Here is a 576,716-nt window from a genome sequence, read left to right on the forward strand (position 1 = left end):
GTAGAATGATGTGTAGAATGATGTGTAGAATGATATGTAGATTGATGTGCAGAATGATGTGTAAAATGATGTGTAGAATGATGTGCACATTAATGTCATGAATGATGTGTTGAATGATGTCTAGAATGATGTGTAAATCATGTGGTGTAGAAGGAATGGAGAATGATTTGTAGAATGATGTGTAGAATAATGGGTAGAATGATGTGTAGATTGATGTGTCGCAAGATGTGTAGAATGATGCGTAGAATGATGTGTAGAATGATGTGTAGAATGATGCGTAGAATGATTTGTAGAATGATGTGTAGAATGATGTGCAGAATGATGTGTAGAATGATGTGTAGAATGATGTGTAGAATGATGTGCAGAATGACGTGTAAAATGATGTGTAGAATGATGTGCAGAATGATGTGTAGAACGATGTGTAGAAAGATGTGTAGCATGATGCATATAATGATGTGTAGAATGATGTATAGAATGATGTGCAGAATGAAGTTGTGTCGATTGATGTGTAGAATGATGTGTAGAATGATGTGTAGAATGATGTGTAGATTGATGTGTAGAATTATGTTTAGAATGAAGTGCAGATTGATGTGTCGAATGATGTGTAGAATGATGTGTAGAATGATGTGTAGAAAGATGTGCAGAATAATGCGTAGAATGACGTGTAGATTGATGTGTAGAATGATGTGTAGAATGATGTGTAGAATGATGTGAAGAATGATGTGTAGATTGATGTGTAGAATTATGTTTAGAATGACGTCTAGAATGACGTATCGAATGATGTGTAGAATGATGTGTAGAATGATGTGTAGAAAGATGTGTAGAATGATGCGTAGAATGGTGTGTAGAATGATGTGTAGAATGATGTGTAGAATGCTGTGCAGAATAATGTGCAGAATGATGTGTAGAAAGCTGTGTAGAATGATGCATAGAATGATGTGTAGAATGATGAGTAGAATGATGTGTAGAAAGATGTGTAGAATGATGTGTAGAATGACGCGTAGAATGATGTGTAGAATGAGGAGTAGAAAGATGTGTAGCATGATGCATATAATGATGTGTAGAATGATGTATAGAATGATGTGTAGAATGATGACGTGTAGAATGATGTGTGGAATATTGTCGTGCAGAATGATGTGTAGAAATTTGTGTAGAATGATGTGTAGAATGCCGTGTAAAATGACGTATGGAATGATGTGTACAATGATGTGTAGAATAATGTGTGGAATGATGTGTAGAATGATGTGCAGAATGATATGTAGACTGATGTGTAGAATGATGTGTAAAATGATGTGTAGAATGATGTGCACATTAATGTCATGAATGATGTGTTGAATGATGTCTAGAATGATGTGTAAATCATGTGGTGTAGAATGATATGTAGAATGATTTGTAGAATGATTTGTAGAATGATGTGCAGAATGATGTGTAGATTGATGTGTAGCAAGATGTGTAGAATGATGCGTAGAATGATGTGTAGAATGATGTGTAGAATGATGCGTAGAATGATTTGTAGAATAATGTGTAGAATGATGTGCAGAATGATGTGTAGAATGATGTGTAGAATGATGTGTAGAATGATGTGAAGAATGATGTGTAAAATGATGTGTAGAATGATGTGCAGAATGATGTGTAGAACGATGTGTAGAAAGATGTGTAGCATGATGCATATAATGATGTGTAGAATGTTGTATAGAATGATGTGTAGAATGAAGTTGTGTAGATTGGTGTGTAGACTGAAGTGTAGAATGATGTGTAGAATGATGTGTAGAATGATGTGTAGATTGATGTGTAGAATTATGTTTAGAATGATGTGCAGATTGACTTGTCGAATGATGTGTAGAATGATGTGTATAATGATATGTAGAAAGATGTGCAGAATGATGCGTAGAATGACGTGTAGAATGATGTGTAGAATGATGTGTAGAATGATGTGTAGAATGATGTGTAGAATGATGTGTAGAATGATGTGTAGAAAGATGTGTAGAATGATGCGTAGAATGGTGTGTAGAATGATGTGTAGAATGATGTGTAGAATGATGTGCAGAATATTGTGCAGAATGATGTGTAGAAAGTTGTGTAGAATGATGCGTAGAATGATGTGTAGAATGATGTGTAGAATGATCTGTAGAAAGATGTGTAGAATGATGTGTAGAATGACGCGTAGAATGATGTGTAGAATGAGGAGTAGAATGATGTGTAGCATGATGCATATAATGATGTGTAGAATGATGTATAGAATGATTTGTAGAATGATGACGTGTAGAATGATGTGTGGAATATTGTCGTGCAGAATGATGTGTAGAATGATGTGTAGAATGATGTGTAGAATGATGTGCAGAATGACGTGTAAAATGATGTGTAGAATGATGTGCAGAATGATGTGTAGAACGATGTGTAGAAAGATGTGTAGCATGATGCATATAATGATGTGTAGAATGATGTATAGAATGATGTGTAGAATGAAGTTGTGTCGATTGATGTGTAGAATGATGTGTAGAATGATGTGTAGAATGACGTGTAGAATGATGTGTAGATTGATGTGTAGAATTATGTTTAGAATGAAGTGCAGATTGATGTGTCGAATGATGTGTAGAATGATGTGTAGAATGATGTGTAGAAAGATGTGCAGAATGATGCGTAGAATGACGTGTAGATTGATGTGTAGAATGATGTGTAGAATGATGTGTAGAATGATGTGAAGAATGATGTGTAGATTGATGTGTAGAATTATGTTTAGAATGATGTCTAGAATGACGTGTCGAATGATGTGTAGAATGATGTGTAGAATGATGTGCAGAAAGATGTGTAGAATGATGCGTAGAATGGTGTGTAGAATGATGTGTAGAATGATGTGTAGAATGCTGTGCAGAATAATGTGCAGAATGATGTGTAGAAAGCTGTGTAGAATGATGCATAGAATGATGTGTAGAATGATGAGTAGAATGATGTGTAGAAAGATGTGTAGAATGATGTGTAGAATGACGCGTAGAATGAAGTGTAGAATGAGGAGTAGAAAGATGTGTAGCATGATGCATATAATGATGTGTAGAATGATGTATAGAATGATGTGTAGAATGATGACGTGTAGAATGATGTGTGGAATATTGTCGTGCAGAATGATGTGTAGAAATTTGTGTAGAATGATGTGTAGAATGCCGTGTAGAATGACGTATGGAATGATGTGTACAATGATGTTGTGTAGAATAATGTGTGGAATGATGTGTAGAATGATGTGCAGAATGATATGTAGACTGATGTGTAGAGTGATGTGTAAAATGATGTGTAGAATGATGTGCACATTAATGTCATGAATGATGTGTTGAATGATGTCTAGAATGATGTGTAAATCATGTGGTGTAGAATGATATGTAGAATGATTTGTAGAATGATGTGTAGAATGATGTGCAGAATGATGTGTAGATTGATGTGTAGCAAGATGTGTAGAATGATGCGTAGAATGATGTGTAGAATGATGTGTAGAATGATGCGTAGAATGATTTGTAGAATAATGTGTAGAATGATGTGCAGAATGATGTGTAGAATGATGTGTAGAATGATGTGTAGAATGATGTGCAGAATGATGTGTAAAATGATGTGTAGAATGATGTGCAGAATGATGTGTAGAACGATGTGTAGAAAGATGTGTAGCATGATGCATATAATGATGTGTAGAATGATGTATAGAATGATGTGTAGAATGAAGTTGTGTAGATTGGTGTGTAGAATGAAGTGTAGAATGATGTGTAGAATGATGTGTAGAATGATGTGTAGATTGATGTGTAGAATTATGTTTAGAATGATGTGCAGATTGACTTGTCGAATGATGTGTAGAATGATGTTTAGAATGATATGTAGAAAGATGTGCAGAATGATGCGTAGAATGACGTGTAGAATGATGTGTAGAATGATGTGTAGAATGATGTGTAGAATGATGTGTAGCAAGATGTGTAGAATGATGCGTAGAATGATGTGTAGAATGATGTCCAGAATGATGCATAGAATTATTTGTAGAATGATGTGCAGAATGATGTGCAGAATGATGTGTAGAATGTTGTGTAAAATGATGTGTAGAATGACGTGTCGAATGATGTGTAGAATGATAAGTAGAATGATGTTGTTCAGATTAATGTTTAGAATGAAATGTAGAATGATGTGTAGATGATGTGTGGAATGATGTGTAGAATGATTTGCAGAATGATGTGTTGAATGATATGTAGAATGATGTGTAGAATGATGTATAGAATGATATGCAGAATTATGTTGAGCAGAATGATGTGCAGAATGAGGTGTAGAATGATGTGTAGAATGACGTGTAGAATGAAGTGTAAAATGATGTGTAGAATGATGTGTAGAATGATAGGGTGAATGATGTGTAGAATGACGTCGAGAGTGATGTGCAGAATGATGTGTAGAATGATGAGCAGAATGTGTAAAATGATGCGTTCAATGACATGTACAATGATATGTAGAATGATGATGTGTGGAATGATGTGCAGAATGATGTGTAGAATGAAGTGTTGAATAATGTGGAGAATGATGTGTAGAATGACGTGTAAAATGATGTCGAGAATGATGTGTAGAATGAAGTATAGAATGATCTTTCGAATGATGTTGTGTAGAATGATGTGCAGAATGATGTGCAGAATGATGTGTTGAATGTTGCGTAGAATGATGAGCAGGGTGATGTTGTGTGGAATGATGTGTAGAATGATGTGTAGAATGATATGTAGAATGATGTGCAGAATGATGTGTAGAATGATGTGTAGAATGATGTGTAAAATGTCTTGTAGAATGATGTGTCGAATGATTTGTAGAATGATGTGCAGAATGATGTGTATAATGATGTGTAGAATGATGTGTAAAATGTCTTGTAGAATGATGTGTCGAACGATGTGTCGAGTGATGTGTGGAATAATGTGTCGGTTGATTTGTAGAATGATGAGTCGAATGATGTGTCGAATGATTTGTAGAATGATGAGCAGAATGATGCTGTGTAGAATGATGTGTAGAATGATATGTAGAATGATGTGTAGAATGATGTGTAGAATGATGTGTGGAATGATGTGTAGAATGATGTGTGGAATGATGATGTGAATAATGATTTGTAGAATGATGTTTAGAATGATGTGTAGAATGATGTGTATAATGATGTGGAGAATGAAATGCAGAATGATGTGTAGAATGCTGTTGTGTAGATTGATTTGTCGAATGATGTGAAGATTGAATTGTAGAATGATGTGTATAATGATGTGTAGAATGATGTGTAGAATGATGTGTAGAATGATGTATTGTAAGATGTGTCGAATGATGGGTAGAATGATGTACTGAATGAAGTTAAAATGATGTGTAGAATCATGTGTAGAATGATGTGTAGAACGATGTAGAAAGATGTGTAGCATGATGCATATAATGATGTGTAGAATGATGTATAGAATGATGTGTAGAATGAAGTTGTGTAGATTGATGTGTAGAATGAAGTGCAGAATGACGTGTAGAATGAAGTGTAAAATGATGTGTAGAATGATGTGTAGAATGATAGGGAGAATGATTGTAGAATGACGTGTAGAATGATGAGCAGAATGTGTAAAATGATCCGTACAATGACGTGTACAATGATATGTAAAATGATGATGTTTGGAATGATGTGCAGAATGATGTGTAGAATGAAGTGTAGAATAACGTGAAGAAAGATGTGTAGAATGACGTGTAAAATGATGTGGAGAATGATGTGTAGAATGACGTGCAGAATGATGTGTATAATGTTGCGTAGAATGATGAGTAGGATGATGTTGTGTGGAATGATGTGTCGAATGATGTGTAGAATGAAATGTAGAATGATGTATAGAATGATGAGCAGAATGATGTTGAGTAGAATGATGTGTAGAATGATGCGGAGAATGATGTTGTGTAGAATGATTTGTAGAATGATGTGCAGAATGATGTATAGAATGATGTGTAGAATGATGTGTAAAATGACTTGTAGAATGATGTGTCGAACGATGTGTAGAGTGATGTGTAGAATAATGTGTCGAATGATTTGTAGAATGATGAGTCCAATGATGTGTCGAATGATGTGTAGAATGATGAGCAGAATGATGTTGTGAAGAATGATGTGTAGAATGATGTGTGGAATGATGATGTGTATAATGATGTGTAGAATGATGTTTAGAATGAGGTGTAGAATGATGTGCATAATGATGTGGAGAATGAAGTGCAGAATGATGTGTAGATTGCTGTTGTGTATATTGATTAGTCGAATGATGTGAAGATTGAATTGTAGAATGATGTGTATAATGATGTGTAGAATGATGTGTAGACTGTTGTGCAGAATGTTGTGCAGAATGATATGCAAAATGAGGTTTGGATGGATGTCTATCATGATCTGTGCAGCGATGTGTAGAATGCTGTGTCGAATGATGTGCCGAATGATGTGCAGAATGATGATGTGTAGAATGATGTTAGAATATTGTCGTGTAGAATGATGTGTAAAAAGATGTGTCGAATGATGTGTGGAATGATGTGTAGAATGACGTGTAGAATGAAGTATGGAATGCTGTGTACAATGATGTTGTGTAGAATAATGTGTGGAATGATGTGTAGAATGATGATGTTTTGAATGATGTGTAGAATGATGTCTAGAATGACGTGTAAATCATGTGGTGTAGAACGATCTGTAGAATGATTTGTAGAATGATGTGCAGATTGATGTGTAGAATGATGTGAAGAATGATGTGTAAAAAGATGTGTAGAATGCTGCGTAGAATGATGTTTAGAATGATGTATAGAATGATGTGTAGAATGCTGTGTGGAAAAATGTGTCGAATTATGCGTAGAATGATGTGTAGAATGATGTGTAGAATGATGCGAAGGTTTATTGTGTCGAATGATGTGCAGTATGATGGGTAGAATGATGTGTAGAATGATATGTAGAATGATGTATAGAATGATGAGCAGAATGATGTTGAGTAGAATGATGTGTAGAATGATGCGTAGAATGATATTGTGTAGAATTATTTGCAGAATGATGTGCAGAATGATTTATAGAATGATGTGTAGAATGATGTGTAAAATGACTTGTAGAATGATGTGTCGAACGATGTGTAGAGTGATGTGTAGAATAATGTGTCGAATGATTTGTTGAATGATGAGCAGGATAATGTTGTGAAGAATGATGTGTAGAATGATGTGTAGAATGATATGTAGAATGATGTGTAGAATGATGTGTAGAATGATGTGTGGAATGATGATGTGTATAATGATTTGTCGAATGATGTGAAGATTGAATTGTAGAATGATGTGTATAATGATGTGTAGAATGATGTGTAGAATGTTGTGCAGAATGTTGTTTCGAATGATTTGTAAAATGAGGTTTCCATGGATGTCTATCATGATCTGTGCAGCGATGTGTGGAATGCTGTGTAGAATGATGTGCCGAATGATGTGTAGAATGATGATGTGTAGAATGATGTGTAGAATATTGTCGTGTAGAATGATGTGTGGAATGATGTGTAGAATGATGTGTAGAATGACGTGTAGAATGATGTATGGAATGATGTGTACAATGATGTTGTGTAGAATAATGTGTGGAATGATGTGTAGAATGAAGATGTGTAGAATGATGTGTAGAATATTGTCGTGTAGAATAATGTATGGAATGATGTGTAGAATGATGATGTGTAGAATGAAGTGTAGAATAATGTCGTGTAGAATGATGTTTAAAATGATGTGTCGAATGATGTGTAGAATAATGTGTTGAATGATGTGAAGAATGATGTGTAGAAAGATGTGTAGAATGATGCGTAGAATGATGTGTAGAATGACGTGTAAACTGATGTGTAGAATGATGTGTAGAATGATGTGTAGAATGATGTGTAGAAAGATGTGTAGAATGATGCGTAGAATTATGTGTAGAATGACGTGTAAACAGATGTGTAGAATGATGTGTAGAATGAAGTTGTGTAGATTGATGTGTAGAATGATGTGCAGAATGACGTGTAGAATGATGCATAGAATGATGTGTAGAATGATGTGTAGAATGATGTGTAGAATGATGGGTAGAAAGATGTGTACAATGATGCGTAGAATGATGTGCAGAATGATGTGTAGAATGGTGTGCAGATTGATGTGTCGAATGATGTGTTGAATGATGTGTAGAATGATGTGTCGAATGATGTGTAGAATGATGTGTAGAATGATGTGTAGAAAGATGTGCAGAATGATGGGTAGAAAGATGTGTACAATGATGCGTAGAATGATGTGCAGAATGATGTGTAGAATGATGCGTAGAATACGTGCAGATTGATGTGCAGAATGAAGTGTAGAATGAATTGTAGAATGATGTGTAGAAAGATGTGTAGAATGATGCATAGAATGATGTATGGAATGATGTGTACAATGATGTTGTGTAGAATAATGTGTGGAATGATGTGTAGAATGAAGATGTGTAGAATGATGTGTAGAATATTGTCGTGTAGAATAATGTATGGAATGATGTGTAGAATGATGATGTGTAGAATGAAGTGTAGAATAATGTCGTGTAGAATGATGTTTAAAATGATGTGTCGAATGATATGTAGAATAATGTGTTGAATGATGTGTAGAATGATGTCTAGAATGATGTGTAAATCATGTGGTGTAGAATGATGTGTAGAATGATTTGTAGAATGATGTGTCGAATGAAGTTGCGTAGATTGATGTGCAGAATGATGTGTAGAATGATGTGCAGATTGATGTGTAGAATGATGTGTAGAATGATGTGCAGATTGATGTGTAGAATGATGTGTAGAATGATGTGTAAAAAGATGTGTAGAATGATGCGTAGAATGATGTGTAGAATGATGTCTAGAATGATGTGTAGAATGATGTGTGGAATGATTTGCAGATTGATGTGTCGAATGACGTGTAGAATGATGTGTAGAATGATGTGTAGAATGATGTGTAGAATGATGTGTAGAAAGATGTGTAGAATGATGCGTAGAATGATGTGTAGAATGACGTGTAAACTGATGTGTAGAATGATGTGCAGAATGAAGTTGTGTAGATTGATGTGTAGAATGATGTGTAGAATGACGTGTTGAATGATGCATAGAATGATGTGTAGAATGATGTGTAGAATGATGTGTAGAATGATGGGTAGAAAGATGTGTACAATGATGCGTAGAATGATGTGCAGAATGACGTGTAGAATGGTGTGCAGATTGATGACTCGAATGATGTGTTGAATGATGTGTAGAATGATGTGTAGAAATATGTGTAGAATGTTGCGTAGAATGATTTGTCGAATGATGTGTAGAATGATATGTAGAATGATGTGTCGAATGATGTGTAGAATGATGTGTAGAATGATGTGTAGAATGATGTGCAGATTGATGTGTAGAATGATGTGTAGAATGATGTGCAGATTGATGTGTAGAATGATGTGTAGAATGATGTGTAAAAAGATGTGTAGAATGATGCGTAGAATGATGTGTAGAATGATGTCTAGAATGATGTGTAGAATGATGTGTGGAATGATTTGCAGATTGATGTGTCGAATGACGTGTAGAATGATGTGTAGAATGATGTGTAGAATGATGTGTAGAATGATGTGTAGAAAGATGTGTAGAATGATGCGTAGAATGATGTGTAGAATGACGTGTAAACTGATGTGTAGAATGATGTGCAGAATGAAGTTGTGTAGATTGATGTGTAGAATGATGTGTAGAATGACGTGTTGAATGATGCATAGAATGATGTGTAGAATGATGTGTAGAATGATGTGTAGAATGATGGGTAGAAAGATGTGTACAATGATGCGTAGAATGATGTGCAGAATGACGTGTAGAATGGTGTGCAGATTGATGACTCGAATGATGTGTTGAATGATGTGTAGAATGATGTGTAGAAATATGTGTAGAATGTTGCGTAGAATGATTTGTCGAATGATGTGTAGAATGATATGTAGAATGATGTGTCGAATGATGTGTAGAATGATGTGTAGAATGATGTGTAGAAAGATGTGCAGAATGATGCGTAGAATGACGTGTAGAATGATGTGTAGAATGATGGGTAGAATGATTTGTAGAATGATGTGTAGAATGATGCGTAGAATAACGTGCAGATTGATGTGCAGAATGAAGTGTAGAATGAATTGTAGAATGATGTGTAGAAAGATGTGTAGAATGATGCATAGAATGATGTGTGGAATGATGTGTGTAGGATGTGTAGAATGATGTGTAGAAAGATGTGTAGAATGATGCGTAGAATGATGTGTCGAATGATGTGTAGAATGATGTATAGGATAATGTGTAGAATGAAGTTGTGTAGTTTGCTGTCTAGAATGATGTGTAGAATGATGTATAGAATGATGTAGAGAATGATGTGTAGAATTATGTTGTGTAGAATGATGTGTAGAATGAAATGTAGAATGATGTATAGAATGATGTGCAGAATGATGTTGATTAGAATGATGTGTCGAATGATGTGTAGAATGATGTGTGGAATAATGTGTAGAAAGACGTGTAGAATGATGTGTAGAATGATGTCATCCCACTGCAAAACAGATACAATGCTTTGAGTGCTATTGAGGGGGATGACTCATCAGGAGAGGGCAGCAGCAGCCAAGTTCATGGCAACGTGGCTGGCTCTGTTGCACAGGAGGGCAGGAAAAAGAGTGGGGGAGCGATAGTGATAGTGGATTCAATTGTAAAGGGTATAGATAGGCGTTTCTGCGGCCGCAACCGAGATTCCAGGATGGTATGTTGCATCCCTGGTGCAAGGGTCAAAGATGTCTCGGAGCGGGTGCAGGACATTCTAAAATGGGAGGGAGAACAGCCAGTTGTCGTGGTGCACATTGGTACCAACGATATAGGTAAAAAAAGGGATGAGGCCCTACGAAATGAATCTAAGGAGCTAGGAGCTAAATTAAAAAGTAGGACCTCAAAAGTAGTAATCGATGGATTGCTACCAGTGCCACGTGCTAGTCAGAGTAGAAATCCCAGAATAGCTCAGATGAATACGTGGCTTGAGCAATGCTGCAGCAGGGAGGGATTCAAATTCCTGGGGCATTGGTACCGGTTCTTGGGGAGGTGGGACCAGTACAATCCGGACGGTCTGCATCTGGGCAGAATTGGAATCAATGTCCTCGGGGGAGTGTTTGCTAGTGCTGTTGGGGAGGAGTTAAACTTATATGGCAGGGGGATGGGAACCAATGCAGGGAGATAGAGGGAAACAAAAAGGAGGCAAAAGCAAAAGACAGAAAGGAGATGAGGAAAAGTGGAGGGCAGAGAAACCCAAGGCAAAGAACAAAAAGGGCCATTGTACAGCAAAATTCTAAAAGGACAGAGGGTGTTAAAAAAGCAAGCCTAAAGGCTTTGTGTCTTAATGCAAGGAGTATCCGCAATAAGGGGGATGAATTAACTGTGCAAATAGATGTTAACAAATCTGATGTGATTGGGATTACGGAGACGTGGCTCCAGGATGATCAGGGCTGGGAACTCAACATCTAGGGGTATTCAACATTCAGGAAGGATAGAATAAAAGGAAAATGAGGTGGGGTAGCATTGCTGGTTAAGGAGGAGATTAAGGCAATAGTTAGGAAGGACATTAGCTTAGATGATGTGGAATCTATATGGGGAGAGCTACAGAACACCAAAGGGCAAAAAACGTTGGTGGGAGTTGTGTACAGACCTCCAAACAGTAGTAGTGATGTTCAGGAGGGCATCAACAGGAAATTAGGGGTGCATGCAATAAAGGTGCAGCAGTTATAATGGGTGACTTTAATATGCACATAGATTGGGCTAACCAAACTGGAAGCAATACGGTGGAGGAGGATTTCCTGGAGTGCATAAGGGATGGTTTTTTTAGACCAATGTGTCGAGGAACCAACTAGGGGGGAGGCCATCTTAGACTGGGTGTTATGTAATGAGAGAGGATTAATTAGCAATCTCGTTGTGCGAGGCCCCTGGGGGAAGAGTGACCATAATATGGTGGAATTCTGCATTAGGATGGAGAATGAAACAGTTAATTCAGAGACCATGCTCCAGAACTTAAAGAAGGCTAACTTTGAAGGTATGAGGCGTGAATTGGCTGGCATGGATTGGCGAATGACACTTAGGGGGTTGACTGTGGATTGGCAATGGCAGACATTTAGAGACCGCATGGATGAACCACAACAATTGTACATTCCTGTCTGGAATAAAAATAAAAAAGGGAAGGTGGCTCAACCGTGGCTATCAAGGGAAATCAGGGATAGTATTAAAGACAAGGAAGTGGCATACAAATTGGCCAGAAATAGTAGCGAACCTGGGGACTGGGAGAAATTTAGAACTCAGCAGAGGAGTACAAAGGGTTTGATTAGGGCAGGGAAAATGGAGTATGAGAAGAAGCTTGCAGGGAACATTACGACGGATTGCAAAACTTTCCATAGATATGTGAAGAGAAAAAGGTTAGTAAAGCCAACCTTTGTCCCCTGCAGTCAGAATCAGGGGAAGTCATAACGGGGAACAAAGAAATGGCGGAGCAATTGAACAAGTACTTTGGTTCGGTATTCACTAAGGAGGACACAAACAACCTTCCACTTATAAAAGGGTCGGGGGGTCTAGTAAGGAGGAGGAACTGAGGGAAATCCTTATTAGTCGGGAGATTGTGTTGGGGAAATTGATGGGAATGAAGGCCGATAAATCCCCAGGGCCTGATGGACTGCATCGCAGAGTACTTAAGGAGGTGGCCTTGGAAATAGTGGATGCATTGACAGTCATTTTGCAACATTCCATTGATTCTGGATCAGTTCCTATAGAGTGGAGGGTAGCCAATGTAACCCCACTTTTTAAAAAAAGAGGGACAGAGAAAACAGGGAATTATAGACCGGTCAGCCTGACATCGGTAGTGGGTAAAATGATGGAATCAATTATTAAGGATGTCATAGCAGTGCATTTGGAAAGAGGTGACATGATAGGTCCAACTCAGCATGGATTTGTGAAAGGGAAATCATGCTTGTCAAATCTTCTGGAATTTTTTGAGGATGTTTCCAGTCGAGTGGACAAGGGAGAACCAGTTGAAGTGGTAGATTTGGAATTTCAAAAGGCGTTCGACAAGGTCCCACACAAGAGATTGATGTGCAAAGTTAGAGCACATGGGATTGGGGGTTGTGTGCTGACATGGAGTGAGAACTGGTTGTCAGACAGGAAGCAAAGAGTCGGAGTAAATGGATATTTTTCAGAATGGCAGCCAGTGACTAGTGGGGTACCGCAAGGTTCTGTGCTGGGGCCCCAGCTGTTTACACTGTTCATTAATGAGTTAGATGATGGGATTAAATGTAGTATCTCCAAATTTGCGGATGACACTAAGGTGGGTGGCAGTGTGAGCTGCGAGGAGGATGCTGTGAGGCTGCAAAACGACTTGGATAGATTAGGTGAGTCGGCAAATGCATGGCAGATGAAGTATAATGTGGATAAATGTGAGGTTATCCACTTTGGTGGTAAAAACAGAGAGACAGAAAATTATCTGAATGGTGACAGATTCGGAAAAGTGGAGGTGCAAAGAGGCCTGGGTGTCGTAGTGCATCAGTCATTGAAGGTTGGCATGCAGGTGCAGCAGGCGGTTAAGAACGCAAATGGCATGTTGGCCTTCATAGCAAGGGGATTTGAGTACAGGGGCACGGAGGTGTTGCTACAGTTGTAAAGGGCATTGGCGAGGCCACACCTGGAGTATTGTGTACAGTTTTGGTCTCCTAACCTGAGGAAGGACATTCTTGCTATTGAGGGAGTGCAGCGAAGGTTCACCAGACTGATTCCCGGGATGGCGGGACTGACCTATCAAGAAAGTCTGGATCAACTGGGTTTGTATTCACTGGAGTTCAGAAGAATGAGAGGGGACCTCATAGAAACATTTACAATTTTGACGGGGTTAGACAGGTTAGATGCAGGAAGAATGTTCCCAATGTTGGGGAAGTCCAGAACCAGATGTCACAGTCTAAGGATAAGGGGTAAGCCATTTAGGACCGAGACGCAGAGGACGTTCTTCACCCAGAGAGTGGTGAACCTGTGGAATTCTCTACCACAGAAAGTTGTTGAGGCCAATTCACTAAATATATTCTAAAAGGAGTTAGATTAGGTCCTTACTACTAGGGGGATCAAGTGGTATGGCGAGAAAGCAGGAATGGGGTACTGAAGTTGAATGTTCAGCCATGAACTCATTGAATGGCGGTGCAGGCTAGAAGGGCCGAATGGCCTACTCCTGCACCTATTTTCTATGTTTCTATATTTCTATGAATTATGAGTAGAATTATGTTGTGTGGAATGATGTGTGGAATGAAACGTAGAATGGTGTGTAGAATGACGTGCTGAATGACGTGTAGAATGTTGTCTCGAATGATGCGCAGAATAATAATGGGTAGAATGATATGTTGAAAGATGTGTCGAATGATGCGTATATGATGTGTAGAATGATGTGTAAAATGATGTGTAGAAAGATGTGTAGCATGATGCGTATAATGATGTGTAGAATGATGTATAGAATGATGTGCAGAATGAAGTTGTGTAGATTGCTGTGTATAATAATGTGTGGAATGATGTGTGGAATGAAATGCAGAACGATGTGTAGAATGCGGTTGAGTAGAATGATTTTTCGAATGATGTGCAGAAAGATGTGTGGAATAATGTGTAGAATTACGTGCAGAATGATGAGTAGAATGATGCGTAGAATGATGTGTGGAAAGATGTCTAGCATGATGCGTATAATGATGTGTAGAATGATGTATACATTGATGTGTATAATGATGTGTAGTATGATGTGTATAATGATGTGTCGAATGATGTGCGGAATGATGTGCAGAATGATGTGTAGAATGAAGTATAGAATGATGTGTAGAATGCTGTTGTGTAGATTGATGTGCAGAATGATGTGTAGAATGATGTGTATAATGATTTGTAGAATGATGTGTAGAATGTTGTGCAGAATGTTGTTTAGAATGATGTGTAAAATGAGGTTTGGAATGATGTCTATAATGATGTGTGCAATGATGTGTAGAATGCTGTGTAGAATGATATGCCAAATGATGTGTAGAATGATGTGTAGAATGACGTGTAGAATGATGTATGGAATGATGTGTACAATGATGTGTAGAATAATGTGTGGAATGACGTGTAGAATGATGTGTAGAATGATGTGCATAATGATGTATAGAATGATGTGTAGAATGTGGTGTAGCATGATGTTGTGCAGAATGATGTGAAGAATGATGTGTAGAATGACGTGTAAAATGATTTGTAGAATGATGTGTAGAATAACGTGTTGAATGATGTGTAGAATGATGTAGAGAATGATGTGTGAATCATGTGGTGTAGAATGATGTGTAGAATGATGTGTAGAATGATTTGTAGAATGATGTGTTGAAAGATGTGTAGAATGATGTATAGAATGATACGTAGAATGATGCGTAGAATGATGTGTAGAATGATGTATGGAATGATGTGAAAATCATGCGTGGAATGATGTGTAGAATGATGCGTAGAATGATGTGTAGAATGATGTGTAGAATGATGTACAGAATGATGTGTAGAATGATGTTGTGTAGAATGATGTGTGGAATGAAATGTAGAACGATGTGTCGAATGATGTATAGAATGATGTGCAGAATGATGTGTAGAATGATTTGTAGAATGATGTGTAGAATGATGTGTAGAATGATGTGTAGAATGATACGTAGAATGATGCGTAGAATGATGTGTAGAATGATGTATAGAATGATGTGTAAATCATGCGTGGAATGATGTGTAGAATGATGCGTAGAATGATGTGCAGAATGATGTGTAGAATGATGTATAGAATGATGTGTAGAATTATGTTGTGTAGAATGATGTGTGGAATCGAATGTAGAATGATGTGTCGAATGATGTATAGAATGATGTGCAGAATGATGTTGAGTAGAATGATGTGTGGAATGAGGTGTAGAATGATGTGTGGAATAATGTGTAGAATAATGTGAAGAATGATGTGTAGAATGAAATATATTATGATGTTTAGAATGATGTTGTGTGGAATGATGTGTGGAATGAAATGGCGAATGATGTATAGAATGATGTGTAGATTGATGTGTAGAATGATGTGTAGAAGGATGTGTTGAAAGATATGTAGAATGATGTGCAGAATGATGCGTAGAATGATGCGTAGAATGATGTGTAGAATGATGTTTAGAATGATGTGGAGAATAATGTGTTGAATGATGTGTAGAATGATGTGTAGAATTATGTGTAGAATGATTTGTAAAATGACGTGTTAAAAGATTTGTAGAATGATGTGTAGAATGATGCGTAGAATGATGCGTAGAATGATGTGTAGAATGACGTTTAGAATGATGTGGAGAATAACGTGTTGAATGATGTGTAGAATGATGTGTAGAATTATGTGTAGAATGAATTGTAAAATGACGTGTTAAAAGAGTTGTAGAATGATATGTAGAATGACACGTAGAATGATGCGTAGAATGACGTGTCGAATGACGTGTAGAATGATGTGTATAATGATGTGCAGAATAATTTGTAGAATGATGTGTTGAAAGATGTGTAGAATGATGCGTAGAATGATGCGTTGAATGATGTTGTGTGGAATGATGTGTCGAATGATGTGTAGAATGAAGAGTGGAATAACGTGTCGAATGACGAGCAGAATGACGTGTAGAATGATGTGGAGATTGATGTGTAGAATGTTGCGTAGAATGATGCGTAGAATGATGTGTAGAATGATGTGTAGAATGATGTTGTGTAGAATGACGTGTAGAATGATGAATGGAATTATGCGCTGAATAATGTGTAGAATTATGAGTAGAATGATTTGTAGATTGACGTGTAGAATGTTGTGTAGAATGATGCGTAGAATGATGTGTAGAATGATGTGTAGAATGATGTGTAGAATTATGTGTAGAATGATTTTTTGAATGATGTATTCAAAGATGTGTAGAATGATGTGCAGAATGATACGTAGAATGATGCGCAGAATGATGTGTAGAATGATGTGTGGAATGATGGGTAGAATGAGGTTGTGTAGATTGATGTTTTAGAATGATGTGTATAATGATACGTAGAATGATGCGTAGAATGATGTGCAGAATGATGTGTGGAAAGATGTGAAGAATGACGTGAAAATGATGTGTCGAATGATGTGTAGAATGATGTGTTGAAAGATTTGCAGAATGATGAGGTGAATGATGTGTAGAATGATGTGTACAATGATGTGTAGCAAGATGTGTAGAATGATGCATAGAATGATGTGTAGAATGATGTGTAGAATGATGTCTAGAATGATGTGTAGAATGATGTGTAGAAAGAAGTGTAGAATGATGCGTAGAATGATGTGTAGAATGATGTGTAGACTGAAGTGCAGATTGTTGAGAGGAATGACGTGTAGAATGATGTGTAGAATGATGTGTAAAATGATGTGTAGAATGATGTGTAGAATACTGTGTAGAATGATACGTAGAATGATTTGTAGAATGAGTTGTAGAATGGTGTGTCGAATGATACGTAGAATGATGCGTAGAATGATCTGTAGAATGATCTGTAGAATGATGTGTAGATTGATGTGTAGAATGAAGTGTAGAATGATGTGCAGAATGATGTGCAGAATGATGTGTAGAATGAGGTGCAGATTGATGAGTAGAATGATGTCTAGAATGATGTGTAGAATGATGTGTAGAATGATGTGTAGAATGGTGCATAGAATGATGTGTAGAATGATGTGTGGAATGATTTGTAGAATGATGTGTAGAATGATGTGTAGATTGATGTGTAGAATGATGTGTAGAATGATGCGTAGAATGATGCGTAGAATGATGTGTAGAATGATGTGCAGAATGACATGTAGAATGATGAGTTGAATGATGTGCTGAATGATGTGAAAATCATGTGGTGTAAAATGATGTGCAGAATGATGTGTAGAATTATGTGTAGAATGATTTGTAGAATGACGTGTTGAAAGATGCGTCGAATGATGTGTAGAATGATACGTAGAATGATGCTTAGAATGATGTGTAGAATGATGTCTAGAATGATGTGTAGAATGAAGTTGTGTAGATTGATGTGTAGAATGATGTGTAGAATGATGTGTAGAATAATTTGAAGAATGATGTCTTGAAAGATGTGTAGAATGATGCGAAGAATGATGCGTAGAATGATGCGTAGAATGATGCGTAGAATGATGTGCAGAATAAAGTGTTGAATGATGTGTAGAATGATGTCTAGAATGATGTGTGAATCATGTGGTGTAGAATGATGTGTAGAATGATGTGTATAATGATGTGTAGAATGAATGATGTGTCGAAATAATGACGTGCAGAATGATTTGTAGAATGATGTGTTGAAAGATGTGTAGAATGATTTTTTGAATGATACGTAGAATGATGTGTAGAATGATGTGTAGAATGATGTGTAGAATGATGTGTAGAATGATGTGTAGAATAATGTGCAGATTGATGTGCAGAATGAAGTGTAGAACGATGTGTAGAATGTTGCATAGAATGATGTGTAGAATGATGTGCGGAATGATTTGTAGAATGATGTGTATAATGATGTGTAGATTGATGTGTAGAATGATGTGTAGAATGATGCGCAGAATGATGTGTAGAAAGATGTGTAGGATGATGCGTAGAATGATATGTAGAATGATGTGCAGAATGATGTGCAGATTGATGTGTCGAATGATGTGTAGAATGATGTGTAGAATGATCTGTAGGAAGATGTGTAGAATGATGCGTAGAATGATATGTAGAATGATGTGCAGAATGATGTGCAGATTGATGTGTCGAATGATGTGCAGAATGATGTGTAGAATGATGTGTAGAAAGATGTGTAGAATGATGCGTAGAATGATGTGTAGAAAGATGTGTAGGATGATGCGTAGAATGATATGTATAATGATGTGTAGAATGATGTGTAGAATGATGTGTAGAATGATGTGTAGAATGATGTGCAGATTGATGTGTCGAATGATGTGCAGAATGATGTGTAGAATGATGTGTAGAAAGATGTGTAGAATGATGCGTAGAATGATGTGTAGAAAGATGTGTAGGATGATGCGTAGAATGATATGTAGAATGATGTGCAGAATGATGTGCAGATTGATGTGTCGAATGATGTGTAGAATGATGTGTAGAATGATGTGTAGGAAGATGTGCAGAATGATGCGGAGAATGATGTGCAGAATGATGTGTAGAATGATGTGTAGAATGATGTGTAGAAAGATGTGTAGCATGATGCGTATAATGATGTGTGGAATGATATCGAGAATGATGTGTGAAATGATGTGTAGAATGATGTGTAGAATGATGTGTAAATCATGTGGTGTAGAATGATGTGCAGAATGATGTGTAGAATTATGTGTAGAATGATTTGTAGAATGACGTGTTGAAAGATGTGTAGAATGATGTGTAGAATGATATGTAGAATGAGGCGTAGAAAGATGTGTAGAATTATACGTAGAATGATGCGTAGAATGATGTGTAGGATGATGTGTAGAATGAAGTGTAGAATGATGTGTAGAATGATGGGTAGAATGATGTGTTGAAAGATGTGTGGAATGTTGCATAGAATGATGTGTAGAATGATGTGTAAAATGATGTGCAGAATGATGTGTATAATGATGTATAGAATGATGTGTAGAATGAAGTTGTGTAGATTGATGTGTAGAATGATGTGCAGAATGATGTGTAGAATGACGTTGAGAATGATGTGTAGATTGATGAGTAGAATGATGTGTATAATGATGTATAGAATGATGTGTAGAATGAAGTTGTGTAGATTGATGTGTAGAATGATGTGCAGAATGATGTGTAGAATGACGTTGAGAATGATGTGTAGATTGATGAGTAGAATGATGTGCAGAATGATGTGTAGATTGATGTGTCGAAAGATGTGTAGAATGATGTGCAGAATGATGTGTTGAAAGATGTGTCGCATGATGCGTAGAATGATGTAGAGAATGATGTGTGAAATGATGTGCAGAATGATGTGTAGAATGATGTGTAAATCATGTGGTGCAGAATGATGTGCAGAATGATGTGTAGAATTATGTGTAGAATGATTTGTAGAATGACGTGTTGAAAGATGTGTAGAATGATGCGTAGAATGATATGTAGAATGATGCGGAGAATGATATGTAGAATGATGTCTAGAATGATGTGTAAATCATGTGGTCTAGAATGATGTGCAGAATGATGTTGTAGCATTATGTGCAGAATGATTTGTAGAATGATGTGTTGAAAGATGTGTAGAATGATGTGTTGAATGATACGTAGAATGATGTGTAGAATGACGTGTAGAATAATGTGTAGAATGATGTGTAGAATGATGTGCAGAATGATTTGTAGAATGACGTGCAGATTGATTTGCAGACTGAGGTGTAAATTGATGTGCAGAATGATGTGTAGAACGATGTGTAGAATGGTGCATTGAATGATGTGTAGAATGATGTGTGAAAATGATTTGTAGAATGATGTGTAGAATGATGCGTAGAATGATGTGTAGAATGATGTGTAGAATGACTTGCAGATTGATGTGTCGAATGATGTGTAGAATGATGTGCAGAATGATGTGTAGAAAGATGTGTAGCATGATGCGTATTATGATGTGTAGAATGATGTATAGAATGATGTGTAGAAAAATGTTGTGTCGATTGATGTGTAGAATGATGTGCAGAATGATGTGTAGAATGATGCGGAGAATGATGTGTAGATTGATGTGTAGAATGATGTGTAGAAAGATGTGCAGAATAATGCGTAGAATGATTTGTAGAATGATGTGTAGAATGACGTGTAGAATGATGTGTAGAAAGACGTGTAGAATGATGCATAGAATGATGTCTAGAATGATGTGTGTAATGGTGTGTACACTGATGTGTAGAAAGATGTGTAGAATGATGCGTTAAATGATGTGTTGAATGATGTATCGAATGATGTGTAGAATGATGTTGTGTAGATTGATGTGTCGACTTATGTGCAGAATGATGTGTTGAATGGTGTGTGGAATGACGTGTAGAATGATGCGTAGAATGATGTGTGGAATAATGTGTAGAATGACGTGTAGAATGATGTGTAGAATGATGTATAGAATGATGTGTAGAATTATGTTGTGTGGAATGATGTGTGGAATGAAATGTAGAATGGTGTGCAGAATAATGGATAGAATGATGTGTAGAATGCTGTTGAGTAGATTGATTTATCGAATGATGTGTAGAATGATGTGTGGTATAATGTGTAGAATGACGTGCAGAATGATGTGTTGAAAGATGTGTAGAATGATGCGTAGAATGATGTGTAGAATAATGCGCAGAATGATGTGTAGAATGATGTGTATAATGATGCGTAGAATGATGTGTAGAATGAGGTGTAGAATGATGTGTAGAATGATGTGTAGAATGATGTGTAGAAAGATGTGCAGATTGATGTGTAGATTGATGTGTAGAATAATGTGTAGAATGCTGTTGAGTAGATTGATTTTTCGAATGATGTGTAGAATGATGTGTAGAATGAGGTGTAGAATGATGTGCAGAATGAGATGTAGAATGATGTGTAGAATGATGTGTAGAATGATGCGTAGAATGATGCGCAGAATGATGTGTAGAATGATGAGTAGAATAATGTGAAGAATGATGTTTTGAAAGATATGTAGAAGGATGCGTAGAATGATACGTAAAATGATACGTAAAATGACGTGTAGAATGATGTGTAGACTGATGTGCAGAATAATGTGTTGAATGATGTGTAGAATGTTGTCTAGAATGATGTGTAAATCATGTGGTGTAGAATGATGTGTAGAATGATGTTGTAGCATTATGTGCAGAATGATTTGTAGAATGATGCGTTGAAAGATGTGTAGAATGATGTGTTGAATGATACGTAGAATGATGTGTTGAATGATACGTAGAATGATGCGTAGAATGATGTGTGGAATAATGTGTAGAATGACGTGTAGAATGATGTATAGAATGATGTGTAGAATTATGTTGTGTGGAATTATGTTGTGTGGAATGATGTGTGGAATGAAATGTAGAATGGTGTGCAGAATGATGTATAGAATTATGTGTAGAATGCTGTTGAGTAGATTGATTTTTCGAATGATGTGTAGAATGATGTGTCGTATAATGTGTAACATGACGTGCAGAATGACGTGTTGAAAGATGTGTAGAATGATGCGAAGAATGATGCGTAGAATAATGCGCAGAATGATGTGTTGAAAGATGTGTCGAATGATGCATAGAATGATGTGTTGAATGATTTGTAAAATGATGTGCAGAATGATGTGTAGAATGATGTGGAGAATGATGTGTAGATTGATGTGTAGAATGAGGTGTAGAATGATGTGTAGATTGATGTTTCGAAAGATGTGTGGAATGATGTGAAGAATGATGTGTAGATTGATGTGTAGAATGATGTGTAGAATGATGTGTAGAATAATGTGTTGAAAGATGTGTCGCATGATGCGTAGAATGAGGTCGAGAATGATGTATAGATTGATGTGTAGAATGAGGTGTAGAATGATGTGTAGATTGATGTTTCGAAAGATGTGTGGAATGATGTGAAGAATGATGTGTAGATTGATGTGTAGAATGATGTGTAGAATGATGTGTAGAATGATGTGTAGAAAGATGTGTAGCATGATGCGTATAATGATGTGTAGAATGATGTATAGAATGATGAGTAGAATGAAGTTGTGCAGATTGATGTGTAGAATGATGTGCAGAATGATGTGTAGAATGATGTGGAGAATGACGTGTAGATTGATGTGTAGAATGATGTGTAGAATGATGTGTAGATTGATGTGTCGAAAGATGTGTAGAATGATGTGTAGAAAGATGTGTAGCATGATGCGTATAATGATGTGTAGAATGATGTATAGAATGATGAGTAGAATGAAGTTGTGCAGAATGATGCGTACAATGATGGGTAGAATGATACGTAGAATGATGCGTAGAATGATGTGTAGAATGATGTGCAGAATGATGAGTAGAATAATTTGAAGAATGATGTTTTGAAAGATGTGTAGAATGATGTGAAGAATGATGTGTAGATTGATGTGTAGAATGATGTGTAGAATGATGTGTAGAATGATGTGCAGAATTATGTGTAGAATGATTTGTAGAATGACGTGTGGAAGATGTGTAGAATGATGTGTAGAATGATACGTAGAATGATGCGTACAATGCTGGGTAGAATGATACGTAGAATGATGCGTAGAATGATGTGTAGAATGATGTGCAGAATGATGAGTAGAATAATTTGAAGAATGATGTTTTGAAAGATGTGTAGAATGATGCGTAGAATGATGCGTAGAATGATGTGTAGAATGATACGTAAAATGACGTGTAGAATGATGTGCAGAATAATGTGTTGAATGATGTGTAGAATGATGTCTAGATTGATGTGTAAATCATGTGGTGTACAATGATGTGTAGAATGATGTTGTAGCATTATGTGCAGAATGATTTGAAGAATGATGTGTTGAAAGATGTGTAGAATGATGTGTTGAATGATACGTAGAATGATGTGTAGAATGATGTGTAGAATGATGCGTAGAATGATGAGTGGAATAATGTGTAGAATGAGGTGTAGAATGATGTGTAGAATGATGTATGGAATGATGTGTAGAATTATGTTGTGTGGAATGATGTGTGGAATGAAATGTAGAATGGTGTGCAGAATGATGTATAGAATGATATGTAGAATGCTGTTGAGTAGATTGATTTTTCGAATGATGTGTAGAATGATGTGTCGTATAATGTGCAGAATGATGTGCAGAATTATGTGTAGAATGATTTGTAGAATGACGTGTTGAAAGATGTGTAGAATGATGTGTAGAATGATACGTAGATTGATGCGTACAATGATGTGTAGAATGATACGTAGAATGATGCGTAGAATGATGTGTAGAATGATGTGTAGAATGATGAGTAGAATAATTTGAAGAATGATGTTTTGAAAGATGTGTAGAATGATGCGTAGAATGATGCGTAGAATGACGTGTAGAATGATACGTAAAATGACGTGTAGAATGATGTGCAGAATAATGTGTTGAATGATGTGTAGAATGATGTCTAGAATGATGTGTAAATCATGTGGTGTACAATGATGTGTAGAATGATGTTGTAGCATTATGTGCAGAATGATTTGTAGAATGATGTGTTGAAAGATGTGTAGAATGATGTGTTGAATGATACGTAGAATGATGTGTAGAATGATGTATAGAATGATGTGTAGAATTATGTTGTGTGGAATGATGTGTGGAATGAAATGTAGAATGGTGTGCAGAATGATGTGTAGAATGATGTGTAGAATGCTGTTGAGTAGATGATTTTTCGAATGATGTGTAGAATGATGTGTCGTATAATGTGTAGATTGACGTGCAGAATGATGTGTTGAAAGATATGTAGAATGTATGTTGTGTGGAATGCTGTTGAGTAGATGATTTTTCGAATGATGTGTAGAATGATGTGTCGTATAAAGTGTAGATTGACGTGCAGAATGATGTTCAGAATGATGTGTAGAATGATGTGTAGAATGATGTGTAGAAAGATGTGCAGATTGATGTGTAGAATGATGTGTAGAATAATGTGTAGAATGCTGTTGAGTAGATTGATTTTTCGAATTATGTGTAGAATGAAGTGTGGTATAATGTGTAGAATGACGTGCAGAATGATGTGTTGAAAGAAGTGTAGAATGATGCGAAGAATGATGCGTAGAATAATGCGCAGAATGATGTGTTGAAAGATGTGTCGAATGATGCATAGAATGATCTGTAGAATGACGTGTAAAATGATGTGCAGAATGATGTGTAGAATGATGTGAAGAATGATGCGTAGAATAACGCGCAGAATGTTGTGCAGAATGATGGGTAGAATGATGTGGAGAATGATGTGTAGATTGATGTGTAGAATGATGTGTAGAATGATGTGTAGTTTTATGTGTCGAAAGATGTGTAGAATGATGTGAAGAATGATGTGTAGATTGATGTGTAGAATGATGTGTAGAATGATGTGTAGAATGATGTGTAGTTTGATGTGTCGAAAGATGTGTAGAATGATGTGAAGAATGATGTGTAGATTGATGTGTAGAATGATGTGTAGAATGATGTGTAGAATGATGTGTTGAAAGATGTGTCGCATGATGCGTATGATGATGCGAGAATGATGTGTGAAATGACGTGCAGAATGATGTGTAGAATGATGTGTAAATCATGTGGTGTGGAATGATGTTCAGAATGCTGTGTAGAATTATGTGTAGAATGATTTGTAGAATGATACGTAAAATGACGTGTAGAATGATGTGTAGAATGATGTGCAGAATGAGACGTAGAATGAAGCATAGATGATATGTAGAATGATAAGTAGAATGAATCGTAGAATGACGTGTGGAATGATGTGTAGAATGATGAGTAGAATAATTTGAAGAATGATGTGTTGAAAGATGTGTAGAATGATGCGTAGAATGATGCGTAGAATGATGCGTAGAATGATACGTAAAATGATGTGTAGAATGATGTGTAGAATGATGTGCAGAATAATGTGTTGAATGATGTGTAGAATGATGTCTATAATGATGTGTAAATCATGTGGTTTAGAATGATGTGTGGAATGATGTTGTAGCATTATGTGCAGAATGATTTGTAGAATGATGTGTTGAATGATACGTAGAATGATGTGTAGAATGATGTGTAGAATGATGTGTAGAATGATGTGTAGAATGATGTGTAGAATGATTTGTAGAATAATGTGCAGATTGATTTGCAGAATGATGTGTAAATTGATGTGTAGAATGATGTGTAGAAAGATGTGTAGAATGGTGCATAGAATCATGTGTAGAATGATGTGTGAAAATGATTTGTAGAATGATGTGTAGAATGATGTGTAGATTGATGTGTCGAATGATGTGTAGAATGATGCGTAGAATGATGTGTAGAATGATGTGTAGAATGATGTGCAGTATGATGTGTCGAATGATGTGTAGAATGATTTGTAGAATGATGTGCAGAAACGTGTGTAGAATGATGCGTAGAATGACGTGTAAAAAGATGTGTAGAATGATGCGTAGAATGACGTGTAGAATGATGTGTAGAATGATGTGCAGATTGATGTGTCGAATGATGTGTAGAATGATGTGTAGAATGATGTGTAGATAGATGTGTAGAATGATGCGTAGAATGATGTGTAGAATGATGTGTAAAATGATATGTAGGATGCTGTGTAGAATGATGTGTAGAATGATGTGTAGATTGATGTGTAGAATGATGTGTAGAATAATGGGTAGAATGATGTGTTGAAAGATGTGTCGAATGATGCGTAGAATGACGTGTAGAATGACGTGTAAAATGACGTGCAGGATGATGTGTAGGATGATGTGTAGAATGATGTGTAGAAAGATGTGTAGCATGATGCGTATAATGATGTGTAGAATGATGTATAGAATGTCGTGTAGAAATTGTTGTGTAGATTGATGTGTAGAATGATGTGCAGAATGATGTGTAGAATGATGCGGAGAATGATGTGTAGATTGATGGGTAGAATGATGTGTAGAATGATGTGCAGATTGATGTGTCGACTGATGTGTAGAATAATGAGTAGAATGATGTGTAGAAAGATGTGCAGAATAATGCGTAGAATGATATGTAGAATGATGTGTAGAATGATGTGTAGACTGATGTGTAGATAGATGTGTAGAATGATGCATAGAATGATGTGTAGAATGAAGTGTGGAATGGTGTATGCACTGATGTGTCGAAAGATGTGTAGAATGATGCGTCAAATGATGTGTTGAATGATGTATCGAATGATGTGTAGAATGAAGTTGTGTTGATTGATGTGTCGACTGATGTGCAGAATGATGTGTAGAATGGTGTGTGGAATGACGTGTAGAATGATGCGTAGAATGATGTGTGGAATAATGTGTAGAATGGCGTGTGGAATGATGTGTAGAATGATGTATAGAATAGATGTGTAGGATTATGCTGTGTGGAATGATGTGTGGAATGAAATGTAGAACGGTGTGCAGAATGATGTATAGAATGATGTGTAGAATGCTGTTGAGTAGATTGATTTTTCGAATGATGTGTAGAATGATGTGTGGTATAATGTGTAGAATGACGTGCAGAATGATGTGTTGAAAGATGTGTAGAATGATGCGAAGAATGATGCGTAGACTAATGCGCAGAATTGATGTGTAGAATGATGTGTAGAATGATGCGTAGAATGATGTATAGAATGAGGTGTAGAATGATGTGTAGAATGATGTGTAGAATGATGTGTAGAAAGATGTGCAGATTGATGTGTAGAATGATGTGTAGAATAATGTGTTGAATAATGTGCAGATTCATGTGTAGAATGACGTGTAGAATGATGTGCAGAATGACGTGTAGAATGATGTGTAGAATGATCCGTAAATGATGTGTAGAATGATGTGAAGAATGATGTGTAGAAAGATGTGTAGATTGATGTGTAGAATTATGTGTAGAATGATGTGTAAAATGATGTGTGGAATGATGTGTAAAATAATTTGTAGAATGATGTGTTGAAAGATGTGTCGAATGATGGGTAGAACGGTGTGTAGAAAGATGTGTAGCATGATGCATATAATGATGTGTAGAATGATGTATAGAATGATGTGTAGAATGATGTGTAGAATGATGTGTAGAATGATGTGTAGATTGATTTGTAGAATGATGTGTAGAATAATGTGCAAATTGATGTGTCGAATGATGTGTAGAATAATGTGTAGAAAGATGTGTAGAAAGATGTGCAGAATGATGCGTAGAATGATGTGTAGAATGATGGGTAGAATGAAGTGTAGAAAGATGTGTAGAATGATGTGTAGAATGATGTGTAGAATGATGTGTAGAATGATGTGTAGAATGATGTGTAGAATGATGGGTAGAATGACGTGTAGAATGATGTGTAGAATGATGTGCTGATTGATGTGCAGAATTATGTGTAGAATGATGTGTAGATTGATGTGTAGAATGATGTGTAGAATGATGGGTAGAATGATATGTTGAAAGATGTGTCGAATGATGCGTATATGATGTGTAGAATGACGTGTAAAATGATTTGTAGCATGATGTGTAGAATGATGTGCAGAATGACGTGCAGAAATATGTGTAGCATGATGCATACAATGATGTGTAGAATGATGTATAGAATGATGTGTAGAATGAAGTTGTGTAGATTGAAGTGTTGAATGATGTGTTGAATAATGTGTAGAATGATGTGTAGAAAGATGTGTAGAATGGTGCATAGAATGAGGTGTAGAATGATGTGTAGAATGATGTGTAGAATGATGTGTTGAATGATGTGCAGATTGATGTGTCGAATGATGTGTAGAATGATGTGTAGAATGATGTGTAGAAAGATGTGTAGAATGATGCGTAGAATGACGTGTAGAAAGATGTGTAGAATGATGTACAGATTGACGTGTCGAATGATGTATAGAATGATGTGTAGAATGATGTGTAGAAAGATGTGTAGAATGATGCGTAGAATGATGTGTAGAATGATGTGTAGAATGATTTGTAGTTTGAAGTGTTGAATGATGTGTAGAATAATGTGTAGAATGATGTGTAGAAAGATGTGTAGAATGGTGCATAGAATGATGTGTAAAATGATGTGAGAAAATGATTTGTAGAATGATGTGTAGAATGATGTGTAGAATGATGTGTAGACTGATGGGTTGAATGATATGTTGAAAGATGTATCGAATGATGCGTATATGATGTGTAGAATGATGTGTAAAATGATGTGTAGAATGATGTGGAGCATGATGCGTATAATGATGTGTAGAATGATGTATAACATGATGTGTAGAATGAAGTTGTGTAGTTTGAAGTGTTGAATGTTGTGTAGTATAATGTGTAGAATGATGTGTAGAAAGATGTGCAGAATGGTGCATAGAATGATGTGTAAAATGACGTGAGAAAATGATTTGTAGAATGATGTGTAGAATGATGTGCAGAATGATGTGTAGATTGATGTGTAGAATGATGTGTAGAATGATGTGTAGAATGATGTGTAGAAAGATGTGTAGAATGTTGAGTAGAATGATGTGTAGAATGATGTGTAGATTGATGTGTTGAATGTTGTGAAGAATGATGTGTAGAATGATGTCTAGAATGATGTGTAAATCATGTGGTGTAGAATGATGCGCAGAATGATAGGTAGAATGATGCGCAGAATGATGTGTAGAATGATGTGTAGAATGATGTGTAGAATGATGTGTAGAATAATTTGTAGAATGATGTGTTGAAAGATGTGTACAATTATGCGTAGAATGATGTGTAGAATGATGCGCAGAATGAAGTTGTGTAGATTGATGAGTAGAATGATGTGTAGAATGATGTGTAGAATTAAGTTGTGTAGATTGATGTGTAGAATGATGTAAAGAATGATGTGTAGAATGATGTTGTTTGGAATGATGTGTGGAATGAAATGTAGAATGATGTGTCGAATGATGTATAGAATGATGTGCAGAATGCTGTTGAGTAGAGTGATTTTTCGAATGATGTGTCGAATGATGTGTGAAATAATGTGTAGAATGACGTGCAGAATGACGTGTAGAATTATGTATAGAATGAAGCGCAGAATGATATGTAGGATTATGTGTGGAATGATGTGTAGATTGATGTGTAGAATGTTGTGTAGAATGATGTGTAGAATTATGTATAGAATGAAGCGCAGAATGATATGTAGGATTATGTGTAGAATGATGTGTAGATTGATGTGTAGAATGTTGTGTAGAATGATGTGTAGAATGATGTGTAGTAAGATGTGCCGAATGATGCGTAGAATAACGTGTGGAATGATGTGTAGAATGATGTGTAGAATGATGTGTGGAAAGATGTGTAGAAAGATGTGTTGAATGATGCGTAGAATGATGTGTAGAATGAAGTTGTGTCGATTGATGTGTAGAATGATGTGTAGAATGATGTTTAGAATGATGTGTAGAATGATCGTTTGTAGAATGATGTGTAGAATGATGTTTAGAATGATTTGTTGAATGATGTGTAGAATGATGTGTAGAATGATGTGTAGAATGATTTGTTGAATGATGTGTAGATTGATGTATAGAATGATCGTTTGTAGAATGATGTGTACAATGATGTTTTGAATGGTTTGTAGAATAATGTGTATACTGATATGTAGAATGAAGTGTAGAATGATGTGTAGAATGATGTTGTGTCGAATAATGTGTGGAAAGAAATGTAGAATGATGTGTCGAATGATGTATAGAATGATGTGCAGAATGATGTTGAGTAGAATGATGTGTAGAATGATGTGTAGAATGATGTTTAGAATGACGTGTAGAATGATGTGTATAATGACATGTAGAATGCAGTGTAGAATGATGTGTAGAATGCTGTTGTGTAGATTGATGTGTAGAATGATGTGTAGATTGAAGTGCAGAATGATGTGTGTAATGATGTGTCGAATGATGTGTTAATGTTGTGCAGAATGTTGTTTAGAATGATGTGTAAAATGAGGTTTGGAAGGATGCCTATAATGATGTGTGCAATGATGTGTAGACTGCTGTAGAATGATGTGTAGAATGATGTTTTGTGGAATGAGAGGTATAATGATGTGCAGAATGATGTGCAGAATGATGTGTAGAATGACGTGCAGAATGATGTGCAGAATGATGTGCAGAATGATGTTGTGCAGAATGAGATGTAGAATGATGTGTAGAATGATGTGTAGAACGATGTGTAGAATGATGTTTTGAATGATGTGTAGAATGATGTGTAGAATGATGCTTCGTATGATGATGTGTAGAATGATGTGTAGAATGTTGTGAAGAATGATGTGTAGAATGACGTGTAGAATGATGTGTAGAAAGATGGGTAGAAAGATGTGTAGAATGTTGTGTAGAATGATGTGTAGAATGACGTGTAGAATGATGTGTAGAATAATGGGTAGAATGATTTGTAGAATATGTGTAGAAGGATGTGTAGAATGATGTGCAAAATGATGTTGAGCAAAATGATGTATAGAATGATGTGTTGAATGATGTGTTTAATGATGTGTCGAATGACGTGCCGAATGATGTGTCGAATGATGTGTAGAAAGATGTGTAGAAATATGCGTAGAATGATGTGTCGAATGATGCGTAGAATGATGTGCAGAATGATTTGGAGAATGATGTGTGGAATGATGTGTCGAATGATGTGTAGAATGACGTGTAGAATGATCTGTAGAATTATTTGTCGAATGATGTTTAGGATGATGTGTAGAATGATGTTTAGAATGATGTGTTGAATGAAATGTAGAATCATGTGCAGAATGATATGCAGAATGATGTGTAGAATGATGTGTAGAATGATGGTGTGTTGAATGATGTGTAGAATGATGTGTAGAATGATATATAGAATGATATGCAAAATGATGTTGAGGCGAATGATGTGTGGAATGATCTGAAGAATGATGCGTAGAATGACGTGCAAAATGATGTTGTGTATAATGATGAGTAGAATGATGTGTCGAAGGATGTGTAGAATGCTGTGTTGAATGATGTGTAGAATAATGTTGTGTGGAATGATTTGCAGAATGATGTGAAGAATGATGTGTAGAATGATGTGTAGAATGATGTGTAAATTGACGTGTAAAATGATGTGTAGAACGATGTGTGGAATGATCTGAAGAATGATGCGGCGAATGATGTGTAGAATGATGTGTCGAATGATGTGTAGAATGATTTGTAGAATGACGTGTGGAATGATGATGTGTATATTGATGTGTAGAATGATGTGCAGAATGAAGTGGAGAGTGAATTGTAGAATGATGTGCAGAATGATGTGTACAATGATGTGTACAATGATGTGTAGAATGATGTGTAAAATGATGTGTAGAATGATGTTTCGTTTGATGATGAGTCGAATGATGTGTAGAATGTTGTGTAGAATGATGTGTCGATTGACGTGAAGAATGATGTGTAGAATGATGTGTAGAATGATTTGGATAATGATGTGTAGAATGATGTGTCGGCTGATGTGTAGAATGATGTGTAGAATGACTTGCAGAATGATGTGTAGAATGACGTGTAGAATGAGATGTAGAATGATATGTAGAATGATGTGTCGAATGGCGTGCAGAATGATGTGCAGAATCATGTGTGGAATGATTTGTTGAATGATGTGTATAATTATGTGTAGAATGATGCGTAGAATGATGTGTAGAATGATGTGTAGAATGATGTGTAGAATGATTTGTAGAATGATGTGTTGAATTATGTGCAGAATGATTTTGTGTCGAATGATGTGTAGAATGATATGGTAGAATGATGTGTAGAATGATCTGCCGAATGATGTGTAGAATGTTAATGAGCAGAATGTTGTGTAGAATGATGTGTAGAATGACGTCCAGAATGATGTGTAGAATGATGTGCAGAATGATGTGTAGAATGACGTGCAGAACGAAATGAAGAATTATGTGTAGAATGATGTGCAGAATGATGTGTAGAATGAAGTGTCGCATGATCTTACGAATGACGTTGTGTAGAATGATGTGTAGCATGATGTGTAGAATGATCTGTGGTTTGATGTTGTGTAGAATGATGTGTCGAATGATGTGTAGAATGATGTATAGAATGATGGGCAGAATGATGTTGAGCAGAATGATGTGTAGAATGATGTGTAGAATGATGTGTAGAATGATGTGTCGAATGACGTGTAGAATAATGTGTAGAAGGATGTGCAGAATGATGTGTAGAATGACGATGTGTAGAATGTTGTGTAGAATGATTTGTAGAATGAGGTGTGGAATGATGATGTGTACAATGATATGTAGAATGATCTGTAGAATGATAAGCAGAATGATGCTGTGCAGAATGATGTGTAGAATAATGTGTAGAATGATATGTAGAATGATGTGTAGAATGATGTGTAGAATGACGTGTAGAACGAAATGGAGAATGATGTGTAGAATGATGTGTAGAATGATGTGTAGAATGAGGTGCAGAGTGAAGTGTAGAATGATGTGTAGAATGATGTGTACAATGATGTGTACAATGATGTGTAGAATGATGTGTAGAATGAAGCGTAGAATGATGTTTCGTATTATGATGTGTAGAACGATGTGCAGAATGTTGTGATGAATGATGTGTAGATTGACGTGTAGAATGATATGTCGAATTATGTGCAGAATGATTTGTCGAATGATGCGTAGAATGATGTGAAGACGCATGTGTAGAAAGATGTTTAGAATGATATGTAGAATGATGTGTTGAATGATGTGTAGAATGATGTGTAGAATGTTGTGTAGAATGATGTGTAGAATGTTGTGTAGAATGATGTGTAGAATGATTTGTAGAATGATGTGTCGAATTATGTGTAGAATGATGCGTAGAATGATGTGTAGAATGATAGGCAGAATGATGTGTAGAATGAATTGTAGCATGACCTATCGAATGATGTTGTGTAGAATGATTTGTAGAATGATGTATAGAATGATGAGTAGCATGATGTTGTGTAGAATGATATGTGGAATGATGTGTAGAATGGTGTGTAGAATGACGTCTAGAATGATGTGTAGACAGATGTGTAGAATGAATTGTAGAATGATGCGTAGAATGACGTGTAGAATGATGTGTAGAAAGATGTGTAAAATGACGTGCAGAATGATGTGTAGAATGATGTGTAGAATGATGTGAATAATGATGTTGTGTAGAATGATGTGTAGAATGATGTGTAGAATGATGTGTAGAATGATGTGTATAATGATGTGAGAATGATGTTGTGGAGAATGATGTGTCGAATGGTGGGCAGAATGAGGTGTGGAGTGAAGTGTAGAATGATGTGTATAATGATGTGTACAATGATGTGCAGAATAATGTTTCGAATGATGTGTAGAAAGAAGTGTAGAATGATGTTTCGTTTGATGATGTGCAGAATGATGTGTAGAATGTTGTGTAGAATGTTGTGTAGATTGACGTGTAGAATGTTACGTAGAATGATGTACAGAATGATTTGTAGAATGATGTGTAGAATGATATGGAAGAATGCTGTGTAGAATGATCTGTCGAATGATGTGTAGAATGTTGATGAGCAGAATGTTGTGTAGAATGATGTGCAGAATGATTTGCAGAATGATGAGTGGAATGATGTGCAGAATGATGTGTGGAATGATGTGTAGAATGATGTGTATAATGATGTGTAGAATGGCGTGTAGAACGAAATAGAGAATTATGTGTAGAATGATGTGTAGAATGATGTGTAGAATGAAGTGTCGCATGATCTTTCGAATAATGTTGTGTAGAATGATGTGTAGCATGATGTGTAGAATTATGTGTGGAATGATGTTGTGTAGAATGATGTGTAGAATGATGTGTAGAATGATGTATAGAATGATGGGCAGAATGATGTTGAGCAGAATAATGTGTAGAATGATGTGAAGAATGATGTGTAGAATGATGTGTCGAATGACGTGTAGAATGATGTGTAGAAGGATGTGCAGAATGATGTGTAGAATTGTGTGTCGAATGATGTGTAGAATGATTTGTAGAATGAGATGTGGAATGCTGATGTGTATAATGATATGTAGAATGATCTGTAGAATGATGAGCAGAATGATGCTGTGCAGAATGATGTGCAGAATAATGTGTACAATGATATGTAGAATGATGTGTAGAATGATGTGTAGAATGATGCTGTGCAGAATGATGTGCAGAATAATGTGTAGAATGATATGTAGAATGATGTGTAGAATGATGTGTAGAATGACGTGTAGAACGAAATGGAGAATGATGTGTAGAATGATGTGTAGAATGATGTGTAGAATGAGGTGCAGAGTGAAGTGTAGAATGATGTGTAGAATGATGTGTACAATGATGTGTAGAATGATGTGTAGAATGAAGCGTAGAATTATGTTTCGTATTATGATGTGTAGAACGATGTGCAGAATGTTGTGATGAATGATGTGTCGATTGACGTGTAGAATGATATGTCGAATTACGTGCAGAATGATTTGTCGAATGATGTGTAGAATGATATGAAGACTCAAATATAGAAAGATGTTTAGAATGATTTGTAGAATGATGTGTTGAATAATGTGTAGAATGATGTGTCGAATGACGAGTCGAATGATGTGTAGAAGGATGTGCAGAATGATGTGTAGAATGGTGTGTCGAATGATGTGTTGAATGATTTGTAGAATGAGGTGTGAAATGATGATGTGTATAATGATATGTAGAATGATCTGTAGAATGATGTTTAGAATGACGTGTAGAACGAAATGAAGAATGATGTGTAGAATGATGTGTAGAATGATGTGTGGAATGAGATGCAGAGTGAAGTGTAGAATGATGTGTAGAATGATGTGTACAATAATGTGCACAATGATGTGTAGAATGATGTGTAGTATGAAGCGTAGCATGATGTTTCGTATGATGATGTGTCGAAAGATGTGCAGAATGTTGTGTGGCATGATGTGTAGATTGACGTGTAGAATGATGTGCAGACTTATGTGCAGAATGATTTGTAGAATGATGTGTAGAATGATGTGCAGACTCATGTTTAGAAAGATGTTTAGAATGATTTATAGAATGATGTGTTGAATGATGTGTAGAATGATGTGCAGAATGTTTTGTAGAATGATGTGTAGAATGATGTGTAGAATGATGTGTAGATAGATGTGTAGAATGATGCGTAGAATGATGTGTAGAATGATGTGTAAAATGATATGTAGGATGCTGTGTAGAATGATGTGTAGAATGATGTGTAGATTGATGTGTAGAATGATGTGTAGAATAATGGGTAGAATGATGTGTTGAAAGATGTGTCGAATGATGCGTAGAATGACGTGTAGAATGACGTGTAAAATGACGTGCAGGATGATGTGTAGAATGATGTGTAGAATGATGTGTAGAAAGATGTGTAGCATGATGCGTATAATGATGTGTAGAATGATGTATAGAATGTCGTGTAGAAATTGTTGTGTAGATTGATGTGTAGAATGATGTGCAGAATGATGTGTAGAATGATGCGGAGAATGATGTGTAGATTGATGGGTAGAATGATGTGTAGTTTGATGTGCAGATTGATGTGTCGACTGATGTGTAGAATAATGAGTAGAATGATGTGTAGAAAGATGTGCAGAATAATGCGTAGAATGATATGTAGAATGATGTGTAGAATGATGTGTAGACTGATGTGTAGCTAGATGTGTAGAATGATGCATAGAATGATGTGTAGAATGAAGTGTGGAATGGTGTATGCACTGATGTGTCGAAAGATGTGTAGAATGATGCGTCAAATGATGTGTTGAATGATGTATCGAATGATGTGTAGAATGAAGTTGTGTTGATTGATGTGTCGACTGATGTGCAGAATGATGTGTAGAATGGTGTGTGGAATGACGTGTAGAATGATGCGTAGAATGATGTGTGGAATAATGTGTAGAATGGCGTGTGGAATGATGTGTAGAATGATGTATAGAATAGATGTGTAGGATTATGCTGTGTGGAATGATGTGTGGAATGAAATGTAGAACGGTGTGCAGAATGATGTATAGAATGATGTGTAGAATGCTGTTGAGTAGATTGATTTTTCGAATGATGTGTAGAATGATGTGTGGTATAATGTGTAGAATGACGTGCAGAATGATGTGTTGAAAGATGTGTAGAATGATGCGAAGAATGATGCGTAGACTAATGCGCAGAATTGATGTGTAGAATGATGTGTAGAATGATGCGTAGAATGATGTATAGAATGAGGTGTAGAATGATGTGTAGAATGATGTGTAGAATGATGTGTAGAAAGATGTGCAGATTGATGTGTAGAATGATGTGTAGAATAATGTGTTGAATAATGTGCAGATTCATGTGTAGAATGACGTGTAGAATGATGTGCAGAATGACGTGTAGAATGATGTGTAGAATGATCCGTAAATGATGTGTAGAATGATGTGAAGAATGATGTGTAGAAAGATGTGTAGATTGATGTGTAGAATTATGTGTAGAATGATGTGTAAAATGATGTGTGGAATGATGTGTAAAATAATTTGTAGAATGATGTGTTGAAAGATGTGTCGAATGATGGGTAGAACGGTGTGTAGAAAGATGTGTAGCATGATGCATATAATGATGTGTAGAATGATGTATAGAATGATGTGTAGAATGATGTGTAGAATGATGTGTAGAATGATGTGTAGATTGATTTGTAGAATGATGTGTAGAATAATGTGCAAATTGATGTGTCGAATGATGTGTAGAATAATGTGTAGAAAGATGTGTAGAAAGATGTGCAGAATGATGCGTAGAATGATGTGTAGAATGATGGGTAGAATGAAGTGTAGAAAGATGTGTAGAATGATGTGTAGAATGATGTGTAGAATGATGTGTAGAATGATGTGTAGAATGATGTGTAGAATGATGGGTAGAATGACGTGTAGAATGATGTGTAGAATGATGTGCTGATTGATGTGCAGAATTATGTGTAGAATGATGTGTAGATTGATGTGTAGAATGATGTGTAGAATGATGGGTAGAATGATATGTTGAAAGATGTGTCGAATGATGCGTATATGATGTGTAGAATGACGTGTAAAATGATTTGTAGCATGATGTGTAGAATGATGTGCAGAATGACGTGCAGAAATATGTGTAGCATGATGCATACAATGATGTGTAGAATGATGTATAGAATGATGTGTAGAATGGTGCATAGAATGAGGTGTAGAATGATGTGTAGAATGATGTGTAGAATGATGTGTTGAATGATGTGCAGATTGATGTGTCGAATGATGTGTAGAATGATGTGTAGAATGATGTGTAGAAAGATGTGTAGAATGATGCGTAGAATGACGTGTAGAAAGATGTGTAGAATGATGTACAGATTGACGTGTCGAATGATGTATAGAATGATGTGTAGAATGATGTGTAGAAAGATTTGTAGAATGATGCGTAGAATGATGTGTAGAATGATGTGTAGAATGATTTGTAGTTTGAAGTGTTGAATGATGTGTAGAATAATGTGTAGAATGATGTGTAGAAAGATGTGTAGAATGGTGCATAGAATGATGTGTAAAATGACGTGAGAAAATGATTTGTAGAATGATGTGTAGAATGATGTGTCGAATGATGTGTAGACTGATGGGTTGAATGATATGTTGAAAGATGTATCGAATGATGCGTATATGATGTGTAGAATGATGTGTAAAATGATGTGTAGAATGATGTGGAGCATGATGCGTATAATGATGTGTAGAATGATGTATAACATGATGTGTAGAATGAAGTTGTGTAGTTTGAAGTGTTGAATGTTGTGTAGTATAATGTGTAGAATGATGTGTAGAAAGATGTGCAGAATGGTGCATAGAATGATGTGTAAAATGACGTGAGAAAATGATTTGTAGAATGATGTGTAGAATGATGTGCAGAATGATGTGTAGATTGATGTGTAGAATGATGTGTAGAATGATGTGTAGAATGATGTGTAGAAAGATGTGTAGAATGTTGAGTAGAATGATGTGTAGAATGATGTGTAGATTGATGTGTTGAATGTTGTGAAGAATGATGTGTAGAATGATGTCTAGAATGATGTGTAAATCATGTGGTGTAGAATGATGCGCAGAATGATAGGTAGAATGATGCGCAGAATGACGTGTAGAATGATGTGTAGAATGATGTGTAGAATGATGTGTAGAATGATGTGTAGAATAATTTGTAGAATGATGTGTTGAAAGATGTGTACAATTATGCGTAGAATGATGTGTAGAATGATGCGCAGAATGAAGTTGTGTAGATTGATGAGTAGAATGATGTGTAGAATGATGTGTAGAATTAAGTTGTGTAGATTGATGTGTAGAATGATGTAAAGAATGATGTGTAGAATGATGTTGTTTGGAATGATGTGTGGAATGAAATGTAGAATGATGTGTCGAATGATGTATAGAATGATGTGCAGAATGCTGTTGAGTAGAGTGATTTTTCGAATGAGGTGTCGAATGATGTGTGAAATAATGTGTAGAATGACGTGCAGAATGACGTGTAGAATTATGTATAGAATGAAGCGCAGAATGATATGTAGGATTATGTGTGGAATGATGTGTAGATTGATGTGTAGAATGTTGTGTAGAATGATGTGTAGAATTATGTATAGAATGATGCGCAGAATGATATGTAGGATTATGTGTAGAATGATGTGTAGATTGATGTGTAGAATGTTGTGTAGAATGATGTGTAGAATGATGTGTAGTAAGATGTGACGAATGATGCGTAGAATAACGTGTGGAATGATGTGTAGAATGATGTGTAGAATGATGTGTGGAAAGATGTGTAGAAAGATGTGTTGAACGATGCGTAGAATGATGTGTAGAATGAAGTTGTGTCGATTGATGTGTAGAATGATGTGTAGAATGATGTTTAGAATGATGTGTAGAATGATCGTTTGTAGCATGATGTGTAGAATGATGTTTAGAATGATTTGTTGAATGATGTGTAGAATGATGTGTAGAATGATGTGTAGAATGATTTGTTGAATGATGTGTAGATTGATGTATAGAATGATCGTTTGTAGAATGATGTGTACAATGATGTTTTGAATGGTTTGTAGAATAATGTGTATACTGATATGTAGAATGAAGTGTAGAATGATGTGTAGAATGATGTTGTGTCGAATAATGTGTGGAATGAAATGTAGAATGATGTGTCGAATGATGTATAGAATGATGTGCAGAATGATGTTGAGTAGAATGATGTGTAGAATGATGTGTAGAATGATGTTTAGAATGACGTGTAGAATGATGTGTATAATGACATGTAGAATGCAGTGTAGAATGATGTGTAGAATGCTGTTGTGTAGATTGATGTGTAGAATGATGTGTAGATTGAAGTGCAGAATGATGTGTGTAATGATGTGTCGAATGATGTGTTAATGTTGTGCAGAATGTTGTTTAGAATGATGTGTAAAATGAGGTTTGGAAGGATGCCTATAATGATGTGTGCAATGATGTGTAGACTGCTGTAGAATGATGTGTAGAATGATGTTTTGTGGAATGAGAGGTATAATGATGTGCAGAATGATGTGCAGAATGATGTGTAGAATGACGTGCAGAATGATGTGCAGAATGATGTGCAGAATGATGTTGTGCAGAATGAGATGTAGAATGATGTGTAGAATGATGTGTAGAACGATGTGTAGAATGATGTTTTGAATGATGTGTAGAATGATGTGTAGAATGATGCTTCGTATGATGATGTGTAGAATGATGTGTAGAATGTTGTGAAGAATGATGTGTAGAATGACGTGTAGAATGATGTGTAGAAAGATGGGTAGAAAGATGTGTAGAATGTTGTGTAGAATGATGTGTAGAATGACGTGTAGAATGATGTGTAGAATAATGGGTAGAATGATTTGTAGAATATGTGTAGAAGGATGTGTAGAATGATGTGCAAAATGATGTTGAGCAAAATGATGTATAGAATGATGTGTTGAATGATGTGTTTAATGATGTGTCGAATGACGTGCAGAATGATGTGTCGAATGATGTGTAGAAAGATGTGTAGAAATATGCGTAGAATGATGTGTCGAATGATGCGTAGAATGATGTGCAGAATGATTTGGAGAATGATGTGTGGAATGATGTGTCGAATGATGTGTAGAATGACGTGTAGAATGATCTGTAGAATTATTTGTCGAATGATGTTTAGGATGATGTGTAGAATGATGTTTAGAATGATGTGTTGAATGAAATGTAGAATCATGTGCAGAATGATATGCAGAATGATGTGTAGAATGATGTGTAGAATGATGGTGTGTTGAATGATGTGTAGAATGATGTGTAGAATGATATATAGAATGATATGCAAAATGATGTTGAGGCGAATGATGTGTGGAATGATCTGAAGAATGATGCGTAGAATGACGTGCAAAATGATGTTGTGTATAATGATGAGTAGAATGATGTGTCGAAGGATGTGTAGAATGCTGTGTTGAATGATGTGTAGAATAATGTTGTGTGGAATGATTTGCAGAATGATGTGAAGAATGATGTGTAGAATGATGTGTAGAATGATGTGTAAATTGACGTGTAAAATGATGTGTAGAACGATGTGTGGAATGATCTGAAGAATGATGCGGTGAATGATGTGTAGAATGATGTGTCGAATGATGTGTAGAATGATTTGTAGAATGACGTGTGGAATGATGATGTGTATATTGATGTGTAGAATGATGTGCAGAATGAAGTGGAGAGTGAATTGTAGAATGATGTGCAGAATGATGTGTACAATGATGTGTACAATGATGTGTAGAATGATGTGTAAAATGATGTGTAGAATGATGTTTCGTTTGATGATGAGTCGAATGATGTGTAGAATGTTGTGTAGAATGATGTGTCGATTGACGTGAAGAATGATGTGTAGAATGATGTGTAGAATGATTTGGATAATGATGTGTAGAATGATGTGTCGGCTGATGTGTAGAATGATGTGTAGAATGACTTGCAGAATGATGTGTAGAATGACGTGTAGAATGAGATGTAGAATGATATGTAGAATGATGTGTCGAATGGCGTGCAGAATGATGTGCAGAATCATGTGTGGAATGATTTGTTGAATGATGTGTATAATTATGTGTAGAATGATGCGTAGAATGATGTGTAGAATGATGTGTAGAATGATGTGTAGAATGATTTGTAGAATGATGTGTAGAATTATGTGCAGAATGATTTTGTGTCTAATGATGTGTAGAATGATTTGGTAGAATGATGTGTAGAATGATCTGCCGAATGATGTGTAGAATGTTAATGAGCAGAATGTTGTGTAGAATGATGTGTAGAATGACGTGCAGAATGATGTGTAGAATGATGTGCAGAATGATGTGTAGAATGACGTGCAGAACGAAATGAAGAATTACGTGTAGAATGATGTGCAGAATGATGTGTAGAATGAAGTGTCGCATGATCTTACGAATGACGTTGTGTAGAATGATGTGTAGCATGATGTGTAGAATGATGTGTGGTTTGATGTTGTGTAGAATGATGTGTCGAATGATGTGTAGAATGATGTATAGAATGATGGGCAGAATGATGTTGAGCAGAATGATGTGTAGAATGATGTGTAGAATGATGTGTAGAATGATGTGTCGAATGACGTGTAGAATAATGTGTAGAAGGATGTGCAGAATGATGTGTAGAATGACGATGTGTAGAATGTTGTGTAGAATGATTTGTAGAATGAGGTGTGGAATGATGATGTGTATAATGATATGTAGAATGATCTGTAGAATGATAAGCAGAATGATGCTGTGCAGAATGATGTGTAGAATAACGTGTAGAATGATATGTAGAATGATGTGTAGAATGATGTGTAGAATGACGTGTAGAACGAAATGGAGAATGATGTGTAGAATGATGTGTAGAATGAAGTGTAGAATGAGGTGCAGAGTGAAGTGTAGAATGATGTGTAGAATGATGTGTACAATGATGTGTACAATGATGTGTAGAATGATGTGTAGAATTAAGCGTAGAATGATGTTTCGTATTATGATGTGTAGAACGATGTGCAGAATGTTGTGATGAATGATGTGTAGATTGACGTGTAGAATGATATGTCGAATTATGTGCAGAATGATTTGTCGAATGATGCGTAGAATGATGTGAAGACGCATGTGTAGAAAGATGTTTAGAATGATATGTAGAATGATGTGTTGAATGATGTGTAGAATGATGTGTAGAATGTTGTGTAGAATGATGTGTAGAATGTTGTGTAGAATGATGTGTAGAATGATTTGTAGAATGATGTGTCGAATTATGTGTAGAATGATGCGTAGAATGATGTGTAGAATGATAGGCAGAATGATGTGTAGAATGAATTGTAGCATGACCTATCGAATGATGTTGTGTAGAATGATTTGTAGAATGATGTATAGAATGATGAGTAGCATGATGTTGTGTAGAATGATATGTGGAATGATGTGTAGAATGGTGTGTAGAATGACGTCTAGAATGATGTGTAGACAGATGTGTAGAATGAATTGTAGAATGATGCGTAGAATGACGTGTAGAATGATGTGTAGAAAGATGTGTAAAATGACGTGCAGAATGATGTGTAGAATGATGTGTAGAATGATGTGAATAATGATGTTGTGTAGAATGATGTGTAGAATGATGTGTAGAATGATGTGTAGAATGATGTGTATAATGATGTGAGAATGATGTTGTGGAGAATGATGTGTCGAATGGTGGGCAGAATGAGGTGTGGAGTGAAGTGTAGAATGATGTGTATAATGATGTGTACAATGATGTGCAGAATAATGTTTCGAATGATGTGTAGAAAGAAGTGTAGAATGATGTTTCGTTTGATGATGTGCAGAATGATGTGTAGAATGTTGTGTAGAATGTTGTGTAGATTGACGTGTAGAATGTTACGTAGAATGATGTGCAGAATGATTTGTAGAATGATGTGTAGAATGATATGGAAGAATGCTGTGTAGAATGATCTGTCGAATGATGTGTAGAATGTTGATGAGCAGAATGTTGTGTAGAATGATGTGCAGAATGATTTGCAGAATGATGAGTGGAATGATGTGCAGAATGATGTGTGGAATGATGTGTAGAATGATGTGTATAATGATGTGTAGAATGGCGTGTAGAACGAAATAGAGAATTATGTGTAGAATGATGTGCAGAATGATGTGTAGAATGAAGTGTCGCATGATCTTTCGAATAATGTTGTGTAGAATGATGTGTAGCATGATGTGTAGAATTATGTGTGGAATGATGTTGTGTAGAATGATGTGTAGAATGATGTGTAGAATGATGTATAGAATGATGGGCAGAATGATGTTGAGCAGAATAATGTGTAGAATGATGTGAAGAATGATGTGTAGAATGATGTGTCGAATGACGTGTAGAATGATGTGTAGAAGGATGTGCAGAATGATGTGTAGAATTGTGTGTCGAATGATGTGTAGAATGATTTGTAGAATGAGATGTGGAATGCTGATGTGTATAATGATATGTAGAATGATCTGTAGAATGATGAGCAGAATGATGCTGTGCAGAATGATGTGCAGAATAATGTGTAGAATGATATGTAGAATGATGTGTAGAATGATGTGTAGAATGATGCTGTGCAGAATGATGTGCAGAATAATGTGTAGAATGATATGTAGAATGATGTGTAGAATGATGTGTAGAATGACGTGTAGAACGAAATGGAGAATGATGTGTAGAATGATGTGTAGAATGATGTGTAGAATGAGGTGCAGAGTGAAGTGTAGAATGATGTGTAGAATGATGTGTACAATGATGTGTAGAATGATGTGTAGAATGAAGCGTAGAATTATGTTTCGTATTATGATGTGTAGAACGATGTGCAGAATGTTGTGATGAATGATGTGTCGATTATCGTGTAGAATGATATGTCGAATTACGTGCAGAATGATTTGTCGAATGATGTGTAGAATGATATGAAGACTCAAATATAGAAAGATGTTTAGAATGATTTGTAGAATGATGTGTTGAATAATGTGTAGAATGATGTGTCGAATGACGAGTCGAATGATGTGTAGAAGGATGTGCAGAATGATGTGTAGAATGGTGTGTCGAATGATGTGTTGAATGATTTGTAGAATGAGGTGTGAAATGATGATGTGTATAATGATATGTAGAATGATCTGTAGAATGATGTTTAGAATGACGTGTAGAACGAAATGAAGAATGATGTGTAGAATGATGTGTAGAATGATGTGTGGAATGAGATGCAGAGTGAAGTGTAGAATGATGTGTAGAATGATGTGTACAATAATGTGTACAATGATGTGTAGAATGATGTGTAGTATGAAGCGTAGCATGATGTTTCGTATGATGATGTGTCGAAAGATGTGCAGAATGTTGTGTGGCATGATGTGTAGATTGACGTGTAGAATGATGTGCAGACTTATGTGCAGAATGATTTGTAGAATGATGTGTAGAATGATGTGCAGACTCATGTTTAGAAAGATGTTTAGAATGATTTATAGAATGATGTGTTGAATGATGTGTAGAATGATGTGTAGAATGTTTTGTAGAATGATGTGTAGAATGATGTGTAGAATGATGTGTAGATTGATTTGTAGAAAGATGTGTAGAATTATGTGTAGAATGATGCGTAGAATGATGTGTAGAATCATATGCAGTATGATATCTAGAATGAAGTGTAGCATGACCTATCGAATTATGTTGTGTAGAATGAGTTGTAGAATGATGTATAGAATGATGTGTAGCATGATGTTGTGTAGAATGATATAAGGAATGATGTGTAGAATGGTGTCTAGAATGATGTGTAGAATGATGTGTAAAACGCTGCACTCAACATATCATTCTACACATGATTTCCTCTGTACATCATTCTACACATTATTATACACATCATTCTACACAACATTCTACACATCATTCATTCTGCACATCATTCTTCACATCATTCTACACATCATTCTACTCATCATTCTACACATCATTCTACACATCATTTTACACATCATTCTGCACATCATTCTGCACGTCATTTTACACATCATTCTACATGTCATTCTACACATCATTCTGCACATCATTCTCCATTCCATTCGACACATCATTTTGCATATCATACTACACGTCATTCTACACATCATTCTACACATCATTCTGCTCGTCATTCTACGCATCATTCTACACATCATGCTAAACATCATTCTACAGAACATTCTACAACTGATTCGACGCATCATTCTTCACATCCGTCTACACATCTTACCAAACATCATTCTACACATGATTCTTTCTACTCATCATTCTTCACATCATTCGACACATCAGTCTACACATCAATCATTCCACACATCATTCTGCACATCATTCTACACATCATTCTACATATCATTCACACGACACATCATTCATTCTACACATCATTCGACACACCATTCTGCACTTCATTATACAAATCAGTCAACACATCATTCTACACATCATTCGATACTTCATTCTGCACATCATTCTACACATCATCATTCTACACATCATTCTACACTTCATTCTACACATCATTCTACAATTCATTGATTCGACACATCATTCTACACATCATTCTACTCATCATTCTACACATCATTCTACACGTCATTATACACATCGTTCTACACGTCATTCGACACATCATTCGATACTTCATTCTGCACATAATTCTACACAGCATCATTCTACACATCATTCTACACATCATTCGACACACCATTCTGCACTTCATTCTGCGCATCATACATTCTGCACATCATTCTACACATCATTCTACACGTCATTATACACATCATGCAACACATCATTCTACAAGTCATTGATTCGACACATCATTCTACACATCATTCTACACATCATTCTACATATCATCATTCTACACATCATTCTAAACATCAATCTACACATCATTCTACACATCATTCTACACATCAATCTACACATCATTCTGCTTATCATTGAATCTACACATCATTGTGCACATCATTGTACACATCATTCTACACATCATTGTACACATCATTCTATACCTCATTCTACACATCACTCTGCACATCATGCTAGACATCATTGATTCTGCGCATCATTCTACACGTCATTCTGCTCATCATTCTACACATCATTCATACTACACATCATTCCACTCATCATTCTACATATCATTCTACACATCAATCTACACATAATTCTACACATCATTCATTCTACTCATCATTCTACACATCACTCTACACATCATTCTATACAGCATTGAATCTGCACATCATTCTACACATCATTCTACACATCATTCCGCACGTCATTCTACACATCATTCGTTACACACATCATTATACACATCATTCTGCACATCAATCTATACATCATTCTAAACATCATTCAGCACAACATTCTACACATCACCCCAAACTGACTCATCACCCCTAACAGACTCATGACCCCAAACTGACCCATTTTAAGCAAACCGACTCATCACCCACAAACTGACACTTCACCCCAAACTCGCTCATCACCCTAAACTGACCCATTACCGCAAACTGACCAATCACCCCAAACTGACCCATCACCCCAAACGGACACATCTCCCGAAACTGAACCATCACCCCAAACTGACTCATCACCCCAAACTGACTCCTCACCCCAAACTAACTCATCACCCCAAAGTAACCCATCACCCCAGATTGCCGCATCACCCACAAATTGACTCATCATCCAAAATTGACCCACCAACCCAAACTGAACCATCAACCCAAACTGACTCATCAACCCAAACTGACTCATAACCCCAAATGATCCATCACCCAGAAACAGACTCATCACCCCAAACTGACCCATCACCCCAAACTGACCCATCACCTCAAACTGATCCATCACCCCAAATTGACTCATCACGACAAACTGACTCATTGCCACAAACTGAAGCATCACGCAAAACTGAATCATCACACCAAACTGAAGTATCACCCCAAACTGACTCATCACCCCAAACTGACCCATCACCACGAACTGAACCATCACCACAAACTGACCCATTACCCAAAACTAAACCATCACACCAACTTGACTAATTACCCCAAACTGACCCATCGCACCAAAAAGACCCATCACCCCAAACTGATCCATCACCCCAAACTGACTCATCACGCGAAACTGAACCATCACCCTAAACTGACTTATCTGCCCAAACTGAATCATAACCCCAAACTGACTCATTACCTCAAACTGACCCATCACCCCAAATTCCTGCATCACCCACAAACTGACTCATCACCCCAAGCTGACCCATCACCAAAAACTGACTCATAACCCCAAACTGACCCATCACCCATAATTGACTCATCACCAAAAACTGACTCATCACTCCCAACTGACTCATCACCCCAAACTGAACCATCACCCCAAACTGACTCATCACCCCAAACTGACGCACCACCCCAAACAGACTCATAAACCAAAAATTGAACCATTTCACCAAACCGACTCATCACCCACAAACTGACCCATCACCCAAAACTGGCACATCAGCCTAAACTGACGCATCACCCCAAACTGACCCATCACCCCAAGCTGACCCATCAGCTCAAACTGAACCATCACCCCAAACTGACTCATCACCACAAACTGACTCATCGCCCCAAACTGACCCATCACCCCAAACTGATTCATCAGCCCAAACTGATCCATCACCCCAAATTGTCCCATCACCCAAAGTTGACTCATCACCACAAACTGACCCGTCACCCCAAAGTGATTCTTCACCAAAACTGACTCTTCACTCCAAACTGACTCATCACCCAAAACTGACCCATCACCCCAAACTTACGCAGCCTCACAAACTGACCCATCACCACAAATTGACTCATCTCCACAAACTGACCCATTAACCCAAACTGACCCATCACAAAAACTGACCCATCACCCCAAAATGACTCATCACCCGAAATTGAACCATCACCCCAAACTGACTCATCATCCCAAATTGACGCACCACCCCAAACAGACTCATGACCAAAAATTTACCCATTTCACCAAACCGACTCATCACCCACAAACTGACCCATCAGCCAAAACTGGCTCATCACCCGAAACTGACCCATCACCCAAAACTGACCCATCACCCCAAGCTGACCCATCACCTCAAACTGAACCATCATCCAAAACTGACTCATCACCACAAACTGACTCATCGCCCCAAACTGACCCATCACCCAAAATTGAATCTTCACCCCAAAGTAATCAGCACCTCAAAGTAACCTATCACCCTAAACTGACCTATCACCCGAAACTGACTCATCATCCCAAACTGACGCATCTCCCCACTGACTCATCACCCCAAACTGACCCCTCACCCCAAACTGAGCCATCACCCTAAACTGACCGATCACCCCAAATTGTCCCATCACCCAAAACTGACTCATCACCATAAACTGACCCATCACCCCAAACCGACTCATCACCCTAACCTGACGCACCACCACAAACAAACTCATGACCAAAAATTGACCCATTTCACCAAACCGACTCATCACCCACAAACTGGTCCATCACCCTAAACTGACCCATCACCCCAAACTGACCCATAACTCCAAGCTGACCCATCACCTCAAACTGAACCATCACCTCAAACTGGCTCATCACCCCAAACCGACGCATCTCCCCACTGACTCATCACCCCAAACTGACACATCACTCCAAGCTGACCCATCACCTCAAACTGAACCATCACCTCAAACTGACGCATCACCCCAAACTGACACATCACCCCAAACCGACGCATCTCCCCACTGACTCATCACCCCAAACTGACACATCACCCCAAACCGACGCATCTCCCACTGACTCATCACCCCAAAATGACCCATCACCCCAAACTGACTCATCACACCACAGTGACCCATCACGCCAAACTGACCCATCGCCAAAAATTGACTCATCACTCCAAACTGACTATTCATCCCAAATTGACCCATCACCCCAAACTGAGCAATCACCCTAAACTGACCCATCACCCCAAATTGTCCCATCACCCAAAACTGACTCATCACCATAAACTGACCCATCACCCCAAACCGACTCATCACCCCAACCTGACGCACCACCACAAACAAACTCATGACCAAAAATTGACCCATTTCACCAAACCGACTCATCACCCACAAACTGGTCCATCACCCTAAACTGACCCATCACCCCAAACTGACCCATCACTCCAAGCTGACCCATCACCTCAAACTGAACCATCACCTCAAACTGGCTCATCACCTCAAACCGAAGCATCTCCCCACTGACTCATCACCCCAAACTGACCCATCACTCCAAGCTGACCCATCACCTCAAACTGAACCATCACCTCAAACTGGCTCATCACCACAGACTGACTCATCGCCCCAAACTGACGCATCACCCCAAACTGACACATCACCCCAAACCGACGCATCTCCCCACTGACTCACCACCCCAAACTGACACATCACCCCAAACCGACGCATCTCCCCACTGACTCATCACCCCAAAATGACCCATCACCCCAAACTGACTCATCACACCATAGTGACCCATCACGCCAAACTGATTTATCACCCTAAGCTTACCCATCACCCCAAATTGTCTCTTCACCAAAAACTGACTCATCACTCCAAACTGACTCATTACCCCAAACTGACCAATCACCCCAAATTGACCAATCACCCCAAACTGACTCATCAGACTCGACTGACCCATCACCACAAACTGACCCATCACCACAAACTGATTCATCACCCTAAGCTTACCCATCACCCCAAAGTGTCTCTTCACCAAAAACTGACATTATCACTCCAAATTGACTCATCACCCCAAACTGACCCATCACCCCAAACTGACCCATCAACCCATACAGACTCATCACCCCAAACTGACGCACCTCCACAAACTGACCCATCACCCCAAACTGACTCATCACCACAAACGGACTCATTAACCGAAACTGACCTATGACCAAAAACTGACCCATCACTCCAAACTGACTCATTACCCCAAACTGACCAATCACCCCAAATTGACCAATCACCCCAAACTGACTCATCAGACCCGAATGACCCATCACCGCAAACTGATCCATCACCAAAAACTGACTCATCACTCCAAACTAACTCTTCACCCCAAACTGACACATCACCCTAAACTGACGCTTCACCCACAAACTGACTCATCACCCCAAATTGAACAATCACCCCAAACTGATTCATCACCCCATATTGACCTATCACCCAAAACCGAATAATCACCCCAAACTGACTCATCGCCCCAAACTGACGCATCATCCCAAACTGAAGCACCACCCCAAACAGAATCATGACCAAAAACTGACCCATTTCACCAAACCGACTCATCACCCACAAACTGATCCATCACTCCAAACTAGCCCATCACCCTGAACTAATCCACCACCCCAAACTGAACCATCACCCCGAAGTAATACATCACCCCAAACTGACTTATCACCAAAAACATACTCATCCATCCAAACTGACTCATCAACACGAACTGACCCATCACCTCAAACCGACCTATCGATCCAAACTGACTCATCATCCCAAACTGACGCATCTCCCCAATGACTCATCTCCCCAATGACTCATCACCCCAAACTGACTCATCACCACAAACGGATTCATTAACCCAAACTGACCTATGACCAACAACTGACCCATCACTCCAAACTGACTCATTACCCCAATCTGACCAATCACCCCAAATTGACCAATCACCCCAAACTGACTCATCAGACTCGACTGACCCATCACCGCAAACTGACCCATCACCACAAACTGATTCATCACCCGAAGCTTACCCATCACCCCAAAGTGTCTCTTCACCAAAATCTAACCCATCACCCCAAACTGACTTATCACCAAAAACATACTCATCCCTCCAAACTGACTCATCAACACAAACTGACCCATCACCCCAAACCGACCAATCGATCCAAACTGACTCATCATCACAAACTGACGCATCTCCCCAATGACTCATCATCCCAAACTGACCCTTCACCCCAAACTGATTCATCACCCCAAACTGACCCATCACGCATAATTGACTCATCACCACAAACTGACTCATCACCCCATTTTGACCCATTACCCCAAAATGATTATCACCAAAAACTGACTCATCACTCCAAAGCGACTCATCACCCCAAACTGACCCAACATCGCAAACTGACTCATTACCCCAAACTGACCCATCACCCCAAAATGACCCATCACCCCAAACTGACTCATCACCCCAAACTGACTCATCGCCCGAAACTGACGCATGACACAAAACTGACGCATCACCCCAAACTGAACCATCACCCCAAATTGAAACTTCACCCCAAAGTAATCAGCACCCCAAACTAACCCATCCCCCAAAACTGACCCATCACCCAAAATGTACTCATCACCCCAAAATGACCCATCACTCTAAATTGACTCTTCACCCCATACTGACCCATCAACCCAACCTGACTCATCACTAAAAACATACTCATCTCTCCAAACTGACTCATCACCCGAAAGTGACCCATCACCCCAAACTGACCAATCAACCCAAACTGACACATCATCCCAAACTGACACATCTCCGCACTGACTCATCATCCCAAACAGACCCATCACCACAAACTGATTCATCACCCTAAGCTTACCCATCACCCCAAATTGTCTCTTCACCAAAAACTGACTCATCACTCCAAACTGACACATCACTCCAAACTGACCCATCACCCCAAACTGACCCATCAATCCAAACTGACTCATCACCACAAACGGATTCATTAACCCAAACTGACCTATGACCAAAAACTGACCCATCACTCCAAACTGACTCATTACCCCAAACTGACCAATCACCCCAAATTGACCAATCACCCCAAACTGACTCATCAGACTCGACTGACCCATCACCGCAAACTGACCCATCACCACAAACTGATTCATCACCCTAAGCTTACCCATCACCCCAAAGTGTCTCTTCACCAAAAACTGACATATCACTCCAAATTGACTCATCACCCCAAACTGACCCATCACCCCAAACTGACCCATCAACCCATACAGACTCATCACCCCAAACTGACACACCTCCACAAACTGACCCATCACCCCAAACTGACTCATCACCACAAACGGACTCATTAACCCAAACTGACCTATGACCAAAAACTGACCCATCACTCCAAACTGACTCATTACCCCAAACTGACCAATCACCCCAAATTGACCAATCACCCCAAACTGACTCATCAGACCCGACTGAACCATCACCGCAAACTGACCCATCACCAAAAACTGACTCATCACTCCAAACTAACTCTTCACCCCAAACTGACACATCACCCTAAATTGACGCATCACCCACAAACTGACTCATCACCCCAAATTGAACAATCACCCCAAACTGATTCATCACCCCATATTGACCTATCACCCAAAACCGAATAATCACCCCAAACTGACTCATCGCCCCAAACTGATGCATCATCCCAAACTGAAGCACCACCCAAACAGAATCATGACCAAAAACTGACCCATTTCACCAAACCGACTCATCACCCACAAACTGACCCATCACTCCAAATTAGCCCATCACCCTGAACTAATCCACCACCCCAAACTGAACCATCACCCCAAAGTAACCCATCACCCCAAACTGAATTATCACCAAAAACATACTCATCCCTCCAAACTGACTCATCAACACGAACTGACCCATCACCCCAAACCGACCTATCGATCCAAACTGACTCATCATCCCAAACTGACGCATCTCCCCAATGACTCATCACCCCAAACTGACTCATCACCACAAACGGATTCATTAACCCAAACTGACCTATGATCAAAAACTGACCCATCACTCCAAACTGACTCATTACCCCAAACTGACCAATCACCCCAAATTGACCAATCACCCCAAACTGACTCATCAGACTCGACTGACCCATCACCGCAAACTGACCCATCACCACAAACTGATTCATCACCCGAAGCTTACCCATCACCCCAAAGTGTATCTTCACCAAAAACTAACCCATCACCCCAAACTGACTTATCACCAAAAACATACTCATCCCTCCAAACTGACTCATCAACACAAACTGACCCATCACCCCAAACCGACCAATCGATCCAAACTGACTCATCATCCCAAACTGACGCATCTCCCCAATGACTCATCATCCCAAACTGACCCTTCACCCCAAACTGATTCATCACCCCAAACTGACCCATCACGCATAATTGACTCATCACCACAAACTGACTCATCACCCCATTTTGACCCATTACCCCAAAATGATTATCACCAAAAACTGACTCATCACTCCAAAGTGACTCATCACCCCAAACTGACCCAACATCGCAAACTGACTCATCAGCCCAAACTGATTCATCACCCGAAACTGACCCATCACCACAAATTGACTCATCACTCAAACTGACTCATGACCCCAAACTGACCCATCACCCCAAAATGACCCATCACCCCAAACTGACTCATCACACCATAGTGACCCATCATCCCAAACTGACCCATCACCAAAACTGACTCATCACTCCAAACTGACTATTCATCCCGAATTGACCCATCACCCCAAACTGACCCAACATCGCAAATTAACTCATCACCCCAAACTGATTCATCGCCCCAAACTGACGCATCACACAAAACTAACGCATCACCCCAAACTGAACCATCACCCCAAATTGAATCTTCACCCCAAAGTAATCAGCACCCCAAATTAACCCATGACCCTAAACAGACCCATCACCCTTAACTGACGCATCACCCACAAACTGACTCATCACCGCAAATTGAACTATCACCCCAAACTGACTCATCACCCCATATTGACCCATCACCCAAAACCGAATAATCACCCCAAACTGACTCATCGCCCCAAACTGACGCATCATCCCAAACCGAAGAACCACCCCAAACAGACTCATGACCAAAAACTGACCCATTTCACCAAACCGACTCATCACCCACAAACTGACCCATCACTCCAAACTAGCCCATCACCCTGAACTAATCCACCACCCCAAACTGAACCATCACCCCAAACTGACCCATCACCCCAAACTGACTTATCACCAAAAACTTACTCATCACTCCAAACTGACTCATCAACACAAACTGACCCATCATCCCAAACCGACCAATCGATCCAAACTGACTCATCATCCCAAACTGACGCACCTCCCCAATGACTCATCACCCCAAACTGATCCTTCACCCCAAACTGATTCATCACCCTAAACTGACCCATCACGCATAATTGACTCATCACCACAAACTGACTCATCACCCCATTTTGACCCATTACCCCAAAATGATTATCACTAAAAACTGACTTATCACTCCAAAGTGACTCATCACCCCAAACTGACCCAACATCGCAAACTGACTCATCAGCCCAAACTGATTCATCATCCCAAACTGACCCATCACCACAAATTGACTCATCACTCCAAACTGACTCATTACCCCAAACTGACCGCTCACCCCAAAATGACCCATCACCCCAAACTGACTCATCACACCATAGTGACCCATCATCCCAAACTGACCCATCACCAAAACTGACTCATCACTCCAAACTGACTATTCATCCCGAATTGACCCATCACCCCAAACTGACCCAACATCGCAAATTGACTCATCACCCCAAACTGATTCATCGCCCCAAACTGAAGCATCACACAAAACTGACGCATCACCCCAAACTGAACCATCACCCCAAATTGAATCTTCACCCCAAAGTAATCAGCACCCCAAAGTAACCCATGACCCTAAACTGACCCATCACTCGAAACTGACTCATCAGCCCAAACTGACCCATCACCCCAAACTGACTCTTCATCCCATACTGACCCATCAACCCAACCTGACTCATCACCAAAAACATACTCATCACTCCAATCTGACTCATCACCACAAACTGACCCATCACCCCAAACTGACCAATCAACCCAAACTGACTCGTCATCCCAAACTGAGTCATCACCCTAAACTGACCCATCACCGCAAATTGTCCCATCACCAAAACTGACTCATCACCATAAACTGACCCATCACCAAAAACTGACTCATCATCCCAAACTGACGCATCTCTCCACTGACTCATCAGCCCAAACTGACCCATCACCCATAATTGATTCATCACCACAAACTGACTCATTACCCCAAATTGTCCCATCACCCAAAATTGACTCATCACCACAAACTGACCCATCCCCCCAAACTGACCCATCACCCATAATTGATTCATCACCACAAACTGACTCTTCACCCCATACTGACCCATTACCCCAAAATGACTCATCACCAAAAACGGACTCATCACTGCAAACTGACTCATCACCCCAAACTGACCCATCAACCCAAACTCGCTCATCACCGTAAACTAACCCATCACCCCAAACTGATCCATCACCCCAAACTGACTCATCACCACAAACTGACTCATCACCTAAACTGACCCATCACCCCAAATGAACCATCACCACAAACTGATTCATTACACAAAACTAAACCATCACACCAAATTGAATCATTATCCCAAACTGACCCATCACCCCAAACTGACCCATCTCCCCAAACTGAAACATCACCCCAAACTGACTCATCACCCCAAACAGACTCATCACCCCAAACTGACTCATCATCCAATGTAACCCATCACCCCAGATTGCCGCATCACCCACAAATTGATTCATGACCCCAAATTGACCCACCTACCCAAACTGACCCATCAACCCAAACTAAACCATCAACCTAAACTGAACCATCACCCCAAACTGACTCATCAACCCAAACTGACTCATCACCCCAAACTGATGCATCACTTTCAAACAGACTTATCACCCAAAAATGACCCCTCACCCCAAACTGACCCATCACCTCAAACTGAACCATCACCCCAAACTGACTCATCACCACAAACAGACTCATTGCCCCAAACTGACGCATCACACACAACTGACTCATCACCCCAAACTGAATTATCACCTCAAACTGACTCATTACACCAAACTGACCCATCACCACAAACTGAACCATCACCACAAACTGACCCATTACCCAAAACTAAACCATCACACCAAGTTGACTAATTATCCCAAAATGACCCATCGCACTAAAAGACCCATAACCCCAAACTGATCCATCATCCCAAACTGACCCATCACCCGAAACTGAACCATCACCCTGAACCGACCTATCTGCCCAAACTGAATCATCACCCCAAACTGACCTATCACCCCAAACTAACTCATCACCCCAAAGTAACCCACCACCCTAAACTGACACATCACCCCAAACTGACTCATTACCCCAAACTGACCCATTAACCCAAACTCCCGCATCACCCACAAAATGACTCATCACCAAAAACTGACTCATCACTCCAATCAGACTCATCACCCCAAACTGACCCATCACCCCAAACTGACTCATCACCCCAAACTGGCGCATGACCGCAAACAGACTCATGACCAAAAATTTAACCATTTCAACAAACCGACTCATCACCCACAAACTGACCCATCACCCAAAACTGGCCCATCACCCTAAACTGACCCATCACCCCAAACTGACCCATCACACCAAGCTGACCCATCACCTCAAACTGAACCATCACACCAAATTGAATCATCACCCCAAACTGATTCATCACCTTAAACTGATCCATCACCCCAAATTGTCCCATCACCCAAAATTGACTCATCACCACAAACTGACCCATCACCCCAAAGTGATTCTTCACCAAAAACTGACTCTTCACTCCAAATTGACTCATCACCCAAAACTGACCCATCACCCAAAACTTACGCACCACCACAAACTGACCCATTAACCCAAACTGACCCAACACAAAAACTGACCCATCACCCCAAAATGACTCATCACCCCAAACTGAAACATCACCCCAAACTGACTCATCACCCCAAACTGACGCACCACCCCAAACAGACTCATGACCACAAATTCACCCATTTCACCAAACCGACTCATCACCCAAAAACTGACCCATCACCTAAAACTGGCCCATCACCCTAAACTGACCCATCACCCCAAACTGACCCATCACCCCAAGCTGACCCATCACCTCAAACTGAACCATCATCCCAAACTGACTCATCGCCAAAAACTGGCTCATCGCTTCAAACTGACTCATCACCCCAAATTGAATCTACACCCCAAAGTAATCAGCACCCCAAAGTAACCTATCACCATAAACTGACCTATCACCCGAAACTGACTCATCACACCAAACTGACGCATTAACCCAAACTGACCAATCAACACAAATTGACTCATCATCCCAAACTGACGCATCTCCCCACTCACTCATCACCCCAAACTGACCCATCACCCCAAACTGAGCCATCACCCTAAACTGACCCATCATCCCAAATTGTCCCTTCACCCAAAACTGACTCATCACCATAAACTGACCCATCACCAAAAACTGACTCATCATCCCAAACTGACCCATCAAGCATAATTGACTCTTCACACAAACTCACTCATCACCCGATTTTGACCTATTACCCCAAAATGATTATCACCAAAAACTGACTCATCACTCCAAAGTGACTCATCACCCCAAACTGACCCAACATCGCAAACTGACTCATCAGCCCAAACTGATTCATCGCCCCAAACTGACGCATCACCCAAAACTGGCCCATCACCCTAAACTGACCAATCACCCCAAGCTGACCCATCACCTCAAACTGAACCATCACCCCAAATTGACTCATCACCACAAACTGACTCATCGCCCAAACTGAACCATCACCCCAAACTGATTCACCACCCCAAACTGATCCATCACCCCAAATTGTCCCATCACCCAAAATTGACTCATCACCACAAACTGACCCATCACCCCAAAGTGATTCTTCACCAAAAACTGACTCTTCACTCCAAACTGACTCATCACACAAAACTGACACATTACCCGAAACTTACGCATCCTCACAAACTGACCCATCACCACAAATTGACTCATCTCCACAAACTGACCCATTAACCCAAACTGACCCATCACAAAAACTGACCCATCACCACAAAATGACTCATCACCCCAAACTGAACCATCACCCCAAAATGACTCATCACCCCAAACTGACGCACCACCCCCAAACAGACTCATGACCAAAAATTTACCCATTTCACCAAATCGACTCATTACCCACAAACTGACCCATCACTCAAAACTGGCACATCACCCTAAACTGACCCATCACCTCAAAGTGAACCATCATCCAAAACTGACTCATCACCACAAACTGACTCATCGCCCCAAACTGACCCATCACCCCAAATTGAATCTTCACCCCAAAGTAATCAGCACCCCAAAGTAACTTATCACTCTAAACTGACCCATCACCCGAAACTGACTCATCACACCAAACTGACGCATCACCCCAAATTGACCAATCAACACAAATTGACTCATCATCCCAAACTGATGCATCTCCCCACTGACTCATCACCCCAAACTGACCCATCACCCCAAACTGAGCCATCACCCTAAACTAACCCATCACCCCAAATTGTCCCATCACCCAAAACTGACTCATCACCATAAACTGACCCATCACCAAAAACTGACTTATCATCCCAAACTGAAACATCACGCATAATTGACTCATCACCCCAAACTGACTCATCACCCCATTTTGATCCATTACCCCAAAATGATTATCACCAAAAACTGACTCATCACTCCAAAGTGACTCATCACCCCAAACTGACCCAACATCGCAAACTGACTCATCAGCCCAAACTGATTCATCGCCCCAAACTGACGCATCACCCAAAACTGGCCCATCACCTCAAACTGAACCATCACCCCAAATTGACTCATCACCACAAACTGACATCGCCCCAAACTGAACCAGCACCCCAAACAGATTCATCACCCCAAACAGATCCATCACCCCAAATTGTTCCACCACCCAAAATTGACTCATCACCACAAACTGACCCATCATCCCAAAGTGATTCTTCACCAAAAACTGTCTCTTCACTCCAAACTGACTCATCACCCAAAACTGACCCATTACCCCAAACTTACGCCCCCTCACAAACTGACCCATCACCACAAATTGACTCATCTCCACAAACTGACCCATTAACCCAAACTGACCCATCACAAAAACTGACTCATCATCCCAAACTGACGCATCTCCACAATGACTCATCACTCCAAACTGACTCTTCACCCCAAACTGACCTATCACCACAAACTGACCCGTCAACCAAAACAGATTCATCAACCCAAACTGAGGCACCACCACAAACTGACCCATCACCCCAAACTGATTCTTCATCCCAAACTGACGCATCTACCCACTGACTTATCACCCCAAACTGACCCATCACGCCAAACTGAGTCATCACCCGAAACTGACCCATCACCCCAAATTGTGCCATCACCCAAAACTGACTCATCACCATAAAGTGACCCATCACCAAAAATTGACTCACCACCCCAATCTGACCCATCACCCATAATTGACTCATCACCACAAACTGACTCATCACCCCACACTGACCCATTACCCCGAAATGACTTATGATCAAAAACTGACTCATCACTCCAAACTGACACATCGCCCCAAACTGACCCATTACCATAAACCGACTCATCACCCCGAACTGACGCAATAGCCCAAACAAACTCATGACCAAAAATTGACCCATTTCACCAAACCGACTCATCACCCACAAACTGACCCATCACCCGAAACTGGCCCATCACCCTAAACTGACCCAACACCCCAAACTGGACCATCACTCAAAGCTGACCCATCACCTCAAACTGAACCATCACCCCAAACTGACGCATCTCCCCACTGACTCATCACCCCAAACTGACCCATCCCCGCAAATGACCCATCACCCCAAATTGTCCCATCACCCCAAACTGACTCATCACCCCAAACTGACCCATCTCCCCACTGACTCATCACCCCAAACTGACCCATCCCCGCAAACTGACCCATCACCCCAAATTGTCCCATCACCCAAAATTGACTCATCACCACAAACTGACAAATTCACCCCAAAGTGACTCTTCACCAAAAACTGAATCATCACTCCAAACTGACTCATCACCATAAACTGACTCATCACACCATAGTGACCCATCACCCCAAATTGACCCATCACCAAAAACTGACCCATCACTCCAAACTGACAATTCATCCCAAATTGACCCATCACCCCAAACTGACCCATCACCGCAAACTGACTCATCATCCCATACTGAGTCAACGCCCCAAACTGACGCATCACACAAAACTGACGCATCACCCCAAACTGAACCATCACCCCAAATTGAATCTTCAACCCAAAGTAATCAGCACCCCAAACTCACTCTTACCCCAAAACTGACCCATCATCCGAAACTTATTCATCACCCCAAACTGACCCATCACCCCAAACTGACTCTTCACCCATACTGACCCATCAACCCAACCTGACCCATCACCAAAAACTGACCCATCACTCCAAACTGACTATTCATCCCAAATTGACCCATCACCCCAAACTGACCCATCACCGCAAACTGACTCATCATCCCATACTGAATCAACGCCCCAAACTGACGCATCACACAAAACTGACGCATCACCCCAAACTGAACCATCACCCCAAATTGAATCTTCAACCAAAAGTAATCATCACCCCAAACTCACTCTTCCCCCAAAACTGACCCATCACCCGAAATTTATTCATCACCCCAAACTGACTCTTCACCCATACTGACCCATCAACCCAACCTGATTCATCACCAAAAACATACTCATTACTCCAAACTGACCCATCACCCCAAACTGACCAATCAACCAAAACTGTCTCATCATCCTAAACTGACTCATCACCCGAAACTGATTCATCACCCTAAACTGACCAATCACCCCAAATTGTCCAATCACCCAAAACTGACTCATCACCCCAAACAGACCCATCACCCCAAAGTGTCTCTTCACCAAAAACTGACCCATTACACCAAACTGATTCATCACAACTAACTGACCCATTACCCCAAACTAAACCATCACCCCTAATTGACTCATTACCACAAACTGAAACATCACCCCAAACTGACCCATCACCCCAAACTGACTCATCACCCCAAACTGACCCCCACACTAACTGAGCCATCATGCCAAACTAAGCCATTACCCAAACTGACCCATCAAGCACAAACAGACCCATCACCCCAAACTGACCCTACTCCCCAAACAGACACATCACGCCAAAACTGACCAATCACCCCAAACTTAACCATCACCCCAAACTGAACCATCACCCCAATTTGACTCATCACCCCAAACAGATCCGTCACATAAACTGACCCATCACCACCTAACTGACCCATCACCCCAAACTGACTCACCTCCAAAAATGACTCAGCAGCCTAAACTGACCCATCACCCCAAACTGACACATCACCCCAAACTGATCCATCACCCCAAACTCACTCATCACCAAAAACTGACTCTTCACTCCAAATTGACTCATCACCCCAAACTGACCCATCACCCCAAATTGAACTGTAACGCCAAACTGACTCATCACCACAAACTGACCCATCACCCCAAACTGATTCTTCACCAAAAACTGACTCATCGCCCTAAACTGACACATCACCCCAAACTGACTCATCACCCCAAACTGACACATCACGCCTAAGTGACTCTTCACCAAAAACTGACTCATCACTCCAAACTGATTCATCACCCAAAACTGACCCATCAACCCAAACAGACATATCACCCAAAACTGACGCACCACCACAAACTGACACATCACCACAAATTGACTCATCACCACAAACTGACCCATTAACCCAAACTGACCCATCACAAAAAACTGACCCATCACTCCCAACTAACTCATTACCCCAAACTGACCCATCACCCCAAATTGACCCATCACCCAAAACTGACTCATCACACCACAGTGACCCATCACCACAAACTGACCCATCACCAAAAACTGACTCATCACTCCAAACTGACTCTTCACCCCAAACTGATCCATCACCCCAAACTGACCCATCACATCAAACTGAATCATCACCCCAAACTGACTCATCGGCCCAAACTTACGCATCACACAAAACTGACGCATCACCCCAAACTGAACCATCAACCCAAATTGAATCTTCACCCGAAAATAATAAGCACCCCAAAGTAATCCATCACCGTAAACTGACCCATCACCCGAAACTGACTCATCACCCCAAAATGACCCATCACCCCAAACTGAATCTTCACCCCATACTGACCCATCACCTCAAACTGACTCATCAGCAAAAACATACTCATCACTCCAAACTGACTCATCACTCCAAACTGACCCATCACCCCAAACTGACCAATCAACACAAACTGACTCATCATTCCAAACTGACGCATCTCCCCACTGACTCATCACCCCAACCTGACCCATCACCCCAAACTGATTCATAACCCGAAACTGACCCATCACCCCAAATTGTCCCATCATCCAAAACTGACTCATCAACATAAACTGACCCATCACCCCAAAGTGTCTCTTCACCAAAAACTGACTCATCACTCAAAACTGATTCATCACCCCAAGCTGACCCATCACCTCAAACTGAACCATCATCTAAAACTGCCTCATCACCACAAACTGACTCATCGCCCAAACTGACCCATCACCCAAAATTGAATCTTCACCCCAAAGTAATCAGCACCCCAAAGTAACCTATCACCCTAAACTGACCCATCACCCGAAACTAACTCATCACCCCAAACTGACGCATCACCCCAAACTGACCAATCAACACGAACTGACTCATCATCCCAAACTGACGCATCTCCCCACTGACTCATCACCCCAAACTGACCCCTCACCCCAAACTGAGCCATCACCCTAAACTGACCCATCACCCCAAATTGTCCCATCACCCAAAACTGACTCATCACCATAAACTGACCCATCACCACACACTGACTCATCACCCCAAACTGACCCATTAAGCATCATTGACTCATCACCACAAACTGACTCATCACTCCAAACTGACTCATCACCCCAAACTGACCCATCACCCCAAACCGACTCATCACCCCAACCTGACGCACCACCACAAACAAACTCATGACCAAAAATTGACCCATTTCACCAAACCGACTCGTCACCCACAAACTGGTCCATCACCCTAAACTGACCCATCACCCCAAACTGACCCATCACTCCAAGCTGACCCATCACCTCAAACTGAACCATCACCTCAAACTGGATCATCACCACAAACTGACTCATCGCCCAAACTGACGCATCACCCCAAACTGACACATCACCCCAAAGCGACGCATCTCCCCACTGACTCATCCCCCCAAACTGATCCATCACCCCAAACTGACCCATCACCCCAAAGTGTCCCATCACCCAAAATTGACTCATCAGCACAAACTGACCCATCACCCGAAAGTGACTCTTAACCAAAAACTGAATCATCACTCCAAACTGACTCATCACCCCAAATTGACCCATCACCCCAAACTGACGCACCACCACAAACTGACCCATCACCCCAAATTGACTCATCACGATAAAATGACGCATCACACCATAGTGACCCATCACGCCAAACTGACCCATCGCCAAAAATTGACTCATCACTCCAAGCTGACTATTCATCCCAAATTGACCCATCACCCCAAACTGACCCATCACCGCAAACTGACTCATCACCCCAAACTGACTCATCGCCCAAAACTGACGCATCACACAAAACTGACGCATCACCCCAAACTGAACCATCACCCCAAATTGAAAGTTCACCCCAAAGTAATCAGCACCCCAAACTAACCCATCCCCCAAAACTGACCCATCACCCAAAATGTACTCATCACCCCAAAATGACCCATCACTCTAAATTGACTCTTCACCCCATACTGACCCATCAACCCAACCTGACTCATCACTAAAAACATACTCATCACTCCAAACTGACTCATCACCCCAAACTGACCCAACATCGCAAACTAACTCATCAGCCCAAACTGATTCGTCGCCCCAAACTGACGCATCACCCAAAACTGGCCCATCACCCTAAACTGACCCGTCACCCCAAGCTGAACCATCACCTCAAACTGAACCATCACCCCAAATTGACTCATCACCACAAACTGACTCATCGCCCCAAACTGAACCATCACCCCAAACGGATTCATCACCCCAAACTGATCCATCACCCCAAATTGTCCCATCAACCAAAGTTGACAAATCACCACAAACTGACCCGTCACCCCAAAGTGATTCTTCACCAAAAACTGACTCTTCACTCCAAACTGACTCATCACCCAAAACTGACCCATTACCCCAAACTTACGCACCCTCACAAACTGACCCATCACCACAAATTGACTCATCTCCAAAAACTGACCCATTAACCCAAACTGACCCATCACAAAAACTGACCCATCACCCCAAAATGACTCATCACCCCAAACTGAACCATCACCCCAAACTGACTCATCACCCCAAACTGACGCACCACCCCAAACAGACTCATGACCAAAAATGTACCCATTTCACCAAACCGACTCATCACCCACAAACTGACCCATCACCCAAAACTGGCCCATCACCCCAAGCTGACCCATCACCTCAAACTGAACCATCATCCAATACTGAATCATCACCACAAACTGACTCATCGCCCCAAACTGACCAATCACCCAAAATTGAATCTTCACCCCAAAGTAATCAGCACCACAAAGTAACCTATCACCCTAAACTGACCCATCACCCGAAACTGATTCATCATCCCAAACTGACGCATCTCCCGACTGACTCATCACCCCAAACTGACCCCTCACCCCAAACTGAGCCATCACCCTAAACTGACCCATCACCCCAAATTGTCCCATCACCCAAAACTGACTCATCACCATAAACTGACCCATCACCACAAACTGACTCATCACCCCAAACTGACCCATCACGCATCATTGACTCATCACCACAAACTGACTCATCACCCCATATTGACCCATTACCCCAAAATTATTATCACCAAAAACTGACTCATCACCCCAACCTGACGCACCACCACAAACAAACTCATGACCACAAATTGACCCATTTCACCAAACCGACTCATCACCCACAAACTGGTCCATCACCCTAAACTGACCCATCACCCCAAACTGACCCATCACCCCAAATTGTCCCATCACCCAAAATTGACTCATCAGCACAAACTGACCCATCACCCGAAAGTGACTCTTAACAAAAAACTGAATCATCACTCCAAACTGACTCATCACCCCAAATTGATCCAACACCCCTAACTGACGCACCACCACAAACTGATCCATCACCCCAAATTGACTCATCACGGTAAACTGACTCATCACACCATAGTGACCCATCACGCCAAACTGACCCATCACCAAAAATTGACTCATCACTCCAAACAGACTATTCATCCCAAATTGACCCATCACCCCAAACTGACCCATCACCGCAAACTGACTCATCACCCCAAACTGACTCATCGCCCAAATCTGACGCATCACACAAAACTGACGCATCACCCCAAACTGAACCATCACCCCAAATTGAAACTTCACCCTAAAGTAATCAGTACCCCAAACTAACCCATCCCCCAAAACTGACCCATCACCCAAAATGTACTCATCACCCCAAAATGACCCATCACTCTAAATTGACTCTTCACTCCATACTGACCCATCAACCCAACCTGACTCATCACTAAAAACATACTCATCACTCCAAATTGACTCATCACCCCAAACTGACCCAACATCGCAAACTGACTCATCAGCCCAAACTGATTTGTCGCCCCAAACTGACGCATCACCCAAAACTGGCCCATCACCCTAAACTGACCCGTCACTCCAAGCTCAACCATCACCTCAAACTGAACCATCACCCCAAATTGACTCATCACCACAAATTGACTCATCGCCCCAAACTGAACCATCACCCCAAACTGATTCATCACCCCAAACTGATCCATCACCCCAAATTGTCCCTTCAACCAAAGTTGACTCATCACCACAAACTGACCCGTCACCCCAAAGTGATTCTTCACCAAAAACTGACTCTTCACTCCAAACTGACTCATCACCCAAAACTGACCCATTACCCCAAACTTACGCACCCTCACAAACTGACCCATCACCACAAATTGACTCATCTCCAAAAACTGACCCATTAACCCAAACTGACCCATCACAAAAACTGACCCATCACCCCAAAATGACTCATCACCCCAAACTGAACCATCACCCCAAACTGACTCATCACCCCAAACTGACGCACCACCCCAAACAGATTCATGACCAAAAATGTACCCATTTCACCAAACCGACTCATCACCCACAAACTGACCCATCACCCAAAACTGGCCCATCACTCTAAACTGACCCATCACCCAAAACTGACCCATCACCCCAAGCTGACCCATCACCTCAAACTGAACCATCATCCAATACTGAATCATCACCACAAACTGACTCATCGCCCCAAACTGACCAATCACCCAAAATTGAATCTTCACCCCAAAGTAATCAGCACCACAAAGTAACCTATCACCCTAAACTGACCCATCACCCGAAACTGATTCATCATCCCAAACTGACGCATCTCCCGACTGACTCATCACCCCAAACTGACCCCTCACCCCAAACTGAGCCATCACCCTAAACTGACCCATCACCCCAAATTGTCCCATCACCCAAAACTGACTCATCACCATAAACTGACCCATCACCACAAACTGACTCATCACCCCAAACTGACCCATCACGCATCATTGACTCATCACCACAAACTGACTCATCACCCCATATTGACCCATTACCCCAAAATTATTATCACCAAAAACTGACTCATCACCCCAACCTGACGCACCACCACAAACAAACTCATGACCAAAAATTGACCCATTTCACCAAACCGACTCATCACCCACAAACTGGTCCATCACCCTAAACTGACCCATCACCCCAAACTGACCCATCACCCCAAATTGTCCCATCACCCAAAATTGACTCATCAGCACAAACTGACCCATCACCCGAAAGTGACTCTTAACAAAAAACTGAATCATCACTCCAAACTGACTCATCACCCCAAATTGATCCAACACCCCAAACTGACGCACCACCACAAACTGATCCATCATCCCAAATTGACTCATCACGATAAACTGACTCATCACACCATAGTGACCCATCACGCCAAACTGACCCATCACCAAAAATTGACTCATCACTCCAAACAGACTATTCATCCCAAATTGAGCCATCACCCCAAACTGACCCATCACCGCAAACTGACTCATCACCCCTAACTGACTCATCGCCCAAATCTGACGCATCACACAAAACTGACGCATCACCCCAAACTGAACCATCACCCCAAATTGAGACTTCACCCTAAAGTAATCAGTACCCCAAACTAACCCATCCCCCAAAACTGACCCATCACCCAAAATGTACTCATCACCCCAAAATGACCCATCACTCTAAATTGACTCTTCACCCCATACTGACCCATCAACCCAACCTGACTCATCACTAAAAACATACTCATCACTCCAAATTGACTCATCACCCCAAACTGACCCAACATCGCAAACTGACTCATCAGCCCAAACTGATTTGTCGCCCCAAACTGACGCGTCACCCAAAACTGGCCCATCACCCTAAACTGACCCGTCACTCCAAGCTCAACCATCACCTCAAACTGACTCATTACCCCAAACTGACCCATCACGCATCATTGACTCATCACCACAAACTGACTCATCACCCCATATTGACCCATTACCCCAAAATTATTATCACCAAAAACTGACTCATCACCCCAACCTGACGCACCACCACAAACAAACTCATGACCAAAAATTGCCCCATTTCACCAAACCGACTCATCACCCACAAACTGGTCCATCACCCTAAACTGACCCATCACCCCAAACTGACCCATCACCCCAAATTGTCCCATCACCCAAAATTGACTCATCAGCACAAACTGACCCATCACCCGAAAGTGACTCTTAACAAAAAACTGAATCATCACTCCAAACTGACTCATCACCCCAAATTGATCCATCACCCCTAACTGACGCACCACCACAAACTGACCCATCACCCCAAATTGACTCATCACGATAAACTGACTCATCACACCATAGTGACCCATCACGCCAAACTGATCCATCACCAAAAATTGACTCATCACTCCAAACTGACTATTCATCCCAAATTGACCCATCACCCCAAACTGACCCATCACCGCACACTGACTCATCACCCCAAACTGACTCATCGCCCAAATCTGACGCATCACACAAAACTGACGCATCACCCCAAACTGAACCATCACCCCAAATTGAAACTTCACCCCAAAGTAATCAGTACCCCAAACTAACCCTTCCCCCAAAACTGACCCATCACCCAAAATGGACTCATCACCCCAAAATGACCCATCACTCTAAATTGACTCTTCACCCCATACTGACCCATCAACCCAACCTGACTCATCACTAAAAACATACTCATCACTCCAGCTGACTCATCACCCGAAAGTGATCCATCACCCCAAACTGACCAATCAACCCAAACTGACACATCACCCCAAACTGACACATGTTCGCACTGACTCATCATCCCAAACAGAACCATCACCACAAACTGATTCATCACCCTAAGCTTGCACATCACCCCAAATTGACTCTTCACCAAAAACTGACTCATCACTCCAAACTGACTCATCACCCCAAACTCACCCAACATCGAAAACTGACTCATCAGCCCAAACTGATTCGCCGCCCCAAACTGACGCATCACCCAAAACTGGCCCATCACCCTAAACTGACCCATCACTCCAAGCTAACCCATCACCTCAAACTGAACCATCACCCCAAATTGACTCATCACCACAAACTGACTCATCGCCCCAAACTGAACCATCACCCCAAACTGATTCATCACCCCAAACTGATCCATCACCCCAAATTTTCCCATCACCCAAAGGTGACTCATCACCACAAACTGACACGTCACCCCAAAGTGATTCTTCACCAAAAACTGACTCTTCACTCCAAACTGACACATCACCCAAAACTGACCCATCACCCCAAATTTACGCACCCTCACAAACTGACCCATCACCACAAATTGACTCATCTCCACAAACTGACCCATTAACCCAAACTGACCCATCACAAAAACTGACCCATCACCCCAAAATGACTAATCACCCCAAACTGAACCATCACCGCAAACTGACTCATCACCCCAAACTGACGCACCACCCCAAACAGACTCATGACCATAAATGTACCCATTTCACCAAACCGACTCATCACCCACAAACTGACCCATCACCCAAAACAGGGCCATCACCCTAAACTGACCCATCACCCAAAACTGACCCATCACCCCAAGCTGACCCATCACCTCAAACTGAACAATCATCCAAAACTGACTCATCACCACAAACTGACTCATCGCCCCAAACTGACACATCACACAAAATTGAATCTTCACCCCAAAGTAATCAGTACCACAAAGTAACCTATCACCATAAACTGACCCATCACCCGAAACTGACTCATCATTCCAAACTGACGCATCTCCCCACTGACTCATCACCCCAAACTGACCCCTCACCCATAACTGAGCCATCACCCTAAACTGACCTATCACCCCAAATTGTCCCATCGCCCAAAACTGACTCATCAACATAAACTGACCCATCACCAAAAACTGACTCATCACCCCAAACTGACCCATCACGCATCATTGACTCATCACCACAAACTGACTCATCACCTCATATTGACCCATTACCCCAAAATTATTATCACCAAAAACTGACTCATCAACCCAACCTGACGCACCACCACAAACAAACTCATGACCAAAAATGTACCCATTTCAACAAACCGACTCATCACCCACAAACTGGTCCATCACCCTAAACTAACCCATCACCCCAAACTGACCCATCACCCCAAACTTACGCACCCTCACAAACAGACCCATCACCACAAATTGTCTCATCTCCACAAACTGACCCATTAACGCAAACTGACCCATCACAAAAACTGACCCATCACCCCAAAATGACTCATCACACCAAACTGAACCATCACCCCAAACTGACTCATCACCCCAAACTGACGCACCACCCCAAACAGAGTCATGACCAAAAATTTACCCATTTCACCAAACCGACTCATCACCCACAAACTGACCCATCACCCAAAACTGGCCCATCACTCTAAACTGACCCATCACCCAAAACTGACCCATCACCCCAAGCTGACCCATCACCTCAAACTGAACCATCATCTAAAACTGACTCATCACCACAAACTGACTCATCGCCTAAACTGACCCATCACACAAAATTGAATCTTCACCCCAAAGTAATCAGCACCCCAAAGTAACCGAGCACCCTAAACTGACCCATCACCCGAAACTGACTCATCACCCCAAACTGACGCATCACCCCAAACTGACCAATCAACACAAACTGACTCATCATCCCAAACTGACGTATCTCCCCACTGACTCATCACCCCAAATTGACCCCTCACCCCAAACTGAGCCATCACCCTAAACTGACCCATCACCCCAAATTGTCCCAACACCCAAAACTGACTCATCACCATAAACTGACCCATCACCACAAACTGACTCATCACCCCAAACTGACCCATCACGCATCATTGGCTCATCACCACAAACTGACTCATCACTCCAAACTGACTCATCACCCCAAACTGACCCATCACCCCAAACCGACTCATCACCCCAACCTGACGCACCACCACAAACAAACTCATGACCAAAAATTGACCCATTTCACCAAACCGACTCATCACCCACAAACTGGTCCATCACCCTAAACTAACCCATCACCCCAAACTGACCCATCACTCCAAGCTGACCAATCACCTCAAACTGAACCATCACCTCAAACTGGCTCATCACCACAAACTGACTCATCGCCCCAAACTGATGCATCACGCCAAACTGACACATCACCCCAAACCGACGCATCTCCCCACTGACTCATCACCCCAAACTGACCCATCACCCCAAACTGACCCATCACCCAAATTGTCCCATCACCCAAAATTGACTCATCAGCACAAACTGACCCATCACCCGAAAGTGACTCTTAACCAAAAACTGAATCATCACTCCAAACTGACTCATCACACCAAATTGACACATCACCCCAAACTGACGCAAAACCACAAACTGACCCATCACCCCAAATTGACTCATCACGATAAACTGACGCATCACACCATAGTGACCCATCACACCAAACTGACCCATCACCAAAAATTGACTCATCACTCCAAACTGACTATTCATCCCAAATTGACACATCACCCCAAACTGACCCATCACTGCAAACTAACTCATCACCCCAAACTGACTCATCGCCCAAAACTGACGCATCACACAAAACTGACGCATCACCCCAAACTGAACCATCACCCCAAATTGAAACTTCACCCCAAAGTAATCAGCACCACAAACTAACCCATCCCCCAAAACTGACCCATCACCCAAAATGTACTCATCACCCCAAAATGACCCATCACTCTAAATTGACTCTTCACCCCATACTGACCCATCAACCCAACCTGACTCATCACTAAAAACATACTCATCACTCCAAACTGACTCATCACCTCAAACTGAACGATCACCCCAAATTGACTCATCACCACAAACTGACTCATCGCCCCAAACTGAACCATCACCCCAAACTGATTCATCACCCCAAACTGATCCATCACCCCAAATTGTCCCATCACCCAAAGTTGACTCATCACCACAAACTGACCCGTCACCGCAAAGTGATTCTTCACCAAAAACTAACTCTTCACTCTAAACTGACACATCACCCACAACTGACCCATTACCCCAAACTTACGCACCCTCACAAACTGACCCATCACCACAAATTGACTCATCTCCACAAACTGACCCATTAACCCAAACTGACCCATCACAAAAACTGACCTATCACCCCAGAATGACTAATCACCCCAAACTGAACCATCACCCCAAACTGACTCATCACCCCAAACTGACGCACCACCCCAAACAGACTCATGACCAAAAATTTACCCATTTCACCAAACCGACTCATCACCCACAAACTGACCCATCACCCAAAACTGGCCCATCACCCTAAACTGACCCATCACCCAAAACTGACCCATCACCCCAAGCTGACCCATCACCTCAAACTGAACCATCATCCAAAACAGAATCATCACCACAAACTGACTCATCAGCCCAAACTGACCCATCACCCAAAATTGAATCTTCACCCCAAAGTAATCAGAACCACAAAGTAACCTATCACCCGAAACTGACCCATCACCCGAAACTGACTCATCATCCCAAAATGACGCATCTCCCCACTGACTCATCACCCCAAACTGACCCCTCACCCCAAACTGAGCCATCACCCGAAACTGACCCATCACCCCAAATTGTCCCATCACCCAAAACTGACTCATCACCATAAACTGACCCATCACCAAAAACTGACTCATCACCCCAAACTGACCCATCACGCATCATTGACTCATCACCTTAAACTGACTCATCACCCCATATTGACCCATTACCCCAAAATTATTATCACCAAAAACTGACTCATCACCCCAACCTGACGCACCACCACAAACAAACTCATGACCAAAAATTGACCCATTTCACCAAACCGACTCATCACCCACAAACTGGTCCATCACCCTAAACTGACCCATCACCCCAAACTGACCCATCACTCCAAGCTGACCCATCACCTCAAACTGAACCATCACCTCAAACTGGCTCATCACCACAAACTGACCCATCACCCAAAACTGACCCATCACCCCAAACTGACCCATCACCCCAAATTGTCCCATCACCCAAAATTGACTCATCACCACAAACTGACCCATCACCCGAAAGTGAATCTTAACCAAAAACTGAATCATCACTCCAAACTGACTCATCACCCCAAACTGACCCATCACCCCAAACTGACGCACTACCACAAACTGACCCATCACCCCAAATTGACTCATCACGATAAACTGACTCATCACACCATAGTGACCCATCACGCCAAACTGACCCATCAACAAAAATTGATTCATCACTCCAAACTGACTATTCATCCCAAATTGACCCATCACCCCAAACTGACCCATCACCGCAAGCTGACTCATCACCCCAAACTGACTCATCGCCCAAAACTGACGCATCACACAAAACTGACGCATCACCCCAAACTGAACAATCACCCCAAATTGAAACTTCACCCCAAAGTTATCAGCACCCCAAACTAACACATCCTCCAAAACTAACCCATCACGCAAAATGTACTCATCACCCCAAAATGACCCATCACTCTAAATTGACTCTTTACCCCATACGGACCCATCAACCCAACCTGACTCATCACTAAAAACATACTCATCACTCCAAACTGACTCATCACCCGAAAGTGACCCATCACCCCAAACTGACCAATCAACCCAAAATGACACATCATCACAAACTGACACATCTTCGCACTGACTCATCATCCCAAACAGAACCATCACCACAAATTGATTCATCACTCTAAGCTTACCCATCACCCCAAATTGTCTCTTCACCAAAAACTGACTCATCACTCCAAACTTACTCATCACCCCAAACTGACCCAACATCGCAAACTGACTCATCAGCCCAAACTGATTCGTCGCCACAAACTGACGCATCACCCAAAAGTGGCCCATCACCCTAAACTGACCCATCACGCCAAGCTGACCCATCACCTCAAACTGACCCATCACCCCAAATTGTCCCATCACCCAAAACTGACTCATCACCATAAACTGACCCATCACCCTAAACAGACCCATCACCCCAAACTGACCCATCACTCCAAGCTGACCCATCACCTCAAACTGAACCATCACCTCAAACTGGCTCATCACCACAAACTGACTCATCGCCCCAAACTGACGCATCACCCCAAACTGACACATCACCCCAAACCGACGCATCTACCCACTGACTCATCACCCCAAACTGACCCATCACCCCAAACTGACCCATCACCCCAAATTGTCCCATCACCCAAAATTGACTCATCACCACAAACTGACCCATCACCCGAAAGTGAATCTTAACCAAAAACTGAATCATCACTCCAAACTGACTCATCACCTCAAACTGACCCATCACCCCAAATTGACTCATCACGATAAACTGACTCATCACACCATAGTGACCCATCACGCCAAACTGACCCATCACCAAAAATTGACTCATCACTCCAAACTGACTATTCATCCCAAATTGACCCATCACCCCAAACTGACCCATCACCACAAACTGACTCATCGCCCCAAACTGACTCATCGCCCAAAACTGACGCATCACACAAAACTGACGCATCACCCCAAACTGAACAATCACCCCAAATTGAAACTTCACCCCAAAGTAATCAGCACCCCAAACTAACACATCCCCCAAAACTAACCCATCACGCAAAATGTACTCATCACCCCAAAATGACCCATCACTCTAAATTGACTCTTCACCCCATACTGACCCATCAACCCAACCTGACTCATCACTAAAAACATACTCATCACTCCAAACTGACTCATCACCCGAAAGTGACCCATCACCCCAAACTGACCAATCAACCCAAACTGACACATCATCACAAACTGACACATCTTCGCACTGACTCATCATCCCAAACAGAACCATCACCACAAACTGATACATCACCCTAAGCTTACCCATCACCCCAAATTGTCTCTTCACCAAAAACTGACTCATCACTCCAAACTTACTCATCACCCCAAACTGACCCAACATCGCAAACTGACTCATCAGCCCAAACTGATTCGTCGCCACAATCTGACGCATCACCCAAAACTGGCCCATCACACTAAACTGACCCATCACCCCAAGCTGACCCATCACCTCAAACTGACCCATCACCCCAAATTGTCCCATCACCCAAAACTGACTCATCACCATAAACTGACCCATCACCAAAAACTGACTCATCACCCCAAACTGACCCATCACGCATCATTGACTCATCACCACAAACTGACTCATCACCCCATATTGACCCATTACCCCAAAATTATTATCACCAAAAACTGACTCATCACCCCAACCTGACGCACCACCACAAACAAACTCATGACCAAAAATTGATCCATTTCACCAAACCGACTCATCACCCACAAACTGGTCCATCACCCTAAACTGACCCATCACCCCAAACTGACCCATCACTCCAAGCTGGCCCATCACCTCAAACTGAGCCATCACCTCAAACTGGCTCATCACCCCAAACTGACTCATCGCCCCAAACTGACCCATCACCCCAAACTGACGCACCACCACAAACTGACCCATCACCCCAAATTGACTCATCACGATAAACTGACTCATCACACCATAGTGACCCATCACGCCAAACTGACCCATCACCAAAAATTGACTCATCACTCCAAACTGACTATTCATCCCAAATTGACCCATCACCCCAAACTGACCCATCACCGCAAGCTGACTCATCACCCCAAACTGACTCATCGCCCAAAACTGACGCATCACACAAAACTGACGCATCACCCCAAACTGAACAATCACCCCAAATTGAAACTTCACCCCAAAGTAATCAGCACCCCAAAGTAACCTATCACGCTAAACTGACCCATCACCCTAAACTGACTCATCATCCCAAACTGACGCATCTCCCCACTGACTCATCACCCCAAACTGACCCCTCACCTCAAACTGAGCCATCACCCTAAACTGACCCATCACGCCAAATTGTCCCATCACCCAAAACTGACTCATCACCATAAACTGACCCATCACCAAAAACTGACTCATCACACCAAACTGACCCTGCACGCATCATTGACTCATCACCACAAACTGACTCATCACCCCATATTGACCCATTACCCCAAAATTATTATCACCAAAAACTGACTCATCACCCCAACCTGACGCACCACCACAAACAAACTCATGACCAAAAATTGACCCATTTCACCAAACCGACTCATCACCCACAAACTGGTCCATCACCCTAAACTGACCCAACACCCCAAACTGACCCATCACTCCAAGCTGACCCATCACCTCAAACTGAACCATCACCTCAAACTGGCTCATCACCACAAACTGACTCATCGCCCCAAACTGACGCATCACCCCAAACTGACACATCACCCCAAACCGACGCATCTCCCCACTGACTCATCACCCCAAACTGACCCATCACCCCAAATTGTCCCATCACCCAAAATTGACTCATCACCACAAACTGACCCATTACCCGAAAGTGAATCTTAACCAAAAACTGAATCATCACTCCAAACTGACTCATCACCCCAAACTGACACATCACCCCAAACTGACGCACTACCACAAACTGATCCATCACCCCAAATTGACTCATCACGATAAACTGACTATTCATCCCAAATTGATCCTTCACCCCAAACTGACCCATCACCGGAAGCTGACTCATCACCCCAAACTGACTCATCGCCCAAAACTGACGCATCACACAAAACTGACGCATCACCCCAAACTGAACAATGACCCCAAATTGAAACTTCACCCCAAAGTAATCAGAACCCCAAACTAACACATCCCCCAAAACTAACCCATCACGCAAAATGTACTCATCACCCCAAAATGACACATCACTCTAAATTGACTCTTCACCCCATACTGACCCATCAACCCAACCTGACTCATCACTAAAAACATACTCATCACTCCAAACTGACTCATCACCCGAAAGTGACCCATCACCCCAAACTGACCAATCAACCCAAACTGACACATCATCACAAACTGACACATCTTCGCACTGACTCATCATCCCAAACAGAACCATCACCACAAACTGATTCATCACCCTAAGCGTACCCATCACCCCAAATTGTCTCTTCACCAAAAACTGACTCATCACTCCAAACTTGCTCATCACCCCAAACTGACCCAACATCGCAAACTGACTCATCAGCCCAAACTGATTCGTCGCCACAAACTGACGCATCACCCAAAACTGGCCCATCACCCTAAACTGACCCATCACCCCAAGCTGACCCATCACCTCAAACTGAACCTTCACCCCAAATTGACTCATCACCACAAACTGACTCATCGCCCCAAACTTAACCATCACCCCAAACTGATTCATCAGCCCAAACTGATCCATCACCCCAAATTGTCCCATCACCCAAAGTTGACTCATCACCAAAAACTGACCCGTCACCCCAAAGTGATTCTTCACCAAAACTGACTCTTCACTCCAAACTGACTCATCACCCAAAACTGACCCATCACCCCAAACTTACGCACCCTCACAAACTGACCCATCACCACAAATTGACTCATCTCCACAAACTGACCCATTAACCCAAACTGACCCATCACAAAAACTGACCCATCACCCCAAAATGACTCATCACCCGAAATTGAACCATCACCCCAAACTGACTCATCACCCCAAATTGACGCACCACCCCAAACAGACTCATGACCAAAAATTTACCCATTTCACCAAACCGACTCATCACCCACAAACTGACCCATCACCCAAAACTGGCCCATCACCCTAAACTGACCCATCACCCAAAACTGACCCATCACCCCAAGCTGACCCATCACCTGAGACTGAACCATCATCCAAAACTGACTCATCACCACAAACTGACTCATCGCCCCAAACTGACCCATCACCCAAAATTGAATCTTCGCCCCAAAGTAATCAGCACCCCAAATTAACCTATCACGCTAAACTGGCCCATCACCCTAAACTGATTCAACGTCCCAAACTGACGCATCTCCCCACTGACTCATCACCCCAAACTGACCCCTCACCTCAAACTGAGCCATCACCCAAACAGACCCATCACCCCAAATGTCCCATCACCCAAAACGGACTCATCACCATTAACTGACCCATCACCAAAAACTGACTCATCACCCCAAACTGACCCATCACGCATCATTGACTCATCACCACAAACTGACTCATCACCCCATATTGACCCATTACCCCATAATTATTATCACCAAAAACTGAATCACCACTCCAAACTGACTCATCACCCCAAACTGACCCATCACCCCAAACTGACGCACCACCACAAACTGACCCATCACCCCAAATTGACTCATCACGATAAACTGACTAATCACACCATAATGACCCATCACGCCAAACTGACCCATCAACCCAAACAGACTCATCACCACAAACTGACGCACCACCACAAATTGACCCATCAACCCAAACTGACTCATCACCACAAACGGACTCATTAACCCAAACTGACCTATGTCCAAAAACTGACCCATCACTCCAAACTGACTCATTACCACAAACTGACCAACCACCCCAAATTGACCAATCACCCCAAACTGACTCATCAGACTCGACGACCTATCACCGCAAACTGACCCATCACCACAAACTGATTCATCACCCTAAGCTTACCCATCACCCCAAATTGAACAATCACCCCAAACTGACTCATCACGCCATATTAACCCATCACCCAAAACCGAATAATCACCCCAAACTGACTCATCGCCCCAAACTGAAGCATCATCCCAAACTGAAGCACCACCCCAAACAGACTCATGACCAAAAACTGACCCTTTTCACCACACAGACTCATCACCCACAAACTGACCCATCACTCCAAACGAGCCCATCACCCTGAACTAATCCACCACCCCAAACTGGACCATCACCCCAAACTGACCCATCACCCCAAACTGACTTATCACCAAAAACATACTCATCACTCCAAACTGACTCATCAACACAAACTGACCCATCACCCCAAACCGACCAATCGATCCAAACTGACTCATCATCCCAAACTGACGCATCTCCCCAATGGCTCATCACCCCAAACTAACCCTTCACCCCAAACTGATTCATTACCCCAAACTGACCCATCACGCATAATTGACTCATCACCACAAACTGACTCATCACCCCATTTTGACCCATTACCCCAAAATGATTATCACCAAAAACTGACTCATCACTCCAAAGTGACTCATCACCCCAAACTGACCCAACATCGCAAACTGACTCATCAGCCCAAACTGTTTCATCACCCCAAACTGACCCATCACCACAAATTGACTCATCACTCCAAACTGACTCATTACCCCAAACTGACCAATCACCCCAAAATGACCCATCACCCCAAACTGACTCATCACACCATAGTGACCCATCATCCCAAACTGACCCATCACCAAACCAGACTCATCACTCCAAACTGACTATTCATCCCGAATTGACCCATCACCCCAAACTGACCCAACATCGCAAATTGACTCATCACCCCAAACTGATTCATCGCCCCAAACTGACGCATCACACAATACTGACGCATCACCCCAAACTGAACCATCACCCCAAATTGAATCTTCACCCCAAAGTAATCAGCACCCAAAAGTAACCCATGACCCTAAACTGACCCATCACCCTAAACTGACGCATCACCCACAAACTGACTCATCACCCCATATTGAACAATCACCCCAAACTGACTCATCACCCCATATTGACCCATCACCCAAAACCGAATAATCACCCCAAACTGACTCATCGCCCCAAACTGACGCATCATCCCAAACTTAAGCACCACCCCAAACAGACTCATGACCAAAAACTGACCCATTTCACCAAACCGACTCATCACCCACAAACTGACCCATCACTCCAAACTAGCCCATCACCCTGAACTAATCCACCATTCCAAACTGAACCATCACCCCAAACTGACCCATCACCCCAAACTGACTTATCACCAAAAACATACTCATCACTCCAAACTGACACATCAACACAAACTGTCCCATCATCCCAAACCGAACAATTGATCCAAACTGACTCATCATCCCAAACTGAAGCATCTCCCCAATGACTCATCACCCCAAACTGACCCTTCACCCCAAACTGATTCATCACCCCAAACTGACCCATCACGCATAATTGACTCATCACCACAAACTGACTCATCACCCCATTTTGACCCATTACCCCAAAATGATTATCACAAAAAACTGACTGATCACTCCAAAGTGACTCATCACCCCAAACTGACCCAACATCGCAAACTGACTCATCAGCCCAAACTGATTCATCACCCCAAACTGACCCATCACCACAAATTGACTCATCACTCCAAACTGACTCATTACCCCAAACTGACCCATCACCCCAAAATTACCCATCACCCCAAACTGACTCATCACACCATAGTGACCCATCATCCCAAACTGACCCATCACCAAAACTGACTCATCACTCCAAACTGACTATTCATCCCGAATTGACCCATCACCCCAAACTGACCCAACATCGCAAATTGATTCATCACCCCAAACTGACGCATCACACAAAACTGACGCATCACCCCAAACTGAACCATCACCCCAAATTGAATCTTCACCCCAAAGTAATCAGCACCCCAAAGTAACCCATTACCCTAAACTGACCCATCACTCGAAACTGACTCATCAGCCCAAACTGACCCATCACCCCAAACTGACTCTTCACCCCATACTGACCCATCAACTCAACCTGACTCATCACCAAAAACATACTCATCACTCCAATCTGACTCATCACCACAAACTGACCCATCACTCCAAACTGACCAATCAACCCAAATTGACTCATCATCCCAAACTGACGCATCTCTCCACTGACTCATCAGCCCAAACTGACCCATCACCCCAAACTGAGTCATCACCCTAAACTGACCCATCACCCCAAATTGTCCCATCACCAAAACTGACTCATCACCATAAACTGACCCATCATCCAAAAACTGACTCATCACACCAAACTGACCCATCAACCATAATTGATTCATCACCACAAACTGACTCATCACCCCATACTGACCCATTACCCCAAAATGACTCATCACCAAAAACGGACTCATCACTGCAAACTGACTCATCACCCCAAACTGACCCATCACCCCAAATTCGCTCATCACCGTAAACTAACCCATCACCCCAAACTGATCCATCACCCCAAACTGACTCATCACCACAAACTGAATCATCACCCTAAACTGACCCATCACCCCAAACTGAACCATCACCACAAACTGATCCATTACACAAAACTAAACCATCACACCAAATTGATTCATTATCCCAAACTGACCCATCACCCCAAACTGACCCATCTCCCCAAACTGAAACATCACCCCAAACTGACTCATCAGCCCAAACTGACTCATCACCCCAAATTGACTCAACATACAAAGTAACCCATCACTCCAAATTGCCGCATCACCCACAAATTGATTCATTAGCCCAAATTGACCCACCTACCCAAACTGACCCATCAACCCAAACTAAACCATCAACCTAAACTGAACCATCACCCCAAACTGACTCATCACCCCAAACTGATGCATCACCCTCAAACAGACTTATCACCCCAAACTGACCCATCACCCCAAACTGACCCATCACCTCAAACTGAACCTTCACTCCAAATTGACTCATCACCATAAACTGACTCATTGCCACAAACTGACGCATCATACACAACTGACTCATCACCCCAAACTGAATTATCACCTCAAACTGACTCATTACACCAAACTGACCCATCACCACAAACTGAACCATCACCACAAACTGACCCATTACCCAAAACTAAACCATCACACCATGTTGACTAATTATCCCAAAATGACCCATCGCACCAAAAAGACCCATAACCCCAAACTGATCCATCATCCCAAACTGACCCATGACCCGAAACTGAACCATCACCCTGAACCGACTTATCTGCCCAAACTGAATCATCACCCCAAACTGACATATCACCCAAAACTAACTCATCACCCCAAAGTAACCCATCACCCTAAACTGACACATCACCCCAAACTGACTCATTACCACAAAGTGACCCATCAACCCAAACTGCCGCATCACCCACAAATTGATTCATCACCCCAACTGATCCATCACCAAAAACAGACTCATCACCCCAAACTGACCCATCACCCATAATTGACTCATCACCACAAACTGACACATCACCCCATACTGACCCATTACACCAAAATGACTCATCACCAAAAACTGACTCATCACTCCAATCTGACTCATCACCCCAAACTGAACCATCACCCCAAACTAACTCATCACCCCAAACTGGCGCACGACCCCAAACAGACTCATGACCAAAAATTTTACCATTTCAACAAACCGACTCATCACCCACAAACTGACCCATCACCCAAAACTGGCCCATCACCCTAAACTGACCCATCACCCCAAACTGCCGCATCATCCACAAATTGACTCATCACCCCCAACTGACCCATCACCAAAAACAGACTCATCACCCCAACCTGAACCATCACCCCAAACTGACTCATCACCCCAAACTGACGCACCACCCCAAACAGACTCATCACCAAAAATTTACCCATTTCACCAAACGGACTCATCACCCACAAACTGACCCATCACCTAAAACTGGCCCATCACCCTAAACTGACCCATCACCCCAAACTGACCCATCACCCCGAGCTGACCCATCACCTTAAACTGAACCATCTTCCCAAACTGACTCATCGCTTCAAACTGAACCATCACCCCAAATTGAATCTACACCCCAAAGTAATCAGCACCCCAAAGTAACCTATCACCCTAAACTGACCTATAACCCGAAACTGACTCATCACACCAAACTGACGCATCACCCCAACCTGACCAATCAACACAAATTGACTCATCATCCCAAACTGACGCATCTCCCCACTGACTCATCACCCCAAACTGACCCCTCACCCCAAACTGAGCCATCACCCTAAACTGACCCATCACCCCAAATTGTCCCTTCACCCAAAACTGACTCATCACCATAAACTGACCCATCACCAAAAACTGACTCATCATCCCAAACTGACCCATCACGCATCATTGACTCATCACCACAAACTGACTCATCACCCCATTTTGACCCATTACCCCGAAATGATTATCACCAAAAACTGACTCATCACTCCAAAGTGACTCATCACCCCAAACTGACCCAACATCGCAAACTGACTCATCAGCCCAAACAGATTCATCGCCCCAAACTGACGCATCACCCAAAACTGGCCCATCACCCTAAACTGACCAATCACCCCAAGCTGACCCATCACCTCAAACTGAACCGTCACTCCAAATTGACTCATCACCACAAACTTACTCATCGCCCAAAACTGAACAATCACCCCAAACTGATTCATCACCCCAAACTGATCCATCACCCCAAATTGTCCCATCACCCAAAATTGACTCATCACCACAAACTGACCCATCCCCCCAAACTGACCCATCACCCATAATTGATTCATCACCACAAACTGACTCTTCACCCCATACTGACCCATTACCCCAAAATGACTCATCACCAAAAACGGACTCATCACTGCAAACTGACTCATCACCCCAAACTGACCCATCACCCCAAACTCGCTCATCACCGTAAACTAACCCATCACCCCAAACTGATCCATCACCCCAAACTGACTCATCACCACAAACTGACTCATCACCCTAAACTGACCCATCACCCCAAATAGGACCATCACCATAAACTGATCCATTACACAAAACTAAACCATCACACCAAATTTATTCATTATCCCAAACTGACCCATCACCCCAAACAGACCCATCAACCCAAACTAAACCATCAACCTAAACTGAACCATCACCCCAAACTGACTCATCAACCCAAACTGACTCATCACCCAAACTGATGCATCACCCTCAAACAGACTTATCACCCCAAACTGACCCATCACCCCAAACTGACCCATCACCTGAAACTGAACCATCACCCTAAACTGACTCATCACCACAAACTGACTCATTGCCCCAAACTGACGCATCACACACAACTGACTCATCACCCCAAACTGAATTATCACCTCAAACTGACTCATTACACCAAACTGACCCATCACCACAAACTGAACCATCACCACAAACTGACCCATTACCCAAAACTAAACCATCACACCAAGTTGACTAATTATCCCAAAATGATCCATCGCACCAAAAAGACCCATAACCCCAAACTGACCCATCACCCCAAACTGACCCATCACACCAAGCTGACCCATCACCTCAAACTGAACCATCACCCCAAATTGATTCATCACCACAAACTGACTCATCGCCCCAAACTGACCCATCACCCCAAACTGATTCATCGCCCCAAACTGATCCATCAGCCCAAATTGTCCCATCACCCAAAATTGACTCATCACCACAAACTGACCCATCACCCCAAAGTGATTCTTCACCAAAAACTGACTCTTCACACCAAATTGACTCATCACCCAAAACTGACCCATCACCCCAAACTTACGCACCACCACAAACTGACCCATCACCACAAATTGACTCATCACCACAAACTGACGAATTAACCCAAACTGACCCATCACAAAAACTGACACATCACCCCAAAATTACTCATCACCCCAAACTGAACAATCACCCCAAACTGACTCATCACGCCAAACTGACTTACCACCCCAAATAGACTCATGACCACAATATTTACCCATTTCACCAAACCGACTCATCACCCACAAACTGACCCATCACCTAAAACTGGCCCATCACCCTAAACTGACCCATCACCCCAAACTGACTCATCACTCCAAGCTGACCCATCACCTCAAACTGAACCATCATCCCAAACTAATTCATCATCAAAAACTGAATCATCGCTTCAAACTGACCCATCACCCCAAATTGAATCTACACCCCAAAGTAATCAGCACCCCAAAGTAACCTATCACCTAAACTGACCTATCACCCGAAACTGAATCATCACACCAAACTGACGCATCACCCCAAACTGACCAATCAACACAAATTGACTCATCATCCCAAACTGACGCATCTCCCCACTGACTCATCACCCCAAACTGACCCCTCACCCGAAACTGAGCCATCACCCTAAACTGACCCATCACCCCAAATTGTCCCTTCACCCAAAACTGACTCATCACCATAAACTGACCCATCACCAAAAACTGACTCATCATCCCAAACTGACCCATCACGCATAATTGACTCATCACCACAAACTGACTCATCTCCCCATTTTGACCCATTACCCCAAAATGATTATCACCAAAAACTGACCCATCACTCCAAAGTGACTCATCACCCCAAACTGACCCAACATCGCAAACTGACTCATCAGCCCAAACAGATTCATCGCCCCAAACTGACGCATCACCCAAAACTGGCCCATCACCCTAAACTGACCAATCACCCCAAGCTGACCCATCACCTCAACTGAACCATCACCCCAAATTGACTCATCACCACAAACTGACTCATCGCCCAAAACTGAACAATCACTCCAAACTGATACATCACCCCAAACTGATCCATCACCCCAAATTGTCCCATCACCCAAAATTGACTCATCACCACAAACTGACCCATCCCCCCAATCTGACCAATCACCCATAATTGATTCATCACCACAAACTGACTCTTCACCCCATACTGACCCATTACCCCAAAATGACTCATCACCAAAAACGGACTCATCACTGCAAACTGACTCATCACCCCAAACTGACCCATCAACCCAAACTCGCTCATCACCGTAAACTAACCCATCACCCCAAACTGATCCATCACCCCAAACTGACTCATCACCACAAACTGACTCATCACCCTAAACTGACCCATCACCCCAAACTGAACCATCGCCACAAACTGATCCATTACACAAAACTAAACCATCACACCAAATTGATTCATTATCCCAAACTGACCCATCACCCCAAACTGACCCATCTCCCCAAACTGAAACATCACCCCAAACTGACTCATCAACCCAAACTGACTCATCACCCCAAACTGATGCATCACCCTCAAACAGACATCACCCCAAACTGACCCATCACCCCAAACTGACCCATCAGCTCAAACTGAACCATCACCCCAAACTGACTCATCACCACAAATAGACTAATTGCCCCAAACTGACGCATCACACACAACTGACTCATCATCCCAAACTGAATTATCACCTCAAACTGACTCATTACACCAAACTGACCCATCACCACAAACTGAACCATCACCACAAACTGACCCATTACCCAAAACTAAACCATCACACCAAGTTGACTAATTATCCCAAAATGACCCATCGCACCAAAAAGACCCATAACCCCAAACTGATCCATCATCCCAAACTGACCCATCACCCGAAACTGAACCATCACCATGAACCGACTTATCTGCCCAAACTGAATCATCACCCCAAACTGACATATCACCCCAAACTAACTCATCACCCCAAAGTAACCCATCACCCTAAACTGACACATCACCCCAAACTGACCCATCAACCCAAACTCCCGCATCACCCACAAATTGACTCATCACCCCCAACTGACCCATCACCAAAAACAGACTCATCACCCCAAACTGACCCATCACCAATGTTTCACTCATCACCACAAACTGACACATCACCCCATACTGACCCATTACCGCAAAATGACTCATCACCAAAAACTGACTCATCACTCCAATCTGACTCATCACCCCAAACTGACACATCACCCCAAACTGACTCATCAACCCAAACTGGCGCACGACCCCAAACAGACTCATGACCAAAAATTTTACCATTTCAACAAACCGATCATCACCCACAAACTGACCCATCACCCAAAACTGGCCCATCACCCTAAACTGACCCATCACCCTAAACTGACCCATCACACCAAGCTGACCCATCACATCAAACTGAACCATCACCCCAAATTGAATCATCACCACAAACTGACTCATCGCCCCAAACTGACCCATCACCCCAAACTGATTCATCACCCCAAACTGATCCATCAGCCCAAATTGTACCATCACCAAAAATTGACTCATCACCACAAACTGACCCATCACCCCAAAGTGATTCTTCACCAAAAACTGACTCTTCACTCCAAATTGACTCATCACCCAAAACTGACCCATCACCCCAAACTTACGCATAACCCCAAACTGACCAATCAACACAAACTGACGCATCATCCCAAACTGACGCATCTCCCCACTGACTCATCACCCCAAACTGACCCCTCACCCCAAACTGAGCCATCACCCTAAACTGACCCATCACCCCAAATTGTCCCATCACCCAAAACTGACTCATCACCATAAACTGACCCATCACCAAAAATTGACTCATCACCCCAAACTGACCCATCACGCATCATTGACTCATCAGCACAAACTGATTCATCACCCCATATTGACCCATTACCTCAAAATTATGATCACCAAAAACTGACTCATCACTCCAAACTGACTCATCACCCCAAACTGACCCATCACCCCAAACCGACTCATCACCACAACCTGACGCACCACCACAAACAAACTCATGACCAAAAACTGACCCATTTCACCAAACCGACTCATCACCCACAAACTGGTCCATCACCCCAAACTGACCCATCACCCTGAACTAATCCACCACCCCAAATTGAACCATCACCCCAAACTGACCCATCACCCCAAACAGACTTATCACCAAAAACATACTCATCACTCCAAACTGACCCATCAACACAAACTGACCCATCACCCCAAACCGTCCAATCGATCCAAACTGACTCATCATCCCAAACTGACGCATCTCCCCGATGACCCATCACCCCAAACTGACCCTTCACCCCAAACTGATTCATCACCCCAAACTGACCTATCACCACAAAATGATTCATCAACCAAAACAGATTAATCACCCCAAACTGAGGCACCACTAAAAACTGACCCATCACCCCAAACTGATTCTTCACCCTATACTGACCCATCAACCCAACCTGACTCATCACCAAAAAACATACTCATCGCTCCAAACTGACTCATCACTCCGAACTGACCCATCACCCCAAACTGACCAATCAACCCAAACTGATTCATCACCCTAATCTTACCCATCACCCCAAAGTGTCTCTTCACCAAAAACTGACTCATCACTCCAAACTGACTCATCACCCCAAACTGACCCATCACCCCAAACTGACCCATCAACCCAAACAGACTCATCACCCCAAACTGACGCACCTCCACAAACTGACCCATCACCCCAAACTGACTCATCACCACAAACGGACTCATTAACCCAAACTGACCTATGACCAAAAACTGACCCATCACTCCAAACTGACTCATTACCCCAAACTGAACAATCACCCCAAATTGACCAATCACCCCAAACTGACTCATCAGACCCGAATGACCCATCACCGCAAACTGACCCATCACCAAAAACTGACTCATCACTCCAAACTGACTCTTCACCCCAAACTGACCCATCACCCTAAACTGACGCATCACCCACAAACTGACTCATCACCCCAAATTGAACAATCACCCCAAACTGACTCATCACCCCATATTGCCCCATCAGCCAAAACCGAATAATCACCCCAAACTGACTCATCGCCCCAAACTGACGCATCATCCCAAACTTAAGCACCACCCCAAACAGAATCATGACCAAAAACTGACCCATTTCACCAAACCGACTCATCACCCACAAACTGACCCATCACTCCAAACTAGCGCATCACCCTGAACTAATCCACCACCCCAAACTGAACCATCACCCCAAACTGACCCATCACCCCAAACTGACTTATCACCAAAAACATACTCATCACTCCAAACTGACTCATCAACACAAACTGACCCATCACCCCAAACCGACCAATCGATCCAAACTGACTCATCATCCCAAACTGACGCATCTCCCCGATGACTCATCACCCCAAACTGACCCTTCACCCCAAACTGATTCATCACCCCAAACTGTCCCATCAGCCAAATTGTCCCATCACCCAAAACTGACTCATCACCACAAACTGAACGATCACCCCAAAGTGACTCTTCACCAAAGACTGACTCATCACTCCAAACTGACTCTTCACACCAAACTGACCTATCACCACAAACTGACCCATCAACCAAAACAGATTCATCACCCCAAACTGAGGCACCACTACAAACTGAACCATCACCCCAAACTGATTCTTCACCCCATACTGACCCTTCAACCCAACCTGACTTATCACCAAAAAACATACTCATCGCTCCAAACTGACTCATCACCCCGAACTGACCCATCACCCCAAACTGACCAATCAACCCAAACTGACCAATCATCCCAAACTGACGCATCTACCCACTGACTCATCACCCCAAACTGACCCATCACGCCAAACTGAGTCATCACCCTAAACTGACCCATCACCACAAATTGTGCCATCACCTAAAACTGACTCATCACCATAAACTGACCCATCACCAAAAACTGACTCACCACCCCAAACTGACCCATCACCCATAATTGAGTCATCACCACAAACTGACTCTTTACCCCACACTGACCCATTACCCCGAAATGACTTATCATCAAAAACTGACTCATCACTCCAAACTGACACATCACCCCAAACTCACCCATTACCATAAATCGACTCATCACCCCGAACTGACGCATCACCCACAAACTGATTCATCACCCCAAATTGAACAATCACCCCAAACTGAATCAACACCCCAAATTGACCCATCACCCAAAACCGAATAATCACCCCAAACTGACCCATCGCCCCAAACTGACACATCACGCCAAACTGAATAATCACCCCAAACTGACTCATCGCCCCAAACTGACGCATCATCTCAAACTGAAGCACCTTCCCAAACAGACTCATGACCAAAAACTGACCCATTTCACCAAACCGACTCATCACCCACAAACTGACCCATCACTCCAAACTAGCCCATCATCCTGAACTAATCCACCACCCCAAACTGAACCATCACCCCAAACTGACCCATCACCCCAAACTGACTTATCACCAAAAACATACTCATCACTCCAAACTGACTCATCAACACAAACTGACCCATCACCCCAAACCGACCAATCGATCCAAACTGACTCATCATCCCAAACTGACGCATCTCCCCAATGACTCATCACCCCAAACTGACCCTTCACCCCAAACTGATTCATCACCCCAAACTGACCCATCACCCAAATTGCCCCATCACCCAAAACTGACTCATCACCACAAACTGACCGATCACCCCAGAGTGACTCTTCACCAAAGACTGACTCATCACTCCAAACTGACTCTTCACCCCAAACTGACCTATCACCACAAACTGACCCATCAACCAAAACAGACTCATCACCCCAAACTGAGGCACCACCACAAACTGACCCATCACCCGAAACTGATTCTTCACCCCATACTGACCCATCAACCCAACCTGACTCATCACCAAAAAACATACTCATCGCTCCAAACTGACTCATCACCCCGAACTGACCCATCACCCAAAACTGACCAATCATCCCAAACTGACGCATCTACCCACTGACTCATCACCCCACACTGACCCATCACGCCAAACTGAGTCATCACCCTAAACTGACCCATCACCCCAAATTGTGCCATCACCCAAAACTAACTCATCACCATAAACTGACCCATCACCAAAAACTGACTCAACAGCCCAAACTGACCCATCACCCATAATTGACTCATCACCACAAACTGACTCATCACCCCACACTGACCCATTACCCCGAAATGACTTATCATCAAAAACTGACTCATCACTCCAAACTGATACATCACCCCAAACTCACCCATCACCCCAAACTGACTCATCACCCCAAACTGACCCCCACACTAACTGACCCATCATGCCAAACTAACCCATTACCCAAACTGACCCATCAAGCACAAACTGACCCATCACCCCAAACTGACCCTACTCCCCAAAAAGACTCATCACCTCAAAACTGACCCATCACCCCAAACTGAACCATCACCCCAAACTGAACCATAACCCCAATTTGACTCATCACCCCAAACAGATCCGTCACATAAACTGACCCATCACCACCTAACTGACACATCACCCCAAACTGATCCATCACCCCAAATTGACTCATCATCAAAAACTGACTCTTCACTCCAAATTGACTCATCACCCCAAACTGACCCATCACCCCAAATTGAACTATAACGCCAAACTGACTCATCACCCCAAACTGACCCATCACCCCAAACCGACTCATCACCCCAACCTGACGCACCACCACAAAAAATCCATGACCAAAAATTGATCCATTTCACCAAACCGACTCATCACCCACAAACTGGTCCATCACCCTAAACTGACCCATCACCCCAAACTGATCCATCACTCCAAGCTGACCCATCACCTCAAACTGAACCATCACCTCAAACTGGCTCATCACCACAAACTGAATCATCGCCCCAAACTGACGCATCACCCCAAACTGACACATCACCCCCAAACCGACGCATCTCCGCACTGACTCATCACCCCAAACTGACCCATCACCGCAAACTGAGCCATCACCCCAAATTGTCCCAGCACCCAAAATTGACTCATCACCACAAACTGACACATCACCCGAAAGTGACTCTTCACCCCAAACTGACCCATCACCCCAAATTTAATAATCACCCCAAACTGACTCATCGCCTCAAAGTAATCAGCACCCCAAAGTAACCCATCACCAAAAACGGACTCATCACTCCAAACTGACTCATCACCCCAAACTGACCCATCACCCCAAACTGACCCATCAACCCAAACAGACTCATCACCCCAAACTGACGCACCTCCACAAACTGACCCATCACCCCAAATTGACTCATTACCCCAAACTGAACAATCACCCCAAATTGACCAATCACCCCAAACTGACTCATCAGACCCGACTGATTCATCACCGCAAATTGACCCATCACCAAAAACTGACTCATCACACCAAACTGACTCTTCACCCCAAACTGACCCATCACCCCAAATTTAATAATCACCCCAAACTGACTCATCGCCTCAAAGTAATCAGCACCCCAAAGTAACCCATCACCCTAACTGACCCATCACCCCAAACTGACTCATCACCCCAAACTGACCTATCACTCCAAACTGACGCATCACCCACAAACTGATTCATCACCCCAAATTGAACAATCACCCCAAACTGACTCATCAACCCAAATTGACCCATCACCCAAAACCGAATAATCACCCCAAACTGACCCATCGCCCCAAACTGACGCATCACGCCAAACTGAATAATCACCCCAAACTGACTCATCGCCCCAAACTGACGCATCATCCCAAACTGAAGCACCACCCCAAACAGACTCATGACCAAAAGCTGACCCATTTCACCAAACCGACTCATCACCCACAAACTGACCCATCACTCCAAACAAGCCCATCACCCTGAACTAATCCACCACCCCAAACTGAACCATCACCCCAAACTGACCCATCACCCCAAACTGACTTATCACCAAAAACATACTCATCACTCCAAGCTGACTCATCAACACAAACTGACCCATCACCCCAAACCGACCAATCGATCCAAACTGACTCATCATCCCAAACTGACGCATCACCCCAAACTGACACATCACCCCCAAACCGACGCATCTCCGCACTGACTCATCACCCCAAACTGACCCATCACCGCAAACTGAGCCATCACCCCAAATTGTCCCAGCACCCAAAATTGACTCATCACCACAAACTGACACATCACCCGAAAGTGACTCTTCACCCCAAACTGACCCATCACCCCAAATTTAATAATCACCCCAAACTGACTCATCGCCTCAAAGTAATCAGCACCCCAAAGTAACCCATCACCAAAAACGGACTCATCACTCCAAACTGACTCATCACCCCAAACTGACCCATCACCCCAAACTGACCCATCAACCCAAACAGACTCATCACCCCAAACTGACGCACCTCCACAAACTGACCCATCACCCCAATGACTCATCACCCCAAACTGACCCTTCACCCCAAACTGATTCATCACCCCAAACTGACCCATCACCCAAATTGTCCCATCACCCAAAACTGACTCATCACCACAAACTGAACGATCACTCCAGAGTGACTCTTCACCAAAGACTGACTCATCACTCCAAACTGACTCTTCACCCCAAACTGACCTATCACCACAAACTGACCCATCAACCAAAACAGACTCATCACCCCAAACTGAGGCACCACCACAAACTGACCCATCACCCCGAACTGATTCTTCACCCCATACTGACCCATCAACCCAACCTGACTCATCACCAAAAAACATAATCATCGCTCCAAACTGCCTCATCACCCCACACTGACACTTCACGCCAAACTGAGTCATCACCCTAAACTGACCCATCACCCCAAATTTTGCCATCACCCAAAACTAACTCATCACCATAAACTGACCCATCACCAATAACTGACTCACCACCCCAAACTGACCCATCACCCATAATTGACTCATCACCACAAACTGACTCATCACCCCACACTGACTCATTACCCCGAAATGACTTATCCTCAAAAACTGACTCATCACTCCAAACTGACACATCACCCCAAACTCACCCATTACCATAAACCGACTCATCACCAAAAACTGACGCACCAGCTCAAACAAACTCATGACCAAAAATTGACCCATTTCACCAAACCGACTCATCACCCACAAACTGACCAATCACCCGAAACTGGCACATCACACTAAACTGACACATCACCCCAAACTGAACCATCACTCAAAGCTGACCCACCACCTCAAACTGAACCATCACCCCAAACTGACTCATCACCACAAACTGACCAATCACCCGAAACTGGCACATCACCCTAAACTGACACATCACCCCAAACTGAACCATCACTCAAAGCTGACCCACCACCTCAAACTGAACCATCACCCCAAACTGACTCATCACCACAAACTGACTCATCGCCCCAAACTGACGCATCACCCCAGACTGACTCATCACCCCAAACTGACGCATCTCCCCACTGACTCATCACCCCAAACTGACCCATCCCCCCAAATTGAACCATCACCCCAAATTGTCCCATCACCCAAAATTGACTCATCACCACAAACTGACAAATTCACCCCAAAGTGACTCTTCACCAAAAACTGAATCATCACTCCAAACTGACTCATCACCCCAAATTGACCCATCACCCCAAACTGACGCACCACCACAAACTGACCCATCACACCAAATTGACTCATCACCATTAACTGACTCATGACACCATAGTGACCCATCACCCCTAACTGGCCCATCACCAAAAACTGACTCATCACTCCAAACTGACTATTCATCCCAAATTGACCCATCACCCCAAACTGACCCATCACTGCAAACTGACTCATCACCCCATACTGACTCAACGCCCCAAACTGACGCATCACACAAAACTGATGCATCACCCCAAACTGAACCATCACCCCAAATTGAATCTTCAACCCAAAGTAATCAGCACCCCAAATTCACTCTTCCCCCAAAACTAACCCATCACTCCAAACTGACTCATCACCCCAAACTGACCCATCACCCCAAACTGACCAATCAACACAAACTGACTCATCGTCCTAAACTGACTCATCACCCCAAACTGATTCATCACCCTAAACTGACCCATCACCGCAAATTGTCCCATCACCCAAAACTGACTCATCACCCCAAACTGACCCATCACCCCAAAGTGTCTCTTCGCCAAAAACTGACCCATTACACCAAACTGATTCTTCACCACTAACTGACCCATTACCCCAAATTAAACCATCACCCCTAATTGACTCATTACCACAAACTGAACCATCACAGCAAACTGACCCATCACCCCAAACTGACGCATCACCCCAAACTGACCCGCACACTAACTGACCCATCATGCCAAACTAACCCATTACCCAAACTGAACCATCAAGCACAAACTGACCCATCACCCCAAACTGACCCTACTCCCCAAACAGACTCATCACCCCAAAACTGATCCATCACCCCAAACTGAACCATCACCTCAAACTGAACCATCACCCCAATTTGACTCATCACCCCAAACAGATCCGTCACAGAAACTGACCCATCACCACCTAAATGACCCATCACCCCAAACTGACTCACCTCTAAAAATGACTCAGCAGCCTAAACTGACCCATCACCCCAAACTGACACATCACCCCAAACTGATCCATCACCCCAAACTGACTCATCACCAAAAACTGACTCTTCACTCCAAATTGACTCATCACCCCAAACTGACCCATCAGCCCAAATTGAACTATAACGCCAAACTGACTCATCACCCCAAACTGACCCATCACCCCAAACCGACTCATCACCCCAACCTGACGCACCACCACAAAAAATCCATGACCAAAAATTTACCCATTTCACCAAACCGACTCATCACCCACAAACTGGTCCATCACCCTAAACTGACCCATCACCCCAAACTGACCCATCACTCCAAGCTGACCCATCACCTCAAACTGAACCATCACTCAAACTGGCTCATCACCACAAACTGACTCATCGCCCCAAACTGACGCATCATCCCAAACTGACACATCACCCCAAACTGACGCATCTCCCCACTGACTCATCACCCCAAACTGACCCATCACCCCAAACTGACCCATCACCCCAAATTGTCCCATCACCCAAAATTGACTCATCACCATAAACTGACACATCACCCGAAAGTGACTCTTAACCAAAAACTGAATCATCACTCCAAACTGACTCATCACACCAAACTGACCCATCACCCCAAACTGACGCAACACCACAAACTGACCCATCACCCCAAATTGTCTCATCACCATAAACTGACTCATCACACCATAGTGACCCATCACGCCAAACTGAACCATCACCAAAAATTGACTCATCACTCCAAACTGACTATTCATCCCAAATTGACCCATCACCCCAAACTGACCCATCACCGCAAACTGACTCATCTCCCCAAACTGACTCATCGCCCCTAACTGACACATCACACAAAACTGACGCATCACCGCAAACTGACCCATCACCCCAAACTGTCCCATCACCCCAAATTGTACCATCACCCAAAATTGACTCATCACCACAAACTGACCCATCACCCGAAAGTGACTCTTCACCAGAAACTGAATCATCACTCCAAACTGAATCATCACCCCAAACTGACCCATCACCAAAAACTGACTCATCACTCCAAATTGACTATCCATCCCAAATTGACCAATCACCCCAAATTGACCCATCACCGCAAACTGACTCATCACCCCAAACTGACTCATCGCCCCAAACTGACGCATCACACAAAACTGATGCATCACCCCAAACTGAACCAACACCCCAAATTGAAACTTCACCCCAAAGTAATCAGCACCCCAAACTAACCCATCCCCCAAAACTGACCCATCACCCACAATTTACTCATCACCCCAAACTGACCCATCAATCTAAATTGACTCTTCACCCCATACTGACCCATCAACCCAACCTGACTCATCACTAAAAACATACTCATCACTCCAAACTGACTCATTACCCGAAAGTGACCCATCACCCCAAACTGACCAATCAACCCAAACTGACACATCATCCCAAACTGACACATCTCCGCACTGACTCATCATCCCAAACTGACCCATCACCACAAACTGATTCATCACCCTAAGCTTACCCATCACCCCAAATTGCCTCTTCACCAAAAATTGACTCATCACTCCAAACTGACTCATCACCCCAAACTGACCCATCACCCCAAACTGACCCATCAACCCAAACAGACTCATCACCCCAAACTGACGCACCTCCACAAACTGACCCATCACCCCAAACTGACTCATCGCCACAAACGGACTCATTAACCCAAACTGACCGATGACCAAAAACTGACCCATCACTCCAAACTGACTCATTGCCCCAAACTGACCAATCACCCGAAATTGACAAATCACCCCAAACTGACTCATCAGACCCGACTGACCCATCACCGCAAACTGACCCATCACCAAAAACTGATTCATCACCCTAAGCTTACCCATCACCCCAAAATGTCTCTTCACCAAAAACTGACTCATCACTCCAAACTGACTCATCACCCCAAACTGACCCATCACCCCAAATTTAATAATCACCCCAAACTGACTCATCGCCTCAAAGAAATCAGCACCCCAAAGTAACCCATCACCCTAACTGACCCATCACCCCAAACTGACTCATCCCCCCAAACTGACGCATCATCCCAAACTGAAGAACCACCCCAAACTGACTCATGAACAAAAACTGACCCATTTCACCAAACCGACTCATCACCCACAAACTGACCCATCACTCCAAAGTAGCCCATCACCCTGAACTAATCCACCACCCCAAACTGAACCATCACCCCAAACTGACCCATCACCCCAAACTGACTTATCACCAGAAACATACTCATCACTCCAAACTGACTCATCAACACAAACTGACCCATCACCCCAAACCGACCAATCGATTCAAACTGACTCATCATCCCAAACTGACGCATCTCCCCAAAGACTCATCACCCCAAACTGATCCTTCACCCCAAACTGATTCATCACCGCAAACTGACCCATCACCACAAACTGACCCATCAACCAAAACAGACTCATCACCCCAAACTGAGGCACCACCACAAACTGACCCATCACCCCAAACTGACCCATCACCACAAACTGACGCATCAACCAAAACAGACTCATCACCCCAAACTGAGGCACCACCACAAACTGACCCATCACCCCAAACTGATTCTTCACCCCATACTGACCCATCAACCCAACCTGACTCATCACCAAAAAACATACTCATCGCTCCAAACTGACTCATCACCCCGAACTGACCCATCACCCCAAACTGACCAATCAACACAAACTGACTCATCATCCCAAACTGACGCATCTCCCCACTGACTCATCACCCCAAACTGACCCATCACCCCAAACTGAGTCATCACCCTAAACTGACCCATCACCCCAAATTGTGCCATCACCATAAACTGACTCATCACCATAAACTGACCCATCACCAAAAACTGACTCACCACCCCAAACTGACCCATCACCCATAATTGACTCATGACCACAAACTGACTCATCACCCCACACTGACCCATTACCCCGAAATGACTTATCATCAAAAACTGACTCATCACTCCAAACTGACACATCACCTCAAACTGACCCATTACCATAAACCGACTCATCACCCCGAACTGACGCACCAGCCCAAACAAACTCATGACCAAAAATTGACCCATTTCAATAAACCGACTCATCATCCACAAACTGACCGATCACCCGAAACTGGCCCATCACCCTAAACTGACCCATTACCCCAAACTGGACCATCACTCAAAGCTGACCCATCACCTCAAACTGAACCATCACCCCAAACTGACTCATCACCACTAACTGACTCATCGCCCCAAACTGACGCATCACCCCAAACTGACTCATCACCCCAAACTGACGCATCTCCCCACTGACTCATCACCCCAAACTGACCCATCCCCCCAAACTGATCCATCACCGCAAATTGTCCCATCACCCAAAATTGACTCATCACCACAAACTGAAAATTCACCCCAAAGTGACTCTTCACCAAAAATTGAATCATCACTCCAAACTGACTCATCACCCCAAATTGACCCATCACCCCAAACTGAACCATCACCCCAAACTGACTCATCACCCCAAACAGATCCGTCACATAAACTGACACATCACCACCTAGTGACCCATCACCCCAAATTGACTCACCTCCAAAAATGACTCAGCAGCCTAAACTGACCCATCACCCCAAACTGACACATCACCCCAAACTGATCCATCACCCCAAACTGACTCATCACCAAAAACTGACTCTTCACTCTAAATTGACTCATCACCCCAAACTGACCCATCACCCCAAATTGAACTATAACGCCAAACTGACTCATCACCACAAACTAACCCATCACCCCAAACTGATTCTTCACCAAATACTGACTCATCGCCCGAAACTGACGCATCACCCCAAACTGACTCATCACCCCAAACTGACACAACGCGCCTAAGTGACTCTTCACCAAAAACTGACTCATCACTCCAAACTGATTCTTCACCCAAAACTGACCCATCAACCCAAACAGACATATCACCCAAAACTGACGCACCACCACAAACTGGCACATCACCACAAATTGACTCATCACCACAAACTGAGCCATTAACCCAAACTGATCCATCACAAAAAATGACCCATCACTCCCAACTGACTCATTACCCCAAACTGACCCATCACCCCAAATTGACCCATCACCCCAAACTGACTCATCACACCACAGTGATCCATCGCCACAAACTGACCCATCACCAAAAACTGACTCATCACTCCAAACTGATTCTTCACCCCAAACTGATCCATCACCCCAAACTGACCCATCACATCAAACTGAATCATCACCCCAAACTGACTCATCGGCCCAAACTGACGCATCACACAAAACTTACGCATCACACCTAACTGAACCATCAACCCAAATTGAATCTTCACCCGAAAATAATAAGCACCCCAAAGTAATCCATCACCCTAAACTGACCCATCACCCGAAACTGACTCATCACCCCAAAATGACCCATCACCCCAAACTGAATCTTCACCCCATACTGACCCATCACCTCAAACTGACTCATCAGCAAAAACATACTCATCACTCCAAATTGACTCATCACCCCAAACTGACCCATCACCCCAAACTGACCAATCAACACAAACTGACTCATCATTCCAAACTGACGCATCTCCCCACTGACTCATCACCCCAACCTGACCCATCACCCCAAACTGATTCATAACACGAAACTGACCCATCACCCCAAATTGTCCCATCATCCAAAACTGACTCATCACCATAAACTGACCCATCACCCCAAAGTGTCTCTTCACCAAAAACTGACTCATCACTCAAAACTGATTCATCACCCCAAACTGACCCATCACTCCAAACTGACCAATCAACCCAAAAAGACTCATCACCCCAAACTGACGCACCTCCACAAACTGACCCATCACCCCAAACTAACTCATCACCACAAACTGACCCATTAACCCAAACTGACCCATGAACAAACACTGATCCAACACTCCAAACTGACTCATTACCCCAAACTGACTCATCACCCCAAATTGACCCATCACCCCAAACTGACTCATCGCACCCGACGAACCCATCACCCCAAACTGACCCATCACCAAAAACTGACTCATCACTCCAAACTGAATTTTCACCACAAACTGACTCATCACCCCAAACTGACCCATCACCGCAAACTGGCAAATCACCCCAAACTGACTCATGGCCCCAAACTGAAGCATCACAACAAACTGACGCATCACCCCAAACTGAACCATCACCCCAAATTGACCCATCACCAAAAACTGACTCATCACCAAAAACTGACTCATCACTCCAAACTGACTCTTCACCCCAAACTGACCCATCACACCTAACTGACCCATCACCGCAAAATGGCTCATCACCCCAAAGTGACTCATGGCCCCAAACTGACGCATCACACCAAACTGACGCATCACCCCAAACTGAACCATCAACCCAAATTGAATTTTTACCCCAAAGTAATCAACACCCCAAAGTAACCCATCACCCTAAACTTACCCATCACCCCAAACTGACTCATCACCCAAACTGACCCATCACCCCAAACTGACGCATCACCCACAAATTGACTGATCACCCCAAATTGACCAATCACCCCAAACTGACTCATCACCCCAAATTGACCCATCACCCCAAACGGAATAATCACCCCAAACTGACTCATCGCCCCAAACTGACGCATCAACCCAAACTGAATAATCACCCCAAACTGACTTATCGCCCCAAATTGACGAATCTTCCCAAACTGAAGCACGACCCCAAACAGACTCGTTACCAAAAACTGACCCATTTCACCAAACCGACTCATCACCCACAAAGTGACCCATCACTCCAAACTGGCCCATCAACCTGAACTGAACCATCACCCCAAAGTGACCCATCACCCAAACTGACTTAGCACCAAAAACATATTTATCACTCCAAACTGAATCATCACCACACACTGACCCATCACCCCAAACCGACCAATCAATCCAAACTGACTCATCATCCCAAACTGACGCATCTCCCCACTGACTCATCACCCCAAACTGACACATCACCCCAAACTGATTCATCACCCCAAACTAACCCATCACCCCAAATTGACCCATCATATCCAAAACTGACTCATCACCACCAACTGAACCATCACCCCAAACTGACTCTTCACCTAAAACTGACTCATCACTCCAAACTGACTCTTCACCCCAAACTGACTCATCACCCCAAACTGATTCATCACCACAAATTGACTCATCACCACAAACTGACCCATTAACCCAAACTGACCCATCACAAAAAATGACCCATCCCTCCCAACTGACTCATTACCCCAAACTGACCCATCACCCCAAATTGACCCATCACCCCAAACTGACTCATCACACCACAGTGATCCATCACCACAAACTGACCAATCACCAAAAACTGACTCATCACTCCAAACTGACTCTTCACCCCAAACTGATCCATCACTCCAAACTGACCCATCACATCAAACTGAATCATCACCCCAAACTGACTCATCGGCCCAAACTGACGCATCACACAAAACTGACGCATCACCCCAAACTGAACCATCAACCCAAATTGAATCTTCACCCGAAAATAATAAGCACCCCAAAGTAATCCATCACCCTAAACTGACCCATCACCCGAAACTGACTCATCACCCCAAAATGACCCATCACCCCAAACTGACCAATCAACCCAAACTGACTCATCATTCCAAACTGACGCATCTCCCCACTGACTCATCAACCCAACCTGACCCATCACCCCAAACTGATTTATAACCCGAAACTGACCCATCACCCCAAATTGTCCCATCATCCAAAACTGACTCATCACCATAAACTGACCCATCACCCCAAACTGACTCTTCACCTAAAACTGACTCATCACTCCAAACTGACTCTTCACCCCAAACTGACTCATCACCCCAAACTGATTCATCACCACAAATTGACTCATCACCACAAACTGACCCATTAACCCAAACTGACCCATCACAAAAAATGACCCATCCCTCCCAACTGACTCATTACCCCAAACTGACCCATCACCCCAAATTGACCCATCACCCCAAACTGACTCATCACACCACAGTGATCCATCACCACAAACTGACCCATCACCAAAAACTGACTCATCACTCCAAACTGACTCTTCACCCCAAACTGATCCATCACTCCAAACTGACCCATCACATCAAACTGAATCATCACCCCAAACTGACTCATCGGCCCAAACTGACGCATCACACAAAACTGACGCATCACCCCAAACTGAACCATCAACCCAAATTGAATCTTCACCCGAAAATAATAAGCACCCCAAAGTAATCCATCACCCTAAACTGACCCATCACCCGAAACTGACTCATCACCCCAAAATGACCCATCACCCCAAACTGACCAATCAACCCAAACTGACTCATCATTCCAAACTGACGCATCTCCCCACTGACTCATCAACCCAACCTGACCCATCACCCCAAACTGATTTATAACCCGAAACTGACCCATCACCCCAAATTGTCCCATCATCCAAAACTGACTCATCACCATAAACTGACCCATCACCCCAAAGAGTCTCTTCACCAAAAACTGACTCATCACTCAAAACTGATTCATCACCCCAAACTGACCCATCACTCCAAACTGACCCATCAACCCAATCAGACTCATCACCCCAAACTGACGCACCTCCACAAACTGACTCATCACTCAAAACTAACTCATCACCGCAAACTGACACATTAACCCAAACTGACCCATGACCAAAAACTGATCCATCACTCCAAACTGACTCATTACCCCAAACTGACTCATCACCCCAAATTGACCCATCACCCCAAACTGACTCATCACACCCGACGAACCCATCACCCCAAACTGACCCATCACCAAAAACTGACTCATCACTCCAAACTGAATGTTCACCCCAAACTGACTCATCACCCCAAACTGACCCATCACCGCAAACTGGCACATCACCCCAAACTGACTCATGGCCCCAAACTGAAGCATCACAACAAACTGACGCATCACCCCAAACTGAACCATCACCCCAAATTGACCCATCACCAAAAACTGACTCATCACCAAAAACTGACTCATCACTCCAAACTGACTCTTCACCGCAAACTGACCCATCACCCCAAACTGACCCATCACCGCAAACTGGCTCATCACCCCAAACTGACTCATGGCCCCAAACTGACGCATCACACCAAACTGACGCATCACCCCAAACTGAACCATCACCCCAAATTGAATTTTTACCCCAAAGTAATCAACACCCCAAAGTAACCCATCACCCTAAACTTACCCATCACCCCAAACTGACTCATCACCCCAAACTGAACCATCACCCCAAATTGAAACATCACCCCAAATTGACATACCACCACAAACTGCCCCATCACCCCCAAACTGACTCATCACCCCAAATTGACCCATCACCCCAAACGGAATAATCACCCCAAACTGACTCATCACCCCAAACTGACGCATCAACCCAAACTGAATAATCACCCCAAACTGACTTATCACCCCAAATTGACGAATCTTCCCAAACTGAAGCACGACCCCAAACAGACTCGTGACCAAAAACTGACCCATTTCACCAAACCGACTCATCACCCACAAAGTGACCCATCACTCCAAACTGGCCCATCAACCTGAACTGAACTATCACCCCACAGTGACCCATCACCCCAAACTGACTTAGCACCAAAAACATATTTATCACTCCAAACTGAATCATCACCCCAAACTGACCCATCACCCCAAACCGACCAATCAATCCAAACTGACTCATCATCCCAAACTGACGCATCTCCCCACTGACTCATCACCCCAACCTGACACATCATCACAAACTGATTCATCACCCCAAACTAACCCATCACCCCAAATTGACCCATCATACCCAAAACTGACTCATCACCACAAACTGAACCATCACCTCAAACTGACTCTTCACCTAAAACTGACTCATCACTCCAAACTGACTCTTCACCCCAAACTGACCCATCACCCAAACTGATTCATCACCCCGAACTAACACATCACCCCAAATTGACCCATCATACCCAAAACTGACTCATCACCACATACTGAATCATCATCACATACTGAACCATCACCCCAAACTGACTCTTCGCCTAAAACTGACTCATCACTCCAAATAGACTCGTCACCCTAAACTGACTCACCTCCAAAAAATGACTCAGCTCCCTAAACTGACCCTTCACCCCACACTGAAGCATCATCCCCAAACTGACTCATCACCCCAAACTGACCTGTCACCCCAAACTGACACATCATCCCAAATTGAACCCATCACCCCAAATTGACCCATCACCCAAACTGACTCATCACCCCAAACTGAAGCACCACCACAAACTGACTCATGACCAAAACCTAACCCATTGCACCAAAATGACTCATCACCAAAAATTGACTCATCACTCCAAACTGACTCATTACCACAAACTGACCCAACCCCAAAAACTGACTCATCACTCCAAACTGACTCATTACCCCAAACTGACCAATCACCTCAAATTGACCCATCACCCCAAATTGAATCATCATCCCAAACTGACTCATCGCCCCAAACTGACGCATCACCCTAAACTGACGCATCACCCCAAACTGAACAATCACCCCAAATTGAATCGTCACACAAAGTAACTCAGCAACCCAAAGTAATCCATCAACCTAAATTGACCCATCACCCCAAACTGACTCATCAACCCAAACTGACATATCACGCCAAACTGATGCATCATCCAAAAACTGACTCATCACCCCAAAATGATCCATCACCTCAAACTAACTCATTACCCCAAACTGATCCATCACCCCAAATTGACCCATCAACCCAAACTGACTCATCACCCCAAACTGACCCATCTTCACAAACTGAGCCATCACCCCAAAATGACTCATCGCCCCAAACTGACGCATCACCCCAAACTGACACATCACCCCAAACTGACGCATCAACCACAAACTGACTCATCACGCCAAACTAACCCATCACCGCAAAGTGACTCAACACTGCAAACTGACCCATCACCCCAAATTGACCAATCACCCCAAACTGACTCATCACCACAAACCTACCCATCACCCCAAACTGACTCTTCACAAAAAAGAGACTCATCACTCCACACTGACTCATCACCCCAAACTGACTCATCACCCCAAACTGACGCACCACCACAAACTGACTCATGACCAAAAACTGACCCATTACACCAAACTGATTCATCACCACTAAGTGACCCATTACCCCAATCTAAACCATCACCACAAATTGACTCATTACCATTAACTGACCCATCACCCCAAACTGACGCATCACCCCAAACTGACTCATCACCCCAAACTGACCAACACACTAACTGACCCATCATGCCAAATTAACCCATCACCCAAACTGACCCATCAAGCAAATACTGACCCATCACTCCAAACTGACCCTACTCCCCAAACAGACTCATCACTCCAAAATTGACCCATCACCCCAAACTGAACCATCACCCCAAATTGAAACATCACCCCAAATTGACATACCACCACAAACTGCCCCATCACCCCCTAACTGATCCATCACCCCAAACTGATTCACCTTCAAAAAATGATTCAGCATCCTAAACTGACCCATCACCCCAAAATGACACATCACCCCAAACAGACCAATCACCCCAAACTGACTCATCACCAAAAACTGACTCTTCACTCCAAACTGACTCATCACCCCAAACTGACCCAACACCCCAAACTGACTCATCACCCCAAACTGACGCACCACCCCAACCTGACTCATCACCCCAAACTGACGCATCACCCCAAATTGAACTATAACGCCAAACTGACTCATCACCACAAACTGACCCATCACCCCAAACTGATTCTTCACAAAAACTGACTCATCGTACTAAACTGACGCATTACCTCAAACTGACTCATTACCCCAAACTGACACATCACCATAAAGTGACTCTTCACCAAAAACTGACTCATCACTCCAAACTGACTCATCACCCCAAACTGACCCATCAACCCAAACAGACTCATCACTCAAAACTGACGCACTACCAGAAACTGAACCATCACCACAAATTCACTCATCACCACAAACTGACTCATTAACCCAAACTGACCCATCACAAAAAACTGACCCATCACTCCAAACTGATTCTTCACCCCAAACTGAACCATCACCCCAAACTGACTCATCACCCCAAACTGACCAACACACTAACTGACCCATCATGCCAAACTAACCCATCACCCAAACTGACCCATCAAGCAAATACTGACCCATCACTCCAAACAGACACTACTCCCCAAACAGACTCATCACCCCAAAATTGACCCATCACCCCAAACTGAACCATTACCCCAAACTAAACCATCACCCCAAATTGACATACCAACACAAACTGACCCATCACCCCCGAACTGATCCATCACCCCAAACTGATTCACCTTCAAAAAATGATTTAGCATCCTATACTTACCCATCACCCCAAAATGACACATCATCCCAAACAGACCCATCACCCCAAATTGACTCATCACCAAAAACTGATTTTCACTCCAAACTGACTCATCACCCCAAACTGACCCAACACCCCAAACTGACTCAGCACCCCAAACTGACGCACCACCCCAACCTGACTCATCACCCCAAACTGACGCACCGACACAGACTGAACCATCACCACAAATTGAATCATCACCACAAATTGATTCATTAACCCAAATTGACCAATCACAAAAAACTGACCCATCACTCCAAACTGAATCTTCACCCCAAACTGACCCATCACCCCAAACTAACCCATCACACCATAGTGACCCGTAACTCCAAACTGACCCCGCACCAAAAACTGACTCATCACTCCAAACTGACTCTTCGCCCCAAACTGACCCATCACCCCAAACTGACCCATCACATCAAACTGACTCATCAGACCAAACTGACTCATCGCCCAAACTGCCGCATCACACAAAACTGACACATCACCCCAAACTGAACCATCAAGCCAAATTGAATCTTCACCCCAAAGTAATCAGCACCCCAATGTAACCCATCACCCGAAACTGACTCATTACCCCAAACTGAACCATCACCCCAAACTGACTCTTCACCCCATACTGACCCATCACCTCAAACTGACTCATCGCCAAAAACATACTCATCTCTCCAAACTGACTCATCACCCCAAACTGACCCATCATCCCAAACTGAAGCATCTCCCCACTGACTCATCAGCCCAAACTGACGCATCAACCACAAACTGACTCATCACGGCAAACTAACCCATCACCGCAAAGTGACTCAACACTGCAAACTGACCCATCACCCCAAATTGACCAATCACCCCAAACTGACTCATCACCACAAACCTACCCATCACCCCAAACTGACTCTTCACAAAAAAGAGACTCATCACTCCACACTGACTCATCACCCCAAACTGACTCATCACCCCAAACTGACGCACCACCACAAACTGACTCATGACCAAAAATTGACCCATTACACCAAACTGATTCATCACCACTAAGTGACCCATTAACCCAATCTAAACCATCACCACAAATTGACTCATTACCATTAACTGACCCATCACCCCAAACTGACCCATCACCCCAAACTGACTCATCACCCCAAACTGACCAACACACTAACTGACCCATCATGCCAAATTAACACATCACCCAAACTGACCCATCAAGCAAATACTGACCCATCACTCCAAACTGACCCTACTCCCCAAACAGACTCATCACTCCAAAATTGACCCATCACCCCAAACTGAACCATCACCCCAAATTGAGACATCACCCCAAATTGACATACCACCACAAACTGACCCATCACCCCCTAACTGATCATTCACCCCAAACTGATTCACCTTCAAAAAATGATTCAGCATCCTAAACTGACCCATCACCCCAAACTGACCCATCACCCTAAATTGTCCCATCACCCAAAATTGACTCATCACCACAAACTGACCCATCACCCGAAAGTGAATCTTAAGCAAAAACTGAATCATCACTCCAAACTGAATCATCACCCCAAACTGACCCATCACCACAAACTGACGCACCACCACAAACTGACCCATCACCCCAAATTGACTCATCACGATAAACTGACTCATCACACCATAGTGACCCATCACGCCAAACTGACCCATCACCAAAAATTGACTCATCACTCCAAACTGACTATTCATCCCAAATTGACACATCACCCCAAACTGACCCATCACCGCAAGCTGACTCATCACCCCAAACTGACTCATCGCCCAAAACTGACGCATCACACAAAACTGACGCATCACCCCAAACTGAACAATCACCCCAAATTGAAACTTCACCCCAAAGTGATCAGCACCCCAAACTAACACATCCCCCAAAACTAACCCATCACGCAAAATGTACTCATCACCCCAAAATGACCCATCACTCTAAATTGACTCTTCACCCCATACTGACCCATCAACCCAACCTGACTCATCACTAAAAACATACTCATCACTCCAAACTGACTCATCACCCGAAAGTGACCCATCACCCCAAACTGACCAATCAACCCAAACTGACACATCATCACAAACTGACACATCTTCGCACTGACTCATCATCCCAAACAGAACCATCACCACAAACTGATTCATCACGCTAAGCTTACCCATCACCCCAAATTGTCTCTTCACCAAAAACTGACTCATCACTCCAAACTTACTCATCACCCCAAACTGACCCAACATCGCAAACTGACTCATCAGCCCAAACTGATTCGTCGCCACAAACTGACGCATCACCCAAAACTGGCCCATCACCCTAAACTGACCCATCACTCCAAGCTGACCCATCACCTCAAACTGACCCATCACCCCAAATTGTCCCATCACCCAAAACTGACTCATCACCATAATCTGAACCATCACCAAAAACTGACTCATCACCCCAAACTGACCCATCACGCATCATTGACTCATCACCACAAACTGACTCATCACCCCATATTGACCCATTACCCCAAAATTATTATCACCAAAAACTGACTCATCACCCCAACCTGACGCACCACCACAAACAAACTATGACCAAAAATTTACCCATTTCACCAAACCGACTCATCACCCACAAACTGGTCCATCACCCTAAACTGACCCATCACCCCAAACCGACCCATCACTCCAAGCTGACCCATCACCTCAAACTGAACCATCACCTCAAACTGGCTCATCACCACAAACTGACTCATCGCCCCAAACTGACTCATCGCCCAAAACTGACGCATCACACAAAACTGACGCATCACCCCAAACTGAACAATCACCCCAAATTGAAACTTCACCCCAAAGTAATCAGCACCCCAAACTAACACATCCCCAAAACTAACCCATCACGCAAAATGTACTCATCACCCCAAAATGACCCATCACTCTAAATTGACTCTTCACCCCATACTGACCCATCAACCCAACCTGACTCATCACTAAAAACATACTCATCACTCCAAACTGACTCATCACCCGAAAGTGACCCATCACCCCAAACTGACCAATCAACCCAAACTGACACATCATCACAAACTGACACATCTTCGCACTGACTCATCATCCCAAACAGAACCATCACCACAAACTGATTCATCACCCTAAGCTTACCCATCACCCCAAATTGTCTCTTCACCAAAAACTGACTCATCACTCCAAACTTGCTCATCACCCCAAACTGACCCAACATCGCAAACTGACTCATCAGCCCAAACTGATTCGTCGCCACAAACTGAAGCATCACCCAAAACTGGCCCATCACCCTAAACTGACCCATCACCCCAAGCTGACCCATCACCTCAAACTGAACCATCACCCCAAATTGACTCATCACCACAAACTGACTCATCGCCCCAAACTTAACTATCACCCCAAACTGATTCATCAGCCCAAACTGATCCATCACCCCAAATTGTCCCATCACCCAAAGTTGACTCATCACCACAAACTGACCCGTCACCCCAAAGTGATTCTTCACCAAAACTGACTCTTCACTCCAAACTGACTCATCACCCAAAACTGACCCATCACCCCAAACTTACGCACCCTCACAAACTGACCCATCACCACAAATTGACTCATCTCCACAAACTGACCCATTAACCCAAACTGACCCATCACAAAAACTGACCCATCACCGCAAAATGACTCATCATCCGAAATTGAACCATCACCCCAAACTGACTCATCACCCCAAATTGACGCACCACCCCAAACAGACTCATGACCAAAAATTTACCCATTTCACCAAACCGACTCATCACCCACAAACTGACCCATCACCCAAAACTGGACCATCACCCTAAACTGACCCATCTCCCAAAACTGACCCATCACCCCAAGCTGACCCATCACCTCAAACTGAACCATCATCCAAAACTGACTCATCACCACAAACTGACTCATCGCCCCAAACTGACCCATCACCCAAAATTGAATCTTCGCCCCAAAGTAATCAGCACCCCAAAGTAACCTATAACGCTAAACTGACCCATCACACTAAACTGACTCATCATCCCAAACTGACGCATCTCCCCACTGACTCATCACCCCAAACTGACCCCTCACCTCAAACTGAGCCATCACCCTCAACAGACCCATCACCCCAAATGTCCCATCACCCAAAACGGACTCATCACCATAAACTGACCCATCACCAAAAACTGACTCATCACCCCAAACTGACCCATCACGCATCATTGACTCATCACCACAAACTGACTCATCACCCTATATTGACCCATTACCCCAAAATTATTATCACCAAAAACTGAATCACGACTCCAAACTGACTCATCACCCCAAACTGACCCATCACCCCAAACTGACGCACCACCACAAACTGACCCATCACCCCAAATTGACTCATCACGATAAACTGACTAATCACACCATAATGACCCATCACGCCATACTGACCCATCACTCGAAACTGACTCATCACTCCAAACTGACCCATCACCCCAAACTGACTCTTCACCCCATACTGACCCATCAACTCAACCTGACTCATCACCAAAAACATACTCATCACTCCAATCTGACTCATCACCACAAACTGACCCATCACTCCAAACTGACCAATCAACCCAAAATGACTCATCATCCCAAACTGACGCATCTCTCCACTGACTCATCAGCCCAAACTGACCCATCACCCCAAACTGAGTCATCACCCTAAACTGACCCATCACCCCAAATTGTCCCATCACCAAAACTGACTCATCACCATAAACTGACCCATCATCCAAAAACTGACTCATCACACCAAACTGACCCATCAACCATAATTGATTCATCACCACAAACTGACTCATCACCCCATACTGACCCATTACCCCAAAATGACTCATCACCAAAAACGGACTCATCACTGCAAACTGACTCATCACCCCAAACTGACCCATCACCCTAAACTCGCTCATCACCGTAAACTAACCCATCACCCCAAACTGATCCATCACCCCAAACTGACTCATCACCACAAACTGACTCATCACCCTAAACTGACCCATCACCCCAAACTGAACCATCACCACAAACTGATCCATTACACAAAACTAAACCATCACACCAAATTGATTCATTATCCCAAACTGACCCATCACCCCAAACTGACCCATCTCCCCAAACTGAAACATCACCCCAAACTGACTCTTCAGCCCAAACTGACTCATCACCCCAAATTGACTCAACATACAAAATAACCCATCACCCCAAATTGCCGCATCACCCACAAATTGATTCATCACCCCAAATTGACCCACCTACCCAAACTGACCCATCAACCCAAACAAAACCATCAACCTAAACTGAACCATCGCCCCAAACTGACTCATCAACCCAAACTGACTCATCACCCCAAACTGATGCATCACCCTCAAACAGACTTATCACCCCAAACTGACCCATCACTCCAAACTGAACCATCACTCCAAATTGACTCATCACCACAAACTGACTCATTGCCCCAAACTGACGCCTCATACACAACTGACTCATCACCCCAAACTGAATTATCACCTCAAACTGACTCATTACACCAAACTGACCCATCACCACAAACTGAACCATCACCACAAACTGACCCATTACCCAAAACTAAACCATCACACCATGTTGACTAATTATCCCAAAATGACCCATCGCACCAAAAAGACCCATAATCCCAAACTGATCCATCATCCCAAACTGACCCATTACCCGAAACTGAACCATCACCCTGAACCGACTTATCTGCCCAAACTGAATCATCACCCCAAACTGACATATCACCCAAAACTAACTCATCACCCCAAAGTAACCCATCACCCTAAACTGACACATCACCCCAAACTGACTCATTACCACAAACTGACCCATCAACCCAAACTGCCGCATCACCCACAAATTGATTCCTCACCCCCAACTGATCCATCACCAAAAACAGACTCATCACCCCAAACTGACCCATCACCCATAATTGACTCATCACCACAAACTGACACATCACCCCATACTGACCCATTACCCAAAAATGACTCATCACCAAAAACTGACTCATCACTCCAATCTGACCCATCACCCCAAACTGACCCATCACCCCAAACTAACTCATCACCCCAAACTGGCGCACGACCCCAAACAGACTCATGACCAAAAATTTTACCATTTCAACAAACCGACTCATCACCCACAAACTGACCCATCACCCAAAACTGGCCCATCACCCTAAACTGACCCATCACCCCAAACTGACCCATCACACCAAGCTGACCCATCACCTCAAACTGAACCATCACCCCAAATTGAATCATCACCACAAACTGACTCATCGCCCCAAACTGGCCCATCACCCCAAACTGATTCATCACCCCAAACTGATCCATCATCCCAAATTGTCCCATCACCCAAAATTGACTCATCACCACAAACTGACCCATCACCCCAAAGTGATTCTTCACCAAAAACTGACTCTTCACTCCAAATTGACTCATCACCCTAAACGGACGCATCACCCCAAACTGACTCATCACCACAAACTGACCCATCACCACAAATTGACTCATCACCACAAACTGACGAATTAACCCAAACTGACCCATCACAAAAACTGACCCATCACCCCAAAATTACTCATCACCCCAAACTGAACCATCACCCCAAACTGACTGATCACCCCAAACTGACGCACCACCCCAAACAGACTCATGACCAAAAATGTACCCATTTCACCAAACCTACGAATCACCCACAAACTGACCCATCACCTAAAACTGGGCCATCACCCTAAACTGACCCATCACCACAAACTGACCCATCACCCTTAGCTGACCCATCACTTCAAACTGAACCATCATCCCAAACTGACTCATCACCAAAAACTGACTCATCGCTTCAAACTGACCCATCACCCCAAATTGAATCTACACCCCAATGTAAACAGCACCCCAAAGTAACCTCTCACCCTAATCTGACCTATCACCCGAAACTGACTCATCACACCAAACTGACGCATCACCCCAAACTGACCAATCAACACAAATTGACTCATCATCCCAAACTGACTCATCACGCCAAACTGATGCATCACCCTCAAACAGAATTATCACCCCAAACTGATCCATCACCCCAAACTGACCCATCACCTCAAACTGAACCATCACCCCAAACTGACTCATCACCACAAACTGACTCATTGCCCCAAACTGACGCATCACACACAACTGACTCATCACCCCAAACTGAATTATCACCTCAAACTGACTCATTACACCAAACTGACCCGTCACCACAAAGTGAACCATCACCACAAACTGACCCATTACCCAAAACTAAACCATCACACCAAGTTGACTAATTATCCCAAAATGACCCATCGCACCAAAAAGACCCATAACCCCAAACTGATCCATCATCCCAAACTGACCCATTACCCGAAACTGAACCATCACCCTGAAGCGACTTATCTGCCCAAACTGAATCATCACCCCAAACTGACATATCAACCAAAATTAACTCATCACCCCAAAGTAACCCATCACCCTAAACTGACACATCACCCCAAACTGACTCATTACCACAAACTGACCCATCAACCCAAACTGCCGCATCACCCACAAATTGACTCATCTCCCCCAACTGACCCATCACCAAAAACAGACTCATCACCCCAAACTGAACCATCACCCCAAACTGACTGATCACCCCAAACTGACGCACCACCCCAAACAGACTCATGACCAAAAATGTACCCATTTCACCAAACCTACGAATCACCCACAAACTGACCCATCACCTAAAACTGGGCCATCACCCTAAACTGACCCATCACCACAAACTGACCCATCACCCTTAGCTGACCCATCACTTCAAACTGAACCATCATCCCAAACTGACTCATCACCAAAAACTGACTCATCGCTTCAAACTGACCCATCACCCCAAATTGAATCTACACCCCAATGTAAACAGCACCCCAAAGTAACCTCTCACCCTAATCTGACCTATCACCCGAAACTGACTCATCACACCAAACTGACGCATCACCCCAAACTGACCAATCAACACAAATTGACTCATCATCCCAAACTGACTCATCACGCCAAACTGATGCATCACCCTCAAACAGAATTATCACCCCAAACTGATCCATCACCCCAAACTGACCCATCACCTCAAACTGAACCATCACCCCAAACTGACTCATCACCACAAACTGACTCATTGCCCCAAACTGACGCATCACACACAACTGACTCATCACCCCAAACTGAATTATCACCTCAAACTGACTCATTACACCAAACTGACCCGTCACCACAAAGTGAACCATCACCACAAACTGACCCATTACCCAAAACTAAACCATCACACCAAGTTGACTAATTATCCCAAAATGACCCATCGCACCAAAAAGACCCATAACCCCAAACTGATCCATCATCCCAAACTGACCCATTACCCGAAACTGAACCATCACCCTGAAGCGACTTATCTGCCCAAACTGAATCATCACCCCAAACTGACATATCAACCAAAATTAACTCATCACCCCAAAGTAACCCATCACCCTAAACTGACACATCACCCCAAACTGACTCATTACCACAAACTGACCCATCAACCCAAACTGCCGCATCACCCACAAATTGACTCATCTCCCCCAACTGACCCATCACCAAAAACAGACTCATCACCCCAAACTGAACCATCACCCCAAACTGACTCATCACCCCAAACTGACGTACAACCCCAAACAGACTCATCACCAAAAATTTACCCATTTCACCAAACCGTCTCATCACCCACAAACTGACCCATCACCTAAAACTGGCCCATCACCCTAAACTGACCCATCACCCTAAACTGACCCATCACCCCGAGCTGACCCATCACCTCAAACTGAACCATCATCCCAAACTGACTCATCACCAAAAACTGACTCATCGCTTCAAACTGAACCATCACCCTAAATTGAATCTACACCCCAAAGTCATCAGCACCCCAAAGTAACCTATCACCCTAAACTGACCTATCACCCGAAACTGACTCATCACACCAAACTGACGCATCACCCCAACTTGACCAATCAACACAAATTGACTCATCATCCCAAACTGACGCATCTCCCCACTGACTCATCACCCCAAACTGACCCCTCACCCCAAACTGAGCCATCACCCTAAACTGACCCATCACCCCAAATTGTCCCTTCACCCAAAACTGACTCATCACCATAAACTGACCCATCACCAAAAACTGACTCATCATCCCAAACTGACCCATCACGCATCATTGACTCATCACCACAAACTGACTCATCACCGCATTTTCACCCATTACCCCGAAATGATTATCACCAAAAACTGACTCATCACTCCAAAGTGACTCATCACCCCAAACTGACCCAACATCGCAAACTGACTCATCAGCCCAAACAGATTCATCGCCCCAAACTGACGCATCACCCAAAACAGGCCCATCACCCTAAATTGACCAATCACCCCAAGCTGACCCATCACCTCAAACTGAACCGTCACCCCAAATTGACTCATCACCACAAACTTACTCATCGCCCAAAACTGAACAATCACCACAAACTGATTCATCACCCCAAACTGATCCATCACCCCAAATTGTCCCATCACCCAAAATTGACTCATCACCACAAACTGACCCATCCCCCCAAACTGACCCATCACACATAATTGATTCATCACCACAAACTGACTCTTCACCACATACTGACCCATTACCCCAAAATGACTCATCACAAAAAACGGACTCATCACTGCAAACTGACTCATCACCCCAAACTGACCCATCACCCCAAACTCGCTCATCACCGTAAACTAACCCATCACCCCAAACTGATCCATCACCCCAAACTGACTCATCACCACAAACTGACTCATCACCCTAAACTGACACTTCACCCCAAACAGGACCATCACCATAAACTGATCCATTACACAAAACTAAACCATCACACCAAATTGATTCATTATCCCAAACTGACCCATCACACCAAACTGACCCATCTCCCCAAACTGAAATATCACCCCAAACTGACTCATCACTCCAAACTGACTCATCACCCCAAAGTGACTCAACAACCAAAGTAACCCATCACCCCAGATTGCCGCATCACCCACAAATTGATTCATCACCCCAAATTGAACCACCTACGCAAACTGACCCCTCAACCCAAACTAAACCATCAACCTAAACTGAACCATCACCCCAAACTGACCCATCACCCCAAACTGACCCATCACCTCAAACTGAACCATCACCCCAAACTGACTCATCACCACAAACTGACTCATTGCCCCAAACTGACGCATCACACACAACTGACTCAACACCCCAAACTGAATTATCACCTCAAACTGACTCATTACACCAAACTGACCCATCACCACAAACTGAACCATCACCACAAACTGACCCATTACCCAAAACTAAACCATCACACCAAGTTGACTAATTATCCCAAAATGATCCATCGCACCAAAAAGACCCATAACCCCAAACTGACCCATCACCACAAACTGACCCATCACACCAAGCTGACCCATCACCTCAAACTGAACCATCACCCCAAATTGATTCATCACCACAAACTGACTCATCGCCCCAAACTGACCCATCACCCCAAACTGATTCATCGCCCCAAACTGATCCATCAGCCCAAATTGTCCCATCACCCAAAATTGACTCATCACCACAAACTGACCCATCACCCCAAAGTGATTCTTCACCAAAAACTGACTCTTCACTCCAAATTGACTCATCACCCAAAACTGACCCATCACCCCAAACTTACGCACCACCACAAACTGACCCATCACCACAAATTGACTCATCACCACAAACTGACGAATTAACCCAAACTGACCCATCACAAAAACTGACCCATCACCCCAAAATTAGTCATCACCCCAAACTGAACCATAACCCCAAACTGACTCATCACCCCAAACTGACTTACCACCCCAAATAGACTCATGACCACAATATTTACCCATTTCACCAAACCGACTCATCACCCACAAACTGACCCATCACCTAAAACTGGCCCATCACCCTAAACTGACCCATCACCCCAAACTGACCCATCACTCCAAGCTGTCCCATCACCTCAAAATGAACCATCATCCCAAACTGACTCATCATCAAAAACTGACTCATCGCTTCAAACTGACCCATCACCCCAAATTGAATCTACACCCCAAAGTAATCAGCACCCCAAAGTAACCTATCACCTAAACTGACCTATCACCCGAAACTGACTCATCACCCCAAACTGACCTCTCACCCGAAACTGAGCCATCACCCTAAACTGACCCATCACCCCAAATTGTCCCTTCACCCAAAACTGACTCATCACCATAAACTGATTCATCACCAAAAACTGACTCATCATCCCAAACTGACCCATCACGCATAATTGACTCATCACCACAAACTGACTCATCACCCCATTTTGACCCATTACCCCAAAATTATTATCACCAAAAACTGACTCATCACTCCAAAGTGACTCATCACCCCAAACTGACCCAACATCGCACTCTGACTCATCACCCCAAACTGACCCATCACCCCAAAATGACTCATCAACCCAAACTGGCGCACGACCCCAAACAGACTCATGACCAAAAATTTTACCATTTCATAAACCGATCAACACCCACAAACTGACCCATCACCCAAAACTGGCCCATCACCCTAAACTGACCTATCACCCTAAACTGACCCATCACACCAAGCTGACCGATCACATCAAACTGAACCATCACCCCAAATTGAATCATCACCACATACTGACTCATCGCCTTAACTGACCCATCACCCCAAACTGATTCATCACCCCAAACTGATCCATCAGCCCAAATTGTCCCTTCACCCAAAATTGACACATCACCACAAACTGACCCATCACCCCAAAGTGATTCTTCACCAAAAACTGACTCTTCACTCCAAATTGACTCATCACCCAAAACTGACCCATCACCCCAAACTTACGCACCACCACAAACTGACCCATCACCACAAATTGACTCATCACCACAAACTGACGAATTAACCCAAACTGACCCATCACAAAAACTGACCCATCACCCCAAAATTAGTCATCACCCCAAACTGAACCATAACCCCAAACTGACTCATCACCCCAAACTGACTTACCACCCCAAATAGACTCATGACCACAATATTTACCCATTTCACCAAACCGACTCATCACCCACAAACTGACCCATCACCTAAAACTGGCCCATCACCCTAAACTGACCCATCACCCCAAACTGACCCATCACTCCAAGCTGTCCCATCACCTCAAAATGAACCATCATCCCAAACTGACTCATCATCAAAAACTGACTCATCGCTTCAAACTGACCCATCACCCCAAATTGAATCTACACCCCAAAGTAATCAGCACCCCAAAGTAACCTATCACCTAAACTGACCTATCACCCGAAACTGACTCATCACCCCAAACTGACCTCTCACCCGAAACTGAGCCATCACCCTAAACTGACCCATCACCCCAAATTGTCCCTTCACCCAAAACTGACTCATCACCATAAACTGATTCATCACCAAAAACTGACTCATCATCCCAAACTGACCCATCACGCATAATTGACTCATCACCACAAACTGACTCATCACCCCATTTTGACCCATTACCCCAAAATTATTATCACCAAAAACTGACTCATCACTCCAAAGTGACTCATCACCCCAAACTGACCCAACATCGCACTCTGACTCATCACCCCAAACTGACCCATCACCCCAAAATGACTCATCAACCCAAACTGGCGCACGACCCCAAACAGACTCATGACCAAAAATTTTACCATTTCATAAACCGATCAACACCCACAAACTGACCCATCACCCAAAACTGGCCCATCACCCTAAACTGACCTATCACCCTAAACTGACCCATCACACCAAGCTGACCGATCACATCAAACTGAACCATCACCCCAAATTGAATCATCACCACAAACTGACTCATCGCCTTAACTGACCCATCACCCCAAACTGATTCATCACCCCAAACTGATCCATCAGCCCAAATTGTCCCTTCACCCAAAATTGACACATCACCACAAACTGACCCATCACCCCAAAGTGATTCTTCACCAAAAACTGACTCTTCACTCCAAATTGACTCATCACCCAAAACTGAACCATCACCCCAAACTTACGCACCACCACAAACTGACCCATCACCACAAATTGCCTCATCACCCCAAACTGACCCAACATCGCAAACTGACTCATCAGCCCAAACAGATTGATCGCCGCAAACTGACGCATCACCCAAAACTGGCCCATCACCCTAAACTGACCAATCACCCCAAGCAGACCCACCACCTCAAACTGAACCATCACCCCAAATTGACTCATCACCACAAACTGACTCATCGCCCAAAACTGAACAATCACCCCAAACTGATTCATCACGCCAAACTGATCCATCACCCCAAATTGTCCCATCACCCAAAATTGACTCATCACCACAAACTGACCCATCCCCCCAAACTGACCCATCACCCATAATTGATTCATCACCACAAACTGACTCTTCACCCCATACTGACCCATTACCCCAAAATGACTCATCACCAAAAACGGACTCATCACTGCATCTGACTCATCACCCCAAAATGAACCATCACCCTAAACTGACCCATCACCCCAAACTGAACCATCACCACAAACTGATCCATTACACAAAACTAAACCATCACACCAAATTGATTCATTATCCCAAACTGACCCATCACCCCAAACTGACCCATCTCCCCAAACTGAAACATCACCCCAAACTGACTCATCACCCCAAACTTACTCATCACCCCAAACTGATTCAACATCCAAAGTAACCCATCACCCCAGATTGCCGCATCACCCACAAATTGATTCATCACCCCAAATTGACCCATCTACCCAAACTGACCCATCAACCCAAACTAAACCATCAACCTAAACTGAACCATCACCCCAAACTGACTCATCAACCCAAACTGACTCATCACCCGAACCTGATGCATCACACTCAAACAGACTTATCACCCCAAACTGACCCATCACCCCAAACTGACCCATCAGCTCAAACTGAACCATCACCCCAAACTGACTCATCACCACAAACTGACTCATTGCCCCAAACTGACGCATCACACACAACTGACTCATCACCCCAAACTGAATTATCACCTCAAACTGATTCATTACACCAAACTGACCCATCACCACAAATTGAACCATCACCACAAACTGACCCATTATCCAAAACTAAACCATCACACCAAGTTGAATAATTATCCCAAAATGACACATCGCACCAAAAAGACCGAAAATCCCCAAACTGATCCGTCATCCCAAACTGACTCACCCGAAACTGAACCATCACCCTGAACAGACGTATCTGCCCAAACTGAATCATCTCCCCAAACTGACATATCACCCCAAACTAACTCATCACCCCAAAGTAACCCATCACCCTAAACTGACACATCACCCCATACTGACCCATTACCCCAAAATGACTCATCACCAAAAACTGACTCATCACTCCAATCTGATTCATCACCCCAAACTGACCCATCACCCCAAACTGACTCATCAACCCAAACTGGCGCACGACCCCAAACAGACTCATGACCAAAAATTTTACCATTTCATCAAACCGACTCATCACGCATAAACTGACCCATCACCCAAAACTGGCCCATCACCCTAAACTGACCCATCACCCCAAACTGACCCATCACACCAAGCTGACCCATCACCTCCAACTGAACCATCACCCCAAATTGAATCATCACCACAAACTTACTCATCGCCCCAAACTGACCCATCACCCCAAACTGATTCATCACCCCAAACTGATCCATCACCCCAAATTGTCCCATCACCCAAAATTGACTCATCACCACAAACTGACCCATCACCCCAAAGTTATTCTTCACCAAAAACTGACTCTTCACTCCAAATTGACTCATCACCCCAAACTTACGCACCATCACAAACTGACGCATCACCACAAATTGACTCATCACCACAAACTGACGAATTAACCCAAACTGACCCATCACAAAAACTGACTTATCAGCCCAAAATGACTCATCACCCCAAACTGAACCATCACCCCAAACTGACTCATCACCCCAAATTGACGCACCACCCCAAACAGATTCATGACCACAAAATTTACCCATTTCACCAAACCGACTCATCACCCACAAACTGACCCATCACCTAAAACTGGCCCATCACCCTAAACTGACCCATCACCCCAAACTGACCCATCACCCCAAGCTGACCCATCACCTCAAACTGAAACATCATCCCAAACTGATTCAATACCAAAAACTGACTCATCGCTTCAATCTGACCCATCACCCCAAATTGAATCTACACCCCAAAGTAATCAGCACCCCAAAGTAACCTATCACCTAAACTGACCTATCACTCGAAACTGACTCATCACACCAAACTGACGCATCACCCCAAACTTACCAATCAACACAAATTGACTCATCATCCCAAACTGACGCATCTCCCCACTGACTCATCACCCCAAACTGACCCATCACCCCAAACTGAGCCATCACCCTAAACTGACCCATCACCCCAAATTGTCCCTTCACCCAAAACTGACCAATCACCATAAACTGACCCATCACCAAAAACTGACTCATCATCCCAAACTGACCCATCACGCATAATTGACTCATCACCACAAACTGACTCATCACCCCATTTTGACCCATTACCCCAAAATGATTATCACCAAAAACTGACTCATCACTCCAAAGTGACTCATCACCCCAAACTGACCAAACATCGCAAACTGACTCATCAGCCCAAACAGATTCATCGTCCCAAACTGACGCATCACCCAAAACTGGCCCATCACCCTAAACTGACCAATCACCCCAAGCTGACCCATCACCTCAAACTGAACCATCACTCCAAATTGACTCATCACCGCAAACTGACTCATCGCCCAAAACTGAACCATCACCCCAAACTGATTCATCACCCCAAACTGATCCATCACCCCAAATTGTCCTTATCACCCAAAATTTACTCCTCACCACAAACTGACCCATCACCCCAAAATGATTCTTCACCAAAAACTGACTCCTCACTCCAAACTGACTCATCACCCAAAACTGACCGATCACCCCAAACTTACGCATCCTCACAAACTGACCCATCACCACAAATTGACTCATCTCCACAAACTGACCCATTAACCCAAACTGACCCATCACAAAAACTGACCCATCACCCCAAAATGACTCATCACCTCAAACTGAACCATCACCCCAAACTGACTCATCACCCCAAACTGACGAACCACCCCAAACAGACTCATGACCAAAAATTTACCCATTTCACCAAACCGACTCATCACCCACAAACTGACCCATCACCCAAAATTGGCCCATCACCCAAAACTGACCCATCACCCCAAGCTGACCCATCACCTCAAACTGAACCATCATCCAAAACTGACTCATCACCACAAACTGACTCATCGCCCCAAACTGACCCATCACCCGAAACTGACTCATCACCCCAAACTGACGCATTACCCCAAACTGACCAATCAACACAAATTGACTCATCATCCAAAAGTGACGCATCTCCCTACTGACTCATCACCCCAAACTGACCCATCAACCCAAACTGAGCCATCACCCTAAACTGACACATCATGCCAAATTGTCCCATCACCCAAAACTGACTCATCACCATAAACTGACCCATCACCAAAAACTGACTCATCATCCCAAACTGACCCATCACGCATAATTGATGCACCACCACAAACTGACCCATCACCCCAAATTGACTCATCACGATAAACTGACTCATCACACCATAGTGACCCATCACGCCAAACTGACCCATCACCAAAAATTGACTCATCATTCCAAACTGACTATTCATCCCAAATTGACCCATCACCCCAAACTGACCCATCACCGCAAACTGACTCATCACCCCAAACTGACTCATCGCCCAAAACTGACGTATCACACAAAACTGACGCATCACCCCAAACTGACCAATCACCCCAAGCTGACCCATCACCTCAAACTGAACCATCACCCCAAATTGACTCATCACCACAAACTGACTCATCGCCCAAAACTGAACAATCACCCCAAACTGATTCATCACGCCAAACTGATCCATCACCCCAAATTGTCCCATCACACAAAATTGACTCATCACCACAAACTGACCCATCCCCCCAAACTGACCCATCACCCATAATTGATTCATCACCACAAACTGACTCTTCACCCCATACTGACCCATTACCCCAAAATGACTCATCACCAAAAACGGACTCATCACTGCATCTGACTCATCACCCCAAAATGAACCATCACCCCAAACTGACTCATCACCACAAACTGACTCATCACCCTAAACTGACCCATCACCACAAACTGAACCATCACCATAAACTGACCCTTTCACCAAACTGACCCATCACAAAAAACTGGTGCATCACTCCAAACTGACTCATCATCCCAAACAGACCCATCACACCAAATTGACACATCACCAAAAACATACTCATCACTCCAAACTGATTCACCACCCCAAATTGACCCATCATCCCAAGCTGAGCCATCAATCTAAACTGTTTCATCATCCCAAACTGACCCCCACACTTACTGACCCCTCATGCCAAACTAAACCATCACCCAAACTGACCCATCAAGCACAAACTTACCCATCACCCCAAACTGACCCTACTCCCCAAACAGACACATCACCCCAAACTGAACCATCACCCCAAATTGACTCATCGCCCCAAACTGATCCTACACACAAACTGACCCATTATCCCAAATTAACCCATCACCCCAAACTGTCTCACCTCCAGAAATGACTCAGCACTCTAAACTGACCCATCACCCCAATCTGACCCAACACCCCAAACTGACTCATCACCCCAAACTGACGCACCACCACAATCTGACTCATCACCCCAAACTGACCCATCACCCCAAATTGACTCACCACGCCAAACTGACTCATCAACACAAAATGACCCATCACCAAAGAATGATTCTTCACTAAAAACTGACTCATCGCCCTAAACTGACGCATCATCCTAAACTGACTCATCACCCAAAAGTGACACATCACCCCAAAGTGACTGTTCACCAAAAAGTGACTCTTCACTCCAAACTGACTCATCACCCCAAACTGACCCATCACGTCAAACTGACCCATCATCCCAAACAAACTCATCACCCCAAACGGACGCACCACCACAAAATGACCCATCACCCCAAATTGACTCATCACCAGAAACTGACCCATTAACCCAAACTGACCCATCACAAAAAACTGACGCATCACTCCAAATTGATTCATCACCCCAAATTGACCCATCATCCCAAACTGAGCCATCAACCCAAACTGACTCATCACACCCGACTGATCCATCACACCAAACTGATCCATCACCAAAAACTGACTCGCCACTCCAAACTGACTCTTCACCCCAAACTGTCCTATCACCCCAAATTGACCGATCACCCCAAACTGATACATCACCGCAAACTGACCCATCACCCGAAACTGATCCATCTCCCCAAACTGACCCATCACCCCAAACTGACTCTTCACCCCAAAGTGACCCATCATTCATAATTGACTCATCACCAAAACTGACTCATCACCCCATACTGATCCATTTACCCAAAATGACTCATCACCAAAAACTGACTCATCACTCCAAACTTACTCATCACCCCAACTGACCCATCACCCCAAACTCACTCATCATCACAAACTGACGCACCACCCCAAACAGACTCATAACCAATAATTGACACATTTCACCAAACCGACTCATTACCCACAAACTGACCCATCACCCCAAACTGACCCATCACACCAAACTGACCCATCAATCCAAAGAGACTCATCCCCCAAACTAACGCACCTCCACAAACTGACCCATCACCCCAAACTGACTCATCACAACAACTGACCCATTAACCCAAACTGACCCATGACCAAAAACTGACCCATAACTCCAAACGGACTCATTACCCCAAACTGACCCATCACACCAAATTGACCCATCACCCCAAACTGACTCATCACACCCGATTTACCCATCACCCCAAACTGATCCATCACCAAAAACTGACTCATTACTCCATACTGAAGCTTCACCCCAAACTGTCCCATCTGTCCAAACTGACTCTTCACCCCAAACTGTCCCATCATCCCAAACTGATCCAACTCTCCAAACTGACCCATCACCCCAAACTGACTCTTCACCCCAAACTGACCCATCATCCATAGTTGACTCATCACCCCAAACTGATCCATCACCGCAAATTGACCCATCACCCCAAAGTGATCCATCTCCACAAACTGACGCATCATCCCAAACTGAAGCACCACCCCAAACAGACTCATGACCAAAAACTGACCCATTTCACCAAACCGATTCATCCCCACAAACTGACCCATCACACCAAACTGACGCATTGCCCCAAACTGAACCGTCACCCCAAATTGACCCATTACCCCACACTGACTCATCACACCCGACTGACCCTTCACCCCAAACTGATCCATCACCAAAAACGGAATCATCGCTCCAAACTGACTCTTCACCCCAAACTGTCACATCACTCCAAACTGACTCTTCACCCCAACCTGTCCCATCATCCCAAACTCATCCATCTCCCCAAACTGAACCATCACCCCAAACTGACTCTTCACCCCAAACTGACCCATCATCCATAATTGACTCATCACCACAAACTGACTCATCACCCCATACTGACCCATTACCCCAAAATGACTCATCACCAAAAACTGACTCATCTCTCCAAACTGACTCATCACCCCAACCTGACCCATCACCCCAAACTCACTCATCACACCAAACTGACGCACCACCCCAAACAGACTAATAACCAAAAATTGACAAATTTCACCAAACCGACTTATCAGCCACAAACTGAACCATCACCCCAAACTGACCCATCACCCCAAATTGACCCATCATCCCAAACTGACCCATCACCCCAAACTGATCCATCACCGCAAACTGTCCCATCACCCCAAACTGATTCATCTCCCCAAACTTACCCATCAAGCCAAACTGACTCTTCACCCCAAAGTGACCCATCATCCATAATTCACTCATCACCACAAACTGACTCAACATCCCACACTGACCCACTAACCCAAACTGACCCATAACCCCATACTGACTCATCACCCCAAAGTGACGCACCACCCCAAACAGATTCACAACCAAAAATTTGACACATTTCACGAAACCGACTCTTCACCCACAAACTGACCCATCACCCCAAACTGACCCATCACCGCAAACTGACTCATCACCACGAATTGACTCATGGCTCCAAACTGGCGTATCAAACCAAAACTGACGCATCACCCCAAACTGAACCATCACCCCAAATTGAATCTTCACCCCAAAGTAATCAGCACCCCAAAATAACCCATCACCCTAACTGACCCATCACCCTAACTGACGCACCACCCCAATCTGACTCATCACCCCAAACTGACCCATCACTTCCTATTGGCATATCACGCCAAACTGACTCATCACCACAAACTGACCCAACACCCCAATCTGACTCATCATCCCAAACTGGCCCATCACCCCAAATTGACCTAGCACACCAAACTGACTCATCACCACAAACTGACCCATCAGCACAAACTGATTCTTCACCAAAAACTGACTCATCGCCCTAAACTGACGCATCACCCCAAACTGACACATCACCCCAAACTGACACATCATCCCAAAGTGACTCTTCACTAAAAACTGACTCATCACTCCAAACTGACTCATCACGCCAAACTGACACATCAACCCAAACAGACTCATCACCCCAAACGGACGTAACACCACAAACTGACCCATCACCCCTAATTGAGTCATCACCACAAACTGACCCATTCACCAAACTGACCCATCACAAAAAACTGGTGCATCACTCCAAACTGACTCATCATCCCAAACAGACCCATCACACCAAATTGACACATCACCAAAAACATACTCATCACTCCAAACTGATTCATCACCCCAAATTGACCCATCATCCCAAGCTGAGCCATCAGTCTAAACTGATTCATGATCCCAAACTGAGCCCCACACTTACTGACTCATCATGCCAAACTAAACCATCACCCAAACTGACCCATCAAGCACAAACTGACCCATCACCCCAAACTGACCCTACTCCCCAAACAGACACATCACCCCAAACTGAACCATCACCCCAAAATTGACTCATCACCCCAAACTGATCCTACACACAAACTGACCCATTATCCCAAATTAACCCATCTTCCCAAACTGTCTCACCTCCAAAAATGACTCAGCACTCTAAACTGACCCATCACCCCAATCTGACCCATCACCCCAAACTGATTCATCACCACAAACTGACCCATTAACCCAAATTGACTCATGTCCAAAAACTGACACATCACTCCAAACTGACTCATTACCCCAAACTGACCCATCACCCCAAATTAACCCATCACCCCAAACTGACTCATCACACCCGACTGATCCATCACCCCAAACTGATCCAACACCGAAACTGACTCGTCACTCCAAACTGACTCTTCACCCCAAACTGTCCTATCACCCCAAACTGACCCATCACCCCAAACTGATCCATCACCGCAAACTGACCCATCACCCCAAACTGATCCATCTCCCCAAACTGACCCATCACCCAAACTGACTCTTCACCCCAAACTGACCCATCATCCATAATTGACTCATCACCAAAACTGACTCATCACCCCATACTGATCCATTTACCCAAAATGACTCATCACCAAAAACTGACTCATCACTCCAAACTGACTCATCACCCCAAACTGACCCATCACCCCAAACTCACTCATAACCCCAAACTGACGCACCACCCCAAACAGACTCATAACCAATAATTGACACATTTCACCAAACCGACTCATTACCCACAAACTGACCCATCACCCCAAACTGACCCATCACACCAAACTGACCCATCAATCCAAAGAGACTCATCCCCAAAACTGACGCACCTCCACAAACTGACCCATCACCCCAAACTGACTCATCACAACAACTGACCCATTAACCCAAACTGACCCATGACCAAAAACTGACTCATAACTCCAAACGGACTCATTACCCCAAACTGACCCATCTCTCCAAATTGACCCATCACCCCAAGCTGACTCATTCCACCCGATTGACCCATCACCCCAAACTGATCCATCACCAAAAACTGACTCATTACTCCAAACTGAAGCTTCACCCCAAACTGTCCCATCAGTCCAAACTGACTCTTCACCCCAAACTGTCCCATCATCCCAAACTGATCCAACTCCCCAAACTGACCCATCACCCCAAACTGACTCTTCACCCCAAACTGACCCATCATCCATAATTGACTCATCACCAAAAAACTGACTAATCACCCCATACTGACCCATTACCCCAAAATGACTCATCACCAAAAACTGACTCATCGCTGCAAACTGACTCATCACCCCAAACTGACCCATCACCCCAAACTCAGTCATCACCCCAAACTGACGCACCACCCCAAACAGACCCATAACCAAAAATTGACACATTTCACCAAACCGACTCATCACCCACAAACTGAACCAACACCCCAAACTGATCCATCACCCCAAGCTGTCCCATCACCCCAAACTGAACCATCACCCCAAACTGACTCATCACCCCAAACTGACCAATCACTCCAAACTGACTCAGTACCCCAAACTGTCCCATCACCCCAAATTGACCCATCACCCCAAACTGATCCATCATGCAAACTGACCCATCACCCCAAACTGATCCATCTCCCCAAACTGACTCATCACACCTGACGGACCCATCACCCCAAATTGATCCATCACCACAAACTGACCCATTAACCCAAATTGACTCATGTCCAAAAACTGACCCATCACTCCAAACTGACTCATTGCTCCAAACTAACCCATCAACCCAAACTGACCGATCACCCCAAACTGATCCATCACCGCAAACTGACCAATCAGCCAAAACTGATCCATCTCCCCAAACTGACCCATCACCCCAAACTGACTCTTCACCCAAAACTGACCCATCATCCATAATTGACTCATCACCAAAACTGACTCATCACCCCATACTGATCCTTTTACCCAAAATGACTCATCACCAAAAACTGACTCATCACTCCAAACTTACTCATCACCCCAACTGACCCATCACCCCAAACTCACTCATCACCACCAACAGACTCATAACCAATAATTGACACATTTCACCAAACCGACTCATTACGCACAAACTGACCCATCACCCCAAACTGACTCATCACACCAAACTGACCCATCAATCCAAAGAGACTCATCCCCCAAACTGACGCACCTCCACAAACTGACCCATCACCCCAAACTGACTCATCACAACAACTGACACATTAACCCAAACTGACCCATGACCAAAAACTGACACATAACTTCAAACGGACTCATTACCCCAAACTGACTCATCACAGCCGATTGACCCATCACCCCAAACTGATCCATCACCAAAAACTGACTCATTACTCCATACTGAAGCTTCACCCCAAACTGTCCCATCTGTCCAAACTGACTCTTCACCCCAAACTGTCCCATCATCCCAAACTGATCCAACTCCCCAAACTGACCCATCACCCCAAACTGACTCTTCACCCCAAACTGACCCATCATCCATAATTGACTCATCACCCCAAACTGATCCATCACCGCAAACTGACCCATCACCCCAAACTGATCCATCTCCCCAAACTGACGCATCACCCCAAACTGAAGCACCACCCCAAACAGACTCATGACCAAAAACTGACCAATTTCACCAAACCGATTGATCCCCACAAACTGACCCATCACTCCAAACTGACGCATTGCCCCAAACTGACCCGTCACCCCAAATTGTACCATTACCCCAAACTGACTCATCACACCCGACTGACCCATCACCCTAAACTGATCCATCACCAAAAACGGACTCATCGCTCCAAACTGACTCTTCACCCCAAACTGTCACATCACTCCAAACTGACTCTTCACCCCAAACTGTCCCATCATCCCAAACTCATCCATCTCCCCAAACTGAACCATCACCCCAAACTGACTCTTCGACCCAAACTGACCAATCATCCATAATTGACTCATCACCACAAACTGACTCATCACCCCATACTGATCCATTACCCCAAAATGACTCATCACCAAAAACTGACTCATCTCTCCAAACTGACTCATCACCCCAACCTGACCCATCACCCCAAACTCACTCATCACCCCAAACTGACGCACCACCCCAAACAGACTAATAACCAAAAATTGACACATTTCACCAAACCGACTCATCACCCACAAACTGAACCATCACCCCAAACTGGCCCATCACCATAAACTGACCCATCACTCCAAACTGACCCATCACCCCAAGCTGACCCATCACCCCAAACTGAACCATCACCCCAAACTGACTGATCACCCCAAACTGTCCCCTCACTCCAAACTGACTCATTACCCCAAACTGACCCATCAACCCAAATTGACCCATCACCCCAAACTGACCCATCACCCCAAACTGATCCATCACCGCAAACTGTCCCATCACCCCAAACTGATTCATCTCCCCAAACTGACCCATCAAGCCAAACTGACTCTTCACCCCAAACAGATTCACAACCAAAAATTTGACACATTTCACGAAACCGACTCTGCACCCACAAACTGACCCATCACCCCAAACTGACCCATCACCGCAAACTGACACATCACCCCAAACTGGCTCATCACCACAGACTGACTCATCGCCCCAAACTGACGCATCACCCCAAACTGACACATCACCCCAAACCGACGCATCTCCCCACTGACTCACCACCCCAAACTGACACATCACCCCAAACCGACGCATCTCCCCACTGACTCATCACCCCAAAATGACCCATCACCCCAAACTGACTCATCACACCATAGTGACCCATCACGCCAAACTGATTTATCACCCTAAGCTTACCCATCACCCCAAATTGTCTCTTCACCAAAAACTGACTCATCACTCCAAACTGACTCATTACCCCAAACTGACCAATCACCCCAAATTGACCAATCACCCCAAACTGACTCATCAGACTCGACTGACCCATCACCACAAACTGACCCATCACCACAAACTGATTCATCACCCTAAGCTTACCCATCACCCCAAAGTGTCTCTTCACCAAAAACTGACATTATCACTCCAAATTGACTCATCACCCCAAACTGACCCATCACCCCAAACTGACCCATCAACCCATACAGACTCATCACCCCAAACTGACGCACCTCCACAAACTGACCCATCACCCCAAACTGACTCATCACCACAAACGGACTCATTAACCGAAACTGACCTATGACCAAAAACTGACCCATCACTCCAAACTGTCTCATTACCCCAAACTGACCAATCACCCCAAATTGACCAATCACCCCAAACTGACTCATCAGACCCGAATGACCCATCACCGCAAACTGATCCATCACCAAAAACTGACTCATCACTCCAAACTAACTCTTCACCCCAAACTGACACATCACCCTAAACTGACGCTTCACCCACAAACTGACTCATCACCCCAAATTGAACAATCACCCCAAACTGATTCATCACCCCATATTGACCTATCACCCAAAACCGAATAATCACCCCAAACTGACTCATCGCCCCAAACTGACGCATCATCCCAAACTGAAGCACCACCCCAAACAGAATCATGACCAAAAACTGACCCATTTCACCAAACCGACTCATCACCCACAAACTGATCCATCACTCCAAACTAGCCCATCACCCTGAACTAATCCACCACCCCAAACTGAACCATCACCCCAAAGTAATACATCACCCCAAACTGACTTATCACCAAAAACATACTCATCCATCCAAACTGACTCATCAACACGAACTGACCCATCGCCTCAAACCGACCTATCGATCCAAACTGACTCATCATCCCAAACTGACGCATCTCCCCAATGACTCATCTCCCCAATGACTCATCACCCCAAACTGACTCATCACCACAAACGGATTCATTAACCCAAACTGACCTATGACCAAAAACTGACCCATCACTCCAAACTGACTCATTACCCCAATCTGACCAATCACCCCAAATTGACCAATCACCCCAAACTGACTCATCAGACTCGACTGACCCATCACCGCAAACTGACCCATCACCACAAACTGATTCATCACCCGAAGCTTACCCATCACCCCAAAGTGTCTCTTCACCAAAATCTAACCCATCACCCCAAACTGACTTATCACCAAAAACATACTCATCCCTCCAAACTGACTCATCAACACAAACTGACCCATCACCCCAAACCGACCAATCGATCCAAACTGACTCATCATCCCAAACTGACGCATCTCCCCAATGACTCATCATCCCAAACTGACCCTTCACCCCAAACTGATTCATCACCCCAAACTGACCCATCACGCATAATTGACTCATCACCACAAACTGACTCATCACCCCATTTTGACCCATTACCCCAAAATGATTATCACCAAAAACTGACTCATCACTCCAAAGCGACTCATCACCCCAAACTGACCCAACATCGCAAACTGACTCATTACCCCAAACTGACCCATCACCCCAAAATGACCCATCACCCCAAACTGACTCATCACCCAAAACTGACTCATCGCCCAAAACTGACGCATGACACAAAACTGACGCATCACCCCAAACTGAACCATCACCCCAAATTCAAACTTCACCCCAAAGTAATCAGCACCCCAAACTAACCCATCCCCCAAAACTGACCCATCACCCAAAATGTACTCATCACCCCAAAATGACCCATCACTCTAAATTGACTCTTCACCCCATACTGACCCATCAACCCAACCTGACTCATCACTAAAAACATACTCATCTCTCCAAACTGACTCATCACCCGAAAGTGACCCATCACCCCAAACTGACCAATCAACCCAAACTGACACATCATCCCAAACTGACACATCTCCGCACTGACTCATCATCCCAAACAGACCCATCACCACAAACTGATTCATCACCCTAAGCTTACCCATCACCCCAAATTGTCTCTTCACCAAAAACTGACTCATCACTCCAAACTGACACATCACTCCAAACTGATCCATCACCCCAAACTGACCCATCAATCCAAACTGACTCATCACCACAAACGGATTCATTAACCCAAACTGACCTATGACCAAAAACTGACCCATCACTCCAAACTGACTCATTACCCCAAACTGACCAATCACCCCAAATTGACCAATCACCCCAAACTGACTCATCAGACTCGACTGACCCATCACCGCAAACTGACCCATCACCACAAACTGATTCATCACCCTAAGCTTACCCATCACCCCAAAGTGTCTCTTCACCAAAAACTGACATATCACTCCAAATTGACTCATCACCCCAAACTGACCCATCACCCCAAACTGACCCATCAACCCATACAGACTCATCACCCCAAAATGACACACCTCCACAAACTGACCCATCACCCCAAACTGACTCATCACCACAAACGGACTCATTAACCCAAACTGACCTATGACCAAAAACTGACCCATCACTCCAAACTGACTCATTACCCCAAACTGACCAATCACCCCAAATTGACCAATCACCCCAAACTGACTCATCAGACCCGACTGAACCATCACCGCAAACTGACCCATCACCAAAAACTGACTCATCACTCCAAACTAACTCTTCACCCCAAACTGACACATCACCCTAAATTGACGCATCACCCACAAACTGACTCATCACCCCAAATTGAACAATCACCCCAAACTGATTTATCACCCCATATTGACCTATCACCCAAAACCGAATAATCACCCCAAACTGACTCATCGCCCCAAACTGACGCATCATCCCAAACTGAAGCACCACCCAAACAGAATCATGACCAAAAACTGACCCATTTCACCAAACCGACTCATCACCCACAAACTGACCCATCACTCCAAATTAGCCCATCACCCTGAACTAATCCACCACCCCAAACTGAACCATCACCCCAAAGTAACCCATCACCCCAAACTGAATTATCACCAAAAACATACTCATCCCTCCAAACTGACTCATCAACACGAACTGACCCATCACCCCAAACCGACCTATCGATCCAAACTGACTCATCATCCCAAACTGACGCATCTCCCCAATGACTCATCACCCCAAACTGACTCATCACCACAAACGGATTCATTAACCCAAACTGACCTATGATCAAAAACTGACCCATCACTCCAAACTGACTCATTACCCCAAACTGACCAATCACCCCAAATTGACCAATCACCCCAAACTGACTCATCAGACTCGACTGACCCATCACCGCAAACTGACCCATCACCACAAACTGATTCATCACCCGAAGCTTACCCATCACCCCAAAGTGTATCTTCACCAAAAACTAACCCATCACCCCAAACTGACTTATCACCAAAAACATACTCATCCCTCCAAACTGACTCATCAACACAAACTGACCCATCACCCCAAACCGACCAATCGATCCAAACTGACTCATCATCCCAAACTGACGCATCTCCCCAATGACTCATCATCCAAAACTGACCCTTCACCCCAAACTGATTCATCACCCCAAACTGACCCATCACGCATAATTGACTCATCACCACAAACTGACTCATCACCCCATTTTGACCCATTACCCCAAAATGATTATCACCAAAAACTGACTCATCACTCCAAAGTGACTCATCACCCCAAACTGACCCAACATCGCAAACTGACTCATCAGCCCAAACTGATTCATCACCCGAAACTGACCCATCACCACAAATTGACTCATCACTCAAACTGACTCATGACCCCAAACTGACCCATCACCCCAAAATGACCCATCACCCCAAACTGACTCATCACACCATAGTGACCCATCATCCCAAACTGACCCATCACCAAAACTGACTCATCACTCCAAACTGACTATTCATCCCGAATTGACCCATCACCCCAAACTGACCCAACATCGCAAATTAACTCATCACCCCAAACTGATTCATCGCCCCAAACTGACGCATCACACAAAACTAACGCATCACCCCAAACTGAACCATCACCCCAAATTGAATCTTCACCCCAAAGTAATCAGCACCCCAAATTAACCCATGACCCTAAACAGACCCATCACCCTTAACTGACGCATCACCCACAAACTGACTCATCACCGCAAATTGAACTATCACCCCAAACTGACTCATCACCCCATATTGACCCATCACCCAAAACCGAATAATCACCCCAAACTGACTCATCGCCCCAAACTGACGCATCATCCCAAACCGAAGAACCACCCCAAACAGACTCATGACCAAAAACTGACCCATTTCACCAAACCGACTCATCACCCACAAACTGACCCATCACTCCAAACTAGCCCATCACCCTGAACTAATCCACCACCCCAAACTGAACCATCACCCCAAACTGACCCATCACCCCAAACTGACTTATCACCAAAAACTTACTCATCACTCCAAACTGACTCATCAACACAAACTGACCCATCATCCCAAACCGACCAATCGATCCAAACTGACTCATCATCCCAAACTGACGCACCTCCCCAATGACTCATCACCCCAAACTGATCCTTCACCCCAAACTGATTCATCACCCTAAACTGACCCATCACGCATAATTGACTCATCACCACAAACTGACTCATCACCCCATTTTGACCCATTACCCCAAAATGATTATCACTAAAAACTGACTCATTACCCCTAACTGACCGCTCACCCCAAAATGACCCATCACCCCAAACTGACTCATCACACCATAGTGACCCATCATCCCAAACTGACCCATCACCAAAACTGACTCATCACTCCAAACTGACTATTCATCCCGAATTGACCCATCACCCCAAACTGACCCAACATCGCAAATTGACTCATCACCCCAAACTGATTCATCGCCCCAAACTGAAGCATCACACAAAACTGACGCAGCACCCCAAACTGAACCATCACCCCAAATTGAATCTTCACCCCAAAGTAATCAGCACCCCAAAGTAACCCATGACCCTAAACTGACCCATCACTCGAAACTGACTCATCAGCCCAAACTGACCCATCACCCCAAACTGACTCTTCATCCCATACTGACCCATCAACCCAACCTGACTCATCACCAAAAACATACTCATCACTCCAATCTGACTCATCACCACAAACTGACCCATCACCCCAAACTGATCCATCACCCCAAACTGACTCATCACCACAAACTGACTCATCACCTAAACTGACCCATCACCCCAAATGAACCATCACCACAAACTGATTCATTACACAAAACTAAACCATCACACCAAATTGAATCATTATCCCAAACTGACCCATCACCCCAAACTGTCTCATCTCCCCAAACTGAAACATCACCCCAAACTGACCCCTCACCCCAAACTGACCCATCACCTCAAACTGAACCATCACCCCAAAATGACTCATCACCACAAACAGACTCATTGCCCCAAACTGACGCATCACACACAACTGACTCATCACCCCAAACTGAATTATCACCTCAAACTGACTCATTACACCAAACTGACCCATCACCACAAACTGAACCATCACCACAAACTGACCCATTACCCAAAACTAAACCATCACACCAAGTTGACTAATTATCCCAAAATGACCCATCGCACTAAAACACCCATAACCCCAAACTGATCCATCATCCCAAACTGACCCATCACCCGAAACTGAACCATCACCCTGAACCGACCTATCTGCCCAAACTGAATCATCACCCCAAACTGACCTATCACCCCAAACTAACTCATCACCCCAAAGTAACCCACCACCCTAAACTGACACATCACCCCAAACTGACTCATTACCCCAAACTGACCCATTAACCCAAACTCCCGCATCACCCACAAAATGACTCATCACCAAAAACTGACTCATCACTCCAATCAGACTCATCACCCCAAACTGACCCATCACCCCAAACTGACTCATCACCCCAAACTGGCGCATGACCGCAAACAGACTCATGACCAAAAATTTAACCATTTCAACAAACCGACTCATCACCCACAAACTGACCCATCACCCAAAACTGGCCCATCACCCTAAACTGACCCATCACCCCAAACTGACCCATCACACCAAGCTGACCCATCACCTCAAACTGAACCATCACAGCAAATTGAATCATCACCCCAAACTGATTCATCACCCCAAACTGATCCATCACCCCAAATTGTCCCATCACCCAAAATTGACTCATCACCACAAACTGACCCATCACCCCAAAGTGATTCTTCACCAAAAACTGACTCTTCACTCCAAATTGACTCATCACCCAAAACTGACCCATCACCCAAAACTTACGCACCACCACAAACTGACCCATTAACCCAAACTGACCCATCACAAAAACTGACCCATCACCCCAAAATGACTCATCACCCCAAACTGAAACATCACCCCAAACTGACTCATCACCCCAAACTGACGCACCACCCCAAACAGACTCATGACCACAAATTTACCCATTTCACCAAACCGACTCATCACCCAAAAACTGACCCATCACCTAAAACTGGCCCATCACCCTAAACTGACCCATCACCCCAAACTGACCCATCACCCCAAGCTGACCCATCACCTCAAACTGAACCATCATCCCAAACTGACTCATCGCCAAAAACTGACTCATCGCTTCAAACTGACTCATCACCCCAAATTGAATCTACACCCCAAAGTAATCAGCACCCCAAAGTAACCTATCACCATAAACTGACCTATCACCCGAAACTGACTCATCACACCAAACTGACGCATTAACCCAAACTGACCAATCAACACAAATTGACTCATCATCCCAAACTGACGCATCTCCCCACTCACTCATCACCCCAAACTGACCCATCACCCCAAACTGAGCCATCACCCTAAACTGACCCATCATCCCAAATTGTCCCTTCACCCAAAACTGACTCATCACCATAAACTGACCCATCACCAAAAACTGACACATCATCCCAAACTGACCCATCAAGCATAATTGACTCTTCACACAAACTCACTCATCACCCGATTTTGACCTATTACCCCAAAATGATTATCACCAAAAACTGACTCATCACTCCAAAGTGACTCATCACCCCAAACTGACCCAACATCGCAAACTGACTCATCAGCCCAAACTGATTCATCGCCCCAAACTGACGCATCACCCAAAACTGGCCCATCACCCTAAACTGACCAATCACCCCAAGCTGACCCATCACCTCAAACTGAACCATCACCCCAAATTGACTCATCACCACAAACTGACTCATCGCCCAAACTGAACCATCACCCCAAACTGATTCACCACCCCAAACTGATCCATCACCCCAAATTGTCCCATCACCCAAAATTGACTCATCACCACAAACTGACCCATCACCCCAAAGTGATTCTTCACCAAAAACTGACTCTTCACTCCAAACTGACTCATCACACAAAACTGACACATTACCCGAAACTTACGCATCCTCACAAACTGACCCATCACCACAAATTGACTCATCTCCACAAACTGACCCATTAACCCAAACTGACCCATCACAAAAACTGACCCATCACCACAAAATGACTCATCACCCCAAACTGAACCATCACCCCAAAATGACTCATCACCCCAAACTGACGCACCACCCCCAAACAGACTCATGACCAAAAATTTTCCCATTTCACCAAATCGACTCATTACCCACAAACTGACCCATCACTCAAAACTGGCACATCACCCTAAACTGACCCATCACCTCAAACTGAACCATCATCCAAAACTGACTCATCACCACAAACTGACTCATCGCCCCAAACTGACCCATCACCCCAAATTGAATCTTCACCCCAAAGTAATCAGCACCCCAAAGTAACCTATCACTCTAAACTGACCCATCACCCGAAACTGACTCATCACACCAAACTGACGCATCACCCCAAATTGACCAATCAACACAAATTGACTCATCATCCCAAACTGATGCATCTCCCCACTGACTCATCACCCCAAACTGACCCATCACCCCAAACTGAGCCATCACCCTAAACTAACCCATCACCCCAAATTGTCCCATCACCCAAAACTGACTCATCACCATAAACTGACCCATCACCAAAAACTGACTTATCATCCCAAACTGAAACATCACGCATAATTGACTCATCACCCCAAACTGACTCATCACCCCATTTTGATCCATTACCCCAAAATGATTATCACCAAAAACTGACTCATCACTCCAAAGTGACTCATCACCCCAAACTGACCCAACATCGCAAACTGACTCATCAGCCCAAACTGATTCATCGCCCCAAACTGACGCATCACCCAAAACTGGCCCATCACCTCAAACTGAACCATCACCCCAAATTGACTCATCACCACAAACTGACATCGCCCCAAACTGAACCAGCACCCCAAACAGATTCATCACCCCAAACAGATCCATCACCCCAAATTGTTCCACCACCCAAAATTGACTCATCACCACAAACTGACCCATCATCCCAAAGTGATTCTTCACCAAAAACTGTCTCTTCACTCCAAACTGACTCATCACCCAAAACTGACCCATTACCCCAAACTTACGCCCCCTCACAAACTGACCCATCACCACAAATTGACTCATCTCCACAAACTGACCCATTAACTCAAACTGACCCATCACAAAAACTGACTCATCATCCCAAACTGACGCATCTCCACAATGACTCATCACTCCAAACTGACTCTTCACCCCAAACTGACCTATCACCACAAACTGACCCGTCAACCAAAACAGATTCATCAACCCAAACTGAGGCACCACCACAAACTGACCCATCACCCCAAACTGATTCTTCACCCAAACTGACGCATCTACCCACTGACTTATCACCCCAAACTGACCCATCACGCCAAACTGAGTCATCACCCGAAACTGACCCATCACCCCAAATTGTGCCATCACCCAAAACTGACTCATCACCATAAAGTGACCCATCACCAAAAATTGACTCACCACCCCAATCTGACCCATCACCCATAATTGACTCATCACCACAAACTGACTCATCACCCCACACTGACCCATTACCCCGAAATGACTTATGATCAAAAACTGACTCATCACTCCAAACTGACACATCGCCCCAAACTGACCCATTACCATAAACCGACTCATCACCCCGAACTGACGCAATAGCCCAAACAAACTCATGACCAAAAATTGACCCATTTCACCAAACCGACTCATCACCCACAAACTGACCCATCACCCGAAACTGGCCCATCACCCTAAACTGACCCAACACCCCAAACTGGACCATCACTCAAAGCTGACCCATCACCTCAAACTGAACCATCACCCCAAACTGACGCATCTCCCCACTGACTCATCACCCCAAACTGACCCATCCCCGCAAATGACCCATCACCCCAAATTGTCCCATCACACCAAACTGACTCATCACCCCAAACTGACCCATCTCCCCACTGACTCATCACCCCAAACTGACCCATCCCCGCAAACTGACCCATCACCCCAAATTGTCCCATCACCCAAAATTGACTCATCACCACAAACTGACAAATTCACCCCAAAGTGACTCTTCACCAAAAACTGAATCATCACTCCAAACTGACTCATCACCATAAACTGACTCATCACACCATAGTGACCCATCACCCCAAATTGACCCATCACCAAAAACTGACCCATCACTCCAAACTGACAATTCATCCCAAATTGACCCATCACCCCAAACTGACCCATCACCGCAAACTGACTCATCATCCCATACTGAGTCAACGCCCCAAACTGACGCATCACACAAAACTGACGCATCACCCCAAACTGAACCATCACCCCAAGTTGAATCTTCAACCCAAAGTAATCAGCACCCCAAAACTCACTCTTCACCCAAAACTGACCCATCACCCCAAACTGACTCGTCACCCATACTGACCCATCAACCCAACCTGATTCATCACCATAAACATACTCATTACTCCAAACTGACTCATCACCCCAAACTGACCCATCACCCCAAACTGACCCATCACTGCAAACTGACTCATCATCCCATACTGACTCAACGCCCAAAACTGACGCATCACACAAAACTGACGCATCACCCCAAATTGACCAATCAACACAAATTGACTCATCATCCCAAACTGATGCATCTCCCCACTGACTCATCACCCCAAACTGACCCATCACCCCAAACTGAGCCATCACCCTAAACTAACCCATCACCCCAAATTGTCCCATCACCCAAAACTGACTCATCACCATAAACTGACCCATCACCCCAAACTGACTCTTCACCCATACTGACCCATCAACCCAACCTGACCCATCACCAAAAACTGACCCATCACTCCAAACTGACTATTCATCCCAAATTGACCCATCACCCCAAACTGACCCATCACCGCAAACTGACTCATCATCCCATACTGAATCAACGCCCCAAACTGACGCATCACACAAAACTGACGCATCACCCCAAACTGAACCATCACCCCAAATTGAATCTTCAACCAAAAGTAATCATCACCCCAAACTCACTCTTCCCCCAAAACTGACCCATCACCCGAAATTTATTCATCACCCCAAACTGACTCTTCACCCATACTGACCCATCAACCCAACCTGATTCATCACCAAAAACATACTCATTACTCCAAACTGACCCATCACCCCAAACTGACCAATCAACCAAAACTGTCTCATCATCCTAAACTGACTCATCACCCCAAACTGATTCATCACCCCAAACTGACTCATCACCCCAAACTGACCCCCACACTAACTGAGCCATCATGCCAAACTAAGCCATTACCCAAACTGACCCATCAAGCACAAACAGACCCATCACCCCAAACTGACCCTACTCCCCAAACAGACACATCACGCCAAAACTGACCAATCACCCCAAACTTAACCATCACCCCAAACTGAACCATCACCCCAATTTGACTCATCACCCCAAACAGATCCGTCACATAAACTGACCCATCACCACCTAACTGACCCATCACCCCAAACTGACTCACCTCCAAAAATGACTCAGCAGCCTAAACTGACCCATCACCCCAAACTGACACATCACCTCAAACTGATCCATCACCCCAAACTCACTCATCACCAAAAACTGACTCTTCACTCCAAATTGACTCATCACCCCAAACTGACCCATCACCCCAAATTGAACTGTAACGCCAAACTGACTCATCACCACAAACTGACCCATCACCCCAAACTGATTCTTCACCAAAAACTGACTCATCGCCCTAAACTGACACATCACCCCAAACTGACTCATCACCCCAAACTGACACATCACGCCTAAGTGACTCTTCACCAAAAACTGACTCATCACTCCAAACTGATTCATCACCCAAAACTGACCCATCAACCCAAACAGACATATCACCCAAAACTGACGCACCACCACAAACTGACACATCACCACAAATTGACTCATCACCACAAACTGACCCATTAACCCAAACTGACTCATCACAAAAAACTGACCCATCACTCCCAACTAACTCATTACCCCAAACTGACCCATCACCCCAAATTGACCCATCACCCAAAACTGACTCATCACACCACAGTGACCCATCACCACAAACTGACCCATCACCAAAAACTGACTCATCACTCCAAACTGACTCTTCACCCCAACTGATCCATCACCCCAAACTGACCCATCACATCAAACTGAATCATCACCCCAAACTGACTCATCGGCCCAAACTTACGCATCACACAAAACTGACGCATCACCCCAAACTGAACCATCAACCCAAATTGAATCTTCACCCGAAAATAATAAGCACCCCAAAGTAATCCATCACCGTAAACTGACCCATCACCCGAAACTGACTCATCACCCCAAAATGACCCATCACCCCAAACTGAATCTTCACCCCATACTGACCCATCACCTCAAACTGACTCATCAGCAAAAACATACTCATCACTCCAAACTGACTCATCACTCCAAACTGACCCATCACCCCAAACTGACCAATCAACACAAACTGACTCATCATTCCAAACTGACGCATCTCCCCACTGACTCATCACCCAAACCTGACCCATCACCCCAAACTGATTCATAACCCGAAACTTACCCATCACCCCAAATTGTCCCATCATCCAAAACTGACTCATCACCATAAACTGACCCATCACCCCAAAGTGTCTCTTCACCAAAAACTGACTCATCACTCAAAACTGATTCATCACCCCAAGCTGACCCATCACCTCAAACTGAACCATCATCTAAAACTGCCTCATCACCACAAACTGACTCATCGCCCAAACTGACCCATCACCCAAAATTGAATCTTCACCCCAAAGTAATCAGCACCCCAAAGTAACCTATCACCCTAAACTGACCCATCACCCGAAACTGACTCATCACCCCAAACTGACGCATCACCCCAAACTGACCAATCAACACGAACTGACTCATCATCCCAAACTGACGCATCTCCCCACTGACTCATCACCCCAAACTGACCCCTCACCCCAAACTGAGCCATCACCCTAAACTGACCCATCACCCCAAATTGTCCCATCACCCAAAACTGACTCATCACCATAAACTGACCCATCACCACACACTGACTCATCACCCCAAACTGACCCATTAAGCATCATTGACTCATCACCACAAACTGACTCATCACTCCAAACTGACTCATCACCCCAAACTGACCCATCACCCCAAACCGACTCATCACCCCAACCTGACGCACCACCACAAACAAACTCATGACCAAAAATTGACCCATTTCACCAAACCGACTCGTCACCCACAAACTGGTCCATCACCCTAAACTGACCCATCACCCCAAACTGACCCATCACTCCAAGCTGACCCATCACCTCAAACTGAACCATCACCTCAAACTGGATCATCACCACAAACTGACTCATCGCCCAAACTGACGCATCACCCCAAACTGACACATCACCCCAAAGCGACGCATCTCCCCACTGACTCATCCCCCCAAACTGATCCATCACCGTAAACTGACCCATCACCCCAAACTGACCCATCACTCCAAGCTGACCCATCACCTCAAACTGAACCATCAACTCAAACTGGATCATCACCACAAACTGACTCATCGCCCAAACTGACGCATCACCCCAAACTGACACATCAACCCAAAGCGACGCATCTCCCCACTGACTCATCCCCCCAAACTGATCCATCACCCCAAACTGACCCATCACCCCAAATTGTCCCATCACCCAAAATTGACTCATCAGCACAAACTGACCCATCACCCGAAAGTGACTCTTAACCAAAAACTGAATCATCACTCCAAACTGACTCATCATCCCAAATTGACCCATCACCCCAAACTGACGCACCACCACAAACTGACCCATCACCCCAAATTGACTCATCACGATAAAATGACGCATCACACCATAGTGACCCATCACGCCAAACTGACCCATCACCAAAAATTGACTCATCACTCCAAGCTGACTATTCATCCCAAATTGACCCATCACCCCAAACTGACCCATCACCGCAAACTGACTCATCACCCCAAACTGACACATCGCCCAAAACTGACGCATCACACAAAACTGACGCATCACCCCAAACTGAACCATCACCCCAAATTGAAAGTTCACCCCAAAGTAATCAGCACCCCAAACTAACCCATCCCCCAAAACTGACCCATCACCCAAAATGTACTCATCACCCCAAAATGACCCATCACTCTAAATTGACTCTTCACCCCATACTGACCCATCAACCCAACCTGACTCATCACTAAAAACATACTCATCACTCCAAACTGACTCATCACCCCAAACTGACCCAACATCGCAAACTAACTCATCAGCCCAAACTGATTCGTCGCCCCAAACTGACGCATCACCCAAAACTGGCCCATCACCCTAAACTGACCCGTCACCCCAAGCTGAACCATCACCTCAAACTGAACCAACACCCCAAATTGACTCATCACCACAAACTGACTCATCGCCCCAAACTGAACCATCACCCCAAACGGATTCATCACCCCAAACTGATCCATCACCCCAAATTGTCCCATCAACCAAAGTTGACTCATCACCACAAACTGCCCCGTCACCCCAAAGTGATTCTTCACCAAAAACTGACTCTTCACTCCAAACTGACTCATCACCCAAAACTGACCCATTACCCCAAACTTACGCACCCTCACAAACTGACCCATCACCACAAATTGACTCATCTCCAAAAACTGACCCATTAACCCAAACTGACCCATCACAAAAACTGACCCATCACCCCAAAATGACTCATCACCCCAAACTGAACCATCACCCCAAACTGACTCATCACCCCAAACTGACGCACCACCCCAAACAGACTCATGACCAAAAATGTACCCATTTCACCAAACCGACTCATCACCCACAAACTGACCCATCACCCAAAACTGGCCCATCACCCTAAACTGACCCATCACCCAAAACTGACCCATCACCCCAAGCTGACCCATCACCTCAAACTGAACCATCATCCAATACTGAATCATCACCACAAACTGACTCATCGCCCCAAACTGACCAATCACCCAAAATTGAATCTTCACCCCAAAGTAATCAGCACCACAAAGTAACCTATCACCCTAAACTGACCCATCACCCGAAACTGATTCATCATCCCAAACTGACGCATCTCCCGACTGACTCATCACCCCAAACTGACCCCTCACCCCAAACTGAGCCATCACCCTAAACTGACCCATCACCCCAAATTGTCCCATCACCCAAAACTGACTCATCACCATAAACTGACCCATCACCACAAACTGACTCATCACCCCAAACTGACCCATCACGCATCATTGACTCATCACCACAAACTGACTCATCACCCCATATTGACCCATTACCCCAAAATTATTATCACCAAAAACTGACTCATCACCCCAACCTGACGCACCACCACAAACAAACTCATGACCAAAAATTGACCCATTTCACCAAACCGACTCATCACCCACAAACTGGTCCATCACCCTAAACTGACCCATCACCCCAAACTGACCCATCACCCCAAATTGTCCCATCACCCAAAATTGACTCATCAGCACAAACTGACCATTCACCCGAAAGTGACTCTTAACAAAAAACTGAATCATCACTCCAAACTGACTCATCACCCCAAATTGATCCAACACCCCAAACTGACGCACCACCACAAACTGATCCATCACCCCAAATTGACTCATCACGATAAACTGATTCATCACACCATAGTGACCCATCACGCCAAACTGACCCATCACCAAAAATTGACTCATCACTCCAAACAGACTATTCATCCCAAATTGACCCATCACCCCAAACTGACCCATCACCGCAAACTGACTCATCACCCCAAACTGACTCATCGCCCAAATCTGACGCATCACACAAAACTGACGCATCACCCCAAACTGAACCATCACCCCAAATTGAAACTTCACCCTAAAGTAATCAGTACCCCAAACTAACCCATCCCCCAAAACTGACCCATCACCCAAAATGTACTCATCACCCCAAAATGACCCATCACTCTAAATTGACTCTTCACTCCATACTGACCCATCAACCCAACTTGACTCATCACTAAAAACATACTCATCACTCCAAATTGACTCATCACCCCAAACTGACCCAACATCGCAAACTGACTCATCAGCCCGAACTGATTTGTCGCCCCAAACTGACGCATCACCCAAAACTGGCCCATCACCCTAAACTGACCCGTCACTCCAAGCTCAACCATCACCTCAAACTGAACCATCACCCCAAATTGACTCATCACCACAAATTGACTCATCGCCCCAAACTGAACCATCACCCCAAACTGATTCATCACCCCAAACTGATCCATCACCCCAAATTGTCCCATCAACCAAAGTTGACTCATCACCACAAACTGACCCGTCACCCCAAAGTGATTCTTCACCAAAAACTGACTCTTCACTCCAAACTGACTCATCACCCAAAACTGACCCATTACCCCAAACTTACGCACCCTCACAAACTGACCCATCACCACAAATTGACTCATCTCCAAAAACTGACCCATTAACCCAAACTGACCCATCACAAAAACTGACCCATCACCCCAAAATGACTCATCACCCCAAACTGAACCATCACCCCAAACTGACTCATCACCCCAAACTGACGCACCACCCCAAACAGACTCATGACCAAAAATGTACCCATTTCACCAAACCGACTCATCACCCACAAACTGACCCATCACCCAAAACTGGCCCATCACCCTAAACTGACCCATCACCCAAAACTGACCCATCACCCCAAGCTGACCCATCACCTCAAACTGAACCATCATCCAATACTGAATCATCACCACAAACTGACTCATCGCCATAAACTGACCAATCACCCAAAATTGAATCTTCACCCCAAAGTAATCAGCACCACAAATTAACCTATCACCCTAAACTGACCCATCACCCGAAACTGATTCATCATCCCAAACTGACGCATCTCCCGACTGACTCATCACCCCAAACTGACCCCTCACCCCAAACTGAGCCATCACCCTAAACTGACCCATCACCCAAAATTGTCCCATCACCCAAAACTGACTCATCACCATAAACTGACCCATCACCACAAACTGACTCATCACCGCAAACTGACCCATCACGCATCATTGACTCATCACCACAAACTGACTCATCACCCCATATTGACCCATTGCCCCAAAATTATTATCACCAAAAACTGACTCATCACCCCAACCTGACGCACCACCACAAACAAACTCATGACCAAAAATTGACCCATTTCACCAAACCGACTCATCACCCACAAACTGGTCCATCACCCTAAACTGACCCATCACCCCAAACTGACCCATCACCCCAAATTGTCCCATCACCCAAAATTGACTCATCAGCACAAACTGACCCATCAACCCAACCTGACTCATCACTAAAAACATACTCATCACTCCAGCTGACTCATCACCCGAAAGTGATCCATCACCCCAAACTGACCAATCAACCCAAACTGACACATCACCCCAAACTGACACATGTTCGCACTGACTCATCATCCCAAACAGAACCATCACCACAAACTGATTCATCACCCTAAGCTTGCACATCACCCCAAATTGACTCTTCACCAAAAACTGACTCATCATTCCAAACTGACTCATCACCCCAAACTCACCCAACATCGAAAACTGACTCATCAGCCCAAACTGATTCGTCGCCCCAAACTGACGCATCACCCAAAACTGGCCCATCACCCTAAACTGACCCATCACTCCAAGCTAACCCATCACCTCAAACTGAACCATCACCCCAAATTGACTCATCACCACAAACTGACTCATCGCCCCAAACTGAACCATCACCCCAAACTGATTCATCACCCCAAACTGATCCATCACCCCAAATTTTCCCATCACCCAAAGGTGACTCATCACCACAAACTGACACGTCACCCCAAAGTGATTCTTCACCAAAAACTGACTCTTCACTCCAAACTGACACATCACCCAAAACTGACCCATCACCACAAATTTACGCACCCTCACAAACTGACCCATCACCACAAATTGACTCATCTCCACAAACTGACACATTAACCCAAACTGACCCATCACAAAAACTGACCCATCACCCCAAAATGACTAATCACCCCAAACTGAACCATCACCGCAAACTGACTCATCACCCCAAACTGACGCACCACCCCAAACAGACTCATGACCATAAATGTACCCATTTCACCAAACCGACTCATCACCCACAAACTGACCCATCACCCAAAGCTGGCCCATCACCCTAAACTGACCCATCACCCAAAACTGACCCATCACCCCAAGCTGACCCATCACCTCAAACTGAACAATCATCCAAAACTGACTCATCACCACAAACTGACTCATCGCCCCAAACTGACACATCACACAAAATTGAATCTTCACCCAAAGTAATCAGTACCACAAAGTAACCTATCACCCTAAACTGACCCATCACCCGAAACTGACTCATCATTCCAAACTGACGCATCTCCCCACTGACTCATCACCCCAAACTGACCCCTCACCCATAACTTAGCCATCACCCTAAACTGACCTATCACCCCAAATTGTCCCATCGCCCAAAACTGACTCATCAACATAAACTGACCCATCTCCAAAAACTGACTCATCACCCCAAACTGACCCATCACGCATCATTGACTCATCACCACAAACTGACTCATCACCTCATATTGACCCATTACCCCAAAATTATTATCACCAAAAACTGACTCATCAACCCAACCTGACGCACCACCACAAACAAACTCATGACCAAAAATGTACCCATTTCAACAAACCGACTCATCACCCACAAACTGGTCCATCACCCTAAACTAACCCATCACCCCAAACTGACCCATCACCCCAAACTTACGCACCCTCACAAACAGACCCATCACCACAAATTGTCTCATCTCCACAAACTGACCCATTAACGCAAACTGACCCATCACAAAAACTGACCCATCACCCCAAAATGACTCATCACACCAAACTGAACCATCACCCCAAACTGACTCATCACCCCAAACTGACGCACCACCCCAAACAGAGTCATGACCAAAAATTTACCCATTTCACCAAACCGACTCATCACCCACAAACTGACCCATCACCCAAAACTGGCCCATCACTCTAAACTGACCCATCACCCAAAACTGACCCATCACCCCAAGCTGACCCATCACCTCAAACTGAACCATCATCTAAAACTGACTCATCACCACAAACTGACTCATCGCCTAAACTGACCCATCACACAAAATTGAATCTTCACCCCAAAGTAATCAGCACCCCAAAGTAACCGATCACCCTAAACTGACCCATCACCCGAAACTGACTCATCACCCCAAACTGACGCATCACCCCAAACTGACCAATCAACACAAACTGACTCATCATCCCAAACTGACGTATCTCCCCACTGACTCATCACCCCAAATTGACCCCTCACCCCAAACTGAGCCATCACCCTAAACTGACCCATCACATCAAATTGTCCCAACACCCAAAACTGACTCATCACCATAAACTGACCCATCACCACAAACTGACTCATCACCCCAAACTGACCCATCACGCATCATTGGCTCATCACCACAAACTGACTCATCACTCCAAACTGACTCATCACCCCAAACTGACCCATCACCCCAAACCGACTCATCACCCCAACCTGACGCACCACCACAAACAAACTCATGACCAAAAATTGACCCATTTCACCAAACCGACTCATCACCCACAAACTGGTCCATCACCCTAAACTAACCCATCACCCCAAACTGACCCATCACTCCAAGCTGACCAATCACCTCAAACTGAACCATCACCTCAAACTGGCTCATCACCACAAACTGACTCATCGCCCCAAACTGACGCATCACGCCAAACTGACACATCACCCCAAACCGACGCATCTCCCCACTGACTCATCACCCCAAACTGACCCATCACCCCAAACTGACCCATCACCCAAATTGTCCCATCACCCAAAATTGACTCATCAGCACAAACTGACCCATCACCCGAAAGTGACTCTTAACCAAAAACTGAATCATCACTCCAAACTGACTCATCACACCAAATTGACACATCACCCCAAACTGACGCAAAACCACAAACTGACCCATCACCCCAAATTGACTCATCACGATAAACTGACGCATCACACCATAGTGACCCATCACGCCAAACTGACCCATCACCAAAAATTGACTCATCACTCCAAACTGACTATTCATCCCAAATTGACACATCACCCCAAACTGACCCATCACTGCAAACTAACTCATCACCCCAAACTGACTCATCGCCCAAAACTGACGCATCACACAAAACTGACGCATCACCCCAAACTGAACCATCACCCCAAATTGAAACTTCACCCCAAAGTAATCAGCACCACAAACTAACCCATCCCCCAAAACTGACCCATCACCCAAAATGTACTCATCACCCCAAAATGACCCATCACTCTAAATTGACTCTTCACCCCATACTGACCCATCAACCCAACCTGACTCATCACTAAAAACATACTCATCACTCCAAACTGACTCATCACCTCAAACTGAACGATCACCCCAAATTCAACTCATCACCACACACTGACTCATCGCCCCAAACTGAACCATCACCCCAAACTGATTCATCACCCCAAACTGATCCATCACCCCAAATTGTCCCATCACCCAAAGTTGACTCATCACCACAAACTGACCCGTCACCCCAAAGTGATTCTTCACCAAAAACTAACTCTTCACTCTAAACTGACTCATCACCCACAACTGACCCATTACCCCAAACTTACGCACCCTCACAAACTGACCCATCACCACAAATTGACTCATCTCCACAAACTGACCCATTAACCCAAACTGACCCATCACAAAAACTGACCCATCACCCCAAAATGACTAATCACCCCAAACTGAACCATCACCCCAAACTGACTCATCACCCCAAACTAACGCACCACCCCAAACAGACTCATGACCAAAAATTTACCCATTTCACCAAACCGACTCATCACCCACAAACTGACCCATCACCCAACACTGGCCCATCACCCTAAACTGACCCATCACCCAAAACTGACCCATCACCCCAAGCTGACCCATCACCTCAAACTGAACCATCATCCAAAACAGAATCATCACCACAAACTGACTCATCACCCCAAACTGACCCATCACCCAAAATTGAATTTTCACCCCAAAGTAATCAGAACCCCAAACTGACCCCTCACCCCAAACTGAGCCATCACCCGAAACTGACCCATCACCCCAAATTGTCCCATCACCCAAAACTGACCAATCAACCCAAAATGACCCATCACGCATCATTGACTCATCACCTTAAACTGACTCATCACCCCATATTGACCCATTACCCCAAAATTATTATCACCAAAAACTGACTCATCACCCCAACCTGACGCACCACCACAAACAAACTCATGACCAAAAATTGACCCATTTCACCAAACCGACTCATCACCCACAAACTGGTCCATCACCCTAAACTGACCCATCACCCCAAACTGACCCATCACTCCAAGCTGACCCATCACCTCAAACTGAACCATCACCTCAAACTGGCTCATCACCACAAACTGACTCATCGCCCCAAACTGACGCATCACCCCAAACTGACACATCACCCCAAACCGACGCATCTACCAACTGACTCATCACCCCAAACTGACCCATCACCCCAAACTGACCCATCACCCCAAATTGTCCCATCACCTAAAATTTACTCATCACCACAAACTGACCCATCACCCGAAAGTGAATCTTAACCAAAAACTGAATCATCACTCCAAACTGACTCATCACCCCAAACTGACCCATCACCCCAAACTGACGCACTACCACAAACTGACCCATCACCCCAAATTGACTCATCACGATAAACTGACTCATCACACCATAGTGACCCATCACGCCAAACTGACCCATCAACAAAAATTGATTCATCACTCCAAACTGACTATTCATCCCAAATTGACCCATCACCCCAAACTGACCCATCACCGCAAGCTGACTCATCACCCCAAACTGATTCATCGCCCAAAACTGACGCATCACACAAAACTGACGCATCACCCCAAACTGAACAATCACCCCAAATTGAAACTTCACCCCAAAGTTATCAGCACCCCAAACTAACACATCCTCCAAAACTAACCCATCACGCAAAATGTACTCATCACCCCAAAATGACCCATCACTCTAAATTGACTCTTTACCCCATACGGACCCATCAACCCAACCTGACTCATCACTAAAAACATACTCATCACTCCAAACTTACTCATCACCCCAAACTGACCCAACATCGCAAACTGACTCATCAGCCCAAACTGATTCGTCGCCACAAACTGACGCATCACCCAAAAGTGGCCCATCACCCTAAACTGACCCATCACCCCAAGCTGACCAATCACCTCAAACTGACCCATCACCCCAAATTGTCCCAACACCCAAAACTGACTCATCACCATAAACTGACCCATCACCCTAAACAGACCCATCACCCCAAACTGACCCATCACTCCAAGCTGACCCATCACCTCAAACTGAACCATCACCTCAAACTGGCTCATCACCACAAACTGACTCATCGCCCCAAACTGACGCATCACCCCAAACTGACTCATCACCCCAAACCGACGCATCTACCTACTGACTCATCACCCAAAACTGACCCATCACCCCAAACTGACCCATCACCCCAAATTGTCCCATCACCCAAAATTGACTCATCACCACAAACTGACCCATCACCCGAAAGTGAATCTTAACCAAAAACTGAATCATCACTCCAAACTGACTCATCACCTCAAACTGACCCATCACCCCAAATTGACTCATCACGATAAACTGACTCATCACACCATAGTGACCCATCACGCCAAACTGACCCATCACCAAAAATTGACTCATCACTCCAAACTGACTATTCATCCCAAATTGACCCATCACCCCAAACTGACCCATCACCACAAACTGACTCATCGCCCAAAACTGACGCATCACACAAAACTGACGCATCACCCCAAACTGAACAATCACCCCAAATTGAAACTTCACCCCAAAGTAATCAGCACCCCAAACTAACACATCCCCCAAAACTAACCCATCACGCAAAATGTACTCATCACCCCAAAATGACCCATCACTCTAAATTGACTCTTCACCCCATACTGACCCATCAACCCAACCTGACTCATCACTAAAAACATACTCATCACTCCAAACTGACTCATCACCCGAAAGTGACCCATCACCCCAAACTGACCAATCAACCCAAACTGACACATCATCACAAACTGACACATCTTCGCACTGACTCATCATCCCAAACAGAACCATCACCACAAACTGATTCATCACCCTAAGCTTACCCATCACCCCAAATTGTCTCTTCACCAAAAACTGACTCATCACTCCAAACTTACTCAACACCCCAAACTGACCCAACATCGCAAACTGACTCATCAGCCCAAACTGATTCGTCGCCACAATCTGACGCATCACCCAAAACTGGCCCATCACACTTAACTGACCCATCACCCCAAGCTGACCCATCACCTCAAACTGACCCATCACCCCAAATTGTCCCATCACCCAAAACTGACTCATCACCATAAACTGACCCATCACCAAAAACTGACTCATCACCCCAAACTGACCCATCACGCATCATTGACTCATCACCACAAACTGACTCATCACCCCATATTGACCCATTACCCCAAAATTATTATCACCAAAAACTGACTCATCACCCCAACCTGACGCACCACCACAAACAAACTCATGACCAAAAATTGATCCATTTCACCAAACCGACTCATCACCCACAAACTGGTCCATCACCCTAATCTGACCCATCACCCCAAACTGACCCATCACTCCAAGCTGGCCCATCACCTCAAACTGAGCCATCACCTCAAACTGGCTCATCACCCCAAACTGACTCATCGACCCAAATTGACGCATCACCCCAAACTGACACATCACGCCAAACCGACGCATCTCCCCACTGACTCATCACTCCAAACAGACCCATCACCCCAAACTGACCCATCACCCCAAATTGTCCCATCACCCTAAATTGACTCATCACCACAAACTGACCCATCACCCGAAAGTGAATCTTAACCAAAAACTGAATCATCACTCCAAACTGACTCATCACCCCAAACTGACCCATCACCCCAAACTGACGCACCACCACAAACTGACCCATCACCCCAAATTGACTCATCACGATAAACTGACTCATCACACCATAGTGACCCATCACGCCAAACTGACCCATCACCAAAAATTGACTCATCACTCCAAACTGACTATTCATCCCAAATTGACCCATCACCCCAAACTGACCCATCACCGCAAGCTGACTCATCACCCCAAACTGACTCATCGCCCAAAACTGACGCATCACACAAAACTGACGCATCACCCCAAACTGAACAATCACCCCAAATTGAAACTTCACCCCAAAGTAATCAGCACCCCAAAGTAACCTATCACGCTAAACTGACCCATCACCCTAAACTGACTCATCATCCCAAACTGACGCATCTCCCCACTGACTCATCACCCCAAACTGACCCCTCACCTCAAACTGAGCCATCACCCTAAACTGACCCATCACGCCAAATTGTCCCATCACCCAAAACTGACTCATCACCATAAACTGACCCATCACCAAAAACTGACTCATCACACCAAACTGACCCTGCACGCATCATTGACTCATCACCACAAACTGACTCATCACCCCATATTGACCCATTACCCCAAAATTATTATCACCAAAAACTGACTCATCACCCCAACCTGACGCACCACCACAAACAAACTCATGACCAAAAATTGACCCATTTCACCAAACCGACTCATCACCCACAAACTGGTCCATCACCCTAAACTGACCCAACACCCCAAACTGACCCATCACTCCAAGCTGACCCATCACCTCAAACTGAACCATCACCTCAAACTGGCTCATCACCACAAACTGACTCATCGCCCCAAACTGACGCATCACCCCAAACTGACACATCACCCCAAACCGACGCATCTCCCCACTGACTCATCACCCCAAACTGACCCATCACCCCAAATTGTCCCATCACCCAAAATTGACTCATCACCACAAACTGACCCATTACCCGAAAGTGAATCTTAACCAAAAACTGAATCATCACTCCAAACTGACTCATCACCCCAAACTGACACATCACCCCAAACTGACGCACTACCACAAACTGATCCATCACCCCAAATTGACTCATCACGATAAACTGACTCATCACACCATAGTGACCCATCACGCCAAACTGACCCATCACCAAAAATTTACTCATCACTCCAAACTGACTATTCATCCCAAATTGATCCTTCACCCCAAACTGACCCATCACCGGAAGCTGACTCATCACCCCAAACTGACTCATCGCCCAAAACTGACGCATCACACAAAACTGACGCATCACCCCAAACTGAACAATCACCCCAAATTGAAACTTCACCCCAAAGTAATCAGAACCCCAAACTAACACATCCCCCAAAACTAACCCATCACGCAAAATGTACTCATCACCCCAAAATGACACATCACTCTAAATTGACTCTTCACCCCATACTGACCCATCAACCCAACCTGACTCATCACTAAAAACATACTCATCACTCCAAACTGACTCATCACCCGAAAGTGACCCATCACCCCAAACTGACCAATCAACCCAAACTGACACATCATCACAAACTGACACATCTTCGCACTGACTCATCATCCCAAACAGAACCATCACCACAAACTGATTCATCACCCTAAGCGTACCCATCACCCCAAATTGTCTCTTCACCAAAAACTGACTCATCACTCCAAACTTGCTCATCACCCCAAACTGACCCAACATCGCAAACCGTCTCATCAGCCCAAACTGATTCGTCGCCACAAACTGACGCATCACCCAAAACTGGCCCATCACCCTAAACTGACCCATCACCCCAAGCTGACCCATCACCTCAAACTGAACCATCACCCCAAATTGACTCATCACCACAAACTGACTCATCGCCCCAAACTTAACCATCACCCCAAACTGATTCATCAGCCCAAACTGATCCATCACCCCAAATTGTCCCATCACCCAAAGTTGACTCATCACCAAAAACTGACCCGTCACCCCAAAGTGATTCTTCACCAAAACTGACTCTTCACTCCAAACTGACTCATCACCCAAAACTGACCCATCACCCCAAACTTACGCACCCTCACAAACTGACCCATCACCACAAATTGACTCATCTCCACAAACTGACCCATTAACCCAAACTGACCCATCACAAAAACTGACCCATCACCCCAAAACGACTCATCACCCGAAATTGAACCATCACCCCAAACTGACTCATCACCCCAAATTGACGCACCACCCCAAACAGACTCATGACCAAAAATTTACCCATTTCACCAAACCGACTCATCACCCACAAACTGACCCATCACCCAAAACTGGCCCATCACCCTAAACTGACCCATCACCCAAAACTGACCCATCACCCCAAGCTGACCCATCACCTCAAACTGAACCATCATCCAAAACTGACTCATCACCACAAACTGACTCATCGCCCCAAACTGACCCATCACCCAAAATTGAATCTTCGCCCCAAAGTAATCAGCACCCCAAATTAACCTATCACGCTAAACTGGCCCATCAACCTAAACTGACTCAACGTCCCAAACTGACGCATCTCCCACTGACTCATCACCCCAAACTGACCCCTCACCTCAAACTGAGCCATCACCCAAACAGACCCATCACCCCAAATGTCCCATCACCCAAAACGGACTCATCACCATAAACTGACCCATCACCAAAAACTGACTCATCACCCCAAACTGACCCATCACGCATCATTGACTCATCACCACAAACTGACTCATCACCCCATATTGTCCCATTACCCCATAATTATTATCACCAAAAACTGAATCACCACTCCAAACTGACTCATCACCCCAAACTGACCCATCACCCCAAACTGACGCACCACCACAAACTGACCCATCACCCCAAATTGACTCATCACGATAAACTGACTAATCACACCATAATGACCCATCACGCCAAACTGACCCATCAACCCAAACAGACTCATCACCACAAACTGACGCACCACCACAAATTGACCCATCAACCCAAACTGACTCATCACCACAAACGGACTCATTAACCCAAACTGACCTATGACCAAAAACTGACCCATCACTCCAAACTGACTCATTACCACAAACTGACCAACCACCCCAAATTGACCAATCACCCCAAACTGACTCATCAGTCTCGACTGACCTATCACCGCAAACTGACCCATCACCACAAACTGATTCATCACCCTAAGCTTACCCATCACCCCAAATTGAACAATCACCCCAAACTGACTCATCACGCCATATTAACCCATCACCCAAAACCGAATAATCACCCCAAACTGACTCATCGCCCCAAACTGAAGCATCATCCCAAACTGAAGCACCACCCCAAACAGACTCATGACCAAAAACTGACCCTTTTCACCAAACAGACTCATCACCCACAAACTGACCCATCACTCCAAACGAGCCCATCACCCTGAACTAATCCACCACCCCAAACTGGACCATCACCCCAAACTGACCCATCACCCCAAACTGACTTATCACCAAAAACATACTCATCACTCCAAACTGACTCATCAACACAAACTGACCCATCACCCCAAACCGACCAATCGATCCAAACTGACTCATCATCCCAAACTGACGCATCTCCCCAATGGCTCATCACCCCAAACTAACCCTTCACCCCAAACTGATTCATCACCCCAAACTGACCCATCACGCATAATTGACTCATCACCACAAACTGACTCATCACCCCATTTTGACCCATTACCCCAAAATGATTATCACCAAAAACTGACTCATCACTCAAAAGTGACTCATCACCCCAAACTGACCCAACATCGCAAACTGACTCATCAGCCCAAACTGATTCATCACCCCAAACTGACCCATCACCACAAATTGACTCATCACTCCAAACTGACTCATTACCCCAAACTGACCAATCACCCCAAAATGACCCATCACCCCAAACTGACTCATCACACCATAGTGACCCATCATCCCAAACTGACCCATCACCAAACCAGACTCATCACTCCAAACTGACTATTCATCCCGAATTGACCCATCACCCCAAACTGACCCAACATCGCAAATTGACTCATCACCCCAAACTGATTCATCGCCCCAAACTGACGCATCACACAAAACTGACGCATCACCCCAAACTGAACCATCACCCCAAATTGAATCTTCACCCCAAAGTAATCAGCACCCAAAAGTAACCCATGACCCTAAACTGACCCATCACCCTAAACTGACGCATCACCCACAAACTGACTCATCACCCCATATTGAACAATCAGCCCAAACTGACTCATCACCCCAAATTGACCCATCACCCAAAACCGAATAATCACCCCAAACTGACTCATCGCCCCAAACTGACGCATCATCCCAAACTGAAGCACCACCCCAAACAGACTCATGACCAAAAACTGACCCATTTCACCAAACCGACTCATCACCCACAAACTGACCCATCACTCCAAACTAGCCCATCACCCTGAACTAATCCACCATTCCAAACTGAACCATCACCCCAAACTGACCCATCACCCCAAACTGACTTATCACCAAAAACATACTCATCACTCCAAACTGACACATCAACACAAACTGTCCCATCATCCCAAACCGACCAATTGATCCAAACTGACTCATCATCCCAAACTGAAGCATCTCCCCAATGACTCATCACCCCAAACTGACCCTTCACCCCAAACTGATTCATCACCCCAAACTGACCCATCACGCATAATTGACTCATCACCACAAACTGACTCATCACCCCATTTTGACCCATTACCCCAAAATGATTATCACAAAAAACTGACTGATCACTCCAAAGTGACTCATCACCCCAAACTGACCCAACATCGCAAACTGACTCATCAGCCCAAACTGATTCATCACCCCAAACTGACCCATCACCACAAATTGACTCATCACTCCAAACTGACTCATTACCCCAAACTGACCCATCACCCCAAAATTACCCATCACCCCAAACTGACTCATCACACCATAGTGACCCATCATCCCAAACTGACCCATCACCAAAACTGACTCATCACTCCAAACTGACTATTCATCCCGAATTGACCCATCACCCCAAACTGACCCAACATCGCAAATTGATTCATCACCCCAAACTGATTCATCGCCCCAAACAGACGCATCACACAAAACTGACGCATCACCCCAAACTGAACCATCACCCCAAATTGAATCTTCACCCCAAAGTAATCAGCACCCCAAAGTAACCCATTACCCTAAACTGACCCATCACTCGAAACTGACTCATCAGCCCAAACTGACCCATCACCCCAAACTGACTCTTCACCCCATACTGACCCATCAACTCAACCTGACTCATCACCAAAAACATACTCATCACTCCAATCTGACTCATCACCACAAACTGACCCATCACTCCAAACTGACCAATCAACCCAAATTGACTCATCATCCCAAACTGACGCATCTCTCCACTGACTCATCAGCCCACACTGACCCATCACCCCAAACTGAGTCATCAACCTAAACTGACCCATCACCCCAAATTGTCCCATCACCAAAACTGACTCATCACCATAAACTGACCCATCATCCAAAAACTGACTCATCACACCAAACTGACCCATCAACCATAATTGATTCATCACCACAAACTGACTCATCACCCCATACTGACCCATTACCCCAAAATGACTCATCACCAAAAACGGACTCATCACTGCAAACTGACTCATCACCCCAAACTGACCCATCACCCCAAACTCGCTCATCACCGTAAACTAACCCATCACCCCAAACTGATCCATCACCCCAAACTGACTCATCACCACAAACTGAATCATCACCCTAAACTGACCCATCACCCCAAACTGAACCATCACCACAAACTGATCCATTACACAAAACTAAACCATCACACCAAATTGATTCATTATCCCAAACTGACCCATCACCCCAAACTGACCCATCTCCCCAAACTGAAACATCACCCCAAACTGACTCATCAGCCCAAACTGACTCATCACCCCAAATTGTCTCAACATACAAAGTAACCCATCACCCCAAATTGCCGCATCACCCAAAAATTGATTCATCACCCCAAATTGACCCACCTACCCAAACTGACCCATCAACCCAAACTAAACCATCAACCTAAACTGAACCATCACCCCAAACTGACTCATCACCCCAAACTGATGCATCACCCTCAAACAGACTTATCACCCCAAACTGACCCATCACCCCAAACTGACCCATCACCTCAAACTGAACCATCACTCCAAATTGACTCATCACCATAAACTGACTCATTGCCACAAACTGACGCATCATACACAACTGACTCATCACCCCAAACTGAATTATCACCTCAAACTGACTCATTACACCAAACTGACCCATCACCACAAACTGAACCATCACCACAAACTGACCCATTACCCAAAACTAAACCATCACACCATGTTGACTAATTATCCCAAAATGACCCATCGCACCAAAAAGACCCATAACCCCAAACTGATCCATCATCCCAAACTGACCCATGACCCGAAATTGAACCATCACCCTGAACCGACTTATTTGCCCAAACTGAATCATCACCCCAAACTGACATATCACCCAAAACTAACTCATCACCCCAAAGTAACCCATCACCCTAAACTGACACATCACCCCAAACTGACCCATCTCCCCAAACTGAAACATCACCCCAAACTGACTCATCAGCCCAAACTGACTCATCACCCCAAATTGTCTCAACATACAAAGTAACCCATCACCCCAAATTGCCGCATCACCCAAAAATTGAATCATCACCCTAAATTGACCCACCTACCCAAACTGACCCATCAACCCAAACTAAACCATCAACCTAAACTGAACCATCACCCCAAACTGACACATCACCCCAAACTGATGCATCACCCTCAAACAGACTTATCACCCCAAACTGACCCATCACCCCAAACTGACCCATCACCTCAAACTGAACCATCACTCCAAATTGACTCATCACCATAAACTGACTCATTGCCACAAACTGACGCATCATACACAACTGACTCATCACCCCAAACTGAATTATCACCTCAAACTGACTCATTACACCAAACTGACCCATCACCACAAACTGAACCATCACCACAAACTGACCCATTACCCAAAACTAAACCATCACACCATGTTGACTAATTATCCCAAAATGACCCATCGCACCCAAAAGACCCATAACCCCAAACTGATCCATCATCCCAAACTGACCCATGACCCGAAACTGAACCATCACCCTGAAGCGACTTATCTGCCCAAACTGAATCATCACCCCAAACTGACATATCACCCAAAACTAACTCATCACCCCAAAGTAACCCATCACCCTAAACTGACACATCACCCCAAACTGACTCATTACCCACAAATTGATTCATCACCCCCAACTGATCCATCAACAAAAACAGACTCATCACCCCAAACTGACCCATCACCCATAATTGACTCATCACCACAAACTGACACATCACCCCATACTGACCCATTACACCAAAATGACTCATCACCAAAAACTGACTCATCACTCCAATCTGACTCATCACCCCAAACTGAACCATCACCCCAAACTAACTCATCACCCCAAACTGGCGCACGACCCCAAACAGACTCATGACCAAAAATTTTACCATTTCAACAAACCGACTCATCACCCACAAACTGACCCATCACCCAAAACTGGCCCATCACCCTAAACTGACCCATCACCCCAAACTGCCGCATCATCCACAAATTGACTCATCACCCCCAACTGATCCATCACCAAAAACAGACTCATCACCCCAACCTGAACCATCACCCCAAACTGACTCATCACCCCAAACTGACGCACCACCCCAAACAGACTCATCACCAAAAATTTACCCATTTCACCAAACCGACTCATCACCCACAAACTGACCCATCACCTAAAACTGGCCCATCACCCTAAACTGACCCATCACCCCAAACTGACCCATCACCCCGAGCTGACCCATCACCTTAAACTGAACCATCTTCCCAAACTGACTCATCGCTTCAAACTGAACCATCACCCCAAATTGAATCTACACCCCAAAGTAATCAGCACCCCAAAGTAACCTATCACCCTAAACTGACCTATAACCCGAAACTGACTCATCACACCAAACTGACGCATCACCCCACTGACTCATCACCCCAAACTGACCCCTCACCCCAAACTGAGCCATCACCCTAAACTGACCCATCACCCCAAATTGTCCCTTCACCCAAAACTGACTCATCACCATAAACTGACCCATCACCAAAAACTGACTCATCATCCCAAACTGACCCATCACGCATCATTGACTCATCACCACAAACTGACTCATCACCCCATTTTGACCCATTACCCCGAAATGATTATCACCAAAAACTGACTCATCACTCCAAAGTGACTCATCACCCCAAACTGACCCAACATCGCAAACTGACTCATCAGCCCAAACAGATTCATCGCCCCAAACTGACGCATCACCCAAAACTGGCCCATCACCCTAAACTGACCAATCACCCCAAGCTGACCCATCACCTCAAACTGAACCGTCACTCCAAATTGACTCATCACCACAAACTTACTCATCGCCCAAAACTGAACAATCACCCCAAACTGATTCATCACCCCAAACTGATCCATCACCCCAAATTGTCCCATCACCCAAAATTGACTCATCACCACAAACTGACCCATCCCCCCAAACTGACCCATCACCCATAATTGATTCATCACCACAAACTGACTCTTCACCCCATACTGACCCATTACCCCAAAATGACTCATCACCAAAAACGGACTCATCACTGCAAACTGACTCATCACCCCAAACTGACCCATCACCCCAAACTCGCTCATCACCGTAAACTAACCCATCACCCCAAACTGATCCATCACCCCAAACTGACTCATCACCACAAACTGACTCATCACCCTAAACTGACCCATCACCCCAAATAGGACCATCACCATAAACTGATCCATTACACAAAACTAAACCATCACACCAAATTGATTCATTATCCCAAACTGACCCATCACCCCAAACAGACCCATCAACCCAAACTAAACCATCAACCTAAACTGAACCATCACCCCAAACTGACTCATCAACCCAAACTGACTCATCACCCAAACTGATGCATCACCCTCAAACAGACTTATCACCCCAAACTGACCCATCACCCCAAACTGACCCATCACCTGAAACTGAACCATCACCCTAAACTGACTCATCACCACAAACTGACTCATTGCCCCAAACTGACGCATCACACACAACTGACTCATCACCCCAAACTGAATTATCACCTCAAACTGACTCATTACACCAAACTGACCCATCACCACAAACTGAACCATCACCACAAACTGACCCATTATCCAAAACTAAACCATCACACCAATTTGACTAATTATCCCAAAATGATCCATCGCACCAAAAAGACCCATAACCCCAAACTGACCCATCACCCCAAACTGACCCATCACACCAAGCTGACCCATCACCTCAAACTGAACCATCACCCCAAATTGATTCATCACCACAAACTGACTCATCGCCCCAAACTGACCCATCACCCCAAACTGATTCATCGCCCCAAACTGATCCATCAGCCCAAATTGTCCCATCACCCAAAATTGACTCATCACCACAAACTGACCCATCACCCCAAAGTGATTCTTCACCAAAAACTGACTCTTCACTCCAAATTGACTCATCACCCAAAACTGACCCATCACCCCAAACTTACGCACCACCACAAACTGACCCATCACCACAAATTGACTCATCACCACAAACTGACGAATTAACCCAAACTGACCCATCACAAAAACTGACACATCACCCCAAAATTACTCATCACCCCAAACTGAACAATCACCCCAAACTGACTCATCACGCCAAACTGACTTACCACCCCAAATAGACTCATGACCACAATATTTACCCATTTCACCAAACCGACTCATCACCCACAAACTGACCCATCACCTAAAACTGGCCCATCACCCTAAACTGACCCATCACCCCAAACTGACCCATCACTACAAGCTGACCCATCACCTCAAACTGAACCATCATCCCAAACTAATTCATCATCAAAAACTGAATCATCGCTTCAAACTGACCCATCACCCCAAATTGAATCTACACCCCAAAGTAATCAGCACCCCAAAGTAACCTATCACCTAAACTGACCTATCACCCGAAACTGAATCATCACACCAAACTGACGCATCACCCCAAACTGACCAATCAACACAAATTGACTCATCATCCCAAACTGACGCATCTCCCCACTGACTCATCACCACAAACTGACCCCTCACCCGAAACTGAGCCATCACCCTAAACTGACCCATCACCCCAAATTGTCCCTTCACCCAAAACTGACTCATCACCATAAACTGACCCATCACCAAAAACTGACACATCATCCCAAACTGACCCATCACGCATAATTGACTCATCACCACAAACTGACTCATCACCCCATTTTGACCCATTACCCCAAAATGATTATCACCAAAAACTGACCCATCACTCCAAAGTGACTCATCACCCCAAACTGACCCAACATCGCAAACTGACTCACCAGCCCAAACAGATTCATCGCCCCAAACTGACGCATCACCCAAAACTGGCCCATCACCCTAAACTGACCAATCACCCCAAGCTGACCCATCACCTCAAACTGAACCGTCACTCCAAATTGACTCATCACCACAAACTTACTCATCGCCCAAAACTGAACAATCACCCCAAACTGATTCATCACCCCAAACTGATCCATCACCCCAAATTGTCCCATCACCCAAAATTGACTCATCACCACAAACTGACCCATCCCCCCAAACTGACCCATCACCCATAATTGATTCATCACCACAAACTGACTCTTCACCCCATACTGACCCATTACCCCAAAATGACTCATCACCAAAAACGGACTCATCACTGCAAACTGACTCATCACCCCAAACTGACCCATCACCCCAAACTCGCTCATCACCGTAAACTAACCCATCACCCCAAACTGATCCATCACCCCAAACTGACTCATCACCACAAACTGACTCATCACCCTAAACTGACCCATCACCCCAAATAGGACCATCACCATAAACTGATCCATTACACAAAACTAAACCATCACACCAAATTGATTCATTATCCCAAACTGACCCATCACCCCAAACAGACCCATCAACCCAAACTAAACCATCAACCTAAACTGAACCATCACCCCAAACTGACTCATCAACCCAAACTGACTCATCACCCAAACTGATGCATCACCCTCAAACAGACTTATCACCCCAAACTGACCCATCACCCCAAACTGACCCATCACCTGAAACTGAACCATCACCCTAAACTGACTCATCACCACAAACTGACTCATTGCCCCAAACTGACGCATCACACACAACTGACTCATCACCCCAAACTGAATTATCACCTCAAACTGACTCATTACACCAAACTGACCCATCACCACAAACTGAACCATCACCACAAACTGACCCATTATCCAAAACTAAACCATCACACCAATTTGACTAATTATCCCAAAATGATCCATCGCACCAAAAAGACCCATAACCCCAAACTGACCCATCACCCCAAACTGACCCATCACACCAAGCTGACCCATCACCTCAAACTAAACCATCACCCCAAATTGATTCATCACCACAAACTGACTCATCGCCCCAAACTGACCCATCACCCCAAACTGATTCATCGCCCCAAACTGATCCATCAGCCCAAATTGTCCCATCACCCAAAATTGACTCATCACCACAAACTGACCCATCACCCCAAAGTGATTCTTCACCAAAAACTGACTCTTCACTCCAAATTGACTCATCACCCAAAACTGACCCATCACCCCAAACTTACGCACCACCACAAACTGACCCATCACCACAAATTGACTCATCACCACAAACTGACGAATTAACCCAAACTGACCCATCACAAAAACTGACACATCACCCCAAAATTACTCATCACCCCAAACTGAACAATCACCCCAAACTGACTCATCACGCCAAACTGACTTACCACCCCAAATAGACTCATGACCACAATATTTACCCATTTCACCAAACCGACTCATCACCCACAAACTGACCCATCACCTAAAACTGGCCCATCACCCTAAACTGACCCATCACCCCAAACTGACCCATCACTACAAGCTGACCCATCACCTCAAACTGAACCATCATCCCAAACTAATTCATCATCAAAAACTGAATCATCGCTTCAAACTGACCCATCACCCCAAATTGAATCTACACCCCAAAGTAATCAGCACCCCAAAGTAACCTATCACCGAAACTGACCTATCACCCGAAACTGAATCATCACACCAAACTGACGCATCACCCCAAACTGACCAATCAACACAAATTGACTCATCATCCCAAACTGACGCATCTCCCCACTGACTCATCACCCCAAACTGACCCCTCACCCGAAACTGAGCCATCACCCTAAACTGACCCATCACCCCAAATTGTCCCTTCACCCAAAACTGACTCATCACCATAAACTGACCCATCACCAAAAACTGACTCATCATCCCAAACTGACCCATCACGCATAATTGACTCATCACCACAAACTGACTCATCACCCCATTTTGACCCATTACCCCAAAATGATTATCACCAAAAACTGACCCATCACTCCAAAGTGACTCATCACCCCAAACTGACCCAACATCGCAAACTGACTCATCAGCCCAAACAGATTCATCGCCCCAAACTGACGCATCACCCAAAACTGGCCCATCACCCTAAACTGACCAATCACCCCAAGCTGACCCATCACCTCAACTGAACCATCACCCCAAATTGACTCATCACCACAAACTGACTCATCGCCCAAAACTGAACAATCACCCCAAACTGATACATCACCCCAAACTGATCCATCACCCCAAATTGTCCCATCACCCAAAATTGACTCATCACCACAAACTGACCCATCCCCCCAATCTGACCAATCACCCATAATTGATTCATCACCACAAACTGACTCTTCACCCCATACTGACCCATTACCCCAAAATGACTCATCACCAAAAACGGACTCATCACTGCAAACTGACTCATCACCCCAAACTGACCCATCACCCCAAACTCGCTCATCACCGTAAACTAACCCATCACCCCAAACTGATCCATCACCCCAAACTGACTCATCACCACAAACTGACTCATCACCCTAAACTGACCCATCACCCCAAACTGAACCATCGCCACAAACTGATCCATTACACAAAACTAAACCATCACACCAAATTGATTCATTATCCCAAACTGACCCATCACCCCAAACTGACCCATCTCCACAAACTGAAACATCACCCCAAACTGACTCATCAACCCAAACTGACTCATCACCCCAAACTGATGCATCACCCTCAAACAGACATCACCCCAAACTGACCCATCACCCCAAACTGACCCATCAGCTCAAACTGAACCATCACCCCAAACTGACTCATCACCACAAATAGACTAATTGCCCCAAACTGACGCATCACACACAACTGACTCATCATCCCAAACTGAATTATTACCTCAAACTGACTCATTACACCAAACTGACCCATCACCACAAACTGAACCATCACCACAAACTGACCCATTACCCAAAACTAAACCATCACACCAAGTTGACTAATTATCCCAAAATGACCCATCGCACCAAAAAGACCCATAACCCCAAACTGATCCATCATCCCAAACTGACCCATCACCCGAAACTGAACCATCACCATGAACCGACTTATCTGCCCAAACTGAATCATCTCCCCAAACTGACATATCACCCCAAACGAACTCATCACCCCAAAGAAACCCATCACCCTAAACTGACACATCACCCCAAACTGACCCATCAACCCAAACTCCCGCATCACCCACAAATTGACTCATCACCCCCAACTGACCCATCACCAAAAACAGACTCATCACCCCAAACTGACCCATCACCAATGTTTCACTCATCACCACAAACTGACACATCACCCCATACTGACCCATTACCGCAAAATGACTCATCACCAAAAACTGACTCATCACTCCAATCTGACTCATCACCCCAAACTGACCCATCACCCCAAACTGACTCATCAACCCAAACTGGCGCACGACCCCAAACAGACTCATGACCAAAAATTTTACCATTTCAACAAACCGATCATCACCCACAAACTGACCCATCACCCAAAACTGGCCCATCACCCTAAACTGACCCATCACCCTAAACTGACCCATCACACCAAGCTGACCCATCACATCAAACTGAACCATCACCCCAAATTGAATCATCACCACAAACTGACTCATCGCCCCAAACTGACCCATCACCCCAAACTGATTCATCACCCCAAACTGATCCATCAGCCCAAATTGTACCATCACCAAAAATTGACTCATCACCACAAACTGACCCATCACCCCAAAGTGATTCTTCACCAAAAACTGACTCTTCACTCCAAATTGACTCATCACCCAAAACTGACCCATCACCCCAAACTAAACCATCAACCTAAACTGAACCATCACCCCAAACTGACTCATCACCCCAAACTGATGCATCACCCTCAAACAGACTTATCACCCCAAACTGACCCATCACCCCAAACTGACCCATCACCTCAAACTGAACCATCACTCCAAATTGACTCATCACCATAAACTGACTCATTGCCACAAACTGACGCATCATACACAACTGACTCATCACCCCAAACTGAATTATCACCTCAAACTGACTCATTACACCAAACTGACCCATCACCACAAACTGAACCATCACCACAAACTGACCCATTACCCAAAACTAAACCATCACACCATGTTGACTAATTATCCCAAAATGACCCATCGCACCCAAAAGACCCATAACCCCAAACTGATCCATCATCCCAAACTGACCCATGACCCGAAACTGAACCATCACCCTGAAGCGACTTATCTGCCCAAACTGAATCATCACCCCAAACTGACATATCACCCAAAACTAACTCATCACCCCAAAGTAACCCATCACCCTAAACTGACACATCACCCCAAACTGACTCATTACCCACAAATTGATTCATCACCCCCAACTGATCCATCAACAAAAACAGACTCATCACCCCAAACTGACCCATCACCCATAATTGACTCATCACCACAAACTGACACATCACCCCATACTGACCCATTACACCAAAATGACTCATCACCAAAAACTGACTCATCACTCCAATCTGACTCATCACCCCAAACTGAACCATCACCCCAAACTAACTCATCACCCCAAACTGGCGCACGACCCCAAACAGACTCATGACCAAAAATTTTACCATTTCAACAAACCGACTCATCACCCACAAACTGACCCATCACCCAAAACTGGCCCATCACCCTAAACTGACCCATCACCCCAAACTGCCGCATCATCCACAAATTGACTCATCACCCCCAACTGATCCATCACCAAAAACAGACTCATCACCCCAACCTGAACCATCACCCCAAACTGACTCATCACCCCAAACTGACGCACCACCCCAAACAGACTCATCACCAAAAATTTACCCATTTCACCAAACCGACTCATCACCCACAAACTGACCCATCACCTAAAACTGGCCCATCACCCTAAACTGACCCATCACCCCAAACTGACCCATCACCCCGAGCTGACCCATCACCTTAAACTGAACCATCTTCCCAAACTGACTCATCGCTTCAAACTGAACCATCACCCCAAATTGAATCTACACCCCAAAGTAATCAGCACCCCAAAGTAACCTATCACCCTAAACTGACCTATAACCCGAAACTGACTCATCACACCAAACTGACGCATCACCCCACTGACTCATCACCCCAAACTGACCCCTCACCCCAAACTGAGCCATCACCCTAAACTGACCCATCACCCCAAATTGTCCCTTCACCCAAAACTGACTCATCACCATAAACTGACCCATCACCAAAAACTGACTCATCATCCCAAACTGACCCATCACGCATCATTGACTCATCACCACAAACTGACTCATCACCCCATTTTGACCCATTACCCCGAAATGATTATCACCAAAAACTGACTCATCACTCCAAAGTGACTCATCACCCCAAACTGACCCAACATCGCAAACTGACTCATCAGCCCAAACAGATTCATCGCCCCAAACTGACGCATCACCCAAAACTGGCCCATCACCCTAAACTGACCAATCACCCCAAGCTGACCCATCACCTCAAACTGAACCGTCACTCCAAATTGACTCATCACCACAAACTTACTCATCGCCCAAAACTGAACAATCACCCCAAACTGATTCATCACCCCAAACTGATCCATCACCCCAAATTGTCCCATCACCCAAAATTGACTCATCACCACAAACTGACCCATCCCCCCAAACTGACCCATCACCCATAATTGATTCATCACCACAAACTGACTCTTCACCCCATACTGACCCATTACCCCAAAATGACTCATCACCAAAAACGGACTCATCACTGCAAACTGACTCATCACCCCAAACTGACCCATCACCCCAAACTCGCTCATCACCGTAAACTAACCCATCACCCCAAACTGATCCATCACCCCAAACTGACTCATCACCACAAACTGACTCATCACCCTAAACTGACCCATCACCCCAAATAGGACCATCACCATAAACTGATCCATTACACAAAACTAAACCATCACACCAAATTGATTCATTATCCCAAACTGACCCATCACCCCAAACAGACCCATCAACCCAAACTAAACCATCAACCTAAACTGAACCATCACCCCAAACTGACTCATCAACCCAAACTGACTCATCACCCAAACTGATGCATCACCCTCAAACAGACTTATCACCCCAAACTGACCCATCACCCCAAACTGACCCATCACCTGAAACTGAACCATCACCCTAAACTGACTCATCACCACAAACTGACTCATTGCCCCAAACTGACGCATCACACACAACTGACTCATCACCCCAAACTGAATTATCACCTCAAACTGACTCATTACACCAAACTGACCCATCACCACAAACTGAACCATCACCACAAACTGACCCATTATCCAAAACTAAACCATCACACCAATTTGACTAATTATCCCAAAATGATCCATCGCACCAAAAAGACCCATAACCCCAAACTGACCCATCACCCCAAACTGACCCATCACACCAAGCTGACCCATCACCTCAAACTGAACCATCACCCCAAATTGATTCATCACCACAAACTGACTCATCGCCCCAAACTGACCCATCACCCCAAACTGATTCATCGCCCCAAACTGATCCATCAGCCCAAATTGTCCCATCACCCAAAATTGACTCATCACCACAAACTGACCCATCACCCCAAAGTGATTCTTCACCAAAAACTGACTCTTCACTCCAAATTGACTCATCACCCAAAACTGACCCATCACCCCAAACTTACGCACCACCACAAACTGACCCATCACCACAAATTGACTCATCACCACAAACTGACGAATTAACCCAAACTGACCCATCACAAAAACTGACACATCACCCCAAAATTACTCATCACCCCAAACTGAACAATCACCCCAAACTGACTCATCACGCCAAACTGACTTACCACCCCAAATAGACTCATGACCACAATATTTACCCATTTCACCAAACCGACTCATCACCCACAAACTGACCCATCACCTAAAACTGGCCCATCACCCTAAACTGACCCATCACCCCAAACTGACCCATCACTACAAGCTGACCCATCACCTCAAACTGAACCATCATCCCAAACTAATTCATCATCAAAAACTGAATCATCGCTTCAAACTGACCCATCACCCCAAATTGAATCTACACCCCAAAGTAATCAGCACCCCAAAGTAACCTATCACCTAAACTGACCTATCACCCGAAACTGAATCAGCACACCAAACTGACGCATCACCCCAAACTGACCAATCAACACAAATTGACTCATCATCCCAAACTGACGCATCTCCCCACTGACTCATCACCACAAACTGACCCCTCACCCGAAACTGAGCCATCACCCTAAACTGACCCATCACCCCAAATTGTCCCTTCACCCAAAACTGACTCATCACCATAAACTGACCCATCACCAAAAACTGACACATCATCCCAAACTGACCCATCACGCATAATTGACTCATCACCACAAACTGACTCATCACCCCATTTTGACCCATTACCCCAAAATGATTATCACCAAAAACTGACCCATCACTCCAAAGTGACTCATCACCCCAAACTGACCCAACATCGCAAACTGACTCACCAGCCCAAACAGATTCATCGCCCCAAACTGACGCATCACCCAAAACTGGCCCATCACCCTAAACTGACCAATCACCCCAAGCTGACCCATCACCTCAAACTGAACCGTCACTCCAAATTGACTCATCACCACAAACTTACTCATCGCCCAAAACTGAACAATCACCCCAAACTGATTCATCACCCCAAACTGATCCATCACCCCAAATTGTCCCATCACCCAAAATTGACTCATCACCACAAACTGACCCATCCCCCCAAACTGACCCATCACCCATAATTGATTCATCACCACAAACTGACTCTTCACCCCATACTGACCCATTACCCCAAAATGACTCATCACCAAAAACGGACTCATCACTGCAAACTGACTCATCACCCCAAACTGACCCATCACCCCAAACTCGCTCATCACCGTAAACTAACCCATCACCCCAAACTGATCCATCACCCCAAACTGACTCATCACCACAAACTGACTCATCACCCTAAACTGACCCATCACCCCAAATAGGACCATCACCATAAACTGATCCATTACACAAAACTAAACCATCACACCAAATTGATTCATTATCCCAAACTGACCCATCACCCCAAACAGACCCATCAACCCAAACTAAACCATCAACCTAAACTGAACCATCACCCCAAACTGACTCATCAACCCAAACTGACTCATCACCCAAACTGATGCATCACCCTCAAACAGACTTATCACCCCAAACTGACCCATCACCCCAAACTGACCCATCACCTGAAACTGAACCATCACCCTAAACTGACTCATCACCACAAACTGACTCATTGCCCCAAACTGACGCATCACACACAACTGACTCATCACCCCAAACTGAATTATCACCTCAAACTGACTCATTACACCAAACTGACCCATCACCACAAACTGAACCATCACCACAAACTGACCCATTATCCAAAACTAAACCATCACACCAATTTGACTAATTATCCCAAAATGATCCATCGCACCAAAAAGACCCATAACCCCAAACTGACCCATCACCCCAAACTGACCCATCACACCAAGCTGACCCATCACCTCAAACTAAACCATCACCCCAAATTGATTCATCACCACAAACTGACTCATCGCCCCAAACTGACCCATCACCCCAAACTGATTCATCGCCCCAAACTGATCCATCAGCCCAAATTGTCCCATCACCCAAAATTGACTCATCACCACAAACTGACCCATCACCCCAAAGTGATTCTTCACCAAAAACTGACTCTTCACTCCAAATTGACTCATCACCCAAAACTGACCCATCACCCCAAACTTACGCACCACCACAAACTGACCCATCACCACAAATTGACTCATCACCACAAACTGACGAATTAACCCAAACTGACCCATCACAAAAACTGACACATCACCCCAAAATTACTCATCACCCCAAACTGAACAATCACCCCAAACTGACTCATCACGCCAAACTGACTTACCACCCCAAATAGACTCATGACCACAATATTTACCCATTTCACCAAACCGACTCATCACCCACAAACTGACCCATCACCTAAAACTGGCCCATCACCCTAAACTGACCCATCACCCCAAACTGACCCATCACTACAAGCTGACCCATCACCTCAAACTGAACCATCATCCCAAACTAATTCATCATCAAAAACTGAATCATCGCTTCAAACTGACCCATCACCCCAAATTGAATCTACACCCCAAAGTAATCAGCACCCCAAAGTAACCTATCACCGAAACTGACCTATCACCCGAAACTGAATCATCACACCAAACTGACGCATCACCCCAAACTGACCAATCAACACAAATTGACTCATCATCCCAAACTGACGCATCTCCCCACTGACTCATCACCCCAAACTGACCCCTCACCCGAAACTGAGCCATCACCCTAAACTGACCCATCACCCCAAATTGTCCCTTCACCCAAAACTGACTCATCACCATAAACTGACCCATCACCAAAAACTGACTCATCATCCCAAACTGACCCATCACGCATAATTGACTCATCACCACAAACTGACTCATCACCCCATTTTGACCCATTACCCCAAAATGATTATCACCAAAAACTGACCCATCACTCCAAAGTGACTCATCACCCCAAACTGACCCAACATCGCAAACTGACTCATCAGCCCAAACAGATTCATCGCCCCAAACTGACGCATCACCCAAAACTGGCCCATCACCCTAAACTGACCAATCACCCCAAGCTGACCCATCACCTCAACTGAACCATCACCCCAAATTGACTCATCACCACAAACTGACTCATCGCCCAAAACTGAACAATCACCCCAAACTGATACATCACCCCAAACTGATCCATCACCCCAAATTGTCCCATCACCCAAAATTGACTCATCACCACAAACTGACCCATCCCCCCAATCTGACCAATCACCCATAATTGATTCATCACCACAAACTGACTCTTCACCCCATACTGACCCATTACCCCAAAATGACTCATCACCAAAAACGGACTCATCACTGCAAACTGACTCATCACCCCAAACTGACCCATCACCCCAAACTCGCTCATCACCGTAAACTAACCCATCACCCCAAACTGATCCATCACCCCAAACTGACTCATCACCACAAACTGACTCATCACCCTAAACTGACCCATCACCCCAAACTGAACCATCGCCACAAACTGATCCATTACACAAAACTAAACCATCACACCAAATTGATTCATTATCCCAAACTGACCCATCACCCCAAACTGACCCATCTCCACAAACTGAAACATCACCCCAAACTGACTCATCAACCCAAACTGACTCATCACCCCAAACTGATGCATCACCCTCAAACAGACATCACCCCAAACTGACCCATCACCCCAAACTGACCCATCAGCTCAAACTGAACCATCACCCCAAACTGACTCATCACCACAAATAGACTAATTGCCCCAAACTGACGCATCACACACAACTGACTCATCATCCCAAACTGAATTATCACCTCAAACTGACTCATTACACCAAACTGACCCATCACCACAAACTGAACCATCACCACAAACTGACCCATTACCCAAAACTAAACCATCACACCAAGTTGACTAATTATCCCAAAATGACCCATCGCACCAAAAAGACCCATAACCCCAAACTGATCCATCATCCCAAACTGACCCATCACCCGAAACTGAACCATCACCATGAACCGACTTATCTGCCCAAACTGAATCATCTCCCCAAACTGACATATCACCCCAAACGAACTCATCACCCCAAAGAAACCCATCACCCTAAACTGACACATCACCCCAAACTGACCCATCAACCCAAACTCCCGCATCACCCACAAATTGACTCATCACCCCCAACTGACCCATCACCAAAAACAGACTCATCACCCCAAACTGACCCATCACCAATGTTTCACTCATCACCACAAACTGACACATCACCCCATACTGACCCATTACCGCAAAATGACTCATCACCAAAAACTGACTCATCACTCCAATCTGACTCATCACCCCAAACTGACCCATCACCCCAAACTGACTCATCAACCCAAACTGGCGCACGACCCCAAACAGACTCATGACCAAAAATTTTACCATTTCAACAAACCGATCATCACCCACAAACTGACCCATCACCCAAAACTGGCCCATCACCCTAAACTGACCCATCACCCTAAACTGACCCATCACACCAAGCTGACCCATCACATCAAACTGAACCATCACCCCAAATTGAATCATCACCACAAACTGACTCATCGCCCCAAACTGACCCATCACCCCAAACTGATTCATCACCCCAAACTGATCCATCAGCCCAAATTGTACCATCACCAAAAATTGACTCATCACCACAAACTGACCCATCACCCCAAAGTGATTCTTCACCAAAAACTGACTCTTCACTCCAAATTGACTCATCACCCAAAACTGACCCATCACCCCAAACTTACGCATAACCCCAAACTGACCAATCAACACAAACTGACGCATCATCCCAAACTGACGCATCTCCCCACTGACTCATCACCCCAAACTGAACCCTCACCCCAAACTGAGCCATCACCCTAAACTGACCCATCACCCCAAATTGTCCCATCACCCAAAACTGACTCATCACCATAAACTGACCCATCACCAAAAATTGACTCATCACCCCAAACTGACCCATCACGCATCATTGACTCATCAGCACAAACTGACTCATCACCCCATATTGACCCATTACCTCAAAATTATGATCACCAAAAACTGACTCATCACTCCAAACTGACTCATCACCCCAAACTGACCCATCACCCCAAACCGACTCATCACCTCAACCTGACGCACCACCACAAACAAACTCATGACCAAAACCTGACCCATTTCACCAAACCGACTCATCACCCACAAACTGGTCCATCACCCCAAACTGACCCATCACCCTGAACTAATCCACCACCCCAAATTGAACCATCACCCCAAACTGACCCATCACCCCAAACAGACTTATCACCAAAAACATACTCATCACTCCAAACTGACCCATCAACACAAACTGACCCATCACCCCAAACCGTCCAATCGATCCAAACTGACTCATCATCCCAAACTGACGCATCTCCCCGATGACCCATCACCCCAAACTGACCCTTCACCCCAAACTGATTCATCACCCCAAACTGACCTATCACCACAAAATGATTCATCAACCAAAACAGATTAATCACCCCAAACTGAGGCACCACTAAAAACTGACCCATCACCCCAAACTGATTCTTCACCCTATACTGACCCATCAACCCAACCTGACTCATCACCAAAAAACATACTCATCGCTCCAAAGTGACTCATCACTCCGAACTGACCCATCACCCCAAACTGACCAATCAACCCAAACTGATTCATCACCCTAATCTTACCCATCACCCCAAAGTGTCTCTTCACCAAAAACTGACTCATCACTCCAAACTGACTCATCACCCCAAACTGACCCATCACCCCAATCTGACCCATCAACCCAAACAGACTCATCACCCCAAACTGACGCACCTCCACAAACTGACCCATCACCCCAAACTGACTCATCACCACAAACGGACTCATTAACCCAAACTGACCTATGACCAAAAACTGACCCATCACTCCAAACTGACTCATTACCCCAAACTGACCAATCACCCCAAATTGACCAATCACCCCAAACTGACTCATCAGACCCGAATGACCCATCACCGCAAACTGACCCATCACCAAAAACTGACTCATCACTCCAAACTGACTCTTCACCCCAAACTGACCCATCACCCTAAACTGACGCATCACCCACAAACTGACTCATCACCCCAAATTGAACAATCACCCCAAACTGACTCATCACCCCATATTGCCCCATCAGCCAAAACCGAATAATCACCCCAAACTGACTCATCGCCCCAAATTGACGCATCATCCCAAACTTAAGCACCACCCCAAACAGAATCATGACCAAAAACTGACCCATTTCACCAAACCGACTCATCACCCACAAACTGACCCATCACTCCAAACTAGCGCATCACCCTGAACTAATCCACCACCCGAAACTGAACCATCACCCCAAACTGACCCATCACCCCAAACTGACTTATCACCAAAAACATACTCATCACTCCAAACTGACTCATCAACACAAACTGACCCATCACCCCAAACCGACCAATCGATCCAAACTGACTCATCATCCCAAACTGACGCATCTACCCACTGACTCATCACCCCACACTGACCCATCACGCCAAACTGAGTCATCACCCTAAACTGACCCATCACCCCAAATTGTGCCATCACCCAAAACTAACTCATCACCATAAACTGACCCATCACCAAAAACTGACTCACCACCCCAAACTGACCCATCACCCATAATTGACTCATCACCACAAACTGACTCATCACCCCACACTGACCCATTACCCCGAAATGACTTATCATCAAAAACTGACTCATCACTCCAAACTGACACATCACCCCAAACTCACCCATTACCATAAACCGACTCATCACCCCGAACTGACGCACCAGCTCAAACAAACTCATGACCAAAAATTGACCCATTTCACCAAACCGACTCATCACCCACAAACTGACCCATCACCCGAAACTGGCCCAACACCCTAAACTGACCCATCACCCCAAACTGAACCATCACTCAAAGCTGACCCACCACCTCAAACTGAACCATCACCCCAAACTGACTCATCACCACAAACTGACTCATCGCCCCAAACTGACGCATCACCCCAGACTGACTCATCACCCCAAACTGACGCATCTCCCCACTGACTCATCACCCCAAACTGACCCATCCCCGCAAACTGACCCATCACCCCAAATTGTCCCATCACCCAAAATTGACTCATCACCACAAACTGACAAATTCACCCCAAAGTGACTCTTCACCAAAAACGGAATCATCACTCCAAACTGACTCATCACCCCAAATTGACCCATCACCCCAAACTGACACACCACCACAAACTGACCCATCACCCCAAATTGACTCATCACCATAAACTGACTCATGACACCATAGTGACCCATCACCCCAAACTGACCCATCACCAAAAACTGACTCATCACTCCAAACTGACTATTCATCCCAAATTGACCCATCACCCCAAACTGACCCATCACCGCAAACTGACTCATCACCCCATACTGACTCAACGCCCCAAACTGACGCATCACACACAACTGACGCATCACCCCAAACTGAACCATCACCCCAAATTGAATCTTCAACCCAAAGTAATCAGCACCTCAAACTCACTCTTCCCCAAAACTAACCCATCAACCGAAACTTACTCATCACCCCAAACTGACCCATCACCCCAAACTGACACTTCACCCCATACTGACCCATCAACCCAACCTGATTCATCACCAAAAACATACTCATTACTCCAAACTGACTCTTCACTCCAAACTGACCCATCACCCCAAACTGACCAATCAACCCAAACTGACTCATCATCCTAAACTGACTCATCACCCCAAACTGATTCATCACCCTAAACTGACCCATCACCCCAAATTGTCCCATCACCCAAAACTGACTCATCACGCCAAACTGACCCATCACCCCAAAATGTCTCATCGCCAAAAACTGACCCATTACACCAAACTGATTCATCACCACTAACTGACCCATTACCGCAAATTAAACCATCAACCCTAATTGACTCATTACCACAAACTGAACCATCACCGCAAACTGACCCATCACCCCAAACTGACTCATCACCCCAAACTGACCCCCACACTAACTGACCCATCATGCCAAACTAACCCATTACCCAAACTGACCCATCAAGCACAAACTGACCCATCACCCCAAACTGACCCTACTCCCCAAAAAGACTCATCACCTCAAAACTGACCCATCACCCCAAACTGAACCATCACCCCAAACTGAACCATAACCCCAATTTGACTCATCACCCCAAACAGATCCGTCACATAAACTGACCCATCACCACCTAACTGACACATCACCCCAAACTGATCCATCACCCCAAATTGACTCATCATCAAAAACTGACTCTTCACTCCAAATTGACTCATCACCCCAAACTGACCCATCACCCCAAATTGAACTATAACGCCAAACTGACTCATCACCCCAAACTGACCCATCACCCCAAACCGACTCATCACCCCAACCTGACGCACCACCACAAAAAATCCATGACCAAAAATTGATCCATTTCACCAAACCGACTCATCACCCACAAACTGGTCCATCACCCTAAACTGACCCATCACCCCAAACTGATCCATCACTCCAAGCTGACCCATCACCTCAAACTGAACCATCACCTCAAACTGGCTCATCACCACAAACTGAATCATCGCCCCAAACTGACGCATCACCCCAAACTGACACATCACCCCCAAACCGACGCATCTCCGCACTGACTCATCACCCCAAACTGACCCATCACCGCAAACTGAGCCATCACCCCAAATTGTCCCAGCACCCAAAATTGACTCATCACCACAAACTGACACATCACCCGAAAGTGACTCTTCACCCCAAACTGACCCATCACCCCAAATTTAATAATCACCCCAAACTGACGCATCGCCTCAAAGTAATCAGCACCCCAAAGTAACCCATCACCAAAAACGGACTCATCACTCCAAACTGACTCATCACCCCAAACTGACCCATCACCCCAAACTGACCCATCAACCCAAACAGACTCATCACCCCAAACTGACGCACCTCCACAAACTGACCCATCACCCCAAATTGACTCATTACCCCAAACTGAACAATCACCCCAAATTGACCAATCACCCCAAACTGACTCATCAGACCCGACTGATTCATCACCGCAAATTGACCCATCACCAAAAACTGACTCATCACACCAAACTGACTCTTCACCCCAAACTGACCCATCACCCCAAATTTAATAATCACCCCAAACTGACTCATCGCCTCAAAGTAATCAGCACCCCAAAGTAACCCATCACCCTAACTGACCCATCACCCGAAACTGACTCATCACCCCAAACTGACCTATCACTCCAAACTGACGCATCACCCACAAACTGATTCATCACCCCAAATTGAACAATCACCCCAAACTGACTCATCAACCCAAATTGACCCATCACTCAAAACCGAATAATCACCCCAAACTGACCCATCGCCCCAAACTGACGCATCACGCCAAACTGAATAATCACCCCAAACTGACTCATCGCCCCAAACTGACGCATCATCCCAAACTGAAGCACCACCCCAAACAGACTCATGACCAAAAGCTGACCCATTTCACCAAACCGACTCATCACCCACAAGCTGACCCATCACTCCAAACTAGCCCATCACCCTGAACTAATCCACCACCCCAAACTGAACCATCACCCCAAACTGACCCATCACCCCAAACTGACTTATCACCAAAAACATACTCATCACTCCAAGCTGACTCATCAACACAAACTGACCCATCACCCCAAACCGACCAATCGATCCAAACTGACTCATCAACCCAAACTGACGCATCTCCCCAATGACTCATCACCCCAAACTGACCCTTCACCCCAAACTGATTCATCACCCCAAACTGACCCATCACCCCAAATTGTCCCATCACCCAAAACTGACTCATCACCACAAACTGAACGATCACCCCAGAGTGACTCTTCACCAAAGACTGACTCATCACTCCAAACTGACTCTTCACCCCAAACTGACCTATCACCACAAACTGACCCATCAACCAAAACAGACTCATCACCCCAAACTGAGGCACCACCACAAACTGACCCATCACCCCGAACTGATTCTTCACCCCATACTGACCCATCAACCCAACCTGACTCATCACCAAAAAACATACTCATCGCTCCAAACTGCCTCATCACCCCACACTGACACATCACGCCAAACTGAGTCATCACCCTAAACTGACCCATCACCCCAAATTTTGCCATCACCCAAAACTAACTCATCACCATAAACTGACCCATCACCAAAAACTGACTCACCACCCCAAACTGACCCATCACCCATAATTGACTCATCACCACAAACTGACTCATCACCCCACACTGACTCATTACCCCGAAATGACTTATCCTCAAAAACTGACTCATCACTCCAAACTGACACATCACCCCAAACTCACCCATTACCATAAACCGACTCATCACCCCGAACTGACGCACCAGCTCAAACAAACTCATGACCAAAAATTGACCCATTTCACCAAACCGACTCATCACCCACAAACTGACCAATCACCCGAAACTGGCACATCACCCTAAACTGACACATCACCCCAAACTGAACCATCACTCAAAGCTGACCCACCACCTCAAACTGAACCATCACCCCAAACTGACTCATCACCACAAACTGACCAATCACCCGAAACTGGCACATCACCCTAAACTGACACATCACCCCAAACTGAACCATCACTCAAAGCTGACCCACCACCTCAAACTGAACCATCACCCCAAACTGACTCATCACCACAAACTGACTCATCGCCCCAAACTGACGCATCACCCCAGATTGACTCATCACCCCAAACTGACGCATCTCCCCACTGACTCATCACCCCAAACTGACCCATCCCCCCAAATTGAACCATCACCCCAAACTGGCCCATCACCAAAAACTGACTCATCACTCCAAACTGACTATTCATCCCAAATTGACCCATCACCCCAAACTGACCCATCACTGCAAACTGACTCATCACCCCATACTGACTCAACGCCCCAAACTGACGCATCACACAAAACTGATGCATCACCCCAAACTGAACCATCACCCCAAATTGAATCTTCAACCCAAAGTAATCAGCACCCCAAATTCACTCTAACCCCAAAACTAACCCATCGCTCCAAACTGTCTCATCACCCCAAACTGACCCATCACCCCAAACTGACCAATCAACCCAAACTGACTCATCGTCCTAAACTGACTCATCACCCCAAACTGATTCATCACCCTAAACTGACCCATCACCGCAAATTGTCCCATCACCCAAAACTGACTCATCACCCCAAACTGACCCATCACCCCAAAGTGTCTCTTCGCCAAAAACTGACCCATTACACCAAACTGATTATTCACCACTAACTGACCCATTACCCCAAATTAAACCATCACCCCTAATTGACTCATTACCACAAACTGAACCATCACAGCAAACTGACCCATCACCCCAAACTGACGCATCACCCCAAACTGACCCGCACACTAACTGACCCATCATGCCAAACTAACCCATTACCCAAACTGAACCATCAAGCACAAACTGACCCATCACCCCAAACTGACCCTACTCCCCAAACAGACTCATCACCCCAAAACTGATCCATCACCCCAAACTGAACCATCACCTCAAACTGAACCATCACCCCAATTTGACTCATCACCCCAAACAGATCCGTCACAGAAACTGACCCATCACCACCTAAATGACCCATCACCCCAAACTGACTCACCTCTAAAAATGACTCAGCAGCCTAAACTGACCCATCACCCCAAACTGACACATCACCCCAAACTGATCCATCAGCCCAAACTGACTCATCACCAAAAACTGACTCTTCACTCCAAATTGACTCATCACCCCAAACTGACCCATCAGCCCAAATTGAACTATAACGCCAAACTGACTCATCATCCCAAACTGACCCATCACCCCAAACCGACTCATCACCCCAACCTGACGCACCACCACAAAAAATCCATGACCAAAAATTTACCCATTTCACCAAACCGACTCATCACCCACAAACTGGTCCATCACCCTAAACTGACCCATCACCCCAAACTGACCCATCAATCCAAGCTGACCCATCACCACAAACTGAACCATCACTCAAACTGGCTCATCACAACAAACTGACTCATCGCCCCAAACTGACGCATCACCCCAAACTGACACATCACCCCAAACTGACGCATCTCCCCACTGACTCATCACCCCAAACTGACCCATCACCCCAAACTGACCCATCACCCCAAATTGTCCCATCACCCAAAATTGACTCATCACCATAAACTGACACATCACCCGAAAGTGACTCTTAACCAAAAACTGAATCATCACTCCAAACTGACTCATCACACCAAACTGACCCATCACCCCAAACTGACGCAACACCACAAACTGACCCATCACCCCAAATTGTCTCATCACCATAAACTGACTCATCACACCATAGTGACCCATCACGCCAAACTGAACCATCACCAAAAATTGACTCATCACTCCAAACTGACTATTCATCCCAAATTGACCCATCACCCCAAACTGACCCATCACCGCAAACTGACTCATCTCCCCAAACTGACTCATCGCCCCTAACTGACGCATCACACAAAACTGACGCATCACCGCAAACTGACCCATCACCCCAAACTGTCCCATCACCCCAAATTGTACCATCACCCAAAATTGACTCATCACCACAAACTGACCCATCACCCGAAAGTGACTCTTCACCAGAAACTGAATCATCACTCCAAACTGAATCATCACCCCAAACTGACCCATCACCAAAAACTGACTCATCACTCCAAATTGACTATCCATCCCAAATTGACCAATCACCCCAAATTGACCCATCACCGCAAACTGACTCATCACCCCAAACTGACTCATCGCCCCAAACTGACGCATCACACAAAACTGATGCATCACCCCAAACTGAACCAACACCCCAAATTGAAACTTCACCCCAAAGTAATCAGCACCCCAAACTAACCCATCCCCCAAAACTGACCCATCACCCACAATTTACTCATCACCCCAAACTGACCCATCAATCTAAATTGACTCTTCACCCCATACTGACCCATCAACCCAACCTGACTCATCACTAAAAACATACTCATCACTCCAAACTGACTCATTACCCGAAAGTGACCCATCACCCCAAACTGACCAATCAACCCAAACTGACACATCATCCCAAACTGACACATCTCCGCACTGACTCATCATCCCAAACTGACCCATCACCACAAACTGATTCATCACCCTAAGCTTACCCATCACCCCAAATTGCCTCTTCACCAAAAATTGACTCATCACTCCAAACTGACTCATCACCCCAAACTGACCCATCACCCCAAACTGACCCATCAACCCAAACAGACTCATCACCCCAAACTGACGCACCTCCACAAACTGACCCATCACCCCAAACTGACTCATCGCCACAAACGGACTCATTAACCCAAACTGACCGATGACCAAAAACTGACCCATCACTCCAAACTGACTCATTGCCCCAAACTGACCAATCACCCGAAATTGACAAATCACCCCAAACTGACTCATCAGACCCGACTGACCCATCACCGCAAACTGACCCATCACGAAAAACTGATTCATCACCCTAAGCTTACCCATCACCCCAAAATGTCTCTTCACCAAAAACTGACTCATCACTCCAAACTGACTCATCACCCCAAACTGACCCATCACCCCAAATTTAATAATCACCCCAAACTGACTCATCGCCTCAAAGAAATCAGCACCCCAAAGTAACCCATCACCAACACTGACCCATCACCCCAAACTGACTCATCCCCCCAAACTGACGCATCATCCCAAACTGAAGAACCACCCCAAACTGACTCATGAACAAAAACTGACCCATTTCACCAAACCGACTCATCACCCACAAACTGACCCATCACTCCAAAGTAGCCCATCACCCTGAACTAATCCACCACCCCAAACTGAACCATCACCCCAAACTGACCCATCACCCCAAACTGACTTATCACCAGAAACATACTCATCACTCCAAACTGACTCATCAACACAAACTGACCCATCACCCCAAACCGACCAATCGATTCAAACTGACTCATCATCCCAAACTGACGCATCTCCCCAAAGACTCATCACCCCAAACTGATCCTTCACCCCAAACTGATTCATCACCGCAAACTGACCCATCACCACAACCTGACCCATCAACCAAAACAGACTCATCACCCCAAACTGAGGCACCACCACAAACTGACCCATCACCCCAAACTGACCCATCACCACAAACTGACGCATCAACCAAAACAGACTCATCACCCCAAACTGAGGCACCACCACAAACTGACCCATCACCCCAAACTGATTCTTCACCCCATACTGACCCATCAACCCAACCTGACTCATCACCAAAAAACATACTCATCGCTCCAAACTGACTCATCACCCCGAACTGACCCATCACCCCAAACTGACCAATCAACCCAAATTGACTCATCATCCCAAACTGACGCATCTCCCCACTGACTCATCACCCCAAACTGACCCATCACCCCAAACTGAGTCATCACCCTAAACTGACCCATCACCCCAAATTGTGCCATCACCATAAACTGACTCATCACCATAAACTGACCCATCACCAAAAACTGACTCACCACCCCAAACTGACCCATCACCCATAATTGACTCATGACCACAAACTGACTCATCACCCCACACTGACCCATTACCCCGAAATGACTTATCATCAAAAACTGACTCATCACTCCAAACTGACACATCACCTCAAACTGACCCATGACCATAAACCGACTCATCACCCCGAACTGACGCACCAGCCCAAACAAACTCATGACCAAAAATTGACCCATTTCAATAAACCGACTCATCATCCACAAACTGACCGATCACCCGAAACTGGCCCATCACCCTAAACTGACCCATTACCCCAAACTGGACCATCACTCAAAGCTGACCCATCACCTCAAACTGAACCATCACCCCAAACTGACTCATCACCACTAACTGACTCATCGCCCCAAACTGACGCATCACCCCAAACTGACTCATCACCCCAAACTGACGCATCTCCCCACTGACTCATCACCCCAAACTGACCCATCCCCCCAAACTGATCCATCACCGCAAATTGTCCCATCACCCAAAATTGACTCATCACCACAAACTGAAAATTCACCCCAAAGTGACTCTTCACCAAAAATTGAATCATCACTCCAAACTGACTCATCACCCCAAATTGACCCATCACCCCAAACTGAACCATCACCCCAATTTGACTCATCACCCCAAACAGATCCGTCACATAAACTGACCCATCACCACCTAGTGACCCATCACCCCAAACTGACTCACCTCCAAAAATGACTCAGCAGCCTAAACTGACCCATCACCCCAAACTGACACATCACCCCAAACTGATCCATCACCCCAAACTGACTCATCACCAAAAACTGACTCTTCACTCTAAATTGACTCATCACCCCAAACTGACCCATCACCCCAAATTGAACTATAACGCCAAACTGACTCATCACCACAAACTAACCCATCACCCCAAACTGATTCTTCACCAAATACTGACTCATCGCCCGAAACTGACGCATCACCCCAAACTGACTCATCACCCCAAACTGACACAACGCGCCTAAGTGACTCTTCACCAAAAACTGACTCATCACTCCAAACTGATTCTTCACCCAAAACTGACCCATCAACCCAAACAGACATATCACCCAAAACTGACGCACCACCACAAACTGACACATCACCACAAATTGACTCATCACCACAAACTGAGCCATTAACCCAAACTGATCCATCACAAAAAATGACCCATCACTCCCAACTGACTCATTACCCCAAACTGACCCATCACCCCAAATTGACCCATCACCGCAAATTGACTCATCACACCACAGTGATCCATCGCCACAAACTGACCCATCACCAAAAACTGACTCATCACTCCAAACTGACTCTTCACCCCAAACTGATCCATCACCCCAAACTGACCCATCACATCAAACTGAATCATCACCCCAAACTGACTCATCGGCCCAAACTGACGCATCACACAAAACTTACGCATCACACCTAACTGAACCATCAACCCAAATTGAATCTTCACCCGAAAATAATAAGCACCCCAAAGTAATCCATCACCCTAAAATGACCCATCACCCGAAACTGACTCATCACCCCAAAATGACCCATCACCCCAAACTGAATCTTCACCCCATACTGACCCATCACCTCAAACTGACTCATCAGCAAAAACATACTCATCACTCCAAATTGACTCATCACCCCAAACTGACCCATCACCCCAAACTGACCAATCAACACAAACTGACTCATCATTCCAAACTGACGCATCTCCCCACTGACTCATCACCCCAACCTGACCCATCACCCCAAACTGATTCATAACACGAAACTGACCCATCACCCCAAATTGTCCCATCATCCAAAACTGACTCATCACCATAAACTGACCCATCACCCCAAAGTGTCTCTTCACCAAAAACTGATTCATCACTCAAAACTGATTCATCACCCCAAACTGACCCATCACTCCAAACTGACCCATCAACCCAAACAGACTCATCACCCCAAACTGACGCACCTCCACAAACTGACCCATCACCCCAAACTAACTCATCACCACAAACTGACCCATTAACCCAAACTGACCCATGAACAAAAACTGATCCAACACTCCAAACTGACTCATTACCCCAAACTGACTCATCACCCCAAATTGACCCATCACCCCAAACTGACTCATCACACCCGACGAACCCATCACCCCAAACTGACCCATCACCAAAAACTGACTCATCATTCCAAACTGAATTTTCACCACAAACTGACTCATCACCCCAAACTGACCCATCACCGCAAACTGGCAAATCACCCCAAACTGACTCATGGCCCCAAACTGAAGCATCACAACAAACTGACGCATCACCCCAAACTGAACCATCACCCCAAATTGACCCATCACCAAAAACTGACTCATCACCAAAAACTGACTCATCACTCCAAACTGACTCTTCACCCCAAACTGACCCATCACACCTAACTGACCCATCACCGCAAAATGGCTCATCACCCCAAACTGACTCATGGCCCCAAACTGACGCATCACACCAAACTGATGCATCACCCCAAACTGAACCATCAACCCAAATTGAATTTTTACCCCAAAGTAATCAACACCCCAAAGTAACCCATCACCCTAAACTTACCCATCACCCCAAACTGACTCATCACCCAAACTGACCCATCACCCCAAACTGACGCATCACCCACAAATTGACTGATCACCCCAAATTGACCAATCACCCCAAACTGACTCATCACCCCAAATTGACCCATCACCCCAAACGGAATAATCACCCCAAACTGACTCATCGCCCCAAACTGACGCATCAACCCAAACTGAATAATCACCCCAAACTGACTTATCGCCCCAAATTGACGAATCTTCCCAAACTGAAGCACGACCCCAAACAGACTCGTTACCAAAAACTGACCCATTTCACCAAACCGACTCATCACCCACAAAGTGACCCATCACTCCAAACTGGCCCATCAACCTGAACTGAACCATCACCCCAAAGTGACCCATCACCCAAACTGACTTAGCACCAAAAACATATTTATCACTCCAAACTGAATCATCACCACACACTGACCCATCACCCCAAACCGACCAATCAATCCAAACTGACTCATCATCCCAAACTGACGCATCTCCCCACTGACTCATCACCCCAAACTGACACATCACCCCAAACTGATTCATCACCCCAAACTAACCCATCACCCCAAATTGACCCATCATATCCAAAACTGACTCATCACCACCAACTGAACCATCACCCCCAAACTGACTCTTCACCTAAAACTGACTCATCACTCCAAACTGACTCTTCACCCCAAACTGACCCATCACCCCAAACTGATTCATCACCACAAATTGACTCATCACCACAAACTGACCCATTAACCCAAACTGACCCATCACAAAAAATGACCCATCCCTCCCAACTGACTCATTACCCCAAACTGACCCATCACCCCAAATTGACCCATCACCCCAAACTGACTCATCACACCACAGTGATCCATCACCACAAACTGACCCATCACCAAAAACTGACTCATCACTCCAAACTGACTCTTCACCCCAAACTGATCCATCACTCCAAACTGACCCATCACATCAAACTGAATCATCACCCCAAACTGACTCATCGGCCCAAACTGACGCATCACACAAAACTGACGCATCACCCCAAACTGAACCATCAACCCAAATTGAATCTTCACCCGAAAATAATAAGCACCCCAAAGTAATCCATCACCCTAAACCGACCCATCACCCGAAACTGACTCATCACCCCAAAATGACCCATCACCCCAAACTGACCAATCAACCCAAACTGACTCATCATTCCAAACTGACGCATCTCCCCACTGACTCATCACCCCAACCTGACCCATCACCCCAAACTGATTCATAACCCGAAACTGACCCATCACCCCAAATTGTCCCATCATCCAAAACTGACTCATCACCATAAACTGACCCATCACCCCAAAGAGTCTCTTCACCAAAAACTGACTCATCACTCAAAACTGATTCATCATCCCAAACTGACCCATCACTCCAAACTGACCCATCAACCCAAACAGACTCATCACCCCAAACTGACGCACCTCCACAAACTGACCCATCACCCCAAACTAACTCATCACCGCAAACTGACACATTAACCCAAACTGACCCATGACCAAAAACTGATCCATCACTCCAAACTGACTCATTACCCCAAACTGACTCATCACCCCAAATTGACCCATCACCCCAAACTGACTCATCACACCCGACGAACCCATCACCCCAAACTGACCCATCACCAAAAACTGACTCATCACTCCAATCTGAATGTTCACCCCAAACTGACTCATCACCCCAAACTGACCCATCACTGCAAACTGGCACATCACCCCAAACTGACTCATGGCCCCAAACTGAAGCATCACAACAAACTGACGCATCACCCCAAACTGAACCATCACCCCAAATTGACCCATCACCAAAAACTGACTCATCACCAAAAACTGACTCATCACTCCAAACTGACACTTCACCGCAAACTGACCCATCACCCCAAACTGACCCATCACCGCAAACTGGCTCATCACCCCAAACTGACTCATGGCCCCAAACTGACGCATCACACCAAACTGACGCATCACCCCAAACTGAACCATCACCCCAAATTGAATTTTTACCCCAAAGTAATCAACACCCCAAAGTAACCCATCACCCTAAACTTACCCATCACCCCAAACTGACTCATCACCCCAAACTGAACCATCACCCCAAATTGAAACATCACCCCAAATTGACATACCACCACAAACTGCCCCATCACCCCCAAACTGACTCATCACCCCAAATTGACCCATCACCCCAAACGGAATAATCACCCCAAACTGACTCATCACCCCAAACTGACGCATCAACCCAAACTGAATAATCACCCCAAACTGACTTATCGCCCCAAATTGACGAATCTTCCCAAACTGAAGCACGACCCCAAACAGACTCGTGACCAAAAACTGACCCATTTCACCAAACCGACTCATCACCCACAAAGTGACCCATCACTCCAAACTGGCCCATCAACCTGAACTGAACTATCACCCCACAGTGACCCATCACCCCAAACTGACTTAGCACCAAAAACATATTTATCACTCCAAACTGAATCATCACCCCAAACTGACCCATCACCCCAAACTGACCAATCAATCCAAACTGACTCATCATCCCAAACTGACGCATCTCCCCACTGACTCATCACCCCAACCTGACACATCATCACAAACTGATTCATCACCCCAAACTAACCCATCACCCCAAATTGACCCATCATACCCAAAACTGACTCATCACCACAAACTGAACCATCACCTCAAACTGACTCTTCACCTAAAACTGACTCATCACTCCAAACTGACTCTTCACCCCAAACTGACCCATCACCCAAACTGATTCATCACCCCGAACTAACACATCACCCCAAATTGACCCATCATACCCAAAACTGACTCATCACCACATACTGAATCATCATCACATACTGAACCATCACCCCAAACTGACTCTTCGCCTAAAACTGACTCATCACTCCAAATAGACTCGTCACCCTAAACTGACTCACCTCCAAAAAATGACTCAGCTCCCTAAACTGACCCTTCACCCCACACTGAAGCATCATCCCCAAACTGACTCATCACCCCAAACTGACCTGTCACCCCAAACTGACACATCATCCCAAATTGAACCCATCACCCCAAATTGACCCATCACCCCAAACTGACTCATCACCCCAAAGTGAAGCACCACCACAAACTGACTCATGACCAAAACCTAACCCATTGCACCAAAATGACTCATCACCAAAAATTGACTCATCACTCCAAACTGATTCATTACCACAAACTGACCCAACCCCAAAAACTGACTCATCACTCCAAACTGACTCATTACCCCAAACTGACCAATCACCCCAAATTGACCCATCACCCCAAATTGAATCATCATCCCAAACTGACTCATCGCCCCAAACTGACGCATCACCCTAAACTGACGCATCACCCCAAACTGAACAATCACCCCAAATTGAATCGTCACACAAAGTAACTCAGCAACCCAAAGTAATCCATCAACCTAAATTGACCCATCACCCCAAACTGACTCATCAACCCAAACTGACATATCACGCCAAACTGATGCATCACCCAAAAACTGACTCATCACCCCAAAATGATCCATCACCTCAAACTAACTCATTACCCCAAACTGATCCATCACCCCAAATTGACCCATCAACCCAAACTGACTCATCACCCCAAACTGACCCATCTTCACAAACTGAGCCATCACCCCAAAATGACTCATCGCCCCAAACTGACGCATCACCCCAAACTGACACATCACCCCAAACTGACGCATCAACCACAAACTGACTCATCACGCCAAACTAACCCATCACCGCAAAGTGACTCAACACTGCAAACTGACCCATCACCCCAAATTGACCAATCACCCCAAACTGACTCATCACCACAAACCTACCCATCACCCCAAACTGACTCTTCACAAAAAAGAGACTCATCACTCCACACTGACTCATCACCCCAAACTGACTCATCACCCCAAACTGACGCACCACCACAAACTGACTCATGACCAAAAACTGACCCATTACACCAAACTGATTCATCACCACTAAGTGACCCATTACCCCAATCTAAACCATCACCACAAATTGACTCATTACCATTAACTGACCCATCACCCCAAACTGACCCATCACCCCAAACTGACTCATCACCCCAAACTGACCAACACACTAACTGACCCATCATGCCAAATTAACCCATCACCCAAACTGACCCATCAAGCAAATACTGACCCATCACTCCAAACTGACCCTACTCCCCAAACAGACTCATCACTCCAAAATTGACCCATCACCCCAAACTGAACCATCACCCCAAATTGAAACATCACCCCAAATTGACATACCACCACAAACTGCCCCATCACCCCCTAACTGATCCATCACCCCAAACTGATTCACCTTCAAAAAATGATTCAGCATCCTAAACTGACCCATCACCCCAAAATGACACATCACCCCAAACAGACCAATCACCCCAAACTGACTCATCACCAAAAACTGACTCTTCACTCCAAACTGACTCATCACCCCAAACTGACCCAACACCCCAAACTGACTCATCACCCCAAACTGACGCACCACCCCAACCTGACTCATCACCCCAAACTGACGCATCACCCCAAATTGAACTATAACGCCAAACTGACTCATCACCACAAACTGACCCATCACCCCAAACTGATTCTTCACAAAAACTAACTCATCGTACTAAACTGACGCATTACCTCAAACTGACTCATTACCCCAAACTGACACATCACCATAAAGTGACTCTTCACCAAAAACTGACTCATCACTCCAAACTGACTCATCACCCCAAACTGACCCATCAACCCAAACAGACTCATCACTCAAAACTGACGCACTACCAGAAACTGAACCATCACCACAAATTCACTCATCACCACAAACTGACTCATTAACCCAAACTGACCCATCACAAAAAACTGACCCATCACTCCAAACTGATTCTTCACCCCAAACTGAACCATCACCCCAAACTGACTCATCACCCCAAACTGACCAACACACTAACTGACCCATCATGCCAAACTAACCCATCACCCAAACTGACCCATCAAGCAAATACTGACCCATCACTCCAAACAGACACTACTCCCCAAACAGACTCATCACCCCAAAATTGACCCATCACCCCAAACTGAACCATTACCCCAAACTAAACCATCACCTCAAATTGACATACCAACACAAGCTGACCCATCACCCCCGAACTGATCCATCACCCCAAACTGATTCACCTTCAAAAAATGATTTAGCATCCTATACTGACCCATCACCCCAAAATGACACATCATCCCAAACAGACCCATCACCCCAAATTGACTCATCACCAAAAACTGATTTTCACTCCAAACTGACTCATCACCCCAAACTGACCCAACACCCCAAACTGACTCAGCACCCCAAACTGACGCACCACCCCAACCTGACTCATCACCCCAAACTGACGCACCGACACAGACTGAACCATCACCACAAATTGAATCATCACCACAAATTGATTCATTAACCCAAATTGACCCATCACAAAAAACTGACCCATCACTCCAAACTGAATCTTCACCCCAAACTGAGCCATCACCCCAAACTGACCCATCACACCATAGTGACCCGTAACTCCAAACTGACCCCGCACCAAAAACTGACTCATCACTCCAAACTGACTCTTCGCCCCAAACTGACCCATCACCCCAAACTGACCCATCACATCAAACTGACTCATCAGACCAAACTGACTCATCGCCCAAACTGCCGCATCACACAAAACTGACACATCACCCCAAACTGAACCATCAACCCAAATTGAATCTTCACCCCAAAGTAATCAGCACCCCAATGTAACCCATCACCCGAAACTGACTCATTACCCCAAACTGAACCATCACCCCAAACTGACTCTTCACCCCATACTGACCCATCACCTCAAACTGACTCATCGCCAAAAACATACTCATCTCTCCAAACTGACTCATCACCCCAAACTGACCCATCATCCCAAACTGAAGCATCTCCCCACTGACTCATCAGCCCAAACTGACGCATCAACCACAAACTGACTCATCACGCCAAACTAACCCATCACCGCAAAGTGACTCAACACTGCAAACTGACCCATCACCCCAAATTGACCAATCACCCCAAACTGACTCATCACCACAAACCTACCCATCACCCCAAACTGACTCTTCACAAAAAAGAGACTCATCACTCCACACTGACTCATCACCCCAAACTGACTCATCACCCCAAACTGACGCACCACCACAAACTGACTCATGACCAAAAACTGACCCATTACACCAAACTGATTCATCACCACTAAGTGACCCATTACCCCAATCTAAACCATCACCACAAATTGACTCATTACCATTAACTGACCCATCACCCCAAACTGACCCATCACCCCAAACTGACTCATCACCCCAAACTGACCAACACACTAACTGACCCATCATGCCAAATTAACACATCACCCAAACTGACCCATCAAGCAAATACTGACCCATCACTCCAAACTGACCCTACTCCCCAAACAGACTCATCACTCCAAAATTGACCCATCACCCCAAACTGAACCATCACCCCAAATTGAAACATCACCCCAAATTGACATACCACCACAAACTGACCCATCACCCCCTAACTGATCATTCACCCCAAACTGATTCACCTTCAAAAAATGATTCAGCATCCTAAACTGACCCATCACCCCAAACTGACCCATCACCCTAAATTGTCCCATCACCCAAAATTGACTCATCACCACAAACTGACCCATCACCCGAAAGTGAATCTTAACCAAAAACTGAATCATCACTCCAAACTGAATCATCACCCCAAACTGACCCATCACCCCAAACTGACGCACCACCACAAACTGACCCATCACCCCAAATTGACTCATCACGATAAACTGACTCATCACACCATAGTGACCCATCACGCCAAACTGACCCATCACCAAAAATTGACTCATCACTCCAAACTGACTATTCATCCCAAATTGACACATCACCCCAAACTGACCCATCACCGCAAGCTGACTCATCACCCCAAACTGACTCATCGCCCAAAACTGACGCATCACACAAAACTGACGCATCACCCCAAACTGAACAATCACCCCAAATTGAAACTTCACCCCAAAGTAATCAGCACCCCAAACTAACACATCCCCCAAAACTAACCCATCACGCAAAATGTACTCATCACCCCAAAATGACCCATCACTCTAAATTGACTCTTCACCCCATACTGACCCATCAACCCAACCTGACTCATCACTAAAAACATACTCATCACTCCAAACTGACTCATCACCCGAAAGTGACCCATCACCCCAAACTGACCAATCAACCCAAACTGACACATCATCACAAACTGACACATCTTCGCACTGACTCATCATCCCAAACAGAACCATCACCACAAACTGATTCATCACGCTAAGCTTACCCATCACCCCAAATTGTCTCTTCACCAAAAACTGACTCATCACTCCAAACTTACTCATCACCCCAAACTGACCCAACATCGCAAACTGACTCATCAGCCCAAACTGATTCGTCGCCACAAACTGACGCATCACCCAAAACTGGCCCATCACCCTAAACTGACCCATCACTCCCAGCTGACCCATCACCTCAAACTGACCCATCACCCCAAATTGTCCCATCACCCAAAACTGACTCATCACCATAAACTGAACCATCACCAAAAACTGACTCATCACCCCAAACTGACCCATCACGCATCATTGACTCATCACCACAAACTGACTCATCACCCCATATTGACCCATTACCCCAAAATTATTATCACCAAAAACTGACTCATCACCCCAACCTGACGCACCACCACAAACAAACTATGACCAAAAATTGACCCATTTCACCAAACCGACTCATCACCCACAAACTGGTCCATCACCCTAAACTGACCCATCACCCCAAACCGACCCATCACTCCAAGCTGACCCATCACCTCAAACTGAACCATCACCTCAAACTGGCTCATCACCACAAACTGACTCATCGCCCCAAACTGACTCATCGCCCAAAACTGACGCATCACACAAAACTGACGCATCACCCCAAACTGAACAATCACCCCAAATTGAAACTTCACCCCAAAGTAATCAGCACCCCAAACTAACACATCCCCCAAAACTAACCCATCACGCAAAATGTACTCATCACCCGAAAATGACCCATCACTCTAAATTGACTCTTCACCCCATACTGACCCATCAACCCAACCTGACTCATCACTAAAAACATACTCATCACTCCAAACTGACTCATCACCCGAAAGTGACCCATCACCCCAAACTGACCAATCAACCCAAACTGACACATCATCACAAACTGACACATCTTCGCACTGACTCATCATCCCAAACAGAACCATCACCACAAACTGATTCATCACCCTAAGCTTACCCATCACCCCAAATTGTCTCTTCACCAAAAACTGACTCATCACTCCAAACTTGCTCATCACCCCAAACTGACCCAACATCGCAAACTGACTCATCAGCCCAAACTGATTCGTCGCCACAAACTGACGCATCACCCAAAACTGGCCCATCACCCTAAACTGACCCATCACCCCAAGCTGACCCATCACCTCAAACTGAACCATCACCCCAAATTGACTCATCACCACAAACTGACTCATCGCCCCAAACTTAACCATCACCCCAAACTGATTCATCAGCCCAAACTGATCCATCACCCCAAATTGTCCCATCACCCAAAGTTGACTCATCACCACAAACTGACCCGTCACCCCAAAGTGATTCTTCACCAAAACTGACTCTTCACTCCAAACTGACTCATCACCCAAAACTGACCCATCACCCCAAACTTACGCACCCTCACAAACTGACCCATCACCACAAATTGACTCATCTCCACAAACTGACCCATTAACCCAAACTGACCCATCACAAAAACTGACCCATCACCGCAAAATGACTCATCACCCGAAATTGAACCATCACCCCAAACTGACTCATCACCCCAAATTGACGCACCACCCCAAACAGACTCATGATCAAAAATTTACCCATTTCACCAAACCGACTCATCACCCACAAACTGACCCATCACCCAAAACTGGACCATCACCCTAAACTGACCCATCTCCCAAAACTGACCCATCACCCCAAGCTGACCCATCACCTCAAACTGAACCATCATCCAAAACTGACTCATCACCACAAACTGACTCATCGCCCCAAACTGACCCATCACCCAAAATTGAATCTTCGCCCCAAAGTAATCAGCACCCCAAAGTAACCTATAACGCTAAACTGACCCATCACCCTAAACTGACTCATCATCCCAAACTGACGCATCTCCCCACTGACTCATCACCCCAAACTGACCCCTCACCTCAAACTGAGCCATCACCCTCAACAGACCCATCACCCCAAATGTCCATTCACCCAAAACGGACTCATCACCATAAACTGACCCATCACCAAAAACTGACTCATCACCCCAAACTGAACAATCACCCCAAATTGAAACTTCACCCCAAAGTAATCAGCACCCCAAACTAACACATCCCCCAAAACTAACCCATCACGCAAAATGTACTCATCACCCGAAAATGACCCATCACTCTAAATTGACTCTTCACCCCATACTGACCCATCAACCCAACCTGACTCATCACTAAAAACATACTCATCACTCCAAACTGACTCATCACCCGAAAGTGACCCATCACCCCAAACTGACCAATCAACCCAAACTGACACATCATCACAAACTGACACATCTTCGCACTGACTCATCATCCCAAACAGAACCATCACCACAAACTGATTCATCACCCTAAGCTTACCCATCACCCCAAATTGTCTCTTCACCAAAAACTGACTCATCACTCCAAACTTGCTCATCACCCCAAACTGACCCAACATCGCAAACTGACTCATCAGCCCAAACTGATTCGTCGCCACAAACTGACGCATCACCCAAAACTGGCCCATCACCCTAAACTGACCCATCACCCCAAGCTGACCCATCACCTCAAACTGAACCATCACCCCAAATTGACTCATCACCACAAACTGACTCATCGCCCCAAACTTAACCATCACCCCAAACTGATTCATCAGCCCAAACTGATCCATCACCCCAAATTGTCCCATCACCCAAAGTTGACTCATCACCACAAACTGACCCGTCACCCCAAAGTGATTCTTCACCAAAACTGACTCTTCACTCCAAACTGACTCATCACCCAAAACTGACCCATCACCCCAAACTTACGCACCCTCACAAACTGACCCATCACCACAAATTGACTCATCTCCACAAACTGACCCATTAACCCAAACTGACCCATCACAAAAACTGACCCATCACCGCAAAATGACTCATCACCCGAAATTGAACCATCACCCCAAACTGACTCATCACCCCAAATTGACGCACCACCCCAAACAGACTCATGATCAAAAATTTACCCATTTCACCAAACCGACTCATCACCCACAAACTGACCCATCACCCAAAACTGGACCATCACCCTAAACTGACCCATCTCCCAAAACTGACCCATCACCCCAAGCTGACCCATCACCTCAAACTGAACCATCATCCAAAACTGACTCATCACCACAAACTGACTCATCGCCCCAAACTGACCCATCACCCAAAATTGAATCTTCGCCCCAAAGTAATCAGCACCCCAAAGTAACCTATAACGCTAAACTGACCCATCACCCTAAACTGACTCATCATCCCAAACTGACGCATCTCCCCACTGACTCATCACCCCAAACTGACCCCTCACCTCAAACTGAGCCATCACCCTCAACAGACCCATCACCCCAAATGTCCATTCACCCAAAACGGACTCATCACCATAAACTGACCCATCACCAAAAACTGACTCATCACCCCAAACTGACCCATCACGCATCATTGACTCATCACCACAAACTGACTCATCACCCTATATTGACCCATTACCCCAAAATTATTATCACCAAAAACTGAATCACGACTCCAAACTGACTCATCACCCCAAACTGACCCATCACCCCAAACTGACGCACCACCACAAACTGACCCATCACCCCAAATTGACTCATCACGATAAACTGACTAATCACACCATAATGACCCATCACGCCAAACTGACCCATCAACCCAAACAGACTCATCACCACAAACTGACGCACCACCACAAATTGACCCATCAACCCAAACTGACTCATCACCACAAACGGACTCATTAACCCAAACTGACCTATGACCAAAAACTGACCCATCACTCCAAACTGACTCATTACCCCAAACTGACCAATCACCCCAAATTGCCCAATCACCCCAAACTGACTCATCAGACTCGACTGACCTATCACCGCAAACTGACCCATCACCACAAACTGATTCATCACCCTAAGCTTAACCATCACCCTAAAGTGTCTCTTCACCAAAAACTGACTCATCACTCCAAACTGACTGATCACTCCAAACTGACCCATCACCTCAAACTGACCCATCAACCCAAACAGACTCAACACCCCAAACTGACGCACCTCCACAAACTGACCCATCACCCCAAACTGACTCATCACCACAAACGGACTCATGAACCCAAACTGACCTATGACCAAAAACTGACCCATCACTCCAAACTGACTCATTACCCCAAACTGACCTATCACCCCAAATTGACCAATCACCCAAACTGACTCATCAGACACGACTGACCCATCACCGCAAACTGACCCATCACCAAAATCTGATGCTTCACCCACAAACTGACTCATCACCCCAAATTGAACAATCACCCCAAACTGACTCATCACGCCATGTTAACCCATCACCCAAAACCGATTAATCACCACAAACTGACTCATTGCCCCAAACTGAAGCATCATCCCAAACTGAAGCACCACCCCAAACAGACTCATGACCAAAAACTGACCCTTTTCACCAAACAGACTCATCACACACAAACTGACCCATCACTCCAAACGAGCCTATCACCCTGAACTAATCCACCACCCCAAACTGAACCATCACCCCAAACTGACCCATCACCCCAAACTGACTTATCACCAAAAACATACTCATCACTCCAAACTGACTCATCAACACAAACTGACTCATCACCCCAAAACGACCAATCGATCCAAACTGACTCATCATCCCAAACTGACGCATCTCCCCAATGACTCATCACCCCAAACTAACCCTTCACCCCAAACTGATTCATCACCCCAAACTGACCCATCACGCATAATTGACTCATCACCACAAACTGACTCATCACCCCATTTTGACCCATTACCCCAAAATGATTATCACCAAAAACTGACTCATCACTCCAAAGTGACTCATCACCCCAAACTGACCCAACATCGCAAACTGACTCATCAGCCCAAACTGATTCATCACCCCAAACTGACCCATCACCACAAATTGACTCATCACTCCAAACTGACTCATTACCCCAAACTGACCCATCACCCCAAAATGACCCATCACCCCAAACTGACTCATCACACCATAGTGACCCATCATCCCAAACTGACCCATCACCAAACCAGACTCATCACTCCAAACTGACTATTCATCCCGATTGGACCCATCACCCCAAACTGACCCAACATCGCAAATTGACTCATCACCCCAAACTGATTCATCGCCCCAAACTGACGCATCACACAAAACTGACGCATCACCCCAAACTGAACCATCACCCCAAATTGAATCTTCACCCCAAAGTAATCAGCACCCAAAAGTAACCCATGACCCTAAACTGACCCATCACCCTAAACTGACGCATCACCCACAAACTGACTCATCACCCCATATTGAACAATCACCCCAAACTGACTCATCACCCCATATTGACACAACACCTAAAACCGAATAATCACCCCAAACTGACTCATCGCCCCAAACTGACGCATCATCCCAAACTGAAGCACCACCCCAAACAGACTCATGACCAAACACTGACCCAAACTAGCCCATCACCCTGACCTAATCCACCACCCCAAACTGAACCATCACCCCAAACTGACCCATCACCCCAAACTGACTTATCACCAAAAACATACTCATCACTCCAAACTGACTCATCAACACAAACTGACCCATCATCCCAAACCGACCAATCGATCCAAACTGACTCATCATCCCAAACTGAAGCATCTCCCCAATGACTCATCACCCCAAACTGACCCTTCACCCCAAACTGATTCATCACCCCAAACTGACCCATCAAGCATAATTGACTCATCACCACAAACTGACTCATCACCCCATTTTGACCCATTACCCCAAAATCATTATCACAAAAAACTCACTCATCACTCCAAAGTGACTCATCACCCCAAACTGACCCAACATCGCAAACTGACTCATCAGCCCAAACTGATTCATCACCCCAAACTGACCCATCACCACAAATTGACTCATCACTCCAAACTGACTCATTACCCCAAACTGACCCATCACCCCAAAATGACCCATCACCCCAAACGGACTCATCACACCATAGTGACCCATCATCCCAAACTGACCCATCACCAAAACTGACTCATCACTCCAAACTGACTATTCATCCCGAATTGACCCATCACCCCAAACTGACCCAACATCGCAAATTGACTCATCACCCCAAACTGATTCATCGCCCCAAACTGACGCATCACACAAAATTGACGCATCACCCCAAACTGAACCATCACCCCAAATTGAATCTTCACCCCAAAGTAATCAGCACCCCAAAGTAACACATTACCCTAAACTGACCGATCACTCGAAACTGACTCATCAGCCCAAACTGACCCATCACCCCAAACTGACTCTTCACCCCATACTGACCCATCAACTCAACCTGACTCATCACCAAAAACATACTCATCACTCCAATCTGACTCATCACCACAAACTGACCCATCACTCCAAACTGACCAATCAACCCAAAATGACTCATCATCCCAAACTGACGCATCTCTCCACTGACTCATCAGCCCAAACTGACCCATCACCCCAAACTGAGTCATCACCCTAAACTGACCCATCACCCCAAATTGTCCCATCACCAAAACTGACTCATCACTCCAAACTGACTCATCACCCGAAAGTGACCCATCACCCCAAACTGACCAATCAACCCAAACTGACACATCATCACAAACTGACACATCTTCGCACTGACTCATCATCCCAAACAGAACCATCACCACAAACTGATTCATCACGCTAAGCTTACCCATCACCCCAAATTGTCTCTTCACCAAAAACTGACTCATCACTCCAAACTTACTCATCACCCCAAACTGACCCAACATCGCAAACTGACTCATCAGCCCAAACTGATTCGTCGCCACAAACTGACGCATCACCCAAAACTGGCCCATCACCCTAAACTGACCCATCACTCCAAGCTGACCCATCACCTCAAACTGACCCATCACCCCAAATTGTCCCATCACCCAAAACTGACTCATCACCATAAACTGAACCATCACCAAAAACTGACTCATCACCCCAAACTGACCCATCACGCATCATTGACTCATCACCACAAACTGACTCATCACCCCATATTGACCCATTACCCCAAGATTATTATCACCAAAAACTGACTCATCACCCCAACCTGACGCACCACCACAAACAAACTATGACCAAAAATTGACCCATTTCACCAAACCGACTCATCACCCACAAACTGGTCCATCACCCTAAACTGACCCATCACCCCAAACCGACCCATCACTCCAAGCTGACCCATCACCTCAAACTGAACCATCACCTCAAACTGGCTCATCACCACAAACTGACTCATCGCCCCAAACTGACTCATCGCCCAAAACTGACGCATCACACAAAACTGACGCATCACCCCAAACTGAACAATCACCCCAAATTGAAACTTCACCCCAAAGTAATCAGCACCCCAAACTAACACATCCCCCAAAACTAACCCATCACGCAAAATGTACTCATCACCCCAAAATGACCCATCACTCTAAATTGACTCTTCACCCCATACTGACCCATCAACCCAACCTGACTCATCACTAAAAACATACTCATCACTCCAAACTGACTCATCACCCGAAAGTGACCCATCACCCCAAACTGACCAATCAACCCAAACTGACACATCATCACAAACTGACACATCTTCGCACTGACTCATCATCCCAAACAGAACCATCACCACAAACTGATTCATCACCCTAAGCTTACCCATCACCCCAAATTGTCTCTTCACCAAAAACTGACTCATCACTCCAAACTTGCTCATCACCCCAAACTGACCCAACATCGCAAACTGACTCATCAGCCCAAACTGATTCGTCGCCACAAACTGACGCATCACCCAAAACTGGCCCATCACCCTAAACTGACCCATCACCCCAAGCTGACCCATCACCTCAAACTGAACCATCACCCCAAATTGACTCATCACCACAAACTGACTCATCGCCCCAAACTTAACCATCACCCCAAACTGATTCATCAGCCCAAACTGATCCATCACCCCAAATTGTCCCATCACCCAAAGTTGACTCATCACCACAAACTGACCCGTCACCCCAAAGTGATTCTTCACCAAAACTGACTCTTCACTCCAAACTGACTCATCACCCAAAACTGACCCATCACCCCAAACTTACGCACCCTCACAAACTGACCCATCACCACAAATTGACTCATCTCCACAAACTGACCCATTAACCCAAACTGACCCATCACAAAAACTGACCCATCACCGCAAAATGACTCATCACCCGAAATTGAACCATCACCCCAAACTGACTCATCACCCCAAATTGACGCACCACCCCAAACAGACTCATGACCAAAAATTTACCCATTTCACCAAACCGACTCATCACCCACAAACTGACCCATCACCCAAAACTGGACCATCACCCTAAACTGACCCATCTCCCAAAACTGACCCATCACCCCAAGCTGACCCATCACCTCAAACTGAACCATCATCCAAAACTGACTCATCACCACAAACTGACTCATCGCCCCAAACTGACCCATCACCCAAAATTGAATCTTCGCCCCAAAGTAATCAGCACCCCAAAGTAACCTATAACGCTAAACTGACCCATCACCCTAAACTGACTCATCATCCCAAACTGACGCATCTCCCCACTGACTCATCACCCCAAACTGACCCCTCACCTCAAACTGAGCCATCACCCTCAACAGACCCATCACCCCAAATGTCCATTCACCCAAAACGGACTCATCACCATAAACTGACCCATCACCAAAAACTGACTCATCACCCCAAACTGACCCATCACCCCAAACTGATTCATCAGCCCAAACTGATCCATCACCCCAAATTGTCCCATCACCCAAAGTTGACTCATCACCACAAACTGACCCGTCACCCCAAAGTGATTCTTCACCAAAACTGACTCTTCACTCCAAACTGACTCATCACCCAAAACTGACCCATCACCCCAAACTTACGCACCCTCACAAACTGACCCATCACCACAAGTTGACTCATCTCCACAAACTGACCCATTAACCCAAACTGACCCATCACAAAAACTGACCCATCACCGCAAAATGACTCATCACCCGAAATTGAACCATCACCCCAAACTGACTCATCACCCCAAATTGACGCACCACCCCAAACAGACTCATGACCAAAAATTTACCCATTTCACCAAACCGACTCATCACCCACAAACTGACCCATCACCCAAAACTGGACCATCACCCTAAACTGACCCATCTCCCAAAACTGACCCATCACCCCAAGCTGACCCATCTCCTCAAACTGAACCATCATCCAAAACTGACTCATCACCACAAACTGACTCATCGCCCCAAACTGACCCATCACCCAAAATTGAATCTTCGCCCCAAAGTAATCAGCACCCCAAAGTAACCTATAACGCTAAACTGACCCATCACCCTAAACTGACTCATCATCCCAAACTGACGCATCTCCCCACTGACTCATCACCCCAAACTGACCCCTCACCTCAAACTGAGCCATCACCCTCAACAGACCCATCACCCCAAATGTCCATTCACCCAAAACGGACTCATCACCATAAACTGACCCATCACCAAAAACTGACTCATCACCCCAAACTGACCCATCACGCATCATTGACTCATCACCACAAACTGACTCATCACCCTATATTGACCCATTACCCCAAAATTATTATCACCAAAAACTGAATCACGACTCCAAACTGACTCATCACCCCAAACTGACCCATCACCCCAAACTGACGCACCACCACAAACTGACCCATCACCCCAAATTGACTCATCACGATAAACTGACTAATCACACCATAATGACCCATCACGCCAAACTGACCCATCAACCCAAACAGACTCATCACCACAAACTGACGCACCACCACAAATTGACCCATCAACCCAAACTGACTCATCACCACAAACGGACTCATTAACCCAAACTGACCTATGACCAAAAACTGACCCATCACTCCAAACTGACTCATTACCCCAAACTGACCAATCACCCCAAATTGCCAAATCACCCCAAACTGACTCATCACCACAAACTGATTCATCACCCTAAGCTTAACCATCACCCTAAAGTGTCTCTTCACCAAAAACTGACTCATCACTCCAAACTGACTGATCACTCCAAACTGACCCATCACCTCAAACTGACCCATCAACCCAAACAGACTCAACACCCCAAACTGACGCACCTCCACAAACTGACCCATCACCCCAAACTGACTCATCACCACAAACGGACTCATGAACCCAAACTGACCTATGACCAAAAACTGACCCATCACTCCAAACTGACTCATTACCCCAAACTGACCTATCACCCCAAATTGACCAATCACCCAAACTGACTCATCAGACACGACTGACCCATCACCGCAAACTGACCCATCACCAAAATCTGATGCTTCACCCACAAACTGACTCATCACCCCAAATTGAACAATCACCCCAAACTGACTCATCACGCCATGTTAACCCATCACCCAAAACCGAATAATCACCACAAACTGACTCATTGCCCCAAACTGAAGCATCATCCCAAACTGAAGCACCACCCCAAACAGACTCATGACCAAAAACTGACCCTTTTCACCAAACAGACTCATCACACACAAACTGACCCATCACTCCAAACGAGCCTATCACCCTGAACTAATCCACCACCCCAAACTGAACCATCACCCCAAACTGACCCATCACCCCAAACTGACTTATCACCAAAAACATACTCATCACTCCAAACTGACTCATCAACACAAACTGACCCATCACCCCAAAACGACCAATCGATCCAAACTGACTCATCATCCCAAACTGACGCATCTCCCCAATGACTCATCACCCCAAACTAACCCTTCACCCCAAACTGATTCATCACCCCAAACTGACCCATCACGCATAATTGACTCATCACCACAAACTGACTCATCACCCCATTTTGACCCATTACCCCAAAATGATTATCACCAAAAACTGACTCATCACTCCAAAGTGACTCATCACCCCAAACTGACCCAACATCGCAAACTGACTCATCAGCCCAAACTGATTCATCACCCCAAACTGACCCATCACCACTAATTGACTCATCACTCCAAACTGACTCATTACCCCAAACTGACCCATCACCCCAAAATGACCCATCACCCCAAACTGACTCATCACACCATAGTGACCCATCATCCCAAACTGACCCATCACCAAACCAGACTCATCACTCCAAACTGACTATTCATCCCGATTGGACCCATCACCCCAAACTGACCCAACATCGCAAATTGACTCATCACCCCAAACTGATTCATCGCCCCAAACTGACGCATCACACAAAACTGACGCATCACCCCAAACTGAACCATCACCCCAAATTGAATCTTCACCCCAAAGTAATCAGCACCCAAAAGTAACCCATGACCCTAAACTGACCCATCACCCTAAACTGACGCATCACCCACAAACTGACTCATCACCCCATATTGAACAATCACCCCAAAATGACTCATCACCCCATATTGACACATCACCTAAAACCGAATAATCACCCCAAACTGACTCATCGCCCCAAACTGACGCATCATCCCAAACTGAAGCACCACCCCAAACAGACTCATGACCAAACACTGACCCAAACTAGCCCATCACCCTGACCTAATCCACCACCCCAAACTGAACCATCACCCCAAACTGACCCATCACCCCAAACTGACTTATCACCAAAAACATACTCATCACTCCAAACTGACTCATCAACACAAACTGACCCATCATCCCAAACCGACCAATCGATCCAAACTGACTCATCATCCCAAACTGAAGCATCTCCCCAATGACTCATCACCCCAAACTGACCCTTCACCCCAAACTGATTCATCACCCCAAACTGACCCATCAAGCATAATTGACTCATCACCACAAACTGACTCATCACCCCATTTTGACCCATTACCCCAAAATCATTATCACAAAAAACTCACTCATCACTCCAAAGTGACTCATCACCCCAAACTGACCCAACATCGCAAACTGACTCATCAGCCCAAACTGATTCATCACCCCAAACTGACCCATCACCACAAATTGACTCATCACTCCAAACTGACTCATTACCCCAAACTGACCCATCACCCCAAAATGACCCATCACCCCAAACGGACTCATCACACCATAGTGACCCATCATCCCAAACTGACCCATCACCAAAACTGACTCATCACTCCAAACTGACTATTCATCCCGAATTGACCCATCACCCCAAACTGACCCAACATCGCAAATTGACTCATCACCACAAACTGACCCATCACTCCAAACTGACCAATCAACCCAAAATGACTCATCATCCCAAACTGACGCATCTCTCCACTGACTCATCAGCCCAAACTGACCCATCACCCCAAACTGAGTCATCACCCTAAACTGACCCATCACCCCAAATTGTCCCATCACCAAAACTGACTCTTCACCATAAACTGACCCATCATCCAAAAACTGACTCATCACACCAAACTGACCCATCAACCATAATTGATTCATCACCACAAACTGACTCATCACCCCATACTGACCCATTACCCCAAAATGACTCATCACCAAAAACGGACTCATCACTGCAAACTGACTCATCACCCCAAACTGACCCATCACCCTAAACTCGCTCATCACCGTAAACTAACCCATCACCCCAAACTGATCCATCGCCCCAAACTGACTCATCACCACAAACTGACTCATCACCCTAAACTGACCCATCACCCCAAACTGAACCATCACCACAAACTGATCCATTACACAAAACTAAACCATCACACCAAATTGATTCATTATCCCAAACTGACCCATCACCCCAAACTGACCCATCTCCCCAAACTGAAACATCACCCCAAACTGACTCTTCAGCCCAAACTGACTCATCACCCCAAATTGACTCAACATACAAAATAACCCATCACCCCAAATTGCCGCATCACCCACAAATTGATTCATCACCCCAAATTGACCCACCTACCCAAACTGACCCATCAACCCAAACTAAACCATCAACCTAAACTGAACCATCGCCCCAAACTGACTCATCAACCCAAACTGACTCATCACCCCAAACTGATGCATCACCCTCAAACAGACTTATCACCCCAAACTGACCCATCACCCCAAACTGAACCATCACTCCAAATTGACTCATCACCACAAACTGACTCATTGCCCCAAACTGACGCCTCATACACAACTGACTCATCACCCCAAACTGAATTATCACCTCAAACTGACTCATTACACCAAACTGACCCATCACCACAAACTGAACCATCACCACAAACTGACCCATTACCCAAAACTAAACCATCACACCATGTTGACTAATTATCCCAAAATGACCCATCGCACCAAAAAGACCCATAATCCCAAACTGATCCATCATCCCAAACTGACCCATTACCCGAAACTGAACCATCACCCTGAACCGACTTATCTGCCCAAACTGAATCATCACCCCAAACTGACATATCACCCAAAACTAACTATTCACCCCAAAGTAACCCATCACCCTAAACTGACACATCACCCCAAACTGACTCATTACCACAAACTGACCCATCAACCCAAACTGCCGCATCACCCACAAATTGATTCCTCACCCCCAACTGATGCATCACCAAAAACAGACTCATCACCCCAAACTGACCCATCACCCATAATTGACTCATCACCACAAACTGACACATCACCCCATACTGACCCATTACCCAAAAATGACTCATCACCAAAAACTGACTCATCACTCCAATCTGACCCATCACCCCAAACTGACCCATCACGCCAAACTAACTCATCACCCCAAACTGGCGCACGACCCCAAACAGACTCATGACCAAAAATTTTACCATTTCAACAAACCGACTCATCACCCACAAACTGACCCATCACCCAAAACTGGCCCATCACCCTAAACTGACCCATCACCCCAAACTGACCCATCACACCAAGCTGACCCATCACCTCAAACTGAACCATCACCCCAAATTGAATCATCACCACAAACTGACTCATCGCCCCAAACTGGCCCATCACCCCAAACTGATTCATCACCCCAAACTGATCCATCATCCCAAATTGTCCCATCACCCAAAATTGACTCATCACCACAAACTGACCCATCACCCCAAAGTGATTCTTCAATAAAAACTGACTCTTCACTCCAAATTGACTCATCACCCAAAACGGACGCATCACCCCAAACTGACTCATCACCACAAACTGACCCATCACCACAATTTGACTCATCACCACAAACTGACGAATTAACCCAAACTGACCCATCACAAAAACTGACCCATCACCCCAAAATTACTCATCACCCCAAACTGAACCATCACCCCAAACTGACTGATCACCCCAAACTGACGCACCACCCCAAACAGACTCATGACCAAAAATGTACCCTTTTCATCAAACCGACGAATCACCCACAAACTGACCCATCACCTAAAACTGGCCCATCACCCTAAACTGACCCATCACCACAAACTGACCCATCACCCTTAGCTGACCCATCACTTCAAACTGAACCATCATCCCAAACTGACTCATCACCAAAAACTGACTCATCGCTTCAAACTGACCCATCACCCCAAATTGAATCTACACCCCAATGTAAACAGCACCCCAAAGTAACCTCTCACCCTAATCTGACCTATCACCCGAAACTGACTCATCACACCAAACTGACGCATCACCCCAAACTGACCAATCAACACAAATTGACTCATCATCCCAAACTGACTCATCACGCCAAACTGATGCATCACCCTCAAACAGAATTATCACCCCAAACTGATCCATCACCCCAAACTGACCCATCACCTCAAACTGAACCATCACCCCAAACTGACTCATCACCACAAACTGACTCATTGCCCCAAACTGACGCATCACACACAACTGACTCATCACCCCAAACTGAATTATCACCTCAAACGGACTCATTACACCAAACTGACCCGTCACCACAAAGTGAACCATCACCACAAACTGTCCCATTACCCAAAACTAAACCATCACACCAAGTTGACTAATTATCCCAAAATGACCCATCGCACCAAAAAGACCCATAACCCCAAACTGATCCATCATCCCAAACTGACCCATTACCCGAAACTGAACCATCACCCTGAAGCGACTTATCTGCCCAAACTGAATCATTACCCCAAACTGACATATCAACCAAAATTAACTCATCACCCCAAAGTAACCCATCACCCTAAACTGACACATCACCCCAAACTGACTCATTACCACAAACTGACCCATCAACCCAAACTGCCGCATCACCCACAAATTGACTCATCTCCCCCAACTGACCCATCACCAAAAACAGACTCATCACCCCAAACTGAACCATCACCCCAAACTGACTCATCACCCCAAACTGACGTACAACCCCAAACAGACTCATCACCAAAAATTTACCCATTTCACCAAACCGACTCATCACCCACAAACTGACCCATCACCGAAAACTGGCCCATCACCCTAAACTGACCCATCACCCTAAACTGACACATCACCCCGAGCTGACCCATCACCTCAAACTGAACCATCATCCCAAACTGACTCATCACCAAAAACTGACTCATCGCTTCAAACTGAACCATCACCCTAAATTGAATCTACACCCCAAAGTCATCAGCACCCCAAAGTAACCTATCACCCTAAACTGACCTATCACCCGAAACTGACTCATCACACCAAACTGACGCATCACCCCAACTTGACCAATCAACACAAATTGACTCATCATCCCAAACTGACGCATCTCCCCACTGACTCATCACCCCAAACTGACCCCTCACCCCAAACTGAGCCATCACCCTAAACTGACCCATCACCCCAAATTGTCCCTTCACCCAAAACTGACTCATCACCATAAACTGACCCATCACCAAAAACTGACTCATCATCCCAAACTGACCCATCACGCATCATTGACTCATCACCACAAACTGACTCATCACCCCATTTTCACCCATTACCCCGAAATGATTATCACCAAAAACTGACTCATCACTCCAAAGTGACTCATCACCCCAAACTGACCCAACATCGCAAACTGACTCATCAGCCCAAACAGATTCATCGCCCCAAACTGACGCATCACCCAAAACAGGCCCATCACCCTAAATTGACCAATCACCCCAAGCTGACCCATCACCTCAAACTGAACCGTCACCCCAAATTGACTCATCACCACAAACTTACTCATCGCCCAAAACTGAACAATCACCACAAACTGATTCATCACCCCAAACTGATCCATCACCCCAAATTGTCCCATCACCCAAAATTGACTCATCACCACAAACTGACCCATCCCCCCAAACTGACCCATCACACATAATTGATTCATCACCACAAACTGACTCTTCACCACATACTGACCCATTGCCCCAAAATGACTCATCACAAAAAACGGACTCATCACTGCAAACTGACTCATCACCCCAAACTGACCCATCACCCCAAACTCGCTCATCACCGTAAACTAACCCATCACCCCAAACTGATCCATCACCCCAAACTGACTCATCACCACAAACTGACTCATCACCCTAAACTGACCCATCACCCCAAACAGGACCATCACCATAAACTGATCCATGACACAAAACTAAACCATCACACCAAATTGATTCATTATCCCAAACTGACCCATCACACCAAACTGACCCATCTCCCCAAACTGAAACATCACCCCAAACTGACTCATCACTCCAAACTGACTCATCACCCCAAACTGACTCAACAACCAAAGTAACCCATCACCCCAGATTGCCGCATCACCCACAAATTGATTCATCACCCCAAATTGACCCACCTACGCAAACTGACCCCTCAACCCAAACTAAACCATCAACCTAAACTGAACCATCACCCCAAATTGACTCATCAACCCAAACTGACTCATCACCCCAAACTGATGCATCACCCTCAAACAGACTTATCACCCCAAACTGACCCATCACCCCAAACTGACCCATCACCTCAAACTGAACCATCACCCCAAACTGACTCATCACCACAAACTGGCTCATTGCCGCAAACTGACGCATCACACACAACTGACTCAACACCCCAAACTGAATTATCACCTCAAACTGACTCATTACACCAAACTGACCCATCACCACAAACTGAACCATCACCACAAACTGACCCATTACCCAAAACTAAACCATCACACCAAGTTGACTAATTATCCCAAAATGATCCATCGCACCAAAAAGACCCATAACCCCAAACTGACCCATCACCACAAACTGACCCATCACACCAAGCTGACCCATCACCTCAAACTGAACCATCACCCCAAATTGATTCATCACCACAAACTGACTCATCGCCCCAAACTGACCCATCACCCCAAACTGATTCATCGCCCCAAACTGATCCATCAGCCCAAATTGTCCCATCACCCAAAATTGACTCATCACCACAAACTGACCCATCACCCCAAAGTGATTCTTCACCAAAAACTGACTCTTCACTCCAAATTGACTCATCACCCAAAACTGACCCATCACCCCAAACTTACGCACCACCACAAACTGACCCATCACCACAAATTGACTCATCACCACAAACTGACGAATTAACCCAAACTGACCCATCACAAAAACTGACCCATCACCCCAAAATTAGTCATCACCCCAAACTGAACCATCACCCCAAACTGACTCATCACCCCAAACTGACTTACCACCCCAAATAGACTCATGACCACAATATTTACCCATTTCACCAAACCGACTCATCACCCACAAACTGACCCATCACCTAAAACTGGCCCATCACCCTAAACTGACCCATCACCCCAAACTGACCCATCACTCCAAGCTGACCCATCACCTCAAACTGAACCATCATCCCAAACTGACTCATCATCAAAAACTGACTCATCGCTTCAAACTGAACCATCACCCCAAATTGAATCTACACCCCAAAGTAATCAGCACCCCAAAGTAACCTATCACCTAAACTGACCTATCACCCGAAACTGACTCATCACCCCAAACTGACCTCTCACCCGAAACTGAGCCATCACCCTAAACTGACCCATCACCCCAAATTGTCCCTTCACCCAAAACTGACTCATCACCATAAACTGACCCATCACCAAAAACTGACTCATCATCCCAAACTGACCCATCACGCATAATTGACTCATCACCACAAACTGACTCATCACCCCATTTTGACCCATTACCCCAAAATTATTATCACCAAAAACTGACTCATCACTCCAAAGTGACTCATCACCCCAAACTGACCCAACATCGCACTCTGACTCATCACCCCAAACTGACCCATCACCCCAAAATGACTCATCAACCCAAACTGGCGCACGACCCCAAACAGACTCATGACCAAAAATTTTACCATTTCATAAACCGATCAACACCCACAAACTGACCCATCACCCAAAACTGGCCCATCATCCTAAACTGACCCATCACCCTAAACTGACCCATCACACCAAGCTGACCTATCACATCAAACTGAACCATCACCCCAAATTGAATCATCACCACAAACTGACTCATCGCCCCAAACTGACCCATCACCCCAAACTGATTCATCACCCCAAACTGATCCATCAGCCCAAATTGTCCCTTCACCCAAAATTGACACATCACCACAAACTGACCCATCACCCCAAAGTGATTCTTCACCAAAAACTGACTCTTCACTCCAAATTGACTCATCACCCAAAACTGAACCATCACCCCAAACTTACGCACCACCACAAACTGACCCATCACCACAAATTGCCTCATCACCCCAAACTGACCCAACATCGCAAACTGACTCATCAGCCCAAACAGATTCATCGCCGCAAACTGACGCATCACCCAAAACTGGCCCATCACCCTAAACTGACCAATCACCCCAAGCAGACCCATCACCTCAAACTGAACCATCACCCCAAATTGACTCATCACCACAAACTGACTCATCGCCCAAAACTGAACAATCACCCCAAACTGATTCATCACGCCAAACTGATCCATCACCCCAAATTGTCCCATCACCCAAAATTGACTCATCACCACAAACTGACCCATCCCCCCAAACTGACCCATCACCCATAATTGATTCATCACCACAAACTGACTCTTCACCCCATACTGACCCATTACCCCAAAATGACTCATCACCAAAAACGGACTCATCACTGCATCTGACTCATCACCCCAAAATGAACCATCACCCTAAACTGACCCATCACCCCAAACTGAACCATCACCACAAACTGATCCATTACACAAAACTAAACCATCACACCAAATTGATTCATTATCCCAAACTGACCCATCACCCCAAACTGACCCATCTCCCCAAACTGAAACATCACCCCAAACTGACTCATCACCCCAAACTTACTCATCACCCCAAACTGATTCAACATCCAAAGTAACCCATCACCCCAGATTGCCGCATCACCCACAAATTGATTCATCACCCCAAATTGACCCATCTACCCAAACTGACCCATCAACCCAAACTAAACCATCAACCTAAACTGAACCATCACCCCAAACTGACTCATCAACCCAAACTGACTCATCACCCCAACCTGATGCATCACACTCAAACAGACTTATCACCCCAAACTGACCCATCACCCCAAACTGACCCATCAGCTCAAACTGAACCATCACCCCAAACTGACTCATCACCACAAACTGACTCATTGCCCCAAACTGACGCATCACACACAACTGACTCATCACCCCAAACTGAATTATCACCTCAAACTGATTCATTACACCAAACTGACCCATCACCACAAATTGAACCATCACCACAAACTGACCCATTATCCAAAACTAAACCATCACACCAAGTTGAATAATTATCCCAAAATGACACATCGCACCAAAAAGACCCAAAATCCCCAAACTGATCCATCATCCCAAACTGACCCATCACCCGAAACTGAACCATCACCCTGAACCGACGTATCTGCCCAAACTGAATCATCTCCCCAAACTGACATATCACCCCAAACTAACTCATCACCCCAAAGTAACCCATCACCCTAAACCGACACATCACCCCAAACTGACTCATTACCCCAAACTGACCCATCAACCCAAACTCCCGCATCACCCACAAATTGATTCATCACCCCCAACTGACCCATCACCAAAAACAGAATCATCACCCCAAACTGACCCATCACCCATAATTGACTCATCACCACAAACTGACACATCACCCCATACTGACCCATTACCCCAAAATGACTCATCACCAAAAACTGACTCATCACTCCAATCTGACTCATCACCCCAAACTGACCCATCACCCCAAACTGACTCATCAACCCAAACTGGCGCACGACCCCAAACAGACTCATGACCAAAAATTTTACCATTTCATCAAACCGACTCATCACGCACAAACTGACCCATCACCCAAAACTGGCCCATCACCCTAAACTGACCCATCACCCCAAACTGACCCATCACACCAAGCTGACCCATCACCTCCAACTGAACCATCACCCCAAATTGAATCATCACCACAAACTTACTCATCGCCCCAAACTGACCGATCACCCCAAACTGATTCATCACCCCAAACTGATCCATCACCCCAAATTGTCCCATCACCCAAAATTGACTCATCACCACAAACTGACCCATCACCCCAAAGTTATTCTTCACCAAAAACTGACTCTTCACTCCAAATTGACTCATCACCCCAAACTTACGCACCATCACAAACTGACGCATCACCACAAATTGACTCATCACCACAAACTGACGAATTAACCCAAACTGACCCATCACAAAAACTGACTTATCAGCCCAAAATGACTCATCACCCTAAACTGAACCATCACCCCAAACTGACTCATCACCCCAAATTGACGCACCACCCCAAACAGATTCATGACCACAAAATTTACCCATTTCACCAAACCGACTCATCACCCACAAACTGACCCATCACCTAAAACTGGCCCATCACCCTAAACTGACCCATCACCCCAAACTGACCCATCACCCCAAGCTGACCCATCACCTCAAACTGAAACATCATCCCAAACTGATTCAATACCAAAAACTGACTCATCGCTTCAATCTGACCCATCACCCCAAATTGAATCTACACCCCAAAGTAATCAGCACCCCAAAGTAACCTATCACCTAAACTGACCTATCACCCGAAACTGACTCATCACACCAAACTGACGCATCACCCCAAACTTACCAATCAACACAAATTGACTCATCATCCCAAACTGACGCATCTCCCCACTGACTCATCACCCCAAACTGACCCATCACCCCAAACTGAGCCATCACCCTAAACTGACCCATCACCCCAAATTGTCCCTTCACCCAAAACTGACCAATCACCATAAACTGACCCATCACCAAAAACTGACTCATCATCCCAAACTGACCCATCACGCATAATTGACTCATCACCACAAACTGACTCATCACCCCATTTTGACCCATTACCCCAAAATGATTATCACCAAAAACTGACTCATCACTCCAAAGTGACTCATCACCCCAAACTGACCCAACATCGCAAACTGACTCATCAGCCCAAACAGATTCATCGTCCCAAACTGACGCATCACCCAAAACTGGCCCATCACCCTAAACTGACCAATCACCCCAAGCTGACCCATCACCTCAAACTGAACCATCACCCCAAATTGACTCATCACCGCAAACTGACTCATCGCCCAAAACTGAACCATCACCCCAAACTGATTCATCACCCCAAACTGATCCATCACCCCAAATTGTCCTTATCACCCAAAATTTACTCCTCACCACAAACTGACCCATCACCCCTAAATGATTCTTCACCAAAAACTGACTCTTCACTCCAAACTGACTCATCACCCAAAACTGACCGATCACCCCAAACTTACGCATCCTCACAAACTGACCCATCACCACAAACTGTCCTATCACCCCAAACTGACCCATCACCCCAAACTGATCCATCACCGCAAACTGACCCATCACCCCAAACTGATCCATCTCCCCAAACTGACCCATCACCCAAACTGACTCTTCAACCCAAACTGACCCATCATCCATAATTGACTCATCACCAAAACTGACTCATCACCCCATACTGATCCATTTACCCAAAATGACTCATCACCAAAAACTGACTCATCACTCCAAACTGACTCATCACCCCAAACTGACCCATCACCCCAAACTCACTCATAACCCCAAACTGACGCACCACCCCAAACAGACTCATAACCAATAATTGACACATTTCACCAAACCGACTCATTACCCACAAACTGACCCATCACCCCAAACTGACCCATCACACCAAACTGACCCATCAATCCAAAGAGACTCATCCCCAAAACTGACGCACCTCCACAAACTGACCCATCACCCCAAACTGACTCATCACAACAACTGACCCATTAACCCAAACTGACCCATGACCAAAAACTGACTCATAACTCCAAACGGACTCATTACCCCAAACTGACCCATCTCTCCAAATTGACCCATCACCCCAAACTGACTCATTCCACCCGATTGACCCATCACCCCAAACTGATCCATCACCAAAAACTGACTCATTACTCCAAACTGAAGCTTCACCCCAAACTGTCCCATCAGTCCAAACTGACTCTTCACCCCAAACTGTCCCATCATCCCAAACTGATCCAACTCCCCAAACTGACCCATCACCCCAAACTGACTCTTCACCCCAAACTGACCCATCATCCATAATTGACTCATCACCAAAAAACTGACTAATCACCCCATACTGACCCATTACCCCAAAATGACTCATCACCAAAAACTGACTCATCGCTGCAAACTGACTCATCACCCCAAACTGACCCATCACCCCAAACTCAGTCATCACCCCAAACTGACGCACCACCCCAAACAGACCCATAACCAAAAATTGACACATTTCACCAAACCGACTCATCACCCACAAACTGAACCAACACCCCAAACTGATCCATCACCCCAAGCTGTCCCATCACCCCAAACTGAACCATCACCCCAAACTGACTCATCACCCCAAACTGACCAATCACTCCAAACTGACTCAGTACCCCAAACTGTCCCATCACCCCAAATTGACCCATCACCCCAAACTGATCCATCATGCAAACTGACCCATCACCCCAAACTAATCCATCTCCCCAAACTGACTCATCACACCTGACGGACCCATCACCCCAAATTGATCCATCACCACAAACTGACCCATTAACCCAAATTGACTCATGTCCAAAAACTGACCCATCACTCCAAACTGACTCATTGCTCCAAACTGACCCACCACGCCAAATTAACCCATCATCCCAAACTGACTCATCACACCCGACTGATCCATCACCCCAAACTGATCCATCACCAAAAACTGACTCGCCACTCCAAACTGACTCTTCACCCCAAACTGTCCTATCAACCCAAACTGACCGATCACCCCAAACTGATCCATCACCGCAAACTGACCCATCAGCCAAAACTGATCCATCTCCCCAAACTGACCCATCACCCCAAACTGACTCTTCACCCAAAACTGACCCATCATCCATAATTGACTCATCACCAAAACTGACTCATCACCCCATACTGATCCTTTTACCCAAAATGACTCATCACCAAAAACTGACTCATCACTCCAAACTTACTCATCACCCCAACTGACCCATCACCCCAAACTCACTCATCACCACAAACTGACGCACCACCACAAACAGACTCATAACCAATAATTGACACATTTCACCAAACCGACTCATTACGCACAAACTGACCCATCACCCCAAACTGACTCATCACACCAAACTGACCCATCAATCCAAAGAGACTCATCCCCCAAACTGACGCACCTCCACAAACTGACCCATCACCCCAAACTGACTCATCACAACAACTGACCCATTAACCCAAACTGACCCATGACCAAAAACTGACACATAACTTCAAACGGACTCATTACCCCAAACTGACTCATCACAGCCGATTGACCCATCACCCCAAACTGATCCATCACCAAAAACTGACTCATTACTCCATACTGAAGCTTCACCCCAAACTGTCCCATCTGTCCAAACTGACACTTCACCCCAAACTGTCCCATCATCCCAAACTGATCCAACTCCCCAAACTGACCCATCACCCCAAACTGACTCTTCACCCCAAACTGACCCATCATCCATAATTGACTCATCACCCCAAACTGATCCATCACCGCAAACTGACCCATCACCCCAAACTGATCCATCTCCCCAAACTGACGCATCACCCCAAACTGAAGCACCACCCCAAACAGACTCATGACCAAAAACTGACCAATTTCACCAAACCGATTGATCCCCACAAACTGACCCATCACTCCAAACTGACGCATTGCCCCAAACTGACCCGTCACCCCAAATTGTCCCATTACCCCAAACTGACTCATCACACCCGACTGACCCATCACCCTAAACTGATCCATCACCAAAAACGGACTCATCGCTCCAAACTGACTCTTCACCCCAAACTGTCACATCACTCCAAACTGACTCTTCACCCCAAACTGTCCCATCATCCCAAACTCATCCATCTCCCCAAACTGAACCATCACCCCAAACTGACTCTTCGACCCAAACTGACCAATCATCCATAATTGACTCATCACCACAAACTGACTCATCACCCCATACTGACCCATTACCCCAAAATGACTCATCACCAAAAACTGACTCATCTCTCCAAACTGACTCATCACCCCAACCTGACCCATCACCCCAAACTCACTCATCACCCCAAACTGACGCACCACCCCAAACAGACTAATAACCAAAAATTGACACATTTCACCAAACCGACTCATCACCCACAAACTGAACCATCACCCCAAACTGGCCCATCACCATAAACTGACCCATCACTCCAAACTGACCCATCACCCCAAGCTGACCCATCACCCCAAACTGAACCATCACCCCAAACTGACTGATCACCCCAAACTGTCCCCTCACTCCAAACTGACTCATTACCCCAAACTGACCCATCAACCCAAATTGACCCATCACCCCAAACTGACCCATCACCCCAAACTGATCCATCACCGCAAACTGTCCCATCACCCCAAACTGATTCATCTCCCCAAACTGACCCATCAAGCCAAACTGACTCTTCACCCCAAACAGATTCACAACCAAAAATTTGACACATTTCACGAAACCGACTCTGCACCCACAAACTGACCCATCACCCCAAACTGACCCATCACCGCAAACTGACTCATCACCACGAATTGACTCATGGCTCCAAACTGGCGTATCAAACCAAAACTGAAGCATCACCCCAAACAGAACCATCACCCCAAATTGAATCTTCACCCCAAAGTAATCAGCACCCCAAAATAACCCATCACCCTAACTGACCCATCACCCTAACTGACGCACCACCCCAATCTGACTCATCACCCCAAACTGACCGATCACTTCCTATTGGCATATCACGCCAAACTGACTCATCACCACAAACTGAACCAACACCCCAATCTGACTCATCACCCCAAATGACGCACCACCCCAATCTGACTCATCACCCCAAACTGGCCCATCACCCCAAATTGACCTAGCACGCCAAACTGACTCATCACCACAAACTGACCCATCAGCACAAACTGATTATTCACCAAAAGCTGACTCATCGCCCTAAACTGACGCATCACCCCAAACTGACACATCACCCCAAACTGACACATCACCCCAAAGTGACTCTTCACCAAAAACTGACTCATCACTCCAAACTGACTCATCACCCCAAACTGACCCATCACGCCAAACTGACACATCAACCCAAACAGACTCATCATCCCAAACGGACGTAACACCACAAACTGACCCATCACCCCTAATTGAGTCATCACCACAAACTGACCCATTCACCAAACTGACCCATCACAAAAAACTGGTGCATCACTCCAAACTGACACATCATCCCAAACAGACTCATCACACCAAATTGACACATCACCAAAAATATACTCATCACTCCAAACTGATTCATCACCCCAAATTGACCCATCATCCCAAGCTGAGCCATCAATCTAAACTGATTCATCATCCCAAACTGACCCCCACACTTACTGACCCATCATGCCAAACTAAACCATCACCCAAACTGACCCATCAAGCACAAACTGACCCATCACCCCAAACTGACCCTACTCCCCAAACAGACACATCACCCCAAACTGAACCATCACACCAAATTGACTCATCACCCCAAACTGATCCTACACACAAACTGACCCATTATCCCAAATTAACCCATCACCCCAAACTGTCTCACCTCCAGAAATGACTCAGCACTCTAAACTGACCCATCACCCCAATCTGACCCAACACCCCAAACTGACTCATCACCCCAAACTGACGCACCACCACAATCTGACTCATCACCCCAAACTGACCCATCACCCCAAATTGACTCACCACGCCAAACTGACTCATCAACACAAACTGACCCATCACCAAAGAATGATTCTTCACTAAAAACTGACTCATCGCCCTAAACTGACGCATCACCCTAAACTGACTTATCACCCAAAAGTGACACATCACCCCAAAGTGACACTTCACCAAAAACTGACTCTTCACTCCAAACTGACTCATCACCCCAAACGGACGCACCACCTCAAACTGACCCATCACCCCAAATTGACTCATCACCAGAAACTGACCCATTAACCCAAACTGACCCATCACAAAAAATTGACGCATCACTCCAAATTGATTCATCACCCCAAATTGACCCATCATCCCAAACTGAGCCATCAACCCAAACTGACTCATCAACCCAAACTGAAGCACCACCCCAAACAGACTCATGACGAAAAACTGAACGATTTCACCAAACCGACTCATCACCCACAAAGTAACCCATCACCCGAAACGGGCCCATCATCCTAAACTGACCCATCATCCCAAACTGAACCACCACCCCAAAGTGACGCATCAACCACAAACGGACTCATCACTCCAAACTGACTCATGACCCCAAAACTGACCCATCACCCCAAATTGACCCTTCACCCCAAATTGAATCATCACCCCAAACTGAACCATCACCCCAAACTCACTCATCACTCACAAACTGAGCCATCACCCTGAACTGACCCATTATCCTAAACTGACCCATCACCTCAAACTTCCACATCACACCAAACTGACACATCAACCCAAACGGAACCATCACCCCAAACTGACTCATCACCCCAAATTGACTCATCGCCCAAAACTGACGCATCACCCAAACTGACACATCACTCCACACTGACTCATCACCACAAACTGACCCATCACCCCAAACTGACGCAACACCACAAACAGACTCATGTCCACAAACTGACTCATCACCCAAAACTGATAATTCACACAAACTGACCCATTATCCCAACTTAACCCATCATCCCAAATTGACACACCACCACAAACTGACCCATCACCCCCGATCTGACCCATCACCCCAAATTGACTCACCTCCAAAAAGAGACTCAGCACTCTAAACTGACCCATCACCCCGAACTGACACATCACCCCAAACTGACCCATCACCCCAAACTGACTCATCACCAAAAATTGAATCTTCACTCCAAACTGACTCATCACCCCAAACAGACCCAACACCCCAAACTGATTCATCACCCCAAACTGATGCACCACCCCAATCTGACTCATCACCCCAAACTGACCCATCACCCGCTATTGGCCTATCACGCCAAACTGACTCATAACCACAAACTGACCCATCACCACAAACTGATTCTTCACCAAAAACTGACTCATCAGCCTAAACTGACGCATCACCCCAAAATGACTCATCACCCCAAACTGCCACATCACCCCGAAGTGATTCTTCACCAAAAACTGACTCATCACTCCAAACTGACTCATCAGCACAAACTGACCCATCACCTCAAACTGACTCATCTTCCCAAATTGAATCTTCACCCCAAACTGAACCATCACCCCAAACTCACTCATCACTCACAAACTGAGCCATCACCCTGAACTGACCCATTATCCTAAACTGACCCATCACCTCAAACTTCCACATCACACCAAACTGACACATCAACCCAAACGGAACCATCACCCCAAACTGACTCATCACCCCAAATTGACTCATCGCCAAAAACTGACGCATCACCCAAACTGACACATCACTCCACACTGACTCATCACCACAAACTGACCCATCACCCCAAACTGACGCAACACCACAAACAGACTCATGTCCACAAACTGACTCATCACCCAAAACTGATAATTCACACAAACTGACCCATTATCCCAACTTAACCCATCATCCCAAATTGACACACCACCACAAACTGACCCATCACCCCCGATCTGACCCATCACCCCAAATTGACTCACCTCCAAAAAGAGACTCAGCACTCTAAACTGACCCATCACCCCGAACTGACACATCACCCCAAACTGACCCATCACCCCAAATTGACCCATCACCCCAAATTGAATCATCACCCCAAACTGAACCATCACCCCAAACTCACTCATCACTCACAAACTGAGCCATCACCCTGAACTGACCCATTATCCTAAACTGACCCATCACCTCAAACTTCCACATCACACCAAACTGACACATCAACCCAAACGGAACCATCACCCCAAACTGACTCATCACCCCAAATTGACTCATCGCCCAAAACTGACGCATCACCCAAACTGACACATCACTCCACACTGACTCATCACCACAAACTGACCCATCATCCCAAACTGACGCAACACCACAAACAGACTCATGTCCACAAACTGACTCATCACCCAAAACTGATAATTCACACAAACTGACCCATTATCCCAACTTAACCCATCATCCCAAATTGACACACCACCACAAACTGACCCATCACCCCCGATCTGACCCATCACCCCAAATTGACTCACCTCCAAAAAGAGACTCAGCACTCTAAACTGACCCATCACCCCGAACTGACACATCACCCCAAACTGACCCATCACCCCAAACTGACTCATCACCAAAAATTGAATCTTCACTCCAAACTGACTCATCACCCCAAACAGACCCAACACCCCAAACTGATTCATCACCCCAAACTGATGCACCACCCCAATCTGACTCATCACCCCAAACTGACCCATCACCCGCTATTGGCCTATCACGCCAAACTGACTCATAACCACAAACTGACCCATCACCACAAACTGATTCTTCACCAAAAACTGACTCATCAGCCTAAACTGACGCATCACCCCAAAATGACTCATCACCCCAAACTGCCACATCACCCCGAAGTGATTCTTCACCAAAAACTGACTCATCACTCCAAACTGACTCATCAGCAGAAACTGACCCATCACCTCAAACTGACTCATCATCCCAAACAGACCCATCACACCAAATTGTCCCATCATCAAAAACATACTCATCACTCCAACCTGATTGATCACACCAAATTGAACCATCATCCCAAACTGAGCCATCAACCCAAACTGACTCATCACCCCAAACTGAAGCACCACCCCAAACAGATTCATGACGAAAAACTGACCCATTTCACCAAACAGACTCATCACCCACAAACTAACCCATCACCCTAAAGGGGCCCATCATCCTAAACTGACCCATCACCCCAAACTGCCTCATCACCCCAAACTGATTCTTCACCAAAAACTGACTCATCGGCCTAAACTGAGGCATCACCCCAAAATGACTCATCACCCCAAACTGCCACATCACCCCGAAGTGACTCTTCACCAAAAACTGACTCATCACTCCAAACTGATTCATCACCACACACTGACCCATCACGCCAAACTGACCCATCAACCCAAACAGACTCATCACCCCAAACGGACGCACCATCACAAACTGACCCATCACCCAAAATTGAATCATCACCACAAACTGACCCATTCACCCAAACTGACCCATCACAAAAAACTGATGCATCACTCCAAACTGACTCATCATCCCAAAAAGACCCATCACACCAAATTGTCCCATCACCAAAAACATACTCATCACTCCAAACTGATTTATCACCCCAAATTGAACCATCATCCCAAACTGAGCCATCAACCCAAACTGACTCATCACCCCAAACTGAAGCACCACCCCAAACAGACTCATGACGAAAAACTGATCCATTTCACCAAACAGACTCATCACCCACAAACTAACCCATCACCCTGAAGGGGCCCATCATCCTAAACTGACCCATCACCCCAAACTGCCTCATCACCCCAACCTGAACCCATCAGCCCAAACTGAACCACCACGCCAAAGTGACGCATCAACCACAAATTGACTCTTCACTCCAAACTGACCCATCACCTCCAAGCTGACCCATCACCCCAAATTGACTCACCTCCAAAAATGAAACAGCACTCTAAACTGACCCATCACCCCAAACTGACACATATCCCCAAACTGAATTTTCATCCCAAACTGACGCACCACCCCAATCTGACTCATCACCAAATAACTGACCATCACCCCAAATTGAACCATCACCCCAAACTGACTCATAACCCCAAACTGACACATCACCCCAAAGTGACTCTTCACCAAAAACTGACTCATCACTCCAAACTGACTCATCACCCCAAACTGACCCATCACGCCAAACTGACCCATCAACCCAAACAGACTCATCACCCCAAACTGACGCAACACCACAAATGACCCATCACCCCAAATTGACTCATCACCATAAACTGACCCATTAATCCAAATTGACCCATCACAAAAAACTGACGCATCACTCCAAACTGACTCATCATCCCAAACTGACCTATCACACCAAATTGACCCATCACCAAAAACATACTCATCACTCCAAACTGACTCATCACCCCAAATTGACCAATCATCCCAAACTGAGCCATCAACCCAAACTGACTCATCACCCAAAACTGAAGCACCACCCCAAACAGACGCATGACGAAAAACTGTCCCATTTCACCAAACCTATTCATCACCCAAAAACTAACCCATCAACATAAACTGGCCCATCATCGTAAACTGACCCATCACACCAAACTGCCTCATCACCCCAAACTGAAACCATCACCCCAAACTGAACCACGACCCAAAAGTGATGTATCAATCACAAATTGATTCATCACTCCAAACTGACTCATAACCCCAAACTCACTCATCACCCCAAAATAACCCATCACCCCAAAGTGACTCATCACCCCAAACTGACCCATCACCTCAAATTGACCCATCACCCCAAACTGACTCATCACCCCAAACGTACCCATCACCCCAAACTGACTCTTCACCAAAAACAGACTCATCACTCCACACTGACTCATCACCACAAACTGACATCACCCCAAACTGATCCATCACCCCAAATGACTCATCACCCCAAACTGACCCCCACTCTAACTGACCCATCATGCCAAACTAACCCATCACCCAAACTGAGCCATCAAGCATAAACTGACCCATTCCTCCAAACTGATCCTAGTCCCCAAACAGACTCATCACCCCAAAACTGACCCATCACCCCGAACTGAACATCACCCCAAACTGAACCATCACCCCAACTTGACTCATCACCCCAAACTGATCCTTCACACAAACTTACCCATTATCCCAAAATAACCCATCACCCCAAACTGAACCACCACCCCAAAGTGACGCATCAACCACAAATTGACTCATCACTCCAAACTGACAAATCACCAATAGCTGACCCATCACCACAAACTGACTCACCTCCAAAAATGACTCAGCACTCTAAACTGACCCATCACCCCAAACTGACCCATCATCCCCGAGCTGACCTATCACCCCAAACTGACTCACCTCCAAAAAATTACTCAGCACTCTAAACTGAACCATCACCCCAAACTGACACATCACCCCAAACTGACCCATCACCCCAAACTGACTCAACACCAAAAATTGACTCTTCACTCCAAACTGACTCATCACCCCAAACTGACCCAACACCCCAAACTGACTCATCACCCCAAACTGCCGCACCACCCCATCTGACTCATTACCCCAAACTGACCCATCACCCCAAATTGGCCTATCACGCCAAACTGACTCATCACCACAAACTGACCCATCACCACAAACTGATTCTTCACCAAAAACTGACTCATCGCCCTAAACTGACTCATCACCCCAAACTGACACATCACCCAAAAGTGACTCTTCACCAAAAACTGACTCATCACTCCAAACTGACTCATCACCCCAAACTGACCCATCACGCCAAACTGACCCATCAACGCAAACAGACTCATCACCCCAAACGGACGCACCATCACAAAATGACCTATCTCCCCAAATTGACTCATCACCACAAACTGACTCATTCACCCAAACTGACCCATCACAAAAAACTGATGCATCACTCCAAACTGACTCATCATCCGAAACAGACCCATCACACCAAATTGACCCATCACCAAAAACATATTCATCACTCCAAATTGATTCATCACCACAAATTGACCCATCATCCCAAACTGAGCCATCAACCCAAACTGACTCATCACCCCAAACTGAAGCACCACCACAAACAGACTCATGACGAAAAACTAAACCATTTCACCAAACCGACTCATCACCCACAAACTAACCCATCACCGTAAAGTGGCCCATCATCCTAAACTGACCCATCACCCCAAATTGCCTCATCAACCCAAACTGCACCCATCACCCCAAACTGAACCACCACCCCAATGTGACGCATCAACCACAAATTGATTCATCACTCCAAACTGACAAATCACCCACAAGCTGACGCATCACCCCAAACAGACTCACCTCCAAAAATGACTCAGCACTCTAAACTGACCCATCACCCCAAACTGACACATATCCCCAAACTGACCCATCACACAAACTGACTCATCACCAAAAACTGACTCTTCACTCCAAACTGACTCATCACCCCAAACTGACACATATTCCCAAACTGAATGTATCACCCCAAACTGACGCACCACCCCAATCTGACTCATCACCAAAAAACAGACCATCACCCCAAATTGACCCATCACGCCAAACTGACTCATCACCACAAACTGACCCATCACCACAAACTGATTCTTCACCAAAAACTGACTCATCGCCCTAAACTGACTCATCAACGCAAACTGACCCATCACGACAAACTGACCCATCAACCAAAACAGACCATCACCCCAAACGGACGCAGCATCACAAACTGACCCATCACACCAAATTGATTCATCACCACAAACTGACCCATTAACCCAAACTGGCCCATCACAAAAAACTGACGCATCATTCCAAACTGACTCATCGTCCCAAACTGACCCATCACACCAAATTGACCCATCACCAAAAACGTACTCATCACTCCAAAATGATTCATCACCCCAAATTGACCCATCATCCCAAACTGAGCCATCAACCCAAACTGACTCATCACCCCAAACTGAAGCACCACCTCAAACAGACTCAGGATGAAAAACTGACCCATTTCACCAAACCGACTCATCACCCAAAAACTAACCCATCACCCTAAATTGGCCCATCATCCTAAACTGACCCATCACCCCAAACTGCCTCATCAACCCAAACTGAACCCATCACCCCAAACTGAACCACCACCCAAAAGTGACGCATCAATCACAAATTGACTCATCACTCCAAACTGATTCAAAACCACAAAACTGACTCATCACCCCAAACTGACGCACCACCCCAATCTGACTCATCACCCCAAACTGACCCATCACCCCAATTTGGCCTATCACGCCAAACTGACTCATCACAACAAACTGACCCATCACCCCAAACTGAACCATCACGCCAAACTGACCCATCAACCCAAACAGACTCATCACCCCAAACGGACGCACCATCACAAACTGACCCATCACCCCAAATTGACTCATCACCACAAACTGACCCATTCACCAAAACTGACCCATCACAATAAACTGATGCATCACTCCAAACTGACTCATCATCGCAAGCAGACCCATCACACCAAATTGACCCATCACCAAAAACATACTCTTCACTCCAAACTGATTGATCACACCAAATTGAACCATCATCACAAACTGAGCCATCAACCCAAACTGACTCATCACCCCAAACTGAAGCACCACCCCAAACAGACTCATGACGAAAAACTGACCCATTTCACCAAACCGACTCATCACCCACAAACTAACCCATCACCCTAAAGTAGCCCATCATCTTAAACTGACCCATCACCCCAAACTGACTAATCACCCCAACCTGAACTCATCAGCCCAAACTAAACCACCACGCCAAAGTGATGCATCAACCACAAATTGACTCATCACTCCAGCTGAACCATCACCCCCAAGCTGATCCATCACCCCAAACTGACTCACCTCCAAAAATGAATCAGCACTCTAAACTGACTCATCACCCCAAACTGACGCACCACCCCAATCTGACTCATCACCAAAAAACTGACCATCACCCCAAATTGACCCATCACGCCAAACTGACTCATCACCACAAACTGACCCATCACCACAAACTGATTCTTCACCAAAAACAGACTCATCGCCCTAAACTGACTCATCACCGCAAACTGACCCATCACGCCAAACTGACCCATCAACCCAAACAGACTCATCACCCCAAACGGACGCACCATCACAAACTGACCCATCACCCCAAATTGACTCATCACCACAAACTGACCTATTAACCCAAACTGACCCATCACAAAAAACTGACGCATCATTCCAAACTGACTCATCATCCCAAACTGACCCATCACACCAAATTGACCCATCACCAAAAACATACTCATCACTCCAAACTGATTCATCACCCCAAACTGATCCTTCACACAAACTGAGCCATTATCCCAACATAACCCATCACCCCAAATTGACACACCACCACAAACTGACCAATCACCCCCGAGTTGACTCATCACCCCAAACTGACTCATCTCCAAAAAAAGACTCAGCACTCTAAACTGACCCATCATCCCAAACTGACACATCACCCCAAACTGACCCATCACCCCAAACTGACTCATCACCAAAAATTGACTCTTCACTCCAAACTGACTCATCACCCCAAACTGACCCAACACCCCAAAATGACTCATCACCCCAAACTGACGCACCACCCCAATCTGACTCATCAACCCAAACTGACCCATCAGCCCAAATTGGCCTATCACGCCAAACTGACTCATCACAACAAATTGACCAATCAGCACAAACTGATTCTTCACCAAAAACTGACTCATCGGCCTAAACTGTCGCATCACCCCAAAATCACTCATCACCCCAAACTGACACATCGCACCAAAATGACACATCATCCCTAACTGACCCATCACACCAAATTGACCCATCACCAAAAACATACTCATCACTCGAAACTGATTCATCACCCCAAATTGACGCATTATCCCAAACTGAGGCTTCAACCCAAACTGACTCATCACCCCAAACTGAAGCACCACCCCAAACAGATTCATGTCGAAAAACTGACCCATTTGACCAAACCGACTCATCACCCAAAAACTAACCCATCACCCCAAACTGGCCCATCATCCTAAACTGACCCATCACCCCAATCTGCCTCATCACCCCAAACTGAACCCATCACCCCAAACTGAACCACCACCCAAAAGTGACGCATCAATCACAAATTGACCCATCACTCCAAACTGACTCATAACCCCAAAACTGACCCATCACCCCAAATTGACCCATCACCCCAAATTGAATCATCACCCCAAACTGAACCATCACCCCAAACTCACTTATCACCCACAAACTGAGCCATCATCCTAAACTGACCCATCACCCCAAACGGCTACATCACACCAAAATGACACATCAACCAAAACGGAATATACACCCCAAACTGACTCATCACCACAAAATGACTCATCGCCCCAAACTGACTCATCACCCCAAATTGACACATCACCCCAAACTGACACATCACCCCAAACTGACCCATCACCCCAACCTAAACCATCAGCCCAAATTGACTCATCACCCCAAAATGATTCATCACCCCAAACTGACGCATTACCCCAAACTGACACATAATCCCAAATTGACACATCACCCCAAACTGACGCATCAACCACACATGGAATCATCACCCCAAACTAACCCATCACCCCAAAGTGACTCATCACCCCAAACTGACCCATCACCTCAAATTGAACCATCACCCCAAACTGACTCATCACCACAAACGTACCCATCACCCCAAACTGACTCTTCACCAAAAACAGACTCATCACTCTACACTGACTCATCACTACAAACTGACATCACCCCAAACTGATCCATCACCCCAAATTGACTCATCACCCCAACCTGACCCCCACACTAACTGACCCATCATGTCAAACTAACCCATCACCCAAACTGACCCATCAAGCACAAACTGACCCATCCCCCCAAACTGACCCTACTCCCCAAACAGACTCATCACCCCAAAACTGACCCATCACTCCGAACTGAACATCACCCCAAACTGAACCATCACCCCAAATTGACTCATCACCCCAAACTGATCCTTCACACAAACTGACCCATTATCCCAAATTAACCCATCACCCCAAATTGACACAACACCACAAACTGACCCATCACCCCCGAGCTGACCCATCACGCCAAACTGACTCACCTCCAAAACATGACTCAGCACTCTAAGCTGACACATCACCCCAAACTGACACATCACCCCAAATTGACCCATCACCCCAAACTGACTCATCACCAAAAATTGACTCTTCACTCCGAACTGACTCATCAACCCAACCTAAACCCATCAGACCATACTGAACCACCACGCCAAAGTGATGCATCAACCACAAATTGACTCATCACTCCAAGTTGAACCATCACCCCCAAGCTGACCCATCACGCCAAACTGACTCACCTCCAAAAATGAATCAGCACTCTAAACTGACCCATCACCCCAAACTGACACATATTCCCAAACTGAATTATTACCCCAAACTGACGCACCACCCCAATCTGACTCATCAGCAAAAAACTGAACATCATCCCAAATTGACCCATCACGCCAAACTGACTCATCACCAGAAACTGACCCATCACCACAAGCTGATTCTTCACCAAAAACTGACTCATCGCCCTAAACTGACTCATCACCACAAACTGACCCATCACGCCAAAGTGACCCATCAACCCAAACAGACTCATTACCCCAAACGGACGCACCATCACAACCTGACCCATCACCCCAAATTGATTCATCACCACAAACTGACCCATTAACCCAAACTGACCCATCACAAAAAACTGACGCATCATTCCAAACTGACTCATCATCCCAAACTGACCCATCACACCAAATTGACCCATCACCAAAAACATACTCATCACTCCAAACTGATTCATCACCCCAAATTGACCCATCATTCCAAACTGAGCCATCAACCCAAACTGACTCATCACCCCAAACAGACTCATGACGAAAAACTGACCCATTTCACCAAACCGACTCATCACCCAAAAACTAACCCATCACCCTAAACTGGCCCATCATCCTAAACGGACCCATCACACCAAACTGCCTCATCACCCCAAACTGAACCCATCACCCCAAACTGAACCACCACCCAAAAGTGAAGCATCAATCACAAATTGACTCATCACTCCATACTGACTCATAACCCCAAAACTGACCCATCACTCCAAATTGACCCATCACCCCAAATTGACCCATCACCCCAAATTGAATCATCACCCCAAACTGAACCATCACCCCAAACTGACTCATCACCCCAAACAGACTCATGACGAAAAACTGACCCATTTCACCAAACCGACTCATCACCCAAAAACTAACCCATCACCCTAAACTGGCCCATCATCCTAAACGGACCCATCACACCAAACTGCCTCATCACCCCAAACTGAACCCATCACCCCAAACTGAACCACCACCCAAAAGTGAAGCATCAATCACAAATTGACTCATCACTCCATACTGACTCATAACCCCAAAACTGACCCATCACTCCAAATTGACCCATCACCCCAAATTGACCCATCACCCCAAATTGAATCATCACCCCAAACTGAACCATCACCCCAAACTCACTCATCACCCACAAACTGAGTCATCATCCTTAACTGACCCATCACCCCAAACGGCAACATCACACCAAAATGACACATCAACCAAAACGGAATATACACCCCAAAATGACTCATCGCGCCAAACTGACTCATCACCCCAAATTGACACATCACCCCAAACTGTCACATCACCCCAAACTGACCCATCACCCCAAACTAAACCATCACCCCAAACTGACTCATCACCCCAAAATGATTCATCGCCCCAAACTGACGCATCACCCCAAACTGACACATAATCCCAAATTGACACATCGCCCCAAACTGACGCATCAACCACACATGGAATCATCAACCCAAACTAACCCATCACCCCAAAGTGACTCATCACCCCAAACTGACCCATCACCTCAAATTGACCCATCACCCCAAACTGACTCATCACCACAAACGTACCCATCACCCCAAACTGACTCTTCACCAAAAACAGACTCATCACTCCACACTGACACATCACCACAAACTGACATCACCCCAAACTGATCCATCTCCCCAAATTGACTCATCACCCCAACCTGACCCCCACACTAACTGACCCATCATGCCAAACTAACCCATCACCCAAACTGACCCATCAAGCATAAACTGACCCATCCCCCCAAACTGACCCAATCCCCAAACAGACTCATCACCCCAAAACTGACACATCACCCCGAACTGAACATCACCCAAAACTGAACCATCACCCCAAATTGACTCATCACCCCCAACTGAGCCTTCACACAAACTGACCCATTATCCCAAATTAACCCATCACTCCAAATTGACACAACACCACAAGCTGACCCATCACCCCCGAGCTGACCCATCACGCCAAACTGACTCACCTCCAAAACATGACTCAGCACTCTAAACTGACCCATCACACCAAACTGCCTCATCACCCCAAACTGAACCCATCACTCCAAACTGAACCACCACCCAAAAGTGAAGCATCAATCACAAATTGACTCATCACTCCAACCTGACTCATAACCCCAAAACTGACACATCACCCCAAATTGACCCATCACCCCAAATTGAATCATCACCCCAAACTGAACCATCACCCCAAACTCACTCATCACCCACAAACTGAGTCATCATCCTTAACTGACCCATCACCCCAAACGGCAAAATCACACCAAAATGACACATCAAACAAAACGGAATATACACCCCAAAATGACTCATCGCCCCAAACTGACTCATCGCCCCAAATTGACACATCACCCCAAACTGTCACATCAACCCAAACTGACCCATCACCCCAAACTAAACCATCACCCCAAACTGACTCATCACCCCAAAATGATTCATCGCTCCAAACTGACGCATCACCCCAAACTGACACATAATCCCAAATTGACACATCACCCCAAACTGACGCATCAACCACACATGGAATCATCCCCCCAAACTAACCCATCACCCCAAAGTGACTCATCACACCAAACTGACCTATCACCTCAAATTGACCCATCACCCCAAACTGACTCATCACCACAAACGTACCCACCACCCCAAACTGACTCTTCACCAAAAACAGACTTTACACTCCACACTGACTCATCACCACAAACTGACATCACCCCAAACTGATCCATCACCCCAAATTGACTCATCACCCCAACCTGACCCCCACACTAACTGACCCATCATGCCAAACTAACCCATCACCCAAACTGAGCCATCAAGCATAAACTGACCCATCCCCCCAAACTGACGCAATCCCCAAACAGACTCATCACCCCAAAACTGACACATCACCCCGAACTGAACATCACCCAAAACTGAACCATCACCCCAAATTGACTCATCACCCCCAACTGAGCCTTCACACAAACTGACCCATTATCCCAAATTAACCCATCACTCCAAATTGACACAACACCACAAGCTGACCCATCACCCCCGAGCTGACCCATCACGCCAAACTGACTCACCTCCAAAACATGACTCAGCACTCTAAACTGACCCATCACACCAAACTGCCTCATCACCCCAAACTAAACCCATCACTCCAAACTGAACCACCACCCAAAAGTGAAGCATCAATCACAAATTGACTCATCACTCCAACCTGACTCATAACCCCAAAACTGACACATCACCCCAAATTGACCCATCACCCCAAATTGAATCATCACCCCAAACTGAACCATCACCCCAAACTCACTCATCACCCACAAACTGAGTCATCATCCTTAACTGACCCATCACCCCAAACGGCAACATCACACCAAAATGACACATCAAACAAAACGGAATATACACCCCAAAATGACTCATCGCCCCAAACTGACTCATCGCCCCAAATTGACACATCACCCCAAACTGTCACATCAACCCAAACTGACCCATCACCCCAAACTAAACCATCACCCCAAACTGACTCATCACCCCAAAATGATTCATCGCTCCAAACTGACGCATCACCCCAAACTGACACATAATCCCAAATTGACACATCACCCCAAACTGACGCATCAACCACACATGGAATCATCCCCCCAAACTAACCCATCACCCCAAAGTGACTCATCACACCAAACTGACCCATCACCTCAAATTGACCCATCACCCCAAACTGACTCATCACCACAAACGTACCCACCACCCCAAACTGACTCTTCACCAAAAACAGACTTTACACTCCACACTGACTCATCACCACAAACTGACATCACCCCAAACTGATCCATCACCCCAAATTGACTCATCACCCCAACCTGACCCCCACACTAACTGACCCATCATGCCAAACTAACCCATCACCCAAACTGAGCCATCAAGCATAAACTGACCCATCCCCCCAAACTGACCCAATCCCCAAACAGACTCATCACCCCAAAACTGACACATCACCCCGAACTGAACATCACCCAAAACTGAACCATCACCCCAAATTGACTCATCACCCCCAACTGAGCCTTCACACAAACTGACCCATTATCCCAAATTAACCCATCACTCCAAATTGACACAACACCACAAGCTGACCCATCACCCCCGAGCTGACCCATCACGCCAAACTGACTCACCTCCAAAACATGACTCAGCACTCTAAACTGACCCATCACCCCAAACTGACAAATCACCCCAAATTGACCCATCACCCCAAACTGACTCATCACCAAAATTGACTCTTCACTCCGAACTAACTCATCACCCCAGCCTGAACCCATCAGCCCAAACTGAACCACCACGCCAAAGTGATGCATCAACCACAAATTGACTCATCAATCCGAACTGAACCATCACCCCCAAGCTGACCCATCACGCCAAACTGACTCACCTCCAAAAATGAATCAGCACTCTAAACTAACCCATCACCCCAAACTGACACATATTCTAAAACTGAATTATCACCCCAAACTGACGCACCACCCCAATCTGACTCATCAGCAAAAAACTGACCATCATCCCAAATTGACCCATCACGCCAAACTGACTCATCACCAGAAACTGACCCATCACCACAAGCTGATTCTTCACCAAAAACTGACTCATCGCCCTAAACTGACTCATCACCCCAAACTGACCCATCACGCCAAACGGACGCACCATCACAAATTGACCCATCACCCCAAATTGATTCATCACCACAAACTGACCCATTAACCCAAACTGACCCATCACAAAAAACTGACGCATCATTCCAAACTGACTCATCATCCCAAATTGACCCATCACACCAAATTGACCCATCACCAAAAACATACTCATCACTCCAAACTGATTCATCACCCCAAATTGACCCATCATCCCAAACTGAGCCATCAACCCAAATTGACTCATCACCCCAAACAGACTCATGACGAAAAACTGACCCATTTCACCAAACCGACTCATCACCCAAAAACTAACCCATCACCCTAAACTTGCCCATCATCCTAAACTGACCCATCACACCAAACTGCCTTATCACCCCAAACTGAACCCATCACCCCAAACTGAACCACCACCCAAAATTGACGCATCAATCACAAATTGACTCATCACTCCAAACTGACTCATAACCCCAAAACTGTCCCATCACCCCAAATTGACCCATCACCCCAAATTGAATCATCACCCCAAAGTGAAGCATCACCCCAAACTTACTCATCACCCACAAACTGAGCCATCATCCTAAACTGACCCATCACCCCAAACTGCCACTTCACACCGAAATGAGACATCAACTCAAACGGAATATACACCCCAAACTGACTCATCGCCCCAAAATGACTCATCGCCCCAAACTGACGCACGACCCCAAACTGACACATCACCCCAAACTGACACATCACCCCAAATTGACCCATCACCCCAAACCAAACCATCACCCCAAACTGATTCATCACCCCAAAATGATTAATCGCCCCAAACTGACGCATCAGCCCAAACTGACACATAATCCCAAATTGACACATCACCCCAAACTGACGCATCAACCTCACATGGACTCATCACCCAAAACTAACCCATCACCCCAAAGTGACTCATCAGCCCAAACTGACCCATCACCTCAAATTGACCCATCACCCCAAACTGACTCATCACCACAAACGTACCCATCACCCCAAACTGACTCTTGACAAAAAACAGACTCATCAATCCATACTGACTCATCACCACAAACTGACATCACCACAAACTGATCCATCACCCCAAATTGACTCATCACCTCAACCTGACCCCCACACTAACTGACCCATCATGCCAAACTAACCCATAACCCAAACTGACCCATCACCCCAAATTGACTCATCACCCCTAACTGATCCTTCACACAAACTGACCCATTATCCCAAATTAACCCATCACTCCAAATTGACACAACACCACTAACTGACCCATCACCCCCGAGCTGACCCATCACGCCAAACTGACTCACCTCCAAAACAGGACTCAGCACTCTAAACTGACCCATCACCCCAAACTGACACATCACCCCAAATTGACCCATTACCCCAAACTGACTCATCACCAAAAATTGACTCTTCACTCCAAACTGACTCATCACCCCAAACTGACCCAACACCCCAAACTGACTCATCACCCCAAACTGACTCACCTCCAAAAAATGACTCAGCACTCTAAACAGACCCATCACCCCAAACTGACACATCACCCCAAACTGACCCATCACCCGAAACTGACTCATCACCAAAAATTGACTCTTCACTCCAAACTGACTCATCACCCCAAACTGACCCAACACCCCAAACTGACTCATCACCCCAAACTGACGCACCACCCCAATCTGACTCATCACCGCAAACTGGCCCATCACCCCAAATTGGCCTATCACGCCAAACTGACTCATCACCCCAACCTGACCCCCACACTAACTGACCCATCATGCCAAACTAACCCATCACCCAAACTGACCCATCAAGCACAAACTGACCCATCCCCCCAAACTGAACCAATCCCTTAACAGACTCATCACCCCAAAACTGACACATCACCCCGAACTGAACATCACCCAAAACTGAACCATCACCCCAAATTGACTCATCACCCCTAACTGATCCTTCACACAAACTGACCCATTATCCCAAATTAACCCATCACTCCAAATTGACACAACACCACAAACTGACCCATCACCCCCGAGCTGACCCATCACGCCAAACTGACTCATCACCAGAAACTGACCCATCACCACAAGCTGATTCTTCACCAAAAACTGACTCATCGCCCTAAACTGACTCATCACCCCAAACTGACCCATCACGCCAAACGGACGCACCATCACAAACTGGCCCATCACCCCAAATTGATTCATCACCACAAACTGATCCATTAACCCAAACTGACCCATCACAAAAAACTGACGCATCATTCCAAACTGACTCATCATCCCAAACTGATTCATCACACCAAATTGACCCATCACCAAAAACATACTCATCACTCCAAACTGATTCATCACCCCAAATTGACCCATCATCCCAAACTGAGCCATCAACCCAAATTGACTCATCACCCCAAACAGAATCATGACGAAAAACTGACCCATTTCACCAAACCGACTCATCACCAAAAAACAACCCATCACCCTAAACTGGCCCATCATCCTAAACTGACCCATCACACCAAACTGCCTCATCACCCCAAACTGAACCCATCACTCCAAACTGAACCATCACCCAAAAGTGAAGCATCAATCACAAATTGACTCATCACTCCAAACTGACTCATAACCCCAAAACTGACCCATCACCCCAAATTGACCCATCACCCCAAATTGAATCATCACCCCAAACTGAACCATCACCCCAAACTCACTCATCACCCACAAACTGAGTCATCATCCTTAACTGACCCATCACCCCAAAAGGCAACATCACACCAAAATGACACATCAACCAAAACGGAATATACACCCCAAAATGACTCATCGCCCCAAACTGACTCATCGCACCAAATTGACACATCACCCCAAACTGTCACATCACCCCAAACTGACCCATCACCCCAAACTAAACCATCACCCCAAACTGACTCATCACCCCAAAATGATTCATCGCTCCAAACTGACGCATCACCCCAAACTGACACATAATCCCAAATTGACACATCACCCCAAACTGACGCATCAACCACACATGGAATCATCACCCCAAACTAACCCATCACCCCAAAGTGACTCATCACACCAAACTGACCCATCACCTCAAATTGACACATCACCCCAAACTGACTCATCACCACAAACGTACCCATCACCCCAAACTGACTCTTCACCAAAAACAGACTTTACACTCCACACTGACTCATCACCACAAACGTACCCAACACCCCAAACTGACTCTTCACCAAAAACAGACTTTACACTCCACACTGACTCATCACCACAAACTGACATCACCCCAAACTGATCCATCACCCCAAATTGACTCATCACCCCAACCTGACCCCCACACTAACTGACCCATCATGCCAAACTAACCCATCACCCAAACTGAGCCATCAAGCATAAACTGACCCATCCCCCCAAACTGACCCAATCCCCAAACAGACTCATCACCCCAAAACTGACACATCACCCCGAACTGAACATCACACAAAACTGAACCATCACCCCAAATTGACTCATCACCCCTAACTGAGCCTTCACACAAACTGACCCATTATCCCAAATTAACCCATCACTCCAAATTGACACAACACCACAAGCTGACCCATCACCCCCGAGCTGACCCATCACGCCAAACTGACTCACCTCCAAAACATGACTCAGCACTCTAAACTGACCCATCACCCCAAACTGACAAATCACCCCAAATTGACCCATCACCCCAAACTGACTCATCACCAAAATTGACTCTTCACTCCGAACTGACTCATCACCCCAGCCTGAACCCATCAGCCCAAACTGAACCACCACGCCAAAGTGATGCATCAACCACAAATTGACTGATCACTCCGAACTGAACCATCACCCCCAAGCTGACCCATCACGCCAAACTGACTCACCTCCAAAATGAATCAGCACTCTAAACTAATCCATCACCCCAAACTGACACATATTCTCAAACTGAATTATCACCCCAAACTGACGCACCACCCCAATCTGACTCATCAGCAAAAAACTGACCATCATCCCAAATTGACCCATCACGCCAAACTGACTCATCACCAGAAACTGAACCATCACCACAAGCTGATTCTTCACCAAAAACTGACTCATCGCCCTAAACTGACTCATCACCCCAAACTGAACCCATCACCCCAAACTGAACCACCACCCAAAATTGACGCATCAATCACAAATTGACTCATCACTCCAAACTGACTCATAACCCCAAAAATGTCCCATCACCCCAAATTGACCCATCACCCCAAATTGAATCATCACCCCAAAGTGAAGCATCACCCCAAACTTACTCATCACCCACAAACTGAGCCATCATCCTAAACTGACCCATCACCCCAAACTGCCACTTCACACCGAAATGAGACATCAACTCAAACGGAATATACACCCCAAACTGACTCATCGCCCCAAAATGACTCATCGCCCCAAACTGACGCATGACCCCAAACTGACACATCAACCCAAACTGACACGTCACCCCAAATTGACCCATCACCCCAAACCAAACCATCACCCCAAACTGATTCATCACCCCAAAATGATTAATCGCCCCAAACTGACGCATCAGCCCAAACTGACACATAATCCCAAATTGACACATCACCCCAAACTGACGCATCAACCTCACATGGACTCATCACCCAAAACTAACCCATCACCCCAAAGTGACTCATCAGCCCAAACTGACCCATCACCTCAAATTGACCCATCACCCCAAACTGACTCATCACCACAAACGTACCCATCACCCCAAACTGACTCTTCACAAAAAACAGACTCATCAATCCACACTGACTCATCACCACAAACTGACATCACCCCAAACTGATCCATCACACCAAATTGACTCATCACCTCAACCTGACCCCCACACTAACTGACCCATCATGCCAAACTAACCCATAACCCAAACTGACCCATCACCCCAAATTGACTCATCACCCCTAACTGATCCTTCACACAAACTGACCCATTATCCCAAATTAACCCATCACTCCGAATTGACACAACACCACTAACTGACCCATCACCCCCGAGCTGACCCATCACGCCAAACTGACTCACCTCCAAAACAGGACTCAGCACTCTAAACTGACCCATCACCCCAAACTGACACATCACCCCAAATTGACCCATCACCCGAAACTGACTCATCACCAAAAATTGACTCTTCACTCCAAACTGACTCATCACCCCAAACTGACCCAACACCCCAAACTGACTCATCACCCCAAACTGACGCACCACCCCAATCTGACTCATCACCGCAAACTGGCCCATCACCCCAAATTGGCCCATCACGCCAAACTGACTCATCACCCCAACCTGACCCCCACACTAACTGACCCATCATGCCAAACTAACCCATCACCCAAACTGACCCATCAAGCACAAACTGACCCATCCCCCCAAACTGAACCAATCCCTTAACAGACTCATCACCCCAAAACTGACACATCACCCCGAACTGAACATCACCCAAAACTGACCCATTATCCCAAATTAACCCATCACTCCAAATTGACACAACACCACAAACTGACCCATCACCCCCGAGCTGACCCATCACGCCAAACTGACTCATCACCAGAAACTGACCCATCACCACAAGCTGATTCTTCACCAAAAACTGACTCATCGCCCTAAACTGACTCATCACCCCAAACTGACCCATCACGCCAAACGGACGCACCATCACAAACTGGCCCATCACCCCAAATTGATTCATCACCACAAACTGATCCATTAACCCAAACTGACCCATCACAAAAAACTGACGCATCATTCCAAACTGACTCATCATCCCAAACTGACCCATCACACCAAATTGACCCATCACCAAAAACATACTCATCACTCCAAACTGATTCATCACCCCAAATTGACCCATCATCCCAAACTGAGCCATCAACCCAAATTGACTCATCACCCCAAACAGACTCAGGATGAAAAACTGACCCATTTCACCAAACCGACTCATCACCAAAAAACTAACCCATCACCCTATACTGGCCCATCATCCTAAACTGACCCATCACACCAAACTGCCTCATCACCCCAAACTGAACTCATCACTCCAAACTGAACCACCACCCAAAAGTGAAGCATCAATCACAAATTGACTCATCACTCCAAACTGACTCATAACCCCAAAACTGACCCATCACCCCAAATTGACCCATCACCCCAAATTGAATCATCACCCCAAACTGAACCATCACCCCAAACTCACTCATCACCCACAAACTGAGTCATCATCCTTAACTGACCCATCACCCCAAAAGGCAACATCACACCAAAATGACACATCAACCAAAACGGAATATACACCCCAAAATGACTCATCGCCCCAAACTGACTCATCGCCCCAAATTGACACATCACCCCAAACTGTCACATCACCCCAAACTGACCCATCACCACAAACTAAACCATCACCCCAAACTGACTCATCACCCCAAAATGATTCATCGCTCCAAACTGACGCATCACCCCAAACTGACACATAATCCCAAATTGACACATCACCCCAAACTGACGCATCAACCACACATGGAATCATCACCCCAAACTGACCCATCACCTCAAATTGACCCATCACCCCAAACTGACTCATCACCACAAACGTACCCATCACCCCAAACTGATTCTTCACCAAAAACAGACTTTACACTCCACACTGACTCATCACCACAAACTGACATCACCCCAAACTGATCCATCACCCCAAATTGACTCATCACCCCAACCTGACCCCCACACTAACTGACCCATCATGCCAAACTAAACCATCACCCAAACTGAGCCATCAAGCATAAACTGACCCATCCCCCCAAACTGACCCAATCCCCAAACAGACTCATCACCCCAAAACTGACACATCACCCCGAACTGAACATCACCCAAAACTGAACCATCACCCCAAATTGACTCATCACCCCTAACTGAGCCTTCACACAAACTGACCCATTATCCCAAATTAACCCATCACTCCAAATTGACACAACACCACAAGCTGACCCATCACCCCCGAGCTGACCCATCACGCCAAACTGACTCACCTCCAAAACATGACTCAGCACTCTAAACTGACCCATCACCCCAAACTGACAAATCACCCCAAACTGACCCATCACCCCAAACTGACTCATCACCAAAATTGACTCTTCACTCCGAACTAACTCATCACCCCAGCCTGAACCCATCAGCCCAAACTGAACCACCACGCCAAAGTGATGCATCAACCACAAATTGACTCATCAATCCGAACTGAACCATCACCCCCAAGCTGACCCATCACGCCAAACTGACTCACCTCCAAAAATGAATCAGCACTCTAAACTAACCCATCACCCCAAACTGACACATATTCTAAAACTGAATTATCACCCCAAACTGACGCACCACCCCAATCTGACTCATCAGCAAAAAACTGACCATCATCCCAAATTGACCCATCACGCCAAACTTACTCATCACCAGAAACTGACCCATCACCACAAGCTGATTCTTCACCAAAAACTGACTCATCGCCCTAAACTGACTCATCACCCCAAAGTGACCCATCACGCCAAACGGACGCACCATCACAAACTGACCCATCACCCCAAATTGATTCATCACCACAAACTGACCCATTAACCCAAACTGACCCATCACAAAAAACTGACGCATCATTCCAAATTGACTCATCATCCCAAACTGACCCATCACACCAAATTGACCCATCACCAAAAACATACTCATCACTCCAAACTGATTCATCACCCCAAATTGACCCATCATCCCAAACTGAGCCATCAACCCAAATTGACTCATCACCCCAAACAGACTCATGACGAAAAACTGACCCATTTCACCAAACCGACTCATCACCCAAAAACTAACCCATCACCCTAAACTGGCCCATCATCCTAAACTGACCCATCACACCAAACTGCCTCATCACCCCAAACTGAACCCATCACCCCAAACTGAACCACCACCCAAAATTGACGCATCAATCACAAATTGACTCATCACTCCAAACTGACTCATAACCCCAAAACTGTCCCATCACCCCAAATTGACCCATCACCCCAAATTGAATCATCACCCCAAATTGACCCATCACCCCAAACCAAACCATCACCCCAAACTGATTCATCACCCCAAAATGATTAATCGCCCCAAACTGACGCATCAGCCCAAACTGACACATAATCCCAAATTGACCCATCACCCCAAACTGACTCATCACCAAAATTGACTCTTCACTCCGAACTGACTCATCACCCCAGCCTGAACCCATCAGCCCAAACTGAACCACCACGCCAAAGTGATGCATCAACCACAAATTGACTCATCACTCCGAACTGAACCATCACCCCCAAGCTGACCCATCACGCCAAACTGATTCACCTCCAAAAATGAATCAGCACTCTAAACTAACCCATCACCCCAAACTGACACATATTCTCAAACTGAATTATCACCCCAAACTGACGCACCACCCCAATCTGACTCATCAGCAAAAAACTGACCATCATCCCAAATTGACCCATCACGCCAAACTGACTCATCACCAGAAACTGACCCATCACCACAAGCTGATTCTTCACCAAAAACTGACTAATTGCCCTAAACTGACTCATCACCCCAAACTGAACCCATCACCCCAAACTGAACCACCACCCAAAATTGACGCATCAATCACAAATTGACTCATCACTCCAAACTGACTCATAACCCCAAAACTGTCCCATCACCCCAAATTGACCCATCACCCCAAATTGAATCATCACCCCAAAGTGAAGCATCACCCCAAACTTACTCATCACCCACAAACTGCGCCATCATCCTAAACTGACCCATCACCCCAAACTGCCACTTCACACCGAAATGAGACATCAACTCAAACGGAATATACACCCCAAACTGACTCATCGCCCCAAAATGACTCATCGCACCAAACTGACGCATGACCCCAAACTGACTCATCAACCCAAACTGACACATCACCCCAAATTGACCCATCACCCCAAACCAAACCATCACCCCAAACTGATTCATCACCCCAAAATGATTAATCGCCCCAAACTGACGCATCAGCCCAAACTGACACATAATCCCAAATTGACACATCACCCCAAAATGACGCATCAACCTCACATGGACTCATCACCCAAAACTAACCCATCACCCCAAAGTGACTCATCAGCCCAAACTGACCCATCACCTCAAATTGACCCATCACCCCAAACTGACTCAGCACCACAAACGTACCCATCACCCCAAACTGACTCTTCACAAAAAACAGACTCATCAATCCACACTGACTCATCACCACAAACTGACATCACCCCAAACTGATCCATCACCCCAAATTGACTCATCACCTCAACCTGACCCCCACACTAACTGACCCATCATGCCAAACTAACCCATAACCCAAACTGACCCATCACCCCAAATTGACTCATCACCCCTAACTGATCCTTCACACAAACTGACCCATTATCCCAAATTAACCCATCACTCCAAATTGACACAACACCACTAACTGACCCATCACACCCGAGCTGACCCATCACGCCAAACTGACTCACCTCCAAAACAGGACTCAGCACTCTCAACTGACCCATCACCCCAAACTGACACATCACCCCAAATTGACCCATTACCCCAAACTGACTCATCACCAAAAATTGACTCTTCACTCCAAACTGACTCATCACCCCAAACTGACCAAACACCCCAAACTGACTCATCACCTCAAACTGACTCACCTCCAAAAAATGACTCAGCACTCTAAACAGACCCATCACCCCAAACTGACACATCACCCCAAACTGACCCATCACCCGAAACTGACTCATCACCAAAAATTGACTCTTCACTCCAAACTGACTCATCACCCCAAACTGACGCACCACCCCAATCTGACTCATCACCGCAAACTGGCCCATCACCCCAAATTGGCTTATCACGCCAAACTGACTCATCACCACAAACTGACCCATCACCACAAACTGATTCTTCACCAAAAACTGACTCATCACACGAAACTGACGCACCATCACAAACTGACCCATCACCCCAAATTGAATCATCACCACAAACTGACCCATTCACCCAAACTGACCCATCACAATAAATTGATGCATCACTCCAAACTGACTCATCATCCCAAACAGACCCATCGCACCAAATTGACCCATCACCAAAAACATACTCATCACTCCAAACTGATTGATCACACCAAATTGAACCATCATCACAAACTGAGCCATCAACCCAAACTGACTTTACAGCCCAAACTGAAGCACCACCCCAAACAGACTCATGACGAGAAACTGACCCATTTCACCAAACCGACTCATCACTCACAAATTAACCCATCACCCCAAACTGCCTCATCACCCCAACCTGAACCCTGCAGCCCAAACTGAACCACCACGCCAAAGTGACGCATCAACCATAAATTGACTCATCACTTCAAACTGAACCATCACCCTCAAGCTGACCAAAATCCCAAACTGACTCACCTCCAAAAATGAAACAAGCACTCTAAACTGACCCATCACCCCAAACTGACACATATTCCCAAACTGAATTATCACCCCTAACGGACGCATCACCCCAAACTGAAACATCACCCCAAATTGACTCATCACCCCTAACTGATCCTTCACACAAACTGACCCATTTTCCCAAATTAACCCATCACTCCAAATTGACACAACACCACAAACTGACCCATCACCCCCGAGCTGACCCATCACGCCAAACTGACTCACCTCCAAAAAATGACTCAGCACTCTAAACTGACCCATCACCCCAAACTGACCCATCACCCGAAACTGACTCATCACCAACAATTGACTCTTCACTCCAAACTGACTCATCACCCCAAACTGACCCAACTCGCCAAACTGACTCTTCACCCCAAACTGACGCACCACCCCAATCTGACTCATCACCCCAAACTGACCCATCACCCCAAATTGGCCTATCACGCGAAACTGACTCATCACCACAAACTGACCCATCACCACAAACTGATTCTTCACCAAAAACTGACTCATCGGCCGAAACTGAAGCATCACCCCAAAATGACTCATCACCCCAAACTGACACATCACCCCAAAGTGACTCTTCACCAAAAACTGACCTATTTCTCCAAATTGACTCATCACCCCAAACTTACCCATCACGCCAAACTGACCCATCAACCCAAACAGACTCATAACCCCAAACGGACGCACCTTCACAAACTGACCCAACACGCCAAATTGACTAATCACCACAAACTGACCCATTCACCCAAACTGACCCATCACAAAAAATTGATGCATCACTCCAAACTGACTCATCATCCCTAACAGACCCATCACACCAAATTGACCCATCACCATAAACATACTCATCACTCCAAACTGACTTTTCACCAAAAACAGACTCATCACTCCACACTGACTCATCACCACAAACTGACCCATCACCCCAAAATGACTCATCAACCCAAACAGACTCATCACCCCAAAATGACTCATCGCCCCAAACTGACGCTTCAACACAAACTGAGCCATCACCCTAAACTGTCACATCATCCTAAACTGACCCATCACCCCAAACTGCCGCATCACACCAAACTGACCCATCACCCCAAACTGAACCATCACCCCAAACTGACTCATCACTCCAAAATGACTCATCGCCCCAAACTGAGGCTTCACCCCAAACTGAAACATCACCCCAAACTGACACATCACCCAAACTGACCCATCACTCCAAACTAAACCATCACCCCATACTGACTCATCACCCCAAAATAACTCATCGCACACAAACTGACGCATCACCCCAAACTGACACATAACCCCAAACTGATGCATCAACCACAAACTGACTCATCACCCCAAACTAATCCATCACCCCAAAGTGAAACATCACCACAAACCGACACATCACCCCAAACTGACTTTTCACCAAAAGCAGACTCATCACTCCACACTGACTCATCACCACAAACTGACCCATCACCCCAAAATGACGCAACACCACAAACAGAATCATGACCACAAGCTGACACATCACCCCAAACTGACCCATCACCCCAAACTGACTCAACACCCCAAACTGACCCCCACAAAAACTGACCCAACGTGCCAAACTAACCCATCACCCAAACTGACCCATCAAGCACAAACTGACCCATCACCCCAAACTGTCACTACTCCCCAAACAGACTCATCACCCCAAAACTGACCCATCGCCCCAAAATAAACCATCATCCCAAACTGAAACATTACCCAAGATTGACACAGCAACCCAAACTGATCCGTCACACAAATTGACCCATCATCCCAAATTAACCTATCACCCCAAATTGAGACACCACCACAAACTGACCCATCACCCCCGAGCTGACCCATCACCCCAAACTGACTCACCTCCAAAAAGTGACTCAGCACCCTAAACTGACCCATCACCCCAAACTGACTCATCACCCAAACTGACACAACACCCCAATCTGATTCATCACTCCAAACTGATGCACCACCACAATCTGACTCATCACACCAAACTGACCCATCACCCCAAATTGACCTCTCACGCCAAATTGACTCATCACCACAAACTGACCCATCACCCCAAACTGATTCTTCACCAAAAACAGACTCATCGCTCCACACTGACTCATCGCCCTTGACTGACCCATCACCCCAAACTGACCCATCAACCCAAACAGACTCATCACCCCAAACTGACGCACCACCACAACCTGACACTTCACCCCAAATTGACTCATCACCAAAAACTGACTGTTCACTCCAAACTGACTCATCACCCCAAACTGACCCAACACTCCAAACTGACTCATCACCCCAAACTGACCATCACCCCAAGTTGACCTCTCACGCCAAACTGACTCATCACCACAAACTGACCCATCACCCCAAACTGATTCTTCACCAAAAACTGACTCATCGCCCTACACTGACGTATTACCCCAAACTGACTCATCACCCCAAACCTACCCATCAACCCAAACTGACTCATCACCCCAAACTGACGCACCTCCAAAACTGAACCATCAACCCAAAGTAACTCATCACCACACCTGACCCATTAACCCAAACTGACCCATGACCAGATACTGACCCATCACTCCAAATTGACTCATTACCACAAACTGACCCATCACCCCAAATTGACCCATCAACCCAAACTGACCCATCACCAAAAACTGACTCATTACTCCAAACTGACACTTCACCCCAAACTGACACATCACCCCAAAATGACCCATCACCGCAAACTGACTCACCTCCAAAAAGTGACTCAGCACCCTAAACTGACCCATCACCCCAAACTGACTCAACACCCCAATCTGACTCATCACCTCAAACTGACGCACCACCCCAAATTGACCTATCACGCCAAACTGAGTCACCACCACAAACTGACCCATCACCCCAAACTGATTCTTCACCAAAAACTGACTCATCGCCCTACACTGACGTATTACCCCAACTGACTCATCACCCAAACTGACCCATCACCCCAAACTGACCCATCAATTCAAAAAGACTCATTACCCCAAACTGACGCACCACCACAAACTGACTCTTGAGCCCCAATTGACTCATCACCAACAACTGACTCCTCACCCCAAAATGACACATCACCCCAAAGTGACTCTTCAACAAAAAGTGACTCATCACTCCAAACTGAATCATCACCCCAAACTGACCCATCACCCCAAACTGACTCATCAACCCAAACAGACCCAACACCCCAATCTGACTCATCACCCCAAACTGACCCATTACCCCAAATTGACCTATCACGCCAAACTAACCCATCAACCCAAACAGACTCATCACCCCAAACTGACGCACCACCACAACCTGACCCTTCACCCCAAATTGACTCATCACCAAAAACTGACTGTTCACTCCAAACTGACTCATCACCCCAAACTGACCGAACACCCCAAACTGACTCATCACCCCAAACTGACCCATCACCCCAAGTTGACCTCTCACGCCAAACTGACTCATCACCACAAACTGACCCATCACCCCAAACTGATTCTTCACCAAAAACTGACTCATCGCCCTAAACTGACGCATCAGCCCAAACTGACTTATCACCCCAAACTGACACATCACCCCAAAGTGACTCTTCACCAAAAATTGACTCATCACTCCAAACTGACTCATCGCCCCAAACTGAACCATCACCCCAAACTGATTCATCAACCCAAACAGACTCATCACCCCATAATGACGCACCACCACAAACTGAGCAATCACCCTAAACTGGCACATCATGCTAAACGGACCCATCACCACAAACTGCCGAATCACACCAAACTGACCCATCACCACAAACTGAACCTTCACCCCAAACTGACCCCCACACTAACTGACACATCGTGCCAAACTAACCCATCACCCAAACTGACCCATCAAGCACAAACTGAACCATCACCCCAAACTGAACCATTACCCCAATAGACTCATCACCCCAAACTGATCCGTCACACAAATTGACCCATCATTCCAAATTAACCCATCACCCCAAATTGCGACACCACCACAAATTGAACGATCATCCGCGAGCTGACCCATCACCCCAAACTGACTCACCTCCAAAAAGTGACTCAGCACCCTAAACTGACCCATCACCCCAAACAGACTCATCACCCCAAACTGACCCAACACCCCAATCTGACTCATCACCCCAAACTGACCCAACACGCCAAAGTGACTCATCACCCCAAACTGACCCAACTCCCCAAATTGACCTCTCACGCCAAACTGACTCATCACCACAAACTGACCCATCACACCAAACTGATTCTTCACTAAAAACTGACACATCGCCCTAAACTGACGCATCAGACCAAACTGACTCCTCACCCGAAACTGACACATCACCCCAATGTGACTCTTCACCAAAAATTGACTCATCACTCCAAACTGACCCATCACCCCAAACTGACCCATCACCCCAAACTGACTCATCAACCCAAACAGACTCATCACCCCAAAATGACTCATCGCCCCAAACTGACGCTTCAACACAAACTGAGCCATCACCCTAAACTGGCACATCATCCTAAACTGACCCATCACCCCAAACTGCCGCATCACACCAAACTGACGCTTCACCCCAAACTGAAACATCACCCCAAACTGATACATCACCCAAACTGACCCATCACCCCAAACTAAACCATCACCCCAAACTGACTCATCACCCCAAAATGACTCATCGCCCCCAAACTGATGCATCACCCCAAACTGACACATAACCCCAAACTGAGGCATCAACCACAAACTGGCTCATCACCCCAAACTAATCCATCACCCCAAAGTGACTCATCACCCCAAACTGACCCATCACCACAAATTGACCAATAACCCCAAATTGGCTCATCACCACAAACCTACCCATCACCCCAAACTGACTCTTCACCAAAAACAGACTCATCGCTCCACACTGACTCATCACCACAAACTGACCCATCACCCCTAACTGACGCAACAACACAAACAGACTCATGACCACAAACTGACACATCACCCCAAACTGACCCATCACCCCAACTGAATCATCACCCCAAACTGACCCACACACTAACTGACCCAATGTGCCAAACTAACCCATCACCCAAACTGAACCATCAAGCACAAACTGACCCATCACCCCAAACTGACCCGACTCCCCAAACAGACTCATCACCCCAAAATGACCCAACACCCCAATCTGACTCATCACCCCAAACTGTCCCATCACCCCAAATTGACCTATCACACCAAACTGACTCATCACCCAAACTGACACATCACCCCAAAGTGACTCTTCACCAAAAACTGACTCATCACTCCAAACTGACTCATCACCCCAAACTGACCCATCACACCATACTGACCCATCAACCCAAACAGACTCATCACCCCAAACTCACGCACCACCACAAACTGACCCTTCACCCCAAATTGATTCATCACCACAAATTGACCCATTAACCCAAACTGAACCATCACTAAAAACTGACGCATCACTCCAAACTGACTCATTACCTCAAACTGACCATCACCCCAAGTTGACCCATCACCCCAAACTGACTCATCACACCATAGTGACCCATCACCCCAAACTGACTCATCACCAAAAACTGACACATCACTCCAAACTGACTCTTCATCCCAAACTGACCCATCACCCCAAATGGATCCATGACATCAACCTGACTCATCACCCCAAACTGACTCATCGCCCCAAACTGACTCACCACGAGAAACTGACTCATGACCAAAAACCGATCCACTACACCAAACTGGTTCATCACCACTAACTGACCCATTACCCCAAACTAAACTATCACCCCAAACTGACTCATCATCAAAAACATAATCAACACTCCAAACTGACACATCACCCCAAACTGACCTAACAACACAAACTTACCCAGCAAACCAAACAGTCTCATTACCCCAAACTGACGCACTAACCCAAACTGACCCATGACCTAAAACTGACCCATCACTCCAAATTGACTCATTAACCCAAACTGACACATCACCCCAAATTGACCCATCACCCCAAACGGACTCATCACACCTGACAGACTCGACTCATCACCCCAAACTGACCCATCACCAAAAACTGACTCTTCACTCCGAACTGACTCTTCACCCCAAACTGACCCATCACACCAAAATGAACCAGAAGCACAATCTGACTCATCACCCCAAACTGGCTCATGGCCCCAAACTGACACATCACACAAAACTGACGCATCACACCAAACTGAAACATCACCACAAGCTGACCCTTCACCCCAAATTGACTCATTACCATAAATTGACCCAATAACCCAATCTGAACCATCACAAAAAACTGACGCATCACTCCAAACTGACTCATTACCGCAAACTAACTCATCACACCATGGTGACCCATCACCCCAAACTGACTCATCACCAAAAACTGACTCATCACTCCAAACTAACTCTTCACCCCAAACTGACCCATCACCGCAAACGGAAACATCACATCCAACTGACTCATCACCCCAAACTGACTCATCGCCCCAAATTGAATCTTCACGCCAAAGTAATCATCACAACAAATAACCAATCACCCTAAACTCACCCATCACCCGAAACTGACTCATTACCCCAAACTGACCCATCACCACAAACTGACTCTTCACCCCATATTGACCCTTCACCCCAAACTGACTCATCACCAAAAACATACTCATCAACCCAAACTGATCCATCACCCCAAATTGTCCCATCACCCAAAACTGACTCATCACCATAATCTGACCCATCACCCCAAAGTGTCTTTTCACCAAAAACTGACTCATCACTCGAAACTGACTCATCACCCCAAACTGACCCATCACCCCAAACCTACCCATCAACCCAAACAGACTCATCACCCCAAACTGACGCACCTCCACAAACTGACCCATCAACCCAAAGTAACTCATCACCACACCTGACCCATTAACCCAAACTGACCCATGACCAGATACTGACCCATCACTCCAAATTGACTCATTACCACAAACTGACCCATCACCCCAAATTGATCCATCAACCCAAACTGACCCATCACCAAAAACTGACTCATTACTCCAAACTGACACTTCACCCCAAACTGACACATTACCCCAAAATGACCCATCACCGCAAACTGACTCACCTCCAAAAAGTGACTCAGCACCCTAAACTGACCCATCACCCCAAACTGACTCAACACCCCAATCTGACTCATCACCTCAAACTGACGCACCACCCCAAATTGACCTATCACGCCAAACTGAGTCACCACCACAAACTGACCCATCACCCCAAACTGATTCTTCACCAAAAACTGACTCATCGCCCTACACTGACGTATTACCCCAAACTGACTCATCACCAAAACTGACCCATCACCCCAAACTGACCCATCAATTCAAACAGACTCATTACCCCAAACTGACGCACCACCACAAACTGACTCTTGAGCCCCAATTGACTCATCACCAACAACTGACTCTTCACCCCAAAATGACACATAACCCCAAAGTGACTCTTCAACAAAAAGTGACTCATCACTCCAAACTGAATCATCACCCCAAACTGACCCATCACCCCAAACTGACTCATCAACCCAAACAGACTCATCACCCCAAAATGATGCACCACCACAAACTGAGCCATCACCCTAAACTGACACATCATCCTATACTGACCCATGACCACAAACTGCCGCATCACACCAAACTGACCCATCACCCCAAACTGAATCATCACCCCAAACTGACTTATCATCCCAAAATGACTCATAGCCCCAAAATGACGCATCACCCCAAACTGAAACATCACCTCAAAGTGGCACATCACCCCAAACTGACCCATCACCCCAAACTGACCCAACAATTCAAACATAGTCATCACCCCAAACTGACGCACCACCACAAACTGACCCTTCACCCCAAATTGACTCATCACCAAAAACTGACTCTTCACTCCAAATTGACTCATCACCCCAAATTGACTCATCATCCCAAACTGACCCATCACCACAAACTGACCCATCAACCCAAACAGACTCATCACCCAAAACTGACGCACCACCCCAAATTGACCTCTCACGCCAAACTGATTCATCACCACAAACTGAGCCATCACCCCAAAGTGACTCTTCACCAAAAATTGACTCATCACTCCAAACTGACTCATCACCCCAAACTGACCCATCACCCCAAACTGACTCATCAACCCAAACAGACTCATCACCCCAAAATGACGCACCACCACAAACTGAGCAATCACCGTAAACTGACACATTACCCCAAACTGATTCTTCACCTAAAACTGACTCATCGTCCTACACTGACGTATTACCCCAAACTGACTCATCACCCAAACTTACACATCACCCCAAAGTGACTCTTCACCAAAAACTGACTCATCACTCCAAACTGACTCATCACCCCAAACTGACCCATCACCCAAAACTGACCCATCAACCCAAACAGACTCATCACCCCAAACTGACGCACAACCACAAACTGACCCTTCACCCCAAATTGACTCATCACAACAAATTGACCCATTAACCCAAACTGAACCATCACAAAAAACTGACGCATCACTCCAAACTGACTCATTACCCCAAACTGACCCATCACCCCAAATTGACCCATCACCTCAAACTGACTCATCACACCAAAGTGACCCATCACCCCAAACTGTCTCATCACCAAAAACTGACACATCACTCCAAACTGACTCTTCATCCCAAACTGACCCATCACCACAAATGGATCCATGACATCAAACTGACTCTTCACCTCAAACTGACTCATCGCCCCAAATTGAGGCACCATCAGAAACTGACTCATGACCAAAAACTGATCCATTACACCAAACTGATTCACCACCACTAACTGACCCATTACCCCAAACTAAACCATCATACCAAACTGACTCATCACACCATAGTGACCCATCACCAGAAACTGACTCATCACCAAAAACGGATCCATTACACCAAACTAATTCATCACCACTCGCTGACCCATTACCCCAAACTAAACCATCACACCAAACTGACTCATCACACCATAATGACCCATCACCACAAACTGACTCATCACCAAAAACTGACACATCACTCCAAACTGACTCTTCATCCCAAACTGACCCATCACCCCAAATGGATCCATGACATCAACCTGACTCATCACCCCAAACTGACTCATCGCCCCAAATTGAGGCACCACCAGAAACTGACTCATGACCAAAAACTGATCCATTACACCAAACTGATTCACCACCACTAACTGACCCATTACCCCAAACTAAACCATCACCCCAAACTGACTCATCACCAAAAACATACTCAACACTCCAAACTGACTCATCACCCCAAACTGACCTAACAACACAAACTGAACAATCAACCCAGACTGACTCATCATCGCAAACTGACGCATCTCCCAACTGACTCATCACCCCAAACTGACCCATCACCCCAAATTGTCCCATCACCCAAAACTGACTCATCACCATAAACTGACCCATCACCCCAACGTGTCTCTTCACCAAAAACTGACTCATCACTCTAAACTGACTCAACACCCCAAACTGACCCATCACCCCAAACTTACCCATCAAACCAAACACTCATCACCCCAAACTGACGCACTAACCCAAACTGAATCATTAACCCAAAATGACCAATGACCTAAAACTGACCCATCACCCCAAACTGACTCATGGCCCCAAAATGACACATCACACCAAACTGACGCATCACCCCAAACTGAACCATCACCCCAAATTGAAACTTCACCCCAAAGTAATCAGCACCCCAAGGTAACTACTCACCCTAAACTGACCCATCACCACAACCTGACCCATCACCCCAAACTGACGCATCACCCACAAACTGACTCAACATCACAAATTGAATAATCACCTCAAACTGATGCATCACCCCAAATTTACCCAACACCCCAAACTGAATAATCACCCCAAACTGAATCATCACAAACTGAATAATCACTCCTAACTGACTCATCGCCCCAAACTGCCGCTTTATCCCAAACGAAAGCACCACCCCAAACAGACTCATGACCAAAAACTGACCCATTTCACCAAACCGACTCATCACCCACAAACTGACCCATCACTCCAAACTGGCCCATCACCTTGACCTGACCCATCACCCCAAACTGCCCCATCACCCGAAACTGACCCATCACCCCAAACTGAACCATCACCCCAAACTGACTCATTCACCCCAAACTGAGTTATCACCAAAAACATACTCATCACTCCAAACTGACTCTTCCCCCCAAACTGACCCATCACCCCAAATGGAACCATCACATCAAACTGACTAATCACCCCAAACTGACTCATCGCCCCAAATTGAATCTTCACCCCAAAGTATTCAGCACCACAAATAACCAATCACCCTAAACTCACCCATCACCCGAAACTGACTCATCACCCCAAACTGACCCATCACCACAAACTGACTCTTCACCCCATTCTGACCCTTCACCCCAAAGTGATTCATCACCAAAAACATACTCATCACACCAAACTGACTCATCACCCCAAACTGACCTCTCAACCCAAACTGACCAATCAACCCAAACTGACTCATCATCCCAAACTGACGCATCTCCCCACTGACTCATCACCCCAAACTGACCCATCACCCCAAACTGATTCATTACCCTAAAATGACCCATCACCCCAAATTTTCCCATCACGCAAAACTGACTCATCACCATAAACTGACCCATCACCCCAAAGTGTCTCTTCACCAAAAACTGACTAATCACTCCAAATTGACTCATTACCCCAAACTGAACCATCACCCCAAATTGACCCATCAACCCAAACTGACCCATCACCAAAAACGGACTCATTACTCCAAACTGACACTTCATCCCAAACGGACACATCACACCTAAATGACCCATCACCGCAAACTGACTCACCTCAAAAAAGTGACTCAGCACCCTAAACTGACCCATCACCCCAAAATGACTCAACACCCCAATCTGACTCATCACCTCAAACTGACGCACCACCCCAAATTGACCTATCACGCCAAACTGACTCCTCACCACCAACTGACCCATCACCCCAAACTGATTCTTCACCAAAAACTGACTCATCGCCCTACACTGATGTATTACCCCAAACTGACTCATCACCCAAACTGACACATTATCCCAAAGTGACTCTTCACCACAAACTGACTCATCACTCCAAACTGACGCATCACCCCAAACTGACCCATCACCCCAAACTGACCCATCAATTCAAACAGACTCATCAACCCAAAATGACGCAACACCACAAACTGACCCTTCACCCCAAACTGACTCATCACCCCAAACTGACACACCACCCCAAATTGACCTCCCACGCCAAACTGACTCATCACCACAAACTGACCCATCACCCCAAACTGATTCTTCACCAAAAACTGACTCATCGCCCTAAACTGACGCATCAGCCCAAACTGACTCATCACCCCAAACTGACACATCACCACAAAGTGACTCTTCACAAAAAATTGACTCATCACTCCAAACTGACTCATCACCCCAAACTGACCCATCACCCCAAACTGACTCATCAACTCTAAACAGACTCATCACCCCAAAATGATGCACCACCACAAACTGAACCATCACCCCAAACTGGCACATCATCCTAAACTGACCCACGACCCCAAACTGCCGCATCACACCAAACTGACCCATCACACCAAACTGAACCATCACCCCAAACGAATTCTTCACCAAAACCTGAATCATCGTCCTAAACTGATGTAATACCCCAAACTGACTCATCACCCAAACTGACATATCATCCCAAAGTGAACCTTCACCAAAAACTGACTCATCACCCCAAACTGACCCATCACCCAAAACTGACCCTTCACCCCAAATTGACTCATCACAACAAATTGACCCATTAACCCAAACTGAACCATCACAAAAAACTGACGCATCACTCCAAACTGACTCATTACACCACAGTGACCCATCACCCCAAACTGTCTCATCACCAAAAACTGACACATCACTCCAAACTGACTCTTCATCCTAAACTGACCCATCACCCCAAATGGATCCATGACATCAAACTGACTCATCACCTCGAACTGACTCATCGCCCTAAACTGACGCATCACACCAAACTGACGCATCACCCCATAACTGACCCATCACCCCAAAGTGAATCATCACCCCAAACTGAAGCACCACCAGAAACTGACTCATTACCAAAAGCTGATCCATTACACCAAACTGATTCTTCACCAAAAACTGACTCATCGCCCTAAACTGACGCTTCAGCCCAAACTGACTCATCACCACCAAATTGACCTCTCACGCCAAATTGACTCATCACCACAAACTGACCCATCACCCCAAACTGATTCTTCACCAAAAACTGACTCATCGCCCTAAACTGACGCATCAGCCCAAACTGACTCATCACCCCAAAATGACACATCACCCCAAAGTGACTCTTCAACAAAAATTGACTCATCACTCCAAACTGTCTCATCACCCCAAACTGACCCACCACCCCAACCTTACACATCAAACCAAACTGACACATAACCCCAAACTGACTCATCACCACAAACTGACTCATCACCCCAAACTAATCCATCAATCCAAAGTGTCTAATCACCCCAAACTGACCCATCACCCCGAATTGAGCCATCACCCCAAACTGACTCATCACCACAAACCTGCCCATCACCCAAACTGACTCTTCACCAAAAACAGACTTATCACTCCACACTGACTCATCACCACAAACTGACCCATCACCCCAAACTGACACACCACCACAAACAGACTCATGACCAAAAACTGACCCATCACCCCAAAGTGACCCATCAACCCAAACTGAGTCATCACCCCAAACAGACCGCCACACTAACTGACCCATCGTGCCTAACTAACCCATCACCCAAACTGCCCAATGAAGCACAAACTGACCCATCACCCCAAACTGACCCTACTCCCCAAACAGGCTCATCAACCCAAAACTGACCCATCACCCCATACTGAACCATCACCCCAAACTGAACAATTAGCCCAAATTGACTCATCACCGCAAACTGACCCGTCACGCAAATTGACACATCATCCCAAATTAACCCATCACACTAAATGGAGACACCGCCACAAACTGACCCATCACCGCCGATCTGACCCATCACCCCAAACTGACTCACCTCCAAAAATGACTCAGCATCCTAAACTGACCCATCACCCCAAACTGACTCATCACCCCAAAATGACCCAACACCGCAAATGGATCCATGACATCAAACTGACTCAACACCTCAAATTGACTCATCGTCCCAAACTGACGCATCACAGCAAACTGACGCATCACCCCAAACTAATCCATCAATCCAAAGTGTCTAATCACCCCAAACTGACCCATCACCCCAAACTGACTCATCACCACAAACCTACCCATCACCCAAACTGACTCTTCACCAAAAACTGACCCATCACCCAAAACTGACCCATCAACCCAAACAGACTCATCACCCCAAACTGACGCACCACCACAAACTGACCCTTCACCCCAAATTGACTCATCACAACAAATTGACCCATTAACCCAAACTGAACCATCACAAAAAACTGACGCATCACTCCAAACTGACTCATTACACCATAGTGACCCATCACCCCAAACTGTCTCATCACCAAAAACTGACACATCACTCCAAACTGACTCTTCATCCCAAACTGACCCATCACCCCGAATGGATCCATGACATCAAACTGACTCATCACCTCAAATTGACTCATCGTCCCAAACTGACGCATCACAGCAAACTGACGCATCACCCCATAACTGACCCATCACCCCAAAGTGAATCATCACCCCAAACTGAAGCACCACCAGAAACTGACTCATGACCAAAAACTGATCCATTACACCAAACTGATTCTTCACCAAAAACTGACTCATCGCCCTAAACTGTCGCATCAGCCCAAACTGACTCATCACCACAAAATGACACATCACCCCAAATTGACTCATCACACCAAACTGACGCACCTCCACAAACTGACCCATCACCCCAAACTGACCCTACTCCCCAAACAGGCTCATCACCCCAAAACTGACCCATCACCCCAAACTGAACCATCACCCCAAACTGAACCATTACCCCAAATTGACTCATCACCCCAAACTGATCCGTCACACAAATTGACCCATCATCCCAAATTAACCCATCACCCCAAATTGAGACACCACCACAAACTGACCCATCACCCACGACCTGACCCATCACCCCAAACTGACTCACCTCCCAAAATGACTCAGCATCCTAAACTGACCCATCACCCCAAACTGACTCATCACCCCAAAATGACCCATCACCCCAAATGGATCCATGACATCAAACTGACTCATCACCCCAGACTGAGGCATCAACCACAAACTGACTCATCACCCCAAACTAATCCATCAATCCAAAGTGTCTAATCACCCCAAACTGACCCATCACCCCAAACTGAATCATCACCACAAACCTACCCATCACCCAAACTGACTCTTCACCAAAAACAGACTTATCACTCCACACTGACTCATCACCACAAACTGACCCATCACCCCAAACTGACACACCACCACAAACAGACTCATGACCAAAAACTGACGCACCACCCCAATCTGACTCATCATCCCAAACTGACCAATCACCCCAAATTGACCTATCACGCAAAACTGACTCATCACCACAAACTGACACATTACCCCAAACTGATTCTTCACCAAAAACTGACTCATCGTCATACACTGACGTATTACCCCAAACCGACTCATCACCCAAACTTACACATCACCCCAAAGTGACTCTTCACCAAAAACTGACTCATCACTCCAAACAGACTCATCACCCCAAACTGACCCATCACCCAAAACTGACCCATCAACCCAAACAGACTCATCACCCCAAACTGACGCACCACCACAAACTGACCCTTCACCCAAATTGACTTATCACTACAAATTGACCCATTAACCCAAACTGAACCATCACAAAAAACTGACGCATCACTCCAAACTGACTCATTACCCCAAACTGACCCATCACCCCAAATTGACCCATCACCCCAAACTGACTCATCACACCAAAGTGACCCATCACCCCCTACTGTCTCATCAACAAAAACTGACACATCACTCCAAACTGACTCTTCATCCCAAACTGACCCATCACCACAAATGGATCCATGACATCAAACTGACTCTTCACCTCAAACTGACTCATCGCCCCAAATTGAGGCACCACCAGAAACTGACTCATGACCAAAAACTGATCCATTACACCAAACTGATTCACCACCACTAACTGACCCATTACCCCAAACTAAACCATCACACCAAACTGACTCATCACAACATTGTGACCCATCACCAGAAACTGACTCATCACCAAAGACGGATCCATTACACCAAACTAATTCATCACCACTCGCTGACCCATTACCCCAAACTAAACCATCACACCAAACTGACTCATCACACCATAGTGACCCATCACCACAAACTGACTCATCACCAAAAACTGACACATCACTCCAAACTGACTCTTCATCCCAAACTGACCCATCACCCCAAATGGATCCATGACATCAACCTGACTCATCACCCCAAACTGACTCATCGCCCCAAATTGAGGCACCACCAGAAACTGACTCATGACCAAAAACTGATCCATTACACCAAACTGATTCACCACCACTAACTGACACATTACCCCAAACTAAACCATCACCCCAAACTGACTCATCACCAAAAACATACTCAACACTCCAAACTGACTCATCACCCCAAACTGACCTAACAACACAAACTGAACAATCAACCCAGACTGACTCATCATCGCAAACTGACGCATCTCCCAACTGACGCATCACCCCAAACTGACCCATCACCCCGAATTGTCCCATCACCCAAAACTGACTCATCACCATAAACTGACCCATCACCCCAACGTGTCTCTTCACCAAAAACTGACTCATCACTCTAAACTGACTCAACACCCCAAACTGACCCATCACCCCAAACTTACCCATCAAACCAAACACTCATCACCCCAAACTGACGCACTAACCCAAACTGAATCATTAACCCAAAATGACCCATGACCTAAAACTGACCCATCACCCCAAACTGACTCATGGCCCCAAACTGACACATCACACCAAACTGACGCATCATCCCAAACTGAACCATCACCCCAAATTGAAACTTCACCCCAAAGTAATCAGCACCCCAAGGTAACTACTCACCCTAAACTGACCCATCACCACAACCTGACCCATCACCCCAAACTGACGCATCACCCACAAACTGACTCAACATCACAAATTGAATAATCACCTCAAACTGATGCATCACCCCAAATTTACCCAACACCCCAAACTGAATAATCACCCCAAACTGAATCATCACCACAAACTGAATAATCACTCATAACTGACTCATCGCCCCAAACTGCCGCTTTATCCCAAATGAACGCACCACCCCAAACAGACTCATGACCAAAAACTGACCCATTTCACCAAACCGACTCATCACCCACAAACTGACCCATCACGCCAAACTGGCCCATCACCTTGACCTGACCCATCACCCCAAACTGCCCCATCACCCGAAACTGACCCATCACCCCAAACTGAACCATCACCCCAAACTGACTCATTCACCCCAAACTGAGTTATCACCAAAAACATACTCATCACTCCAAACTGACTCTTCCCCCCAAACTGACCCATCACCCCAAATGGAACCATCACATCAAACTGACTCATCACCCCAAACTGACTCATCGCCCCAAATTGAATCTTCACCCCAAAGTATTCAGCACCACAAATAACCAATCACCCTAAACTCACCCATCACCCGAAACTGACTCATCACCCCAAACTGACCCATCACCACAAACTGACTCTTCACCCCATTCTGACCCTTCACCCCAAAGTGATTCATCACCAAAAACATACTCATCACACCAAACTGACTCATCACCCCAAACTGACCTCTCAACCCAAACTGACCAATCAACCCAAACTGACTCATCATCCCAAACTGACGCATCTCCCCACTGACTCATCACCCCAAACTGACCCATCACCCCAAACTGATTCATTACCCTAAAATGACCCATCACCCCAAATTTTCCCATCACGCAAAACTGACTCATCACCATAAACTGACCCATCACCCCAAAGTGTCTCTTCACCAAAAACTGACTAATCACTCCAAATTGACTTATTACCCCAAACTGAACCATCACCCCAAATTGACCCATCAACCCAAACTGACCCATCACCAAAAACTGACTCATTACTCCAAACTGACACTTCATCCCAAACTGACACATCACACCTAAATGACCCATCACCGCAAACTGACTCACCTCAAAAAAGTGACTCAGCACCCTAAACTGACCCATCACCGCAAAATGACTCAACACCCCAATCTGACTCATCACCTCAAACTGACGCACCACCCCAAATTGACCTATCACGCCAAACTGACTCCTCACCACCAACTGACCCATCACCCCAAACTGATTCTTCACCAAAAACTGACTCATCGCCCTACACTGATGTATTACCCCAAACTGACTCATCACCCAAACTGACACATTACCCCAAAGTGACTCTTCACCACAAACTGACTCATCACTCCAAATTGACTCATAACCCAAACTGACCCATCTCCCCAAACTGACCCATCAACCCAAGCAGACTCATCACCCCAAACTGACGCACCACTACAAACTGACCCTTCACCCCAAATTGACTCATCACCAAAAACTGACTTTTCACTCCAAACTGGCTCATCACCCCAAACTGACCCAACACCCCAAACTGACTCATCAACCCGAAACAAACTCAACACCCCAAAATAATGCACCACCACAAACTGAACCATCACCCCAAACTGGCACATCATCCTAAACTGACCCACGACCCCAAACTGCCGCATCACACCAAACTGACCCATCACCCCAAACTGAACCATCACCCCAAACTAATTCTTCACCAAAACCTGAATCATCGTCCTTAACTGATGTATTACCCCAAACTGACTCATCACCCCAAACTGACCCATCACCCAAAACTGACCCTTCACCCCAAATTGACTCATCACAACAAATTGACCCATTAACCCAAACTGAACCATCACAAAAAACTGACGCATCACTCCAAACTGACTCATTACACCATAGTGACCCATCACCCCAAACTGTCTCATCACCAAAAACTGACACATCACTCCAAACTGACTCATTACACCATAGTGACCCATCACCCCAAACTGTCTCATCACCAAAAACTGACACATCACTCCAAACTGACTCTTCATCCCAAACTGACCCATCACCCCAAATGGATCCATGACATCAAACTGACTCATCACCTCGAACTGGCTCATCGCCCCAAACTAACGCATCACACCAAACTGACGCATCACCCCATAAATGACCCATCACCCCAAAGTGAATCATCACCCCAAACTGAAGCACCACCAGAAACTGACTCATTACCAAAAGCTGATCCATGACACCAAACTGATTCTTCACCAAAAACTGACTCATCGTCCTAAAATGACGCTTCAGCCCAAACTGACTCATCACCACCAAATTGACCTCTCACGCCAAATTGACTCATCACCACAAACTGATCCATCACCCCAAACTGATTCTTCACCAAAAACTGACTCATCGCCCTAAACTGACGCATCAGCCCAAACTGACTCATCACCCCAAAATGACACATCACCCCAAAGTTACTCTTCACCAAAAATTGACTCATCACTCCAAACTGTCTCATCACCCCAAACTGACCCACCACCCCAACCTTACACATCAAACCAAACAGACTCATCACACCAAACTGACGCACCTCCACAAACTGACACATAACCCCAAACTGACTCATCACCACGAACTGACTCATCACCCCAAACTAATCCATCAATCCAAAGTGCCTAATCACCCCAAACTGACCCATCACCCCGAATTGAGCCATCACCCCAAACTGACTCATCACCACAAACCTGCCCATCACCAAACTGACTCTTCACCAAAAACAGACTTATCACTCCACAGTGACTCATCACCACAAACTGACCCATCACCCCAAACTGACACACCACCACAAACAGACTCATGACCAAAAACTGACCCATCACCCCAAACTGACCCATCACCCCAAACTGACTCATCACCCCAAACTGACCCCCACACTAACTGACCCATCGTGCCTAACTAACCCATCACCCAAACTGCCCAATGAAGCACAAACTGACCCATCACCCCAAACTGACCCTACTCCCCAAACAGGCTCATCAACCCAAAACTGACCCATCACCCCAAACTGAACCATCACCCCAAACTGAACAATTAGCCCAAATTGACTCATCACCCCAAACTGATCCGTCACACAAATTGACACATCATCCCAAATTAACCCATCACACTAAATGGAGACACCGCCACAAACTGACCCATCACCGCCGATCTGACCCATCACCCCAAACTGACTCACCTCCAAAAATGACTCAGCATCCTAAACTGACTCATCACCCCAAACTGACTCATCACCCCAAAATGACCCAACACCCCAAATGGATCCATGACATCAAACTGACTCAACACCCCAAACTGAGGCATCAACCACAATCTGACTCATCACCCCAAACTAATCCATCAATCCAAAGTGTCTAATCACCCCAAACTGACCCATCACCCCTTACTGACTCATCACCACAAACCTACCCATCACCCAAACTGACTCTTCACCAAAAACTGACCCATCACCCAAAACTGACCCATCAACCCAAACAGACTCATCACCCCAAACTGACGCACCACCACAAACTGACCCTTCACCCCAAATTGACTCATCACAACAAATTGACCCATTAACCCAAACTGAACCATCACAAAAAACTGACGCATCACTCCAAACTGACTCATTACACCATAGTGACCCATCACCCCAAACTGTCCCATCACCAAAAACTGACACATCACTCCAAACTGACTCTTCATCCCAAACTGACCCATCACCCCGAATGGATCCATGACATCAAACTGACTCATCACCTCAAATTGACTCATCGTCCCAAACTGACGCATCACAGCAAACTGACGCATCACCCCATAACTGACCCATCACCCCAAAGTGAATCATCACCCCAAACTGAAGCACCACCAGAAACTGACTCATGACCAAAAACTGATCCATTACACCAAACTGATTCTTCACCAAAAACTGACTCATCGCCCTAAACTGTCGCATCAGCCCAAACTGACTCATCACCCCAAAATGACACATCACCCCAAAGTGACTCATCACACCAAACTGACGCACCTCCACAAACTGACCCATCACCCCAAACTGACCCTACTCCCCAAACAGGCTCATCACCCCAAAACTGACCCATCACCCCAAACTGAACCATCACCCCAAACTGAACCATTACCCCAAATTGACTCATCACCCCAAACTGATCCGTCACACAAATTGACACATCATCCCAAATTAACCCATCACCCCAAATTGAGACACCACCACAAACTGACCCATCACCCCAAACTGACTCACCTCCAAAAATGACTCAGCATCCTAAACTGACCCATCACCCCAAACTGACTCATCACCCGAATATCACCCAACACCCCAAATGGATCCATGACATCAAACTGACTCATCACCCCAGACTGAGGCATCAACCACAAACTCACTCATCACCCCAAAATAATCCATCAATCCAAAGTGTCTAATCACCCCAAACTGACCCATCACCCCAAACTGACTCATCACCACAAACCTACCCATCACCCAAACTGACTCTTCACCAAAATCAGACTTATCACTCCACACTGACTCATCACCACAAACTGACCCATCATCCCAAACTGACGCACCACCACAAACAGACTCATGACCAAAAACTGACCCATCACCTCAAACTGACCCATCACCCCAAATGGATCCATGACATCAAACTGACTCTTCACCAAAAACAGACTCATCACTCCACACTGACGCATCACCACAAACTGACCGATCACCCCAAACTGACGCACCACCACAAACAGACTCATGACCAAAAACTAACCCATCACCCCAAACTGACCCATCACCCCAAACTGACTCATCACCCCAAACTGACTCCCACACTAACTGACCCATCGTGCCTAACTAACCCATCACCGAAACTGCCCAATGAAGCACAAACTGACCCATCACCCCAAACTGACCCTACTCCCCAAACAGGCTCATCACCCCAAAACTGACCCATCACCCCAAACTGAACCATCACCCCAAACTGAACCATTACCCCAAATTGACTCATCACCCCAAACTGATCCGTCACACAAATTGACCCATCATCCCAAATTAACCCATCACCCCAAATTGAGACACCACCACAAACTGACCCATCACCCCCGACCCATCACCCCAAACTGACTCACCTCCAAAAATGACTCAGCATCCTAAACTGACCCATCACCCCAAACTGACTCATCACCCCAAAATGACCCAACACCCCAAATGGACCCATGACATCAAACTGACTCATCACCCCAAACTGAGGCATCAACCACAAACTGACTCATCACCCCAAACTAATCCATCAATCCAAAGTGTCTAATCACCCCAAACTGACCCATCACCCCAAACTGACTCATCACCACAAACCTACCCATCACCCAAACTGACTCTTCACCAAAAACAGACTTATCTCTCCACACTGACTCATCACCACAAACTGACCCATCACCCCAAACTGACGCACCACCACAAACAGACTCATGACCAAAAACTGACCCATCACCTCAAACTGACCCATCACCCCAAATGGATCCATGACATCAAACTGACTCATCATCCCAAACTGAGTCTTCAACCACAAACTGACTCATCACCCCAAACTAATCCATCAATCCAAAGTGTCTAATCACACCAAACTGACCCATCACCCCGAATTGACCCATCATCCCAAACTGACTCATCACCACAAACCTACCCATCACCCAAACTGACTCTTCACCAAAAACAGACTCATCACTCCACACTGACGCATCACCACAAACTGACCCATCACCCCAAACTGACGCACCACCACAAACAAACACATGACCAGAAACAAACCCATCACCCCAAACTGACCCATCACCCCAAACTGACTCATCACCCCAAACTGACTCCCACACTAACTGACCCATCGTGCCTAACTAACCCATCACCGAAACTGCCCAATGAAGCACAAACTGACCCATCACCCCAAACTGACCCGACTCCCCAAACAGGCTCATCAACCCAAAACTGACCCATCACCCCAAACTGAACCATCACCCCAAACTGAACCATTACCCCAAATTGACTCATCATCCCAAACTGATCGGTCACACAAATTGACCCATCATCCCAAATTAACCCATCACCCCAAATTGAGACACCACCACAAACTGACCCATCACCCCCGACCCATCACCCCAAACTGACTCACCTCCAAAAATGACAGCATCCTAAACTGACCCATCACCCCAAACTGACTCATCACCCCAAAATGACCCAACACCCCAAATGGAGCCATGACATCAAACTGACTCATCACCCCAAACTGAGGCATCAACCACAAACTGACTCATCACCCCAAACTAATCCATCAATCCAAAGTGTCTAATCACCCCAAACTGACCCATCACTCCAAACTGACTCATCACCACAAACCTACCCATCACCCAAACTGACTCTTCACCAAAAACAGACTTATCACTCCACACTGACTCATCACCACAAACTGACCCATCACCCCAAACTGACGCACCACCACAAACAGACTCATGACCAAAAACTGACCCATCACCTCAAACTGACCCATCACCCCAAATGGATCCATGACATCAAACTGACTCATCATCCCAAACTGAGTCTTCAACCACAAACTGACTCATCACCCCAAACTAATCCATCAATCCAAAGTGTCTAATCACACCAAACTGACCCATCACCCCGAATTGACTCATCACCCCAAACTGACTCATCACCACAAACCTACCCATCACCCAAACTGACTCTTCACCAAAAACAGACTCATCACTCCACACTGACGCATCACCACAAACTGACCCATCACCCCAAACTGACGCACCACCACAAACAGACTCATGACCAAAAACTAACCCATCACCCCAAACTGACCCATCACCCCAAACTGACTCATCACCCCAAACTGACTCCCACACTAACTGACCCATCGTGCCTAACTAACCCATCACCGAAACTGCCCAATGAAGCACAAACTGACCCATCACCCCAAACTGACCCTACTCCCCAAACAGGCTCATCACCCCAAAACTGACCCATCACCCCAAACTGAACCATCACCCCAAACTGAACCATTACCCCAAATTGACTCATCACCCCAAACTGATCCGTCACACAAATTGACCCATCATCCCAAATTAACCCATCACCCCAAATTGGGACACCACCACAAACTGACCCATCACCCCCGACCCATCACCCCAAACTGACTCACCTCCAAAAATGACTCAGCATCCTAAACTGACCCATCACCCCAAACTGACTCATCACCCCAAAATGACCCAACACCCCAAATGGATCCATGACATCAAACTGACTCATCACCCCAAACTGAGGCATCAACCACAAACTGACTCATCACCCCAAACTAATCCATCAATCCAAAGTGTCTAATCACCCCAAACTGACCCATCACCCCAAACTGACTCATCACCACAAACCTACCCATCACCCAAACTGACTCTTCACCAAAAACAGACTTATCACTCCACACTGACTCATCACCACAAACTGACCCATCACCCCAAACTGACGCACCACCACAAACAGACTCATGACCAAAAACTGACCCATCACCTCAAACTGACCCATCACCCCAAATGGATCCATGACATCAAACTGACTCATCATCCCAAACTGAGTCTTCAACCACAAACTGACTCATCACCCCAAACTAATCCATCAATCCAAAGTGTCTAATCACACCAAACTGACCCATCACCCCGAATTGACCCATCACCCCAAACTGACTCATCACCACAAACCTACCCATCACCCAAACTGACTCTTCACCAAAAACAGACTCATCACTCCACACTGACGCATCACCACAAACTGACCCATCACCCCAAACATGACGCACCACCACAAACAGACTCATGACCAAAAACTAACCCATCACCCCAAACTGACCCATCACCCCAAACTGACTCATCACCCCAAACTGACTCCCACACTAACTGACCCATCGTGCCTAACTAACCCATCACCGAAACTGCCCAATGAAGCACAAACTGACCCATCACCCCAAACTGACCCTACTCCCCAAACAGGCTCATCAACCCAAAACTGACCCATCACCCCAAACTGAACCATCACCCCAAACTGAACCATTACCCCAAATTGACTCATCATCCCAAACTGATCCGTCACACAAATTGACCCATCATCCCAAATTAACCCATCACCCCAAATTGAGACACCACCACAAACTGACCCATCACCCCCGACCCATCACCCCAAACTGACTCACCTCCAAAAATGACAGCATCCTAAACTGACCCATCACCCCAAAATGACTCATCACCCCAAAATGACCCAACACCCCAAATGGATCCATGACATCAAACTGACTCATCACCCCAAACTGAGGCATCGACCACAAACTGACTCATCACCCCAAACTAATCCATCAATCCAAAGTGTCTAATCACCCCAAACTGACCCATCACCCCAAACTGACTCATCACCACAAACCTACCCATCACCCAAACTGACTCTTCACCAAAAACAGACTTATCACTCCACACTGACTCATCACCACAAACTGACCCATCACCCCAAACTGACGCACCACCACAAACAGACTCATGACCAAAAACTGACCCATCACCTCAAACTGACCCATCACCCCAAATGGATCCATGACATCAAACTGACTCATCATCCCAAACTGAGTCTTCAACCACAAACTGACTCATCACCCCAAACTAATCCATCAATCCAAAGTGTCTAATCACACCAAACTGACCCATCACCCCGAATTGACCCATCACCCCAAACTGACTCATCACCACAAACCTACCCATCACCCAAACTGACTCTTCACCAAAAACAGACTCATCACTCCACACTGACGCATCACCACAAACTGACCCATCACCCCAAACTGACGCACCACCACAAACTGACTCATCACCCCAAACTGACTCCCACACTAACTGACCCATCGTGCCTAACTAACACATCACCGAAACTGCCCAATGAAGCACAAACTGACCCATCACCCCAAACTGACCCTACTCCCCAAACAGGCTCATTACCCCAAAACTGACCCATCACCCCAAACTGAACCATCACCCCAAACTGAACCATTACCCCAAATTGACTCATCATCCCAAACTGATCCGTCACACAAATTGACCCATCATCCCAAATTAACCCATCACCCCAAATTGAGACACCACCACAAACTGACCCATCACCCCCGACCCATCACCCCAAACTGACTCACCTCCAAAAATGACTCAGCATCCTAAACTGACCCATCACCCCAAACTGACTCATCAACCCAAAATGACCCAACACCCCAAATGGATCCATGACATCAAACTGACTCATCACCCCAAACTGAGGCATCAACCACAAACTGACTCATCACCCCAAACTAATCCATCAATCCAAAGTGTCTAATCACCCCAAACTGACCCATCACCCCAAACTGACTCATCACCACAAACCTACTCATCACCCAAACTGACTCTTCACCAAAAACAGACTTATCACTCCACACTGACTCATCACCACAAACTGACCCATCACCCCAAACTGATGCACCACCACAAACAGACTCATGACCAAAAACTGACCCATCACGCCAAACTGACCCATCACCCCAAATGGATCCATGACATCAAACTGACTCATCACCCCAAACTGAGTCTTCAACCACAAACTGACTCATCACCCCAAACTAATCCATCAATCCAAAGTGTCTAATCACCCCAAACTGACCCATCACCCCGAATTGACCCATCACCCCAAACTGACTCATCACCACAAACCTACCCATCACCCAAACTGACTCTTCACCAAAAACAGACTTATCACTACACACTGACTCATCACCCCAAACTGAGTCTTCAACCACAAACTGAGTCATCACCCCAAACTAATCCATCAATCCAAAGTGTCTAATCACCCCAAACTGAACCATTACCCCAAATTGACTCATCACCCCAAACTGATCCGTCTCACAAATTGACCCATCATCCCAAATTAACCCATCACCCCAAATTGAGACACAACCAGAAACTGACCCATCACCCCCGAGCTGACCCATCACCCCAAACTGACTCACCTCCAAAAATGACTCAGCATCCTAAACTGACCCATCACCCCAAACTGACTCATCACCCCAAATGACCCAACACCCCAATCTGACTCATCACCACAAACTGACCCATCACCCCAAATTGACCTATCACGCCAAACTGACTCATCACCACAAACTGACCCATCACCCAAAACTGATTCTTCACCAAAAACTGACTCATCGCCCTACACTGACGTATTACCCCCAAACTGACTCATCACCCAAGCTGACACATCACCCCAAAGTGAATCTTCACCAAAAACTGACTCATTACTCCAAACTGACTCATCACCCCAAACAGACCCATCACCCCAAACTGACCCATCAACCCAAACAGACTCATCACCCCAAACTGAAGCACCACCACAAAATGACCCTTCACCCCAAATTGACTCATCAGAACAAATTAACCCATTAACCCAAACTGAACCATCACAAAAAACTGACGCATCACTCCAAACTGACTCTTCATTCCAAACTGACGCATCTCCCCACTGACTCATCACCCCAAACTGACCCATCACCCCAAATTGTCCCATCACCACAAACTGACTCATCACACCATAGTAACCCATCACCCCAAACTGTCTTATCTGCAAAAACTGACACATCACTCCAAACTGACTCTTCATCCCATACTGACCCATCACACCAAATGGATCCATGACATCAAACTGACTCATCACCCTAAACTGACTCATCGCCCCAAACTGACGCATCACACCAAACTGACGCATCACCCCATAACTGACCCATCACCCCAAAGTGACTCATCACCCCAAACTGAAGCACCACCAGAAACTGACTCATGACCAAAAACTGATCCATTACACCAAACTGATTCATCACAACTAACTGACCCATTACCCCAAACTAAACCATCACCCCAAACTGACTCATCACCAAAAACATACTCATCACTCCAAGTGGACTCATCACCCCAAACTGACCTATCACGTTAAACTGACCAATCAACCCAGACTGACTTATCATCCCAAACTGACGCATCTCCCCACTGACAAATTTCCCAAACTGACCCATCACCCCAAATTGTCCCATCACCCAAAACTGACTCATCACCATAAACTGACCCATCACCCCAACGTGTCTCTTCACCAAAAACTGCCTCATCACTCCAAACTGATTCATCACCCCAAACTGACCCACCACCCCAAACTTACCCATCAAACCAAACAGACTCATCACTCCAAACTGACGCACCTCCACAAACTGACCCATTACCCCAAACTGACTCATCACCACAATCTGACCCATTAACCCAAACTGACTCGTGACCTAAAACTGACCCATCACTCCAAACTGACTCTTTAACCCAAACTGACACATCACCCCAAATTGACCCATCACCCGAAACGGACTCATCACACCCGACAGACTCATCACCCCAAACTGACCCAGCACCAAAACTGACTCATCACTCCAAACTGACTCTTCACCCCAAACTGACCCATCACACCAAAATGAACCATCAGCCGCATCTGACTCATCACCCCAAACTGACTCATGGCCCCAAACTGACACATCACACCAAACTGACGCATCACCCCAAACTGAACCATCACCCCAAATTAAATCTTCACCCCAAAGTAATCAGCACCACAAGGAAACCAATCACCCTAAACTGACCCATCACCCCAAACTGACTCATCACCCCAAACTGACCCATCACCCCAAACTGACGCATCACCCACAAAGTGACTCATCACCCCAAATTGAACAATCACCCCAAACTGACACTTCGCCCCAAACTGACGCATCACCCCAAACTGAATAATCACTCCTAACTGACTCATCGCCCCAAACTGACGAATTATCCCAAACTAAAGCACCACCCCAAACAGACTCATGAGCGTAAACTGACCCATTTCACCAAACCGACTCATCACCCACAAACTGACCCATCACTCCAAACTGGCCCATCACCTTGAACTGACCCATCACCCCAAACTGCCCCACCACCCCAAACTGACCCATCTCCCCAAACTGAACCATCACCCCAAACTGACTCATTCACCCCAAACTGACTTATCACCAAAAACATACTCATCACTCCAAACTGACTCATCACCCCAAACTGGCCCATCACTCCAAACCGACCAAACAATTCAAACTGACTCATCATTCCAGACTGACGCATCTCCTCACTGACTCATCACCCCAAACTGACCCACCACCCCAAACTGATTCACACCCCAAACTGACCCATCACCCCAAATTGTCCCATTACCAAAAACTGACTCATCACCACAAACTGAATCATCACCCCAAATTGACTCTTCACCAAAAACTGACTCATCACTCCAAACTGACTCTTCACCCCAAACTGACCCATCACCCCAAACTGACCTATCAACCCAAACAGACACTTCACCTCAAACTGAGGCATCACCACAAACTGAACCATCACCCCTAACTGACTCATTACCACAAACTGACCCATTAATCGAAACTGACCCGTCACCAAAAACTGACACATCACTCCAAGCTGACTCATGACCCCAAAATGACCCATCACCCCAAATTGATCCATCACCCCAAACTGTCTCATCACACCATACTGACCCATCACCAACAAACTGACCCATCACCAAAAACTGACTCATCTCTCCAAATTGAATATTCATCCAAAATTGGCCCATCACCCCAAACTGACCCATCACCGCAAACAGACTCATCACCCCAAACTGACTCATCGCCTCAAACTGACGCATCACACAAAACTGACGCATCACCCCAAACTGAACCATCACCCCAAACTGAACCATCACCCCAACTGAACCATCACCCCAAACTGACCCATCACCAAAAACTGACTCATCACTCCAAACTGATTCTTCACCTCAAACTGACCCATCACCCCAAACGGACCCATTGCATCAAATTGACTCATCACCCCAAACTGACTCATCGCCCCAAATTGCATCTTCACCCTAAAGTAATCAGCACCCCAAATAACCAATCAAACTAAACTCACCCATCACCCGAAAGTGACTCATCACCCGAAACTGACCCATCACCACAAACTGATTCTTCACCCCATACTGACCCTTCACCCCAAACTGACTAATCAGCAAAAACATACTCATCACTCCAAACTGACTCATCACCCCAAACTGACCTATCAACACAAAATGACCAATCAACTCAAACTGACTCATCATCCCAAACTGATGCATCTCCCCACTGACTCATCACCCCAAACTGACCCATCACCCCAAACTGATTCATTACCCTAAACTGACCCATCACCCCAAATTGTCCCATCACCCAAAACTGACTTATCACCATAAACTGACCCATCACCCCAAAGTGTCTCTTCACCAAAAACTGACTCATCACTCCAAATTGACTCATCACCCCAAACTGACCCGTCACCCCAAACCGACCCATCAACCCAAACAGACTCATTACCTCAAACTGACCCGTCACCCCAAACCTACCCATCAACCCAAACAGACTCATTACCCCAAACTGACGCACCTCCACAAACTGACCCATCACCCCTAACTTACTCATCACCACAAACTGACCCATTGACACAAACTGACCCATGACCAAAAACTGACCCATCACTCCAAATTGACTCATTACCCCAAACTGACCAATCACCCCAAATTGACCCATCACCCCAAACCGACGCATCACCAAAAACTGACTCATCACTCCAAACTGACACATCACCCCAAAATGACCCATCACCGCAAACTGACTCACCTCCAAAAAGTGACTCAGCACCCTGAACTGACCCATCACCCCAAACTGACTCATCACCTCAAACAGACCCAACACCCCAATCTGACTGATCACCCCAAACTGACGCACCACCCCAAATTGACCTATCGCTCCAAACTGACTCATCACCCCAAACTGACCCATCAACCCAAACTGACCCTTCAACCCAAACAGACTCATCACCCCAAACTGATGCACCACCACAAACTGACCCTTCACCCCAAATTGACTCATCACCAAAAACTAACTCTTCACTCCAAACTGACTCATCACCCCAAATTGACCTATCACCCCAAACTGACCCATCAACCCAAACAGACTCATCACCCCAAACTGACTCACCACCACAAAATAACCCTTCACCCCAAATTGACTCATCACAAAAAATTGACCCAATAACCCAAACTGAACCATCACAAAAAACTGACGCATCACTCCAAACTGACTATTTAACGCAAACTGACCCATCACCCCAAATTGACCCATCACCTCAAACTGACTCATCACACCATAGTGACCCATCACCCCAAACTGACACATCACCAAAAACTGACACATCACTCCAAACTGACTCTTCATCCCAAACTGACCCATCACCCCAAATGGATCCATGACATCAACCTGACTCATCACCCCAATCTGACTCATCACCCCGAACTGACCCATCACCCCAAATTGACCTATCACGCCAAACTGACTCATCACCACAAACTGACCCATCACTCCAAACTGATTTTTCACCAAAAACTGACTCATCGCCCTACACTGAGGCGCCACCACAAACTGACCCTTCACCCCAAATTGACTCATCACAACAAATTGACCCATTAACCCAAACTGAACCATCACCAAAAACATACTCATCACTCCAAACTGACTCATCACCCCAAACTGACCTATCAACACAAACTGACCAATCAACCCAGACTGACTCATCATCCCAAACTGACGCATCTCCCCACTGACTCATCACCCCAAACTGACCCATCACCCCAAACTGATTCATTACCCTAAACTGACCCATCACCCCAAATTGTCCCATCATCCAAAACTGACTTATCCCCATAAACTGACCCATCACCCCAAAGTGTCTCTTCACCAAAAACTGACTCATCACTCCTAACTGACTCATCACCCCAAACTGACCCGTCACCCCAAACCGACTCATCAACCCAAACAGACTCATCACCTCAAACTGACCCGTCACCCCAAACCTACCCATCAACCCAAACAGACTCATTACCCCAAACTGACGCACCTCCACAAACTGACCCATCACCCCAAACTTACTCATCACCACAAACTGACCCATTGACACAAACTGACCCATGACCAAATACTGACCCATCACTCCAAATTGACTCATTACCCCAAACTGACCAATCACCCCAAATTGACCCATCACCCCAAACCGACGCATCACCAAAAACTGACTAATCACTCCAAACTGACACATCACCCCAAAATGACCCATCACCGCAAAATGACTCACCTCCAAAAAGTGACTCAGCACCCTGAACTGACCCATCACCCCAAACTGACTCATCACCCCAAACAGACCCAACACCCCAATCTGACTCATCACCCCAAACTGACGCACCACACCAAATTGACCTATCGCTCCAAACTGACTCATCACCACAAACTGACCCATCACCCCAAAGTGACTCTTCACCACAAACTGACTCATCACTCCAAACTGACTCATCACCCCATACTGACCCATCAACCCAAACTGACCCTTCAACCCAAACAGACTCATCACCCCAAACTGATGCACCACCACAAACTGACCCTTCACCCCAAATTGACTCATCACCAAAAACTAACTCTTCACTCCAAACTGACTCATCACCCCAAATTGACCTATCACCCCAAACTGACCCATCAACCCAAACAGACTCATCACCCCAAACTGACGCACCACCACAAAATAACCCTTCACCCCAAATTGACTCATCACCACAAATTGACCCAATAACCCAAACTGAACCATCACAAAAAACTGACGCATCACTCCAAACTGACTATTTAACGCAAACTGACCCATCACCCCAAATTGACCCATCACCCAAAACTGACTCATCACACCATAGTAACCCATCACCCCAAACTGACACATCACCAAAAACTGACACATCACTCCAAACTGACTCTTCATCCAAAACTGACCCATCACCCCAAATGGATCCATGACATCAACCTGACTCATCACCCCAATCTGACTCATCACCCCAAACTGACCCATCACCCCAAATTGACCTATCACGCCAAACTGACTCATCACCACAAACTGAACCATCACTCCAAACTGATTTTTCACCAAAAACTGACTCATCGCCCTACACTGAGGCGCCACCACAAACTGACCCTTCACCCCAAATTGACTCATCACAACAAATTGACCCATTAACCCAAACTGAACCATCAACAAAAACATACTCATCACTCCAAACTGACTCATCACCCCAAACTGACCTATCAACACAAACTGACCAATCAACCCAGACTGACTCATCATCCCAAACTGACGCATCTCCCCACTGACTCAGCACCCCAAACTGACCCATCACCCCAAATTGTCCCATCACCCAAAACTGACTCATCACCATAAACTGACCCATCACCCCAACGTGTCTCTTCACCAAAAAACTGACTCATCACTCAAAACTGACTCATCACCCCCAACTGACCCACCACCCCAAATTTACCCTTCAAACCAAACAGACTCATCAACCCCAACTGACGCACCTCCACAAACTGACCCATAACCCCAAACTGACCTATCAACCCAAACTGACCAATCAACCCAGACTGACTCATCATCCCAAACTGACGCATCTCCCCACTGACTCATGACCCCAAACTGACCCATCACCCCAAATTGTCCCATCACCCAAAACTGACTCATCACCATAAACTGACCCATCACCCCAACGTGTCTCTTCACCAAAAACTGACTCATCACTCAAAACTGACTCATCACCCCCAACTGACCCACCACCCCAAACTTAGCCTTCAAACCAAACAGACTCACCAACCCAAACTGACGCACCTCCACAAACTGACCCATAACCCCAAACTGACTCATCACCACAAACTGATTCATTACCCTAAACTGACCCATCACCCCAAACTGACCCAACACCCTAAACTGATTCATCACCCTAAACTGACCCATCACCCCAAATTGTCCCATCAGCCAAAACTGACTCATCACCATAAACTGACCCATCACCCCAAAGTTTCTCTTCACCAAAAACTGACTCATCACTCCAAACTGACTCATCACCCCAAACTGACCCGTCACCCCAAACCTACCCATCAACCCAAACAGACTCATTACCACAAACTGACGCACCTCCACAAACTGACCCATCACCCCAAACTAACTCATCAACATAAACTGACCCATTGACACAAACTGACCCATGACCAAAAACTGACCCATCACTCCAAATTGACGCATTACCCCAAACTGATCAATCACCCCAAATTGACCCATCACCCCAAACCGACGCATCACCAAAAACTGACTCATCACTCCAAACTGGCACTTCACCCCAAACTGACACATCACCCCAAAATGAAACCATCACCGCAAACTGACTCACCTCCAAAAAGTGACTCAGCACCCTAAACTGACCCATCACCCCAAACTGACTCATCACCCCAAACTGACCCAACACCCCAATCTGATTCATCACCCCAAACTGACGCACCGCCCCAAATTGACCTATCACGCTAAACTGGCTCATCACCACAAACTGACCCATCACCCCAAACTGATTCTTCAACAAAAACTGACTGATCGCCCTACACTGACGTATTACACCAAACTGACTCATCAATCAAACTGACAATCACCCCAAAGTGACTCTTCACCACAAACTGACTCATCACTCCAAACTGATGTGTTACCCCAAACTGACTCATCACCCAAACTAATACATAACCCCAAAGTGATTCTTCACCAAAAACTAACTCTTCACTCCAAACTGACTCATCAACCCAAATTGACCTATTACGCCAAACTGACTCATCACCACAAACTGGCCCATCACCCCAAACTAATTCTTAACCACAAACTGACTCATCGCCCTGCACTGACGTATTACCCCAAACTGACTCATCACCCAAACTAACACATCACCCCAAAGTGACCCTTCACCACAAACTGACTCATCACTCCAAACTGACTCATCACCCCAAACTGATCCATCACCCCAAACTGACCCATCAACCCAAACAGACTCATCACCCCAAACTGACGCACCACCACAAACTGACCCTTCACCCCAAATTGCCTCATCACCAAAAACTGACTCTTCACTCCAAACTGACCCAGCACTCCAAACTGACTCATCACCCCAAACTGACCCATCACCCCAAACTGATTCTTCACCAAAAACTGACTCATCGCCCTAAACTGACGCATCAGCCCAAACTGACTCATCACCCCAAACTGACCCATCACCCCAAATTGACATATCACGCCAAACTGAACCATCAAAAAAACTGACGCATCACTCCAAACTGACTCATTACCACAAACTGACCCATCACCCCAAATTGACCCATCACCCCAAACTGACTCATCACACCATAGTGACCCATCACCCCAAACTGTCTCATCACCAAAAACTGATACATCACTCCAAACTGACTCTTCATCCCAAACTGACTCATCACCCCAAATGTATCCATCACATCAAAGTGACTCATCACTCCAAACTGACTGATCGCCCCAAACTGACGCATCACACCAAACTGACGCATCACCCCATAACTGACCCATCACCCCAAAGTGACTCATCACCCCAAACTGAAGCACCACCAGAAACTGGCTCATGACCAAAAACTGATCCATTACACCAAACTGATTCATCACCACTAATTGACCCATTGCCCCAAACTAAACCATCACCCCAAACTGACTCATCACCAAAAACATACTCATCACTCCAAGCTGACTCATCAACCCAAACTGACCCATCACCCCAAACTGATTCTTCACCAAAAACTGTCTCATCGCCCTACACTGACGCACCACCACAAACTGACCCTTCATCCCAAATTGACTCATCACAACAAATTGACCCATTAATCCAAACTGAACCATCAAAAAAGCTGACGCATCACTCCAAACTGACTCATTACCCCAAACTGACCCATCACCCCAAATTGACCCATCACCCCAAACTGACTCATCACACCATAGTGACCCATCACCCCAAACTGTCTCATCACCAAAAACTGACACATCACTCCAAACTGACTCTTCATCCCAAACTGACTCATCACCCCAAATGGATCCATGACATCAAACTGACTCATCACTCCAAACTGACTGATCGCCCCAAACTGACGCATCACACCAAACTGACGCATCACCCCATAACTGACCCATCACCCCAAAGTGACTCATCACCCCAAACTGAAGCACCACCAGAAACTGACTCATGACCAAAAACTGATCCATTACACCAAATTGATTCATCACCACTAATTGACCCATTACCCCAAACTAAACCATCACCCCAAACTGACTCATCACCAAAAACATACTCATCACTCCAAGCTGACTCATCACCCCAAACTGACCCATCACCCCAAACTGATTCTTCACCAAAAACTGACTCATCGCCCTACACTGACGCACCAACACAAACTGACCCATCACCCCAAATTGACTCATCACAACAAATTGACCCATTAATCCAAACTGAACCATCAAAAAAACTGACGCATCACTCCAAACTGACTCATTACCCCAAACTGACCCATCACCCCAAATTGACCCATCACCCCAAACTGACTCATCACACCATAGTGACCCATCACCCCAAATTGTCTCATCACCAAAAACTGACACATCACTCCAAACTGACTCTTCATCCCAAACTGACTCATCACCTCAAATGGATCCACGACATCAAACTGACTCATCACTCCAAACTGACTGATCGACCAAACCGACGCATTACACCAAACTGACGCATCACCCCATAACTGACCCATCACCCCAAAGTGACTCATCACCCCAAACTGAAGCACCATCAGAAACTGACTCATGACCAAAAACTGATCCAACACAAAACTGATTCATCACGACTAATTGAGCCATTACCCCAAACTAAACCATCACCCCAAACTGACTCATCACCAAAAACATACTCATCACTCCAAACTGACTCATCACCCCAAACTGACCCATCACCCCAAACTGATTCTTCACCAAAAACGGACTCATCGCCCTAAACTGACGCATCAGCCCAAACTGACCTATCAACCCAATCTGACCAATCAACCCAGACTGACTCATCAACCCAAACTGAAGCATCTCCCCACTGACTCATCACCCCAAACTGACCCATCACCCCAAATTGTCCCATCACCCAAAACTGACTCATCACCATAAACTGACCCATCACCCCAACGTATCTCTTCACCAACAACTGACACATCAATCCAAACTGACCCATCACCCAAACTGACACATTACCCCAAAGTGACTCTTCACCACAAACTGACTCATCACTCCAAACTGACTATTCACTCCAAACTGACTCATCTCCCCAAACTGACCCAGCACTCCAAACTGACTCATCACCCAAACTGACTCAACACCCCAAATTGACATCTCTCGCCAAACTGACTCATCACCACAAACTGACCCATCACCCCAAACTGATTTTTCACCAAAACTGACTCATCGCCCTAAACTGACGCATCAGCCCAAATTGACTCATCATCCCAAACTGACCCAACACACCAATCTGAGTCATCACCCCAAACTGACGCACCACCCCAATCTGACTCATTACCCCAAACTGACCCATCACCCCAAATTGACCTATCACGACAAACTGATTCATCGCCACAAACTGACCCATCACCCCAAACTGATTCTTCACCAAAAACTGACTCATCGCCCTACACTGACGCACCACCACAAAATGACCCTTCACCCCAAATTGTCTCATCACAACAAATTGACCCATTAATCCAAACTGAACCATCAAAAAAACTGACGCATCACTCCAAACTGACTCATTACCCCAAACTGACCCATCACCCGAAACTGACTCATCACACCATAGTGACCCATCACCCCAAACTGTCTTATCACCAAAAACTGATACATCACTCCAAACTGACTCTTCATCCCAAACTGACTCATCACCCCAAATGGATCCATGACATCAAACTGACTCATCACCCCAAACTGACTCATCGCCCCAAACTGACGCATCACACCAAACTGACGCATCACCCCATTACTGACCCATCACCCCAAAATGACTCATCACCCCAAACTGAAGCACCACCAGAAACTGACTCATGACCAAAAACTGATGCATTACACCAGACTGATTCATCACCACTAATTGACCCATTACCCCAATTTAAACCATCATTCCAAGCTGACTCATCACCCCAAACTGACCTATCAAATCAAACTGACCAATCGACCCAGACTGACTCATCACCCTAAACTGACCCATCACCCCAAATTGTCCCATCACCCAAAACTGACTCATCACCATAAACTGACCCATCACCCCAACGTGTCTCTTCACCAAAAACTGACTCATCATTCCAAACTGACTCATCACCCCAAACTAACCCACCACCCCAAACTTACCCATCAAACCAAACAGAGTCATCACCCCAAACTGACGCACCTCCACAAACTGACCCATAAACCCAAACTGACTCATCAGCACAAACAGACCATTAACCCAAACTGACCCATGACCTAAAACTGACTCATCACTCCAAACTGACTCTTCACCCCAAACTGACCCATCACACCAAAATGAACCAGCAGCGCAATATGACTCATCACCCCAAACTGACTCATGGCCCCAAACTGACACATCACACCAAACTGACGCATCACCCCAAACTGAACCATCACACCAAATTAAATCATCTCCCAAAAGTAATCAGCACCCCAAGGTAACCAATCACCCTAAAATGACCCATCACCCCAAATTGACTCATCACTCCAAACTGACCCGTCACCCCAAACCTACCCATCAACCCAAACAGACTCATTACCCCAAACTGACGCACCTCCACAAACTGACCCATCACCCCAAACTAACTCATCACCACAAACTGACCTATGACCAAAAACTGACACATCACTCCAAATTGAAGCATTACCCCAAACTGACCAATCACCCCAAATTGACCCATCACCCCAAACCGACGCATCACCAAAAACTGACTCAGCACTCCAAACTGGCACTTCACCCCAAACTGATACATCATTCCAAAATGAAACCATCACCGCAAACTGACTCACCTCCAAAAAGTGACTCAGCACCCTAAACTGACCCATCACCCCAAACTGACTCATCACCCCAAACTGACCCAACACCCCAATCTGACTCATCACCCCAAACTGACGCACCACCCAAAATTGACCTATCACGCCAAACTGACTCATCACCACAAACTGACCCATCACCCCAAACTGATTTTTCACCAAAAACTGACTCATCGCCCTGCACTGACGTATTACACCAAACTGACTCATCACCCAAACTGACACATCACCGCAAAGTGACTCTTCACCACAAACAGACTCATCACTCCAAACAGACTCATCACCCCAAACTGACCCATCACCCTAAACTGACCCATCAACCCAAACAGACTCATCACCCAAAACTGACGCACCACCACAAACTGACACTTCACCCCAAATTGACTAATCACCAAAAATTAACTCTTCACTCCAAACTGACTCATCACCCCAAATATACCTATCACGCCAAACTGACTCATCACCACAAACTGACCCATCACCCCAAACGGATTCTTTACCAAAAACTGAGTCATCGCCCTGCACTGACGTATTACCCCAAACTGAGTCATCACCCAAACTGACACATCACCCCAAAGTGACTCTTCACGACAAACTGACTCATCACTCCAAACTGACTCTTCACTCCAAAATGACTCATCACCCCAAACTGACTCATCACCCCAAATTGACCTCTCATACCAAATTGACTCATCACCACAAACTGACCCATCACCCCAAACTGATTCTTCACCAAAAACTGACTCATCGCCCTAAACTGACGAATCAGCCCAAACTGACTCATCACCTCAAACTGACCCAACACACCAATCTGAGTCATCACCCCAAACTGACGCACCACCCCAATCTGACTCATCACCCCAAACTGACCCACCACCCCAAATTGACCTATCACGCCAAACTGACTCATCACCACAAACTGACCCATCACCCCAAACTGATTCTTCACCAAAAACTGACTCATCGCCCTACACTGACGCACCACCACAAACTGACCCTTCACACCAAATTGACTCATCACAAAAAAATTGACCCATTAATCCAAACTGAACCATCAAAAAAACTGACGCATCACTCCAAACTGACTCATTACCCCAAACTGACCCATCACCCCAAATTGACCCATCACCCCAAACTGACTCATCACACCATAGTAACCCATCACCCCAAACTGTCTCATCACCAAAAACTGACCCATCACTCCAAACTGACTCATCACCCCAAACTGACTCATCGCCCCAAACTGACGCATCACCCCATAACTGACCCATCACCCCAAAGTGACTCATCACCCTAAACTGAAGCACCACCAGAAACTGACTCATGACCAAAAACTGATCCAATACACCAAACTGATTCATCACCACTAATTGACCCATTACCCCAAACTAAACCATCACCCCAAACTCACTCATCACCAAAAACATACTCATTACTCCAAGCTGACTCATCACCCCAAACTGACCTATCAACGCAAACTGACCAATCAACCCAGACTGGCTCATCATCCCAAACTGACGCATCTCCCCACTGACTTATCACCCCAAACTGACCCATCACCCCAAATTGTCCCATCACCCAAAACTGACTCATCACCATAAACTGACCCATCACCCCAACGTGTCTCTTCACCAAAAACTGACTCATCACTCCAAACTGACTCATCACCCAAACTGACACATCACCCCAAAGTGACTCTTTACCACAAACTGACTCATCACTCCAAACTGACTCATCACCCCAAACTGACTCATCACCCCAAATTGACCTCTCACGCCAAACTGACTCATCACCACAATCTGACCCATCACCCCAAACTGATTCTTCACCAAAAACTGACTCATCGCCCTAAACTGACGCATCAGCCCAAACTGACTCATCACCCCAAACTTACCCAACATACAAATCTGAGTCATCACCCCAAACTGACGCACCACCCCAATCTGACTCATCACCCAAAACTGACCCATCACCCCAAATTGACCTATCACGCCAAACTGACTCATCACCACACACTGACCCATCACCCCAAACTGATTCTTCACCAAAAACTGACTCATCGCCCTACACTGACGCACCACCACAAACTGACCCTTCACCCCAAATTGACTCATCACAACAAATTGACTCATCACTCCAAACTGACTCTACACTCCAAACTGACTCATCTCCTCAAACTGACCCAGCACTCCAAACTGACTCATCACACCAAACTGACTCATCACCCCAAATTGACCTCTCACGCCAAACTGACTCATCACCACAATCTGACCGATCACCCCAAACTGATACTTCACCAAAAACTGACTCATCGCCCTAAACTGATGCATCAGCACAAACTGACTCATCACCCCAAACTTACCCAACATACAAATCTGAGTCATCACCCCAAACTGACGCACCACCCCAATCTGACTCATCACCCCAAACTGACCCATCACCCCAAATTGTCCCATCACCCAAAACTGACTCATCACCATAAACTGACCCATCACCCCAACGTGTCTCTTCACCAAAAACTGACTCATCACTCCAAACTGACTCATCACCCAAACTGACACATCACCCCAAAGTGACTCTTCACCACAAACTGACTCATCACTCCAAACTGACTCTTCACTCCAAACTGACTCATCTCCCCAAACTGACCCAGCACTCCAAACTGACTCATCACCCCAAACTGACTCATCACCCCAAATTGACCTCTCACGCCAAACTGACTCATCACCACAATCTGACCCATCACCCCAAACTGATTCTTCACCAAAAACTGACTCATCGCCCTAAACTGACGCATCAGTCCAAACTGACTTATCACCCCAAACTTACCCAACATACAAATCTGAGTCATCACCCCAAACTGACGCACCACCCCAATCTGACTCATCATCCCAAACTGACCCATCACCCCAAATTGACCTATCACGCCAAACTGACTCATCACCACAAACTGACCCATCACACCAAACTGATTCTTCACCAAAAACTGACTCATCGCCCTACACTGACGCACCACCACAAACTGACCCTTCACCCCAAATTGACTCATCACAACAAATTGACCCATTAATCCAAACTGAACCATCAAAAAAACTGACGCATCACTCCAAACTGACTCATTACCCCAAACTGACCCATCACCCCAAATTGACCCATCACCCCAAACTGACTTATCACACCATAGTGACCCATCACCCCAAACTGTCTCATCACTAAAAACTGACACATCACTCCAAATTAACTCTTCATCCCAAACTGACTCATCACCCCAAATGGATCCATGACATCAAACTGAATCATCACCCCAAACTGACTCATCGCCCCAAACTGATGCATCACACCAAACTGACGCATCACCCCATAACTGACCCATCACTCCAAAGTGATTCATCACCCCAAACTGAAGCACCACCAGAAACTGACTCATGACCAAAAACTGATCCATTACACCAAACTGATTCATCACCACTAATTGACCCATTACCCCAAAATAAACCATCACCCCAAACTGACTCATCACCAAAAACATACTCATTACTCCAAGCTGACTCATCACCCCAAACTGACCTATCAAGTTAAACTGACCAATCAACCCAGACTGACTCATCATCCCAAACTGACCCATCTCCCCACTGACTCATCACCCCAAATTGAACCATCACCCCAAATTGTCCCTTCACCCAAAACTGACTCATCACTCCAAACTGACTCATCACCCCAAACTGACCCACCACCCCAAACTTACCCATCAAACCAAACAGAGTCATCACCCCAAACTGTCGCACCTCCACAAACTGATCCATAAACCCAAACTGACTCATCACCACAAACTAACCATTAACCCAAACTGACCCATGACCTAAAACTGACCCATCACTCCAAACTGAATCATTAACCCAAACTGACACATCACCCCAAACTGCCCCATCACCCCAAACTAACCCATCACCCCAAACTGAACCATAACCCAAACTGACTCATTCACCCCAAACGGACTTATCACCAAAACCTACTCATCACGCCAAACTGACTAATCACCCCAAACTGGCCCATCACTCCAAATCGAACAATCAATCCAAACTGACTCATCATTCCAAACTGACGCATCTCCTCACTGACTCATCACCCCAAACTGACACATCACCCCAAACTGATTCACACCCCAAACTGACCCATCACCCCAAATTGTCCCATTAGCAAAAACTGACTCATCACCACAAACTGAATCATCACCCCAAATTGACTCTTCACCAAAAACTGAGTCATCACTTAAAACTGACTCTTCACCCCAAACTGACCCATCACCCCAAACTGACCCATCAACCCAAACAGACACATCACCTCAAACTGAGGCATCACCACAAACTGACCCATCACCCCTAATTTACTCATTACCACAAACTGACCCATTAATCGAAACGTACCCGTCACCAAAAACTGACCCATCACTCCAAACTGACTCATTACCCCAAACTGACCCATCACCCCAAATTGATACATCACCCCAAACTGACTCAGCACACCATACTGACGCATCACCAACAAACTGACCCATCACCAAAAACGGACCCATCACATCAAACTGACTCATCACCCCAAACTGACTCATCGCCCCAAATTGCATCTTCTCCCCAAAGTAATCAGCACTTCAAATAACCAATCACCCTAAACTCACCCATCACCCGAAAGTGACTCATCACCCGAAACTGACCCATCACCACAAACTAACTCTTCACCGCATACTGACCCTTCACCCCAAATTGACTCATCACCAAAAACATACTCATCACTCTAAACTGACTCATCACCCCAAACTGACCTATCAACACAAACTGACTAATCAACACAAACTGACTCATCATCCCATATTGACGCATCTCCCCACTGACTCATCACCCCAAACTGACCCATCACCCCAAATTGATTCATCACCCTAAACTGACCCATCACACCAAATTGTCCCATTACCCAAAATTGACTCATCACCATAAACTGACCCATCACCCCAAAGTGTCTCTTCACCAAAAACTGATTCATCACTCCAAACTGACTCATCACCCCAAACTGACCCGTCACCCCAAACCTACCCATCAACACAAACAGACTCATTACCCCAAACTGACGCACCTCCACAAACTGACCCATCACTACAAACTGACCCATCACCCCAAAATGATTCTTCACCAAAAACTGCCTCATCGCACTGCACTGACGTATTACACCAAAATGAGTCATCACCCAAACTGACAATCACCCCAAAGTGACTCTTCACCACAAACTGATTCATCACTCCAAACTGACTCATCACCCCAAACTGACACATCAACCCAAACAGACTCATCACCCCAAACTGACGCACCACCACAAACTGATCCTTCACCCCAAATTGACTCATCACCAAAAACTAACTCTTCACTCCAAACTGACTCATCACCCCAAATTGACCTATCACGCCAAACTGACTCATCACCACAAACTGACCCATCACCCCAAACTGATTCTTTACCAAAAACTGACACATCGCCCTACACTGACGTATTACCCCAAACTGACTCATCACCCAAACTAACACATCACCCTAAAGTGACTCTTCACCACAAACTGACTAATCACTCCAAACTGACTCATCAACCCAAACTGACCCATCACCCCAAACTGACCCATCAACCCAAACAGACTCATCACCCCAAACTGACGCACCACCACAAACTGACCCTTCACCCCAAATTGCCTCATCACCAAAAACTGAATCTTCACTCCAAACTGACTCATCACCCCAAACTGACTCAGCACTCCTTACTGACTCATCACCCCAAACTGACCCATCACCCCAAATTGACCTCTCACGCCAAACTGACACATCACCACAAACTGACCCATCACTCCAAACTGATTCTTCACCAAAAACTGACTCATCGCCCTAAACTGACGCATCAGCCCAAACTGACTCATCACCCAAACTGACCCAACAACCCAATCTGACTCATCATCCCAAACTGATGCACCACCCCAATCTGACTCATCACCCCAAACTGACCCATCACCCCAAATTGACCTATCACGCCAAACTGACTCATCACCACAAACGGATCCATCACCCCAAACTGATTTTTCACCAAAAACGTACTCATCGCCCTACACTGATGCACCACCACAAACTGACCCTTCATCCCAAATTGACTCATCACTACAAATTGACCCATTAACCCAAACTGAACCATCACAAAAAACTGACGCATCACTCCAAACTGACTCATTACCCCAAACTGACCCATCACCCCAAATTGACCCATCACCCCAAATTGACTCATCACACCATGGTGACCCATCACCCCAAACTGTCTCATCACCAAAAACTGACACATCACTTCAAACTGACTCTTCATCCCAAACTGACCCATCACCCCAAATGGATCCATGACATCAAACTGACTCATCACACCAAACAGTCTCATCACCAAAAACTGACACATCACTCCAAACTGAATCTGCATCCCAAACTGACCCATCACCCCAAATGGATCCATGACATCAAACTGACGCATCACCCCATAACTAACCCATCACCCCAAAGTGACTCATCACCCCAAACTGAAGCACCACCAGAAACTGACTCATGACCAAAAACTGATCCATTACACCAAACTCATTCAACACCACTAACTGACCCATTACCCCAAAATAAACCATCACTCCAAACTGACTCATCTCCCAAAACTGATCTATCAACCCAAACTGACCAATCAACCCAGACTGACTCATCATCCCAAACTGACTCATCTCCCCACTGACTCATCACCCCAAACTGACCTATCACCCCAAATTGTCCCATCACCCAAAACTGACTCATCACCATAAACGGACCCATCACCCCAACGTGTCTCTTCACCAAAAACTGACTCATCACTCCAAACTGACTCATCACCCCAAACTGACGCACCTCCACAAACTGACCCATAACCCCAAACTGACTCATCACCACAAACTGACCCATTAACCCAAACTGACACATGACCTAAAACTGACCCATCACTCCAAACTGACTCATTAACCCAAACTGACACATCACCCCAAATTGACCCATCACCCGAAACGGACTCATCACACCCGACAGACTCATCACCGCAAACTGACCCAGCACCAAAAACTGACTCATCACTCCAAACTGACTCTTCACCCCAAACTGACCCATCACACCGAAATGAACCAGCAGCGCAATATGACTCATCACCCCAAACTGACTCATGGCCCCAAACTGACACATCACACCAAACTGAAGCATCACCCCAAACTGAACCATCACCCCAAATTAAATCTTCACCCCAAAATAATCAGCACCCCAAGGTAACCAATCACCCTAAATTGACCCATCACCCCAAAGTGACTCATCACCCCAAACTGACCCATCACCCCAAACTGACGCATCACCCACAAACTGACTCATCACCTCAAATTGAACAATCACCCCAAACTGACTCTTCGCCCCAAACTGACGCATCACCCAAACTGACTCATTCATCCCAAAATGACTTATCACCAAAAACATACACATCACTCCAAACTGACTTATCACCACAAACTGGCCCATCACTCCAAACCGACCAATCAATCCAAACTGACTCATCATTCCAAACTAACGCATCTCCCCACTGACTCATCACCCCAACCTGACCCATCACCCCAAACTGATTCACACCCCAAACTGACCCATCACCCCAAATTGTCCCATTACCAAAAACTGACTCATCACCACAAACTGAATCATCACCCCAAATTGACTCTTCACCAAAACTGACTCATCACTCCAAACTGACTCTTCACCCCAAACTGACCCATCACCCCAAACTGACCCATCAACCCAAACAGGCACTTCACCTCAAACTGAGGCATCACCACAAACTGACCCATTAATCGAAACTGACACGTGAACAAAAACTGAACCATCACTCAAAACTGACTCATTACCCCAAAATGACCGATCACCCCAAATTGATCCATCACCCCAAACTGACTCATCACAACATACTGACCCATCACCCCAAACTGACCCATCAGCTAAAACTGACTCATCGCTCCAAATTGAATATTCATCCAAAATTGACCCATCACCCCAAACTGACCCATCACCGCAAACTGTCTCATCACCCCAAACTGACTCATCGCCTCAAACTGACGCATCACACAAAACTGACTCATCACCGCAAACTGAAACATCACCCCAAACTGAAACATCACCCTAACTGAACCATCACCCCAAACGGACACATCAACAACAACTGACTCATCACTCCAAACTGACTCTTCACATCAAACTGACTCATCACTCCAAACTGACTAATCGCCCCAAATTGCATCTTCACCCCAAAGTAATCAGCACGCCAAATAACCAATCACCCTAAACTCACTCATCACCAGAAACTGACGCATCACCACAAACTGACCCATCACCCCAAACTGATTCTTTACCAAAAACTGACTCATCGCCCGACACTGACGTATTTCCCCAAACTGACTCATCACCCAAACTAACACATCACCCTAAAGTGACTCTTCACCACAAACTGACTAATCACTCCAAACTGACTCATCACCCCAAACTGACCCATCACCCCAAACTGACCCATCAACCCAAACAGACTCATCACCCCAAACTGACGCACCACCACAAACTGTCCCTTCACCCCAAATTGCCTCATCACCAGAAACTGAATCTTCACTCCAAACTGACTCATCACCCCAAACTGACCCAGCACTCCAAACTGACTCATCACCCCAAACTGACCCATCACCCCAAATTGACCTCTCACGCCAAACTGACTCATCAACACAAACTGACCCATCACCCCAAACTGATTCTTCACCAAAAACTGACTCATCGCCCTAAACCGACGCATCAGCCCAAACTGACTCATCACCCAAACTGACCCAACACCCCAATCTGACTCATCACTCCAAAATGATGCACCACCCCAATCGGACTCATCACCCGAAACTGACCCATCACCTCAAATTGACCTCTCACGCCAAACTGACTCATCACCACAAACTGAACCATCGCCCCAAACTGACGCATCACACCAAACTGACGCATCACCCATTAACTAACCCATCACCCCAAAGTGACTCATCACCCCAAACTGTCTCATCACCAAAAACTGACACATCACTCCAAACTGACTCTTCATCCCAAACTGACCCATCACCCCAAATGGATCCATGACATCAAACTGTCTCATCACCCCAAACTGACTCATCGCCCCAAACTGACACATCACACCAAACTGACGCATCACCCCATAACTAACCCATCACCACAAAGTGACTCATCACCCCAAACTGAAGCACCGCTAGAAACTGACTCATGACCAAAAATTGATCCATTACACCAAACTCATTCAACACCACTAACTGACCCATTACCCCAAAATAAACCATCACCCCAAACTGACTCATCACCAGAAACATACTCATCACTCCAAACTGACTCATCACCCCAAACTGATCTATCAACCCAAACTAACCAATCAACCCAGACTGACTCATCATCCCAAACTGACGCATCTCCCCACTGACTCATCACCCCAAACTGACCCATTACCCCAAATTGTCCCATCACTCAAAACTGACTCATCACCATAAACTGACCCATCACCCCAACGTGTCTCTTCACCAAAAACTCACTCATCACTCCAAACTGACTCATCACCCCAAACTGACGCACCTCCACAAACTGAACCATAACCCTAAACTGACTCATCACCACAAACTGACTCTTTAACCCAAACTGACCCATGACCTAAAACTGACCCAGCACCAAAAACTGACTCATCACTCCAAACTGACTCTTCACCCCAAACTGGCCCATCACACCAAAATGAACCAGCAGCGCAATATGACTCATCACCCCAAACTGACTCATGGCCCCAAACTGACACATCACACCAAACTGACACATCACCCCAAACAGAACCATCACCCCAAATTAAATCTTCACCCCAAAGTAATCAGCACACCAAGGTAACCAATCACCCTAAACTGACCCATCACCCCAAACTGACTCATCACCCCAAACTGACTCATCACCACAAACTGACGCATCACCCACAAACTGACTCATCACCCCAAATTGAACAATCACCCCAAACTGACTCTTCGCCCCAAACTGACGCATCACCCCAAACTGAATAAGCACTCCTAACTGACTCATCGCCCCAAACTGAACCATCACCCCAAATTAAATCTTCACCCCAAAGTAATCAGCACCCCAAGGTAACCAATCACCCTGAACCGACTCATCACCCCAAACTGACCCATCACCCCAAATTGTTACATCACCCAAAACTGACTCATCACCATAAACTGACCCATCACCCCAACGTGTCTCTTCACCAAAAACTGACTCATAAGTCCAAACTGACTCATCAACCAAACTGACACATCACCCCAAAGTGACTCTTCACCACAAACTGACTCATCACTCCAAACTGACTCTTCACCAAAAACTGACTCATCGCCCTAAACTGACGCATCAGCCCAAACTGACTCATCACCCCAAACTTACCCAACATACAAATCTGAGTCATCACCCCAAACTGACGCACCACCACAATCTGACTCATCACCCCAAACTGACCCATCACCCCAAATTGACCTATCACGCCAAACTGACTCATCACCACAAACTGACCCATCACCCCAAACTGATTCTTCACTCCAAACTGGCCCATCACCTTGAACTGACCCATCACCCCAAACTGCCCCATCACCCCAAACTGACCCATCACCCCAAACTGAACCATCACCCCAAACTGACTCATTCACCCCAAAATGACTTATCACCAAAAACATACTCATCACTCCAAACTGACTTATCACCCCAAACCGGCCCATCACTCCAAACCGACCAATCAATCCAAATTGACTCATCATTCCAAACTAACGCATCGCCCCACTGACTCATCACCCCAACCTGACACATCACCCCAAACTGATTCACACCCCAAACTGACCCATCACCCCAAATTGTCCCATTACCAAAAACTGACTCAACACCACAAACTGAAACATCACCCCAAATTGACTCTTCACCAAAACTGACTCATAACTCCAAACTGACTCTTCACCCCAAACTGACCCATCACCCCAAACTGACCCATCAACCCAAACATACTCATCACTCTAAACTGACTCATCACCCCAAACTGACCTATCAACACAAACTGACCATCACCCCAAACTGACTCACCTCCAAAAAATGACTCAGCACTCTAGACTGACCCATCACCCTTAACTGACACATCACCCCAAATTGACCCATCACCCCAAACTGACTGATCACCAAAAATTGACTCTTCACTCCAAACTGACTCATCACCCCAACCTGACCCATCAACCCAAACAGACTCATCACCCCAAACGGACGCACCATCACAAACTGACCCATCACCCCAAATTGACTCATCACCAGAAACTGACCCATTCACCCAAACTGACCCATCACAAAAACTGATGCATCACTCCAAACTGACTCATCATCCCAAACAGACCCATCACACCAAATTGACCCATCCACCAAAAACATACTCATCACTCCAAACTGATTCATCACCTGAAAATTGACCCATCATCCCAAACTGAGCCATCAATCCAAACTAACTCATCACCCCAAACTGAAGCACCACCACAAACAGACTCATGATGAAAAACTGACCCATTTCACCAAACCGACTCATCACCCACAAACTAACCCATCACAGTAAAGTGGCCCTTCATCCTAAACTGACCCATCACCCCAAACTGAACCACCACCCCAAAGTGACGCATCAACCACAAATTGACTCATCACTCCAAACTGACAAATCACCAATAGGTGACCCATCACCCCAAACTGACTCACCTCCAAAAATGACTCAGCACTCTAAACTGACCCATCACCCCAAACTGACCCATCATCCCCGAGCTGACCTATCACCCCAAACTGACTCACCTCCAAAAAATTACTCAGCACTCTAAACTGAACCATCACCCCAAACTGACACATCACCCCAAACTGACCCATCACCCCAAACTGACTCAACACCAAAAATTGACTCTTCACTCCAAACTGACTCATCACCCCAAACTGACCCAACACCCCAAACTGACTCATCACCCCAAACTGCCGCACCACCCCAATCTGACTCATTACCCCAAACTGACCCATCACCCCAAATTGGCCTATCACGCCAAACTGACTCATCACCACAAACTGACCCATCACCACAAACTGATTCTTCACCAAAAACTGACTCATCGCCCTAAACTGACTCATCACCCCAAACTGACACATCACCCAAAAGTGACTCTTCACCAAAAACTGACTCATCACTCCAAACTGACTCATCACCCCAAACTGACCCATCATGCCAAACTGACCCATCAACGCAAACAGACTCATCACCCCAAACGGACGCACCATCACAAAATGACCTATCTCCCCAAATTGACTCATCACCACAAACTGACTCATTCACCCAAACTGACCCATCACAAAAAACTGATGCATCACTCCAAACTGACTCATCATCCGAAACAGACCCATCACACCAAATTGACCCATCACCAAAAACATATTCATCACTCCAAATTGATTCATCACCACAAATTGACCCATCATCCCAAACTGAGCCATCAACCCAAACTGACTCATCACCCCAAACTGAAGCACCACCACAAACAGACTCATGACGAAAAACTAAACCATTTCACCAAACCGACTCATCACCCACAAACTAACCCATCACCGTAAAGTGGCCCATCATCCTAAACTGACCCATCACCCCAAATTGCCTCATCAACCCAAACTGCACCCATCACCCCAAACTGAACCACCACCCCAATGTGACGCATCAACCACAAATTGATTCATCACTCCAAACTGACAAATCACCCACAAGCTGACGCATCACCCCAAACAGACTCACCTCCAAAAATGACTCAGCACTCTAAACTGACCCATCACCCCAAACTGACACATATCCCCAAACTGACCCATCACACAAACTGACTCATCACCAAAAACTGACTCTTCACTCCAAACTGACTCATCACCCCAAACTGACACATATTCCCAAACTGAATGTATCACCCCAAACTGACGCACCACCCCAATCCGACTCATCACCAAAAAACAGACCATCACCCCAAATTGACCCATCACGCCAAACTGACTCATCACCACAAACTGACCCATCACCACAAACTGATTCTTCACCAAAAACTGACTCATCGCCCTAAACTGACTCATCAACGCAAACTGACCCATCACGACAAACTGACCCATCAACCAAAACAGACCATCACCCCAAACGGACGCAGCATCACAAACTGACCCATCACACCAAATTGATTCATCACCACAAACTGACCCATTAACCCAAACTGACCCATCACAAAAAACTGACGCATCATTCCAAACTGACTCATCGTCCCAAACTGACCCATCACACCAAATTGACCCATCACCAAAAACTTACTCATCACTCCAAAATGATTCATCACCCCAAATTGACCCATCATCCCAAACTGAGCCATCAACCCAAACTGACTCATCACCCCAAACTGAAGCACCACCTCAAACAGACTCAGGATGAAAAACTGACCCATTTCACCAAACCGACTCATCACCCAAAAACTAACCCATCACCCTAAATTGGCCCATCATCCTAAACTGACCCATCACCCCAAACTGCCTCATCAACCCAAACTGAACCCATCACCCCAAACTGAACCACCACCCAAAAGTGACGCATCAATCACAAATTGACTCATCACTCCAAACTGATTCAAAACCACAAAACTGACTCATCACCCCAAACTGACGCACCACCCCAATCTGACTCATCACCCCAAACTGACCCATCACCCCAATTTGGCCTATCACGCCAAACTGACTCATCACAACAAACTGACCCATCACCCCAAACTGAACCATCACGCCAAACTGACCCATCAACTCAAACAGACTCATCACCCCAAACGGACGCACCATCACAAACTGACCCATCACCCCAAATTGACTCATCACCACAAACTGACCCATTCACCAAAACTGACCCATCACAATAAACTGATGCATCACTCCAAACTGACTCATCATCGCAAGCAGACCCATCACACCAAATTGACCCATCACCAAAAACATACTCTTCACTCCAAACTGATTGATCACACCAAATTGAACCATCATCACAAACTGAGCCATCAACCCAAACTGACTCATCACCCCAAACTGAAGCACCACCCCAAACAGACTCATGACGAAAAACTGACCCATTTCACCAAACCGACTCATCACCCACAAACTAACCCATCACCCTAAAGTAGCCCATCATCTTAAACTGACCCATCACCCCAAACTGACTAATCACCCCAACCTGAACCCATCAGCCCAAACTAAACCACCACGCCAAAGTGATGCATCAACCACAAATTGACTCATCACTCCAGCTGAACCATCACCCCCAAGCTGATCCATCACCCCAAACTGACTCACCTCCAAAAATGAATCAGCACTCTAAACTGACTCATCACCCCAAACTGACGCACCACCCCAATCTGACTCATCACCAAAAAACTGACCATCACCCCAAATTGACCCATCACGCCAAACTGACTCATCACCACAAACTGACCCATCACCACAAACTGATTCTTCACCAAAAACAGACTCATCGCCCTAAACTGACTCATCACCGCAAACTGACCCATCACGCCAAACTGACCCATCAACCCAAACAGACTCATCACCCCAAACGGACGCACCATCACAAACTGACCCATCACCCCAAATTGACTCATCACCACAAACTGACCTATTAACCCAAACTGACCCATCACAAAAAACTGACGCATCATTCCAAACTGACTCATCATCCCAAACTGACCCATCACACCAAATTGACCCATCACCAAAAACATACTCATCACTCCAAACTGATTCATCACCCCAAACTGATCCTTCACACAAACTGAGCCATTATCCCAACATAACCCATCACCCCAAATTGACACACCACCACAAACTGACCAATCACCCCCGAGTTGACTCATCACCCCAAACTGACTCATCTCCAAAAAAAGACTCAGCACTCTAAACTGACCCATCATCCCAAACTGACACATCACCCCAAACTGACCCATCACCCCAAACTGACTCATCACCAAAAATTGACTCTTCACTCCAAACTGACTCATCACCCCAAACTGACCCAACACCCCAAAATGACTCATCACCCCAAACTGACGCACACCCCAATCTGACTCATCAACCCAAACTGACCCATCAGCCCAAATTGGCCTATCACGCCAAACTGACTCATCACAACAAATTGACCAATCAGCACAAACTGATTCTTCACCAAAAACTGACTCATCGGCCTAAACTGTCGCATCACCCCAAAATGACTCATCACCCCAAACTGACACATCGCACCAAAATGACACATCATCCCTAACTGACCCATCACACCAAATTCACCCATCACCAAAAACATACTCATCACTCGAAACTGATTCATCACCCCAAATTGACGCATTATCCCAAACTGAGGCTTCAACCCAAACTGACTCATCACCCCAAACTGAAGCACCAACCCAAACAGATTCATGTCGAAAAACTGACCCATTTGACCAAACCGACTCATCACCCAAAAACTAACCCATCACCCCAAACTGGCCCATCATCCTAAACTGACCCATCACCCCAATCTGCCTCATCACCCCAAACTGAACCCATCACCCCAAACTGAACCACCACCCAAAAGTGACGCATCAATCACAAATTGACCCATCACTCCAAACTGACTCATAACCCCAAAACTGACCCATCACCCCAAATTGAATCATCACCCCAAACTGAACCATCACCCCAAACTCACTTATCACCCACAAACTGAGCCATCATCCTAAACTGACCCATCACCCCAAACGGCTACATCACACCAAAATGACACATCAACCAAAACGGAATATACACCCCAAACTGACTCATCACCACAAAATGACTCATCGCCCCAAACTGACTCATCACCCCAAATTGACACATCACCCCAAACTGACACATCACCCCAAACTGACCCATCACCCCAACCTAAACCATCAGCCCAAATTGACTCATCACCCCAAAATGATTCATCACCCCAAACTGACGCATTACCCCAAACTGACACATAATCCCAAATTGACACATCACCCCAAACTGACGCATCAACCACACATGGAATCATCACCCCAAACTAACCCATCACCCCAAAGTGACTCATCACCCCAAACTGACCCATCACCTCAAATTGAACCATCACCCCAAACTGACTCATCACCACAAACGTACCCATCACCCCAAACTGACTCTTCACCAAAAACAGACTCATCACTCTACACTGACTCATCACTACAAACTGACATCACCCCAAACTGATCCATCACCCCAAATTAACTCATCACCCCAACCTGACCCCCACACTAACTGACCCATCATGCCAAACTAACCCATCACCCAAACTGACCCATCAAGCACAAACTGACCCATCCCCCCAAACTGACCCTACTCCCCAAACAGACTCATCACCCCAAAACTGACCCATCACTCCGAAATGAACATCACCCCAAACTGAACCATCACCCCAAATTGACTCATCACCCCAAACTGATCCTTCACACAAACTGACCCATTATCCCAAATTAACCCATCACCCCAAATTGACACAACACCACAAACTGACCCATCACCCCCGAGCTGACCCATCACGCCAAACTGACTCACCTCCAAAACATGACTCAGCACTCTAAGGTGACACATCACCCCAAACTGACACATCACCCCAAATTGACCCATCACCCCAAACTGACTCATCACCAAAAATTGACTCTTCACTCCGAACTGACTCATCAACCCAACCTAAACCCATCAGACCATACTGAACCACCACGCCAAAGTGATGCATCAACCACAAATTGACTCATCACTCCAAGTTGAACCATCACCCCCAAGCTGACCCATCACGCCAAACTGACTCACCTCCAAAAATGAATCAGCACTCTAAACTGACCCATCACCCCAAACTGACACATATTCCCAAACTGAATTATTACCCCAAACTGACGCACCACCCCAATCTGACTCATCAGCAAAAAACTGAACATCATCCCAAATTGACCCATCACGCCAAACTGACTCATCACCAGAAACTGACCCATCACCACAAGCTGATTCTTCACCAAAAACTGACTCATCGCCCTAAACTGACTCATCACCACAAACTGACCCATCACGCCAAAATGACCCATCAACCCAAACAGACTCATTACCCCAAACGGACGCACCATCACAACCTGACCCATCACCCCAAATTGATTCATCACCACAAACTGACCCATTAACCCAAACTGACCCATCACAAAAAACTGACGCATCATTCCAAACTGACTCATCATCCCAAACTGACCCATCACACCAAATTGACCCATCACCAAAAACATACTCATCACTCCAAACTGATTCATCACCCCAAATTGACCCATCATTCCAAACTGAGCCATCAACCCAAACTGACTCATCACCCCAAACAGACTCATGACGAAAAACTGACCCATTTCACCAAACCGACTCATCACCCAAAAACTAACCCATCACCCTAAACTGGCCCATCATCCTAAACGGACCCATCACACCAAACTGCCTCATCACCCCAAACTGAACCCATCACCCCAAACTGAACCACCACCCAAAAGTGAAGCATCAATCACAAATTGACTCATCACTCCATACTGACTCATAACCCCAAAACTGACCCATCACTCCAAATTGACCCATCACCCCAAATTGACCCATCACCCCAAATTGAATCATCACCCCAAACTGAACCATCACCCCAAACTGACTCATCACCCCAAACAGACTCATGACGAAAAACTGACCCATTTCACCAAACCGACTCATCACCCAAAAACTAACCCATCACCCTAAACTGGCCCATCATCCTAAACGGACCCATCACACCAAACTGCCTCATCACCCCAAACTGAACCCATCACCCCAAACTGAACCACCACCCAAAAGTGAAGCATCAATCACAAATTGACTCATCACTCCATACTGACTCATAACCCCAAAACTGACCCATCACTCCAAATTGACCCATCACCCCAAATTGACCCATCACCCCAAATTGAATCATCACCCCAAACTGAACCATCACCCCAAACTCACTCATCACCCACAAACTGAGTCATCATCCTTAACTGACCCATCACCCCAAACGGCAACATCACACCAAAATGACACATCAACCAAAACGGAATATACACCCCAAAATGACTCATCGCGCCAAACTGACTCATCACCCCAAATTGACACATCACCCCAAACTGTCACATCACCCCAAACTGACCCATCACCCCAAACTAAACCATCACCCCAAACTGACTCATCACCCCAAAATGATTCATCGCCCCAAACTGACGCATCACCCCAAACTGACACATAATCCCAAATTGACACATCGCCCCAAACTGACGCATCAACCACACATGGAATCATCACCCCAAACTAACCCATCACCCCAAAGTGACTCATCACCCCAAACTGACCCATCACCTCAAATTGACCCATCACCCCAAACTGACTCATCACCACAAACGTACCCATCACCCCAAACTGACTCTTCACCAAAAACAGACTCATCACTCCACACTGACACATCACCACAAACTGACATCACCCCAAACTGATCCATCTCCCCAAATTGACTCATCACCACAACCTGACCCCCACACTAACTGACCCATCATGCCAAACTAACCCATCACCCAAACTGACCCATCAAGCATAAACTGACCCATCCCCCCAAACTGACCCAATCCCCAAACAGACTCATCACACCAAAACTGACACATCACCCCGAACTGAACATCACCCAAAACTGAACCATCACCCCAAATTGACTCATCACCCCTAACTGATCCTTCACACAAACTGACCCATTATCCCAAATTAACCCATCACTCCAAATTGACACAACACCACAAGCTGACCCATCACCCCCGAGCTGACCCATCACGCCAAACTGACTCACCTCCAAAACATGACTCAGCACTCTAAACTGACCCATCACACCAAACTGCCTCATCACCCCAAACTGAACCCATCACTCCAAACTGAACCACCACCCAAAAGTGAAGCATCAATCACAAATTGACTCATCACTCCAACCTGACTCATAACCCCAAAACTGACACATCACCCCAAATTGACCCATCACCCCAAATTGAATCATCACCCCAAACTGAACCATCACCCCAAACTCACTCATCACCCACAAACTGAGTCATCATCCTTAACTGACCCATCACCCCAAACGGCAACATCACACCAAAATGACACATCAAACAAAACGGAATATACACCCCAAAATGACTCATCGCCCCAAACTGACTCATCGCCCCAAATTGACACATCACCCCAAACTGTCACATCAACCCAAACTGACCCATCACCCCAAACTAAACCATCACCCCAAACTGACACATAATCCCAAATTGACACATCACCCCAAACTGACGCATCAACCACACATGGAATCATCCCCCCAAACTAACCCATCACCCCAAAGTGACTCATCACACCAAACTGACCCATCACCTCAAATTGACCCATCACCCCAAACTGACTCATCACCACAAACGTACCCACCACCCCAAACTGACTCTTCACCAAAAACAGACTTTACACTCCACACTGACTCATCACCACAAACTGACATCACCCCAAACTGATCCATCACCCCAAATTGACTCATCACCCCAACCTGACCCCCACACTAACTGACCCATCATGCCAAACTAACCCATCACCCAAACTGAGCCATCAAGCATAAACTGACCCATCCCCCCAAACTGACCCAATCCCCAAACAGACTCATCACCCCAAAACTGACACATCACCCCGAACTGAACATCACCCAAAACTGAACCATCACCCCAAATTGACTCATCACCCCCAACTGAGCCTTCACACAAACTGACCCATTATCCCAAATTAACCCATCACTCCAAATTGACACAACACCACAAGCTGACCCATCACCCCCGAGCTGACCCATCACGCCAAACTGACTCACCTCCAAAACATGACTCAGCACTCTAAACTGACCCATCACCCCAAACTGACAAATCACCCCAAATTGACCCATCACCCCAAACTGACTCATCACCAAAATTGACTCTTCACTCCGAACTAACTCATCACCCCAGCCTGAACCCATCAGCCCAAACTGAACCACCACGCCAAAGTGATGCATCAACCACAAATTGACTCATCAATCCGAACTGAACCATCACCCCCAAGCTGACCCATCACGCCAAACTGACTCACCTCCAAAAATGAATCAGCACTCTAAACTAACCCATCACCCCAAACTGACACATATTCTAAAACTGAATTATCACCCCAAACTGACGCACCACCCCAATCTGACTCATCAGCAAAAAACTGACCATCATCCCAAATTGACCCATCACGCCAAACTGACTCATCACCAGAAACTGACCCATCACCACAAGCTGATTCTTCACCAAAAACTGACTCATCGCCCTAAACTGACTCATCACCCCAAACTGACCCATCACGCCAAACGGACGCACCATCACAAACTGACCCATCACCCCAAATTGATTCATCACCACAAACTGACCCATTAACCCAAACTGACCCATCACAAAAAACTGACGCATCATTCCAAACTGACTCATCATCCCAAATTGACCCATCACACCAAATTGACCCATCACCAAAAACATACTCATCACTCCAAACTGATTCATCACCCCAAATTGACCCATCATCCCAAACTGAGCCATCAACCCAAATTGACTCATCACCCCAAACAGACTCATGACGAAAAACTGACCCATTTCACCAAACCGACTCATCACCCAAAAACTAACCCATCACCCTAAACTTGCCCATCATCCTAAACTGACCCATCACACCAAACTGCCTTATCACCCCAAACTGAACCCATCACCCCAAACTGAACCACCACCCAAAATTGACGCATCAATCACAAATTGACTCATCACTCCAAACTGACTCATAACCCCAAAACTGTCCCATCACCCCAAATTGACCCATCACCCCAAATTGAATCATCACCCCAAAGTGAAGCATCACCCCAAACTTACTCATCACCCACAAACTGAGCCATCATCCTAAACTGACCCATCACCCCAAACTGCCACTTCACACCGAAATGAGACATCAACTCAAACGGAATATACACCCCAAACTGACTCATCGCCCCAAAATGACTCATCGCCCCAAACTGACGCATGACCCCAAACTGACACATCACCCCAAACTGACACATCACCCCAAATTGACCCATCACCCCAAACCAAACCATCACCCCAAACTGATTCATCACCCCAAAATGATTAATCGCCCCAAACTGACGCATCAGCCCAAACTGACACATAATCCCAAATTGACACATCACCCCAAACTGACGCATCAACCTCACATGGACTCATCACCCAAAACTAACCCATCACCCCAAAGTGACTCATCAGCCCAAACTGACCCATCACCTCAAATTGACCCATCACCCCAAACTGACTCATCACCACAAACGTACCCATCACCCCAAACTGACTCTTGACAAAAAACAGACTCATCAATCCATACTGACTCATCACCACAAACTGACATCACCACAAACTGATCCATCACCCCAAATTGACTCATCACCTCAACCTGACCCCCACACTAACTGACCCATCATGCCAAACTAACCCATAACCCAAACTGACCCATCACCCCAAATTGACTCATCACCCCTAACTGATCCTTCACACAAACTGACCCATTATCCCAAATTAACCCATCACTCCAAATTGACACAACACCACTAACTGACCCATCACCCACGAGCTGACCCATCACGCCAAACTGACTCACCTCCAAAACAGGACTCAGCACTCTAAACTGACCCATCACCCCAAACTGACACATCACCCCAAATTGACCCATTACCCCAAACTGACTCATCACCAAAAATTGACTCTTCACTCCAAACTGACTCATCACCCCAAACTGACCCAACACCCCAAACTGACTCATCACCCCAAACTGACTCACCTCCAAAAAATGACTCAGCACTCTAAACAGACCCATCACCCCAAACTGACACATCACCCCAAACTGACCCATCACCCGAAACTGACTCATCACCAAAAATTGACTCTTCACTCCAAACTGACTCATCACCCCAAACTGACCCAACACCCCAAACTGACTCATCACCCCAAACTGACGCACCACCCCAATCTGACTCATCACCGCAAACTGGCCCATCACCCCAAATTGGCCTATCACGCCAAACTGACTCATCACCCCACCCTGACACCCACACTAACTGACCCATCATGCCAAACTAACCCATCACCCAAACTGACCCATCAAGCACAAACTGACCCATCCCCCAAACTGAACCAATCCCTTAACAGACTCATCACCCCAAAACTGACACATCACCCCGAACTGAACATCACCCAAAACTGAACCATCACCCCAAATTGACTCATCACCCCCAACTGATCCTTCACACAAACTGACCCATTATCCCAAATTAACCCATCACTCCAAATTGACACAACACCACAAACTGACCCATCAACCCCGAGCTGACCCATCACGCCATACTGACTCATCACCAGAAACTGACCCATCACCACAAGCTGATTCTTCACCAAAAACTGACTCATCGCCCTAAACTGACTCATCACCCCAAACTGACCCATCACGCCAAACGGACGCACCATCACAAACTGGCCCATCACCCCAAATTGATTCATCACCACAAACTGATCCATTAACCCAAACTGACCCATCACAAAAAACTGACGCATCATTCCAAACTGACTCATCATCCCAAACTGACCCATCACACCAAATTGACCCATCACCAAAAACATACTCATCACTCCAAACTGATTCATCACCCCAAATTGACCCATCATTCCAAACTGAGCCATCAACCCAAACTGACTCATCACCCCAAACAGACTCATGACGAAAAACTGACCCATTTCACCAAACCGACTCATCACCCAAAAACTAACCCATCACCCTAAACTGGCCCATCATCCTAAACGGACCCATCACACCAAACTGACTCATCACCCCAAACTGAACCCATCACCCCAAACTGAACCACCACCCAAAAGTGAAGCATCAATCACAAATTGACTCATCACTCCATACTGACTCATAACCCCAAAACTGACCCTTCACTCCAAATTGACCCATCACCCCAAATTGACCCATCACCCCAAATTGAATCATCACCCCAAACTGAACCATCACCCCAAACTCACTCTTCACCCACAAACTGAGTCATCATCCTTAACTGACCCATCACCCCAAACGGCAACATCACACCAAAATGACACATCAACCAAAACGGAATATACACCCCAAAATGACTCATCGCCCCAAACTGACTCATCACCCCAAATTGACACATCACCCCAAACTGTCACATCACCCCAAACTGACCCATCACCCCAAACTAAACCATCACCCCAAACTGACTCATCACCCCAAAATGATTCATCGCCCCAAACTGACGCATCACCCCAAACTGACACATAATCCCAAATTGACACATCACCCCAAACTGACGCATCAACCACACATGGAATCATCACCCCAAACTAACCCATCACCCCAAAGTGACTCATCACCCCAAACTGACCCATCACCTCAAATTGACCCATCACCCCAAACTGACTCATCACCACAAACGTACCCATCACCCCAAACTGACTCTTCACCAAAAACAGACTCATCACTCCACACTGACACATCACCACAAACTGACATCACCCCAAACTGATCCATCTCCCCAAATTGACTCATCACCCCAACCTGACCCCCACACTAACTGACCCATCATGCCAAACTAACCCATCACCCAAACTGACCCATCAAGCATAAACTGACCCAATCCCCAAACAGACTCATCACCCCAAAACTGACACATCACCCCGAACTGAACATCACCCAAAACTGAACCATCACCCCAAATTGACTCATCACCCCAAACTGATCCTTCACACAAACTGACCCATTATCCCAAATTAACCCATCACTCCAAATTGACACAACACCACAAGCTGACCCATCACCCCCGAGCTGACCCATCACGCCAAACTGACTCACCTCCAAAACATGACTCAGCACTCTAAACTGACCCATCACACCAAACTGCCTCATCACCCCAAACTGAACCCATCACTCCAAACTGAACCACCACCCAAAAGTGAAGCATCAATCACAAATTGACTCATCACTCCAAACTGACTCATAACCCCAAAACTGACACATCACCCCAAATTGACCCATCACCCCAAATTGAATCATCACCCCAAACTGAACCATCACCCCAAACTCACTCATCACCCACAAACTGAGTCATCATCCTTAACTGACCCATCACCCCAAACGGCAACATCACACCAAAATGACACATCAAACAAAACGGAATATACACCCCAAAATGACTCATCGCCCCAAACTGACTCATCGCCCCAAATTGACACATCACCCCAAACTGTCACATCAACCCAAACTGACCCATCACCCCAAACTAAACCATCACCCCAAACTGACTCATCACCCCAAAATGATTCATCGCTCCAAACTGACGCATCACCCCAAACTGACACATAATCCCAAATTGACACATCACCCCAAACTGACGCATCAACCACACATGGAATCATCCCCCCAAACTAACCCATCACCCCAAAGTGACTCATCACACCAAACTGACCCATCACCTCAAATTGACCCATCACCCCAAACTGACTCATCACCACAAACGTACCCACCACCCCAAACTGACTCTTCACCAAAAACAGACTTTACACTCCACACTGACTCATCACCACAAACTGACATCACCCCAAACTGATCCATCACCCCAAATTGACTCATCACCCCAACCTGACCCCCACACTAACTGACCCATCATGCCAAACTAACCCATCACCCAAACTGAGCCATCAAGCATAAACTGACCCATCCCCCCAAACTGACCCAATCCCCAAACAGACTCATCACCCCAAAACTGACACATCACCCCGAACTGAACATCACCCAAAACTGAACCATCACCCCAAATTGACTCATCACCCCCAACTGAGCCTTCACACAAACTGACCCATTATCCCAAATTAACCCATCACTCCAAATTGACACAACACCACAAGCTGACCCATCACCCCCGAGCTGACCCATCACGCCAAACTGACTCACCTCCAAAACATGACTCAGCACTCTAAACTGACCCATCACCCCAAACTGACAAATCACCCCAAATTGACCCATCACCCCAAACTGACTCATCACCAAAATTGACTCTTCACTCCGAACTAACTCATCACCCCAGCCTGAACCCATCAGCCCAAACTGAACCACCACGCCAAAGTGATGCATCAACCACAAATTGACTCATCAATCCGAACTGAACCATCACCCCCAAGCTGACCCATCACGCCAAACTGACTCACCTCCAAAAATGAATCAGCACTCTAAACTAACCCATCACCCCAAACTGACACATATTCTAAAACTGAATTATCACCCCAAACTGACGCACCACCCCAATCTGACTCATCAGCAAAAAACTGACCATCATCCCAAATTGACCCATCACGCCAAACTGACTCATCACCAGAAACTGACCCATCACCACAAGCTGATTCTTCACCAAAAACTGACTCATCGCCCTAAACTGACTCATCACCCCAAACTGACCCATCACGCCAAACGGACGCACCATCACAAACTGACCCATCACCCCAAATTGATTCATCACCACAAACTGACCCATTAACCCAAACTGACCCATCACAAAAAACTGACGCATCATTCCAAACTGACTCATCATCCCAAATTGACCCATCACACCAAATTGACCCATCACCAAAAACATACTCATCACTCCAAACTGATTCATCACCCCAAATTGACCCATCATCCCAAACTGAGCCATCAACCCAAATTGACTCATCACCCCAAACAGACTCATGACGAAAAACTGACCCATTTCACCAAACCGACTCATCACCCAAAAACTAACCCATCACCCTAAACTTGCCCATCATCCTAAACTGACCCATCACACCAAACTGCCTTATCACCCCAAACTGAACCCATCACCCCAAACTGAACCACCACCCAAAATTGACGCATCAATCACAAATTGACTCATCACTCCAAACTGACTCATAACCCCAAAACTGTCCCATCACCCCAAATTGACCCATCACCCCAAATTGAATCATCACCCCAAAGTGAAGCATCACCCCAAACTTACTCATCACCCACAAACTGAGCCATCATCCTAAACTGACCCATCACCCCAAACTGCCACTTCACACCGAAATGAGACATCAACTCAAACGGAATATACACCCCAAACTGACTCATCGCCCCAAAATGACTCATCGCCCCAAACTGACGCATGACCCCAAACTGACACATCACCCCAAACTGACACATCACCCCAAATTGACCCATCACCCCAAACCAAACCATCACCCCAAACTGATTCATCACCCCAAAATGATTAATCGCCCCAAACTGACGCATCAGCCCAAACTGACACATAATCCCAAATTGACACATCACCCCAAACTGACGCATCAACCTCACATGGACTCATCACCCAAAACTAACCCATCACCCCAAAGTGACTCATCAGCCCAAACTGACCCATCACCTCAAATTGACCCATCACCCCAAACTGACTCATCACCACAAACGTACCCATCACCCCAAACTGACTCTTGACAAAAAACAGACTCATCAATCCATACTGACTCATCACCACAAACTGACATCACCACAAACTGATCCATCACCCCAAATTGACTCATCACCTCAACCTGACCCCCACACTAACTGACCCATCATGCCAAACTAACCCATAACCCAAACTGACCCATCACCCCAAATTGACTCATCACCCCTAACTGATCCTTCACACAAACTGACCCATTATCCCAAATTAACCCATCACTCCAAATTGACACAACACCACTAACTGACCCATCACCCCCGAGCTGACCCATCACGCCAAACTGACTCACCTCCAAAACAGGACTCAGCACTCTAAACTGACCCATCACCCCAAACTGACACATCACCTCAAATTGACCCATTACCCCAAACTGACTCATCACCAAAAATTGACTCTTCACTCCAAACTGACTCATCACCCCAAACTGACCCAACACCCCAAACTGACTCATCACCCCAAACTGACTCACCTCCAAAAAATGACTCAGCACTCTAAACAGACCCATCACCCCAAACTGACACATCACCCCAAACTGACCCATCACCCGAAACTGACTCATCACCAAAAATTGACTCTTCACTCCAAACTGACTCATCACCCCAAACTGACCCAACACCCCAAACTGACTCATCACCCCAAACTGACGCACCACCCCAATCTGACTCATCACCGCAAACTGGCCCATCACCCCAAATTGGCCTATCACGCCAAACTGACTCATCACCCCACCCTGACACCCACACTAACTGACCCATCATGCCAAACTAACCCATCACCCAAACTGACCCATCAAGCACAAACTGACCCATCCCCCAAACTGAACCAATCCCTTAACAGACTCATCACCCCAAAACTGACACATCACCCCGAACTGAACATCACCCAAAACTGAACCATCACCCCAAATTGACTCATCACCCCCAACTGATCCTTCACACAAACTGACCCATTATCCCAAATTAACCCATCACTCCAAATTGACACAACACCACAAACTGACCCATCAACCCCGAGCTGACCCATCACGCCATACTGACTCATCACCAGAAACTGACCCATCACCACAAGCTGATTCTTCACCAAAAACTGACTCATCGCCCTAAACTGACTCATCACCCCAAACTGACCCATCACGCCAAACGGACGCACCATCACAAACTGGCCCATCACCCCAAATTGATTCATCACCACAAACTGATCCATTAACCCAAACTGACCCATCACAAAAAACTGACGCATCATTCCAAACTGACTCAGCATCCCAAACTGACCCATCACACCAAATTGACCCATCACCAAAAACATACTCATCACTCCAAACTGATTCATCACCCCAAATTGACCCATCATCCCAAACTGAGCCATCAACCCAAATTGACTCATCACCCCAAACAGACTCATGACGAAAAACTGACCCATTTCACCAAACCGACTCATCACCAAAAAACTAACCCATCACCCTAAACTGGCCCATCATCCTAAACTGACCCATCACACCAAACTGCCTCATCACCCCAAACTGAACCCATCACTCCAAACTGAACCACCACCCAAAAGTGAAGCATCAATCACAAATTGACTCATCACTCCAAACTGACTCATAACCCCAAAACTGACCCATCACCCCAAATTGACCCATCACCCCAAATTGAATCATCACCCCAAACTGAACCATCATCCCGAACTCACTCATCACCCACAAACTGAGTCATCATCCTTAACTGACCCATCACCCCAAAAGGCAACATCACACCAAAATGACACATCAACCAAAACGGAATATACACCCCAAAATGACTCATCGCCCCAAACTGACTCATCGCCCCAAATTGACACATCACCCCAAACTGTCACATCACCCCAAACTGACCCATCACCCCAAACTAAACCATCACCCCAAACTGACTCATCACCCCAAAATGATTCATCGCTCCAAACTGACGCATCACCCCAAACTGACACATAATCCCAAATTGACACATCACCCCAAACTGACGCATCAACCACACATGGAATCATCACCCCAAACTAACCCATCACCCCAAAGTGACTCATCACACCAAACTGACCCATCACCTCAAATTGACCCATCACCCCAAACTGACTCATCACCACAAACGTACCCATCACCCCAAACTGACTCTTCACCAAAAACAGACTCATCACTCCACACTGACTCATCACCACAAACTGACATCACCACAAACTGATCCATCACCCCAAATTGACTCATCACCTCAACCTGACCCCCACACTAACTGACCCATCATGCCAAACTAACCCATAACCCAAACTGACCCATCACCCCAAATTGACTCATCACCCCTAACTGATCCTTCACACAAACTGACCCATTATCCCAAATTAACCCATCACTCCAAATTGACACAACACCACTAACTGAACCATCACCCCCGAGCTGACCCATCACGCCAAACTGACTCACCTCCAAAACAGGACTCAGCACTCTAAACTGACCCATCACCCCAAACTGACACATCACCCCAAATTGACCCATTACCCCAAACTGACTCATCACCAAAAATTGACTCTTCACTCCAAACTGACTCATCACCCCAAACTGACCCAACACCCCGAGCTGACCCATCACGCCAAACTGACTCACCTCCAAAACAGGACTCAGCACTCTAAACTGACCCATCACCCCAAACTGACACATCACCCCAAATTGACCCATTACCCCAAACTGACTCATCACCAAAAATTGACTCTTCACTCCAAACTGACTCATCACCCCAAACTGACCCAACACCCCGAGCTGACCCATCACGCCAAACTGACTCACCTCCAAAACAGGACTCAGCACTCTAAACTGACCCATCACCCCAAACTGACACATCACCCCAAACTGACCCAACACCCCAAACTGACTCATCACCCCAAACTGACGCACCACCCCAATCTGACTCATCACCGCAAACTGGCCCATCACCCCAAATTGGCCTATCACGCCAAACTGACTCATCACCCCAACCTGACCCCCACACTAACTGACCCATCATGCCAAACTAACCCATCACCCAAACTGACCCATCAAGCACAAACTGACCCATCCCCCCAAACTGAACCAATCCCTTAACAGACTCATCACCCCAAAACTGACACATCACCCCGAACTGAACATCACCCAAAACTGAACCATCACCCCAAATTGACTCATCACCCCTAACTGATCCTTCACACAAACTGACCCATTATCCCAAATTAACCCATCACTCCAAATTGACACAACACCACAAACTGACCCATCACCCCCGAGCTGACCCATCACGCCAAACTGACTCATCACCAGAAACTGACCCATCACCACAAGCTGATTCTTCACCAAAAACTGACTCATCGCCCTAAACTGACTCATCACGCCAAACTGACCCATCACGCCAAACGGACGCACCATCACAAACTGGCCCATCACCCCAAATTGATTCATCACCACAAACTGATCCATTAACCCAAACTGACCCATCACAAAAAACTGACACATCATTCCAAACTGACTCATCATCCCAAACTGATTCATCACACCAAATTGACCCATCACCAAAAACATACTCATCACTCCAAACTGATTCATCACCCCAAATTGACCCATCATCCCAAACTGAGCCATCAACCCAAATTGACTCATCACCCCAAACAGAATCATGACGAAAAACTGACCCATTTCACCAAACCGACTCATCACCAAAAAACAACCCATCACCCTAAACTGGCCCATCATCCTAAACTGACCCATCACACCAAACTGCCTCATCACCCCAAACTGAACCCATCACTCCAAACTGAACCACCACCCAAAAGTGAAGCATCAATCACAAATTGACTCATCACTCCAAACTGACTCATAACCCCAAAACTGACCCATCACCCCAAATTGACCCATCACCCCAAATTGAATCATCACCCCAAACTGAACCATCACCCCAAACTCACTCATCACCCACAAACTGAGTCATCATCCTTAACTGACCCATCACCCCAAAAGGCAACATCACACCAAAATGACACATCAACCAAAACGGAATATACACCCCAAAATGACTCATCGCCCCAAACTGACTCATCGCCCCAAATTGACACATCACCCCAAACTGTCACATCACCCCAAACTGACCCATCACCCCAAACTAAACCATCACCCCAAACTGACTCATCACCCCAAAATGATTCATCGCTCCAAACTGACGCATCACCCCAAACTGACACATAATCCCAAATTGACACATCACCCCAAACTGACGCATCAACCACACATGGAATCATCACCCCAAACTAACCCATCACCCCAAAGTGACTCATCACACCAAACTGACCCATCACCTCAAATTGACACATCACCCCAAACTGACTCATCACCACAAACGTACCCATCACCCCAAACTGACTCTTCACCAAAAACAGACTTTACACTCCACACTGACTCATCACCACAAACGTACCCAACACCCCAAACTGACTCTTCACCAAAAACAGACTTTACACTCCACACTGACTCATCACCACAAACTGACATCACCCCAAACTGATCCATCACCCCAAATTGACTCATCACCCCAACCTGACCCCCACACTAACTGACCCATCATGCCAAACTAACCCATCACCCAAACTGAGCCATCAAGCATAAACTGACCCATCCCCCCAAACTGACCCAATCCCCAAACAGACTCATCACCCCAAAACTGACACATCACCCCGAACTGAACATCACACAAAACTGAACCATCACCCCAAATTGACTCATCACCCCTAACTGAGCCTTCACACAAACTGACCCATTATCCCAAATTAACCCATCACTCCAAATTGACACAACACCACAAGCTGACCCATCACCCCCGAGCTGACCCATCACGCCAAACTGACTCACCTCCAAAACATGACTCAGCACTCTAAACTGACCCATCACCCCAAACTGACAAATCACCCCAAATTGACCCATCACCCCAAACTGACTCATCACCAAAATTGACTCTTCACTCCGAACTGACTCATCACCCCAGCCTGAACCCATCAGCCCAAACTGAACCACCACGCCAAAGTGATGCATCAACCACAAATTGACTGATCACTCCGAACTGAACCATCACCCCCAAGCTGACCCATCACGCCAAACTGACTCACCTCCAAAAATGAATCAGCACTCTAAACTAATCCATCACCCCAAACTGACACATATTCTCAAACTGAATTATCACCCCAAACTGACGCACCACCCCAATCTGACTCATCAGCAAAAAACTGACCATCATCCCAAATTGACCCATCACGCCAAACTGACTCATCACCAGAAACTGAACCATCACCACAAGCTGATTCTTCACCAAAAACTGACTCATCGCCCTAAACTGACTCATCACCCCAAACTGAACCCATCACCCCAAACTGAACCACCACCCAAAATTGACGCATCAATCACAAATTGACTCATCACTCCAAACTGACTCATAACCCCAAAATTGTCCCATCACCCCAAATTGACCCATCACCCCAAATTGAATCATCACCCCAAAGTGAAGCATCACCCCAAACTTACTCATCACCCACTAACTGAGCCATCATCCTAAACTGACCCATCACCCCAAACTGCCACTTCACACCGAAATGAGACATCAACTCAAACGGAATATACACCCCAAACTGACTCATCGCCCCAAAATGACTCATCGCCCCAAACTGACGCATGACCCCAAACTGACACATCAACCCAAACTGACACGTCACCCCAAATTGACCCATCACCCCAAACCAAACCATCACCCCAAACTGATTCATCACCCCAAAATGATTAATCGCCCCAAACTGACGCATCAGCCCAAACTGACACATAATCCCAAATTGACACATCACCCCAAACTGACGCATCAACCTCACATGGACTCATCACCCAAAACTAACCCATCACCCCAAAGTGACTCATCAGCCCAAACTGACCCATCACCTCAAATTGACCCATCACCCCAAACTGACTCATCACCACAAACGTACCCATCACCCCAAACTGACTCTTCACAAAACACAGACTCATCAATCCACACTGACTCATCACCACAAACTGACATCACCCCAAACTGATCCATCACACCAAATTGACTCATCACCTCAACCTGACCCCCACACTAACTGACCCATCATTCCAAACTAACCCATAACCCAAACTGACCCATCACCCCAAATTGACTCATCACCCCTAACTGATCCTTCACATAAACTGACCCATTATCCCAAATTAACCCATCACTCCGAATTGACACAACACCACTAACTGACCCATCACCCCCGAGCTGACCCATCACGCCAAACTGACTCACCTCCAAAACAGGACTCAGCACTCTAAACTGACCCATCACCCCAAACTGACACATCACCCCAAATTGACCCATCACCCGAAACTGACTCATCACCAAAAATTGACTCTTCACTCCAAACTGACTCATCACCCCAAACTGACCCAACACCCCAAACTGACTCATCACCCCAAACTGACGCACCACCCCAATCTGACTCATCACCGCAAACTGGCCCATCACCCCAAATTGGCCCATCACGCCAAACTGACTCATCACCCCAACCTGACCCCCACACTAACTGACCCATCATGCCAAACTAACCCATCACCCAAACTGACCCATCAAGCACAAACTGACCCATCCCCCCAAACTGAACCAATCCCTTAACAGACTCATCACCCCAAAACTGACACATCACCCCGAACTGAACATCACCCAAAACTGACCCATTATCCCAAATTAACCCATCACTCCAAATTGACACAACACCACAAACTGACCCATCACCCCCGAGCTGACCCATCACGCCAAACTGACTCATCACCAGAAACTGACCCATCACCACAAGCTGATTCTTCACCAAAAACTGACTCATCGCCCTAAACTGACTCATCACCCCAAACTGACCCATCACGCCAAACGGACGCACCATCACAAACTGGCCCATCACCCCAAATTGATTCATCACCACAAACTGATCCATTAACCCAAACTGACCCATCACAAAAAAGTGACGCATCATTCCAAACTGACTCATCATCCCAAACTGACCCATCACACCAAATTGACCCATCACCAAAAACATACTCATCACTCCAAACTGATTCATCACCCCAAATTGACCCATCATCCCAAACTGAGCCATCAACCCAAATTGACTCATCACCCCAAACAGACTCATGACGAAAAACTGACCCATTTCACCAAACCGACTCATCACCAAAAAACTAACCCATCACCCTATACTGGCCCATCATCCTAAACTGACCCATCACACCAAACTGCCTCATCACCCCAAACTGAACTCATCACTCCAAACTGAACCACCACCCAAAAGTGAAGCATCAATCACAAATTGACTCATCACTCCAAACTGACTCATAACCCCAAAACTGACCCATCACCCCAAATTGACCCATCACCCCAAATTGAATCATCACCCCAAACTGAACCATCACCCCAAACTCACTCATCACCCACAAACTGAGTCATCATCCTTAACTGACCCATCACCCCAAAAGGCAACATCACACCAAAATGACACATCAACCAAAACGGAATATATACCCCAAAATGACTCATCGCCCCAAACTGACTCATCGCCCCAAATTGACACATCACCCCAAACTGTCACATCACCCCAAACTGACCCATCACCACAAACTAAACCATCACCCCAAACTGACTCATCACCCCAAAATGATTCATCGCTCCAAACTGACGCATCACCCCAAACTGACACATAATCCCAAATTGACACATCACCCCAAACTGACGCATCAACCACACATGGAATCATCCCCCCAAACTAACCCATCACCCCAAAGTGACTCATCACACCAAACTGACCCATCACCTCAAATTGACCCATCACCCCAAACTGACTCATCACCACAAACGTACCCATCACCCCAAACTGACTCTTCACCAAAAACAGACTTTACACTCCACACTGACTCATCACCACAAACTGACATCACCCCAAACTGATCCATCACCCCAAATTGACTCATCACCCCAACCTGACCCCCACACTAACTGACCCATCATGCCAAACTAAACCATCACCCAAACTGAGCCATCAAGCATAAACTGACCCATCCCCCCAAACTGACCCAATCCCCAAACAGACTCATCACCCCAAAACTGACACATCACCCCGAACTGAACATCACCCAAAACTGAACCATCACCCCAAATTGACTCATCACCCCTAACTGAGCCTTCACACAAACTGACCCATTATCCCAAATTAACCCATCACTCCAAATTGACACAACACCACAAGCTGACCCATCACCCCCGAGCTGACCCATCACGCCAAACTGACTCACCTCCAAAACATGACTCAGCACTCTAAACTGACCCATCACCCCAAACTGACAAATCACCCCAAATTGACCCATCACCCCAAACTGACTCATCACCAAAATTGACTCTTCACTCCGAACTAACTCATCACCCCAGCCTGAACCCATCAGCCCAAACTGAACCACCACGCCAAAGTGATGCATCAACCACAAATTGACTCATCAATCCGAACTGAACCATCACCCCCAAGCTGACCCATCACGCCAAACTGACTCACCTCCAAAAATGAATCAGCACTCTAAACTAACCCATCACCCCAAACTGACACATATTCTAAAACTGAATTATCACCCCAAACTGACGCACCACCCCAATCTGACTCATCAGCAAAAAACTGACCATCATCCCAAATTGACCCATCACGCCAAACTTACTCATCACCAGAAACTGACCCATCACCACAAGCTGATTCTTCACCAAAAACTGACTCATCGCCCTAAACTGACTCATCACCCCAAAGTGACCCATCACGCCAAACGGACGCACCATCACAAACTGACCCATCACCCCAAATTGATTCATCACCACAAACTGACCCATTAACCCAAACTGACCCATCACAAAAAACTGACGCATCATTCCAAATTGACTCATCATCCCAAACTGACCCATCACACCAAATTGACCCATCACCAAAAACATACTCATCACTCCAAACTGATTCATCACCCCAAATTGACCCATCATCCCTTACTGAGCCATCAACCCAAATTGACTCATCACCCCAAACAGACTCATGACGAAAAACTGACCCATTTCATCAAACCGACTCATCACCCAAAAACTAACCCATCACCCTAAACTGGCCCATCATCCTAAACTGACCCATCATACCAAACTGCCTCATCACCCCAAACTGAACCCATCACCCCAAACTGAACCACCACCCAAAATTGACGCATCAATCACAAATTGACTCATCACTCCAATCTGACTCATAACCCCAAAACTGTCCCATCACCCCAAATTGACCCATCACCCCAAATTGAATCATCACCCCAAATTGACCCATCACCCCAAACCAAACCATCACCCCAAACTGATTCATCACCCCAAAATGATTAATCGCCCCAAACTGACGCATCAGCCCAAACTGACACATAATCCCAAATTGACCCATCACCCCAAACTGACTCATCACCAAAATTGACTCTTCACTCCGAACTGACTCATCACCCCAGCCTGAACCCATCAGCCCAAACTGAACCACCACGCCAAAGTGATGCATCAACCACAAATTGACTCATCACTCCGAACTGAACCATCACCCCCAAGCTGACCCATCACGCCAAACTGATTCACCTCCAAAAATGAATCAGCACTCTAAACTAACCCATCACCCCAAACTGACACATATTCTCAAACTGAATTATCACCCCAAACTGACGCACCACCCCAATCTGACTCATCAGCAAAAAACTGACCATCATCCCAAATTGACCCATCACGCCAAACTGACTCATCACCAGAAAATGACCCATCACCACAAGCTGATTCTTCACCAAAAACTGACTCATTGCCCTAAACTGACTCATCACCCCAAACTGAACCCATCACCCCAAACTGAACCACCACCCAAAATTGACGCATCAATCACAAATTGACTCATCACTCCAAACTGACTCATAACCCCAAAACTGTCCCATCACCCCAAATTGACCCATCACCCCAAATTGAATCATCACCCCAAAGTGAAGCATCACCCCAAACTTACTCATCACCCACAAACTGAGCCATCATCCTAAACTCACCCATCACCCCAAACTGCCACTTCACACCGAAATGAGACATCAACTCAAACGGAATATACACCCCAAACTGACTCATCGCCCCAAAATGACTCATCGCACCAAACTGACGCATGACCCCAAACTGACACATCAACCCAAACTGACACATCACCCCAAATTGACCCATCACCCCAAACCAAACCATCACCCCAAACTGAATCATCACCCCAAAATGATTAATCGCCCCAAACTGACGCATCAGCCCAAACTGACACATAATCCCAAATTGACACATCACCCCAAACTGACGCATCAACCTCACATGGACTCATCACCCAAAACTAACCCATCACCCCAAAGTGACTCATCAGCCCAAACTGACCCATCACCTCAAATTGACCCATCACCCCAAACTGACTCATCACCACAAACGTACCCATCACCCCAAACTGACTCTTCACAAAAAACAGACTCATCAATCCACACTGACTCATCACCACAAACTGACATCACCCCAAACTGATCCATCACCCCAAATTGACTCATCACCTCAACCTGACCCCCACACTAACTGACCCATCATGCCAAACTAACCCATAACCCAAACTGACCCATCACCCCAAATTGACTCATCACCCCTAACTGATCCTTCACACAAACTGACCCATTATCCCAAATTAACCCATCACTCCAAATTGACACAACACCACTAACTGACCCATCACACCCGAGCTGACCCATCACGCCAAACTGACTCACCTCCAAAACAGGACTCAGCACTCTCAACTGACCCATCACCCCAAACTGACACATCACCCCAAATTGACCCATTACCCCAAACTGACTCATCACCAAAAATTGACTCTTCACTCCAAACTGACTCATCACCCCAAACTGACCAAACACCCCAAACTGACTCATCACCTCAAACTGACTCACCTCCAAAAAATGACTCAGCACTCTAAACAGACCCATCACCCCAAACTGACACATCACCCCAAACTGACCCATCACCCGAAACTGACTCATCACCAAAAATTGACTCTTCACTCCAAACTGACTCATCACCCCAAACTGACGCACCACCCCAATCTGACTCATCACCGCAAACTGGCCCATCACCCCAAATTGGCTTATCACGCCAAACTGACTCATCACCACAAACTGACCCATCACCACAAACTGATTCTTCACCAAAAACTGACTCATCGCACGAAACTGACGCACCATCACAAACTGACCCATCACCCCAAATTGACTCATCACCACAAACTGACCCATTCGCCCAAACTGACCCATCACAATAAATTGATGCATCACTCCAAACTGACTCATCATCCCAAACAGACCCATCGCACCAAATTGACCCATCACCAAAAACATACTCATCACTCCAAACTGATTGATCACACCAAATTGAACCATCATCACAAACTGAGCCATCAACCCAAACTGACTCATCATCCCAAACTGAAGCACCACCCCAAACAGACTCATGACGAAAAACTGACCCATTTCACCAAACCGACTCATCACTCACAAATTAACCCATCACCCCAAACTGCCTCATCACCCCAACCTGAACCCTGCAGCCCAAACTGAACCACCACGCCAAAGTGACGCATCAACCACAAATTGACTCATCACTTCAAACTGAACCATCACCCTCAAGCTGACCAAAATCCCAAACTGACTCACCTCCAAAAATGAAACAAGCACTCTAAACTGACCCATCACCCCAAACTGACACATATTCCCAAACTGAATTATCACCCCTAACGGACGCATCACCCCAAACTGAACCATCACCCCAAATTGACTCATCACCCCTAACTGATCCTTCACACAAACTGACCCATTTTCCCAAATTAACCCATCACTCCAAATTGACACAACACCACAAACTGACCCATCACCCCCGAGCTGACCCATCACGCCAAACTGACTCACCTCCAAAAAATGACTCAGCACTCTAAACTGACCCATCACCCCAAACTGACCCATCACCCGAAACTGACTCATCACCAACAATTGACTCTTCACTCCAAACTGACTCATCACCCCAAACTGACCCAACTCACCAAACTGACTCTTCACCCCAAACTGACGCACCACCCCAATCTGACTCATCACCCCAAACTGACCCATCACCCCAAATTGGCCTATCACGCCAAACTGACTCATCACCACAAACCGACCCATCACCACAAACTGATTCTTCACCAAAAACTGACTCATCGGCCGAAACTGAAGCATCACCCCAAAATGACTCATCACCCCAAACTGACACATCACCCCAAAGTGACTCTTCACCAAAAACTGACCTATTTCTCCAAATTGACTCATCACCCCAAACTTACCCATCACGCCAAACTGACCCATCAACCCAAACAGACTCATAACCCCAAACGGACGCACCTTCACAAACTGACCCAACACGCCAAATTGACTCATCACCACAAACTGACCCATTCACCCAAACTGACCCATCACAAAAAATTGATGCATCACTCCAAACTGACTCATCATCCCTAACAGACCCATCACACCAAATTGACCCATCACCATAAACATACTCATCACTCCAAACTGACTTTTCACCAAAAACAGACTCATCACTCCACACTGACTCATCACCACAAACTGACCCATCACCCCAAAATGACTCATCAACCCAAACAGACTCATCACCACAAAATGACTCATCGCCCCAAACTGACGCTTCAACACAAACTGAGCCATCACCCTAAACTGTCACATCATCCTAAACTGACCCATCACCCCAAACTGCCGCATCACACCAAACTGACCCATCACCCCAAACTGAACCATCACCCCAAACTGACTCATCACTCCAAAATGACTCATCGCCCCAAACTGAGGCTTCACCCCAAACTGAAACATCACCCCAAACTGACACATCACCCAAACTGACCCATCACTCCAAACTAAACCATCACCCCATACTGACTCATCACCCCAAAATAACTCATCGCACACAAACTGACGCATCACCCCAAACTGACACATAACCCCAAACTGATGCATCAACCACAAACTGACTCATCACCCCAAACTAATCCATCACCCCAAAGTGAATCATCACCACAAACCGACACATCACCCCAAACTGACTTTTCACCAAAAGCAGACTCATCACTCCACACTGACTCATCACCACAAACTGACCCATCACCCCAAAATGACGCAACACCACAAACAGAATCATGACCACAAGCTGACACATCACCCCAAACTGACCCATCACCCCAAACTGACTCAACACCCCAAACTGACCCCTACAAAAACTGACCCAACGTGCCAAACTAACCCATCACCCAAACTGACCCATCAAGCACAAACTGACCCATCACCCCAAACTGTCACTACTCCCCAAACAGACTCATCACCCCAAAACTGACCCATCACCCCAAAATAAACCATCATCCCAAACTGAAACATTACCCAAGATTGACACAGCAACCCAAACTGATCCGTCACACAAATTGACCCATCATCCCAAATTAACCTATCACCCCAAATTGAGTCACCACCACAAACTGACCCATCACCCCCGAGCTGACCCATCACCCCAAACTGACTCACCTCCAAAAAGTGACTCAGCACCCTAAACTGACCCATCACCCCAAACTGACTCATCACCCAAACTGACACAACACCCCAATCTGATTCATCACTCCAAACTGATGCACCACCACAATCTGACTCATCACACCAAACTGACCCATCACCCCAAATTGACCTCTCACGCCAAACTGACTCATCACCACAAACTGACCCATCACCCCAAACTGATTCTTCACCAAAAACAGACTCATCGCTCTACACTGACTCATCGCCCTTGACTGACCCATCACCCCAAACTGACCCATCAACCCAAACAGACTCATCACCCCAAACTGACGCACCACCACAACCTGACACTTCACCCCAAATTGACTCATCACCAAAAACTGACTGTTCACTCCAAACTGACTCATCACCCCAAACTGACCCAACACTCCAAACTGACTCATCACCCCAAACTGACCATCACCCCAAGTTGACCTCTCACGCCAAACTGACTCATCACCACAAACTGACCCATCACCCCAAACTGATTCTTCACCAAAAACAGACTCATCGCTCCACACTGACTCATCACCACAAACTGACCCATCACCCCTAACTGACGCAACAACACAAACAGACTCATGACCACAAACTGACACATCACCCCAAACTGACCCATCACCCCAACTGAATCATCACCCCAAACTGACCCACACACTAACTGACCCAATGTGCCAAACTAACCCATCACCCAAACTGAACCATCAAGCACAAACTGACCCATCACCCCAAACTGACCCGACTCCCCAAACAGACTCATCACCCCAAAATGACCCAACACCCCAATCTGACTCATCACCCCAAACTGTCCCATCACCCCAAATTGACCTATCACACCAAACTGACTCATCACCCAAACTGACACATCACCCCAAAGTGACTCTTCACCAAAAACTGACTCATCACTCCAAACTGACTCATCACCCCAAACTGACCCATCACACCATACTGACCCATCAACCCAAACAGACTCATCACCCCAAACTGACGCACCACCACAAACTGACCCTTCACCCCAAATTGACTCATCACCACAAATTGACCCATTAACCCAAACTGAACCATCACTAAAAACTGACGCATCACTCCAAACTGATTCATTACCTCAAACTGACCCATCACCCCAAGTTTACCCATCACCCCAAACTGACTCATCACACCATAGTGACCCATCACCCCAAACTGACTCATCACCAAAAACTGACACATCACTCCAAACTGACTCTTCATCCCAAACTGACCCATCACCCCAAATGGATCCATGACATCAACCTGACTCATCACCCCAAACTGACTCATCGCCCCAAACTGACTCACCACGAGAAACTGACTCATGACCAAAAACCGATCCACTACACCAAACTGGTTCATCACCACTAACTGACCCATTACCCCAAACTAAACTATCACCCCAAACTGACTCATCATCAAAAACATAATCAACACTCCAAACTGACTCATCACCCCAAACTGACCTAACAACACAAACTTACCCAGCAAACCAAACAGTCTCATTACCCCAAACTGACGCACTAACCCAAACTGACCCATGACCTAAAACTGACCCATCACTCCAAATTGACTCATTAACCCAAACTGACACATCACCCCAAATTGACCCATCACCCCAAACGGACTCATCACACCTGACAGACTCGACTCATCACCCCAAACTGACCCATCACCAAAAACTGACTCTTCACTCCGAACTGACTCTTCACCCCAAACTGACCCATCACACCAAAATGAACCAGAAGCACAATCTGACTCATCACCCCAAACTGGCTCATGGCCCCAAACTGACACATCACACAAAACTGACGCAGCACCCCAAACTGAAACATCACCACAAGCTGACCCTTCACCCCAAATTGACTCATTACCATAAATTGACCCAATAACCCAATCTGAACCATCACAAAAAACTGACGCATCACTCCAAACTGACTCATTACCGCAAACTAACTCATCACACCATGGTGACCCATCACCCCAAACTGACTCATCACCAAAAACTGACTCATCACTCCAAACTAACTCTTCACCCCAAACTGACCCATCACCGCAAACGGAAACATCACATCCAACTGACTCATCACCCCAAACTGACTCATCGCCCCAAATTGAATCTTCACGCCAAAGTAATCATCACAACAAATAACCAATCACCCTAAACTCACCCATCACCCGAAACTGACTCATTACCCCAAACTGACCCATCACCACAAACTGACTCTTCACCCCATATTGACCCTTCACCCCAAACTGACTCATCACCAAAAACATACTCATCAACCCAAACTGATCCATCACCCCAAATTGTCCCATCACCCAAAACTGACTCATCACCATAATCTGACCCCTCACCCCAAAGTGTCTTTTCACCAAAAACTGACTCATCACTCGGAACTGACTCATCACCCCAAACTGACCCATCACCCCAAACCTACCCATCAACCCAAACAGACTCATCACCCCAAACTGACGCACCTCCACAAACTGACCCATCAACCCAAAGTAACTCATCACCACACCTGACCCATTAACCCAAACTGACCCATGACCAGATACTGACCCATCACTCCAAATTGACTCATTACCACAAACTGACCCATCACCCCAAATTGATCCATCAACCCAAACTGACCCATCACCAAAAACTGACTCATTACTCCAAACTGACACTTCACCCCAAACTGACACATTACCCCAAAATGACCCATCACCGCAAACTGACTCACCTCCAAAAAGTGACTCAGCACCCTAAACTGACCCATCACCCCAAACTGACTCAACACCCCAATCTGACTCATCACCTCAAACTGACGCACCACCCCAAATTGACCTATCACGCCAAACTGAGTCACCACCACAAACTGACCCATCACCCCAAACTGATTCTTCACCAAAAACTGACTCATCGCCCTACACTGACGTATTACCCCAAACTGACTCATCACCAAAACTGACCCATCACCCCAAACTGACCCATCAATTCAAACAGACTCATTACCCCAAACTGACGCACCACCACAAACTGACTCTTGAGCCCCAATTGACTCATCACCAACAACTGACTCTTCACCCCAAAATGACACATAACCCCAAAGTGACTCTTCAACAAAAAGTGACTCATCACTCCAAACTGAATCATCACCCCAAACTGACCCATCACCCCAAACTGACTCATCAACCCAAACAGACTCATCACCCCAAAATGATGCACCACCACAAACTGAGCCATCACCCTAAACTGACACATCATCCTATACTGACCCATGACCACAAACTGCCGCATCACACCAAACTGACCCATCACCCCAAACTGAATCATCACCCCAAACTGACTTATCATCCCAAAATGACTCATAGCCCCAAAATGACGCATCACCCCAAACTGAAACATCACCTCAAAGTGGCACATCACCCCAAACTGACCCATCACCCCAAACTGACCCAACAATTCAAACATAGTCATCACCCCAAACTGACGCACCACCACAAACTGACCCTTCACCCCAAATTGAATCATCACCAAAAACTGACTCTTCACTCCAAATTGACTCATCACCCCAAACTGACTCATCACCCAAACTGACCCATCACCACAAACTGACCCATCAACCCAAACAGACTCATCACCCAAAACTGACGCACCACCCCAAATTGACCTCTCACGCCAAACTGATTCATCACCACAAACTGAGCCATCACCCCAAAGTGACTCTTCACCAAAAATTGACTCATCACTCCAAACTGACTCATCACCCCAAACTGACCCATCACCCCAAACTGACTCATCAACCCAAACAGACTCATCACCCCAAAATGACGCACCACCACAAACTGAGCAATCACCGTAAACTGGCACATCATCCTAAACTGACCCATCACCCAAAACTGCCGCATCACACTAAACTGACCCATCACCCCAAACTGAACCATCACCCCAAACTGACTCATCACCCCAAAATGACTCATCGCCCCAAATTGACTCATCACCCAAAATTGATCCGTCACACAAATTGACCCATTATCCCAAATTAACCCATCACCCCAAATTGAGACACCAGCTCAAACTGACCCATCACCCCCGAGCTGACTCATCACCCCAAACTGATTCACCTCCAAAAAGTGACTCAGCACCCTAAACTGACACATCACCCCAAATTGACTCATCACCCCAAACTGACCCATCACCCCAATCTGACTCATCAGCCCAAACTGACGCACCACCCCAATCTGACTCATCATCCCAAACTGACCAATCACCCCAAATTGACCTATCACGCAAAACTGACTCATCACACAAACTGACATATTACCCCAAACTGATTCTTCACCTAAAACTGACTCATCGTCCTACACTGACGTATTACCCCAAACTGACTCATCACCCAAACTTACACATCACCCCAAAGTGACTCTTCACCAAAAACTGACTCATCACTCCAAACTGACTCATAACCCCAAACTGACCCATCACCCAAAACTGACCCATCAACCCCAACAGACTCATCACCCCAAACTGACGCACCACCACAAACTGACCCTTCACCCCAAATTGACTCATCACAACAAATTGACCCATTAACCCAAACTGAACCATCACAAAAAACTGACGCATCACTCCAAACTGACTCATTACCCCAAACTGACCCATCACCCGAAATTGACCCATCACCTCAAACTGACTCATCACACCAAAGTGACCCATCACCCCAAACTGACTCTTCATCCCAAACTGACCCATCACCACAAATGGATCCATGACATCAAACTGACTCTTCACCTCAAACTGACTCATCGCCCCAAATTGAGGCACCACCAGAAACTGACTCATGACCAAAAACTGATCCATTACACCAAACTGATTCACCACCAGTAACTGACCCATTACCCCAAACTAAACCATCATACCAAACTGACTCATCACACCATAGTGACCCATCACCAGAAACTGACTCATCACCAAAAACGGATCCATTACACCAAACTAATTCATCACCACTCGCTGACCCATTACCCCAAACTAAACCATCACACCAAACTGACTCATCACACCATAGTGACCCATCACCCCAAACTGACTCATCACCAAAAACATACTCAACACTCCAAACTGACTCATCACCCCAAACTGACCTAACAACACAAACTGAACAATCAACCAAGACTGACTCATCATCGCAAACTGACGCATCTCCCAACTGACTCATCACCCCAAATTGTCCCATCACCCAAAACTGACTTATCACCATAAACTGACCCATCACCCCAACGTGTCTCTTCACCAAAAACTGACTCATCACTCTAAACTGACTCAACACCCCAAACTGACCCATCACCCCAAACTTACCCATCAAACCAAACACTCATCACCCCAAACTGACGCACTAACCCAAACTGAATCATTAACCCAAAATGACCCATGACCTAAAACTGACCCATCACCCCAAACTGACTCATGGCCCCAAAATGACACATCACACCAAACTGACGCATCACCCCAAACTGAACCATCACCCCAAATTGAAACTTCACCCCAAAGTAATCAGCACCCCAAGGTAACTACTCACCCTAAACTGACCCATCACCACAACCTGACCCATCACCCCAAACTGACGCATCACCCACAAACTGACTCAACATCACAAATTGAATAATCACCTCAAACTGATGCATCACCCCAAATTTACCCAACACCCCAAACTGAATAATCACCCCAAACTGAATCATCACCACAAACTGAATAATCACTCCTAACTGACTCATCGCCCCAAACTGCCGCTTTATCCCAAACGAAAGCACCACCCCAAACAGACTCATGACCAAAAACTGACCCATTTCACCAAACCGACTCATCACCCACAAACTGACCCATCACTCCAAACTGGCCCATCACCTTGACCTGACCCATCACCCCAAACTGCCCCATCACCCGAAACTGACCCATCACCCCAAACTGAACCATCACCCCAAACTGACTCATTCACCCCAAACTGAGTTATCACCAAAAACATACTCATCACTCCAAACTGACTCTTCCCCCCAAACTGACCCATCATCCCAAATGGAACCATCACATCAAACTGACTAATCACCCCAAACTGACTCATCGCCCCAAATTGAATCTTCACCCCAAAGTATTCAGCACCACAAATAACCAATCACCCTAAACTCACCCATCACCCGAAACTGACTCATCACCCCAAACTGACCCATCACCACAAACTGACTCTTCACCCCATTCTGACCCTTCACCCCAAAGTGATTCATCACCAAAAACATACTCATCACACCAAACTGACTCATCACCCCAAACTGACCTCTCAACCCAAACTGACCAATCAACCCAAACTGACTCATCATCCCAAACTGACGCATCTCCCCACTGACTCATCACCCCAAACTGACCCATCACCCCAAACTGATTCATTACCCTAAAATGACCCATCACCCCAAATTTTCCCATCACGCAAAACTGACTCATCACCATAAACTGACCCATCACCCCAAAGTGTCTCTTCACCAAAAACTGACTAATCACTCCAAATTGACTCATTACCCCAAACTGAACCATCACCCCAAATTGACCCATCAACCCAAACTGACCCATCACCAAAAACGGACTCATTACTCCAAACTGACACTTCATCCCAAACGGACACATCACACCTAAATGACCCATCACCGCAAACTGACTCACCTCAAAAAAGTGACTCAGCACCCTAAACTGACCCATCACCCCAAAATGACTCAACACCCCAATCTGACTCATCACCTCAAACTGACGCACCACCCCAAATTGACCTATCACGCCAAACTGACTCCTCACCACCAACTGACCCATCACCCCAAACTGATTCTTCACCAAAAACTGACTCATCGCCCTACACTGATGTATTACCCCAAACTGACTCATCACCCAAACTGACACATTACCCCAAAGTGACTCTTCACCACAAACTGACTCATCACTCCAAACTGACGCATCACCCCAAACTGACCCATCACCCCAAACTGACCCATCAATTCAAACAGACTCATCAACCCAAAATGACGCACCACCACAAACTGACCCTTCACCCCAAACTGACTCATCACCCCAAACTGACACACCACCCCAAATTGACCTCCCACGCCAAACTGACTCATCACCACAAACTGACCCATCACCCCAAACTGATTCTTCACCAAAAACTGACTCATCGCCCTAAACTGACGCATCAGCCCAAACTGACTCATCACCCCAAACTGACACATCACCACAAAGTGACTCTTCACAAAAAATTGACTCATCACTCCAAACTGACTCATCACCCCAAACTGACCCATCACCCCAAACTGACTCATCAACTCTAAACAGACTCATCACCCCAAAATGATGCACCACCACAAACTGAACCATCACCCCAAACTGGCACATCATCCTAAACTGACCCACGACCCCAAACTGCCGCATCACACCAAACTGACCCATCACACCAAACTGAACCATCACCCCAAACGAATTCTTCACCAAAACCTGAATCATCGTCCTAAACTGATGTAATACCCCAAACTGACTCATCACCCAAACTGACATATCATCCCAAAGTGAACCTTCACCAAAAACTGACTCATCACCCCAAACTGACCCATCACCCAAAACTGACCCTTCACCCCAAATTGACTCATCACAACAAATTGACCCATTAACCCAAACTGAACCATCACAAAAAACTGACGCATCACTCCAAACTGACTCATTACACCACAGTGACCCATCACCCCAAACTGTCTCATCACCAAAAACTGACACATCACTCCAAACTGACTCTTCATCCCAAACTGACCCATCACCCCAAATGGATCCATGACATCAAACTGACTCATCACCTCGAACTGACTCATCGCCCTAAACTGACGCATCACACCAAACTGACGCATCACCCCATAACTGACCCATCACCCCAAAGTGAATCATCACCCCAAACTGAAGCACCACCAGAAACTGACTCATTACCAAAAGCTGATCCATTACACCAAACTGATTCTTCACCAAAAACTGACTCATCGCCCTAAACTGACGCTTCAGCCCAAACTGACTCATCACCACCAAATTGACCTCTCACGCCAAATTGACTCATCACCACAAACTGACCCATCACCCCAAACTGATTCTTCACCAAAAACTGACTCATCGCCCTAAACTGACGCATCAGCCCAAACTGACTCATCACCCCAAAATGACACATCACCCCAAACTGTCTCATCACCAAAAACTGACACATCACTCCAAACTGTCTCATCACCCCAAACTGACCCACCACCCCAACCTTACACATCAAACCAAACTGACACATAACCCCAAACTGACTCATCACCACAAACTGACTCATCACCCCAAACTAATCCATCAATCCAAAGTCTCTAATCACCCCAAACTGACCCATCACCCCGAATTGAGCCATCACCCCAAACTGACTCATCACCACAAACCTGCCCATCACCCAAACTGACTCTTCACCAAAAACAGACTTATCACTCCACACTGACTCTTCACCACAAACTGACCCATCACCCCAAACTGACACACCACCACAAACAGACTCATGACCAAAAACTGACCCATCACCCCAAAGTGACCCATCAACACAAACTGAGTCATCACCACAAACTGACTCATCACCCCAAACAGACCGCCACACTAACTGACCCATCGTGCCTAACTAACCCATCACCCAAACTGCCCAATGAAGCACAAACTGACCCATCACCCCAAACTGACCCTACTCCCCAAACAGGCTCATCAACCCAAAACTGACCCATCACCCCAAACTGAACCATCACCCCAAACTGAACAATTAGCCCAAATTGACTCATCACCACAAACTGACCCGTCACGCAAATTGACACATCATCCCAAATTAACCCATCACACTAAATGGAGACACCGCCACAAACTGACCCATCACCGCCGATCTGACCCATCACCCCAAACTGACTCACCTCCAAAAATGACTCAGCATCCTAAACTGACCCATCACCCCAAACTGACTCATCACCCCAAAATGACCCAACACCGCAAATGGATCCATGACATCAAACTGACTCAACACCTCAAATTGACTCATCGTCCCAAACTGACGCATCACAGCAAACTGACGCATCACCCCAAACTAATCCATCAATCCAAAGTGTCTAATCACCCCAAACTGACCCATCACCCCAAACTGACTCATCACCACAAACCTACCCATCACCCAAACTGACTCTTCACCAAAAACTGACCCATCACCCAAAACTGACCCATCAACCCAAACAGACTCATCACCCCAAACTGACGCACCACCACAAACTGACCCTTCACCCCAAATTGACTCATCACAACAAATTGACCCATTAACCCAAACTGAACCATCACAAAAAACTGACGCATCACTCCAAACTGACTCATTACACCATAGTGACCCATCACCCCAAACTGTCTCATCACCAAAAACTGACACATCACTCCAAACTGACTCTTCATCCCAAACTGACCCATCACCCCGAATGGATCCATGACATCAAACTGACTCATCACCTCAAATTGACTCATCGTCCCAAACTGACGCATCACAGCAAACTGACGCATCACCCCATAACTGACCCATCACCCCAAAGTGAATCATCACCCCAAACTGAAGCACCACCAGAAACTGACTCATGACCAAAAACTGATCCATTACACCAAACTGATTCTTCACCAAAAACTGACTCATCGCCCTAAACTGTCGCATCAGCCCAAACTGACTCATCACCACAAAATGACACATCACCCCAAAGTGACTCATCACACCAAACTGACGCACCTCCACAAACTGACCCATCACCCCAAACTGACCCTACTCCCCAAACAGGCTCATCACCCCAAAACTGACCCATCACCCCAAACTGAACCATCACCCCAAACTGAACCATTACCCCAAATTGACTCATCACCCCAAACTGATCCGTCACACAAATTGACCCATCATCCCAAATTAACCCATCACCCCAAATTGAGACACCACCACAAACTGACCCATCACCCACGACCTGACCCATCACCCCAAACTGACTCACCTCCAAAAATGACTCAGCATCCTAAACTGACCCATCACCCCAAACTGACTCATCACCCCAAAATGACCCATCACCCCAAATGGATCCATGACATCAAACTGACTCATCACCCCAGACTGAGGCATCAACCACAAACTGACTCATCACCCCAAACTAATCCATCAATCCAAAGTGTCTAATCACCCCAAACTGACCCATCACCCCAAACTGAATCATCACCACAAACCTACCCATCACCCAAACTGACTCTTCACCAAAAACAGACTTATCACTCCACACTGACTCATCACCACAAACTGACCCATCACCCCAAACTGACACACCACCACAAACAGACTCATGACCAAAAACTGACGCACCACCCCAATCTGACTCATCATCCCAAACTGACCAATCACCCCAAATTGACCTATCACGCAAAACTGACTCATCACCACAAACTGACACATTACCCCAAACTGATTCTTCACCAAAAACTGACTCATCGTCATACACTGACGTATTACCCCAAACCGACTCATCACCCAAACTTACACATCACCCCAAAGTGACTCTTCACCAAAAACTGACTCATCACTCCAAACAGACTCATCACCCCAAACTGACCCATCACCCAAAACTGACCCATCAACCCAAACAGACTCATCACCCCAAACTGACGCACCACCACAAACTGACCCTTCACCCAAATTGACTTATCACTACAAATTGACCCATTAACCCAAACTGAACCATCACAAAAAACTGACGCATCACTCCAAACTGACTCATTACCCCAAACTGACCCATCACCCCAAATTGACCCATCACCCCAAACTGACTCATCACACCAAAGTGACCCATCACCCCCAACTGTCTCATCAACAAAAACTGACACATCACTCCAAACTGACTCTTCATCCCAAACTGACCCATCACCACAAATGGATCCATGACATCAAACTGACTCTTCACCTCAAACTGACTCATCGCCCCAAATTGAGGCACCACCAGAAACTGACTCATGACCAAAAACTGATCCATTACACCAAACTGATTCACCACCACTAACTGACCCATTACCCCAAACTAAACCATCACACCAAACTGACTCATCACAACATTGTGACCCATCACCAGAAACTGACTCATCACCAAAAACGGATCCATTACACCAAACTAATTCATCACCACTCGCTGACCCATTACCCCAAACTAAACCATCACACCAAACTGACTCATCACACCATAGTGACCCATCACCACAAACTGACTCATCACCAAAAACTGACACATCACTCCAAACTGACTCTTCATCCCAAACTGACCCATCACCCCAAATGGATCCATGACATCAACCTGACTCATCACCCCAAACTGACTCATCGCCCCAAATTGAGGCACCACCAGAAACTGACTCATGACCAAAAACTGATCCATTACACCAAACTGATTCACCACCACTAACTGACCCATTACCCCAAACTAAACCATCACCCCAAACTGACTCATCACCAAAAACATACTCAACACTCCAAACTGACTCATCACCCCAAACTGACCTAACAACACAAACTGAACAATCAACCCAGACTGACTCATCATCGCAAACTGACGCATCTCCCAACTGACGCATCACCCCAAACTGACCCATCACCCCGAATTGTCCCATCACCCAAAACTGACTCATCACCATAAACTGACCCATCACCCCAACGTGTCTCTTCACCAAAAACTGACTCATCACTCTAAACTGACTCAACACCCCAAACTGACCCATCACCCCAAACTTACCCATCAAACCAAACACTCATCACCCCAAACTGACGCACTAACCCAAACTGAATCATTAACCCAAAATGACCCATGACCTAAAACTGACCCATCACCCCAAACTGACTCATGGCCCCAAACTGACACATCACACCAAACTGACGCATCATCCCAAACTGAACCATCACCCCAAATTGAAACTTCACCCCAAAGTAATCAGCACCCCAAGGTAACTACTCACCCTAAACTGACCCATCACCACAACCTGACCCATCACCCCAAACTGACGCATCACCCACAATCTGACTCAACATCACAAATTGAATAATCACCTCAAACTGATGCATCACCCCAAATTTACCCAACACCCCAAACTGAATAATCACCCCAAACTGAATCATCACCACAAACTGAATAATCACTCATAACTGACTCATCGCCCCAAACTGCCGCTTTATCCCAAATGAACGCACCACCCCAAACAGACTCATGACCAAAAACTGACCCATTTCACCAAACCGACTCATCACCCACAAACTGACCCATCACGCCAAACTGGCCCATCACCTTGACCTGACCCATCACCCCAAACTGCCCCATCACCCGAAACTGACCCATCACCCCAAACTGAACCATCACCCCAAACTGACTCATTCACCCCAAACTGAGTTATCACCAAAAACATACTCATCACTCCAAACTGACTCTTCCCCCCAAACTGACCCATCACCCCAAATGGAACCATCACATCAAACTGACTCATCACCCCAAACTGACTCATCGCCCCAAATTGAATCTTCACCCCAAAGTATTCAGCACCACAAATAACCAATCACCCTAAACTCACCCATCACCCGAATCTGACTCATCACCCCAAACTGACCCATCACCACAAACTGACTCTTCACCCCATTCTGACCCTTCACCCCAAAGTGATTCATCACCAAAAACATACTCATCACACCAAACTGACTCATCACCCCAAACTGACCTCTCAACCGAAACTGACCAATCAACCCAAACTGACTCATCATCCCAAACTGACGCATCTCCCCACTGACTCATCACCCCAAACTGACCCATCACCCCAAACTGATTCATTACCCTAAAATGACCCATCACCCCAAATTTTCCCATCACGCAAAACTGACTCATCACCATAAACTGACCCATCACCCCAAAGTGTCTCTTCACCAAAAACTGACTAATCACTCCAAATTGACTCATTACCCCAAACTGAACCATCACCCCAAATTGACCCATCAACCCAAACTGACCCATCACCAAAAACTGACTCATTACTCCAAACTGACACTTCATCCCAAACTGACACATCACACCTAAATGACCCATCACCGCAAACTGACTCACCTCAAAAAAGTGACTCAGCACCCTAAACTGACCCATCACCGCAAAATGACTCAACACCCCAATCTGACTCATCACCTCAAACTGACGCAACACCCCAAATTGACCTATCACGCCAAACTGACTCCTCACCACCAACTGACCCATCACCCCAAACTGATTCTTCACCAAAAACTGACTCATCGCCCTACACTGATGTATTACCCCAAACTGACTCATCACCCAAACTGACACATTACCCCAAAGTGACTCTTCACCACAAACTGACTCATCACTCCAAATTGACTCATAACCCAAACTGACCCATCTCCCCAAACTGACCCATTAACCCAAGCAGACTCATCACCCCAAACTGACGCACCACTACAAACTGACCCTTCACCCCAAATTGACTCATCACCAAAAACTGACTTTTCACTCCAAACTGGCTCATCACCCCAAACTGACCCAACACCCCAAACTGACTCATCACCCCAAACTGAGACATCACCCCCAATTGACCTCTCACGCCAAACTGACTCATCACCACAAACTGACCCATCACCCCAAACTGACTCATCAACCCGAAACAAACTCAACACCCCAAAATGATGCACCACCACAAACTGAACCATCACCCCAAACTGGCACATCATCCTAAACTGACCCACGACCCCAAACTGCCGCATCACACCAAACTGACCCATCACCCCAAACTGAACCATCACCCCAAACTAATTCTTCACCAAAACCTGAATCATCGTCCTTAACTGATGTATTACCCCAAACTGACTCATCACCCAAACTGACACATCATCCCAAAGTGAATCTTCACCACAAACTGACTCATCACTCCAAACTGACTCATCACCCCAAACTGACCCATCACCCAAAACTGACCCTTCACCCCAAATTGACTCATCACAACAAATTGACCCATTAACCCAAACTGAACCATCACAAAAAACTGACGCATCACTCCAAACTGACTCCTTACACCATAGTGACCCATCACCCCAAACTGTCTCATCACCAAAAACTGACACATCACTCCAAACTGACTCTTCATCCCAAACTGACCCATCACCCCAAATGGATCCATGACATCAAACTGACTCATCACCTCGAACTGACTCATCGCCCCAAACTAACGCATCACACCAAACTGACGCATCACCCCATAAATGACCCATCACCCCAAAGTGAATCATCACCCCAAACTGAAGCACCACCAGAAACTGACTCATTACCAAAAGCTGATCCATTACACCAAACTGATTCTTCACCAAAAACTGACTCATCGTCCTAAAATGACGCTTCAGCCCGAACTGACTCATCACCACCAAATTGACCTCTCACGCCAAATTGACTCATCACCACAAACTGATCCATCACCCCAAACTGATTCTTCACCAAAAACTGACTCATCGCCCTAAACTGACGCATCAGCCCAAACTGACTCATCACCCCAAAATGACACATCACCCCAAAGTTACTCTTCACCAAAAATTGACTCATCACTCCAAACTGTCTCATCACCCCAAACTGACCCACCACCCCAACCTTACACATCAAACCAAACAGACTCATCACACCAAACTGACGCACCTCCACAAACTGACACATAACCCCAAACTGACTCATCACCACGAACTGACTCATCACCCCAAACTAATCCATCAATCCAAAGTGTCTAATCACCCCAAACTGACCCATCACCCCGAATTGAGCCATCACCCCAAACTGACTCATCACCACAAACCTGCCCATCACCAAACTGACTCTTCACCAAAAACAGACTTATCACTCCACACTGACTCATCACCACAAACTGACCCATCACCCCAAACTGACACACCACCACAAACAGACTCATGACCAAAAACTGACCCATCACCCCAAACTGACCCATCACCCCAAACTGACTCATCACCCCAAACTGACCCCCACACTAACTGACCCATCGTGCCTAACTAACCCATCACCCAAACTGCCCAATGAAGCACAAACTGACCCATCACCCCAAACTGACCCTACTCCCCAAACAGGCTCATCAACCCAAAACTGACCCATCACCCCAAACTGAACCATCACCCCAAACTGAACAATTAGCCCAAATTGACTCATCACCCCAAACTGATCCGTCACACAAATTGACACATCATCCCAAATTAACCCATCACACTAAATGGAGACACCGCCACAAACTGACCCATCACCGCCGATCTGACCCATCACCCCAAACTGACTCACCTCCAAAAATGACTCAGCATCCTAAACTGACCCATCACCCCAAACTGACTCATCACCCCAAAATGACCCAACACCCCAAATGGATCCATGACATCAAACTGACTCAACACCCCAAACTGAGGCATCAACCACAATCTGACTCATCACCCCAAACTAATCCATCAATCCAAAGTGTCTAATCACCCCAAACTGACCCATCACCCCTTACTGACTCATCACCACAAACCTACCCATCACCCAAACTGACTCTTCACCAAAAACTGACCCATCACCCAAAACTGACCCATCAACCCAAACAGACTCATCACCCCAAACTGACGCACCACCATAAACTGACCCTTCACCCCAAATTGACTCATCACAACAAATTGACCCATTAACCCAAACTGAACCATCACAAAAAACTGACGCATCACTCCAAACTGACTCATTACACCATAGTGACCCATCACCCCAAACTGTCCCATCACCAAAAACTGACACATCACTCCAAACTGACTCTTCATCCCAAACTGACCCATCACCCCGAATGGATCCATGACATCAAACCGACTCATCACCTCAAATTGACTCATCGTCCCAAACTGACGCATCGCAGCAAACTGACGCATCACCCCATAACTGACCCATCACCCCAAAGTGAATCATCACCCCAAACTGAAGCACCACCAGAAACTGACTCATGACCAAAAACTGATCCATTACACCAAACTGATTCTTCACCAAAAACTGACTCATCGCCCTAAACTGTCGCATCAGCCCAAACTGACTCATCACCCCAAAATGACACATCACCCCAAAGTGACTCATCACACCAAACTGACGCACCTCCACAAACTGACCCATCACCCCAAACTGACCCTACTCCCCAAACAGGCTCATCACCCCAAAACTGACCCATCACCCCAAACTGAACCATCACCCCAAACTGAACCATTACCCCAAATTGACTCATCACCCCAAACTGATCCGTCACACAAATTGACACATCATCCCAAATTAACCCATCACCCCAAATTGAGACACCACCACAAACTGACCCATCACCCCCGAGCTGACCCATCACCCCAAACTGACTCACCTCCAAAAATGACTCAGCATCCTAAACTGACCCATCACCCCAAACTGACTCATCACCCGAATATGACCCAACACCCCAAATGGATCCATGACATCAAACTGACTCATCACCCCAGACTGAGGCATCAACCACAAACTCACCCATCACCCCAAAATAATCCATCAATCCAAAGTGTCTAATCACCCCAAACTGACCCATCACCCCAAACTGACTCATCACCACAAACCTACCCATCACCCAAACTGACTCTTCACCAAAAACAGACTTATCACTCCACACTGACTCATCACCACAAACTGACCCATCATCCCAAACTGACGCACCACCACAAACAGACTCATGACCAAAAACTGACCCATCACCTCAAACTGACCCATCACCCCAAATGGATCCATGACATCAAACTGACTCATCATCCCAAACTGAGTCTTCAACCACAAACTGACTCATCAACCCAAACTAATCCATCAATCCAAAGTGTCTAATCACACCAAACTGACCCATCACCCCGAATTGACCCATCACCCCAAACTGACTCATCACCACAAACCTACCCATCACCCCAACTGACTCTTCACCAAAAACAGACTCATCACTCCACACTGACGCATCACCACAAACTGACCCATCACCCCAAACTGACGCACCACCACAAACAGACTCATGACCAAAAACTAACCCATCACCCCAAACTGACCCATCACCCCAAACTGACTCATCACCCCAAACTGACTCCCACACTAACTGACCCATCGTGCCTAACTAACCCATCACCGAAACTGCCCAATGAAGCACAAACTGACCCATCACCCCAAACTGACCCTACTCCCCAAACAGGCTCATCACCCCAAAACTGACCCATCACCCCAAACTGAACCATCAACCCAAACTGAACCATTACCCCAAATTGACTCATCACTCCAAACTGATCCGTCACACAAATTGACCCATCATCCCAAATTAACCCATCACCCCAAATTGAGACACCACCACAAACTGACCCATCACCCCCGACCCATCACCCCAAACTGACTCACCTCCAAAAATGACTCAGCATCCTAAACTGACCCATCACCCCAAACTGACTCATCACCCCAAAATGACCCAACACCCCAAATGGACCCATGACATCAAACTGACTCATCACCCCAAACTGAGGCATCAACCACAAACTGACTCATCACCCCAAACTAATCCATCAATCCAAAGTGTCTAATCACCCCAAACTGACCCATCACCCCAAACTGACTCATCACCACAAACCTACCCATCACCCAAACTGACTCTTCACCAAAAACAGACTTATCTCTCCACACTGACTCATCACCACAAACTGACCCATCACCCCAAACTGACGCACCACCACAAACAGACTCATGACCAAAAACTGACCCATCACCTCAAACTGACCCATCACCCCAAATGGATCCATGACATCAAACTGACTCATCATCCCAAACTGAGTCTTCAACCACAAACTGACTCATCACCCCAAACTAATCCATCAATCCAAAGTGTCTAATCACACCAAACTGACCCATCACCCCGAATTGACACATCACCCCAAACTGACTCATCACCACAAACCTACCCATCACCCAAACTGACTCTTCACCAAAAACAGACTCATCACTCCACACTGACGCATCACCACAAACTGACCCATCACCCCAAACTGACGCACCACCACAAACAAACACATGACCAAAAACTAACCCATCACCCCAAACTGACCCATCACCCCAAACTGACTCATCACCCCAAACTGACTCCCACACTAACTGACCCATCGTGCCTAACTAACCCATCACCGAAACTGCCCAATGAAGCACAAACTGACCCATCACCCCAAACTGACCCGACTCCCCAAACAGGCTCATCAACCCAAAACTGACCCATCACCCCAAACTGAACCATCACCCCAAACTGAACCATTACCCCAAATTGACTCATCATCCCAAACTGATCCGTCACACAAATTGACCCATCATCCCAAATTAACCCATCACCCCAAATTGAGACACCACCACAAACTGACCCATCACCCCCGACCCATCACCCCAAACTGACTCACCTCCAAAAATGACTCAGCATCCTAAACTGACCCATCACCACAAACTGACTCATCACCCCAAAATGACCCAACACCCCAAATGGATCCATGACATCAAACTGACTCATCACCCCAAACTGAGGCATCAACCACAAACTGACTCATCACCCCAAACTAATCCATCAATCCAAAGTGTCTAATCACCCCAAACTGACCCATCACCCCAAACTGACTCATCACCACAAACCTACCCATCACCCAAACTGACTCTTCACCAAAAACAGACTTATCACTCCACACTGACTCATCACCACAAACTGACCCATCACCCCAAACTGACGCACCACCACAAACAGACTCATGACCAAAAACTGACCCATCACCTCAAACTGACCCATCACCCCAAATGGATCCATGACATCAAACTGACTCATCATCCCAAACTGAGTCTTCAACCACAAACTGACTCATCACCCCAAACTAATCCATCAATCCAAAGTGTCTAATCACACCAAACTGACCCATCACCCCGAATTGACCCATCACCCCAAACTGACTCATCACCACAAACCTACCCATCACCCAAACTGACTCTTCACCAAAAACAGACTCATCACTCCACACTGACGCATCACCACAAACTGACCCATCACCCCAAACTGACGCACCACCACAAACAGACTCATGACCAAAAACTAACCCATCACCCCAAACTGACCCATCACCCCAAACTGACTCATCACCCCAAACTGACTCCCACACTAACTGACCCATCGTGCCTAACTAACCCATCACCGAAACTGCACAATGAAGCACAAACTGACCCATCACCCCAAACTGACCCTACTCCCCAAACAGGCTCATCAACCCAAAACTGACCCATCACCCCAAACTGAACCATCACCCCAAACTGAACCATTACCCCAAATTGACTCATCATCCCAAACTGATCCGTCACACAAATTGACCCATCATCCCAAATTAACCCATCACCCCAAATTGAGACACCACCACAAACTGACCCATCACCCCCGACCCATCACCCCAAACTGACTCACCTCCAAAAATGACAGCATCCTAAACTGACCCATCACCCCAAAATGACTCATCACCCCAAAATGACCCAACACCCCAAATGGATCCATGACATCAAACTGACTCATCACCCCAAACTGAGGCATCGACCACAAACTGACTCATCACCCCAAACTAATCCATCAATCCAAAGTGTCTAATCACCCCAAACTGACCCATTACCCCAAACTGACTCATCACCACAAACCTACCCATCACCCAAACTGACTCTTCACCAAAAACAGACTTATCACTCCACACTGACTCATCACCACAAACTGACCCATCACCCCAAACTGACGCACCACCACAAACAGACTCATGACCAAAAACTGACCCATCACCTCAAACTGACCCATCACCCCAAATGGATCCATGACATCAAACTGACTCATCATCCCAAACTGAGTCTTCAACCACAAACTGACTCATCACCCCAAACTAATCCATCAATCCAAAGTGTCTAATCACACCAAACTGACCCATCACCCCGAATTGACCCATCACCCCAAACTGACTCATCACCACAAACCTACCCATCACCCAAACTGACTCTTCACCAAAAACAGACTCATCACTCCACACTGACGCATCACCACAAACTGACCCATCACCCCAAACTGACGCACCACCACAAACAGACTCATGACCAAAAACTAACCCATCACCCCAAACTGACCCATCACCCCAAACTGACTCATCACCCCAAACTGACTCCCACACTAACTGACCCATCGTGCCTAACTAACCCATCACCGAAACTGCCCAATGAAGCACAAACTGACCCATCACCCCAAACTGACCCTACTCCCCAAACAGGCTCATTACCCCAAAACTGACCCATCACCCCAAACTGAACCATCACCCCAAACTGAACCATTACCCCAAATTGACTCATCATCCCAAACTGATCCGTCACACAAATTGACCCATCATCCCAAATTAACCCATCACCCCAAATTGAGACACCACCACAAACTGACCCATCACCCCCGACCCATCACCCCAAACTGACTCACCTCCAAAAATGACTCAGCATCCTAAACTGACCCATCACCCCAAACTGACTCATCACCCCAAAATGACCCAACACCCCAAATGGATCCATGACATCAAACTGACTCATCACCCCAAACTGAGGCATCAACCACAAACTGACTCATCACCCCAAACTAATCCATCAATCCAAAGTGTCTAATCACCCCAAACTGACCCATCACCCCAAACTGACTCATCACCACAAACCTACTCATCACCCAAACTGACTCTTCAACAAAAACAGACTTATCACTCCACACTGACTCATCACCACAAACTGACCCATCACCCCAAACTGATGCACCACCACAAACAGACTCATGACCAAAAACTGACCCATCACGCCAAACTGACCCATCACCCCAAATGGATCCATGACATCAAACTGACTCATCACCCCAAACTGAGTCTTCAACCACAAACTGACTCATCACCCCAAACTAATCCATCAATCCAAAGTGTCTAATCACCCCAAACTGACCCATCACCCCGAATTGACCCATCACCCCAAACTGACTCATCACCACAAACCTACCCATCACCCAAACTGACTCTTCACCAAAAACAGACTTATCACTACACACTGACTCATCACCCCAAACTGAGTCTTCAACCACAAACTGAGTCATCACCCCAAACTAATCCATCAATCCAAAGTGTCTAATCACCCCAAACTGAACCATTACCCCAAATTGACTCATCACCCCAAACTGATCCGTCTCACAAATTGACCCATCATCCCAAATTAACCCATCACCCCAAATTGAGACACAACCAGAAACTGACCCATCACCCCCGAGCTGACCCATCACCCCAAACTGACTCACCTCCAAAAATGACTCAGCATCCTAAACTGACCCATCACCCCAAACTGACTCATCACCCCAAATGACCCAACACCCCAATCTGACTCATCACCACAAACTGACCCATCACCCCAAATTGACCTATCACGCCAAACTGACTCATCACCACAAACTGACCCATCACCCAAAACTGATTCTTCACCAAAAACTGACTCATCGCCCTACACTGACGTATTACCCCGAAACTGACTCATCACCCAAGCTGACACATCACCCCAAAGTGAATCTTCACCAAAAACTGACTCATTACTCCAAACTGACTCATCACCCCAAACAGACCCATCACCCCAAACTGACCCATCAACCCAAACAGACTCATCACCCCAAACTGAAGCACCACCACAAAATGACCCTTCACCCCAAATTGACTCATCAGAACAAATTAACCCATTAACCCAAACTGAACCATCACAAAAAACTGACGCATCACTCCAAACTGACTCTTCATCCCAAACTGACGCATCTCCCCACTGACTCATCACCCCAAACTGACCCATCACCCCAAATTGTCCCATCACCACAAACTGACTCATCACACCATAGTAACCCATCACCCCAAACTGTCTTATCTCCAAAAACTGACACATCACTCCAAACTGACTCTTCATCCCAAACTGACCCATCACACCAAATGGATCCATGACATCAAACTGACTCATCACCCTAAACTGACTCATCGCCCCAAACTGACGCATCACACCAAACTGACGCATCACCCCATAACTGACCCATCACCCCAAAGTGACTCATCACCCCAAACTGAAGCACCACCAGAAACTGACTCATGACCAAAAACTGATCCATTACACCAAACTGATTCATCACAACTAACTGACCCATTACCCCAAACTAAACCATCACCCCAAACTGACTCATCACCAAAAACATACTCATCACTCCAAGTGGACTCATCACCCCAAACTGACCTATCACGTTAAACTGACCAATCAACCCAGACTGACTTATCATCCCAAACTGACGCATCTCCCCACTGATAAATTTCCCAAACTAACCCATCACCCCAAATTGTCCCATCACCCAAAACTGACTCATCACCATAAACTGACCCATCACCCCAACGTGTCTCTTCACCAAAAACTGCCTCATCACTCCAAACTGATTCATCACCCCAAACTGACCCACCACCCCAAACTTACCCATTACCCCAAACTGACACATCACCACAATCTGACCCATTAACCCAAACTGACTCGTGACCTAAAACTGACCCATCACTCCAAACTGACTCTTTAACCCAAACTGACACATCACCCCAAATTGACCCATCACCCGAAACGGACTCATCACACCCGACAGACTCATCACCCCAAACTGACCCAGCACCAAAACTGACTCATCACTCCAAACTGACTCTTCACCCCAAACTGACCCATCACACCAAAATGAACCAGCAGCCGCATCTGACTCATCACCCCAAACTGACTCATGGCCCCAAACTGACACATCACACCAAACTGACGCATCACCCCAAACTGAACCATCACCCCAAATTAAATCTTCACCCCAAAGTAATCAGCACCACAAGGAAACCAATCACCCTAAACTGACCCATCACCCCAAACTGACTCATCACCCCAAACTGACCTATCACCCCAAACTGACGCATCACCCACAAAGTGACTCATCACCCCAAATTGAACAATCACCCCAAACTGACACTTCGCCCCAAACTGACGCATCACCCCAAACTGAATAATCACTCCTAACTGACTCATCGCCCCAAACTGACGAATTATCCCAAACTAAAGCACCACCCCAAACAGACTCATGAGCGTAAACTGACCCATTTCACCAAACCGACTCATCACCCACAAACTGACCCATCACTCCAAACTGGCCCATCACCTTGAACTGACCCATCACCCCAAACTGCCCCACCACCCCAAACTGACCCATCTCCCCAAACTGAACCATCACCCCAAACTGACTCATTCACCCCAAACTGATTTATCACCAAAAACATACTCATCACTCCAAACTGACTCATCACCCCAAACTGGCCCATCACTCCAAACCGACCAAACAATTCAAACTGACTCATCATTCCAGACTGACGCATCTCCTCACTGACTCATCACCCCAAACTGACCCACCACCCCAAACTGATTCACACCCCAAACTGACCCATCACCCCAAATTGTCCCATTACCAAAAACTGACTCATCACCACAAACTGAATCATCACCCCAAATTGACTCTTCACCAAAAACTGACTCATCACTCCAAACTGACTCTTCACCCCAAACTGACCCATCACCCCAAACTGACCTATCAACCCAAACAGACACTTCACCTCAAACTGAGGCATCACCACAAACTGAACCATCAACCCTAACTGACTCATTACCACAAACTGACCCATTAATCGAAACTGACCCGTCACCAAAAACTGACACATCATTCCAAGCTGACTCATGACCCCAAACTGACCCATCACCCCAAATTGATCCATCACCCCAAACTGTCTCATCACACCATACTGACCCATCACCAACAAACTGACCCATCACCAAAAACTGACTCATCTCTCCAAATTGAATATTCATCCAAAATTGGCCCATCACCCCAAACTGACCCATCACCGCAAACAGACTCATCACCCCAAACTGACTCATCGTCTCAAACTGACGCATCACACAAAACTGACGCATCACCCCAAACTGAACCATCACCCCAAACTGAACCATCACCCCAACTGAACCATCACCCCAAACTGACCCATCACCAAAAACTGACTCATCACTCCAAACTGATTCTTCACCTCAAACTGACCCATCACCCCAAACGGACCCATTGCATCAAATTGACTCATCACCCCAAACTGACTCATCGCCCCAAATTGCATCTTCACCCTAAAGTAATCAGCACCCCAAATAACCAATCAAACTAAACTCACCCATCACCCGAAAGTGACTCATCACCCGAAACTGACCCATCACCACAAACTGATTCTTCACCCCATACTGACCCTTCACCCCAAACTGACTAATCAGCAAAAACATACTCATCACTCCAAACTGACTCATCACCCCAAACTGACCTATCAACACAAAATGACCAATCAACTCAAACTGACTCATCATCCCAAACTGATGCATCTCCCCACTGACTCATCACCCCAAACTGACCCATCACCCCAAACTGATTCATTACCCTAAACTGACCCATCACCCCAAATTGTCCCATCACCCAAAACTGACTTATCACCATAAACTGACCCATCACCCCAAAGTGTCTCTTCACCAAAAACTGACTCATCACTCCAAATTGACTCATCACCCCAAACTGACCCGTCACCCCAAACCGACCCATCAACCCAAACAGACTCATTACCTCAAACTGACCCGTCACCCCAAACCTACCCATCAACCCAAACAGACTCATTACCCCAAACTGACGCACCTCCACAAACTGACCCATCACCCCTAACTTACTCATCACCACAAACTGACCCATTGACACAAACTGACCCATGACCAAAAACTGACCCATCACTCCAAATTGACTCATTACCCCAAACTGACCAATCACCCCAAATTGACCCATCACCCCAAACCGACGCATCACCAAAAACTGACTCATCACTCCAAACTGACACATCACCCCAAAATGACCCATCACCGCAAACTGACTCACCTCCAAAAAGTGACTCAGCACCCTGAACTGACCCATCACCCCAAACTGACTCATCACCCCAAACAGACCCAACACCCCAATCTGACTGATCACCCCAAACTGACGCACCACCCCAAATTGACCTATCGCTCCAAACTGACTCATCACCCCAAACTGACCCATCAACCCAAACTGACCCTTCAACCCAAACAGACTCATCACCCCAAACTGATGCACCACCACAAACTGACCCTTCACCCCAAATTGACTCATCACCAAAAACTAACTCTTCACTCCAAACTGACTCATCACCCCACATTGACCTATCACCCCAAACTGACCCATCAACCCAAACAGACTCATCACCCCAAACTGACTCACCACCACAAAATAACCCTTCACCCCAAATTGACTCATCCCAAAAAATTGACCCAATAACCCAAACTGAACCATCACAAAAAACTGACGCATCACTCCAAACTGACTATTTAACGCAAACTGACCCATCACCCCAAATTGACCCATCACCTCAAACTGACTCATCACACCATAGTGACCCATCACCCCAAACTGACACATCACCAAAAACTGACACATCACTCCAAACTGACTCTTCATCCCAAACTGACCCATCACCCCAAATGGATCCATGACATCAACCTGACTCATCACCCCAATCTGACTCATCACCCCGAACTGACCCATCACCCCAAATTGACCTATCACGCCAAACTGACTCATCACCACAAACTGACCCATCACTCCAAACTGATTTTTCACCAAAAACTGACTCATCGCCCTACACTGAGGCGCCACCACAAACTGACCCTTCACCCCAAATTGACTCATCACAACAAATTGACCCATTAACCCAAACTGAACCATCACCAAAAACATACTCATCACTCCAAACTGACTCATCACCCCAAACTGACCTATCAACACAAACTGACCAATCAACCCAGACTGACTCATCATCCCAAACTGACGCATCTCCCCACTGACTCATCACCCCAAACTGACCCATCACCCCAAACTGATTCATTACCCTAAACTGACCCATCACCCCAAATTGTCCCATCATCCAAAACTGACTTATCCCCATAAACTGACCCATCACCCCAAAGTGTCTCTTCACCAAAAACTGACTCATCACTCCTAACTGACTCATCACCCCAAACTGACCCGTCACCCCAAACCGACTCATCAACCCAAACAGACTCATCACCTCAAACTGACCCGTCACCCCAAACCTACCCATCAACCCAAACAGACTCATTACCCCAAACTGACGCACCTCCACAAACTGACCCATCACCCCAAACTTACTCATCACCACAAACTGACCCATTGACACAAACTGACCCATGACCAAATACTGACCCATCACTCCAAATTGACTCATTACCCCAAACTGAACAATCACCCCAAATTGACCCATCACCCCAAACCGACGCATCACCAAAAACTGACTAATCACTCCAAACTGACACATCACCCCAAAATGACCCATCACCGCAAAATGACTCACCTCCAAAAAGTGACTCAGCACCCTGAACTGACCAATCACCCCAAACTGACTCATCACCCCAAACAGACCCAACACCCCAATCTGACTCATCACCCCAAACTGACGCACCACACCAAATTGACCTATCACTCCAAACTGACTCATCACCACAAACTGACCCATCACCCCAAAGTGACTCTTCACCACAAACTGACTCATCACTCCAAACTGACTCATCACCCCATACTGACCCATCAACCCAAACTGACCCTTCAACCCAAACAGACTCATCACCCCAAACTGATGCACCACCACAAACTGACCCTTCACCCCAAATTGACTCATCACCAAAAACTAACTCTTCACTCCAAACTGACTCATCACCCCAAATTGACCTATCACCCCAAACTGACCCATCAACCCAAACAGACTCATCACCCCAAACTGACGCACCACCACAAAATAACCCTTCACCCCAAATTGACTCATCACAACAAATTGACCCAATAACCCAAACTGAACCATCACAAAAAACTGACGCATCACTCCAAACTGACTATTTAACGCAAACTGACCCATCACCCCAAATTGACCCATCACCCCAAACTGACTCATCACACCATAGTAACCCATCACCCCAAACTGACACATCACCAAAAACTGACACATCACTCCAAACTGACTCATCACCCCAAACTGACCTATCAACACAAACTGACCAATCAACCCAGACTGACTCATCATCCCAAACTGACGCATCTCCCCACTGACTCAGCACCCCAAACTGACCCATCACCCCAAATTGTCCCATCACCCAAAACTGACTCATCACCATAAACTGACCCATCACCCCAACGTGTCTATTCACCAAAAAACTGACTCATCACTCAAAACTGACTCATCACCCCCAACTGACCCACCACCCCAAATTTACCCTTCAAACCAAACAGACTCATCAACCCCAACTGACGCACCTCCACAAACTGACCCATAACCCAAAACTGACCTATCAACCCAAACTGACCAATCAACCCAGACTGACTCATCATCCCAAACTGACGCATCTCCCCACTGACTCATGACCCCAAACTGACCCATCACCCCAAATTGTCCCATCACCCAAAACTGACTCATCACCATAAACTGACCCATCACCCCAACGTGTCTCTTCACCAAAAACTGACTCATCACTCAAAACTGACTCACCACCCCCAACTGACCCACCACCCCAAACTTAGCCTTCAAACCAAACAGACTCATCAACCCAAACTGACGCACCTCCACAAACTGACCCATAACCCCAAACTGACTCATCACCACAAACTGATTCATTACCCTAAACTGACCCATCACCCCAAACTGACCCAACACCCTAAACTGATTCATCACCCTAAACTGACCCATCACCCCAAATTGTCCCATCAGCCAAAACTGACTCATCACCATAAACTGACCCATCACCCCAAAGTTTCTCTTCACCAAAAACTGACTCATCACTCCAAACTGACTCATCACCCCAAACTGACCCGTCACCCCAAACCTACCCATCAACCCAAACAGACTCATTACCACAAACTGACGCACCTCCACAAACTGACCCATCACCCCAAACTAACTCATCAACATAAACTGACCCATTGACACAAACTGACCCATGACCAAAAACTGACCCATCACTCCAAATTGACGCATTACCCCAAACTGATCAATCACCCCAAATTGACCCATCACCCCAAACCGACGCATCACCAAAAACTGACTCATCACTCCAAACTGGCACTTCACCCCAAACTGACACATCACCCCAAAATGAAACCATCACCGCAAACTGACTCACCTCCAAAAAGTGACTCAGCACCCTAAATGACCCATCACCCCAAACTGACTCATCACCCCAAACTGACCCAACACCCCAATCTGATTCATCACCCCAAACTGACGCACCGCCCCAAATTGACCTATCACGCTAAACTGGCTCATCACCACAAACTGACCCATCACCCCAAACTGATTCTTCAACAAAAACTGACTGATCGCCCTACACTGACGTATTACACCAAACTGACTCATCAATCAAACTGACAATCACCCCAAAGTGACTCTTCACCACAAACTGACTCATCACTCCAAACTGATGTGTTACCCCAAACTGACTCATCACCCAAACTAATACATCACCCCAAAGTGATTCTTCACCAAAAACTAACTCTTCACTCCAAACTGACTCATCACCCCAAATTGACCTATTACGCCAAACTGACTCATCACCACAAACTGGCCCATCACCCCAAACTAATTCTTAACCACAAACTGACTCATCGCCCTGCACTGACGTATTACCCCAAACTGACTCATCACCCAAACTAACACATCACCCCAAAGTGACCCTTCACCACAAACTGACTCATCACTCCAAACTGACTCATCACCCCAAACTGATCCATCACCCCAAACTGACCCATCAACCCAAACAGACTCATCACCCCAAACTGACGCACCACCACAAACTGACCCTTCACCCCAAATTGCCTCATCACCAAAAACTGACTCTTCACTCCAAACTGACCCAGCACTCCAAACTGACTCATCACCCCAAACTGACCCATCACCCCAAACTGATTCTTCACCAAAAACTGACTCATCGCCCTAAACTGACGCATCAGCCCAAACTGACTCATCACCCCAAACTGACCCATCACCCCAAATTGACATATCACGCCAAACTGAACCATCAAAAAAACTGACGCATCACTCCAAACTGACTCATTACCACAAACTGACCCATCACCCCAAATTGACCCATCACCCCAAACTGACTCATCACACCATAGTGACCCATCACCCCAAACTGTCTCATCACCAAAAACTGATACATCACTCCAAACTGACTCTTCATCCCAAACTGACTCATCACCCCAAATGGATCCATGACATCAAAGTGACTCATCACTCCAAACTGACTGATCGCCCCAAACTGACGCATCACACCAAACTGACGCATCACCCCATAACTGACCCATCACCCCAAAGTGACTCATCACCCCAAACTGAAGCACCACCAGAAACTGGCTCATGACCAAAAACTGATCCATTACACCAAACTGATTCATCACCACTAATTGACCCATTGCCCCAAACTAAACCATCACCCCAAACTGACTCATCACCAAAAACATACTCATCACTCCAAGCTGACTCATCAACCCAAACTGACCCATCACCCCAAACTGATTCTTCACCAAAAACTGTCTCATCGCCCTACACTGACGCACCACCACAAACTGACCCTTCATCCCAAATTGACTCATCACAACAAATTGACCCATTAATCCAAACTGAACCATCAAAAAAGCTGACGCATCACTCCAAACTGACTCATTACCCCAAACTGACCCATCACCCCAAATTGACCCATCACCCCAAACTGACTCATCACACCATAGTGACCCATCACCCCAAACTGTCTCATCACCAAAAACTGACACATCACTCCAAACTGACTCTTCATCCCAAACTGACTCATCACCCCAAATGGATCCATGACATCAAACTGACTCATCACTCCAAACTGACTGATCGCCCCAAACTGACGCATCACACCAAACTGACGCATCACCCCATAACTGACCCATCACCCCAAAGTGACTCATCACCCCAAACTGAAGCACCACCAGAAACTGACTCATGACCAAAAACTGATCCATTACACCAAATTGATTCATCACCACTAATTGACCCATTACCCCAAACTAAACCATCACCCCAAACTGACTCATCACCAAAAACATACTCATCACTCCAAGCTGACTCATCACCCCAAACTGACCCATCACCCCAAACTGATTCTTCACCAAAAACTGACTCATCGCCCTACACTGACGCACCACCACAAACTGACCCATCACCCCAAATTGACTCATCACAACAAATTGACCCATTAATCCAAACTGAACCATCAAAAAAACTGACGCATCACTCCAAACTGACTCATTACCCCAAACTGACCCATCACCCCAAATTGACCCATCACCCCAAACTGACTCATCACACCATAGTGACCCATCACCCCAAATTGTCTCATCACCAAAAACTGACACATCACTCCAAACTGACTCTTCATCCCAAACTGACTCATCACCTCAAATGGATCCACGACATCAAACTGACTCATCACTCCAAACTGACTGATCGACCAAACCGACGCATTACACCAAACTGACGCATCACCCCATAACTGACCCATCACCCCAAAGTGACTCATCACCCCAAACTGAAGCACCATCAGAAACTGACTCATGACCAAAAACTGATCCAACACAAAACTGATTCATCACGACTAATTGAGCCATTACCCCAAACTAAACCATCACCCCAAACTGACTCATCACCAAAAACATACTCATCACTCCAAACTGACTCATCACCCCAAACTGACCCATCACCCCAAACTGATTCTTCACCAAAAACGGACTCATCGCCCTAAACTGACGCATCAGCCCAAACTGACCTATCAACCCAATCTGACCAATCAACCCAGACTGACTCATCAACCCAAACTGACGCATCTCCCCACTGACTCATCACCCCAAACTGACCCATCAGCCCAAATTGTCCCATCACCCAAAACTGACTCATCACCATAAACTGACCCATCACCCCAACGTATCTCTTCACCAACAACTGACACATCAATCCAAACTGACCCATCACCCAAACTGACACATTACCCCAAAGTGACTCTTCACCACCAACTGACTCATCACTCCAAACTGACTATTCACTCCAAACTGACTCATCTCCCCAAACTGACCCAGCACTCCAAACTGACTCATCACCCAAACTGACTCAACACCCCAAATTGACATCTCTCGCCAAACTGACTCATCACCACAAACTGACCCATCACCCCAAACTGATTTTTCACCAAAACTGACTCATCGCCCTAAACTGACGCATCAGCCCAAACTGACTCATCATCCCAAACTGACCCAACACACCAATCTGAGTCATCACCCCAAACTGACGCACCACCCCAATCTGACTCATTACCCCAAACTGACCCATCACCCCAAATTGACCTATCACGACAAACTGATTCATCGCCACAAACTGACCCATCACCCCAAACTGATTCTTCACCAAAAACTGACTCATCGCCCTACACTGACGCACCACCACAAAATGGCCCTTCACCCCAAATTGTCTCATCACAACAAATTGACCCATTAATCCAAACTGAACCATCAAAAAAACTGACGCATCACTCCAAACTGACTCATTACCCCAAACTGACCCATCACCCGAAACTGACTCATCACACCATAGTGACCCATCACATAAAACTGTCTTATCACCAAAAACTGACACATCACTCCAAACTGACTCTTCATCCCAAACTGACTCATCACCCCAAATGGATCCATGACATCAAACTGACTCATCACCCCAAACTGACTCATCGCCCCAAACTGACGCATCACACCAAACTGACGCATCACCCCATTACTGACCCATCACCCCAAAATGACTCATCACCCCAAACTGAAGCACCACCAGAAACTGACTCATGACCAAAAACTGATGCATTACACCAGACTGATTCATCACCACTAATTGACCCATTACCCCAATTTAAACCATCATTCCAAGCTGACTCATCACCCCAAACTGACCTATCAAATCAAACTGACCAATCGACCCAGACTGACTCATCACCCTAAACTGACCCATCACCCCAAATTGTCCCATCACCCAAAACTGACTCATCACCATAAACTGACCCATCACCCCAACGTGTCTCTTCACCAAAAACTGACTCATCATTCCAAACTGACTCATCACCCCAAACTAACCCACCACCCCAAACTTACCCATCAAACCAAACAGAGTCATCACCCCAAACTGACGCACCTCCACAAACTGACCCATAACCCCAAACTGACTCATCAGCACAAACAGACCATTAACCCAAACTGACCCATGACCTAAAACTGACCCATCACTCCAAACCGACTCATTAACCCAAACTGACACATCACCCCAAATTGACCCATCACCCGAAACGGACTCATCACACCCGACAGACTCAAACTGACCCAGCACCAAAAACTGACTCATCACTCCAAACTGACTCTTCACCCCAAACTGACTCATCACACCAAAATGAACCAGCAGCGCAATATGACTCATCACCCCAAACTGACTCATGGCCCCAAACTGACACATCACACCAAACTGACGCATCACCCCAAACTGAACCATCACACCAAATTAAATCATCTCCCAAAAGTAATCAGCACCCCAAGGTAACCAATCACCCTAAAATGACCCATCACCCCAAATTGACTCATCACTCCAAACTGACCCGTCACCCCAAACCTACCCATCAACCCAAACAGACTCATTACCCCAAACTGACGCACCTCCACAAACTGACCCATCACCCCAAACTAACTCATCACCACAAACTGACCTATGACCAAAAACTGACACATCACTCCAAATTGAAGCATTACCCCAAACTGACCAATCACCCCAAATTGACCCATCACCCCAAACCGACGCATCACCAAAAACTGACTCAGCACTCCAAACTGGCACTTCACCCCAAACTGATACATCATTCCAAAATGAAACCATCACCGCAAACTGACTCACCTCCAAAAAGTGACTCAGCACCCTAAACTGACCCATCACCCCAAACTGACTCATCACCCCAAACTGACCCAACACCCCAATCTGACTCATCACCCCAAACTGACGCACCACCCAAAATTGACCTATCACGCCAAACTGACTCATCACCACAAACTGACCCATCACCCCAAACTGATTTTTCACCAAAAACTGACTCATCGCCCTGCACTGACGTATTACACCAAACTGACTCATCACCCAAACTGACACATCACCACAAAGTGACTCTTCACCACAAACAGACTCATCACTCCAAACAGACTCATCACCCCAAACTGACCCATCACCCTAAACTGACCCATCAACCCAAACAGACTCATCACCCAAAACTGACGCACCACCACAAACTGACACTTCACCCCAAATTGACTAATCACCAAAAATTAACTCTTCACTCCAAACTGACTCATCACCCCAAATAGACCTATCACGCCAAACTGACTCATCACCACAAACTGACCCATCACCCCAAACGGATTCTTTACCAAAAACTGAGTCATCGCCCTGCACTGACGTATTACCCCAAACTGAGTCATCACCCAAACTGACACATCACCCCAAAGTGACTCTTCACGACAAACTGACTCATCACTCCAAACTGACTCTTCACTCCAAAATGACTCATCACCCCAAACTGACTCATCACCCCAAATTGACCTCTCATACCAAATTGATTCATCACCACAAACTGACCCATCACCCCAAACTGATTCTTCACCAAAAACTGACTCATCGCCCTAAACTGACGAATCAGCCCAAACTGACTCATCACCCCAAACTGACCCAACACACCAATCTGAGTCATCACCCCAAACTGACGCACCACCCCAATCTGACTCATCACCCCAAACTGACCCACCACCCCAAATTGACCTATCACGCCAAACTGACTCATCACCACAAACTGACCCATCACCCCAAACTGATTCTTCACCAAAAACTGACTCATCGCCCTACACTGACGCACCACCACAAACTGACCCTTCACACCAAATTGACTCATCACAAAAAAATTGACCCATTAATCCAAACTGAACCATCAAAAAAACTGACGCATCACTCCAAACTGACTCATTACCCCAAACTGACCCATCACCCCAAATTGACCCATCACCCCAAACTGACTCATCACACCATAGTGACCCATCACCCCAAACTGTCTCATCACCAAAAACTGACCCATCACTCCAAACTGACTCATCACCCCAAACTGACTCATCGCCCCAAACTGACGCATCACCCCATAACTGACCCATCACCCCAAAGTGACTCATCACCCTAAACTGAAGCACCAACAGAAACTGACTCATGACCAAAAACTGATCCAATACACCAAACTGATTCATCACCACTAATTGACCCATTACCCCAAACTAAACCATCACCCCAAACTCACTCATCACCAAAAACATACTCATTACTCCAAGCTGACTCATCACCCCAAACTGACCTATCAACCCAAACTGACCAATCAACCCAGACTGGCTCATCATCCCAAACTGACGCATCTCCCCACTGACTTATCACCCCAAACTGACCCATCACCCCAAATTGTCCCATCACCCAAAACTGACTCATCACCATAAACTGACCCATCACCCCAACGTGTCTCTTCACCAAAAACTGACTCATCACTCCAAACTGACTCATCACCCAAACTGACACATCACCCCAAAGTGACTCTTTACCACAAACTGACTCATCACTCCAAACTGACTCATCACCCCAAACTGACTCATCACCCCAAATTGACCTCTCACGCCAAACTGACTCATCACCACAATCTGACCCATCACCCCAAACTGATTCTTCACCAAAAACTGACTCATCGCCCTAAACTGACGCATCAGCCCAAACTGACTCATCACCCCAAACTTACCCAACATACAAATCTGAGTCATCACCCCAAACTGACGCACCACCCCAATCTGACTCATCACCCAAAACTGACCCATCACCCCAAATTGACCTATCACGCCAAACTGACTCAACACCACACACTGACCCATCACCCCAATCTGATTCTTCACCAAAAACTGACTCATCGCCCTACACTGACGCACCACCACAAACTGACCCTTCACCCCAAATTGACTCATCACAACAAATTGACTCATCACTCCAAACTGACTCTACACTCCAAACTGACTCATCTCCTCAAACTGACCCAGCACTCCAAACTGACTCATCACACCAAACTGACTCATCACCCCAAATTGACCTCTCACGCCAAACTGACTCATCACCACAATCTGACCGATCACCCCAAACTGATACTTCACCAAAAACTGACTCATCGCCCTAAACTGATGCATCAGCACAAACTGACTCATCACCCCAAACTTACCCAACATACAAATCTGAGTCATCACCCCAAACTGACGCACCACCCCAATCTGACTCATCACCCCAAACTGACCCATCACCCCAAATTGTCCCATCACCCAAAACTGACTCATCACCATAAACTGACCCATCACCCCAACGTGTCTCTTCACCAAAAACTGACTCATCACTCCAAACTGACTCATCACCCAAACTGACACATCACCCCAAAGTGACTCTTCACCACAAACTGACTCATCACTCCAAACTGACTCTTCACTCCAAACTGACTCATCTCCCCAAACTGACCCAGCACTCCAAACTGACTCATCACCCCAAACTGACTCATCACCCCAAATTGACCTCTTACGCCAAACTGACTCATCACCACAATCTGACCCATCACCCCAAACTGATTCTTCACCAAAAACTGACTCATCGCCCTAAACTGACGCATCAGTCCAAACTGACTTATCACCCCAAACTTACCCAACATACAAATCTGAGTCATCACCCCAAACTGACGCACCACCCCAATCTGACTCATCATCCCAAACTGACCCATCACCCCAAATTGACCTATCACGCCAAACTGACTCATCACCACAAACTGACCCATCACACCAAACTGATTCTTCACCAAAAACTGACTCATCGCCCTACACTGACGCACCACCACAAACTGACCCTTCACCCCAAATTGACTCATCACAACAAATTGACCCATTAATCCAAACTGAACCATCAAAAAAACTGACGCATCACTCCAAACTGACTCATTACCCCAAACTGACCCATCACCCCAAATTGACCCATCACCCCAAACTGACTTATCACACCATAGTGACCCATCACTCCAAACTGTCTCATCACTAAAAACTGACACATCACTCCAAATTAACTCTTCATCCCAAACTGACTCATCACCCCAAATGGATCCATGACATCAAACTGAATCATCACCCCAAACTGACTCATCGCCCCAAACTGATGCATCACACCAAACTGACGCATCACCCCATAACTGACCCATCACTCCAAAGTGATTCATCACCCCAAACTGAAGCACCACCAGAAACTGACTCATGACCAAAAACTGATCCATTACACCAAACTGATTCATCACCACTAATTGACACATTACCCCAAAATAAACCATCACCCCAAACTGACTCATCACCAAAAACATACTCATTACTCCAAGCTGACTCATCACCCCAAACTGACCTATCAAGTTAAACTGACCAATCAACCCAGACTGACTCATCATCCCAAACTGACCCATCTCCCCACTGACTCATCACCCCAAATTGAACCATCACCCCAAATTGTCCCTTCACCCAAAACTGACTCATCACTCCAAACTGACTCATCACCCCAAACTGACCCACCACCCCAAACTTACCCATCAAACCAAACAGAGTCATCACCCCAAACTGTCGCACCTCCACAAACTGATCCATAAACCCAAACTGACTCATCACCACAAACTAACCATTATCCCAAACTGACCCATGACCTAAAACTGACCCATCACTCCAAACTGAATCATTAACCCAAACTGACACATCACCCCAAACTGCCCCATCACCCCAAACTAACCCATCACCCCAAACTGAACCATAACCCAAACTGACTCATTCACCCCAAACGGACTTATCACCAAAACCTACTCATCACGCCAAACTGACTTATCACCCCAAACTGGCCCATCACTCCAAATCGAACAATCAATCCAAACTGACTCATCATTCCAAACTGACGCATCTCCTCACTGACTCATCACCCCAAACTGACACATCACCCCAAACTGATTCACACCCCAAACTGACCCATCACCCCAAATTGTCCCATTAGCAAAAACTGACTCATCACCACAAACTGAATCATCACCCCAAATTGACTCTTCACCAAAAACTGAGTCATCACTTAAAACTGACTCTTCACCCCAAACTGACCCATCACCCCAAACTGACCCATCAACCCAAACAGACACATCACCTCAAACTGAGGCATCACCACAAACTGACCCATCACCCCTAATTTACTCATTACCACAAACTGACCCATTAATCGAAACGTACCCGTCACCAAAAACTGACCCATCACTCCAAACTGACTCATTACCCCAAACTGACCCATCACCCCAAATTGATACATCACCCCAAACTGACTCAGCACACCATACTGACGCATCACCAACAAACTGACCCATCACCAAAAACGGACCCATCACATCAAACTGACTCATCACCCCAAACTGACTCATCGCCCCAAATTGCATCTTCTCCCCAAAGTAATCAGCACTTCAAATAACCAATCACCCTAAACTCACCCATCACCCGAAAGTGACTCATCACCCGAAACTGACCCATCACCACAAACTAACTCTTCACCGCATACTGACCCTTCACCCCAAACTGACTCATCACCAAAAACATACTCATCACTCTAAACTGACTCATCACCCCAAACTGACCTATCAACACAAACTGACTAATCAACACAAACTGACTCATCATCCCATATTGACGCATCTCCCCACTGACTCATCACCCCAAACTGACCCATCACCCCAAATTGATTCATCACCCTAAACTGACCCATCACACCAAATTGTCCCATTACCCAAAATTGACTCATCACCATAAACTGACCCATCACCCCAAAGTGTCTCTTCACCAAAAACTGATTCATCACTCCAAACTGACTCATCACCCCAAACTGACCCGTCACCCCAAACCTACCCATCAACACAAACAGACTCATTACCCCAAACTGACGCACCTCCACAAACTGACCCATCACTACAAACTGACCCATCACCCCAAAATGATTCTTCACCAAAAACTGCCTCATCGCACTGCACTGACGTATTACACCAAAATGAGTCATCACCCAAACTAACAATCACCCCAAAGTGACTCTTCACCACAAACTGATTCATCACTCCAAACTGACTCATCACCCCAAACTGACACATCAACCCAAACAGACTCATCACCCCAAACTGACGCACCACCACAAACTGATCCTTCACCCAAAATTGACTCATCACCAAAAACTAACTCTTCACTCCAAACTGACTCATCACCCCAAATTGACCTATCACGCCAAACTGACTCATCACCACAAACTGACCCATCACCCCAAACTGATTCTTTACCAAAAACTGACACATCGCCCTACACTGACGTATTACCCCAAACTGACTCATCACCCAAACTAACACATCACCCTAAAGTGACTCTTCACCACAAACTGACTAATCACTCCAAACTGACTCATCAACCCAAACTGACCCATCACCCCAAACTGACCCATCAACCCAAACAGACTCATCACCCCAAACTGACGCACCACCACAAACTGACCCTTCACCCCAAATTGCCTCATCACCAAAAACTGAATCTTCACTCCAAACTGACTCATCACCCCAAACTGACTCAGCACTCCTTACTGACTCATCACCCCAAACTGACCCATCACCCCAAATTGACCTCTCACGCCAAACTGACACATCACCACAAACTGACCCATCACTCCAAACTGATTCTTCACCAAAAACTGACTCATCGCCCTAAACTGACGCATCAGCCCAAACTGACTCATCACCCAAACTGACCCAACAACCCAATCGGACTCATCATCCCAAACTGATGCACCACCCCAATCTGACTCATCACCCCAAACTGACCCATCACCCCAAATTGACCTATCACGCCAAACTGACTCATCACCACAAACGGATCCATCACCCCAAACTGATTTTTCACCAAAAACTGACTCATCGCCCTACACTGACGCACCACCACAAACTGACCCTTCACCCCAAATTGACTCATCACTACAAATTGACCCATTAACCCAAACTGAACCATCACAAAAAACTGACGCATCACTCCAAACTGACTCATTACCCCAAACTGACCCATCACCCCAAATTGACCCATCACCCCAAATTGACTCATCACACCATGGTGACCCATCACCCCAAACTGTCTCATCACCAAAAACTGACACATCACTCCAAACTGACTCTTCATCCCAAACTGACCCATCACCCCAAATGGATCCATGACATCAAACTGACTCATCACACCAAACAGTCTCATCACCAAAAACTGACACATCACTCCAAACTGAATCTGCATCCCAAACTGACCCATCACCCCAAATGGATCCATGACATCAAACTGACGCATCACCCCATAACTAACCCATCACCCCAAAGTGACTCATCACCCCAAACTGAAGCATCACCAAAAACTGACTCATGACCAAAAACTGATCCATTACACCAAACTCATTCAACACCACTAACTGACCCATTACACCAAAATAAACCATCACTCCAAACTGACTCATCTCCCAAAACTGATCTATCAACCCAAACTGACCAATCAACCCAGACTGACTCATCATCCCAAACTGACTCATCTCCCCACTGACTCATCACCCCAAACTGACCTATCACCCCAAATTGTCCCATCACCCAAAACTGACTCATCACCATAAACGGACCCATCACCCCAACGTGTCTCTTCACCAAAAACTGACTCATCACTCCAAACTGACTCATCACCCCAAACTGACGCACCTCCACAAACTGACCCATAACCCCAAACTGAATCATCACCACAAACTGACCCATTAACCCAAACTGACACATGACCTAAAACTGACCCATCACTCCAAACTGACTCATTAACCCAAACTGACACATCACCCCAAATTGACCCATCACCCGAAACGGACTCATCACACCCGACAGACTCATCACCGCAAACTGACCCAGCACCAAAAACTGACTCATCACTCCAAACTGACTCTTCACCCCAAACTGACCCATCACACCGAAATGAACCAGCAGCGCAATATGACTCATCACCCCAAACTGACTCATGGCCCCAAACTGACACATCACACCAAACTGAAGCATCACCCCAAACTGAACCATCACCCCAAATTAAATCTTCACCCCAAAATAATCAGCACCCCAAGGTAACCAATCACCCTAAATTAACCCATCACCCCAAAGTGACTCATCACCCCAAACTGACCCATCACCCCAAACTGACGCATCACCCACAAACTGACTCATCACCTCAAATTGAACAATCACCCCAAACTGACTCTTCGCCCCAAACTGACGCATCACCCAAACTGACTCATTCATCCCAAAATGACTTATCACCAAAAACATACACATCACTCCAAACTGACTTATCACCACAAACTGGCCCATCACTCCAAACCGACCAATCAATCCAAACTGACTCATCATTCCAAACTAACGCATCTCCCCACTGACTCATCACCCCAACCTGACCCATCACCCCAAACTGATTCACACCCCAAACTGACCCATCACCCCAAATTGTCCCATTACCAAAAACTGACTCATCACCACAAACTGAATCATCACCCCAAATTGACTCTTCACCAAAACTGACTCATCACTCCAAACTGACTCTTCACCCCAAACTGACCCATCACCCCAAACTGACCCATCAACCCAAACAGGCACTTCACCTCAAACTGAGGCATCACCACAAACTGACCCATTAATCGAAACTGAAACGTGACCAAAAACTGACCCATCACTCAAAACTGACTCATTACCCCAAAATGACCGATCACCCCAAATTGATCCATCACCCCAAACTGACTCATCACAACATACTGACCCATCACCCCAAACTGACCCATCAGCTAAAACTGACTCATCGCTCCAAATTGAATATTCATCCAAAATTGACCCATCACCCCAAACTGACCCATCACCGCAAACTGTCTCATCACCCCAAACTGACTCATCGCCTCAAACTGACGCATCACACAAAACTGACTCATCACCGCAAACTGAAACATCACCCCAAACTGAAACATCACCCCAACTGAACCATCACCCCAAACTGACACATCAACAAAAACTGACTCATCACTCCAAACTGACTCTTCACATCAAACTGACTCATCACTCCAAACTGACCCATCGCCCCAAATTGCATCTTCACCCCAAAGTAATCAGCACGCCAAATAACCAATCACCCTAAACTCACTCATCACCAGAAACTGACGCATCACCACAAACTGACCCATCACCCCAAACTGATTCTTTACCAAAAACTGACTCATCGCCCGACACTGACGTATTTCCCCAAACTGACTCATCACCCAAACTAACACATCACCCTAAAGTGACTCTTCACCACAAACTGACTAATCACTCCAAACTGACTCATCACCCCAAACTGACCCATCACCCCAAACTGACCCATCAACCCAAACAGACTCATCACCCCAAACTGACGCACCACCACAAACTGTCCCTTCACCCCAAATTGCCTCATCACCAGAAACTGAATCTTCACTCCAAACTGACTCATCACCCCAAACTGACCCAGCACTCCAAACTGACTCATCACCCCAAACTGACCCATCACCCCAAATTGACCTCTCACGCCAAACTGACTCATCAACACAAACTGACCCATCACCCCAAACTGATTCTTCACCAAAAACTGACTCATCGCCCTAAACCGACGCATCAGCCCAAACTGACTCATCACCCAAACTGACCCAACACCCCAATCTGACTCATCACTCCAAAATGATGCACCACCCCAATCGGACTCATCACCCCAAACTGACCCATCACCTCAAATTGACCTCTCACGCCAAACTGACTCATCACCACAAACTGAACCATCGCCCCAAACTGACGCATCACACCAAACTGACGCATCACCCATTAACTAACCCATCACCCCAAAGTGACTCATCACCCCAAACTGTCTCATCACCAAAAACTGACACATCACTCCAAACTGACTCTTCATCCCAAACTGACCCATCACCCCAAATGGATCCATGACATCAAACTGTCTCATCACCCCAAACTGACTCATCGCCCCAAACTGACACATCACACCAAACTGACGCATCACCCCATAACTAACCCATCACCACAAAGTGACTCATCACCCCAAACTGAAGCACCGCTAGAAACTGACTCATGACCAAAAATTGATCCATTACACCAAACTCATTCAACACCACTAACTGACCCATTACCCCAAAATAAACCATCACCCCAAACTGACTCATCACCAAAAACATACTCATCACTCCAAACTGACTCATCACCCCAAACTGATCTATCAACCCAAACTAACCAATCAACCCAGACTGACTCATCATCCCAAACTGACGCATCTCCCCACTGACTCATCACCCCAAACTGACCCATTACCCCAAATTGTCCCATCACTCAAAACTGACTCATCACCATAAACTGACCCATCACCCCAACGTGTCTTTCACCAAAAACTCACTCATCATTCCAAACTGACTCACACCCCAAACTGACGCACCTCCACAAACTGACCCATAACCCTAAACTGACTCATCACCACAAACTGACTCTTTAACCCAAACTGACCCATGACCTAAAACTGACCCAGCACCAAAAACTGACTCATCACTCCAAACTGACTCTTCACCCCAAACTGGCCCATCACACCAAAATGAACCTGCAGCGCAATATGACTCATCACCCCAAACTGACTCATGGCCCCAAACTGACACATCACACCAAACTGACACATCACCCCAAACAGAACCATCACCCCAAATTAAATCTTCACCCCAAAGTAATCAGCACCCCAAGGTAACCAATCACCCTAAACTGACCCATCACCCCAAACTGACTCATCACCCCAAACTGACTCATCACCCCAAACTGACGCATCACCCACAAACTGACTCATCACCCCAAATTGAACAATCACCCCAAACTGACTCTTCGCCCCAAACTGACGCATCACCCCAAACTGAATAAGCACTCCTAACTGACTCATCGCCCCAAACTGAACCATCACCCCAAATTAAATCTTCACCCCAAAGTAATCAGCACCCCAAGGTAACCAATCACCCTGAACCGACTCATCACCCCAAACTGACCCATCACCCCAAATTGTTCCATCACCCAAAACTGACTCATCACCATAAACTGACCCATCACCCCAACGTGTCTCTTCACCAAAAACTGACTCATAAGTCCAAACTGACTCATCAACCAAACTGACACATCACCCCAAAGTGACTCTTCACCACAAACTGACTCATCACTCCAAACTGACTCTTCACCAAAAACTGACTCATCGCCCTAAACTGACGCATCAGCCCAAACTGACTCATCACCCCAAACTTACCCAACATACAAATCTGAGTCATCACCCCAAACTGACGCACCACCACAATCTGACTCATCACCCCAAACTGACCCATCACCCCAAATTGACCTATCACGCCAAACTGACTCATCACCACAAACTGACCCATCACCCCAAACTGATTCTTCACTCCAAACTGGCCCATCACCTTGAACTGACCCATCACCCCAAACTGCCCCATCACCCCAAACTGACCCATCACCCCAAACTGAACCATCACCCCAAACTGACTCATTCACCCCAAAATGACTTATCACCAAAAACATACTCATCACTCCAAACTGACTTATCACCCCAAACCGGCCCATCACTCCAAACCGACCAATCAATCCAAATTGACTCATCATTCCAAACTAACGCATCGCCCCACTGACTCATCACCCCAACCTGACACATCACCCCAAACTGATTCACACCCCAAACTGACCCATCACCCCAAATTGTCCCATTACCAAAAACTGACTCAACACCACAAACTGAAACATCACCCCAAATTGACTCTTCACCAAAACTGACTCATAACTCCAAACTGACTCTTCACCCCAAACTGACCCATCACCCCAAACTGACCCATCAACCCAAACATACTCATCACTCTAAACTGACTCATCACCCCAAACTGACCTATCAACACAAACTGACTAATCAACACAAACTGACTCATCATCCCATATTGACGCATCTCCCCACTGACTCATCACCCCAAACTGACCCATCACCCCAAATTGATTCATCACCCTAAACTGACCCATCACACCAAATTGTCCCATTACCCAAAATTGACTCATCACCATAAACTGACCCATCACCCCAAAGTGTCTCTTCACCAAAAACTGATTCATCACTCCAAACTGACTCATCACCCCAAACTGACCCGTCACCCCAAACCTACCCATCAACACAAACAGACTCATTACCCCAAACTGACGCACCTCCACAAACTGACCCAGCACTACAAACTGACCCATCACCCCAAAATGATTCTTCACCAAAAACTGCCTCATCGCACTGCACTGACGTATTACACCAAAATGAGTCATCACCCAAACTGACAATCACCCCAAAGTGACTCTTCACCACAAACTGATTCATCACTCCAAACTGACTCATCACCCCAAACTGACACATCAACCCAAACAGACTCATCACCCCAAACTGACGCACCACCACAAACTGATCCTTCACCCCAAATTGACTCATCACCAAAAACTAACTCTTCACTCCAAACTGACTCATCACCCCAAATTGACCTATCACGCCAAACTGACTCATCACCACAAACTGACCCATCACCCCAAACTGATTCTTTACCAAAAACTGACACATCGCCCTACACTGACGTATTACCCCAAACTGACTCATCACCCAAACTAACACATCACCCTAAAGTGACTCTTCACCACAAACTGACTAATCACTCCAAACTGACTCATCAACCCAAACTGACCCATCACCCCAAACTGACCCATCAACCCAAACAGACTCATCACCCCAAACTGACGCACCACCACAAACTGACCCTTCACCCCAAATTGCCTCATCACCAAAAACTGAATCTTCACTCCAAACTGACTCATCACCCCAAACTGACTCAGCACTCCTTACTGACTCATCACCCCAAACTGACCCATCACCCCAAATTGACCTCTCACGCCAAACTGACACATCACCACAAACTGACCCATCACTCCAAACTGATTCTTCACCAAAAACTGACTCATCGCCCTAAACTGACGCATCAGCCCAAACTGACTCATCACCCAAACTGACCCAACAACCCAATCTGACTCATCATCCCAAACTGATGCACCACCCCAATCTGACTCATCACCCCAAACTGACCCATCACCCCAAATTGACCTATCACGCCAAACTGACTCATCACCACAAACGGATCCATCACCCCAAACTGATTTTTCACCAAAAACGTACTCATCGCCCTACACTGATGCACCACCACAAACTGACCCTTCATCCCAAATTGACTCATCACTACAAATTGACCCATTAACCCAAACTGAACCATCACAAAAAACTGACGCATCACTCCAAACTGACTCATTACCCCAAACTGACCCATCACCCCAAATTGACCCATCACCCCAAATTGACTCATCACACCATGGTGACCCATCACCCCAAACTGTCTCATCACCAAAAACTGACACATCACTCCAAACTGACTCTTCATCCCAAACTGACCCATCACCCCAAATGGATCCATGACATCAAACTGACTCATCACACCAAACAGTCTCATCACCAAAAACTGACACATCACTCCAAACTGAATCTGCATCCCAAACTGACCCATCACCCCAAATAGATCCATGACATCAAACTGACGCATCACCCCATAACTAACCCATCACCCCAAAGTGACTCATCACCCCAAACAGAAGCACCACCAGAAACTGACTCATGACCAAAAACTGATCCATTACACCAAACTCATTCAACACCACTAACTGACCCATTACCCCAAAATAAACCATCACTCCAAACTGACTCATCTCCCCAAACTGATCTATCAACCCAAACTGACCAATCAACCCAGACTGACTCATCATCCCAAACTGACTCATCTCCCCACTGACTCATCACCCCAAACTGACCTATCACCCCAAATTGTCCCATCACCCAAAACTGACTCATCACCATAAACGGACCCATCACCCCAACGTGTCTCTTCACCAAAAACTGACTCATCACTCCAAACTGACTCATCACCCCAAACTGACGCACCTCCACAAACTGACCCATAACCCCAAACTGACTCATCACCACAAACTGACCCATTAACCCAAACTGACACATGACCTAAAACTGACCCATCACTCCAAACTGACTCATTAACCCAAACTGACACATCACCCCAAATTGACCCATCACCCGAAACGGACTCATCACACCCGACAGACTCATCACCGCAAACTGACCCAGCAACAAAAACTGACTCATCACTCCAAACTGACTCTTCACCCCAAACTGACCCATCACATCGAAATGAACCAGCAGCGCAATATGACTCATCACCCAAACTGACTCATGGCCCCAAACTGACACATCACACCAAACTGAAGCATCACCCCAAACTGAACCATCACCCCAAATTAAATCTTCACCCCAAAATAATCAGCACCCCAAGGTAACCAATCACCATAAATTGACCCATCACCCCAAAGTGACTCATCACCCCAAACTGACCCATCACCCCAAACTGACGCATCACCCACAAACTGACTCATCACCTCAAATTGAACAATCACCCCAAACTGACTCTTCGCCCCAAACTGACGCATCACCCAAACTGACTCATTCATCCCAAAATGACTTATCACCAAAAACATACACATCACTCCAAACTGACTTATCACCACAAACTGGCCCATCACTCCAAACCGACCAATCAATCCAAACTGACTCATCATTCCAAACTAACGCATCTCCCCACTGACTCATCACCCCAACCTGACCCATCACCCCAAACTGATTCACACCCCAAACTGACCGATCACCCCAAATTGTCCCATTACCAAAAACTGACTCATCACCACAAACTGAATCATCACCCCAAATTGACTCTTCACCAAAACTGACTCATCACTCCAAACTGACTCTTCACCCCAAACTGACCCATCACCCCAAACTGACCCATCAACCCAAACAGGCACTTCACCTCAAACTGAGGCATCACCACAAACTGACCCATTAATCGAAACTGAAACGTGACCAAAAACTGACCCATCACTCAAAACTGACTCATTACCCCAAAATGACCGATCACCCCAAATTGATCCATCACCCCAAACTGACTCATCACAACATACTGACCCATCACCCCAAACTGACCCATCAGCTAAAACTGACTCATCGCTCCAAATTGAATATTCATCCAAAATTGACCCATCACCCCAAACTGACCCATCACCGCAAACTGTCTCATCACCCCAAACTGACTCATCGCCTCAAACTGACGCATCACACAAAACTGACTCATCACCGCAAACTGAAACATCACCCCAAACTGAAACATCACCCCAACTGAACCATCACCCCAAACTGACACATCAACAAAAACTGACTCATCACTCCAAACTGACTCTTCACATCAAACTGACTCATCACTCCAAACTGACCCATCGCCCCAAATTGCATCTTCACCCCAAAGTAATCAGCACGCCAAATAACCAATCACCCTAAACTCACTCATCACCAGAAACTGACGCATCACCACTAACTGACCCATCACCCCAAACTGATTCTTTACCAAAAACTGACTCATCGCCCGACACTGACGTATTTCCCCAAACTGACTCATCACCCAAACTAACACATCACCCTAAAGTGACTCTTCACCACAAACTGACTAATCACTCCAAACTGACTCATCACCCCAAACTGACCCATCACCCCAAACTGACCCATCAACCCAAACAGACTCATCACCCCAAACTGACGCACCACCACAAACTGTCCCTTCACCCCAAATTGCCTCATCACCAGAAACTGAATCTTCACTCCAAACTGACTCATCACCCCAAACTGACCCAGCACTCCAAACTGACTCATCACCCCAAACTGACCCATCACCCCAAATTGACCTCTCACGCCAAACTGACTCATCAACACAAACTGACCCATCACCCCAAACTGATTCTTCACCAAAAACTGACTCATCGCCCTAAACCGACGCATCAGCCCAAACTGACTCATCACCCAAACTGACCCAACACCCCAATCTGACTCATCACTCCAAAATGATGCACCACCCCAATCGGACTCATCACCCCAAACTGACCCATCACCTCAAATTGACCTCTCACGCCAAACTGACTCATCACCACAAACTGAACCATCGCCCCAAACTGACGCATCACACCAAACTGACGCATCACCCATTAACTAACCCATCACCCCAAAGTGACTCATCACCCCAAACTGTCTCATCACCAAAAACTGACACATCACTCCAAACTGACTCTTCATCCCAAACTGACCCATCACCCCAAATGGATCCATGACATCAAACTGTCTCATCACCCCAAACTGACTCATCGCCCCAAACTGACACATCACACCAAACTGACGCATCACCCCATAACTAACCCATCACCACAAAGTGACTCATCACCCCAAACTGAAGCACCGCTAGAAACTGACTCATGACCAAAAATTGATCCATTACACCAAACTCATTCAACACCACTAACTGACCCATTACCCCAAAAAAAACCATCACCCCAAACTGACTCATCACCAAAAACATACTCATCACTCCAAACTGACTCATCACCCCACACTGATCTATCAAGCCAAACTAACCAATCAACCCAGACTGACTCATCATCCCAAACTGACGCATCTCCCCACTGACTCATCACCCCAAACTGACCCATTACCCCAAATTGTCCCATCACTCAAAACTGACTCATCACCATAAACTGACCCATCACCCCAACGTGTCTCTTCACCAAAAACTCACTCATCACTCCAAACTGACTCATCACCCCAAACTGACGCACCTCCACAAACTGACCCATAACCCTAAACTGACTCATCACCACAAACTGACTCTTTAACCCAAACTGACCCATGACCTAAAACTGACCCAGCACCAAAAACTGACTCATCACTCCAAACTGACTCTTCACCCCAAACTGGCCCATCACACCAAAATGAACCAGCAGCGCAATATGACTCATCACCCCAAACTGACTCATGGCCCCAAACTGACACATCACACCAAACTGACACATCACCCCAAACAGAACCATCACCCCAAATTAAATCTTCACCCCAAAGTAATCAGCACCCCAAGGTAACCAATCACCCTAAACTGACCCATCACCCCAAACTGACTCATCACCCCAAACTGACTCATCACCCCAAACTGACGCATCACCCACAAACTGACTCATCACCCCAAATTGAACAATCACCCCAAACTGACTCTTCGCCCCAAACTGACGCATCACCCCAAACTGAATAAGCACTCCTAACTGACTCATCGCCCCAAACTGAACCATCACCCCAAATTAAATCTTCACCCCAAAGTAATCAGCACCCCAAGGTAACCAATCACCCTGAACCGACTCATCACCCCAAACTGACCCATCACCCCAAATTGTTCCATCACCCAAAACTGACTCATCACCATAAACTGACCCATCACCCCAACGTGTCTCTTCACCAAAAACTGACTCATAAGTCCAAACTGACTCATCAACCAAACTGACACATCACCCCAAAGTGACTCTTCACCACAAACTGACTCATCACTCCAAACTGACTCTTCACCAAAAACTGACTCATCGCCCTAAACTGACGCATCAGCCCAAACTGACTCATCACCCCAAACTTACCCAACATACAAATCTGAGTCATCACCCCAAACTGACGCACCACCACAATCTGACTCATCACCCCAAACTGACCCATCACCCCAAATTGACATATCACGCCAAACTGACTCATCACCACAAACTGACCCATCACCCCAAACTGATTCTTCACTCCAAACTGGCCCATCACCTTGAACTGACCCATCACCCCAAACTGCCCCATCACCCCAAACTGACCCATCACCCCAAACTGAACCATCACCCCAAACTGACTCATTCACCCCAAAATGACTTATCACCAAAAACATACTCATCACTCCAAACTGACTTATCACCCCAAACCGGCCCATCACTCCAACCCGACCAATCAATCCAAATTGACTCATCATTCCAAACTAACGCATCGCCCCACTGACTCATCACCCCAACCTGACACATCACCCCAAACTGATTCACACCCCAAACTGACCCATCACCCCAAATTGTCCCATTACCAAAAACTGACTCAACACCACAAACTGAAACATCACCCCAAATTGACTCTTCACCAAAACTGACTCATAACTCCAAACTGACTCTTCACCCCAAACTGACCCATCACCCCAAACTGACCCATCAACCCAAACAGGCACATCACCTCAAACTGAGGCATCACCACAAACTGATCCATTAATCGAAACTGACCCATCACCAAAAACTCACCCATCACTCAAAACTGACTCATTACCCCAAACTGACCTATCACCCCATATTGATCCATCACCCCAAACTGACTCATCACAACATACTGACCCATCACCCCAATCTGACCCATCAGCTAAAACTGACTCATCACTCCAAATTGAATATTCATCCAAAATTGACCCATCACCCCAAACTGACCCATCACCGTAAACTGACTCATCACCCCAAACTGACTCATCGCCTCAAACTGACGCATCACACAAAACTGACGCATCAACCAAAACTGAACCATCACCCCAAACTGACACATCACCAAAAACTGACTCTTCACCCCAAACTGACTCATCGCCCCAAACTGACGCATCACACCAAACTGACGCATCGCCCCATAACTGACCCTTCACCCCAAATTGCCTCATCACCAAAAATTTAATCTTCACTCCAAACTGACTCATCACACCAAACTGACCCAGCACTCCAAACTGACTCATCACCCCAAACTGACCCATCACCCCAAATTGACCTCTCACGCCAAACTGACTCATCACCACAAACTGACCCATCACCCCAAACTGATTCTTCACCAAAAACTGACTCATCGCCCGAAACTGACGCATCAGCCCAAACTGACTCATCACCCAAACTGTCCCAACACCCCAATCTGACTCATCACCCCAAACTGACGCACCACCCCAATCTGACTCATCACCCCAATCTGACCCATCACCCCAAATTGACCTATCACGCCAAACTGATTTTTCACCAAAATTGACTCATCGCCCTACACTGAAGCACCACCACAAACTGACCCTTCACCCCAAATTGACTCATCACAACAAATTGACCCATTAACCCAAACTGAACCATCACAAAAAACTGACGCATCACTCCAAACTGGCTCATTACCCCAAACTGACCCATCACCCCAAATTGACCCATCACCCCAAATTGACTCATCACACCACAGTAACCCATCACCCCAAACTGTCTCATCACCAAAAACTGACACATCACTCCAAACTGACACTTCATCCCAAACTGACCCATCACCCCAAATGGATCCATGACATCAAACTGACTCATCACCCCAAACTGACTCATCGCCCCAAATTGTCCCATCACTCAAAACTGACACATCACCATATACTGACCCATCACCCCAACGTGTCTCTTCATAAAAACTGACTCATCGCCCTACACTGACGCACCACCACAAACTGACCCTTTACCCCAAATTGACTCATCACAACAAATTGACCCATTAACCCAAACTGAACCATCAAAAAAACCGACGCATCACTCCAAACTGGCTCATTACCCCAAACTGACACATCACCTCAAATTGACCCATCACCCAAAATTGACTCATCACACCATAGTGACCCATCACCCCAAACTGTCTCATCACCAAAACTGACACATCACTCCAAACTGACTCTTCATCCCAAACTGACCCATCACCCCAAATGGATCCATGACATCAAACTGACTCATAACCCCAAACTGACTCATCGTCCCAAACTGACGCATCACACCAAACTGACGCATCACCCCACAACTGACCCATCACCCCAAAGTGAATCATCACCCCAAATTGAAGCACCACCAGAAACTGACTCATGACCAAAAACTGATCCATTACACCAAACTGATTCAACACCCTTAACTGACCCATTACCCCAAAATAAACCATCACCCCAAACTGACTCATCACCAAAAACACACTCATCACTCCAAACTGACTCATCACCCCAAACTGATCTATCAACCCAAACTGACCAATCAACCCAGACTGACTCATCATCCCAAACTGACGCATTTCCCCACTGACTCATCACCCCAAACTTACCCATCACCCCAGATTGTCCCATCACTCAAAACTGACTCATCACCATATACTGACCCATCACCCCAACGTGTCTCTTCACCAAAAACTGACTCATCACTCCAAATTGACTCATCACCCCAAACTGACCCACCACCCCAAAGTTACCCAACAAACCAAACAGACTCATCACCCCAAACTGTCTCATCACCAAAACTGACACATCACTCCAAACTGACTCTTCATCCCAAACTGACCCATCACCCCAAATGGATCCATGACATCAAACTGACTCATAACCCCAAACTGACTCATCGTCCCAAACTGACGCATCACACCAAACTGACGCATCACCCCACAACTGACCCATCACCCCAAAGTGAATCATCACCCCAAATTGAAGCACCACCAGAAACTGACTCATGACCAAAAACTGATCCATTACACCAAACTGATTCAACACCCTTAACTGACCCATTATCCCAACATAAACCATCACCCCAAACTGACTCATCACCAAAAACACACTCATCACTCCAAACTGACTCATCACCCCAAACTGATCTATCAACCCAAACTGACCAATCAACCCAGACTGACTCATCATCCCAAACTGACGCATTTCCCCACTGACTCATCACCCCAAACTGACCCATCACCCCAGATTGTCCCATCACTCAAAACTGACTCATCACCATATACTGACCAATCATCCCAACGTGTCTCTTCACCAAAAACTGACTCATCACTCCAAATTGACTCATCACCCCAAACTGACCCACCACCCCAAATTTACCCAACAAACCAAACAGACTCATCACCCCAAACTGACGCACCTCCACAAACTGACCCATAACCCCAAACTGACTCATCACCACAAACTGACCCATTAACCCAAACTGACCTATGACCTAAAACTGACCCATCACTCCAAACTGACTCATTAACCCAAACTGACACATCACCCCAAATTGAACCATCACCCGAAACGGACTCATCATACCCGACAGACTCATCACCCCAAATTGACCCAGCACCAAAAACTGACTCATCACTCCAAACTGATTCTTCACCCCAAATTGACCCATCACACCAAAATGAACCAGCAGCGCAATATGAGTCATCACCCCAAACTGACTCATGGCCCAAATCTGGCACATCACAAAAACTGACGCATCACCCCAAACTGAACCATCACCCCAAATTAAATCTTCACCCCAAAGTAATCAGCACCCCAAGGTAGCCAATCACCCTAAACTGACCCATCACCCCAAACTGACGCATCACACCAAACTGACGCATCATCCCATAACTGACCCATCACCCCAAAGTGACTCATCACCCCAAACTGGAGCACCACCAGAAACTGACTCATGACCAAAAACTGATCCATTACACCAAACTGATTCATCACCACTAATTGACCCATTAGCCCAAACTAAACCATCACCCCAAACTGACTCATCACCATAAACATACTCATCACTCCAAGCTGACTCATCACCCCAAACTGACCTATCAACCCAAACTGACCAATCAACCCAGACTGGCTCATCATCCCAAACTGACGCATCTCCCCACTGGCTCATCACCCCAAATTGTCCCATCACCCAAAACTGATTCATCACCCTAAAATGACCCATCATCCCAAATTTTCCCATCACCCAAAACTGACTCATCACCATAAACTGACCCATCACCCCAACGTGTCTCTTCACCAAAAACTGACTCATCAGTCCAAACTGACTCATCAACCAAACTGACACATCAACCCAAAGTGACTCTTCACCACAAACTGACTCATCACTCCAAACTGACTCTTCACCAAAAATTGACTCATCGCCCTAAACTAACGCATCAGCCCAAACTGACTCATCACCCCAAACTTACCCAACATACAAATCTGAGTCATCACCCCAAACTGACGCACCAAACCAATCTGACTCATCACCCCAAACTGACCAATCACCCCAAATTGACCTATCACGCCAAACTGACTCATCACCACAAACTGACCCATCACCCCAAACTGATTCTTCACCAAAAACTGACTCATCGCCCTAAACTGACGCATCAACCCAAACAGACTCATCACCCCAAACTGACGCACCACCATAAACTGACCCTTCACCCCAAATTGCCTCATCACCAAAAACTGACTCTTCACTCCAAACTGACTCATCACCCCTAACTGAACCAGCACTCCAAACTGACTCATCACCCCAAACTGACCCATCACCCCAAATTGACCTCTCACGCCAAACTGACTCATCACTTCAAACTGACACATCACCCCAAACTGATTCTTCACCAAAAACTGACTCATCGCCCTAAACTGACGCATCAGCCCAAACTGACTCATCATCCCAAACTGATGCACCACCCCAATCTGACTCATCACCCCAAACTGACCCATCACCCCAAATTGACCTATCACGCCAAACTGACTCATCACCACAAACTGATCCATCACCCCAAACTGATTTTTCACCAAAAACTGACTCATCGCCCTACACTGACGCACCACCACAAACTGACCCTTCACCCCAAATTGACTCATCACTACAAATTGACCCATTAACTCAAACTGAACCATCACAAAAAACTGACGCATCACTCCAAACTGACTCATTACCCCAAACTGACCCATCACCCCAAATTGACCCATCACCCCAAATTGACTCATCACACCATGGTGACCCATCACCCCAAACTGTCTCATCACCAAAAACTGACACATCACTCCAAACTGACTCTTCATCCCAAACTGACCCATCACCCCAAATGGATCCATGACATCAAACTGACTCATCACCCCAAACTGATTCATCGCCCCAAACTGACACATCACACCAAACTGACGCATCACCCCATAACTAACCCATCACCCCAAAGTGACTCATCACCCCAAACTGAAGCACCACCAGAAACTGACTCATGACCAAAAACTGATCCATTACACCAAACTCATTCAACACCACTAACTGACCCATTACCCCAAAATAAACCATCACTCCAAACTGACTCATCACCCCAAACTGATCTATCAACCCAAACTGACCAATCAACCCAGACTGACTCATCATCCCAAACTGAATCATCTCCCCACTGACTCATCACCCCAAACTGACCCATCACCCCAAAACTGACTCATCACCATAAACTGACCCATCACCCCAACGTGTCTCTTCACAAAAAACTGACTCGTCACTCCAAACTGAGTCATCACTCCAAACTGACGCACCTCCACAAACTGACCCATAACCCCAAACTGACTCATCACAACAAATTGACCCATTAACCCAAACTGAACCATCACAAAAAACTGACGCATCACTCCAAACTGGCTCATTACCCCAAACTGACACATCACCCCAAATTGACCCATCACCCCAAATTGACTCATCACACCATAGTGACGCATCACCCCAAACTGTCTCATCACCAAAACTGACACATCACTCCAAACTGACTCTTCATCCCAAAATGACCCATCACCCCAAATGGATCCATGACATCAAACTGACTCATCACCCCAAACTGACTCATCGCCCCAAACTGACGCATCACACCAAACTGACGCATCACCCCATAACTGACCCATCACCCCAAAGTGAATCAAAACCCCAAATTGAAGCACCACCAGAAACTGACTCATGACCAAAAACTGATCCATTACACCAAACTGATTCAACACCCTTAACTGACCCATTATCCCAACATAAACCATCACCCCAAACTGACTCATCACCAAAAACACACACATCACGCCAAACAGACTCATCATCACAAACTGACCCATCACACCAAACTGATTCTTTACCAAAAACTGACTCATCGCCCTACACTGACGTATTACCCCAAACTGACTCTTCACCCAAACTAACATATCACCCAAAAGTGACTCTTCACCACAAACTGACTAATCACTTCAAACTGACTCATCACCCCAAACTGACCCATCACCCCAAACTGACCCATCAACCCAAACAGACTCATCACCCCAAACTGACGCACCACCACAAACAGACACTTCACCCCAAATTGCCTCATCACCAAAAACTGAATCTTCACTCCAAACTGACTCATCACCCCAAACTGACCCATCAACCCAAACTGACCAATCAACCCAAACAGACTCATCACCCCAAACTGATGCACCACCACAAACTGATCCTTCACCCCAAATTGACTCATCACCAAAAACTAACTCTTCACTCCAAACTGACTCATCACCCCAAATTGACCTATCACGCCAAACTGACTCTTCACCACAAACTGACCCATCACACTAAACTGATTCTTAACCAAAAACTGACTCATCGCCCTACACTGATGTATTACCCCAAACTGACTCATCACCCAAACTAACACATCACCCTCAAGTGACTCATCACCCAAACTAACACATCACCCTAAAGTTACTCTTCACCACAAACTGACTAATCACCCCAAACTGACCCATCAACCCAAACAGACTCATCACCCCAAATTGACGCACCACCACAAACTGACCCTTCACCCCAAATTGCCTTATCACCAAAAACTGAATCTTCACTCCAAACTGACTCATCACCCGAAACTGACCCAGCACTCCATACTGACTCATCACCCCAAACTGACCCATCACCCCAAATGGACCTCTCACGCCAAACTGACTCATCACCACAAGCTGACCCATCACCCCAAACTGATTCTTCACCAAAAACTGACTCATCGCCCTAAACTGACGCATCAGCCCAAACTGACTCATCACCCAAACTGACCCAACACCCCAATCTGACTCATCACCCCAAACTGACCCATTACCCCAAATTGACCTATCACGCCAAACTGACTCATCACCACAAACTGACCCATCACCCCAAACTGATGTTTCACCAAAAACTGACTCATCGCCCTACACTGACGCACCACCACAAACTGACCCTTCACCCAAATTGACTCATCACAACAAATTGACCCATTAACCCAAACTGACCCATCAACCCAAACAGACTCATCACCCCAAACTGACGCACCACCACAAACTGACCCTTCACCTCAAATTGCCTCATCACCAAAAACTGACTCTTCACTCCAAACTGACTCATCACCCCAAACTGACCTAGCACTCCAAACTGACTCATCACCCCAAACAGACACATCGCACCAAATTGACCTCTCACGCCAAACTGACTCATCACCTCAAACTGACCCATCACCCCAAACTGATTCTACAGCAAAAACTGAATCATCGCCCTAAACTGACGCATCAGCCCAAACTGACTCATCACCACAAACTGACCCATCACCCCAAAATGATTCTTCACCAAAAACTGCCTCATCGCCCTGCACTGACGTATTACACCAAACTGAGTCATCACCCAAACTGACAATCACCCCAAAGTGACTCTTCACCACAAACTGATTCATCACTCCAAACTGACTCATCACCCCAAACTGACCCATCAACCCAAACAGACTCATCACCCCAAACTGACGCACCACCACAAACTTATCCTTCACCCCAAATTGACTCATCACCAAAAACTAACTCTTCACTCCAAACTGACTCATTATCCCAAATTGACCTATCACGCCAAACTGACTCATCATCACAAACTGACCCATGACACCAAACTGATTCTTTACCAAAAACTGACTCATCGCCCTACACTGACGTATTACCCCAAACTGACTCATCACCCAAACTAACACATCACCCTAAAGTGACTCTTCACCACAAACTGACTCATTACCCCAAATTGACCTATCACGCCAAACTGACTCATCATCACAAACTGACCCATGACACCAAACTGATTCTTTACCAAAAACTGACTCATCGCCCTACACTGACGTATTACCCCAAACTGACTCATCACCCAAACTAACACATCACCCTAAAGTGACTCTTCACCACAAACTGACTCATCACTCCAAACTTACTCATCACCCCAAACTGACCCATCAACCTAAACTGACCCATCAACCCAAACAGAGTCATCACCCCAAACTGATGCACCACCACAAACTGATCCTTCACCCCAAATTGACTCATCACCAAAAACTAACTCTTCACTCCAAACTGACTCATCACCCCAAATTGACCTATCACGCCAAACTGACTCATCACCACAAACTGACCCATCACCCCAAACTGATTCTTTACCAAAAATTGACTCATCGCACTAAACTGACGCATCAGCCCAAACTGAGTCCACACCCAAACTGACCCAACACCCCAATCTGACTCATCACCACAAACTGACTCATCACTCCAAACTGACTCATCACCCCAAACTGACCCATCAACCCAAACTGACCCATCAACCCAAACAGACTCATCACCCCAAACTGATGCACCACCACAAACTGATCCTTCACCCCAAATTGACTCATCACCAAAAACTAACTATTCACTCCAAACTGACTCATCACCCCAAATTGACCTATGACGCCAAACTGACTCATCACCACAAACTGACCCATCACACCAAACTGATTCTTAACCAAAAACTGACTCATCGCCCTACACTGATGTATTACCCCAAACTGACTCATCACCCAAACTAACACATCACCCTAAAGTTACTCTTCACCACAAACTGACTAATCACCCCAAACTGACCCATCAACCCAAAAAGACTCATCACCCCAAATTGACGCACCACCACAAACTGACCCTTCACCCCAAATTGCCTTATCACCAAAAACTGAATCTTCACTCCAAACTGACTCATCACCCCAAACTGACCCAGCACTCCATACTGACTCATCACCCCAAACTGACACATCACCACAAATTGACCTCTCACGCCAAACTGACTCATCGCCACAAGCTGACCCATCACCCCAAACTGATTCTCCACCAAAAACTGACTCATTGCCCTAAACTGACGCATCAGCCCAAACTGACTCATCACCCAAACTGACCCAACACCCCAATCTGACTCATCAACCCAAACTGACCCATCACCCCAAATTGACCTATCACGCCAAACTGACTCATCACCACAAACTGACCCATCACCCCAAACTGATGTTTCACCAAAAACTGACTCATCGCCCTGCACTGACGCACCACCACAAACTGACCCTTCACCCAAATTGACTCATCACTACAAATTGACCCATTAACCCAAACTGAACCATCACAAAAAACTGACGCATCACTCCAAACTGACTCATTACCCCAAACTGACCCATCACCCCAAATTGACCCATCACCCCAAATTGATTCATCACACCATAGTGACCCATCACCCCAAACTGTCTCATCACCAAAAACTGACACATCACTCCAAACTGACTCTTCATCCCAAACTGACCCATCACCCCAAATGGATCCTTGACATCAATCTGACTCATCACCCCAAACTGACTCATCACCCAAAACTGATGCATCACACCAAACTGACGCATCACCCCATAACTAACCCATCACCCCAAAGTGACTCATCACCCCAAACTGAAGCACCACCAGAAACTGACTCATGACCAAAAACTGATCCATTGCACCAAACTCATTCAACACCACTAACTGACCCATTACCCCAAAATAAACCATCACTCCAAACTGACTCATCACCCCAAACTGATCTATCAACCCAAACTGACCAATCAACCTAGACTGACTCATCATCCCAAACTGACTCATCACCATAAACTGACCCATCACCCCAACGTGTCTCTTCACCAGAAACTGACTCATCACTCCAAACTGACTCATCACCCCAAACTGACGCACCTCCACAAACTGACCCATAACCCCAAACTGACTCATCACCACAAACTGACCCATTAACCCAAACGGACCCATGACCTAAAACTGACCCATCACTCCAAACAGATTCATTAACCCAAACTGACACATCACCCCAAATTGACCCATCACCCGAAACGGACCCATCACACCCGACAGACTCATCACCCCAAACTGACCCAGAACCAAAAACTGACTCGTCACTCCAAACTGACTCTTCACCCCAAACTGACCCATCACACCAAAATGAACCAGCAGCGCAATATGAATCATGACCCCAAACTGACACATCACACCAAACTGACGCATCACCCCAAACTGAACCATCACCCCAAATTAAATCTTCACCCCAAAATAATCAGCACCCCAAGGTAACCAATCACCCTAAACTGACCCATCACCCCAAAGTGACTCATCACCCCAAACTGACCGATCAACCCAAACTGACGCATCACCCACAAACTGACTCATCACCCCAAATTGAACAATCACCCGAAACTGATTCTTCGCCCCAAACTGACGCATCACCCAAACTGACTCATTCACCCCAAAATTGACTCATCACAACAAATTGACCCATTAATCCAAACTGAAACATCAAAAAAACTGACGCATCACTCCAAACTGACTCATTACCCCAAACTGACCCATCACCCCAAATTGACCCATCACCCCAAACTGACTCATCACACCATAGTGACCCATCACCCCAAACTGTCTCAACACCAAAAACTGACACATCACTCCAAACTGACTCTTCATCACAAACTGACTCATCACCCCAAATGGATCCATGATATCAAACTGACTCATCACCCCAAACTGACTCATCGCCCCAAACTGACGCATCACCCCATAACTGACCCATCACCCCAAAGTGACTCATCACCCGAAACTGGAGCACCACCAGAAACTGACTCATGACCAAAAACTGATCCATTACACCAAACTGATTCATCACCGATAATTCACCCATTCTCCCAAACTAAACCATCACCCCAAACTGACTCATCACCAAAAACATACTCATCACTCCAAGCTGACTCATCACCCTAAACTGACCTATCAACCCAAACTGACCAATCAACCCAGACTGGCTCATCATCCCAAACTGACGCATCTCCCCACTGACTCATCACCCCAAACTGACCCATCACCCCAAATTGTCCCATCACCCAAAACTGACTCATCACCATAAACTGACCCATCACCCCAACGTGTCTCTTCACCAAAAACTGACTCATCAGTCCAAACTGACTCATCAACCAAACTGACACATCACCCCAAAGTGACTCTTCACCACAAACTGATTCATCACTCCAATCTGACTCTTCAGCAAAAACTGACTCATCGACCTAAACTGACGCATCAGCCCAAACTGACTCATCACCACAAACTGACCCATCACCCCAAAATAATTCTACACCAAAAACTGCCTCATCGCCCTGCACTGACGTATTACACCAAAATGAGTCATCACCCAAACTGACAATCACCCCAAAGTGATTCTTCACCACAAACTGATTCATCACTCCAAACTGACTCATCACCCCAAACTGACCAATCAACCCAAACAGACTCATCACCCCAAACTGACGCACCACCACAAACTGATCATTCACCCCAAATTGACTCATCACCAAAAACTAACTCTTCACTCCAAACTGACTCATCACCCCAAATTGACCTATCACGCCAAACTGACTCATCACCACAAACTGACCCAGCACCCCAAACTGATTCTTTACCAAAAACTGACTCATCGCCCTACACTAACGTATTACCCCAAACTGACTCATCACCCAAACTAACACATCACCCTAAAGTGACTCTTCACCACAAACTGACTAATCACTCCAAACTGACTCATCACCCCAAACTGACCCATCACCCCAAACTGACCCATCAACCCAAACAGACTCATCTCCCCAAACTGACGCACCACCACAAACTCACCCTTCACCCCAAATTGCCTCATCACCAAAAACTGAATCTTCACTCCAAACTGACTCATCACCCCAAACTGACCCAGCACTCCTTACTGACTCATCACCCCAAATTGACCCATCACCCCAAATTGACCTCTCACGCCAAACTGACACATCACCACAAACTGACCCATCACTCCAAACTGATTCTTCACCAAAAACTGACTCATCGCCCTAAACTGACGCATCAGCCCAAACTGACTCATCACCCAAACTGACCCAACACCCCAATCTGACTCATCATCCCAAACTGATGCACCACTCCAATCTGACTCATCACCCCAAACTGACCCATCACCCCAAATTGACCTATCACGCCAAACTGACTCATCACCACAAACTGATCCATCACCCCAAACTGATTTTTCACCAAAAACTGACTCATCGCCCTACACTGACGCACCACCACAAACTGACCCTTCACCCCAAATTGACTCATCACTACAAATTGACCCATTAACCCAAACTGAACCATCACAAAAAACTGACGCATCACTCCAAACTGACTCATTACCCCAAACTGACCCATCACCCCAAATTGACCCATCACCCCAAATTGACTCATCACACCATGGTGACCCATCACCCCAAACTGTCTCATCACCAAAAACTGACACATCACTCCAAACTGAATCTGCATCCAAAACTGATCCATCACCCCAAATGGATCCATGACATCAAACTGACGCATCACCCCATAACTAACCCATCACCCCAAAGTGACTCATCACCCCAAACTGAAACACCACCAGAAACTGACTCATGACCAAAATCTGATCCATTACACCAAACTCATTGAACACCACTAACTGACCCATTACCCCAAAATAAACCATCACTCCAAACTGACTCATCACCCCAAACTGATCTATCAACCCAAACTGACCAATCAACCCAGACTGACTCATCATCCCAAAGTGACTCATCTCCCCACTGACTCATCACCCCAAACTGACCCATCACCCCATATTGTCCCATCACCCAAAACTGAATTATCACCATAAACTGACCCATCACCCCAACGTGTCTCTTCACCAAAAACTGACTCATCACTCCAAACTGACTCATCACCCCAAACTGACGCACCTCCACAAACTGACCCATAACCCCAAACTGACTCATCACCACAAACTGAACCATTAACCCAAACTGACCCATGACCTAAAACTGACCCATCACTGCAAACTGACTCATTAACCCAAACTGACACATCACCCCAAATTGACCCATCATCCGAAACGGACTCATCACACCCGACAGACTCATCACCCCAAACTGACCCAGCACCAAAAACTGACTCATCACTCCAAACTGACTCTTCAACCCAAACTGACCCATCACACCAAAATGAACCAGCAGCGCAATATGACACATCACCCCAAACTGACTCATGGCCCCAAACTGACACATCACAACAAACTGACGCATCACCCCAAATTAAATCTTCACCCCAAAATAATCAGCACCCCAAGGTAACCAATCACCCTAAATTGACCCATCACCACAAAGTGACTCATCACCCCAAACTGACCCATCACCCCAAACTGACGCATCACCCACAAACTGACTCATCACCCCAAATTGAACAATCACCCCAAACTGACTCTTCGCCCCAAACTGACGCATCACCCAAACTGACTCATTCATCCCAAAATGACTTATCACCAAAAACATACACATCACTCCAAACTGACTTATCACCCCAAACTGGCCCATCACTCCAAACCGACCAATCAATCCAAACTGACTCATCATTCCAAACTAACGCATCTCCCCACTAACTCATCACCACAACCTGACCCATCACCCAAAAGTGATTCACACCCCAAACTCACCCATCACCCCAAATTGTCCCATTACCAAAAACTGACTCATCACCACAACTGAATCATCACCCCAAATTGACTCTTCACCAAAACTGACTCATCACTCCAAACTGACTCTTCACCCCAAACTGACCCATCACCCCAAACTGACCCATCAACCCAAACAGGCACTTCAGCTCAAACTGAGGCATCACCACAAACTGACCCATTAATCGAAACTGACACGTGACCAAAAACTGACCCATCACTCAAAACTGACTCATTACCCCAAACTGACCCATCACCCCAAATTGATCCATCACCCCAAACTGACTCATCACAACATACTGACCCATCACCCCAAACTGACCCATCAGCTAAAACTGACTCATCACTCCAAATTGAATATTCATCCAAAATTGACCCATCACCCAAAACTGACCCATCACCGCAAACTGACTCATCACCCCAAACTGACTCATCGCCTCAAACTGACACATCAACAAAAACTGACTCATAACTCCAAACTGACTCTTCGCATCAAACTGACTCATCACTCCAAACTGACTCATCGCCCCAAATTGCATCTTCACCCCAAAGTAATCAGCACGCCAAATAACCAATCACCCTAAACTCACCCATCACCCGAAACTGACGCATCACCACAAATTGACCCATCACCCCAAACTAATTCTTAACCAAAAACTGACTCATCGCCCTACACTGACGTATTTCCCCAAACTGACTCATCACCCAAACTAACACATCACCCTAAAGTGACTCTTCACCACAAACTGACTAATCACTCCAAACTGACTCATCAACACAAACAGACTCATCACCCCAAACTGACGCACCACCACAAACTGTCCCTTCACCCCAAATTGCCTCATCACCAGAAACTGAATCTTCACTCCAAACTGACTCATCACCCCAAACTGACCCAGCACTCCAAACTGACTCATCACCCCAAACTGACCCATCACCCCAAATTGACCTCTCACGCCAAACTGACTCATCACCACAAACTGACTCATCACCCCAAACTGATTCTTCACCAAAAACTGACTCATCGCCCTAAACTGACCCAACACCCCAATCTGACTCATCACCCCAAAATGATGCACCACCCCAATCGGACTCATCACCCCAAACTGACCCATCACCCCAAATTGACCTCTCACGCCAAACTGACTCATCACACCAAACTGACGCATCACCCCATAACTAACCCATCACCCCAAAGTGACTCATCACCCCAAACTGTCTCATCACCAAAAACTGACACATCACTCCAAACTGACACTTCATCCCAAACTGACCCATCACCCCAAATGGATCCATGACATCAAACTGTCTCATCACCCCAAACTGACTCATCGCCCCAAACTGACGCATCACACCAAACTGACGCATCACCCCATAACTAACCCATCACCACAAAGTGACTCATCACCCCAAACTGAAGCACCACTAGAAACTGACTCATGACCAACAACTGATCCATTACACCAAACTCATTCAACACCACTAACTGACCCATTACCCCAAAATAAACCATCACCCCAAACTGACTCATCACCAAAAACATACTCATCACTCCAAACTGACTCATCACCCCAAACTGATCTATCAACCCAAACTAACCAATCAACCCAGACTGACTCATCATCCCAAACTGACGCATCTCCCCACTGACTCATCACCCCAAACTGACCCATTACCCCAAATTGTCCCATCACTCAAAACTGACTCATCACCATAACCTGACCCATCACCCCAACGTGTCTCTTCACCAAAAACTCACTCATCACTCCAAACTGACTCATCACCCCAAACTGATGCACCTCCACAAACTGACCCATAATCCCAAACTGACTCATCACCACAAACTGACCCTTTAACCCAAACTGACCCATGACCTAAAACTGACCCATCACTCCAAACTGACTAATTAACCCAAACTGACACATCACCCCAAATTGGCCCATCACGCGAAACGGACTCATCACACCCGACAGACTCATCACCCCAAACTGACCCAGCACCAAAAACTGACTCATCACTCCAAACTGGCCCATGACACCAAAATGAACCAGCAGCGCAATATGACTCATCACCCCAAACTGACTCATGGCCCCAAACTGACACATCACACCAAACTGACGCATCATCCCAAACTGAACTATCACCCCAAATTAAATCTTCACCCCAAAGTAATCAGCACCCCAAGATAACCAATCACCCTAAACTGACCCATCACCCCAAACTGACTCATCACCCCAAACTGACCCATCACCCCAAACTGACGCATCACCCACAAACTGACTCATCACCCCAAATTTAACAATCACCCCAAACTGACTCTTCGCCCCAAACTGACGCATCACCCCAAACTGAATAATCACTCCTAACTGACTCATCGCCCCAAACTGAACCATCACCCCAAATTAAATCTTCACCCCAAAGTAATCAGCACCCCAAGATAAGCAATCACCCTAAATCGACTCATCACCCAAAACTGACCCATCACCCCAAATTGTCCCATCACCCAAAACTGACTCATCACCATAAATTGACCCATCACCCCAACGTGTCTCTTCACCAAAAACTGACTCATCAGTCCAAACTGACTCATCAACCAAACTGACACATCACCCCAAAGTGACTCTTCACCACAAACTGAATCATCACTCCAAACTGACTCTCCACCAAAAACTGACTCATCGCCCTAAACTGACGCATCAGCCCAAACTGACTCATCACCCCAAACTTACCCAACATACAAATCTGAGTCATCACCCCAAACTGACGCACCACCCCAATCTGACTCATCCACCCAAACTGACCCATCACCCCAAATTGACCTATCACGCCAAACTGACTCATCACCAAAAACTGACCCATCACCCCAAACTGATTCTTCACTCCAAACTGCCCCATCACCCCAAACTGACCCATCACCCCAAACTGAACCATCACCCCAAACTGACTCATTCACCCCAAAATGACGTATCACCAAAAACATACTCATCACTGCAAACTGACTTATCACCCCAAACCGGCCCATCACTCCAAACCGACCAATCAATCCAAACTGACTCATCATTCCAAACTAACGCATCGCCCCACTGACTCATCACCCCAACCTGACCCATCACCCCAAACTGATTCACACCCCAAATGACCCATCACCCCAAATTGTCCCATTACCAAAAACTGACTCTTCACCCCAAACTGACCCATCACCCCAAACTGACCCATCAACCCAAACAGGCACATCACCTCAAACTGAGGCATCACCACAAACTGACCCATTAATCGAAACTGACCCATCACCAAAAACTGACCCATCACTCAAAACTGACTCATTACCCCAAACTGACCTATCACCCCATATTGATCCATCACCCCAAACTGACTCATCACAACATACTGACCCATCACCCCAAACTGACCCATCAGCTAAAACTGACTCATCACTCCAAATTGAATATACATCCAAACTGACGCATCACACCAAACTGACGCATCACCCCATAACTGACCCTTCACCCCAAATTGCCTCATCACCAAAAATTAAATCTTCACTCCAAACTGACTCATCACCCCAAACTGACCCAGCACTCCAAACTGACTCACCACCCCAAACTGACCCATCATCCCAAATTGACCTCTCACGCCAAACTGACTCATCACCACAAAGTGACCCATCACCCCAAAGTGATTCTTCACCAAAAACTGACTCATCGCCCGAAACTGACGCATCAGCCCAAACTGACTCATCACCCAAACTGTCCCAACACCCCAATCTGACTCATCACCCAAACTGACGCACCACCCCAATCTGACTCATCACCCCAAACTGACCCATCCCCCCAAATTGACCTATCACGCCAAACTGATTTTTCACCAAAACTGACTCATCGCCCTGCACTGACGCACCACCACAAATTGACCCTTCACCCCAAATTGACTCATCACAACAAATTGACCCATTAACCCAAACTGAACCATCACAAAAAACTGACGCATCACTCCAAACTGGCTCATTACCCCAAACTGACCCATCACCCCAAATTGACCCATCACCCCAAATTGACTCATCACACCACAGTGACCTATCACCCCAAACTGTCTCATCACCAAAAACTGACACATCACTCCAAACTGACACTTCATCCCAAACTGACCCATCACCCCAAATGGATCCATGACATCAAACTGACTCATCACCCCAAACTGACTGATCGCCCCAAACTGACGCATCACACCAAACTGACGCATCACCCCATAACTGACCCATCACCCCAAAGTGACTCATCACCCCAAACTGAAGCTCCACCAGTAACTGACTCATGACCAAAAACTGATCCATTGCACCAAATTGATTCAACACCACTAACTGACACATTACCCCAAAATAAACCATCACCCCAAACTGACTCATCACCAGAAAGATACTCATCACTCCAAACTGACTCATCACCCCAAACTGATCTATCAACCCAAACTGGCCAATCAACCCAGACTGACTCATCATCCCAAACTGACACATCTCACGACTGACTCATCACCCCAAACTGACCCATCACCCCAAATTGTCCCATCACTCAAAACTGACTCATCACCATATACTGACCCATCACCCCAACGTGTCTCTTCACCAAAAACTGACTCATCTCCCTACACTGACGCACCACCACAAACTGACCCTTTACCCCAAATTGACTCATCACAACAAATTGACCCATTAACCCAAACTGAACCATAACAAAAAACTGACGCATCACTCCAAACTGGCTCATTACCACAAACTGACACATCACCCCAAATTGACCCATCACCCCAAATTGACTTATCACACCATAGTGACCCATCACCCCAAACTGTCTCATCACCAAAACTGACATATCAATCCAAACTGACTCTTCATCCCAAACTGAACCATCACCCCAAATGGGTCCATGACATCAAACTGACTCATCACCCCAAACTGACTCATCGCCCCAAACTGACGCATCACACCAAACTGACGCATCACCCCATAACTGACCCATCACCCCAAAGTGAATCATCACCCCAAATTGAAGCACCACCAGAAACTGACTCATGACCAAAAACTGATCCATCACCCCAAACTGATTCTTCACCAAAAACTGACTCATCGCCCTAAACTGACGCATCAACCCAAACAGACTCATCACCCCAAACTGACGCACCACCATAAACTGACCCTTCACCCCAAATTGCCTCAGCACCAAAAACTGACTCTTCACTCCAAACTGACTCATCACCCCTAACTGACCCAGCACTCCAAACTGACTCATCACCCCAAACTGACCCATCACCCCAAAATGATTCTGCACCAAAAACTGCCTCATCGCCCTGCACTGACGTATTACACCAAAATGAGTCATCACCCAAACTGACAATCACCCCAAAGTGACTCTTCACCACAAACTGATTCATCACTCCAAACTGACTCATCACCCAAACTGACCCATCAACCCAAACAGACTCATCACCCCAAACTGACGCACCACCACAAATTGATCCTTCACCCCAAATTGACTCATCACCAAAAACTAACTCTTCACACCAAACTGACTCATCACCCCAAATTGACCTATCACGCCAAACTGACTCATCACCACAAACTGACCCATCACCCCAAACTGATTCTTTACCAAAAACTGACTCATCGCCCTACACAGACGTATTACCCCAAACTGACTCATCACCCAAACTAACACATCACCCTAAAGTGACTCTTCACCACAAACTGACTAATCACTCCAAACTGACTCATCACCCCAAACTGACCCATCACCCCAAACTGACCGATCAACCCAAACAGACTCATTACCCCAAACTGACGCACCACCACAAACTGACCCTTCACCGCAAATTGCCTCATCACCAAAAACTGAATCTTCACTCCAAACTGACTCATCACCCCAAACTGACCCAGCACTCCTTACTTACTCATGACCCCAAACTGACTCATCACCCCAAATTGACCTATCACGCCAAACTGACTCATCACCACAAACTGACCCATCACCCCAAACTGATTCTTTACCAAAAACTGACTCATCGCCCTACACTGACGTATTACCCCAAACTGACTCATCACCCCAAATTGCCCTCTCACCCCAAACTGACCCACCACCCCAAAGTTACCCAACAAACCAAACAGACTCATCACCCCAAACTGACGCACCTCCACAAACTGACCCATAACCCCAAACTGACTCATCACCACAAACTGACCCATTAACCCAAACTGACCTATGACCTAAAACTGACCCATCACTCCAAACTGACTCATTAACCCAAACTGACACATCACCCCAAATTGAACCATCACCCGAAACGGACTCATCATACCCGATAGACTCATCACCCCAAATTGATCCAGCACCAAAAACTGACTCATCACTCCAAACTGATTCTTCACCCCAAACTGACCCATCACACCAAAATGAACCAGCAGCACAATATGACTCAACACCCCAAACTGACTCATGGCCCCAATCTGACACATCACAACAAACTGACGCATCACCCCAAACTGAACCATCACCCCAATTTAAATCTTCACCCCAAAGTAATCAGCACCCCAAGGTAGACAATCACCCTAAACTGACCCATCACCCCAAACTGAAGCATCACACCAAACTGACGCATCACCCCATAACTGACCCATCACCCCAAAGTGACTCATCACCCCAAACTGGAGCACCACCACTAATTGACCCATTACCCAAACTAAACCATCACCCCAAACTGACTCATCACCAAAAACTTACTCATCACTCCAAGCTGACTCATCACCTCAAACTGACCCATCACCCCAAACTGATTCTTCACCAAAAACTGACTCATCGCCCTAAACTGACGCATCAGCCCAAACTGACTCAACACCACAAACTGACCCATCACCCCAAAATGATTCTTCACCAAAAACTGCCTCATCGCCCTGCACTGACGTATTACACCAAAATGAATCATCACCCAAACTGACAATCACCCCAAAGTGACTCTTCACCACAAACTGATTCATCACTCCAAACTGACTCATCACCCAAACTGACCCATCAACCCAAACAGACTCATCACCCCAAACTGACGCACCACCACAAACTGATCCTTCACCCCAAATTGACTCATCACCAAAAACTAACTCTTCACTCCAAACTGACTCATCACCCCAAATTGACCTATCACGCCAAACTGACTCATCACCACAAACTGACCCATCACCCCAAACTGATTCTTTACCAAAAACTGACTCATCGCCCTACACTGACGTATTACCCCAAACTGACTCATCACCCAAACTAACACATCACCCTAAAGTGACTCTTCACCACAAACTGACTAATCACTCCAAACTGACTCATCACCCCAAACTGACCCATCACCCCAAACTGACCGATCAACCCAAACAGACTCATCACCCCAAACTGACGCACCACCACAAACTGACCCTTCACCACAAATTGCCTCATCACCAAAAACTGAATCTTCACTCCAAACTGACTCATCACCCCAAACTGACCCAGCACTCCTTACTGACTCATCACCCCAAATTGACCCATCACCCCAAATTGACCTCTCACGCCAAACTGACACATCACCACAAACGGACCCATCACTCCAAACTGATTCTTCACCAAAAACTGACTCATCGCCCTAAACTGACGCATCAGCCCAAACTGACTCATCACCCAAACTGACCCAACACCCCAATCTGACTCATCATCCCAAACTGATGCACCACCCCAATCTGACTCATCACCCGAAACTGACCCATCACCCCAAATTGACCTATCACGCCAAACTGACTCATCACCACAAACTGATCCATCACCCCAAACTGATTTTTCACCAAAAACTGACACATCGCCCTACACTGACGCACCACCACAAACTGACCCTTCACCCCAAATTGACTCATCACTACAAATTGACCCATTAACGCAAACTGAACCATCACAAAAAACTGACGCATCACTCCAAACTGACTCATTACCCCAAACTGACCCATCATCCCAAACTGATTCTTCACTCCAAACTGGCCCATCACCTTGAACTGACCCATCACCCCAAACTGCCCCATCACCCCAAACTGACCCATCACCCCAAACTGAACCATCACCCCAAACTGACTCATTCACCCCAAAATGACTTATCACCAAAAACATACTCATCACTCCAAACTGACTTATCACACCAAACCGGCCCATCACTCCAAACCGACCAATCAATCCAAACTGACTCATCATTCCAAACTAACGCATCGCCCAACTGACTCATCACCCCAACCTGACCCATCACCCCAAACTGATTCACACACCAAACTGACCCATCACCCCAAATTGTCCCATTACCAAAAACTGACTCTTCACCCCAAACTGACCCATCACCCCAAACTGACCCATCAACCCAAACAGGCACATCACCTCAAACTGAGGCAGCACCACAAACTGACCCATTAATCGAAACTGACCCATCACCAAAAACTCACCCATCACTCAAAACTGACTCATTACCCCAAACTGACCTATCACCCCATATTGATCCATCACCCCAAACTGACTCATCACAACATACTGACCCATCACCCCAAACTGACCCATCAGCAAAAACTGACTCATCACTCCAAATTGAATATACATCCAAAATTGATCCATCACCCCAAACTGACCCATCACCGTAAATTGACTCATCACCCCAAACTGACTCATCGCCTCAAACTGACGCATCACACAAAACTGACGCATCAACCAAAAATGAACCATCACCCCAAACTGAACCATCACCCCAACTGAACCATCACCCCAAACTGACACATCACCAAAAACTGACTCATCACCCCAAACTGACTCATCGCCCCAAACTGATGCATCACACCAAACTGACGCATCACCCCATAACTGACCCTTCACCCCAAATTGCCTCATCACCAAAAATTGAATCTTCACTCCAAACTGACTCATCACCCCAAACTGACCCAGCACTCCAAACTGAGTCATCACCCCAAACTGACCCATCACCCCAAATTGACCTCTCACGCCAAACTGACTCATCACCACAAACTGACCCATCACCCCAAACTGATTCTTCACCAAAAACTGACTCATCGCCCGAAACTGACGCATCAGCCCAAACTGACTCATCACCCAAACTGTCCCAACACCCCAATCTGACTCATCACCCCAAACAGACGCACCACTCCAATCTGACTCATCACCCCAAACTGACCCATCACCCCAAATTGACCTATCACGCCAAACTGATTTTTCACCAAAACTGACTCATCGCCCTGCACTGACGCACCACCACAAATTGACCCTTCACCCCAAATTGACACATCACAACAAATTGACCCATTAACCCAAACTGAACCATCACAAAAAACTGACGCATCACTCCAAACTGGCTCATAACCCAAACTGACCCATCACCCCAAATTGACCCATCACCCCAAATTGACTCATCACACCACAGTGACCTATCACCCCAAACTGTCTCATCACTAAAAACTGACACATCACTCCAAACTGACACTTCATCCCAAACTGACCCATCACCCCAAATGGATCCATGACAATCCACTGACTCATCACCCCAAACTGACTGATCGCCCCAAACTGACGCATCACACCAAACTGAGGCATCACCCCATAACTGACCCATCACCCCAAAGTGACTCATCACCACAAACTGAAGCTCCACCAGTAACTGACTCATGACCAAAAACTGATCCATTGCACCAAACTGATTCAACACCACTAACTGACACATTACCCCAAAATAAACCATCACCCCAAACTGACTCATCACCAGAAACATACTCATCACTCCAAACTGACTCATCACCCCAAACTGATCTATCAACCCAAACTGACCAATCACCCCAGACTGACTCATCATCCCAAACTGACACATCTCCCCACTGACTCATCACCCCAAACTGACCCATCACCCCAAATTGTCCCATCACTCAAAACTGACTCATCACCATATACTGACCCATCACCCCAACGTGTCTCTTCACCAAAAACTGACTCATCGCCCTACACTGACGCACCACCACAAACTGACCCTTTACCCCAAATTGACTCATCACAACAAATTGACCCATTAACCCAAACTGAACCATCACAAAAAACTGACGCATCACTCCAAACTGGCTCATTACCCCAAACTGACACATCACCCCAAATTGACCCATCACCCCAAATTGACTCATCACACCATAGTGACCCATCACACCAAACTGTCTCATCACCAAAACTGACATATCACTCCAAACTGACTCTTCATCCCAAACTGACCCATCACCCCAAATGGATCCATGACATCAAACTGACTCATCACCCCAAACTGACTCATCGCCCCAAACTGACGCATCACACCAAACTGACGCATCACCCCATAACTGACCCATCACCACAAAGTGAATCATCACCCCAAATTGAAGCACCACCAGAAACTGACTCATGACCAAAAACTGATCCATTACACCAAACTGATTCAACACCACTAACTGACACATTACCCCAAAATAAACCATCACCCCAAACTGACTCATCACCAAAAACACACTCATCACTCCAAACTGACTCATCACCCCAAACTGATCTATCAACCCAAACTGACCAATCAACCCAGACTGACTCATCATCCCAAACTGACGCATTTCCCCACTGACTCATCAGCCCAAACTGACCCATCACCCCAGATTGTCCCATCACTCAAAACTGACTCATCACCATATACTGACCCATCACCCCAACGTGTCTCTTCACCACAAACTGACTCATCACTCCAAATTGAATCATCACCCCAAACTGACCTACCACCCCAAAGTTACCCAACAAACCAAACGGACTCATCTCCCCAAACTGACGCACCTCCACAAACTGACCCATAACCCCAAACTGACTCATCACCACAAACTGACCCATTAACCCAAACTGACCTATGACCTAAAACTGACCCATCACTCCAAACTGACTCATTAACCCAAACTGACACATCACCCCAAATTGAACCATCTCCCGAAACGGACTCATCATACCCGACAGACTCATCACCCCAAATTGACCCAGCACCAAGAACTGACTCATCACTCCAAACTGATTCTTCACCCCAAACTGACCCATCACACCAAAATGAACCAGCAGCACAATATGACTCATCACCCCTAACTGACTCATGGCCCCAATCTGACACATCACAACAAACTGACGCATCACCCCAAACTGAACCATCACCCCAAATTAAATCTTCACCCCAAAGTAATCAGCACCCCATGGTAGCCAATCACCCTAAACTGACCCATCACCCCAAACTGAAGCATCACACCAAACTGACGCATCACCCCATAACTGACCCATCACCCCAAAGTGACTCATCACCCCAAACTGGAGCACCACCAGAAACTGACTCATGACCAAAAACTGATCCATTACACCAAACTGATTCATCACCACTAATTGACCCATTACCCCAAACTAAACCATCACCCCAAACTGACTCATCACCAAAAACTTACTCATCACTCCAAGCTGACTCATCACCCCAAACTGACCTATCAACCCAAACTGACCAATCAACCCAGACTGGCTCATCATCCCAAACTGCCGCATCTCCCCACTGACTCATCACCCCAAACTGACCCATCACCCCAAATTGTCCCATCACCCAAAACTGACTCATCACCATAAACTGACCCATCACCCCAACGTGTCTGTTCACCAAAAACTGACTCATCAGTCCAAACTGACTCATCAACCAAACTGACACATCACCCCAAAGTGACTCTTCACCACAAACTGACTCATCACTCCAAACTGATTCTTCACCAAAAACTGACTCATCGCCCTAAACTGACGCATCAGCCCAAACTGACTCATCACCCCAAACTTACCCAACATACAAATCTGAGTCATCACCCCAAACTGACGCACCACCCCAATCTGACTCATCACCCCAAACTGACCCATCACCCCAAATTGACCTATCACGCCAAACTGACTCATCACCACAAACTGACCCATCACCCCAAACTGATTCTTCACCAAAAACTGACCCATCACCCCAAACTGACCCATCAGCTAAAACTGACTCATCACTCCAAATTGAATATACATCCAAAATTGACCCATCACCCCAAACTGACCCATCACCGTAAACTGACTCATCACCCCAAACTGACTCATTGCCTCAAACTGATGCATCACACAAAACTGACACATCAACCAAAAATGAACCATCACCCCAAACTGAACCATCACCCCAACTGAACCATCACCCCAAACTGACACATCACCAAAAACTGACGCATCACACCAAACTGACTCATCACCCCAAACTGACCCAGCACTCTAAACTGACTCATCACCCCAAACTGACCCATCACCCCAAATTGACCACTCACGCCAAACTGACTCATCACCACAAACTGACCCATCACCCCAAACTGATTCTTCACCAAAAACTGACTCATCGCCCGAAACTGACGCATCAGCCCAAACTGACTCATCACCCAAATTGTCCCAACACCCCAATCTGACTCATCACCCCAATCTGACTCATCACCCCAAACTGACCCATCACCCCAAATTGACCTATCACGCCAAACTGATTTTTCACCAAAACTGACTCATCGCCCTGCACTGACGCACCACCACAAATTGACCCTTCACCCCAAATTGACTCATCACAACAAATTGACCCATTAACCCAAACTGAACCATCACAAAAAACTGACGCATCACTCCAAACTGGCTCATTACCCCAAACTGACCCATCACCCCAAATTGACCAATCACCCCAAATTGACTCATCACACCACAGTGACCTATCACCCCAAACTGTCTCATCACCAAAAACTGACACATCACTCCAAATTGACACTTCATCCCAAACTGACCCATCACCCCAAATGGATCCATGACATCAAACTGACTCATCACCCCAAACTGACTCATCGCCCCAAACTGACGCATCACACCAAACTGACGCATCACCCCATAACTGACCCATCACCCCAAAGTGACTCATCACCACAAACTGAAGCTCCACCAGTAACTGACTCATGACCAAAAACTGATCCATTGCACCAAACTGATTCAACACAACTAACTGACACATTACCCCAAAATAAACCATCACCCCAAACTGACTCATCACCAGAAACATACTCATCACTCCAAACTGACTCATCACCCCAAACTGATCTATCAACCCAAACTGACCAATCAACCCAGACTGACTCATCATCCCAAACTGACACATCTCCCCACTGACTCATCACCCCAAACTGACCCATCACCCCAAATTGTCCCATCACTCAAAACTGACTCATCACCATATACTGACCCATCACCCCAACGTGTCTCTTCACCAAAAACTGACTCATCGCCCTACACTGACGCACCACCACAAACTGACCCTTTACCCCAAATTGACTCATCACAACAAATTGACCCATTAACCCAAACTGAACCATCACAAACAACTGACGCATTACTCCAAACTGGCTCATTACCCCAAACTGACACATCACCCCAAATTGACCCATCACCCCAAATTGACTCATCACACCATAGTGACCCATCACCCCAAACTGTCTCATCACCAAAACTGACATATCACTCCAAACTGACTCTTCATCCCAAACTGACCCATCACCCCAAATGAATCCATGACATCAAACTGACTCATCACCCCAAACTGACTCATCGCCCCAAACTGACGCATCACACCAAACTGAATCATCACCCCAGATTGTCCCATCACTCAAAACTGACTCATCACCATATACTGACCCATCACCCCAACTTGTCTCTTCACCACAAACTGACTCATCACTCCAAATTGACTCATCACCCAAACCGACCCACCACCCCAAAGTTACCCAACAAACCAAACAGACTCATCACCCCAAACTGACGCACCTCCACAAACTGACCCATAACCCCAAACTGACTCATCACCACAAACTGACCCATTAACCCAAAATGACCTTTGACCTAAAACTGACCCATCACTCCAAACTGACTCATTAACCCAAACTGACACATCACCCCAAATTGAACCATCACCCGAAACGGACTCATCATACCCGACAGACTCATCACCCCAAATTGACCCAGCACCAAAAACTGACTCATCACTCCAAACTGATTCTTCACCCCAAACTGACGCATCACACCAAAATGAACCAGCAGCACAATATGACTCATCACCCCAAACTGACTCATGGCCCCAATCTGACACATCACAACAAACTGACGCATCACCCCATAACTGACCCATCACCCCAAAGTGACTCATCATCCCAAACTGGAGCACCACCAGAAACTGACTCATGACCAAAAACTGATCCATTACACCAAACTGATTCATCACCACTAATTGACCCATTATCCCAAACTAAACCATCACCCCAAACTGACTCATCACCAAAAACTTACTCATCACTCCAAGCTGACTCATCACCCCAAACTGACCTATCAACTCAAACTGACCAATCAACCCAGACTCGCTCATCATCCCAAACTGACGCATCTCCCCACTGACTCATCACCCCAAACTGACCCATCACCCCAAATTGTCCCATCACCCAAAACTGACTCATCACCATAAACTGACCCATCACCCCAACGTGCCTCTTCACCAAAAACTGACTCATCAGTCCAAACTGACTCATCAACCAAACTGACAAATCACCCCAAAGTGACTATTCACCACAAAGTGACTCATCACTCCAAACTGATTCTTCACCAAAAACTGACTCATCGCCCTAAACTGACTCATCAGCCCAAACTGACTCATCACCCCAAACTTACCCAACATACAAATCTGAGTCATCACCCCAAACTGACGCACCACCCCAATCTGACTCATCACCCCAAACTGACCCATCACCCCAAATTGACCTATCACGCCAAACTGACTCATCACCACAAACTGACCCATCACCCCAAACTGATTCGTCACCAAAAACTGACTCATCGCCCTAAACTGACGCATCAACCCAAACAGACTCATCACCCCAAACTGACGCACCACCATAAACTGACCCTTCACCCCAAATTGCCTCATCACCAAAAACTGACTCTTCACTCCAAACTGACTCATCACCCCTAACTGAACCAGCACTCCAAACTGACTCATCACCCCAAACTGACCCATCACCCCAAATTGACCTCTCACGCCAAACTGACTCATCACCCCAAACTGATTCTTCACCAAAAACTGACTCATCGCCCTAAACTGACGCATCAGCCCAAACTGACTCATCACCACAAACTGACCCATCACCCCAAAATGATTTTTCACCAAAAACTGCCTCATCGCCCTGCACTGACGTATTACACCAAAATGAGTCATCACCCAAACTGACAATCACCCCAAAGTGACTCTTCACCACAAACTGATTCATCACTCCAAACTGACTCATCACCCAAACTGACCCATCACCTCAAACTGACCGATCAACCCAAACAGACTCATCACCCCAAACTGACGCACCACCACAAACTGACCCTTCACCCCAAATTGCCTCATCACCAAAAACTGAATCTTCACTCCAAACTGACTCATCACCCCAAACTGACCCAGCACTCCTTACTGACTCATCACCCCAAATTGACCCATCACCCCAAATTGACCTCTCACGCCAAACTGACACATCACCCAAACTGACCCAACACCCCAATCTGACTCATCATCCCAAACTGATGCACCACCCCAATCTGACTCATCACCCGAAACTGACCCATCACCCCAAATTGACCTATCACGCCAAACTGACTCATCACCACAAACTGATCCATCACCCCAAACTGATTTTTCACCGAAAACTGACTCATCGCCCTGCACTGACGCACCACCACAAACTGACCCTTCACCACAAATTGACTCATCACTACAAATTGACCCATTACCCCAAACTGAACAATCACAAAAAACTGACGCATTACCCAAAACTGAGCCATCACCCCAAATTGACCCATCACCCCAAATTGACTCATCACACCATGGTGACCCATCACCCCAAACTGTCTCATCACCAAAAACTGACACATCACTCCAAACTGACTCTTCATCCCAAACTGACCCATCACCCCAAATGGATCCATGACATCAATCTGACTCATCACCCCAAACTGACTCATCGCCCCAAACTGACACATCACACCAAACTGACGCATCACCCCATAACTAACCCATCACCCCAAAGTGACTCATCACCCCAAACTGAAGCACCACCAGAAACTGACTCATTACCAAAAACTGATCCATTACACCAAACTCATTCAACACCACTAACTGACCCATTACCCCAAAATAAACCATCACTCCAAACTGACTCATCACCCCAAACTGACCCATCAACCCAAACAGACTCATCACCCCAAACTGACGCACCACCACAAACTGATCCTTCACCCCAAATTGACTCATCACCAAAAACTAACTCTTCACTCCAAACTGACTCATCACCCCAAATTGACCTATCACGCCAAACTGACTCATCACCACAAACTGACCCATCACCCCAAACTGATTCTTTACCAAAAACTGACTCATCGCCCTACACTGACGTATTACCCCAAACTGACTCATCACCCAAACTAACACATCACCCTAAAGTGACTCTTCACCACAATCTGACTAATCACTCCAAACTGACTCATCACCCCAAACTGACCCATCACCCCAAACTGACCTATCAACCCAAACAGACTCATCACCCCAAACTGACGCACCACCACAAACTGACCCTTCACCCCAAATTGCCTCATCACCAAAAACTGAATCTTCACTCCAAACTGACTCATCACCCCAAACTGACCCAGCACTCCTTACTGACTCATCACCCCAAATTGACCCATCACCCCAAATTGACCTCTCACGCCAAACTGACACATCACCACAAACTGACCCATCACTCCAAACTGATTCTTCACCAAAAACTGACTCATCGCCCTAAACTGACGCATCAGCCCAAACTGACTCATCACCCAAACTGACCCAACACCCCAATCTGACTCATCATCCCAAACTGATGCACCACCCCAATCTGACTCATCACCCGAAACTGACCCATCACCCCAAATTGACCTATCACGCCAAACTGACTCATCACCACAAACTGATCCATCACCCCAAACTGATTTTTCACCAAAAACTGACTCATCGCCCTACACTGACGCACCACCACAAACTGACCCTTCACCCCAAATTGACTCATCACTACAAATTGACCCATTAACCCAAACTGAACCATCACAAAAAACTGACGCATCACTCCAAACTGACTCATTACCCCAAACTGAGCCATCACCCCAAATTGACCCATCACCCCAAATTGACTCATCACACCATGGTGACCCATCACCCCAAACTGTCTCATCACCAAAAACTGACACTTCACTCCAAACTGACTCTTCATCCCAAACTGACCCATCACCCCAAATGGATCCATGACATCAATCTGACTCATCACCCCAAACTGACTCATCGCCCCAAACTGACACATCACACCAAACTGACGCATCACCCCATAACTAACCCATCACCCCAAAGTGACTCATCACCCCAAACTGAAGCACCACCAGAAACTGACTCATGACCAAAAACTGATCCATTACACCAAACTCATTCAACACCACTAACTGACCCATTACCCCAAAATAAACCATCACTCCAAACTGACTCATCACCCCAAACTGATCTATCAACCCAAACTGACCAATCAACCCAGACTGACTCATCATCCCAAACTGAATCATCTCCCCACTGACTCATCACCCCAAACTGACCCATCACCCCAAATTGTCCCATCACCCAAAACTGACTCATCACCATAAACTGACCCATCACCCCAACGTGTCTCTTCACCAAAAACTGACTCATCACTCCAAACTGAGTCATCACCCCAAACTGACGCACCTCCACAAACTGACCCATAACCCCAAACTGACTCATCACAACAAATTGACCCATTAGCCCAAACTGAACCATCACAAAAAACTGACGCATCACTCCAAACTGGCTCATTACCCCAAACTGACACATCACCCCAAATTGACCCATCATCCCAAATTGACTCATCACACCATAGTGACGCATCACCCCAAACTGTCTCATCACCAAAACTGACACATCACTCCAAACTGACTCTTCATCCCAAACTGACCCATCACCCCAAATGGATCCATGACATCAAACTGACTCATCACCCCAAACTGACTCATCGCCCCAAACTGACGCATCACACCAAACTGATGCATCACCCCATAACTGACCCATCACCCCAAAGTGAATCATCGCCCCAAATTGAAGCACCACCAGAAACTGACTCATGACCAAAAACTGATCCATTACACCAATCTGATTCAACACCCTTAACTGACCCATTATCCCAACATAAACCATCACCCCAAACTGACTCATCACCAAAAACACACTCATCACTCCAAACTGACTCATCACCCCAAACTGATCTATCAACCCAAACTGACCAATCAACCCAGACTGACTCATCATCCCAAACTGACGCATTTCCCCACTGACACATCACCCCAAACTGACCCATCACCCCAAATTGTCCCATCACTCAAAACTGACTCATCACCATATACTGACCCATCACCCCAACGTGTCTCTTCACCAAAAACTGACTCATCACTCCAAATTGACTCATCACCCCAAACTGACCCACCACCCCAAAGTTACCCAACAAACCAAACAGACTCATCACCCCAAACTGACGCACCTCCACAAACTGACCCATAACCCCAAACTGACTCATCACCACAAACTGACCCATTAACCCAAACTGACCTATGACCTAAAACTGACCCATCACTCCAAACTGACTCATTAACCCAAACTGACACATCACCCCAAATTGAACTCTCACGCCAAACTGACTCATCACCCGAAACTGATTCTTCACCAAAAACTGACTCATCGCCCTAAACTGACGCATCAGCCCAAACTGACTCATCACACAAACTGACCCATCACCCCAAAATGATTTTTCACCAAAAACTGCCTCATCGCCCTGCACTGACGTATTACACCAAAATGAGTCATCACCCAAACTGACAATCACCCCAAAGTGACTCTTCACCACAAACTGATTCATCACTCCAAACTGACTCATCACCCAAACTGACCCATCACATCAAACTGACCGATCAACCCAAACAGACTCATCACCCCAAACTGACGCACCACCACAAACTGACCCTTCACCCCAAATTGTCTCATCACCAAAAACTGAATCTTCACTCCAAACTGACTCATCACCCCAAACTGACCCAGCACTCCTTACTGACTCATCACCCCAAATTGACCCATCACCCCAAATTGACCTCTCACGCCAAACTGACACATCACCCAAACTGACCCAACACCCCAATCTGACTCATCATCCCAAACTGATGCACCACCCCAATCTGACTCATCACCCGAAACTGACCCATCACCCCAAATTGACCTATCACGCCAAACTGACTCATCACCACAAACTGATCCATCACCCCAAACTGATTTTTCACCAAAAACTGACTCATCGCCCTGCACTGACGCACCACCACAAACTGACCCTTCACCACAAATTGACTCATCACTACAAATTGACCCATTAACCCAAACTGAACAATCACAAAAAACTGACGCATCACTCCAAACTGACTCATTACCCCAAACTGAGCCATCACCCCAAATTGACCCATCACCCCAAATTGACTCATCACACCATGGTGACCCATCACCCCAAACTGTCTCATCACCAAAAACTGACACATCACTCCAAACTGACTCTTCATCCCAAACTGACCCATCACCCCAAATGGATCCATGACATCAATCTGACTCATCACCCCAAACTGACTCATCGCCCCAAACTGACACATCACACCAAACTGACGCATCACCCCATAACTAACCCATCACCCCAAAGTGACTCATCACCCCAAACTGAAGCACCACCAGAAACTGACTCATTACCAAAAACTGATCCATTACACCAAACTCATTCAACACCACTAACTGACGCACCACCACAAACTGATCCTTCACCCCAAATTGACTCATCACCAAAAACTAACTCTTCACTCCAAACTGACTCATCACCCCAAATTGACCTATCACGCCAAACTGACTCATCACCACAAACTGACCCATCACCCCAAACTGATTCTTTACCAAAAACTGACTCATCGCCCTACACTGACGTATTACCCCAAACTGACTCATCACCCAAACTAACACATCACCCTAAAGTGACTCTTCACCACAATCTGACTAATCACTCCAAACTGACTCATCACCCCAAACTGACCCATCACCCCAAACTGACCGATCAACCCAAACAGACTCATCACCCCAAACTGACGCACCACCACAAACTGACCCTTCACCCCAAATTGCCTCATCACCAAAAACTGAATCTTCACTCCAAACTGACTCATCATCCCAAACTGACCCAGCACTCCTTACTGACTCATCACCCCAAATTGACCCATCACCCCAAATTGACCTCTCACGCCAAACTGACACATCACCACAAACTGACCCATCACTCCAAACTGATTCTTCACCAAAAACTGATTCATCGCCCTAAACTGACGCATCAGCCCAAATTGACTCATCACCCAAACTGACCCAACACCCCAATCTGACTCATCATCCCAAACTGATGCACCACCCCAATCTGACTCATCACCCCAAACTGACCCATCACCCCAAATTGACCTATCACGCCAAACTGACTCATCACCACAAACTGATCCATCACCCCAAACTGATTTTTCACCAAAAACTGACTCATCGCCCTACACTGACGCACCACCACAAACTGACCCTTCACCCCAAATTGACTCATCACTACAAATTGACCCATTAACGCAAACTGAACAATCACAAAAAACTGACGCATCACTCCAAACTGACTCTTCATCCCAAACTGACCCATCACCCCAAATGGATCCATGACATCAAACTGACTCATCACCCCAAACTGACTCATCGCCCCAAACTGACACATCACACCAAACTGACGCATCACCCCATAACTAACCCATCACCCCAAAGTGACTCATCACCCCAAACTGAAGCACCACCAGAAACTGACTCATGACCAAAAACTGATCCATTACACCAAACTCATTCAACACCACTAACTGACCCATTACCCCAAAATAAACCATCACCCCAAACTGATCTATCAACCCAAACTGACTAATCAACCCAGACTGACTCATCATCCCAAACTGAATCATCTCCCCACTGACTCATCACCCCAAACTGACCCATCACCCCAAATTGTCCCATCACCCAAAACTGACTGATCACCATAAACTGACCCATCACCCCAACGTGTCTCTTCACCAAAAACTGACTCATCACTCCAAACTGACTCATCACCCCAAACTGACGCACCTCCACAAACTGACCCATAACCCCAAACGGACTCATCACCACAAACTGACCCATTAACCCAAACTGACCCATGACCTAAAACTGACCCATCACTCCAAACTGACTCATTCACCCAAACTGACACATCACCCCAAATTGACCGATCACCCGAAACGGACTCATCACACCCGACAGACTCATCACCCCAAACTGACCCAGCACCAAAAACTGACTCATCACTCCAAACTGACTCTTCACCCCAAACTGACCCATCACACCAAAATGAACCAGCAGCGCAATATGACTCATCACCCCAAACTGACTCATGGCCCCAAACTGAGACATAACAACAAACTGACGCATCACCCCAAACTGAACCATCACCCCAAATTAAATCTTCACCCCAAAATAATCAGCACCCCAAGGTAACCAATCACCCTAAATTGACCCATCACCCCAAAGTGACTCATCACCCCGGAATGACCCATCACCCCAAACTGACGCATCACCCACAAACTGACTCATAACCCCAAATTGAACAATCACCCCAAACTGACTCTTCGCCCCAAACTGACGCATCACCCCAATCTGAATAATCACTCCTAACTGACTCATCGCCCCAACTGAACCATCACCCCAAATTATATCTTCACCCCAAAGTAATCAGCACCCCAAGGTAACCAATCACCCTAAACCAACTCATCACCCACAAACTGACTCATCACTCCAAACTGGCGCATCACCTTGAACTGACCCATCACCCCAAACTGCCCCATCACCCCAAACTGACCCATCACCCCAAACGGAACCATCACCCCAAACTGACTCATTCACCCCAAAATGACTTATCACCAAAAACATACTCATCACTCCAAACTGACTTATCACCCCAAACTGGCCCATCACTCCAAACCGACCAATTAATCCAAACTGACTCATCATTCCAAACTAACGCATCGCCAAACTGACTCATCACCCCAACCTGACCCATCACCCCAAACTGATTCACACCCCAAACTGACCCATCACCCCAAATTGTCCCATTACCAAAAACTGACTCATCACCACAAACTGAAACATCACCCTAAATTGACTCTTCACCAAAACTGACTCATCACTCCAAACTGACTCTTCACCCCAAACTGACCCATCACCCCAAACTGACCCATCAACCCAAACAGGCACATCACCTCAAACTGAGGCATCACCACAAACTGACCCATTAATCGAAACTGACCCATCACCAAAGACTGACCCATCACTCAAAACTGACTCATTACCCCAAACTGACCTATCACCCCATATTGATCCATCACCCCAAGCTGACTCATCACAACATACTAACCCATCACCCCAAACTGACCCATCAGCTAAAACTGACTCATCACTCCAAATTGAATATTCATCCAAAATTGACCCATCACCCCAAACTGACCCATCACCGCAAACTGACTCATCACCCCAAACTGACTCATCGCCTCAAACTGACGCATCACACAAAACTGACGCATCTACCAAAACTGAACCATCACCCCAAACTGAACCATCACCCCAACTGAACCATCACCCCAAACTGACACATCACCAAAAACTGACTCATCACTCCAAACTGACTCTTCACCCCAAACTGACCCATCACCCCAAACGGACCCATCACATCAAACTGACTCATCACCCCAAACTGACTCATCGCCCCAAACTGACGCATCACACCAAACTGACGCATCACCTCATAAGTGACCCTTCACACCAAATTGCCTCATCACCAAAAATTGAATCTTCACTCCAATCTGACTCATCACCCCAAACTGACCCAGCACTCCAAACTGACTCATCACCCCAAACTGACCCATCACCCCAAATTGACCTCTCACGCCAAACTGACTCATCACCACAAACTGACCCATCACCCCAAACTGATTCTTCACCAAAAACGGACTCATCGCCCGAAACTGACGCATCAGCCCAAACAGACTCATCACCCAAACTGTCCCAACACCCCAATCTGACTCATCACCCCAAACTGACGCACCACCCCAATCTGACTCATCACCCCAAACTGACCCATCACCCCAAATTGACCTATCACGCCAAACTGATTTTTCACCAAAACTGACTCATCGCCCTACACTGACGCACCACCACAAACTGACCCTTCACCCCAAATTGACTCATCACAACAAATTGACCCATTAACCCAAACTGAACCATCACAAAAAACTGACGCATCACTCCAAACTGACTCATTACCCCAAACTGACCCATCACCCGAAACTGAATAATCACTCCTAACTGACTCATCGCCCCAAACTGAACCATCACCCCAAATTATATCTTCACCCCAAATTAATCAGCACCCCAAGGTAACCAATCACCCTAAACCAACTCATCACCCACAAACTGACTCATCACTCCAAACTGGCGCATCACCTTGAACTGACCCATCACCCCAAACTGCCCCATCACCCCAAACTGACCCATCACCCCAAACGGAACCATCACCCCAAACTGACTCATTCACCCCAAAATGACTTATCACCAAAAACATACTCATCACTCCAAACTGACTTATCACCCCAACCTGGCCCATCACTCCAAACCGACCAATTAATCCAAACTGACTCATCATTCCAAACTAACGCATCGCCAAACTGACTCATCACCCCAACCTGACCCATCACCCCAAACTGATTCACACCCCAAACTGACCCATCACCCCAAATTGTCCCATTACCAAAAACTGACTCATCACCACAAACTGAAACATCACCCTAAATTGACTCTTCACCAAAACTGACTCATCACTCCAAACTGACTCTTCACCCCAAACTGACCCATCACCCCAAACTGACCCATCAACCCAAACAGGCACATCACCTCAAACTGAGGCATCACCACAAACTGACCCATTAATCGAAACTGACCCATCACCAAATACTGACCCATCACTCAAAACTGACTCATTACCCCAAACTGACCTATCAACCCATAATGATCCATCACCCCAAGCTGACTCATCACAACATACTGACCCATCACCCCAAACTGACCCATCAGCTAAAACTGACTCATCACTCCAAATTGAATATTCATCCAAAATTGACCCATCACCCCAAACTGACCCATCACCGCAAACTGACTCATCACCCCAAACTGACTCATCGCCTCAAACTGACGCATCAAACAAAACTGACGCATCAACCAAAACTGAACCATCACCCCAAACTGAACCATCACCCAACTGAACCATCACCCCAAACTGACACATCACCAAAAACTGACTCATCACTCCAAACTGACTCTTCACCCCAAACTGACCCATCACCCCAAACGGACCCATCACATCAAACTGACTCATCACCCCAAACTGACTCATCGCCCCAAACTGACGCATCACACCAAACTGACGCATCACCTCATAACTGACCCTTCACACCAAATTGCCTCATCACCAAAAATTGAATCTTCACTCCAATCTGACTCATCACCCCAAACTGACCCAGCACTCCAAACTGACTCATCACCCCAAACTGACCCATCACCCCAAATTGACCTCTCACGCCAAACTGACTCATCACCACAAACTGACCCATCACCCCAAACTGATTCTTCACCAAAAACTGACTCATCGCCCGAAACTGACGCATCAGCCCAAACTGACTCATCACCCAAACTGTCCCAACACCCCAATCTGACTCATCACCCCAAACTGACGCACCACCCCAATCTGACTCATTCACCAAACTGACCCATCACCCCAAATTGACCTATCACGCCAAACTGATTTTTCACCAAAACTGACTCATCGCCCTACACTGACGCACCACCACAAACTGACCCTTCACCCCAAATTGACTCATCACAACAAATTGACCCATTAACCCAAACTGAACCATCACAAAAAACTGACGCATCACTCCAAACTGGCTCATTACCCCAAATTGACTCATCACACCACAGTGACCCATCACCCCAAACTGTCTCATCACCAAAAACTGACCCATCATATCAAACTGACTCATCGCCACGAATTGAATCTTCACCCCAAAGTAATCAGCACCCAAATAACCAATCACCCGAAACTGACCTAGCACCCGAAACTGACTCATCACCCCAAACTGACCCATCACCACTAACTGACTCTTCACACCATACTGACCGTTCACCCAAACTGACTCATCACCAAAAAGATACTCATCACTCCAAACTGACTCATCACCCCAAACTGACCTATCAACCCAAACTGACCAATCAACCCAAACTGACTCATCATCCCAAACTGACGCATCTCCCCATTGACTCATCACCCCAAACTGAACCATCACCCCAAACTGATTCATCACCCTAAACTGACCCATCACCCCAAATTGTCCCATCACCCAAAACTGACTCATCACCATAAACTGACCCATCACCCCAAAGTGTCTCTTCACCAAAAACTGACTCATCACTCTAAACTGACTCATCAGACCAAACTGGCCCATCACCTCAAACCTACCCCTCAACTCAAACAGACTCATCACCCCAAACTGACGCACCTCCACAAACTGACCCATCACCCCAAACTAACTCATCACCACAGCTGACCCATTAATCCAAACTGACCCTTGACCAAAAACTGACCCATCACTCCAAATTGACTCATTACCCCAAACTGACCCATCACACCAAATTGACCCATCACCCCAAACTGACCCATCACCAAAAACTGACTCATTACTCCATACTGACATTTCACCCCAAACTGACACATCACCCCAAAATGACCCATCACCGCAAACTGACTCACCTCCAAAAATTGACTCAGCACCCTAAACTGACCCATCACCCCAAACATACTCATCACTCCAAACTGACTCATCACCCCAAACTAGCCCATCACTCCAAACTGACCAATCAATCCAAACTGACTCATCATTCCAAACTGACGCATCTCCCCACTGACTCATCACCTCAAACTGACCCATCACCACAAACTGAATCACACCCCAAACTGAGCCATCACCCCAAATTGTCCCATTCCCCAAAACTGACTCATCACCACAAACTGAATCATCACCCCAAATTGACACTTCACCAAAAACTGACTAATCACTCCAAACTGACTCTTCACCCCAAACTGACCCATCAGCCCAAATTGACCCATCAACCCAAACAGACACATCACCTCAAACTAAGGCATCAGCACAAACTGACCCATCACCCCAAACTGATTCATCACCACAAAATGATCCATTAATCCAAACTGACCCATCACCAAAAACTGACCCATTACTCCAAACTGATTCATTACCCCCAACTGACCTATCACCCTGAACCGACCCATTACAAAAAACTGACTCATCACTCCAAACTGAATATTCATCCCAAATTACCCATCACCCCAAACTGACACATCACCGCAAACTGACTCATCACCCCAAACTGATTTATCGCCTCAAACTGACGCATCACACAAAACTGACGCATCACCCCAAACTGAACCATCACCCCAAACTGAATCATTACCAAACTGAACCATCACCCCAAATAGACCCATCACCCCAAACTGACTCATCACACCATGGTGACCCATTAATCCAAACTGACCCATCACCAAAAACTGACCCATCACATCAAACTGACTCATCGCCACAAATTGAATCTTCACCCCAAAGTAATCAGCACCCCAAATAACCAATCACCCTAAACTCACCCATCACCAGAAACTGACTCATCACCCCAAACTGACCCATCACCACAAACTGACTCTTCACACCACACTGACCCTTCACCCAAACTGACTCATCACCAAAAACATACTCATCACTCCAAACTGACTCATCACCCCAAACTGACCTATCATCCCAAACTGACCAATCAACCCAAACTGACTCATCATCCCAAACTGACGCATCTCCCCACTGACTCATCACCCCAAACTGAACCATCACCCCAACCTGATTCATCACCCTAAACTGACCCATCACCCCAAATTGTCCCATCACCCAAAACTGACTCATCACCATAAACTGACCCATCACCCCAAAGTGTCTCTTCACCAAAAACTGACTCATCACTCTAAACTGACTCATCAGACCAAACTGGCCCATCACCCCAAACCTACCCATCAACTCAAACAGACTCATCACCCCAAACTGACGCACCTCCACAAACTGACCCATCACCCCAAACTAACTCATCACCACAGCTGACCCATTAATCCAAACTGACCCTTGACCAAAAACTGACCCATCACTCCAAATTGACTCATTACCCCAAACTGACCCATCACACCAAATTGACCCATCACCCCAAACTGACCCATCACCAAAAACTGACACATTACTCCATACTGACATTTCACCCCAAACTGACACATCACCCCAAAATGACCCATCACCGCACACTGACTCACCTCCAACAATTGACTCAGCACCCTAAACTGACCCATCACCCCAAACATACTCATCACTCCAAACTGACTCATCACCCCAAACTAGCCCATCACTCCAAACTGAACAATCAATCCAAACTGACTCATCATTCCAAACTGACGCATCTCCCCACTGACTCATCACCTCAAACTGACCCATCACCACAAACTGATTCACACCCCAAACTGAGCCATCACCCCAAATTGTCCCATTCCCCAAAACTGACTCATCACCACAAACTGAATCATCACCCCAAATTGACACTTCACCAAAAACTGACTCATCACTCCAAACTGACTCTTCACCCCAAACTGACCCATCAGCCCAAATTGACCCACCAACCCAAACAGACACATCACCTCAAACTAAGGCATCAGCACAAACTGACCCATCACCCCAAACTGACTCATCACCACAAAATGATCCATTAATCCAAACTGACCCATCACCAAAAACTGACCCATTACTCCAAACTGATTCATTACCCCCAACTGACCTATCACCCTGAACCGACCCATTACAAAAAACTGACTCATCACTCCAAACTGAATATTCATCCCAAATGACCCATCACCCCAAACTGACACATCACCGCAAACTGACTCATCACCCCAAACTGATTTATCGCCTCAAACTGACGCATCACACAAAACTGACGCATCACCCCAAACTGAACCATCACCCCAAACTGAATCATTACCAAACTGAACCATCACCCCAAATAGACCCATCACCCCAAACTGACTCATCACACCATGGTGACCCATTAATCCAAACTGACCCATCACCAAAAACTGACCCATCACATCAAACTGACTCATCGCCACAAATTGAATCTTCACCCCAAAGTAATCAGCACCCCAAATAACCAATCACCCTAAACTCACCCATCACCAGAAACTGACTCATCACCCCAAACTGACCCATCACCACAAACTGACTCTTCACACCACACTGACCCTTCACCCAAACAGACTCATCACCAAAAACATACTCATCACTCCAAACTGACTCATCACCCCAAACTGACCTATCAACCCAAACTGACCAATTAAACCAAACTGACTCATCATCCCAAACTGACGCATCTCCCCACTGACTCATCACCCCAAACTGAACCATCACCCCAAACTGATTCATCACCCTAAACTGACCCATCACCCCAAATTGTCCCATCACCCAAAACTGACTCATCACCATAAACTGACCCATCACCCCAAAGTGTCTCTTCACCAAAAACTGACTCATCACTCTAAACTGAATCATCAGCCCAAACTGGCCCATCATCCCAAACCTACCCATCAACTCAAACAGACTCATCACCCCAAACTGGCGCACCTCCACAAACTGACCCATCACCCCAAACTAACTCATCACCACACCTGACCCATTAATCCAAACTGACCCATGACCAAAAACTGACCCATCACTCCAAATTGACTCATTACCCCAAACTGACCCATCACCCCAAACTGACCCATCACCAAAAACTGACTCATTACTCCATACTGACACTTCACCCCAAACTGACACATCACCCCAAAATGACCCATCACCGCAAACTGACTCACCTCCAAAAATTGACTCAGCACCATAAAGTGACCCATCACCCCAAACATACTCATCACTCCAAACTGACTCATCACCCCAAACTAGCCCATCACTCCAAACTGACCAATCAATCCAAACTGACTCATCATTCCAAACTGACGCATCTCCCCACTGACTCATCACCTCAAACTGACCCATCACCCCAAACTGATTCACACCCCAAACAGAGCCATCACCCCAAATTGTCCCATTACCCAAAACTGACTCATCACCACAAACTGAATCATCACCCCAAATTGACACTTCACCAAAAACTGACTCATCACTCCAAACTGACTGTTCACCCCAAACTGACCCATCACCCCAAATTGACCCATCAACCCAAACAGACACATCACCTCAAACTGAGGCATCAGCACAAACTGACCCATCACCCCAAACTGACTCATCACCACAAAATGATCCATTAATCCAAACTGACCCATCACCAAAAACTGACCCATTACTCCAAACTGATTCATTACCCCCAACTGACCTATCACCCTGAACTGACCCATTACAAAAAACTGACTCATCACTCCAAACTGAATATTCATCCCAAATTACCCATCACCCCAAACTGACACATCACCGCAAACTGACTCATCACCCCAAACTGATTTATCGCCTCAAACTGATGCATCACACAAAACTGACGCATCACCCCAAACTGAACCATCACCCCAAACTGAATCATTACCAAACTGAACCATCACCCCAAATAGACCCATCACCCCAAACTGACTCATCACACCATGGTGACCCATTAATCCAAACTGACCCATCACCAAAAACTGACCCATCACATCAAACTGAATCATCGCCACAAATTGAATCTTCACCCCAAATTAATCAGCACCCCAAATAACCAATCACCCTAAACTCACCCATCACCACAAACTAACTCTTCACACCACACTGACCCTTCACCCAAACTGAATCATCACCAAAAACATACTCATCACTCCAAACTGACTCATCACCCCAAACTGACCTATCAACCCAAACTGACTCATCATCCCAAACTGACGCATCTCCCCACTGACTCATCACCCCAAACTGAACCATCACCCCAAACTGATTCATCACACTAAACTGACCCATCACCCCAAATTGTCCCATCACCCAAAACTGACTCATCACCATAAACTGACCCATCACCACAAAGTGTCTCTTCACCAAAAACTGACTCATCACTCTAAACTGACTCATCACCCCAAACTGGCCCATCACCCCAAACCTACCCATCAACTCAACCAGACTCATCACCCCAAACTGACGCACCTCCACAAACTGACCCATCACCCCAAACTAACTCATCACCACACCTGAACCATTAACCCAAACTGACCCATGACCAAAAACTGACCCATCACTCCAAATTGACTCATTACCCCAAACTGACCCATCACCCCAAATTGACCCATTACCCCAAACTGTCCCATCCCCAAAAACTGACTCATTACTCCATACTGACACTTCACCCCAAAATGACCCATCACCGCAAACTGACTCACCTCCAAAAATTGACTCAGCACCCTTAACTGACCCATCACCCAAAACTGACTGAACACCCCAATCTGACTCATCACCTCAGACTGACGCACCATCACAAATTGACCTATCACGCCAAACTGACTCATCAGCACCAACTGACCCATCACCCCAAACTGATTCTTCACCAAAAACTGACTCATCGCCCTGCATTGACGTATTACCCCAAACTGACTCAGCACCCAAACTGACACATCACCCCAAAGTGACTCTTCTCCACAAACTGACTCATCACTCCAAACTAACGCATCACCCAAACTGACCCATCACCCCAAACTGACCCATCAATTCAAACAGACTCATCACCCCAAAATGACGCACCACCACGAACTGACCCTTCTCCCCAAATTGACTCATCACCAAAAACTGACTCTTCACTCCAAACTGACTCATCACCTCAAATTGACTCATCACCCAAAACTGACCCATCAACCCAAACTGACCCATCAACCCAAACAGACTCATCACCCCAAACTGACGCACCACCACAAACTGACCCTTCACCCCAAATTGACTCATCACCAAAAACTGAATCTTTACTCCAAACTGGCTCATCACCCCAAATTGACCTATCTCGGCAAACTGACTCATCACCACCAACTGACCCATCACCCCAGCTGATTCTTCACCCAAAACTGACTCATCGCCCGAAACTGACGCATCAGCCCAAACTGACTCATCACCCCATACTGACAATTCACCCCAAAGTGACTCTTCACCAGAAATTGACTCATCACTCCAAACGGACTCATCTACCCAAACTGACCCATCACCCCAAACTGACTCATCACCCAAACAGAATCATCACCCCAAAATGATGCACCACCACAAACTGAGCCATCACACTAAACTGGCACATCATTCTAAATTGACCCATGACCCCAAACTGCTGCATCACACCAAACTGACCCATCACCCCATCTGAACCTTCACCCCAAACTGACTCATCACCGCAAAATGACTCATCGCCCCAAAATGACGCATCACCACAAACTGAAACAACAACTCAACCTGACACATCACCCCAAACTGACCCATCACCCCAAACTGACCCATCAATTCAAAGAGACTCATCACCCCAAACTGACGCACCACCACAAACTGACTTTTCACCCCAAATTGTCTCATCACCAAAAACTGACTCTTCACTCCAAACTGACCCATCACCCCAAACTGACCCATCAACCCAAACAGACTCATCACCCCAAACTGACGCACCACCACAAACTGACCCTTCACCCCAAATTGACTCATCACCAAAAACTGACTCTTCACTCCAAACTGGCTCATCACCCCAAACTGACCCAACACCCCAAACTGACTCATCACCCCAAACTGACCCATCACCCCAAATTGACCTCTCAATTCAAACTGACTCATCACCACAAACTGACCCATCACCCCAAACTGATTCTTCACCAAAAACTGACTCATCGTCCTAAACTGACGCAACAGCCCGAATTGACTCATCACCCCAAACTGACACATCACCCCAAAGTGACTCTTCACCAAAAATTGACTCATCACACCAAACTGACACATCAACCCAAACAGACTCATCACCCCAAAATGATGCACCACCACAAACTGAGCCATCACCCTAAACTGGCACATCATCCTAAACTGACCCATGACCCCAAACTGCCGCATCACACCAAACTGACCCATCACCCCAAATTGAACCATCACCCCAAACTGACTCATCACATCAAAATGTCTCATCGCCCCAAAATGAAGCATCACCTCAAACTGAAACATCACCTCAAACTGATACATCACCCCAAACTGACCCATCACCCCAAACTAAAGCATCACCCCAAACTGACCCTTCACCCCAAATTGACCCATCACACCAAACTGACTCATCACCCCTAACTGACCCCCACACTAAATGACCCATTGTGCCAAACTAACCCATCACCCAAACTGACACATCAAGCACAAACTGACCCATCACCCCAAACTGACCTTACTCCCGAAATAGACTCATCACCCCAAAATTGACCCATCACCCCAAACTGAACCATCACCCCAAACTGAACCATTACCCCAAATTGACTCATCACCCCAAACTTATCCGTCACACAAATTGACCCATCATCCCAAATTAACCCATCACCCCAAATTGAGACACCGCCACAAACTGACGCATCACCCCCGAGCTGACCCAGCACCCCAAACTGACTCACCTCCAAAAAGTGACTCAGCACCCTAAACTGACACATCACCCCAAATTGACTCATCACGCCAAACTGACACAACATCCCAAACTGACGCATCAGCCAAATTTTACTCATCACCCCAAACTGAACAATCACCCCAAATTGACCTATCACGCCAAATTGACTCATCACCACAAACTGACCCATCACCCCAAACTGATTCTTCACCATAAATTGACTCATCGCCTTACACTGACGTATTACCCCAAACTGACTAATCACCCAAACTGACACATCACCCCAAAGTGACTCTTCACCAAAAACTGACTCATCACTCCAAAATGACTCATCACCCCAAACTGACCCATCACCCCAAACTGACCCATCAACCCAAACTGACTCATCACACCATAGTGACCCATCACCCCAAAATTACTCATCACCAACAACTGACACATCACTCCAAACTGACTCTTATCCCAAACTGACCCATCACCCCAAATGGCTCCATGACATCAAATTGACTCATCACCCCAAACTGACTCATCGGCCCAAACTGACCCATCACACCAAAATGAACCAGCAGCACAATCTGACTTATCACCCCAAACTGACTCATGGCCCAAAACTGAAACATCACCCAAACTGACACATCACCCCAAAGTGACTCTTCACCAAAAACTGACTCATCACTCCAAACTGACTCATCACCCCAAGCTGACCCATCACCCCAAACTGACCCATCAACCCAAATAGACTCATCACCCCAAACTGACACACCACCAGAAACTGACCCATCACCCCAAATTGACTCATCACCACAAATTGACCCATTAACCAAAATGACACATCACAAAAAACTGACGCATCACTCCAAACTGACTCATTACCCCAAACTGACCCAGCACCCCAAATTGACCCATCACCCGAATCTGACTCATCACACCATAGTGACCCATCACCGCACACTGATTCATCACCAAAAACTGACACATCACTCCAAATTGACTCTTCATCCCAAACTGACCCATCACCCCAAACGGACCCATGACATCAAACTGACTCGTCACCCCAAACTGACTCATCGCCCCAAACTGACGCATCACACCAAACTGACGCATGTCCCCAGAACTGACCCATCACGCCAAACTGACTCATCACCCAAAACTGACGCACCACCGCAAACTGACTCATGACCAAAAACTGATCCATTGCACCAAAATGATTCATCACCACCAACTGACCCATTACGCCAAACTAAACCATCACCCCAAACTGTCTCATCACCAAAAACATACTCATCACTCCATACTGACCATCACCCCAAACTGACCTATCAACCCAAACTGACCCATCACCCCAAATTGTCCCATCACCCAAAACTGACTCATCACCATAAACTGACCAATCACCGCAATGTGTCTCTTCACCAAAAACTGACTCATCTTTCCAAACTGACTCATCACCCCAAACTGACCCATCACCCAAACTTACCCATTAAACCAAATAGACCCATCACCACAAACTGACTCATCACCACAAACTGACCCATTAACCAAAACTGACCAATGATCTAAAACTGACCCATCACTCCAAACTGTCTCATGAACCCAAACTGACAAATCACCCCAAACTGTCCCATCACCAAAAACTGACTCATCACTCCAAACTGACTCTTCACCCCAAACTGACCCATCACACCAAAATGAACCATCAACGCAAACTGACCCATCACCCCAAACTGACTCAATCATCCCAAACTGACCCATCACCCCAAACTGACGCATCACACAAAAACTGACTCAATACCCCAAATTGAACAATCACCCTAAACTCACCCATCACCCGAAACTGACTCATCACCCCAAACTGACCAATCAGCATAAACTTTCTCTTCACCCCATACTGACACTTTACCCCAAACCTACCTATCAACCCAAACAGACTCATCACGCCAAACTGACCCATTAACCCAAACTGACCCATGACCAAAAACTGACCCATCATCACCAAAAATATACTCATTGCTCCAAACTGACTCATCACCACAAACTGACCCATCAACCCAAACTGACCAATCAACCCAAACTGACTCATCAACCCAAACTGACGCATCTCCCCACTGACTCATCAGCCCAAACTGACCCATCACCCCAAACTGATTCATCACCCGAAACTGACCCACCAGCCCAAATTGTCCCATTACCCAAAACTGACTCATCACCATAAACTGACCCATCACCCCAAAGTGTCTCTTCACCAAAAACTGACTCATCACCCCAAACTAACCCATCACCCCAAACCTACCCATCAACCCAAACAGACTAATCACCCAAAACTGACGCACCTCCACAAACTGACCCATCACCCGAAACTAACATATCACCACAAACTGACCCATTAACCCAAACTGACCCATGACCAAAAACTGATCCATCACTCCAAATTGACTCATTACCCCAAACTGACCCATCACCCCAAAATGACCCATCACCGCAAACTGACTCATCACCACAAACTGGCTCATCACCCCACAGTGACGCATCAACACAAACTGACTCATCACCCGAAACTGACCCAACACCCCAAACTGACGCATCACCCACAAACTGACTCAATACCCCAAATTGAACAATCACCCTAAACTCACCCATCACCCGAAATTGACTCATCACCCCAAACTGACCAATCAGCACAAACTGACACATCACCGCATACTGACACTTCACCCCAAACCTACCCATCAACCCAAACAGACTCATCACGACAAACTGACGCACCTCCACAAACTGACCCATCACCCGAAACTAACCCATCACCCCAAACTGATTCATCACCCGAAACTGACCCATTACCCCAAATTGTCCCATCACCCAAAACTGACTCATCACCATAAACTGACCCATCACCCCAAAGTGTCTCTTCACCAAAAACTGACTCATCACCCCAAAATGACCCATCACCCCAAACCTACCCATCAACCCAAACAGACTAATCACCCCAAACTGACGCACCTCCACAAACTGACCCATCACCCGAAACTAACTCATCACCACAAACTGACCCATTAACCCAAACTGACATTTGACCAAAAACTGATCCATCACTCCAAATTGACACATTACCCCAAACTGACCCATCACCCCAAATTGACCCATCATCCCAAACTGACCCATCACCAAAAACTGACTAATCACTCCAAACTGACACTTCACCGCAAACTGACACTTCACCCCAAAATGACCCATCACCGCAAACTGACTTATCACCACAAACTGACTCATCACCAAAAACTAACTCATCACTCCAAACTGACTCATCACCCTAAACTGACCCAACACCCCAAACTAAGTCATCACGCCAAACTGACGCATCACCCCAATCAGACTCATAACCAAATACTGACTCATTACCCCAAACTGGCACATCACCACTAACTGACCTTCACCACAAACTGACCTTCACCCCAAACTGACTCATCACCGCAAACTAACCCATCGCCCCAAACTGACCCATCAACCCAAACTGACTCATCACCAAAAACAGACCCATCATCCCAAATTGACTCATCACCCCAAACTGATTCATCACCGCAAACTAACCCTTCACCCGAAACTGACCCAACACCCCAAATTTACTCATTACCCCAAACTGATTCATCACCACTAACTGACCCATTTCCAAAACTGAACCATCACCCCAAATTGACTCTTTACCCCAAACTGACTTATCATCCCAAACTGACTCATCATCCCAAACTGACTCAGCACCCCAAAGTCACCGATCACCCTGAACTGACCCATCACCCCAAACTGAACCATCACCGCAAACTGACTCAGCACCAAAAACACACCCATCAACCCAAACTGACTCATCACCCGAAACTGACCAATGACCCCAAAGTGCCCCAGCAGTCCAAACTGACCCATAACCCCAAACTGACTCATCGCCCGAAATATACTCATCACCCCAAACTGACTCATCGCCCCAAACTGACGCATCACCACAAACTGACTCATCTCACCAACTTGACACATCACCCCAAACTGACTCATCACCCCTAATTGACCCATCACCCTCAACTGACCCATCACCTGAAACTGACCAATCACCCCATACTGACCCACCACCCCAAACTGACTCATCAACCCAAAGGATTCATCACCCCAAACTGATCCATCACCCCAAACTAACCCATGACCCAAACTGATCAATCACCCCCAACTAATCCTTCACATAAAACTGACGCATCACCCTAACCTATCCCATCACCCAAACTGACCCATCAAGCAAAAACTGACACATCAGCCCAAACTGACCCAATATCCTGAGACCCTCCCCACTCAACCCAATATCATCAGCTCCTCCCCGCCCCACCCAATATCCACAGCTCCTCCCCACACCATCCAATATCCTCACACTCTCCCCACCCCGCCAAATATCCTCAGACCCTCCCCAGCCCACACAATATTCTCAGACCCTCCCCACTCCACGCAATTTCCTCAGACCCTCCCCACCCCACCCAATATCCTCAGACCCTCCCCACCACACCCAAAATCCTCCCACCCTCCCCACCCCACCCAATATCCTCAGACGCTCCACACCCCGCCCAATATCCTCAGATGCTCCCCAATAATGTTGCCTCGAATTGTTTCTACTGAGCGGCCAGAAACTCCATTTATCGCGACATTTTCCTCTATGGGCAAAGTTTACACCAACATGACTTGCAACAACCTTTACAACAACATCAGCAGCAGCAAGCACGTGAAATCATATATAGAGTTATGCCATATTGGCAGCCCGCCGTCTCAGGTCATTGGACATGGTTCGATACAGGTTTTACATAAATTCTCTGCTGTTTAATTATAATTCTCTACATATGATCTCCCTTGCTTCGTTTGCTCTTGTATGTCCTTATTACCTCCACTGCGACATTTCGTTACTTGTGTATCTGTACCCAGAGATCTCTTTGCACTTCTCCCCCATTTGAACTCTTAGTTTGCAAGGGGAGGTTGGGTCCTTATCTCTCCTACCAAAATGCTCCAACTCGCACTGACCCATATTGAAAATCTTTTGAGATTTACATGTACATTATGCACATTGTTTACGATATAATTAATTGAAAGGTTTTAGTTCGTCATGGACAAAATCTATTAAAAAATGACAACTGATCACAAATGAATGGGAGATAAAGGAACTGCATAATAATACATTAACACTACATAACCATCACTCAGTTACACAGTTATGCATCGACAAACAATCCAAAAGCCCAACGTGAGCTGAAAGAGGCATATATATTCGTGCAGTTTGTATTAATTTTAAAGTGGTCAACCTATTAGCAGCACCTCTCATGTGACAATAGCAATGGCAGCACAAGCAGCAGGAACAGTGACTTTCCTACGATGCTGATATCCTGTATGTCCACAATTGTAATTAGAATATTAATCATAATACAAACAGGCAACAAGCACATGAAATTACCGTAATTCTTTCGTTCAGGGTATAAAAAGGAATTGTACAAAATCGACCGTAATTTCCAACTGCAATCAATTCCATGAATAAAGGTGATTTTCTTGTACCACCACCACCCCATGTAACATGTCAGAAATGATGCACGTCTTCACAAGTGCAGAAAAACACATACATAATGTGCGTCACCAAATTAAAAAATAAATGCCGCAAAGCTATGATTTAACAGAAATAAACACTCATCTTTCTTCCTGGATCGGATAACCAATCAGTCTGACTTCGAAATGTTTACTAATATGGTGAAATAAAGACGTTAAAATACAAATTTTGTATCTAATGTTTTTCTCTCAAACATTTGGCAATATATTAATCCCTGCTCTTATTACCAAAAGAGTTGAAGTATTTTAGGTACTTTCCAATTCTATAATGGGAAACAAACTTCATTGTACTCTCAATATTTATTCTCCTATTTCAAACATATATATACCAAATCTAAATTATATATTGTCTGTTTAATCAAAGTATTTTCTGTATCGTTCTCAAAACACTAATAGTCGTTTCTTCTAAATTCGCTTCCTGCTATTTTATACATCATTACATAAACCTTGTTTCTATTAACATTCGACAACACTTTTAGGAGGAAACCTATATTTACATTTTTCCTGAGACTTGTTGGGAATGTTGAACGACAGGTGAAATAAAATAGTTCAAAATAGCAACAAAACAGCGGATGCTGGAATCTGAAACTAAAAAAGAAAACGCTGGAACTACTCAGAAACTCAGACAGCTTCTGTGGAGAGACAAACTAAGTTCGCCAATTAGGGTGTGAGGTTACATAGAAACATAGAAACATTGAAAATAGGAGCAGGAGTAGGCCATTCGGTCCTTCGAGCCTGCACCACCATTCAATAACATCATGGCTGATCATTCCTTCAGTACCCGATTCCTGCTTTCTCACAATGCACCTTGATCCCTTTCGCCGTAAGGGTCATATCTAACACCTTCTTGAATATATCCAATGAACTGGCCTCAACAGCTCTTTGCGGCAGGGAATTCCACACGTTAACAACTCTGAATGAAAACGTTTCTCCTCATCTCAGTACTAAATGGCCTGCCCCTTATCATAAGAATGTATCCCCTGGTTCTGCACTTCCCTAACAGCGGGAACAGTCTTCCCGCATCTAATCTGTCCAGTCCCGTCAGAAGCTTATATGTTTCTATGAGATCCCCACTCATCCTTCGAAACTCCAGTGTATAAGACCCAATTCATCCGGTCACTCCTCATATGTCAGTCTAGCCATACCTGGAAGCAGTCTGGTGAACCTTCGCTGCATTCCATCAATAGCCAGAACGTCCTTCCTCAGATTAGGAGACCAAAACTGAACACAATATTTCAGGTGGGGCCGCACCAAGGCTCTGATCAACTGCAGTAATACATCCCTGCTCCGAAACTCAAATCCCCTTGCTCTGAAGCCCAACATACCATTTGCCTTCTTCACTGCCGACTGTACCTGCGTGACAACTTCCAATGACTGATGAACCATGATACCCAAGTCTCGCTTCACCTCCACGTTTCCTAATCTACCGCCATTCAGATAATATTCTGCCTTCGTGTTTTTGCCCCAAAGTGAAAAACCTCATTTTTCGGTCTGAACTGGAAGAAGTTAGAGATGCAACAGATCTTAACCAGATGCAGAGTCAGGATTTACCCTCTCCTGCCTTCCCACCATAACACAGACATTTCTTTTTGATCTTTCCTCCCCTCCCAACTTTATCTGCCTCTGCACCTGCATTAAATGTGTTACATCTCGATCAATGTCCAGTTCTGATGAAAGTTGATCGACCTGAAACAGTATCTCTGATCTCTCTCTGACATTACGGCCTGACCTGCTGAGTATTTCCTGCAATTTCTGTTTTTATGTTATGTAAAATAAAAAGGTTTGTGTTTTTCTCTCATTTTTGGTTCCCTTCCAAAAACGGCTTAATCATACTTTTTAACATCAATAAAAAGTAACTTGGAACTCCTACACATCCTCCCCTGCCCTCCCCTCCTCAACAGCATGGGGTGTTTGTTTGTGTAAAGCTGCTCACTTTAGTCAATCGCTCAACATCACATATTGAAGACCTTCAATTTTAAACGTGTTCAGCAATTCGGAGCCTCTTTTGATACGTTTGGATTTCAAGACCAGGTTGGGACTTGTTTACAGGAGGCGAAAATTGATTTTTGCCTGTTTCTTCAGAAATCATCTTCGAAACGTAGGGGGAAACGTTAGTCTTTTGTGAAAGCTTCATTAAAAATCTTTAAACTTTTTCTCGTCTCGTTGTAGCATTGTGAGAATAAACTGCTCCAAGTTTCTCTGTCCCGTTTCCATGCTGCCGTTAAGCACACAACAAGAATAATAAAATAAACTAATTCCAAACGGAGATCAAATAAGAAGGTGAATAACGTGGTGAAACTTCCTAAGAAGGCAGTGAGCTGATCTACCCTCAGACCGACTGAGGAGTTGGGATCAGTTTTGCAAAAGTTGTTTTCTCTTTGTCTGCTGCCGTTCCCTCCGTCTCTCACAGACTCTGAGGTAAAAACTGGTCAGCAAAACTTATCCCGTCTCTCGTAAAATGATTTAAATAACCTGGAGAAACACTTTCAAAAATGGAACGAAAACCTCTCAAAATGTAATTGGAACTGATCTCGGGACTCCGTGAGCCTAAGGATTGTTGTCTTTCTGGTGTCCCTGCACTGTATTACAAACTCATACGAGGCATTTACTGCAAACACAGTCACGACATGACCTAAACCTTTATTCCAAGGACCAAGGAGTGCTGAGCATTGGTAGGATCGTCCCTTTTATACCTGTTAACCCAGGTGAGGAGTGTCTCCCACAAGTTCTCCCACTGTGGTCAGGGTGTGAATTTCTAGGGTTTAATTTCAGTGTACAGGTGTTGCATCACGTTACAGTTACATGAAGATTACCTTTCCACGATGGTTACATACATGACATCACCTCCACCCGTAGGTCTTTTTGTGTCAAAATTTAAACCTTTCAGGTGGCCGACGCTCTCTCGTGGAGCACCGCAGTTGTGGCTCTGGTGGCTGAGACTCGGCTTGCGTCTCTGCCACCTGTGATAATTCCGGCCTGTCCGGGCTGGCCGCAGGGACTGTGCATGTTGTGGATTGTCCTCGTTGCTCGTCCACTGGCAGTGCTGTATGTGACAGCTCGCACTCTTCTTCAGGTTCCTCCATATCTATGCTGAACCTTTTCTTTTCTTGATCCAAGTGTTGGCGGCATATGTGCCCATTATTTAGTCTGACCACCATCACGCTGTTTCCTTCTTTGCCTATTACACTGCCCTCAAGCTATTTGGGTCCCAAAGCATGGTTAAGAACAAAAACCGGGTTATCTATTTCTATGCACCTCCCCCTTGAGCCTCGATCATGGAGCTCGATTTGCGATTTGCGCTTGTCCTCAACAATGTCTTCCAGGTCTGGGTAAATGAAGGACAGCCGCGCCTTGAGCGTGCGTTTCATGAGGAGTTCCGCTGGCGGTACTCCATTGAGCGAGTACGGCTGGGACTTTTCGGTCATCAGGAGGTGCGATAGGCGGTGCTGAAGGGAGGGTCCTAAAATGTGGATGATGCCGTGATTTATGAATTGGACCGCCCGTGCCGCCTGGCCATTGAACGCCAGCGACAACGGCGCTGTCCTGACGTGTTTGATACCAGTGCCCGACATAAACTCATGGAATGCATGGCTGGTAAAACACGGGCCATTGTCGCTGACCAGGATGTGCGGCAAGCCGTGGTTCGTGAAAACCGTATGCAGACTCTCCACAGTGAAGGATGTCGTCCAAGAATATAATATGATGCACTCCATCCACTTCGAGTGTGCACCGATAACGATCAGGAAAATTTTCCCCATGAACGGACCCGCATAGTCTAGATGAATGCGTGACCATGGTCTGTGGGCCAGGGCCAATGGCTGAGTGGGGCCTCCCTGGGGGCATTCCTCAGAAGGGCACACGTCGTGCACCTGAGAACCCAGTGTTCCAGGTCTGAGTCAATCCCCAGCCATCATACATGTGACCGGGCAATGGCCTTCATTATCACAATGCAAGGCTGCTCGCTGATAAGTTCCCTGATGTACCTTCCCTTCCTTTCTGGGGCATGACTACCCGGCTTCCACATTATAGGCAGTCAGCTTGGTTGGAGAGTTCTTCCTTCCGTCTCTGAAACGGCCTGACTTCCTCCGAGCACACCCTGTGTGCAGGCGCCCAATTGCCAGTCAGGACACATTTCTTTATCATGGATAGCAGAGGGTCTCTGTTGGTCCAGAGTTTGATCTGGCGGGCTGTGATGGGGGAGCCCGCAGTGTCAAAAGCCTCAACGACCAAGACCATCTTGGCGCTCTGCTCCGACGCCCCCTCGGTGGTAGCCAGTGGGAGCCTGCTGAGTGCATCAGTGCAATTTTCAGTGTCTGGCCGCTGCCGTATAGTGTAGTCGTATGCAGCCAGCGTGCACGCCCATCGCTGTCTGCGAGCTGATGCGTTTGCGTTGACAGCCTTGCAGTCAGACAACAGGGATGTTAACGGCTTCTGCTCCGTCTCTAGCTCGAACTGTCTACCGAAAATGTACTGGTGCAACCTTTTCACACCGGACACACACGCGAGTGACTCCTTCATGACCATGCCGTATCCCCGCTCTGCCTGGGAGAGCAACCTGGAGGCGGAAGCCATCGGTTGGAGATGGCCGTCATCGTTATCCTGCTGCAACACACACCAAACACCGTAAGATGAAGCAACGCATGTTAAAACCAGTTTTTTACAGGGGTCATACAAAGTCAACAGTTTGTTGGAACACAGCAGGTTCCTCGCCCTATTTGAAAGCCCGTTCTTGACAATCCCCCCAAAATCATTCTCACCCTTTACGGAGGAGGATATGTAATGCATACAACAATGTGCTTAAGTTTGGCAGAAAGTTCCCAAAATAGTTCAAAAGTCGCAGGAATGAGCGCAACTCCTAAGTAAGGCCGGGACTGGGCGCCCAGCGAATCGCCTCAGTTTTTGATTCAGTGGGCAGGATGCCGTCTGCAGCCACCCTCCTGCCAATGAACTCGAAATCTAGGGCCAAAAACACGCACTTGGCCTTCTTCGTTCGAAAGCCTACCCGATACAATCGGCGTCGCATCTCCTCCAGGTTGTGGAGGTGTTTTTCGGTGTCTCGACCCGTTACAAGGATGTCGTCTTGGAGTACGACCGTTCCAGGAATGGACTTGAGCAAGCTTTCCATGATTCGCTGAAAGATAGCCGCTGCCGAACGAATGCCAAATGGGCACATGTTGGAGGCAAATAATCCTTTGTGCGTCGTGATGGTGGTCAGAAGCTTGGAATCTTCCGCCAGTTCCTGAGCCATGTAGACCGAAGTGAGGTCCAGCTTCGTGAACAGCTTGCAACCTGCCAGTGTGGCAAAGAGGTCCTCCACTCAGAAGCGGGTATTGGTCTTGCAGCGACACTCGGTTGATGGTGTCTTTATCGTCGCGACAAATCCTAACTGAGCCATCTGCGTTGAGGACGGGAACGATGGGGCTTGCCCAGTCACTGAATTCGACGGACGAAATTATGCCCTCTCTGAGCAGCCTTTCCATTTCACTTTCAATTTTCCCACGCATCACGTACGGCACCTTTCCGGCTTTCTGGTGCACAGTTTGGCATTCGGAGTGATGCATATCACTACTTGCATGCCCTTAAATGTTCCGACACCCGGTTGAAAGAATGACTCGAATTTTAGCAATACCTGCGAGCATGAACTTCGCTCCAAGGAAGAAAGTGCATGCACATCCCATCTCCAATTCATCTCAGCTAGCCAACACCTCCCCAAAAGCGCGGGGAAAATCCAGAGTGGCAGCCGGTCCTTTAAGCCATTATTCGTTGCCACGAAGTTTGCACTGCCAGCACTGGGATTATCTCTTTGGTGTACGTATATACCTGCGTCTCAATGCGTTCAAGTTTGGGCCTGCTAGCTCTATGTGGCCATATTCTCTCAAATTGTTGGGCGCTGATGAGTGACTGGCTAGCTCCCATATCCAGCTCCATGTGCACCAGGGTGCCATTCAGTAAGATTTTCATCATCAAGGGACGCCTTTTAGTGTATGAGCTGTGGACGTCAGCCACATGAACTCTCTGAACTTCAGCATTCATGCGTGTTCCCCAGGCCTCATTCTGCATTGCAGACCTTCGTCTGGTTCCTCTGTCTCGCAGACTAGCCTCGCTACTGCATTTTTGCACATCCTGGCCAACTGTCCAATGACATTACAAACACTACAGGTATAAATCTGGAATCTGCAGCTTTTGGCAGTGTGTCTACACCCACACCTCCAGCATGAGCTGAGATTGCTGTTAATAAAAGGACTATTGCCCGTTTGGCTGTTTCTAAGCAATCTGATGGAGTGTGTTAATGGTCCCATCACGGGGTGCATTGTTCCTCGTAATAGCGTGAATTGCCGATTCCTTTTCCACTGTCCCTTTTTCTGGCCCACCCTGGAGCTCGTTGCTGCCTGGGCCATGTCGAATTGCCCTTGCCTGCCTGCCTGGGCGGTGTCGAATTGTCCTTGCCTGCCGGCGGGTTTCTGTTTCACATTAACTACATTAACTCCTTGGTTCATCGCAACGGTAAAACCAGAGCTGCTTGCGTAAATTAGCTTAGTCTCCTCTCCCCTGCCATAAAGGTCTGAGCTATCAAGCCGCCCGTTCTAAAGTCAAGACCTTAGACTTTATGAGATTCCTGAAAATGCCGGCATGATTAATGCCCTCGATGAAAAAGTTCCTTAACGCCTCCCCCCTGCAGGCATCGGAAAACTTAGAGAGACTGGCCAACAACCGCAGTTCTGCCACGAAGTACGAGACGTTTTCACCCTCCCGACGCTGGTGAGAGTAGAACCGGTGTCGGGCCTTGTGTACACTACTTGCCGGCTTGAGATTCTCATTGATCAGCTGGCTGAACTCTTCGAAGCACTTGTCCACCGGCTTTTGGGGTGCGAGAAGATCTTTCATCAGCGCATAGGTCTGTGGACCACAGCTGGTCAGTAGATGCGGTCCTCTGCTTGTCAGCCGCTGTCTCTTCCAGCCAATCCTTTGTGACAAAGCTCGACTGGTGTCTTTCCACAAATTCATCCCAGTCCTCACCCACACAGTAGCGTTCTTCTGTGCCACTGGTGGCCATCCTCGTGGTTCGGTGATTCCCGTTTCTCGTCGCCAAATGTAGTGTCTCTGCACCTTGTTACAAACTCACACGAGGCATGTATATATCAGACACGGTCACTCTGTAACCGTCACTTTATTCCCAGGACCAAGGAGTGCTGACGCTGGGTGGGATCTCCCCTTTTATACATGGGAACACATGTAAGGAGTGTCTCCCACAAGCTCACCCCCTGTGGTCAGGGTGTGCATTTCAAGGGTAAAGGTACAGTGTGCATGAGTTACAGTTACAAAACTATCGTCATTGCAAGACGGTGAAACCCATGACAATTGACTTACTCATACTTTCACGACCCAGTCAGTTACAACACCGAATTCACTCATACTGTCACTGCCAATCCAGATACATCACTGACCTCACTCATACTATCACTGCAAGTCCAGATACATCACTGACCTCACTCATACTCTCACTGCACGTCCAGATACAACACTGACCTCACTCATACTGTCACTGCACATCCAGATACATCACTGACCTCACTCATACTGTCAGCACGCATCCAGATACATCACTGACCACACGCATACGGTCACTGTTCATCCAGAAACAACAGTGGACTACTCAGACTGTCAGTACACGTGCAGGCACATCACTGACCTCCCTCATACGATCAGTACACATCCAGATACATTACGACCTCATACATACTTTCACTACACTTGTAGATGCAACACTGACCTCACTCAAACTGTCTCTACCCATCCAGATGCATTATGACCTTACCCATACTGTCACCACTCATCTAGGTATATCACTGACCTCACTCATACTGTCACTACCCGTTTCAGATACATCACTGACCTCACTCCTACTGTCACTGCACATGCAGGTACATGACTGATCTCACTCTTACTGTCACTACCCTTCTAGATACAACACTGACATCAAACAAACTGTCTCTACCCATCCAGGTATATCACTGATCTAACACAGACGACAGCTACGCAATCAGTTACAACACTGACCTCACTCATACTTTCACTGCTCATCCAGATACATTAAGTACCTCACTCATACTCTTACTGCCCATCTAGATCCATCACTGAGCTCACTCTCACTCTCACTACCCATCCAGATACATCACTGACCTCACTCGTACTATCACTACCCATCCAGATACATCACTGTCTTCACTCATATTGTCACTGCCCATCCAGGTACATAACTGACCTCGATTATACTTTCATTGCCCATTCAGACACATAATGACCTCACTCGTATTTTCTGTTGGGATTAACTTCAAACCACCACTTCGAGTCCGTTATCCATAAAATAAATGTTGCTTTTATTTTTTAATAGATACAAGCTGTCAGAAAAGCTATTCTGTGAAAGAACGCTCCAAGAAGTGGCCAGAGGCATCTTTCTTTATAGAATTTCAGATTAAGTCATTACTTAATTATATAAGTTATAATTAATACATGATGATTGATACATGAAGCTTGGTTAATATATTGGACCAGCACTTCCTCCTGTCTGCCTTTCGTATGCATTAAATGGTAAGTCCGGACAGTTGGTCCAGTGTCCATATCTATTCCACTCTTCCCTTCTTATGGCTTAAGTTTCAATGTTATCTCTCTCTGTGCTAGTCTCCCAAGGCCTTGGTCTGTGAACTAGAGCGTTTGATTTTCTGTGCAATGTTTCCCACAGTCTGTGCATTCCATTTTAAAATGTGTTAGCTCAATTTTAAATGGCACCATTAATTAATATATAAAGAATTGTAATTTACCTCTTCAATCTCTCCTGTTCGTCTCTGATTATTTCTAAATAATCAGCCGACCACATATATGTTCTGAGCCATCCGCCACAAAAGGTGATCAAATCAAAATCCTTTGGATCGCTCGTAATTCCGTCCCTTAACGGAATCTTTCCATGCTACTCCTAACAATTTCGTGGGCTTAGTGGCAAGCTACTTATATTTGCTTTCGTACCTACAGAGCATTAGCTCGGAGGTGTTAGTTGTTAGCCTAATGCGCTACAAAGTCATTCACCTCCCTACCACACCTCCGTTACAAAGTGAACAAGGCTGGTTGCTGTTCGGCTTGAACCATGCGGTTGTATATCCCTCGGATCTTACACATCAGATATAGTTGGATGACGATACATATCCCTACCACTACCATTATTAGCAAAATTGTGTGCCATATCAATTTGTGGACTGAGTGGGCCCCAGGTGACCAGCAATTAAAAATGTCCAACCAGTGATGAACCGTGAGGTCACTTAGTTCCTCCGTCACTCGGATCAGTTCTTGTTTTGTGTAACTCACGACGACCTTTTGTCGTGGTAACGATTCCCTTTCTTTTCCCATGTACTTGGTCACCTGAATGTGTTTTTTCATAAAGGCCCTTACCATTCTAATGTCCACTACTGGGGATCGTACAGATAGTCCTTTGGTGCTCCTTGTTTTGTGCAATGTTTTTCCATTGTCCGATTTGTTCGGACTTGGTCGTTCTGAAGTCGATGATGTCATATATTTCCTCATGGGATTCATTTACCGGGGGTTCCAAGCGATCTGCGTTACACAGTCCATCCCTTCGTGTGTTTTATTCTTCGGGTCTATTCATTTCCCGTAAAACTGTAGTTTCTTTAAGTTTTTACTGAATAGCTGTCTTAGGGTCACATACTCACACCATATCTGACTGTTAGTAACATTAACTAACAAAATATTCATATTACATCCCTCTTCATCACATCGCGTATGCTTCATATCTGGCCTGAGTGTTAGATTTCGATGGAAAAAACTGAAACAGGTTAGCCCATCGCGGGGTATAACCAGAGAATGCTGTCCTTTCTAATTCAGCCCGTTGTCCTTTTTTGATCAGACCCATTATAAGGCAGTGAGTCTTATTGGCTTCGCGCATTAAATTGGCCGATACATGTTGATGTTCCCAGTTAGTTTTGTTTAACCACTCCGAAATCATTTTGTCTAACAGCCATCCCCGCACGATATTGGACTTTAAGGGTTCTTGCCACACATCTGACAGCCTTCTGGCATCTTTAGTCAATCGTCCCGCTTTTTGAAATTTATGCAGCAGCGTTTCAAGATCAATTGAGTTTAATGCTCCTAGTCCCCTTCCAAATCCTCTTCGTACTCTACCGATTACGTTTCGCTGATTGCGAGCTTTGATTGTCTTTCGGGCAAGATTCAGGTTCTTACATATCATGAGTGCCATCTATTGATCATACTATATATTTATTGTTGAATGTATTATTGAAGGGGCTATCAGTGTGCTCAGGCCTCTATATTGCAGTCTTTGTAAGTGTGGCATCCGTTCCTGGTTCGGACGGAGATATTTTACACTGATCATGACCAGCCATGTACCCCAGCTGCCAAGCTGAATTATTCCTACACACCACCCAATCTCCGTCTCTCATCGTTCCCTGTCTCCATTCTCTCCTCTTGCTATATTCCGTTTTCTTAGTATTCCAGTTTTCTTTCCGTATTTTGCTCATATTTTGGGGAGTATTGTCACAACCTCGCTTACACATCATCCCTGGACCGCCGGCCACCGATGTGAAGATGAAGGTAACATTATCATTCTTATGGCTGATCAGCATAACATTGGTAGAGAGTGGAGCCGAATAGGTCCACCGTTTGCAGTCAAAGGTTGAATCAAAAACATGACATTTAATTCCACCGGGGCATGTATAGTTTCCCTGGGTTGTGACTCGGTGGGCCTTCAAAAATTATAAAGTCTACGCACTTTTCCTTCAAAATATAGCACTGGAGCCAACTGAAGGGCGAGGGCGGATGCCACTAACCCAGTTGCCGCAAGCATTATCCACAGGTCTATCCTGTTGTGTTCTGGCCTGCTTCGTTATCGGATGCTTCCTTGGTCAGCGGGTGCACCGTCACTATGTGTTAAAACAGACGACAGTTTTTAGTGTTATATGGTTTTCCCCGAGTCCAGTGTTTGCATATAATCCCAGTGGGCTCCGGTTGCCAAACATCGCTCGTCATTGGTGCCCAGTATGTTCCCATCCTTCGGATCTCCATTCCCTTTCGCATCCCTGTCACATTTACCATGACCTGTTCTCCTCTTTTAGGTAGCGCTTCGGTTCTCATTCCCTCATTCTGAACTTCTAGGTCTCGTATATGCTGTCTGCTTCTAACTTCTTTATGCATAGCCTGCATTTCTTGGTTTAGCTGGAACAAGAGCCGCCTCAAACTTTCCTGAATTGGTCCTGCTTCACCTATTCCTCGGATAAGTTCTCTGGTAGTCACATATCCCATCCAGTCATCAGTTCATATGGTGTTAGTCCCGTGGTTCGCCCTGGGGTGGCTCTGAGCCGCATTAAAATTGCCGCAAACAGCCCAGTCCATCCTAAGCCTGTTTCCTGGATTGCTTTGGGAAGGGTCGTTTTTAAAGTCGTATTCATTTTTTCCACCATCGCCGAACATTGGGGATGATATTGTATGTGGTATCTCCGTTTGATTCCCAGCAGTGCACATGTTTCTTTCATTAAATGGCTCGTGAAATGCGTCCCATTGTCTGAATCTATCTCTAGGGATACTCCCCAGCGAGGTATCATCTCGCTAGCCAGGATCTGTGCTACCGTCCGAGTGGAGCAGTCGCTGGTAGCGAAGGATTCCAACCACCGTATGAATTGGTCTATCATTACCAGGCAAAACCTTTTTCCCCTATCCTCTTGCAGGGGGCCGATGAAGTCGATCAGTAAATTCTCCCGAGGTTCCTGTGACATTGGCTGATGTCCAATTCGTACCATGCATCACCTGAATACGTAATGTTGGGCACAAATAATGCACCTTTGGCAAAATTTGTCGACATCCTTCCCCATTACTGGCCACCACCAGTACTGCGCGATCAGTTACAGTATGTTGCTTCTCCCGGTGTGTCTTATCACGTGATATAATTTTAGCAGTTGCTACCCACAACATTGTGATGCCACAACCTGCTCCTGGGGAACATGAGACCCTTTTGATGGACTTCATTCACGTCTTTCTTCCAGATAGACATTCTGGTGGACATTTGCTATAATTATATCAGTCTCAACACTTTTGTCATAATTGGTAGAATTTCAGCCCGAACTGCTAGCTCTGGCTTCCGCTCACCTGCCACTCGTTTGGCTCCGACGTCCGCAAACCTATTCCCGATGATGGGTAGGTCTTGCGGATGCTTTTGGTCCTTACTTGTTAATTTTGTGAGTACTTTTACCTTCATTGCCGCTGCTCCCCATGGTTCCTTTGCTGCTTTCACTAAACTTTCTATGAGCTTTCCATGCTTTCCCACCTCGCCAGTTGATGCCACATACTCTTGTCGTGTCCAGGCTGCCAGATAGTGGTGAACCACACCGAAAGCATATCGATTATCTGTATAGTTGTTTACTTGCTTCCATTTAGCTGACTCCAGAGCCTTTATACCAGTTCTGCCACCTGAAATGACTTTTCTCCTGCGAGCGTTCCTACCATTATTTCCTCTCGCTCCTGTGTTACCACTGCCCACCCAGTATGGGATTCTCCATCAATGTATTTTATGGATCCACCCACGTAGAAAGTATCATCTGGATTGACGAATGACTCTTCCTTTACGCCGCTGTGCGTTTCCTCCTCTACTTGTTCCTTAGAACGATGTTCCTCTCCTTCTGTCAGCTCCTGGCAGCGAGGTTAAATCTATTATGCTTTATTAGTATTACTGACTTGTCTTTGGGCATGAATACGGCCTACCACTGAGCTTTTCGGCTCTCCGATTTAGAAGGGTATGTTGTGGGTGCGAAATGATCCGTCCCATCATCACTACTGGTTGGCTTTCTTTGATCGCCCAAGTCGCACAGTTCAGGACGGACACACATTGGGGCATTCCACTAACCACTGGGACCTTCTTCGTCTTGTAGGAAGCTAAAGGTCTCTGTTGGCTCCCATGTTCCAATATTACCATGGAGGAATAATGTCCATCATCCTTATCACAATGGAGTTGGAAAAGTTTATTGGGATCTGGCAAATCTAGGGCGGGGGACGACATCAGATCTCTTTTAGTTCACCTTATGCCTCTTCCTGCTCCGGTCCGCAATCTATCTTCTGTAGGGTTCCCCCGCTCCATTTAATTAATTTCTGTACGGATTCTGCTATTGTTGTGTATCGAGGTATAACAGTCCGCCGATATTTAAAAAGTCCTAATACCTTCCTTCCTCCACTGAAATTCTGGGGCTTAGGCATGTCCCTAATTGCCATCCGTCTTTCCTCTGTCATGTATTTCTTGCCCTGACTGATCCAAAATCCAAGGTTCTGCACTCTAGTCTGGGCCACCTACGCCGAAATGTGTGATGCCTTGAACCCCGCCTGCACACACACAGACCCTCACACACAGTTACACACAGACACGCACTGACACACAGTCACGAACACAGCCACTCATTCACACACACACAGACACAATTTCACAGACATACACACTCAAACACATATCCAGACACACACTTACACACATACACACTCACACACTTTCCCAGGCACAATTACAAACACACATTCACACGCAGACACTCAGACACACACTCACACACACACATAATTACACACACACAATTACACACACTTTCACACTCACAGACTTACACACACATACACAGACACACACTTACACACATACACATTCACAAAATCACGCACTTATTCACCCACACACCCAGGCAGAGACTTATATACTCACGCTCTTACACACTCACGCACTTAGACGCGCATATATTCAAAGATTACACACTCACACACTTACCCAGACACACATTCACACACTTACACACTCCCAGACTTACACACTCACACACAATTGCTCACACACACTTACCCAGGCACACACTCACACACAATAATACACTCACATTCACACACACTTACTCAGACACACACTTAAACACTCTCATATTTACACACACACACGCACGCACTTACACGCACACTCCATCCATCATAGGCAATCACTCGAATTGAGGATGACTTGCTTCCACATCAAAATGTTCACGGGTGTTTCAGTGAAATACCTAAAATTCCAGGTCCGAACAACATCTTCAAGGGTGGAAGATGCCTATGCGTGGATTACTTTTAACGTGTGATGACTGTTGTACACCAGCCAGCAATTACCCACACACACTTTTACCCAGACACATGCACATACACATTCACACAAATGCACACACACTTACCCAGACAGAAAATCACACAAAATTACACACTCATACTCATACATGCTTATCCACACACACACTAATTCAGTCATACACTCATACATTCATACACAATAACACACTCACACTCACACACGCTTAATCAGACACATAATTACACACTCACATACTTGCACACACACACACACACACTTACCCAGGCACACACTCAAACACTCACACACAATAACACACTCACAAACATTTACGCAGAATCACACTCACACACTCAAACATACATTCACACTCATATAAACGTACACTTAGCCAGGCACGCCTTTACCCAGAACACATTTCACTTGCACAGTTAACTCATGAGATGGCCAGTTGGGACAAATTCTTACATGAACAATTGTGTGTCAGGCGCTTAATTAGCGAAAGGGGTAGAGGAGCAGAGAGTTGCAGATACACATTTCACTAAAAGCAGCGACGCAGGTTAATGAGGCCATAATAAATATCAAATAAAGCTCCAGGGTTCATTTCAAGAAGGTCAGATTTCAAAACAACAATAACTTGTATTTTTTTAGCGCCTTTATCTGAGTGAATTATCCCAAGGCGCTTCACAGAAGTGTTATGAGACAGAACATTTGAAACTGAGACATATCAGGAAAAATTTGGGCAGGTGACTGAAAGCTTCATTAAAGAGGTACATTTTAAGGAGCGTCTTGAAGGATGATGGAGAAGTGCAGAGATGGAGAGGTTTATGCAGGGAGTTTTAGAGCTTGGCAACAGAAGGCCTGTGATCAGAATGAATATTAACCCACTCTCTACACAGGGCTGCCTGTATGAGGAATGTGATCAGGGTGACTATTACCATACTCACTCACACACGATCTGCACAGGGCTCCTTAAATGAGGCCTGTGATCAGGGTGAATATTAACACACTCATTCACACACGGTCGTTCTGGACTCCACGAATGTGGCCTGTGATCAGGGTGAATATTAACACACTCACTCACACAGTATCTACACTGGGCTCCCTGGGTGCGGCCTGTGATCAGGGTGAATATTAACACACTCACTCACACCGTGACAAAACTGGATCTCCCTGTGTGAGGCCTGTGATCAGGGTGAATATTAACACACTCACTCACACCGTGACAAACATGGATCGCCCTGTGTGAGGCCTGTGATCAGGGTGAATATTAACACTCTCACTCACACACTGTCTACGCTGAGCTCCCTGTGTGAGGCCTGTGATCAGGGTGAATATTAACACACTCACAGACACACTGTCTACACAGGGCTCCCTGTGTGAGGCATGTGATCAGGGTGAATATTAACATACTCTCTCACACACTGTCTACACGGAGCTCCCTGTGTTGGCTCTGAGATCAGGGTGAATACTAACACTCTCACTCACACATTGCCTACACTGTGCTCCGTGTGTGTGGCCTGAATGTGAAATTATGTCGGGAAGCACCGCAACCGCCACCATTGAAAGACTGAAGGTCATGTTTGCCACACACGGCCCGCCTGACATACTGCTCAGTACCAACGAGCCATGTTTCACCAGTGCCGAATTTAAAGAATTCATAATCCGAAATGGGATCAAACATGCCACGTTGAACCCGTTTAAACCAGCCTCCAATGGGCAGACAAAGCGGCCAGTACAATCAAACAGAACCTTAAACGAGTCACAGAAGCCTCACTCCAAACGTGCCTGTCCCGAGCACTGCTCAGCTACGGCACGAGACACACTCAATCACAGGGGTTCCCCTGGCTGAGCTACTCATGAAAAGGACACTGAAAAGAAGACTCTCGTTGGTTCACCCACCCCCCCCCGCCCCCTGCAAGATCAGGTAGAGAGCAGGTGTCAGCAAAAAAATGTAAGCGATGGTCGCGCCATTGTGTCACGGAAATTGAGCTGAATCACCCTGTGTATGTGCTAACCTATGGACATGCTCCCAAGTGCACCGCCGGCACGGTGATAGTTAATGAAGGGAGTAGGGAGTTTATAGTCAAACGAGACAATGGACAAATTACAGAAATCATCTGGACCAAACGAGCCTGCGGTTCACAGACTGCCCTGAACAAGCCAGAGCAGACACCACCGTTTTCGAGCCCACAACACACACCCAAAGGATCAACGACACCACCCCGGACTAGGAAATCGAACTCATCATGCCCAACATCAAAGCTAGGCCAGGCTCACCCAGCAGCCATGCAGGGTCAACAACACGCCAACCCAGCGATGGCATAGCCATCACACCAGAACAGACAATTGTACCGAGGTAGTGAACCAGAGAAAGAAAGGCTCCCGACCGCCTCACCTTCTAAATAGTTTTGCCTTTGACTTTGGAGGATGCGATGCTATGTATCTACAAATCATGCACTTCCATGTTCCGCCACCAGGGAGTGCATCCACTGAAGATCCAAAGGATCTCAGCATGCCTTGGGATCACTGTGTATAATCAGACCCCTAAGGCCTGTTCCTCACTCTGGAGTGTCTTAATGAAGACCGAGATCAATTTACTTGAACCTCCCTTTGTGCAGTCTTATCTGTGTTAGGAACAAAATAACTTGGGAAAAAAATGTGACCCCGAAAGCAAGAAAGAAAATTAAATGCTGAGTACCTTTCTGCCAAAAATTCATTTCACAAACATTTCTCTGACCGAAACATCACAAAAGAAAAATGTTCCTTTCAAAGTCATTCAACCCGAATGTTCACGCAGCCGAATCTTCTGAATCAGATGCCTCTCGTTATGCCAACTCAATCCATGTCCCTTTGCAATATTGTGCTTCCATGCACACTATTAAATGTGTCACTAATTTTTTAATAACAGAATAAGGGAATGGGTACAGCATGGAAGAAAGCCATTCGGCCCATCGAGCCCATGCCAACACTCAACGAGTCCCACTCCACCGTCATTTACCCGCAGCTGTGCATTTTTTCCCCTTCAGATCCTTATCAACTGCCTTTTGAAAGATAAGATTAAATCAGCCTCCACCGCCCTTTAAAGCATTGTATTTCGATTCTAACTGCTTGCTGCGAAATGGCTACCTTCAGTTCCTATCTATAAAGTGTGAGAAACACGGGATCAATTGCTGCCACACTCACAACCTTGTTAAATAAAGAACCTTCATTCTATTCTCGGAAAGCAAGCTCCTGGAGTGTAGTCCAGCTGTTGAGGTTAAAGCTCTGGTTATGTTCCCAAGACCACTTTTGCTACAGCGCTTCCGTAGTGTCGAAGTTATCACTTTCGCCGAACACGTGAAATATCCAGGTTACGAAACCGGGCGGAAATACTTTGCAAACGTGTTCAATTAATGATTGGTACAAATTGAATAATTCACATTCGTGGTGAACAGAGTGCAGTGTCTCATGACGCTGTTGCATTTATTGATTTCTCTGTACAATTCTGTACACACTGAAACTCTACACAGTGTTTCTCACTCTGTCCCGTTTCCAGCCCTGACGGTGGAGAAACCCCATTTCAAAGCTACACATTCCGTGCCTTCAGTTCAGCTGTGAGAGATTATTAAAAGATCGTGCCGCGCCGCATGGAATATCAAAGCCACAAACAAACCCATCGACGAATCGCATTTCCCCAGCTCCAGAGTGAGTGAGGGCGGGACAAGCCCCAACATTCTGGTCCCAATCATCTCCAATCAGTTGCTGCCGGCGGAAAGCAACGAATGCAGCATCAACACTGGTTTACCGCCCATCACTGGGCGGAAACATGCCACGGTTCGATCCAAATCTCACCGTTCACCGAACAGCTCTTTTGTGGGTTCCTGAGTTCGAGCCCTGCTTACGCGAACATGTTTTCATTGGAAACACCATTTATTCGTCGATCGCCTCGTTTTGCATCATGAAAGTAATGCACACCGATGTTATATAATCATAGAACTTTAGAACTTGGAAGGAATCCTTTTCGACCCATCATATCTTCACCGGCACCTTATGACATTTCAAGTGCGCATCCAAGTACTTTATAAATGTGGTGAAGGTTTCTCACGCCACCACACTTTCAGGAAGTGAGTTCCAGACCCCGACAAACATCTTCAAATCCCCTTTAACCCTCATGCTAACTACTTTTAATTCATGCCCCCTGTTTTTGACCACTCACCTACTGCAAGAGGGCCCTTTTATTCAACAATATTTAGGCCCCTCCTAATTGTGTACACCTCAATGCTATCGCTCATCAGCCTCCTCTGTTCCAAGGAAACAAACCCAGTCGATCCAATCTGTCCTCACAGCAAAGTTTCTCCACTTCCGGCAACATTCTACATAAATCTCCTCCGTACCCTCTTCAACGCAATCACGTCCTTCATTCAATACGGTGACCAGAACTTCACGCAGTACTCCAGGTGTAGTCTAACCAGAATTTTGCACATTTCAGACATAACCCACTTGCTCTTCTATTCCATGCCTCTACCAATAAATGCAAGCATTCGATCTGCCTTCTTAATCAACTTATCCAATTAGCCAGCTACATTCAGGGATCTGTGGACATGCATTGAAAGTTCCCTTTGCTGCTCTACACTTCTCAATATCCTACAGTCGATGTGTATTCCTTTTCATTGTTAGCCCTCCACAAATGCACAATCTCACACGTCTCTGGATTAAATTCCATTTGCCACTATTCTGCCCACCTTTCCAGTTGATTGATATTTTCCTGCAGGCTCCAGCTTTTTTCTTCACTATCACCCACACTGCCTATTTTACTATCACCTGAAGACATCTTAATCATAATCCCGATATTCAAGTTTAGATCATTGATAAATACCACAAAAAGCAATGGACCTAGCACTGAAAACTGCGGAACCCCACTGCGGAATCCTTCCAGTCACAAAAACACCCATCAAACATTACCCTTTGCTTGCTGCATCTGAACCGATTTTGGATCCAATTTGCCACTTCGCCCTGGATCCCATGGGCTTTTACTTTCATCACCAGTCTGCCATGTGGGACATTAGCGAAAGCATTCATAAAATCCATATACACTACATCGTACGCACTACTGATCGACCCTCCTGGTGACCTCCTCCAAAGGTGCATTCAAATTAGTCAAACGCGACCATTCCTTAACAAATCGTGCTGACTGTCCTGATTAACCAGTGCCTTTCGAAATGTAGACAATGTATCATCGTTAAATGTTATCCTGCTTTCACAGGAAAACATCATTAATTAACTGATGATCTTCATTTGCACGACTAAAGAAATGTTAACCGAAGGAGAGTCCTCAATAAAATAATTTGTCTGTGCACTGCAATTTTCTCTTAAACCATTTTAGACACTGTGCTTTAGTGGCCTGCTTCAAAATGTTCATTGCTGGTAACAATACATGAGACTGGGGAAAGAGTTAGATGGACTGTCGATCAAGGGACTGGTTATTGTGAAACAGCAAAGAAAATATACATTCTGGAACAATAACATCGAGAAGAAATATGACGCCAACATCCAGAAGGAAGATTAAATGCTGAGTCCCTAGCAGCAAAAGATTCCTTTCCCGAACATTTCTCTGATCGAAGCTTCACAAAACAAAAATGATGCTTTTTAAAGTCATTAAACCCGAATTTTCGCGCACCGAATCTTCTGAATCAGATGCCTCTAGCTCTGCCGACTCAATCCATGTCGCTTTTCAATATTCTGCTTCCATGCACACTAATAAATGCGCCACTAACTTATCGAATCACAGAATAAGGGAATGGTTACGGCACGGAAGAACCACATTCGGCCCGTCGAGCGCATGCCAACTCTCAACTAGTCCAACTCCCCCGGCAGTTACCCGCAACTGTGCAATTTTTACCTTCGGATACTTATCCAACTCTGTTTTGAAAGATAAGATTTAGTTGGCCTCTACCGCCCTTTTAAGTAGTGTATTCCAGATTCTAACCCCTTGCTGAGGAATGGCCACTCCTGTTCCTATGTATAAAGACAGAGAAACACGGGATCAATTCCTGCCACTCTCAAAATCTTGCTAACTGTAGTACCGTCATTCCATTCTCATAAAGCAAGCTCCTGAAGTGTCGGCCAGCTGTTGAGCTTAAAGCTCTGGTAATGTTCCCAATACTGATACTCCTACAGCGTTTCCATGGTGTAGTGATCATCACGTTCGCCTGACAAGCGAACGCACACCGGTTCGAAACAAAGCAGGAACATTTTGCAAACGTGTTCCATTAATGATTAGAATAAATTAAATAATTCATATTCGTGGTTCAAAATTAACAGAGTGCAGTGTCTCACGACGCTGTTACATTTGTTGATTTCTCTGCACAATTATGTACACAGTCAAGCTCTAAACAGTGTTTCTCACTCCCTCCCGTTTGCAGCCCTGACGGTGGAGAAACCCCATCTCATAGCTGCACATTCCGTGCCTTCAGTTCAGCTGTGAGAGATTATTAAAGGATCCTGCCATGTCGCCTCGCTTCACAACAGAAAATCAAATCCACAAAGAAACCCATCGACTAATCGCTCTTCCCCTGCTCCAGAGTGAGTGAGGGCGGGACAAGCCCCAAAATTCCGGTCCCGCACTCGCCAATCAGCCGCTGGCGGCGGAAAGCGGCGAATGTAGCATCAGTTTTCCGCCTTTCACTGGGCTACAAAATGCCACGGTTCGAGCCAAAACTCCGCGTACACCGAACAACAGCTTCATAAAACTCTTAAACCCAGGTACCTGAGTTCGAGGCCCAAATTGCATGAACTTTTTATCACTGGAAACGCCATTAATTAGCCCGTAGCCACGTCTTGCATCATGAAAGTAATGCTAATCGATAGTTATATAAACATACAAGTGTACAGCTTGGAAAGAGTCCTCTTCGGCCCATCGTATCCGCACCGACCAACAAATGTCCACTTTTAGGTGTGTAACCCTGCACCTTCCAGCATTTCAAGTACACATCCAAGAACGTTTTAAATGTGTGGAGATTTTCTACCTCCACCACATTTTCAGGCAGTGAGTTCCAGAACCCGAAAAAGCTTCTGGATGAAGAATCTTCCCTTCAATTTCATTTTAACCCTTATACTGAATACTTTTAATTTATGCCCCCTGGTTGTTGACCACTCTACTGTGTGAAATAGGCCCTTTTAATCAACAATATGTAGGCCACTCCTAATTTTACACACCCTAATGCTGTCGCCCATCACTCTCCTCTTTTCCAAGGAATACAGCACCCAGCCAATCCAATCTGTTCTCATAGCAAAGTTGCTCCACTTCCTGCAACATCTACGTAAATCTTCTCGTTACCCTCTCCAGCGAAGTGACGCCCTTCCTTCAAAGCAGTGACCAGAACTGCACGCAGTAGTCTAGCTATGGACTAACCAGAAACGTATACAGTCCTAGCACAATCAACTTGCTGTTCTGTAACTTGCCTCTGCCAATAAATGCAACCATTCCGTATACCTTCTTAACAAACTCATCCAACTGGCCAGCTACCTCTGGGACCTGTGGACATGCAATCCCAGTTCCCTTAGTTCTTCCATATTTCTCAATGTCTTACCAATTAATGTGTATTCCCTTTCCTTCTTAGCCCTCCACAAATGCACTATGTCACACGTCTCTGGATTAAATTCCATTTGCCACTGTTCTGCCCACCTTACCAGTTGATTGATATCTGCCTGCAGTCTTGAGATTTCTTCTTCATTATCAACCACACTGCCTATTTTACTATCAACTGAAAACCTCTTAATCATTTCTCCTATATTCAAGTTTAGAACATTGATAAATATCATGAAAAGCAATCGACCTAGCACTGAAAACTGCGGAACCACACTGTAATCATCCTTCCAGTCACAAACACAGCCATCAAACAAGACCCTTTGCTTCCTGGGTCTGAGCCAAATTTGGATCCAATTTGCCACTTCGCCCTTGATCCCATGGGCTTTTACTTTCATGACCAGTCTGCCATGTGGAACCTTAGCGAAAGCATTAATAAAATACATGTACACTCAATCATACGCAGTATTTCATCGATTCACCTGGTGACTTCCTACAAAAATGCAATCAATTTAGTCAAACGCGATCCTGCCTTAACAAATCGTGCTGACTGTCCTGATTAACCAGTGTCTTTCGAAATGTAGAAAATGTATAATCATTAAATGTTTCTGCTTTCACAGGAAAACATCATTAATCAACTGATGAACTTCATTTGCACAACCAAAGAAATGTTAAATGAAGGTGAGTCCTTAATTGAATAATTTGTCTGTGCTCTGCAATTTACCTCTGAAACCATAAACCATTTTAGACACTGTGCTTTAGTGGTCTGCTTCAAAATGTTCGTTGCTGGTAACATGTACATGAGAGTGGGGAAACAGTGAGATAGATTGTAAAGCAAGGGACTGGTTATTGTGAAACAGCAAAGGAAATATACATTCTGAAAAATAACATCGAAAAGAAATGTGAACCCTACAACCAGAAATAAGATTAAATGCTGAGACCCTTTCAGCAAAAAATTCCTTTCAGAAACATTTCTCTGACCGAAACTGCATAAAACAAATATGATGCATTAAACCCCAATTTTCGCGCACCGGAATCTTCTGAATCAGATGCCCCTAGTTGTGCCGACTCAATCTATGCACACAATTAAATGTGCCACTCGCTTATATAATCACAGAATATGGGAATGGTTACAGTACGGAAGAAGCACATTCGGCCCGTCGAGCCCATGCCAACTCTCACCTAGTCCCACACCCCCGTCATTTACCCACAGCTGTGCAATTTTATTCCTTCGGATACTTATCCAACTCTATTTTGAAAGATAAGATTGAGTCTACCTCCAACGCCTTTGAAAGCAGTGTATTCAAGATTCTAACAACTTTCTGAGGAATGGCCACTCCTGTTCCTATGTATAAAGACAGAGAAACGCGGGATCAATTCCTGTCACACTCAAAACCTTGCTAAATATAGCACCGTCATTCTATTCCCTTAACACATTCTCCTGAAATGCAGTCCAGCTGTTGAGTTTAAAGCTCTGGTTATGTTCCCAACGCTACGTCTGCCACACAGTTTCCGTAGTAGTGGTTATCAAATTCGGCTAACACGCGAAAAGTCCCTCGTTCGAAACCGGCCGGAAACATTTTGCAAACGTGTTCAAATAAATGATTTGAAAAATTCTAATAACTCATAATAGTGGTTCAATATTAACAGAGCGCTGTGTCTCACGACGCTGTTGCATTTTCTAATTTCTCTGTACAATTCTTTACGCACTCAAACTCTAGAGAGTGTCTCTCACTCCCTCCTGTTTCCAGCCCTGACGGTGGAGAAATCTTATCTCAAAGCTGTACATTCCAGGCATTCAGTTCAGCTGTGAGAGATTATTAAAGGATCCTGCCGCGCCGCCTCGCTTCACAACAGAAAATCAAAGCCACAAATAAACCCATCGACTAATCGCTCTTGCCCAGATCCAGAGTGAGTGAGGGCGTGACAATCCCCAACATTCCCGCAATCTCCAATCAGACGCTGCCAGCGGCGAATGCAGCTCCAAACAGCGGTTTACCGCCCTTCACTGGGCTGCAGAATGTCAAGTTTCGAGACAAAGCTCCCGGTACACGGAACAACAGCCTGATAACACTCTTTATCTCAGGTTCCTGAGGTCGAGCCCTAGCTTGCACGAACATTGTTTTACTGGAAACACCATTAATTAGCCGAACGCCTCTTTTTGCATCATGAAAGTAATTCTAACCGATCTTTATGTAATCATAGTAGTTTACAACATGGAAGGAGTCCTTTTCGGCCCATCGTATCCGCACCAGCCAACAAATGTCCAGTTTTAGGTGTGTATCACTGCAATAACTGCATTTCAAGTTCACATCCAAGTAATTTTTAAATGTGACGAGGGTTTCTGCCTGCACCACACTTTCAAGCAGTGACTTTCAGACCACAAAAACAACTGGATGAAGAATGTTCCCTTCAAATCCTCTTTAACCCTTACACTAATTACTTTTAATTTATGCCCCCTGGTTGCTGACCCCTCTTCTATGGGAAATAGGCCCTTTTAATCAACAATATCTCGTCCGCTGCTAATTTGATACACCTTAATGCTGTCGCCCATCAGCCTCTTCTATTCCAAGTAAAACAACCCCAGCCTATCCAAACTGTCCTCGTAGCAAAGTTGCTGCACTCCCGGCAACATCAACGTCAATCTCCTCTGCACCCTCACCAGCACAATCACATCCTTCCTTCAATGCGGTGACCAGAACTGCAAGCAGCACTCCAGCTTTGGCCTCACCAGAATTGTACATATTTCAAGCATAACCCATTGCTCTTCTTTTCCATGCCTCTGCCAATAAATGCAACGATTCCATATGCCTTCTTACCCAACTTATCCAATTAGCCAGTTACCTTCAGGGATATGTAGACATGCAATCCCAGTTCCCTTTGTTCCTCTACACTTCGCAATGTCCTACCAGTTGATGTGCATTCCCATTCATTGTAAGCCATCCACAAATGCACGATCTCACACGTCTCTGGAATAAATTCCATTTGCCACTGTTCTGCGCACCTTGCAGTTGATTGATATCCTCCTGCACTCTCCAACTTTCTTCTTCATTATCATACACAGTGCTTATTTTACGATCACCTGAAAACTTCTTAATCATAACCCCTATATTCCAGTTTAGATCATTGATAATTTGGTCGGTCAGGATATGTGGTGATTATGTGGCCACCATTAATCGGGTGTCACTCCAAGACCAGTACTCGCGACTGAGAGCAGAGGACCTCTTCGCGACGCTATCCGGTGGCAGACTTTTTTCAAAATTGGACCTGACCCAGGAGCTGGCAAGTGAGTCGAAGAAGCTGACCACCATCACGACAAATAAAGGGGTTGTTTGAATATAAGAGATGTCCGTTTGGGATTCGCTCGGCCGCCGGGATCTTTCAACGAAATATGGAAAGCATCCTCAAGACGATTCCAAGGACAGTGATTTTTCAGGACGACATCCTCATCACTTGATGTGATGCTGAAGAAAAGCACCGTAACATAGAGGAGGTGCTACGCAGACTGGACAGATTAGGTCTGCGACTGAAAAACGTGAAGTGCGTCTTCCAAACTCCAGAGGTAGAATTCCTGGGGATGAGGGGAGCAGCAGACGGGATCACTCCTACTGCATCCAAAACGCAAGCGATCAAGAGTGCTCCCAGACCCCGTAACATGGCGGAGCTGCGTTCGTTCCTGGGGCTACTGAATGAATTTGGTAGCTTTCATGCCAAATTGAGCACGCTTTTAGAGTCGCTAAACATGCTCATACGCCAAGTTCACGATTGGATCTCGGGGGACTGCCAGGAAAGGGCTTTTGAGAGAGCACAAAATTTGTTATGTTCCATCAATCTTTTAACGCTGTATGACTCATGTAAGAAACTCGTTTTAACGTGAGACGGGTGGTCCTATGGGGTCGGGTGTGTGTTGCAGCATGTTAATGCCAATTTTCAGTTACTTCCGGTAGCTTATTCCTCCAGAGGTCTGTCCCAGGCAGAACAGGGCTATGGGATGGGAGAAAAGGAAGCGCGTGCATGTGTATAAGCTGTCGAAATATGCACCAGTACCTGTTTGGCAAGAAATTTGAGCTTGGGACAGATCACAAACCACTGCAGTCCCTTTTGGCCGACAACAAGGCCATAAATGCAAATGCATCAGCCCGCATAAAGCAGTGGGCACTCACGTTAGCAGCCTATGACTATACAATTCGGCACAGACTGGGCACTGAAAACTGCGCCGATGCACTCAGCAAGCTACCAAGAGCCACATCCGATGGGGCAACCGGGCATGCTGCTGAGTTGGTCATGGCTGCTGAAGCTTTTGCAAGCGAAGGCTCAACCGTGACAGCCCGTCAGAGTCAGGTCTGGACTAATAGACACCCACTAATCTCTTTAGTTAAGAAATTTGCCCTGAATGGGGACTGGGCAGCCACGTACGGAGCATGCTCTGAGGAATTCAAACCATATCACAGGCGCAAGAATGAACTCTCGATTCAGGACGATTGCCTACTATGGGGACACCGAGTACTCATGCCCCAGATGGGCAGAGAGATGTTCATCAGAGAATACCACAATGAGCACTCGGGCATTGTCAAGGTGAAAGCAATTGCCCAGTCACACGTTTGGTGGCCAGAGATAGATGCAGACCTGGAACATTGTGTTCGTAGGTGCAGCACGTGTGCCCAGCTGGGCAATCCGACCAGAGAAGTCCCCGATCGCCCCTGGTCCAGTCCTGCCAAGCCTTGGTCACGCATCCATGTGGACTACACAGGTCCTTTCTTCGGAAAATTATATTGTTTGTAGTAGATGCGTATTGCAAATGGATCGAGTGAAACATTGTCAATTCAAGCACATCCTCTGCCACGGTAGACAATCTACGGGCAATGTTCGCTGCCCTTGGTCTACCAGAAGTCTTGTTCAGCGAGAATGGCCCATGCTTTACAAGCACTAAATTCGAGGACTTCATGGCAGGTAATGGTATCAAATATGTCAGAGCGGCACCGTTCAAGTCTGCCTGAATCGACCAGGCGGAACGAGCAGTGCAGATAATCAAATAGTGGATGCTCTGAATCAAAGGTGGTTTCCTGCACGCCGCTGATATCGCCTCCTGTTGACCAATAGATACCGACCACACTCGCTCACAGGGGTCCCACCCTCATAGCTGCTGATGAAAAGGAGGCTCAAAACAAGGTTATCCTTTATACACCACACCATGAAATAAATTTTTGAGAACAGGCGCATGTCACAATGTGACGACCCCAACAGGAATGCGAAGGCGCGATGTATTGATGTCAATGACCCTGTCTTTGACTTCAACTACGCTGCAGGGCCTAAATAGCTTGCAGGCACTGTGCTTGCCAAAGAGGGTAACATGATTCTGGTAGTAAAACTTACCAATGGACATATCTGCGACCAACACGTGGATCAAACAAAAAGGAGTTTCACCAACCCCGTTCAAGAAGCAGAGGCAGAACATGATGTAGAGTTCACTCCACCACAGGTGACCGAACACCGGAACCAAGTGGAGGAGAGCCCAGTCATTGTGGGCAGTCTGGACAGGCCTGAGGCACCGCAAACAGCCGACACTCAGGCCAGCGCCCAACAACCGGTGCCGCAACTCAGGCGCTCTACAAGGACGCGTAAATCACCAGAGAGGCTCACCTGTGATCGCAATAAGACTTTGGGTTGGGGGAGGAGGTGATGTCATGTATTTAACTATCATTGTAACCCATGTACAAACTGACCCAAGTTGCACACTGTGAGAACATTGATCACGAGGTGGGGAACTTGTGGGAGACACTCCTAACCTGCACTCTCAGGTAAAAAAGGGAAAGGGAAGCTCCACCCATCTTCATCATTTCAGTGCTGGCTAATAAAATTTACCGGTAACCTTCTCTCAAGTATGGGCCTCGTGTGCATTCATACTCTTTTGTATGGACGTATTATTGGTGACGAGAAACTGGGATTTAAACCACACCAGCATGGTCACTAGATGCAGAGACGAGATGTGTGTTGTGTGATTTGGACAATTTTATTGAGAGACTACAGCAAAGTAAGGAGATATTAATATCGCTCGCGGTAACGCCCAATTTTAAAATTGCAGAATTAGGGCTTTGAAAATGCACGACAAGCCGGCGATCTGAAAACCCATTGTTATCATCCACGCCGGAAGTAATGGCCATTTTTGGGTCATCTCATCAAAAGCAGAAAATCTAGCCCAGAATCTCAGAAAAATGGGCCGCCCATTTAAAAATGAGGAAGTTCTTCTCTCAGGGAGCTTTAAATCGGAGGAATTCTATGCCCCAGAGAGCTGCGGTGGCTGGATCATTGAATAAATTTAAGGCAGATATTGACAGGTTTTTGAGCGATAAGGCAATAAAGCGTTATGGGGAGCAGGCATGGAAGTCGAGCTGACTCGATGATCAGAACAGCCACGATCTTTTTGAATGGTGGAGCAGGCTCGAGGAGCCAGGTGGCCTACAATAGCAACTATTTCTTATGTTCTTATTTTCCTGCCAAAATACCACTCTTCACAATTTTATATGTTAATTTTAATCTGACATCTATTTGCTCTTCTCAGTCAGAGTTAAGATATTGTTGTAAGCGAAGGGATTGAATTTGGACTGAAACGCCACCCGGGATGTTTCGGATCAGGTCAGAGACTTCTCCGAAGTTCTCTGGCTCTCTAGCCTGAATACATTTCATGAGATTCAAGACCCAATCCATTATGCTGGTGACTTCCGACCTCTTTTAGGCGGCACTGATATTGTAATCATTTAATGCAAAATATATATCAGTTAACAGTGTAAGCACTTAAATTTATATGCGGTAATGAGTATCAGTGCGAAGGTGTTAAATAATTGACAATTTTTACCGTTGATCAGCCACGATCTTAGTGAATAGTGGAGCAGGCTCGAAGGACCGAACGGCCTAATCCTGCTCCAATTTTATAATTTCTAATGTTCACCAGTCAGTCCGTTCCCTCCTGAAGTCTAGTACTATTGCAGACCACATTTCCTAGTCTCGTATCATCTACAAAGGTTAACATGATGCAGTTTATACCCAACTCTCGATCAAGGATATATATCAAACAGAGCAGCACTCTAATCCAGGCCCCTGGGGGAAACAGCAGTATTGCTCGAGAAAGTCTGAACAACAACCAGTCACCAATGCTCTCTGTCATCTGTCACTTAGACAATGACATGACCATACTGCCCTGTCTCTTTAATCCCATGGGTTATAATTTAGACAACAAGTTTATTAAGTGGTTGTCAAAGGCCTTTCAACAGTCCTTATACACATCCTCAAAAACGTAATATTTCTAGATATATCTAGATTCCTACAAAATTGTATCACCTCACATTCATCTTGAAATTCACTTCCCACTTCACTGCTCAGTCTACATATCTCCGAGTGTTTATGGTGAAATGATCTTTCGAGAATTGTGTCTTAAATATTTGAAGCAAAGTATCAAACAATATACTGAATAAAACAATTGAAAATGCAATAAAGCAGCCATTTATCTGCGTGAGATTTTGGAAAAAATAAGGAAACCAAACGGTTTATTTCTATTCGTTGAAGATGTTATTTATTTCATCTAACAGGACCACTGCCCTGATTACATAAACCTCACTTTGTGTCTTTACATATCTAATTATGCACCCAATATCCTCAGACTCTCCCCACATCACCAATATCATCCGCTCCACCCCACCACATCCAAAAACATCAGCTCCTCCACACCCCACCCAATATCCTCAGACCCTGCGCACCCCACCCAATATCCGCGGACCTTCCGCTCCCCATCCAATGTACTTGCATCCTCCTGACCCCACCCAATATTCTCAGACCTCCCCACCACACCCAATATCCTCAGACCCTCCCCACTCCACCCAATATCCTCAGACCCTCCCTCCCCACCCAATATCCTCAGACCCTCCATACCACAACAAATATCCTCAGACCCTCCGCACCCCACCCAATATCCTCAGACCCTCCGCACCCAACCCAATATCCTCAGACCGTCCCCAGTCCAGCCAATACCCTCCGCTCCTCCCCACCAATGTTGCCTCTAATTGTTTCTATTGAGCGCGCCAGAAACTCCATTTAGCGCGACCTTTTCACCCTGGGAAAAGTTTACAACAACAATATTTACAACAACGTTTACAACAAAGACAGCAGCAGCAACCACTTAAAATCATATCTCGAGTTATGCCATATTGGCAGCCCACCGTCTCAGGTCATTAGACAATCAGAAAAGGTTCGATACAGGGTTTACATAACTTCTCTGATGTTTAATTATATTCCTCTATAAATGATCTCCAGTGCTTCATTTTCTCTTGTGTGGCCTTATTATCCTCCATTGCTACAGTTAGTGACTTGTGTATATGTATCCAGAGATCTCTTTGAAGTTCTACCCCATTTGTAGTCTTAGTTTCCAAGGGTAGGTTGGATCCTAATCTCTCCGACCAAAATGCCCCAACTCACACTGATCCATATTGAAAATCGTTTGATATTTACATGACCAGTCTGCACGTTTGTTTACGATAGAAGTACGTCAAACCTTTTAGTTCGTCATGTACAAAATCTATTATAAATGATAACTGATCACTAATGAGTAGGTTATAAAAGAACTACATAATAAAGCATTAATACTACATAACTATTAGTCAGTTATGCATCAAAACACACCAATAGCCGAAGGTGAGCTGAAAGAGGAATATATATTCGTGAAATTTGTATTAATTTGAAATTTGTTAACCTATTAGCCGCATCTTTCATGTGACCATAGCAATGACAGCACAAGCAGCAGGAACAGTAACTTTCCGAGGGCGCTGATATCCTGTATGTCCACATAAGTAATTAGAATATTAATCATAATACAAAGAGGCAACCAGCACATAAAATTGCCGTAATTCTTTAATTCAGTGTATAAAAAATAATTGAATATAATGAACCGCAATTTCCAACTGCAATCACTTCCATTAATAAAAGTTGCCTTCTTGTACCAGCACCACGCCATGTAACATGTCAGAAATGAGGCACTTATTCAAAAGTGCAGAAAAACACATGCACACTGTCCGTCACCGAATTCAAATCCAAATGCAGGCAAAGCTATGATTTAACAGAAATAAACATTCATCTTTCTTCCTGGACAGGACAATCCATCAGTCGGACATGGAAATGTTTACTAATATGGTGAATTACAGATGTTAAAATACAAATTTTCCTTCTAATGTATTTCTCTCAAGCAATCGGTAATATATTAATCTCTGCTCTTATTACCAAAAGTTCTACATTAGGTTAGGTACTTCGCAATTATATAGTGGGACACAAACTTAATTGTACTCTCAATTTTTATTCTCCTATTTCAAACATATATACCAAATCTAAATTGTAAAATGTCGGTTTAATCAAAATATATTCCGTGTCATTCTCAAAAAACAAATAGTGGTTTCTTCTAAACTCGGTTCCTGCTATTTTATAAATCATTACATAACTCTTGTTTCTATTAACATTCCATAAAACGTTTCGAAGGAAATCTATATTTCGATTTCTCTGACACTTGTTCGGACTGTAGAACGACAGACATAATAAAATATTTCACAATAGCAAAAACAGCGGATGCTAGAATTTGAAACTAAAACAGAAAATGCTGGTACTACTCAGAATGTCAGGCAGCTTCTGTGGAGACAGAAAGTAAGTTAGCCATTTAGGTCTGTGAGCTTTCGGTCAGAACTGGAAGAACTTAGAGATGGAACATATTTTAACCAGGTGCAGAATCAGGATTTAACCTATGCTGTCTTCCACCATAACACAGAGCTTCCCTTTTGTACCTCCTCCCCTCCCAACTTTCTCTGCATCTGCACCTGCTTTAAATCTGTTACATCTCTATCATTTTACACTTCTGAAAGTTGACAGACCTGAAACATTAACTCTGTTTCTCTCTCCACAGTTACTGCCTGACCTGCTGCATATTTTTTAATTTCTGCTTTTATGTTATATAAATAAAAAGGTTTGTGTTTTTTCCCCCTTTTTTGCTTCTCTTCCTAAATAGCTGAATGTTAATTTTAATGTCAATAAATGTAATGTGTAACTCCTACACATCCTCCCCTGCCCTCCCCTCCTCAACAGCATGGGGTGCGTAATTGTGTAAAGCTGCTCACTTAATTCAATCGCTTAACATCAAATATTGAAGACATTCAATTTTAAACGTGTTAAGCAATTCGGAGCATCTTTAAAAGTGTTTGGATTTCAAGATCAGATTGGGACTTGTTTCGAGGAGGGGAGGCTGATTTCTTTCTGTTTCTTCTGTAATCATCTTCGAAACTTGGGGAAAACGTGGTTTCAACGCTCGTTTATTGTGACAGGTTAATTAAAAATCTTCAAACTTTTTCAGGCTCGTTCTAACATTGTGAGAATAATTTGCTCTAATTTTCTCTGTCCCGCTTCAATGATGTCGCTGAGCACACAACGAAAATTATAAAATAAACGGATTCCAAACGGAGCTCAAATAAGAAGGTGAATAAAGTGGTGAAACCTCCTAAGAAGGCGGTGAGTTTATCTACCCTCAGACTTGGCGAGGAGTTGGGATCTGTTTTGGAGAAGTTGTTTTCTCTTTGTCTGCTGCTCTTCCCTCCGACTCTCACAGTCTCTGAGGTATTAACGGGTCCACAAACCTGATCTCGTCTCTCGCAACATGATTTAAATAACCCAGAGAAACACTTTCAAAAAGGGGACCAAAACCTCGCAAAATGTAACTAGAACTGACCTCGGGAGTCCGTGAGCCTAAGGATTGTTGGCTTTAGCCTCCTCCCGGCGGTCACAGAACATGTGCTGCACCTCCACCTGTGTTTTTCCGAATGAGAAGAAATTTTCACCAATTGAATATTGGGAAGACCAAAGCCGTTGTTTTCTGTCCCCACCACAACTCCGTTCCCTAGCTCCTGACTCCATTACTTTTCCCATCTAAAGTGTGAGACTGAACCAGCCTGTTCACAATCTTGGTATTACATTTGACACTGAAATTAGATTTCGACCACATATCCGCCACATAACTAAGACCGCCTATTTCCATCTCTGTAACATCGCCTGCCTCCGCACACTGCCTCAGCTCAACGGCTGCTGAAACCCTTTTCCTTCCTCCATTACCTCTAAACATGACTATTCCAACACACTCCTGGTTGGCCTCCCACATTCTACCCTATGTATTCTAGAGGTGAACCGAAACTCTGCTGCCCATGAAATAACTCGTACAAATTCCGGTCACCCCTCTCCCCTATGCACGCTGGCCCTCGGTTTAACAACGCCTCTACTTCAAAATCCTCATCCTTGTTTTAAAATCCCTCCATTGCCCTTAACCCCTGTCTATCCATGTAACCTCCTCCAACCTACAACCTTAGAGATGTCTGCAATACGCTAATTCTGCCCTCTTGAGCATCCCTGATTATAATCTCTCCACCATTGGTGGCCGTGTCTTCTGTTGCCGAGGCCCCAAGCTCTGCAATTTGTCCCTAATCCTCTCCACATCCCTACCTTTTTTTCCCATTTAAGATGTTCCTTATAACCTTCCTCTTGCATCAAACTTTTGATCACTTGCACTAATTTCTACTTGTGCGATTCAGTGTCAAGTTTGTTTTATCTCATCATACACCGATGGAGCACCTTGGGACGTTTCGCCACGTTAAAGGCACGATATAAATAGAAGGTGTTGTTGTAGATCCAAAATGCGACCGCTGTGCCGTCTCCGGGAAAGGACGAAACAAACCTCAGTCTCACCACGCTCTCTCTCTCTCATTCTCTCTCTTTCTCCCTCTTTTGCTGTCTATCTCTTTCTCTCTCCATTTCTTATGACACTGTCTCGCAGGCTCCCTAGCTCTGACTATCCCTCTCCCTCTCTCTCTCTTTCAATGCATATCTGTCTGTCACTCTTTCTCTGTTTCTCGAAGTCTGTCACTCACTCACACCACTACCTCTCTGTCCCTCACTCTCTCCATCTCCCCTCTCTTTCCCCCACTCACTCTGGCCCCTATCTCGATTACCCTCAGCCATGCTCACTCCAATATCTTTCATTCCCCACGCTCTGTCTCTCAATCTCTCCCAGTTTCTCTCTTCATTTTCATTCTCTCCCATTCTATCTCTCTCCCCACTCTCGAATTGCCCCAGACTCACTATGCAACATTTTTCCACTCTCGCTCGATCTCCACCACTGCATCTGATGTTCAAGGGCCGAAAGCGTTCAGTGTGCCAAAGCGCATTATAAGAGCACTGTCATTCAAGACACGATTCGCAGCACAATATCTGCATTCGGCTGCTCTTCACATACTCAGTGATTTAGGACTCCGACCTGCAGCTGTTTCCAGGTTAACAGGCTCCGAAATGCAGCAAGCCCGCTCGCAGCGATGTTTGCTGCAGCAGTTTTGAAGAACGAGCCTGTGCAATATGATTGTAACGAGTGCGTGCATGTTGTAGCCTGTGCCAGGCAGACTGCTCGACATGCAAATCCTGGTATGGGGAAGCATTGAGATCAACACACATCTGCACAGCTTTGGTGGAACAGTTTGTAATAACCATCCAGATACATCACTGACCTCACTCATACTTTCACTACCCATCCAGATACATAGCTGCCCACACTCATACTGTCACTCCCCATCCAGATACTTCACCGACTCACTCACTGTGTCAAAACCCATCCAGATACATTACTGACCGCTCATACTGTCACTACCCTTCCAGCACATCACTGACCTCACTCATACTGTCACTACCCTTCCAGGTACATCACTGACCTCACTCATACTGTCACTACCCTTCCAGGCACATCACTGACCTCATTCATACTGTCACTACCCATCCACGTACATAACTAACCTCACTAATACTCTCACTACCCATCCAGGTACTTCACTGACCTCACTCATACTGTCACTACCCTTCCAGGTACATCACTGAGCTCACTCATACTGTCACTACCCGTCCAGATATACCACGGACTGAACTCATTATGACACTACACATCCAGATACATGACTGAGCTCATTCTTACTGTCACTACCCTTCCAAATACATCACTGACCTCATTCATGCTGTCACTACCCATCCAGATACATCTGTGACCTCACTGATACTCTCACTACCCATCCAGATACATCACTGACCTCACTGATACTGTCACGACCCATCCAGATACATCACTGACCTCACTCATATTGTCAATACCCATCCAGATACATCACTCACCTCACTCATACTCTCACTACCAATCCAGATACATCACTGTCCTCACTCATACTGTCACTTCCCATCCAGGTACATCACTGACCTCACACATACGGTTACAGCCTATCCAGATACATCACTGACGTCACTCATACTGTCACAGCCCATCCAGATACATCACTGACCTCGCATATACTGTCACAACCCATCCAGATACATCACCGACCTCACTCATACTCTCACTACCCATCCAGATACATCAATGGCCTCACTCATATTGTCAATACTCATCCAGGTACATCACTGACCTCAGTCATATTGTCACTGACCATCCAGGTACATCACTGACCTCACTCACACTGTCACTATCCATCCAGGTACTTCACCGACCTCACTCCTACCTTCACTTCCCTTCCAGACACATCACTGACCTCACTTATACTGTCACTACCATTACACATACATCACTTACCTCACTGATATTGTCACTACCCATCCAGATACAACACTGACATCACTCATACTCTCACTACACATCCAGGTACATCAATGACATCACTCATATTGTGTGTGGTAGGGAGGATCTGAAGATATTGGGTGGGTTAGGGAGGAGCAGAGGATATTGGATGGTTTGGGGAGGGTCTGAGGATATTGGGTGGGGTGATGAGGGTCTAATGATATTCGCTAGGATGTGTAAGATCTGAGGAGCTGATGATATTGGGTGGAGTGGAGTGGAGCAGAGGATATTGGGTATGTTATGGAGGAGCTGAGGATATTGGCTGTGGTGGGGAGTGTCTGCGGCTATTGGATGAGGTGGGGAGGACCTTAGATATTGGGTAGGGTGGGGAGGCTCTGAGGATATTGGATGAGGTGTGGAGGGTCTGAGGATATTGCGTGGTGCGGGGTGGGACGGAGGATATTGGGTAGGGTGGGTAGGGTCTGAGGATATTGGGGGGTGGGGCCAGTCTGAGGATATTGGATAAGGTGGGGAGTGTCTGACGATATTGGGTTGGTGGGCAGATCGGAGGATAGTGGATGGGTTGGGGTGGATCTGAGGATATTGGGTGGGTGGGGAGGATCTGAGAATATTGGGTGGGTGGAGAGAGTCTGAGGATATTGAGTGGGTGGCCAGGGCCTGAGGATATTGGGAGGGGTGGGGTGGAGATGAGAATCGGGTGCGTGGGGTGGAGCTGTGAATATTCGGTGCATTTTAGATATGGATTGACACAAATTGAGGCTGATGTTAAGCGGGCAGCGGTTCTTTTATTTGTAATTAATAATATCTTCACCAAGTTTAATGAAAAACAGCAGTACCCAGTGACATAACGTAAGGAATAGGAGCAGGACTAGACAATTTGTCTCCTCGAGCCTGCTCCCCTATTTAACCTTTGGAATTACTGATCAAATTGCCACAACTTGCACAAAGCGGCCGGCTGCCGTTATTAATTATTGTTGCTTTTTTTAAATAAACGGACGCCCACCATCGTATAGTCGAGAGATATTTCTCGAAAGGAGATTCACAATAGACATTAGAATGCATGCAGACTGTGCACTTGTGGCAAGTGAACTTCAATGTAGATGAATGCGAGGTGATACACTTTGTTGGGAATCCATATATATATTTCGAAGGGCGTTTGACAAACTACCACTTAACTGTTGTGGATCAAATTCTAACCCATGGGATTCAATGGTCAGGGCAGCATGGACATGACAATGGTTCAGAGACAGATAACAGAGAACATTGATGACTGGTTGTTCTTCTCACTGGAGGCAACTATACTGCTCCCTCCATTCGTATTAGGAGGACTGCTTTTTTTGAAATATATTCATGAACCCTAGATCTGAGTATATACAATATAATTTAATAGTTTGTCGATGATACAAGATGACGATGTGCAGTACACAATGAGCACAATAGTAATAGTTTTCAGGAGCGTTTGGACTGACTCATGAACATGAGAAGGTTTTGGCTGATCATCGGGAAAAAGGACAATGATTTGACATTTTCCAACTAACTCTGATTCCTGAATATGAAGTTATCTCCTCACTCAGTTAAATGCTATATACAAACATAGAAAGATAGAAAATAGGGGCAGGAGTAGGCCATTCGGCCCTTTGAGCCTGCATCGCCTTTCAATAAGATCATGTCTGATCATTCCCTCTGTACCCCTTTCCTGCTTTCTCTCCATACCCCTTGATCCCTTTAGCCATAAGGGCCATATCTAACTCCCTCTTGAATATATCCAATGGACTGGCATCAATAACTCGCTGTGGCAGGGAATTCCTCAGGTTACCAACTCTCTGAGTGAAGAAGTTTCTCCTCATCTCAGTCCTAAATGGCTTACCCCTGAACTGAAGTCTATGTCCCCTGGATCTGGACTTCCCCTACATCAGGAAAATTCTTCCCGCATTTAGACTGTCCAGTCCCGTCAGAATCGTATACGTTTCTAAGAGATCCCCCCTCATCATTCTAAACTCCAGTGAATAAAGGCCCAGTTATCCAGTCTCTCCTCATATGACAGTCCAGCCATCCCTGGAATCAGTCTGGTAAACCTTCGCTGCACTCCCTAAATAGCAAGAACGTCCTTCCTCAGATTCGGAGACCAAAACTGAACCCAATATTCCAGGTGAGGTCTCACCAAGGCCCGGTGCATCTGCTGTCGACCTCCTTGCTCCTCTATTCACATCCCGTAGCTATGAAGGCCAAAATACCATTTGCCTTCTTCACCACCTTCTGTACTAGCATGCCCACTTTCAGTGACTGATGAACCATGACACCCAGATCTCGTTGCACATCCCCTTTTCTTAATCTGCCGCCATTCACATAATATTCTGACTTCGTGTTTTTGCCCTCAAAATGAATAAGCTCATATTTATCCACATTATACTACATCTGACATGCATTTGCCCACTCACCTAACCTGTCCAAGTCACCCTGCACCCTATTAGCCTCCTCCTCACAGCTCACACCGCCACCTAGTTTCGTCTCATCCGAAAACTGTGAGATTTTACACTAAATTCATTCATCTAAATCATTAATATATATTGTAAAGAGCTGGGGTCCCAGCACTGAGCCCTGCGGCTCTCCACTAGTTACTGCCTGCCATTCTGAAAAGGACCCGTTTATCCCGACTCTCTGCTTCCTGTCTACCAACCAGTTCTCTATCCACATCAGTGCATTGCCCGGAATACATTGTGCTTTGATTTTGCACACCAATCTCTTGTGCGGGACCTTCTCAAAAGCCTTTTGAAAGTCCAAATGCATAACATCCACTGGTTCTCCATTGTCCACTCTGCCAGCTACATCCTCAAAAAGTTACAGAAGATTCGTCAAACAAGATTTGCCTTTCATAAATCCATGCTGTCTTGGACCGATCTGGTCACTGCTTTCCAAATGCATTGCTACTTCATCCTTCATGATTGATTCCAACATTTTCCCCACTACTGATGTCAGGCTAAACGGTGTATAATTAACGTTTACGTTTACTCTCTCCCTTCTTTTTTTTTTAAAGTGGTGTTACATTAGCTGCGCTCCAGTCCATGGGAGCTGATCCAGTGTCTATAGACTGGTGGAAAATGATCACCATTGCATCCTCTATTTCAAGGACCACTTCCTTACGTACTCTGGGATGCAGACTATCAGGCCTCCGGGATTTACCGGCCATCAATTCCATCAATGTTCCAAACACAATTTCCCGCCGAATAAGGATATCCTTCAGTTCCTCCTCATCACGAGACCAACTGCCCCTAGTACATTCATGTCTTCCTTCGTGAAGTCAAACCGAAGTATTTGTTCAATTGATCGGCCATTTCTTTGTTCCCCATTATAAATTCACCTAAATCCGAATGTAAGGAACCTTTGTTTGTCGTCACTAATATTTTTCTCTTCACATATTTATCGAAGCTTTTGCAATCAGTTTTTATGTTCCCTGCAAACTTCCCTTCGTAATCAATTTTCCCCCTCTTAATTAAACCCTTCGTCCTTCTCTATTGAATTCTATATTTCTCCTAGTCCTCAGGTTTGTTGCGTTTTCTAGCCAATTTATTTGCCTCTTCCTTGGCTTTAACAAAGTTCTTAATTTTACTTGTTAGCCACGGTTGAGCCACCTTCCCCGTTTTATTTTTATTACAGACAGGAATATACAATTGCTGAAGTTCACTCATGTGATGCTTAAACGTTTGCCTTTGCTTATCCACCGTCAACCCTTTAAGTATCCTTTTCCAGTTTATTCGAGCCATTTGACGCCTCATACTGTCAAAGTTCCCTTTGCTTAGGTTCAGGAGCATAGTTTCCGAATTAACTGTGTCACTCTCCATCTTAATAAACAATTCTACCATATTGTGTTCACTCTTCCACAAGGGGCCTCGCACAAGCGATTGCTAATTAGTCCCTTTTCATTACTCATCACCCAGTCAAGGATGGCCACTCTCTCGTTGGTTCCTCGACATATTGTTCTCGAAAACCATCCATAATACATTCCAGGAAATCCTCCGATACTGCATTACTACCAGTTTGGTAAGGCCAATCAATATATCGTTTAAAGTCGCCAATGATAACTGCTGTACCTTTATTGCACACATCCCTGACTTCTTGTTTGATGCTGTCCCCAACCTCACTACTACTGTTTGTTGGATTGTACACAACTCCGACGAACGTTTTCAGTCCTTTGCAATTTCGCTGCTCCACCCATACCGATTCCACATTAATCAGGCTCATGTCCCTCCTTACTATTGCATTAATTTCCTCTTCAAGCAGCAACGCCACACCGCCTCCTTTTCCCCTCTGTCTATCCTTCCTAATTGTTGAAAACACCTGGATGTTGATTTCCCAGCCTTGGTCAACCTGGAGCCATGTCTCCGTGATGCCAATTACATCATATCCGTTAACTGCTGTCCTCGCAGTTAATTCATCCAACTAATTCCGAATACTCCTCGCATTGAGGCACAGAACTTTCAGGCTTCTCTTTTTGACACACTTTACGCATTTAGAAAGTTTCTGTAAAGTGGCACTTTTTGTTTTTTGCCTTGGGCTTCTCTGCCCTCCACTTCAACTATTCTCCTTTCTATTTTTTGCTTCTGCCTACATTTTATTTACCTCTGTCTCCCTGCATCATCCTGTCATGTTAGTTTAACTCCTCCCCAACAGCAGGAGCAAATACTCCCCCGAAGTCATTGCTTCCAGCCCTGCTCAGGTTCAGATAATCTGGTTTGCACAGGGTCCCACCTTCCCATGAACCGGTTCTTGTGTCCCAGAAAAATGAACCACTCCCTCTTGCGCCACTTCTCAAGACACGTTGTCATCTGAGCTATCCTGCGATTCCGACTCTAAATTGCACGTGGCACATGTGACAATCCTGTATATACTACCATTGAGTTCCGACAATTTAATTTAGCTCCTAGCTCCTTAAATTCGTCTCGTAGGACCTCATCCCGTTTTTTACCTATATCGTTGGTACCGAAATGCACCACGAGGCTGTTCACCCTCCCTTTTCAGAATGTCGTGCACCGGCTCCGAGACTTCATTGACCATTGCACTAGGGCGGCAACGTACCATCCTGGAGTCTCAGTTGTGGCCGCAAAAATGCCTATCTATTTCCCTTACAATCAAATACCGTATCACTTTAGCTCTCCCACTCATTTTCCTGTCCTCCTGTGCAGCAGACACACCCACGGTGCCATGAACATGGCTGCTGCTGCTCCCCACGAATGAGTAAACGCCCTCAACAATACCCAAAGCAGTGTATCTGTTTTGCAGGGGATGACTGTAGAGGACCCCTGCACTACCTTCCTTGCACTTCATTTCCTGCTGTTCATCAATTTAGTATCTGGCAGTGTACCCTTTACCTGTGGTAAGACCAACTCACTAAACCTGCTATTCACGTCATTTTCAGCATCGTGGATGCTCCAGATTTCATCCACCTGCAGCTCCAGCGCCACAATGCGGTCTATCAGGAGCTGGAGGCGGTTGCACATCCGGCACATGTAGTCGCCAGGGACACCGGAAGCGTCCCTGACTTCCCATATCGTACAGCAGGAGCATAGCACTTGTCCGAGCTGTTTTGCCATGACTTAACACTTAGATAAAATTAATTTGACAGAAACAATGCTAAATGTTACTTACTGATAGAGAAAATAAAAGATGAAAGCTAATTACAAATTTTGCATTATTCAAATCACATATCAGTGGAACCGAAAGCAGGTTCTAAATGCCCAGCAACTGTATTCAGGCTGGAGGGCCTGAGAGTGACATAGAAGTCCATGACCTGATCCTACACTTCCAGGATGGCGTTTCAATCCAAATCCAAACCTTTTGCTTACAACATAATCCTAACTCTGATTCAAATGGGCAGTCAAATGGCAGATTAAATTTAACACAGAGAATTGTGAAGTGAGGTATGTTGGTAGGAAGATTGGGAAGAGGCAATATGAACTAAATTGTACAATTTAAAGGGAGAGCAAGGACTAAAGACCTGGGGGTGTATTTACAAAAATCTTTGAAGGCTGCCTATCAAGTTGAAAAGCATGTTAAATGTCATTCTGTGCCATATGCTTCATTAATAGAGCAATAGAGCACAAAAGCAAGGACATCATGTTTAGATATTTCACAAAACTGTTTCGGCTTCAGATGGGGTATGGTGTTCATTTCAGGGCACCTCACGTCCGGAAAAATGTCAAGGCATTGTGGCATGTACGGAAGAGAAATTCTAAAGTGGTTCCATGGATGAGCGTCTTCAGTTACGTGGAGACACTGGAGAACTCGGGTTCTTCAACTTGGAACAGAGAATGTGAAGGGGAGATTGATCAGAATGGTACCAGTAATGGGGGCATCAGTTCTATGGATTGACTGGAGAAGCTGGTGTTGTTCTGATTTGAGCAGAGATGGTTAAGAGTTTCTATAGGAATATCAAATGACAAAAGTGGCGAAAGTAAATGTTGGTCCCTTAGAGGACGAAACGAATTAACTTGCAATGGGGAACATGGAGATGGCAGAAACTCTGAACAATTATTTTGTATCAGTCTTTACTGTAGAGGACACTAACAATATTCCAACGATGGATAGTCATGGGCCTATAGCGGGAGAGGAACGTAACACAATCAACATTACTAAGAAGGTGGTTCTCAGTAAGATAATGGGACAAAAGGCAGGTAAATCCTTTGGACCTCATGGCTTGCATCCTAGGGTCTTAATGGAAGTAGTGACATGGATTGCGGATGCATTGTTTCGAATTTACAAAAATCCCCTGGATTCTGGGGAGGTCCCAGCAGATTGGAAAACGGCAAATTGAACGCCAATATTTAAGAAAGGAGGCAAACAAAAAGGAGGAAACTATAGACCAGTTAGCCTCACATCTCTGCTTGGCAGAATGTTGGAATCCATTATTAAAGAAGAATAGCAGGACATTTGGACAAGCAAAATTCGATCCGACAGAGTCAGCATGGACTTATGAAGGGGAAGTCATGTTTGACAAATTTGCTGGAGTTCTTTAAGGATGTAACAAATAGGATATATAAAGGGGAAGAAGTGGGTGGTTATATTTGGACTTCCAGAATACATTTGACAAGGTGCCACATAAAAAGGTACTGCACAAGATAAAAGTTCACGGGTTTGGGGTAATATTTTATCATGGATGGAGGATTTACTTACTAACAGAAAACAGAGAATCGGGATAAATGGTTCATTTTTTTGTTGGCAATCAATAATTAGTGGGGTGCCGAAGGTATCAGTGCTGGGACCCCAACTATTTACAATCTACACGAATGATTGGAGAAGGGACTGAGTGTAATGTAGCCTAGTTCACTGAAGATACAGAGATGAAAGGAAAAGCAATGTGTGAGGAGGACACATAAAATCTGCAAAAAGAGATAGACAGGCTTAGTGAGTGGCCAAAAAATCGCCAGTTGGAGTATATTTTTGGAAAGTGTGAGGTCATGCACTTCGGCAGAAAAAAATCAAAGAGCAAGTTATTATTTAATGGAGAAATTATGCAAAGTACCACAGTACAGCGCGAATTGGCGTACTGACGCACAAAGCACAAAAGGATAGTATGCAGGTACAGATATTTATCAGGAAGGCCAATGGTATCTTGGCCTTTATTGCAAAGGGGATGAAATATAAAAGCAGGGAAGTCTTGCTACAATTCTACAACGTTTTGGTGAGGCCACACCTCGAATACTGCTTGCAGTTTTGGTTTCCGTATTTAAGAAAGGCTATACTTGCTTAGGAGGCAGTTCATAGAAGGCTCACTAGGTTGATTCCGGGATTGGATAGCAATCATATGAGTAAAGGTTGAGTAGGTTGTTTCGATTCATTGGAGTTCATAAAAATGCGAGGTGATCTTATCGAAACGTATAACATTATGAGGGGGCTTGATAAGGTGGATGCAGAGAGGATGTTTCCACTGATCTGGGAGACTAGAACTAGGGGGCATGATCTTTGAATAAGGCGCCCTCCATTTAAAACAGAGATGAGGAGGAATTTCTTCTCTCAGATGGTTGTAAATCTATGCAATTTGCTGCCCTGGAGACCTGGGAAGCTGGGACATTGAATACACTTAAGACAGGAATAGTCAGTTTCTTGAGCGACAAGGAGATAAGTGGTTATGCGGAGTGGGCGGAGATGTGGAGCTGAGTCCAGGATCAGATCAGCCATCTTCTTATTGAATGCCAGAGCAGGCTCGAGGGGCAGAATTGCCTACTCCTGTTCCTATTTCTTATGTACTCATGTTCTTATGTTAATGAGAGTTTGACCAGAATGGTTCCCGGAATATGGTCCTTCAGTTACGTGGACAGACGGGAGATGCTGGGGCTGTTCTCCTTAGAGCTAAGATGGTTAACGGACATTGACCAGAATTGCTCCAGGGATGGGCGATTTCAGTTATGTGGAGAGATTCTAGAAGCTGGGTATGTTGTGCTGAGAGCAGAGAAGATTAAGAAGAAATTAAATAGAAGTCTTCAAAGTCCTAAATATTTTCAATAAAGTAATAAACGAGCCTCTGTTTCCAATGACAGGTGGGCCGGTAACCAGAGGACACAGATTTAATGTGATTGCCAAAAGAACCAGAAGCAACTGAAGGAAGATTTTGTTTAAACAGCGAGTTTTTGTGATCTGGAATGAACTGCCTGAAAAGGAGGTGGAAGCAAATTCAATAGAAACTTTCAAAAGGGAATTTGACGAAAGTGCTTGAAGTAAAAAAGATACAGGGGATAGAGCAGAAGAGTGGGTTTAATTGGAGAGCTCGACCAAAGAGACAGCGCCAGCATAGTTTGCCGAATGGACTCTCTGTGCGCTGTACATTTCTATGATTCTACGATCAACTACAGATTCGAAAATAAGAAACTGAATGGGACAAAAGAGTAAAGTGAATCAGTGGTATAGGTGAACAAATCATTAGAAACTGTATCACTGGTCAGCAAAGCGATTCAAATGAAACGGTGAATTAAGGTTTATTTCTCTGCCAATTTAAATCAAAATCTGCAAAACTGGCAAATGTGCGAAGTAGCTTTCCACAAGCATTGGTGCTGGAACCACTCTTGATCAACAGTTACACAACCAATTCGGAATCTGGAATCAGGAGTGAAATTTCAAACTTTGTGGATGCTTCCACAATGGCCGTGTATCGTTAACACTGAGAATGTAAGCGGCAAAAACATTGAATACAATAATAAACTGGGCGTGTAATGGCAAAGGAACATCTGTTGTGCATCTGTAAAGCATGCACTCCCATGTTCCACCACCGGGGAGCGCATCCCCTGAAGACCCAAGGGATTCCAGCATCACTTGTGAGCTCTGTAATAAGGCCTGTTCCTCATTCTCAAGTGTCTTAATAAAGGCTGAGGTCACTGTTACTTTGACCTCCCTGTGTGCAATCTCAACTGTGTTAGGAACACAATAATATACGAATCCAATGCAAAGATGCAGCAAACTATGGGCATCCTCGAGAAGTTCTAGGTTGGTGAGAACTGGGAAGCCAATGGCGAACGGCTAGCCCATTACTTTATCGCCAACAAGCTGGACTGAGAAGGAAGCAGTGCAAAAAGGAGAGCGGTCCTCCTCACAGTCTGCGGGGCACCAACCTTCAGCCTCATGAAGAATCTTCTGGCGCCGATGAAACCCACAGATAAGTCGTATGAGGAGCATTGAACGCTGGTTCGGGGGCATCTTAACCCGAGGGAGAGCATGCTGATGGCGAGGTATCGGTTCTACACGTGCCAACGATCTGAAGGTCAGGAAGTAGCGAGCAACATCGCCAAGCTGAGGCGACTTGCTGGACAATGTGAGTTTGATGGCTACCTGCAGCAAAAGCTCAGAGACATTTTTTTAGTTGGCATTGACCACGAGACCGTCCTATGTAAACTTTTGACTGCAGAGACACCGACCCTCAGTCAGGCTATTGCGATCGCAAAGGCTTTTATGTCCACCAGTGATAACACCAAACTAATCTCTTAGCACACAAGTGCTTGCAATGTTCATGAATTAACGGGAACTGTGTTTGCGAGCAGAAATGTACAGGGCAGCAACCATGAGGCTGCAACTGCCAGCAGGCCTCAGGTGACCCAGATGAATTTGAGTCCGCAGCGTTTTCATACTACTTCAAAGTGTATGTTTTCAAGAGCTGTGGCAAAATTGGGCACCTCCAACAAGCTTGCAGAATAGCTGCAAGCTCTGCAAACCTGCTAAGCACCACGTGGCAGATCAAGATCGGTCCATACAAGATCAAAGCAATGTCGAGCCTCAGAGCGAGGAAGCAGATGCTTAAGTACACGGGGTGCACACATTTTCGACGAAATGTCCATCATTAAATGCTAAATATAAAATTGAATGGTCTACCCGAAGCCATGGAACTGGACACTGGCGCTAGACAATCCATCATGAGTAAAAAGATGTTTGAGAGACTGTGGTGCAAGAAGGCACTCACACCAGCCTTGAGCCCCTTCCACACGAAACTGAGAATGTACACCAAAGAGCACATTAACGTCCTGGGCAGCGCCATGGGCAAGGTCATGTACGAGAGCATGGTGCACGAACTGCCACTCTAGATTGTCCCGGGCGATGGCCACAGACTGCTTGGAAGGAGCTGGCTGGGCAAAATATGCTGGAACTGGGATGACATCCGAGCGCTGTCACATGTCGATGAGACCTCATGTACCCAGGTCCTTAACAAATGTCCTTCCCTTTTTGAGCCAGGCATTGGTAACTTTTCCGGGGCGAAGCTGCGGATCCACTTGGTCCCACAGGCACGACCGATTCACCACAAGTCGCGAGCGTTACCTCAGATGATGAGGGAGAGGGTGCAAACCGAGCTGGAAAGGCTGCAACGTGAGGGCCCAATCTCTCCAGTGGAATTCAGCGAGTGGGCCAGCCCGCTTGTTCCAGTCCTCAAAAGTGATCGCATGGTCAGGATTTGCGGCGATTATAAAGTAACTATTAATCCTTTCTCGCTACAGGACCAATAACCGTGACCTAAGGCAGACGACCTAGTTACGACGCCTGCAGGAGGCAAGACGTTCACCAAGTTCGACCTGACTTTGACCCACATGACGCAGGATCTGGAGGATCTTCGAAGGGTCTCAACTGTATCAAAACGCACAAGGGACTGTTCATCTACAACAGATGCCCGTTTGGAATTGGGTCAGATGCAGCGATCTTCCAGAGCAACATGGAGAGCCTATTCACGTCGGTATCACGCATGGTGATTTCTCAGGACTACATATTGGCCACAGGTCAGGATATCGTCGAGCATGTACAAAACCTGGAGGAGGTCCTCCAGCGACTGGATCGCGTAGGGCTGCGGCTGAAGAGGTCGAAATGCGTCTTCATGGCAACAGAAGTGGACTTTTTGGGGAGAAAGTTCGCGCCGGACGGCATTCGGCCCACAGACGCCAAGACAGAGGCTATCAGGAATGCGCCCAGGCGACAGACCGTGACAGAGCTGCGGTCGTTCCTCGGACTCCTCAACTATTTTGGTTACTTCCTACCGGGGTTAATTACCCTGTCAGAGCCCCTTTATGTATTATTGCGTAAAGGTGAGAACTGGTTCTGGGGAAAAAATAATTAATTACTTTTGAGAAAGCCAGAAACATTTTATGCAAAAAAAAGCTGCTTGTATTGTATAACCTGTGTAAAAGACTACTGCTCGCATGTGATGCATTAATATACGGAGTCGGGTGTGTATTGCAACAAGCTAACATTGCGGGTAATTTGCAACCTATCGCCTATGCCTGCAGGAGATTGTCGAAGACCGATAGGGCCTGCAGCATGATTGAGAAAGAGACATTAGCGTGTGTGTTCGGAGTAAATAAAATGCATCAGTACCTGTTTCGCCTCAAATTTGAGCTGGAAACCGATCACAAGCCCCTCATATCCCTGTTCGCTGAAAACAAGGTGATAAAACTAATGCCTCAGCCCACATACAAAGGTGGGCACTCGCAGGATCACCGTATAACTTTACCGTCCGCCACAGGTCCGGCACCGAGAACTGTGCAGATGCTCTCAGTCGGCTACCATTGCCCACCACGGGGGTGGAAATGGCGCAGCCTGCAAACTTGTTGATGGTGGCGCAACCTGCAGACCTGTTGATGGTCATGGAAGCGGTTGAAAATGAAAAATCATAAGTCATGGCCCGCCAGATTAGGACTTGGACCAGCCAAGATCATCTGCTGTCCCCAGTAAAAAACTGTTTACTGCATGGGAGCTGGGCCAGCATCCCCGTTGAAATGTAAGAGCCAAATCCAGCCATTCCAGCGGCGAAAGTACCAGCTGTCCATTCAGGCAGACTGCCTGTTGTGGGGTAACTGCGTAGTGCGAACAAAAAAGGGCAGGGAGACGTTCATCTCGTGTCTCCACAGCACATACCCGGCTATAGTAATGATGAAAGTGACAGCCAGATCCCACGTGTGGTGTCCCGGGATCGACTCTGACTTAGAGTCCTGTGTACGGCAATGCCAAGTATGTGCTCAGTTGAGCAACAAGCCCACAGAGGCATCACTAAGTTTGTGGTCCTGTACATTCAGACCATGGTCGAGGATCCATGTAGACTATTGCCAGCCAGCCCATTTCTCGGTAAAATGTTCCTGGTGGTGCTGGGTGATTTTTCAAAATGGATTGAATGTGAAATAATGCCCGGAAGCAGCACCGCCACCGCCACCATTGAAAGGCTGAGGGCCATGTTTGCCAGCCACGTCCTGCCTGACATACTGGTCAGTGACAACGGGCCTTGTTTCACCAGTGCCGAATATAAAGAATTCATGACCCGCAATGGGATCAAACATCCCCGTTTAAACCAGCCTCCAAAGGGCAGGCAGAGCGGGCAGTACAAACCATCAAACAAAGCCTTAAAAGGGTCACAGAAGGCTCAGTCCAAACCCGCCTGTCCCGAGTCCTGCTCAGATACCACACAAGATCCTACTCGCTAACACCGGTGCCACCGGCTAAACTACTCATGAAAAGGACACTTAAAACCAGACTCTCGCTGATTCACCCCAACCTGCATGATCAGGTGGAGAGCAGGCGACAGCAACAAAATGTAAACGAGGATCGCGCCATTGTGGCACGGGAAATTGATCTGAATGACGCTGTGTGTGCTAAACTATGGATATGTGTCCCACGTTGATCCTCGGCACGGTGATAGCTAAAGAAGGTAATACGGTGTTTGTAGTCAAACTAGACAATGGGAAAATTGCAGAAAGCACCTGGACCAATCGAGGCTGCGGTTCACAGGCTGCCCTGAACAACCCACAGCAGACACCAACTTTTTCGAGCGCAGAACACACACTCAAAGGATCAATGACATCAAGTTGGACCAGGAAATCGAAGCCATCACGCACAATATTCCAGTAAGGGCAGGCTTTCCTAGCAGCTCTACAGGGCCAACAACACGCCAGCCCAGCGAGGACGCAGCCAACACACCAGAACAGACATTTGTACCGAGGCGGCCAACCAGGGAAAGAAAGGCTCCCGACTGCCTCAACTTGTAAATAGCTTTCATTTTAACTTTGAGGGGGCGGGGATGCGATGTTTTGTACCTGTAAAGCATGCACTCCCATGTTCCACAAACAGGGAGCTCATCCCCTTAAGTCCCAAGGGATTCCAGCATCCCTTGGGAGCACTGTCTATAAGCTGGCCCCTAAGGCCTGCTCCTCACTCTGTAGTGTATCATTAAAGACTGAGGTCACTGTTAAATTAACCTCCATGTGTGCAGCCTCAACTTTGTTCGGAGCGCAATACCAACTTTGGTTGGTACGTCTACCCCTCTATCGGTTCCTTTGTCCCCTTTAAACTGGTTTCCTCCAACCTAGTGTTTGCAATTACAACCCTACGAAGCCTATCATACTTTGATAAATACCATTGTGTTCTCGTAACTACCCTCAAGTATTTTTCATCATTACAGACCTTTCTCACAAGTTCAGATAGCCAAGGCGACCGACATGTTTTGCGACAGATCACATCGGAATTATGAGTGATATTTAAAATATATACTCACTCGTGATGGTCTGCAAACGTCTGTCTGTCCTTCGGCCGGGTGCGTCCTGCCAGACCACACTATTTGTTATGGAATAATGCAAAGACACTCAACACAGTCCTGTTGTGGGGGCTAGATTTGTTTAATTGCTTGATCAATGGAGACAAGGTCTGCACCAGTTACTTAACTGGATGCCTTCCCAACCGGTCTCTTCGAACACTTTAGGAGCTGCTTCTTTTATACGGAATACTTTGCAAAGTCATTGTTTACATTATCATTGGTCAGTCATTCTACTGCGTGACAATTGTTTTCGCTTTTTACACATTGCTCAATTTCAACTTTGCTAATTGGTTCACATCCGCCTTGAGTATGAACATATGTATCCTGCATCCTACCTCCTGCCACTAATAGGAATCTATTTCTTAGTTATAGAAAAGCTGCAGGAAGAAAATTCGAAGGCAATGACATTATCTCTGAATAACAGCAATTGCACCATTCTCCCACAGTTGCACCTCCTAATTCTGCCACATTAGCAAATTATGTTCGTGCCTTCCTAATCTGAAACGTGTTGAACTCTTGAATTCCCGCTTCAATAGCCAACACACAGTGTAAAACTGAAATATGTAATTCTTAAAGCTGGTTTTAAAAACAAAAATTACATGTAATTATTAATTTTGGTAAGATAACTAATGCACAGCGTAAAGGTGATAAATGTAATTGTTACAACTCTGGTATGGTAACGAACACACAGGGTGAAACGTTTACATTTCATTGTCAAATAGGGTATGGTAACCAATACAAGGGTAAACCTGTTACATTTAATTGTTAAATGGGTGTATGAATGTATGTGTACAGAAGGTAAAACTTACAATTCATTTTTCAAATTTGATGCGATAACCAATACACAATTGTAACATTTATTGGATAAATTGGGAATGATAAGCAATACACATGTTAAAACTGATAAACATCATTGTTAAATTGTCGATAATAACGAACATGCTTGTTATACTGTTACATTTAATTGTTAGTTGGTATGATAATTAATACAGAATGTAAGATTAAAAGTGTTTATTAACGATAAAATTGATTCTATTTTATATGTTTATATATATATTATATATATAAATAGATAATATATCTATAAATTAGATTATACGAAGAGACAAAAAGGATGCCTTTCCCAAGTGGGCTAGACTTCCCACTTTTTTGCATCGATAAAGGCCACCTAACATCCATTTTAACGCTCAAATGAGGCATAACGCCCAGGTATCGCACATTTATGCACATCATGGAAAGTAATGCCTACTTTTCTCTTACTTATCGCCGAGCATTATTTTCGGCATGTAATCAACTCCAAGAAATAATATCGCCCGCCCACTTTTTTTGGCGCAAGTGTCAGAATGGGCAAAACCAACACCCTTTATATCGCTGAGCATTACATTTGGCACATAATTAACGCTGAGAATTAATAAGACCGCCCATCTAATTTTTTTTATCATAAAGATCAGACTGGCCGAAATTAACACCCATTATTTCGCCGAGCATTATTTTCAGCGTCTCGGCAACATATCGCCGAAAATATCACTCGCTGAAAAAGCCGCTGAACCTTTCCTCGTAACTCAACCCCCTCATCTCCGAAGTCATCCTCGTGAACCTTCTCTGAACTGCCTTCAAAGCAAGTACATCATTTCGCCAATATAGGAAACCAAAACTGCGCGCAGTATTCCAGGTGTGGTCTCAAAATACCCTGTATATCGGTAGTAAGACTTCTCTGCTTTTCTACTCCATCCCCTTTGCAATAAAGTCCAAGATTCCATTGGGCTTGCTAAACACTTGCTCTACCTGCATACTAACCTTTTGAGTTTCAAGTACCCCCAGGTCCCGCTGTACTGTAGCACTTTGCAATATTTCCCCATTTAATGAATAACTTGCTCTTTGATTTTTTATCTGCCGAAGTGCATGACTTCACACTTTCCAACATTATATTCCATCTGCCAAATTTTTCCGAATCACGTAGCCTGTCTTTATCCTTTTGCAGACTTTTGTGCCCTCCTCACAGATTGCTTCTCCTCCCATCTTTGCATCATCAGCGAACTTGGCTACGTTACACTCAGTCCCTTCATCCACATCTTTATTCGAGATTGTAAATACTTGGTGTCCCAGCATTGATCCCTGTGGCACCTTACTAGTTACTGATTGAGAGCCCGAAATTGATCCATTTATCCCGACTCTCTGTCTTCTGTTAGTCAGCCAATGCTCCATCCATGCTAATATATTACCCCCAACCAGTGAACTTGGAGTAAACTTTTATGTGCATCTTGTCACATGCTTACTGGAAGTCCAAATAAACTGCATCCACTGATTTCCCTTATCCACACTGTTTGTTACATCCTGATGGAATCCCAGCACATTTGTTGAACATGACTTCCACTTCATAAAACCACGCAGATTAGTCCTGACCGAATTTTGCTTTACCAAATATCCTGCTGTTGCTTCTTTAGTAATGGATTCCAACATTTTCCCAATCACAGTAATCAGGCTAACTGGTTGTCTGCCTCATTTTTTAAATATAGGCGTTGGATATCCAGTTTTCCAATCTGCTGGGACCTCCCCAGAATCCAGGAAATGTTGGTAAATTACAGCCAATGCATCCACAATCACTGCCGCTACTTTGCTTAAGACCCTACGATGCAAGCGGTGAGGTCCATGGGATTTATCTGTCTTTCATCCATTTATCTTACTGAATACCACCTGCTTAGTGATTGTGATTATGCTAAGTACCGCCAAGTCCCCCCGCCCCCCATAGCGCCTTGACTATCCACTGTCTGGATATTGTTACTGTCCTTTACAGTATAGACTGATACAAAATATTTATTCCGAGATTCTGCCATCTCCATGTTCCCCATTACTAATTCCCCGGTCTCGTCCTCTGAGGGACCAACATTTACTCGAGCCACTTGTTTCCTTTTTGTTTTGCTATAGCAACTCTTGCTATCGGTTTTTATATTTCGTGAAGTTTACTTTCATTGTCTATCTTCCATTTCTTAATCATTGTTTAATCATCGTTTGCTGGATTTAAAAGCTTCCCAATCTTCTATTCTCCTACAAGTTTTCGCCATTTTGTATGTCCTTGGTTTTAATTGGGTGCCATCCTTTGGTTCTTACACCCTTTCCTCCACACTGGAAAATATCTTTCTTGAGAGTTGTGAAATATCTCCTTAAATGTATACCTCTGATCATCAACCATGCTGCACTTTAATCTATTTTCCCACTCCACTAAAGCCAGCACTGCCCTCATAGCTTCATCGTCTCCTTTATTTAATCTTAGTATGCTGATTCGAGATCCAACTTTCACATCCTCCAACAGAATTTGAATTTCAATCATGCTATGATCACTCATCCCAATGGGATCCTTTACCAGCAGGTAGTTTAATAATACTTTCTCATTGCACATGACCAGATGTAAGATAGCCTGCCACCTGGTTAGTTCCATTACATACTGCTCAAGGAATCTGTACCTTATGCGGCCTGTGAACTCTTCCTCGAGGCTACCCTGACCAATTTGATTTGTTCAATCAATATGGAGGTTAAAGTCACCTATGATTATTGCTGTTCCCTTTTCGCAACTCCCCACTATTTCCTGGTTTATGTTCCGACAAACAGAATTACTACTGTTAGGGGAGCTATAGTCTACGCCCCCTTACGATTCCTTATGAGCCAATATCATTTCTCACTATTGCAGTGATTCCATCCTTTATCAATAGAGCTACCCCACTTTCTGTTCCTTTTTGTCTGTCCTTCCGAATTTTGAAATACCCCATAATATTTCATTCCCAGTCCTGTTCACCTTGCAGCCACGTCTCTGACATAGCTATCAGATCATACCCATTTGTCTCAATTTGTGCTGTCAACTTAATATTTTCAGCATATGCAAAGTGCATTTCGACAAAGTGACTTTTAATGTTTTTTTACACTGTTTTCCTCTCTCCTTCAATTTCACTGCCTTTATTTCTGCTTTCTAATTCTAGCTCATCTTCCCTCCCGACTGAATCATTTTCAGGTTCCCGTCCTCCTGTCAAGCTAGTTTAAACCCTCCCCAACGGCACTAGCTAAGCGCCCCCCGCCCCCACACCCCAAGCTCCCCAACCCTCGCGCGAGGAAATTGGTCCCATCTCTGTTGCGGTAAAACCCATCAGAACCGGTGCCAAAGCCTTCGGAAACTTAATTACTCTCGCCTGCACCACCTATACAGCCACGAGTTCAATTGCTCTGTCCTCCTGTTTCTTTATTCACAAGCTCGTGACACTGGGAGTAATCTGGAGATTATTACCTTAGAGATGCTGCTTTTTAATCTATGCCCGAGCTCCCTAAACACAGCCTGGAGGACCTCATCCATCTTCCCACCTATGTCATTGGTACCGATGTGGACCACGACCTCTGTCTCACCCTTCTCCCCTCAAACATTTAATGGGAACATTTTTAAGAAACCATAATTATAACTAAAAACACACACAGCCGCTTACCTACCCAACCCAATAAAAAATTAATAGCATTTATGACATTCATTCAATGTTAAAAAATGTTAACGCTTCTTAAGCAAACAGTACAAATTTAAAAAAAATAGATGTTCCCACACCCCTCCACCAAGCCTCCCAACAAAATAGCAGCAATAACCTTAAATACTCTGACTAAGACCACACCTGCGATTATGCACATCACATTCATATGCCCCCCCCACCTCATCGCTTCACCTACCCACCATTAGCTCTTCGACTTCCCCTGCTGACTCCAAGCCTCCTGGCTGAGGAGCTTCTCAGGCGATGTTTCATTGCAGGGGCGGACGGCAGGACCGCTGTTTGGATGGATATGGGAGAGACCGTCCCAAGTTGGGAACGTGCACCGAGCCAGTAGCAAGATCTTCCTGGTGGCTCTCATGTGAATGTTGGCAATCGTCTTGCGGCACTTTGGGGTCCAGTGTCGCGCCACGAGACCACTGGGAGGCCTTTGCCACCAGTGTTCGTGGCTATCACCTTCAGTACTCCGCCATTCATGACACTTAATAGCACATGCTGGCAGACATGCTCGCCATTTGTAGCGATATGCCCCCATTGTCTGTAGGATCTGCTGACCTATGTCAAAACTCTTGCTGTACATATGTTCCATGTCGCCGCTCAGATCGGCTGCTCGTGGAGCAGACGTGCTGCATCGAACCAATCTCCGCATTGTCAGTGCCATCCTGGAGATACCTCGGCTGCCCTGCGACAAGGTGACTGAGCCGAGTACTTTCGTGGATGTGGGAATGGCCGTTGGAACACTTTATATCGTGGAGCTTGGCGATGCGGCCTCCTCCAAGTCTGCATTCTCATCCTTGGAGACGGCACCTAGCAGGTGCACTTGTGAGAATCGAGGCTACTCAGCTCCAGATGAATGATCGTCCGCCGACGCCGACCCCGCAACCGCAGCTTTTGTGCTCGATGGTGTTGCATGGGACCGCGCTACTGGCTGATCTACAAAACATAAATGAGGTTAATAGTGGAGAAGGGAGTGCTGGGGTCACAAGATGATTCCAGCGGTAAAGGCAGCATATGCACCACCAAAGTAGCACCGTTATCAAAATCTTCACAGGCATCACAGTTCATGAACATGACCAAATTCTGTAAAAGATTCTGTAGGTGTGTAAAAAGCGAAAGATTAGTGAAAGTAATTGTGGTTCCCATTCAGGCTGAGAAAGGAATAATTACAGTGTCGAATAACGAAATGGTACAGAAATTAAACAAGATGTGAATGTCTGCCTTCACGAAAGACGCAAAAAAACCTCCCAGTAATAGTGGAGAACCAAGTGTCTAGCAAGAGTGATAACTAAATTAAATAATAATTCGTAAAAAAAATAGTACTGGAAATATTAACGGGACTGAAAGCCGAGACATTCTCATAACCTGATGGCCTACATGAAATGGTTTTGATTCAGGTGGCTATGGAGATACTGCTTGCATTGGTTTCATCTTGCAAACGTCAATATATTGTAAAAGGGTTCATGCAGATTACAAGGTAGAAAATGTAATCTTGCTGTTTAGGAAATGAGGGAGAGAGAAAACTGGGAATTACAGGCCAGTATGCTTGACATCAGTCATCGTGAAAATGGTTGATTCTATGATACAAAATGGTAAAAGGGCAGTGAGAAAATAATAATAGGATTGGGCAGAATCAACACGGTTTCATGAAAGGAAAACCAGATATATCAAATCTGTTAGAATATTTTGAGGTTGTAACTATCAGAATTGATCAGAGTGGAACCAGTGGATTTGGATTTTCAAAAATATTTCGATAAGGTGCCACAAGATGTTATGAAACTAAATAATGGTTCATGTGATAGTTGGTAATATATTGGACATCCATGTGTGCAGGAGGTGTCTCCAACTTCAATTGCTCGAGCTCCGTGTTTCAGAGCTGCAGCAGCGGGTGCAGTCAATAAGGTGCATCCGCAAGACAGAGAACTACGTGGATAGCACGTTTCAGGTGGTCGTTCTCCCGCAGCTTAAAGGCGGAGGGGACGTGGGTGACCACCAGACATAATAAGTGTTCCAGGCAGATAGCGCAGGAGGCCTCCCGTGAGTCCCTCTCGTTTTCAAACCAATATTCAATTCTGAATATCGGTAAGCACGATGGCGCCTCTGGGGATTGCAGCCAGAGCCAATTCCAAGGCACCACGGCTGACCAAGCACCACAGCGAGGAGGGCAGAAGAACAAAAGAGCCCTCGTGATAGGGGATTCTATAGTTAGAGGAACAGACAGGCGATTCTGCAGACATAGACATGAATCCCGAATATTTATCTTCCTCCCGAGTTCCAGGGTCAAGGATGTCACAGAAAGGATGCAGGTCACCCTGGGAGGGAGGGAGTCGGGGTTGGGGGGGGCGGGGGGAGGTAAGCAGCTGGAGCTCATGGTCCATATAGGGTGAGTGATGAGGTCTTACAGGGAGAAGTTATGGCGCTGGGAAAAGAATTCAAGAGCAGGATATCAAAAATAGTGATATCTGGGTTAATACCGGTGCACCTGCCAAAGAGTATAAGAATAGAAGGAGAGAGACGATGAGCACGTGGATGGAAAATTGGTGTGGAAGGGAGGGCTTTAAATTCTTGAGGCATTGGGACCGTTTGTGTGGGAGATGGGACCTGTATAAATCAGACATGTTGCCCCTTAACAGCGCCGGGACCAATATCCTCGTGGGGAGTATTGCTAGTGCAGTTGAGGAGAGTTTGAACTAGCTTGTCAGGGGGATGGGAACCTGAGAATGAATAAAAAAGAGATGTAAGTAAAGCAGAAGTTGGATAGCATGAATCTCGAAAGCGAATCTTTAAGACAGAGGAAACATGGCTTAGTGCGTAACAAGCAACGTTGTCTTCCTGTGCTGAATGGTACATATTTACTGCAAGGAGTACAGCGAATAAAGCGGATGAGCTAAGAGCACATGTAGACTCTTGGGAGTGTGACCTTATAGCCATTACATAAATTTGGCTGAAAGTGGGGCAGGTTTGGCAGATCAATATCTCTGGCTGACGGATTTTTAGTCAAGAGAAAGAGGGGGGCAAAACGGGGGTCGCTGTTGATGTATTGATTAAATAAGCACTTACAGCGGTGAGGAGGGATGATATTTTAGACGGATCATCAACTGAGGCCAGAAGGGTCGAATTGGAAAAAAGAAATCGGCGATCACACAGCTGGGAGTGTATTGTAGACATCCAGAGAGTGGGAGGGAAATAGAAGGAACAAATATATGGACAAATTGCTGTGAAGTCCAAAAATCATAGAGTAGTAATAGTAGGGTACTTTAATTATGCTAATATTGATTGTGACAAATTTAGTGTGAAAGCTTTAGAGTCTGCCAATTTCTTGAAATGCTTCCAAGAGAACGATGTTCGTCAGTATTTAGCAAGTCCAACACGAGAGCGGGCGGTCTTGAATTTAGTATTGGGGAAACAAACTGGGCAGTTTGAAGTGTTATTCGTGGGTGAGTATTTGGGTGACTGTGACCATAATTCAGTGAGATTCAAGTTGGTTCTGGATAAGGACAAGAATATGCCTGCAATAATATTTCTGAATTGCGGAAAAGTTAATTTTTCTGAGTGATTTGGCCAGAGTGGAGTGGAAACAGCTAATTGTGAGTAAATCGGCTTCGAATCAGTGTGAGGCATGCTACAAGGAGATCTGGAAGCTAGGAGCCAAACGTGTGCCCTTAAAATAAAGGCTGGGAAAATAATTCTATAGCGCCCTGGATGTCTCGGTAATTATAGGTGAGGAAGAAGCAAAAAAAGAAGGCTGATGTCACATATCAACGGCTTCATACTTTAGAATTTGTAGAGAAATATAGAAATTAAGAGGCGAAATTATAAACGATATTAGGAAAGCTAAGAGTGAGTATGTAAAATTCTGGCCATTAAAATTAACGAAAACACTAAGATGTTCCATAACAATAACGAGTAAGAGGGTAACAAAGGAAAGCATAGGGCCCATTATAAATCATGAGGGTAATTTTATGTGGAGACGGAAGATGTTTGCAGGGTTCTTAAAGAATACATTGCATCCTTTTTCACAAAGTAAAGAGGTAATGCAGATACTGCTATCGAGGAGGAGTGTGATATTCTGGATGAAATATATATGGTGAGAGAGGAAGTGTTAAGGAGTTTAGTAGCTTTGAAAGTAGATAATTCCCAAGGCCCGGATGAAATGCATCACAGGCTGTTGAGCCAAGTAAAAGATGCAACAGCAGAGGTCTTGACCATCATTTTCTAGTCCTCTTTGGATATGGGCATGGTGCCGGAGGATCGGAGGACTGGTAACGTGGTACCATTGTTTAAGAAGGAAAAAAGGGAGATGGAGAGCAATTACAGGCCTGTCAGCCTAAATTTAGTGGTGGGAAAAGTATTGGAAAAAATCGTAAAAAACAAGATAAGTCTGCATTTGGATAGGCAAGGATTAATAATGGACAGTCAACAAGGATTTGTCTTGGAAGATCATGTTTGACTAACCTAATTTAATTTTTTGAGCAAGTAACCAAGAGGGTCGATGAGGGTAGTGCATTCGATGTCGTGTATGTGGACTTTAGCTCAGCTTTTGATAAGGACCCACATGGTAAACTGGCGATGAAGGTTATAGCCCATGGGATCCAGGGTAAAGTGACAATTTCATCCAGAATTGGCTTGGAGGTCGGAAGCAAAGGATAATGGTTGATGGTTGTTTTTGTGAGTGGGAAGATGTTTCCAGTGGGGTCGCACAGGGCTCAGTACTGTGTCCCTTGCTTTTTGTGGTATATACCAACGACTTATATTTGATTAAACGGAGTATGATTGAGACGTTTGCAGACGATTCTAAAATTGGCTGTGTTGTTGATAATGAAGAGGAAATCATGGGCTGCATTAGGATATGAATCTACTGGTCAGTTGGGCAGAGCAGCGGCAGATGGAATTTATTCCAGAGAACTGTGAGGTGATGCAATTTGGGAGGGCATTTTAGTCCCACCCTTTTGCATTAAGGGCACATGATTGGCCTGTGCCTTCCGGATCTCCTCCTTCAATGCCTCCCACTGTTCCGACATTGATTTATCCAGTAATATCCGTTTCCAGTCCTCTGTGGCCAAATCACCCCTTAACTAAGCAAAAATATATTTTCCCCAATTTGGAACATTTATTGCAGGCCTATCCTTGATCTTATCCAGAACTAATTTTAAGTCTGTCTGAATTATGGTCACTGGCACCCAAGCGCTCTCCCACTAATACCCCTTCAACCTGCCCAGATTCATTTCCCAAAACAAAATCCAAAACCGCCCCCTCTCGTGTTGTGCTTGTTACATACGAGCTAAAAAATTCTCTTGAATGCATTTTAAGAATTCCACACCCTCGATACCTTTCAGACTATATTTATCCAAATCAATATTTGGATAGTAACATACCCTACTATTATTACCCTTTGGTTTTTGCACTTCATAGCAATTTGACTACATTACTTGCTCCTCTATCCAACTCCCATTGTGTGGGGGCCTTTACTACAAGCCCAATAGTCTGATCGTCCTTTTGAATATTTCAATTCGACACATATGGGCTCATTTGATGGTCCTTCTAACATATCATCGCTCCTCACACCTGAAATAGTTTATTTAATCAGTACCGCGTTGCTGCCACCTCCTCTTTTTATTAACTTTTCATTTTAGATGTATTTAATTGAATTTGCTGCCATGGTGGGATTTGAACTCATGGCTCTGGAACGTTATTCTGGGGCTCTGGGTTACTAGTCAAGTTACATCACCACTATGGTGGACCAGGGAAATGTGTTACATTATTGTGGTGCAAAATGTGTTGGGTTGAAATGGTTAAGTGAAGCTTTTGTTCAGTGACTGTAAATAATGTCAGTCTGCACCATTTAACTGAAGCTGTTTGTTCAGTGACTGCAATTAATGGTATTCTCCATCGATCATAATGTATCTGTGATTGGTTTCCGTATTCTATAATAAGGAATTCCTTTCAAAGTATTATCGCAGAGTATCAGTTAGTGTTTCACCTACAGCACGAACAGAGATTAGAACACTGCTCCACAGAGAGGCAGCCAGAATCTGCATTCTGGTAAATTGGAAGATTGCAACAATGGATTGAAATCTGACAACAGTGACTTGGAATGTTATAGCAATGGACAGGAGTTTCATCTGGGAGTTTGACATGCTTTATGAACATTATAATCGAATTCCATTACACACACGGATAGAATTGGCACTTCGCGCATTTAAATACATTTACTATCCACTGCTTGCTGTTGTTGGTGTTCCGGGTAAGTCTCTCTATCCAGCTATTAACTCGGCAAACCATGGCTAACTGTATATCTGTTCTTGTAATTTACTCTGTTACCTCGGTTGAATTTGCTGTCCGTGTTAAGATTCTAAATCCAGCAATTAGATCTGTAAATCACGTTTCACTGTATTATTGTGCTTGCCAGTTAAGTCGCTGGTCCTTATCACAAACTCAGTTTTCTATCTATCGAAGTAGTTCCGCTCAGTGACCAATATCTGATGCTGAATTTGACAGCTCGCAACCTGTGCCTTTTCTATGGCCCGGAGCTGTGTTCCGGCCTCACAGCCTCTGAATTAGCAATCCTGCCAACCACCTCCACCATAATTTTGTTTGCTCTCTGCAACATATCAGGCCTTGTGCTGCATAAACATTCATCCATTTCTTTGTTACATCTAGACTCATCTATTCGAGAAGTCATACACAACTCTGCTGTCCACATCATAACTCGCAGCAAGTAGCTTTCCACAATCACTGCCATGATCACTGATCACATTTGCTCCTGAATCTACAATCTCTCGGTTTTAATATTTCCATATGTAAGATTTAACTTCTGTTTAGGAGTTTTTGAGGGGAATTGAGGAGAAATGTTTATTCGCGCAGAGTGCGATAGGGGTCTGGAACTCACTGCCTGAAAGATTGGTAGAGGCAGAGACTCTTACCACATTTAAAAAGTACTTGGATGTGCAATTTAAGTGATGTAACCTACAAGGCAATGGATCAAGAACTGGAAAGTGGGATTAGATTGGGTACCGCTTTGTCAGCTAGCCCGGACATGGTGGGCCGAATGGCATCCATCTGCAGTGTAAATTTCAATGATTCTATCATCAAATTCCACCATGGCCTAACCCATCAAGTTCGCCCCATTTCAAACTGCTGTGGAAGTCCCTGGTAATCTCTATCCAGCGATTAATTCTGTAAATATTGCTTAAATGTGTTTCTCTCGTCGTCCTTAGCTATCCTATCCACACTGCCGTTGGCTGTTAATTTTGAATGTGAAACGTTTTACCAATCTTCTAATTTTCTATATTCAACTCAGGCAAAGAAATTGTCGAGAAATTTTATGAAACGAATTGCAGTCTTCTCTCTCTCTCCTGAACGTTTGTAACAGTGAAATTAATGTTGCCTTGGTTTACTAGACCTTAGACCCGATGGATAAAGATCATTGACCTGAAACGTAACTGTGTTACTCTCTCCATGTGTGCTGCCTGACCTGCTGGGTATTTCCATCATTTGCTTTATCCATTTCACATTTCCAACATCCACAATATTTTGCTGCTGTTTTCACCAAATGCTCATTATGGTTACTGACAGACACAGTCACCTAATTGAAGGTGTGCTTACTGACACACAGTCTCACCTAATGTCCGGTATTATTACTGACACGCACTGTCACCTAATATCTAGTCTGGTTATTGACACACACCGTCACCTATTGTTCGGTCTGGTTAATGCCACACATTGTCAGCTAATGACCAGTATGTTTATTGACACACAATGTCACCTATATTCGGTATGGATAATGACACACAGTAAGCTAATGCTAGGTATGGTTACTAACACCCACTGTCACCTAATGCTTGTAATGGTTAATGACATACAGTCACCTAATGTCCAGTATGGTTCCGACCACACACAGTTAATTAATGTTCGGTATGTTTATTGACACTCAGTCACCTAAAGTTCGGTATGGTTGCTGACACATTCTCACCTAATGCTCGTGCAAGTTGCTGAAACACAGTCACTTAATGCACGGTATGGTTACTGGCACACACACAGTCACCTAATGGTCGGTATGGTTACTGACACATCGCACCGAATGCTCGGTGTGGTTACAGAAACACACCATGGCACCTAATGCTCGGTATGGTTACTGAAATAAAGACCCTGGAACAAATCCTGGCAGATCATCATTAATGTTTGAAAAGTCCAGTAATCTTTCAGTTCCAGTCAGTGTCTCCTTAACAAACCTGTGCAGTTCTGCATTCGTGGCATTCCTTCTGATGGTCAGAATAGGTTGACAAGGATAATTCACAGTCTCACAAAATGTTCATTCAGACAGATCTCTCTTGCCTTATTCCATATCTTTGTCATGAATTTACACGTGGATGCCATGACTGTCTGGCACAGTTCTCTATCGCCTCCTGCTATATTTCAGGATAAATAATCACAGCTAACTTAACCGAAGTATTGAGAATATGAAAGTCTATTCAAATTTTCTCGTCTAATTTTCTGTGCACAAGTGAAATCTAGCATGTGAGAAAGTGCATGGACAAATCTCTTCAATTATTGTTAATATTCTTTACTAAATCGTCCGCTGACTCTTTGACTGAGCGCCTGGTCTCGATACTAATACATGCATTTTGTCGGGCATTACCTGGTCAAAGATAACTATTTATTTCATTTCGGTGCTTATTTTTTGGAATTTTATTTGGAATATCTTCCTTTCAATAAGCGACAATTGGAGTATTTCAACAAAAATGCATAAAACTAAATCTTTAACACACTTCTCTCAGACCTTTTATATTTGTAAATACAGTGCATACGTATTCACTCTCTTCGCATTGTCATATTATATCCGTACATTTTAAATACAATTGCCAGTAATCATTGTATGCCGAGGAAAATGGTTTTGCAGTTTGTTGCTGCATTCATTTCTCTTCTAAATTTAATGGATATTCTAACCAAGCGGGAATCCAGCGCGATTTCCAACTCCCTAATCCAGGGGCACAGAAGCGAATTACACTGCTCCAAATGCTGACTGACGCCGGGACACGAAGGTTTCCTGTGATGTTCTGGTCGTGTTTGTCCTGTTACCTGGTGCGGCGCTTTTGTCTGCAGGGATAAAAGTAGTTCTATCATTTGCCCTCCCATTGATCAAACATCTGTTACTTTCCAGTTGTATTTATTACCATTTCATTTATTGATTTCACGATGATTTATTGATAATTCTTAAAGTAAACCCTATATTAAGCCCCCCGGTAAAATAATTAAATCATTTCATCGAATGTTATAGAAACATAGAAACATAGAAAATCAAAGCGCAGAATTAGGCCATTTCATCCCATCGTGTCCACGCCAACCGACATAGAGCCACGCGGCTCTCGGTCAGCAGCCCTGAAGGTTACAAAAAACATTTGAACAATTAAGCATGGTGGAAAGGTAAAGTGCAGCCAGGCCAATCAGTCTGCCGCATACAACTGCGACACAAATTCCATCGAAATATTCGACACTCCAACCGAGCCCGAGCGATCTGATCTCTTGGGAGGCGCAGAAAACAAATAAAAACCCAGGCGAACTGAGGAAAAACAATCTGGGACATTTCGTCTCCGAACCATGCAGGCGATCGAAACTAGTCCAGGAGATCATCATGGCCGTATTCGATTCGCTGCAGTATTTACCATCGTATCTGAGTCAGCCAACAACAGGTTATATATTCTATTCCCACTTAAGAGCACTTGGTCCTAATCGTGCAGGTTATGCCACTTTAAGTTCCACCCACGCATATTTTAAATGTGGTGTTGGTTTTTGCACCCACTACCTTTTCCAGGCAGATCAGTCCAGGAACGAAGAACCCTCTGCGTGAAGAAACACCCTTTGAAATCCCCCCTGAACCTTTCAACAACCACTTAAACTGCTCGTAATTGACCCCTCCACAAATGGAAATTGGCCGTTGCCATCCACTTCATTCAGACCCCTCAAAATGTTGCAGACCAAATTGAGGTCTCCTCGCAACCTCTTCTGTTCCAATGAGAACAGACCCAGGCTATCCAATCTTTCCTCACATCTACGATTCTCAATTCAAGGCATCATCTGCGCCCTCTCTATTGCAATCACGTCCTTCCGAAAAGACGGCACCCAGAACTGCAAGCAGTATTCCAACTATGGCCTAACCAGAGTATTATAAAATGTAAGCTTAACATCCCTGCTCTTGTATTCGATGCCTCGCCCAACAAAGCAAGAATTCTATATGCTTTCTCCACCAGCTTTTCCATCTTGCCTGATATATTCAGGGATCTGTGTACAAACACTCCAATGTCCCTCTGCTTATCAACACTATGAAGTCCTCACAAAATGCATTAGCTTAAACTTCTCCGAAAGAAGTTCCATTTGCCACTGCACTGCACACCAGACCAGTATATTGATATTCTCTTGCAGTCCATGACTTTCATTTTTCATTCACAACCACACAGACAATTTTCGTATCATGTGCAAACCTATTAATCATGCTCCCTATATTCAAATCTGGATCATTGATATCTACCACGAAAGCAAGACATCCAGCACTGAGCCCTATGGGACACCAGTAGAAACATCCTTCATGTCACAAAAAGATCCATCAAGCATTACATTTTACTTCGTACCTCTAATACAAATTTTGATTCAAGTAGTCACTTTGCCCTGGATACCTGGAACCCATGGGCCTTAACATTCATGACCAGTCTAACATATGGGACGTTATCAAAAGCTTTGCTAAAGTCCTGTACACTACATCGTATGCACTACCCTCATCGAACCTCTAGGTTACCTCCTTAAAAATGCAATCAAGTTAGTCAAGCATGACCTACCTTTAACAAATCCGTGCAGACTGCCCCAAATGAATCCTTGCCTTTCCAAATGTCGATGTATCCAATAATTTTCCCATCACTGAGATTAGGCTGACAGCCCTGTAATTATTTGGCCTATCTATTTTTCCCTTCTTAAACAACGCTAGCACATTAGCAGTCCTCCAGTAATCCGGCACCATGCACAAATCCAAAGATGGCTGGAAAGTAATGGTCAAGGCCTCTGTTATTTCCTCTTTTATTTCGCTCAACAGACTGGGATGCAATTCATCCGGGCCGGGGGAATTATCGACTATCAAAGATGCTAAACCCCTTTATACCTCCTCTCTCAATATGTTTACTTCATCCAGAAATTCACACTCCTCGTTGATAGCAGTATCTGCACTTTCATGTTCCTTTCTGAAAATAGACGCACCGAATTGATGAAGAACCATACCAACATTTTCCGCCTCCATAGATAGATTCCACTCATGATCTGTATTACGCACTGCCCTTTCTTTAGTTATCCTTTTGGTCTCAATATATTTACAGAACGTCTTTGCGGTTTCCTCAATTTTATTGCCAAAAAATTTACATTTCGATAATGATTTGCACTTTTCACCACAAATTCCATTAAACTGTTGCTCTTGCTCGCAGACTAATGCATACTTTCTCTGTTTATTTCCCTTCCTCACAGTGAACGAAGTAACGATTGTGATCCTGGCTCGGGGAAAGTGCGGTCACTCGCAATGTGTTACTCGCTACCTGTTGGCCATGGCAGCGGCGGATCTACTGGTCATTATCCTTGACCTGATATTGAGGCACATTCCGATTTTTTATCGGCTACATTTCTATTTCCTGATGTCGCTCTCCGTGTGTAATATCCACGCTGTGCTGGTTTTTGCAGCCACAAACTGTTCTGTCTGGTTCACTGTCACTTTCACCTTTGACCGATTTGTGGCGATTTGTTGCCAGAAGCTGAAGACTAAATATTGCAGCGGGAAAATGGCGGCTGTGGTTCTGGGAACAGCGACTGTGATGAGCTGCTTAATAGATATTTTCTGGTATTTTATGCTGTCAGATGCATATCAGCTCTTTAATAACCCCTGGTTTTGTAGTATACAAAACAGATTAATGACTTCGACGGTCTTGGGAACAATCGAGTTCCTGCATTACATCCTCACCCCGTGTGTCCCATTTGTGGTCCGAGTGCTGCTCAATGCTCTCACCGTCAGACACATTTTAGTGTCCAGCATCCCGTAGGAGACTCCGGAGTCCCAGCAATGTAGAGAGTCCCAGAGATCCAGAGATGGAGAGCCGCAGGAAATCCATCATTTTACTGCTTCTTATCTCGGGAAATGTCATCCTGTTATGGTCGGTATATATGGTGTATTCTCTGTGGGGCACATTGCGCTGGTTCGATGCTTGGCAGACATATCTGCCGTTTTATGTGAGGGAATTTGGATTCATGCTGCAGCTATTGAGCTGCTGCACAAACACGGTTATTTATTGCGTGACACAGACTAAGTTCAGAGAGCAGTTGAAGAATGTGGGGAAATATCCCTTTACTTTGGTTGTGAAATTCATTAAACGATGAGAAGCAGCGGAGACTTTGCAGCCTCCGACTCCCTGCGTCATGATATTGTATTCGAGTCGCTCTCACTGCGTGGAACCAGTGATCTGGCTGAATATTAACACGTTCACTCACACACTGTGAACAATGGGTACCCGCCTGTGAGGGGCGCATGATCGGTGTCAACATTAGTATGCTCACGCACACACTGTCCACAATGCGCTCCGCGTGAGGGTTCAGTGATCTGGGCGAATAGTAACACAGTCACTCACTGCTTGTCTCCCCTCGGCTCTCGGTGATGGGCCAGTGATCCAGGTGAAGGATGACACGCTCACACACTCACACACTTTCTAGACTGGGCTCCCTGAGCGGGTACGACTCTCTCTCAGGCCCCTCTGGAAAGTCCCCTCTACCCTGCACAAACATGGACGGCCGTTGCATGTTTCCTTAGTCAGTGCAACTCCTGTCCTCACGAATACTGGCAGCATCTCCAATAAAGGCTTTGTAGCCCTTTGCAATCCGATATAGCCACATCTATTCATCATGTCCATTAATGAATCATTATAACACTTTCGAAAATCATAGATTCAGAGCTATAATATTGCTACAGCATGGACAACGCCCATTCGGCCAATCGAGCCCGTGCCGTCTCACATCCTGTCGCACACCACCTCACCCTTTCTCTGTAGCCCTGCACTGTCTCTCTTTCATTTAGAAAGGTTCGGGTTAATCAACGACAGTTAACATGGATTTATTAAGGGTAGGTCTAGTCTGACTGATACTTTAGAATTTTTTGAGGATGTAACAAAAACTCTCGATGAGGGCAGTGCGTTTGCTGTAGTGTATATGGAGTTTTGCAAGGCTTCTGATAAGGTGTCACATAGCAGATTGTTCACGAAAGTAAAAGCCCATCCAGGGCAAAGTGGCAAGTAAGATCCAAAAAATGCTCAGTGCCAGGAAGCAAATGGTAAAGGTTGATGCGTGTTTTTTGACTGAAAGGCTATTTACAGCGTGGTTCCGCCATGCTCAGTTTGCTTTTTGTGTTAAAAGACTTAGAGTTGAATGTAGGGGGTATTAATAAGAAGTTTGCACATTATACTATAATCGGTTGCGCGGTTGATAATAAAGAAGAAAGCTGTGGACTGCAGGAAGATATCAAGGAATTGGTCAGGAGGGCAGAACAGATGCCAATTGAAATCATTGCGGAGAATTCTGAGTTAATGCATTTGAGGAGGGCTAATGAGGCGTTAAATGGTAAGGTACTGAAAAGTTTCGAGGAACAAAGGGACCTTGGAGTGCTTGTTCACAGGCCCCTGAAGGTCGTATGCCAATGAGATGCGACGGTAAAAAGGGATTTGTTATACTGAAGTTTATTAGCCAAGGCATAGAATAAAAGAGCAGCGAGGTTATGTTTGAATTGTATAAAACACTATTTAGGCCACAAGTAGAGTATTGCCTCAAGTTCTGGTCTCCATTTTAAATCAAAGATGTGATTGCACTAGAGAAGTAGATTTACAAGAGCGATGCTTGGATTGGACATTTTTGCCCAATAGGGAAGTTGGGATTGGTTGCGTTTGAATTCATTCGAACAGAGGAGATTGAGGAGAGACGTTATTGAAGCGGATGAAATGATTCCCGAAAAAGTTTGTCACCATCCTCTGCCTGCTCCACGAAGGCATGGAAGCCGGGATTCTGACCACCGGACCCATCACTGACCCAACCCACGTCGGGACCGGGGTCAAGCAGTGCGACGTCATCGCGCCAACACTCTTCTCGATCTTGCTCGCTGCAATGCTCCACCTGATACTCAACAAGCTCACCACATGAGTGGAAATTGAATAGAGGACCAGTAGGAACCTGTTCAACCTTCGACATCTCTCGGCCAGAAAAAAGACCTTCCCAACCAATGTCGTCAATATACAGTATGCGAATGACACTTGCGTCAATGCACATTCAGAGACTGAAATGTCAACAACCAAGGGGCATCGATTTATATAACTGGGGGGAGGTTTTGAGGAGGTATGAAAGGAAAAGTTTTCACCCAGAGTAAGGTGGGGGTCTGGAACTAACTGCCTGACAGGGTGATAGAGGCAGAAACACACACCACATTAAAAAATGTTATTGGATGTGCTCTTGGAGTACTCTAAGTTACAGGGCTACGGAGCAACAGCTGCAATTTGGAATTAGGCCTGATAGATTTTTGGCGGCGGCGCGGACACGATGGGCCAAAACGGCGTCCTTCCGTGCTGTAAATTTCTGTGTTTCTATGATTATCCGACTCCCTTTTGAGTCTGCCTCCACCACCCTTTCAGACAGTGCATTCCAGATCCTATTCACTCGCCTTTTAAAACTTTGGTTCCTTTGCCAATAACCTTAAATCTCTGTTTATTGCTTCTCGACCATTCCGCCATTTCTCTCTATCTAATCTATCTGGTTAGCTCGTGAATTTGCAGATCGCTATCAAATCTGCTCTCAATCTTCTCTGCTCCAAGGCGAGCAACCCCTGCTTCTCCAGACTATCAACATAACTGACATCCTTCATTCCTGGAAACATTCTCGCAAAAGCTTCACTGAACCCTCTTTGCCGTCTTCACATCCTATCTAAAGTCCGATGTCCAGAATTGGACACAGTAATCCAGTTGGGGCAGAACCAGTGTGTTATACCGCTTCATCATAGTTACCACATTTTGTATCATATAATTATATTTATGAAGCCCAAGATCCCATAAACTTTATTAACCGCATTCCCAACTGCCCTCTGCATCCACATCGAGGTCAATAATATATATCAAGAAAAGCAGTGGTCCTCGAACCGACCGCTGGCGAACACCACTGTTTACCTTCGTCCGGTCCGAAAAACAACCGTTCACCACGACGATCTGTTTCCTATCACTCAGGCAATATAATATCCTAGATGTCACTGTTCATTTCATTCCATGGGATTCAAACTTGCTTGCAAGGCTATTATTTGGAAAGTTGTCAAAATAGCTTTTGGAAATCCGAATACTGATCAAAAAACTTCTCCTGAACACACTTCAGAAACTCTGCAGCTTTCTGCCTTTTACACTATTACAATCCGAGTCTATATTTGTACAGTTGAAGTCCACCGTTTCTACTTCCCTAGAGTTCTTGCTCCTCTCTGTATGGCTCTGTTAAATTGCTCCTCCATATCTTTCCCAAAATGTGAAGGTCTATATAATACATCTTGTAGTTTGATGTCAACTCTATTATTTCTCAACTCTAGCCATATAAATTCTGTGCTTGACCCATCCAGGATATCCTCCATCTCCAACACTATAACATTCTCCTTATTCAATAATGCCACACCAAAACCTCTCTTTCCTTCCCTATTTTTCCTGTAATATAACCAGAAATATTTACTAGCCACTCCTGTCCATTGTGCCAGGTCTCAGTTATTGCTAGTGTGTCATATTCCCATACGTCTATTTGTGCCTGCAGCTCATTTGCCTTGTTTCCGACACTTCGTTCATTCACATCCATACACTGTAACCGCATCTTGGAATTTCCATGTATTCTCTCTTAGATTTACCTAAACTAATACCATACTATGTTAGTGCACTCAGCCTCTCTTAATACTTTGAGCACCCCCACCCCCTCCCCGTTCTAAAGTTACATCACCCTTCCAGATTAGTTCAATCCCTCACCAACAGTACTAGTAAACCTTCCTGTGAGGGCACTGATCCCAGCTCTGTTGAGGTGCAACCTGTCCGTCTTTACAGATCCCACCTACCCAGAAAAGATCCCAAGGCCTCCGGAAACTAAAGCTCAGCCCCTTGCACCATCCCTCCTTTCACGCATTAATCTGCTGTATCCTCCTATTTGTGTACTCATTCGAGCATGGGTCGGAAGTAATCGGGAGATTATTACCTTGGAGGGCGTGCTCGTTAAACTCTCCATTAGCTCACTAAATTCTACTTGCAGGACCTCATCCCTCTTTGTACCTTTGTCGTTGGTTCTGATGTGGAGGAGGAGCTCAGATTGTTCACCCTCCCTTTCGGAATGTCCTGCAACTGCTCGCAACCTTGCTTAATCGGGAAACCTGGGAGGCAACATGTCATCCTGGAATCATGTCGACAGTCGCAAAAACGCCTGTTTCATCCCCTGACTATAGAATCCACTGCCATTATTGCTCTTCCATTATACTTTCTCCCCCCTATGCAGCTGAGCCTGCCGTAGTGCCGTGCACATGGCTCTGGCTGCATTCCGCAGCGTCCCTATCGCCCTCACCAGTACTGAGAGCAGAATACAGGTTGGAGAGGGCGATTCATTCATGGAACTCTTACATTACCTGCTTGGTCCTCTTTTTCTCTCTGGCGTTCACCCATTCCCTCTCTGGCTGAATACTATTAAGCTGCGGGGTAATCACCTCTATAAACATGCTATCCAATTTGCTCTCAGCCTTGAAAATTCACCGCAGCGACGCCAGCGACGACACAGGCACCGAACACCAGATCTCGCGGTTCTCCAGCTGACGACAATTGCTGCACATGTGTTTGCCCCGGACGCGGGATGCGCCCAATACTTTCCAGTGGACTCAGCTGTCCTATTTAATAGAATAAGAATTGACTTAAAAGACATGAACAGAAAACTTTGAAAAACATTCACCAGCTACGAACCAATCAGTTTCATCCCATCTGCCGACCGCAGTTTGGGTATTTCACTCTGACATCAAACTTTCACATTTTTCATGTGATGAGATACTTGCAAATCTATTTTCGGTCCCCATCTCGCCGCCTCCGCACTCGAGCATGCCGCGCTGTTTATTCCAAATCTGCTCTGTTTATTCCAAATCTGCTCCTGCTCACGCCCATGCCGCCTCTGCTCGCGAGCCTCCCTTGGTCTTCCTCCACCTCGCTTTTCGCCGAGATCTCGCCACCTTTGTCAAGCAAGACCTATCATTCACAAATCAATGCTGTCACTCTCTGACCAACTGAAAATATTCTAGTTGTTCAGAAACCCTACCCTTAACTGTAGACTCTAGCACTTGCCCGACAACACATAGCATTTTAGTGTTATATAATTCCCTGGTTTCCATCTCTCACCAGTTTTAAATAGCAGATTGACTTGCGCAAGGTACCAATCTAAAGGGATGTTCCCCGAATTGCGAGAACTTTCGTTAAAAAAGAGACATAGCGAGAGAGAGTCAGAGACCGATAAAGAGATGGCGGAAAGGAGAGAGATAGAGAAGATGGGAAGGAGATGGAGCGAGAGAGAGAGATGAGAGAGAGACGGAGTGCGAGAGAGGCAAAGAGAGATGGTCGGAGAGGGAAAGAACCGATGTGAAGGAGAGGGAGAGGCAACGAGAGAGAGATATTGAGAAGGAGAGATGGAGCGAATGTGCAGAAAGAACTTTAATTTATATCTAACCAATGCTGTACCTTACCTGGATGTGTTTGATGGAGCAGTGTAGATAAAGAAACATTAGAACATAAAGATTAGGAGCAGGATTACGCCCTATGGTCCATCAAGCCTGCTCCACCATTCAATAAGATCGTGGTTGATCATCGACCTCAACTGCACTTTAGCGCCCGATTCCCTTATCCGTCGATTCCACTCGACTCCAAAAATCTACAAATCTCGTCCTTGAATATATTCAGATATTCAGCATCCACAGGCTCTTGGACAGAGAATTCCAAAAATTCACAACCCTCTGAATGAAGAAATTCCTCCTCATGCTTGCCTTAAATGGCCGACCACTAATCCTGAGTTTGTGACTCCTCGATATAGACATTACAGCCAGGGGAAACAACCTTTCAGCATCGACCCTGTAAATCCCCGTCAAAAAATGATATGTTGAAATGAAACCACCTCTCATTCTTCTAAACTCCAGAGAATACAGTCCAACTTTAATCGTCTCTCTTCATAAGGCATCCCCCTCATCCCAGGAATCAACCTAGTAAACCTTCGGTGTGCCGCCTCCAAGAGACGTATATCCTCCCTTAGATAAGTTGAGCAAAATTGTACACAGTAAGCCATGTGTGGTCTCACCGATGTAGGAGCAGGGTGGGTATCAGGGTACCAGTGGATGTGGTGTAATGGGATTTCCAGAAGGCATTCGATAAGCTGCCACATAAAAAGTTACTTCACAAGATAAAACTTCACGGGGATCTGGGTAAAATATTAGCATGGATAGAGAATTGGCTAACAAAGAGAAAAGAGAAAGTCGGGATAAATAGATCATTCCTGGTTGGCAAAAGGTGACTGGTGGGCTGCCGCAGGGATCGGTGCTGTGTCATCAGCTATTTTCTATCAATATTAATGAATTGGGTGAAGGGACCGAGCGCAACGTAGCCTAGTTTTCTGATGATACAAACAAGGGTGGGAAAGCAAATTGTAAGGTGGAAACAACAAATTAACAAAGGGGTAAACAGAGACTATGAGAGTAGGTATAAATGTGGCAGATTGAGTATAGTGTGGGCAAATTCAAGGTTATCGTCTCTGGCATAAAAAAAAAGAAAATCAAATTATAATTTAAATGCAAAAAAAATGTCAAGTACTGCTGTGCAGGCGAATTGGTGTCCTTGTACATGAAACACAATAATTAGGGTGCAGTTACAGCAGTTAATCAGGAAGGCACATGGAACGTTGACCTTTATTGCAAGGTCTGTAGAGTATAAAATAAGCAAATTCCTGCTACAACTGTACAGGGTATTGTTAACCCCTTGTTTACTGCGCGCAGTTTTGCTCTCCGTACTTCAGGAATCATATGCTTGAATTGAAGGCTTTTCAAAGAAGGATCACTAGGTTGACTGCGGAGATGAGGTTTTTGAATTATGATGACAGATTGAGTAAGTAGAGCATATACACATTGGAGTTCAGAAGATTGAGAGGTGATCTTATCGAAACATATAAGATAATGACGTGACTCGACAAGGTGGAAGCACAGATGATATGTCCACTCAAAGGGGACATAGTCTCAGAATAAGGGACCACCCATTAAAACTGAGATCAAGAGGAACTTCTTCTCTCAGAGCATTATAGATCGATGGAATTATCTTCCGCAGAGAGCTGTGGAGGCTGGGTCATTGAATATATTCAAGGTCATAGATAGACAGATCTTTGAGCGATAAGGGAATAAAGGGTTATGGGGAGCGGCAGGGAAGTGGAGCTGAGTCCATGATCTGACCAGCCATGATCTTATTTGATCTTCTTGAGTGGCGCAGAACAATCAAGTTGCTAAATGGCAGACTCCTAATTCTATACCTTATTTTCTAATGTTCTTATGAGATTTCTTCTGTCTTACCACTTGCTGTAACTGCCCTGGGAATGTTTGATGGGACGTTATAGAAGGAGCTTTAATCGATATCTAAACCATCCTGCACCTGCCCTGGGAACATTTCATGTGACAGTGTAGAGGGAGATTTAATATGTGTCTAAAACTTGGTGAAATTATCCAGCAACTGTTTGATGTGACAATTTAGAGAGAGCTATGCTCTATATATAACCCGAAATGAACCTGCACTGGTAGTGTTTGATTGGACAGTGTAGAGGGAGCTATATTCTCTATTTTACCCGTGCTGAAACTATCCACGGAACGTTTGATGGGACAGTTTCCAGGGATCTTTGCTCTGAATGTAACCGCTGCTTGACCTGCCAAAGGATTATTTGATGCGACATCGGAGAGGGAGCTTTACTCACTATCATAGCCATGCTGAAGCTATCCATGGAGTGTTTGATGGGACAGTGTAGATGCAGCTTTAGTCTGTACCTAACCCGAGCTGTATCTGCACTGTTAATGTTTGATTGGACAGTGTAGCTTGAATTTTACTCTGTATCTAACCATGCAGTTCGTGTACGAGAAATGTTTGATCGAACAATTTAGATTGAGCTTTATGCTGACTATAATCTGCCCTGGGAGAGTTTGATGGGACAGTGGAGAGGGAACTTTATGTTTAGAAAATCCGTGCTGTACCTCTTCTGCGAGTGTCGAAAGATCTTTGCTCTGAATGTAACCCGTGCCTTACCTTCCATTGGACTGTTAGATGCAACATCGGAGAGGGAGCGTAGCTCACTATCCAACCAACGCTGTAACTGCACTCGAAGAGCGGGAGCACTACTCTGTATCTGACACGTACTGCATATAGAAACATAGAAACATAGAAAATAGGTGCAGGAGTAGGCCATTCAGCCCTTCGAGCATGCACCACCATTTAATAAGATCATGGCAGATCGATCACCTCAGTACCCATGTCCTGCATTCTCTCCATATTCCTTGATCCCTTTCCACGTAAAGGCCATTTGTAACTCTCTCTTGAATATGTCCAATAAACTGGCATCAAAAAATCTCTGCGGTAGGGAATTCCACAGGTTAACAACTCGCTGAGTGAAGAAGTTTCTCCTTATCGCAGTCCGAAGTGGCTTACCCTTATTCTGAGATTTGTGCGCTGGTTCTGGAATTCCCCAACATTGGCAACATTCTTCCTGCATCTAACCTTCCCAGTCCCGTCAGAATGTTATATATTTCATTGAGTTATCCTCTCATCCTTCCAAACTTCCGTGAATGCAGGCCCAGTCGATCCCGTCTCTCATCATATGTCAGTCCTGCAATCCCGGGAATCAGTCTGCTGAACCTTGGCTGCACTCCCTCAATAGCAATGACGTCCGTCCTCAGATTAGAAGACTATAACTGAACTCAATATTCCAGGTAAGGCCTCACCAAGGCCCTGTATAACTGCAGTAAGACTTCCCTGCTACTATACTCAAATCCCCGAGTTGTGAAGGCCAACATACCATTTGCCTTCTTTATCGCCTGGTTGAACCTGCATGCCAACATACAATGACTGATGTACCATGACACCAGGTTTCGTTGCAACTCCCTTTTTCCTAATCTGACGCCATTCAGATAATATTGTGCTTCGTGTTTTTGCCACCAAAGTGCATAACCTCACACTTATCCACATTATACTGCATCTTCTAAGAGTTTGTCCAGCTCACCCTGCAGAATCTCAGCTTCCTCCTCACATCTCACACCGCCATCCAGCTAAACGTCATTCGAAAATTTGGAGATATTACACTCAATTCCTTCATGTAAATCATTAATGTATATTGTAAATAGCAGGAGTCCCAGCAATGAGCATTGTGGCACCCCTTTAATCACTGCCTGCCATTCTGAAAATGACCAGTTTATCCAGACACTCTGCTTCCTTTCTGCCAACCAGTTCTCTGTCACGTCAGTACATTACCCCCAATACCATGTGCTTTAATTTTGCACACCAATCTCTTGTGTGGAACCTTGTCAATAGACTGTTGAAAGTCCAAATACACAACATCTACGGGTTGTCCCTTGTCCCTTGTCCACTCTTATAATTACAGCCTCAAAAAATTCTAGAAAATTTGTCAAGCTTGATTTTCCTTTCATACATCCATGATGACTTGGACCGATCCAGTCACTGCATTCCAAATACACTGCTATTTCCTGTTTAATAATTGATTCCATAATTTACCCCTATACTGATGTCAAGTTAACTGGTCCATAATTACACGTTTTCTCTTTCCCCACTTTCTTGAAAAAGTGGTGTAAACATTAGCTAATATCCAGTCCATAGGAACTGATCCCGAGTCGATAACTGTCGGACAATGATAACCAATGCATCCACTATGTCTAGGGCCACATCCTTAAGTACTCTGGTCTGCAGGCTATCGGGCCGCGGGGATTTAACCACCTTCAATCCCATCAATTTCCTGACTAATTAGGATTTCCTTCAGTTCCTCCTTCTCACTCGACCCTCGGTCCCCATGTATTACCAAAAGTTTATTTGAATCTTCCTTCGTGAAGACAGAAGCAATGTATTTGTTCAACTGGTCTGCCATTTCTTTGTTCCCCATTAGAAATGTACCTGAATCTGATTACAAGGGACCTATGTTTGTTTTCACTAATCTTTTCTTTTCAGATATCTATTTTGCAGTCAGTTTTCATGTTCCCAGCAAGCATCCTCTCCTGCTATATGTTCTCCCTCCTAATTAAACCCTTTGTTCTCCTCTACAGAATTACAAAATTCACGCAGTCCACAGTTTTGCTTCTTTTTCTGGTCAAGTTATGTGCCTATTGCTTGGATTCAACATTATCCTTAATTTCCCTTGTTATCCACGGTTGAGCCACGATCCACGTTTCATTTTTTCTCCAGGCAGGGATGTACAATTGTTGAAGTTGATCCATGATCTTCAAATATTTCCATTGCCTCTTCACCGTCAAACCTTAAATTATAATTCGCCAGTCTATTCTAGCCGATTCACGTCTCATGCCATCGAAGTTACCTTTCCATAAGTTCAGAACCTATTTCTAAATTAACTGTTGTCATCTCCATCTTCATAAAGAATTCTACCATATTATGGTAAATCTTCCCCAAGGGGCCTCACACAACAAGATTGCTAATTAGTCCTTTCTCATTTCACATCACTCAGTCTAGGATCGCCAGCCCACTAGTTGGTTCGTTTACATATTAATCTGGAAAAACTTCCCTCATACACTCCAGGAAATCCTCCTCCACCGCATTGCTACCAGTTTGTTTAGCCCAATCAATATGTAGATTAAAGTCGCCCATGATAACTGCTGTACCTTTATTGCACACATCCCTTATTTCTTGTTTCATGCTGTCCCCAACCTCACTTTGCTGTTTATGTAGTTTGTACACAACTCCCACTAGCGATTTCTGCCTTTTGATATTCCGTCAATCCAACCATAGCGATTCCACATCATCTAAGCAAATGCCTTCATTACTATTGCGTTAATTTCCTCTTTCACCAGCAACGGCCTCCACCTCCTTTTCCTTTCTGCCCTGCGACTGGTGATGGGTGAGTGCAGGGGGATCTTTACTCTGCATGTAACCCGTGCTCTGCCTGGCCTGATATTGCTTGATGGGAGTGTGCAGAGGGAGCTTTAATTTGTAGCTAACCGCATGGTCTACCTGCCTTGGAAATGTAATCTCAATTTCAATCTTTTGGTCCGTAGCCATATCAGTTATGGCACTTTTAGCGCCCCCAATTATCTTCGAAATGTGGTGAGGTTTCCTGCCACCACCACGCTTTCAGCCAGTTAGTTACCAACCTCCAGCACTCATTGGGTGCACTCATTTCCTTCATATCTTCTCATATCTCTGCCCAATTACTTTAAATTTATACCCCTTGATTGTTGTCCCCTCTGCCAATGGAAACAGATCCTTCCAATCCAATCTATACAGGCCACTCATAATTTTAGCCAGCTGAATCAGGTCTCCCCTTAGCCTCCTCTGTTAAAAACAAATCAGATCCAGCATCTCCAATCTTTCCCCATGGCTGAAATTCTCAAGTCCAGTCAAAATTATTGTAAATCTCCTCTACTCCAGCTGCTGCCTAACCAGAGTTTTGGACAGTTCAAACATAACATCCTTGCTCTTTTATTCAATGCTTCGACTTTTGAAGTGAAGCATTACATATGTCTTCTTAACCACCTTATCTTCCTGGCCTGCTACCTTCAGGGAGCTGAGTACCTGCAGACCACGTTCTCTTTGTTCCACTGCACTTTTAAGTGTCGTACCATTTAATGTGTATTCCGTTGGTTTGTTAGCCCTCCCCAATTGTATTACCTCTCACTTTTCCGGAGATAATTCCGTTTGCCACTGTGCTGCACACCTGACCAGTATATTGATATATTCCTGCTGCCCGCAGCTTACTTTTTCATTATCAACCACACAGCCTATTTTAGTGTAATCTGCAAACATCTCAATCAAAACCCAAATACTGAAGTCCAAAACATTGATGTATGCTTCAAAAAACAAGCGATCCTGAACTGATTCATTTGCAACCACATTGGAGACAGCATTCCTGTCACAAAAACAATCACCAGCCCTTCGCCTTTGCTTCCTGCCTCCGAGCCAATTTTGTATCAAACTTGCCACTTTGCCCTGGATCCCAAGGGCTATTACATTCGTGAATAACCTGACATGCGGGACCTTATGTAATGGTTTTCTAACTTTCATATACATTATATCATAAGCACTGCCCTCATCAACACTATTTATTAGTTTATCGAAAAATGTAATAAAGTTAGTCAGACATGAAAATGACAACTCCATGCTGACTGTCCTTGATTAATCTGTGCCTTTACAAATGTCCTTCCGTAGTTTTTCCGATAATTTTCCCACCACCGAAGTTAGGTTGACTGGCCTGCATGTAGTTGGTGTTTACCTTTCTCCATTTTAAAACAAGTTTACAACATTAGCGGTCCTCCAGTCCTCTGGCACCGCACCTGCAGCAAGAGACGATTGTAAAATGATGGTCAGAGGGCCTGCTATTTCCTCTTTTGCTTCTGTTAAAATCCTGGGTTAATTTTTCATCCGTTCCTCAGTATTTACCCACTTGTAAAGCTGATAATCCCCTTAATACTCAATATAATACTCTCTCACTATATTTATCACGTCTAATATTTCACACTCCTCCTCCTTCATTACAAACTCTGCATCGATCCTCTCTTCTGTGAAAAGGAATGCGAAGTATTCACTGACAATCGGTCCCACCTCTTCCGCCTCCACACTCAGATTTCCTTTATGTTCTCTAATGGGCACAAACTTTCATAGATATCTTTTTGCTCCCGGTAAAAACATTAACCCATAGAAATGCAAAGTGCAGAAGGAGGCCACTTCGGATCAACGTGTCCGCGCCGGAAGATAAAGATCAAGTCGGCCTTCAGTCAGCAGCTCTGAAGGTTACATATAAAACTGTGAAGAACGTTGGCAGACAGGAAACGAGCATCAGGCCCAAGCAGTCTGCCCCACACAACTGCGAGACCCCGTGCCCGCAGCATTCTATGCATCAGTTCACCTGTAGGCCTGCGATCCACTGGGAGAGGGAAAAAACAAGGCAAAATCCGAGGCAATTGCGCAAGAAAATCTGCGATAATTCCTCTTCGACACAGCCAGGCGATCGAACCAAGTCGACATACCTCTCTGGCCGTATTATACTGCCTGCAGTCTTTGCGGTGCAGGCTCGAATCGCCGAATGGCCTACTCCTGCAACGAATTTCTATGTGTTCTATGTTTCCCATCGTATCTGCACCAGACAGCAAGAGGTTGTTCCAGTCTAATCCCACTTCTGATTTCTAGGTCCTTAAACCTGCAGGTTACAGCAATGCAAGTGTCCATCCAAGCATCTTTTAAATGTGGTGAGGGTTTCTGCATCCATCAGCCATGCAGGCCGCGAGTTCCAGACCGCCACAAGTTTCTGCGTGCAGAAGGTTTCCCCTCAAAATCCCTCTGGTCTACGACCAACCACATTAAATCTGTGACCCCTTGTAATTGACTCCTGCAGCAATGAAAATATGCCCTTGCTATCCAATAGATTCAGGCCACTCATAAGCTTACAGATCTCAATGAGGTCTCCATTAGCCTCCTCTGTTCCAATGTGAAAAAATCCAGCCTATCCAATCTGTCCTCATAGCTAAGATTCTCCCATTGCAGCCAGCATTCCAGTAAATTTCCTTTGCACACTCTCCAGTGAAGTGGCAATTAGTAATGCAGGCAGAACTCCAGCTGTGGCCTAACCGGAAAATTATACGATTTAAATATAACCTCGGCTAATCAAGGCAAGCATTCTATTTACTTACGAAACCACATTATCCACCTAGCCTGCAACTTTCAGGGTTATGTGGACAAGCTCTCCAAGGTCAAATTATCAACTGCACTATTCAGTAGTGTACCGCTTAATATGTAAACCCATTCATTATTAGCCCTCCCCAAGCACATTACATCACACTTCAGTGAATTAACTTCAATATGCCTCTGTTCTGCTCGCCAGGCCAGTAGATTGATATCCTCCTGCAGTCCATGACTTTCCTCTTCATTATCAAGCACAGAGCGAATTTTAGTCTCATCTGCAAACTTCTTAATCATAATCCCTATATGCAAATATAGATCACTGATTTATAACAGAAAACGCAAGGGACCCCACACTGACAATGCGGAACCCCACTGGAAACATCCTTCCAGTCACAAAAACATCCTTCCAACATTACCCGTTTTTTCGATCTCTAAGCCAATTTTAGATCCATCTTGCCCCTTTGCCCTGGATCCCGTGGGCTTTAACCTTCTTGACCAATCTGCAATGTGGGACCTTATCAAAAGTATTGCTACACTGCACCATACGCAATACCCTCATCAACCCTCCTGGTTGCCTCCTTGAAAAATCCGCTCAGATGAGTCAAACTCGATCTTCGCTTAACAAATCCATGCTGACTGCCCCTCATTAATTCTTGCCTTTCTAAATGTAGATTTATCTTGTCTTTATGGATTTTTTCCAATAATTGTCCCACCACTGAGGTTAGGATGTGTGGTCTGTAATTACTGGGCCGATGCATTTCTCCATTCTTAAGCAAGGGTGATCATCATAGGCAGTCCCTCAAATCGAGTATGATTTGCTTCCATACCATAACGTTCACAGGAATTTCAATGAAGGAGCGAAAACTCCAGGTCCCGAAATCAATCTTGAAAGGTGGAAGATACATGTGCGTTTTTTTTAACATGTGGCGGCCGTTGCACACCAGCCACCACATGGGCTTGACAGAGCTAATCTTGGTCCAGTGGCAAGGTTAAATCAAGGCAACTGGAGACCAGCTGTGCTGCATGAAAATTATGCATACACATATCGAGTGTAGGCTGGCCAGGACTCACGCATATTCTGGGCCCCGAACTCGCGATTCTCCAGGTCCCCGAAAACGTCCCTCTGCTATCTCTTGCTGCTCCTTCATCCGGCATCGCCGTTCCTGCTGAACCTGCCCACGCTCCCACAAGGGTGCACATGAGAAGTCCAGAAGGAGAACATGAAAGTGAGATGCTTACCAATCAAACAGCTAATACGAACTAAGAACATACATAAGAACATAATAATTAGTAACAGGAGTAGGCCATCTCGCCCCTCGAGCCTGCTCCGCCATTCAACAAGATCATGGCTGATCTGGCCGTGGACTCAACTCCACTTACCCACCCGCTCCCCATAACCCTTAATTCCCTTATTGGTTAAACATCTATCGATCTGTGACTTGAATACATTCAATGAGCTAGCCTCAACTGCTTCCTTCGGTAGAGAATTCCACAGATTCACAAACCTCTGGGAGAAGAAATTAGTTCTCAACTCGGTCTTAAATTGGCTCCCCCGTATTTTGAGGCTGTGCCCCCAAATCGTAGTCTCCCCGACCAGTGGAAACAACCTCTCTGTCTCTATCTTGTCGAACCCTTTGATTATTTTAAATATTACGATAAGATCACCCCTCATCCTTCTGAACTGCAACCAGTAAAAACCCAGTCTACTCAATCTATCATCATAAGGTAACACCCTCATTCCGGAATCAGCCTCGTGAATCGTCTCTGTACCCCCTCCAAAGGTAGTATATCCTTCCTTAAGTAAGGTGGTCAGAACTGCATGCAGTACTCCAGGTTCAGCCTCACCAATACCCTATACATTTGAAGAAGGAACTCCCTGCTTTTTACTCCATCCCTCTCGCAATCAATGCCAACATTCCATTCACCTTCCTGATTACCTGTTGCACCTGCAAACTATCTTTTTGTTATTCATGCACAAGGACACCCAGGTCCCTCTGCACCGCAGCATGTTGTAATGTCTCCCCATTCAAATAATATTCCCTTTTACTTTTTTTTTCCCAAGGTGGATGACCTAAAACTTTCCGACATTGTATTCCATCTGCCAAATCTTAGCCCATTCGCTTAACTTTGCAGCCTCTCTGTGTCCTCTACACAACCAGATAATATTTGTGTCATCTGAAAATGTTGTTACACTACACTCTGTCCCCTCGTCAATGTCATCTATGTATATTGTAAACAGTTGTGGTCCCAGCACCGATCCCTGTGACACAGCACTAACCATAGATTTCCACCCCGAAAAGGAACTATCTATCCAGTCTTTCTGCTTTCTGTTAGCCAGCCAATTCTCTCTACATGCTAATACATTTCCACTGACGCCGCATACCCTTATCTTCTGCAGTAACCTTTTGTGTGCCACCTCATCGAATGCCTTTTGAAAATCTAAATACACCACATCCATCGGTACACCTCTATCCAGCATGCTCGTTATATCTTCAAAGAATTCCAGTAAATTAGTTAAACATGATTTCCCCTTCATGAATCCATGCTGCGTCTGCTTGATTGCACTATTCCTATCTAGATGTCCCGCTATTTCTTCCTTATTGATAGTTTCAAGTATTTTCCCCACTAGAGATGTTAAACTAACCGGCCTATAGTTACCTGCCTTTTGTCTGCCCACTTTATTTAAACAGACGCGTTACATTAGCTGCTTTCCAATCCGCTGGTACCTCCCCAGAGTCCAGAGAATTTTGGTAGATTATAAGGAATGCATCTGATATAACTTCCGCCATCTTTTTTAATACCATGGGATGCATTTCTTCAGGGCCAGGGGACTTTTCTACCTTGAGTCCCATTAGCCTGTCCAGCATTAGCCCCCTAATGATAATGATTGTCTCAAGGTCCTTCCTTCCCACATTCCTGTGACCAGCAATTTTTGGCATGGTTTTCTTTCTTCCACTGTGATGACCGAAGAAAATAATTGTTTCAGGTCTCAGCCATTTCCAAATTTCCCATTATTAAATCCCCCTTCTCATCTTCTAATGGACCAACATATCCTTGAATCACTCGTTTCCGTTTTATGCATCTATAAAAGCTTTCATGTCCGTTTTTATGTTTTACGCAAGTTTACCTTAGTAATCTATCTTTCCTTTCTTTATTGCTTTCTTAGTCATTATTTGCTGTTGTTTCAAATTTTTCACATCTTCTATTATCCCACTAACCTTGGCCACCTTATCCGCATTGGATTTTAATTTGATATTCTCCTTTATTTCCTTGGTTATCCACGGCTGGTTATCCCTTCTCTTACCGCCCTTCTTTTTCACTGGAATATATTTTTGTTGAGCACTGTGAAAGAGCTCCTTAAAAGTCCTCCACTGTTCCTCAATTGTGCCACCGTTTAGTCTGTGTTCCCAGTCTACTTAAGCCAAAACTGCCCTCATCCCACTGTAGTCCCCTTTGTTTAAGCATAGTACGTTCGTTTCAGACACTACTTCCTCACCCTCAATCTATATTACAAATTCAACCATAATGTGATCACTCATTCCGAGAGGTTCTTCAACGAGAAGATCGTTTAGTATTCCTTTCTCATTACACAGGACCAGATCTAAGATAGCTTGCTCCCTTGTAGGTTCTGTAGCATACTGTTCTAAGAAACAATCCCGTATGCATTCTATGAATTCCTCCTCCAGGCTACACCGTGCGATTTGATTTGGCCAATCGATATATAGGTTAAAATCCCCCATGATTACTGCAGTACCTTTTTCACATGCCTCCATTATTCCCTTGATTATTGCCCGCCCTACCGTGAAGTTATTATTTGGGGGCCTATAACCTTCGCCAACCAGTGACTTTTTTCCCCTTACTCTCTTTAATCTCCACGCACAATGATTCAACATTTTGTTCATTAGATCCAATATCGTCTCTCACAACTGCCCTGATATCATGCGTTATTAACAGACCTACCCCACCTCCTTTCCCTTCTTGTCTATCTTTCCGAATCTTCAGATACGCCTGTATGTTTAATTCCCAGTCTTGGCACCCCTGCAACCACATCTGTAATGGCCACAAAATCATATCCATTTGTAATGATTTTTGCCGTCAACTCATTTAACTTATTCGAATGCTGCATGCATGTAATAATTTACCTTCCTGGCCATGGGCTGTGAGCTCTTCGCTAATAGTGAACTCCTCGCTGACCACCGGGCGTCCTGCACCTGGGACTCCTAACCACCCGAAAACTTGGAACTCTGGGCCTCACGAACTAACAGGGCCTCCCGTACCCAGAGAAACTCCCGACTCACCGAACTCACGACTCGCCGAACTCCCGACTCGCCAAACGCTCAGGCTTTCTTGAAAGATAAGGGAATAAGGGGTTATGGGGTGCGGGCAGGGAATTAGAGCTGAATCCATGATCATCTCAACCATGATCGTATTAAATCACGGAGTAGGCTCGAGTGGCTTATGGCCAATCCTGGTTATATTTCTCAAGTTCTTATATTCTTAATTTTTTATTCGAGGGCCTCCAGGCCTCCGAAATCACACCTGTACGCTCTAGCCAGAGAGGATTGGAAAATAATTGACAAAATCACTGCTAATTCCTTTCTGGTTCTCTTAACAGCCGGATACATTACAGTCGGGCCTGGGTGTTCTATCCATAGAAAAATACAAACATAGAAAATAGGTGCAGGATTAGGCGATTCGGCCCTTCGAGCCTGCACCATTTAATAGGATCATGGCTGATCAGTCCCTCAGAACCCCTTTCGTGCTTTCTCTCAATATCATTTGAGCCCCTTAGCCATAAGGCCATATCTAACTCCCTCTTGAATATATCCAATGAACCGGCATCAAAATCTCTCTGCGGCAGGAAATTCCACAGGTTAACAGCCCTCTGAGTGAAGAAGTTTCTCCTCATCACAGTCCAAAATGGACTACCGCTTTACTAAGGCTGTGTCTCCTGGTTCTGAACTTCCCCAACATTGTGAACATTCCATCTGCACCTAACGTCTCCCGTCCCGTCAGAATCTTGTGTGTTTTTATGAGATCCCCTCTAATCCTTCTGAACTCCAATGTATAAAGGCGCAGTTGATCCAATCTCTCATCACATGTCAGTCCTGCCATCCCGGGAATTAGTCTGGTGAACCTTCGCTGCACTCCATCAATAGCAAGAACGCCCTTCCTCAGATTAGGAGACAAAAGCTGAATACAATATTCCAGGTGAGGCCTCACCAAGGCCCGGTATAGTTGCAGCAAGATCTCCCTGTTCAAAAATTCAAATCCTCTCACTATGAAGGCCAACATACCATTTGCCTTCTTCACCGCCTGCTGCTCCTGCATGTGAACTTTCAATGACTGATGTACCATGACACCCAAGTCTCGTTGCACCTCCCCTTTTCCTAATCTGCCACCGTTCAGATAATATTATGTCTCCGCGATTTTGCCCCCAGAGTGGATAACCTCATATTCATCCACACTATACTGCATATGCCATGCAATTGACCACTCACCTAACCTGTCCAAGTCACCCTGCAACCTCTTAGCATCCCCGTCACAGCTCACACCGCCACCCAGTTTAGTGCCTGCAACCGTGGCGATATTACACTCAATTCCTTCGTCAAATCATTGATGTGTATTGTAAAGAGCTGGGGTCGCAGCACTGAGCCTGCGGCACTCCACTAGTCACTGCCTGCCATTCTAAAAAGGACCCGTTTATCCTGAATCTCAGCTCCTGTCTGCCAATCAGTTCTCTATCCACATCAGTATATTACCCCAAATAACATGTGCTTTGATTTTGCACACCAATCTCTTGTGTGGGACCTTGCCAAAACCCTGTACAAGTGCAAATACACCACACCCATTGGCTCTCCCTTGCCCACTCTACAAGTTACATCCTCAAAAATTTCAGAAGATGTATCAAGCGTGATTTCCCTTTCCAAAATACATGCTAATTGGACTGATCCTGTCATTGCTGACTAATGCGCTGCTATTTCATCCTAAATAATTTATTCCAACTTTTCCCCGACTAATGATGTCAGGCTAACGGTTCTAAATTTTCCCGCTTTCTGTCTCCCTCCCATTTTAAAAAGTGTTGATACATTAGCTACCCTCCAGTCCATAGGAACTGATCCAGATTAGATAGACTGTTGGAAAATGATCACCAATGCAATCACTATTTCTAGGGCGACTTCCTTAAGCACTCTGTGATGCAGATTATCAGGCCGCGGGGATTTATCGGCCTTCAATCCCATCAATTTCCCTCACACAATTTCCCGCCGAATATGGATATCCTTCAGTTCCTCATTCTAAATAGACCGTTGGTCCCCTAGTACTTCCTTTGTGAAGACACAACGAAAGTATTTGTTCAATTATTCTGCTATTTCTTTGTTCCCCATTATAAATTCACCTGAATCCGACTGCAAGGGACCTTCGTTTGTCTTCACTAATCTTTTTCTCTTCACATATCTCTCGAAGTTTTTATGTGCCCGTCAAGCTTCCTCTCGTACTCTTTTTTCCCTCTCTTAATTAAAATCTTTGTCTTCCTCAGCTGAATTCTAAAATTCTCCCATTCCTCAGGTTTGCTGCTTTTTCTTGCCAATTTATATGACTCCTCCTTGGATTTAACACGAGCATTAATTTCCCTTTTTAGCCACGGTTGAGCTAAATTATCCGTTTTATATATACTCCAGACAGGGAAGTACAATTGATGAAGTTCGTCCGTGTGATATTTAAATGTTTGTCATTGTCTATCCACCATCAACTCCTTAAGTATCATTTGCCTGCCTATCCTAGCCATTTCATGCCACAATCCATCAAAGTTAACTTTCATTCAGTTCAGAACTATAGTTTCTGATTTAACTGTGTAACTCTCCATCTTCATAAAGAATTCTACCATGTTATGGTCACTCTTCGCCAATGGGTCTCGCACAACAACATTGCTAATTCGTCCTTTCTCATTACACATCACCTAATCTAGAATGGCCAGCTTCCTAGTTGGTTCCTCGACATATTGGTCTAGAATACTATCAACTAATACACTCCAGGAAATCCTCCTCCAGCGCTTTTCTACCATTTTGGTTTGCCCAATCAACATGTCGATTAAAGTCACCCATGATAACAGCTGTACCTTTATTGCATGCATCCATAATTTCTTTTCTGATGCTGTCCCCAAACTTAGCACGACTGTTTGGTGGTATGTAAACAACTCCCACTAGTGCTTTTCCCCTTGCTATTCCGTAGCTCCATCCATTCGGATTTCACATCATTCAAGCGAATGTCTTTTCTTGCTATTGCATTAAATTCCTCGTTAGCCAGCAATGCCACCCCGCCTTCTTTTCCTTTCTGTCTATCCTTCATAACTGTTGAATACCCTTGGATGTTGAGTTACCAGCCTTGGTCACCATGGATGCATGTCTCCGTGATGCCAATTACATCATCCCCATTAATTGCAATCTGCGCAGTTAATTCGTCCACCTAATTCCGCAAACACCTCTCTGTGAGGCAGAGAGCCTTCAGGCTTTTCTTTCTAACACACATTGCCCCTTGAGAATTTCGCTATAATGTGGCTATTTTTGCTTTTTGCCTCAGGTTTTTCTGCCCTCCAGTTTGACTTTTCTTCTTTCTATCTTTAGCTTCTGCAGCCTTTCTACTTCCCTCTCTCTCCCTGCATAGATGTCCATCCCCCTGCCATATTAAACTAAATCCTCGTCAACAGCACTAACACACACTCCATCGTGGATATTGGTTCCAATCCTGCCCAGGTGCAGACCGTCGCGTTTGTACTGGTCCCTCCTCCCCCAGAACCAGTTCCAATGTCCGAGGAATTTGAATCCCTCCCCTCTGCACCAGTCATCAAGCCGCGTATTCATCTGAGCTATCCTGCTATTCCTACTGACGAGCACGTGGCACTGGTTCAATCCTGAGATGACTACTTTTCAGGTGCTACATTTTAATTTAGCTCCCTAAATTCGTCTTGTAGGACCTCATCCCGTTTTTTACCTTGATCGTTGGTACCGATATGCACCAAACGGGCTGTTCACCCTCCCTTTTAAGAACGCCCTGCACTTGCTCGGAGATATCCTTGACCCTTGCACCAGGGAGGCAACGTACCATCCTGCTGTCTCGGTCGCGGCAGCAGAATCGTCCATCGAATCGACTAATATTGAATGCCCTTTCACTAAAGCGCTCCCACACTTTTTTCTGCCCTCCTGTGCAGCAGAGCCACACATGGTGACATGAACTTCGCTGCTGCTGCACTCCCCTGATGAGTCATCACCCCCAACAGTATCCAAAGTGGAGTATCTGCTTTGCAGGGGGTGACCGCAGGGGACCCCTGCACTACCTGCGCTGTTCTTCCTGTTAGACAACCTTTCCCTTTCTGGCTGTATATCCTTGACCTGCCGTAAGACACAATCACTAAATATGCTATTCAATTCAATCTCAGCATCGTGGATGCTCAAGAGTTCATCCACCCGCAGCTCCATTGCCGCAATGCGGTCCATCAGGAGTTGCAGGCGGAAGCCTTTCCCGAACACTGAGTCGTCAGGGACACCGGAAGCGTCCCTGTTTTCCCACATAGTACAAGAGGTGCATACACGTGTTGGAGCTCTCCTGCCATGACCAAACACTTAGATTAACTTAATTTAGCAACAACAATGCTAAAGGTGAATTAGTGATAAATGAAAGAAAAATAAACACGACTTACCAATCACCAGCCAATAACTTACCACCTTGGCTCTGACGTCACCTTTCGATTACTTTCTACTTTTTTGGCCTCCCTGCTGCAGCTGCACCAGCTGGCCTCCTCGACCAGGAACACCCACTGCTCACTGACGGGCCTCTTGTCGGCCGCTCGTCTCCCGAACTCCCGTCTCCTCGACAAGGAACTCCCGCTGCTCACTGACGGGCCTCTTGTAGGCCGCTCGCCTCCCGAACTCCCGTCTCCTCGACCAGAAACTCACGCTGCTCACTGACGGGCCTCTTGTCGGCCGCTCGTCTCCCGAACTCCCGCCTCCTCGACCACGAAATTCCGCTGCTCACTGACAGGGCTCTTGTAGGTTGCTCAGCACCGGAACTCCCGCCTCCTCGACCACGAACTCCCACTGCTCACATGACGCGCCTCTTGTAGGCTGCTCCTCTCCCGAGCATTCCGCCTCTTCGCCCACTTATATTTCACGTAATATTTCACTATCCTTCGCCCTGATTGCAATGTCTGCATCGCCCTTTGTCTTTTGTGAAATGACTTTCTTCATTTAAATCCATACTCGCTTCTTCCGCATCCACACACAGATTACCTTTACGGTCTCGAATAGACCCTGTTCTTGCTTTCGTTATCCTCACACTCCGAGTGTGTTTAATCCTCTCAATATTTTAGTACACTTATTTTCGATCTAGAAATGTAAACTTGATTTAATGCTTTGAGATTCTTGATTTTCGAAGACATCATGGCCTCATGTGTGGCTCAGAGACATGGATCATTTCCAGTAGACACCTCAAATCGTTGGACGAATACCACCAACGATGTCGCCGAAAGATCCTGCAAACCACCTGGAAGGACAGTCGCACCAACGTTAGCATACTCGATCAGGCCAACATCCACGAAGTCAACGTTTTGGGACTAAACTTCTCCACTACGGGGCACAGCCCTGATCAAGGTAAGGTCGAAATCGTTCAGAAGCTTCCCATACCGTTATCACAGACAGCGTTACGATCCTTGATGTGGTTGGAAGGCTATCAGAGAAGTTTTATCACGAATATTGCAGAATTGGCCAAGCCAATGTATGAAATGCTAAAAAGGGATGTGGACGAAGACATTTGACCAGTATGGGGCGATAGCCAAACATACTCAGTGAATGCTTCGAAGCAGGCAAGGATATAAACTGTTGCCCTTATCTCCACAGACCCCCAATTCAACTTTTCACTTGGAAGACTAACAGAAGTTTTGTGTCATGAACAGCAGCGATATGGGACGTCCTGCACCATTGCATATGCCTCCCGTATTTTCAGAGTAGCGGAGATTATTCAGTATGCGAACCTCGCCTGTTGCCCACCTTTTGGGCGGTCAATGTTTGTATTCACATCTCCGAGCTTCAGACAGTTATCCTAACATCGCCATATACACAGACCTCTTAACATCCTCTTAAATCCAAGTGACAACAAGGTGTCCGCACAAAGGATAAGTAAATGGCAACTTGAATCATTGCAGCGAGATTTCACCTGACCCCACCACCTGAACAACGCTTCTGCCTCTTCTGCTCGCTTGTGAGGGAAGTCCACTCCAGTTTCCCTAACCTCTGTTGAAAATGGACTTAAACCTTCAAAGGAGAATTGCAAGGTATACTCAATAACGATAACAACATGGAAAGTGAGACGCTAAACAGAAAAAAAATAAAGTCCATACAGCAGAAGGATATTGTACAGGAGGTAGGAATTCATGCCAAAAGAAATAATGACCTTATCTGAGAGGATAGAAGTGCCTCTGACCAAGCAGCTCAAAATGACGTGCTGGAATTAGTTTGTCAAACAATTCCGGGAAATCTAGAAATTATTCCGAAGGGACGCCTCCCCACTTGGGCAACGAATACAATATTCTCAGGACTATCTCGTTATCATGATGATACAGAACAATGTATATTCGGAAATTAATTGAGGGCCATCCTGTTAATCAAGAATATCCCGAGGTCGGCAACAAGAAACTGTTGGGAAAAATAGTACGAATTTGCAGTCCTGTTGATCAAACCGCGCATAATCATCTGTTCAAAGCAAAAAATATAGCAGTGGTGAATGGAAATGTCACTAGTCGATTCCTGAATGCATCCAAATGGTTAGTCCAATGAGAAGAATTAACTTGAGGAAAACCAAACCTGCAGCTATGTAGTAAAAATGAAAATGCCCTTATTTGTGGCTTGATTTAGATGACTATTCAAAAGGCACATGTGCTTTCAATTGGAATAGATACGCTCCAAATTGTAGTGTGGAAACGAGGCGATCATCATTTAACAATCAGAACGGGCCCTGTAAGGGAAGGAGGGTAAAGCTTTACACAGTTAGATCATACTAATTGTAGCATATGCATGCACTCTTATAACGAATCCATGAGGTAAGGGTATTGTCCTTGAACTGTAGTGACCATAGTCCGTTTATTGCAGCTCCTTGAGTGAGGACTCAATGAGGTGAGCTCCATTTTATACTTGGTTACCTGTAATGTGCAGGTGACCCTTAAGTCTCCACCAGTAGCACCCTCTAGTGGTATATGTATGGTGTATTCAATTTGAAGGTATATTCAATGGTCCAGTGTTACAATACATACATTAACATATATAACAAAACTCCCACCTCAGTCTTGTGCCTTGGACTTATGTACGGTTTTATCTGCTGTTTGACTTGTGAGTCCAAAGCCCATGCATTTGCCATTGCTTTGAATGGATCCCTCCCTGTGGAACCCCAAGTGCATATTGCCAGGAGATTGGGAATTGGTCGGCAGTGGACGGTTGGAAGCTGTAGTGAGGGTTGTGTCGGTTCTGGGTTTGATCCATGTGATCATGTCTACATACATTCAGCCCCCCCCCCCCCCAGAATCATGGACCATGTGTGTGGCTCAACACCTGCAGTGGCACAAATGTAAACTGAGTTACGGATCAGGTTGGTTAAGTCACTCTTTTTGAGTTCAGCAGTGGTGGAGCAAATACATGTTACAGGTAAGGTACATGCATTATATTGTATAGGTGGGTGAGGACGTTGAGTGGTGGGCAGAACCGCAGGCTGGTGTGGATTCCCTGCCCTTCATTTAGGGCTGCAGGATCAACCTGCTGCACTTCATTGTTGGTGGAAGTCTGGTTATCGCAGGGAAAGCTGGAGGGTACTGGCGTCTTCCTCCCAGTGCGGCCCTGCTGGCCGTGGGAGGGGGGGGGGGAGGGTAGGGCCAATCTTGGGCAGGTTCACAGTAGTGGAAGCTGTGCCGTCCATTGATTGCTGGCCCTGCGCTGGGTATGCTCCCAATGTGTGCGTGTGTGCACCCTCGCTGCGGCATCAATTTTGTCCTGGAGGAGCAGGCTACATGATCGTGTAGCCTCTGGACCTGGGTGTTTCCGACGGGAGATTGCCTTTGGCATTGTCGGCATACTTGTATAACGCAGCATAATTTCTCATTTTATCATCAGCATTCATGATACATTGGCTCCGACCACAACCAGATGACTGGACATTGTTATTTGTGTTTACTCTTTCTCATTTGTCCATTGCAACACGTTCCTGTGTACTATAAGTATATATGTGCATGGTTACAATTGGATTCCTGCCTTTGTTACTTAAATTTTTTTTCATTAGCTTTACCGGCATCAGTATCCAACAGTACATTTATATGCTTGCATTCGTTAATTACACCTACATCATGGGTGTCACCTGCATCGCAGTACCAAGTGTTCAACTGTCTCTTTAATTGCTATGGGTTGCCTGTCTCCTTTAAGAGGGCCTTGCAATCTTAACCCCAATCTGGTTCACTGCTCGGCATCACGTGTTGCTTCCTCAACACTGCCCCTCTTGCGCTTGTCACGGCGATCTTGTTTTCCGCTGCTTCACCTAGTGCTGCGGGCGCCGTCTTCTTTCTCTGCACGAGATAGGCAGTGGTGATCCTTTTCTCCCACGTTCTGCAACAGAAGACGCGAATCTACCTTCTGCACTGATCTTCTTCCATCAGAGTCCTGCCACTGGAGCCGGAACGTGTGTTCTGGTCGTTCATGTTGAATCAACTCGACTTTGATTTGTGCAGTCCGTGTCATCGCAATGCAGGATTTCCAGGTGCTGCGATTGATCCCAGTTTGGGGCCACGTAGCACGGCAATAGCAAGCGCCTGGAGCCTTTCGCCGCTCCAACAGATTTGGATTTGACTCATCCATCTTGTTCCAACAGCGTTGGACCATCATTGGCAACGATCCACAAAGGAAGCTTGTGCATCACGCCGCAATGCGACACCTGGACATCCATGTTGCCCACGACTGTGGTGCTGTTTTTTGCGTAAGGGAGCAGCTTCGTTTGGATTGGGAACCTTTTGTGTCGTTTGGCGGGTTTGTCCCAGAGTTCCTCAAAGTCTGTGTATTCATCAGCGACTGGTTCGCCCCTGTATCGATCTCCATCGAGACTGCAACACTGTTGACTTCGACATCAATTTTCCACGGGGACCTCTCGGTGGAGAAGGTATGTACTCTGTACAGCCCTTTCAGGGGCTGAACCAATTTGTCTTCATCAGCGCTGGAACCCTGGTGATAAGCCAACTCATCAGCGTCTCGGTGAGTAAATTTTCTTCTACACATTCGCTCGAGATGAACTATAGTTTTACAGCCTTTGCAAGTATAGTTTTTGGCACGAGTGGCACTGGTTGGCCCTGTGGCTTCCTCCACAGCGTCAGCACGGGGCTAGTCGGTTGCCACCATGTGGCGGACTCAGGGTTGTGGGACTCTTGGCAGCAGACTTGTCTCTGACCCATTCGGTTCAGTGTAGGGTTACAGTACTGGGGGTGAGTCTTCATCCTCTTCCAGTCGCAGACTGATATTGTGAATGCCTGGCTCACTTTGATTGCCTCCAGCAGTGTAACCATAGTGTACGCAGAGAGCAGCTAATGGTGGAGGCCATCGTTGCCAATCTTCTCAGGTCTGCAGCATAATTAGCAATTTCTTGGCCTTCAGGCCGCTGGTGGTTGTAGAACCGGTGTTTGGCTGTGAGGATGCTCTCTTTAGGTTTGAGCTGTATTTGTATTATAGTTCCGAGCTCCGCTGGTGCTCGCTGGTCACTGACCAGGCCCTCGACATTGGGCCCAAAACTGCAGAGCAGGATTGCTCTGCGCTTATCAGCCAGCGAGGTCCGTGTATATCCTGCCAGGTCGTTCGCGATGAAAAAGTGCTCGAGCCTTTCCACAAAGGCATCCCAAATTTCACCATCAGCAAATTGCTGGAAGTTGCTTATGTTAGACATGTTGTGCGTGCAAATTCGTAACCTCGTCGTCAGTTGAAGTGTATGCAAGCACTCTAATAACGACTCCACGAGGTAAGGGTATTGTACTTGAACTGTAGTGACCATCGTGCGTTTATTGCAGATCCTTGAGTGACGACACAATTAGGTGAGCGACCTTTTATACTTGCTTACCTGCAGTGTGCAGGTGGCGCTAAGGTCTCCACCAGCAGCACCTTCTGGTGGCACAGGTATGGAGTATCAAGTGTGAATGTACATTCAGTGATCTAGTATACATTACATACATTAACATACATGACAATTATCATGACGGACGGCTTAAATGCAACATTATCCTGGAACCTACTGAAAACAAAACTGAACACAATATTCCGGGTGAGGCCACATTAAGATCCTGCACAACTACAGAAAACCGTCCCTGCTCCAATATGCAATACCCCCAGCTATGAAGTCCAACGTACCATTTACCTTCTTCACCAACTGTTGCACCTGGATTCCAACTTTCAATGGCTGATGTGCCATGAAACCCACGTCTGGTTGAAACTCCCCTTTTCCTAATCTGCCGCCATTCGCCGAATATTTTTCGTTGTTTTTCTCACCAAAGTTGATAGCCTCATATTTATCCACATTATAGTGCATCTGCCATGCGTTTGCCCACTCAACTAACCTGTCCAAGTCAACCTGCAGCCTCTTAGCGTTCTCGTCGCAGCTCAGCCCGCCACCCAGCTTAGTGTCATCTGCAAACTTGGAGATATTACACGAAATTTCAGAATCTAAATCATGAATGTATCTTGTAAATAACTGGCGTTCCAGCACAGAGTCCAGTGACGGCTCATTAGTCATTGCCTGCCATTCTGAAATTGACCCGTTTATCCCGGCTCACTGCTTGCGGTCTGCCAACCAGTTCTCTAGCCATGTCAGTATATTACCCGCAAAACCATGTGCTTTAATTTTGCACACCATTCTCTTGTGTGGGACCTTGTCAAAACTCTTTTCAAAGTCCAAATACACCACATCCACTGGTTCTTCCTTCTCCACTCTGCAAGTTACATCCTCAGAAAATTGTAGAAGCTTTGACTTGCATGATTTCCCTTTCATAAGTCCATGCTGACTTGGGCCGATAATGTCGCTGCTTTCCAAATGCACAGCTATTACATGTTTAATATTGATCACAACAATTTCCACACTATTGATGTCAGGCTAACCATTTTATAATTATCCGTTTTCCCTCTCCCTCCTTTCTTAAAATGTGTTGTTACATTAGCTGCACTCCAATCCATAGGAACTGATCCAGATTCGATCGACTTGTTGGATAATGATCACCAATGCATCCACTATTTCTAGTGCCACTTCACTCATTATTATGGGATGCAGGCTATCAGGTCCCGGCGATTTATCGGCCTTCAGTTTCATCAATTTCCCGAACATAATTTCTCGCCTAATAAGCGTTTCATTCAGCTCCTCCTTCTCACTAGACTATTGGTCCCATAGTAATTCCAGAAGGTTATTTGAGTATTCCTTCGTGAAGACAGAACAAAAGTATTTGTTCAACAGGTCCGCCATTTCTTGGTTCCCCATTGTAATTTCACCAGAATCTGACTGCAATGAATCTACGTTTGTCTTCACCCATCTTTTTATCTTCACTTATCGAAAGAAGCTTTAGCATTCAGTTTTTATCTTCCCAGCAAGCTTCCTCTTACACTCTACTTCCTCTCTCCTTATTAAACCCTTTGCCCTCCTCTGTTGATTTATAGAATTCTCCCAGTCCTCAGGTTTGCTGCTTGTTCTGGCCAGTCTTTATCCCTCTTCCTTGGATTTAACACTATCCTTAATTTCCCTTGAGAGCCACGGTTGAGCCACCTTTCCCGTTTTACTTTTACTCTAGACAGAGATATACAATTGTTGAAGTTCATGCATGTGATTTTTAAATGTTCGCAATTGCCTATCCACCGTCAACCCTTAAATTATTATTCGATAGTCGATTCCAGCCAATTCACGTCTCATACCATCGAAGTTACCTTTCCTTAAGTTCAGCTACCCTAGTCTCCGATTTAACAGTGTCACTCTCCATCTTAATAACGAATTGTACCATATTATGGTCACTCATCCCCAATGGGCCGCGCACAATAAGATTGCTAATTATTCCTTTCTCGTCACACATCACCCAGTCTAGGATGGCCAGGCCTACAGTTGGTTCCTCGACACATTGGGCAGAGAAGCATCCCTAATACACGACAGGAAATCCTCCTCCACCGCATTTCTACCAATTTGGTTAGCCCAGTCAATATGTAGATTAATGTCGCCCATGGTAACGACTGTTCCTTTATTGCACGCATCACTAATTTCTTGTTTGATGTTGTCCCCAACCTGACTAGTACTGTTTGTTGGTCTGTGTAAAACGCCCAATAGCGTTTTATGCCCTTTGGTATTCCGTAGCTCCAGCCATACCAATTCCACTTCATCCAAGCTAATGTCTTTCTTTACTATTGTGCTAATTTCCTCTTTAACTAGCAATGACACCCCACCTCTTTTTTCGGTTCTGTCTATCCTTCTTGAATGTTGAATTTCCCTGGTTGTTGAGTCCCAGCCTTGGTCACCCTGGAGCTATGTCTCCCTGATGCCAATTACATCATATCCGTTAACAGCTATCTGCTGACAGGTTAAATGCAGGTAGAATGTTTCTGATGTTGGGGAAATCCAGAACCAGGGGAAAAAGTCTAAGGATAATGGTTAAGCCATTTTGGACTGAGATGAGGAGAAACCTCTTCACTCAGAGTGTTGTTAATCTGTGAACTCCCAACTGCAGTGAATTGTTCATGCAAATTCATTGGATATATTCAAGAGGGATTTCGATATGGCCCTTACGGCTATGGGGTTCAAGGGGTATGGTGAGAAAGCAGGAAAGCAGTACTGAGGGAATGATGAGCCATGTTTTTATTGAATGGTGGTGCAGGTTCGAAGGGGTGAATGGCCTACTCCTGCATCTAGTTTCTATGTTTCTATGTTTCTATGTTGTATTACGTTTACCGAAACCTCACTCATCGGGAGAAAAACACTCATTGCAGTTCCCACATCAGCAACAGTGCTTACAAGTAAAATGCAATTGAATGTAAACCTGAAAGATTGTGTCACTAATTTTGTGAACAGTATCACTGAGCTACATGTGCTATTAAGAGAATTGTGGAAAAAATTGAATGATTCCCAACGGCGGTACGAAATGTTGGATCAAGGGAATATAGCTACAGCTGATTAAATTCAAAATACAGAAGATCCGACCATTGGTGGGAAATATGGAGAGCCATGGAGATCCCAGCCTATATCAGATTTATTTGACACTTATTGGTTGCAAGACAACTCATAAAAAAACTCATGGATCAGTGCTCACGGGGTTACAGTAATATATTAACATGGACATTGGATAGGCTAACTAACAGAAAACAACATATGGTGTTAAATGGGTCATTTTACGGTTGGCAAACAGTGACTTGTGGGTTGCTGCAGTAATCTGTGCTGGGTCCTCAAATATTTACAGTCTTTATCAATGACTTGGATGAAGGGATCGAGTATAATGTAGTCAATTTTGCTGATGATGCGAAGATGGATGGGAAAACAAATTGTGATGAGGTCAAAAAAAATCTGCAAAGGTGATAGGCCGACTAATTTAGTGGACAATAACTTGGAGTATCAGATGGGAAAATGTGAGGTCATCCAATTTGACAGAAAAAATATAAAAGCAAACAATATTTTAAATGGAGGACCATTGCAAAGTTCTGAAGTACAGTGAGAAATCAGGGTCCTTGTGCATCAAACAGAAAAACGTTAGTATGCAGGTGCAGCAGCTAATCAGGAAGGCAAATGTAATGTTGGCCTTTATTGCCAGGGGTATAAAGTATATAACAGAGCAGTCCTGTTTCAACTGTGCAGGTTATTGGCGGGGGGAGGGGGGGCGCGGCACACCTGGAATTCTGCATGCAGTTTGGCCTCCTTATTTAAGGAAGGACATACTTGCTGTGGAGGCTGTTCATAGAAGATGCAGTAGGTTCATTCCGGAAATGAGGAGATTCACTTATGTGGATAGTTTGAAATGGTTGGGCCTTTAAACATAGGATTTTGTAAGAATGAGAGGTGAACGAATTGAAAATTAAGAGATAATTTGGAAGCTCGACTATATAGATGCAAAGAGGGTATTTCGACTCAGAGGGAAAATTAAGGGTACATCGTCTTAGAATAAGTGGCCGCCCACTTAAAACTGAGATGAGAAGAACTTACTTCTATCAGATGGATTTAAATCTGCGGAATTCTGTGCCGCAGAGAGCTGTCACGCTGGGTCATTGAATATATTAAAGTCGGAAATAGACAGATTTTTCAGCTATAAGGGAGTGAAGGATTATAGGGAGCGGGCAGGGAAGGGGAACTGAGTCCATTAATTGATCAGCCAAGTTCGTATTGAACGGTAGAGCAGATTAAGTGGCCAAATAGCCTACACCCAGTCGTATATCTTATGTTCTTAGCATAATTGAATTTTCGCAAAAGTATAGCACTTATTCCTGGTCTATCCTTCTCCTTTTCCAGAACTACCTTAAGTGGAATTGCATTTTGGTCACTGGTAGCTGCATGATCTCCCATTGATAGACGTTCCAATTTATTCCCTAAAACTAAATGCGAAACCGCACATTCCAGTGTTGGCTCTGCGACATAGTGGCTAAAAAAGTTTTCCTGAATGCATTTTTGGAATTCCACACCGTCTATACCTTCAAACTAACTTTATCCCAGTTAATATTAGGGTCGTTGAAATGCCCTATTATTCCTGCCCCATAGTTGTTGTAGCTTCTCAGGACTATGTCTAGATATTTGCTCTTCTCACTGCCTGAGGATCTTTCGAACTCTACCAGCAGTGTGATCGCCCATTTTTGTTTTTCAATTCGACCCATATGGCCTCGGTTGATGATCACTCAAACATATCATTCCTCCTCACAGCTAGAATAGTATATTTAATGAAAACCGTGACCCCCCTACGTATTTACCCCTCACTCTATCCCGCCTAAAATACTGTAACCAGGAATGTTGAGCTGCCATTCCGACCCCTTTTTCAGCCATGTCTCTGTACTTGCTATAATATCATACTCCCAAGTGTCTAACTGTGCTCTCAGCCCGCCCATCTGCTTCACTTGCTATACATCTTATATTGAAGTATAAGCTATTTTGTACAGCCAATCCTCCTTGTTGACTATATTCTAGCCATTTTATCCTCTCTCCTTCAAAATCATTTGCTACATTTTATGCTTTCCAATTGCAGCTTTACTTCCTACCCTACTGAAAGTAACCTCAGGTTTCGGTCTTACTGCGAAGCTAGTTTAAATCCTCGCCCGCCTTCCCAACCCCGCGAGGACATTAGTCTCACCTCTGTTGAGGTGCAACTCGTCCCTATTGTGCAAGTTCCACATCTCCAAGAAGCATTCCCAATGCCTCAGGAATTTGAAGCCCTCCCTCCTGCGCCATCTCTCCAGCTATGCGTTCGTTTGCTCAATCCACCTACATCTGTACATACTAGCTTTCGCCAGCTCGAAAATATCTCAATTTTCCTCCGGTGACATTTACAGCAATGACACAGAAAACGCACCCCTTCCCCACACTGTTAGCATCCACATTTCTATAGTGGGTCCACAGAGACTCCTGCCTTCTCACTGTGTTCAGCGAACTCACACCGTTTGTAAAATCAATCCTGGAACAAGAGTCCCGGAAACGGTAGAAGAAGCAGCTGAGACTGTAAGCTCGGATTGTAACAGCAAATATTGGGATTTATTCACAGCGATTAAAGCAATTATTAAACGTCTCACAGATCTCAATTATTTTTATGTGATGTTCTGATTAAGAATCGAAATCGCGTTAGTGAGCTGAACCTCGAGAGAGCAGCCAACGATAATTGTGTAAATATTAATATATATATATTTATATCTGAACCTGAATATCAATGGCGAGCTGCCTTGAACTTACTTTGAGTAGGAGAAACTGCTCTTCAGTGAAGTGTATTTAATATTTTGTTCACTTATAAATATTAGAAACTGTAACAGTTCGAATAAATATTGAAATAAAAGCAAAGTGACGTGGAGAAGAGGAAGAAGGAAGGGGCGAAATGCTGTTTCTGCCCAGAACTCGTCTGATGTGCTTGGGGTGACCACGCACAGCCTGGATAGATTACCGTCCAAACAGCTCATTGAATTCAGGAGTGGGACCCTGTGGCGCTTCCGAAGGCAGGTCGAATGCAGCGCATTTGGAAAGCCGTGACAGGATCGGTCGAAGTCAGCATGGATTTATGAAAGGGAAATCATGCTTGACAAATCTTCTCGAATTTTGTGAGCATGTAACAGTAGAATGGATAAGCGAGAACCGTAGTTTGTGGTGTATTTGGAATTTCAAAAGGCTTTTGACAAGATTCCACACAAGAGATTAGTGTGCAAAATTAAGGCACAGTGGATTGGGTTAATGTATTGACGTGGATAGGGAGCTGGTTGGCAGAAAACATGCAAAGAGTGGGAATAAACGGTTCAGAATGACAAGCAGCGACTAGTAGGATATTGTAAGTTTCAGTGCTGCAAACCCAGCTCTTTTCAATATATATTAATGAATTAGACTAAGGAACTGAATGTAATAACTCCAACGTTGCAGATGACACTAAGCTTGTTGGCAGTGTGAGCTGTGAGGAGGATGCTAAGAGGCTGCAGGGTGAATTGGAAAGGATTTTAAGTGGTCAAATGCATGGCAGATGTTATACAGTGTGGATAAACGTGAGGTTATCCACTCTGGTTGCAAATACAGGAAGGCAGAATATTATCTGAATCGTGACAGATTAGTGCAAGCGGAGGTGTAACGAGACCTGGGTGTCTTGGTGCACCAGTGATTGAAAGTAAGCTTGCAGGTATGACCGGCAGTTAAGATAGCAAATGGTATGTTGGCCTTCATAGGGAGACGACTGAGTATAGGAGCAGGGAGGTCTTGCTGCAGTTGTACAGGGTCGTGGTGAGACCCTCACCTTGAGTATTAGGTGCAGTTTTAGTCTCCTAATGTTAGGAAGACATTCTTGCTTTTGAGGGAAAGCAGAGAAGGTTCACCACAATGATTCCCCGGCTGGCAGGACTGACATATGAAGAAAGACGGGATCGACTTGGCTAATATTCACTGGAATTTTGAAGAATGAGAGGGGATCTCATGTAAGCATATACAATTCTGACGGGATTCGACATGTTAGATGCAGAAAGAATGTTGCAGATGTTGGGGAAGTCCAGAAGCTGGTCACAGTCGAAAGATAAGTGGTAATCCATATCGGATCCAGATGAGGAGAAACATTTTCACCCAGAGAATTTTGAATCTGTGGAATTCTCTACCACAGAAAGTTCTTGAGTCCAGTTCGTTGAATGTATTCAAAAGGGAGTTAGATGTAGCCCTTTTGGCTAAAGGGATCAGCGAGTAAGGAGAGACGGTGGGAGTGGGGTACTGAAGTTGCATGCTTGTCCATAATCATATTGCATGCTGCTGCAGGCTCGAAGGGCCAATGGCCTGCTCCTGCTCCGATGTTCTATGTTTCTATGTAAAGCAAAGTCACTGAATCGGTCGAAAGTTTTCCTCCTGTCAAGAATATCAAAACACACCAAAACCGTTTAAAATGTTTACTCTTTAGTCCACATTGCTCAAATAGTAGGATATTTGGTCTTGTTGTGTGATACTTGCTTTAGCTTTGTCGGTTGAATTTATCGTGATATCCCGGGTTGAAATCCCGAACGAATACTCATCTTGGCCGCTTATTTTGAACAGGCATTTGTAACTCTTGCAAAGAAAGATTAGCATTTCTGCAGAGCAATTTAGGAACTCATGATGCCCAAAGCGCTTTACAGCTATTGAACTAACTTTCAAATGTTGTCATGTGGTTGAAAGATGTGCCCAAATCACCCCATACTAATCTCAACTATTCGCGAACAAGTTTGGTGCAAATAATAAGGCACCTCATTTACTTGGACTTTCCTTGAATGAGTTCTGTTTGCAACTACATTCGAGCTTGAAACAGCAACTGGACTTCCATCTCAGAGGAGCTGAGTGCAGTCGCGGTGTTGTGGTTAGCATGGCAGTGACGAGGTTTCGGGTTGATGTGTTTCACATTCAATCTTTGAAATGTTACTAAGGGACAGAGAAATAAAAGGTGAATCGAATTTCCCTGTGAGCGATAGGTTGACGGGAACGGCACTCCAAGCAGAGCTGAAAAATACGTACTGCTTTGATAGGGTCCGCAACATTAAATGTCCGAGTTATTTCGCATACAACAATTAAACCTCATCGTCATCGTCATCATTGACAGTCCCTCGAAGCAAGGATGACTTGCTTCCACGAAAGAAAGGGATGAGTTCACACGTGTTTCATTGCTCCAGATCCGAAATAATATTCCAGATCCCGAACTACATCTTGAAGGATGGAAGATGCCTCTGCGTGGATTTATTTAACGTGTGCTGGGCGTTGCACACCAGCCACCACACGGGCTTGTCAGAGCTAGGTCTTGTTCCAGTGGCAAGGATTAGCAAAAACGACTGGAGACCAGCTCTGCTGCACTGACCTAGTGCGCTGGAAATCGGCGGGGCCCAGGCCGGGGCCGTTTGCGGGAATAGCGTGCGGTGGTATATCACTGCAGGGAGCATCGCGTGTTGCTGCAGGAGGCGGGGACTGCGAAGACAGGTCACTAATTTCAGTTCGTGCATTTACTGCAGGTGGAGCGAAGGAGCATCAAGAGTTTGTCGAGGGAAGTGACCGGAGCCCAGGAGAAGCGTGAGTTTGGTGCTCAGAAGAGGCGAGGAACCAGGGGTAGCAAGGGTCAGCCCACACTGCAATATGAACAATTAAACCTACATCATAACTGCATTACGTACAGCCAAGTCTTGTGCATGTTAGCCAGATCACTCAACCGTGTTCTTCTTTGTGGTTGGAGGTTGGGTATTCTGCAGCCTTTCCACCATCTACAAGTAACACATCATGATTGTGATGGGATCATCTCCACTTGCCTGGATGAGTGCAACTCTGAAAACAGAAAGCTTGACATCATCCAGGAAAATGAAGCCTGCTTGATGGACACGCCATCCACCAGCTTAAACATACACTCCCTCCATCACCGGCGTACCACGGCTGCAGAGTGTGCCATCCAAAACGTGCACTGCATTAAGTCTTCTTCGGCAGCAGCTTCCAAACGTGCGACCTCTACAACGTAGAAACACAAGGGAATTCCACCAGCTTCTCGTTCCCCTCCAAGTCACACACCATCCTGACTTGGAAGTATATCGCCATTGCTTCATTGTTAAAATCTTGGAAACCTCTCCCCAACTGCACTGCGGGATACGTTCACTACATGGACAGCAGTGGTTCAAGAAGGCGGCTCACCACCATCTTCTTGAGGACAATTAGGCAAGGACAGTAAAGGCCGGAATTCCCAGCGATGCCCAGTTCCCATCAACTAATATTAAAAAAATATATATGGTAGGAGTCTGGTTCAAAATGGTCATTGATGTTGACTATAGAAATCTGTGGCAAGTTTTGTCAAATTTAACATAACCTGTAATTTATGGCATGCGTAGAAAGTATAATCAGTAGTGAAGATAAAGCCACATGGTGTTCATTTGCAGATTCAACGCAGTAAGATTTCATATTAACTTAAAGAACTTTACAGTGAAAAGTGTTTGAAGTAAGTGTTACTTGTATTTGTGCCTTTCATTAATTTTGTGACATCTGACTCCTATTCATTCCTCTTCTTCCTCTGTTGAATAAGAAACTAGGGGGTTGATGTTGACCAGAATCCTGTGCCACTGAGACTTGTGATCTCATCCTTTATATTGGATTGTATCTCGCTCGTTCATTGTCGCCAGCTTTAACTCAGCGTTAACTTTGCAACACTAACTTCATGAGAAGTTTGATCTGTCTCGCCGCGGGCGCTTCCTGGTGCATTTAATGTCATTTTGAATCCCCTTCGTTTGCATCGAAACAAATTCTATCCGTGCTTTAAAATTAGCAGTGCTAGATTTTTACAATGCATCTTTAATGATTCACAATACCGTTCAGAGCACTATTGCAAACCGTGTTTGATTACGGGTTAGGGAAATAATTTTTAATTCAAGTGATTTAATATTATTAATTTACTTGGATATCCCAAAGTATTTCGCAATTGTGTGAAAACAAATGAGGTCGTAAGTAAATATAAGAAATGTCAAACGTGGGATTCGAAACCACAGCTACAGAAATGATTGCCACTTTGACCGCTCAGATTCAGACTAGGGGATTGTTCCTTTTTACTGGCAGGCACAATAACCAGAGTACCATCGACCCGGTGCTTTACCTGACCTTCTGGTCGGTGTATCGTGATGTTTGGCCCTCGTCCGAGGTATCATGCACCCCAGCGATGGACAATAATCCTCCGAGCACTGGAACTGGGGAAGAGCGAATAATTATTGAGTTGTTTTCAGGTCTGAAATGCGGCTTAGATCTGCTTGTATTAACTGAGTCCGAGATTGCGAGACATTGCATTTAGTTCACGTTCGATCACCGGAACATCCGCAGTGAGGAACTGAAAAGGATGAAGAGCAGAAAAACAAAGAATAATGATAAGAAATGTCTGTAATTATGTTCAACTCTTTAATGTGTTTCCTGGTCGCTTAGTGGTTCGGCGCTCGCAGAGGGAGCCCGGGTTCGGAATGAGACTTTACATGTCACAATCTTTAAAATATTTACATGCAATTAATTCAGATCTGCGGCGAAAAAGATTAATCACCGTTCATTAACCGACACTGTTGTTTAGCAGAATGAACACAATGATAATGTGGTCACTGAGTGAGAGCTGATACTGCAATAACTGAATTGTAATTATTTGGGAAACTTTAATCATTGATGCAGTTTTATCCCGTCTATGATTTTGCACGCTCTGTATTTCATGAGACAGGTTTAAATTCTTCATTGGCCATGTGGCAAGGACCATGGAGTTACATTTCTTAAATTTATATATTTCACAGCAAAAATATTCTCTAAAATATTGTTTCTACCTTTTCCCATTTGAACCGCACATGATCACCGCTACACTACGGAAACCACTCGTTTTCTCAAAACATAGAAAGTAGTGCTAAGCCAGAAGGTGAAATGCTCAATACTTTTCTGTAAAAAAAATCTTTTCACAAACTTGACTCTGACCGAAACTGCACAAGTCAAAAGTCTTCCTTTCAAAGTCATTAAATTCCGGAATTTCCACGTTCCCCGAATCTTCTGAGTCAGATGCCTCCAATTTTGACCACTCATTTAATATCCCTTTTCAGTTTGCCTCTCCATCCATACTAGTATATGTGCCATTAACGAATGCAATCACAGAATCATTGCATGGTTCCAGCTCGCAAGAAAGACATTCGCCCCGTCGAACCCGTGCCGACTCTCAGCTTGCCCCACTAACGCGACCTTTACCCGCACCGCTACAGATGTATTGTACCTCAGATAGTTATCCAGTTCCATTTTGAAACATAAGATGGAGTCATTCATGCAGTGTATTCCAGATCCTAACCACTCCCTGCTAAATGTCAAACATGTGTTCCTAAGTGTAAGGTCTGGGAAACTTGATCAATTGCTGCCACACTCATAGCCTTCCTAAATATAGCACGGTCATTCTGTGATCAGAAAATAAGCTCCTGAAGTATAGGCCGGCTGTCTCGGTTAGAGCGCTAGTTATGTTCCTGAGACATCACCTGCAACAGTATTTCCGTACTGTAGTGGTTGTCACGTTCGCCTATGATATGAAAATTCCCTGGCTCTGAACTGAGTGGATACATATTGAAAACTTAAAAATGGGTGGAATGTCCAACTCCTGCTGCTAATTCATACGTTCTTATGTACTTTCACTGCAGAACAACATCACCCCTGAACATGATGAGGGGACATTTCCAACAACATATTTCCGCCCTGGGAGCTTCGCGTGAGTGGCGAACATGTTAATTGCTACACTGCAGAAACATCTCCACTTTCAATACCAGTTCAGCGGACCTATTAAGCGAGCAGCTGAACTGCTGAATTACAATTCATAGGAATTTGTCGTGGTGCCAGAACAAATCCTGAGTGAGCTTTCATTTGCCCGCGGTTTTTGGACTTGCAGTTAGAACTTATGCAAAGAAGGACGTGCCTTGTTAAAGCGCCTCTCACCAAATCAGGATACCCCAAAGCGCATTAAAGTCAATGCAGTACCAATTTTGGGCAAGATGTGCCCAAATCAACTCACACGAATCTCAACTCTGTGCGATGCAAGAGAGTCTGTAACCTCGGTCTATAACATAAACTAATGGGGTCAATAACGATTAAAGCCGATATTTCTCACACACATCCTTTATGTTTATGCAATGAATTGATCGTAAATTCAATAACTGACTTTTAAAGATTTAAGGAACTTGAATCTTTGATGAAGGTTTACCCCTGATCTGATTTTACACACACTGTATTTTAGGAGACTGAGTTAAAATGTTCATCGCTATTGAGACAGGAATCTGGTGCGACATTCTAAACAGTTATTTCACGGAAAAATATTCGACAAAACAAGTTTTCTGTCCCGGCTTGAATCGAGGACGTTTTGCATGAGCGGCGATTGTGGTAACTGCTACATTACGGACACCTCTATTTCGGGCAGTATCTAGCAAAAAAGAAGCCTGCATCCCTGCCTCACTTCACAACAGAAGGTCAAAGCCGAAAATAATGCCACTTCCCGACGACCACAGATACTGCCTGACCTGCTGAGTGTTTCCAGATTGTTCTGCTTTACTCAAGACACAGGCACTGGTATTCTTTCAAAATCAAATTGGAAGTGATCATACAAATTGAACAGAGCCAGCGAGATAGACAGGATCGGAAATCACCGGGAAATGGGGCTAAACCAAGAGGCGCCTGTCTGCAATCAACGGCCAAGAGCTGAATTGCACATAAGCTTGGCGAGCTCAGTTGATACAGCACGAAGCTTTTAATCTCAGGACCGTGGGTTGGAGCCCAACATTGACCAATCACTTTAATTAAATTCCACGTTGCTTTCACGGGCAAACATAATTAATTACTGATCAGTTAATTTTGCATTAACATTAACCTGCCACTGGTAAAAAAGTGAGACAGAGTTTAGAGAAAGGTTCTGGTTATTATAAACAACAAACATAATATCAATTCTGGAAGAACAACTGCTACATTAAGAAGGAGGGAGTTAGATATGGCCCTTAAAGCGAAGGGGATCAAGCGGTATTGAGAGAAATCAGGAAAGTGGTACTGAGGGACTGATCAGGCATGATTTTATTGAATGGCGGTGCAGGGTCGACGGGCCGAATGGCTTACAACTGCACATATTTTCTATGTTTCTATTTTTCAATGTAATTCATGCACATGGGCAACGCTAATGAGGGCAGTATTTGTTTTTAATCTCTAATTGCCCATGTGAAGATCGTGGTGAGCCACCGTATGCAACTTAGTAACTCACTGGGCCATATCCGAGGGCAGTTAAGTATTAACCACATTGCTGTGGTTCTGGAGTCGCATATAAGCCTATACCGTTAAGAACTGCAGCTTTCCTACGCGAAAGCAGACTGGTAAACCATATGGGTGTGTTACGACAATGGTCACCATTACTGATACTTTTAAATCTCTGGCATTATGCAATTGAATTTAAATGTCCCTGCTCTCGTGTTGGTCTGTGATTTCCTCTCTCTGGATTAGTATGCCATTAACACAAACATCACATTGCTATGATTGGCCCCGCCTGTGTAATGTGCTCGATGACTCCTCCTGTTCCTGTATTACAGACTCGTGGTTCTGAAATGCCTCGTACTCATTGTATGCAACAATTTCGAGGGGGTAAATGGACTTCCACGCTTCTTGTAGGACAAGCTCAAGGAGCTGACCGACTTCTCCTTTCCTATGCCTCACTCCCGAAGCGTTATTTGCCTCCTCCTGTCCCTGTATAACAGTCTCAAAGAGCTGAGTTGCTTCCTCCTGTGCATTGCAACTAGCATGAGTGGTTGATGGACTCCTGCTCTCCATGTGTTAAGATCTCGATGGCCTGCTCCTGCTCCTTTGTAATAGAGTCAGGGCGCTAAGAGAACTCAGAGGAATAGTCGGTGGGATTGCAACAATTGTGTTAGAGGATTTGCACGGGCAACAATTTCCCTCTCTGAAGTGTTGATATGCTGCAAAATTCATTGTGCGTCCCAGTAAGCAAGAAATCCTGACGCAAAATCTGACTTTGGTGGAACTCAAACCCTCAACATTTCAATGCTTTACAAACATCCTGATGAGAAGTCCAATGCGCTATCCATTGCGCCACACAGCTGCAGCAAAATTCGCGAATACAAAAGTAGAATAATGTTGATGCCGGAAATCTGAACAATAAGAGAAAAATCTGCAAAAACTAAGTCGACCAGGAATAATCTGCAGAGAGAGAAACAGTGTTCACGTTTCAGGTCGATGAACTTTCATTGCAACTAGATCATTCTGTGTCTGTTTAAACGGGATGTGCCGTCAGTCCTGGATCATTCTGTGTCTATTTTAAAATGATGTGCTGTCATTGACTCATATAAATTTACAGCACGGACTGAGTTTATTTCAGCCCATAATTTGGCACTATCGGAAAACAGCTGGCCAGCCGAATCCCACTTTGCAGCTCTTTGTCCGTTGCCCAGTAGATTGCACCGCTTCAAGTTCACATCCATCTGCGTTTTAAATGTGGTGAGGCCTTCTGCCTCTACCACCCTTTCAGGCAGTGAGTTCCAAACTCCCATCACCCTCTGAGTGAAAACATTACCGCTCAAATCCGCTCTACCCTCCTTCCAATTACATTAAATCTGTGCCCTCTGGTTGTTAACCGCTCTTCTAAGGGAAATATATCCAATCAATGCACTCTATCTCGAAAGTCATGATTTTATTCACTTCAATAATGACCCCCCTCAGCCTCCTCTCTCCCAAAGGCAACAACCACAGCCTATGCAATCTTTACTCACAGCTCAATTGTCCATTGCCGGCAACATCCATGTAAATCGATTCTCTACACTCACGAGTGCAATCAGATCTTTCCTGTAATGCGCTGACCAGAACAGCATGCAGTGCTCCATTGTGTCCCAACTAGTGTTTTACACAGTTCAAGCTTAACTTCCCCGCTGTTGCATTCTATGGCTCAGCTGATAAAGGCAAGTATTCCGTGATGCATCTTAACCACATTAGCTACATGGTCGACTGCCATTAGGGATCTGTGCAAATGTACTCCAAGATCCGTTTGCTTCACTGTGCTACTCAGTTACCGACCATTTAATGGGTATTCCCTTGCCTTATTAGCACTGCCCAAATTCATTACCTCTCACTGCTCAGGTTGAATCCCATTAGCCTCTTTTATGCCCGCCTGAAGAGTTCATCGATATCTTCCTGCAGTCTACAGCTTTCTTTATCATTAGAAACCATACCTGTTTGACCAAGCTTTTAGCCCCCTGCGCTAATTTCTACTTATGCGGCACGCACTCATTTTTTTATCCTATAATACTCATGTGAAGCGCCTTGGGACATATCAATACATTAAAGGCGCTGTATAAATAAAATTTGTTGTTGTTGTATCAAAGGTGTGTTAGTTAATGTTATACAGTTTGCAGCAGAGAAAGGGACCATTTTCACCAACTGGATTTGCCGGAGTTAATGCTCCACTCGAGCCCCATTCTACCCGACTTCACCTCGTCCTGTCAGAGACTCACAGAGATGCACAGCACGGAAGGAGGTCATTTCAGCTCATCGTGTCCGCGCAGTCCATCAGAGAGATATCCAGTCAAATCACACTTTCAAGCTCTTGGTCCACAGCCCTGTAGATTATGGCGCTTGAAGAGCACATCCAAATACTTTGTAAATTTGGTGATGGCTTCTGCTTTTACCAACCTTTCAGGCAGTGATGTCCAGACCACCAGCACCATTTTGGTGAAAGCATTCACCCTCATATCCCCTCCAGCCTCCCAGCAATGACTTTAAATCAATGCCCCCTGGTTGTTGATCATTGTGATAAGGGAAATAAATCCATCCTATGCACACTATATGATCCACTCATAATTTTATACACTTCAGTGAGGTCCACTCTCAGGATCCTCTGTTCCAAAAAAACAAGCCCGCTAATCCAATCTTTTCTCATAGCTAAATTCTCCAGTCCAGTCAACATTCACATAATATGACTCTGTCCCCTCACGAGTTCAATCAGATATTTCCTGCATTTCGGTGACCAGAACAGCAAGCTGTACTCTAGCTGTGGCCTCACTAGTATTTTATGCAGTTCAAATTAAAGGTCGCCACTCTTGTATTCTGTGGCTCAGCTAATAAAGGAAAGCATTCCGTGTTGCTTATTACCCAACTTATCTAACTGGCCTGCTACCGTCAGGGATCTGTGGACATACCCTCCAAGGTCCCTTTGCTCCTCTACCCGATTCAGTCTCCAACGATTAAATGTTTAATCCCTTGCCTTGTTAGCCCTCACAAAATGCATTACCTCACAATTCTCCGACTTGATTTCCATTAGCCACTCTCCTGAACACCTGGCTAATTCATCGATATCTTCCAGCAGTCTACAGCTTTCTTCGTCAATATGAACCATACCTGTTTACCAAGTTTTTTACACCTGCGCCAATTTTTACTTTTGCTCTTCGGTGTCAACTTGTTATTGCATAATACTCCTGTGAATCGCCTTGGGACGTTCTACTGCATTAAAGGCGATATATGATCGTGTTGTTGTTGATGTTTCAAAGTGCTGTTACGTAACGTTGTATAGAGTCTGCAACATATAAAGAGAACATTTTCCCCAACAGGTGTGCATGAGTTAATGCGGCTCACGAGCGCCTTCCTGCCTCAATTCATTTCATCCTATCAGCATATTCTTCCAATACTTTTTCACAAATGTGTTTAGATAATACCCTCTTAAATGCATTTTTGCTAGTCGCCGCAACTTCTGCTTGTTGTAGCATTTTCCACATTCTAACCACTCTTTGGTAAAGAAGTTACTCTTGAGTGGACTACTGAATTTATCTCGCGTACAGTAGCAAATATTTTCCCGACGTCGAGCCGACCAAAACCACTCATAATGGTAAAGCCCGTATCTGACTTGTCTTTTCTATTCAAAAGCTCTCCAGTTTGTTCAGTATTTCCCGTAAAGTAAATTATTTTAGTTCTTGCGGAACTGCTCCCTTCTGTGCTGTGAGATTCCACAATACTACGATTTAATTTTCACATCGATTGGGAGATACAACAGGGAAAGCATGTCGTCCAATTGCCTGATATTCCATACCGCCGATTGGCCAATTGAGCAACTCCATTGTGTAGCTGCGATGACCGAGTGGCTAAGGCGTTAAACTCGAAATTTAAATGGGTTTCCCCTCACACATTCAAGCTCTGCTCGCAGCGATTGTACAGCAAACACTTTTTTAAAGGGTTCTTGTGGATATTACTGGACCAGAATGTGATCACCGTTCCCTATACTGCCCTTTAATGACGCGAAGCAATAGTTGGAATTAGAACAACGAATACCTTATCGGGATTAATTAGTGATTTGTTGGAAACTGTTTGCAAAGATCAGTGAGCAATATACATAGAAAGCATCATGAAACAAATATATTTTTACAAAGAACCCTGCAATGTTTAGGTGGAAATCACCGTCAGATGATTCGGGCGAATGTCATTTGGTTTCGTAAAATTGAATGAGATTTAACAAAACGACCAAGATAATGACTCGAATCTGCAACCTTTTGATAACATCGAAGATTTGCAATTAAGTGAAACGCCTTACCCATTAGGCCAAACGGCCTCTGCGGTTTACAGTAGACGAATGGTGATAATGAGTGAACACACCGGAATGGTATTCATTTCAGTTGCATACTTTTCACAGCAAACCTATCAGCGGCATTGAGACATTCACTGATTGAAATACGAGAAGGCGCAATATCCCGGAGGGTATGGAATTGTTCATTTAATGATGGAAACACTCCGCAGATCCATGATCTCTCGGCAGAACTAAGGTTTTGCAACATTGCTTCAAAGTATTGCAGGTCCTGTGTGAGCTCCGTTTCTCAATGTTTAAACTGGTCTGAAATAATAAAACAAAGAAACCAGCAACGTACCACAAAAAATAAAATACATGTTCAACAGGAGGATTGAAACCATGACCTTATCGTTATTACAACCACGCTCTTCCAAACTAAGCTAATCAGCCTTTTTCTCATCTATTTTTTCAGATGCTGCCATCGAAAAAAAGCTTGAATTTCCACAGGAACTTTCACCTCAGGATGTCATAAAGTGCTTCAGAGCAAATTAAGTGCATTTAACGTATGGTCACTGTTGTAACGTAGTGAATGCAAAATCAGATTTGCACGATGAAAAATGCACAATGTGATAGTTGGTTGAGGGATATATATTGGCCCCGGGAGACCGGGGTGAACTCCCCTATTCTTCTTCCAAATAATGGCCTTGTGATGTTTTTCGTCCAGCTCTGAGTGCAGACCGGGCCTCGGTTTAAATTTCATCCACAAGACAGCAACTCCGACAATGCATAGCTCCCTCAGCTTTCTCTCTCCGACAGCGAAAAACCTATTTGACCTCGTCCCCACCAATCTGTCTGTCGCACTTGCATCTGTCCCTGATAGTTCTGATAGCAGTGTACACTGCACAGTACTTCTGGACACCAAATCCTTTATTCACACGGAGGACACTCTCCATCGTGTTGCCTGGCATTATCACTGTGCAAAATGGGACAGATTGTGATCCGATCCAGCAGCTCAAATCTGGTCGTCCACGAGTTGCTGTCGGATATCAGCAGCAGTATTGTATTCCACACAATCTGTAATCTTATGGACCAGTATATACCTCACTCTATCTTCACCATCTGAACAGAGGACCAACACTGGTTCAATGAGAAGGGTACAAGAGAAAGCCAGCAGCAGAACCAGGCTTCTGATCGTGAGGTGCAAACCTCGGGACATTGGAACGCAGCACGATATACACACAAAACACAAAACAGTGGGACAGCATGTTATCGACACGGCTAAGTGATCCAACAACCGACGGATCAGATCAAAGCTCTACAATCTTGCAAATATAGCCATTCATTTTTTAAGTTAATTGAATCAATTCCTGGGATTTGGGCATCGCTGGCAAGGCCAGCATGTTTTGCAATTTCCTAATTTCCCTTGAGAATGTGGTGGTGAGCAGCCTTCTTGAGCCACGACTGTTAATGTGTTGATCGTACTGTTAAGGGGGACTTGCAGGATTTTGACCCAGTGATGATGAAGTTACAGTGATCAATTTTCAAGTCCGGATGATGTGTAACTTGGAGGTGATGCTGCTCCCCTACAGCTGCTGCCCTTGCCTTTCAAGGTGGTAGATGTTGCGGCATTGGAAGATGCTGTTGAAGAAGCCTTTGCGAGTTGCTGCGGTGCAACTTCTCGATGGTACGCACTGCAGTCACTGTGAGCCGCTGGTGGAGGCAATGAATGTTTTACGTGGAGGATAGAGTGCCAATCAAGCGGGTTGCTTTGTCCTGGAAGCTGTCGAACATCTTCATTGATCGTTCGAGCTATACAGATCTAAGTCAGTAACTGTATTCCAAAACACTCCAGATTTGTGCCTTGTAGATGTTGGAAAGTGTTGGGAAGCCGGAAGTGAGAAACTAACAGCAGCATATCCACCCTCTGCCCGGATTCTATATCGGATTACATGGTGTTACATAGGATTGCATAGGATACAGAATAATAGAATCTTATAAATTAACAACACAGACGAGTACATTGCGACCCAACGTGTCTGCAACTGCCGACCAAGAGCTATCTAGCCTAATCCCAATTTACAGCACTTGGTACGTAACACTCTACGTTGCGTCACATTAATTGCACATCCATGTATTGTTTAAATATGGTGAGGACCTTAGCCTATGCCACCCTCTCTGGCAATGTGTTCAAGGCTCCCACGACGCTCTGGGTGGAGAAATTGCGCCTCATAACTCATGTAACCCTCTCCAATTACTTTAAATCTATGCCCCCTCTTTGTTGTCCTGACTGCCAATGGAAACAGGTGCTTCCTGTTAACTCTATCCTCGCCCTTCATAATTTTATACAACTCAATAAGGTCTCACCTCAGCCTGCTGTATTCCAAAGAAAACAGCAGTAGCAGCTGCAATCTTAACTCAACCAAATGTCTGCAGTCCAGGCAGCATTCTGGAAAATCTCCACTACACCCTTTCCAATGCAATCACATCTTTCCTGAAATGTGGTGAACAGAACTACCAAAAGTACTCCAGCTGCGGCATAACCTGTATTTTAGATAATTCAAGTATAATATCCTTGCTATTGTATTCCATGCCTCATCTTATACATGCAAGTATTTCGCATGCCTTCTGAACCATCTTATCTACCAGGCTTCCTCAGGGTCTGTGGACCTGCACTTCAAGGTGCCTTTGTTCATCTACACGTTTCAGTGGTGTACCATTTAATGCGTATTACCTTGCCTTGTTAGACCACCCCAAATCCATTACCTCACAATTATCCGAATTGAATTCCATTTGCCATTGTTCTGCCCACCTGGCCAGTTATAGTGGCATTTTTTGGCTATTCTTTCTATGAACCTAATTTTGACTGCAACATCCGCTGAACGTGAGTCATTATGATAGGTGAAGCAAGACAAGGCATGGATGGAGGGGCACACATTTCCACGTGTATTCTTACTGATATCTGCTTGTTTTTCTGCTGATAATGGGGAACTGAATGTTTAAACAACAAGCTCAGGGTCTCACGTACCTTGTTGCGGAATTTGTCTATTCTTCTGTTGTAACGTTGATGACGCAGTTGTAGTTTGCGAGCTTAAATATGGGGCACTCTGTGCCAGTCGGGGACTTTCTGTGGTTATGCGTTGCGGAACCTGAGCACCGATCTATGACGTGGCCACGTCTACAAATACATTTATTAAACGTGTGTATTTTTCAACTTAAAGCAGACGGCTGACTCGAGTCTTGTTCTTTGACATAGATTTGTACTCCAACATTTTTGGCGTTGTCGGCAGTATGTTGTGGCACGGGTGAGACCCGCTGGAGGGGTCTCAACAAGGGTGAGTAACTTTTAAATACCACTCACAAATTCGGTGGCCCGGAAGTCGAAGGTCAAACTCGGGCACACATCTGAATCAAGTGAGATCTGTTGAGTGGGTAAGACACAATTTTAAGTATCGGTGTCATACAGTAAACGTTTTAAATTAGGATTTATAAGTTAGCGACAATGTTGTTGCCACAAAGGACCGCTTAATAATTGTTAGTAAGCAGTTAGAAGAAGCGGGAAATCTTGGGACTGTGTGACTGCCCGTAGTCGGATCAAAGTGTGGCGTCAGGTAAAGAATTAGATTGGGTGAGGAAGGCATCCTTACTATATTCCATGCAGGCGACTGGAAGGACTTAATCAACAAGATGTTTAAGGATGGATGGGATCCAAAGAAGGATCCCACCGACCAAAATACCTGGTGGCAAAAGCAGAAAAACAAACGCGCTCACAAAGCGGGAGTAATGATCGTATGGAAATTTCTGCAATGCAGTGGTAGAGGAATTCAAAAAGTCAAGCGCAGAAATAAAGAAGCTGAGGAAATGGGAAATTAATAAAGAAAAGCAATATGTTGGAAAAACACGTTGAATTTACAAAGGACAGCCTGTTTTTGTCCAAAGATAAAAATGCGACGTTGAAAGTAGCAGCTGCTGGAAAGAGAAACAAAGATGTTTGTTAAAATAAGGTGTATGTCCCGAACCGTGACACAGTAATAACATGGAGAAGCCGGTATTGATCATGCGCAGCACAAACAAAAAGGAATACAACCTAAAAAGCGGGTGGGACCCCAGGGTACGAGGAAAACTGGCCAGTGGGATAAAATGTTCGCTGCGAATAATGGAAAATTAATACAAAGAAAAATGGTGGAAGAAAATCTAACAATGAGACCTTGAAAGCTGCAGCTGCTAGAAAGAGAAACAAAATCTTCAGGAAAGTGGACTGGAAGAAGATCATCAAAATGCAAAAGCTAATTTGAAGAAACGAAATTTAAATTATTAAGTTCGAATTCAAAAGGGGATAAATCTAACTTATGCGAACTCAGCAAAGGAAGGAAAGAAAAACTGTGAAGTAGAGAATTATTTAAGAAAGATGGAACCAGCACGGAAGTTTAGATTTTGTGTGAAGAGAAATAAAACATAAGATTTGCTCAATGAACAGGACCATAAAAACGAAATGCTGGATTCTATATACCTTGTGGGAAATTGGATTTCAGTAAAAGAAAATGCTATTAAAAATGTGTCGTCTCGTTTTAAATCAATGGAAAAAAAATCTTTGGCATGTATTTGAATTGGAAGTTTAGAGTAATTGGTGTTTAATCTTAAATGACGTCTTTCCCGACGAGAACATTTTATTATGATACCGTTACTAATCATTTCCGCTGGTCTAACAGATTAACCCCATTTCTAAGCAAGTTTTGAAACCAGAAAGACTTGGAAAAAAATTCAGTTCATCATGCGAAGTCAAGTAAGGACGTCAGGCCTTCTTACAAACCTGTAGTGAGTTATCCCTTCCATTGATAGAAGTTTTTAACTGGAAATTGTTAATTTCGATTTCTTATTAAAAGAAAGAAGACTCACCTAACAGACAGAGGAAATAGTATGATAGTCAGAACAAAAATATAATTTAAAAAGATAAGCAAACTGGTTAAGGGGATGCAGCGGGTGGTGAGAAAACATCAGGCAGGTCGAGACGAACAAGTGAAGTGGGAGCCCCCTGTGGATCTCCCTGATGTAGGGGACAGTTTAATAGTTATGGGCCTGCGGGGAAGAACGAGATTCACGACGTGATGTTGAGGACCCGACGAGGTCATGTTATGTGGGGATTCCTGCGCTTGTGTAGATATACACGGTATATGACGGTGGAAACATTGGTCCCAACTAAAACTTTATTCAGTTTAGATCATTGGAAACCTGCTATACTCCTCGTTGGGACATTGGTGTTGGGACCCCTCATGTCTACCCAGTATGGCAAGGAACACTGCCCAAATGGATGTGACGTCGTCAGAAACACCACCGCAACAAACGATTGAGCTATTATATTATCATCAAACGAAAACAATGCCCAACGATGGATCCTGCGTACCGCGCAATGGTAACAGAACCAAAGCAACACTCGCACAATATGACAACTATTCACTGTCGAAACCCACTCGGCGGGGGGAAAGACAACAAGGAAGGTTTTGCGGGACTAGAGGGATTGATGATAACGGAGTGGGGAGGGGAACGAAGTGCAGATGGTCTGTCTAAATAATTCTAAAATCAGGTGGCAAGTAGATCGGTTGAATGGAACACGGTCCGGTGTGGAGGAAGTAGAACGGTTAAAATGGACTGATGATAAGCTAGAAATAAAAGTTCATACGAGCTCGCACTGGCAAATAGTACAATTACACCCTGGAAATGCGGAGAACGAAGTTAAGCTAATGTGTATCGACAAGGTAGTAGGGTCAGTAGAGACAAAGCGTAGAGAGTCAAGCGACACAAAGTATTTACCTCAGAATATCCATACCTGCATTTGGGAAGCGCCCTGGAGAATAGTCCCGTGCGACCCACTCCCTAACTATTGCCCCACCCAAACGAAAGGGATCACAAACGGTGTAGTATCGAGGTCGAAAGGAATAATGCTGTATGAGAATGTATACCATGAATTCTGTCTATACTAGTAAATATAAACAATTTAGGACCGCCAGAAAAGTGTGACCCGAATGTAAAGGCGCTATAGACCCGTTTGCTGCACGAGATATTGGAAGACGATCGGGATGCCTCATGGGCATCCAGGTTTCTAGACTCTTTCAAGACAAGCCAGACACGTAGGTGTAAACAGGGTTTGATCAATGATATCCTGACAGGAGTAAACACGGGAACCCCCTCTGTTAACGCCCTAGATATACAAACTCTACAAGCACAAACAGAGCGGGTCAAAGACTTAGTCCGGTTTCTGCTATAGAACGGGATAGGAAACACCGAGGACCTTGCTAGCGAACGACGTGCGATGGGGAGCTGAGTTAAACGGATTATAGTCCTGAACGGCTATGCTGCCACCAATAATCACCAGCTCAACGGAGAATTTAATAAAGAAAAGGACGAGGTACAGCGAGACCATTGCCACGCTTACGGTGGATGGATGATCGGGCCGGTCAAGAATGACATGGACCACATATACAGGGGCAAAGTTGCGGACTGGATTAATATCACAAGTCTGTTCCGCCTGGCACAGCATCCGGGGACATTCGATGCATGCACTATGAAGGGAATGACAAGGATCTTTCCATCGACAGGAAGATGCAACGGTTCCCCTTCTGCCCTGGTGAGGAAGCTCATAATGATTCCGGTAATATCAAAGGGGGAGTATGGACCTTATCCGCAATTTGAGCTAGAGAACCTGGGGCTAATCCGGGTTGAGAACAACATGCGGTATTATCCGATGGATCAATATGCGATCAAATGGAACGGAACCACGAGAGGGGCCTCATTATCAGTTTGCCGCAGGATAGGATGCCGAAAGATTTGTACACATCCAGTGCACTGGGGGAGTAAGGACGAGTGTGGATTTAATCAGACAAAGGGATATGTCTTAGAACTGAGCCCATCAGAGTTAGAGCCCACTCAGTCAGCCTACCGTGGAATAGGGGAATTATGTGTGGTAACCAGCCAACTAACTTATGACTATGGTACTTATCAGTGTAACATCCCTAACCCCAACTTCTGCTCACCCCGAGGCTACCGATAACAAACACGCAGAGATGACGTATATCCATGCTCGAGAAACTATTATACTGAACCTGACTGATGAAATTCTGCAAGGTTTATACCAATATGACAGTAAACTGGCTGCCCCAATGCTTCACCTGCCTGAGGATGTGAGGTATATAAAATAACCCCCGCTGGCAAGCATAAAACGATACCACGTTATCGTAGAAGAGCTATGTATATTGGACAAAGATATTGCAAAAAGCCTTCAATATAACCCTTGGTATGAGAACTGTGGAACTAGGGACTGAATGTTAATATACACCCTTGAATATGAATAATCTCACACATATTAGTGGCTGTACAATTGGTTTCGGCACTGGGATACTTGTTTCTGTGTTGGGCATCTTATCAACTCCGCAGGGCAAAGAAACGAACGCTGACTACTTTATTGGATGTAAATAAATTATTGATTTCAGGAATCGAAATCAGAAACATCTGGATCACAGTTCTCCCCAACCGAGCGGCTGATCACCACAGCAGGGGAGGGGGAAATGCGAACCGGAGTGACAAAGATGATCAATTGGGCTAGCCAAGGAACAAAATGAGGGATATTGTAGGGTGATGTTTTGGAAATTCCTGCTATGAACCTAATTTGGTCTTCAACATCCGCTGACCTTGTGTCATGAAGAGAGGGGAAGCAAGACAAGGTACGGATGGAGGGGGCACACAGCTGCATATTTGTTCTTACTGATATTTGCTTTTCTTTCTGCTGATGAAGGGGAACTGAATGTTTAAACAATGACCACAGGGTCTCATATATCTTGTTGCGGAATGTGCCTATTGTTCTGTTGTCACCTTGATGACACACGCAGTTGTAGTATGTGACCTTAAATATGGGGCACTCTGGGCCAGTCGGGGAGTTTCTGGCGTTTTCGGTTGCAGAACCTAACCAAAGATCTCGGATGTGTCCAGGTCTACAAATATGTATATTAAACTTGTGTGCTTTCCCAATTAAAGCAGACGGATGACTCGAATCTTGTTCTTTGATGTAGGTTGATAACCCGACACCAGTACATTCATATCTTCCTGCGATATGCAGCTTTCTTCTTCACAATCAATGGCAAAGAAACCGGCCAGTATGTCCCACCATTCCATGCCATCATTCATGCCATGATCCAATTCAGCCGCCTCTCGTCTTTCCTCATCTAAATCTATCAGCATAACCGTCTATTGCCTTCTGCCTCATATGCGTTTGTAGCCTTCCCTTAAATGCAGTTATGCTAATTGCTCCAACCACTCCCTGTTGCAGCGAGCTCCACATTCCCACAAATATTTGGGTATGTAAGTTTCTTTTGGATTTCTGGTTTGATTGTCTTACAACCATCACGTCTTATTATGCTGGTCCCCACAAGCGGAAACATTCTCTCTGTATCTGCTCTATCAAAACCTTTCATAATTTTAAGGTCCTCTATTAGATCACCCTTCAACCTTCTTTTTTCAAGGGAAAGGATACGCAGGGAAACTTCCCTGAGTCACAAAGTTATACCTCGAGAAATACAGCCTCGCACATGATTTGCTTTTATTGAACTTGTTAAAATTTATGGTACTATTACTGATTTGTATATTTGTACTACGAGCTCGCTTTTTTTGGCTACCACACACAGGATCGCATCCTCAATATAATAAGAGATCTCCCTCTTCTTCTTGGATGATGTGGAATCTATATGGGTAGAGCTGCAGAACACCAAAGGGCAAAAATTGTTCGTGGGAGTTGTGCACAGACCTCCAAACAGTCGTAGTGATTTTGGGGAGGGCATCAAACAGGAAATTAGGGGTGCATGCAATAAAGGTGCAGCAGTGACATGGGTGACTTTAATATGCATATAGATTGGGCTAACCAAACCGGAAGCTATACAGTGGAGGAGGATTTCCTGGAGTGCATAAGAGATGGATTTCGAGACCAATATGTCGAGGAACCAACTGGGGGGAGGCCATCTTAGACTGGGTGTTGTGTAATGAGAGAGGATTAATTAGCAATCTCGATGTGCGAGGTTCCTTGGGAAAGAGTGTCCATAATATGGTGGAATTGCACATTAGAATGGAGAATGAAATAGTTTAATTCACAGACCATGGTCCAAAACTTTGAAGGTGTGAGGCGTGAATTGGCTAGGATAGATTGGCGAATGATACTAAAGGGGTTGTATGTGGATGGGCAATGGCAGACATTTAGAGACCTCATGGATGAACTACAACAATTGTATATCCCTGTTAGGCGTAAAAATAAAAAAGGGAAGGTGGCTCAACCGTGGCTATCAAGGGCAATCAGGGATAGTATTAAAGCCAAGGAAGTGGCATCCAAATTGACCAGAAATAGCTGTGAACCTGGGGACTGGGAGAAATTTAGAACTCAGCAGAGGAGGACAAAGGGTTTCATTAGGGCAGGGAAAATAGATTACGAGAGGAAGTTAGCAGGGAACATTAAGACGGACTGCAAAAGTCTCGATAGATATGTAAAGAGAAAAAAGTTAGGAAGGACAAACGTAGGTCCCCTGCAGTCAGAATCAGGGGAAGTCATATCGGGGAACAAAGAAATGGCAAACCAATTGAACAAGTAGTTTGGTTCGGTAATCACAAGTAGGACATAAACAACCTTCCGGATATAAAAGGGGTCAGACGGTCTGGTGAGAAGAAGGAACTGAGGGAAATCCTTATTAGTCGGGAAATTGTGTTGGGGAAATTGATGGGATTGAAGGCCGATAAATCCCCAGGGCCTGATGGACTGCATCCCAGACAACTTAAGGATGTGGCATTGGAAATGGCGAATGCATTGACAGTCATTTTCGAACATCTAAAGACTCTGTTCAGTTCCTATCAAGTGGAGGGTAGCCAAGGGAGCCACACTTTTTAAAAGAGGAGGGAGAGAGAAAACAGCGAATAATATGCATCAGTAGTGCGTAAAATTATGGAATCAATTGTTAAGGATGTCATAGCAGCGCATTTGGAAAGAGGTGACATAATAGGTCGAAGTCAGCATGGATTTATGAAAGGGAAATCATGCTTGACAAATATTCTGGAATTTTCTTGAAGATAATTCCAGCAGAGTGTACAAGGGAGAACCAGTTGATGTGGTATATTTGGACTTTCAGAAGGCCTTCGACAAGGTTCCACACAAGAGATTAATGTGCAATGTTAAAGCACATGGGATTGGGGGTAGTGTGCTGACATGGATTGAGAACTGGTTGTCAGACAGGAAGCAAAGAGTAGGAGTAAATTGGTACTTTTCAGAATTGCAGGCTGTGACTAGTGGGAAACCGCAAGGTTCTGTGTTGTGGTCCTGGCTGTTTACATTGTACATTAATGATTTAGACGAGGGGATTAAATATAGTATATCCAAATTTGCGGATGAATCTAAGTTGGGTGGCAGTGTGAGCTGCGAGGAGGATGCTATGAGGCTGCAGAGTGACTTGGATAGGTTAGGTGAGTGGGCAAATACATGGCAGATGAAGTATAATGTGGATAAATGTGAGGTTATCCACGTTGGTGGTAAAAACAGAGAGACAGACAGTTACCTGAATGGTAACAGATTAGGAAAAGGGGTGGTGCAACGAGTCATGGTACATCAGTCATTGAAGGTTGGTATGCAGGTACATCAGGCAGTTAAGAAAGCAAATGGCATGTTGGCCTACATAGCGAGGGGATTTGAGTACAGGGGCAGGGAGGTGTTGCTACAGTTGTACAGGGCCTTGGTGATGCTGCACCTGCAGTATTGTGTACAGCTTTGGTTTCCTAACTTGAGAAATTACATTTTTGCTATTGAGGGAGTGCTGCGAAGGTTCACAAGACTGATGCCCTGGATGGCGGGACTGACATATCAAGAAAGACTGGATCAACTGGGCTTGTATTCACTGGAGTTCAGAAGAATGAGAGGGGATCTCATAGAAACGTTTAAAATTCTAACGGGCTTAGACAGGTTAGATGCAGGAAGAATGTTCCCAATGTTGGGGAAGTCCAGAACCAGTGGTCAGAGCCTAAGGTTAAGGGGTAAGCCATTTCGGACCGAGATGAGGAGAAATGTATTCACCCAGAGAGATGTGAACCTGTGAAATTCTCTACCACAGAAAGTTGTTGAGGCCAGGTCACTAAATATATTCAAAGTGGAGTTAGATATAGTCCTTACTACTAGGGGGATCAAGGGGTCGGGTGAGGAAGCAAGAATGGCGTACTGAAGTTGCATGTTCAGGCATGAACTCATGGAATGGCGGTGCAGGCTCGAAGGGCCAAGTGGCCTACTCCTGCACCTATTTTCTATGTTTCTACGTTTCTCTGTTTCATACAAAATATACCATCTCACATTTATCTGTGTTGAACTTCGTTTTACAATTATATGGCCAATCTGCAAGTTTAGTAATGTCCGACTGTAATTTCTTGCATTTCCCTTCGGTATTCTCTATCCCCACCAATGCCCCCCGCCACACAATGTTGAGTCACGCGCAAAGTTAGGAATTGTATCTGAATCATTAAAATAAATGATGTACCAGCACTGACCCTCGTGGAACACCACCATTCACTTTCTGCCAATGTGAATAGTTACATTTGACTTGGCTGATCCAGATAATTTCGAGATGAATGGTGGCTATCAGTATGTTGTTGGTGGTGGTCATGACGTTGAATGCCAAGTGGCGCTGGTTTGACTATCGCTTGCCAGAGATAGTCATTGCCTGGCACCTATGTGATGCGAGTTTAATAATCTGCTGGATGTGTACATTTGTGGCATAAATTAACATATGCAGAGTAGTTGCTGATTGGATAGTGAATGATTCATAAATGCAGTTTGTATGTAGAGAGATTCGTGAAGCTAAATTCTAACACCCAGCAGAGAATGATTAAGAGAGGGAAGAAGGTTCATGAAAGTAAACTAGCACGAAATGTAAAAATTGTAAAAACAGATAGTAAGAATTTCTACAGGTACATTAAATGGAAAGGATTTACGAAACTAAATGTTTGCCCCCTGAAGGATGAGACTGAGACATTAATAATGTAGAACATTGAAATGGTATAGTCGTTGAACACATATTTTGTATCGGTCAAAGGCCGAAGTTCGAAGGAAGGAGGCTCTAAAACCATCCTACTAGTGGAAAAACAAGAGGCGATATGTAGAGAGGAACTTAATGCATTACAGACTAACGGCGGACCAGTTCCCTGGACCTGATTACTTATATCCTAGGTTCTTAAGAGGAGTTGCTTTATTTTAGTGAATGCATTGTTCTTACTTACGAAAATGACAGGGATTCTGGAGCGCTCCTAGCGGCTTGGAAAACTGCAAATGTAACGCCAACATTTATAAAAATGAGGCAGCTAACAAGCAGGACCCTATCGACCAGTTAGCCTAAAATCTGTCGTTGGGAAAATGCTGGAGTCCATTATTAAGGAAGCAGTAGCGGGGCACTTAGAAAAGCATGATTCAATCAATCAGAATCAGCATGGTTTTATTAAAATGAATTGATGATTGACAAATTTGCTGGAGTGCTTTGGGGATCTAACGAGCAGCTGGATTAAGGGGAACCATAGATGTGGTGTATTTGGATATATAGATGACTTTCGATTATTGCCACATAAGAGATTGCTGCACACGGTACAATCTGACGGGTTGGGGATAAAATATCGGCTAACTATCAGAAAACCGAGAGTCTGGATAAATGGATCATTTTCCGGTTTGCAAACATTGGCTAGTGGGATGCGGCAGGGGTCAACTATTTACAATCTAGATTAATGTTTTGGATGAAGGGACCGGGTGTAATGTAGCCAAGTTTGCTGATGTTACAAAGATGGGTGGGAAAGCAAATTGTGACGAGGACACAAAGCATCTGCCACGGGATATAGATTGGTTAATTGCGTGGGAAAAAACATTTGCTGATCGATAAAAATGTGGGAAAATATGAGGTTATCCACTTTGGCAGAAATAATCGAAAAGCAATTTTTAATTTAAATGGAGAAAAATTGCAAAGTGCTGCAATGCAGTGAGACCTGGGGATGCTTGTGCATGAAACACAAAAGATTTGTATGCATTGACAGCAGGTAATCAGGAAGCCCAATTTAATGGTGGCCTTTGTTAAAAGGGGGATTGAGTATAAAGGCAGAGAACTCCAGCTGCAAGTGTACAGGGTATTGGTGAGGCCAAACCTGGAGTACTTCGTACAGTTTTGCTCTCCGTATTTAAGGAAGGATTTACTTGCATTGGAGATTGCTCACAGAAGGTTCACTAGGTTGATTCCGCAGTTGAGGCGGTTGACCATTGAAGAAAGATTTGGTTGTTTGGGCCGATACACACTGGAGTTCAGGAGAATGAGAGGTGATCTTATTGAAACTTATGATAATAAGGGGACTCGAAAATGGGGAATGCAGAGAAGATATTAACATCATTGAGGAAACTAAAGCCGCCGGGGACATCGTGTTAGAATAAGGGACCGTTCATTTAAAACTGAGATGAGGATTTTTTTTTCTCTCAGAGCATTGTAAATCTATGCAATCCATTGCCCCAGAGAGCAGAAGAGACGGGGTCATTTAATATATTTAAAGCGGAGATAGACAGATTTTCGAGAGATAAGCAAGTAAAGGGTTATGAGGAGCGGGTAGGGATGTGAAGCTGAGGCCAAGATCAGATCAGCCATGATCTTATTGAAAGGTGGAGCAGGCATGAGGTGACAAATGACATCGTCCTGCTCCTATTTCTTATGATCTTTTGTTATAATTGATGGATAGTGCAGGATTTGAAGACGCCTGGATAATATCAGCTTCCAACATAAAAGTATCTTGAATGTTGCGGTTCACAGCAAGGCTGCTTAGTTCACTTAGTTAAAACGTGGTGTTACTTAGTTAAGTCGTGTGTTTGAACCCCTTGTGGCACATTGACATTTCTTTGTTGGGCGTTTGGTATTTTTTTTTGTTATTTTTCACCAGCTTTAAACGTTTGTAAGGAAACTCATGTAGAATATATAATACTTTGAAGTAATACTGCAAAATGTTACTTCTGCCGACAGCTCAAAAACCTAAGAGCTTAGCACTGTGTTTTTCTGGCCACAGCTGGTAGTTGACCTGCCGAGTTTTGTTCCAGCATTGATTAAATAATTCCATATGCAGCATCTGCTCCTCTATGCATTTTATTTTGGAGCCGTGTCCCAGTTTTTATTGTGAAAGAAATTGTTCCAAAATCAGTTGGAGTTTGGAAAGTGAAAATAATATAAATCCGAGCATTCGTGCTTCATCGGTAGAATGCTCGCCTGCTCTTAAATCTGAGCAATATCCCTCTCTCGAACAATCACGTTTTTCCTGTAATGTGGTGACCAGAACTGCATGCAGTACATTAGCTGTGTTCCAACTAGTGTTTATAGAATTTCAAACATAACCGCCCTGCTCTTGTATTCCATGCCTCTCCAGCTAAATGTACGTATTCCATATGCCTTCTGAACCACGTATCCTTCTACATTCATGGATCTGAGTACATGCATTCCAAGAAACCCTTTTTCCTCTATGTCTTGCAGTGCCATACCACTGATTGTGTGTTCCCTTGCTTTATTAGCCCTGCCAAAATGCATTAGCTCATTCCTCAACAGATTGAATTATATTTTCCACTGTTCTGCCCACCTGGCCAGTGTATTTATATATTCCTGCAGTCTACGGATTTCCTCTTCATTATCAACCACATAGCCAGTTTTAGTATAATCTTCAAAATTCTTAATCATACATCCTGCATTCACGTCGAATAATTGCTATGTACCTCAAAAGGCAAGAGGCCTGGTACTTAGCCCTGGGGAAACTCACTGGAAACATACTTCCAGCAACGCCTGTGCATGATGGCATATTCCAAACGCAAGGAATAGGTGAAAAAGGCAGAGGAGCTAAAGGCACAGATACACACCTTGAAATATGATACATTAGCGATAACAGAAACATGGCATAAATAGGGGCAAGATAGGCATCTTTACTTTCCTGGTTACATGGTTTTCAAACAAGATAAAGATGGGCATAAAAATGAGGGGGTGGCAATTTTTGCTAAATAAACAATTACAGCTGTGTGAAGGAATCATATGTTAGAACGAGCTTAAAATGAAGCTAAATGATTTCAACATACGTACAAAAAGGGGCAAACGCATTGCAGGGAGTGTACTTTAGGCCCTCAACAATCCGAGGGAGCTAGAAGAAGCAATGTGATATCAAATATCTGACAGTTCACTCATTTTGGTTTGTACTATGGGGGATATCAATTACTTCAATATTAACTGTGATATAAGTAGTGTAAAATGTGTAGACGGCATAGAATAGCTCATTTGCATTGAGGATAACTTTTTTTAGCCAATTAATAGCAAGCCCAACAAGGAAGGTTGCGGTTTTGTACTATGTTTTTCGGAATTAATTGGGCAGATGGAAAGCATATCAGTGGGAGAGTCACTGCAGTGCATCCAAGAAGCTGAGAACTTCGTGGATAGCACGTTTCTTGATGTGGTCACCTCGAACATTAAAAGTGTGCTGGGTGAGAATGAATGTGTGGCCGCCAGACTGAAGAGTAGGAACATCCAGGTAGTTCAGGAATCACCTGAGTGCTTCTCACTCTCCACCCAGCTTTCTGTTCTGAGTACTGGTGCGGGGCGGGGGTGGGGGGGAATGGTTCTTCAGGGAATGCAACCAGAGCCAAGTCCATGGCACCACTGCCGGATCAGCTGCCCAGGAGGTAGGAAGAAGAGTGGGAGAAATATTGGTAAAAGATTCAATAGTTAACCGTGCAGACACGCCGCAGACATCAATCCAGAATGATATGTTGCGTTTATGGGGCCAGGGTCAAGATATAACTGAGCGGATGCAGGGGATGCTGGGGGGATAGGGTGAACAGCCAGAGAACTTGATCCATTATGATACCAATGACAAAGGTCGCAAGTGAGATGAAGCACTGCATGCTGATTTGTGGGAGCTCGGATAGGGTTTAAAAAGCTTGAGATGCAGCACATTTTTTGTGGTGGAGGTGAAGCGAGAGATCATGGCGGAGATGCAGCGAATGAGTGTGGCGGAGAAGCGGCCAGAAACTTTGGCGGAGGAGCAGTGACAGATCGTGGCGGATGTGCAGCGAATGCTTTTGTTGCAGAGGAACGGCAAGAGATCGTTGTGGAGATAAGGCCAGAGATCGCGATGGAAATGGAGCGAATGATTATGTGGGAGGAGTGGTGAGAGTTCGTGGCAGAGGTGCGATAAGTGAGGATACGGGGCGCAGAATGCCGACGGCCCAGGGGCAGCACGGGTTAGCCCACAATGCCAAATGTGTGTGCGCTAGGTCCATGCAGCAGAGCAGTTCTCCAGTGATCCTGCTTAACCCAGGCCACGAGAGAAACTCCTGGCTCTGTCAAGTCGCTATGGTGGCTTAGCTGCAAAGGTCTCCACACGTTAAAAACATCCACACGCAGACATCTTCCACTCCTTCAATTGAAGTTCAGGACTGAATTATCGGGTCTTTCATTGAAATAACTGTGAACTCATGTTGAAACAAGTCATCCTTGTTCGAAAGAACGTCGAAGATGATGAAAAAAGCAGCACCTCAAAGTTAGTAATTTCGGCTTACACCCGGTGCCACGTGCCAGCGAGGAGAATAATATTGAAGCATTTACTGTGACATGATTGAAAGAAGGGCAGGTATGATCGGTCAACATTCCTGGTTACATGTTTGTCAGGCAGGTGAGAGGAGGGATAAAACCGAGGGTAGTGGGGAGATCGCAGTATTGATTAAGTAAACAATTGCAGCTGTGAGGTAAGATGATGTGTTTGAAGTGTCTTCAATTCTGGGTATATTAGATAAATTGAAGAATTTAAAAGGGGCTGGGAGTGTGCTATAGACGCCCAGAGGGAGATCGACGAGAAAATATGTTGCTAAACGTCTGAGAAGTGCTGGAATTTGAGGGCAGTAAGAGTAGGCGATTTCAACTACCTTTATATTAACTTTGATAGAATTGGTGTGAAAAGTATCGCGGGTGCAGCTTTCCTGAAATTTATTCAGGAGATCATTTTTAGCCAATCTGTAGCAAGACCAACATGATAGGGGACGGTTCTGCGCTGAGGTTGAGCGAATGATGCTGAGCAGGTCGAAGATGCATCAATGGCGAGCATTTTAGTGCTTGTGATCATAACTCAGTTAGATTTAGTGCAGTTATGGAAATTGACAGTTACACCAGGAAAACAAAATCTTCATTTGGGAAAGACAATTTTGGTAAACAGAGATCGGATTTAGCCAAAGTGGGCTGGAAACAGTTACTTGAAGGCAAAAACTGTTTTAGAGCATAGGGAGGCATTCAATGAGAAGATCCTCAGGGTTCAGCACAAATATGCTGCTTAAAGGAAAAGGGTGGTACTAACAAATCTAAAACTCCTTTAATGTCAAGGTGCTTGCAGCGCAGAATAATGAAAATAGGGGAACATATGCCAAAGTTTGGGCTCAATAGTTCAGAAAGTCTAGAGGAGAAAATAAAGTGGAAAGTTGGAATTTAAAAGGAAATTGGGAAAGCAAAGAGAGAAAAGCAAAATATATTGCCAAGTAAATCAAGGAAAATGCAAAGATTTACAAATACATTAAGAGCAAAGGATATCAAAAGAAACAGTAGGGATCATTGGAGACGATAAAGGTAAGCTGTTTATGGAGGCAGAATAATTGTGTATGATTTTAATGAATCCTTTGCAACTGTTTTCACAAAAGGGAGGGGCGATGCAGACGTTGCAATCGGGAAGAAGTCTGAAATATTAACTGAAATAAACCTAGTGAAGAAGGTAGTATTGAGGAATTTGACAGCTTTGTAGGTGGAAAACTCCACAGGGCCAAGAGAAGCAAAAGAGGAAATAGTACAAGATCTGACCATCATAATGCTCTCTGGCTACAGGCGTCGTGCCAAAGGACTGGAGGACTGCTAATGTTGTGCATTTGTTTCAAAATGGATCGATGAACAATTAAAGAACAGTCAGCATTACCTCGGTTGTTGGAACATTATTTGAAAAGATTATAAAGAACAGGATAAATATTCATTTAGAAAGACACAGATTCGTCAAGATCAGTCAGCATGGATTTGTAAAGGGAAGGTCGTGTCTGACTTAATTGATTTAATTTTCTGAGGAGATAACAAGGAGTGCCGATGAGGTTAGTGCACTTTTTGGCAGTGCATGTGGCGTTTCGCAAAGGCTTATGACGAGGTCCCATATGACAGACTGCTCAGGAGAGTAACCAGCCATGGGGAGCCAAGGCAAAGTGGCAAGTTGAATCCGGAATTGTTTCGGAGTCAGGACGCAAAAAACAATAGGTGTTGTTGCAACTGGAAGGCTGTTCGAGTCAGGATCCGTAAGACTGCGCAGAAAATTCATTTTTCTTTGTGGTATGTATTAATGATTTAGACTTGAATGAAGCGCCTATGATTAAAACTTATACAAATGATACAAAAATTGGCTTTGTGGTTGATAATGAAGAATAAAGTTGTTGAATGCATGAAGATATCAATGAACTGGTCAACTGGGCAGAATCGTGCCTTATGAAAACCAATCCGTAGAATCGTGAGGTAATGCATTTGTGTTAGGCAAACCAGGCCAAGGATCGCACGTTAAATGGCAGGACAATGAGAAGTGTAGTGGAACAAAGGGAACGTTGAATGCATGTCCACAAATCCGTGAATGTAGCCGAACAGGCAGAAAAGTTCTTTCAGAAGGCACACGGAATGCTTTCCTCATTTTGCAGAGGCATAGAATACAAGAGGGATGATATGTGAGAGGGATCATCAAATGTGGTCATATGAGTCTAATTGAAAAATAAAAAAGTAGTGGTCACACTGCTGCGAATGTATTATAGACCCCCAAACTGTGGGATGGAGATGGCGGATAAAATATGTCGGCAAATGGCTGCGGTGCATAAACCATAGGCTAGTAATAGTAGGGATTGTAACTATCCAAATATTGGGACATATATAGTGTGAAGGGGAAAGAGTGCAGAATTCTTAATATGTATTCAATTGAACCTCTTTTCGTCACTATGTAACAAGCCCAAGACGAGATGTGGCGGTTTTGGATTTTTCTGGGAGAAATGAAGCTGCGCAGGTTGAAGGGGTATCAGTGGGAGAACACTTGGGTGCCGGTGACTATAATTCAGTCGGACTCATGTTAGCTGTCGCTAAGGAAAATGAACTGCTTTAATAAAAGTCCCAAATTGGGGAAAAGCTAATTTTGCTCAGTTGAGAGTTGATTTGGCAGCAGTGGACAGGAAACAGCTACTTGTAGGTAAATCATTGTCGGAACAGTGGGAGGCATTCAAGAGAGGAGATCGTGAAGGCTAAGGCCAAGCATGTGCGCATAAAGTAAAAGGCTGGGAAAATAAGTCTAGAGCCCCCTGGACGTCTAAGGGCTTACAGGGGAGGATTAAGAATAAAAGCGACGCTTTTTCATATACCACCGGCTAAATACTAATGAACCCTTGGCAGAATATAGAAAGTTAAGAGACACAATTAAAAATGATGTTAGGAATGGTAAGAGAGTGCATTAAAAATTCTTGGCTCCTAAAATTAAGGAAAACCTACAGATGTTCGACAAATATATTAAGAGTAAGATGGTAACTAAAGAAAGGATAGGACGTCTTCGCGACCTTGAGTGTAATCTTTTTGTGGAGGTGGAAGATTTTGGTAATTTCTTAATGAATACTGTTCATCTGTTTTCACAAAGGAAAGGGGCAATGCAGATACTGCTATCGAGGAGGAATGTGATTTTCTGGATGAAATAAACACAGTGACAGAGGAAGCATACAGGTTTTTAGTCGATTTGAAAGGAGATAGGTCCCCAGACGCGGATCAATTCAATCGTACTTCAACTCATCCTATCAGCATATCCTTCTATTCCTTTCTCACTCATGTGCTAAGGTAGCTCTCTCTTTAATGCCTCTGTTGTATTCTCCTCAACTACAGAACGATGTAGCACCTTCCACATTCTAATCACTCTTTGGTAAAGAAGTTACTCTTGCATTGCCTTCGGAAGTCATCGGTGTCTGTCTTATAATTATGACCTCTAATTCTGAACTCCTGCATAATAGCAAATATTTTCTGCACGTCGGCGCTATCACATCCATTCATAATATTAGAGTCAATATCTGCCTTGGCTTTTACAGATAAAAGCTCCCCAGTCTGTTTAGATTTTCACGAAAGTAAATGCTTCCAGTTCTGGCCGAAATTATTCCTGCTATGCTGTGAAATTCAATGATTCTACGATTTAGTTTTCACATCGACTGGGAAATAAAACAGGGCAAGCATGCCGGCAATTGTCTTAAATTTTCCACCGACCAGTAGATTAATAAATAATTAACGTGGATAGCTGCAATGGCCGAGTGGTTAAGGCGTTGGACTTGAAATAGAATGGGTTTTCCCTGCGCAGTTTCGAGCCCTGCTTATAGCGATTCTACAGTAAACATTTTATTTGCTTTAATCAGCTCGCTGACGACATGACTGACGCCGAAACTGAACAGAATTCCTTCCACTGCCCTTTATTAGAATCATTGACGCAAACCTATTTTTTAATTGGAAGCACTAATTAATACTGCCATCAATTAGCGATTGTAGGTTTGTTTTAAACGTTGCAAAGATCAGTGAGAAATATACATAGCAAACAGCATTAAAAATGCATTTTAATAAAGAGCCCTGCAATTTTTAGAATGAAGTCATATTCAGCTGAATAAGATTCAGCAGTACTCAAACCTACAATTTTCTGATATCATCAGTGTTTTACCGAAATCAGACACCTTCGTCATTCAGCCACGCTTTTCCTGCAGTGCACAGCTGACAAATGCCGTGAATGAGGGATTACACACCGGAATTGCATTTATTTCAATTCCTTACTTAGCACCGCAAACCAATCAGCGGCAGTGGGCCATTAACTGATTGAAATACGAGAAGTCCCAAATTCTCGGAGATAATCTAATTGTTCATTAAATGCTGGAAACTCTCCGCAGTTCAATGAGCTCTTGGCAGAACACAGATTTTGCAGCATTGCTTGAATGTATTGCAGGTCCTTGTCAGTTTCGTTCCTAAATGATTAAGCTGCTCTAAAATAACAAAGCTAAGATGCTCGTAACCCTGCACTCCCCCACACAAAATAAAAGATGTCCCTTACGAGGATCGAAAGCGCAGCATTCGCGTTAACAGCGCCATGCTTAACCATTTGATTAAACCAGCCTTGCTATTGTGTATTTTTATTTAATGATAAAAAAACACGAGCATTTTTGCAGGGACATTCATCTCAGGACTTCCCAAAGCGGTTCACAGCCAGTTAAGTAGTTTTACAGTCTGGTCGCTAATGTAGGAAATGCAAAAGCAGATTTGCACCTGCAAGAACCAACGATTAAATAGTGACTAGTTGTTGTTTGTGGGATGAAAGTTGGCTCAAGGACACCGGGGTGAACTCTCCTGCTCTACTTCTGAAAAGCGAGCATGGGATATTTTACGTCCAGCTCGGAGGGCAGACAGGTCTCGGTTTAAGGTCTCAACCGAAAGTCAGCAACTCCGACAGTGCTGTGCTCCCTCACAACTGCCGCTCCGATATTACAAAACCTACTTGAATATCTACTCACCAAACTGTCTGTCGCAGATGCAACTGTCCATGGCAATATTGGTAGCAGCGAATATTGGAAACACCTTGTGGAAACTAAGTCCTGTCTTCACACGGAGGACACTCTGCTTCGTATTTTCTGGCACCACCACCGTGCTAAATGGGATAGATTCTGAACAGATGGAGCAGCTCAACGCTGGGAATCCTTGAGGTGCTGTAGGACAACAGCAGCAGCAGAATTGTACAATCTGTAAACATATGTCCAAGCATATACCCCATCTACCGTTACCTTGTAAACAGAGCAGCAAACCTGGACAACGCCTCAGCCTCCGTTTTTCAATAGAAAAGAGATCTAGCCTGTTCTTCCTTTGCTGATATGTGTACACTGGCTGTTTATTTTACCATCCTTGTAAATCTTCTCTGCATCCTCTACAATGCCTCTATATGCTTTTTATAATATGGCGAATGGAAATGTGCACATTAACCGGTGTGGTCTAACAATGGTTAAATATAGGTTGAGCATAAATTCGCATCATTTCTATACTATACGTGCTTTTTGATTTTGCTTTTTTATGACCTTGCTAATCTATGTCTTAACTTTTAGAGTTTTGTGTATTCGCCTTCCGTTTGATCTTCTACGCCACCCAGACTGGTATCCTCCAATAATAAGTGACCTCCCTATTCTTCCTAACAAAATTTAACACCTCACATTTATATGGTTTGAAATTCAAAAGCCAATGCTATGCCCAATCTGCAAGTTTATTAATGCCCTTCTCTAATGTGTTGTAGTCCCCCTCATTTTTGACTACCCGCCTAATTAGATGTCACTTGCAAATTTCGATGTTATGTTTTCGCTTTCTCGATCAAGTTGTCAATATAACTTGTGAACAACAGTGGTCCCTTCAACGATCCTTGTGGAACACCACTATTCACCTTCTGAACAAATGTAAAGCTCCCTTTTAAGGCAACTCTCTGCTTTATATATTGAAGCCCGCTAGCTATGCATTCTAGTTGACTCCACTCAGCATTGTGACCTGGCTTGAGGGTCTTATTGTTACTATTTAACAATCTAGAGGTCCGAGTGTTCTATTTGATTAATTCAAGCATGTGGTCATCGCTTGCAAGGGCAGCATTTGTTGCCCACACCTAATTTCATTGTTAATGTGCTGGTGAGCAACCATATGCACCTTAATGGCTCGCTTCGGCATTTCAGATAGTAGTTAAGAGTCAACCACGTTGCTGTGGGTCTGGAGTCACATATAGGCCCAGTCTGGTAAGGTCGGCAGATCCCCTTCCCTGAAGGAGATTAGTGAATCAGACGGGTTTGTTACGATAATGGTCACCATTATTGATACTTTTAATTTCCAGATTAATTTAATTGAATTTAATTTACCCTACTCTAATGGTGGGCTGTAATTTCCTGTCTCTGGAATACTAGTTCAGTATAATAAAAATCAAACCACTATGATTGACCGCCTGTGTAATGTGTTCGAAGGGTTGAATGACTCCACCTGTTCCTTTACAACAGTTGGAGGTAAGGAATGGCAACCCCCTGGTCCGGTGACTGAACCATCCTGTCACTATTAATTGCCTCCACATGTTTAATGTCCTCGAGGTTCGGAATGACTCCTCCTGTCCTTGTGTGTAATAACACAAGAGTCCTTTATTATAAACTGCTTCGTGTGGCTACCCTGTCTCTTTGATTCCTACTTCGGTTAAGAACAAGATCCGACTTCTTGTATTGCCTAAATGACATCCGACAGTGGCACACTCTGGTGTCAGATAACTCACGCATAAATATATTACACTGTGCATCAGGATAAGGGACGGAATGTCATCCCCCTGGTCCTGTGTAATCGGCTCGAGTGGTTGAATGGCCTCCTCCTCTTTCTGTACAACAGGTTCGTGGGTTTGGCAATCCATTCTCGTCATCTATGCAGCAGCTGCGGGCGACAGAACAGAGTTCCATTGTTCTTCCACGTGTCCTTTGCCAGTTTTTGAGCGGTTAATGGACTCAGCCTGTCAGAGGCTCGACGTCTTGCTCCTGTTACTGTGCAAATGACCGAGTGCGCCCAGAGAATTCAGAGGATAATTGGAGCCTTTGTGTAACAGCAAGTGCAGGGGCCGCAGTTTCACATCTCTGAAGTATTGATTTGCTGAAAATTTGACTGTGCTGCCCAGGAAACATCAAATCCTGACCTAAAATCCGTCTCTGGTGGGACACAAAGCCACAATTTTTGAATGCCTGATATTACGTTGACTAAAAGTCTATTTGTCTGATATTTCGCAGCGATCTTTGGACTGTTATAACAAATCAATCGTGTAGCTGCGATGGCCGAGTGGTTAAGGCGTTGGACTTGAAATCCAATGGGGTTTTCTCGCGCAGGTTTGAACCCTGCTCGCAGTGATTCGAAAGGAAATATTTCGCTCTTTGATTTGATCAATGGAATCTAATCGTACTTTTCTCCACTGCCTTTTATTACACTGATTGATGCGGAGCTGATGTTCGAATTGTCAACACTATTAATTTGCAGGCATTAATTAGTGATGGTTGGTTTGTTGGAAACTATTTGCAAAGATCAGTGAGAAATATACACAGGAAACAGAATGAAAAAATATATTTTAATAAAGAGCCCTGCAAGGAAATCACCTTCAGCTAATGAGTGTGAACATGGTTTGGTTTTTAAAGTTGAACAACATTTTACAAAACACCAGCACAAGCCTCAAATCTGCAATTTTCTGTTAACATTAGGGTTTGCACCAAAGTGAGACGCCTTAGCCAAATGGCCACGCGCTCGCTGCAGTTCAGAGCAGCGTAATGGTGAGAATGAGGGATTACACACCGGTATTGTATTTATTGCTGCTTGATATTTTCCACTGCAGACCAATCACCGGCAGTGAGCCATTCTGTGATTGAAATGCGAGACGTGGTAACGCCGCGGATGATATGCAAACGTCCATTAAATGCTGCAAACACGCCGCAGGTCCATGAGCTTTTTGCAGAACTAATGTTTTGCAGCATTGCTTCAATGTATTGCAAGGTCCCGTGTGAGATGTTTTCCGAAATGTTTAAGCTGCTATAAAATACTGTCACCTTACCACGAAGAATAAAATAAATAGCCAGTCCGTGAATAAAACGCGCTACTTTGGCATGGTTCGCATCAGGCTCCAAAAATAGAGCTCGCCCACCTTATTAATATGCACTTTTTTCAGACGCTGTGAAAGAAAAAAAACTTTTATTTCTACGGCGACTATCACCTCATGATTTCCCAAAGCAGTTCGCAGCAAATTAAGTACATCTAAATTGTGGTCACTGTTGTCATGTAGGAAATGCAAACAATGACAGCATGGAAGCAGGATATTTCAGCCCATCGTGCAGGTGCCGGCCGACCAAGACCTTCCCAGCCTGAATCCCACTTTCCAGCTCGATGTCCGCTCTGTAGGTTACTGCAATTTGAAATGCTCATGCAAGTATTTTTAAATTTAATGAGGGTTCCTGCCGCTACCAGCCAATCAGGCAGCGAATTCCAGACTCCCACGACAAACTCATAGCTTGTCGCAACAGCTGAACTTCCCTAATAACATTAAATATATTTCCCGTGGTTGTTAACCACTCTGCCAAGCGAAACAAGTCCTTCCTACCCACTCTTTTTTGGTCTCTGATAATTTTATACACCTAAATAAGGTCTCGCCTCAGCGTCCTCTTTTCAACAGCAAACAGAACATCATTTCCAATCTTTCCTTAAAGCAAAATTCTCCAGTCCAGTCAACAGTCTTGTAATCTCCTCTGCACCCTTTCCAGTGCAATCACATATTTCCTGAAATGTGGTGACCATAACTGAACACAGTACTGCAGCTGTTTTATATAGTTCAAGTATAACCTCCTTGCTCTTGCATTCATTGCCGCGAGAAATATAGTGAAATATTCAACATGCCTTTTGAACCACATGATCTACCTGGCCTGCTACGTTCAGGAATCTGTGGACCTGCACTCCGCAGTCCCCTTTTCCCCCTACATATTTCAGCATCGTACTAATTAATGTTTATTACCTTGCCTTGTTAGACCTCCTCAAATACATTACCTCACAATTATCCGAATTGAATTATTTGCTGATATGTCAATCCCGCCATCCCGGCCATCAGTCTGGTGAACCTTCGCTGCACTCCTTCAATTGCAAGAATGTCCTTCATCAAGTTAGGAGACCGAAACTGTACACAATACTCCAGGTGTGGCCTCACCAAGGCCCTGTTCAACTTTAGTAACACCTCCCTGCCCCTCTACTCATATCCCCTCGCTATGAAGGCCAACATATCATTTGCGTTCTCAACTGCCTGCTCTACCTGCATGCCAACCTTCAGTGACGGATGCACCCAGGTGTCGTTGCACCTCCCCTTTTCCTAATCTGTCACCATTCAGATAATAGTCTGTCTCTCTGTTTTTACAAACAAAGTTGTTAAGCTCACATTTATCCATATTATACTTCATCAGCTAGGTCTTTTCCCACTCACCTATCCTATCCACGTCACTCTGCTGCATCATAGCATCCTCCTTGCTGCTCAAACTGCCACCCAACTTATTGTGATCCGCGAACTTGCAGATACTACATTTAATCTCCTCGTCTAAATCATTAATGTACAATGTAATCATCTGTGACCCCAGCACAGAAACTTGTGGTACCCCACGAGTCACTGCCTGCCATACTGAAAAGTACCCATTTAATCCTACTCTTTGCTTCCTGTCTGCAACAAGTTCTCAATCCACGTCAGCACACGACTCCCAGTCCCAAGTGCTTCAACTGTGCACATTAATCTCTTGTGTGGGATCTTGTCGAAAGCCTTTTGAAAGTCCAAATATACCACATCAACTGGTTCCCCCTTATCCACTCTACTGGAAACATCCTCAAAAAATTCCAGAAGATTTGTCAAGCATGATTTCCCTTTCACAAATCCATGCTGACTTGAACCTATTATGTCACCTCTTTCCAAATACGCTGCTGTGACATCCTTAATAATTGATTCCATCATTTTACCGACGACCGATGTCAGGCTGACCGATCTATAAATACCTGTTTTCTCTCTCCTTCATTTTTTAAAAAGTGCGGATACCTTGGCACTCTATAGAAACTGATCCAGAGTCTATGGAATGTTGGAAAATGACTGTCAATGTATCCGTTGTTTCGAAGGCCACCCCTTTAAGTACTCTGGGATGCAGACCATCAGGCCCTGGGGATTTATCAGCCTTCAATCACTTCAATTTCCCCAACACAATTTCCTGACGAATAAGGATTTCCCTCAGTTCCTCCTTCTTACCAGACCCTCTGACACCTTTTATACCCGGAAGGTTTTTGTGTCCTCCTTAGTGGATACAGAATCAAAGTACTTGTTCAATTGGTCTGCCAATTCTTTGTTACCAGCTATGACTTCCCCTGATTCTGATTGCTGCGGCCCTACGTTTGTCTTTATGAACATTTTTCACTGTACATATCTATAGGAGCTGTTGCAGTACATGTCAATGTTGCCTGCAAGCTTCTTCTCCTACTCTATTTTTCCTGCCCTAATCAAATCCTTTGTCCGCCTCTGCTGAGTTCTAAATTTCTCCCAGTTCCTGGGTATGCTGACATTTCGGACAATTATAATGCCACTTACTCCGCTTTGATACTATCCTTGATTTCCATTAATAGCCACGGTTGAGCCACCTTCCCTTTATTATTGTTTATGCCAGACAGGGATGTACAATTGTTGGAGTTCATCCACGCCGTCCCTAAATGTCTGCCGTTGCCCATCCACTGTCTACCCTGAAGTATCATTCTCCAGTCTATCCTAGCCAATTCACGCCTCATGCCTTCGAAGTTACCCTTCTTTATGTTGTGGACAATTGTCTCTGAATTAACTGTTTCCTTCTTCATCCTAATATAGAATTCCACCATATTATGGGCACTCTTCTCCAAGGGGCCTCGCACAATGAGATTGCTCATCAATCGTCTCTTATAGAAACATAGAAACATAGAAAATAGGTGCAGGAGTAGGCCATTCGGCCCTTCTAGCCTGCACCACCATTCAATGGGTTCATGGCTGAACATGCAACTTCAGTACCCCATTCCTGCTTTCTCACCATACCCCTTGATTCCCCTGGTAGTAAGGACTTCATCTAACTCCTTTTTGAATACATTTAGAGAAATGGCCTCAACAACTTTCTGTGGTGGAGAATTCCACAGGTTCTCCACTCTCTGGGTGAAGAAATTGCTCCTCATCTCGGTCCTAAATGGTTTCGCCCTTATATTTAGACTGTGCCCCTGGTTCTGGACTTCCCTAACATTGGGAACATTCTTCCTACATCTAACCTGTCTAACCCCGTCAGAATTTTAAACGTTTCGATGAGGTCCCCTCTCATTCTTCTGAACTCCAGTGAATACAAGCCCAGTTGATCCAACTTTCTTGATAGGTCAGTCCCGCCATCCAGGGAATCAGTCTGATGAACCTTCGCTGCACTCCCTCAATAGCAAGAATGTCCTTCCTCAGGTTAGGAGACCAAAACTGTACACAATACTCCAGGTGTGGCTTTACCAAGGCCCCGTATAACTGTAGCAACACCTCCCTGCCCCTGTATTCAAATCCCATCGCTCTGAAGGCCAACATGCCATTTGCTTACTTAACCGCCTGCTGTTCCTGCATATAAACCTTCAATGACTGATGTACCATGACACCCAGGTCTCGTTGCACCTCCCCTTTTCCTAATCTGTCACCATTCAGATAATAGTCTGTCTCTGTTTTTACCACCAAAGTGGATAACCTCACATTTATCCACATTATACTTCATCTGCCATGCATTTGCCCACTCACCTAACCTATCCAAGTCGCTCTGCAGCCTCACAGCATCCTCCTCGCAGCTCACATTGCCACCCAACTTAGTGTCATCCGCAAATTTGCAGACACTACATTTAATCCCCTCGTCTAAATCATTAATGTACAGAGTAAAAAGCTGGGGCCCCAGCACAGAAAATTGCGGTACCCCACTAGTCACTGCCTGCCATTCTGAAAAGTCCCCATTTACTGCTACTCTTTGCTTCCTGTCTGACAACCAGTTCTCAATCCATTTCAGCACACTACCCCCAATCCCATGTGCTTTAACTTTGCACATTAATCTCTTGTGTTGGACCTTGTCGAAAGCCTTCTGAAAGTCCAATTATACCACATCAACTGGTTCTCCCTTGTCCACTCTACTCGAAACATCCTCAAAAAAATCCAGAAGAATTGTAAAGCATGATTTCCCTTTCACAAATCCATGCTGACTTGGACCTATCATATCACCTCTTTCCAAATGCACTGTTATGACATCCTTAATAATTGATTCCATCATTTTACCCACTACCGATGTCAGGCTGACCGGTCTATAATTCCCTGTTTTCTCTCTCCATCCTTTCTTAAAAAGTGGGGTTACATTGGCTACCCTCCACTCCATAGGAACTGATCCAGAATCAATGGAATGTTGGAAAATGACTGTCAATGCATCCACTATTTCCAAGGCCACCTCCTGAAGTACTCTGGGATGCAGTCCATCAGGCCCTGGGGATTTATCGGCCTTCAATCCCATCAATTTCCCAAACACAATTTCCCGACTAATAAGGATTTCCCTCAGTTCTTCCTGCTTACTAGACCCTCCGACCCCTTTTATATCCGGAAGGTTGTTTGTGTCCTACTCAGTGAATACCGAATCAAAGTACTTGTTCAATTGGTCCGCCATTTCTTTGTTCCCCGTTATGACTTCCCCTGATTCTGACTGCAGGGGTCCTACGTTGTCTTTACTAACCTTTTTCTCTTTACATATCTATAGAGACTTTTGCAATCCATCTTTATGTTCCCTGCAAGCTTCTTCTCGTACTCCATTTTCCCTGCCCTACTCAAACCCTTTGTCCTCCTCTGCTGAGTTCTAAATTTCACCCAGTCCCCGGATTCGCTGCTATTTCTGGCCAATTTGTATGCCACTTCCTTGGCTTTAATACTATCCCTGATTTCCCTTGATAGCCACGGTTGAGCCACCTTCCCTTATTTATTTTTACGCCAGACAGGAATGTGCAATTGTTGTAGTTCATCCATGCGGTCTCAAAATGTCTGCCATTGCCCATTCACAGTCAACCCCTTCAATATCATTCGCCAATCTATCCTAGCCAATTCACGCCTCATACCTTCAAAGTTACCCTTCTTTAAGTTCTGGAACATGGTCTCTGAATTAACTGTTTCATTCTCCATCCTAATGCAGAATTCCACCATGTTATGATCACTCTTCCCCAAGGGGCCTCGCCCAACGAGATTGCTAATTAATCCTCTCTCATTACACAACACCCAGTCTAAGATGGCCTCCCCCCCAAGTTGGTTCCTCGACATATTGGTCTAAAAAAACATCCCTTATGCACTCCAGGAAATCCTCCTCCACCGTATTGCTTCCAGTTTGGTTAACGAAATCTATGTGCATATTAAAGTCACCCATTATAACTGCTGCACCTTTATTGCACCCACCCCTAATTTCATGTTTGATGCCCTCCCCAACATCACTACTACTGTTTGGAGGTCTGTACACAACTCCCACTAACGTTTTTTGCCCTTTGGTATTCTGCAGCTCTACCCATATAGATTCCACATCATCCAAGCTAATGTCTTTCCTTACAATTGCATTATTTCCTCTTTAACCAGCAACGCCACCGCGCCTCCTTTTCCTTTCTGTTTATCCTTCCTCAATGCTGAGTACGCTTGGATGTTGACTTCCCAGCCTTTGTCATCCTGGAGCGATGTCTCCATGGTGCCAACCACATCGTATCCGTTAACTGCTATCTGCATAGGTAATTCGTCCACCTCATTCCGAATACTCCTCGCATTGAGGCACAGAGCCTTAAGGCTTGCCTTTTTAACACACTTTCACACTTTAGAACTTTGCTGCAACGTGGCTCTTTTTGTCTTTTGCCTTGTGTTTCTCTGCCATCCACTTTTACTCATCTCCTTTCTGTCTGTTAAAAGTGTTTTAAAAAAGCAAGCGTGAAGGCTTTGTGTCTTAATGCAAGGAGTATCCGCAATAAGGTGGATGAATTAACTGTGCAAATAGATGTTAACAAATTATGATGTGATTGGGATTACGGAGACGTGGCTCCAGGATAATCAGGGCTCGGAACTCAACATCCAGGGGTATTCAACATTCAGGAAGGATAGAATAAAAGGAAAAGGAGGTGGGGTAGCATTGCTGGTTAAAGAGGAGATTCATGCAATAGTTAGGAAAGACATTAGCTTGGATGATGTGGAATCTATAGGGTAGAGCTGCAGAACACTAAAGGGCAAAAATCGTTAGTGGGAGTTGTGTAAAGACCTCCAAACAGTAGTACTGATGTTGGGGAGGGCATCAAACAGGAAATTAGAAGCAGTAAAGGTGCAGCAGTTATAATGTGTGACGTTAATATGCACATAGATTGGGCTAGCCAAACTGGAAGCAATACGGTGGAGGAAGATTTCCTGGATTGCATAAGGGATGGTTTTCTAGACCAATATGTCAAGGAACCAACTAGGGGGGAGGCCATCTTAGACTGGGTGTTGTGTAATGAGAGAGGATTAATTAGCAATCTCATTGTGCGAGGCCCCTTGGCGAAGAGTGACCATAATATGGTGAAATACTGCATTAGG

General features: G+C 45.3%; 1 non-coding gene across 1 annotated transcript; it reads left to right on the plus strand.

Annotated features, from left to right (window-relative positions):
• The first annotated feature begins 569,378 nt into the window (after positions 1-569,378).
• Positions 569,379-569,460, plus strand: trnas-uga (transfer RNA serine (anticodon UGA)). The gene has a single exon. It is a non-coding gene; the product is annotated as a tRNA-Ser (tRNA).
• Positions 569,461-576,716: the final 7,256 nt, after the last annotated feature.

This window comes from Pristiophorus japonicus, unplaced genomic scaffold, assembly GCF_044704955.1.
Source record: "Pristiophorus japonicus isolate sPriJap1 unplaced genomic scaffold, sPriJap1.hap1 HAP1_SCAFFOLD_46, whole genome shotgun sequence".
Lineage (NCBI taxonomy): Eukaryota > Metazoa > Chordata > Chondrichthyes > Pristiophoridae > Pristiophorus > Pristiophorus japonicus.